We start from the raw sequence: 576,716 nt of genomic DNA, 5'->3' as shown, positions 1-576,716 counted from the left end.
AAATAAACTCTTTAAAAAAAAGGATTTCTTACCAGGAAAAGATCACCCAGATTATGGTCTATAATAAAAAGCAGAAAACTCCATCATAAATTTCCCTTCTTGGGGTACCTGGGTGACTCAGTTGGTTAAGCATCTGGCTCTTGATTTTGGCTCAGGTCATGATCTCAGGGTCATGAGATCAAGCCCCACGTCAGGCTCTGTGCTCAGTGCAGAGTCTGCTTGAAATTCTCTCTCTCCCTCTTCCTTTCTCTCTGCCCTTCCGCCTGCTCATGCTCGCTTACTCTCTCTCTCTCCCCCCCCACCTGAAATAAACAAATAAATAAAACCTTTTTTAAAAATAAAAAATTTAAATTTCTCTTTTCAACCAAAGGAGCCCTACCCATAAATGTAACTTTCTTGATACTTAATACTCTAATCATGTGTTTGCAGTTTTCTCCCACTATTCAAAAAGTAAAAGAGGAGGTAGTGGTGTGTACCATTGACAATGTATGCTCATAATATTTTATTTTTATATAAAAATAAAATGGTAGTGAAGTGTAACTTTTAGTTCCAAGAAAATATTTTGCCATGTGTTCAACATGTTCTTCTTAAATAAAAATAGTTGAATTCCTTTTATAGTAATGTCAAAGATAAAGATTATTTTAAAAACACACAAGTTCATAGCAGCATTGTTTGTAATAGCCAAGAGTTGTAAAGAACCTTAAATAGTCTGGCAACAGCATAGAAAATCTATGGTATGTATGGTATGTCCAAGGGATGGGACACTATATAGTAATGAAAATGAACAGCTACACACAAATACATAGATGAACTCACAAACACGGTAAAAGTAGCCAGATATAAAAAAGTACATGCCATATGAGTCCATTTATGTGAAGTTCAAAAGCAGGCAAAACTAATCCCCCATGTTAGTAGTTAGGATAGTGATTTCCTTCATGGGAACCAGTGATGAGGAGGAGGCAAAATGGGCCTTCCAGGGACCTGATAATTCTTCATCCTGTACTCACTTACAAAAATGATAAGTCCACCTGCTAAAAATTCACCTAACTATAAATTTATGATTTTGTACCTTTGCATATATAAAATATACTGAAATAAGAAACAGACTTGGATAAAAGCAAATCAAAATAAACACCACCTAATTCTGATTTTTCCCATCCTTACTTCCTGAATCTAAATAAGAAGTTGGAACATTCACCATCCTACACTGTAGCCAGCACCAAGATTTTGAGTGACACAGTAATCACCTCCTTTCCATCCTTTGTTTTTCCTGGATAGTCTCATTTTTGAATGGGAATCACCTGGTCCCTATGAGTTCCTTTTGTATCTTCTCTAACTTCTCCAGTATCGCATTTGGAGGATTATTGGGGCTGGTGGGGTCTCAAATTCTAGATTTCTCCCCATCTGGTTTCTTTTTTATCCATTTTTTAAAAGTTGCTCCCATTGGCAGACAGAGACTTCATCCTATTCAGTAGCAGCCCTAAGCAAGTAGGCCCAGTCGCTGGGGACAGGTGCTGGCTTTTGCAGTACATATGCTGGTTGTGACTGACCCGTGGCTCATACATTATCCTAGTGGGTTATTACACTTGGAGCTTTCACTTTATTCTTTTTCTCCCCCATCCCCCACTAGAGCTTTCACTTTTAGCTCATCTAGAGGGGTTAAAAAAATTAATGTGCTATAGGCTTGGCATTTAAAATCTATTATTATTATTATTATCATTATTATTATTATTATTATTATTATTATTATAAATGTTTTCTGCACCCTTTCCATGCTTTTAATAATTGACAACAGAGCTCTAAAAGCCACCATAGCCAGGCCCAGAGGACCTCTAGCGAGAAGGACATAATGCAGTCCACGGCAGCATCCTGTGGGAGCCTCAGGAGGCCTGCAGACCCTGCCCTCATGCTAGGAAGGCCTGATCGGCAGTGTGACAACAACACCATCCCTTCTTCAGGGAATGAGGAGAGGACTTTGGCCTCATCCCAGGGGTACTCTTATCTTCACATAAATTCCTTTGTTGATAAAACAAATGACAAAGCAAAGATGTGGTTGATAATGGTCACCACTGTGGCATTGAGAGTGGTCTGCCAACCTTTCTTAATGTTGTAATTCTTTATGCAAGTACCTTGGGGTAGGATGGGCTGGTCTTGTTGAATTCAGCGCAGGAGAGGAGCCTTACCACGTGAGCTGCTCCCCTCCCACCAGCAGCTTCTAAAAGGGCTCTGCAGGGGACACAGACACACTGCCCTGAGTCTTTGTCCTGATAGAATGGTATAGTTCCCAGGCCACTGGAAGAGCAACTTCCCAAATCCAGTCTCTAGTGGAGGCCAGACTGGTTGTGTAATAATCACTTATAGAGTTGGTCAACATTCAGATTGCCAGGCCTGATTAAATTTAGTGGTGGGTCTTAAATATACAAGAAATCTGGATATTTAACAAGGTTCCCAGGTAATTCTGATGCACAGACAAGTTTGGTCCATGGGCATGGTCAGGACAAAAACCTACACCCATGTTTCTGAAAGTAAGGACCAGGGACCATCTGCATCAGTCCCCTGCGTGTCTGGGATGTGCATATTAGGTCACGGAAGATGACACTGAGAAATGGCTCATGGGGGCTTCTTTAGTTGAACTGAACAAGGACTTCCCTGTATTGAAAGTCGGGTGCTGCTGGATCTGGAACCATTTCCATGTGAATCAAAGTTCCTATCCACAGTTTCCCTGATAGAGTTTCTGAACTTTGGGCAGGGCCAGTTTCCCTTCTGAGAGACCCACTGGTGTCTTTGCTTAATTTGCTTACTTCATTTCTTCTCTCCTCTTCGCCCCTCTAAGAATCCTTTATCTAGGCTTACGGTTAGAAAAATCAGCTAGGACTTATTCATGTTCTTCCAAGTCTCTCATTCTTGGATCTCTGTCAAAAAGTAAAGTTCCTTTTTTTTTTTTTTCTATGATCTGCTGAGACCTCCCTTTCCCAAGACATGAAGTTGGAAAACTCTAGCTTAAGGTAGAGAAAGGGCTTCAGTGTATAAGTAAAGGCAGAGGGAATACACACCAATTCTGGTAACTTTCTGTTTCTTGAGCTAGTATTAGGCACACGGGTGTGTTTAGTTTAAAAAGACACATTGATTTGTGCATCAGTACACTTGTGATTCATGCACTTTTATATATGTATATTATAATTCAATAAAATTTACAATAAAAATTCGCTGATATCTCAAAATATTATTGTGGCCATAGGCAGATTGGTTGATCAATTGGTAGAGGCAAACAAATATAGAGATACAGGTATATTCTGAGTAAAAATTGTTATTGGAAACTGTTTCAGTATTTTAAGTACAAGTTATTTTTAATTTCTTCAATTTAAATTCTTCAATTTATCCATATCCTTAAATTTGTCAAATGCTTTAAAATTTAAAAAGAATAAGAATATTCTTAAAGTCTCTATTCTAAATGAGGACAATAATCAACAGCAAAAGCAATTTCCCAGTCATGCTACCTGAGAATGACCTTTTGAGGGGGCTGCTCCAGCAGTGAATTTTGAGCATATTCTCTTTCACATAACTTTATTGTTGTGGAGTTCATTTGCACAGGAATATGTCAATCTGTGGATAGATCTGCACACACTTGCTGGAGCCAATAGAAAACTTCAAAGAACTTATAAGAAACAAAATGCTTTTCAGAGAGCCTTGCAAAGTCAGAACTCTGTAAGTATTTATATAAGAAGCCACTTAATGTCTGCTTAACTGATGGGAACTTCAATTGCCATAGGGCAGTTGCTGAATAGAAAGTAAAGTGTTTGCAAAGATGAAAGAGACAATACTCCTGTGTGCCCTCTCCCAAGGGTCAGCGTTCTACAACATCCATGCCAAAGAATCACATGAGGGCTTCTTGAATGGCATTTCCCAGGCTGGTTTAAGAGAAATTGGAAGCAGGCAGAATTGCCTCTGGTGCCCAGATTCTCTCTCAGATCCCCTATGCTTGCCACCCCCATCCTTACTCCCAACCCACGTCACCCCCAAACACACACACCGTTTAGCTTCTTATTCTTTTTCCCTTTCTTGCTCTCAGCTGGATGACATTAAATTCAATCTTTTCGTCAAATACGTGTAAAACAGCCACTCTGAGGGATTAACTGGTAATTCGTGTTACCTGAAGACAGTTAAACGTGGTCCCTGTGTCCTTCCCTTTGTAAACAGGGAATTCTGGAAAGAGAGTTTTCAGATCAGGTGGTAGGATGGGTATTTCTGGCCAGAAAGCATCTCTGCCTCACCTCAATGTTGTGCTAAGAGTCATGTTACCCCACAAAGCCATTCCATTCCTCCCTTGTTTTTTTTTTTGTTGTTGTTGTTGTTTTGTTTTGCTTTATTTTAGTTTGCATGAATGCCAAGTACCTGAGTTTTAGGAAAGCATTCCACTGCCATGTCCTCTGCTAATAGGTGCAGGAAAGAGGCTTCTTGCAGCAGTGGCTTCTAGGTGAGCGGATAAGAAGTGTGCCCTGCAAGTTCTTACCACCCCCTCTGCGGACAAGGGAATTTGCGAAGGTTTAGCCTATCCGCTCTCTTCTCCCAGACCAGGCTGTGGTCCCCTGCTCTAAGCCCAGTGGCTAGCATGTGAACGCTGTGGATGAGGGAGCTCTGCCCCAAACCACCTCCATATGGCCCATCAACGTAGTCCTGCCTACTGCTTGGAGAAGTGGGTGCTTAGCTTCTGTGTACCTCCATTTCCTCATCTGTCAAATGGGAAGAGCAACAGTGCCTATCTTATGTCATTATTATGAAGATTAAATAAATTCAAACCGGAAAAGTGCTTGAGCACAGTGCCTCGTAAGTGTGAGCAGTTGAAGCACCCAAAACCAATCTTTTCAGAGAGTTCTCCACATGATAGAGGTCAGAACTCCTGGGTGACACCTTATTTGTATTTTGCATTAGGATCTACTTCAAGTAGTCTTCTACTCGAATGTGCTTCATCAAGGGATCCTGGCTATCAATCTTTAGTGCTCACAGCTTGCTGGGCGCATCGACAGCCCCTGGCTCCTTTAATCCCCATGATGATCCTCTGATATAGGTGTTGCTGTTTTTCTCAGTTTACAGATGACAAACTGAGGTAAAGGGAGGCTCACTAAAAGCCCAAGGTCACACAGCTACTAACTGGCAGGACCGGGATTAGAATACAAGCAATCTAGCCCCCCAGCCCACAGGGGCCGCGGTGTTGTACCATATACTACACTGCCTACCGTCTGCCTCGGGCCAGAAGATGCAAACATGCCTAGTGGTCCGAGACAGGGGCTGGGGGTAACAGGCCCGCCTCTAGCACTGATCCGCGCCTGCACTCGAATGACGGCCCAGGCATAGAATGTTGGATGTTCTGAGTGTTTTTAACATTTCAAGTATTTTTCACATCCATAGTCTGTAAACACTTTCCTCCGACATTCAGGGATAAAAATAGCATAGCTTTTTAGCAGCTAATACTTTGAGCAGTTGTAGGGGAGGGAAAATAATTTTGCCTCTACCCTTCTACATTCTATGGCTGAGACAACCCCCCTGTAATAAAAGATTAATGGGGGGGGAAATTTTAGGTTCATATGTGCAGGAGCTCCACAAAGATGAGATTTAGAAAGGTGCCAGACAAGTGAGGCTTGCTTACATACCCTCCTGAGCTAAGGAAAGGGACAGAGGGCGGGTGCTTCAAAGAGAAGAGAGAATGTTTGGTAAACAAAGTTGGCCCTGCCAGGCAGATAAATCTCTCAAGTGAAAAAGTTCTGTCTGGTAGTAGCTCTCTTCCTGGTACAGGCCCCTTTCTAATGTAAATTTCCCGTCTACTCTGTTTTCAGAGTTTCCCCTGTGTCTGCAGTTTCTCAAAATAACCTTATGCCAAGGAAGCATATTTTGGGGCAGCATATTCTGCTACTTTTTACACTTACTGTATACTAGGAACTGAGCTAAGTGCTTTACATTGATTCTATCAGTTAATCTTCACAAAAACTCTATGAGATAAGTATTGTGACTCCTTCCACTTTATAAATGGGACTCAGAGAAGTTAAGTAACTTGCCCAAAGTCACACAGCCAGCACCTTGTAGGGCTGTGATGGGGATTAAATGAGATAATGTATGTAAGCAAGTGCTTGTGTATTACTTGTGATGTCCCCAGACTGTTCAATGAATATAAGAAGGTAGGATTCTTTATCTCGCTCTCTTAGGAGAGACCATTCTGATTCAGTCAATGTGGAAAGAGATCTTCACCAGTTAAAACAATTATACTAATTACCAGCTAGAAGGAAGATTTTTAAATCAGCTGCCTATGGAAAATATTCAGATTCATCAAATTCTCCTTTTAACTGAAATTAACTTCTGGTTTCCTAACTGATTTAACTTAATGGGTTTAACACTAGGAATTTTGTGGGGGAATAAACTATAGTCAGAGCTACATCATATATTTATTTTTCTTTCATCTAATTATATTATTATTACTTAAAATTTTGGTGGGAATTATATTTTATGGCCTGAAATATGTCAGTCCCAACAGAACAGACACTGTACTAACACTTCCTCCTTTTCTATCCTTGTTCCCTTTCCAAGTCCGGTCCATTCTTCCCACCCACCACCTCTCCAAAGCCAACCAGACCATTGCTCCTGGTTCTATTTTGGGATGTAACAATGGCTTCCAACATTCTCAGTGGGACTCTTGACCAAAGAAGTTATTAAGCAAGCAAATCTTCCTCTTCCTAATATGGACCTCTCATAGCATAATTTGGATATGTAATCAGATCAGAAGACACGTTCCCCATCTCAGGTGAGGATGAAGGGAAGACAAGAGTGCAGAGGAAGAACACCCCGTCCTGCCACACTCCGGGTCATCCTCTGCTAGGGTGCAGGAGAGCTGGCACTGCTCAGAGCCCCAGCATGAGAAGCTGGGTTTGGCTCCTTACCCCTCCTCCCCCAACCTCGTATGCCAACTGGTGTCTGTAAGTTCCCAGAGCATTCAAAGGGTTAGCAAGCATACTTTTAAATGCCTTCTTTCTCCCTGCCCTCTCCTTCTCCTCTCAGACCCCGATTTCTTTGTTCAACGGAGGGGATCTGGAGGCACTACCTGCACACATCCCCACTAGCACAGGAAGGTGAGGAGAGGAGGGGCAGGTGGGTGACAAGGATGGTGTTTTAGTCACTGCCTAGTCCCCCCACTGTCAAGGGGGAGATTCCCACCCTAGGGTTCTGAGGATGGCCAAACACCTGACACTTAACATTGGACAGATGAGCTCAAAAGCAGCTTCAGTCACATACCCTCACAGCCTAGGGATGGAGGACACAGCGCCCCATGCAGGGTCACATGGAGGTTGCACTCGGATGGTGTGAACATCCAGGGGCTGGGGGACGCAGGCTTTGTAGTGTCAAGAGGGTGGGGTGCCCTCCTGTTCAGATATGATTGGCTTGTTTGAATAATTCCACAGGCTGGCAAGAAACTAAAACCCATTAGTGAGGGATAAGCGAAACTGTGCCTGGTCCCCTTGATAAGGAGGGTGGTTTGGCAAGGGGGCCTTATCCGTGAGAACACAGTGGGGAGGGAAATTGGCAGTTCAGCCATTCAAGCCCTTCCCAATTTTACCAGCTGTCAGGGCAGCACATCGTATTAATTTTAGGCCTTATATCGCAGAAGGTGAGTACAAAGTGGAGTCTATGTAAGACAGCTTTCAGTATACACAGGTAGATGAAGAACAAGTTAAAAACTTGAGAGACAAAGTCTATCATGCGAGCCGATGTTGTTGTTCGAAGCCAGAAATAGAGTGTGATGTTCAGAAGCCCTCCATAAAGCAGAGCTCTGCTCTCAAGTCTCCAGATACTCAAATATTAGTTTGTTTTATTTTTTTTCTTCTTTCATAAGAAACTTGTTTGCTTTACATTAAACCTAGGTAACTATTCGGGAGAAAATATATTAGGATTATGTAAGATACAAATATGGAAAGCACACGAATTACAAAGTCTTATATCAATGCAAGGTCATCCTTTCAATACACTAAGAATAATACCAGCTCCCACCTTCACGCAGAACTTACTGTGCCCTTTACACACATCACCTCTTGGCTAATTCTCCTGCCTGCCCAGTAAGCCACTTGTTATCCTCAGAAGGGAAAAAGTCATAAAATCAGAGAGCTACTAAAAGCCAGAGCAGGGATTTTACCTCAAGCCTGCATAGATCTCGATACAATTGCTTGATGTTTTACTAAGAAGTGTCCAGTCTGGTGAATGAAGAATAATATTGTGTCTTTAACTTTATAGTAAAGTTGGGTAGACCAGTTATTCGCTGAGTTAGTCATTCAGCAACTAATGTTTGACTATCTACTGTGTGCCAGCCATTGTCGCCAGAGGAGTTAAGGTCCTTTCCTTCATGATTCAAAGAATAGTGTGAAAGGATGGAGATCCACTTCTGACCATGAAGGAGTATCAGGCTAGATCTACAACCTTAAAAACTAAACAGGAATGAACAAAATATAAAAAACTGCGGTTTTTAGACACTAGACAACAGGCAGTAGAGAGAAGTGATCCTGCAGAAAAGGAAAACAAACAAAGGAGCCCCATGATAGCCCTAACACACCACCTAGTTTCCAGGCCTCGGCATCCAAACAAAGCCTAGCAGTCTCCCTGAGTTGAGGAGACCGAGTGGAGAATTTGGGGAAGCCAAGGCAGCTACAAGAGAGGAGAGAGCTGAATGGAGAGGAGGGAGCCCCACAAAGAGAAATTTCTAGAAATTTCTTGAGGGTTCCTCTTGCATCTTAAACTAAATACTGATCAGTGCATGCATGTGAAGAAACTACCAGAGCCAAGAAAGGACCACCTCAAGAAATAGGACAGTTCCTGGGGCTCACACAGGACTTGGGAGTACTTTATGTTTCCACCAGGCAGAGCGGAAAAACCTTGTAATGTGCAGGGCATCAGATAGGGAACACAGAAGAGCACTCACCGCCTTGGTTGTGGGCCTACAGGCTGCTCTGGTCCCATGTAACAAGGCTCAAAAGACAGCTTCCAAAAGACCAAGCTATGTTCAAGTACTTTAACTGCAGAAAAAGGCTCAAGAATATTTAAAGGAATATTATCCAATAAGCAACAAGGTAAAACTCGTGTCTGGCATCCAATAAAAAATTACTAAGTATGCCAAAAGGCAGGCAAATACAACCCCTTATGAGAAGAACAAAATAATCATTCACGGGAAACAGTCCCAGAAATGACACAGATGATAGAATTAATAGACATGGACATTAAAGCAGTTATAATAAATATATTCCATATGTTCAAGAAGGTAGAGAAAAGATTGAGCTTGTTAAGAGGGGACATGGATGATATGAAAAAGATTCAAATTAAACTTTAAGGCGTGAAAAGTACAACGGATGGTTTTTCAGGTGTCCCAGGCCCACCCACATGTTGGATTGCTCACTAGGATGGCTCAGAGGGCTCATTACCACAGTGGGAATGTAATCATAGCTATAGTTTACTACAGCACAACCATACTTAGTAGGCCCCACAAGGGAAGAAGACACGTAAGGTGGAGGCTGCAGGAATTCAGGCACAGATTTCCAAAGCTCTCCCTTTGGGACTGGAGGGGGTAAGGAGTGGAGGAATAGTCACACAGAACATGCTCTTTCCTCCCAACAAAATTCAGGGTTTCTTCCTGGGAAGCCTGCTTAAGACTCAAAAGTCCAGGGTTTGGCACACTCTACAACTGCCAAAATTCCAGACTCCCAGCAGGAAAGCTGGTGTTCACTATAAATACATCATTTGTACAATTAACCTAGGTCAAGGCAAGCTGGTACAGCAGGGTCCCCAGTGGGCAAAATAGCCTTATCAATGTGGGGAACATTCCAAAGCCAAGTTCCAAGGTGACAGCCAAGGGCCAGGCCCCCAGGTAGGTCCTTCTAAAAGGTATGCAAAGTTGCCTGCACAGGGGCTCAGGGTGGCTCAGTCAGTTAAGTGTCTGCCTTTGGCTCAGGTCATGATCCCGGGGTCCTGGGATCGAGCCCTGCATCGGGCTCCCTGCTCAGTGGGGGGCCTGCTTCTCCCTCTCCCTCTGCCGCTCCCCCCAGTTTGTGTGCCCATGCTCTCTCTCAAATAAATAATAAATAAAACCTTTAAAAAAAAAAAGTTGCCTGCACAAATGAGATTGACATCAGAGTAGGCACTGCTGAAGAAACAATTAGTATATCATAGAAGTTATCCAAAACAAAAGTGAGTATTCGAATATGACAGCCCCTGAGTTTCTGCCTTGGGCGATTTGGAAAATGGTGGCACTATGAAGGTAGGAGAAAGCAATGCACTTTCTATAATACCTCTTAAAATATAATTCATGAACAAGCAAGCACTAAACTAACCCGTTATACAGTTTTGTGTAGTCACCAAGCACTAGCCAGATCTTGAGTTGAGTGTTAATTTCTGAGATCTCCGTAACAAAAGGCTTGGTCAGGATATTTCCATATAACCAAAACCAAGAAAAAAAAATGAAGCTATTAAACATTTTAGTAAATGGCCTCCATCAGAAGTAAAGGAAAAATGAATACGAAAAGATACAGTGTATGAATTAGTATGAAAGAATGAGGGAAGAAACATTCGCCTTCAGCATATAAGGCATCTCCAATACAATTATCTGATTTAATCTCCATGACAATTTAAAAAGTAAGAATTATCTTTCCAGTTGAGAAAATTGAGGTTAGGGGAGGTTTAATAAGTGCTACACAAGAAAACAGTTAATTCGATGGAGCCCAAAATACAAGCCCATATCTCTATCTCCAAACTCTTTGTGCTTCCCATTGCCCTCTGTTTTTATTTCAACTGAGGACAAACAGAATGAAAGAGGCAATTTTTTTTTAACAAATATGAAAGTAGCAGTCTTGAAATGCATATGGAGTCATTGGCGCTATGCCAGTTGACAGGAAGGGGGTAGACCAAAAGTGTGCTTTCTAAGGCCTGTAATAGCCCTAACCTCTGCCCTCTCATCTCCCTCCTGCAGAAACAGTAAATAAGTTAATTCTGTTCTGCCTACAGATTTTTTTTTTTCTATCTCTAGAGCTTTATCCCTGTATCCCTAATTCTAGCATAATGAAAACCATAAGGCAAAGATGGGAAATATGCAATTGCTCCACCCTTTCACATAAGGGAGACATTGTTCATACATCATGGTGCTTTTCCCTTCTAAACCCAGATACACCCTCCAAATCCTTCTCAATACATCGTTCCAGGCAGCCATTCCCAGTGATTGCAAGTAGAGCTCAGAATGAAACTTCCTTGCTATCTTTATTCTGTGGATCCTCTGTTAAAGCATAGTGGTTAGAGCTCAGATTCTAGAACTTGGCTGCCCAGGCTCAAATCCTGGCTCCACCACTTAATAATTCTATGTGAATGTAAATAATTACCTTAACCACTCTCTGCTTCCATCTCATCTGTAATTGGAGGACAGTAAGGTATCCACCTCAGAAAGTTCTGCAAGAATTAAATAAGTTAAAATGAATGTAATATTTAGGCTAGAACCTGGTACAGGGTAAGGCCCTTATGCCCTACCTATTATTATTGTTACTGCTATGATTATTAAAACCAGAGAGATGAGGATTTGATAATTTTTTCTTTGGGCAACACAGGGGTGAGGGGCTGACGACATTGGGCACCTGAGCAAGAAGGAGAATAAAAGAAAATGGAACAGAATAAATCCCTTCTACAATTTTACTTAGTCTCAGTCCCACTTATAAGGATGATTAAAGGATAACAGAGGTATGAATAGACCATCCCTCAAAGCCTTTTCTATCCCTCTAAATTCTATAACATTTTTGACAAGGAAAAGGGAAACTTCTACAAGAAGCCTTATCTAAAACATCCTAGATGTCCAACAACAAAGTATTTGGTTAGGTATAAACTCTGACCTATCTACACAGTGAAATACTGAATATCTCCATAAAAATGCATGTTTCAGGATACTTGATAACTTAGGAAATATTTCATACTGTATTAAGTTAAATGATAACATTCTAAATCAAATATAAAATATGTTCAGATTTTATAAAATGTATACAATATTAATGCAGTATATTTGAAAAACATTCTACATGTACACATGGTACATATAACTATATTATGCTTACCAATGTACAATATATAAATAAAACTATATGTGAAATATGTACATATCCTATCCATAGAAAACGTGGGTAGATATATAACAAAATATTCACACCACTGTATTTGTATGATAGGATTATCGCCAATTCTTAATTTTCATATGTAGCTATATTTATCACATTTCCAGATAAGCATATATTATTTTTATTTAGATTTTTTTTGTTTTAACTATACATTTACAAGTTCTTCAAAATGCCAAACATTTGCTGGTATTTTTTACTTGGCCATAACAGGGTGCTAATTCAAGAGATATATCCTATTAGTGAAGACAGGCTACAAAATAAAAGAATCGAGGTGTTTAAACAAATGTCATTCACATAATTCCACTCCACAAAAATCCCAAATTATTCTTTTCTATATAGAGAAAATTTATTTTTCCTGAATAATTATGTCTAGCCTAGAATTTTCTTGTATCAGACCAAAGATAGGGTTTTTTTTTTAATCCCTTCGAAAGCCCACAGGTCAAGCACTCAAACGTCAAACAGTGCTTCCCAACTTTTGGTCTAAAGGACTATTTATAACATCAGGTGCCAGCATTTCTAAACCTGGATATCCCACCACACCTTGGCCCCAGTCCCCTAGAAAACAGAGCGTGATGGCAAGTTTACATGGTACCACTCTTGTTCACAGAACAACAGGAGTGAGGACAGAGGGGGAGGAAGACAGTGAAGGAGAGAAAGCAAGCACAAGGTGGTGGCTGTGGCTTCACAAGACACCTAGTCCATTCTTTGCCTGCATGGACATCTCCAACAAGGCCATTTGGAGCCACTGAGTCTCAGAAGAGTTGATGGGTGGGAGGATGAGAGAAGGATTATGTTCAGGCTCTCTTCTGTTTCCTGTTCGAGTGCACTGCACCCCATACTCTCAGCTTATGTTTCCCAGCCCTTTGGTGAAGCTGCTGGGGAAGCCAAATCTCCTGTCCCGTAGCATGTACTTCCTCTGAAACCAGAAATGGCAGCAGGAACCAGAACCTTTGTGAGACATTTGATCAGACAGGGATGCATGAGGAGCCCTCCTAGGAAGGTTGACCCAGCAGGTAGTGCATGTGGCCAAGGCCTGAGGGGCAAGTGGGGCAAAGTGAGTTGGGGAGATGCATCACTGGTTATGGTACACCCCACTAGGCCTGGCCCACCCGCCTCAGGTCACAATTTCTTCATTTCTTACAGCCCTTATGAATGGACCTACCACTTCTAATATGAGGGTTTCATGAAAACTGCTTTGAATTAAGTCAATTTTGCCTACCAGGTGTGACTTGGCAAGTCACCTTCTCCGAAATTTCTTCCTAGAATCTTTATTGATCTTCAATCATTTTTTTCTTTAAATTCCTCTTAAAATATTAAAAAGTGACATGTTGCCGCTGAAATAATGTTGCAGTGAACTAACGCAAAGAAGAGGAAAATTAATAAGCTCACCTTCCTGCCTCTTTCTGTGTCACACCATTTCCAGCCTGGCCTGCAAGTATGTTTTGTGAAAGAAAGAGCTCCAGGCTGTGTGAGCCTTCCATTATTTTCTCCTAATTTCAGGAATCACACTACATAGTTACTCTACAATTTGGTTTCCTTACTTTACTACACAGTATATCAGAGACTCCCTCAAGGCAAACAGGAATAGCTCTAAAATAGCTCTAACTCAATCAAATACAGCCTTCAACTTAATCCTGAGACATTCTCTTTTGGTGACTGCCAGTTTTATTTTCTTTTTTTTTTTTTAATAAAATTATATTCTGTCCCATTAAAATTATCTTTAGAATCTCTTCCTAGGATAAAATACAGGCAATATAGCCCAGTGCTTAAGCATGCAGCCTCTGCTATCAGAATGCTTGAATGTAATTCCTAGCTCCACACTTAGTAGCTGTGTGACTTAGGACAAAGTACTTAACCTCTCTGTGCTTCAGCATCCTTATCTATAAAAGGGATTATAGTACTTACTTTCTGGATGGTGTTAGAAGATTAAATGAAATAATACAACAAAGGCACTTAAGACAGTGCCCAACACAGAAGAAACAGTAACTGTTAACTGTTACTGTTGGAACAGAAACAGAAATGCCTACATAAACAGAAACACACCCATTTAACAAAGAAACAAAAGTGAGATGAACTCTACCTTGTGCTACAAGTGCTAAGTACAAAAGAACAACAAAGACAAGGTCTCCGCTCCAGAAGAATGGTGAAGAAGATAAATTTAGGGACCGGTAAATTACAATATCACATGACAGATGGTCTTACAACAGTAGAAACCAACAGCTGTGGGGCTCAGCGATGGCAGTGAGTAACTGTGCCTCAGGAAAACGTCAGGTCTGAGGTGGATCTTAAATAATGAGTAATAGGAATTTGCAGGTCTGAGTGGTAGCATTAGAGTGGGTGTTCAAGTCAAGGGAGCAATATGTGCAAAAATGAAAATAAGACTCTTAGCGGCTGACAAACATGTTCCATGGGGAGATAGTAAGATATCACAGTTTTCTTCCCATTTTCCAAAATGTCATATCTCAGTGGTTCAAGCCAGAGCATTTGGTCATCCGCCAAGCACTTTGCAAAATGTTTTGGTTCTTGTGACTCATCACCATCATAGACTAATCAACTACTATGACTCATTTCAACCCTCTTGGAATTTTATCTCTGCAAAGCCTATCTCTCTGCATTAAACATGCCTTTCAAGTGAAAGACTAAATACTCTTGTTAAGGACTACACTGGACAGTTGCTAAGGATCGTTGTCACACTTAACTAGATTTTGCACTCCAACATTGATTTCTGCACTGCCAGGGAATTTGTCAGGGAGCAAGAAACTGACATTGAGCCTGAGCAAAACGTATGGATGTCCAAATGAGGCAAGGCATTTCATGTTGCTACTCTTTGATGGGGACCCAACAAAGTACTTTAAAGCAAATACTGCAATGGCACAATTTAAAAGCCAAGAGACTCACAAATAATTATTAACACTGACAGTTCTTTTCTGTCTCCATGATTTCATAGAGTCAGAAGGGATAGAGAATTTAAGGAAAACTTGTTCCTCTCAACTATCTCTTTTGTTTGATCATTTAAAATCAGACTTTGCTCAGTTTTTAGAATGTATGGAGCACATCATTATTAAGTAGTTGTCTTCTGAGAAAATACCAAGGAGTGAGAAGATATTTTTTTAAACATATATGTTGTCTTAGCTTCCCTAAAATTCAAGGCTCAGAAAGCATTCAAAACAAAAGGAGCTTATATCACTGTTTTAATGATAGCATAAAAATTGGAAATAATCTAATAGGGAACATAGCAATACAATGTGGAATAATCAGTTACCAGGAAATACTGTGAAGCAGTTGAAGCAATTGAACTAGATCTATGTATATCAAACGATGTGATTTTGAGGAAAATATACAAGAGGGAGAATATGTACATATGATGCTATTTTTTAAATGCATAAAATATTTCTACATATTTATATTTAAAATATCAATTGGAAGCATATAAACAAGTCCAATATAGTGGTTGTTCTGAGAAAGGAAGAAGGGAATGGGAAATGATGTCAGTGGTGTGGAGTGGGGGGAAGTGATGAAGATTAAGGTAGACTTAGCCTTACTTTAAGGTTCAAAAAAGACAAAGCAAAATGTTGGTAGTTATGACTTTTCTGTTCTTTTTTTCATTTTTAAATAAAAACATGTGATTTTTTTTTCCTGTTATACAACTTAGTTTGTATCTTCCCGTTGTCTTTGCTATCAGAGACATATACTGGTCCTACCATTTGAACTTCAGACATAGACACTCTGATTACAACTTTTTTTATGTTTTTATTTTAATTCTAGTTGGTTAACATACAGTGTTATATTAGTTTCAGGTGTACAATATAGTGATTCAACACTTCTATACATCACCCAGTGCTCATCACAGCAAGTGCACTCCTTAATCCCCATCTTTTAACCCATCACCCCACCCACCTCTCCTCTGGTAACCATCAGTTTGTTCTCTATAGTTAAGAGTCTGTTTCTTGGTTTGCCTCTCTCTCTTTTTCCCCTTTGCTCATTTGTTTTGTTTCTTAAATTCCACGTATGAGTGAAATCATATAGTATTTGTCTTTCTCTGACTAACTTATTTTGCTTAGCATAATACCCTCTAGTTCCATCCATATCATTGCAAATGGCAAGATTTCATTCTTTTTTATGGCTGAGTAATACTCCATTGTATATAGATACCACATCTTCTTTATCCATTCATCAGTCAATGGACACTTGGGCTGTTTCCATAGCTTGGAGCTCATTGATAATACTGCTATAAATATCAGGGTTCATGTATCCCTTTGAATTCGTGTTTTTGTATTCTTTGAGTAAAAACAAATTACTGGATCATAAGGTTACAACTTTTTAAATCAGAGTTCAGTCAGTAAAACAATCTATTCTATGTATTTCAAGCAAAAAGGATTAGTACATAGAATCAGATGTTTTCAAAATGACTGAAAAAGCTAGGAGCAAAAATTACAGGGAGTGAGGGACCACAAGCTTTTAGTATTTAGCTAGAGTTTTGGTCCAGAGAATCAGGAAGCTCGCACTGCTGCCCAGAAATGGCAGAAAACCACTGCTGAAAGTCAGAGCTGCCTGCAGCCCTGAGGAGGGTAACTGGCAGGGAAGTGTATTAACTATAAAAACCCACGTTTTTAGAACTGCTGAAGTTCACACACCTGCCATTGATGCCTGGAGAACCTTCCTTTACCTTCTAAATCTCACATGAATGCATCTCGCTATCATTACTTAAATTGAGTCCAAAACTCTGCTGGAAATGGAGTCTGGGATATGAAAAATCAGTCTTTCAGCTCCAGGTCCCGGGTCTGGCATAGAAAGGGATGGAAATAAGATGAAGTGCTAAGACAAAATCTGGAACACTTTTATTTTATTAAGGCCAGACATGCAGTTCTTTTACTTCAGTCATCATTTTTTCTTAGCCAGATTAAGAAAAAAAAACAAAAAAACAAAAAAAAAAAAACCAGCTAAATAAGTGCTTCACTGCCCCATTCATCACATGGGACTGAATCAGCAAGGAGCTGCCCAGGGACCCCCAGGGACAGAAACTGTCTTCTTACCAAGGGGCATGGACCACCTCTTCTCTCTATGAGGCAAAGCCAGTTGTTAGCAAAGTAAGCTTCCCTCTCTCTTAGATAAGCATCTCCCCTATCTCTCTAAGTTGCCAAATAAAATGTTATGATGTCTGTTGACCTAATGCTGAAGGGCACAAAAAAGCAGGGTGGCACCAGGCTCTGGTAGAAAAGACACTAAATCCATAGTCCAGCCTTATCATTCACTAGCTAAGTGACACATCAGGAAAAGTACTTAGTCTTCCTAGAAAGAGGGGGTATATCATTGCTCAGTGCTTCCCAGCACTCAAATCTAGCTCTCAAGTGATACTGTTAGAGCAATGCAGTAACTCTAAATGTCACTCTTAAAAGCCATCATTCTCACCTGAGATAACTAATGCAGATTCTAGCACCAGATTTTTCTTGTGGAGATTGAGTAAATTTTAGTTCCCTCTTGGCACTTATAAACTGAATATATCAGATGTGCCTTCCTCCACTCAGAGCCTTTCATACTATACTGAGATGGACATGTAAAAAAAGTTTCCCGTTTTCTGAAACTTCAGATCCTAACTGCTTTCACTCTTTTACGGTTCAATGAGTAGTAGGAAACAGTTTTTATTTTTTTTTAAGTTTATTTTTTATTTTTAAGTAATCTCTACACCCAACATAGGGTTCAAACTCATGACCGTGAGATCAAGAGTCACGTGTTCTTCCAACTATGACAGCCAGGTGCCCCATAGGAAACAGGTTTTAAATATCAATAGCCCTTCTATGAAGATATCTTGAGCCCTTTAACTTGCAAAGATTTTTATGAATTCGTCATTTCCTGTATAATACTTCTATCTGGTTTAAAAAAAAATAGAGTGCTTGTTATCTTTTTTTTTTTTAAGATTTTATTTATTTATTTGAGAGAGAGAGAGAGAGCGCACAAGAAGGGGGAGCGGGAGAGGGAGAAGCAGACTCCCTGCTGAGCAGGTAACCTGATGCGGGACTGGATCCCGGGACTCCAGGATCATGACCTGAGCCGAAGGCAGTCGCTTAACCAACTGAGCCACCCAGGTGCCCGAGTGCTTGTTATCTTTACCAGAATCTTTACCCATTTCCCCCACTGTATGCTATAAAGACATTTGTCATAGAATCCACATTTTATTGTACTGATTTATTTAGATAGTATTACGGGCCCTAGCCCCTTCTCAGAGCAAACATCCTATTTTATTCATCTAATTACTGCCAGTGCCTACACCAGTGTCCACCACATAGGAAGAACCCAATGAACGTTTACTGATGATTGAGTAAATGAATAGATTATGATTCTTAGGCTGCAGTGGGTGCTTTCTCCTCAATGATTACTGTTACCACTTTTCAATTCAGTTCTGCTATGGGCCCAGGGCCGTTCTCCCTCCCAGAGGCAGACACAGATTACATATAGCTGTGACTTCTCAGAAGAAATCAGGAGACATGATTTGTCTATCTGTCCATTTTGTTTTGTTTTATTTTTTGTTTTGTGTTGTCACTTTAAAAAAGGATGAGAGGGAAAATATAACAGAAAAAATCATAAAGCATATATGATCAATTTAAGAACTATTTTAAAATGGACACCCCTGTAATCACTACCCAAGTCAAGAAGAAAACATTGCCTGCAAGCCAAAAGCTCTTCAAGTGCTTCTCCCCAAGCCCAACCCCCCTCTTCTTCTAAAATTAGCTACCATCTTGACTCTATGATAATCACATCTTTGTTTTTCTCTATAGTGTTTCCTCCTAAGCATTAATTTCTGAATACTACAAGCTACTATTCCCTGTTTTTTGAAATTTGCATAAATGAAATTACAGAGTATGTTTTCTTTTGGGTCTGTCTCCTTTCAAATAATAAATTAACATTATTTTCACTTGGAATCAAGGTTTTTAGCATAAGAAATGTAATTATAAAATAAAGGAAGCTTAGTAAAAACCATGTAATGCTAAATTCAAATTGGAAACATCAGTATAAACTCATGATGTATTTTTTCTTTTAAGAGTATACGTCTCCTAGCTATGCCCATTGAAAAGACCTAAAAATAATGATCAATATAGGCAATGTATCATCCTAGAGCCCAGATCTCTAAGTACTATTTCTTACTAAAAGGAACCAGGGATCTCTGAAAAATGGCTTATTCCGGATCTGAGGCAGGAAATGTACATGATGAGCTTGGAATCAAAGCAAAGAAACTATCAACATCAGATTCAAGTCAAAAAGACAAAGCCAATTGAAGAGTCTCCCATGGGTCAATAAAAAGGAAATTTGAGGATCACAATTAATTTTCATAATTAGTAACAATAGATGGAAACATATAAAATTATATGAAAAATCATGAATTCGTAATAATACTAAAAAAAAATTTAACCTAATTGGTCACCTTGAAGGGTTGCTAGAGGGTCAATTTATTATGCTGGAAACTAAAACAATAAAGAGAAAGAATCAGGCATTCCTGTATAAACTGTGTTTCATTGAAACCAATGGTTGAATAAGGTTCAACCATTAAATGCATAAAAAGCATAAATGCAAAAAAGTGACTCAATTAGAATATCACTATTTTCTAAGCCCTGATGGAAAATGAATGTAAGCAATAATCATCAATGATCACTAAAATGATTAGGTAAAATGCTGATGGTGAACTTTGTAGTAGATAATTGAGTTGACAATATCTTAACACATGGATCAGTCTTAGCGTCACAAAAAGAAAGATATGTAGATATTATGTGCCTACATACTCAACACTGCCTATGAAATATTAACATCCTCCTCCCAACAATCTTCTCAAGCTTCTAGATCTAAATAAAAGACTACAAGAAATACAAATAACAGGAATATTGAGTCATAGGAAATACAGAGAAAGTAAGATATTAAGTATTAGCAAAATCAGAATATGGAAAATTCTGTAGAACAACTAAACCTTTTTTTTTTCCAAAAAATAAATGGCAACAGAAAAATGAGAGCAGAGGGGTGCCTGGGTGACCCAGTTGGTTAACTCTTTGCCTTCAGCTCAGCTCATGATCCCAGGGGCCTGGGATTGAGCATAGGGCTCCCTGCCCACTGAGGAGTCTGCTTCTCCCTCTGCCCCTCCCCCTGCTCATGCTCCTTTCCCTCTCCCTCTCAAATAAATAAATAAAATCTTTTTTTAAAAAATGAGAGCAGAAAACCTATAGATCAAATGAAACTTAAGAGTTATATCAGCCAAATTCAATGGGTGAGACTTGTCTATATTGTGACTCAGATAAGGCAGCAATAAAATAAAACATTTATTGGATAATAGAAGCAAATGTGAACTCTGACTAAATATTTGATGCTATTTAGGAATTATTAATTTTAGGAAGATGAGAATGGTTTTATGGGTTGTTTTATTTTGTTATTATAGTTTTTGTGCTATTTTGGATTTTAAAAATTCTTAGATGGGTAGAAGAATGAGGTGCTGACCTAAATAACATCAGAAATGAGTGGAGTCTGTAAGACTAGAAACAAAAGAAATTGCACATAAGAACTATATTTTAATTGATAAAGTTATTTCCCATGGAGTCTGGGTTAACAATTTGGAAACCACTATATGTATATACTGGAATTAAATTATTGTGTAAATGGGTGGCAGATGGTGGGAGCAAGGATTCTGTTGGAGGAGAGGTTACAAAGGGGAAAAGACTAGAATGATCTATGTGGTAATGAATTTGAGTTTGAGATATCAGTATGAATTCATTTTAGCTAAATATACAAATGGTTATATATAGAAATACTTATACACATACATTTCCTTGTTCTGTCAGCTGAGAGAACCTTGAAGCAGTGACACCCCAGACGTAACAAACACAAATAGAGCCTAGATCTTAGTTTCTAGTACGTTCTCCAATAATTAATAAATAAATAAATAAAACCAGAAATGACTGATTCTAGGACTGAGGCAGGAAATATATCAGACAGGCTTGAACCATGGTAAGGAAGTGCTTAAACCAACAAAAAGCCCCACAATGACGGCAGTATGTCAAACAAACAAAAAGCCCCACACAGACATCAACTGAAAGAACTCCCAATGGCTAAAGCTGCAACAATTTGAGCAACAGAATAAATAAGTTAGTGTTGGATTGTAACTCAATATACAAATATCCATGATTACATACTGATATAAATAAATAATTGAATACATAAATGGGAGAGAATAGACAAATCTCCTCACAGAAGAATTTCAAATAATTTATGTAGATATTTCCCTTCAAGAAGGTGGAGCATAATTCTCGCCTCATTAAATGTGGGCTGCACATAACATACTCTTTTCAAAGAGAATGGATAATGGGGGAAAAGAGTAACTTCACAGTGAAGAAACCTGACAACACTACCTTGGCCAGGTGTTCAAGGTTAACAACGGTGATAAGTCATGTTGAGAGTACATGTTGATATGATATAAGAATGACACTTTACCTCTGTAGCTCCTGGTGAAGTAATTGGAAGTACCAATTAAGAAATATTCTACAAAACATCTGACCAGTATTCTTCAAAACTGTCAAGATCATCCAAAAACAGGAAGTGTTTGAGAAAGTGTCACAGTAAAGAAGAGTGTAAGGAGACATGATAACTAAATTTAGTATTCTGGGTAGGATCCTAGAACAGAAAATAGGCATAAGGCAAAAACTAAGGAAATCTGAATAAATCATTTTAGTTAATAAAAATATATCAGTATTAGTTCAGTAATTATGGCAAATATACCATACTAATGTAAAATGTTACCAATACAGGAAACTGGGTATAGAGAATACAGAAACCCTCTACACTATCTTTGCAGATTTTGTGTAAACCTAAAATGTTTCCAAAATAAAAGATTTATTAAGAAAAAAAGCAAGGTGCGAGAAAAAAAGTCCTTAGAGAGTCATCCTGAAGTAAGATATCCAGGATTTGCCTTAAAATAATCCAGCTGGGGGAGGAGACGAAGTGGGAAGTGGGAAGAGGTATAGATAAAACTGGCCAAGAGTTGATAATTGATTAAACTGAGATTATGAGTATGTGAGGGGTCACTATATTTTTCTGAGGTAAACATCGTATTTTTTGTATTCCTTATAAGGGGAACCACTATTCAGCATTTATTCACATTATATTGGGACAGAAATGAAGTGTTATTTTTTGGTCAAGAGTAGTCACATGTTTCTCAGTAAACATGTGGTATTCAGGATCAGGAGCATACCCTCCTGCCCTGGGATATAGTGACTACCTGGTACATTTGAGTCTAACACACTAAACTTTCCCACTTAGCAGATCATGGTCATGATGCTTTCAAACCACACAGAGGACTCCTGTCTCAAAAAAAGAGGGACATTCATTTCCTCTGGAATTTGGTAGATATTCCAGGGGATCCAGTAGAGGCCGATTCGATTTTTAGTTCATGAGAAATTTTATATCGTAAGTCTTAACCAAATTAACACACTCTGAAGTATTTCCTATAACAAATATATTTTATAGGTTTTACTTTAACCTTTATTGTTAAATCCACAGGAAAATATGATAAGGCAAAATAGTGATATTCCATAAGTCTACCTTATGGAGAAAATACTTTTGTTTTTATGACCTCTGTCTAGACAGCTATAAGTTTCTCAGTTGCTGCACTTCCTTATCCTCTTGATATAAAATACTTCTAAAGTAGCATTTTTATATGTCGCAAAATGACTCGTTACTGGTGTGGGAAGAGCAACTTGCTTCATAATTCAGGTAAGAGTATATTCTAAATAAAACAATATATTTTATTATTCTAACTCTGTTTATTCCCTCATATTTACCATTTTCCTTTTTAAAAAGGCATGACTTAAAGTAGATGTATTCCAAATATTCAGTTAAATGTGTGTTTCCTCTATAGGGTATAATAAAATTAATAAAATTTAACACTGTGGTCTTCTGTCAAATGCTTTGGTGAAGTGTTATAAAATAATGCATAAATGACCTTTTAGGATAACATAACCAGCAGAATCTGGGAGGCAGACTAATGTAGTGCTATTTTGCGCAAAATGTACTTCACATAATTCTAGTTCTGTGGAGTGTTAATAGATATGATTTGCTGAGATGGGGGAAAGTGCTGAGGTCAAAAAAGTTTAGAAAACATCGTATTAAACAAGTTCTTTACTATAGGACTTTTGACATGATGTTGGATATCATGAATCTTAAAGAGAGGGAGATAGCCTACAGCATTTCTCAGATTGATTCGACCGCAGAACATTTTTTTTCCGAGTCACCTTACGGTACTACAATAATAATGGGAAGAGAACAGGGGCAGGCGGGGAAAGGAGGTGGGCGCATGTTCTGCTGGCACGGGAAGTTTAACCTGTACTGAAATGCTGACTGTTACACATAGATTGGATAATGTTAGGCTAGTGGTCTGCTCTAAGCTTCATCTTAATCTTTAAAATAAAGATGAAAATATCTAATTTGCCTGGTTTTCATAGGGATTACAAATAATTTAGATGAGTTTTGTTTTAGGTTGTAACGTAAAATGCTGTAGCAGATGATAATTATCACTATAACAAGTAGGGGAAATTGAAAAACTAAACAAACAAAAAACCCCACAAAACTTTAGAAGTCTAAAGGAATTAAATTCCAGATAGGGAAGAGTCATTTCCTCCCTGGTAGCATTTGCTGAGCTTGGGATAGGTAGGTGATTGAGTTTGCCATGAGAAGAGGAACACTTTTTCTGAGGGAAAAGTCAATCTAACAGAGTCTAAAATAGCCATATGAGCATGAGTGATATCTTAGAGTCTAGAGGACCCCCCAAAGGAATAAGCAGTGCTCCCCACCAATCAGTCTTTACCTAAGCTTTTGATAAATGATGGGCAGTTTGTGAAGCTGGGGCACAAGGTTGAAAAGGTAAAGAGAGATCTCCATAGTCCCAACATGATTAAATCCCAAAGAGGGAACAGCTGTATTAAACACAGAACAGATCTCATTCTCAATACATTTGAAATCAGATGGGAACTACAGCAAGCTAAAACGGTAACTCATGCCCATCCCAACTCAATTCCTGACAGAACTGAAGTGAACAGCCCCTCAAACTTGCTGCCTGATATAGGAAAAAGTGTGCCCTACCTGGAGAGAAATATCTCTCTGTCAGTATCTAAGATCTCTTTATACAATGTCCAGTATAAAATTTTAAAAATCAAGAATAAAAAAAGACATGCAGAGGAACAGGAAAATGTGACTTGCAATCAAGAAAATAATAGAAGCAAATGTATAGATGTTTCAAAGGTTGGAATTAACTGATATATCAAAATAACTATTATAAATATATTAAATAAAATAGAGGAAAGGGGGGACAAAATGGATAAAAATATGAAGAATTTAAGCAGAGAAATGGAATCTCTACAAAGTACCAAATGAACTTGCTAGAACTATACAGTTAGGAAATTATAATTTTATGGAATGAGTCAGTGAATCCCAAGACAGCTCAAAATAAATTATTCAAACTGAAGCATGGGTAGGAAAAGGAATTTTTAAAAAAGAAAAAGATACTGTCAAATGGTCTAACATATGTGTGATTAGAGTCCTGGAAGAAGAGGAGAAAAAGAATAGGGAAAATAAATATTTGAAAAGATACTGTCTATGAGTTACCCAAAGCTGATGAAAGACCACCACAGATTCAAAAAGCTCAGTGAATCCCAAATAGGATAAATACAAAGAAAAAACTCCTAAGAACAGTAGCTTAAGACTAAAGATAGAAGAAAGTTTTTAAAGTAGCCAGAGAAAAATGACACATCTTCAAGGGAACAATTATATGATTGGTGAAAGCCAAAAGACAATTAAATGACACCTTTTAAGTGCTGAAAAAAAGTAAAAGAAAACTGCCAACCCAGAATTCTTTACCCAATAAAAATATCTTTCAGAAGTGAAGGTGAAATAAAGACATTTTCAAACAAACCAAAACTGAGGGAATTTTTCACCAGCATAGCTACAATATAAAAAATGCTAAACGAAGTTCTTCAGCATGAAAGGAAATTATCATAAATGGAAATGTGGAATTGTTTTTAAAAAGAACAAAGAGGTCCAGATATGGATAAATGTAAAGGACTAATTCTTTTAAAGCTTTTTAGACTAGTGATTATTTAAAGCAACAAAATGATAAAAACAATAACATGTAGTAAAGTTTATAATATAGGTAGAAGTAAAATACAAGGTAAAGAGAGAGAAAAAAAAAAAGGCCATTATAAACTTTTAGAGATTTTTTTACATTGTTCATTAAATGGTAAAATAGTCCTCAAAGACTGTAGTAAGTTAAGGACGCATATTATAATCTCTAGAACAATGATTTCCAAAGTATAGTCCCCAGACCAGTTATATCTGCATCACTTAGACACTTGTTAGAAGTGCAGTCTTGATTTATATCCCAGATCTACAAATCAGAAACTCTCAGTGTTGAGCCCAGCAATCAGTGTTTCAAAAAGGCTTCCAGATGATTTTAATGAAACTAAAGCTTGAGCACCTCTGTGCCAGACTTGGAAAGAGAGCTGAGAGGAAAATCTTCCCAGTGGTAGAGCTGTGAGCAGTATAACTGGTCATTCACTTGGGTGGAAGACGAAGTGACCCAAGGTGAGAGTATATATAAATTCTTGGCCAGTGGCCAATAACTTGATTATCTGGTTAGAAAACTGAAAGGAAAAGAACTGGAAGATCAGAGACAAAGAGGTCTGTGAATAGACATACAAAGATGACAGCATGAATTGTGAGACTTGTGTATTACATGTGGATGCTGACTAGAAAGCATCTACCACGGAAAAAGCCCTTAACAAAGCCAAGGAAACAAATGACTAGCAACTTGACCTTATAGCCAGTCTTGTCATCAGTCACCCAGAGAAGGTATGATGGACACATGAACAGAGTGGACATGGTAGGAGAAACAGAATCTATGTATGAGCCCAAGAGCATAGACCCTGCTTACCAATGCCAAATAACTGCTGCTGACTTTGAATATCTAACTTGTCAGCAACAGAGACAAACACTGAACTCCCAGTATGGCATCATTCCTTGGAGAAATCAACCAGCCGCTTAGTAGCAAGTTGGCTACATGGATCCTCTCCACCTTGAAAAGGCCAGCCATTCACCTTCACAGGGATAGATACATAATTTCACATACATGTTTGCCTTTCCTGTCTGCAGAGCCTCCATCAGCACCACTATCAAGGGCTTGTGAAGTGCCTCAACCATAGGCCTGAAAATCCACGCAACAAGGCGTCCAACTGGGATACCTACTTCACCATGAAGGCGATGAGGAAGGGAGCCCATGACTGTGGGAACCACAGATCATTTCACATACTGTACTATCTAGAGGTGGTTGGCTTCATAGACTGCTGGAATGGCCTACTCTTAGGTAACAAAAGATCTTTTGTCATTTTTACTCATTCAAATGGTATATTTTCCCATGAGAATGCAAGAAGCAGAGAGTACTGACATGCGGAGAGAACAGAATGAAGTAATGACAGAGAGAGAAGCAGACACAAGAGACTGAGTGTGTCCTGACAACTCTCTAGTTTCCAGATCTCATGTTAGCCACAGCCATGAGCCATCTCTGTTTCCTGACAATAAATTCCCCCACACCCTCCTGCTTTTTCTGCGTAAGCATTCCTGATTTGATTTCTATTACTTGCAAGTAAAGGATATTGTCTAATACAATAAATTCCAAAAAGGCAAATTTTCTCTTCACATGAAGAACATCCAATAAATAATATAGCTATACCCAAATGGAAAGAACTTCTCTTATCATTTTTAGATGCAGTATATAAAAGAGACTTCATCTATTATAACAAATAGGCCCCTTCCCACTCCAAGATCCTCTGACAAATATCAGAAAAGTATGATTTGGAAAATAGAAATGTTTCATGATTTAGGAAATAAAAAATAATGAGTCTCCAAGTGCTCAATAACATTCCAAAAGGGGATGTGCAAGAATGTATGATATTATGGGGGGGGGGGGAGGCAGATTCTAGATTTAGAATTTGTTAGAAATCCAGAACAAAACTTTGTGATGATTTATCTTTTATTAAATTAATGCACCCCAAAAAAGTCTAGAAGTTAAGTATCTGGGGTGTGAAATATAAGAACAAAATAGCAAAAAGGTAGCCTTTGAATGTACATTATTTTTTACTGGCTGAAATGAAAATTGAAAGAGGTCTCAGAATAAATTTAGGCAAGATTCTTTTTGTTTTTGCTTTCCCTTCATATCACTGCCAACAATGCCCTCTAGTGGTGAATTAAGTAGGCACTGAAGAATGGAAAAGATGAAACCTAATTAAGCAGGCCTGTTAAACTCATTGGTAAGATTTTCATGAAAATATGAACTTTTACACTTCCAGTTGGTAACTGAATGTTATATTTGGCAAGAAAATGAATCCTTACAAAGTATCGCAGCATATACCTTAAAGCACAAGCATTTCAGAGCCAGTTTTCTCCTGTGGTTTTCCTGAACATATGCCAAGCAGCACATGAAAATAGCCATCTGTAATGTCTTATGGGGGCACTTCTGGGTCACAACTTCCACTGTGTACCTTAAAAGAAAGTAAAATGTACTTTTATTGAGGATGAAATCAATCTCCCAAAGACTTCTGCTTTTAAACCCAATTACCTTCAAGAATTATAGCTTCAGATAACAATAATGACTCTTTACCACTTTCAAGATTGTATCTGAATTTTGAACTCATCAACCAGACAAAGTTCCTTTGCTTGAAAAATCTTCAAACTACAGCTCTGAACCACTGGGGTAAGCCAGTCAAAACAACAGTTACAGTTACAGGAATGAAATTTCTCCAACCTGGCTCAGCAAAGAGCTTCCCAAAGGAACTTCCACTGAAGGAAAAGAAAGAAGACAATGTACACTGCTCACTCCTCTCTAATTCAAACCAGCCAATTGCTGGCTCTAGTCTCTGGCTCAAGACTCCTTTTTCTCTGCATATTGTTATCTTTTCTCTCCCCACCAAGCCTCCTTCCCTCAGACTTTCTACCCATCCTACATTCCCTTCAGCAACTGATTCTGTGTGTGATTTTGAGAGACACTTAGACCCTTTTGTGATAACTATATTTGCATGAGAATATTTGCTCTGAGTGACTTTGACTAAGGCATCAACCTACTACTCTGTTCTGGGATTTCATCTATTTAAATAGAAAGAAACACATCCACAGATAGCTATGCCATGAGTAGACAAGGGCCATTAATATTAATATTAATTCCCTTAGAAAGACTGAGATGGCTACATTTCCTGTTTTTGCATTGCTAACATGGAATCCAAACACGAATAACATGTCTTTGAGGAACTCTTGCCTTCATCAATCTTAGACAAAATTTCATGAGGCAATCTGAACTTCAATAGCATTTTCTCCTTTATCATTTCTGGTGTACCAGAAATACTTCTGCTTTTGGAGTCAGATAATAGCCTAGGTGTAAATCCCACCATTGCCACTGACTTGGCTGTGTTGTTCAGCAAGTCATTTACATAAACCTGTTAAGGTGTTTTGTGGGAACTCACAGAATAATTAGCTGACAATTTCACCTACACTTAGCACTAGGCCAAATGAAAAAACAATGTATATATTCCAAGATGGCAGCATATAGCACTTGTGTTTCTCAAAGTATGCCTTCTAGAATAATCTCTAACTTATTTGATCATGATACTCTTCTTTTTTTTCACAGAGCATTTCAGAAAACCAGGGTATCAAAAAAAAAAATCTCTTTAGGATATGGTAGGATAGGGTGTTCTCTGGAATTTTTCAAATTCAAATTGCATTCTTTAAATTTCCTCAGTTGTGCTAGCCACATTTCAAATGCTCAATGGCCACATGTGGCAATGGCTACCATATTGGACAGTGCAGAATTGATCATTCCATTACTGCAAAGCATCCTATTGGACAACAATAGTCTAGAGTTTTCCTCATAATCTCATAATCATAATCAAACTCCAGCCCTTAAAAACCCTCACAAAAAAATAGTAACTTCACAATAAGAAAACTGTTAAGCAACATCTTAACCAAGTGACCAAAGATAACAACCCTGTAATGGTGCAAATAGACATCATGTATCTCCTGTCGTGTACATTAAAAAAAAAAAAAAAAAAAACTCACGTGTGGCATTTCTGCCAATAATAGCTAACTTTAAACATTAGGAAACATCAGGGTGCCTGGGTGGCTCAGTTGGTTAAGCAACTGCCTTCAGCTCAGGTCATGATCCTGGAGTCCCGGGATCGAGTCCCACATCAAGCTCCCTGCTCAGCAGGGAGTCTGCTTCTCCCTCTGACCCTCCCCCCTCTCATGTGCTCTCTCTCTCCTCTCATCCTCTCTCTCAAATAAATAAATAAAATCTTTAAAAAAAAAAAAAATAAAAAATAAAAATAAACATTAGGAAACATCAAACACACAAATTTAAGGATATCACACAAAATAACTGCTCTGTACTCTTTAAAACGTCAAGGTCATAAACAACAAAGAAAGGCAAAAGAATTGTACCAGATTAAAAGAGAATAAAGAGACAAGACAACTAAATTCAATACGTGATCCTTGAATAGATCCTTGATCAGGGAAAAGAATGACTATAAAGGAAATTATTGGGGCAACTGATGAAATTTGAATATTGACTATGGGTTAGATAATAGTATTATAAGAATGCTAAGTTTCTTGACTTTGATTATAGAGTAGTCATATAAGAGAAAGTCCTTCATCTTAAGAAATACTACATTAAAATATTTAAGAGCAAAGAAGCACTCTCTACTTTCCAAATAAGATGGAGAAAGCATACCTCACACTGCCTCTCCTACTGAATGCCACTCAAAACCCTTGGAGACCATGTACAGAGCAGCTACCTGAGGACTTTGCAAAGGAAATGGTAGCGAGTTTATTGGGGAAGACAAACAGATCTCTGAGAACCACTAAACTGGGAGTGAGTTTCCCTTTTCTTTAAATCTACTTTCTCCCAGCCTGGACTCAAGGGCAACCCGAAATCCAAAAGCGTATAACAAACAGGTGCCTACAGAAAGTGCTCCAAGAGAAGCCTTCTCTTTCTTGTCTGAGGAGCAGGAAATGGCCTATTATGGGTCAGAAAAATTGGGGGAAATCCTCTGGGGTTTTTTTCCCCCTCTCTTGTCCTAGCCCCTGGCACAGAAGTAACAATACCTGAGCAAATGCCTAAAACTCAGAAGGAAAGGAACCCTTCTTCCTGGCCAGAGGAACCATAGATCCAAAAGTGTGAGAGAAATCCCTGGTGCCCTTTTCTCTCTGACCTCTCGCTACTTGGTCCCAATACCAGACACAGTTGCAGAAAGTGCATAACCAGGGAAACTAAAGTTGTAGCTGTCAGTCAAAAGATCGGGAAGGGGGTGCTTAGGAGCAGGAAAGATTCTCATGAAGAGAAGGAAGTTCAAGAAAGTGATCATAAAGCTATGTATGAACTCCTGTGTCCATCTCTGAGCTGCACATGCATGGATCTGACCCTAAACAGCACACAGGAGGCACTGAGAACTGATCTACAGGTGGACCACTACCCGAGTCTCACACTGCGCTCTGGGGTTAATGTGCATGGGACAGACCCAGGTAGCAGAGCAAAAGCTTTGGAAACTGAACTGACTTTGGAATCACAGCCAGCAGAAGGCAGAATAGGGAACTGCAACCAAACCTAAACTGCTTGATTGCCTGTTAAATGAATAAACGAACATTCTCCATAGGATTTAAACAAGACCTAGAGTCCTATAGCATAATATTCAAAATGTCCAGGATCAAATCCAAAATTACTCAACATATAAAGAACCAGGAAAATCTTGACATTTCTCAAGAGAAAAGACAGCCAATCAATAGCCATAAATACAGATGTTGAAATTAGACCCTTAAATAGCTGTTAAAATCATTAACTTAGGGGCGCCTGGGTGGCTCAGTCGGTTAAGTGGCTGCCTTCGGCTCAGGTCATGATCCCAGGGTCCTAGGATCGAGCCCCACATCGGGCTCCCTGCTCAGCGGAGAGCCTGCTTCTCCCTTTCCCTCTGCCTGCCACTCTGCCTACTTGTGCTATCTCTCTGCCAAATAAATAAATAAATAAATAAATCTTTAAAAAAAAAAAATCATTAACTTATTAGCAAAATCAGCTTGTATTATCCTCTTACTGTTTACCATACTTCTCCTTCAAATCACTACTCAAAGCTCTAACATTCAATGATCTTTTATTTTATTTATTTTTAAAGATTTTATTTATTTATTTGAGAGAGAGAATGAGAGAGAGAGAGCACATGAGAGGGGGGAGGGTCAGAGGGAGAAGCAGACTCCCTGCTGAGCAGGGAGCCTGATGTGGGACTTGATCCCGGGACTCCAGGATCATGACCTGAGCCAAAGGCAGTCGCTTAACCAACTGAGTCACCCAGGTGCCCTCAATGATCTTTTATTAATTGATATACATGTTCTTGCTACTTTAACTTAAAATCTTTTATTACTTACTGGGGCACCTGGGTGGCTCAGTCAGTTAAACAGCCAACTCTTGATTTCATCTCAGGTCATGATCTCAGGGTCATGATCTCAGGGTTGTGAGATCAAGCCCCGTGTCGGGCTCCATGATCAGCGTGGAGTCTGCTTGTCCCTCTCCCTGACCCTCCCCCAGCTCATATGTGTGCATTCTCTCTCTATCTCTATCTCAAATAAATAAAAAAAAATTTTATCACTTACTAATTATTTATCTTTTCATGTCTCCTCACCTTTCTTTTTCCATGTATGTTATCCAAATATACGTTCTTATTTGATTTTGCCTAAACAATTGAAATAGCCTCAGCTCTTTCCTTACCTCATCTTTCCACACTTCTATTCATCCTACACACAGTGGCTTCCTGAAGCACAGATTAGATCATGTTTACTGACTGCCTATGAACTGGAGTTTATGCTAACCATGGGAGACAGATGTTATGGGAGTTCAGTACCTACCTTCATAAATTCAGGTCCAGAGGAAAAGACAACATGAAAACATATGATTATAATACACTGAAAAACTCCTACCACAGTTTTCTTATCTATAAAATAGAAACAATAATTGTACATACTTCCCAGAGTATGGAGAGGATTAAATGAATTATAGGTATAGCATGTAGTCTAGCATGTAGTCTAGAAGATAGTAATCATACAATAAACACTAGTCATTAATATAATTAACTGCTAAGTGCCAAGTACAGTGTTACAAGCTATGATTATTCTAATTTCAAGGGTAGTGAATTCAAGTGAATTAAATGAATTTTTCAAGCCACCCAGTGAGTCAAGGAATCTTGAACAAAGCCAAAACTCTGAAGTCTGTTTACCCAGATCTCTCATAAGGGATTATGATTTTCCAAATAAAATAAACTATGTCCTTTTAATTTTATCATCCATTTCCAACATGCTTTTGAAGATGTTTCCAAGATGAATTTCAGCAGAAGATGATTCCCATTTTCTTCTCAATCATGCATTTTATACAGAGGAGCACAATGACATAATCTCCACATTCTATTTTACTATACTATGCCTTATAATTCTTGCCAGCACTCACAACTCAGACACTTTTTTCTCTTCCAATAGTCATACATATTTATTGGCATAAAATGAAATCTCTTCTTCAACAAAATGAATTAGGAATATTATATATAAAAAATAATAGCTATAATGAAAGGGCAGACAGGAAAATAAGACCCAAAACTCCTAACACCCTGAGGATTTGAAAAATAAAATGACATTATGCTTTTCTGAATCCCAAACATAATCTCTGGAGTGTCCCAAAGAAAGCCTGGAGGATATGGATAAGAATCAAAAACTATCATCCATTTCCAAACATGCCCAGAAAAATATGTTCTCCCCAAGCTGCCAAGATAAATGCAAAACAGAGGTTTTATTTTTTTTATCTCACATTATGGCTTTTCAGATGTGTCCCAGAATAATTTTAAAAATAGACAGGCTGCCCTTATAAACAGGAATGTATAAGATTCTTGCAGTGCAGGAGAGGGTGAAAACAACAGAATGCAAAGACCTTGATCCTGAGATGAGCACCACACATAACCTGCTGCGGGAGTCTGCACAACGTACTGAATCATTTTGGAATGATTCAAAGCTATGGATTTAATGGATTCAAAGCTATGAATTTAATGGATTCAAAGCTATTAAAGTTAGGGGTAATGACATCTCTTCTTGCCTATCTCAGTCCGTTGTTACTAAGAATAATAACTAGCATTTGTGCAACAACCTAACAACTACCTTTTGCCTCACGAATACTACTTTATTTAGTTACTCCAACAACCCTGTGAACTGGCTATTACTACAACTACTACTACTACTCCTGTCATTACATTCTTTTGACATATGAGGAAGCATATGAGGAAGCTGAAGTTCAAATAATATTTAACCAAGCTGCCTAAGGTCAGAGTGAGTGGTAAAGTGGGAATCAACCCACCTCTCCTAACTCTATACCTTTGCTTGACCCACTGGATTATAGTTCTGTGAATGCAAGGACTTCTTATTATCATGTCCTCAGGGCTGAGCATCACCTCGGGTTCATAGTAAGCACTCAGTAAATATCTGATGAACTCAGGGGAACCAAGATACCACTGTGGGAGGTTTAGTTCACCAAAGGTCAGCCAGATAAGACATTAACTACTATAGGATATGAGGGAAGGTTTTAGATAAAAAAAAAATTTCTATTACTTAAATTTAAATTAAAATATCATACCTGAGGGATATATATCCTCTTCATGGCTTTTGGGCCTTCTGTTTGAGGACACATTTGATTGGTTGTGAGGAACAAAAAACCACTCAATGGAGAAAAGGAGATAAATCTTCCTTATGGAAGAATTTAAGATAATATCTGTAGATAATCTCCCATCCAGGAGGTGGAACTTAAATCCTCTCAAACTTGAAGGGGGTATGATGGTTAATTTTATATGTCACCTTGACTGAGTCACAGAGGGACCAGATATTTGGCCAAAGATTATTCTTAGTGTTTGTATGACGGTGTTTTTGGATGAGATCAACATTTAAATCAGTAGACTGAGTAGAGCAGATTGCTCTCCCTGATGTAGGTACGCCTCATCCAAACAATTAAAGGCTTGAAAAGAACAAAAGAGCTGGCCATCCTTTGAGTAAGAGAAAAGACAGTCAACATCATTTGTCATTAGGGAAATGAAAATCAAAATCGCAATGAGATATCACTTCACATGCACTAGGATGGCTATAATAAAAAATGTAAATAACAAGAGTTGGAGAGGATGTGGATGAATTAAAACTCTCATATATCATTAGTGGGACTGTAAAATGGTGCAGCCACTGTGAAAAATAGTTTGGTGGTTCCCCAAACAGCTAAATATATAATTACCATAGGGCCCAGCAGTTCCACTCCTAAGTATGTACCCAGAAGAACTGAAAACATATATTCAAACAAAAACTTGTACATGAATGTTCATAGAAGCATTATTTGTAATAGTCAAAAAGAAGATACAATCAAAATGCCATTTACTGGTGAGTGGCAAACAAAATGTTGTACAACTGATTAGTGGCTGGCAGTGGCTAGAGGAAAGGTGGCATGGAAAGTGGCTGCTAATAAGTATGGAACTCTTTTTGGAGTGGTGATATATTCTGGAATTAGATGATGTGGATGGTTGCATAATTTTGTGAATATACTAAAAGCTATCAATTTGCATATACTTCAAAAGAGTGAATTTTATGGTATGTGAATTATATTTCAATTTTCAAAAATCACAGGACCGAAGAAAGGTTCATAATGATGTTCTAAGAGCCAACCTTATGAAGCAAGCAAGCAAGCAAGGCAATTAAAACCATAGTAAAAGGAAATAAACGAGGAAAAATTAAATGAATGAAATAGAAAATAAACAGTAGGTAAAGGCAATTAAGTTTAGACTACTAATTGGGAAAAGGTGGTTTATTGACAAGAAAAAGTTTATGAACCTCCTATTAGGTTGATCAAGGAAGAAACAGACAACACAGAAATTAGCTGTATCAGAAATAAAACAGGAAACTCACTACATATCCTACAGGTGTTAAAAAGGTAATAAAGGAAAATTATACAAAACTTTTGGCAACAAACAACTTATATAAAATGGACAAATTCCTTGAAAAACTCATATTACCAAAACTGATTCAAAAAGAAACAAAAAAATATGAGCAGGCATAACTCTATTAAAGGAATTAAATTTATAATTAACCTTCCCACAAAGAAAATGCCAGATCCAGATGGCTTCACTGCTGAAGTAATCATATTAATCTTACCTAAGATCTTCTAGAAAATGGAGAAGTTGGGAGCACTTCCCAACTCATTCTTGAGGTCAGCATTACCCTGAAACCAAAACCAGAAATATTGAAAGAAATTACTAATATGTCTTATGAACACAAATACAAAATTCTTTAGTAAGGTAATAGCAATCTAAATTCAGCAAATAGATCTGGAAAAAGACAATGACATCCCTCTCACCATTCCTATTTAACATTGTACTGAATATCCTAGCCCATATAATCGGGAAAGTAAAGGATACAAAAAGCACACAGATAGGAAAGGGTAAAGAAAACGAGTTTTTGGGGAATGGGGGTTTGTAAACAACATGATCATCTCTGTAGAAAATCTTAAGAAATCAACAAAAAAACTACTAGAACTAATAAGTGAGTTTAGTAATGTCACATAATATATATATATATATGTATATATATGTGTATATATATATACATATATATATATATATATCAACTGCTATATACTAGCAATAAACAATTTGGAACTTAAAAATTTTAAATATTTACAACAGTATTAAAAACATGAAATACTTGGGAATCGATTGAACAAAGATTGTGTGACACTGATATGAAAACTATAAAATATTTTTTGAAAAATTAAAGAAGACCTAAACAAATTGAGAGACATATCATGTTCATGAATTGGAAGAAACAATATTGTTGATGTGTCAAATCTCTCCAAATTGATTTGTAATTTTAATGCAATCCCAGTCAAAATCTTAGCTGATGTATATGGAAATGCAAAAGGACTAGATAGGCCAAGACAACTTTGAAAACAATAGCAAAGTTGGAGTGCTCATACTGCATGAATCTAAGACATACTATAAAGCTAGAAAAATCAAGACAGTGTGGTGTGGCATAAGAAAGACATATAGACCATTGGGGTGCCTGGGTGGCTCAGTCAGTTAAGCATCTGACTCTTGGTTTCAGCTCAGGTCATGATCTCAGGGTCGTAGGATTGAGCCACGCATCGAGACCTGTGTTGGGCTCCAAGCTTAGCACGGAGTCTGCTTAAAATTCTCTCTGTCTTCCCCTTTCCTGCCCCCTCCCCGCTGTTCATGCTCTCTCTCTCTTAAAAAAAAAAAAAAAAGACATATAGATCAATGAAACAGAATACAAAGTCTAGAAATTGACCTCTACATATATAGTTAATTTTTAACTTAGTTTCCAAAGTAATCGTGTGTGGAAAGGATAATCTCTATAACAAATGACATTGAAGCAATTAGATATCCACATGGAACAAATACAAACTTCAATTCTTACTTTATGCCATATGTAAAAATGAACTCAAAATGAATCATAGACCTACAGATAAAAACACAGTCTACATGAGTATAAGAAAAGTAGGAGAATATCATTTGACTTTGGGTTAAACAAATGTTTTTTAAATATGACACAAAAAAGCATGAAAAAGAGAAATTTAAAATTGGTAAATTGGACTTCAACAAAATTAAAAACCTTGTTATTTAAGCTGACTTTGGTGCAGGTCATGATCTCTCAGGTTCCCCACTCAGTGGGGAGTCTGCTTCTCCCTCTCCCTTTCCCTCTGCCCCTCCCCCCACTAGTGCTCTCTCTGTCAAATAAATAAAATCTTTAAAAGGAAAAAAAATTAAAAAAAATAAAAGATGTTAAGAAAGTAGGCAAACCACAAACTGGGAGAAATGTTTGTAAAACACATACCTCATAAAAGACATATTTGGGATGTGTAAAGAACTAGTATAAGTCAATAATAAAACAATCCAATTAAAAACATGGGCAATATCACTATCTAACTATTAAACCAACTAAAAAAAATTTAAAGGTGACAATACCAAAGGCCGGCAAGGATGCAGGGAAACTGCATTTCTTATACATTGCTGCTGGGACTGTAAAATGGTACAGCCATTCTGGAAAAGTTTGGTAGGTTTTTGTGAAATTAAACATGTACTTACCATACAACTGAGAAATCGTACTCTAGGGCATTTATCCAAAAGAAAACCTGTGTTTACATAAAAATTTGGTCATGAATGTTCATAGCAGCTTTATAAGAAGCTAAACACTGGAACAGCCCAAATGTCTTTTCAATGAGTGAATGTTAAAACTGTGGTACCTCCTTCATACTAAGTGATACTACAGAACAATAAAAAAGAACCACCTACTGATAGGCACAACCTGAGTGAATCTCAGGTGAATTATGCTGAGTGAAAAAGCCCATCTCAAAGGGTTACATACTATATGATTCTACTTACATAATATTCTCAAAATGATAACATTATGAAGATAGAGAACAGACTCATTGCTAGAAGACAGGGACAAAGGATGGGTCAGGTTGTAAATACAAACTGCATGAGGGAGTTCTTTTGTAGTGATAGAACAGTTCTGTACCTTGATTGTGGTGGTGATTACATGAATCTATGCATGGGATAAAAATCACGTAGAACTTCACCCTCATGCATATACACACATCCACATACCAAAAAAAAAAAAAAAAAAAAAATGCAGGTTTTTATGAAAAACCAAAACTGAATTAAGTCTGTTAACAGTAATATCAATGTAAATTTCCCGGTTTTGATCTGTGCTACAGGTATATAAGATGTCGCTGCTACAAAGCTGGGTGAGGGATACATCGGACTCATACTATTTTTGCAACATCCTGTAAGCCTACAATTATTTCAAGATAAAAAGGTGTTTTTTAACAATGAGAAAAGGTTCTGCACACTTCTCCAAAGAATATATATAAATAGCAAATAAGCACCTCACAAAATGTTCAACATCATTAGTTATCGGGAAAATGCAAATTTAACCACAATGAGATAACCACCAGAAGTGCACTGGGATAGCTAAAATTAGAAAGAATAACAATACCAAGTATTGACAAGAATGTGGAAGTAACTTGATCTCTCATACACTGGGGAAGTATAACCATTTGGAAAACAGTTTGTCAATTTCTTATAAAGGTAGAAAAACAAAGGTAAGAACTGTATGACCCAAATATATAACTCATAGGTATTTACTCAAGAAAAATAAAATCCCTTTGACCTCGGCTGCAGCAATTTCTTACTAGACACATCTCCGGAGGCAAGGGAAACAAAAGCAAAAATAAACTATCTGGACCTCATCAAGATAAAAAGCCTCTGCACAGTGAAGGAAACAATCAACAAAGCTAAAAGGTAACCAATGGAATGGGAGAAGATATTTGCAAATGACATATCGGATTAGGGGTTAGTATCCAAAATCTATAAAGAATTTATCAAACCCAACACCCAAAAAATAATAATCCAGTTAAGAAACGGGCGAAGACATGAACAGACATTCCTCCAAAGAAGACATACAAATGGCTAACAGACACATGAAAAAATGCTCCACATCACTCATCGTCGGGGAAACACAAATCAAAACCATAATGAGATACCACCTCACACCTGTCAGAATAGCTAAACTTAACAACCCAGGAAACAATAGATGTTGGCAAGGATGTGGAGAAAGGGGAACCCTTTTGCACTGTTGGTGAGAATGTAAACTGGTGCAGCCACTCTGGAAAACAGTATGGAGTTTCCTTAAAAAGTTAAAAATAAAACTACCCTGTGACCCAGCAATTGCACTACTAGGTATTTATCCAGAGGATACAAAAATGCTGATTTGAAGAGGCACATACACCCCAATGTTTATAGCAACACTATCAACAATAGCTAAATTATGGAAAGAGCCCAAATGTCCATCAACTGATGAATGATGAATGGATAAAGAAGATGTGGTATATATGTGTGTGTGTGTATATATATATATAGACACTATATATATATACACACATATATATATACACTATATATATATACATATATATATACACTATATATATATACATATATATATACACTATATATATACGTATATATATATATAATGGAATATTACTCAGCCATCAAAAAGAATGAAATCTTGCCATTTGCAACAACATGGATGGAACTAGAGTGTATTATGCTAAGTGAAATAAGTCAGTCAGAGAAAGATAAATGGCATTTGATTTCACTCATATGTGGAATTTAAGAAACAAAACAGATGAACATAGGGGAAGGGAAGAAAAATAAAATAAGATAAAAACAGAGAGGGAGGCAAACCATAAAAGACTCTTAACTATAGAGAACAAACTGAGGGTTGCTGGAGGGGAGGAGGATGGGGGGATGGGCTAAATGGGTAATGGGCATTAAGGAGGGCACTTGTTATAATGAGCACTGGGTGTTATATGTAAGTGATGAATCCTTCTATTTCCTCCTGAAACCAATACTACTCTATATGTTAATTAACTTGAATTTAAATTAAAAAAAGAAAAACGTATATCCACACAAAGACCTATTCATGACAAGTTCATAGTGGCTTTATTTCTAAAGCCAAAAACTCAAAACCTTTCAAGTATCCATTAATAGAAGAGTGAACTAACATGTCCTAATATATCCATAGAATAGAATAATTCAGCAATACAATGGGTGAATCTCAAAAAACATTACACTGAATAAAAGAATCCAGACAGAGAAGAGTACATACTATATAGTTCCATCTATACGAAAGACTGGGAAAGGCAAATTTAATCTATAACAACTAAAAGAAGATTGGTGTTTGCCTGGGACCAAGGGGCAGGAAATAGATTGGGAATGAGCACAAAAGAAACTTTTGGGTGATGTAAATGTTCTGTATCTTGATTGTGTTGATGGTTACATGGGTATGAACATTTGTCACAGCTTGTACTGTACATATAAAATATATGGAATTTGGGGTGTGTGTGCTAAACTATGCTTCAATAAAATTGATTTTTTTAAAAATAGGACCTTGGGCGCCTGGGTGGCTCAGTTGGTTAAGCGACTGCCTTCGGCTCAGGTCATGATCCTGGAGTCCCGGGATCAAGTCCCGCATCGGGCTCCCTGCTCAGCAGGGAGTCTGCTTCTCCCTCTGACCCTCCCCCCTCTCATGTGCTCTCTCTCTCTCAAATAAATAAATAAAATCTTTAAAAAAATAAAAAATAAAAAAATAAAAATAGGACCTTGAGGTCTTCCTAGATTCACAAGAATAATGAAAGGTAAGTCAAAGGGAATAGTTTTAAGTCAAAGTGATTAATAGAATGATACTGCCATTAACAATCATGTGTCTTTGAAGAGGCCCAAACTCAACAAGACCAAAATTAAAGACCTCCTTTCATCACTACTCCCAAACTGCTCTTCCTTAGGTGTTTCTTATCTCAGAGAATGGTATCAACAGATAGGCAAGTTGGAAAAATAGCAGATGTTTTTGATATTTCTCTCTTCCCTTCACCCTCACATTCTCAAATCTGATCAGTTAACTCAATCCTGCCAATTGTTTCTTCCTAAATATATTTCAAATGTGTTGGCTTCTCTCCATCTGCATTATGACCACACTAGTCCAAGCTTTCATTGTCTCTCACCCGTACCACTGCAAAGCCTACCAAATAGGTCTCCCTACATATACTCTTACTCTGGAATTGGTCTGTACTCTTTGATTGCAAATGACAGAAATTCTATCCAAACTTGATTATTTAAAAAAAAAAAAGCAAATATATTCATGGATCACATAATAAAGAGGAAGTGAACTAGATCTGGATGACTAGATCTATGGATTTGCCCAGTTTATTCAGGAATTCAACTTTCTTTCCATCTCTTACTTGTGCTTCCCTCTGTGTTGATTTGATTCTCAGATGCCTGTCCCCAAATGATGGAGGAGTTGCTGATCTTTCCCTTGATGATCTGACCTGGTTTTTATAGATAATAGTCCCAGAGTGACAGGGATTATCTCTTTCCTGAGAGTTTGAGCAGAAGTCCTACAGACAATATTTAGTCCAACTTGAGTCATGTGCCCACCCCTGACCCAAACACTGAGGCCAGAAGAACAGGGAACTCTGATTATTTATATATTAAATGGGTTAAGTGCCCATCCCTGTGATGGGGGATGAGGGAGAGTCAACTCTACTCAAATCACATGGAAGGAGATCCCCACAAGTAGAGGGGTTCTGTTACTGGAAGTGGAGGAAAGGGATAGCGTGCTAGATGAAAAAAAATTCTAACAGAGTTCACTTCCATTCTCACAGCAGTCAGCCATTTTACTTTAACTAATCTCTACATCCAACAAGGGGCTCGAACTCATGACCCTGAGAACAAGAGTCCGATGCTCTACCAACTAAGCCAGCCAGGTGCCCCTATTTTATTCTTTTTAAGTTAAATCTAAATCTCTGGCTTCAAATATTTCTACAGCTTTCTATTACACTTAGAATAAAATTTAAAATCTCTCACAAGGCTGAAAGGCCTTCATGCTCTAAGTCTACCCCACTAGAGTAAAGTTTGTCACTCTCCCTTCATTCTCTGTTCCAGAAACCTTAACTTCTGTTGTTGTTGTTTGTTTGTTTCTTTAACACAACATGCTTCCTCACAATTCACGTCCTTTCCACTGGCCATTGATTCCCCTGGACACATCCATAGTAACTCTATTAAGGAACATCTAGTCATTTTTAGAGCTCAGCTCAGACGTTCCTTCCTTAATGAAGTTTTCCGGACTTCCCAGATCAGGACAGACTTCCTCAGTTAAACTCACTCATGGCACCTGTGCATCTCAGTTGTAATTATATAGTTATTAAGATAATTATTGTCTACTCTCTGATCTCTTCTGTTAGAATGTAAGCTCCATCAGAGCTGAGACTTATCAAGTCATTCACCACTATAGTCCTAGCACCTAACCCAGTGCCTAGAAGAAAGAAAGCGCTCAATTTTTTCCTCAGTAAATGAAGAAATTTTGTGAGGAAGCTAATAAATTTGGTTTTAGACAGACTGAATCTGAAATCATGACAAGGCAAGAAGTTAGAAAATTTATAATAGATAATTATAAATATAAAAATTCCATGGTGAATAGAGTCCAATATTCCATGGGAATGTCTTTCCAAAAAAGAACAAATATCAAAATATCAAAAATGTATGTTGTTTCCCCAAATGAAGATTTATTGTGAATTGATGAATCTGGGAGTATAAAAGCCCTGGTCCATTCTGGAAGTATTTGCTGTCTATACAACTAGTGATTTACTTACAAGCTCATCCCAAACTGGAGTGCCAACCACAGCAGAAAAGGAAGGAAAAATATTGCATACAGAAATCTGAGGTAATTTTAGTTTTATTTACACAAGCCATTCACCTTAGAAACTGAAGTCAGATTTAGAGATTCAAACAGCCTCTGTAATGAGTACATTTCCTACTATCCTTTCCCTTGGTAAACAGGTTTTAGAGACACTAACAGCACAGAATATCTTTCTGAGAAGAGCCCAATGTTCTGCGTCTTTTTTAACATCCTCTTCTCCTCCATACCCACTCTCTGCTAAACACAAAGGTTTTGCTTGTTTGGGGTTATTCTAAGACTGAAGAGTACTTCTCAAGAGAGTAGTCTAAAGGGTGTTTCTGTATTTTCCTTCCTGAGGTGTGTGCAAAGGAAAGAAAAAAAAAACCCTGCCACAGCTACACCCCCATTCAAAACAGTCCAACAATCATTTTTCTTAATATTTAACAGTGAGTAGCTAGAGTCCTAGAACCGTGCTTTAATAAAGAAAAATGAGACTGATGTTTTCAAAAACCAATGCTGGTTATAAAATATAGATACTTGGCTAATTTTTAAAAATATTAAATGTCCAAACAAAGGAAAAAATGATGGGGAGGAGAAAAAAGCACAAGAGAAAGGAAACAGCTGTGCTTTAGTTTTACTCCAAAGTTCAACGAAACCCTTACTAAATTTATAGTTTATGTTGTCAGCAGCAAATGAAAAAACCTTAAGACAAAGAAAGAGAAGCAGATGAGAAACCCTTAGAAGAGAGAGGTTGGGCTGGGAGGAAAGGAAAGAAAAGATGTGAGGCCTTCTTTGAAGCTAAGTTTGGACTTAAACATCTTTTTGTAGCTTATCATCCCAGAATTTTCTCCATACGCAAGCCACATGTGTTGCCTACTACATTTCCAAAGAGCAACAGGGGAATAAAAGATTTAGCATGAGCTGAGAAATAGGTGAGTTTCTCAGCCACTTGTCCACTTGCCTTCTCCATGTTGAACTGTCCTCTTCCCCTTTTTGCTAAAGAGAGACAGTGGGGAGCTCACATAAGCCTAGACGTTGGACAACCACCATAAGCACATTGTATCATGTATGGCCTAAAGGTTCAGCAATGGAGGGAAGGCAGGAAGTACCATGCTAATCAGACCAGCACAGGACTAGATGTTCTGTCCATCTCATTTTTAAGTGTACCTGGGCTGGTCCTTCATTTTTCCAAACCAACCCTTTTTCTGCTTAACGCTTACAATCCCAGACTTAAAAAGTAAATCTTATGAAAGATAAGGCACATTTGGTTAAATCATTAAAGTTGTGTATATCATTGACACTATAGTCTTGTTCAGAAAACAAGTTTTGACATGAAGGAAGGAGTGAGGAGGGAGGACTTGTGAAGGGCCAAGAAAAAGGGCATAGAAGATCAGGCTAGGAGAAGGAGTCGAAGGGCTGGGTACTACCAAGGTGTGGCTATTCTCTAAGATGGCAATGTTATGGCTAAACAATAACACCCCATTCACACATAATTAAAACATCCGGTGGTACAATAATTGCTATATAAGGAAGAGGCTTCTTATGGAACCTGCGATTATAGCCCAAACCCCAAAAAAGATTAAATTTCTTCTGGTTTCACCCATTACAATAATGTTAATGGGGTATTTTGGAAGCTTATCACATATTATATGCATACTGCTATGGCTGAATTATATGCCCTTGAAATTCATATGTTGAAGCCCTAACCCCCAGTGTGCCAGTATTGGAAATGGAACCTTTGCGAGGTAATTAGGGTTAGATGAGGTCGGGAGGGTAAAGTCTGAATCTGCTAGGATTATTGTTCTTTAAGAAGAGATACCAGAGAGCTTGCTGCCTCTCTTTCTACCACAGGAGGACACAGCAAGAAGGCATCCATCTGAAAGCCAGGAAGAGGGCCCTCTCCAGGAACCAAATTGGCTGGCACCTAGACTTTGGATTTCCCAGTCTCCAGGACTGTGAGAATTAGATTTCTGTGGCTTAAGTCTCCCATTCTCTGGTATTTTGTTATGGTAGCCCAAGCTGACTAATACAGATTTTGGTACCAAGAAGTGGGATGCTACTGTAACACCTAAAAATGTGGAAGCAGCTTTGGAACTGCGTATTAGGGTAGAGGTGAGAAGAGTTTTGAAGTACATGCTAAAAATATGGACATTAAAAGCAATTCTGATGACAGCTCAGAAAGAAAAGAGGAGAGCGAGAGAGAAAGCTGCCATATTCTTGGAGAATACATAAAGAACAGTGAACAGAATATTGATAGAAATGTGGACGTTAAAGGCCATTCTGGCAAGGTCTTGGAATGAGGAACAGCTTCCTTATTGAGGAACTGCAGGAAAAGAGACCCTTTTCACAATGGGGCAAAAAAATTGGCTGAATCGTGTTTTATGTTTTGTAGGATGAAGAACTTATAAGCAATGAAACTGGATATTTAGCCAAGGAGGTTTATAAACAAAGTGTTCAAGGAGCAACTAGGTTCTCCTGGCTGCTTAAAGTAAAATGCAAAAGGAAGGAGATGAATTGAAGAAGGAATTGTTAAGCAAACAGGAATCTGGCGCTTTAGAAAATTCAGGCTATCCATATTGCAAAAGAAAGAGAACAGTTGTTCTGAACAGAATCTAAGGGTGTGGCTGAACAACCATTAGATAAAAAGATCATGGGTGTGATTCCTGGATTCAATCAGCCATCTCAGCAGAAACCAGGAATTGAGATGGGATTTTACTGGCAGAAACACTGGCAGCCGGAACTAATGGGGACAGAATAAACAAGACAGAATGAAGGCTGTCAGACTTCCTAGATCCTACAGAACCAGACCATAGAGCTATTCGGCTAAGAATGTGTGGTGGTCTTCAAGAAAAGGGAAGAATGACCCCAAAGACAATTCAAAGATTATCGGGGCTACTTCCTCTCTTCCAAAGGGTGAAGCCACCACTTTTGGTTACAATAAACCAGATGGCTTCTGCCTGAAGCCTTGGGGGTGGGGCTACCCTGAAGAGCCATGGGCTTGGGGCTCCCTGGAGCCTTGAGAGCCAGCCTTGCTTAGCAGAGCTTTAGGGGTGGGACCACCGTGTCAGTGGGTCCAAAATGTAGGACCCTGCCCCTGTGGGTCTGGAAGGTGGGCACTCAGCAAAAGAGATTAAGATTTTATGGAATTTACAATGTTAGGTTTTGACTTGCTTGGCATGCCTCACCTCTTCTTTCTTTTCTATTTCTCTTTTGGAATGGGAAAGTCTATCTTATGCCTCTCCCACCATTGTATTTTGGAAGAACATAATTTGTCTGATTTCACAGGTTTACAGATAGAGAGGGATTTTAAATGATACTTAAATGACTTTGGACCTTAGACTTTAGAGTGGATGCTGGAATGAGTTAAGACTTGGTGCTAATTGGATAGAATTACTGTATTTTGCATGAAATAAAGACATGAATTTGCGGGGGGGGCAGAAGCAGAATGCTATGGACTAAATTGTGTTCCTCCAAAATTCGTATGTTGAAACCCTAATCCCCAGTACGATGATATTTGAAGATGGGACCTTTGGGAGGAACTTAGGGTTAGATGAGGTCATGAGTGCAGTGCCCTAATTTGACAGGATTAATGTCCTTTTCAGAAGAGACACCAGAGAAAACTCCCTGCCTCTCTCTTGACCATGTTAGGACACAGCCAGAAGGCAGCCATCTGCAGACAAGAGGATTCTCATCAGGAACTGAATCTGCCAGCACCTTGATTTTGGACTTTCCAGCCTCCAGAACTGTGAAAATTCTAATTCTATTGTTTAAGTACCCAGTCTATGATATTTTTGTTATGTTAGCTCAAGAAAACTAATACACATATTAATATGTATTATATACATATACTATGATTCATAAATTGCCTCATTCCTACAGAAATAATAACAAGAATGTTCATTGCAGCAGTTTATAATAGAAAAAAAAAGGAACAACACTATATTAGTTTCCTAGAGCTGCTATAATAAAGTACCATACACTTAGCTTAAAGAACAGAAATGTATTATCTCACAATTCTGGAAGCTAGAAGTCTGATATCAAGGTATGAGCAGGACCACGCTTTCCTCTGAAACCTGTAAGGGAATCCTTTGACTCTTCTTAACTTCTGGTGGTTTGCTGGCAATCACTGGCATTCCTTGGTTTGTATTCCAATCTTTCATCTTCACATGGCATTTTCCCTGTGTCTTCATATCATCTTCCCTCTGTACATGTGTCTCTGTGTCCAAATTTCCTCTATTTATAAGGATGCTAGTGATGTTGGATTAGGACCTATCCCAATAACCTCATTTTAACTTGATTACCTCTCTAAAGACCCTATTTCCAAATAAGGTCACGTTCTAAGGTACTGGTGGTTAGGATTTCCGCATATCTTCTGGTTGGAGGAGGACACCATTCAACCCATAACAACCAAAAAAGTTCATCAATAGTGGAAATGGAATTCTATACCCTATAATGGACCACTCTATAGTCATAAAGAAGAAAGGAATTTATAATAACATAGAAATATATACCATCTGGAATAGATTACTAAGTAGAAAAGGTGAGCATTTCAGACCAATATGTATAACATAGTCTGAAAGGCCATGGAATCCTTATCTGAAATCTGGATTTTGTTCTAATGCACCATTTGGAACAAAATTTACCAAAATGTTTAATGGTTGTTAAATTTGGGGAAAGGGTGAGGTTGGAGGGCAAAGGAGGTGCTTTCTCTTTTTTAAATTATACTTTTTATTTTGAGATAATTGTAGACTCACATGCATTTTCAACAAATAATACAGAGATGTCATATACTCTACCCAGGTTTCCCCTCTGGTAACATCTCAAAAAAATATTGTACAATATCACAACCACAATATTGATACAGTGGAGATATAGATTATTTCCATCACCACAAGGATCCCTCAAGTTGTCCTTTTATAGCCACATCTATTTCTCTCCCACCCCCATATCCTCCTTAACCCCTGGCAAACACTAATCTTTTCTCCATTTCTATAACTTTGTCATTTCAAAAATTTTGTATAGATGGAATCCAATAATAAGTAACCTTGGGGTACAGCTTCGTTTCACTCACGTAATTCTCTGGATTTTCATCCAGACTATTGCATGTATTAATAGTTCATTGCTTTTCATTTCTGAGTAGTATTCCATGGTATGGAGATACCACAGTTTGTTTAACCATTCACCTGTGGAAAGGTATCTTTATTAAATATTTTCCAGTTTTGGACTGTTACAAATAAAGGTACTATAAACATTTGTCTACGGGTTTTTGTGTGAACATAACTTCTTGTTCTCTGCGATAAATGCCCACAACTACAATATGTGGGTCATATGGTCATTGCATGTTTAGTTTTTTAAAACACTGCCACATTGTTTTCCAGGGTAACTATACCATTTTATATTTCCACCAACAATGTATGGGGTGATCCAGTTACTTGGCATTTTCTCAAGTTATTTGTCATTTTCTATTTTTTTATTTCAACCATTCTGATAGGTGTGTAATAGTATATCATTGTGGCTTTAATTTGCATTTCCATAAGGGTAAGAGATGTTGACCATTTATTAATGTGCTTATTTATTATCTGTATGTCCTCTTCAGGGATATCTCTCTTCATGTCTTGTTGGAGTGTTTGTTCTTTTACTGTTGAGGTTTTAGGGTTCTCTATATATTCTAGATACTAATCCTTTTTTTAAAATATGTTTGGCAAATATTGTCTCACACCCTGCAACTAGTCTTTTCACTTTCTTAACAAGGTCTTTTGCAGGGGAGCCTGGGTGTCTCAGTTAATTAAATGACCGACTTTTAATTTCAGCTTGGGTCATGATCTTAGGGTCTTGAAATCAAGCAGGTTCTATGCTTGAGATTTTCTCTCTCCCTCTCCCTCTGCCCCTCCTCCCCACCTCCGCTCCCTCACGTGTGCACTCTCTCAAAAAATTTTTTTTAAAAAAAGCAAGGTCTTTTGCAGAGCAAAAGTTTTTCATCTTAATGAGGTCCATTTTATCAATTTTTCTTTTTATAAATTTTACTTTGTGTTTCAAGCCTAAGAACTCTGCCTAACCAAAGAGTTAAAAGCTAAGAGCTCTTTGATCACAAAGATCTATTTTTTCCTGAAAAGCTTTATACTTTTACATTTGACATTTACTTTGTGGTCCATTTTGAGTTAATCTATGTATAAGGTGTGAGACTTATCAAGGCTCATTTTTTTTGCCTGTGGATGTCCAATTGTCCAGTACCATTTGTTGAGAAGTCTATCTTTCCTTAATCCAATTGCTTTTTCACCTTTGTTAAAAATCAGTGAGGCAATTTCTAGTCTTCTTTTTCTGTTCCTTTGATTTATGTATCTATCCCTCCCCAGAGTCTTGATTACTGTAGATATATATAATAAGTTTCAAAATCAGGTAGACTGATTTCTCCCACTTTATTCTTCTTTTTCAAAATTGTTTCAGCTATTATTATTCCTTTGCTTTTCCATACAAATTTTAGAACAACTTTGTACAAATCTTTTATAATTCATTAGGAATTTTTATATGAATTGTTTTAAATCTATGTATTAATTTAGGGAGAATTGATACCTTCACTATGTTAGATCTTCCAATCCATGATCACAGTATGTCTCTCCATCTGGATTTTTTATTTCTTTCATCAGCATAGTGTAGGATATAAGATAAACATTAAAAAATCAATTGTATTTTAATATATTAGCAATGGTTGTATGTTTTTCTTGTATCTTGTGACCTTGCTAAACTCACTTATTAGTTCTAGAAGTTGTTTTGTAGATTCCTTGGGATTTTATATGTAGATAGTCATGTCATCTACAAATAGGGACAGTTCTATTTCCTCTTGTCTAACCTGTATGCCTTTTATTTCCTTTTCTTGCCTTATTGCACTGGTTAGAACTTCTAGCACTATGTTGGATAAGCGTGGTAACATTAAACATCTTTGCCTTTCTCCCCATCTTACAGAGGAAAGCATTCAGTCTTCCACTATTAAGTATAATGTTAGCTATAGGCTTTGTGTAGATGTTTGTAATCAAATAGAGGACATTCCTCTCTATATACCCATTTTTCTGAGTGTGTGTGTGTGTGCGTGTGTGTGTGTATCATGAATGGGTTTTGAATTTTGCAAAAACACTTTTCTGCATTGATTGATATAATGATATGATTTTCTTTTTTACCATGTTAAAATTATGGATTGTATTGATTGACTTTTCAATACTGAACCAGCCTTGCTTCCCTGGAGTAAACCCACTTGGTCATGGTATATAATTGTTTTTATATACTGCTGAATTCTATTGGCTAATATTTTAAGGATTTTGCTTTTATATTCATGAGGGACATTGGCCTGTACTTTTCATTTTTGTGTGTGTTGCTTTGCCTGGGTTTGGTGTTAAGGTAATACTAGCTTCATAAAATGAATCAGGAAGTATTCTCTCCTGTTGTTTTTTTTTTTTTTGGTTTTTTGGAAGAAGTGTATAACTTGTGTTAATTTTTCCTTCTTGAAAATTTGATAGAATTCGCAATGAAACTATCTGAGCCTAGACATATCTTTGTTGGGAGTTTTTCAATTATAAGTGCAATTTTCTTAAAATTTGGGGGCCATTCAAATTATTTCATTTTGGGTGAGTTGTGGCAGTTTGTGCATTTTGAGAAACTGGTCCATTTCTTTTATCAACTTTATGTGTGTAGAGTTGCTTGTAGTATTTCCTTATCCTTTTAATGCAGATTCTGTAGTTATAGTCCCTATTTTATTTCTGATATTGGTAATGTGTGTCTTTTCTTTTCTTTCTTTATCAGTCTTGCTGGAGGTTTATCACTTTTATTGGCCTTTTCATTGATTTTCTCTTTCTCTCTTTTTGTTTGTTTGTTTTCAATTTCATGGATTTCTTCTCTTTAGCCTTTCTTTCCTTCTGCTTGCATTGGCATTATTTTGCTCTTCTTTTTCTAGATTCTTGAGGTGAGAGCTGAGATTATTGATATGATATTTTTTTCTCTTTTCTAATGTATGCATTTAGTGCTATATATTTCCCCCTCAGCTCTGCTTTAGCTGTTCTCTACAAATTTTGATATGCTTTATTTTCAACAGTGGGGGTCCCTCTGTTACTTCTGGGCATGGGTAGGAGTTCCAACTCCCCAAGTAATCTCCAATAGCATCACAGCCTGTGGTCTTACTATTGTTGTATAATGGTGAAAGTCCTGACTCTGTAACAGGTATTCCCAACACTAATCCAGTGGAAAGGGGTAGGGAGCCCCTTTACTTCCAGAAAGGAGTTGAAGTCCAGTATCCATTGACATTGCAAGGGGTAGGGAAGGTACCTTACTACGTACAAGAAAGGATAAAAGTCACAGCTTTGTGAGTCTAGAAAACTAGACTTCCCACTCAGCCTTTGTTGGCATAAAGTAGTGTTGAGCTACAGTAGAGTGGTTATTGTCTAAAAATTTGTCTTGCTAGGCTATCCCTTTCCTGATCCTTTGGCTAGAAAAAACAGGCTTTTGTCAAAGTTGTTTTGTTTTTTGTGTTTTTGTTGATATTCACTGTTCCTGGGTTGCCAGTTTTTTCAATTCCAAGTCTAAGATCTATGAAACAAAAAGAAAACCCAGAATACTTAACACTATGTTGTTCCTTGGGCTCTAAGGGCCCTAATAAGTCTGCCTTTTTATCTCTACCTTTCACATCCTTCTTATGTTTGTTTTATATATAATATCCTAGTATTTCAATTATACATAGTGGAGGAAATAGGGAAAAAATGTCCACGCCATCTTCCTAAATATAGGAATTGCCTTTTTACTTTTTACCTTATATAATAATTATTCTTTTGTATACAAACAAGTGATTTTTGACAAGGTGCCAAACTACATAATGAGGAAAGGACAGTCTCTTTAATAAATGGTGCTGGGAAAACTGGATATCTGCATGCAAAAGAATGAAGTTGGACCATTACCTTACATCATATACAAAAATGAACTCTAAATGGATTAAGGACCTAGAGGTAAGATCTAAAACAATAAAATTCTTAGAAAAAAAGATAGGAGAATCTTCAGCACATTGGACATTACAATTATTTCTTCAGATATGATACTAATGTAAAAATAGATAAATGGGACTACAGCAAACTTAAAAACTTCTTCACACGAAGCCATGATAGTCGCTCACTCTCATCCCCAGCCTTCCTGAGGCCTGAGATGCCAAGGGTGTGGGGGGCCATTCTGGCATCTGGCCACTCCGCCCCCTCCCACAGCAACATTACAAGGAGTGCAGGAGTGGCCCTCCCCGCCCTGCCTTAAGCTCTTCTGTTTTTGTGTCTGGTACTGAAGATTTTGGGCTGAGGGTGGATAGGAGGAGGAGGAGGACAGAGAGGCAATTAAGGAGGTTTCCAAGGATAAAGGAGGGCCCCATTTGGCCAGACTTGCCCTTTGGAAGTGAGGAGTCCTGGGTGGTGGTGGATTAGTACCTTGATGGCCCCAGGCACAGGACAAGGCAGGAGGCTTGATGTAAGAGGGGTGCCCTCTGTTCCTTAGCCATTCTGGGAAATGTTACACAATCATCTGTCAATAAAAATATAATTTAGATAACGTGCCATTTTCCACCTTCACTCAAATTTAACATGTATTCAGAAGGTATTCACGATGATTTAATTGACAAATTCTTATCCTAAATAGCTCAAAAATTGCTATCATCATTATGGTTATTCATTTTATCATTACTTATCTGTAGTAAATGATCTCTGGTTGGTTCCAAAAATCATGACACAACATTTTCAAAGGGTATTTCTCTATCATTTTTGTCTAAACCACAGCACAATTATTAAAAAGCACTTAAATAATCTGATTGAAGATTTAATTAAGTACTTGGTTTTTTAAATGAGTTTTGGAGATGTGCCATGGTTTTAAATTAGTACCTTAGACTGAGCTATCACTTGCTTTTAAAGACTGTATAAATTCTAGCACATTGAGGCGCTTGAAAACCAGGGAAACAATTTGTTCTATCATTAAATAAATGTGAATTTGGGATTCTCTTGTCACAAATTGTGTGATTATATTTATAATCAGTTCTTCTGAATATCCAATAGTTACTCAAAATGAGCAAACACAGGCTTAGCTCTAACCTTGGCCAAGTCACTTAAACTAAAAAAGATGCAGTTTTCTCTTTAAAATAGGAAGAATAGGGGTGCCTGGGTGACTCAGTAAGTAGAGCATGTGACTCTTGATCTCAGAGTTGTGAGTTCAAGCCCCACGTTGGTTGTAAAGCTTACTTTAAAAATACATAAATAAATAAAATAAGAATAATAACTTCATATTACTCTGTCTCACCCTCTGTGTGTTTCACAGAGTGAAAGCACATATAATATTGTGGGCAGAAAGTTTCCTTCCCTTTCCTACTTCTGTTTTAAGATATCACTGAACAATCAAGAATCAGAGACTGATTTCCTCAAGGATATTTATCTATAAAGGTAAAAATCGTAACATTTCTTGGAGAAACCCAGGAAACACACCTTAACCAAGTGATCAAGGGTAAGATCACCAGTTAAAGACATACTGATATTATGTGTCCCCTGAAATGATACACAGAGAAAAATACAAGGTCACTTCTGGGGTATTCATGACAAAAATGCACAACCTCGATCTAATCTTGAGAAAATACCAAACAAACCCAAAATAAGAGACATTCTCCAAAGTAACTGACCAGTACTTGTCAGCGATGTCAATGTCATTAAAGACAAGGAAAGAATGAAGAATTGTCACACACTGAAGAAAACTAAGGAGACAAACAACTAAATTTGGTATGGAATCCTGGAATTTAAAAAAGGACGTTAGGGGAAAAACTGGTGCAGTTTGAATAAGTTTAGCTAATAGTATTATAGTAATGGTAGTTTCCTGGTTTTGATGATTATACAATGGTTATATGAATTATTAACATTAGGGGAAGCCGGTGAAGGGTGTATAGGAACTCCCTATCTTCTATTTGCAACTTTTTTAAAGTTTAAAATGATTCCCAATAAAAAGTTTAAAAGGAAATATCAGAAAACAAATTCTTAACTTTTTTTAAAAAGATTTTATTTATTTGACAGAGAGCGACAGAGAGAGAGTGTGAGCACAAGCAGGGGGAGCAGCACACAGAGGGAGAAGCAGGCTCCCCAATGAGCAGGGAGCCCGATGTGGGACTCGATCCCAGGACCCTGGGATCCTGACCTGAGCTGAAGGCAGACGCTTAACTGACTAAGCCACCTAGGCGCCCTTAATTTTTTTTTTTTTTAATAGAAAAGGAGGGAAAAAGATCCCAATTGCTATCAATTGAATTGTGTTCTTCCAAAATTCATATCTTGAAGCCATAACCCCCAATGTGAGGATATTTGGAGATGGGGTCTTTGAGGAGTAATTAGAGTTAGATGAGGTCATGAGGGTGAGGCCCTAATCCAATGGGATTAATCCTTATAAGAAGAGGAAGAGCACTCTCTCTCCCATTCTCCTTCTCTCTCTGTCTTTCCTCCCTGCCCCCAACCAAAGCATGCACAAAAAAAGAGGTCATGTGAGCATGATGGCAGCCCTCTACAAGCCGGGAGAAGAGCTTGCCCCAGAGCCCAACCATACTAGCACCCTGATCCGGCACTTCTAGCTTGCAGGACTGTGAGAAAATAAATCCCTGTTGTTTGAGCCGCTGAGTCTATGGTATGTTGTTATGGCAGGCCAAGCTGACTAATTGGCGATTTATATACCAAAGTGTCTCTCACTATAGTTCAGCTCTATAATCATGTTCTATAGATCTCAGTTATTTCCTAAGGTTTTTGCCATTTATTGGATGCAGCTTTGCTCCTACTAAATAATGGAGACTCAGTGGGCTCTAGCTTATCACTCCTGGGTCTGTTCTTGATAAATAAGTGGCCTTTTCTCTCAGTTTCTTCCCAGATCTATTCCCTGTCCTGCTCTGTATTCCGGAAGAATAACCTCTGTGGTAGGAAACTCCTCACCCCTACCTTGGTCCCTTGCCCTTCCCGTTTAGTTGGCAGTGTCGATTCCTCCTGCTTATGTGTCACCTCATCCCCTCTGGCCGTGGCTGGTCCTTCAACAACCGTACTTCTTGTTAGAGGTCATGTCCAAGATCTCATCAGCTCTGATAACACCCTTTCCTCTCCTGCCCTTCAGATTTCCACTGTTATTAATCCCTGGTGCCTGAACATGTCTTATTGAGTCCCTTAATCCCTTAAGCCATTCACATCTCTGTAAATAATCATTTTAATAAATACTACTTTTTTAAAAAGTCCACAGTTATGCAAGATGAGTAAGTTCTGAAGATCTAATGTATAGCATGGTGTCTATAGTTAATAATACTCTGTTACATAGTTGAAACTTTCCAAGAAAACTGATCTTAAATGTTCTCACCACAGACACACACACACACAAATCAGGACTATGTGAGGTAATGGATGTGTTAATTGGCTTGATTGTGGCGGTCATTTCACAATATATACATATATCAAACCATCACACTGTATACCCTAAATAGTTAAAAATTTTATTTGTCAATTATACCTCAATAAAGCTGGGGGGGAAGACAATCTCAGCTGAGTATGCTGCCCCTTTTCTGACAGAATTCTGATACAGATATGTTACTCAAAATCATTGGGGATTTTTAATATGCTCTTTCTTTTTTCTTCCTTTTTTCTTTTTCCAGTTTTCTTTTTTTTTTTTTTCCCCTAAAGAGTCTCAGTTACTCTTAACACGTCTGGATTCAAGGCACATAAAACAATATCATGAATCGCACTCACTACACTATAAAAACCATCATTTATTGTTGTCACTATATAGTCATTTTGAGATGATCTTTTATGGAAATTTGAAACGTCTTCTACCCTAAATACATTTCCCTAAAGCCCTTTAGGAGAAATATCCAGTTCTAGTGACAATCTCAGCTCTAAAACACAGCAAAAATGAAAATGTCTACTGAATAACCTAAACAGAGAGGCGGTAGAGCCTAATGGTTCACAATACAGACTGCTTATTCTCCCTGTGTCTAAGTTTCTTCATCTGTCAAGTAGACAACAATAGCACCTACCTCAGTGAGTTGTTCCAAGGATCAAATGAGATATTCTAAGGTGAGTGCTTAGCATAATGCCTTACACATAGTATATGCTCATTTTTGTTATTATTTTTATTAAATAAGCATGTTTTTACCTATTGTTGATAAAGTATAACCCAAAAGGAGGCAATATTCAGCCTAAAGTATTATCGAATTATTTACCCAAAGATTTCATAGATCACGCAGTAGTTGTCTTTCCCTGACTTATTTCACTTAGCATAATGCTCTCAAGGTTCATTCATATTGTCACAAATGGCAACCTTCTTTTTATGGCTGAATAATATTCCACCGTATATATACACCATATTTTCTTTATCCATTCATTCGTTGTCGGACACTTAAGTTGTTTCCATGTTTTGGCTATTACAAATAATGCTGTAATAAACATGAGGGTTCAGATAACTCTTTTTTTTTTTTTTAGATTTTATTTATTAGAGAGAGAGAGCACGAGAGAGAAGGAGCAGGAGGAGGGGCAGAAGCAGGCTCCTCGCTGAGCAGGGAGCCCCACATGAGGCTTGATCCCTGGACTCCAGGATCATGACCCGAGCCTGAAGGCAGATGCTTTACCGACTGAGCCACCCAGATGCCCCAAGGGTACAGATAACTCTTAAAGATAGTGATTTCATTTCATTCAGATATATACCCAGGAGTAGAATTGCTGGATCATATGGTAGTTCTATTTTTACACAAGATTTTTTATAAGATTAAGTTCTGGGGATCTATCATATAGCATGGTGACTATGGTGAACAATATTGTATCATGTACTTGAAAATTGCTAGGACAGTAGGTTTTTAATGTTCTCAGCACATACGTACACAAATGACAACTATGTGAGATGATGGATGTGTTAACTCACCTTAATGTGGCAATCATTTCACAACACACACACACACATATCAAAATATCACATTGTACATCTTATTTATGTACAATTTTTATTTGTCAATTATGTCTCAATAAAGCTGGAAAAACAAAACAAATAAAAAGATTTGGTAGAGCTCACTGGCACAATACACAAGTGACTCAATTACTTGGAAAATAGGAAGCAGAGAGAACAGTTTTTTCTCCTCAGAACCCCTCTATGCACTTCCTTAACATGGGTAAACATCCACTAGAACCTGGATATGATATGAAAAGTCTTTAGAGCTCCTTGTTCCACAAAGAGAAAGGAGTAGCTACTCAGTTGTTTGGAAAAAATCCAACCACAATTCCTGTTTGGGTAGGGGAATGGAGATGGCAGAACAATCTACAAAAACATATTGATGACTTTTCTTTTCTGAAATTATCCTAGCTCAGGAATGAAAGGGAAGTTGTTCAAGATATCCATTTTAATTTTTGATGGCCTGATTTTCAGATATTTATGGTAAAGAAACATACTTTGTTTTCACCTTCATGTTATTATAAAAGGACTAGATACTTGTAATAAACTTTAAAATCCTGAAGTGCATGAAGTAAAAAATGATAGTTGCCCTCTCAACATATACTTTTAAATTCAGAAATCTCTCTTCTATTTCCAACTTTTATCCTTAGGAGTATATTGAAACACGAATGAAAATAGGAACAAGGAGAATTGGAATATGCATTAGTTTAAACATAAATTATCTTAAAAGGCTAAGTTAAAAACTATCCAAAATCATTCAGTCTCTGTGAAGATTTAAATTTTATTCATTCAACAAATACGTGTTTCCATCAGTCGTGGCGGAAGTGGAATCTGGCTGCTCCTAGGAACGTGTCTGCCCGACTGTTCCCTCACCTTCTTTACCTTTGACCTGAATTTATATAAATTGTCCTTTTCAAGTCATTTCTCTTCTTTTGTTCCTGAAAAACTCCAGCTTTTATGAAGTCATCCCATGCAATGTAACGAGTGCCTACCCCTCCCCGTGCTGTCATCGACAATCTCTTAAATTGCTTCCCAGGAGACTGAGGCGTAGAGCTCACCATCTTCCTGTCCACTCTGCTCCTGTCACCGTTCCCAACGACTGCAACACCCAGGTGCTGTCCCATTCAACATCAAGCCTGCTCAGGCCTCCTCTCCAGGAAACCTTTCATCTTCCACTAATCCTCTTACTTCTAAAGTAACTTCACCTCAGAGTTACCAGTCACTATACCACCTCCCAAAAAGTTATCCTTCCTAGCGCCTTTACTTAGACAAAGAATTTCAAAAATTCTTTGGCCTCACTGAAAACTTTGATCCCTTGGCCCTACAACTTTTCCACTGTGTAGTACCCACTGCATGACTTCACTTCCGCCTCTCCACTTATTGTGTATTTCTCTCCAATAAAATGTAAGCTCCCTGAGGACAAAAACCCACTTTTTCACTCTTATCTCTAGTATCCACGACAGAACCATGCCTGGTACAAAGAAAATACTCAGTAAACATTTAATACATTTATGAACGCCTCCTATGGGCCAGGCATTTGGCAAGGATAAGGAAACAAAAATAGCCTCTCCCTTCAAGAAGTTTAAACAAATGGATTTTATGCACATGTATTAGCACATTCATTACAAATTTCAATTATTTTCACTTGAACCAACTACCTGTTCTTAGCTGATTTTGAAAATAATTTTACACTTCATCATTCCAGTGTTCTTATAACACACTGTGCAGTCTCTTACTGGCAAGAAAATCTTTTAGTGTTCCAAACATATCTTCTAGGTGTAATAAGTAATAGCATGAGGCATTTAAAACCCTAAAAATAATTAGCTCTTTTTAAAGTCTATCTGATACAAATAATCTATCACCGTAAAAAAACACCAGAAAGTGATGATGTTGGCAATACATAAAAAATGGGGCCGTATCCAGGTGTCAGGCATTTCATACTATTCCCGCCTCTGGCCCCAATGAGAGTCCAAATGGCACCATTGTGCAAAACAGAACATTCCCCTATTCAGGACACATTTTTGCCATCTCCTGGAAAAATCCTGTAACAACTATATAAATCCACGATGACTACAATACGAACGGCTCTCACGAACGTTGTACAGTTCTACTGTTCAAACCGTTACTTCCAAAACTTACTGGATCGTGGAAACTTTCTTTTTTCTTTATGTCATTCATATATGTCATATGGAACTAACCTTCTCTGATACATAATTCGGGAAATACTGCTCTATCATACTATAAAAAGTGGTTAGTATTGGGCCTATAACTTTTATTTTTAATTTTATATATTTGCAGTATTCTCTGAGGGTTTGACCTGGAGTAGATGGGCTTCAGTTTGAAGGCCAGCTCTGACACTAACTTTGAGCAAGTTATGTAACCTCCCTAAAGATCAGTTATCTCATTGTAAAATGCAAACAGAAACAGTGCTACCCTTTTAAGATAAGGATTGCAAGAAACCTGGGTATAGTCCCTGGTAGACACTAAATTCTCATTAAATGGTAATCCTACTAATAGTATTCTTCAGGCCATCTGACATACAGAGCAAAATTACATAAAGGAAGTTGTGTTTGAATGAGGAAGCATAATTTTGAAAGAGTAACTATAAATCATAAAAGTCAAGTGGATTTTATTGTAAATTCATTTTTATAAAAACAAAAGTAATTTTGACTTTAACCAGAATTTATGGGCTCCTAAGAGACAACATATATGAAACTCGAGTCATATGTCAATATGGAAAGACAACCCAAGCTTAATAAACATGTACTTCACACTTTCCTCAATAGTTAAGGCACATACTCCCATACTCATGTCATATGGTCAGATGATCTCCCTGTCAGCGAGCAAGGGCAGCGGGAATACAAGTTAGAGACCATCCTTCAGTCCATGGACCAGAGAAGCCAGCACTGCACTCCACTGCAAATTAATTCATTAATCACCCCAGAATCTCAGGGGTGTGCTGACCTAACTGCAGTGAAGCTGGGCCAGTTCATAAATCTTTTGTCCAGTATCCAATCTGCCCTTAAGCCTTGACATTTTTACCAACTCTGTGTGCACGACAGAGATGTGAACTTTTATAAAGAGGACAATTTGTAATTATCACTAAATAAATGGGGAAGAAGGCAAACATATTGCCAGGAATATTCTCATGGCACCCACATCCATTTTCTACCTTTAGAGCTGGCTTGAGGTGTGGTGACCACAGGGCCATCCGTGTGAAAAAAATACGGTTCCTGCACCATTAGCTGGGAAAAGGGAACCCAGTTCACCCAGGAGCCAGAGTGCTTGGCACTCCTGTTAAGAGTTCTGGATTGTCTGTCTTGCTTACACAAGCACAGAGTCTCTCTCCAGCCCTGGAGAGTACTTGAGCTTCTTCTAAATACATTTTTCAGCATAATAATAAACTCTATTTCCATTTCTGCCTCTGCAACTGAGAGAGAATTGAGAACCACAGGATAATCTGTGATCATTATCTGTATGTTTCTATAAAGGGTGGTAAAGTGCTTATTGTAAAGAACACAGCTGAAATGCCCATATTAGCATTTACAGCCGGAGACAGACACCTCCCTTATCTCTTCGTTTGTGGTTTACCAGTTAGCCTCTTACCTCCTACTGACTCAAAGCTGTCCCAGCAGCTAACCCCTGATTGTAGTTCTTTCCTCAAGATGAGCACCTCTAAAAAATGAGAGCCAATGGAAGTGGCAGCTGAGATGTGCAGTTTTCAACTTACACAGTTACTTGGGGGCTTTTCAAAATCTTTTTTCATCTGGGCATATTAACAAGGAAACCAATAAATGAATTAGCAGAAAAAAAAGTAACATTAAAAAAACTTTAGGGAAAATACTGTACAAATGCAATAAATATACAGATACTACAATAAAATGACAGTCTTTGTATTGAAGAGATGATTACCAAGAAGGCAGAGATTGTAAATGCATCCATACCTGACTTGGGAAATTAGAAACACTAATTAATTAAGGGAAACAAGTTGAGAAGAGAAAGGCTGGTGTAAGATGATTGCAAGTAGACTGTATTCAAATCAACTTTGATGATTCATACTAACATTATTGGAAAAAGTATTTCGATGATTAAGGCACTTTTTCTTACATTAGTACCTGTTAATGTAGAGAATAATGATTATGAAGCAAGTCCATCTTTTGTTCTAATATGGATTTTAAAGCATAAACTGACTTGTATACTATGGCACACCCCAAGCGTTTTACTTTTCAGGCTCGTTGCCCATAAACCATTTGGCAGCAGAGGGCGCTCTTCTGTTAAAATCCGAAATTCTTTTTAAAAGGCTTTTAGGGTAGCATATTCGCTAGAATCCAAGGAACAGTAGTTGAAGTTCTGTTTTCAAATAACAAAAGTAGGGGGCTCCTGGGTGGCTCAGTCGTTAAGCGTCTGCCTTCAGTTCAGGTCGTGATCCCAGGGTCCTGGCACCGAGCCCCGCACCGAGCCCCCCATCGAGCCCCGCATCGAGCCCCGCATCGGGCTCCCTGCTCGGCGGGAAGCCTGCTTCTCTCTCTCACCCTCCCCCTGCTTGTGTTCCCTCTCTCGCTGTGTCTCTCTCTGTCAAATAAATAAATAAAATCTTAAAAAAAAAAAAAGTACGTTTGGGCTCTGAGTTTTATTTAGGGGAGAAGGATGTCAAAGTGGAACGTTTATGAAATACAATTTAATGAGATCTTTGACTTTAGCGCATGCTTAGTCTCTTCTGAATAAATGTATTTGTCTGATTGATTCATTCCGCTAATACTTACTGAGGACCAAAGAGGTGTAAGACACCAACATATACTTCCAGCAGTCATCCCGGATATTGTTACAGAAAGGCTTGGAACTTTAGAATATGCTGTACGAGCTTTAAGGGCAGAACATTTTAAAACAAAATGAAGGAATAAAGTCACCATATTTACCCACTCGAATGTAAAGAATTCACTGTATGATAGATTCTACCTAAGATGTTTGGAACGAACAGCAGAAAGTCTCTATTCTCAGTTCACATCCTGAAGAGATAAATGATTTTGTAACATCCGACTATTAATATATGACAATAGCTTCATATTTCTCGCGTGATCTACGGCTTTTTCTGGATAGAATCTTCTGTGCCTCTCCACAACATCGGATTGCTTCCTGGATTTCAAATCATGTTCTATTCCTCCCTCTCTGACCTTCCCCCCCCCACCACCACCTCTCTCCCCAGAGCGAACCAACTCCGGGCAGGGTCAAGTTGCTGCACATTTTCAATTGCTACAAGAGATTCTCTTCTGCAAGAACCGCAAAGGGGAAAGTTTCCGCATCGCCGCTTTTTATTAGCTAATTGGCTCGTTTTTAAAGATTTAGATTTAAACTAGGAGGAATCCTACATCTTGCATTTTCTGAACCCTCCTTGTTTCGTTTTCAAGCTACTGAGGTCTTACTAGGGATCAGGCAAAAGCCACTTTTGAACACCCCAAGTCGCAAGTCATTGGACAGGACTCTAGATGCGTGTCCAACTCCCACGTGGTGCTTCTGCGAGCCACCCCGAGCGTTTGCTCGGGTTAAAACCCTTAAAACTTCGTGCCTTTTCTTTCTGGAGAGAGCAAAAAAAATCCAGTCTAAAAGGGCCGACTTTCGGCTTCTCAAAACTGATCCTTCTGGGAAACAATCGGCATCCCGCAGGGCTGCTGCACGACTCAAGACCTAAAAGGTTCCCCAGTTCTAACGACTCTGGACGCCGCCGCTGTTCCGCGCCGGTCGCCGGGCCGCGCGACCGCCACTCCGCTGTCCCCGCCCGCCCGCGCGGCTCCGCGCGCTGGCTGAGGAGGAGGGGCGCGCTAGGCAGAGGTCGCCGCCCGGTTGAGCAATCCGGCTATGCAAATAAGCAAGATTACGACAGCCAATAGAAAGCCGAGTCTGCCCTGACGCGCGCGCCCAGAGCCCGTAGTATTTATAGATCGTATTTAAAGAGCCCTTGGGAGTCTCCCCGGGCCCGGCTGGGCGGTGTCGGCGGCGGAGGCTGTGGAGGTGCATTTACCCCGGCGCGCGTGAGGTGGCGGAGCGGTCGCTGCTGGTCCCATCCCAGTGGGGGTGTGGGACGTGAAAGAGAGTCCGAGCACGTTCCACGGTGGTTTTTACCCACTTCCCAGCCTCGGTTTCTGGAGAGGGGGAGGAAATGCTGCAGTTTCAGCAACAGTTTTACTTAAAACAAAGCCAGGCATGTGGAATCTCACAAAAGCTGGGGGGTGAGAAGGGGGCAGAACGTTTGAACCGACCCCGCCCCGGCCCCACATTTGAGCCACAAACGGGCGCCGTTTCCTGGTTGCTGGGCTGTGCTCGGTAGAGGCGGCCTTCCTGGGGGGAGGGGAGAACAATACGGCCTGAAAAGCCAAAAGTCGTGGAATTTGGGGGCGGGGTTATTGGACCAGTTCTAGTGTATTCGCGGAAAATAAACTGCAAGATAGTGGCAGTGATTATCTTGGCTTTCAGTCGATTGATCTAAAGACTTCCCAGCCAGCAAACTGCACACTGCAATGCGAAAGCAGGAAGCTGGCATTACGTCAGAAGAGAGAAGAGACCCAAATTGCAGCCGTTGCATCTGCAGGGCTGGCTTTCTTCCTCTCCCAAATTTCCCCCTTTATTTCTTGGAAAGGTTTCGCTGGCCACCGGCTGGGGCGCTGGATGTCCCGCTGTGCGGCGCTGCGGGGTTCACTCAAAGGCGGGGGGGGTGGCGTTTGGGGACTCCTCGCCTGGCTGGCCTGAGCGGCTACACGTAGCCCTCCCCGGCGAGCTCCTTAGAAGCCACAGCTAATTCCTTTCAAAGATAGCCCGGCGCTTAGATAGATTTCCTAAATTCCAGGAGGGGGTGGGGGCCAGCACGGAGTGCTCAGCTGCTGTCCTTAGTTTAGCGCGAGCTCGCGTCAACCCCAGGAAAGCAGGTGGTGAATGGGGAGAAATCCCAACAATGTGTAGAAATGGACGAGTTCTCCACACCTTGTCAGGGATCTTATTTCTCAGTATCGCAGCACATGATCACAAGAAACCTCTTCTCTGCCGGGGGCCCATGTTCTGGGGCCTTGTCGCTGCTCTTTAGAAATCTCTTGACGGGCATGAAGCAGGAAAGTATTGTGACCCGGTGCGTTTTTGCCCCTTGGAATGTTGAGTCTGACACTAGCCTCACCTGCTCTGGGGCTCCCTCGCTCCCCAGTTCAGGGTCATTACAAGGTAACCTTAGTAACCAGTTCCAGGTTCCTGCCCCACTCCACCCCTGGGCAAAGCTTAACACAAAAAAGGTGGTGACAATAGCTAATGATTATTGACTGTTCTGTGCCGTGCAGCTTGCTGAGTGCTTTGTCAGACTTTATCGCGCAGGAATTGGATGAGGTGAGTACTATTACCCCGTTTTACAGATAAGGAAACTGATTCCAAGAATCTGGCGTCCACTAGCTAGGGGGATGGGAGCACGTGGGCAGTCTGACTCCAAAGCCCACAGTTAACCTCTCTGTGCCAACTGTATGGGGGAGGGGAGACGACTGTGGTCTGGGGAACTTCCAGGCTCACCTGTCCTCACACCAAGACGGCAAGGGCCTTTATTCATCCCTGGTATCCTGTGAACTACAATAAACCTAGTCCTGGTCATGGGGCATCTGGCTGGCTTAGTCAGTATAGCCTGCGACTCTTGATCTCAGCGTCGTGAGTTCTAGCCCCATGTTGGGGGGTAAAGATTACTAAGAACAACAACAACAACAAAAAAACCCCGAACCTAGTCTTGGTTAAACGTGGTGGGTGTCAAGTGGCAGGATTAGCAGGTTTAGTCCCTTTATGTAAAAGAGACTGTTGGGAAAACCGAAGTTACCTAAGCTAATTTTCTCATTGCACTGTTTGCAACAGTATCTTATAAGCTGTTTAATGATTAACTTTATATAGCACCTCATTCTTAGCTCAGCCCATTGGATAATGTGAAATCCTTTTCTCCCCATTAAGCATATAGGGAACCTAAAGAACTGAGTGAGATTGCCATGTGAATTAGGATGGAGGCCATGTTCAGAATTAGCAGATAGCCTAATTCAAGGTCGGATGAGTCTTTGTTTTCCCCATTGGTTGCCTTCTCTCTCTTCACTAGCATTTAGGCAACAGAGAGAGCCCTGGAAGGGAAACTGCCTGTGTTTTTGGAAGATTGTGATTAGTGTCTGGGAAGGGAAATCCAAATGAGGAAAGGTTTAGAGGGATGAGTTTGTGCCTGTTCATACAACCACAACTGTGTGCACGGGTACACCTGGGAGATACTGCAGATTCCGTTCTAGAGCGCTGCAATAAAGCAAATGTCATAATAAAGCGGGTCAAAGGAATTTTTTGGTTTCCCAGTGTACATACAAGTTATGTTTGCACTATACTGTAGTCTATTAAGTGTGCAATAGCATATGTCTAAAAAACAGTGTTTTTCCGTTTAAAACCTTAATTTTAAAATACTTTATTGCTGGGGCACCTGGCTGGCTCAGTGGGAGGAGCACACAACTCTCGATCTCAGGGTTGTGAGTTCGAGCCCCACATTGGGTGTAGTGATTACTGAAGCATAAAATAAATAAAATACTTTATTGCTAAAAATGCTAACCATCTGAGCTTTCAGCAAGTCGTAATCAGTGATCACAGATAACCATAACAAATATAATCATTAAAAAGTTTGAAATATTGCAAGAATTACACAAAATGCGATACACAGACCTGAAGTGAGTATATGCTGTTGGAAAAACGGTGCCAATAGACTTGCTCGATGCAGGGTTGCCACAAACCTCCAATTTGTTAAAAAAACGTAGTATCTGCCAAGTTCAATAAAGCAAAGTGTAATAAAACAAGGTATGCTTCTAATAGAAACAAGTGATTTGAAAGCCAGACACCTGATAGAGGTTGAAGCTCAATTCTGCCCCATCCCAGCTGGAAGGCTTTAGACGAGCTGTGAAATGTGAGACCCAGTTTCCTCATCTGTGAAATGGAAGGTAACCTGCTACGCGTCCGCTGCTAGACAGCTTTGCTCCTCACCTTCTCCTCTGCTACCTCCACTTCCTCCTCTAGTTCTTTAAATGCTGCTATTAAAAGATCAGAATCCCTGCCTCGGCCGTCTCTTCTCACTCAACACACTCTCCGTAGATGATTTATCCTGGCCATGGGCCTGGCTACCTTTTGGAGTCCTCCTCTCTTGCCCAGGTCTTTTTTCTGAGCTCCAGATCTGTGTATTTGACTATATATAGAAGTCCCCACTTGGACACCTCAAACTTAAATGTTCCAAACTGAACTGGTCATTATCTGTCTCCCAGCCACTTACGAGAAAAGGTCTATCCCCACCCAGGTGTTGAAGTCAAAACCTAGCTAATTCCTCTTTCCCTTAACCAATACATCCAATTAATGGCCCGCTCCTACCGTGGTCAAGCTGTTAGCTGCCTTCTGTCTACCAGCCCCTAAAACCTTCTTCACTGTGCAGCCATATCCCCTTCATCAATCCCCTTTGGTGGCTTCTGCTGCCCTCAGAATGAAGCAGGGCATGGGTTACAAAGCCCCTCAAGACTAGGTCCAGACCTAGGTCTTGAGCTTTTCCTCTTGCTTGCACTCCACCCTTCAGCCATTCTTAAATTCTTTTAATTCTTCTAATGGCACCAAATCCTTTCGTTGTTTTTCTGAGCTTTAGCGTAAGCTACTCCTAGGGTACTGCCATACCATGTCATCCCATTCCCTTCCCTTCTCTAACAGCTCCTACTACTCTTTAGTTCTCACTGTATGTTACTTCCTCCAGAAGGCTCTTTGACCTCCACTCAGCTCCACTGTAGGTGCTCCCAAGCTTGCTCAGTGAACTGCTTTCCCATCACAGCACCCATACACTGTATACTAAGTGCCTTTAAACTTGGCTGAATCTGTGTCCTTATTCATGTGGGAGGGGGATACATCAGAACCATTCAGGGTGCTTTGTCAACCGGCTCTCCAAAACCCCATCCACCCCTCCCCACTCCCAATCTGCTATGAGTGTGTTCTGAGCTGAAAATCACAACACAATGAGTCCCTGGCATGGATGATGTTATGCTGTGTCCCCCAAGTGTGTCAGGACGGAAGAAAGGTTGAGAACGGCTACATGAGGTTGGCAGTGCCGCAGGGAAAGGGGCGGGATCTGCCCTGTCCACCTTTATCTCCTTCATGCGTGGTACAGTGTGAGGCAGAGTAGAAAATACTCTGGAAGGAAGTACTTGTACAGTTGATCGGGGATGTGAGGGTTAGATAAAATATGTATATTGAGTCACCAGGACATAATAGACATTGGGTACATCTGGATTGTCTTTCCTTCCACTTGTTAAAATGAAGCGTTGGGCCCCCAGCTGGCTCAGTTGGTAGAGCACGCGACTCTTGATCTCAGGGTCGTGAATTCAAACCCCAAGTTGAGTGTGGAGCCTACTGAAAAAAAACAAAAAATAAACAAATAAATAATGAACCTTAGGATTTATCATTTGATGCTTTGTGTCTGTCATCCTTGTCACCCTTTATCTCCCCCAAGTGAGTGAAAGAGAAAGATATTTACAGTAAGTTCCTAGAGCCCTGCCACATCCCTAAATTTTTTTTTTAAACACCTACAAAACCTAGGCCTGATTTTTGACTGAAACTCCATTGTTAGTGGACAAGCTGCCTCAGATATTACTGTTTCTCTGTTGGTCTGGTTTTTTGTTGGTTTTAAGAGAGAAATCTATCTCCCAAAATCCTTTTTGGGGGGAAGCCATCTTCAGAAAAGGAATTTTATTCCGATTGTCTTTGAAGGAGTGGGACTGACACTCAGGAGGGGTCAGACTGGAGCCAGAAAGCTGTAAACTGAAAGCTAGTGAGAGCCTTTGCACTTCACCGAATGTGGATGGGGCTCCGTGGCAGGTGGATGGCTGCAAGGCTTTAGTGGCCTCAGGTAGTTCCCCCAAAAGAGAACAAGATACAGGTGGCTTTGAGTCGGGTCTGGATATACGTTTGCCTGTGTGGCCTTAGTCAGTAGTACAGCCTCTCTGGGTCTTCCTTCCATGGTAAAATAGGATTCCATTTGTCCGACCATATACCCCACTGATTGTCAGAATCAATGGGTTACATTTGCAGAAATACTTTGTCAGATGCAACTATAAAGTACTACATAAAAATAGGGTGTTATTATACAGTAATTATAAATATAGAATATTAAGTTATGAGCTGGAAGTCAGCACACATTTATTGATGGCCACGTGATGATAAGACACAAAGATGAATGAAAAGGAAAAGGAATTTATGTTTATTGATCCTGCCACCTTCTTTCCCAAATGCTTTATAGTCATCATCTCTTCTAATAGCACAAAATATTCTGCCCTCAAGAGGTTCCTATCAAAGGTGACATAGGCACATCTTAAGCCTCACAGAAAGCGATAATGACAATGCCAAAGTTGTCAAATGGGAACACAGATGAGGAGGCTGTTAATCTGCTAGCCTCTTAGAGGTGAGGGGCAGGTGAGGGAGACATAAATATTGACGTTGACACTTAGGCTTTGAAGAAAAAAGTAAGATAAACAGACCCATAAGAAGGGGAAGGACACGTTAAGTAGAGGGAACAGCAGTGGTGAAGGATGGTGCTAGGAATGTGTCTGTGAGGGGAAAGGTAAATGTTGGGTGGTGTGGTAGAGCATGTGACAGCAGTGGGTAGACATTAGGGTGAAAAGTGAAGCTGGGCTGTTCCTGGAGGACTTGATGTGCCCGTGCTAAGGAACAGGGATTTTATTCTATAGGTAGTGGGGAGTCAGTCTCCCAGAACATGTTTTATCTAGAAGAAAAGTGACATGGTTAGACTTATCTCTTTTAGAAAGGTAGCTGCATGGAGACCAGCCTGGAGACAAGGAGGCAAGTTGGATGTAATTGCAGTAGGACAAGCAAGTGATCACAAAAGCCTACAACAGTGGTTTTCAAACTGTGGGTTGACACCCATAAGTGGATCTTGAAGTGATTTTAGTGGGTCACAACCTGCATTTAGAAAAAAATAGATTTGAATACAAAAAATATCAGAGTCCCATGTAATAAAGGTCAATGCTTCATAAAATTTCTTTTTGACTTACTCGTGCATCACTTTCTAGGTAATTTGAATTTTTAATAAATTCACTTCTACAATAGATTTAAATAACCTTCAAAATGAACAAAGTGGATTTACTTAAAATTTAGCATGTTTAAGTGCCTATGTTTCAACATAGGCACCAATTACTTTGTATAGAAAGCATGACAGCTTGAGGCCATTCAACATAATGGAGGGCTTATGACCTGGAAAATAAAAGAAATGAGGAAGAAAAATGAGTGGTTAATTATTAGGTTTAAATCTTGAGTAAGTTTCCTCTTGGTTACAAATGGTATCTTAGAAGTGATTTTATTAAAAATGCGAACTGCAGAAGGCATATCCTGGGTCAGAATGCAAAATGTATTTGTTTTCTTTTCTTTCTAAAGATTTTATTTATTTATTTGACAGAGAGAGAGAGAGAGAGATAGCGAGAGCAGGAACACAAGCAGGGGGAGTGGAAGAGGGAGAAGCAGGCTTCCCGCTGAGCAGGGAGCCCGATGCGGGGCTCGATCCCAGGATCCTGAGATCATGACCTGAGCCGAAGGCAGACACTTAACAACTCAGCCACCCAGGCGCCCCACAAAATGTATTTCTTACCATGGGGTCAGGGTTCAAGAAAGCTTAAAAACGTTGACTTCAAGATTGAGGCAGTGGCTCTGGGGTGAGAGAGAAGGATCAAGATATCAGAGTAATTTCTGAGGTACAATTAAGACCAGTTCACCAACTGGATGTAGGAATAAAGGAGAAGGAAATTAAGGATGATTCACAGGTTCCTAATTTGGGTTGCCAGGGCACATGGGGGTTCAGTTCAGTTCAACCAATATCTCTTGATAGGAAGTGCAGAAACAGGCAAATGAGGAAGGCATGGTCGAGGCCCTTGAGGAACTCCATGTGGATAAAAGAGATGCATAAGCAGGGTATGTTAATGAAATATGGTAACTGCACTCATAAAAGTATTCACAAGATGCTACTCAAGCTAAGAGGAAGCCCAGGCTGGATCATCACAGAAGTTTTCTTGAGGAGACATCTTTGAACTGAGTTTTGAAGGAAGAGCTGGTCAGCCAGATAAGAAGGAAACAATCTAAGACCAGAGAGGTGGAACAGAATGTTTGTGTGTGAGGAGTTGTGTGCATACATATGTGTGAATGCGTGTGGGCCAATGTTATAAGCAATTTGGTGTGACTACAGCATTGGGAAGTCAGAGATGCAGTTGGCAGGGGTAAAGCGACAGGTTATGAAAAGCTTTGTCTATCACACCAGGGAGCTCAGAGCTCTTGTATGAGATAAAGAGCCACTGAAGGGGTTTTTAAGAAGGTTAGTAGCAAGGTCACAGTAAGGTGATTGTGTCTTAGAAAGCTTGCTTTGGCAGCATGTGGAAAAGGTCTTTATAGGGAATTGGATTGAAGATCAAGAGACTAGAAATGGGGACATTAGATTGGTCCAGATGAGAGATGATGGCCTGAATTAGGGGCATTGGGAAAAGGATGAAGAGAAACAGAGACACAAATTAGCAAGGCACTGTCACTAATTGGATATAGAGGACTCCATCAGTCAGAGTCTCCTCAGGAAAGCAGAACCCATGTCAGTGAGTTCCATAGAAGAAATTTAACATGAGGAACTATTTTTGAAGGTGTTAGAAAAATGAAAGGGTTAATAGGAAACCTTTGGAAACCCCGAGATTAGGAAGAGCAGGGCTACTCCCCCTAAGACTGGACGGACCAAAGAGGCAGGTCGTGCCACCAGAGACCCGGAGCTGTGGCTGCCTAGAGGGAGCTGGACCATGAAAGAGATGCAGTCAGCAAGAGGGAAGAAATGCCCTCCCTTGGTCCCCTTATCCCCACTGGCCAAGCCTGACTAGGAGCTGGCTGGCAAGGGAGGCTGAGAAAGGTAGCTTGTCTTCTGCGGGAAGAGCAAAGCTGAGGAAGGTACAAAAATAGATCTGAGCAAGATGGCAAATGAGCAAGACATGAGGAGAAAGGAGAAAGAGTTGATCGATTCCTCCTGGCTATCTTGCCTGGATTGAGGTGGGATGGTTGTGTCAGAACCAGAGATTAGGAAACCAGGAAGATGGTGGGAGTGAGGAGGATGAAGGAGGGGAGACAGAGAAGGACACAAATAACCTAACTTTTTAAAAACTCCCTCATTGGGGCACCTGGGTGGCTCAGTCAGTTAAGATTAAGCATCCAACCCTTGATTTTGGCTTAGGTCATGATATCGGGGTTGTGAGATTGAGCCCTGTCTTGGGCTCCGTGCTCAGCAGAGAGTCTGCTTGAGATTCTCTCTCTCCCTCTCTCTCTGCCCCTCCCCCATGCCTGTGTTCACTCTCTCTCTCAAATAATAAATCTTTTTTTTTTTTTTTTTAAAGATTTTTTATTTATTTATTTGAGAGAGAGAGAATGAGAGAGAGCAAGCACAGGAGAGGGGGGAGGGTCAGAGGGAGAAGCAGACTCCCTGCCGAGCAGGGAGCCCGATGCGGGACTCGATCCAGGGACTCCAGGATCATGACCTGAGCCGAAGGCAGTTGCTTAACCAACTGAGCCACCCAGGCGCCCAATAATAAATCTTTTTAAAAAAATAATAAAAACTCCCTCATTGTAGTATTGTTATGTATACACAGGATTGATAGGTCCAATTGATTTTAAAAGAACAGTTCTAATGTTCAGAACAGCTTTATAACTGTATCTTTTAACGTAGGGGAAGAAACCTCCATACTCTGAAATGCACAAAATTTCTGCCCCCCAAGTCCTTGAACCTTCCCTTGAACCTTGCAACCTTGCAACCAGGTCTCATTTATAATGTTGGTGTGAACTAACATGAGGAAAACAGGAGGAAGTTATTGAATCCTTACCAAATACCACTCACTGTATGGTTTACATAGAGTTTGCACACAGTAAATTACATATACTACCTCATTTAATCCTTATGATAGTTGTATGAGGTTGGAATTATTATTCTTCCTGTTTTACAGATAAGGAAACTGATACATCGGGGGGTTTGGTTCATCTCCCTTGCCACATAGGCCTCTCAACCAGGAAGTGTTAGCTGGGACTGGGACTGTGGGCTGTCTGACTCAAAACCCATGCCCTTCACCTCTGTACTATAAAACCCCACAAAGTCTAAAGTGGTTAAGTTCAACTAAATAAAATTGTGATAGCGTCATTGTGTCCATGTATATCCAGTTGCTTATGGAGTAGTGAACATTTTGATGGGTTTTCTCACATCTTGTTCACTCTAGATTTTAATAATTATCATACTTTTGTTTCCCAATCTGTACAGGAGTGTAATAGTCAGGACTCTTGGTAGAAGTGACAGAAATGTAAGTACACATAGGCCAAAGAACAAAGAAGCTTATGGCTCCCTTCACATAAAAAGTCCAGGGGTCGGCTTGTCTTCACCATGGCTGGACAGGCTCAAACATTGCTACGGGATTGTTTTTCACTCTTGATCTCTTGGCACCAGCTCTGCTTTGGACTCATTCTCTTGCAGACTCTCTCCTGGTGGCAAGAAAGGTGGTCTTCCACCATCTTAGGTTTACACGGACTTGCTAGCTGGTTGTCCCAGAAGAAGAGGTGGCCTCTATTCTCCAAAAGCCACACTCATCTCCAAGGCTCAGTTTAGACCCATAGCCACCTTGGACTAACCACGGTGCCCAGGGAAGGGGTTCCTCTGATGCTCAGGCCTGTGGTGGGTCAGGCAGAGCCCCTGTGATTGGCTGTCCTATCGAGATCCCATGGAGCTGGGCAAGGAAGTACTTGCCCAGAGTGAGGCCTAGAGAGCAGCAAAAACGCCACAGGTTTCCACTACAGGGAACATATGAAACCCTCATTTTGCCTGCTTATCCAAACAGAATCCTGGACCTATTTCAAAATCACTGGATAATTGTGCATTCTGTTCTTCATTTGAACTAAGAAAACATTTCCTCACACCTTTTTTTGGCTTTTTTTTTTTTGCATTTACTTGGAATTCTAAGCTTCTTTAAGAGGCAGAGTTAAAGTATCAAGGCTATATCTGATTGCAGAAAACATCCGGAAGCTCTCTCGCAACACCACTTTTCTACTCCTCACTAGCTCCCTTCCAGATTCCTCCCACATCTTCCCACATGATTCTCTAGAGAACCGCCAGGTCCGTCTCTTGATATATATGGTCATCAGGGTGGTCCAAGATCTATGGCATTGTTCTGGCAATCGGTCATGCTTTCTCTTGGGGGGGGGGGGGGGACTTGCAGGGGTGACAACTGAGGACCCTCATTTTATTATCAAAATATTTCAAAAATGTTTCAAAAGAAGTAATTAGTGGCATTTGATAACAGCCTTCTGCTGTTTTGCCATCTTTAATCCTAGCCTGGTTTATATTAGAAACCAGCCTCATGCCAAGATTATTCTTTAAAACACTGAGTTTATGACAAGGCAGGTTCCTCGCAGAAAGTAGACAGGGACGCAAGAGCCAATAGTTTGTTTTTTTCCCTGTTGGCACGGAGCCTAGGTTTAAGAATAAGTGTTACTATTGGAGATTCAAATCTGTCAGTACATGTTAAGTATGTCCTCTACAATTATTCGTAAAACTTGCTGGAACTTGCTAATGCCAGCTAGCTTGATGCCTATGTGAATGAGTTATTCTACAGACAATATCTGCAACTGGTACAGCATGCTGGCCTCCCCATTAATGGTTTTCCCCGGAATAAATAATAGTTGGAGTATTTCTTCTTGTCATGAAATATTTAAATATTAATCCAGCAATCCTCAGACACCACAGAACTTCTATCATTTTCCTGGTGTTTTTACACTGTGGAGATTCAGTTGATCTGGCTAGCTGTTTTGGAATCAAAAGGTAGAACCAGTTCTCAATTACGTGATTGTTGTGGCAAAGCTTAGGTTCCTATTCCTTTAATTCTATGCCATTACTGTCCGGATGGTTAGGACTTTTACCTGTAAGTTGTCTATATTTTATTTTTATAGCCAAGAATGCTAAGTTACACATTAAAACCACTTAGCCTTCTTATGGCTAAATAAAACCAGTTCCCTTCCTTACCATTTTTATGTGCTATTTTTCTAGCTCCTTAATCAGTCTTTGTACTATACTGTGTTCCCTTTCTAGTTTCTGCACATCCTTTTAAAAAAAAAAATGAAGCCTCAGACTGGATGTGAGTTTCTAATATAGGTTTGACTGACCCTATATATATATATATATATATATATATATATATATATATATATACACACACACATAGGGAATATATATATACATAGGGAAAAATTTCTTCATGGTTTTTGTGTGTCACATTTCAGTTAGTATACTGTAGGATCATGTCAGCGCTTTTTAAATAGCAGTTCTATATTGCTGACACATTCACAATGATATAATGATAGAACTTGAAACCTAGGTGGTACTGTAAGACTTCCTTTTAACTATTTTAAGTTAAAGCATCACGAAAATTGTTATGGTGGCTCTAACTACCATTCAAGAGAAATATCCTTCAAAATAGATGATCATCGTCGTAGTCTACATTTTAAGGCTTTTTTTCTTCTAAAAGTTCAAAATTTTCTGCAATAAGTTGTCTAACACCAATTGATTATATGGTTTCAAAGTAAAATTTTACACATATCCTGTGTGTAATTTTAGACCTCCAAGCAAAACTTTTCATGAAGGGCTCCCCTTTTAATCCAGTACCCTCAAATACTCGGGGGTCCCCCCCTTTTGGGAGGGCTTTGACTTCTCACAGGCTTTGCTTAAGACTCTTCGTAACTAAATAAAATCAGTAGATTTTCAAAAAATTAGCATATCTTAGAAAAGTTTCCATTCAAAAACATGACTCACTCATTTGTTTCCCTCCCTCCCACTTCTAATTAATCATGCCTAAAATCAGTTTGAAATAGTGCTATCAAAAGGAAAATATCATAAGCCAACAGGTCCTAATCAATACTTTCTTATTTCGGGCAATGTTCAATGTGTATGCAATATGGAGCCTTCTCTTTGGAGTTCATTAGATTAGAGATAGACAAAGAATTTCCATCTAAACTTACGATGTAAACTCATTCCTTTTAGCGAGGCTCAGGAGTCATTTTGGTCATTGTATTGATTGACAGTAGAGTGCTATCATCCATTTAATTTTTGTCCATAGATGACTACAATCCATTTCATTTCTCTATTGGTCAGGGTTCATTTGCAGAGAATAAAATCTACTCAAGCTTATTTAAGCAGGAAGGGATTTATTAGGGAGTATTAAATGACTTAAATCTTTGAAATGGCTGAAGAAACAGCCTTCGAGTTTTAGCTTTTAAAACAATCCACAAAACCACTCCACAGGACTGACCACCAAGGAAGCCACTGCCTCTTCTCTAGTCAGGAAGTCGCAGGTTCCAGAACTGCGCCATTAATGCCACGATCAGAAACCGAGCGGTATGGCTGCTGGCTTCAGAAGCACTTCACACTCATTTCTGTCCAAACCAGCAAAACCCGTGCCCCACACCCATGAAGCTAGAAACCAGACAGAGCGGGTGCTGTACTAAAGCTGTCACAGCAAAGTCCCACACTTCCCACAACTGTCCTTGCCCGCAGAGGCAACGGAAGTAGCCTTTGTTCTTCCGGAAGTGTGTCTCATTGGCTGATTCTAAATACGTTCTGGGACCCAGCTGCAAGGAAGCCGGAGCCCCTGCAGAACAGGCAGGCACGTTAGAAGGATGATGGAAAGTATGTCCAACGCTAATCTACAAAAGCCATCACAACCACAGTCAAGTGGTGTCTTCAATTCATTGGAATGGAACGAAATTCTGTCTCCAAGCCTTGTGTAATAAGTGGAAATGCTCTTTTAAAAATAAAATGACCATGACTGTCAAGGATAAACTATAAATCAGTTTTGTTATTGATGTAGGGAGAAGCCCTTCCCCATAACTCTTAATATAAATATATCTCCAAAAAGATTTTGAGGTAAGGCTAAGTATTACAATAGCATACAACTCTGTGGTGACTATTCATGGCTCAGTTTTGTCCTCACGCAACAACGTATGAGGATGTGCTGTGTGCATTACATTGAGGGCAGAACAGTAGAGATCGCAAATGAAGACGCATACTGCATTGCCCCTTCCATCAAACAATTCACATAATAGGGCAAAATAGAAATAAACATGAAAAGATACATTTTTCCAATTGAAAAAATCTAGGTTCAAATCTCTCTGATTTTATTTATTAAATGTGTAACATTGTATATACATATACCAAGAATATTATAATGTGGATGGTCTGTTACCTCAACAAACAGTAAAGAAGTGTCTACATCAAGGGAACTAAGTCAAATGAATTCTTTTTTAAAAAGAGAAAGAGAAGAGAGAGACAGAGAGGTGAGAGAATGGCTGGCATTTAGTAGGCCTTTAATGAACTATAGCTTATTAAGTAGTTGTAATAATAAGAGCAGTAGACGAATTATAGAGGGATGCAGTAAATGATTAATAATCAGGTGAATGACGAAAGTAAGTACCCTGTAAAACACTTGATCATCTACATCGTAGGAACTAATTTCAGCTTAAAGAGTTTCTATCCAGACTGGTTTTAAAACCTTTTTCTCATCAAATTTTCTACAATGAAGATAAAAAAATTGGGGGAAGTAATAAAACCTCCAGTAACTATAGATTCAATCTTTGTTTGATGCCATAGTGTATTTTCAGCATTATATAGTCAACTCTAACTACATACTATGGTCAAAATATGTAGTTAAATCTACTTTTTCTAATATATTTCTTTATGTCAGATTTTGAATTATAATTTACTTATGTTAAAATTCATCCCTTTTAATTACAGTTCAGTGAATGTTGACAAATGCACAAAGTCATGTAATGACAACCACAATCAAAATACAGAACATTTCCATCAGCCCAGAAAGTTCCCTAGTGCTCCTTTGTAGTCAGCACCCCTTCTCCCGTAGCTCTTGGGAAGCATTTATCTGGTTTCTGTCCTAAAGTTTTGCTTTTCTAGAACGTGATATAAATGGAATCATACAGTAATAGTCTTTTCTTCCTGGCTTTTTTCACTGTAAGTATTATATTTTGTTTTAAATATATTTTCATTATACATTTTATATTTTTTTAAATAAAATATACAATTTGGCCTGGTATATTGAGTAAACTTAATTAATTTGTAAATGTATAGATACAGATATAGTTACAGTACCTTTAATTATCTTTGACCTTTTACTTAAGAACTAAACCTTTTGGGGCACCTGGGTGGCTCAGTCGGTTAAGCGTCTGCCTTCGGCTCAGATCATGATCCCAGGGTCCTGGGATCGAGCCCCGCATCGGGCTCCCTGCTCAGTGGGAAGCCTGCTTCTCCCTCTCCCACTCCCTCTGCTTGTGTTCCCTCTCTCACTGTGTCTCTCTCTGTCAAATAAATAAATAAAATCTTTAAAAAAAAAAAAGAACTAAACCTTTCCCATTCAAAAAACTCATATTACAGACAGTCAACTAAAGCTAATTACCAAGATTTTTTTGGTGGTTGTTGCAGTGCCAGAAGTAAAAAACTAAAATAAACAAACAAAAATAGACTTGCATACTTTAGAGCTCACAACTGTTCCATATATATAAGGTAACCCATAGAAAAACAATTTCTTTGTAACCCTTTGAAAGAATTAAAATGCAAAATCTCTGGCATGCTTTGTTGTGGTTACAGTAATGTCTATGAAAAGCATGCCTTTTTCACTTGTAAGAGTTTCAGTTTTGCACTGTGCATTTGCCTTGATAGTAACTGCAAACAACTGTAGCTATTACCTCTTCAGTTCTGAAAGCAAGTTCAAAGTCGATCAAATTCATTGTCAGAGCACAAGGTGAAGCGTAACTCCATGCTTAAATAAGGCCTCTTAAATGTGTTTCTTGTTAGAGAGGTTTTTTAATGTACCATTGGAGCATCTTAAAATTTGATTTCAGCTTTAGTTATGCACATCTAACAGGTTGGAAGCAGGAAAGCAACACTTGAGCTAGAATGCTTCTTTTGGTGACTTTTTGCACATTGCAAATACTTTGAGTATTTTCAGTCATCAATGACAATTTTTAAGAACAGACTTATTGAGATATAATTTGTATTTCCAGTATGAAATTCAATGGTTTTTTAGTAAATTTACAGAGCTGTACAGCCATCATCATAATCTAATTTTAGATTCAAAAAAACCTTGAACCCATTAGCTGTTACTCCCCATCCCTTGCACCCTCTGCCCTGGACAACCACTAATCTACTTTCTGAATGACAATGATTTTTAACTTGGTAGGACTTTTTTTTTAAACCTGCAGCTAAAAAGGAACCATATTTTCATATTTACTCATGTTAAATCCTGTAATTTTAGACATGAACTTAAATATAATTCATTATCACCTTTGTTAGAATGCCTAGATCAATTTGAATTTTTCTAAAAATAGTTCTTTTTTTTAGAAAAATAGTTTTTTCTTATTCTTCCTTCTCTGCAATATTTAAAGCTCTTTCTTTGAACCTTTTGAACATGTAGCTAAAGACAGTTGGTGTTCAGGAAAGCAAATATTAGCATGAGTGTTTCCAAAAACCCCTTCCTTTAGCAGTTAACAAGAAGTTTATATAACTAAAAATAATTCAGTAGCGTGCATTTTCTCAACAAGTTACTTAGTGAAAGTAAACAACAAAAAAAAATCTAAAATATATGAATAGCAGAACTTTTGTTAAATGTGTTTTTTTTGTTTTTGTTTTTTAAGGTACAGGTCTATTTAGCATTTAAAGGAAAACCTGTTGGGTGGGGTGGAGAGATATTGCCCAACTGCTACTTTGTATTCTTTCACTAGTGACCTCAGCTCTTGCCTGAATTTTTACTACTGGTAAAGAAAACAAGGTTTCTAGTTTTCTCTGCAACAAAGATCTCATTGGCTGAAGACAGATGTTTAATTATTAGTGTCTTAGAGATACGCGCTTCTCAGAATAGTAGCTTCAACAGGAAGAAGGAACCAGAAAACATATTCCATTTGTGGTAATGTGGTCTAATTTGACATCTCAAAATTGACTTAGAATTTCAGAAGAAAACGTTGCTGTTAAGCGTACTGAGATATATTTGTTAAATTTATTTTTATTCATTTATATATTAGTTATTTATTGCTGTGTAACAAATGACTCCCCAAAATTTAGTGGCTTAAAACAATAAACATTTCTTATTTTCCACGGTATTCATCCATAGGCCAGAATCAGGGAACGGCTGGGCTGGGTGGTTCAGGCTCAGTCTTGCGAGGTTTTCTCAGGTGTCTCCTGAGACTGACCTCATGTAAAGGCTTCACTGGGGCTAAAGGTGATCCCCTCACACAGTTGGCAAGTTGGTGTGGCTATTGGCAGGAGACATTAGTTTCTTTTTTATTTTTATTTTATTTTTATTTTTTTTTTTAAAGATTTTATTTATTTATTTGACAGAGACAGAGATAGCGAGAGCAGGAACACAAGCAGGGGGAGTGGGAGAGGGAGAAGCAGGCTTCCCGCCGAGCAGGGAGCCCGATGCGGGGCTCAATCCCAAGACCCTGGGATCATGACCTGAGCCAAAGGCAGACGCCTAACGACTGAGCCACCCAGGCACCCGAGACATTAGTTTCTTTCCACACATGCCTCTCCACAGAGCTGTTTGAATATCCATGACATGGCATCTGACTTCTCCCAGAGTGAATAATCCGAGAGCACAAGGCACGGCGGCAGTCACCTAGCCTCGGAAACCATTACCTCTGTCTTACTTTATTGGTCACACAAAACAGCCTTGATTCATTGTGGGAGAAGATTATGCAAGGGCATGAACACCACAGAGGGGCCCTTCTCAGAGGTTGGCTGCCACAGCTTAGAATAGAAAGCCGTGCAGATGTTTTTTAAACATTACCAAACTGCAAAACCATTAACTTCTTTTCAAATATATATATATATTTACATGTAATATTATACATAGAGAACAGCAGAGGTCTGATGAAAACACATTCAGATTTTAGATTCCAAGGCAGTTAATCATCTATTTATTGGGAATATGCTGAATGCCCACAACCATGCTAGGAGCATCTTAAGGGACATAGCAGAAGTGATAGAGCAGTCTCAGGATTCTATCAGAAGGATATCTTTGTGGAGCGCCTGGGTGGCTCAGTGGGTTAAGTGAGCTCAGGTTATGGTCTTGGGGTCCTGGGATCGAGTCCCGAGTCTGGCTCCACACTTACCAGGGAATCTGCTTGTCCTTCTCCCTCTGCCTCTCCCCTGCCCTCCTTGTGCTTTCTCTGTCTCTCAAATAAATAAATAGAATCTTTAAAAAATAAAAAAAAAGAAGGATGTCTTTGTAATATATTTTCAGAATGGTGTTCTCTTGCCAAAAGTTAGGCAGAGTTATGCCTGCACCTCCAAGTTCTTTTGGGAAATTCTGCTTTTCTCTTGGCCTGAAAGAAAGTAGAATGCCACCAATTAGGAACAGGGACAATTTTGTCCTTTCATATTAACACAAGATACAATATGGCAGGTCTCATTTTCACAGAGAAATCTGTATTTAGCTATGCTTTGTCTTAAATATTGGGATGCATCCAGCATGAGCAGATACACTGGAATTTTCCTATTTTCTACATTTACTCACAAGGGACAAAAGTCTGGAAGGTATGCACCAAACTGTTAAAGGAAAGCATATGATCAGTAACTGGTTATCTGCTTTACACGTTTCTTTTCTTCTAGAAACAGCAACCCTCTCTGATAAGCCACCCCGCTTGCTCTTGTCAGCTGTTCCAAATGGAAGCTACCACTGTCTTTTCAATTCTCTCTCTCTTTGGCTGCAGGACTTGGCCAGTTGTGCTCCCCGAGAGCCTCTGGCCACTCTGCTTTTCTAACTAGCCTCTTTTAACAGGAGGAGAAAGGCCTCTTCCCTCTCTGGTCACAGAATGATTCTTGAGCTGCTGGTGGCCAATTTCATTCCAAGCGGAAAAGAATCAGTCTGAGAGAATGAAGTTAACATGCAGAGAAAAACAGGAAGGAGACAGAGCCGCTCCTGAGCTCCTAGTGTCGATCCAGAAGGCTAGCTCACACAACTTGCCCTTCCAAAGGCTCTATTATATGAGCAAATAAATCCCCCTATTTGTTTAAGATGGATCAAATTGGGTTTCTGAACTTACATCCATAAAACCCTGACGAGGACCTCTGGAGATGGGGTTGGGGAGATTATTCTGCTTTCAACTTTATACATTAATTGTACTAATCAGGCTTTTTCGGGGCGGGGGGAGTCTGCAAATGCTAGAAACTCTATTTGAGCTAGCATAAAAAAAAGAAGGAGTTTATTGGATCATGTTCCCAAATGTAGGAAGGGCATGTGTGCAGGTGGCCTGAGGAATATCTGGGGTCAAGGATCTAAATGCCATAAACAATTCCGCTATTTTTCTTTCTGGATCTCAGCTATCTTCCTCTTGACCTGCAGGCTTGCTTTTTTCACCCTGTGGGGACATGGCCATTGCTGGCAGATTCTAGGCTCATATTTTCCCAGAAAGTTCTTCCTCCCTCATCTTGAATTAGCAAGAATCTCAGGGAAGGATTCCGATTGGCCTGGCTTGGGTCACATGCCCATTCCTGCACCAATTACTGGGGCCGATAATGTAGGTACTGTCGTTGCCCAAATTGGTTCACATACCCTCTTTATCCCATAGCCAGGGATGGGCAGGCATGTAAGAACATGGCAGTTCCTATCTAGGAGCAATGTCTAGAGTGAAAGAAAAAGAATTGTCCTTCAAAAGGGAGAGAAACTGGCTTGACAGGGTCACTGAAGTCATTACCATAAGTATGGCAGCAGATGCCCAATATTTTTGTGTTTATCACAATTCTATATTGCTCATATATTTTATAACACATAGGTAACCCTTTGAAAAGATATTAAATCTATATTATATGCTTATTTGGTTTTAATATTAAATGCTTTATACCTAAAGTAATATCAAATTTATAAGAAACCTCAGAAATCATCTGGTTTGATTACTACCAATGCAAAATACTTTTTTTAAAATTTAAATTCAAGTTAGTTAACATATAGTGTAGTATTGGTTTCAGGAGTAGAATTTACTGACTTATCACTTACAAATAACACCCAGTGCTCATCCCAACAAGTGCCCTCCTTAATATCCATCACCCACTTAGCCCATCCCCCCCCCCATTTCCCCTCCAGCAACCCTCAGTTTGGTCCCTATATTTAAGAGTCTCTTATGGTTTGCCTCCCTCTCTGTTTTTATCTTATTTTATTTTTCCTTCCTTTCCCCTATGTTCTCTGTTTTGTTTCTTAAATTCCACATATGAGTGAAATCATATGGTATTTGTCTTTCTCTGACATATTTCGCTTAGCATAATACACTCTAGTTCTATCCATATTGTTGTAAATGGCAAGATTTCATTCTTTTTGATTGCAGAGTAATATTCCATTGTGTATATATACCATATCTTCCTTAACCATTCATCAGTTGATGGATATTTGGGCTCTTTTCGTAATTTGGCTATTGTTGATAGTGCTGTTATAAACATTGTGTCCCTTCGAATCAGCACTGCAAAATACTTTCTTAAGTTGTCCCAGACAACTTCCTATCTGCAGTGATTGAAGAATAAGTGAAAAGACATTTCTTTTGGAAAACAAAAAATTGGAACATAAGAGTTAAGGCACAAGTTGACTAAACTAGAAAATATTAATTGATCTATAGTCATTGTATTACCTTGGAAAAACAAACATCTATCTGATTGTCTTTTCTTACTCAGAAATGAGAGTAATAAGAGTAATACTATTAATGTTTTAAATACACCACAGGGGGTGGGGAAGCCTCCAACATCTTAGAAACACAATCTACAAGTAACAGTTTTAATCATTTTCTTTGTACTGTTATGAAAATAATATCCATTCTATTAAGGTATAAAATTAGCCTGAAATGATGAATGGTAACTTAAATTCAATTGGTATATTATTTCATATTTACGGAACACCAGTTTGTTCCAGATCCCTTATAGGATACAAAATGTGGTTGGTCTGTGTTCTCCTAGACTTTTGAGTCCTTCAATAAAAAGTCTATTTGCTGTTCAGGGACACTACAGTCTTTTGTCAGTGAAGTGCTTTCTCCTGAAGTAAACTAAAATTTTAAAAGTGTAAGTAGTATTCACAGTTGAGAATATTTGGAAGGATGTGGATTGGCTATATCTGTCATAAGTGTTTAGAAAAATATGACACTAAGTATAAAGGCACTAAGAAGGTAAAAATCAATATGAAAGTAAATATTAAAAAGAGCAATTCATGCAACATTATGTTTGTCCTGCTTGAATATTCAGGTGAAATAATGATTAATAATAACAATAATTAGTAATAACTGCCAGTCTCTATAGGTAGGTACAAAAAGCTGTTTCATCCCTGAAATTCCAGAGGAACTTTTGTGCATCTAAACCAAGCTGCTTCGAAAATGGCCTGGGTCCAAGGTAAGGTGGACACTAATTGGCTAGGGATTTGTGCAAATGTGCTCTTGTCACGTGGTACAGTGGGAAGGACACGGACGGATGTAAATTTCAATCCTGTTCCACCTATTGGCAATGTGAATTTTGACCTGTCTTACTTAACCTTCATAGACTTCAATTTCCACATCTATGTGTAAATATATACACATATATATTTAAGTATATACAAATAAATTTAAATATATTAAATACATATATATATATATATATATATATATATATATATATATACTCTCTAACAGCAGCAACTAATTTGCAGACTCGTGTGGGTTACATGAGATGACTCTATGAAGTAGAGTGCCTGGCATGTCGTAGGCATTCAATAGATATTAGCTGAATGGTATTTATATTATTCTGTTGTGAGATAGCCTTACCTCCCTGCAGGATAATATGGTTTAAAGAGCAAACTGTACGACTGTGAAGACAGTGAGATCAGGAAAATTGATGGTTGGCAGAGCACTTGAGGGAGTAAAGGTTTCAGGCAGTCCTAATAGATCTTCCTTCCTGTGGGTGGGAAAAGGGGAGTTCAGACTTTCTTGGGTCTCTTTGCCTTGCTCATTCTATGCTGCCTGATGGTCTTCTGAATATGTCCCAAGTCCTTTGAAGTGCAACCTATAAACCAGTGCTTAACCTGAATGGAGCCTGTCCTCAACTCCCCGCCCCTCACCCAGACCCCTCAGGCTTCCATCTTGCTTTGTCCCATCCATCCAGCTGTGAGAAGGAGATAATACATAGCATTTTGCTGATGTAATGCTTTAGTTGCTGCGGGTTTTTATTTTGAAATAACATTAAAACCAGTAAGATGTGGAACTAAGGCTATAAAATTAATTTTGGTTAATTAGCAGAATGATACATCTCCCAATGATTACAGATTGAGGGTTTAAAGAGAGAACTGTCATTTAGGGAGAGTTTGTGGGGATGCAGCTCCTTTAATCTAGCAGTACCTGGGCATGGTCATTGCTTCGCAGAAAACTGGTCTCCAGCTTTGAAGAGTCAGCACGGCGACATGGGAGCAAGGAATCTAATATTGCTAACTAAACTGGCAAGAGCTTGCTGAGTTAAACAGAGTGACAAATTCTTCATTTAAATGAGAAACGTAGCTGACAAATGGAACAGAAGCTCCTGTTCATTTGCTGGGTGCATTCTCTCCTTTTGAGCAGCCAAATGCAGAAGGGAGCTTAGTGAGGAAAAGAAACGTAACTTTTTTTTTTTTTTTTTAAGATTTTATTTTATTTATTTGACAGAGAGAGAGAGAGAGAGAGAGAGAGACAGCTAGAGAGGGAACACAAGCAGGGGGAGTGGGAGAGGGAGAAGCAGGCTCCTGGCCGAGCAGGGAGCCCGATGTGGGGCTTGATCCCAGGACCCTGGGACCATGACCTGAGCTGAAGGCAGACGCTTAACGACTGAGCCACCCAGGCGCCCCAAGAAATGTAACTTTAACGCAGGAGCAAGCCAGTCTTGAGGGGGATTGCGTCCCAGGTCCAGGTGAGGCTGATGAACCACACCTGTCACTCACAGAGAGCACCAAGTCTTTCCTAACGGAGGTGCCACATTATTGGTAGTTGGACTCCCCTTTCCGAGGCTCCTTCTGTTTTTGTAAATAAAATCTTTCTTCATTCATTATATCTATACAGTTGTTTTTATTTTGTCTTCCTTTATTATAATCACATCCATTCATACCTTCCTCAAATAATACTTTAAACACCTTGGGGCGCCTGGGTGGCTCAGTCGTTAAGCGTCTGCCTTCGGCTCAGGTCCTGATCCCAGGGTCCCGGGATCAAGCCCCGCATCGGGCTCCCTGCTCAGCAGGAAGCCTGCTTCTCCCTCTCCCCCTCCCCCTGCTTGTGTTCCCTCTCTCTCTCTGTCAAATAAATAAATAAAATCTTTAAAAAAAAAAATACTTTAAACACCTTGAGTAGGGTTTGTTTTGTACATGTCCCCCAAAAAACTCTATTCACTATTGCCAGCATTCTCTTGGGTTACTCTTTTTTTTTTTTTTTTAAGGATTTTATTTATTTATTTGACAGAGAGAGACAGTGAGAGCAGGAACACAAGCAGGGGGAGTGGGAGAGGGAGAAGCAGGCTTTCCGCGGAGCAGGGAGCCCGATGTGGGGCTCAATCCCAGGACCCTGGGATCATGACCTGAGTGAGCCGAAGGCAGACACTTAACGACTGAGCCACCAGGCGCCCCTCTTGGGTTACTCTTATGTATCACTACTATCATCTCTCCTTTATATTAGGAAAATAATCTTTTTCTAGTTTCTTAAGTTCTTAGAGAAACACCTTACTTTCCTCTATCAACATTAGTAATAGGCTATGTTAAGACTTTATTTAATCTTCAAGGCTCTGGAAGAAGTAATTAGCTAATTTATGTCTATAAATTATAGTGGAGTCAAGTTTTGCCTTATGGATTCTGAGTGCTAAGTTAAATTGTACTGCATTCGGACAGATTAGCCATTCAGCAGCTGGATTGCTCATTTAGGTGGCTGGAATCATCAATGTAAACAAACTTGCTGACAGTCTTTTTAGAATGCATCTGAATGACTTGGTACAAGATTCTTTTCCATTTGTGATTATATGTACCAGGGAAGACTTGAAAATTCTACTTGTCAGTAATGATCACCATTACATAAGATTAAGTGGCTGTCTTCAAACGGTAGTCTACTCAAGAGAAAAAGGATTCTGGGGGGACTTTCTAGACATTCAGCTAAAGTTACCCATTTGCCAAAATAGCTAGTTTTAAGAAAAGAGCTCTATCAAAACTGGGAGTTTTTAAACATTAGTGTAACAAATAAAAAAGGAACAAACTCTTGCTTCCATAAATGGTATAAACGTTGGGAATCAATGCGTGCTGTCCACTGGAGTAATCCAAAGTCCTCACATAGCAATTATTACATAACAATGCAACAAATATGCATTCCACCTCTTCTTGCTTATTATTACCCACCTTCTAAACTCGCTTTTTCCTTATTTCGTATGAATATATAATTTTGGCCAATTCCTTAACATTCTTTCCTCCATATCTTAATTTGTAAATTAGAGATCTAATAAAGCCTCACTGATCTCTCTCAGGTCTCAACTCACGGTTTGTTAGCCAAAACCCTGGATCATTCGGTCTCTCTCTACCTAACTACAGGATACCAGTTGTTTGAGGTGATTCTGAACGCTTCTATCATAGAATCTTTAAGGCATACAGGATACCATGCCTTAGATTGAATAGAAATTGAATGCCAATAATAAGTGGTCATAATTAGTGACAACATAGTGATTCCTGTGACAGAAGCATGATAACACACCCAACAACTCAAACCATGTCCTAGTTTGGATAGGCTCTTTCTTGAAATACAGTCTACGTAAATCAGTTATATCAAATAAAAACCCAATGCCTCCTTGAAGCATTTTTTTTCCTTTTTTAACTTTAAATTATTATTATTATTAAATTTAAATTTAAATTATTAAATTATTATTTTTAACTTTAAATTATTTCTTTTGAAATAATTCAAATTTACCAAAAAGTTTCAAGAGTAATACAAATAACTCCATATACAACTTATACAAATTCACCAATTTTTAAAAACTTGCTACATACATTATCACTCTTTACTGTTTTTTTTTAACCATTTAAGAAGGTGCACACATCATACCCCTTTATCCTTTTACTCTTCAGTGTGTATTTCCAAAGCACAAGGTTACTCTTTATATAATCACATATAGTTATCAAATTGAGGAAATTCAATATTGCTAGACTACTTTAATCTGTAGTAGTCCATGTTTGAATTTTGTCAATTTATTCGATCATGTATCCCATTTTCTCTCTTCTATATGGGATTTTTGTCTAGGATCATGCATTAGACTTAATTGCCATTTTTCTTCATTCTCCTTTAATCTGAAACAGGTTCCCAGCCTTCTTTTGTCTCTCATGGCATTGACATTTTTGTTTTACAGCTGTTGTTTTATGAAATATTCCTCTGCTTAGGCTTGTTTGATGTTTCTTCATGATTAGATTCAGGTTATGTATCATTACATTAAGTGATGTTACGTCCTTCTCAAGGTATTCCATCCATGGTGGACCCATGATGTCCACCTCCTCCTCACTGGCAGTTTAATTTTGGTTAGCTAGTCAAGATGTAGTCTTTTCTCCCCTGCGTAGTTACTGGCTTTCCCCCTTGTGACTAATGTGCAATCTATGGCGTCATGTCTACTTCTTAGACCTGTGTTTGCACCAAATGTCAGGACCATTATAGAATTTAAAAAAAAATTTTTTTCTAAGTATGTAATGATTCCTGCCATGTTTATGCCGCCCCCCCCCCCAAATCCATGTGTAACAATGGTACAGAGCCAGTAGAACGTAGTGATTGAGACTATAGATTCCAGAGTGTGATGGCTTAGGTTTGAATCCCAATTCCACAACCTCCCTGCTGGACAACTTTGGTAAATTGCCTTATCTCCTTGTGCTTTAATTTTAGCATCTATAAAATTTAGAAGGTAAAAATACTGCCCTAGCTCATGGTGGTGTGGTGGGATTGACTTGATAATATGTGTCTGGCACATAGTAAGCACACAATAAATATTGGCTTTCTATGTAATGTATCTTTCTATTTTATATAAAATATGTACTTTTTCAGAGCACTCTTTAAAAAAAAATACAGGATAGTAACTACAAATCCAAATAATGAGGTAACATTTTTAGATGTAGCTATATCATTCTTCTGCTACCAGATCCAAAACATAAACTTAGCCAGATAAAATATTTTTAAATCCCTCATGCAAGTGCTTTGACTGTCTTATTCATTTCTTGAACAAATTCACAACCAGCTTCTCCCAGGTGCCAGGCACAGATGTATGACCGGGTGTACGGTGACGAACCAGACGGCTCTCGGGGAGATCATACTCTAGTAGACACACAAGTAGTATATAAATTAAGATAACTGCAGGTAGTACCAAGCGTTCTGAGGAAGACAAAAGAGGGCAATGCAGTTGAGGCTGGGGTGACAGTGGAGAAGCCTTTCGGTGACATTTTTAATGTCTCTTCGTTGCTTATCTAACAAACATTTTTATAGACTTGTGATTTGAACTGAAACAAAGTGAAACAAATCTTTCCTAGTACATTAAGCTCTCTATAAATAAGATAGGATCACAGTTAAATAATCTTTTTCAGTCTTGCAGAACATGTATCAGTTAAGCTGATCTTGAATAAGTGCTCTTCTTAATTGAAAATATGTCCCTTTGTCATCATCTCTTATTAATTAAGCTGCTGAGGCTGTTGATTACCTAGTTCTACTTAGAATCTAGTTGCATAAACACCTCTTTCCTTCCCTTAATGAGTTTTCTATCCTAGCTTTTATGGATACAAGCTATCCTTTCATTTTTATTTTTTAAGATTTTATTTATTTATTTGTCAGAGAGAGAGAGCACAAGCAGGGGGAGTGGCAGGCAGAGGGAGAAGCAGGCTTCCCGCTGAGCAGGGAGCCCGATGCAGGGCTTGATCCCAGGACTCTGGGATCGTGACCTGAGCTGAAGGCAGACACTTAACTGACTGAGCCGCCCAGGCGACCCCAAGCCAGCCTTTCAAATAAGCTTTCTAGGGTCCAAAAGTAAACAAAACATTGAAACTTACCTCATAGCATGCATCATCATTTCTTAATTTCTCCACAGTCTCCCATTTGCCCCCTCCAGTGCAGCATTGGCCTCAGAGATTGTAATAACCCCATATTACTTTTTGTGGCTTGTGAGATCCTATTTAGGGTTTTTTATGTGACCCCCCCTTGGACATGAGGTTTTCTGGGTTTGAAAGTCAGACAGATTTTCATTTGAAACTGGGATTTACCACTTATGGCTGTGTGAGTTTGGGAGGGTTGCTTACCCTCTCTGAAACTCATCTCTAAAATGTAGGACAATTTGAAGTTGGGATGAGGTTAGATTATGGATGTGAAAACCTAATACAGTATTTTGCCTGGAGTTCAAGTTGTCCTTTTACTCTGCTCATGCCGCTGGTAAACCTGTGTAGAGCTGAGTCTTTCCAAGGAGTCCCTGAAACTGGCCCTACTCCGCTCAAAATAATTTCTTACCCTGAGAGGACAGCAAATACCTGGATGATGAGGCAAGTTCCAAAACCACCTCAACAGGCTGGTCCAGGATTTCTTAACCTGGGAACCATGGACCCTAAAGCACAGGAACCCGGGTGTGCCTGAAAAAGCTCAGAGGTGTGAAGGCATGGAAAAAAAAGCAAGCTCAGCCCATTCTGACTTGTGTGATCTGTGTCCTGGTTGACACAGCAGACATTCTTGCCCTTTCTAGCTCTTCTCGATAAGTAGTTCTGCCCCTACTTCTTGGTGAAGCATTTACATGGCATTGCTATTTAATTGCTAGTAAGTTAAAATTTAATGGTTTCATCATAATCCTTAGTTCACAGTACTGATGCATCTATCAGTTGCACATCTTTTTTTTTTTTTCTTTTCATTATTGTAATTGTGCATTAAGAGCCTGGCTCAAATAATTCAATCTGCTTGGAGGTTGGGGAAAGAGACTGAGCACCAACGGAGAATTCTTAATGCCCAGTTGCATATTTTTTAGAGACTAAAATTCAGCAAGAAATCATGGGATATGTTGGAAGTTTTGCAAAGTATTTATGGTAGCCTAAGGCAGCAGTTGGAATCATTTTCTTTTTGTTAAAACTAGATGTTTGGTTCTGATTACAAAAATAATACAATCTCAAAACTGGAAAAGTTGGAAAACAAGCAAAGTGATTATATAGTATTCCAGAACAGTAGCTCAGACAGTATTTTTCAAGAATGTGATCTGCTTCAGAATCTCCTGGTTGCTTGTTAACTCTGCCGCTTCATGGACCCTCCAGAAGTACTAACTCAGAATCCCTAAGGCCGGGACCCAGAATCAGCACTAAATGAACTTCACCCGTGACTCTTCAGGCAGACAAAAGTCCTACAGCTAGGCTCTTACCATATATTTAATTTCCTGCCCTTTAAGTACTAATTTTTCCCCCAAGTATGTAAGAGCAGGTAAGATTCTGAAAATGTCTGTTTTGTAAAATGATCTGCGGGGTGCCTGGGGGGCTCAGTCGGTGGAGCGGCCCACTCTTGATTTGGCTCAGGTCAGCATCTCAGCGTCCTGGGATCCAACCCCAGGTCAGCTCCGTGCTCAGCTGGGAGTCTGCTTGAGATTCTCTCTCTCTCTCCCTCTCCCTCTGCCCCTCCCCCCTAAAGTAAATAAATCTTAAAAAAATAAATAAAAATAAAATGATTTGCAAGCTTCTATTAAAAAAACAATTTGCAAGTTTCTGGTGAATTCATGCTTTGCCAGATTAAAAAAAAAACAAAACTTTCTATAACAGGGTGAGTACAAAGTGTAAGAAAAACATTGATCAACTAGGAAATGAAGTGCCAATTTACATAAATTTGCCAACAAACCCCACCCTCACTTATAGGCGGAGGTCATAAAAGCCTAAAGGAGTGCTGAATGAGAGTGCTTGCATTAGCTCTTTGGTTTGAGTCTTAGTTCCCATAGGTAAGGTATGAGGCTAGGACTGTATGCACTCCTTCTGTTTGGGCCACGGAGGCAAAGTGGACTCCACCCCAGCCTGAGGCATCCGCATTTTACCTCCCCAGCCCCAATGTTTGCTTTGGGTTCTGTGGCCTTGAAAGAGGTCTGGCAACTCAGGATGAAGATTCTGCAAGTGCACAGTGGGCAGGCTTATACCTGGGTATGGCTTTGTCTCTGTGGATTTAGGACACCATGTACAAGTATGCTGTTTTGAGCATCAGGACTCACCACAGACATGGTTAACTAATTCTGTCAACCATTTTTTTTTTTTTTTTTCCAAGCAGAGTTACATAAAGGAGAGTACTTAGAAAACGAGCTTTGGGGTCAGATAGACCTGACTTCAAGTTCTGACCCCCAACACTCCAAACTATGTGACCTTAGGTCTCAGTTTCCTCCTACGCAAAACAAGCACAGTTTCTAGCAGGAGATTAAGAGTTTAATGTCGTAATGTAGATTCTGAGCATGACACATAGTCGTCTTAATAAATGACGCTATAATGATTATCTTTCCACTTAAACTTGGAACTCCTACTCAGATACACACCAGAGAAGGGAGAAAGGATGGAATGAATGCACTTAACACCGGGGGCGGGGTGGGGGGGTTCTTTAGGAGGGGGAGGAGAGCCAGTCTGAAGGTGCTAGTCTCCTGATTCTGATCGGGTGGCTGTACTCAGGTCCAGGCTCTACGCCAGCTAACTGATGACTTTCCAGCAATTCCCAGACATAAGCAGAGGACACCTAATGGCTGAAGGGTTGGAAGAAGAGCAAATCTGAGCATCTAGGGCAAAGCCCTAAGCAACTGTGCCAAACAGAAAATGTGGCTTTCTACTTTACAATATATACATGTTTATTTTTATATAAAAACGATGGTTTTTCCCTCCCCAAATCTTCACGTTAAATTGGTAGTCTAGGAAGCTGCACTATGTTTATCCTAAAGCCTCAGATGCCACTGGGTGAGTACATACACAGCAGTTTGAGAAGCAGCCATCTCAAGTCTAGGGAACAAAGCCCATATTCCCTCTTCAGGCCTTCAGAATCCAAATGCTATTTACTTCTCCACCCTCTGAGCCTTCCAGACGCCTCCCCACTTGTCAAACATAGGAGGTCCTCCAGTGCCTCTTGCCTTTATCCCTGTGGTTCCACCCTGCCTGAAATGAAGGGCCTTCCTTCTACCTCTCCCCTTCCCTGCTTCTCCAGCACGCCAACTCCCCCTCCCAGCTCCAGTGAAAAGACACTTGTGGGAAACCTTCCCCAGCGTCCCCAGACAGGTAACATGCCTCCCCACAGTGTGCCTGCCCTATGTATTGTTGTCACTCTCCCTAAGGAGATGGACCTAGTTTTATTCATCTTTGTATCTCCTAATGCAGGGGATACTTAGTAAGCATTCAATAAATAGTTATGAACTTCACTGATTAACGGAAGGCAGACAACTGGAAAAGAAGCTGTTTGAAAAGACTCTTCTCTTCCTCATGCCCACGATTGTCCTTTGCACAAAGAGGATAGAATGAACCCAACATTTTAAAGGGAAACTTTCTGAATGAGGTTAGCTCACATGCATTAATAAGGACCCTAGAAACCTGGTACAAACCCTGGCTTTGCATTAATGATATGACTTTATTATTCTTCCCTTTCATATTATATATTTTGAGGGAAAGAACTTTTAAGTTAAAAGTTTGTGATTTTGCAAATGGATCAAGTGTTTGTAAAGAGAGGTAAGAGATGGTTTGCTGAAACTGGTTTTTTGTTTTCATATTTTTAGTTTGTCAGAGCAGGATAAACTCAGTTCTCTGGTGATTTTTCTCAGAAGTTTTCCTCTTTAAATAGGTCGGTAATGATATAAAAAAGCACGCACACACACACACACACACACACACACGGACACAGGTGTTGAGAAGGTAAAGAAGCAAAGCCATTATAAGAATCCACTGCTCTGGGAATCTTGCTATATTTGGCTTTAAATAGACAATAAGCACAGAAAATTGTTGGATGCAGCAGTTCCGTTCATTTAATTGCAGATACTAGAAATAACAACAACCAAGAAAAAAACAGGGAAAAAAATCTCCTCTAAGACTAGTTTGCTCATAAAATGTGTTACTGCTCTGGGGATTGGCATCACCTTCTACCTACTATTATCTTACCGATTCTATATACAGTGCTAGGGCATAAAATATCTTAAAGAAATACATGACCAGAATTAAAAGTTTATTTTTAATTTTCCTTCCAATTCCTATTTATCCACAGTCTCATTGTCTTTAGGGCCCACTTGAGAATCCAGTTCAAGAATTATTTATTGAGGGCGCCTGGGTGGCTCAGTTGGTTAAGCGACTGCCTTCGGCTCAGGTCATGATCCTGGAGTCCCGGGATCGAGTCCCGCATCGGGCTCCCTGCTCAGTGGGGGGTCTGCTTCTCCCTCTGACCCTCTTCCCTCTCGTGCTCTCTGTCTCTCATTCTCTCTCTCAAATATATAAATAAAAAAAAATCTTAAAAAAAAAAAAAAAAAAAAGAATTATTTATTGAAATTCCATTAGGTGTCGGGTCTGTGCATACCTAAGGATTTCAGTCCCTGTTCTCTAGTAACTGACAGTCTAATCAGGGAGAGATGTAAAGAAATTCATACAATACAACTAATTTATTAAGTCCTTTACAAATCTCCAATTCACTTGAAAATGCATATCTGTGTAAGCACCCACACACTGAGGTCTACAAAGAGGCAACAAGAAGGATGGGAATTTGAATGTAATATTTTTAACTGAGAAACATATGATAAATTATTACAGGATAAGCCTAGCTTTAAAAGAGATGTTTCTTTATTTTAGGCAAAAACTGTAATAATTCTTTCCCACTAAAATGGAAAGTATACTTCTAAATTTTTTTTTAAAAAGACAAATTTTAAACCATGAATAATTTCCTCAATATTTTGCACCTGATTCAACCTCACTGAATTACTTAACATTTTCAAAAAAATAGAAATTGTCAGCATTTTTTTAGGGATGTTTTCTGAGGTTACTTGTTAGTGGATAAGCAAGGAATTTTGAATAGAATTGTTTCTCCCTAAGTATGGGTCATTTCTAGGTGTATTGGGATATTGCTGAATTTTAATTATGGTTTTCTTTTGTCTTGGTGAGCATCAAATGGTAAACCTCCATGAACAAATATCACAGAGACTTCTGTGGTTGGAAGTTGATCAAAGAGAATTCACAATGTCCAGAAAGAAAGGTACGAGGCTGTGAGGTGAATACTATCCAATTCCTCACCCCTAGAGCCCAGGACACATAAGCACTCGGTAAGTGTTGAGGGAGGCTAGTAATCTACCTTGAAACTCGGAAAGAAGAAAAAAAACAGACAGTGAAATGGCTTAAGAAGTTATCACACACAAGAACTACATCCACTGGGAGATTTTGCTTCCAGGAGCCGTTGACTATAAATACTCCAGGAAGAAAATCAAAATACTTCTATGAGATCTGATTTCCCTGCAGGAAAATAGCATTGGTGTTATTTAGCCAAGACATTTATACTCTTGCACCCTTACAGAAAGATCTGCAGAGAGATAATTTACTCACTGAAACTGTGATTCAGGCTTGACTTGCAAAATGACTGTAATACCCGTTCTTATTGTGGCTGAGCATGCTTGGGGTAGATTCAGGTATTCATATTCACACTTCTGGGGGTAGAAAGGAAAAGGAAAACTTGAATGAGGCTAATGGGGTAGTCTATTTCAAATATTTGAAATCATCTGCTACTCATAAAGTGGAATTGTGACATTGGAAGCTAGACCTCCAGTAAATGAAATCTCCCAACGGGTTATGAAAGATTCGGGGGAAAATCCTGGTGCTCTTGTCTTCCCATACTGCATTGAACTTACTCCTATTGTAAAATTTCTCCTTCTCCACTTCACTCTTTACATTAATCTTTTTGACAGCATAAACGCTATCTTATTCACCAATGGATTTCCGGTGGTTAGTACACTACCCAGTACATAGTAAGTCCTTAAAATATTAGTTGTTAAAGAAATACATAGACAGGGGCGCCTGGGTGGCTCAGTCGTTAAGCGTCTGCCTTCAGCTCAGGTCATGACCCCAGGGTCCTGGGATCGAGCCCAGCATTGGGCTCCCTGCTCTGCGGGAGGTCTGCTTCTCCCTCTCCCACTCCCCCTGCTTGTGTTCCCTCTCTCACTATCTCTCTGTCAAATAAATAAATAAAATCTTTAAAAAAAAAGATACATAGACATCCATTAAATTAATCTGTTGACCAATGGATACGCAGTGCTATGTTATACGTATGATGAAGCACCATGTTAGAAAGTTCTCTTTCTTCTAGAAGCCTAGATTTTTAGTACCAGTCTTTAAAATTAAGGTAAACAACAAATAATACTGTTGATACAATTTAAGCTATATATAAGAGCAGTTTCAATGATGCAAAGCATTATAGTCGTTCCTTATACATTGCAAAGGGGGGAAAGATTGTGCATTTAATCTTTTCATATGATTCCAAGATAATCTTGGAATATCCTCGCACATTCATTTTTTATAATTGCAGGTGCCATTGGGTGGTTCCCTGGAACATATCTTTACACTCTGGTCCAGTGGATTTTTAAAAAAAATATCTTCAAGACTGTTCCTGGAAAAAAAGAAATAAAGAAATAAACACCTATGGATTTGACAGTGTGCTCCCAAATGTTGTATTAAATGCTTTCTTTCTTTATTTCATCAAAACGATGTTGTCAAGTAGCTATTATATTCCTATTTTAAGAGTAAGGAAATTGATATCATTATTTGTAACCTCTGAAGGAATGGGAAAAATCTAGATTGGATGATGTCAATGGCACAACTGTGCTCAGTTCTGAAATATATTAGTACTGAAAGGTGTCTGGAGCAGGTAAAACACATCAAAACACTGCTCCCAGGGAATGACCACCTATGCCGTCATCCACTGTGATAAATGCACGCAGTGTGTATCCCACAGGGTCTTTTAAATTAATTGTGTTGGAACTAGGAAACTTTAAGCCTTGTGAGGGAGGTTCCTTCCTAGTGCAGAATAGGAAAGTCAGTCATCTTTGAGGACAAGCTTCCCTATTTGATTCACAGACAAATGCTGGAGTAACACTCCTCACTCCAACTCAGTCCTTAGCATTCTTATCCCAAATTTATAAACAATTTGAATATATATATATATATTCCAAATTTATAGCTCCAACATGGACCTCTCTTGAGTCTAGACACAAGGATAAACTGACTCCTTGACATTTCCCAACATGCCCTCTGTTGGGTTCTTCATATTTTTTCCTCAAATCCTCTCCTCCTGCAGTCTCCTTCTCCATCAATGGCAAATCAACTGATACAGCCATTCATAACTAGCACTCCATTACCTGTTTGAACTGCTCTCTCCTTTGCTCACTCTGTCACAGTCACATGTCTTTCCTTGCTGTTCTTTAAGCACACCTGGCAAGCTCCTACCTCAGGACTTTTGCACTTGCAGTTCTCTATTTGGGATGCTTTTCCCCTAGATGACCCCATGGCTCACCATCCCTCAGGTTCCTCACCATCCTCAAGTCTGTACATGAATGTCACCTGAATGAGACCTTCCCATCTAACATTGCAATTTCTCCCCTGCCTCCCAACATCACCAGCACTTTCTACCTCTCCCTTCTTGCTTTACTTTTCTATTTTGTACTTAGCACTATCTAACTATGCACTTATTTTTTATTAACTATAATTCATCAAATCTAAGATGCCTTTGATTATAAGATACAATATTATTTTTTGTTATCACTAAGAAAGAAAAACAGCTGCCAATTATAAATGCAAGATAGTGTTGAAAAAGCCACATTAGAATTTCAAAAATGTTGAAGTGTGAGCAATTGTGCATCTTAGGCTTCATGAAATAGGGTATTTTCTTTGTTGTATCTCTCTCCCACTAGAGTGTGAACTCCATATGGATGTGGATTTTTTTTTTTAAAGATGTTATTTATTTATTTATTTATTTATTTGAGAGAGAGAGAGAGAGAGAGCACAAGCAGGGGGAGCAACAGAGGGAGAGGGAGAAGCAGACTCCCTGCTGAGCAGGGAGCCAACATGGGGCTCCATCCCAGGACCCTGAGATCATGACCTGAGCCAAAGGCAGATGCTTAACCAACTGAGCCACCCAGGCACCCCTGGATGTGGATTTTTATCTGTTTGATTCACTGCTGTATCATCTGGCACATGGTAGATAATAAATATTTATTGAATGAATGTTAAAGATCTAATGAATAAATGAATAATTAGAAGCTTATATGAGCCAAGTATGACTATTCTAATTGCCTAGAAGATTGAAATCTAAAAAGAAAATGATCATGAGGGGTGTCAAATTATGGTCTGAATTTCCTAGTTTTCTGGAACCTCTAGAGACAATGAGAGCCCAGTATTGCCAGGATTACTGGTATTCTTCGGTTGAATTTATGCAGACCATCCAACCTCACTGGAAGATTTTCCTGGAAAATTCTCTGCCCCCAAATGTTTACCTGGCTAGTTCCATATCACTCAGATTCTCAGCTCAAGTGTTACCTCCTCAGAGATGAGTCCCAAGACTGCCCAATCCAGAAAAAGGAGCACATCCCCCCACCATTCCCACCCGCACCCCCTATCTTGCCCAACCTTGCCCAGTCACTCTGTCTCATCACCATTTTGTGTTTTCTTCATAGTGCATGTCACCATATGAAATTACAGTTGTCTCCCCTAAATCCCACTAGAACACAATCCTATGAGAAAGGGACATTGCATATCTTGTTCCTCTCTGATGCCTTCATGCCCAGAACAGTGTCTGGAACACAGGAACCGCTTAGTAATTATTTATTGCATGAATGAATATACATGGAGTATTTAGATCTACCCCCCAAATCTGCCTTCCCCACCCAGACCTAACAAAGTACCAGAGAGTATTATTATTGAAGTAATTTCTCTGAGTGAAGCTTTAAATACTCAGGAGAATCTGATTATAAAGTACATGTGCTATTTGGCAAAGATCACTTTAGCCAAGGGGTACCTATTAGCAACTGAGTGAGTACTACCTTGTCAGATGAGCAGATTTTTATTTCATCAAAAAAAAGCCCTGAGGGCCGGAGACAGGTTGGTTAGAGAAAGACAACTGTGGTTCAGAGCGGGGACTGTGACAGTGAGGGTTCTAAGGAGCTAGTTTCCTGGAGCCTGAATGGGAAGTAGGAAAGTTGGAATAACTAGAGGACTGAATTTGACATCTTTAAAATTTTGTATAGGACCTGACTATGCCCAAGGGCTACTTACCCTTGCTTCCTTTCCTTCAGTTTCTGCTCTGTGAGGTTTCCTCAGCACCTTTTTCGGGTCATCTCTGGTCATTAAAGAATGGTGTTGGTTAAATTCATTCCTAAGAATTTCATTGTTTTTAAGATATTGTAAATGGGGGGTGCCTGGCTGGCTCAGTCGGTTAAGGGTCTGCCTTTGGCTCGGGTCATGATCTCAGGGTCCTGGGATCAAGCCCCACATCGGGCTCCCTGCTTGGTGGGCAGTCTGCTTCTCCCTCTCCCCCTGCCCCTGCTTGTGTGCTCTCTCTCTTGCTCACTCTCTCTCAAATGTATAAATAAAATCTTTAAAAAAATTTTTTTAAAAAGATATTGTAAATGGGATCAATTCCTTTATTTCTTTTTCAGAAAATTCACTGCTAGTGTATAGAAATGCTACTGAGTTTTGTACGTTAAATTTGTATCCTGCAACTTTAATGAATTTGTTGATTAGATCTTTTGGTTGAGTTTTTAGAATTTTTGTCAATACTTAGCATATGAAATATGTTAGATACTCCAGTAAGCCATTTACAGATATAGACTTGTACTTAAGGGTTTAAAATGTATAACAGAAATGTTCATGGAATATGATAATTTGACATATTTACAATCATATTAGTTGACATTATTTTATTTTATTTTTTAAAGTAATCTCTGCACCCAACGTGGGTCTTGAACTCAAAATCCCAAGATCAAGAGTCACACAGTTTACCTACTGGGCCAGCCAGGTGCCCCCACATTAGTTGACATTAAACCATCATAAAAATAAATTGTTTGGGTACATAACAAACAAATGAACAAAAAGAATGTTAATTAACTTATAAAGTTTGGTTAATGAAGCATAGAGGCATATGGGTAGTCTTTTTTTTTTTTTTTACCAGTAAAGAAAGGAAATACATTATTTTCCAATACCAGAAAATTATTTAAAATGAGAAAGTTTTAGGTAAAAAATATGCTACTAACTTTATGAAAGGAGAACTCCAACAGCTCATATTTGTTATGCTTTCTGAAATAACGATAAGAACTCTTAAAAAAGTGTAACCAGCAATTAATATCTAGGTGCATGCAAATTTAATTTAAGACTCTTTTAAATAATTTAAGACTCTTGTAAATTAAGTGGAAAATCCATCCCGAGATTACTTTTTTGGTATCAGAGATATTTTAAGGAAGAAACAGGGCCTTTGAAAGCACAGGTCATGGCTTAATGTTATTGAAAACACTAATACTGATCATATATGGGTAGTATTTAGTGTAGTGGAGCATTATCATTTCATAAATTTGTACAAAACATAAACTAAATTTTCAGTTATAAGAAAATAATCACACTCTTCCAAACAAAAAAAAAAAAAAAGGAAAAGAAAAAATGGTTTCTATTTATTTTAGTTCTTTTTCCAGAAAAAAAGATTATTTGTACATTATTTGTACAACGCTATCTTGAGATCTAAAGCTTTATGTCAACCTATAATCTTCTTTCTATACTTAAAGCAAATTCTATTTTTGTACTATCTCTAATGGAAAGAAAATGTCTGTTTAGCATATAATTCATAGGATATCTCTTCCTATATCAAGAGACCCTCAAATTCTGTACTTAATAGACCCAGCTGATGAATAAAAAAAAATCTCAGCTTCATTGGCTTTCATGTGGGGAGGAGGAGGGAGGAGTTTATTGGAAGGACTCCAACCAGTATTTACAAGGAAAATTTAAACCCACTTTGTTTAGACATTTCAGTTTTCTCCAGTTTAACATATTTCAGATCTTTAAACTTTTTCCTTTGGGGCTTATTTCACAAAACTTTAATTAGTTTTGTGGTTCTTTCATTAGGTCATTTCAGTTCTTTTTTTTTCCTACCTAATAACATGAAAACTCTACAACCAGTAGATTTCTTTAGAATCTCTGAATTCTAAACATGCATTTATATCCCCTAGAAGTTCATTATGCCAATCAGCTTGTAAGTCAGAATGTGTGCCCTAGACCAAGATTGTTCAAAATTCAGTAGGATAAGAAGAACAAAATAAGAGGTTAGAAAGAAAGATTAAAAAAATGTGTTGTGGGGATAATGCTATGCATATTATGGGGATAACTTAATCAGGGGTAAGAGAATTCAAAACTTCAAACACAGATAACCCAATAGTTACCGAACAACTAGACTTGTGCATTTGTATTAATCCTGTGTTAAAAGTCAGATGTTTTTGATTATCTTTGAAGAAGGATTTTGTGTGTAGAAAGATTATTCAGAACTTTTTAATTAAAGTTACAAATTCTTAAGAGTAGTTTTTTATTAAAGTGTTAAATTAAGCTTAAAAATAATATTCTACAGGGGCGCCTGGGTGGTTCAGTTGTTGGGCGTCTGCCTTCGGCTCAGGTCATGATCTCAGGATCCTGGGATCGAGCCCCACATCGGGCTCCCTGCTCAGCAGGGAGGCCTGCTCCTCCCTCTCCCACTCCCCCTGCTTGTGTTCCCTCTCTCACTGTGTCTCAAATAAATAAATAAAATCTTAAAAATAATAATAATAATAATATTCTACATTCAATAAATACTTCCAATCATATTTAAAGAGCATCAATTAATGCTTGATTTCACTTACAGTTAAATGAATGCTTTTGAACATCTTAAAGTCTATTTACAAATTTAAAATATTCATTTTTTTTTAATACTATAATTGTCTGATTTAGCAAAAAAATCTTCCTGGTATCAAATAAACCATAAATCTAACAAAATAAACTCACAAGTGCAATGGACTTTAACTTAACTATTCTAATATGTATATCAACTCAATAAAATTTTAGCTTAAATCAAAAGCCTAAATCCATTACATATTATATGTTCTAAACTGTAACAAAAAAGCTGATCTGTTAACTCTACTAGCCAAATTCCAAACATTGAAAGTACCAAAAATACTAAGTATGCACAGATTTCCTAATACAAAATATATTAATACCAAGAAAAATTTTCTAAATCTTTGAATTGAAAGATGCTTAGCCACCAATGAAGTAATTATGTCATCCTTTATAGTTTGGAGGATTACCTCCCCATGTAACTTTTACATCATGTTTTCAGCTTGCTGAAGCCTCATAAGGACCAGATGGTACCGACCGAGACAATACTGGGTCCTTATTTATGACACTGATGGGGCATACTGGCATACTGAACCCCATTTTTAACCTCTAACAGAGAAGTGGTCATCATTTAAAGCAAAAGGTGGTCACTTAGCAAAAGACCTTAGATTTGGGTCATTTCATTACCTAATTTTCAAGACATATTAGAATTTGTGACACCCACTCTTGAAAATGCCTCGTTGGGGGCGCCTGGCTGGCTCTGTAGGTAAAGCATGTGACTCTTGATCTCAGGGTTGTGAGTTTGAGCCCCATGTTGGGTGCAGAGACTACTTAAAAATGAAAATCTTAAAAAAAAAAAAAAAAAAAGAAAATGCTTCATTGGATCGGATTTTTGTATTTCTTTGGACTTTGAGATATTTAAATGTCTTTTTAGTCAAATGCTTGCATTCTTTTTATATATTTTCATAGTTTTAGAGTCACCCAACCCCTACAGATATCAAAATAATAGTCCATTAAGTTCTATCTATGTCTAATGCATTTGTCTGGTTATTTTATCCTAAGTTCTAAGATCACCCAATGACACCTTACAAATCCCCTTCTAAAAATGTGTCCCAAGGAAATATTTATAGATGTGCAAAAGAATTTAACCACAGGGATTTCATCACCAAATTATTTTTAGTAGAAAATGACCTAAATGTCAAACAAAGTCTTTTTGTTATTTAAAAAATTCCATAACGGCCGAAACCAAAGTTTATTTCTTGTGTCTGTTTTCATCTAGAATCTACCTTATGGCGTTGCACATAGAAGGTGTTCAGTAAATGCTTGTTAGCTGAATAAACAACTGGGTAGCCCTCTCGAACATTCCTCTGCAGCAACTGTGACACTAGGATCACAGCTTGGGAGGACTTTATATTCCAGAACATCTCCATGAGCCCTTCTTTAAAATAAACAATTGACATGGTCCAGGTCTTAGGTCAAGTGCTATGCAAACTCACAGCCTTAACCCTCTCTTTATAATAATAGGACATGGCCCCGAAGCCCCTCTTTGGAAAATTCTAGATCTGCCATTCCTCTGTAAGATGCAATTGTGAAAAGAGAGAAAGGAAAAGGAACTTCTTGGTACCCTTTATCACATTTGTCTTTTAATGAGAGCAGAGGCTGTGGAAGGAGAGTGGCCCCCAAACCAGCTAAGAGATGTGTCTGCTTTGTTGTCAATCATATCCGAATGCTGACCTTTCACAGAGTTTGTACAGTAAATAGGGGTTCCTTTTGTAATAAAGTAAAATAGACATTTTTTTTTTAAAGATTTTATTTATTTATCTGACAGAGAGAGAGATAGGGAGAGCAGGAACACAAGCAGGGGGAGTGGGAGAGGGAGAAGCAGGCTTCCCGTGGAGCAAGGAGCCCGATATGGGGCTCAATCCCAGAACCCCGGGATCATGACCTGAGCCAAAGGCAGACGCTTAACTGAGTGAGCCACCCAGGCGGCCCTAAAATAGGCTTTAAAATTATGCTTAAATTATTCTATAATCTGCTCTGAACTTTCTTCACCAATTGTCTAAACGCTCTTGTTGGTCACTGGTAGGAGCACAGACACTAAGGTAGTTGCACATCACGGGCTGCGGAGGCTGGGGCTCTTCTCCACACTGTGCTGATAGTCATCGTCTTTGAAAATTCTACCTACGCCACATTCAGAGTAAACCTGGCAAGTCCGAGCGCAGAAGGGGGAGTCTAGAAAATATCCCAAAGCTTCAAGACAGGCCGGCCTGGCTCCTGGGAGCTTTGCTGCCCTCCTTGAAACGGAAATGCTCACGGGTTTTCAAATTCAAGATCTTTCCTAAGTCTTCAAGTAAACAGTCAGGAAGTTCTGCTTTGCAAGATGAGGCAAACCAATAAACAGATAAGACTATGCAGACTCTACGAGGAGTGTAGACAATGTGATTGTCAAAGTTGAATGAAAGCGTAAGATTTACTGAAGAAACAGAAAGGTCCGCAGGCCTGAGGAGGAAGAGTGACAAGTAGGAAGGAATCACAGGAGTTTACTACTGCCTACCCTGGGTGGAGTTGCTGGTAGTCGTTACGTCGTTGGCGGTAGTCCTGGAAGGCTTGCTGGAAGAGGTGGGGTTTTAGCAGCCGCTTGTCTCAAACAGAGTTATCATAGAAATCCATGTGATAACAAATTTTGCCCCCCCCCAAAATTGTGAGATCCAGTAAGTAACTGAGGAAACAAGAAATATATTTCTTGAGGTTCCCAGTGAGACCCTCAAAATATTTGAATTAATAGTACATTGGATTATTTTGGAATATGGTTGATAGTCTCCTCCCTACCCAGTCCCCATTTCAATCCCACCTCCACCCCAAGAGCTCACGATCTCCCTCCATACTTTGATTTTCCTGCCCCCGTGCCCCTCCCTCAATTACTGTTTTGAAATTTAAGAACAGCAGTAGAAAATCATTGTGATACGTGATACAGATGTGGACATGTATGGGATGTGCAACAAGGTGTCGTTAAAGGCTAATGCTGGCTCTGCTGGGCTCTCTGAGCCTATTTTGTCATGGTTAAAGTGAGAATAATAATGCACACTTGTCAACATTGCCGTCAGGGTGAAATGAGATCATGTCTGTGAAAGCACCGAGCCAATGCTCAACTTAATATGTGATTGGGAGATAAACGGGTATATTTTTCAAAATATGAAAATATGGCCAATAACAGATTTCTCTGTTATTTCTCATTTCCGGTCAAAGAAAATTTCAGTCATAATAGCCATATCCAGCTTAAACATAGTGTTAAGAACAATGTACTATCCTACTGACCATGAAAATGCAGAGATTTTGGATTTACAATCCTTCCATGTGGCTTGAGCATGTAGTCCTAAGTGAGATCAAAGAAAGGCTTCTTTCTAAACCTAGTTTCTTCCCTCCTACCTCATCCGTTGTCTACAGTCTGCTCTCGCACAGGTCTCACCTCTTCGAGGACCAGGCCTTTCTCGGCTGCTCTGGGCTACCTCACCCTTCCCTTACTGAGTACTCCCATTAGCACTTTCTAGCTGTGAAACTCCAACAGACACTTGGCCATAAAGACATTTTCATCATGTAGTCCCCAGTTTTTGAGCACTTTATATTTGTCTAATTTTTACAACAACCCCGCAATCCTGCAAAACAATCCCAATTTTACAAATGTGAGCATTATGGCAAAAAGAGATTAGGGAACCATGCCCAAGCTTGGATCCAAAGCATGGAGTCTTTCATGACAGCCATCTGTCTTGCAAATGCGCTTATTATTCACTCATTTGGGTGTTTTAATTTGCGGGTTAATAAATTTGTGTCCCCACCCATAAACTATTCATGACAAGCCCACTGAACAAACGGCTTAGTTTGCAATGCTGCTTCCTTTGTTTCAGCCGTACGTGCAAATTACAGACACCTGTTAAAGCTAACGCCCTCCAGTTCTTAGGTGCTGTCTTTATGTACTTTTGGGACAAAGTAAATACTAAATAGGGAAGCTAAATACCTTCTCCACACCCTTATGAAACTGAGTTAGTGAAGAAAAAGGGAGATTGTAATGAGAACCCCCAGTCATAGCTAGCCCTCCAAATTTGAACCCAAGGACCTAAGTCAAGGTGTGTTAATATTGACTCAAAAAGTCCAGCTCAGTGTCACCAATTTTTCAAATGAAGGATTTGGGTTATTTGTTTTTCATGACGAGGTGACCCAAGGCAGGGCTAACTCAAATCCTTGCTTCTCAAATGTTTTTTAAAAAATAAATTTGGAAGTTGATATTTAGTTATAGCCAAACACATTCAAAAGGTGGCAATGTTTTTTGTCACCCAGTTTTTAAAAATAGCTTACCTACGTGTTGGTTGTTTAGACATTCAGATATTACTAAATATACTCTCTTACTAAAATGCTAACTGCCAAAATTCAGCCCACAGGCATATTTTTATAGGCAAGTTACATATCCCTGAAAATTTATCGTAGAAATACACAATAACGCCTACGTCCCCGGGGCCAAAATCCACAAGCAGCTTCTACAGACCTATGTGCCACGGGAGGCAGCAGTTTTTCCTAACCGAAAAGAACTCATAAAAATCTCAAAGGAAATGAAAACATCTTTTTCAAAACATGAAACATCAAACCATCCAGTCTCATAAGAAGGGAAAACATGGGCTAAAAATATATCCTGTGTTCTTTTCAATCCTGTTTATTGTACTCATATATAAAAATGTCCTATGTATTTTATTTCTGCATATATCATAAATATTTGTTTATATTTATTCAACAGCAACAGGGCTGGAGGTTCCTGACAGTATCATGGCTTTGACATTTGTGCTCATGTGATTCAGTCCCTATGGACTTAGTTATTATCAACAAAAATTACCCCTGTAAATTTTACCTGGGGCTTAGAGAAATTGCATCATCAGCCAAATATCAAACATTTAGCAAGTGTTTACAACATGCAAGACACTGTGGTAGGCAATGTGGTCATATTCAGAATAAAAGATGTAATTCTTTTCTTTGAAATGAGAGTTAAGTTGAATCCAGGTATTATTACTATGTGATTAATGCAGTATAAACAGATAGCTGGTTTCTTGGTCTTTGAAGACCAAGCCATGGGGAAAAAAAAAAAAAAAAAAAAACTTTAGAAAGTCTGAGCTGAAAACAATTGGTTAGTCAGTATTTTGAGAAGATCAGTCTTTGTATTATGGGGTTCTCTCTAACCGTATCAATTCCAGTACCTTGTGTATCGTTGTTTAGAGTGGCATTTGCCAAAATGCATTCTAGTTTGAACCGAGTGAAAGTTAAAGAGACTTCTCAGAGCCTTTAATACGGTAATGAGTTTCCCAAACCTATTCAACAATACGTGGTTTTTGTTTTGTTTTGTTCTGTTTTACAGCACATTTACTAACATCTAATGGTACCTATCTTTATGTCCTTGTTTTCTCAGGAGTCTGGAAATTCAAGATTTTTTAAAAATTTTGTGCTTTATTTTTGATATCTAAATATCCAGGATATTTTGGGTCATCAGGACAACTACCTTCTTTCTGAGTAGTGTCATGTGATTTCAGGGTCCTCATTTACATTTCTGTTTATGATTGGGTTCATAGCAAGCCAAATGACATCATGCTATGTTGCACAAGCAAAGATTTCCCAGTAATTTGAATAGAGGAAAGTGGTAGGAAAATTGAGTCATTACCTTGAGCATGGTGTATAGACTTGTTGAACTTAAGAGAAACTGTGGTCTAGGTGACAAGTCATTATTCTAGACAAGGAGTCTGTAGTGTATATGTCTGTATGCGTTCCAACTTAACGACAGTTGATTAACATTAGCATAGTTAAAATTATAAAACTTTACAAAATTGTCCTAGTGATTGTGTTTTGCAGGACATTATTAAAATTATTAGCAGAACAAAATAATAAATGAAAGTCAAAAATTAAAAAGAAAAGCAAACTGCAGGTCCAATGGCAATGCAACTGAGGATTAATCATGTGGGAAAGCAAAGGAATCAGGCAGACAAGTAGAGTAAAATACACAAAATATCTTTCCATTATTTAACTTGACAATTTAACTTCAATAAAATAACATCAAATATCATATTACTGCTGTAGATTTATATTGTATTGATTTAATTTGGCATTGATTTGTAAATTTGCTTTGGTTTTATTCTCATATGAGAGCCATGATAATTAGGAGTTTTACCCTCATTTTTCATTTTTTAAAATTGAAGTAAAAAAGAATTGGGTTCAACCTCAACATTTAAATCTGTCTGAGTCGGGGCGCCTGGGTGGCTCAGTCGTTAAGCTTCTGCCTTTGGCTCAAGTCATGATCCCAGGGTCCTGGGATCAAGCCCCGCATCGGGCTCCCCGCTCAGCGGGAATCCTGCTTCTCCCACTCCCACTCCCAGTCCCCCTGCTTGTGTTCCCTCTCTTGCTGTGTCTCTCTCAGTCAAATAAATAAATTAAAGTCTTAAATAAATAAATAAATAAATCTATCTGGGCCTCAATTTTCTCCCCTGTGAAATTTTCTCACTAAAACCACCTTTCTCACAGAGCCATTGGTTGAAGGTACCTAGATCAATGCATGGCACATAATAGGAGTTCAATAAATAGTAGTTGATTTTTCATCAGTACCAGTGTCAAAATTTGTCACTATACTGTTTTCTATAGTCCCAGTTTGAAATTATATTTTCTAGGGGCACCTGGGTACTCAGTCAATTAGGCATCTGCCTTCAGCTCAGGTCATGATCTCAGGGTCCTGGGATTGAGCCCCAGGTCAGGCTCCCTGCTCAGCAGGGGGTCTGCTTCTCCCTCTCTCTCTGCTCCCCACCCCCCCATTCATGCTCTTTCTCTTTCTCTCAAATAAATAAAATCTGAAAAAAAATAAATAAAAATTAGATAAGTTTTCAAAGTTTGATATCACAGTCAGAAACAATAATTTCTTAGCATAGTCAGCTGTTAGATTGTTCTAGATCCTACATTTGTGTCAATGGAGATATGCCGCATTTTGAGTGACATCACTCACTTTTTTTGTGCAAAACAGAAGATGTTTTTCAGTAACATGTTTTCTAGAAGAAGATTTGTACCCAGGACTCACAGTGTAGTTAAGTCTGAAAATCCTCTATGTTTACATAGTTGGCAAGCTATAACAATCATTTAAACAAGCTTTTTGTTTAAATTTTTTGAATTCATGGACTCAAAACCAAAAGAAAGTATCTTACTAAAACATTCCTACAAAGTCTATTGTTTTGAAATTTGAGTAGTGAGTACAGGGTATGTTTTGAGTACCTTATCTTTCTCTAAGATTATCTTCTTTCCTTCATACATTTTGTCTTCATCATGAATGTTATTGTACATACTTTTAGAGCTTTTTATCCTTGTGGAATTTATAGATGGTAACACTGAATTTTTTTTTTAATTCATCCTCACAGGGTATAAAGGAATCCCAAATAGAGACCTTCTTGAAAAATGGCCTAAATGGAACCAAAGAGCTAAAAATTAAATACTATTCTAAAAGATGATCGTAGTTTAATGTTATGAATCTCAGTTCGCAAAACAACTCAATCAAGATTAGCATTATGGTATGATGTTAATAATATCTATCTCTATTTTTCGGTCTTGCATTACTACTTTTATGTTTCTAAACATTTTTTTTTGTAAAACATCTGTTACTCTTCCTAAAGTTATCTAGCTAATGTCTCCACTAAAGAGGTCCATAATCCTTTACCTGGAATTTAAAAATCCAAAAGCTCTGAAGGGCACCTGGGTGGAACAGTCAGTTAGGCAACTGACTCCTGGTTTCGGCTCAGGTCGTGTGGGACCTGAGATCGAGCTCCACGTGGAGCCCTGCGTGGAAGCCCTTGTTGAGGAGTGGGCTCAGCGAGGAGTCTGCTTAAGACTCTCTCTCCCTCTGTCCCGCCCCATATGTGCACACATTCTCTCTCTCTCTAAAATAAATAAACAAATCTTTTTAAAAAATCCAAAATCTCTGAGAAAGGAAAATATTTTACAACTTGGCCACAAAATCTGATCTGATGTGAAACTCAGTAGAAATATTCATACACTTTACTATGCAGTAATATGTTTCGTTCTTTTGTTTCCCAGTCCCCCACCCCGCAGAGGAGTCGATAAATATGGTGCGTGTAATATATTACCTTCCGGAAATCCGAACATTTCTGAACTCTATAAGATATATGGGACAAAGGATTATAGACCTATATTTATAGTAACTGTCAATCTTTATTTCAAGGTTCTCAGTAGTCGAGGGCCATTTTGGGTGCGTAAAATTAGTAAGCTTACACTTATGATCAGTTATTGCAGCATTTTATTCTCAAAATAGTCAAAATGCACTTATGCTTCAACTGACAAAATCTGAGCAAAGCACACAAGTGAACTTTTACTCTACGTACTTTCTAGAATGCTTATAAGTATTATAATATTTCTATAAGTATATTATAAATTTCATTATAAAATCTCATTTCTAGAAAGCTTACATTACAAATATATAATATGTAAGCATATAATCACTTCTATTTGAAAGTGAATATTCAGATATTAATATTAATCCAAATAACATACATTGTATTACTGATACTACGTTATGGTGTAGGCATTCAGCTATTCTGACTTTCAGAAGCCAAGTGTAAGTCTGAAACTGAAATCAAATAGTAAATTTTGGCTGAGTACTGAGGTTGAAACCAGACTTCAGTGGACCCTAAATTATATATGTATTTTCAAATTTTTCTCAAAATGCATTATTACGTATGTATTTTGAAGTAGTTTGGACCCATAATATTTAATACAGAATGAACATTTGTAACACCAGTATTACTTTTCAGAAATAAAATTATGGAGCTTTCTTCTTCATTACTTTTTTAAGCACAAATGTAATGAAAAGCAAGATTTTTTTTTTTAACTAAGGGAAAGGATAAGACTCTATGTCTGGGGGAGGGAGATAGTATATCTGTGGGTGAGGGTAGGGGGTCCATGGATAAGTGGCTTCCTAGGGTGTAAAGACCATGACCTTTGTATATAGACAGTCTATATTCAAATTTCAGTTCTACTTTTTTCTAGCTGAATGATCTTGGGGAAATTACTTATTTTCCAGATAGATGGTGTCTTCATATATAAAATTGAGGCAATAAAAACTACCTTTCAGAGTTGTTAATATGGGACAAGTTAATTTATGTGAATGAATAATACAGGGCCTACCACGTAGTAAACAGTTAAAAACTGGGTGACCTTAGGGGAAAAATTTTTGAAAAGTCAAATGGGAGATGTGATTAAACCTCTGCCTTGACTAAGTGAACTAAATGGCTAATCTGGGTGCCTCCTCTGCCTTGGGCTAGTTACTGTGCCCATCCTGAGATAGGAATTCTCTGTGGGACAAAGATGTCTGAGCTCCTTCGATGAAAAGCGTGGTAACAGAGAGAAGTGATATTCTGATCAGTGTTTTCAGCCACATTGCAAATGCGCCACACAGAAAGTTTTCAGTTCACCATCCCCCTCGTATGTTTTCTCCCAGATTCGGCTCACAGAGCTATGAGAATTGAAGCAGAGCCCCACTACATACCAGCCCTTTCTCTACAACCAGGAAATCCCCGAGACTGCTCATATCTCTAGAAAAATGGAGGATCGGGGGAGTGCTCTGCAGGAGCTGGGCTGGAATTCATCCCATTCTGCATAAATTTCAGTGTCTAACCTCTAGTCCCTGACCTACAGTTTGGAAGAACTGGAAATGTTTCTATTTATTGTTATCATCAACAGTGATGTTATTGTTACTTACACTATACAAAGATGTAGCTTCTTGTCTTGAAATAGGGCAAATGAAGTACAAGAAACAATCATTAAAAGTAAAAATATGTTTCCCATTTTCCTAGTATAATGCTTAGAAAATGTAGAAAATGTCATTGGTCATCGAAGACAAAGCTTACATGATTTAATTATCATTTTCAGGAATCCACCAAAAATCTTATTTCGGGTTCTTCGTTTGGATATTTTTATGACAAGAGTTGTCATGATATCTTATTTTACCTATCTATTTATTGTTTTGCTACAATTGTATCCTCTTATAAAATTTTCACTCTTTTTCGTAGAATGTTAAATGTATTTCCTAAGTGCCAGGAAAAACTGAGAACCATTTAAAGAGCTGGAAACCTACTGTATCTCATGCGTGAGGCCAAAAAAGATAACAACAAGAAGTCAATAAAGGGAAATGAGAAACCACGTCTGTAATGGGCCATTCAACAATATGGCAGGAAAAGGTAAAAGAGAAGGGTTTGGATTATTTGCTCTTCTCACACGCCTTAGACATCCCTCCAGACCTTCAACTTCAGCAGATCATTATTTGCATCTACTTTATTGAGGAAAGTGAGATCTGGCAACATGGGCGCCCTTCACTATGCTGCCCTTCACCACAAATTTCCTTGGATCTTTGAAGAGAAGAGGACTTACTTCCTCTAGGGAAGGCTCCTCCCCTACATGTGATCTCATCCTTTCCAATCTCCGCTGCGGCCTTGTTCTCTACAGTCATCCCTCCACCAAGTTTCAGTCACCCTTGCTAGCTTGACTTCTCCTCAACCTATAAACATGTTCTATTTTCCTCATCCCCGTCCAAATGTCCCATCTCTTTTCCTTCTTTTATAACCAAACCTTCACTTTTAAACCCAGGTCTGCTCCTTCTGCTCTCCTAAAAGGGTCCTCCCGTAGGTCCCAGTGGCCTCGCTACACACAAATCCACTGGCCTTTTCTCTGTTCTTATCCTCTCTGACCTCAGTAGCATCTGACATTATTGACTGTCTACTCCCTGCTGAAATTCTCTTCCCTGAAGACTTGGACTCCCCTCCTTGATCTTTGACTTCACTACCTTTTGCAGACTTTTTTTTCTCTTCTCTCCATTAAATGAAGCGTTACTAAGGGTCTTCTTGATCCCCTTCATCCAGCTCTCTCTTTGTGCTGTCTTTTGAGAGCTTTTTAACTTTTTGCAAGTGATTCCAAAAGTTACACCTTTCCAATATTTTATCCCCCCATGACGAATCCTTGTGTTTCCAATCCTGACTTCTCTCCTAATTCAGCACTTCAATTTCCAACTGCCTGCTTTATGTCTCCATATCCTAAAACAATTTAAAATTTAAAATCAAAGCAAAAGTCATCTCATCTCTGAAACTTTCTTGCCTAGATTAATGCATTTCCAGCCACTCAGAACATTTGGGAGCACATTCAGCTCCTTCTTTTCATTCCCTTCATGAACTTAATCAGTGAAAAAAGATCAGACTTTGGAACCAAATTGAACTGGGTTGAATCCCTCTTCGGCTGCTTTCTAGAACTGCGACCTCAGGCTAATTGCTTAATCTCCCTGAATTTCTTAATCTGAATTAATCAAGTACCCATATTTACCCAACCTAGATGTTGCATCAATTAAATGTTTTCCGAAGCACCTTGTACAGACCTGACATATAATAGACATGCAAATAATTTTTCTACACTTTACTTTTTTTGGTTTGCTCCCAAATAGTTTCTACTGTCTTAGCATTTTCTCTCAGTGTCGCTGACATTGTCAGCGTCTTAGTTTCATGATGCATTATCGCTTACCTATGTCATTGCAACTTTTTAAAAATATTTTCTTGCCTGCATCATCTCGCAGCCTCCTATCCATCCTCCTTACTATCAACAGGATTCTTTCTAGAGCACTGACATAGTGCTGGGATGGCATATAGTACACAGAAGAGATTACAAACACCCCATCTTGGTATTCAAGTTACTCCAAAACCTGGTCCTTTCAACCTTTTAAAATCACTACTACAGGGGCACCTGGGTGGCTCAGTTGGTTAAGTGTCTGCCTTTGACTCAGGTCATGATCTCAGGGCCCTGGGATGGAGCCCCACATTGAGCTCCTTGCTTAATGCGAGCCTGCTTCTCCCTCTGCCTGCCACTCCCCCTGCTTGTGCTCTCTCCCTCTCTCTTTCTCTGACAAAAAAATAAAATAAAATAAAATCTTTAAAAAAAATAAAAAATAAATAAAACCACTACTACATACGCAGGTCCCTGAGCCCAGTGCTTTAGTCAGACTGGACTCTTACTTAGACATCCTTTACTTGCCCACCTCCTTACCTTTGCTCACTCAGAGCTCTTTAGGATCTGGCCAGGCCACGTGGCCATAGGGCCTATCGTTTTCAATTTAGTCAAACAGCACTAAGAGGACACCACAAGGAGGTGACTTTAATTTAATACAGAAATCAGGTGTCAGGAACTTTTCTAAGTGCTTTGGAAGTATTAACTCAGTCCTTATAACAACCCTATGAATTAGGTACTATTATAATCCTAATTCAAAAGATTAGGAAACTGAAACACTAACAACAAGTTATGTCATGTGCCCAAGATAAAACGGAAGAGCTAAGAAGAAGCAGAGCCAATCTTCAAATACAGATGGTTAAAGATAGTTAAGAGTCTGTGCTCTTTAATCACCATGTAGTCCCTCCAAACTGTTTGCTGGGGCCGTGCCAAGGTAAGCGGTTCTAACTAAGGTGACCCGTCCAAGGGAAGCTCGACACCAATGGGCAGGACCAAGATGTAAAGCCAAATGGATCAGGAATGACATACGTTGATGTGTGAGAAGGTTCAAGGTTGACAGTTGCAAGATGAGCAGACAGGAATTACGTAAGCGAAGTTCAGGGGCTCGTGACCGCTGTGAATGCAGTGCCCGTGACTTCTGCCGCCGTCAGGTCGGGAGTGGTTCAGGGATCCCGTGCAGGCACGTCTGTGCTAACAGTCACTCGTGTGCCCCTGTCCCCACGAGAGATGAGCCTCCAGAGAGGAGGAATCATGTGTTCCTCACCCTGTAGCCTTCATAGTGTCTGGCACAGCACCTTTCTTTAGTGGACCGACGTTTATCAGGTGCCTGTAGTGTGAGGGACGCTGTAGGGTTTAGGAACATTTCATGGTTCCCTCCCTTGGAGTTGCTTCCATGCTTTTTCTCTGATTTGATCTGCAAATTATATTTGTACAAGACATCTGATTACCAAGGGTTTTCTCCACAGTTTTTGCAGACGGTCTACAAATCACGTTAAAACAGCGGGCTATCTGGAAATGAATTAGGGCTGGGGCTTAAAGATACCGCTCCGGGGAGTTTTAATTCGAACTGCAAATGTATCATAGATTCTTTGCCATTTGGTGATCCCAGTAAAGTCGCTACACGGCTCGGTTATAAGCACTGTGTCTCCGCCTTCTCTGGATTCCCTCTGGTGTCTTACAGAGACTCTCAATAGAGTAGGTTTGCTATGTCTGCTAGGTGATAAGTAATGCTAGTGAAAATTTTGTATCTGAACACTTTCTCTTCTTGTCTTTTGAAGATTAAAGGTGTTTTCCCTCAGGGGAAAGTTGGCTGTTACAACATAGAGGAATCTGGGTTATTTGTCACAAGTCTCCAACTCTAGGATTTAACAATAGCAGAAAGAGTTTGAGATAAATGTCTCTATTTTAAAAGCTTACAAAGTAAAGTTCATTCCGTTTATTATTGACTATCAACCTAGACACACTATGTTTCACTTCCACTGGGGATAAAAAAGAGGTTTTTTGGCCATTTCCCCTAAATCGTGTAATTATATTTTGAGATTACTGGAACTATTCTCTGACCTTCAGACAGAACTATGTTTTAAATAGTTCTGAGCAGCTGAGAATTTGTCCTGTCTTTAGATACCTTTCGAGCAAATTGCACAACTATCACCAGTAACCTGTTGCGTTTAATGGCTCCAGTCTTATTTCTAATCTCATCTTCTCTGTGACATTTCTTTCCCTTTCTCTCTTCAGTGGAGCTGGGAACAACTGGGTAACTTGGGGTAATTACTTTGCGAAGTCATTTCTCTTAAGAAGAGACATGAGAAAATTTAGGAAATGGACTTAGTGGAATTATACACCCCTGCATGTGGGGCCTTCCTGGATAGTGAGGATGCTTATATGAATATAGAGAAGACTTACTTGGATATATGGTGTAACTGATCTTGGAGTACAAATATTTGAGGTTTAGTCCCAACTCTAACTCTGACTTGCTATGTGGCTTTAAAGAAATATAATATCATCTTTATGAGATTCAGTTTCTTTATGTGTAAAACAGGATCATAATAACCCAACACAGTGATGTTTCAAACACTGAAATACTGTGCGTATATGAAGCACGACTGTTGTGTCCCAGGTATAAACCCCAAATCCTTTTCCATTTCGACTTCACCTTTGGAGAAAACATTATTCTTTATCTTCTATTAAAAAGATCTAAACCATATTTCTTTTGGGATGGGAACATAGCCATTTAGCCTCAATTCATTATTACTCAATTATCTCAGAAGAATAGGACGTTATACTTGTGTGCCTAGCTCCTTCATGAGGTTGTAAGTTTTTTAGGGCAGGGATTCTGCCTTATCAATCTTTATAGCCTCCAGTGTATGCCCAGAGTACATATTTAGAAAATATTTATTGGTTTCAAAAATTGTGTGATTGAATTACTTATAATACTTTAAATGTTAGCTGGTTACCTAAAGGGAGATTTGATGTGCCATTAAGCACTAGTAATTTCTTCCCATCTTCAAGTGTATAGAGAGATGTTTTCCTTCCCATCCTCCACATTTACCATCATAAAGATCCTTAATATTGAGTAATATAACATATCCAAAATCCTGGAAATTCTTCTTTACCCTGAAACTGTATGTTTATCCCAAAAGAGAAAAATTTGGCGATTACACAAATTGGTAAATGAATTACTAGACAAAGAAGTGAGTAAGATATTAAAAAGGAGGAATGATTGAAAGAAGCAATGAACATTTAAATGGCAAATATTTTACTCCAGGGACTTGGCTAAATCATTTGAAAATCTTGGGGCCAATTATGTGAACTCTGGAGACTGTTGGGAGGGTAGTTACAGCTATGTGGGTGCTGGAAAAGAATATGTCTTTTCTTCACACAAGCTTCCAGAACTAGTTCTCATGAATGCCTAAAATATTTGGTGTGGTGTTTTGTAAAGTCACATCAGGAGGGTTTTTTTGTTTTTTTTCCTCCCCTTTGCTTTAAGAGAAACTATTGTCCTCTTGAGCTTCTTTTCAAACACAGTTTGCTTCATGTTGGTGTATGTTGTTGAATATTTGTAGCAACTTCATAAATTTAGCTATACAATTTAAACCTGTTCCATTTAAAATGCAATTTGCCAAAAGGGGTGTAAATAAGAAATTTTTATAAGAGGTGTAAATAAGAAAATTTTAGCTTTTCCTCTTTTTTTTTCTTTTGGTTGACCTTGTTAAACAAAAGACCTACTTGAGTCCACTTTCCACGGACTGGGGGAGGGGATGAATAAAAACTTTCTCTCCTAATTGGAACTGGGCATCTTGCACATTTGGCTTAGATGGGCTGATGGTCCAAGATCCCAGAGCCCACAACTAGGCAATGTTTTTGGGTGGGCACAGCCTGTTCATGGCACTTGGGCTACATAAGACCACCCAGACCCAAATGGAGAAATTTCTGATCAGTTATGGAGACTCATTGCTACTCATCACAAATGCAACCTTATCATTTCTCACAGTACAATACTCCGGGCCTTGATAAGAAATCCTCTTGCCATCCCAGATACAGAGAATACTGACACAGTTTAAGTATGTGATTTGAATGACAGGTATTGTACAAAGGAAAGATATATCCTGAGAGTTCCTCTTCACAGCAAGGGGTCCTTGTGATTAGAGCCTGTCCTCTAGAACTTTCAAACTCTTTTGAAAGTTCTAGATGCCTTTCCTATTCTTCATGCAAACCAGGGAAATAAGCCAGAATTAAACCATGTGACTGGAAATTAATTTGGAATCTATACCTCACTTCTGACAGGATGTCCTGTTAAATGTAACACCTATCCTAGTAGGAGAAATGATACAAAATGTCTTCTGCCAATATTTGTTGTAGCCGTTTTCTAATTTACTCTGGGAATTATCCTCTCAGCACGAATGAAACTGAACCGAAATTACATCAATAATTAAAATAATTGATCATGGTAGTAGTTTCAAGAAAACAACTTCCAGTTTCTGCATTACATATGCAAATATCGGGTCACTGTGCTTGTTTAGAAATGGCCATCAGGTTAAGGCTGACAGGGGCAGAGCCACAGTTCTTCAGCTTTGGAAGCAGTCTTTCCCCTAAAGGGTAGGCAATGTCTTTCCTGGTGCATTCACAAGAAGAGAAAACTCCTTAAGGAGAAAAACTGTAGGGGTGACTTCTAGGGAAGTAAAGAGCTCTGTCTTCATTCTGGCTAGACAGTAAGGAATCCAGGTGTCTGGGAAGTGGGCCCTACTGGCTGGAATTAACAAAAGCCGTTTCCAGGTGGATGCAGGGAAGTAGCTAGGAAGGATGGACCAGGACTTCAGAGTAGAGTATAAGCAAAAGTCTCTAAACTACCCTGTTAGCTATATTTTCTAAATTTGTTACTCTCTGTGTTAGCTTTCATTGTAAGTCTTCAACCTTTCAGAAAAAGCTTATTTGACGGTTACAGATTTGTTAGGCCTTAAAAATTATAAAGAGAAGAAATGGGTGAGAGTTTTGGAGATGATATCACAAAGCTTTAACACCAGAGTAGTGGCAAAAAATAATAATCAGCAAGACACTCCCAAGAAGGAGAAAGAGAACTGCATGACCCAGCTCTAACCCTCTGCACTGATCCTTAGAAGGTGCTGAGTTTTACCAGATTAAGAAAATCCTTTCAAAAGGATTGGAGCACTTAGCCTGTCTATGAATGAAACGTTTCCATAAGCCAGTGAGGTTGCACAAACACAGAGAAGATTTGGGGACCAACTTGGGGCATCCATGATACTTTGCATTTGAGTAAGTTTTACTTATGACTAAATGCGGACATTTAGGAATAAAGGGTAGGAAAAAAAAGTCTATCCTAACACTAGAATGTTTATTGTCAACAAGCAAATATTTGTTGATAAGGAAAAAGCCATGTAATAGGGAGAAGAGAGATCTCTCAGAAAAAAGGCTGATGAACTGACCAGCATGAAGATCATGAGGGTTGGCCCTTTATGGCAAAGTTTCTAAGAATGCTATCAGTAGGGAAGGGTAACCGGCATATGGGAGGTAGCCTCTAGATGGCCCCCAGTGAACCCCACTTTCTGGTATTCACACCTTTGTGTAGTCCCCTCTTGCATTGTAGCAAAGCTGGGCTTTGTGACACATGGCATGCAACAGGAAGTGATGGTATGTTGCTTTTGAAATTAGCCTATGAAAAGATTTTGGCTTCCATCTTGGGAAGCTTCCTTCCTTTCTTTCTTTCTTTCTTTCTTTCTTTCTTTCTTTCTTTCTTCTTTCTTATCTCTATCTCTCTCTCATACATGAGTTTCTCTGAGGAAAGTCATGCCATGAGCAGCCCAATGGAGAGACCCATGTGGTAAGGAACTGAAGCTACTTGTCAACCGCCACAGGAATGAGCCTGAAAGCAAATCTTTTAGCTCTAGTCAAGTCTTCAGAAACTGCAGCCCTGACTGATACTGTGACTGCAGCCTCATGCAAGATCCTGAGCCAGAATCATCCAGCTAAGTCAGTCCAGATTCCTGACCCTCAAAAACTATGTGAGATAATAGTGTTTGCTGTTTTAAGCTGCTAAATTTTGGGACAATTCATTACACAATGAGAGATAATGAAGGCATGGCAGTATGGAGCCAAGAAGTCCAGAAGGAGAGTTAAATAGGGGAGACAGATTCAGATCTTACCAACATCCCAGCTCATTCTCAGCACATCTTCTGATATGATGGGCTTCAGGTTGAACACTAGTCAAGGGATAAGATGGTGGATTAGCTTGTCCTCATCAAATCTTACAACAAAGTAGGGAGGAAAATGCCTACTCTGGACAATAGAAACTTAACTGGAGAGGACCAAGTGGAGTCAATGTCCAGGCAGAGAGAAGCTTTTGGAAATCTATTCAAGAGTGGGAGGAAGTACTTACCAACATGGAGGAGAAATGAGTTCACAGAGAAACTTGCTTCCCACAAATCTTCTACTTCAAAGGGGAGAGAAGAATGACCATTCAAAACAAGAAGGGCTTCAACTGATTTTTCACCAGCAGAGTCAGAGATCACTTGGAGAAGTGGGGCCTAAGAGCCAGGCATTCATGATGATCCCTTCCAAGTGATTGTTCTGCCTTCTGGAAAAAAGGAGAGCACAGAAGTCCATGAACAGCCTCTTATCAGAGGGAAGCATACCCAGGGAAGGGGACTTTAAAATCCCAGCTCTGAGAAGTCATTCTCTTATTTTGATTTATCAAATTTCTACGTCAAATTTCCACGTGGGTGAGGTGAACAAAACAGCAAATTGGACTACATGTCTTGTTCTAGGAAACCTATCCAGCTAAACAGAAGACTCCATGGAAATAGTGAGTAAAAAAAGTAACTTTAGAAGAAATTGCCTGACAAAATCAACCCCAGCAGAAGTCTGTGGCATGCTCTTGGAAAACTAACACGACCATGATAAAATAGGAACTGGTTGAGAGCAGAGCAGTTAGTGACTGGGTCCTGAGAGGTCCAGTGGATCCCAGGGAAATAAGAGTCGTCATGGTAGTAGACTATCTCTAAGAGCTCAATTAAAAGACACTAGGTAAGGAAAGTCTCCCACACAGTGGGGAGAGAAGCAAAATCTGTCTGAACCCTTCCCTCTTGGAGAGGCTGATCAAAGAGTGAGAGATGAATTGGAGGGAAGAGAAGGAAGACGTTGAAGATTGAACTATGAAGCAGATTACTCTGCCAGCTCCGTCTCCAACTGAAGGCTATTCCGGCAAGAGGTCCGGGAAATGGAGAAACGAGACACTAAATAATAATCTGTAGGCTATTCCAAGAGGGAAAGCAAATAATGGGAAAGAGTTGGGGCTAAGTGTCCTTCTGGCACCAAAATGTGAATTCTAGATTTATTTATTTTTTTATTAGAGAAAGTGGCATCACATTACATGATTCCTCATCTATTTTTCACATTTGCTAGCCACTAATTTACTTAGACTTCAGACACAATAGTTGATTGTATTATAGAACAACATGAATGACACATGTTAGGTGGGAAATAAAAAGTAGGTTACAAACAGTATACGCAATATAAGTCCACTTTTGTTTTTTAAAAGCATAGGTGTTATATAAAAAGATGCTCGATGTCATTAATAATCAAGTTAATGCAAATTAAAACACAAATGAGGTATCACTATACATCTATTAGAATACCTAAAGTTTCGTTGTTATTGTTGTTGTCGTTGTTTAATGTTACAATACCAGGCGCTGGCAAAGATTAGAGCAACTAGAACGTTCATTCATTGCTGGTGTGAATGCAAGCAGAAAACAGTTTGGCAGTTTTACTTTATAAAGGTAAACAGTTTAAACTGTATGAAGTGAAGGGCATTTTTATACTTCATTTTTTAATAATTTATAAAGCATAAAGTTTTACTTTATAAAGTTAAACACATCATGCAATCTAGTAATCTTACTCCTAGGTATTTACCTAAGAGAAATGAAAAATGTATGTTCACACAAAAACTTGTCATATATGTTTATAGTGGTTTTATTCATAATTGCCAAAGGTCAAATGTTCTTCAGCTGATGAATGGATAAACTTAATATATCCAATGGCATATCACACAGCAATAAAAAATAACCCCACAAACTACCAATACATGCAATAGTATGGAAAAGGGTCAATGAATGAAGTTAAGAGATAGATGGCTATGTGCCATATGACTCCATTTATAAGGCATTCTGGAAAGGCAAAAAATATAGGGGCAGAAAATACATCAGTGGCTGTCAGGGGCTGGGTGGAAGGAGAGATTGACATTAAGGGAACACAGATAATTTGTGTGGGTACTGGAAATGTACTATATTTTGATTGATAGAGACTTTACTAATGGCCTGAATTTCATTTTTAAAACTTCTATTTTTTCTTATTATAATGATTACATATATTATTTTATAAATACAAAGAAGTAGAAAGAAAAAAATTAAATCACTCTTTCTCTGTTCTGTAAGTTTTGATAAATGCATGCAGTTGTGTAAATGCTACCTGGATCTAGCTTCCTAAATACCATTCTCCACTAAATAGAACTAGAGATCCATAAAAAAAAAAAAAATTGATTCCAAAGCTCAGGCAAGGAAAATACCAAATGAGCCTATAATATTGACAATGGGAAATACAACAAAGTATTTAGGAGAAAAGTTGACATGATGTCTCCAATTCATTCTTACATGCCTCGGAAAAAAAATGTATTCAGTGTAGATAGATAGAATGCTAAAGCAAATAGACTAAAATGTAAAAAATTAGTGAAACTGCATAAGGGCATATGGGAGATCTATGTATAATTGCAACTTCTGCAAGTTTAAAATTATGTCAAAATTGGTTATCCAAAATAATGTTAGGGATGTATTGGAGTTGGTCTGTACCAGTCATTTACTGCCAGTGAGCAAGCGGAGATGAACCCAGAGTTTTTAGAACCACTTAGGGGAAGCTGCCAGAGTGTTTATAGGAACTCTAGATGCTTCTTAAATCTGGTGGGATCTTTATCCAGCAGAGGTGGGATCGTATGTAGCTTTCCAGCCCTATGAAACCTGAGGAGGCCTGTACTCAGTTGAAAACATGCCGGGTTACTGCTTTATTTATAGATCCTTCCCCAAAACTTTCCATGTATTTTGCTATTCAAAAAACAACAACAACAACAACAACAACAAAAAACCGTTTAAGGTGATTTATTGGCTTAGCATATATACTCTCTACAAACCTAAATCCCCTATTGCACTGTATTTTACCTGGTCTTGAATGTGTAGGACAGAAATGAGGCCAGAAGATGTGTGGGAATATTAATCGGCTGAAAAAAGGCTGTATGAGCATTAAAGTTGTAGTATCTCCAAATATTCTTCTAGGCCTAGTTGAGGGTATAAAGGGACATGTGGGAGCTTATGGACTTTTCTTATCCCTAAGTACCATCACCTGCTCCTCCATACTCTTAAAGCTTTGTACTACATCAAGCAATGAGGAAAGATCAGTGACTAAAATAAATAAAAATAATTCTGCATTAAAAATTGACATTAGCATGATGTAATGGAGATAAAGCAGAATTTGGTATCAAAATAACTGGATATGAGTTTGGTAAACCACCCCATCTCTCTATGTCTCCATTTCTTTATAATAGGACACACCTTCTGGTTTTTGGAGTAAATAGAGAGTTCTTATACAACAAAGAAAGCACATGAAAAATGATAACCATAAAGGAAAAGACTGATAAATTGGACTACATTAAAATTAAGAATTGTTCATCGGAAGACACCATGAAGAAAGTGAAAAAGCAAGCCATAAGCCAGAAAAAAAAAATGTATCTTTAATAAAAATGACAAAGAATTTACATCCAAAATATATTAAGAACTCCTAGCAATCAACAAGAAAAAGATGGATAGGGGCACCTGGGTGGCTCAGTAGGTTAAGTGTCTGCCTTCGGCTCAGGTCATGATCCCAGACCTGGGATTGAGCCCCACGTCTGTCTCCCTGCTCAACGGGGAGCCTGCTTCTCCCTCTGCCTGCCGCTCCCCCTGCTTGTGCTCTCTCTCCCTCTCTCTGTCAAATAAATAAATGAAATCTTAAAAAGAAGAAAGAAGAAAGAAAGAAAGAAAGAAAGAAAGAAAGAAAGAAAGAAAGAAAGAAAGAAAGAAAAGAAAAAACCCAATAGAAAGAAAAAAACAAAACAAAACGGGCAAGGTATTTCAATAGATACTTTAGAAGAAAAGATACCCAAGTGGCAATAAACACATGAAAAAGGGCTCAATCCCATTGGTAATAATCAAAGAAATGCAAATTAAAATAAGATAGTACTATATTCCCCCACCAGAAAGTAAGAAATTAAAGACCAAATAGCAATGTGCTAATGAGTAGCCGGAACAACAATATTCATTTGCTGTTGATGGAGGTGTAAATTGGTATAAACAAATGAAAACAATTTGACATTATCTAGTATGTACGTCATTTGTGACCCAAGGATTCCGCTACCAGATATATACTAACATATGCATATATGCCCTCCAGAACACAAGTAGAAGAAAGTTCATAAAAGCATTATTTACATTAGCCAAAACCTGGCAACAATCCAAATATCCATCAATAGTAAAGGGATAAGTAAGTTGTGGGATAGTCATTCAATGAAAATACTTTATTGCAATGAAAACGAATGAACTATAGCTAGAAACAATGTCAGTAAGTCTCCAAAACATTATCTTGAGTGAAAGAAGCCAGGCTCCAAAGAATATATAGAGCACAGTTCTATTTAAATCAAGTTAAACAAACAAATATTACAATGTTTGGGGATGCATATGTGGTTGGCAAAATTATAAAGAAAAGCCAGGAAGTGTTGGTGGTTCCCTGTGGGGCACAGGTCGGTGTGAGAGTTGAGGAGGGCAGGAGGGGATTTGGGGGTTCTGACGATTCGTGACCGGGAGGTGGTTCCACAGTTGATTGTCTTAATTCCTTGAGTTGTACATGTTTTGTGTACCTTATTATATATTCATTATATTTCATAATAAAGGAGTTAAGTTTTATTTCAAAGGACTTAATTCTATGAGCCCTATCAACATCAAACATCTGTTATGAGTCAAGTGAGAAATGTAAGGGCATTTTTAAAACTATAAATTACCCTATGCCTATAGTACCATTATTTTTAGTAATAACAATAGGTAAATACTTATAAAGAACCAAAGAGCCATTCTTAACAATGGAAGTACTCAAATAGCATATCCTCAATTGAAAAGTCACATTTCTAAGGGCATAATGGCTACTAGCCGAAAGCGCTGTTAAAATAAACTCATCCTGTCTAGACCAACTCAGCATCAAAAGTGAAAACAGATGACTTAGCTATTTCCTTTTCTTCTAAAATATGACTAGTAATGCTCACTGATAGGACTTTGGGGCTAAATATGTGAAGATTAAGTCAAAAAGCTCAGGGTAAGAATTGAAAACCAAGGAGGAAAATTTTAATTGAAAATCTAGAAGCATTACTGAAAATATTATGTTTCTTCTGGCTTCTTGTGTATAGCTGATGTTTATTTTAAATAGATTCTATTTATTATTATTGATAACGCCTATAATAAGATGAATAATAATACTATGTATCCTGAATTTCAGAGAACGTTTTATTTAATATCATTCACTTTGTGAACTTAGTGAGGATCTTTTCTTCAGTTCTCTACACCCTACCATGTCTACAATCTGTTACCTATTATTATTAATAAATTATTAATACATTACTTTCACAATGCTATTCTCTCTTCAGTGATTTAATGACATACATAAACACAGGAGCTTTTATGGAAGAAATTATTTGTATATCTCCTTGGAGTTGTATACTATAACCCTTGGCATAATCCTCAACTTCCCCTTTTCTCCCTCCACAACGCATCAGTCCCCTGGTCCTCCTGATAGTGCTTTTGTTTTGTTTCTTAAAAACTCCCTGGATTCTGTATTTTCTTCCTTCTCACTGGAAATGGGTTTAATGCTCTCCTATGAGCTATTAAAATGACCTCCTCGCTGGCTCTTCTGCTTCTAATCTCTCTCTCCACGAATTCATTCTTCACATGAAACACTTTCCAAAACACAAGATTCGATCCTGGCAGTCCCTCTCTTTCAGCTTCTGGTTTCCTCTCTTGCCACCCATCCCTCCCCGACATTCCCATGGACTCCAGACGTACCTAAAGCTATAATTACCCTGAACCTCGGGCACTGTCCCAACCCAGACTTCCTGGCCTGTGGAAGCTTCCCATGTCTCTCCACTGGCACACAGTAGGCATTCAATAAGACTTCATTGACTCTAAGGCACCAGTTCATTGACTCCATAAGACACCTGTATGGAAATACACCTGGCTCCCCCAGGCATTTAATTGCTTTCTGCTTTGGGCTCCCAAAGCGATTTATTCCTATCTTGATTCTTGCTTTGTAACTCCTTCTTCTTTTTCTAATCTTTAGGGACCATAAAAACAATGGTAGCAAATGAATAAAGAAACTCCTTTGAGGGACCTATCAATGGCTGCTGCTAGAGGAGAAGTGACCCCTTCATTTCAGCCTTTCCATTGTTCAGATATTCAGTAAATAACAATGAGAAGTTCCCCCTGTACCAGTCACTGTGCCAGGTATTGGGCCACAGTGAGTCATAATCCTGTTGTCACGGCCCTCTCTCTATACCTGGTGGAATAATGGAGCTATCAAGATTTGGTCTGAGCGCAGTAACTTCCCGTTTGCCTTCACTCATAGGAGATGCCTGGAATAGCCCATTCAGAAAGGATCAGCTCTTCTTTTTTTATCTTAGCCTTTAAAATAGCTCCTTTCATCATCAATGCTCATAAAAGCATTTCTCAGCTCCTCTGTCACTTAACCTGAGGTTTTCAAAGTATCCCCCAAAGAATCTGATTTGAAAAAAGGAATCTTCAGTTGTGATGATGTGAAATTGATCCTTGGTCACATGCTCTCCTTACTCAGACAGCAACATTAACCACCATCCTATTAAGTGGCGCCAATTATGTTCGAGAGCCCATCATGTGTCCTTGGTGTGAGCTAGCCCCATTTGGATGAAATCCTTCAGATTACAGGCCTTGCCGAGAGTAAATAATCACAGACCATCAAGTAAGCTTTCCTCTTTGCAATCAGTTCTAAGGGTGGACGGCACAAGCTATGATGCTAAAGTAGTCCTTTTGCTTAAGAAAATGATTTTCTTCTTTTCTAATGTAATTCATTTAATATTTTTTTTAGCCCTAACCAAAAGACTTTAAGGAAAGGTTATATGTTAATTATTAAACATCCACATTAAATTTTCATCTTCCAGACCAAGTTGAGAATAAAAGTCAAACATTCTGGTTAATTATATTTCTATGTATGTCATTCATAGATGGTCAGCTTTCCAAGATTTAGAGTTGATAAAATCCACATAACATTATAAATATGTTGATATACTTTAGCCTAGCTTCAAGGAAGAACGAGTTAAGAACCAACTTCAGATATTTCCTCACATTGCTTGAAATTCTCTTCATTTTGTCACTTTTCCTAAACTTAAACCAATCCAAGGTTTATTTCAGTGAACAAGTTCTGCATTGAGAATATGGATGCTCCAAGGGGTCCAGTTATTCTCAGCTTAGTATGACTCAGCATCAGATTGGTTGTCTCCTGGAAAAATTTTAGTGAAAATTAGCATCAGATAGGTTTTCCCCTTGAATCTAGCTGAAAATAGAGGCAGTCAGATAAATGCAGTTTTAATGAATAATGAGCTAAAGAAGTGGTAATGTAGAGGGAGGAATGCTGTAAAGAGTAGATTGGATGGTTTCTGATGGGGGGCTTTGGGTACCAAAGGAAAACATGAGACTATCCAGTACTCGAAGGAAAGGTTATTAGTTAAGCTGCTTTTAGCAGCAAGTGACAGAAAACTTCAGATAAAATTGGCTTACACAGAAGTCAGGTAGACCGCATAGAGTTCAGCTCCATTTCCCTATAATTTGCCTTTGCCTTTCTCTGCTTGTTGGCTTCATCTTCAGCCTCGTAGCAAGTAAAGCCATAACAAGTCCAGGTGCCAACACCAGATAGAGCACAACAATGTCCAGAGCAAGATGGCACCCTCCGTTCCTGTGTGTCACAAGATGGCTAAACCTTTCCCCAAAGTTCCCAGGCAAACCTCCCCATGATGTTGCACTGTTGAAATTATGTCAGAAACAAGTGCCCATATTCGTCTCTGGCCAAGGGAATGAGAATGCCATGATTGCTTCTGGAGCTAGAGATGGGGCCAATATCCCTCCAAGCACCCAGCTCCTAGAGGAGGATGGATACCTAAATAAAAGCAGAGGTCTATTAGGACAGAAAAACCAAGAAAATTGGTTATTGATTAGGCAACCAGCGTGTGGTACAAGGGGAGAAGAATACTTGATTCTATGAAGTGGAAGAGAGAGGAGAAGACACAAGAGGGAAAAGGCTCCAAATATACAATTCATAACCTTCAAGCTTTTCCCTGGGGCTCAACTCTGGTTTTAAATTCATCTTTAATTAATATCCATTATCATTGTATACCAGTAACAGCAACACCTGTCAATAGGACCCATTAATAGAAGCAGTCTATTAATGATATTGTTGAGTATACTACCCAGGGTATTATGCTTCCTTCTCCCCACCAAAGCTAGTATACAACAACTATTTTTTGAAATAATGATTTCACTGATGAAATACAACATGACTCCTGTAATTTAATGAAATGTTAATTTGATACAGGCAGAGATACCTAGTGTTTTATGACTTAATAGTAAGAAGAGATTATATGTTATTTAATTTACTATTAAATGCATAGTCATTAGTTCCATTTTCTAGTATTCTGATACCATGTCTGATACCATCCATTTACTTATTCAAGTAATATTTATTACCTACATATTTTATGCCAAGCAATAGTCGAAACTCCAAGAATTCAAAGTTTGGTGAAAACAGAGAGTTCACATGAACAAATGGATAAGTAGGCTTAGAAGATTTAATCTCTTAAGAGATACTCATATTTTAAAACTCATTCAAATGAACCCAGATCTTGTGAGAAGAAGCAAAAAAATAAAAAAAGCCAAATTTTCTTCAAAGGGAGAAATTGCCTGATGCATAAGTAATGCTGTGTTTTAAGAATTTTCTTAAAAGCCTCTTGTGGACATGAGTTTGCATTTTGGAGGAAGATGTTGGGAAATACAAGGCTCACTCAGTCTCTGTTGCCTTATCTCCGTAGATGGTAAACAATGTGCTCAAACCGATGACATCATCTACCATTACACCTTTGCAAATAGTTATCTCATTATCAAATGTGAATATAAAAAACAAAAGGGGGAAAAACTCACAGAATCTAGCAACAAGGCATACATTTTAAAGAATTCTATTAGTGTTTCATAAAATGTAGGAATTTTGACTGTCAAGATCAATGAGGCAGGAGCTATTTTTTAATAATTAGATAATTTATGCAACTCCCTAGTGTTTCCTACAATATTTTATATACATTTGCTTGAATACTTTTTACTGAGAAAAATTAAAAGAATTCATATCTTAGGGCGCCTGGGTGGCTCAGTCCGTTGGGTGGCCAACTCTTGATTTGGGCTCAGGTCATGACTTCGAGGTCCTGGGATTGAGCCCCACGTCGGACTCCATGCTCAGTGGGGAGTCTGCTTGAGGATTCTCTCTCTCTGCCTCTCCCTCTGCCCCTACCCCCACTTTCTCTCTCTCTCTAAAATAAATAAATCTTTTAATAATTCTTTTAAAAACGAAGAATTCATTTCTCACTGTTCAATTGTTAAACTTTCCTATGAAGTCTGCTTCTTGCTTATTTTCGGGAAAATTCAAAGTAAGGCCCTAAGGGCTAGAAACAAAAATACAGTTTTGAAACTACTCTCAACTGAAAATGTATTCAAATGGCAATTTCTATTTATATGCAAAAATCTTAAAGTTACCTGACATGAAAGCAGGATAAATTATGTAAGCTCACAAGAAGTATAAGTGCAACCTTCATATCTGATTCAGTTCAACCCGATTCGATTAAATAAATACGGTGCCAAAGCCCAGATGAAGGTTAATGAGGGCGTGACTAAAGACACTATCAGTGAGAACAGGCAAGACAATTAACTGATATTGCTGCACAGGATAAAATATAAGCTTCTCAGCATGACATGAAAGGCCCTTCACAATCTGACTTGTGATTGCCTTTCCTGCCTCATGTTTTGCCAAAGTACCCCATGTTCCGCCATTGAACACCATCTGGGATTCCCCACATCCTTCACATCTCCCTGCCTTTTCCCCCAACATTTTATTTTGAATATTTCCAAGCTAATGTTTCAAGAATTTTACAGTGAGCACCCATATGTCCACAACCTAAATTCTATCACTAATATTGTATTGTACTTACTTTATTACATATCCACCTATCTCTCTATACCTCTGTCCATCAGAGGAAATTGCAGTGACCAGTACTTTTCCCCCTAAACACCTCAGCATGTATATTCATTAATGAGAGATCAGTACTTATTTACAGCCTTTTATTTTCCTGCTGAGGTAAAATTTACATTCAGTAGTAAAATGTACAAATCTTAAGTATACCATTCACTGAATTTTTAAAAGATTTTATTTATTTATTTATATTTAGGAAGAGAAAGAAAGCGGGGGGGAGGGTCAGAGTGAGAGAATCTCAAGCAGACTCTGCACTGAGCCAGGGGCCCCTTGTGGGGCTCCGGCTCACGACCCTGAGATCACCACCCCAGCCGGAATCAAGAGTCCCATGCTCAGCTGACTGAGCTACCCAGGTGCCCCCCTGCCCATTCACTGATCTTTGACCAATGCCTGAAATATAAATCCCTATTGAGATGTAGCACTTCACCAACATTCCAGGAATTTCCTCCACACTCTTTTCTAGTCAATTCCTGCCCGGCCTTCCAGAAGGAACCACTACTCAAAATTTTTTTTTCCACCAGAGATGACATCAGTTTTTCCTGTCATAGAACTTCATGTAAATGGACTATACAGCATATACTCGTCTCTTACTGTTTTTGAGTGTAGCTGAGTGTATAGTAGTTCATTTCTTTTTCACTGCTGAGTAGTATTCCTCTGATAGATATCTCACAGTTTGATTATCCATTTTCCTGTTGTCAGAAACCTGGGCTCTTTCCAGTGTTTGGCTATCACAAATAAAGCTGCTATGAACATTCTTGGACAACACTTTCTTTAGACATATGTTTTTATTTCTCTTGGGTAAATATTAGTGGAATTGCTGGGTCATAAGGTAAGGTATACATTTAACTTTATAAAGTACCACAACGTTTTCTTTCCAAAGTAGTTGTACGATGTTACACTTTTCTACCAATGTATGTATGAGAGTTCTGGTTGCTCACATACCTATCAGATTTTAGCCATACGCACACATTCTGAGTGTGTAGTGTCATCTCATATTGGTTAATTTGAATTTCTCTGTTGACTGATGATGTTGAGCCCTTTTTCATATGCTCACAGCATCTATCTAGACTTCCTTTTGTAATGTGTCCAAATTGTTGGCTTTTTAATTATCGAGTTGTAGGAGATCATTATATATCTTGGTTACCAGTCCTTTCTCAGATGTGAGTTTTTTTAATGTTTTTTCTGCTATGTGGCTTACCTATTTCTTTTCCGAATGGTATCTTTTGATAATCAGAAGTTTGTCATTTTGTGAAGTCTAATTGATCATATTCTTCTTTTATGGCTATTGCTTTCCATATCCTAAGAAACTTTCACCAAGTCACAGAGATATTCTTCTATGTCTTCCCTTAAAATCTTATGGGTTTAGCTTTTATATTTAGATCTGTAATCTAACTGGATTTACTTTTTTGTGTACGGTGTGAGGTAGAAGTAAAGAATAATTTTTTTCCATATTGATGCATAGTTACTGCAGAACCATTTGTTGAAAAGAATTTCTTTTTCCCGTAGGATTGCCTTGATATGTCACCAAAATCAAATGGCCTTCTGAGTGTAGATTTCTTTTTGGGTTTTCAATTCTGTTCTATTGATCTTGTTGATATTTATGCCAATACCATAATTTATTGATTATTTTAGCTTATGTTAAGTTTTGAAATCATGTAGTATAAATGCTCCAATGCTTTTCAAATTTGCTTTGCACTCCAGGTCCTTTGTGTTTCCATTTAATTTTAGAATCAGCTTGTTGATTTCTAAAAAAAAAAAAAAAAAAAGACAAATTTCTGGGACTATGATTTGCATGGCATTGGTCTATAGATCAATTTTGTACCATGTTCTTTCAAAAAATTTTTTTTCTCCATGAATTTTTGTACTCTAGTCCTCCTGCCTGAAATATACTTTTTTACATTTTTCTCATTTTTCAGGACTCAATTCCAGTACCACTTCTGTTAAGTCTCCCAGTCAACCTTCTCTGCAGGTAGAATTAATTGCTTATTCCTTCTTTTGAGCTCCTATAACAACTAGTTATACATACATCAGTAGAACTTACCATATTATGATTGTTTTTGCTAACATATCTTTCTTCCAAACTAGCTTGAAAGGTCGTGAGAGCAAGGACCAGTATTTCAGAGTTATTCCCCTTTACCTAACATAGTAGCCGGCATATAGTAAACTATCCTTAAATGTTTATCCATTCAACTCTTTATTGTGTGTCTTACTAATATACCACAGGTTACATCTTAACTGGGGACACAGAAAAAAACAGATATACAGATAAGTGAATAAAATCATTGCAGATAATGCTGAGTGATAGAAAGACAATAAAACCAGGAGAAGGGATAGAGAGGACTGGGAGCATGGTGCAACTACTTTACCTTAGATGGTCACAGGAGGCCTCTGTGGAAGTGACATTTGAGCTGAGACATAAATGACAAAAATGGAGCGTCCATAAGGACTTCTGGGGGGAAGAGCCTTTCAGGCAGAAAGAACCAAAAATACAAAAGCCCCGAGGTGAAATCAAGCTTAGATCAAAGAAATGACAATTATTGAGCACCTGTATGTCCAGCAGAGGAGGGTGTCGGGGAAAGCTGCACAGAGCTGAGGCTTGAGAAAAGGAGTAGGTGTTATTCTGTCAGAGAGAAGTCAGAGGGAAAATATTCTAGGCAGAGGGAACTATATATGGCAAGGAGAAATACACAGTCGAAGGGGAGAGTGGTAGGAGGTGACATTGCAGAGGTAGGCAGAAGCCAAATAATGTCGGTCTGTGGACCTTAGAAAGTAGTTTGGATTTTATTCTGATTGCAAAGGAAAGTCATTGAAGTCGGAAGTCAATGTGGTATATGCTGTGTGAAGACCACTGTGGGTCCTAGGTAGCAAATAGGCACCGGTAGGTGGGGCAAGAGCAGAAGCCCTGAGACCAGGTGGGAGACTATTGCAATGCAGTGGGTGGGAGATAAGGGAGATTTGGACCAGAGTGAAAAGTTGTCACCTTCAGGCTATATTGAAGGTGTCACAGATAGGTCTTGAATATGAGACATGAGGAGAATAGATCAAGGATGAGTGCCACTTTTTCTGGCCTGGGTGTGTCACGGGATCATTTAGTGAGATGAGGAGAAACACATTTGGGCAAGGGGAGTGGCAGCGGAGTGGGGGGAGGGGGAGCCAAGAGTCAGGAGTTCCACTGTGGGAATGTTAAGTTTGAGATGCCTGTTAGATATCCAAGAAGAGATGTCAAGTAGATGATTGGATATATGAGTCGGGAACTCAGAGGAAAGATCAGAACTGGATGTACTTGGGAGTTGTAAGCATATGGCAGGTATCCAAGACCATAGACCTGGATGAGATCACTACGAAGAAAAAAAAGAGGACCGAGGAACAAAGGAGATTGGGAAAGAGGAACTATTGTGAGAGAATAAAATCAGGAGCCTGTGATACCAGGGAAGCCTGGAGAAGGAAATGTTTCAACAGAGAATAATTGAGAGATCAAATCAAATGACGGGTGGAAAGTTGGCCTGTAAGAACCTCTCAAAATGAAATTATTTGGTGACGTTCATAAAATCCATTTCCGTAGAGTGATATTCACAAAAAACCTGATCATAGTGGATCGAGGAGTGATTGTAAAGGAGAGAGAAGGAGGCAGGTAACATGGATAACTTCAAGATTTTGTCCTGAAGGTGATCAAAGACATCTAGGGTAGCTAGAGATGACTTGAAGTTAAAGAATGTGTTATCATCATTTATTTTTTAACATAGATGACATTAAGGCATGTCTGTCTGCGGATGGAAATAACCCAGCCATGAGGGAGAAAGTGCAAGAAAAGGAGATAATTTGAAGCCAAGATCCTTGTTAAGTTCTAAATAAATGAATGCATGAATGAATGAGGTGAGGAATGTGTTAATTAACTAGGTGGTGGGAATCTTTCATGATGTATATGTATGTCAAATGACTACCATGCACACTTTAAATATATTGCAATGTTATTTGTCATGTATATCACAATAAAGCTGAAAAAATTTTATTAAATCTGATAACTACTCCTTTTTAAAAAAAAAAGCTTTTTATAAAAATAAAGCAGAAACTGAAGGATACTTAATTTACATAAGGAAAACAAGGAAATGAGGAAACCCATCAAATATGTATCCCCTAAACACAATATAGTGATTTTCCTGCTATTTTCAAACTCTTTTGTATCAGGCATAATTGTGAAGATCACCATAATATTAATGATATTTAAAAATATACAGTCTTGGGGAGCCTGAATGGCTCAGTCGATGAAGCTCTGACTCTTGATTTCAGCTCAGGTCATGATCTCAGGGTTGTGAGATGAGCCCAGCCTCAGGCTCCACGCTCAGTGGGGAATCTGCTTGAGATTCTCTCTCTCCCTCTCCCTCTGCCCCTCCCCCCCATCTTCCCTCTTAAAAAATACACACACACACACACACACACACACACACACGCGCGCGCGCAATCTCTAATTAGTATATCTATCATTGCCATCTCGATTTGCTGTCAGTATTTCCCTGTTGGCATGGACTGAAATGCTATGAATTGCTGGCATTCACTAAAATGCTAATGGCAATGATTGAAAAAGTCCATCTTCGTACATGACCCTGGAGAACTGAGAGTCAGAGTATTCTAAAAAATTATATTAATATTTTATATTTTATATTTTTATTTTATATTTTATTTTATTTTATATTTTTATTTATTATTTTATTTTATATTTAAATTTTTAAAATTTTTATTTTTTATTTTATTTTATTTTATATTTTATTTTATATTTTTTATTTATTTTATTTTATATTTTATTTTATTTTATTTTATATTTTATATTTTATTTTATATTTTAAAACAGTTTACATACTAAACATGAATAAATGGCTACTTTCTATTTGATTTATGAACATATAAGCCAAAGAAATGTCCTTGTTAAAATGAGGAAATGAAATGAGAGCACAAAATGAGGGCTTGGCCTCAGACAGAAGGGACATTTATTTCATCATAAGAGGAAGGGAAGCAGAGTACATGGGTACTATTGTAGGTATGATGATAATTTTGGTGGTGGAAAAACAAAATAAAATAAATGAAGGGGTAAAAAACTAGAAAGAGTCTCCTTAGGACTTAAGGATTGATTGGATGTTAGGAATGGAGTAGATTTGGGGCACCTGGGTGGCTCAGTTGGTTAAGCCTCTGCCTTTGGCTTGGGTCATGATCCCAGGATCCTGGGATTGAGTCCGGCATCGGGATCCCTGCTCAACAGGAAGTCTGCTTCTTCCTCTCCTCTGCCCCTCCCCACTGCTCGTGCTCTCTCTCTCTCAAATAAATAAATAAAAATATTGAAAAAAAAAAAAGGAATGGAATAGGTTTGAAAAGCACTGAAAGGTTTCCAGAATTCTAGATAAATGGGGGGCGGGGAGCAGGTGATAACAACAGCATTGATCTGTTTGTTCATTCATTCACTCATTCAACAGGAGGCGGCATAAACAAGATGGACACCAAAGGAACTTCCAGTTGAGTTTACATACTAGTTCTTGACTCCATTTTCAATGAGACATTACCAGTAAATGTATAGCTAAATCTTGTTCTGGGGTCATGAATAAGAATGAAGGCTATTTGTTGTTCCTGAGATGTGTTCTTCAGTTAACGTAGCTTGAAATACTTTTTTTATTACAAGAATTGCTTTTTATGGTGACTGCATCACAACATTTGAAGATAGTCCACATCTTTCTCCTTAGTTACAGGGTGGGCACATTATTCTTTCCATAGGCTTTTTTTTATACCCTATCCCCTGAACTTTACCCATATTTTTATTACATTCTTTCTTTAGATATGTTGATATAATCATTCAAGTTACTGCAATATTCTAAATTGAGATACAATAGAGCTTAATGATTAAGAGTATGGACTCTGGAGCCAAATTGCCCAGATTTGAAGAGTGGCTTCATCACAAACAAATTGAGTGACCTTGGGAACATTACTTAGCCTTTTTAGGCCTCAGTTTCCTTATCTATAAAATGGGAATAATAAATAGAACTTAAAAACGTACAAATGAGTGCATGTGCAAGTGGTGAAATCTGAATAAGCTCAGTGGGTTATACCAATATCAATTTCTTGGTTTTGATATTGTACTGTAGATGTTTAAGACGTTAACATTGGGGGAGTCTGAAAGAAGTGTGGATGGCACTTCTCTATACATTTCTTTGCAAATTTACATGAGTTCATAATTATTTCAAAATAAAACATTAAAAAAAATGTAAATAGTAATATTACCTACTTCATAGAGTTTTAGGAAGGTTAAATGATCTAATATGATTATATAAAGTGCTTAGAATAGTGTCGGGTATATATAAAGCATTATATAAATGTCAATCATCATTCAAAGGTGATTTTCATTATGTCTGCTCTGAATCATTTTTAATCATTTATAATTTAACTCCCTGAGGGCAACCATGCTTCTCTTATTTAATAGCTCCTGGGAGAACTATGCGTAATATGAATATTACACATGTAATGTGTGTAGTATATTTAATATATATGTGATATGTATGTATCGTATGTAATATATGTAACCTGTTTCAGGAACTAGTCCAGGATAGCACATGCTTTTCAGTTGTCATGTCTTCTTAGTCTCCTCCTATCTGCAACAGTGCTTTAGTCTGTCCTTGTTTTTCATGGTCTTGACCCTTTTGAAGGGTCCTAGTCAGGTATTCTGTAGAATGTTCATACTTTGAAAGTAATCCACTAAGTCCAACTCATACCCAAGGGGCAGGGAATTAAGCTCCACCTCCTGGAGTGGGAGTATTTAAATGTATTATTTGCAGTTTCTTATAAGAAAGATTTCTTGCGGGGCGCCTGAGTGGCTCAGTCGTTAGGCGTCTGCCTTCAGCTCAGGTCATGGTCCCAGGGTCCTGGGATCAAGCCCCGCATTGGGCTCCCTGCTCGGCGGGAAGCCTGCTTCTCCCTCTCCCACTCCTCCTGCTTGTGTTCCCTCTCTCACTGTGTCTCTCTCTGTCAAATAAATAAAATCTTCAAAAAAAAAAAAGATTGCTCGCTTATCCCCAATTTATTTACTTATTCAATCATGTATTTATATCAGTATGGACTTATATATATTTATGTTATTCTTTGAATTATAAACCAATACGACCATTATTAATTTTGTTTCTCAAATTGTTCCAGCTTTGGTCTTTGGGAGTTCTTTTGGGCTAACTCCTGTGTCTTTCTGAAATGCTCCCAACCTTTTTGTTTTTAGCCATTCTTTGAAAGCATGATAAATGGCAATGCACACCAAAATGTGTTATATACAAATTAAGTACATCAGCATTCCAGCATCCTCTAGAACCTTAATTTGGATGGCAGGTACCTTTATTATGGCATTCTGTAATAAATGCTTCCTGATATCACTGTTTTTAGGTAGTTAAACTTTTGTTTTAGAAATTGGGGTTCCTTGAAATTTTCCACTATAAAAAAAAAAAAAAAGAACTTGGAAACAACTGATAGAAACTTTTATGTTCCCTATGCTTTTTAACTCTCTACTTGTCGTTCTCCTAAAAAGTGAGAAACCTGTTAAAAGAATCCTTTCATAATTTTGTTTAGCCTATTAAAAATAATAGTACAGTAAATAGATCTGCTTAGAGCGAGGAAGGGCCTCATGATCTTGGTATCTTGTTGCTTTAGAAATTCTGGAGGAGCATTGCCAAGTTCTCTCATATTGCCTTTCTAAATATTTACATGAGGGGTTCTTGCAGAGGCTTTTTTGAGCTGTTAGGCATTCATGAACACAACTATCCTGGCAGTAAGGCAATTTTCTGGAGAGAAATGCAAAGGTGATGAAGATCTTTGTATTATCTACAAGTTAGTTCAGAAAGCAGCCAGGATGGAAGCAGAGCTAGAAGAGGAACAAATGAGTTTATTTGGAATCTTACAGAGTTAAGTGGATTTGTAATTTTAATATACTTTAAAAAAGCAGTATACTTAAAAAAAAAAAAAACAGTATCAAGTACGTACTTGATACTAGCCATTAGAACAGACACTTTAACCTTTCTTATAACCTTAGAGGTTAAACCTTTACCCAAGGTCATTTTTTTTTTTTTTAAGGATTTTTGCTGCCAAGTAACAGAAACTCCGAAGCAGAAGTGGCATATATAAAAGTGTAAATGTCTGAGGAACACCTGGCTGGCTCAGTCAGTTAAGCATCTGCCTTTGGCTCAGAGGCCTGGGATCGCGTCCCGCATCGGGTGGCAGTCATAAGTGACAAAGATGGGATTTGAACTCAGATACGTCTTGCCCTCGTGTTCTTTCTAAACCAGATTTGTTCATTGGAGAAAAACACAGGAAATGTGTTGGGCTGGAGCCACTTTTAGCACCATCAAGTTGACTGAAAGAAAGGAACATGCCTGTGACAGAGAATGCAAAGAGGCTGAAGAATTGCACACTGGTTTCACAGCTCCCTTGACATGGGCAAAGAGCAATCTTGATAAGTCTTCAGGTCCTCCTGGAAAGGAGGAACAGTAGTTTGAGAACCAACTGTCCATAATTCTGGGCTAGACCTGTGCTGTCCAATACAGCAGTGCTCTATGTGGCTACTGACCACTTGAAATGTGACTGGTTCGAGTTGAGATGTACTGTAAGTTTAAAATACACACATACTGGGGCGCCTGGGTGGCTCAGATGCTTAAGTGTCTGCCTTCGGCTCAGGTCATGATCCCAGGGTTCTGGGATCGAGTCCCGCATCGGGCTCCCTGCTAGGCGGGGAGCCTGCTTCTCCCTCTGCCTCTGCCTCTCTCTCTCTCTCTCTCTCTCTGACTTTCATGAATAAATAAATAAAACATTTTAAAAAATTATAAAATACACACATACTTAGTACAAATAAAAAATGACATGTAGCTCAATAATTTGTATAATGATTACATGTTCGGAGTATAACATTTTTGATATATTGAGTTAAATATAATGTTATTAATTTCACGTTGCTTTTTACTTTTTTAAATGTAGCTATTAAATTTAAAATCACATATGTGATTCACATTTGTGGATTGCATTATATATCTATTGGAAACCAGTTTATCTAGGAGACAAAGAATTGTCCTGCAGAAGTCCTATCATTGGAACAGTTTTTCAAAATGCTTGTAGGATCTATGAGAACTTACCTCTGAGTGTTCTGAAAAAAAATAAATAAATAAATGACCCCAGATTCTTTCTGGGGTCTTTCTCTCATCTTCAATAAAATGTGAATGATATTGACTATCCTCTGGGTAACTTGTATGGATTCACTCGAACACTTGGATTGTACTAAGCCTCTCCAATCCACATGTCTGAGGCATATGGCCATTGTTATTATTAGATGAGGTGATTTATGGAGATTACTTTTTGAAAGCACCTCTGGTTTATTCACATCCATGAGGAGAAATACTTTTAGTTTAGACACAGTAATAACAGCTGGTCAACATAGCCTACTTGAAGAACCTCATGATTTCTTAAAGATTTCCGAAATTGAGTCCTCAAGCCCATTTGCAAGTTGTGTAGTAACTTAGTTAAGTCTTTGGCTGGCTCAGAAGATATGAATTCATTACAGCAATTAGTTGCTCTCTTGTTATACTTTTATCTATCTTTAGCTTCAGGTTTCCCTTAGCAGTGATTGATCTATACTTCCCAGTTGAAAGTTTAGTGTTTTCTCGGTAGAAAAAGGAAGGAGGATTTGAGAAGTTCTGCATTTTTTGGTCCATTAATATTTTATCATATATTGTCAGCAGTGAGTGTATCTGTTCCTTGTTCTTCTGTTCTGGAAATGTTATACAGACATATATAATATCTTCTTACTCTAAATATTATATATATGTAGGTAGACAAAGAGATAGAACCTTTGTGTTCTTAGTCAAATTCATCTCATTCCAGATTTCAAATATTCAATTTCTCCAGTCTACCAACATAATTATCTTTTCTTAACTTCACATTATTTAGCACCCACATTGTTCATTTGAACTATCTGTAAGTTATACTGATATCAAATTAAAATAATACATAATCTATAGCTTTTAAAATAAGCCTTTGAAAAAGGATTTTAAATGGCTTTCTTGTTTAACAAATACTGTCCTTGGTGGCAAAAAATTAAAAAGTGTATTAATGATAAAAGTGAGTAAAAGGAAATAGTGGCAGTGAAAGGAAGAAGTTGTTGCCTACTCGGAGTGGATTAGCTAAAAAAAAAAAGTGCCTAAGTGATTGTTTTTTAGGTAACTTAAGATATTTAATTTTTTTAAAGATTTTATTTATTTACGTTATTTCAGAGAGAGAAAACATGTCTGCATGAGCAGGGGTAGGAGCAGAGGGAGAGGGAGAGAGAGAGAATCAAGCAGACTCCCCCCTGAGCATGGAAGGAGCCGGTGGGGCTCGATCTCACGACCCCAAGACCCTGACCTGAACCGAAATCAAGAGTTGGGACACTTAACCGACTGAACCACCCAGATGCCCCAAGATATTTAATTTTTGTAGACCCCTATCATTTGGTTGTCCCCCAAATCTTTTCTTCTGGGAACAGCACCATTTATTTTGGTTTTGTTTTTTTTTTTTTTAAGATTTTATTTATTTATTTAACAGAGACAGCGAGAGCAGGAACACAAGCAGGAGGAGTGGGAGAGGGAGAAGCAGGCTTCCCGCTGAGCAGGGAGCCCGATGTGGGACTCGATCCCAGGACTCTGGGATCATGACCTGAGCCGAAGGCAGCCGCTTAACGACTGAGCCACCCAGGCGCCCCCAGCACCATTTATTTTGGGAAACTTGTCTGCCTCGCACCCCAACCTGATGGTTCTGGTGCGAACAGCCACCTGTAGTACCCAAACCAATGGCCGTAAAAATGACCACATGATGCCAGTGAGAGTTTTTCTGCAGGACTTTTCTAACTGAATTAAGGGAAGAGAGTCAGTTCTTCTTTGAAGAATGCAAAGGTAAAAGGAATGTGCCTCACCATGTGATAGGTTTAAGAGCATACCACTGATATGCAAAGAGGAGCAGATGCCTGGAATAGACAGAGTTCTCAGGGTGCTTGTATATCTGGTTTCATGATTATCTAAGGCATGGATACATCCCACCCTGATGGCAATTCAGTTATGTGAACCAATAAATTCCCCTTTGCCTAAGTAAATTTGAGTTGTATCTCCGTCAATTGAGGACCAAAAAAGCCCTGGCTAATATATTATACTTTTGGTAGCCAACCGACGAGATGACCCCCAATGATCGTAAACTCTACGAGTCACGCCCTTGTGTAGTATCCTCATAGATTGAGTAGGAATATGATCGATAAAAGTATAGGGGGTGTGATGGTGTGTGGCTACCATAGCTAGGTCAGAGAAAATACTGAGTCGTCTATCTTGGTCTTTTTGATTGCTTGCAAAAGAGGAAGCCAGCTGTCATGTTGTAAGGTCACCCAAATAGTTTCAAGAAGAGGCCTACATGGAGAAGAACTAAGGCCACTTGCCAATAGCCAGGGTCAACTTCTGACCATGTGAGCGAGCCACCTTTGGAAGCATGTCCTGCAGCCCCAGAAAAGCCTTCCGATGACTGCAACCTCATGAGAGACCTGATTTAAAACCACCTACCAAGTCATACCCAAATCCCAGAGCCGCAGAAACTATCAGAGATTTTGTTGTTTCAAGCCACTTGTTTGGGGGTAATTCGTTAGCCTAAGCAAATATGTTATCTATATAAAATCAGATAACTCATACAGCATTGTGGGGATATTGTTAAGAAGAGGGAGAAGCCTAATACAATGACATCGTTCTTTCCCAGAGACATGGTCACTGACTATGTTGGCAGCCGTTGATACCCAGTGTTCCTATGTCCTATCTCCTTTACACACTTACCTGGGTTATATACATTAGCACGACCCGTCATAAAAGCTAATATCTCAATATAGAAAAAAATAGCAAATCAACTCATTTGAATTCCATTTCATAATCTGTTAGTTTAAATAAGATTCTATATTGACACTTAAACATATTAAATCTCAGTCGCTGTTACTCATAGAAAAATAAATATTAACTTGTTGTAGATATTTAAACACATTTTCCCACTGCTTAATATAATAAAGGTAAGACTTTCTTTCAGACAAATGAATAATTGAGGACTTCTGCTGCTATCACCTAAAGAGGACTCTAATCATTGGATTTTCTCATTGACTTCTCTATTAAAATACTGGGTTTTTAGTTTAATGTAGAATAATTTGCAAATACAATACAAATTTTTGGTTTGGATGTGATTTTTTAAACTTGTTAAATAGCATTAAATTTTTACTTTTTTCTGCTTTTATTCTCTATGTTTTATAGTTTTAGTCATTATTATATACTTCAAAAAAATAGACTCTAGTTCAACTTCCTGTTCAAATGATAATTCAGCAGATGGTTCATTGGTCTCAACATGAGGCAGAGGTTGAGAGCCAACAGATCTATATTTGTTCGTGGCCCCAGCATTAACTGTGGTATGACTCCACACACCTTCCCTGCCTTTACTTTCCTCATTTATCAAATAAGTGCCTCAAACATGTACAATCCTCAAATTCCATAAAATTGGGAAAGTCACCAAATATTGAGACTTCAATTATCCAACTTGTATATTGGCAAGTCAAAAAAACATTAACATTTGTATATGTAAGGCAATAGGTCTTTAGTTACATTTGTGTTCTTGATACCTAGAGTTGCATTTTGTACAATTAATCTTACTGTTGGAAAGATTGTGAAAAGGAAACATTATCAATGAGGTAAAATTAATGTTTTAAAATACTGTTAAGAAAAAGTACATAGAAGCCAGGAATGAGTCATAATTATAAAAATGATAATACTTTATATTTGAAAAACACATTATTTTCAAGGAATTATGGTTTAAATTATAACTGAATTACATATTAAATAATATGTGTGAATAATCCAATGGGATAATGTTTCTTTCTTATGTTCTCCCTAATTCCTTGATTGTACAATGCAAAGTTTCTGGAACACTTGATTTTCACAGTAGTATAGTTCGGTATCTTTAATACAATTTAAATATTTCTGCAGCAGACACTGTATGTAACTTTCGGCCAACATTTTATTTATGAAGCTGCTGAAAACTCCTTCTTGAAACCAGTAATGAAAGATTAAGTCACGACCCGCAGAGTTTTACAGTTCAGTGTTTGATGTGGACAGGAACGAACGTTTACTTAGTTACAGTGATCCTGGCCCATTACATGCTGTATTTCAGTAGATAGATCCACACATCAAACCTGTGAAGGAGCTAGTGTTATCCCCATAAAGAAAAGCCAAAGAAGGTAGTTAACTTAGCACATTTTTGACATAGCAATAAAGAGGAGGAACTGGGATTTGAACATATATCTCTAAAAATAGCTTTCAAGGGGCGCCTGGGTGGCTCAGTCGGTTAAGCATCTGCCTTCGGCTCAGGTCATGATCCCAGCGTACTGGGATGGAGCCCCACATCGGGCTCTGTGCTCAGCAGGGAGCCTGCTTCTCCCTCTCGCTCTGCCTGCCTGTCTGCCTACTTGTGATCTTTCTCTCTCTCTCTCTCTCTCTCTCTGTCAAATAAATAAATAAATAAATAAATAAATAAATAAATAAATAAAAATAGCTTTCAAACTTTTTGCCAAACTGTGGAATCTTAAGGCAAAAGCTTCTGTGCATGTGAAAAATATCCAACAGATAAACTGGATGCTCTGGTTGAGCAGCTGGTTTCGCTGCTTCACTTCTCTTCCTGCCTCTGACCTCCCCCAACCCCGGCCCTGTAACACCCCCAATTTGAAAACTGCTGGGTTATGCCATTATGCCTTCTTATTTGACTTTTTCTAAAAGTAACAATCCTCACTGTACCAAACCACTCTCTACTAACAAAAGTATTTGATAGAGTAACACAGTTACACAAGGTAATTATTTGCCAGGCTTTAGGATATTATTATGCAAGATAGATATGCTGACGTTGATGAGGATAATGGTGAGGATAGGGTTTACTTTATATAAAAACTGTGCATTTGTTGAGTTTCAGAGTTAAATAGTAACATATGTGCGGGCCTGTTAAGGCACCTAGCCAGTTTCATTCCTCTCTCTCCTGAAAAGCATCAGAGTAATTCTTTGTGAGAGGTTCCCTAAGGTGCGTGAACCATGTGTTTTTGCCATGTACTCTGCCAATTCGACAGGGACTCACATGACCTAAAGACTAATGGCCTAGGTTGATGCCTGGCACGAAAGGAGTGCCCTTTCTTCTCTCTTACGGAGTTTGAGTGTAAAACATCCAGGGAGGGCCAGCCTGGGTAAATGCAGAAGTGGACAGAAGGAAGACAGGAAACAGACACCATGAGTAAGCAAAGCCATGAGGCAGAGAGAAAGTGAGTGGAGTGTCGTCAGTAGCAGTAGTTGGAAAAATAAGCAGGTAGACAGAAACAGAGACAGGAGAGCTGAATCATGTGCATGGCAAGAAGCCACGAGTTCCTGTGAGGTCACCAAAGGGTAGCTTCTACTCCAAGACTAGAGAGCTATTACTCAGTTGTTGCTGATGGACTGTAACAAACATCTGGTTTTCCACAAGCCTGCCAGGGAGACCTTTACTTATCTTTCCTATTTCTTATGTCATATCCTTTTTAATAAACCTACAGTAATTGAGCCAAGTGATTATGTCTCTGTTCTTTGCACCCCAAAAGAATCCAATTAACAGAATATCGAAAGCTTGCACAGCTCCTGGAACATAACAGGAGCTCCATATATGGTGGCTATTATTATTTTAAAAGCGATCATTCAAGCAAAAGCAAAAACTGCACACTAACACTCAAATCCAAGGGTCACAGTTGGTTTGGATTTGTAGTTTGGTAGCTTTTTTTCCCCTCCTGCTTTAAAGTTTTTTTTTTTTTTTTTTTTTTTTAATTCTATGAGAGGGCCCAAATTGGATAAGTTAAGTGTGGAAATAAAACATATGTTCTAACAATTTGGGAGAGATGGATGAATCTCTTGGGATATGAGGTTTCACAAAATATTTCAAATTATTTTTCAAATATTATCGGCTTGGCAAAACCAAAATGATTTTCTAAAAGAATTTCTCTTTTCAACATTCAAATGGTCTCAAGGGAAATGTAATGTACATATTTCTAACTCATTTTACTTAACTCAGTATTGTTTTATAGGAATTGATTGATTTTTTAAAATTCAGTAAGTTTTTTAACTAAGAGGTATTTTGTACAGTGAAACTGCCTTCTCAAAAAAGAGTTGAATTAGATGTTTTCTTTTTTTTAAGATTTTATTTGAGAGAGAGAGAGAGAGCACAAGAGGGGGCAGGGTCAGAGGGAGAAGCAGACTCCCGCTGAACAGGGAGCCCGATGCGGGACTCGATACTGCGACTCCAGGATCACGACCTGAGCGGAAGGCAGCCGCTTAACCAACTGAGCCACCCAGGCGCGCAAATTAGATGTTTTCTTAAAAGGGTCTCAGAGCCTGGACTCAAACCTTACCAGATATTTTTTCTTCCTTTGTACACAGAAAAAAGTAATCTCTGAAAAATCCCCTTTCTTTCGGTTATGAACAAAAACACAGTAATTGAATTCCAGAAAATTAATAGGCAATAGGAAAGAAACCAAACATATTCCTTTTAAAAATATATATATTTATTTATTTATTTAAGAGAGAGAGAGTGAGTGGGGGCAGAGGGAGAATCCCAAGTAGACTTCCCGCTGCACTTGGAGCCCATTGCAGGGTGATCCCAGCACCCTGAGATCATGACCCGAGCCAAAATCAAGAGTCTGCTGCTCAACCGCCTGAGCCACCCAGGCACCCTGAAACCAAACATATTCTTAATCTAGGTGTTAAAAGGAAAGGAAAAAAGGGAAGAACAGAGAGAGAAGGAAGAAGAGAAGGAAAAAGGCCTACTAAGATGATAAAGGATTATAGGTCTGTGAACTAAATGACGTGTAATCAGCAACCCACATTTTGCTATGGAATGCCGTAAGTCTCAGAACTATCTGGCGAGCTCAGCTGGTATAAAATTATACTTTAACTCTGTTCCCTTGGTACCCTATTTTTCCCTCATTATAATAGTCATCAAACTTTATTGAAATCACTTCATAATTGACTGCCTTTCCTCCACACTGTGAACTGTGTGAGGATAGAGTCCATTTCTGTTTGTTCCCCATTATTCCCAGAACCCAGCATAACACAGGTGCTCAAACTATTTGTTCAATAAAACATCATAACACAGTATGTCTAAGGGTTAAAAGCACAAGTTCTGGAATCAAATTCAGTGTCATTTTTGACATCTGAAGAGTAGAACAGTACAGGTGCTTGCCCCACTGAGTTGTCATGAGGATTACATGAGGAAATATGCGTATGGCTCCCAGTATGGTATTTGGCATATTGTTAGTGCTCAAAAAATGTTTGCATAAAAATAACCACTAGTATTTCCCATGGCAATGAATCTAAGTATTTTTCTTTGAAAAGAAGTTTTCATAAAAGCCAACTAAAGATAGATTTTTTTGAAACACATATTGTGATTTAGTCATGCACATTTTATCAGCACAGCCCGAAGCATTACTGATGACGCTCTCTTCAAACTTCTTTTTTCTCCAATTGGCTGGTTGGCCATTCTCACCATTAGTGAGTCATTTGATCTTACTTATTTCTGGCTGAATTCAGCTGGATGAAGCATTGTAATTCGAGATTCTTCCAGCCTAATAAGTATGTCAATTGTCTAAGAGGATGGCCATGATTTAATGGTTACATAATCAAGAATTCCTAGAGTAAGAGTTTTCTTTTTCCAACACTGGCATGACTCTGACCCTGAACAGAGTGTACTTGGGTCACTCTGGAGATGTGGCCACTGCCCAAGTGTCCCTGGGACAGATGACACAGAGATTGAAAGCCCATCAGCGACTGGCCTGTAAGTCCAGGAATGACATTAGCCTTTAGCTGAACCCAGTCACATGGCTGGAGGACAATAATAAGAGCGAGGATTTATTGAACACCCACCAAGTGTGAGATGTTTTAAAAATATCACTTCTAATTGTTACAACAGACCTATGAAAGCCACTCTATAGTCCCCATTTTACAGATAAGGAAACTGAGACTCAATTAGGTTAAGTCAGTTGCTCAAAAGTTCACAGATTTAAGGGGCGCCTGGGTGGGTCATTTGGTTAAGCATCCAACTCTTGATTTCAGCTCAGGTCATGATCTCAGGGTCAAGATTCAGCTCCCAGTTGGCTCTGCACTCAGCATGGAGACTGCTAAGGATTCTCTCTCTCCCTCTCTCTCTGCCCCTCCCCCCCTCACACGTGCACTCTCTCTTTCTCTCTCTCTCCCCCTCCCCCAAAAAAGCTGCTGGATTGTACCATCTTCACAATTTTTATGTAAATCTAAAACTGTTATAAAATATAAAGTTAATTTTATTTTTTTAAAGATTGATTTATTTGAGAGAGAGAGAGTGGTAGGGAGGGGCAGAGGGAGAGAGAGAGAGAGAAAATCTCAAGCAGACTCCCCATTGAGCATGGAGCTCAACATGACTTGAGCTGAAATCAAGAGAAATCAAGAGCCCAACCCATAACGGACTAAGCCCCCCAGGCACCCCAAAATATAAAGTTTATTTTAAAAATAAAAAAGAAACATTTCCTTTGTAAAGGGAAACCCTCAGAAGAAAAATATCATTAAAAATATAAATTTCGGGGCACCTGGGTAGCTCAGTCGTTAAGCGTCTGCCTTGGGCTCAGGTCATGATCCTAGGATCCTGGGATCAAGCCCCACATCAGCCTCCCTGCTCGGCGGGAAGCCTGCTTCTCCCTCTCCCACTCCCCCTGCTTGTGTTCCCTCTCTCGCTGTCTCTCTCTGTGTCATATAAATAATAAAAATAGAAATAAAAATCTTTAAAAAAATATATAAATTTCTAAAACATGGATTCTGGAAAAAAAACCCCAAAACACTGGACCTGAGATTAAACCCAGTCCTACCTTGAATTCAATGCAAAGAGCCTATGTTTTGCTGCCCTCCTAGCACTTGCATATGGGATTTCTAAAATAAAAACCATTATGTGGATGGGGTCTTTTGTTTTACAACTAGGTGAGAATAGGAGTGTTGCCTGTCTTATTCATTATTCTATCTTTGCCATTCAATCCAATGCCTGGCATAAAATAGTGCACAACAAATGTGTATTAAATGAGCAAATAAATGTCCCCTTCTCTCTGGTGGCCTCTGGGAAATGCAATGAGTAGATACCACTAATTAATCAAACATATGTCATCAGGCATTGTTTTCATTAAGCTCTTCAATCAATAAGCTATACAGGGACTTACTGCATTAGGGGGAGGACTAGCTTTTCGATGGGAACACAATCTAAGGGGTGCTGGGATGCACTCCCAGTCTCCCCGCCATACCTCTTGCACACACATGCTTTGACATGCTTTCCATTCACTAGCCATACTGTCTAACTTGCACCACTTTAAAAATTGCTCCATTAAGGGGTGCCTGGGTGGCTCAGATGGTTAGGCGTCTGCCTTCAGCTCAGGTCATGATCCCAGGGTCCTGGGATTGAGTCCCACGTTGGGCTCCCTGCTCAGCGGGAAGCCTGCTTCTCCCTCTCCCATTCCCCCTGCTTGTGTTCCCTCTCTCGCTGTGTAAATTTAAAAAAAAAATTGCTCCATTAAGTAAATAAATGCTTTTTTAGGGAAGGTGATAAGGAGAAAGTGTCTTACTGCATAGTTACCCTTGCTGGGGGAGCAACTTTAGTAAAGGGGATTGTGACCGCTCAAAAGAGCCTGCTGACATCTAGGCAAGGAAGGCCAGGGAGCATGATTCTAGAAGATGGGGTGACGATTGTACACCAGTGGATGACGGGAGGCCTGGACAACAGTGACTGAGTTCTTCACTCAGCAGCTTTCTAGGCAAGACAGCTGAGCGCACTTCTGCCAGATTGCAAAGCCAGGCCTCGGGCTGCTCCGTTATGGAATAGACACTGGCAAACCGTTACACGGTTCTGCTCTTCTGTTCGGAATTCTGTGACATTAGGAGCCACATCCGACCTGCCCACTTGTGCCCACTGAGCATCTAAGTCAGTAGTGCCTGCACAAAGCGGTGCTCAGAAAAATATCTGTAGCTTGAGTAAGTAAGTCTTGTTTTCTTTTAGGGATTTCCCTTCCTGATCACTTTGGGAAAAAAAATATGGATACAGGTGAAGAAATCCCCAAACTGGCAAGCTATAAAGACTGCAAAGCCTTTATAAGAGCAATTCTTATCCCTAATTCCCTTTGCATTTCACTTCTATTTTTATTTTTTTTTTAAAGATTTTATTTATTTATTTGCGAGAGAGAGAATGAGAGACAGCACGAGAGGGAGGAGGGTCAGAGGGAGAAGCAGACTCCCTGCTGAGCAGGGAGCCCAATGTGGGACTCGATCCGGGGACTCCAGGATCATGACCTGAGCCGAAGGCAGTCGCTTAACCGACTGAGCCACCCAGGCGCCCTCACTTCTATTTTTAGAAGCCATGTGTGGTTTTATTATTTTATAAATAACAAACTTATTACTAAAATTTAAAAAGTAATTTAAAACTTCTAATTTCGCCACCCACTCTTTCTCACCATTAATAGTTCACTGAATAGCCTTCTAAACACATACGTAGATATCTATTTATTAGAGAAACAGGATCATACAATTTTAGAGTCTACTATTTCCACTTAATACTGTATTGGGAATAAATGATAAGAAATACACTTCTATGTCACTTTTCTTAGCAGCTATGTGAACTTCCTAAGTGGCTATAGACTATATTCTATGCTAACAATATTTTTGCTAGTACAACTATGCTAAATATCTATCTTTACTTGTTTTTAAACATTGAACTAAGGCTTTACTGGAGGCTAAGGTTAACAGGAGAGAACAACAATACGGAAAGCAGTTCACAACTGGATACGAGAGCTGGTCACTCTCAGAGTCCACAGGCCCAAGGCCCTTCGCAGGGTCCCCTAAGGGCCTGTAGGCCATGTCTTCCCTTAATCATAGCCTGCTGCCCCACTGTAGGGTTTCCTCACCCCGCCTATCTTCTGGTTTATCTTTAGAATAGACCTCTACTTCTTATTTTTTTGGAGGGCCTCATCATCTACTGTCCACCTCCACCTCCATTCTCCTTTTATCTTTATTCCCAATCAGAAAATGTAGTCCCAGCAGGACAGAAAATTTTTTACGAATTCAAGGAGAAAAGCAGCTCAGGGTGACCTACCCAGTTAAAACCAGCTCATCGGCTTCTGCCCTGCTCTTTAAGGCTTATACTCTTAGGTGATGAAAAGGAGCTTCCTGGTATCTCTTAAATTACTTGTCTATGTCCTTAGCTACCACCATATCCCCTCAGCCAGAATCCTGAGTGCATCTCGCATAGGCATAGGCCATGCCACACTGACCCCGTGCCCCTGCTTCCATTCTGCGCGCCTGAGTCACCACCACAAACCTTTCTCTCTCTGCAGGTCCCACCTTACCTGCCAACAGACCCCACCACAATGTGCTGCTGTTCTTCTGACTTTAGGAATGCCGCAGGCTGTGTCTCCATGGAACACAGAGAAACAATTATTCAGTTCAGCAAATACCCGTGGAACACCAGAAACTGAGCCAGGCTGAGTTGGAACAGGGACAGGGAGTAAAGACATTGAGGGGATAAGAGACATCGAAGCACAGAAAACACATAGTCAAGTAGGTCTGAGAAAGGCAACACAACACTGAACCTCTTAGACTATAAGCAACATGAGGGCAGGGAGTTTTGTTTTATTTGTTGGTTTTGTTTCATTTGGGTTTTGCACTTCTGTCTTCCCAGTACCCTAGAGAGCGACTGGCACATAGTAGACTTTTGATTCATATTTGTTGGATGAATGCGGACTCCCATTCCGGTAAAAGAGACAAAGACTGCACAGTAATACGTGTTCCTGGGGTGCCATGTATAGTAAAGGCACCAAATCCGGCCCAGAGGTGATTTAAGAATTTGGTCTTCCCAGTTTGCCAAGGCTATATAGGAAGACTGGGAGGGTGCTAAAACAAATAGTTCTATCTCCTGGCCAAATGGTTCTGCTCAAGAAACAAAATATTGAAGAGTCAAACTTTTTATTCTCCATTAGTTTCTCACTAGTGTGTAGCTGTAACTTTAGTTTTTCTTCATGGCTGGGTGTACCTTTAGTATGCCTATTTCCATGTTATTACGTATCATTAGAATCCAAATATAATTTTTTAAAAAAGATTTTATCTATTTATTTGTCAGAGAGAGGGAGAGAGTACAGCAGGGGGAGCAGTAGAGGGAGAGGGAGAAGCAGACTCCTTGCTGAGCAGGGAGCCCAATGCAGGGCTCGATTCCGGGACCCCCGGGATCCTGACCTGAGCTGAAGGCGGACGCTCAACCGACTGAGCCACCCAGGTGTCCCACCAAATAATAAATTTCTGTAAATAATTTTAATATAAACTTCCTTCTTATCACTGGAGTAGGCACTGTTCTTTCTGATCAAATCTTAAAGTGAAGTGGAGAAGGAGAAGAGGAAGAACAGCACTGAAGTCCCCGAGGAACAGCAAACCCAGAAGGAGGGAGTCTGTGGATTACTGAGTTACTAGAGGGGACCTAGTTTCTAAAAACTGCGCTAAATACGTAAAGGGAAATTTTCCCATCACAGAACAAGGTAGAAGTTAAAAGTAAAGTTACCAAAGCCTTTCACCACATCATTCTAATCTAAATATGTGAGTGAGACATTTGAGGGTCAGACCCCATTGCTAGCTGTGCTTTGACTTTATGCTGTCATAAAATAATTTGTGTTCTACCTTGAAAATCCCTTGGCTGAGAACTAAAAGGAAGAAAGTATTCCTTTAGGAAGGGAAATTGTCTCCTAAAATGAAAGGAAAGTGTGCTGTTGAACATTACTTTATGGGTCCTTGTTCCCAAGTAGACACAGAAAAGGATTTTCTAGCAGAAATTTTCAACTACGAGAGTACCTCTGACTCTAAACATATTGTTGGCTTCCACGGATTCCTACAGGAGCAAGGCACAGATGGCTTATTATATTGAGATTCTTGAAGGGCTCTCTGTATGTTGATGATATTAGTTTAATGCGCATGAGTGACATAGCCTAATTTGCAAATAATAGACAACAAGAGCATTTAGTGGTAAAAAAAAGAATGCCATTTGGGCTATTAACGTTTTCATTATGGAAAATGCAGGGTGGTGTGTAAAGTTTGGGGTAAATATGTTTATCTCTGTTAATGGTATGGATGCTTTGCAACAAAGACTTGCTGAATACAAATGGAGGCTGGTGGTGGTCATACATTATGTATAATATTGAAGAGCTAAGGCCACAAAAGCCTGCATTTCCTGGGTAACAAAACATTTAATATAGAAACTACATATATAATTTCACAAGTCAACTCAAGAGGTTAAAACTGATGGATAATAAATTGAAAAAGAGTGGTCTAAAGAATTCATCCTGTTTTATTTTTCCAGTAGACAGGCAAATTATTCATTTCTTTAACTTGTTAATGCTTTAGACTAGAATTATTCTCTAAACAGGGCTGGTGCTGTTTCACAGATCGATAAAATTTTTCTTACTATGCATGTAACATTCATTCCTCTCATTTTTTCAGTTCAAGTAGCAATGCTTCTAATGAAAAATTTTCAAACTAAATGTCTAACAAAATGATTTTGTGTTTCTCTTTCCAAGCGCTGAGGAAATCATGCAGGAAAAGCAAAGAAGTCATTCTCTTTTGGGGTGAAAGCATTCATATTTGATAAGTGATTTGAAAGTAAAATGAGATTTTATGTAAACATTTTACATTTTTTATGGACTTATCTTTATTGGTATTCTTTTCAGGAAAGAGTCATTACTAAAAGAAATATGAACATATCAAAAATATATATGACAAAGTACAGTTATTGATAATTTGTGTTAGAGAAATAAAGAAATCTTGCAAAGTGAATATGAGAAAGAACCTAGTGATAAAAAAACACTTCCAGGGGAGTGGTATTAAAGACAAAAACTAAAAACGTTTTCCTTTATGTGAACATAGTGCTGCTACTTAGAAATACAATCCAAAAGATGTAAAGGAGAAACAACAAATTACTTGGAAAAAACAAAACAAAACAGAAAATTCACTAGTAAATCTGTTTCCAGAATGTCATCTATAGCATAATGTGACCCCTCTGAATGGCTGCCAAATCACTGGACTAGAAATGTGGTTATGGGAGCTAAGGCCTAATCTTTGTTGCACATTCTTGCTCCACCCCTGAAATTCTTTTCTACCACATTTAAACCATCAGTTGGCAATTAGTTTAGCATTTCTTATGTATATAGGGGCCCTGGGCTCTAGTAAAATCTCATAAAACTGTTTATAACATACTCCACAGTGGAGAAAAAAGCAAACTGACAAACGACCCCCACCTTTAGCTTTGCACCCTTCTGGCTAGAACTATATGTAAAAAGCAGCACAACTATGTTGGTGTAACTGCTGCTGAGAACAGGGCTAGTACATAACCATCTGAGAGAATAACCAAAGCCAGATTGCACTGTTCAGCATTTTGTAGGGAGGCATAGGATTTATACTCAGGGTATAATCTTGGCATATATTAATGCATATTTATTGAAGATCTACTCTGTGCCAGGTACTAAGCTACTCGCTGTGCAAGATGCAAAGATGAATGGAATACAGTTATGTCTTCAAGGGGCTTACAATAAGGAAGGGACCTGAAATATTATACAAACAGCTATCATAAAGGTAAGTCTGATATGAAACTTTGTCTGATATATTCATACACACCTTCAAAGAAAAATAGCTTGAAACTATTACTTTTTGTATATGTTGTGCATCGCAAGGCTTTAAAGATTCAATCTGAAACCAACACCCAAATCCAGAAATGGTCTGGAGCATAAACTCTGCCCAAGACAGGACTCCAAAATTGCCAAGTGCCTCACTGGCCCCTTGATTAAGTTCACCTTCCGGAAGTTTGAATGTGAGACAGGCAGAGAGAGTAAGTTTGTTGGTAATGTGGCTGAAGTTGAAGAAGTAGAGATAGATGCTTACTACGTCACTGTGATAGCAGCAAATCAGAATAAGGAGCAAGCAATGATGCGCTCCTGGAGTAGAAGGCAGGGGGATGGCCAGCCGAGCAGAACGCTAGAGCTCCTTCTGAGCCTGGGGGGTCCCAAGCACTGCTGTGTCCTGGAATCAGCTTCTGTTCTCCATGGATTTGCCAGTTGGGACGATGGGTCTTTCCTGGGGGCTCTGGGTGTGCCTATTCCTCACACCCTGAGAAGACCCCTCCCAACACAACAAAACATGGGAAGTTTGAAGGCCTACATGCATAGCAGTAGAATCGTTCTTACCTTGAAGTTTTGGCATCAGACATTTGGAAGGTTCACAGATACTGGAATGAGTATTGTTGAACGAGAGAAGCGGGCAAAGTACAACGAGAGGTAAGAGGAGAGGAAATTATCCCTTGCTGAGAGAATCAGAGACCAGCCTTCATAGAGACAGTGTCATTTGAGCAAAGCCTCCAAGTCAGACGGTACCTAGTTGGGAGAGAAGGGAGGGACTGACTGCTCCCCAACATACTCTCTTAAAAGGGGACTTGTATGAGCGCTGTGAATTGTGCAAGACTGTTGAAGCACAGATCTGTACCTCTGAAACAAATAATGCAATGTATGTTAAGGAAAAAAAAAAGAAGAAGAAGATAGCAGGAGGGGAAGAATGAAGGGGGGGAGATCAGAGGGGGAGACGAACCATGAGAGACGATGGACTCTGAGAAACAAACTGAGAGTTCTAGAGGGGAGGGTGGTGGGAGGATGGGTTAGCCTGGTGATGGGTATTAAAGAGGGCATGCTCTGCAAGGAGCACTGGGTGTTGTGCACAAACAATGAATCATGGAACACTACATCAAAAACTAATGATGTAATGTATGGTGATTAACATAACAATAACAATTTTTTTAAAAAGGGGACTTGTAAGCTGTTTTTCAGGTATTACGTTGTCTCGATAGTTTTTAAAGCTATGATGGAAATAGGGTGGCGAAAACATTACGAAAAGAGCAGTTACAGGGTTGCACTCTTTGAAAGTAGTCACTTCCCCCTAGGTCTTACACCTGGGGTTCTGCCCCTCCCCCTCTCCGTTAAGAGAACATGTCTTTGCGAATGCATGAGGGTTAGGGAGGATGCAGATTTGGAAGTCAGAATTACAGGCAGCGGACAAAGTCTTAGTGGTAGGGCAGGAAGGGAAGTAGTTTAGCTTCAAGTCAACACAAAAAGGGAAATATTCGTGGGAAGTGAGGTTGGAAAAGTAGATCCAGATTTCAACTTTATTCTGTAGGTATTTATACTGTAGGCTTGGACGGGAGGCATTTATGATTTCTAAACAAGGCAGCGGCGCAGGGGTGGGGGGGGGATGTCAGTGTTGTGCTTCAAGAGGATTCATCTGAAAATAGTGTATGAAGTGGATTTGAAGAGTCAGTAGGGGCAAGTTAGGAACCCAGTGCAGAAGGCCAGGTGAGAGGTAATGTGCAATATGGTCAGTGTAAAACTACATATACTTTACAGTGTTACTATTCAGTATTTGTGTTAGTGTCTTGCATTTATACCCATCTTCATTATTTATTTATTACAGCTCTTTATGGTAAGTCAGTCCCACAGCAATACTACACATCTTTCTTTAATTTATAGCAATGGGATTGCATACAAGTTGCAAAATTCCGTAACAGCTTGTTTCTTCAACAGCACATAAGGAAAAATAATAACCATTCCACACATTGTTTACTATTTTGAGTAGAGATGTTACTGAAACCTAATCAGTCCCAATTTTTTTTTTAATTTTTTTACAAAGTAATGCTTTTTTTTCTTCTCTTCTCAGATGCTTTGAGAATTCTTAGATTTGAGAGAAAACCAAAAGCAATCTACTTTATGATGTTGGGTTTTATAGGTTAATGTGTCAGAGCGTAACATTGCACATGTCAGGATTTTAAAACTCACATCTCACCATGTGTAATTACACGCATTGCTGCGGCCTGCCTCTGACTATCTGAAAGCAAGCTTGTGATGAATGGTTTTCAAGTGTTCTATTCTAGAAATAGTTGAGAAAGATGGCCCAACAGTCTATTGATAATGGCATCAGAGCTTTTCTTTCTTCTTTTGCTTTATTTTGTAGGATTTCTGATTTTCCTTAGAAAAAAGAACCAGACCAATGGATTCTCAATTTTTTCCATCTGAGACACAAATGATTGGAGCTAATCCCAGTCATCATACAATCCCATGGGAACTAGTTGCAAATCCTACTCAAGAAAGCATACGAACATTCACTTCAGTTTGGGAAGCATGGGATAGGGTTAAACCTGAACATGAATTAAAAATTTTAAAGTCAGGGGCACCTGGGTGGCTCAGTTGGTTACGCGTCTGCCTTCAGCTCAGGTCATGATCCCAGGGCCCTGGGATTGAATCCTGCATTAGGCCCCTTGCTCAGCAGGGGGGCCCGCTTCTCCCTCTGCCTGCTATTCTCCCTGCTTGTGCTTGCTCACTCTCGCTCTCTCTCTCTCTGACAAATAAATAAATTTTAAAGTCCATTCAAGTATGAAAGACTTTAACATTGGTTGGAAATGACTAATGGATATCCTCACCACTAAACACATATCAACACCTTGCTTAGTTGGGAGCCCCTAGCCTTGATGATCCTGTCACCAGCAAGTATCACTCAGGGTCGGTAAAGCACACACACAACACACAGCATACTTCCCCACCATCCACACGTGTGTGTATTCCCAGTCTTAACTAAACAAAGACCTTTCCCTTTTTCATTCTTACCTTTGTTTTCTGAACTTTGATTTTTCAAACTCTCTCAACAATTACATACAATTGCACAGAATTTACTCTTTGATTTTAGATACAAGTACATTTATTTTTTTTTAAAGATTTTATTTATCTATTTTTGCAAGAGAGAGAGAGAGTGTGCACGAGCCGTGAGAGTGGCAGGCAGAGGGAGAAGCAGGCCCCCCGCTGAGCAGGGAGCCTGACATGGGGCTCGATCTCAGGACCCTGGGATCATGACCTGAGCTGAAGGCAGACACTTAACCGACTGCGCCACCCAGGCGCCCAATACGAGTACATTTAATAACAACAAATTTTCATTTAAAAAGCTAGATTGGTTATTGAGGGTTTGTTTTGTTTTATTCATTTTCATAGAACTGATTTCAGGCTAATAGGTATCCTAAACCTTAAGGAAAAAACAAGAAATACACAAAATATGTTTGAAGGTAGTTACCTTCTCTCCTATAAAATCATGAGGAGAATTTGCCCTCCGCTCACAATTTATCTACTAACAGAACTCCTTTGGGTAATCCTCCCATTAACTTTTAAAAATACAAGCTGTATCACATTCTGAAACCAGAAAAAAGACAATTGAGTGGAGCATCCATTTGTCCTTATTTATTGATGTAATAGCTTGTTTTCAGCATGGTTTTTTGGAAGTACATATTAATTTTATTTTAGTATATTTTCTTGGGTTGGCCACATTCTTATCATTCTGACACATGTCAAAGTTCATTTGAGGATTTCTGTAGTTTTTTATTCAACAAATATTTTTTGAGTGTCTACTATGTGTTCTGGTGATGGGAATTCACCAGGGAAGAGAACAGACACCAATCTTAGCTTAGTTTCTAGTTGGGGGAAGACAGACCGTGAACAAATAAATAAGTCAAACATATTGTGTGACAGATGGTGATCTGTGGAGGAAAGCAATGCAGATAAAGGAAAGAGAGTTCTGGAGTGGAAGTTGCAATTTTAAATAAGGTGGTCAGGGACCTCACTGAGATCGAGGCATTTCAGCAAAGAGCTGCAGGGAGCGAGAGAGTGAATCCTGTGGTTACCTGAGGAGAGGAGCCTTCCAGGTAGGAGGAACGCTAGGTACGGAAGCCCTGAAGTGACTGTGTGCCATTCTGTCCGGGAAACAATAGGAGGCTGGTGTGGCATCAAAAGGGGGGAGGAGCAGATGTAATTAAGATCCCTAATCACTTGACTGAATTAAAAGGGAAATTACAAAAGAGTGCCTAAAGGTAGGAGAGCCACAAGAAGCAGCCAGTGCAGATGTGCTCTCCTGTGAGCCTTGAAGCAAACCGCCCTGCTGTGGAGGGGGTCCCGGCAGGCCTCGCAGAGGGCCTCCCTACCACAACCACGAGAACTGAATTCTGCCAACAACCAGTGAGCTTCGAAGAGGACCCCAGCTCCAGATGAGATCACAGCCCTGGCTAACATCTTCACCGCCTTCTCGAGACACTGGGAAAAGCACCCAGTCATGCTCTGCCGAGACTCTTGACCATGGAAACTGAGATAATAAATGTTTATTATCTTAAAATGCTCCGTCTGTGGTACTTTGTTACACAGTGACAGACATTCATAAAGCTGGTAGAAAGTGACGGGAAACTTGAAAGACAATAGGAATAGCAGATGCTAAGGAGCTGCCACTACCCCTAGCTAGGCTGAGACAGAGCACAGAAAGAAGAGACGCTCTACTTTCCCCTCAACCCCACAACTGGAGCTGAGATCCAGACCTTGTGGGAGAGGGCAGGTGTGGTCTCCTTGTGGGAGAGGGCAGGTGTGGTTCACTGAAAAGCAGAGAAGTTACTGTGGTGCTGTACTGGTAGGACTTGCTGAAAATCTGCCTTGAGGAACTTGCTGGAAATCTGCCCTCTAGGTAAGAGTCATCAAACTACAGCCTGCAGCCTGGCCCACCTCTTGTTTTTATACAGTCGAGGAGCTAAGAATGGTTTTTGCATTTTTAAAAGGTTGAAAAAAAAATCAAAAGAATATTTCCTGGTATGTGAAAGTTACATGGAAAAAAAGTCAGTGTCTATAAATAAAGTTTTATTGGAGCACACACACAAAAAAAGAGAAGGAGGATATACTATTAGGAAATGAGGGGGCACCTGGGTGGCTCAGTCGTTAAGCGTCTGCCTTCGGCTCAGGTCATGATCTCAGGGTCCTGGGATCGAGCCCCGCATCGGACTCCCTGCTCGGCGGGAGGCCTGTTTCTCCCTCTTACACTCCCCCTGCTTGTGTTCCCTCTCTCGCTGTGCCTCTCTCTGTCAAATAAATAAATAAAATCTTAAAAAAAAAAAAAAGGGAAATGAGGGGGGGGCTCCACATGGGTCATTTTGAGGGTTCTGCCTTTGAATGAGATAGGAAGATATTAGAGCTTTTGAACAAAGGAGTGACAAGGTTTTATTGTGACTGACCTGAGCATCAGTGGATGGGATACGATGAGTTTGAAGTCACTTAATGATGACTTCTGGAGAGCCAAGGTGTTTATGGAGCTGAACTAAGATTTAGTGTCTGAGAAGTTTCATAGTTTTGGTTTTTTGGGTTCTTTTGTTTTGTTATATTTTGATAAAAAAAGGAAGGAAGGAAGGTAGGAAGGAAGGAAGGAAGGTAGGAAGGAAGGAAGGAAGGAAGGAGAAAGAGAGGCAGGGAAGGGGGAGGAAAGAAGAAAGAAGGAAGAGAGAGAGAGAGAAAGATCAAGTATTGTTGAGATAGTGAGAGTAGAAACTTTGATTATAATATTATCCGTACTCCTGATGAGCCTGATGCGTTAAAACAATCTGGAGAATATATACAGATGGTCCCCAATTTACCATGATTCAACTTAAATTTTTTTTACTCTACAATGGTGAGAAAGCCATACGCATTCAGTAGAAACCATACTTCGAATTTTGAATTTGGATCTTTTCCCAGTCTCGTGATATTCAGTATGAGCCTGTCTTGTGGTGCTGGTCAGCGGCAGCTACAGCTCCCAGTCAGCCCTGCCGTCATGAGGGTAAATGACCAGTACACTGACATCCATTCTATGCCTGTACACCCGTTCTGTTTTTCACCCTCAGTACAGTATTCAACAAATTACATGAGATATTCAGTACTCTATTATACAGTAGGCTTTGTGTTAAATGATTTTGCCCAGGTGTAGGCTAATGTAAGGGATTCTGAGCATGTTTAAGGTAGGCTAGGCTAAGCTGTGATGTTCGGTAGCTTGGTGTATTCAATGCATTTTCGACTTTCGGTATTTTCAATTTATGATGGGTTTACTAGGATATAAGCCCATCATAAGTCAAGGAAGATTTGTGGTGTGTTTATAGTCGTAATAAATACATGATAATTCTTTGTTTTTACTCACAGCTTTTCTTCAAGCCAGGACAAGCCCTGCCACTGTGTCAGTTAAACCATCTGCAAAATGCACAAAAATTGTATTTGGAAACATTCCCTTGGCATTCTGGGAAATTCAATTAAGTAATGTCTGTAAAGTACTTCAAGATCCTGAAGAACACAAAACTGACGTAAAAAAAAGAATTTTCAATTATGGCAAGGGAGTACATTATTTGGGGCATCTTGTTTTACCTTTATATATTCTCTTAGTGCTAATTTCTCCCAAATACTAATACCAATAGATACTGTCTAATAAGGACCCAGAGAGCCTGTTCTGAGACATAAAACAAAAATTTTGGAAAAAAGCTAATTGGTGCACTGGCCTTTATTAAATTAATTAAATTATTAAATTACTGCCCAAAAAAAATTTAACAAAAGTTCTTTTGAACAGTAGTTCTCAAAGTGTGGTCCTGGCACCCATGAAAGTTCCAAGACCTTTTTAGGAGGTCTGCAAGGTCAAACATATTTATAATAACACCAAGCTATTATTTTCTTTTTTCATCTTCATTTCTCTTATGAGTGTACAGTGGAATTTTCTAGAGCCTGTTTCATTCTAAATAGGTAGAATTCAGGAGCAGATATGAGAATATAGCTTCTTGTATTAAGCCAGACATCGCAGAGATTTGCAAACATGTTAAAACAATGTTATTCCTCTCACTACTTTCATTTATTTATTTATTTATTTTTAAAGATTTTATTTATTTATTTGAGAGAGAGAGTGCACGAGAAGGGGTAGGATCAGAGGGAGAAGCAGACTCCCCACTGAGGGGGCCCGATGCGGGACTCAATCCCGGGACTCCAGGATCATGACCTCAGCCAAAGGCAGTCGCTTAACCAACTGAGCCACCCAGGCGCCCCTCTTCTCACTACCTTTAAAGATATAGGTTATTTTTATAAAAATGGTTTTTATGTTAACATGCAATGAGTTTATTATTGTTATTTGAAGTGACTAAATAAGGAACTCCACAACTTTTAAGTGTGTGAAAGGATCCTGAAATCACAAAGTCTGAGAACCACTGTTTTATTTATTTATTTATTTATTTATTTATTTATTTATTTTAAAGATTTTATTTATTTGTTTGACAGAGAGAGACACAGTGAGAGAGGGAACACAAGCAGGGGGAGCAGGAGAGGGAGAAGCAGGGTTCCCGCCGAGCAGGGAGCCCGATGTGGGACTCGATCCCAGGACCCTGGGATCATGACCTGAGCCGAAGGCAGACGCTTAACGACTGAGCCACCCAGGTGCCCCTATTTATTTATTTATTTATTAGAACCACTGGTTTAGAATGTGAGTTCCAAGAGAGCAGAAGTTTTTTTTTGTTTTGTGCATCAATGCACCAAGTAGCCCAAAGAGTACCTAGCATATTAAGTACTCAACAAATACCTGCTAAATGAATACATGAATGAATGAATGGTTACTAACATGTCAGATGAACTAACACGGACTTCTCAAGGGCCTGAAACAAACAGTAATATTTGGGTTGTTGAGGTTTGTACATACATTAGGATGGACTTATTTTATGCATGCATTAGAATTATTCATGAAAAAAATTCAGAATAAAGTGAAATAATCATTTATATTTCCATTTACAACCTCTCCATACATTCAAAGACCCCTGATACAAGAAATAATCACCCTTTCATTGAAAACCAAGAAGTTCTTTTGAGTTTTCAGCATCTGAATGACTGGTCCTCTTATCTTTTTGGTACATTCACAAACTCCTATATCTTAGCTTTCACTGGACATTTGACAAGGCAAATAATGTTCCACCGAAACAAGAAAAATTTAGCAAAAAAAAAGCGACTTGCTTCTTTCAACTGAGGACGTATGGATACTAAATTAGAAGCTTGGTCCCAAAGGGTTAATGCCCCTAGGCTCCAGAATTGATGTTACAATATATCTAATAACTGTGATTAAGGAGAAAAGACAGAAACTAGGAAATTCAGGCTTGTAATTAATAGTAGTCCAATGAGCACCTCCTTGGAGAACTAGACGAAAGCAATTAAAAAATAATAATCTGACTTTTAATATTTATTTATTTATTTATTTGAAAGAGAGAGAGAGAACATGGGTGCACGTGAGCCGAGGGAGGGGCAGAGGGCGAGGGAGAGAGAGAATCTCAAGCAGACTGCATCAAGCATGGAGCCTGAGGCGGGGCTCGATCTCACAACCCTGAGATCATGACCTGAGCCCAAATCAAGAGTCCGACACTTAACCAACTGAGCCACCCAGGTGCCCCCTGACTTAATATTCTTAAAAACAAAACAAGCATTAAATAAAGTTACTATTGCATTAAATAGAAACAAAAGCAAGAGACTTAAATTGATTTGCAAAGACCTCACTTGAGTGGATTATTTGTCCTATTATTTTCTCTTCAGCAGCTTATTAGCAAATCTTTATTAAGTAACTACGATGTGCTCAACTCTCCTTGGCTCATAAAATCTGAGAATTCAGTGGTCCCTGGCTCATAACGTTTATATTTCATCAGAGGAAGAGACAAGCAAACAAACAACCAAGATAATTTCAGGTATGGTGAACACTAAGTAAAGGAATGAAACAGGCCATTGTGTTAAAGGTGACTATTTGAAGGGTAGAAGTGAGGGAACAGGGTGGGGAGCGATGATGTAGACTGGGTGTTGGGGAATCTCTCACTGAAGTGCAGTTTTAAGCCGACACCTGAAAGGCAGGAAGAGGCTTGCTGGCAGGAGCATGCAAGTATAGGGCCCCCAAAGAGGTTGGAAGCAAAAGGTGGCTAGTGTAGTGGGAGCCCAGAGAGGAGAAGGGTCCTACATGGTGTGGTCAGAAGCCACATGAAATAGCTTGAAGAAGTTTGAATTTTATTTTTGAGTGCAATGAAAAGCCTTTGAAGAGTTTGATCTTGTCATGTGATTCAGTTTGCATTTTGAAAAGAATCTGGCTGGCTGCTTCATGGGAAATGGATTGCAGAGGGGCAAGAGTAGAAGCAAGGAGACCCATTAGAGATGACTGTCCCCCTGGGACAGGGACAATGGATGGCAGTTTGGACTGCAGTGGTGGCAGTGAAGAAGGGGATAAGGGGACAGACAAGGGATCCATGTGCTCTTTGTTTAAAATTATGCGTAACACTTGTCTGGCTTATAGGAGGAGTTTGACAAATGGTAGCTGTTAACGTCACTGCTGGATTCTTAAGCAAGAAGCTTGCAGAGATTAACGAATTTATTCTAGCTCACAGAACTAGTAAATTCAGCCAGTGCACCGTTCCCACTGTCACTGGGTACTCTTAGCCATCCACAAAACACCTTACCTGCGGTCTTTTTCCTTCCAATCTTTTCTGCATTTAGCTGCCATTCTGTTCATCCTCGAACATTGCTTTCAACATGTTTATCTTGCTGATAAGCACATTATATGTATTCATGCAGTTATTGAGTAATTGCAGTGAACTAGGCTTGCATGGGGGGGGTGGCGTTCACACACCTAAGATAGGGGTTTTGCCTCGGGAATTTTAGAATTTACTTGGGGAGACATGATTAACGCAAATGAAATAATAGAGAGACCAAAAAGAGAATGGCATAATTAACAAAGCTTTCATAAAGGATGTTGAAAGAGAGAGCATTTTAGTAAAGAGAGAGACAAAAAATGCTAGGTGAAAAGAGAAGCAAAAACAACATGCTGATTTTGTGGCACGGAGTGGGGATGTGCTTGAGAGGAGAGCATCTGCTCTGGGAAGGTGGAAGACAAAGTGGCAGGGCAGGATGGTGCCAGACCGTGCATGTGATCAAAAGCTGGGCATCAAGGATTTGGACCTGATTCAGCTAGATATAAAGCGTTATTAAAGATTTGTAAGCAAGATTCAGTTGGAGTGAAGGCTTTGCTGGGACCAATGATCATTTCTCCCTCTAATTTCAAAGATAATTATCATCATCTTTAGGTACTCATTAGGTACTTAGCTTGTAACTCTTTGCACTTTAAAACTCTATAATCTGTAGGACTGCAACCTGTATGGAAAAGGTGCAGAGTAAATGTTTGATGATGATGAAAGACATGTGGAAGGAAGATTAATTTGGTAACAGCATATGGCCTGAATTGAAAAGAAGAAAGCCAACAGGTAGGAAAATCATGAGGAAGTTGTTTCAGAAATATAGGCGTGAAGGAAGGAATGTGGAAGAGACAGATATGAGAAAATACTTAGGAAATAGATTTCAAAGGAACTGAGCCAATTTGAATGTGGAGTGGGTTGAAAATTAATTTAAGTCTTCAAATCTAAGTGTTTTGAAGGGCCATGATGCCACTCAGGTAAGATGGAATAATTGGCAGAGGGAATTGGTTTGGGGGAATAAGGTGAAGAATTTAGTTTTGGACAGGCATCCAAGATGATGACAGGACATTCATTTAGAAATGGCCTAGGAATTTGGCTAGATGAGAATGAAGTGACTATGTAGAAACAGGGCTGAAGTTTTGTTATAATTTTATTCACTTCAGCAGGTATTTATGGAGGCACTACTATGTGCTAAGAGCTATGGGATATAGAGTTAAATGAGGCAGAGACTTTGAGGAATTAACGTAATGGGGGAAAACAGATGTGTGAAAGGGAATATAAAGTCTAATGAAGTAAGTGTCCAGAGCAGATTATATACTAAGAAAGTGAATTAAATGGCACTTATTAGGACACAAATTTCCCACTAGAGAAAACTGGAGAGTCCATGAAAGCACCCGTAGGTAGCTCCTTCTGCTTAATCTTTCCTGCTCTGTGTCCTGCTACTCTGGCCAAACTGTCTGGATTCAGGACTGGCCCCCAAGTGAAGGCAATCGTTTCAAAGTCAGGCATGAAGAAGACCCACCACCAATCAGGTGGCCCATCAGGAAAATTGTGTCCCATAAAAGCCCTTCTTATCGAATAGTGAATGACAGATACATTTCGATCCTCTTGCTTGGGATGTTTTAAATGTAAGTCACAGAGAGTAGTCACTAGAAGCAGAGATAGCAGTAGAAGTTGGGACTGTATGTGAGAAAGCAGCAGAGAGATGCTGATTCAAGAGAATGGCAAAATTACTAGAGCATGGGCAATAGACGCTTGTCAGTGAGGGGATGAGCAAGGCACCAGAGGCTGTTGCAGGATCCTAAGAACTGCAGTTGATTTCTGGAATCGACAGTAGTTCTGGCCGATGATATGTTTTTCTAAGGTTTCCTTCTTTCCTTAAAATAAACCCTCAGCATTCATAGTGCTCTGAACATGTCCTGGCACTTTATAGCTCATAAGAGCCCAGCTAGCACAAAGGAATTTCTATTGTTTGGGCTTTCATTATACCTGCAGAAGAGGGTATCTTGTGAAGGATAGGTCAGTGTGATCTTCATAAAGCACGATCAAGGGACGCCTGGGTGGCTCAGTCGGTTAAGTGTCTGCCTTCGGCTCAGGTCATGATCCCAGGGTCCTGGGATCGAGTCCAGCATTGGGCTCCTTGCTCAGTGGGGAGTCTGCTTCTCCCTCTGTCTGCTGCTCCCCCTGCTTGTGCTCTCTCTCTCTGACAAATAAAATCTTAAAAAAAAAAAAAAAAGTATGATCAAAAGGATGTTGACAAGGACACGTGTGTATGTGGCTGCCTTCCCCGAAGAGTGTAAGAGTAGAGGGTAAAAACCTCAATCACATCTCAGAGCAAACCTCGTATCCCCATTTATGCTTTTTGCTATTCCCTCTCTCTTTTCCCATCGTGATCACAGTAGAAGTCTGTGGGCTTGTCCTTGGGGAGAGCAGAGAAAAGGAGAGCCATGGAGACTATTCAGTGCAGGCACCAAGCTTAAAGAAGAAAACCCCAGAAGACAGTAGACAGGGTAGCTGCCAAGAGCCATGTGAGTGTCAAGATCAGAGTTTCTCAGTGTACAGACTGCTCACCACCAGTTTAGGATCACCTGATTTGTTAAAAAAAGAAGATTTCTAGATCACCTTGCCCCAACTGAATGGAATCTCTGGGTGAGCAGCCTAGGAACTTGCATTTTCCTAAGTATGCAAGGTGCTTCCCTTTGAGACCCACTGCTGTGAGCCCTGTGTCAAGGAAAGAAAGAGAATTCTGGCGTCTGAGCAAGCACTCAGGACTGAAGGATGGAAAAGTTTGGCACAGCATAGGCATACATTGCTGTAGGAGTGAAAAGGAAAGAGAGAAGGTGTGTGAGGTAGAGCTGGAGGATAGGGTGCGCAGAACAGAGTGGCATGCAGGTTTGCTCTGGGAATCACGAGCCTAGATGATAATTGAGACCATGGAGACGGATTAGGTTTCTGCTAATGCCAGAATTTTCACAATCAGCATAAAAGTGCTATATAAAGCTCTCTCCTCCTCTTTATTATAGTCCTTGTAAGATTTATGGAGCACCAACTACAGGGAGAACATTGTATTAGCAGCTGTCAAGGAAAACAAGAGCGTATCATGTACTTGAAGTTGGACAAAATAAATCTGTAGTTTATACTTAAGAGCAACTACAAAGCAACGTCCAAGTAAGTGCAAATTCATTCATTTAACAAAAACTCATTGTGTCCATTATGTGCAGACACTTTCCTTGACTCCACAGGGTGTGGTTTATCAGAAGGTGACCTGGGTGAGTTTAAAGGCATTTTTTTGAAAGAAAGTGAAAACAGATTACTGAGAGTTTAAGGCACTCTAAGTAAGGATTTAGAGTCACAGAGTTCAGAGGGAGGGTACATAACTTCATTCATTCAACATTCCATAAATATTTATTAAGTGCCTATTGTGTTGTAGACACTGGAAATACAGCAGTAAGTAATAGACAAAAATCCCTGCCCTCCTGGAGCTTGATATTCTGGTGGAAGAAAGACAAGAAAGCATAATAAATAAGTTATATAGCATATTAGAAAATGGTGTTTTGGAAAAAAGAAAGCAGGAAGAGAAACAGGATTGGGGGGGAGGGAGAGATGCAATATCAAAGATGATCTTTTGGGAAAAACTCATTAGAAGGAGACGTTTATAAGTCTCCTATAAGGGGACACCTGGGTGGCTCAGTCGTTAAGCGTCTGCCTTCAGCTCAGGTCGTGATCCCGGGGGTCCTGGGATCGAGCCCCGCATCGGGCTCCCTGCTCAGCGGGGACCCTGCTTCTCCTTCTCCCTCTGCCTGCCATTTCCCCTGCTTGTGCTGTATCTCTGTCAAAAAATTAAAAAAAAAAAGTCTCCTATAAGATCTGTAAGTGTCAGGAAGATCTGTGGCTATGTAGTGGACATGTGTTCTGTTAGGAGGCAGCAAGTGCAAATTCCTCCACAAGAAGCCTGCCTGGCATTTGCAAGGAACAGCCAGGAACCTGTGTGTGTGTGTGTGTGTGTGTGTGTGTGTGTGTGTAAATGAGGAAAGGGGTAATAGAATAGAGTTCAGAGAGGAAAGGGGTGAAGGGTGTCACATAATCTAAGGCCATAAGACTTGGGAGATTTTTGCTTTTCTGTTAAGTGGGATGGAAGCCACAGCAGGATGGGAGACTCTAGAGCTGGGAGTAGAGGAGTGAACATGATCTGACATGGATACTTCATTTCAGGGGGGGCCTTGGGCCCAATTTTTAACCTCTCTAAATTTGTTTCCTCATCTGTAAAATAGTGAAAAGTATTCGTCCTCATACGGTTGTTGTGATGATTAAATAAGATGATATGTACAAAACATTGAGCGACTGCTGGACACAGAGTAGGCACATCCTTTTCCCTTCCCTGTCTTCCACTTCCTCTCTTCTCTCTTCCACCTGGTACCAGGTGCTAGGAGAGAAAGACCAGAATAAGCCTTGCAGGTGACAGCCCACCTAAGGGGTAGGAAGAGAAGGGTGACAGTTGGTTTAAGGCCTATGTTAAGTGACGTAATAGTTGGGATTTAAAATAATCATTTTATTGTGTTTTACGATGTGGACTAGAGAGACGGAACTGGAAGTTGAGACTCAGATAGGTGGTCCTATTAGATGCAGACGCCCGTCTGCCAGGCCTCAATCTTGAAAACTCACCCGAACAATTTACCTCTCTAGGTAGTTTATCAGACTCTGGGTTATGCTAGCAGTTTTAATTGTTCTGTTGTTAAACGTGTTAACTCCCTGAACGTTAACTGATTAATCTCGGTCTTCTAATTGTTTGAGTGATTCTCCTCAGGTCTAAACTATCAAGGGCACTTAAACACAGTTTGCCTTCTGTTTGTGCCCTCATGGGCAATAGGCACATTTGAGGTCGCTGTTTAGAATGACCTGTGATGACTTCAAAACATTCATAAAAACAACAAAAAACAACAGACCTCCTCCCCGTTAAGATTAATTATGAAAGCCTATGTCATGTCTGTTTGGGCTTGGGGCTAGGTTCCCAGCCCCCAGTGTTGAGGCTGGTAATCACGAAGCCGTGGTCAGAAAGCCCCTGGGTGGGGAACTGTCTGCCTCATGTCTCCCTAAGTCACCGAAGTCGCCTCCCACATTTGGTGACTGCATTGTTTATTTACTTGCAGTAAATGACAGTAAATGAACGACCCCGAGCGGCGGCGGATTTCCCGCAGCTTCTCGCAGTAGACCAGAAGGGGTGCGGCACGGTCGCTCACGGAGCCCCTGGCGTGCGCGTAGCCCACCACCCGCCCGCCCGGGTGCGAGTCTGCGGCTGCGGGCTAGGCTCTGCGGCGAGAGTCCGGAGGCGGGCCGCCGCGTGGGTCCGGCGGTCCCTCCTCCCCGCCCCGCCGAGGCGCCGCCCAGACCCCCCTGCTCTGCCGGCCCGGCTCCCCCACCCTTCGCCGCCCGCCACCCCCTTCCCCCGCCGGCCCGGCCCCCGCTCCTCCTCCGCTGGCCGGGCCCGGCCCCCTCCTTCTCCCCGGCAGCGCTCGCAAGGCTCCCTCTCTTCCCTCTCCCCACACCGCCCTCAGCCGCTCCCTCCCCGCACGCGGGTCTGTAGAGGAATCGAGCGCCGCGCGCATCGATAGCTCTGCCCTCTGCGGCCGCCCGGCCCCGAACTCATCGGTGTGCTCGGAGCTCGATTTCCCTAGGCGGCGGCCGCGGCGGCGGAGGCACAGCGGCAGCGGCGGTGGCGGCGGCGGCGGTGGCGGCTGCCCGGCCAATACTCCCGGCCCCCGCCATTTCGGACTGGGAGCGAGCGCGGCGCAGGCACTGAAGGCGGCGGCGGGGGCCAGAGGCTCGGCGGCTCCCAGGTGCGGGAGAGAGGTACGGAGCGGACCACCCCTCCGGGGCCCCTGCCCCGGTCCCGACCCTCCTCGCCGGCGCCGGGCGGGGCCGGCGGCGAGTGAATGAATTAGGGGTCCCCGGAGGGGCGGGGAGGGGGCGCGGGCGCTGAGCCCCAGCGGGCGAGCGGACCGGGTGGGGGTGTCTGCAGGGGGAGGCGCGGGGACGCAGCGACGCGGGGAATGAGGAATGGGCGGTGCGGGGCTGAGGAGGGTGAGGCTAGAGGCGGCCGCCGCTTGTGCTGCTTCCTGGACGGGGAACCCCTTCCTTCCTCCTCCCCGAGAGCCTCAGCTGGAGGCGGCCGGGGAGAAACTCGCGGGCTGGGCGGGCTGCCCCTCGGGGCGGTCGGGTGCGGTGGAGGTTACTCCCGATGCGCTCCGATCTCCCCTCCCCCTCGTCGTCCTTCTCTCTCTCTCTCTCATTCTCTCTCTCTCTCTCCCTTCGCTCCCGCACCTCTTCCTCCCTTCCCAGCCCTCTGCTGCCTCGGTTACTGCCTTCTCCGCTGCATCTAGCATCTCTAGGACGAAGGTATAAACTTCTCCCTCGAGCGCAGGCTGGACGACGGATAGTGGTCCCTTCCAGTGTGTAGGGGGTATATGAGTAATAGGAGAGGTCACGTTTTGGAAGAGCCTAAGAAAGTGCTTAGAGACCACTGTTTGTGGTTATTGTGTTTGGAAAAAATGCATCTGCAGCCGAGTTCCTGACTGCTCCCCTCCCCCATGTATGGGCTGTGACATTGCTGTGGCCACAAAGGAGGAGGTGGAGGTAGAGATGGTGGTGGAAGAACAGGTGGCCAACACCCTACAACGTAAAGCCTGTGACTTAGTGAAAAGGAAAAAGTTAATCCCAGAAGGTCTGTTTTGCTTTGTCAAGTTAAAACACAAGACAGAAAACCCGCAGAGCAGAAGCAGGGCTTTTTCCTTGCTAGTTGAGTGTAGACAGCAATAGCTAAAATCGTACTTAAAGTTTAATTTGTCTGTGCTTGTCCTTTCCCCTATCTCTTGTATATTACCTTTATCCTTACAAATTTGACCGCCGTCCCAAGAGTTATTACAGTACTCCTAAATAGCACTCATATGTTTTTTTTTTTTTTTTCAAACTGACTTGCAAGAGGAGTTAATTGTAGCAATCTTCCAGCCAACTGCCTGAAATACTCTTAGGCATGTGCATGCTTTAGCTGAAGTCCTAAGCTAGCATTTTTAACTCTTGACATTTATCAAAACAAGGGTTAAAATAGGTATTTTCTAATTTTTATACAATATACATGTTATATTTGTAATGGGAAAAAAATCATTGAAAAAGAAATTACAAAGGGAAAAATTCTGTTCCTAATCATCATGTCAGAATCAACCATATGAGTGATGTCACTCTTAGGTGACTAAGGTCCAAAATGCTGACTCGACCATGAGATAGACTATAGATATCAAATATGGTTGATATCAACATACTGTTTACTTTGAGACTGTAGCCATCCACAGGCATACTTGATTTTAAGAGACCGTAGATGAGAGGATAATTCAGTTTTATGACAAAAGTGGTTTTCTTTTTCCCTTAACAAAGTGTTGGGTTCTAGTCCCACTTTACCCTCCGTAGCTATCTTAGCTTTGAGTGAGGGGGCTCTTTCTGGCCTATGATCTTCAGTAAGTCTCCTTGGGAACCCAGTTCTCTCTAGTGGATTTAAATATACTTGGTTTCTAAAATAATTCAGGGATTTTTTTTTTTTTTCCAGAAAGAACAGCTGCATAAACAGGTAGACCAGAAGGTGTGTGTTTCTCAGCACTCACACAGTTAAGCTCTATAATCTCTTATCTGTTCACAGTATCTCCTAGGCTAGCAAACTTTTTAGCTGCAAGGACACCTTATACTCTTGAAAATTATTGAAGATCCCTATATGGGGTATGTCAATATGTACCATAATACAAATTAAAACTGAGAATTTAAAAAATTGATTAATTCATTTAAAAATAGAAATAATAAGCCTATTACTTGGGAACATAATAGCATTTTTATGAAAACTTTTTCAAAACAAAAATTAGAATAGTGGCATTGTTTCACATTTTTGCTAATCTCTTTAACTATATTGCTTAATAGAAGACATCTGCATATCTGCTTCTGCGCTCACTCTATTGTGATCACATCTGGAAAACTACACTTGTTAACGAATAAGAGTGGAAAGGGTAAATAACATTGCAGTAGTAATGGTATTATTAGTATTATTGGTTTTCGCCTCTTGGACCCCCCAAAAGTTTTAGGAATGCTGCTGGATTCCTGGACCACAGTTTGATAACTACTGTTCTAGGCTACCCAAATTGTTTTAGGGGGTGGGATAGGCAGGGAGCTAGAGTACATTTTGGTGTGATTCTCCTCATTGTTCATCATTTCCTATTGCCTGTATTTGGAATAAAAAAGTGGGAGCAAACAGGGTAAGATACATGCTTGGGAGAGGCTGCCAAGGTGGCCTAGCAAATAAGGCTAGGTGGCACAAAATAGGCCAGGGGGGCTGTAATATAATAGTCTTTGATACAACAGTTGTCTAGCCTAACTGTTCTTTGTGAGAAGACTCAGGAATAGTGTAAGGAAGTAATGGTTAGTATGTTATCATTTGGAACTTTTTTGGGGGGGCGCTTATTTGGATAATTCTTGGTCTTCAGTTAATAGGATACTGCATGCACTATAGTGTTTATATTTGCACATTCATTAATTTAGAATAACTTATCCTGTAGTTATTGTGAATTTACTGCCATTCTTTAGTTCAATCCTTATTTTTAATAATGTAGTTATTGGGGGGAAAGAAGATAAAATTAAATAAATTCACTCTATTTCAAAAAGTTTGAAACAGCTGATTAAAAAATATTTTCTGTCTTGAGCTGTCAACCTTATAAGTTGCCAATATTTATTTCAATTGTTGAGAGACTATGTACAAGAAGCAGAGAGTAAAAGTCACTGAGAAGTATTCACTTACAGCTTTTAAAATTCCTCTCATTAAAAGCAGTGCTTATCTTTAAATTTTATATACTTACATTTTTCTGGTGCAAAGTGCTTTTTTCAGCACTAATACAGGTTTATATATTGTGACAGATGATGAAGTCACCCATACTGAATAGTTCAAAATTCTTAAAATTCTTTTAGTTTTTATACACCATTATTTTACCCAGCAGATATTTTACAGATTGAAATGTTATCAAATCTGCTTTGGTGTCTCAATTTTTATTTCCCCACTACACAATCCAGCTTTATTTGTCAGTCTTCCCTTCACCCCCCATCTGACTCTTGTTAACTCCAGGAGAACTACTGTGAGGATGCTTTTAGAAAAGTTGTCTATAGCTGTTGGCTCTGACAAAGGCACTCAGCATATCCACTTGTAACTCTTAGGGGCCAGAGTCAACTAGGAATACTGTAGAGGTAGCTGTCAACAAGTTTTGTGTGGGTGTGTCCACAGGGTATAGACACTTGTATTGAGTGAAGTCATGGCATGTTCCTTTGAGAGCCATTAACTGCTACAGAACAGCAGACTGGCTGTTTAGATAGAACAACCTGAATATAAGATAAAAGAACTTTGTACTCTGAATGCATTTTCTCAAATGTTGATGGGAGAGTTTGTAAACGAAGTGCAATTCATTACAGTACTCATCTGTAGTCAACTGAAGTTTTCATCACTGAATTTGGTGAAGCATTTTGAAATAATTTTTTTATATAAGGGTGAATTTGTGTTAAAAGGTATTGATAGAGTGGGTTATATTAACCCATGTTCTAATTTATATTAACCACATGTTCTAATTTAGTCACATTTTCATTATTTTTATTATAAGGCCTGCTGAAAATGACTGAATATAAACTTGTGGTAGTTGGAGCTGGTGGCGTAGGCAAGAGTGCCTTGACGATACAGCTAATTCAGAATCACTTTGTGGATGAATATGATCCTACAATAGAGGTAAATTTTATTTTAATATTATGCATATTGATTTGTGCAGGCCCATTCTTTGGGTACAAAAAGAAGGTTTCTCTGATCATTTTTTGTGACTTCTCATTACAAGGCAATTATACTGAAAATGATTTTACCAAGTTTTCTGAAATGTACTTGGGTTCCATGGCTTTATTCTGAAGTTATATATACAACCAGAGATTTGGAGAGCCCTTCTTCTCTCTAGAGAATATTAAGATGTATAACATTCGTTCTATGTTAGTATATGTCTTTTTTAATTGTAAGTGTATTTCAGAGTTCGGTGAGAGGGTAAAAATGTGAATTTACATCTTACAAATTCAAACAGTCATTAAAAAAAATGGCTATTTTTATGGGGTTTTTTTGCTATTTTATTTTTTTTTTAAACGATTTTATTTATTCATTCGAGACACAGAGATACAGAGAGAGAGAGTATGAGCAGGGGGAGAGGCAGAGGGAGAGGGAGAAGCAGGCTCCCTGCTGAGCCAGGAGCCGGAAGTGGGGCTCGATCCCAGGACCCTGGGATCATGACCTGAGCTGAAGGCAGACGCTTAACCATCTGAGCCACCCAGGCGCCCCTTTTTTGCTATTTTAATGTCACATACAGGTTATAGTTGAATTGTACTGGTAAAATGTAATCATTTGGTGATTGGTTTTTAAAAAAAACACTTAGGGGCGCCTGGGTGGCTCAGTCGTTAAGCACCTGCCTTCGGCTCAGGTCATGGTCCCAGGGTCCTGGGATCGAGCCCCACATCAGGCTCCCTGCTTGGTGGGAAGCCTGCTTCTCCCTCTCCCACTCCCCCTGCTTGTGTTCCCTCTCTACCTGGCTCTCTCTCTGTCAAATAAATAAATAAAATCTTAAAAAAAATAAAATTAAATTAAAAAACCACTTAATTAGTAGCATTTTCCGTTTTCTCCTCACATTGAAGTAGGGGAGAACCTACAGCTAGCTACTGATACATTTTAAAATCTCATTTTTTGTGTATTTTATATCTATATCTATATCAGATGCTATATAAGGGCACCACTATCAATCCCTACCTTTGCTTTGCAGCCCTCTTTTAATTTACTCAAAGAAATGTTAGAATTGCTTTTATTACAAATTGATTACTAAATAATTTTTTAAACTTTTTTAATTTCATGAAAAATTGCCAAAGTAAAGGCTAACAGCAAAATAATAGAATAAAGGCCTGCAAGAGACCTTGAGAGGTCACATAATATTTCCTACTGCCTTCTGGCAGCACTATACTCAAATTATCTCAAGCAGATAAGGATTTATTTAATCCTAAAGACCTGCAGGAGGGGATGGCACATCACTGTCCTTGTTAACTCACTTCCAGATTGTAATTATGAACGTATTTTACACATAATCTGAATATTCATGTTAACGGCAACATCAATGGAGATGGAAATAAATATATCACCTGTCTTTGAAATGGACTTATGTTGTTAGTTTATTTCTTAGACTTATTATCCCAGGTTAAGCAGTCCTAATCCCTTAGCTTTTATTCTGGGTCTGCAGATCATATCATTTTTTTAATCAGCTCTGAAGAATTTCCCAGAACTTTCTCTGAGTCTCTCGCTGTGGAATCTGGAACAGGATAAGATGCCCTGTTAAGGGACTGTGCTGTATGATGTCTTCAAGAACACTTTGACTGCATTGAGGTAGATTCTGAGGGCACTGGTGGCCCTGGCAGGATGTTTATGCAGTTAGAACTTTGAGGATTGATTAGACAGCTTCATAAGGAAATGTCAAATATTTTTGGTACTGCAGGAAAAAAAAGAGAGAAATAACACTTATTTGCAAAGATATGATTTAAACCTAGCCAGCTTTTATTTGGCATGAGGAAAGGGGAAGAGTCTAACTGAAGTGGACCACCTGTATAATAGTCTTCTGTATTTTCTCTTGACAAGTCCGTTCGGTGCTGTATGATGGTTTTGTTTTTTTCTTTTTTTCTTTGAGGAGGATTAAATAGTTCACCCAATTCGAAAACCAGGGTTACTTGGCATACTCCATTTAAATCAGAAGTAAAAGGAAGTTTTAATAGAATTCAGGTTAAACACGGAAGTTTTCCTGGTATTTTGGAAGGTGATTTTAGCAGAAGTGCTCTCCATCTTCTTTGAAAGTCGAGGGATTCCATGACACTCAGTTTCCTATGTGCTATACAAGATAATGTGATAAAACATGTTGGGAAGCCTTTCTGTCAGAATTGTTAAAGTACAATATAAATCTAAAATAAAGCCAAAAGTTAATCCTTTGAGTGAAGGTAGAAAAAGTTTATAAATTCAAACCCCTAACTCTGATTATGATTTCTGCCAGACCAGAAGACTTGACTCTGGGGAAGCATCGATTACCTGTGAACTTTGAAACTTTGACATTCCCTCACTAGTTTAGCCGTCTGGGAAAAGCTATCAGAGATCGTCTCTTGTCTTCCAAATTACAGTGAGTCTTAGGGAACTGACACATTAAATTCTTGGTGTAGTTCAATTACAAGAAAGACAAGATAATTCAGTAGCTTATTTTAATAAACAGTGGTTAAGCAAAAATGCTGACTTGATTTTTTATAATAAAAAGAGTTTAAAAAGGAGATTTGGGGATATCACTACTGCTATTAGATTTTGATTGGTGAATAATGTAGGTCAAAGAGAAAGTGAGGGAGAACATAGACTGCACATTTGGAATTCTCATCAGTTTTCCTGAACTAAAACAAATGGAAAGAATTTTTTAAAAAAATTAAAGAATACCATTTTCTAGTGGTTTAGAATTTACAAAGATTTATACTAGGAGGTAAATAAAGAAGGTGGTCATTTTTTTTTTCTTTCATTTTATAGATAAAAATGGTCTCTGAGAGGTTGTAACTTGCCTGAGAATACTTAGCTAGTAAATAGTGGACTTTTAAGTTTGCTGAGACCAAGTTAAGTGGGATTTCCACTATACCCTTCTATATACAACTTTAAAAATGAGAAATTAGTCTTTAAGCTAGGAAGATATTTAATATTGGAGGCTGATTCAGATTTATCGACATACAAAATTTGAACTTAGCTTCCTCTCCAATGGCATCTTAATGGCAGAGATATGATATAAAATTAAACGGGTGTGATGCATAGATAGATCATGCTTATATTTGAGGCTGTGCACATGATAATCAGCTTCTGTTTTGAAACATTTTACCTTTATCTTTTGTGAAGTTCACCAAAGAGTTCCAGAAGAGTTCTGTTAATGTGACACTTATAATTCAGTCTAAGTATTATGCCCTTCTTCGATGAAAGTTTCCTACTCAGTAAGGATGATGAATTCTTGATTGGACTGATTTGTTCCAACTTTATTGCTCTGAGCTGTGGAGTATGTATTCAAGATTTATCAGTTTCTTCTTTTACTTTTTCATGTTAATTATGGAATTTATTTTACTTGCTGAATAAGGTGTAATAGCTAGAACATTTGTACTATTAAACCAGTATTGAAGAATGGTGTGAGAAAAGCACTGTATAATGTTGAAAGCCGTTATTTTTCTGGTTTTATACTTAATGTAGCAGTAGTTATCAATGAGGGGTGGGTGACTTTGTTTCCCGGGGACATTTGGCAATATCTAGAGAGATTTTTGGTTGTTAAATCTTGAAAAGGGGCACTGCTACTGGCTTCTGTGGAGGCAGGGATGCTGCTAACCTAACTGCGGTGCACAAGACAGCTCTCACAACAAATGAGCTGGCCTCAAGTGTCGGTGGTGCTGAGGTTGAGACCCTCCTATGTGTTATATAAAGCTTTCAACATCTCTCTCGACTTGAAGTCTCTGAATAAGGTTTATGGTAGAGACTCTAACATAGCACAGATTTGAATTTTACCTTTTCTAAACTAATAGTATATTATTTTAGCTGATTCTAGCGTTCTATTAAAACATTGTTTTTAAAATAAAGTACACAGTAATTTTGTAAATGCATTTCTCGAGGCTTTGGCCAGCTCTTCCCCCCCTTTCAAGTGAGTGCCCTCTACTGGTCAATTTATTTGCTTTTATAATAAGTTAACAATGAAATACCAGCTTTGGGTATTTTTCCTATTTAAACTGTGGGTATAATCAATTTATAAATATGTAAGTTTTATTTAGAAGTCTGATTTTATGTAATTTTTAAAAATCTAAAGTGTCAGTTTTATTCTCTGCTAATATTAAGATTATTGTGTGAACTAGTTAGGCCTAACTAATTAAATACGTAGGTGAATATTTTTAACTAAGAAAGGAAATGTGGCAGTGAAGGAGAAAATGGGGTGGTTCCGTTGTTAACCCTTACTGAGGTTACTTTGTCTGAGGGGCTGGGAATAAAAAGTGGCACTTTGACTCTGAATTTCTTTACATGCACCTAGGAGCTACGCTACAGAGTTCAAAGCTTAGCGATGTGTTACATGGGGTGTTACGAAAGGGCCTATTGGAAAGTGGTAATTGTGACAGTTCACATTGTATAGATTTTTTTACAGTACTGTAGAATAGTCGTGAGCACCTGATTTTTAGAATAAAGTAACACAAAATGCAGGCCTTGTATTTAGGTCAATTTAAGAATAAGTATTTATTTAATAATAATAACTGCTTATTTAGACCTGAATGTTAAAAATTATCAGACATATTTTATTCTTACTCGGATTTTTATAAATACAAAGCTTTACAAACATAGAAATGAAAGTTGGTAACAGAAGTAAGTGAAAGGAAAAAAAATATTTTTATGATTTGGCATCTCTTAAGATTCTGGTTTTAACAAGATTCTGGTTTTAACAACACGACTAATTCCTTAATTCCATAATAATTATTCAGTGCCCACTCTGTACCATACAGGCTTCCTAGGGGCTGGAGATACTTTGAGAAGCAAAAGGGACCAGATTGCACTGCTTTCATGAAGCTTACTGGCCTTAGATGTATTTTGAAGAGCAGTGCTTCTAGACAATGATCCTAATTCTATTTAATGTAATTTAGAGGCTCTGTGCTTTAGGAGGGCATTAGATTTCTTGCATCTCCTTTAACTATATTGTCACAGAGTGCCTAGGTTTATAGGCAGTTATATTATTGTAATCTTAATAAAATTAGTAGAAATGGGTAGTAAAAATAAAATATTTGAGAGGATTAAGTAGGGACACAGTGCTTATGTTAGGTAATTTTTCAGCTTCTTCTTTTGAAAACTTCCAACCTATGGAAAAGTAGTGAAAAGTAATACTGTGAATACCTGTTAGCCTTAAACAGGTTACATTGATTATTTGGTTAAGGTGATGTCTATCAGTTTTCTGTCGATGTAAAGGTATCTTCTTTTTTTTTAGTATGTACCCTATGGGGAGATGCTTTGAGACTATAAACTATCCTATTCTCCAACATACTTGCACTCAGTGGGATATAGCATCCACTGATAATTCTTGCCAGAATAAATTACTACAATAGTGGTTGCAGAATGGTAGGTCATCTTATAACCCTGTCATTACTTCTACACTTCTATTAGTTAACATCTACCATAGATTATTTATTTATTTATTTATTTATTAATTATTTGACAGAGAGAGAGAGAGAGAGAGCGCGCACGAGCAGGGGGAGGGGCAGAGGGAGAGGGAGAAGCAGACTCCCCGCTGAGCAGAGAGCCCAACGTGGGGCTTGATCCCAGGACCCTGGGATCATGACCTGAGCCGAAGGCAGACGCTTAACTGACTGAGCCAGCCAGGCACCCCAACATCTACCATAAATAAGGGCTCTCTCTTTTCTCTCCCCTTGTTTGTTTTTTTCTTATTTGTATTAGTGTGGACACATGGATTCTTTTTTTATTCAACATATTCAAGTCTATTACTATACTTTATTTTTTGATCTCAGATTTGTTTTTGGTTTTTTTTAAGATTTTTATTTATTTATTTGACAGAGAGAGAGACAGCGAGAGCAGGAACACAAGCAGGGGGAGTGGGAGAGGGAGAAGCAGGCTTCCTGCCGAGCAGGGAGCCTGATGTGGGGCTCCATCCCAGGGCCCCGGGATCATGACCTGAGTCGAAGGCAGGTGCTTAACGACTGAGCCACCCAGGCGCCCCTCAGATTTGTTTTTGATATGGCCAATGAATCCCTTTCAAGCTGGCCTCTGTATCCTTTTGACAGGTCTCCATCAGCTTCTGAGCTCTTTCTTAGAATGGCACAGTGTGTTCCAGGTGCACGTTGTACTTTCCGTGTCTTCACCCTGGATTCAGCCATTTGTCCTAAGAGTCCTAATTCCTTTTGGTGGGGAATGGTATTTAGAAATTAAGACCCAGATGTTAGAGGGGTGCCTGGCTGCCTCCGTGGGTGTGGAGATTACTTTAAAAAAAAAAAAAAAAAGACCTAGATGTTAGGTATGCTTATTGCTGCTGGGGTGTCACTGCTTCTAGACCCTTTTCAATGGACAGAACTGAGAAATATATTTTATTTAAAAATCATGAGTTCCTTCTTCCTCAGCTTCCTCCATTATCTTTTTCTCCCATGGTGAGAACCCTGGTTCTACCTTGTATACATTTCATTGTTAAATATCAGACAGCTGTTGAAATAAAATATCAGTCTTCAATCCTTGTTCTTGCAGTATTATCTTAAGTAATACAGATTGAGTGAATTAACATTAGGTTAGCTTCTGTATTCATGGAATTGGGATTAAACATTTTTCTTCACTGACAAAAGTAGGGATCTTTTCCCTTTTCAAAATATTCGTAAACCACTTAGGAAAACATCTAGGAAAAGATTGAGCTATTTGGGTATATGAAAATTAAGACATCATTAAAAATACAAGGAAACCTGGGAAAAGTATTTGCATCATATATCCATCAGGAAGCTCTCATATATAAATTAGAAAAAAGCAAACATCCAAATGGAATTAAAAAGAAGCTAAGGATATAAATAGCCTGTCCATCAAAAATAAATAAAACAAATGACATATAAACATATAAAAAGATACTTCATTAATATAAAAATGCAAGTTTAAAACAATGAAATTTTTCACTTTGATATTGGCTGCTGGGAAGGGTGTGTAGGCAAGCGTACTCTTCATGAGATAGTGGAAGTGTACCTTCTTATAAAGTCAGTTTGGCAGTATGTATCAAAATGTAAACTGCATGTTCTTTGACCAAGTAATTTCACTTTTAGGAATTTATCCCAACGATTCAATTGGATAAATGTTTAAGATGTATAATACATAGGAATGTTTCTGGCAGTATTGTTTATGACTTTTGAAAATGGAAATAATCCGCATGGCTACCAATGGGTAAAGTAAATTATGGTATATCTATACAAATTATATAGTTGTCAAAAAGATTAGGTAGATCTATATGTACTAACATTGAAAAAGACCCATTATGTAAGTGAAGCTACATCATAGTACATTGTGTAGAGTGTGATTCCATTTATATAAAAACTCTGAGTATGTACATAAAATATGGTAGTTTAGTCAGACTCATCTCTGTAGTATTTGGTTTTTAAAAATGAGCATAATACTTTCTGAGAGGGAAAAGTAAATACTCATTTTTGAGGGAGAAAAGTCACTAACATTATCTACCATTAGATTACTTCATATTTACTTTCTTCCCCTTTTTAAAGCCTCAACAGATTGGACAATGCAGAGGTATCTTGGATAAAGAATTTGGTATTAGGCCAATTAAAGAAGAGCTGAGAGAGATATAATACAAAACATGAAAATTTTATTGGCGTCTGTAATTTTAAGATTGGATCCATGCTCGATCCTGCCTCACATTCTGACCTTGGCATCAAGTGATAATTTATGGCAGAATGCCACATGACTTCAATAGTTACAGATGTATGCTTATTATATCTTTATTTTCAAAATCTGTTATGCAGATTTTCCTTGAGTTTATTCAGATTTTTGAACCAGTTTTATCTCTTGCAAGTAGTACACATTTTATTCTCTCTAGTCTTAAGCAAAGATTCAACATTCTCATAAAGTATTCTTTATTTAGTAAAGAAATTTTTGTTTTCTTTATTTTTACACTTAATGAATATCTTAATCAAAACTTCTGTCATGAGAACGAGCCCTTTTAACACCCTTGCTGCCTAATCAAAACAGAGATCCTTTGTAATCTTCAGAGTTTTAGCTCTCCTTCCCTGGAGCTTGTCCAGCGCCATTATATTTATTTTGAAATATGGTGACCAGTTTTGCAAAAAGTAGTCCAAGTGTAGTTGTTCAGTGATCTTATAAAGACAGAACAGTACTGTTGCCGTATAGTTCCTAGTAGCCAGTGGCCTAGCCCCTAACCTTTTTGGCCTGTAATAGCATGTGCAATGTAATATATAAAATCATACAGTTAACTTGTTATAGCACTTTTCATTTTATAAAGGATTTTCATAGTCTTTAATCCTAACCTATGCAAAATCCTGTATGGTATTATTTACCTACTTTTACCGCTGAAGGAACGATGGCTTACAGTACATGAGACATTAAAGTAGTTTGCCCGCACTCATACCACAAGTAAGTGGAGTTCTGCAGCTGCCCCTAGATTGAAGATTCAGGAGTATGTCTTTAGCCTAGATTTCTGTCCTGAGCATCGGATCTGTATAGCAAGCTGCCTCCGTGTCATGGCCACCAGAACAACCCACAAACGTGGAATTCGACTTGCCCCAAATTGAACTCATCTTTTCCTCTACTCTTACCCTTCTGTTCCTATGCCCAGTCAGTAAACTGCCATTACAAAAATTGAGATAAAATTCATCCTTTTAAAATATACAGTTTAGTGGTTTTTAGTATATTCACAAACGACCATAACATGTTTGTCACCTCGAAAAGAAGCCCCATACCTATAAGCAGTCACTCCCTAGTCTCTTCTGCCACTCCTGGTAACGACTAAATTACTTTCTGTCTCTGTGGATTCGCCTCTTCTGAATATTTCATATAATTGGAATCATACAATATGTGGCCTTTTGTGTCTGGCTTCTTTCATGTGGGATAATGTTTTCAGGGTTCATCCTCGTTATCACTTAGTTCAACACTTCATTCCTTTAATGGTCGAATAATATTCTGTTGTATGGATAATACCATATTGTGTTTATCAGTCAGTTCATGGGCATTTAGATTGTCTCCTCTTTTTGGCTGTTTTGAATAATGTTGCTGTAAACACTTGTGTATACTTTTTGGGTGAACATGTATTTTCAGCTCTCTTGGGTATGTATCCAGAAGTAGAATTGCAAAGCCACGTGGTACCTTTATGTTTAACTTTCTGAGCAGCTGTCAGACGCTTCCACGGTGCTTGCAATGTTTACATTCCCACCAGCAATGGATGAGGTAGTTCTGCCAGTTTTCCCCGTTAAATATTTCTCTAAACTAATGTTCTCCCTCCGGACTGCTGTTGCTGCCTTCAGGTTCTATCATTTGTTGTAATAGCTTCCTAACTCATCTTCCAGCCTCCAACCTGCTCCCTTTCTATAATTTTTCATAAAAATGCTAACAGTGAATCTGGTAAATCTGATGTTTCCTTCCTACTTAAAAACCTTCCAGTAATTTAGTATAAGATGAAGTTCCAAATTCCCTAATGTGGCATACAAGACCCTCCATAAGCTGACTTCTGCTTGATTGTCCAGTTTCACTTCTACTTAACCTAAAATCCCTCTAAGTTAAAGTTGTATTGAACTTCTTGGTTCCACGTACTCAACATATGCTTCATGTTTTTATGCATTCTTTTTGCTCCTTATCACCTGGAGTGGCCCTCTCCTCCCCTGTGTTTCTTAACTCCTTTAAGCAGAGTTGATCTCTCCTTCCTATTGCCACCATTGTACTTTGTCCTGAATATGGTGTTGCATTTATTTCATTGTGTTTTAATTATTTGTATATCATATCTCTTCTGCCAGACCTAGCTCTTTGAAGTCAGAAACTTTATAACTCCTGGCATCGTATATAACACTTAGTAGATGTTTAGTAAGTGTCGCTATGATGCAAGGGAGAATGGAGTGGGTAGATGGGAATGAACTAATAAGCCTGGGTTTGTTATCTTCCAAATTCCATGTTTCTTTCCTATTATAATTCTAACCTATCTGGCTATTATACATGATTCTCGCTGTCTTTGAAAAGTAGCTGTCTAGGGGCGCCTGGATGGCTCAGTCGTTAAGCATCTGCCTTCGACTCAGGTCATGATCCGAGGGTCCTGGGATCAAGCCCCATATCGGGCTCCCTGCTCAGCAGGAAGCCTGCTTCTCCCTCTCCCACTCCCCCCTGCTCATGTTCCCTCTCTCGCTGTGTCTCTCTCTGTCAAATAAATAAAATCTTAAAAAAAAAAAAAAAAAAGGGAGCTGTCTACAACAGCCTTTGATGGCTTATAACCAGTAGTGTGGAACATATCATTCTATGATGGATTAACATAAATTTTTGGAAGAGTAATAAAATACTTGAGCATTAAGAGAGTAAAAGTGAATTTCTCCTTTTTTCCTGTAGGTGTTATTATATTTAGCAATACATGAAAAGTACTCATGGCACTTAATGCATTAAGAAAACCTTACAAACATTTCAAAAGTAAATCCTCAAATAATTCTTTAGCTGACATTTTCAGCAGTCCTATTCATATTTACAAGAGCATCTGATGGAATCAGCAGCATGAAGATGGAGATTAAATGGGATAATACTTGTAATATGCTTATCACAGCATCTGACATACCATTTTTGTTTGTTTACTGTAGTGTCTTCCCATGTTAGGGTTTCACTGCCTGAGTTGAAAAACAAAATTGAGTCTGTGAAAAGATGAACATACTGAGTGACTTGGTTACTATTAATTACAATAGAAAATTGACAAAGTGATGTCCTGGTCAACAAGTTTATCTCGTCTTGAATGGTTTAGTATTAATTTTCATATTCCTCTAATTGGGTCTACAGATAAGTTTCTATATATAAAACAACACTTAAAGGTGTGTGGTTTTTTTTTTTTAATTAATTTATTTTTTTAGTAATCTCTAACCTAACATGGGGCTCGAACTCACTACCCCAAGATCAAGAGTCACATACTCTTCTGAATGAGCCAGCCAGGTGCCCCCCTTTAAAGGTGTCTTAATAAACTGGAAAACACTTTAAAAAATTATACCGGTCAGTGCAGAAAAGATGAAAATTCCAGGTGATGGGAATAAATATGGAAATATGAAAAAGAAGTAACAATCCTCAAAGAAATGGATATTAAAACAATAAGAATTTTTAGCTTAATAAATTGACAAAATTTAAATAAAAATAAAAATATAAAATCCATTGCTAGCGAGTGGTGATGAAATTGGTACATTCTTAATGTATGGAAAATTAATATAATGAACATCATGTATGCACCAACCAGCTTTTTCATATCTTTACATTCTGCCATATTTGGTGTAGATCCTTTTTCTTTTTCAAGATATAAAACTTAATGTAGTTGAAAGCCCCTGTGGTCTCTGCAATCTTACTCTTTCCTCCCAAAAATGTTTTTAAATTTTTCTCATGTTTTGTTTATATTTTTACATTAAACGTTTCTTATCCTATAAAACTTGCTTGAATACATTTATTAAAATACTCTTAATATAATTTTAAAATTTACAACTTCATTGTTTTAATATAATTTACAGTATCTTAAACCTGTGCTTATTTTTATAAGACTGTTATAGTGTATGCATATATTTATGTTGAATTTATTCATCAGACAGTACTGGTTGCCTGTGGTATTCAAGGCTTTACACGTAGGGTGTACAGTGAACAGAGCAGATGTGAGCCCAACCATCATGGAGTTCACAGCATAGTAGGGGGTATACACTTAAACCGTAGTTATAGATTATAATACATTCTGTGAAGGAAATACAGAGGTGCTGAAGAAAACTGGTAAGTTCTTTGGATTTAATTTTTAAAAAGGAAGGGATGTTATTAGAAGACCTAAAGCAAGCGAGTGACATGGTCTAACCTACGTTTAAAAACGATCACTAGCTGCTCTGTGGAGAACATATAAGAGTAACAATAGGGATCTCTGTTGTAAGCAATTGTAAGAAATTGCATGAGACAAAACATGCATGTCGTGAACGAGGGTGATAGTGGTGGTGGTGGATGCTTGGATGTGAAGTCTATTTTGAAAATAGATAAATAGCAAGATTGTGGGTCAGTATTAAATGCCTATGTAATTTTTTTAGGATGCCACGTTTAGTATAGCTCTATTATAACTATCATTTAAAAAAAAATAAAACCATGTTTCCTCAGCATCGTTTACTAGAAGTAGCATTGCAGTGTCCAAGGCTATGAACATTGTATGGTTCTTGATAAATACTGTAATTGCTTTCCGAAAGGATTGTGCCTGTTTATTGTATCACCAGAAATGTTTGTGCTCTATCAAGATTAACTTTTGCCAGCATGGTATATTTCTTTTAGAAAAGTTGTTTTTTTTTTTTTTTTTTTAACCATGTCAGCAAATTAAAAAATAGCACTTTAGCCGGGAGTAAAGGAAAATATGTGGAATAACTTTCCTTCAATTAATGTTACACTGAATTAATTTATGTGGCTTTATCCTCTTTTGCAAAGAACGTTAGTAACCTATGTACCCGATCTAAAAGTTTATTCCATTTGAAAGGCTGGAAATAATACTAATTAGAAATGTAAGGTCTTGGGACTCCTGGCTGGCTCAGTTTGGTAGAATATGGAACTCTTGATCTCAGGGTCCTGAGTTTGAGCCCTGCATTGGGCATAGAGCTTACTTAAAAAAGAAGTCTTGATCCTTTTCTTGCTTCATTCTTAACTAGTTTCATTATAGAATCTATGTGTATTTAAATTGGTTGGGTTTTGATAACCTGTGCTTTCTCAAAGTGATTTTTTTTAAGTATAAAAAGAATAAATAACATGTATTGAGAATGCTTCAGATTTGTGAAAAGTTATTAGCTTAGAGCAGGGGTTGGCAAACTCTTATGCAAAGGACCACGTTTTCTGTAAAGGTCATCACATAATCTTTGCCTTTTTTTTTTTTAAATAACCATTTAAAAACACGAAGACTATTTTTAGCTTGTGGGCCATGCAAAAACAGGTGGGCAGGATTTGGCCTGTGGGCCAGTAGTTTGCTGAACCCTTATTTAGACTCTAATCCTGGGAAAGAGTCTACATTGATGTAAATTTTTTCTACTTCCATATACTTCTTTTCTTACGGCTAACCTGAAGTTAGAACAAAAATCTTTAGTATTTATATGTCATTTTTGTTGTGCTTGCCTTCTGCTTTGTCACCACACCTGTCCGTTCTTTTCAGATTATATTTTGCCATTTAACACTTTGTTCTTAAGCTTTTACCAAGTTGTATTGCCTTTTTATGTAGCTCAGTGACTGCACTTCTAGGATAACTCTAGTTAGAATTAACTTTGGAAATACTGAATTTTTAAACTAAATCTATTATTTCTAATCGGGATATTCTACTCATTGCCCATACGTAGGTTTAGATTACTTTTTTCAGTAACTGAGTGTGACTCAGAACTTTGCTGGCAATTTTTTTTAGGGCTTAGAAGGGAAAAGATAATGGGAATGAAATGTACTGGTGAATAAGGACTGTTTTTCCAGTTTCTCAGTTCCTTTGATGGAGAATATTCATCATGGAAACATGTTACGAAATACACAAAGAAAATACTAATATTCCACATTATATACTTTTGGAACACAGTGTTTCAAAATTTTGTAAATGGGAATTCATTGAGGTACGTCTTGGAGGTATTATATGTGGGTGGATAGTGAGTAATCCCCCAGCCACGCCTTAGGCTCCAGAAACTATGGTCTTTAATTTTATTGTTGGGAGAAAATTTTAGATGTAAAAACTAAGAAAACTATCAACTGTAAGGTTAAGTTAGCATTGGTAAGTGAAGAATGTGAGGTGACAGCAATAGGTAAAGAAAGCCTGGTCCATAGCTACACCTGAGTAATGAATGGATTGACTTTAAGACACTGTACTTTGCAATTCCTGCTGTTCCATCATACTTCAAAAACACTGGTTTTCAATTTATAATATACAGGAGTTCTTTCAAGTAGTTAGTTAAGGGAATAGATTAAAATAATAAAATGCCAACCAAATGTTCAAATCTTTAGTAAACAGCTTCTTGTTTAGAAAGTAAATAGATATCCTTTTTTTTCTGACTGATGGATAATTAATTTTTATTATAGACAATTTAGAAAGTATAGTTTACTTTAAAAAAGATAAGCATGAGATCATAGTCTAATATGGTAGCTTTTTGCACTTTTAAAAATTAAAATTCATAGAAAGGAATATTTTTAATATAGCATCTAGTACCAAAAAAATAAAAAGATAAGCAAGAGATAAGTTACTCATTTCTTAAATTAACTCTATCAAAAACTTACCTTTTAGCATTTTGATGTATATACCACCAGTTTTTAAATATATATACTGATACATTTATATAGATACATGCATATATTTGGGATCATGCTACATATATATCTTTGTGTTCTATTATAAAGATTTTTCAGATATTGTACCAAAAACATGATTTTTAATGACCATTCTATTTTCTTAATGATAAGAGTAGTCTATGCAGTAATTCCTGAACTAAGGGCACTTTAATACTATAGCCCACATGTGGAACAATAAGGAAGTGTCCTTGGTTTACAGTTTATACCCATTTTTAGCCCTTCCTCTTATTCCATGACTTTACATTGCACCATCCCTTTTCCTTACTTTTTTGAATCCTATTTTGGCAGAGAGTACATGAAGTCTTTTAGGCATAAGTATTAAAAGTCAGAGGAAAATCACATTTTCATTTTAAGATTCTATGTTACCCACTCCCTTTCCTTTTATTCAGTCTTAGAGTTGCACAGTCTCTTTAAGATATCCATCTCTTTCTCCCTTCCTTGCTCCCCCTTTTATAGAAGCCCCATAGAATTTGCGGATAAAACAGTCATGCCCTCTAGAGTTATTGTAGTATCCATCTGGCTGTTACATACTGTTCCCAGGATTCAGAAATGGATAAGGGCATTAAAATCCTCAGTATTGACCTTTCTCTTATATATTCTTCTGACTGTAAGTAAAATAGATGCATGACAATTATTTGTAAATTGATTGATTTTTCTTGCCGTTTTAAATCATTCTATTGTGAATAATAGAGTTGGTAGAGCTATCCCATTTTTGTAATAATTATTTTCTTTCATAGAGCATTTGGATCTTTTTGTTAATAATATGAACACTTGCATTGTTGAATCTCTGCATAACACTGTTTTGTAAACCTTTTTTTTAAATTGTAAGATATATACATATATCTTATATATCATTGCAGCCATTCTTAACTGTACAGTTCTGTGGAATTAAGTAAATTCGCAATGTTGAGCAACCAGTAGCTCCATTTCCAGAACTTTTTCATCATCCCAAACTGAAACCCTGTGTTCATTAAACAGTAACTCTCAAATCCCCTCTCCTCCTGTTCCAGGTAACCTCTATTCTACTTTTTTGTCTCTGTGACGTTACCTATTTTAGGTACCTCATATAAGTGGAATTACAGTTATTTGCCCTTTTTTGTGTCTGGCATAATGTTTGCAGTGTTCTTCTATGTTATAACACATATAGAATTTCATTCCTTTTTATGGCTGAATAACATTCCACTGTGTATATACTCTACATTTTGGCTATTCTAAATAATGCTGCAATGAACATTGACATACAAGTATCTGTTTGACTTCCTGTTTTCAATTCTTTTGGTTATATATGTAGGCACAGAATTGTTGGATCATATGGTAGTTCTATATTTTTTTTGAGGAACTGCCAAACTGTTGTCTACAGTGCCTGTACCATTTTACCAGCAATGTATAAAATTTCCAGTCTCTCCACATCCTTGCTAACACTTGTCTTCCCCCCCCCCTTTTTTTAAAATAATAACCATCCTAATGGGTGTGAAATGGTAGCTCCTTGTGGTTTTGATTTGCATTTCCCTAATGATGTGTTGAGCATCTTTTCATTTGCATAATGGCCATTTGTATATCTTCTTTGGAGGAATGTCAGTTCAGGTCCTTTACCCTGTTTTGAATTGGGTTGTCTTTTTGTTGTTGGGTTGCATATAACACCTTTTTAAAAGTAAAAGGTGCACCATAATAATCCAGACTGTGTTTCTCCCTTCTCAGGATTCCTACAGGAAACAAGTAGTAATTGATGGAGAAACCTGTCTCTTGGATATTCTCGACACAGCAGGTCAAGAGGAGTACAGTGCAATGAGGGACCAGTACATGAGGACTGGGGAGGGCTTTCTTTGTGTATTTGCCATAAATAATACTAAATCTTTTGAAGATATTCACCATTATAGGTGGGTTTAAATTGAATATAATAAAATGACATTGAGGAGTAATTATATCTTTCATTTGTTGAGTCTTTGCTGACTACCATGCATAAATTATCTAATCTGAATTTTAAAATAATAATGAGGTAGGTAATATTTCCCTGTTTTACAAATAAAGTTCTTGAGGATTAGAACAGTTGAGTACCTTGTTCCAGATTGCATAGATAGTGGTGCTGGAATTGAAACCTAGGCTTGTTTGACTTTAAAACTTGTGCTGTTAACCACTGCAAGGCTTTAAGCTAGAGTCATCATAAAAATAAATACCATCAACAAAAATATGAAAAGGTAATGGAGGTGGTACCACTGAAATAGCCTTAAAAATAATCGAGTATACTGTAGAATTTCTTGGAACTGGATAAACATTGGCTTTAGATAGGAAAAACAAACTCTGAAGTTGTAAAAGATTGAAATATTAGAACAATTACAGTTTGTAAAGAATCTGGCAAATCTGCATAAAATTGACTACTTTAAAATAATTGTTATTAAATATAATTTATATTCTATTTCTTTGAGGGTTTACAGTTTTCAAAAAAGTGCATATTAAATATCCCATTCATTAGCTATGTTCTATAACAGTGAGTTAACATTTTAATACATTTCTTACAGCATGTTTTCTTTGTAGTCTAGTGGTAGAGAAAAAGAAATTTGAGTGGGTGACAGTGTTTTTGTAGAACAGTAAATAGGTGTCAGTATGTTAAGCTATAAAGGTTACTTAGCTATTGAGTAGAGGAACTGGGAATTTGAACCAGTTCTTCCTCCATTCCCTACTTCTTATTCCATGCTCTATCTTTGAAATTCACCTAAAATTGTGAAAGAATATAACTTTACCCCAAATTTAGAGTTTATACACATCTTATTGAAAAAAATCAACATGTAGAAGGACTTTTAACAGAATAAACAGTGTAGTAATGTCAGTGTTATCCACGTGCTCTCCTTTTTGAGAAAGATAACGTGAAAATTATGTCATTGTTGTAATCCTTACATGTTTTTGTAATAAATGTACATTTAATAACATAGTATATGTTTCTAAGATTATAATTTTAACAGTTAGGCACAGCACATTTTTAGCCTAGAATTTTTTCAATGTTTTCTGTTTTATCATTGTGACCTACCTGCATATAGACCTATTAGATTGTAGTTTTACCATATTTTTTTGGTATTTTATCTTTTAAGGGACATAGAAATTCTCTCTTTAAATTGGAGAAAAAAATAAATAGAAGGAGAATCAAGGAAAATTTGGTGTGGTTGGAAACTAGAAATTATATTAAATGTCTTCTTTCAGCCATATTTTATAGGGCAGAATTATGGACAATTTTTGAAAGATATATTTGGTTACTAATGTCTCTGCCGTAATGTGTTTTTCTTTTTCCCTCCCCAGAGAACAAATAAAAAGAGTTAAAGACTCTGAAGATGTACCTATGGTCCTAGTAGGAAATAAATGTGATTTGCCTTCTAGAACAGTAGATACAAAACAGGCTCAGGACTTAGCAAGAAGTTATGGAATTCCTTTTATTGAAACATCAGCAAAGACAAGACAGGTAAGTAAAATTGTAATAAATATGAATCTATTCTCTGTAAACTATATCAAAATATTTTAATTATCATAATTTGCTAACATATATTCTGGTAACATCATTTTGACGGTAGGAAGGCAAGAACATTGATAAATGTACATAACTGATAGCATAACTGTTACATCATTTAATGTAACTTAATTTTTCTTTCCATTATGCTAAAATAGAAAATAAAACAATGTTTATTTGGTAAATGTTCTGTTAAGGATATGAAAGGCAGCATTTTTTAATCCAATGTCCATGGTATTACTTTTGGCTTTGGTTTCTTTCCACATTGAATATTTCTCTTCAACTCAGCACATCTTACATTAAGCATTCAAGATATACAGGGATTTTTTTTTTTTTTAACTGTTATATTTATAAAGTCAAAGAACAAGGGAACAAATACTGATTCCTATTTTAGAAGTGTTTTGAAGAGTATTATGCCGTGTGTTTCTAGATTAAGTTTTATTATGTTTAAAGAATTTTATTTTGGTAGAATTTTTTTAATTTTCTTTTATCATTAACATATAATGTATTATTTGTTTCAGGGGTACAGGTCTGTGATTCATCAATCTTACACAATACACAGCACTCACCACAACACATACTCTCCCCAGTGGCCATCACCCAGCCACCCCATCCCCCCATCCCCCTTTTGGTAGAATTTTTTTTAAGATATATTTATTTTTGGAGAAAGTTTTCATTAAAGTAAAAGGATATTTAGAAAGCAATTGAAATTCTCAGTTATTCATTTACTGTGTTGTTCTGACAAAAATTAATGCCATATTAACTCTGAATTTTGTTTCAAAAATTATCATTTTTGAAAGTAACTTTTTCTCTAGGTAAAATAATTTCAGTTGACATTATTTAACCTATTTGTATAAAATGAGAGTTTAACATATAGGAAAAAATTCTAGAAAGGAATACATAATGATATGATGGAATATAATTTTCATATACTGAGAAATTGATCAATTTTATATTCCATACAAGTTGAACGTTTATTTTGGGCTTTGCTAGTAACATGTACCTGTGACCCAGAAAACCAATTTTGTGGAATTTAACTTCTGTAATGCTAGGAGGTAAGAAAATTGATGAACAACTCATTACATGTTTAAACTTATAAAAACAGGTATTCTGTAACTTTCACTGAATTATAACGGATAAAAATTTTAAAGTAAACCATAATTCAGCTAGTGTATATGTCTGTTTCGCTAGTGGAAGATCATATGTACTGCTTCCTGATTGTACAAATCTGATACACACTGAAGAAACAATGAATTCTATTTTAAGTCTTTTTTGGGGGGATTAAAAGCTGAATTTCTATAGTTTGATTATAGTACAAATATCTCATTCTAAAGCCTGATTTATAGGTTAAAGAAAGAAGTTGGTATATAGCACTTCTCACTTCACTTTAGAGGAATTAAGATTGCATTCAAATCCATTCCCAGGTCCCAGAGACTGGGAGAAGTTTGGTTTTTGTCTTCTTTTTACTAGTCTTCTCTAACCAGACTTCTTGATTTCCCTTATAGAGGAGGTACTCAGAAAACATGATTATAATATTTATAACTTTTCTCCCAACATTTTTTTATGAAAATGTAGAATACAAGGAACGTTATTGAAAATACTTGTCAACATACTGCCTACTACTAAATCATACCATTACATTTTATTAACTTGCATTATTTGTAACTTTTAAAAGATACTTTTTAGAGAACATTACTTAATATTTTAGTTTACATTTTATTAAAAAAAAAACTGATTTTGCCTCATGTGGTAAAAGGGGTTGCAAATAGAGCAGGGCTTCTTATACTTAATATGCATATGAATGGAGTAGGCTTCTTATTCAAATCCAGATTCTAATCAGTGGGTTCAGGTTGGGACCTGTGATCCTGCATTTTTAACAGGCTCTCAGGTGATGCTGATTTTGGTACATGGACCACACTTGGGGTAGAAAGACAACAGAAGACAGTAAAAAGGAGTTGTCTGTTATTCTGACAATGTTGCCCTCTACTTAAAGAGCCTAAAATAGCTGTGGCTTCTTTCTTGTTACATAGTTACTACCTAAGAAGTACAGTTTATTCTTAGTGTTTGACATTAATGCTTTAATATACCACAGCATTCATGATAATCAGAAAATTACCTGGATTCCTTTTAAAGTAGATTTTGTAGCTTTTACACAGTTTTTTTGGGGGGGGGGGGTAGGGAATGTGAATGTAGTATATATGATATGGAAGTAGATTAATTTAAATTTGCTTTGTTGACATTTATGTAGATCATCTAAAATATAGAGTAATATAAAAGAATACTTGTAGTACTTTATTTCTTCTCATGCTCAGCTTTTCTTATATTTATAACCTACTTTATTTATATCTTTATATAATTTATGTTGCTAAACTATAACTTAGATATTTTAGTTTCTGATCTTTGATTTCTTTTTATTTCATGGACTTGTTGATTTGCCTTTCAAAAGTTTACTCATCTTTCTCTGTTGAAATTTATTTGATATTTGCATGCTTTTGGAAGACTTTAAAGAGCTATTCCAAGTAATTGTGGAGGTTACGATATATGTAAATTTTTATAAATTTTACATTTCCAGTTTTTGTGAAAATTTGAAGCCCTATTTTCTGCAGAGTATTTTGTTACTTATCTGCTATTACTTATTTGTTGTTTGAGCAAACTAAATATGCATACTTTTGTTGAATTTTATCAGCAGCTACTTGCTTCATACCCTAAGTTTTAGTCTTGAGCATGAACCTAAAACACAAAACTAAAAAGAATTATTTATATTCAGGTTGGTAGGAAAAAGACATTCATTTAGAAGGACCAGACAATAAGTGTTTTAAACTTTGGAGGCCATAAGTGATATCTGTTGCAGTTTTTTTTTTTCTTATAACCCTTTAAAAATGCAAAAAAATCATTCTTAGCTTGTGGCCAGTACAAAAAATAGGCTGTGGCTACATTTGGCCTGCAGGCTGTAGTGTGCTGATCCCTGATTCCCTGGGGAACTGTACTGTTTGATTAGATGCTAGAAATTAGGTCAGACTTTAGACTTAAATTTTACAGGCTAACAGTAGTAATTTTAAAATAAAACAGATATTCTATGAAAGGGAAATAGGAGTTTTACTCTAGTACTTTTTTAAGATAGGATTGCAGAATATATATATTATGAAATTACTTTGTAGTTTTAAAAAAGCCCATTATTTGGGTTAGAATATAATGAATTATATATTTTTTACAATATTTTAGTCCACATCTGAAAGGCCAGAGTAATTTTTATTTTCTGCTAGTATGCTTTATGTGGCCCCTGTGTTCCAAGTATATAAAGACTGCTACCTACTTCACATTTATCTGGGTAGTTTAGTAATTGCCAGATTTTTCTGGCCTCATTGGGCAGTGCATGCAGTGTTGGCAAAGGCTGTTGAAACCAAAACATTGACACCATGGTAATCAGCTGTGTGTTTTCCAGTCTGCTAAAATCAGAATTGGGGAGGGTTCAGGAAAGTGGATGACAGAAGCAGAATTCTTAGCGTATCTGCTACTCCTGATTCAGCTTTTTTACTTCCTGGAGGTCTCAATTTGAGCATAATGTGAAAATTAGCTTTACAAATTTGAAAATGTTGAGTGATTAATTTCCTGGTTTTGTTAATTTCTAGATACTTAAAATTGGTTGTTAGAAGACCTGTATTAAAGAAAGCTTTTGATCAAATTGTTTTGAAGCAAGCCAAATAAAAAATCTCCTTATGTATTTCTGTTTGTTAGTAGTTGAGTTTGTGTACATGAGATAAATATTTTGAACTTTAGCCTTTTTATGAGTTAAAAATAAAACAGTAACTGAGCACCTGCTATGTGCACCATGCATAACCTCCCAAGTTAGTGGTATTGCTGCATTTCAGTAGTACCTGAGATGGACTATAGTTTGGCCAGGTTTCTTGAGAAATTCATCAATACAGAATTTTTTTTAAGAATACATCTAGTTTCTCCCATTCCTGTCCCCCAAGAAGGCTAGTAGTCTTGTATCTGTCTCTATTGAGGGTATTTGAAGTGTTATTTCCTTGAAAGTGTTTTCAAGAATTTTCCTTGATAATAGGCCACTCAACAGGAACTTGTTTAGAATGAAATCATTTAGTGAAAGCATTATAGGCACCAGAATATAGGATGATGCTATTTGTTGACAGTTTCTTTTCTGGTATGGAATGCTCTATTTCCTTAGTCTCACACGTGTGTTTTCGGATAATAGCTGAGCTGAAATTATTGTCAAATCTCGATTTAAAAACAGTTTACACGTATGAACTTATACACTTTTGTTCCTACATATTTTCAATTGTTCTGAAAGTTTAGTAAGTGATGTTTGAAAATGAACATATGTGGCAATAAGCCATATTCCCAAGAATAAATCATTGAGTGCCAGTTAAGAGCTTAGCAGCTAGCTCAGTGGGTATTGAAAATCTGTTTCAGCTACACTTTGTCTTCGAAAATTACTTACACATTTTGGAGTATGAAACCAGTGTTCTTCGGTAGTGCCAGTGGCTTAAGGTGCACACAAGGATAAATAGTGTTCTCTTGATGTCATATGACTTTTAAAGCATATTATCAAGAAATGAGAAATAATTTGTCTGAGAAAATATGGTAAATAGCTGATTCTTTAAAATCTGATATAATTTCCTCTTAGTAAAAATAAGAAATGACCAGAGTCACTCTGGAAGACTATTTCTCAGTGTTAATTATCTTAGCCACTCAGGTCCTAATGCTGAATTCTTGGTGGTGGGTAGTAATCGCTTCTTTTTAATTATTGGCCTCCAATTTTCTCTCTGCATTGCTGGAAACAAAAATCATATATTCTGTACTGGTGATGGGGATGCACACACTTAAAAAGTAGACATGTTCAAACTGATTTTAGTAATAAGTTACAATCAAAATTTGCTTCTGCTAAATTAGTGGAGGACCAAAACCCTGTCCTCTCTCCCCAGCATGTTTTACTACTTCTCTTACTGACCTTGTAACTTTTTTTTAAATAGGAATAACAGTTTACATTCTTAAAAAATGTGAGCTTTTACCTGGTTTGTTTTGTGTGTGTGTGTGTGTGTGTGTGTACACATATAAGTGTGTCTCTCTCTATATATATATATTTAATTTCTTGCATTGATTTTTGAATTGAAAGAGAATTATTTATGAAAATATCTTAAATGCCAGCTCATACTTTACATTTTACATGTTTTACAGGAGTGATTTTAATGCCTTAAGTTATTTATCTTATGTAATGAGAATTTCTGATATATAATTTTTTAAGGACTTAAAAAATAAACCCTTTCCTCTTGAGAATGATAAATACAAAATACTAAAAGATTTGTATACATGCACAAGTGGCTATCTAATTTAAAGTACCAGTGTATTTAATAATTTCAGAAAATGGCTGGAAATTTTTATTTTGTAGTTGACTTAGCTAGCTGGCTAGCTAGTTGAGTAAATTGATTCCATTAAAAAGGAGATGCAAATTTTCTTGGGCTATTATGATTTTTGTATTAGATAGCTGAATAGAAATATATCACTGGATGGTTATAAATAACTTGAGATGTACATTTTAATGTATAAACAACATATTTAAATGCCTGTTAACTGAAACTTAATTTTATGAATTTTAAAGTTTTACTTCAAAGGTAAACTACTGAACTCTACTGAAGCAGTTCTTAGTATATTCTTGAGATTTATAAAAAATTAATATACCCTAAAGAATTGAGGTGCCTTTTTTTCCCCTTAACTATTAAAGGTAATGAATATGGGATAACTTCTGAATGGAAGAATTAAACCTTAGCTATTTTACTTCATTTAATATTTAAATGGTCAATTCTCTGTGCATGATTGAATTTAAACCTACAAATCATATTTTTGATATATATATTAGCTTTCTAGGGACTGGGTCCATTTTGTCACATTTGGTTCATAGAAAGACTGATGTTACCAATCCCAGAGAGTTAAAATATTGCCAATCCCCATAGTAAGTAATCCATTTTAAAATACAAAAACAGATTAGGCTTAAAATTAAATGTACAATAAAATATACCACCCTTTCTAAATACTTACATTTTCTTTTAGAAGAATAAACACAATTATTAATCTTTTAAATTAATCAGTACATGTAGATTAATATTTGTGTGCATTTATCTTTAGATGTAAGCTTCAACTTTTAGTGGTATGTTTTCTTAGACAAACTAGGAGCACAGTTAACTGAATACTATGTCCCCTTTAGCTACTGCTTACTTTTCTGGACTGAAAAAGACATTAAAAACTTTGTTGATCTCCATACGGCCAGGTATGATTGTGTCTGTTGCCATAACTTTCTTACTATGGCATTAAGCAGAAGTCCCTTTCTCCCTTTAGAGTATTTAAATTAGAATAGAAGGTATGAAGCCAGTATAATTGGATACTGTTCTAAAAATTATTTTTAAGAATACTTCTAATAAGGAAACAAAATGCATTGTTACTATTTTGTGTGTATACTTTAAACAATTCATGGTGTTTTCATATTATGATAAACAGCCTTCATGTAGCATTTTTATTTAAATAATGTAGCTATCCACCTGCAAAAGTCTCAGTTTCAGCTCCACTTGTGGACTCTAGAAATTGGCTGGACAGTGTTTTAATTGCAGATAGAACTCAAGATTCCAGTCTCTTGACCCAACTTTATTTTGAGGTATTTTTTGTGTGTGTGGTGTGTGTGTGTGTGTTTTAACTTTAAACATCCTGTTTGTACCATTTTTCTCCTCATTCCCCAGGTAGGGGAAGGTGGGAGAGGTAGGAATGCTTGTTTTTCCTAAGTCAAATAATTTAAATCTAACTTCAGGTTAAGCTTTGATTAATTCCATGACTGGTGAACTAAAATGATTGCATTAATTGATACACAGATACTAATATATGTGCCTAGGTTTTTTATAATCTCCCCTAATTCTAATCAAAAACTTTTAGAATTCTAATTCCATTATAAAACAAAAATGATTTTAAAGAACAAACCAGGATTCAAGCCCATATTTTAAAACTGCATCCCCAGTTTTACTCAAACAATCTGATGTCTGTTTTAAAAAGAAATTCTCAAGTAAAGGTCATAATTTCAAACTTCTTACACAAGGCTGTCCCAATAAATTACTATTACAAATGAAACAGACTTTAAAGTTATGTTTTACAATGCAGAGAGTGGAGGATGCTTTTTATACATTGGTGAGAGAGATCCGACAATACAGATTGAAAAAAATCAACAAAGAAGAAAAGACTCCTGGCTGTGTGAAAATTAAAAAATGCATTGTAATGTAATCTGGTAAGTTCAGCATATTAATTTTGGCAGAAAGCAGATGTCTTTCAAAGGTAACAAAGTAGCAACCATGTTAGAACTACCTAGGTGTGGGATTCTGATTTGAAGTATTAAAAGATAAGAAATAGGTAGTTTGTTTCCATAATTAGTACATTTATTTTTAATATAATGCATATTAATTATAATTGATGCAGTTTTGATAGCTGTAGACTGCATTTGTCATCGGGTCTAGAAAGAAAAAAGAAAGGAAACTGCATAGAGAGTTAAGGTTGAATGGTCCAAGGGTGGGGAAGGACCCACTCTTACAATGTATTCTTTCTTTTGGACATTCTGCAAGCAAATACTTATTCTGCCTGTGTTCTCTAACTCAGTGGCATCAGCATCATTTTTTTACCCAAGTAAGAAACCTGGGAGTCTTGGGATGACTCTGACATCCCTCTTTTGCACTCTCATTTGGAGGCAACCACAAATTCCTTTGATGTTACATTTTGACTTTTATCACATCATTAGTTCAGGTTCCTATCATTTCTTGCTGGGACTGTTATATTCTGTTATTTGGCTTATCTGTTGCTGCCTTTATTCATAGTGCAACTGGAGAGATACACTTAAAAGAAATGTCATTCTCTTTTCTTTAAGTCCAGTCACTGACTTCCTGTTACCTGTGGAATAAAATCTCGAACTTCATAGTATGTTATATAGTCTTTTAACATCTTTCTACCCTTCTAGCCTTTGGCTTTATCCCTAAAAACTCCTTGCCTGAAGTTTTTTTTTGTTTTTTTTGTCCTTACTTGAACACCATGTTATTTCTTACCTTCCCTTGAGTCTTGACTGTTGCTTTTGGTTGGAATGCCATTATCTTTATCCATAGTCTTATTAATTAGCTAACATTTTTTTCATGGTTGTTTATTCTCCAAGAATCTTTCTTTATAGCCTTAGAGTAGGCATAATGCCCTTCCTGTGTATTCCCAATATACTGTTCTTAACTGTTACATGCTTGCCATGTTAAATTGAAATAAGCTCTTTTATGTTTGATTCCTATACAGTAGAATCTTAGCCAGAACCATGTATTTTCAATCTTTCCGTGATGATGGCCTAACAAGGTTCCTGGCACATAGTAGCTGCCCATTTGGATTTACTGAGTGGAATTTGTTTCCTTTTTTTTTTTTTTTAGATTTATTTATTTATTTTAGAGAGCATGTGCATGCGCTTGGGCGTGCACGCAGTGGGGGAGAGGGAGAGAGAGACTCTACGCTGACATGGAGCCTGACACAGGGCTCCATCTCACGACCCTGAGATCATGACCTGAGCCCAAATCAAGAGTTGGACTCTTAACCGACTGAGCCACCCAGGTGCCCCAGTTTTCCTTTCTAAACCAATTACCAAATTTGGTCTTGCTCAGAAAAGATTTCACTCAGTAGTTTTTATTATGTGGATTTAAGGTCTGAAGTAATTAGTGTATCTCCCAAAAGCATAAAATGTACATCTGAATAGACTCAGTCCCAAAAGATAGATGCTATACTAATCTGCTAACCTCAGAAGAAATAAAGCATGACTGGCGTTAATTTTTATTGAAATTTATGAACTCTTAATATTTTTTGAGTATCATTGTATAGAACAATATCTTAATTTAGAAGTTCTGATAAAATTTAACATTGCAATGTAATAGAGAAGTTAAACTTTTTAAATAACAGTAGCCATGACCAGATTTAGGTGGTGGGTTTTTTATTTTCTCCTCCTATTGTCTTACTAGAGGTGATTTTTAAAGTCCAATAAAGTAAGTTTTACAGTTTAACTTTTATTTAAAACAAAGGTGGAAGCACATCATTTTCTGATTTCTTATTTGTGACTATGTAGTGTGAATGTCAATTGGTGGGCATGATGAATTAAATCCTTGTTTCTTCAGTGGGCATGGAAAGCATTTAAATAAAATGTACTTGGTAATACTTAAAGTTTTAAATAAAAATAGTTTTATAAAATTATATTGACAGTAATAAATATATACAAATTAGTTTTTCTTAGTCCTAAAATGGTTGGGTTTGAGCAAAATTACTGGGATAATATTTTTGTCTTTTATATATGTATATGAAAATGACTAATTCCCATATGGAAAAAAGGAATTCAGTGCCCTTTTTCTACTAATTATAACCTATCCCTAATCTTTGAAATTATTTAATTTTAATACGTTACATAGAAAAAGAGTTCAATATTAAGAAAGAATGCAATATTAACCTAAAGTATTTGTCAGAATCTTTGAAGAAGGTAATGTTAACAATTCTGTTTTCATTGTCTCCTAAATACTTGTGTCGTTTTCACCTTAGAATGTGTCTTCTCTATATCCACATCACGGTTTTTCATTTTATCTGCTTCACCATTTTAGTATCGTTGACATTTTTCTTCATTATAAAAGCAGTTGAAGTGGAGTAGACTACATAAGCTTGTGTGTGTGATGAAAGGGAATTTGTGAAGGGTGGGGGAGTTGGACTAGATCCTCTTTTAAGATTCCATACCATTCTAAGGATTTATGATTATAAATTAGTTGGGTTGGTGAGCTGTAAAATAATTCTTTATTATATCATTGGAAGTTTTTGCTTCTTATGTGTTAAAAGTGTTAGCATGAAGGTTTATATAATTAAGCCTTGATTGTATTGCTGAAAAATTATATTTTATCACTTTTCCTCTCCTTTGGGTAAAGAAAAAGCATATGTGTGTCAGTAATGAATGATATCAGAAAGTGGAGAACATCAGTTGAGTGTAGTTTGGGTGTTTTATTGGGGACTTTTTTCACTAGACTTCACACAAAAACTGGTTTTTATCCAGAACTATTTATTTATTTATTTACATATTAAAAGATTTAATTTATTTTTTTCAAGATTTATTTATTTTAGAGAGAGAGAATGGGGAGAAGGGGCAGTGGGAGAGAGAGAAATCCTCAAGCAGACTCCCTGCTGAGAGGAGAACTCGATGTGGGACTCGATCCCAGGACCCTGAGATCATGGCCTGAGCCGAAATCGAGTTGGATGCTTAACCGACTGAGCCACCCAGGTGCCCCTTAGAGAGAGAGAGAGAGGGGGGGAGCGGGGGGTGCGGGGGAAGGGCAGAGGCAGAGGAAGAGAGAGAATCTCAAGCATACTCTGCGCTCAGGGCAGAGCCCATGGTGGGGCTTGATCTTGCGACCCCCACATCATGACCTGAACCAGAATCAAGAGTCTGTTGCTTAACCAACTGAGCCACCCAGGCACCCCTACAACTCTTTATTTAAACCTGAGCAAGCCTGTCATTCCTGCTCTGTGTTTCTTTAAAAATAGTGATAATATTTTTCTGATTTTTAGATCTGTTGTGAAAATTAGTTAAATGTAACTTGAATGAAAATGCCCTGAATTAATTTTATTATTTTGAAATATTAATTGTAAAAGATCTTAGTAGTGTAGTAAAGGAGAAATCATATCACTGTTAAGTTTTTAAATTTTAAATTATGTTCAAGATAATATAACTTAATGAGTGCATTTATATGAATATTCAACAGAAGTGGTTAAGATGAGTAAAAACCCAATTTTCGTTGTTCTTAAAGTAGCTTGATTTATACAACTTTATTTGCTGGGTATTTGTTCTTAGGACTCCCTCTAGTGTCTCTGTTTGAAAGCATCATTAGGTTAACAGGCTTAAAAATAATTACTATTTCCGTTGAACAGATTTTAAAATACATAGAGGATCATACTTTTTGAATTTTTTTTTTTCTTCATTTTTTATTTTGCTGTTATATTTAACTTGCTTTTTAATGGGGTCATGAAGGAATTGACTTCTGTAGTCTTGTATAATTTCAGTATTGCAGGGTTAAAATCTGTTCTGCTACCACTTTCAGAGTCCCATTTTCTACCTTATGAATTATTAGGATAAAAATTATTCTGACTTGAAATCACTTTCAGCCATTACTTACTTATACACCTTGCTTTGATCAGGAATAGATGTATCAAAATGACCAAATGAAAATTTCTTTGAAGATACAGCAATTTGGCTTATTATGGCAAACTTTTGAATACATAATGTATTAAACAGAAACTAAAACAATAATAAATAAAAGAGAGTCTACTCCAGATTGGTAACTACACCACCATTTAAATGATTTAGCTCATTTCTCTACAAATCTGAAGTATTACATTTTTCGAACTATTGTGTCTAATCTTTGGAATCAACTTTAAGTTTCTATATGTTAAGTATTGAATTGAAACTATGCCTTAATATATATTATTTGAAAGCTGAAAGGATATTTGAATATTTACTTCCTGGGGATTATTTAAATCTAATGGATTTAAGTAAGTATTGAACCCAGAGCTCAAATATTGTTACTGAATATTTATGAAAATAATATATACTTGCATGGCTTATATCTAATATCTAGAAACTCCAGGATAATTAAATGTAAATGGATATTCACACACAGAAAAACACACACAAGTGCATTTGGATTTTGGTGACAAAGTATGCCAATATGGAAAAATGAGTAGCAAAGTTAAGTTCTGGGAAAAAGTTATTTGTTCAGTTTATGTAAGATTGTGTACATTGATTTTCTTTGCCTTTTGTGAAAGTTAGTGTTCCTATTTATGATATTGATGAAATATTCATGAAGAAGACATTATAAGAATAAAAGTCTGATACATATATTCAGTTGCCTAAAGAAAAATGTAAAGTGTCCTTACTCTTTATCAGTATTAGTGTTTCCAGTAGTTATATATCCTTTCTGTTATCTGTATACCTCAATCCATTATATATACTCACATTTTAATATTTGTTATGTGTTTCAGGGTGTTGACGATGCCTTCTATACATTAGTTCGAGAAATTCGAAAACATAAAGAAAAGATGAGCAAAGATGGTAAAAAGAAGAAAAAGAAGTCAAAGACAAAGTGTATAATTATGTAAATACAATTTGTACTTTTTTCTTAAGGCATACTTAAGTAAAAGTGGTAATTTTTGTATATTACACTAAATTATTAGCATTTGTTTTAGCATTACCTAATTTTCTGCTCCATCCGAACTGTTAAGCTTTTATCTTGAATGCTTATTTTAAAATGACAGTGGAAACTTTTTTTCCTCTAAGTGCCAGTATTCCCTGAGTTTTGGTTTTTGAACTAGCAATGCCTGTGAAAAAGAAACTGAATACCTGAGATTTCGGTCTCGGGGTTTTTGGTGCATGCAGTTGATTACTTCCTATTTTTCTTAACCAATTGTGAACTTTGATGTGAAACAAATTAATGAAGCTTTCGAATCATCCCTATTCTGTGTTTTATCTAGTCACATACATGGATTAATTACTAATTATAACTTCAGTTGAGATTTCATGATTGGTTTTACTGAAACATTGAGGGAACATGAATTTATGGGCTTCTTGTAGATTCATCTTGTAGGTATAATGTCCTATAGTTTCAGTCACCCTTAATGAATGTAAAGTTACACTGTTCACAAGGTTTTCTCCATCTTTCACTGCTATTTGTCATAGTCACGCTCCCAAAAATATTATATTTTTTCTATAAAAAGGGAAAAAATGGAAAAAAATACAAGGCAATGGGAAATATTAAAAGGCATTTACTTTCCATATTAGATAAATTCCTATAATACTCTGAATAGCTTTTCCTGTAAAGGCAATGTAATGAGGATTATAGCAACCATTTTGGGGCTATATTTACATGCTACTAAATTTTTGTATTAATTGAAAAAATTTTAACATGTATAAAAAATTCCCATAGGAATTAAATACAGTCTCCCTGTGTCAGATTGCTCTTTCTTAGCATAACTTTAAATCTTTTCTTGATCTTTGGTCTTAGAAAATAGTTTTAATTCTGGTAATGACGTTAAAGATTATTTGGGCCAGTTAGCTTTAGTAGATGTTTAAGACCAAGGTTGCAAGGCCAGGCCTTGTGTAAACCTTTGAGCTTCATTAAGAGTTTCATAGTATGGACTGGCATCCCTGTGGTCTCCCTGTTGTCATGAATTGGGTGGTCAGAAGTGGGGACGAGGAGAGTTTGGATAAGATGCATCCTCACTATGTGGTGGTCCTGCTGACAGATCAGGAACATCACTTTTGTTAAAAAAAAACAAAACAAAAAAACCAATAGAACTTTTTAAAAACATTATTTCAATTAAGATTTTGGGGTAGGGGGTGGCAAGACTTTAATTTTTTTTTTTTTTTAAAACAATGAAGTGAAAAAGTTTCAAAATCTTTAGTATTGGCTAGTTCTCAACACTGGCTAAAGTAACATTTCATACACACTTTGCAAGTGTGGTCCATATTTAAGAATGTCTAATGCTTAAATAATAAATTAATAACAATGATTCTTTCAGTGCATTGAAAATGTATTTTTAAATATCTGAAGTGAGATGGTGTGTTGAGGTGAAAATATCACTGGACCAGGAGGAAGGTGACTTAGATTCTAGTTACATGTCTTTTACAATTTCAGTTTTGGGCAAATCACTTACTGTCCATTTCTTCATGTTAAAAGGAGTCATCTCAGAGGCTTAGCTAGCATTACAACTATGTGATTTACATTCAGTTTACATAAGGATATACCTGTTTGTCAATCTCAGCACAGTCTGTAACTTTTTACCTGTGTTATCTTCAGTGCCCGTCTTAGACAAAGTTGTGCAAGAGGTGAAGTTTATTTTTGAGTATCTGTTCTCCAGTAGTAGTACTCCTCTCCCATAGTAGTGTCATCTTGCCTGCCTACCCTTCTACATGCCACATGACTTTCTTTTCTTCTAATTCCCCTAACCTCAAGATTTATTGCTGCTTTGGGTATCTCCATGAAGGCTTCCCATCAAGTCACATTGCTCAGGCTCAACTTAATCTGACAGATACTGTAGTAGGATCTGACCTAATAGCTAATTTTCAGGTGGTAGCTAGAGCAATTTAATTTTGATCCTTTGAACATCATCTCTTTGCTACCTGGTCGACTAGTGGCTAAGTAGGAAAAGTAGGATTTTTCATACCTGCTAAGAATAGACCCTATCCAGTAGAAGAATTTAATAAATTTATATTAATAAATACGGAAAGATTCCTTAGATAATCAAACTAGGACTAGACCTGGTAACAGTGATACATTCCATTATTTTAGTAAGTAAAATCTTCTTACAATGAAAAATACTTTAAAATTTAATTCATAAAGCTTACTTTTTAGCAGAATTCATTTATCCAGCAAATATTTGAGTGCCTATTGGATGCCAGGTACTGCACAAGGCAGTGGGGATCCTACAGTATCCCCAACAAGGGACATAATTCCTATCTTTAAGTAGTGCTGATATTTTAGAGTGGTCTGTAATCTTAGTGAGGCATTTGGCACATGACCCAGAAATAAGATAATGCATATTTTAGTTTTGCAAAGAAGGGATATGGTCTCTAAGGTTTCTTCCAGTTCTAAAATAATTGTTTCGCTCTGATTCCAATAAAGCTGTTTAATCAAGCTACTTTATGTAGATCACTTTACTTCATTATTTTAAGGGAGTAAACGTGACTGTATTTTTTATTTGGGATAATTATGTGACTTTATTGGGACAGTTGTAGTACACATTAAATCGTATGTCAGATGATAACATTAAAATTCCCAAGTGTGTAATATTCTAGTTGGTCTCTTTGTATCATAATTAAAATAGACTTAAATATTGAATTCAAAAATAGTTTTATTTATCTGGGTATGAATAAACAGATGCCTGAACTAATTCACAGAAAAGGAAACTTCTGTGTAAAATTCAGTCCAATTTCTGAAATGCTATGCTAAACTACAGGTTTATGGAACATTATCTAGATAGGGTGTTAAGACTTTATATAGTACTTCCTCTTCTTTCTACACAAGAGAAAGAAATGGCCATACTTCAGGAATTGCAGTGCATAACTGAGGGATTTTTAGGACGCTTGAATTTTTTTATGTAGCTGGGCAACTTTTTTTAGGCAGTGGTAATCATCCTTTATTATGTGAATTTTGAATGGTTTGACAAAAGGTTTGTTTTTGTAGAGATTTTAAAAGGGGAGCGATAATCCTAGAAAGAAATATTATGTAATTATTACGGCCTTAAAGATAAAAATCCTTGGAGTTGAAAAAATTGCTAAATTACCTAGTCTTAGACATTAACATGTTTGTGGAAGAACATAGCAGAAGTATGTAGTATAATTTGAGTGAATATTACCAATTAGGAATTCTAGGCTCTATTTTAACTGAGTCACACTGCATAGGAATTTAGAACCTAACTTACAGGTTATCAAAATCTTTGCCACCATTGCACAATTTTGTCCTAATATATATAGAAGCTTTTGTGAGGCATGTTCGGTTGCAGTTTGCACAAGTTCATCTCATTTGTGTTCCAGTGATTTTTTTCTTCTAACCATTTTTTTTCAAAACAATAAATACACATTGTTTTTTTGGTAGGCAATAAAAACTGTCATTTCCATTGTCAAAAAGTAATTTCTTGATAACTGTATTAATGGTTTTTAAAAAACCATCAGTTACTTTAAAACTGAATTTATATTTAATAACTTCTGTATTAGTGTTGGGTAGCATGAAATCTGCATTGAGAAATTGAACAGCATACAACTGGTAGCTGTAAATTCCTTCAGAAAATGAAAATTATTTCTTCCTAAAGATATATTTACATCAGTTCTTGAAGAATAGTCATAACTAGATTAATAACTGTTTTAGTTTAATAGTTTTAAGTGCCTGTTTGGGATGATGATAGGCAATTTAGATGAATTTAGGAAAAAACAAAGTTCTAACTTACAGAAATGTCCATTACAGAGCGTCGCCCTCCCCATAGAGCTAAATGGGTTATGTAATGTTTTATCCAAAAGTTTCCAATTCCACTGTCTTGTGTTTTCATGTTGAAAATACTTTTGCATTTTTCCTTTGAGTGCCAATTTCTTACTAGTACTATTTCTTAATGTAACATGTTTACCTGGAATGTATTTTAACTATTTTTGTATAGTGTAAACTGAAACATGCACATTTTGTACATTGTGCTTTTTTTTGTGGGACATATGCAGTGTGATCCAGTTGTTTGCCATCATTTGGTTGCGCTGACCTAGGAATGTTGGTCATATCAAACATTAAATTTAAAAATGACCACTCTTTTAATTAAAATTAACTTTTAAATGTTTATAGGAGTATGTGCTGTGAAGTGATCTGAAATTTGTAATATTTTTGTCATGAACTGTACTGCTCCTAATTATTGTAATGTAATAAAAATAGTTATGGTGACTCTGGTAGTGTGTACTTCTTGAAATTTGAAACATTTGCCCCACAATTGATATGGAATAGTTTATAAGCCACAGACACTATTATTAGTGAATCTTTTGCAGCTTATATGTTAGATGTATTCTTTATTTGTGAAAGGTGCTGTGAACATTATGTAAAGGTTTAAGTGTTTGCTTAAAACCATGTTAGATTTAGGTCCATTTACTATGTTAACTCATTAAGAAGTAGATGCAAAACAGATCTGCCTTTATGATGAAAGAACAGAATAACATTATTTATTACTTTTTATCAGTAAAGGTAATTGATACACAACAGGTGACTTGTTTTAAGACCTAAAGGGAGTCAGCAGCAAAATTAATAATGGAAGATATTAAATAGGTATGTATATAATGCCAGTCACTGGCAGCCTACTTCAAGATCAGAAATAATCTTACTCCATACATATTATTTCTGTAACTGCACTTAAATCATTACCATGTGCTATTTGTTTTGTAGTGAACCTTGAATGTGTGCTGTTAATGTATCAGATAGGTTCAAAAATAAGGAAATAAGATGGTACTCCTTCAAAAGTTAAGGGAAATTAATGTGCAATAAATTATTTTGCTTAGTTACATGCATTAAATGGCATTCTCTTGTCAGTAAAATGGAGAAATGGGCTAAGAATAATTGGTAAAAACTTATTAAAATTATTTTAAGTACATTATATTTTCATTCAAAATTGGGTACTCATTAATTTTTAATTGGTAGTTGGCTATATTGCTGGTTTTGTATAAAAATTAAACATTAAGGATTGCTGATAAAGCTCTGTGAACAGAAGTTGAAACCTACTTTAGTTCATTAAGGCAGCTCAGGCATTTTTTACATGACTTGTAAATCTTGCCATTTTAAGTTAGTTACTTTTATCATATCTGGTATACATAAACAGCTGGCATTGAATTCCAGTCAAATTATAGTAATAGTGATCAGTTAGTTTTGTTGATATCTGAGTAATAGCGTTGTTTCATCGCTCTGTATTTCCTAAGGAAGTATAAGGCTTCTAGCTCTTTCATTACAAATTCGCCCCGTCCAATAAGCTCTTTGATCTTCTCTGGGTCCTTCACATCTTTGTTTTTAAGGAAAACACTCTTCAGACGCCTTTTAAAATAGTCTGCTCCTTTTGGATAGTCTCGCCCAAGATACAGCAGCTTAAAAAAGAAAGGTTACATATTTCTAAACAATCTGTATCTCAATAACATATGTATAAAACTGGCAACATAATTACTTACATTTTTATAAAGATTCAGTACTTCTCCTCTTAAAGAATTGGCCATTTTCATTTATTATGGAAAGTATCCACTTTTATACATAACATACCTAAAGAAAAATAAAAATTTTTGTAAATAACTGCATTGTAGTCCCAAAAAAGAATAAATGATTTTACACATTGGGAAAAAATGGTAATTTTTTTTTTTTCCATTCAATAAATATTTATTAAGCACTTATGTTCCAAGCACTGGGACATAGCTACGAAATGTCAGATAAGATACCTGCTCTCACAGAACTAACATTTCCTGTGGGAGACATAATAAGAGAATTATGAATTGTGTAAGTCCTATGAAGGGAAAGGGTAATGAGAGAGAAAATGATTTGTCAAAGATAGTTGTGTAGATGTACCTTCTTTTATACAGAGTGGAATGAATTAGATTTGAATCCCAGCTGCATAATGTTACACAGATTAAACTTTATGAGCTTCAGTTTCCTTACTGTCGAAAGGAAGACTGTCTGTCTACGTTGCTCTCAAGGCAACATTTTCTAGTAGCCCATATTAAAAAATATAACAAGAAAAATTAATACATTTTGTTCATATCCAAACAGATGTTTAAAGTGCTCAGAAATAACAGAGTAGCCTGGGAAGGGGAGCAAGGGACTGGAGAACAGGAAGGGATCAAAAGGCAGGAGGAAATCCTTGGGGATAATGGAGATGTTTATTATTGTGATTGTGGTGATAGTTTTATAGCTGTATGCGTATGTCAAATTAATCAGATCGATTTGCACTTTAAGTATAACTTACTATATGTCAATTATACCTCAGTAAAACTTTTTAAAAATTGGTGTAAATATGCTGGCAAAATGTTAAGAGGAAGGCTGGGAGATAGTGAGGTACACATGGAAATAGAGATCTAAACCACAAGGCTGCCAGTTAGTGGTCAGGATAGGTGGTTCAACCAGCCACCAGTCAAGTTGCATAAAACCGGGTATGCCTCTCTGGGGTGGGAGCCCTGGTTGTAAACACTTATTTTAAATTTTTAAAAAAATACACTTGGAAGACTCCTGCTGCCAGGATGGCAGCTAAATGAAGTCCTTTTCATTTCTTGCTGAAGTTCATAAATCTGATTCTCTGGCTTCTCTTTCTTAAGGGGGAAACATGAACAAACATTATTTCCATTTTAATTCTTACATAATTCCCCACTTTACTAGTAGTTTTTAAGCTAATTCACATAGCAAACATACAATGTAGCAGAACAATTCTTTCTTTTTGAACTTTCTTGAAATTTTCTGTTTTTCTCCGGATTGCTTTTTCTGCTTTTGTCTAGATTGCTTCTGAGCTTTCTTCCCAAGTCTGCTTTTTTTTTTTTTTTTCCATTTTTACAAGTGAAAGGACAAAAAAAGCTTTTTTAGAAGATTGCAGCTTAACAGACTGAGCCTCACTTAGGGATTATCTGAGTGCACCCTTTGTTGGGGAACCTCTGAAGTCAAAGTCATTCCTCCTGGACTGGCTGATCAGATTCCCCAGAGAAGAAACTTCCAATCTGCTGAGGATTTGCCTATTCAACCTGAAGAAATGGAAGAAGGATGGGGGCCTTGCATTCAGCATTATGTACACCAAATTTAATTTCTGTTTCCAGTGTGGTTCTCATGTACTTAGTATACGTGAGGACACCTCAGTGCAAATAATAATATTTAGTCAGAAATACATCTCCATGCTTCCGTGGAGTGAGAGGTGCAGTCCCTCTAGAGGTGTTTTTCCCAAATAGCTTTTACTTAATCTCTTTGATTTACTTCATTCTTCATTTCCAATTCCATTGGCCCTGTTCCAGTGCCTTTTGAGAATTATGCAGTATAAATTGGGCTTTTCTGGTGTGTTGAGTCACATTCATTCATCTGGTTTGCAGCTTACAAATTTTTACTGTTGTCATCTCTTTTCGCTTTCATTTTTTATTTTTATATCCCTTCACTGACGATCAGTGGAGTTTTGAAAGGAAATGAAATTAGAAGGGTACATTTAATCTACCATATTAACACCTAATTTCCATTTTAAAACTTTTTTTGTTGTTTGCTGAGAGCCAGTTTCTAGCGTGGTTTAATCTTATTGAAGAATGGCTCTTAAGAATCACATGCTTTAAAAATGATTCTAAATCTACACAGACATACTTTCAAGTTGCAAATTATAGCCTGTTTAATTTTCTGGCAAAGAACACAGCTTTATTTAACTCAGAATTTATAATTTGTAAAAGCTTAAATTGTCCTTTTAAGCTATTGTCTTTTTTACAAATCATACATAATAAAAGGATTTGTCCAGCAAAAAATGTAGCTGGTTTACTAGGGTAAAATTGTCCTGTTCTTTGATATGTTAATTTATAGAAGTTAAGGCAGTTTATTATTATTTTATGTTGACCTTCAGGCTTTATTAGCCATTGGGAGAAAGAGGTCTCCTTGGGTTCACCTGGTGAAGTTAAAGTGCAGCAGGGACCTGGGGCTGCTCCTTAACCCTACATGAAGTCATGCAGGTTACTGCTCTTTGTAAAGAGCCAAGCTATTAGGGACTAAGAGAAGCCCCCTATCATTCTGAGAATGTGTGTGGTGGGCAAGGGGAAGGAGGTACAATCCCCACTGATAGCTTTTTTCCAATGACTGCGGGCTGAGAGAGTTCAGACTTAACCAACTCCAGTCCTGGGTTAACTAAGAATTGTCATTTTACTGGTGGCCAAAGCTGTTGTTAATCAGTCTTCCTCATGAAGTTCAGATGGCAATAAAAGTTGAAGGAAAATGGGCAAAGAAAGGCAGTGCAATGTTACTGTTTATTGGTTTCTAATAGATTTTGACTTCAAACAGCTGAAACACATTTCCCCAAACTAGTTAACCCTAAAAAGCTTCACATAAAAAACTCTAACACCAGCTCCAAAGGATATGTCATCAGAGAGGTACGTGGCAGAAAATTTTTGCCCCCTAAGGCTGGCATTTGGCTTGGTCGAGGCATACCTAGGAGCCAGATTATAGAAGGGAGTTGAAAGGAGCTGGTATGTGTATGTTCAGAATGGGTGGATACTGTGCCAGTCTGAAGGCAAAGAGAGAACAGGAAATTGTCCTTACACTTAGGCGGCTTGCAAGGGAAGTACTAGAGAGCCAAACTCACTGGTATAATTTTTACAGCACAGTGTCCCTAGAACACAGTCTAGTATGTTCTCACACATCCCTAGCACTTCCTCCTCCCTAGGAGGGAGGCGGCGTAGAGTGAGAGCTTGAGCAAGTCCTCTCCCCTAGAAGCCTACCATTTTAAGGTAATTTGGGATTACCATTAACACCACTGTATGCCCATCAATCCTAATTGAGTTGACTGAGGTTTTATATCATAAACATCATTAGCTTGACTGAAACACTAAAACAAAAACTTCCATACCAGATGGCTTCAGAACTCTATATGAAGTCGACATTAAGATGTTTTTTATCTTGCTACCAGGGATTTGGGGATGGAGTGTCATAATTTACAATCTGGATTTCTATTACAATGGGAGTTAATAACACCTCAGCCCACAAGACTAGCTCAGTAATCCTTATTTACTAATATATTTAGTCAGTAAAGTTGGGAGAGAGCATTATACAATTAGAATTCAGAGATAAGAAATGCCAACGATTTTAAAGTATTCAATGTTTTGTCATGCTAAAACGGCCCTAAAAATCACAGAATTGAGCATTTGGAAGGAGCTTAATTTCTTAATCACTTAATTTCTTCTAGTTTTCCTGTTGGTCTAAGTTGCCAGTGTTTCTTTATGTGGGGAGGAGACTGAAATTCTAAAGGTTGTGCAACTGGCTAGCACCATTAGCCTGTGACCTTGGGCTTAATGAGTCTTGCTGGGCCTCAGCGACCTTCAACTGTAGGAAATCCTTTACCCAGGAATTGCTTCAAGTAATTTCCAGTTCTTGTTTAGAGCTGCTCTTGGGAAAACCGGCTTGCAAAACATAACTTGCACAGAAAGTAAGCTGAACCATGTGCAAAGAGGAGAATCCAAAGGTCATTAATTTCAAAATAACCAACCCTCTTGGAACCAATTTATTTACCCCTTTCTCTAAATTGCCAATTGAGCCCCGTCCCCACTCGGGCCTAAGCTGTGGTGGCCCAGGCAGCCCACCCGGGTGTCAGTCACTTCACTCAATCGCGTAGCCGGCGTCTCCCTTCCTTCTGGAAACGCCTCACAGAAAGACCGGCCCCAACACACTCCTAGGGAGGAAGAGAGACTGTCAACGTCAGAAGACGTTCAGAAACCCTATGCCACACCCGGTAGTCCCTGCCCAGACCATACTTCACCGCCTCCAGACCCCGGGATCTGGAAAACAATAAAACGTCCCGGCGGCTGCACTCACGCACTTTCCGGCATTCCACAGCCGTAAAGGCCTCCGACCGCTTCGACTCCGGGCTCTGTCAACGGCGAAGCAGGGCGGGTGTTGGTGTGAGGCAGCCAGTCAGAGAAGGGGGCGGGGCGCCCCACGGAAGGACCCCGGCGCGATTGCGCGGACCAGTACGCGAGGATTTGCGCTCTTTCCCTTGGGGCAGGTGGGCGGGGCTTGTCGTCCTGACAACCCGGGAGCGTTCGTCCGCACACTCTGAGCTCCGATTTGGCCGACTACGGAGGGAGGCTGTGCTGGCTGCAGAATGGTGAGCTGGGAAAGTGGGGGACCCAGGTGAAGGGGGGAGCAGTGATTCACCCGTGTTAAATGATGTAATAAGAGCCTGACATATTTTAGAGGGGAGCGGGTGGGTTTAAGAAAGAACCCTTACCCCTGTGGGAAATTGGCCTTCTGATCCGTTGCCTTCCCGTCTGGGATCTCAGGGACGGATGGGAGTCTCAAACCGGTTTCTGCAAACGGGGGTTGGCCAGTGCGGTCAAATGGTGTCCTAATCTCGCACTGTTGCTAGGTTTAAGAATTGGCCTCAACCTGGTAATTTCCAAGAATGATAGAAGTTTCCATTAAATTGCTTTTTTCATTGGCAGCTTGGCGAAATGTGTTTTTGTGCCTCCTCCGTAGTTAATTAAAAGCTGTTGCAGTTTATTCTGCTTTGGATAGTCATTTTATGTGGTATTTTGTGGAAATATGAATTGTTTTGTGATTCAAATTACTCAGCTTGCCTTGAATTTGTTAAATATAATAAAGCTGCTTGTTTTGTTTTAATGCACTCCTCAGCTGTTTTGTCTTTTTCCAGAGCACAGACCAACCTGCCCCTTATGAGATGATCTCTGTTCCCATTTTCTTAAATGTGACTTCCATTTTCTGTGGTTAAAACCAAAGGAAGTAGAAAATGTAATTATTTAATTCATTAATTAAGGGGAAATACGGACTACTTTCTTTGTGTTTGACACTAGGCTAGAAGTCAAGGATCTAAAAGTGAATATTACAACCCCTCCCTGCTGTGGGAGACAGGCTAAACTAGTAAGAATACAGTTTTTTAACTGTAACAGTTGAAATGTCTACAATGGATTAAGTTGGGAATGATGAAATTGGGGTGGGAAAGGGCACAGAAAGGGAAGAGCAGTGCTTTTCAAACTGTGTTTTAAAGTATGAGTATGAATTTACCAGAATTGATGGACAATGTTCATGTCAGGAAGAACAGGAAGTAAATGGACTTTAAGCTGACTTAAAACTGCTGGTAAATTGAGGGAACAATAAGCCCCTATTTATTTTCCAATGGAACATAAATTTCATCTTATCCGTCTAGCAATGTTTCTCAAAATGTCCCTGGAACATTTGCTTCTACCACATCTGGAATACTTGTTAAGATGCAGATTCTAGGAACAGACTGGACTCCAAACAAACCTACTGTACTAGTTTCCTAGGGCTGCCAAGTAACAAAGTAAAACAAACTAAGTGGCTTAAACAGTAGAAACTTACTGTTGCACAATTCTAGTGGCTGATAAATCCAAGATCAAGGTGTTTCCAGGGCTCTGCTCCTTCTGTGGGTGCTAGGGAGAGATCTGTTCAGACCTTTTTCCTAGCTTTTAGTAGTTCCTTGGCTTGTGGCAACATAACCCCCATTCTTTATGTGGTGTTCTGTGTGCGTGTCTTTGTCCAAATTTCTCCTTTTTATTAGGACACCAGTTGTATTGGATTAAAGGTTATTCTATTCCATTATGATCTCATCTTAATTTAATTACATCAACAACAACCCTAGTTCCAAATAAGGTAAAATTTGAAGGTACTGGGGAATAGGACGAGAAAGCAGTTCAATCTATAATATCTACTGAATCACAGTGGGGAGGGGGAAGTGTGTACACTTCTACCACAGGAATATGCATTTTTTTAACAAGCCCTCTGAACTTTGAAGAACTACAGTTGACTCTTGAATAACACTGGTCCACTTTGAACTGCGGGAATCCACTTATAGGCAGATTGTTTTGATAAATACAGTACGATACTGTCAATGTATTTTTACCTATTTTCCTAATATTTCTTTTCTCAAGCTTATTTTATTGCAAGAATACAGTATATAATACATATAACATACAAAATATGCGTTAACTGTTTATGTTATCAGTAAGTCTTCTAGTCAACAATAGGCTATTAATAGTTAAGTTTTGGGGGAAGTCAAAAGTTATATGTGGATTTTTGCCTGCATGGGGGTTGGCACCCCAACCCCTGCGTTGTTCAAGGGTCAACTGTACTATACTACATGATGCTGTTTTTATGATTTGCAGGAGGGGTTAGGATAAGTACTAATCCCGAACCCACTTCACATTAAAAGCACTAGTGAGAGATGATAATTTGCCCATCTTAAAATATCACTACTTGAGAACAGGAGCAATACTGTGTGCATATTCTGCTGTATAGTACTTATTTCAAGATGGGAGTGTATTAACTATTAATTGATAGTAAATACGATGATAAAAATAGAACTCAACTGAAAAAGTTATATGTGAGCAGTCTCTACTATTCCTCTTTATATCATCTCCAGTGTCCCAGAGCACCCTGTGTGCAAATCATTAATAAATATCTGCTGAATGAATTAATGAAATATATGTACTTTCAAGAAGATAAAATCTGCTTCATGTCAGTTTCAACATTTATATTTAATACAGTTGATAATCTTATAGCTTGAACCAGTAATTTTTCCTGGATAAGTTGTCAAATGTGGAATGTGTATAATCTTATAGTCACATGATCTCCTACAGATTCCTTATCAGAAATCTAATGGACACATGAGCCTAATCAGGAAATTACAAGTAGTGTTAATTGAAAAACACATGTAATGATAATGCTAATGGTAAATATTTATTGCAATACTGTGCTTTCCAAATTAATTTCCAAAGAAGGATAGATCTGCTTTAAGACACATTGCTGAAGAGAATCGTTTTATCATAGCTTTGCCTGCTTTAAATAACTGATTCTTTTTCTAGAAAATCAGCAATCTAATTTTTCAGAAAGATTATTTATTTATGAGATCATTTCCATACTTTCAAACTTGACATCAGTACCTGTATTTTAGTCAATCACTTATTGTTCCTTGGAACCCTTTATCTCCCTGACTGCTACTTCTGTGTAGTGGTAGGTCATTTCATTACACATAGGTCATTGACTGTCACAAGAAAGAGTGTAAGATTTAAAGAGTGTATAATTTAAAAAAGGTGCTTCAGTGGGTGAACTATTTTTGTTTTTCCTAGACCTGCTTGTAGTTTTGTCTAAATTCTTTTTTAAAAGACTTTATCTTGAGATAATTTTAGTTTTACACAAAAGTTGCAAAGATGATGCAGAGTTTCCTTATGCTTTTTACCCCGCTTCTCCTAATTTTCACATTTTATATAATCTTGGTACTTTTGTTAAAAATACCTGAGCTTTTTAAAAATTTATCAATCCTTTTGTTTTTCCAACTTTCAGGGTCCCAAAGCAAAAAAGGTAGGTAGAAATTATTCTCTCAAAATAGTTTTATAAGCACTGACATTGTATGAACAGAATTTTTAAACATTTTTCTAGTTAGTTTTATTATAGTTTATAATAGGATTTACTAAGCTTACTTTTTAGATTATTACTGCTATTTATTTTATTATTTTTTTAATTATGTTAATCACCATACATTACATCATTAGTTTTTGATGTAGTGTTCCATGATTCATTGTTTGCATATAACACCCAGTGCTCCATGCAGAACGTTCCTCTTTAATACCCATCACCAGGCTAACCCATCCTCCCACCCCCCTCCCCTCTAGAACCCTCAGTTTGTTTTTCAGAGTCCATAGTTTGTCATGGTTCGTCTCCCATTCCGATTTCCCCCCCTTCATTCTTCCCCTCCTGCTATCTTCTTCTTCTTCTTTTTTTTTTTTTTAACATATAATGTATTATTTGCTTCAGAGGTACAGATCTGTGATTCAGCAGTCTTGCACACTTCACAGCGCTCACCATAGCACATGCCCTCCCCAATGTCTATCACCCAGCCACCCCATCCCTCCCACCCCCCACCACTCCAGCAACTCTCAGTTTGTTTCCTGAGATTAAGATTCCTCATGTGAGTGAGGTCATATGATACATGTCTTTCTCTGATTGACTTATTTCGCTCAGCATGATACCCTCCAGTTCCATCCATGTCGTTGCAAATGGAAAGATTTTATTCTTTTTGATGGCTGCATAATATTCCATTGTATATATATATACCGCGTCTTCTTTATCCATTCATCTGTTGATGGACATCTTGGCTTTTTCTACAGTTTGGCTCTTGTGGACATTGCTGCTATAAACATTGGGGTGCACATATCCCTTCGGATCCCTACATTTGTATCTTTGGGGTAAATACCCAGTAGTGCAATTGCTCCATCGTATGGTAGCTCTATTTTCAACTTTTTGAATAACCTCCACACTGTTTTCCACAGTGGCTGCACCAGCTTGCATTCCCACCAACAGTGTAGGAGGGTTCCCCTTTCTCCTCATCCCCGCCAACATCTGTCATTTCCTAACTTGTTAATTTTAGCCATTCTGACTGGTGTGAGGTGGTATCTCACTGAGATTTGGATTTGGATTTCCCTGATGCCGAGTGATGTTGAGCACTTTTTCATGGGTCTGTTGGCCATTTGGATGTCTTCTTTGGAAAAATGTCTGTTCATGTCTTCTGCCCATTTCTTGATTGGATCATTTGTTCTTTGGGTGTTGAGTTTAAGAAGTTCTTTATAGATTTTGGATACTAGCCCTTTATCTGATATGTCATTTGCAAATATCTTCTCCCATTCTGTCGGTTGTCTTTCGGTTTTGTTGACTGTTTCTTTTGCAGTGCAAAAGCTTTTTATCTTGATGAGGTCCCAATAGTTCCTTTTTGCCCTTGCTTCCCTTGCCTTTGGTGATGTTTCTAGGAAGAAGTTGCTGCGGCTGAGGTCGAAGAGGTTGCTGCCTGTGTTCTCCTTTAGGATTTTGATGGACTCCTGTCTCACATTTAGGTCTTTCAACCATTTGGAGTCTGTTTTGTGTGTGTGGTGTAAGGAAATGGTCCAGTTTCATTCTTCTGCATGTGGCTGTCCAATTTTCCCAACACCATTTGTTGAAGAGACTGTCTTTTTTCCATTGGACATTCTTTCCTGCTTTGTCGAAGATTAGTTGACCATAGAGTTGAGGGTCCATTTCTGGGCTCTCTATTCTGTTCCATTGATCTATGTGTCTGTTTTTGTGCCAGTACCATACTATCTTGATGATGACAGCTTTGTAATAGAGCTTGAAGTCCGGAATTGTGATGCCACCGGCTTTGCTTTTCTTTTTCAACATTCCTCTGGGTATTCGAGGTCTTTTCTGGTTCCATACAAATTTTAGGATTATTTGTTCCATTTCTTTGAAAAAAGTGGATGGTATTTTGATGGGGATTGCATTGAATGTGTAGATTACTCTGGGTAGCATTGACATCTTCACAATATTTGTTCTTCCAATCCATGAGCATGGAACGTTTTTCCATTTCTTTGTGTCTTCCTCAATTTCTTTCATGAGTATTTTATAGTTTTCTGAGTACAGATCCTTTGCCTCTTTGGTTAGATTTATTCCTAGGTATCTTATGGTTTTGGGTGCAATTGTAAATGGGATCGACTCCTTAATTTCTCTTTCTTCTGTCTTATTGTTGGTATATAGGAATTCCACTGATTTCTGTGCATTGATTTTATATCCTGCCACTTTACTGAAATCCTGTATGAGTTGTAGCAGTTTTGGGGTGGAGTCTTTTGGGTTTTCCACATAAAGTATCATATCATCTGCAAACAGCGAGAGTTTGAGTTCTTCTTTGCCAATTTGGATGCCTTTTATTTCTTTTTGTTGTCTGATTGCTGTGGCTAGGACTTCTAATAGTATGTTGAATAGCAGTGGTGATAGTGGACATCCCTGCTCTGTTCCTGACCTTAGGGGGAAAGCTCTCAGTTTTGCCCCATTGAGAATGATATTCACTGTGACTTCTTCATAGATGGCTTTTATGATATTGAGGTATGTACCCTCTATGCCTATACTCTGAAGAGTTTTGATCAAGAAAGGATGCTGTACTTTGTCAAATGCTTTTTCTGCATCTATTGAGAGGATCATATGGTTCTTGTTCTTTCTTTTATTAATGTACTGTATCACATTGATTGATTTGCGGATGTTGAACCAACCTTGCACCCCAGGGATAAATCCCACTTGGTCGTGGTGAATAATCCTTTTAATGTACTGTTGGATCCTATTGGCTAGTATTTTGGTGAGAATTTTTGCATCCATGTTCATCAAGGATATTGGTCTGTAATTCTCCTTTTTGATGGGGTCTTTGTCTGGTTTGGGATCAAGGTAATGGTGGCCTCATAAAACGAGTTTGGAAGTTTTCCTTCCATTTCTACTTTTTGGAACAGTTTCAGAAGGATAGGAATTAATTCTTCTTTAAATGTGTGGTAGAATTTCCCTGGGAAGCCATCTGGCCCTGGGCTTTTGTTTGTTGGGAGATTTTTGATGACTGCTTCAATTTCCTTAGTGGTTATAGGTCTGTTCAGGTTTTCTATTTCTTCCTGGTTCAGTTTTGGTAGTTGATACATCTCTAGGAATGCATCCCTTTCTTCCAGGTTATTTGCTGGCATATAGTTGCTCATAATATATTCTTATAATTGTTTGTATTTCTTTGGTGTTGGTTGTGATCTCTCCTCTTTCATTCATGATTTTGTTGATTTGGGTCATTTCTCTTTTCTTTTTGATAAGTCTGGCCAGGGGTTTATCAATCTTATTAATTCTTTTAAAGAACCAGCTCCTTGTTTCGTTGGTCTGTTCTACTGGTTTTTTTTGTTTGTTTGTTTCTATTTCATTGATTTCTGCTCTGATCTTTATTATTTCTCTTCTCCTGCTGGGTTTAGGCTTTATTTGCTGTTCTCTCTCCAGCTCCTTTAGGTGTAGGGTTATGTTGTGTATTTGAGACCTTTCTTGTTTCTTGAGAAAGGCTTGTATTGCTATATACTTTCCTCTTAGGACTGCCTTTGCTGCATCCCAAAGATTTTGAACAGTTGTGTTTTCATTTCCATTTGTTTCCATGAATTTTTTAAATTCTTCTTTAATTTCCTGGTTGACCCATTCATTCTTTAGTAGAATGCTCTTTAACCTCCATGTATTTGAGTTCTTTCCAACTTTCCTCTTGTGATTGAGTTCTAGTTTCAAAGCATTGTGGTCTGAAAATACACAGGGAATAATCCCAATCTTTTGGTACCAGTTGAGACCTGATTTGTGACCTAGGATGTGATCTATTCTGGAGAATGTTCCATGGGCACTAGAGAAGAATGTGTATTCTGTTGCTTTGGGATGGAATGTTCTGAATATATCTGTGAAGTCCCATTTGATCCAGTGTGTCATTTAAAGTCTTTATTTCCTTGTTGATCTTTTGCTTAGATGATCTGTCCATTTCAGTGAGGGGGGTGTTAAAGTCCCCCACTATTATTGTTGTCAATGTGTTTCTTTGCTTTTGTTATTAATTGCCTTATATAATTGGCTGCTCCCATGTTAGGGCATAGATATTTACAATTGTTAGATCTTCTTGTTGGATAGAGACTTTAAGTAGGATATAGTGTCCTTCCTCATCTCTTATTACAGTCTTTGGTTTAAAATCTAATTTGTCTGATATAAGGATTGCCACCCCAGCTTTCTTTTGGTGTCCATTAGCATGGTAAATGGTTTTCCACCCCCTCACTTTCGATCTGGGGGTGTCTTTGGGTCTAAAATGAGTGTCTTGCAGACAGCATATCGATGGGTCTTATTCTTTTATCCAATCTGATACTCTGTGTCTTTTGATTGGGGCATTTAGCCCGTTTACATTCAGGGTAACTATTGAAAGATAGGAATTTAGTGCCACTGTATTGCCTGTAAGGTGACTGTTACTGTATATTGTCTGTGTTCCTTTCTGGTCTATGTTGCTTTTAGGCTCTCTCTTTGCTTAGAGGACCCCTTTCAGTATTTCTTGTAGGGCTGGTTTTGTGTTTGCAAATTCCTTTAGTTTTTGTTTGTCCTGGAAGCTTTTTATCTCTCCTTCTATTTTCAATGACAGCCTACCTGGATATAGTATTCTTGGCTGCATATGTTTCTCATTTAGTGCTCTGAATATATCATGCCAGTCTTTTCTGGCCTGCCAGGTCTCTGTGGATAGGTCTGTTGCCAGTCTAATGTTTCCACCATTGTAGGTTACAGATCTCTTCTCCCGAGCTGCTTTCAGGATTTTCTCTTTGTCTCTGAGACTTATTACTGCTATTTAAATCATGGGCAATCCTTTACAAAACAGGACATACTTCAAATTTGACATAAAAAGATTCTTCTAGTTTCACAGTCTTTAATTTTTCCTTATACCTAGGTTTGAGGCTTTTTATTAGTTGTGCTCTAGAAAATGTTAGATTAGGAACCCCTTTTCTTTATTCCAGATAAACATAAAAATTTAGTTACAAAACCTTAAAAGCGGACCCCCCAAGGTAAAATGTCTTTAGATGGATTGCATAGTAATGCATACTTGATTTTCTTTTGTACTTTGTAGAAATTTGAATTTAATAAAGGATGTCTAGAATGCCTTATTCTCTTCTTCACTTAGTAGATTTCTACTTTAAAGCAGAAATTATAATTTCTTGACCGGCAAGCCAGATTTAGTCCCTAACCATATTTTGTTTGACCAGAAAAGTTTTTTTAATTAGTTGCCAAATATTTTCATACAAAAATGTGATTCCCATCTATTCTGAAAAATTGGAAACCTGATAACATTGGGCCTATAGTCCTGTAAGGCAGCAGTTGGCTAGACTGAGTAGCAGCCACCCCTTTTAGAAATGCATAAACTCTTCAGTTTGCCATGGTCTTGACTATGACCAAACTCCCTACTTTATTTACCTGCCTGATCCCAATAGGGATTTGGGTTTGGAATGCTGGTTTTAAGGCATATTTCATAAGGTCACTTCTCTGTAAAATTTTCTACTGTTCTTTCTTCCACAATCAGTTATGCTGTGTTCTCATAGCACATTCATTTGTACATACCTCAGTTATAACCTTTATATCATTTTATTGTAATAATTAATAATTGTGAGTTAAGTTCAGGAGCATGTCGTATTAATTTTTATATTCATAGCATTTAGCGCAATGCCTGGCCCATGATAGAAATTCAGTCAATATTTGTCTAGTGAATATGTGAAACCCATTTACCCTGCCAACATTTAAAAACACCTGGGCCCTTGACCATTTAAAGGAAATGCTTATTTAAATGTGTATTCAGTATTTATACAGTTAAACATTTCTTCAAGAGATGCTTTTGAGTGCCTTTTGTGTTTGCTTCTCTCAGTCATTTGGACCCATTACCAACCTGAAACTATTTTAAGGACTGTGGGTATAACTGAACAAAATTTATGAAGGTTCTGGAAACATTCTCATGGAAGTATTCTGGAGGACTACAATTATTTGTATGTGGGTCTGTAATAGTTTATTGGTTTGTGTGGATTCTCATTTTTGGTTTTAGATTGTGAAATCTTAGAGACATTGTTTTCAGTGTGAAAACTCATTGTTCTAAGTGACTTCTGTGCTTAACTGTATATGCATGGATGCTAAATAAATACTTCTGGATTATTTTGTTCAGAGTGTTGAATCCCTTAGAGAATGGTGATAGGAAGCATATGAAATTTGAAACCAAACATAAGGAATAAATCACTCACTTTTTATTTATTCCATTCTTAAAGATTGTGGTTTGGGCATTGAGTCTGTAAGGGAATTTATAGTATAGTTAGGAAAGCATTGAAAGATATATTTTATTCTTTCTGATTTGTCACAGATTTTTTTTTTAAGGGAAAAGTAATAAATGCACATGTTACAAAATTAAAATAGCATAAAAATGGAAAATTTCCTCTTACTCAAGACTGGAAGAACTACTGCATATCTTTTCATAAATTGTCTAAGCGTTAAAGAGTACACACACAATCCCTTTTCTCCCCACAGTTGGGAGCATTCTGCACCTTCTATTTATCATTTAATGATATTGTATTTCATTATCCTAGGATACTCATCTTTTTACATTTTAACATTACTAAAATTGAGATATGTCTTATAGTCAGTATCATCTTAAAATCATCATAGTCCTGGATTGACATCCATTTCTTCTAGAGAGGATGTTTGCTTCTGTCAGTCACATGAGCTTATTCATACCTAATACTACTTTAAATTCTCTGAGAGTTTTTGGACCATGCTAATGGTATCAGTCAGGCTACAAATCCATGTGAACTGGCTTGTGATTTAAATTTTCAGGATTTTTTTTCTCCTTTCTATTCCTTTTCAGGATTAAGATCTGCAAGTTTTCTTGCTGTATCTTTCTGTGTTGTGGATTCATTTCTCATTACTCATATATCCAGCTTTATTTAGGCATCTCCTATTAGACTCCCATCTTGGGCATTCCCTTTTTTTGTAGTAGTAATTTAAAGGTACATCTTACATCTGATGGCATCATAGATTGGATAGAATAGGTATGTCTTTGGACCTTTTTGTTTCAGCACAATGAGATAGTGTCACTTCTTTTCACAGCTGCATCATATTTCATTGAAAGTATGTACTATGATTTTTATGTTGTCCCTCTTTTTTGCTATCACAAACAAGGTAAGAATGAAGACCTTTGTATATAAGGCCTTGCATCTGTATGGACGAATACTTATTTCATCGATTTAGCAGCGTTCTAGACATTAAGAGAACAGTAACAAGACAGAGTCTCTGATCTCATGAAACTTACATTCTTTTTTTATCCCACTTTATTGAGATATAATTGACATATAACATTCTATAAGTGTAAGGTCTACAATGTAACAATTTGATGTACTTATATATTATGAAGTGATTACCAAACTAAAGTTAATTACACATCTGTCATCTCACATAATTACCATTATATATATGTGTGTGTATGTATGTGTGTGTGTGTGTGGTGAAAACATTTAAGATTGACTAAGCAACTTTCAAGTATACAATACAGTATTGTTAACTGTAGTCAGCATGCTGTACAGTACATCTTCAGAACTTACTCATCTTGTAACTGGAAGTTTATGCTCTTTGACAAATATCTGCCCATTTCACCCATGCCCTAGCCCCTGACAATCACCAATTTATTCTGTTTCTATGAGTTCAGCTTTTTTAGATTCCACATGTAAGTAAGATCATACAGTGTTTGTCTCTGACTTATTTCACTTAGCATAATGCCCTCAAGGTTCATCTATGTTGTCACAAATAGCAAGATTTCCTTCTTTTTATGGCTGAATAATATTCCACTTATATTTATCCATTCTTCTATGGATGGACAGTTTGTTTCCATGTCTTGCAGTACACATGGGGGTGCAGATATCTCTTTGAGATGGTGGTGTCATTTTATAAAGCTTACATTCTATCTGGGGGAGGTGAGGTGACGTATATAATTTCAGATAGCTTTGAAAATGCAGAAAACCAAGAAAGGGGTCAGTGAGAAATGTGGGGTAGGGAATAGTGGTGATGCTATTTCATATAGGGTGATTAAGGAAGTAAAGTTTGAGTAGAGACCTAGATGAAGCAAGGGAGTTAGTCAATAATTACCTGGGGGATGAGATTCTAGAAAGACAAAAACAGTTATTGCAATAATGGCCAAGTAGGCCATGGTGAAATGTTTGGGTTTTATTCTGAGTGTGATTGGTAGCCTAGGAAAGTTGTGAGCAGAAGAGTGATATGGTCTGATTTACATTTTTAAAAGGTGAGTGGAAAATTCATTGTAGGGAAGTAAGAGTAGAATCAGGAGGACCAGTTACAAAGCTATTGCAGCAGTCTGGATCAGAAGTCTTTTTACCAAAATAAACCTACAAGTAAAAAGTACTCTCAGAGATACACAAAGATTTTCTAAGGATGCCAGGACACAGATAGTTTTATGGAAATCAATTTCCAGATCATCAACTTCCATATTTCGCCTTTACTGGGAAAAATCTGTCATGAAGTCCTCCCTTTTCACAATTACTCTCTTGCTTTACAAAACCAAAGTGGATCTAAATCTTAGTGGTTCATTGCCCCAGGGCCTAGGCTATGAAACTAAGGGAAAATTCAAATATTGATGTTAGCAAAGCTTTCTCTAATGAAGGTACCAAGGGACTTTTTGTCTTTTGTTCTTTGTGGTGAAATATGGCAGTAGAGGTATTGCGATAGTGTGAATTTCTTATATGTTGTAGCCTGGAGTTGTGGAACTGGTGATAATTTTTAGTGACGTTACCTGTGAGATTATTGTGCAACAAAGATGCAAAAAACCCTCTCACAATGTAATTTATGATATTAATTTTTCAATGAAGAAAGATTTAAAGGTATCACCAAAAATGTAAATAAGCTTAATGTTTTCACTAAAGATGCTTGTGAAACTTGATATAACTTAAACTAGTATTATTCGTTGCAAAAGCAAGGAAAATTGTACAAGACTACAGAAAAGTTACACTGTTAGAAGATCTATCACTGCATTTACAGCAGTTTTTGTTTTTTTTTTTTCAGAAACCACTGTACTTCATAGAATACATGGAATAGCAGAAGACATGAATTAGATTGTAGGGGAAAATTGCCTTATAGGTTAATGAATACATAGATGATTCCAGTTGTTCCCAGCTAATAACTATGACTGTTCTTCCAGTAAAGAAAACGGCATTATTAATGAAATTTTGACATTCGGATTCTTTTAGCAATACAACTGTGAAGAGATTTTACAGGACTTAGAATACTTTTCTTTGAATTGACTTTATTTGAATAGATTAAGAATGGTGCCCAAGTACTTCCCAGCATCGAACTGTAAAGAATGGGCAACGGGGGGACTTATTGTTCATATCTGTACTTTAAATCCTATTTTAATTTTAGAACACTATACATACAGTCCCCAAATTACAATGGTTCTACTTGTGATTTTTCAGCTTTATGATGGCATAAAAGTGATACATATTCAGTAGAAACCATTCTTCAAATTTTGGATTTTGGTCTTTTCCTGCGCTAGTGATAGGTGGTACAATACTCTCCCAAGACGCTGGGTGGCAGCAGTGAGCCACCCAGCTCAGCCAGCCAGCTGATCACAGGCTTAAACAACCAAAACACTTATAACCATTCTGTACCCATACAACCATTCTGTTTTTCACTTTCAGTACAATATTCAGTATAGGACATGAGATATACAAGACTTTATTATAAAATAAACTTTGTGTTAGATGATTTTGTCCAGTTGTAGGCCAACGTAAGTATTCTAAGCACTTTTAAGGTAGGGTAGGCTAAACTATGATGTTTGGTAGGCTAGGTATATTAAATGCATTTTTTACTTACCGTAGTTTCAACCTAAAATGGGTTGACCGAGATGTAACCCCATCTCAAGGAAGATCTGTATTCACAAACAGGCTTTGGTTGCCTAAAATTTCAGTCCTGGTTTCTATGGAACATTCAGTGTTGATCCTAAAATGTAAATTGTGTTAAGATCAGAACATTAAAATTGCATCTTTTTAAAACAGCATGTGAGGAAATAGAATCAATTCATACCTGGCTCATTATAAAACGTGAGGTAGCTTGTCATGAGGATGTGTATTAACACATTTATTTGTACTGAAAAATGAATCAGACTGTCCAGCCATTGTAAGATTCCTTGACAGGAGAGGTTTTAATGTAGCAGTAAAAATGAAATGAAAGCCCAATTAGAGTGGGTCATGCAGAAAATGGGAAAGTAGAAGCAGTGGGCAAGTCTTTTTAGGCGGTCTGATATAAAAGGTAATGGAATTAGAGCAAAAAATGGAAAGGGATGTGAAATATAGGGAGGGAGGAATTTATGAATAACTAGAGGTATTAATTACAGGAGCCAAGTCTTATTAAATAGGCAGTAAAAGATAGGATCCAGTGTAAAAGTGGCAGGTTCAGCCTTAAATAGCAGAAGGGATATAGATCATACAACATAAAGGGAGGGAAGGCAGACCAAGATATGTAGATAGGTTCAAAGATTTGGGTGTGTAACTGAAATTATTCTCAGAGTTTCCAGTGGTATGAGAGAGAAAGTCAACAGCTAAGAATAAGAAAGAGGAGAGGATTTTGGAGGTTTGAAGAGTGAGGAGAATGAAGCAGTGGTAGGAATACTGGATGGCACAAAGTCTATTTAAAATTTATGCTCATAAATTTGAGCTCATGTATTTTTCTCTGGCAAGGTTCAGCTGCTCCTATTGCTAGTGCAGAATAAATGGAGAGTTGAGTTGAACTACATCTAGGAATTTGCCAGCTGAGCTTCTCTGAGGGACAGGAAAATGGGGGAAGTGGAAATATATGTTAGTGACTATGGTGATGAGTTGTGAAACCTAACCTGGGTAAAGAAGTGGAGGAATGGGGGGCTTAATGATCAATGAAGAAATGGTAGGGCTAATGGATTAGAGATTCCAATGGAGCATTCTGCAGTAAGTGAGCCAAAAGGAGAAGATGGTCATCCAAAAGTCTGCTTATTCCAAGGAGTAACCACTCTACTGATTGCTAAATTGAGATAGTGCTCTTTTCTTTCTATCCTTCCCCGGGAAAATGGAGAGGAGGTCGTTATCACCAAGATAGTTCTCAAATTTGTATTCCATAGCCCTGATCTCTTTGCTAAACCTCAGTTCTCCAGGTTCAGTGCCAGCAAACATTGCCTGGATGCTCTACTCACACTCATATTAATTATATTTAAACTCCTTTCAACAATGTTTCATCCAAATTTACTTGTTCTGGACTACAGTTTTTCTTTTTGACTCTTCTCTAACTCATTCTTCTCCTTGCCTCCAATTTTTATCATTATCAAATAAGTTAGCTTATATAATATTTATTGGATCCATTCTCCTGTGTTTATTACATTGTTATGACTTTAGTTTTAGTAACTACTCTTAATAGTCACCCAAATGGTATCCTCTTCATAATCTTTTTTTTCTAATACAAAGTTAGTTTTCAAAATTATATTCTTAATAGCCACAGCCCTTCTCAAAAACTTTTAGGGGGTTTCCACGTTTTTAGAATAATGTCCAGCCTCTATAGCATAGGCTCCAGCCTTTTCTTCCATTTTCATTTCTATAACCTTTTCTTGGAATCTCCCCAGGGCCCATGAACTTCTTGGCCTTTCCAGTGCCATCCCTTCTCCATATCTTACTGCCTGCATTTCCCTCTTCCTGAGATACCTTCCCCACATATCTGAATGTTAAAATCTTTTGGGCACAAACTTAAATCCTACCTGCTCTATAAAGTATTTTTAATCATTATAGACATATAGTAGTATTAAAACTATTTTTACATATATTTTATATATATTTGACATCTATTTTATATTGTATATATATTTTTATTTTAATCCTTACAACAATAAAATGAGGTCTTTTTTTAAAGATTTTATTTATTTGCGAGACAGAGAGGGTGCATGAGTGGGGGGAGGGGCAGAGATTGAGAGAGACAGATAATTTGAAGCAGATTCTGTGCTGAGCGCAGAACCCGACACGGGGCTCGACTCACAGCTCTGAGATCATGACCTGAGCGGAAATCAAGAGTGGACACTTAACTGACTGAGCCACCCAGGCGCCCCCAAATGAGGTCTTATTTAGCACCATTTTAAAGATGCGGAAACTGGGAATGAGAAAATTATGTAAATTTCATATTAATTGCATGGTACTAATTGTATAGTAATTAAATTGGCACTGTCACTCTTGACTTTAAATAACTTATATGCTTATTTTTCTTACTTGTTTCCATGCTTTGTCCTCAATGCATTGGGTCGAAGCTTTGTTCATAATAGTCTTATTTGAACGAATGAAAGACTAGATTCATGGAAGCATAAGTGTTTTTCATAATTACTATTTGAGGGATATGTGTTTTAAAGTAATTTGGGTGCATATTAATAGCCTTTCTTTATGTTGTGACATTTAAGTCTGGCAGGAAGAAGAGGAAAATAACCAAAGCTGAACGATTAAAGCAGCTACAAGAGGAGGAGGAAAGGCGGCAGAAAGAGGAAGGTACAAAATACACAGTGTTACTATTTTCATATGCAGGAAATATAACAGTAGGTTGGTATTTCTACATTCTTTTAAAAGAATTTTCAAAATTCTTCGATTTTTCAAATTTCATCTGTTTTATAATAAATGTCTGCTGTTTAAAGGGTACCCAGAAAGTTCTGTTAGTACACACCCATCACTTTCAGAAGTGGAGTTGCCAGGTAAAATACAGAATGCCTAGTTAAATTTGAATTTCAGATAAACAATGGATAATTTGGGATAATTTGCCTCATGCAATATGGAACATACTTAAATTTTTTTAAAAAGGCAGTTCTTTTATCTGAAATTCAAGTTCAACTAAGCACTCTGTATTTTTATTTGCTAACTCTGGCAACCCTATCTTGAAGTGTTTGTATTTACTGATGAAATCAGAGGCATTGGTGCTTATTGTACAGTAAGAATTCTGAAACTCAAATTCACTAAATATAGGAAGTAGACACTAGCAAGAAATGTACAGAGCAGCCTAAGTTCTTATAGTTTAATAATATTTATTTGCCAAATTTAAAGAGGATTTTCATTTGTAAAAAAAAAAGTCAGTTAAAATTAATAAAAATATCAGTTATTTAAAATACCAAAATGATTTTAAAGATCTGATTATTTCAAGTGGTTGTAGCTTTTAGCATTAAGAACGTGTGGATTCAAATTCAGGTTTTAAAAGTCTGTCCTCTGGTTCCATGTTGATTTTTTTATGTGTAATCATTATAAATCCTTCTTAGGTGGCTCATGATAAGAATACATTATCAGGATCTAGATCTTGGGGCAAATTTTATTATATTGGATTAAACTCATATTCTTCAACATATATTTCATATTTTGTTTTTAATAGTGAAACCAAGAGAAGATTAGGGTAGTTGCTTCTGATGATGTAGATGTCACAAACTTACGGAAATCTTCTGAAGACTTTACCTCTCCTTAATTACCCATGATAGATCTGTCACTTTTTATTGGTTAAATCATTATTGGATTTCTATAAACTTTCTGGGCAAGAGAAATATCATTATAATCCTATTTTCTTGGCCAGAAAGTTTGAGTCATGTTGTTTTTTGAAAGAAGTCTAGCATTCGTCTTATTTCTACCACATGATATGGTTGTGACTTCTATAAAATATTCCACCACCCTTACATCTTGAAAATACTTTAAGCAATTTTAAGGGCTTAAAAATAGATTGATTTAATCACTGAGAAAAAAAATTTTTTTGGTTCTTTAGAGGAGGCTCGTGTGAAATATGAAAAAGAAGAAATGGAAAGGCTTGAAATACAACGGATTGAGAAAGAAAAATGGCATCAACTTGAAGCAAAAGTATATAAACATTAGTAATATTTTTTTAAAAGATTTTGTTTATTTGTCAGAGACAGACAGCTCATGCGCACAAGAGGGGGGGGGGAGCGGCGGGCAGAGGGAGAAGCAGGCTCCCCGCTGAGCAAGGACCTCAGTGTAGGACTCGATCCCAGAACCCTGGGATCATGACCTGAGCTGAAGGCAGATGCTTAACCAACTGAGCCACCCAGGCGCCCCTAGTAATGTTATTAATGAAGACACACTATGTGGCTGTCAGATATGTTTGGCCATGTAATGTCACTCTCCCCCATACCTACCACTAATGTTTAGGCCTTTATAAACTGGTTTAACTCATTTAATCCTACCAGAAAGTTAGTGAAATTATTACCCACATTTCACAGATAAGGAAATTGAGGAATAGGGAAAGTAAGCAGCAGAGCCAGGATTTAGACATAAATAGCTTTGCTTCGCGGAGCCCTTGCTTGTAAGCACTGTTATTTTTCTCAATCTGTTTTATAGATAAACAGGGATGCCCCTCCCCCACCCCCCCAAACTCAAATTCTACCTCTCCTGTTTCAGTTTTTTTTTTAATTTTTTCTTTTTAGAGTTTATTTATTTATTTGAGAGAGAGAGAGACAGAGATAGAGAGAGCACAAGTGGGGAGGAGAGGGAGCCTGATGCTGGGCTCGATCCCAGGACCCCGGGATCATGACCAGAGCTGAAGGCAGACACTTAACCGACTGAGCCACCCAGGCGCCCTCTCCTGTTTTAGCTTTACTTCTCTTTTTCGCCAGAATTTTTCAATTAGCAATAATCGCGCCTCGGATACACCTCATTGGCTACGATAATGCCACTGTGCAAAGCTTTTCACCAGAATTTTTCAGATCAGTAGTTCTGAAATATTTTGATCTGAGGAGAAACCTCTTAAGTATTAAAAATTGAAGACCCCCAAGGAGATTTGTTTATGTGGATTATATCTATCAATATTTACCATATTAGAAATTCAAACTGAGAAATTTTAAGATGCATTATATTAATAGATATTAAATATTGTTAAAAATAAACATTAGTAAAAATAAAATATATTAACATTTAAAGAAAGAAAACAACTATACATAGAATTACATATATAATATATATTATTGATTTATAATTGACATATAATATTATATTAGTTTCATGTATACAACATAGTGATTCAATATTTGTATATATTGTGAAATGATTATTATAATACAATAGTTACATCCATAACCACACATTATATATTTTTTAAATTAGGGAAATAAGTGGCATTGTTTATATTTTTAAAATCTCTTTGATGTCAGACTTAACGAAAGACAGCTGGATTCTCATATCTACTTCAGTATTTTGTCTGTTTCAGTGTGTTGTTTTGATTGAAGTATATGAAGAAAATCTGGCCTCACAAAGATTCATAGTTGGAAAAAGGAATATTGTAATAGCCTTTCAGATAACTGTGAATATTCTTTTTGATACTATACCAAAACTCAATAAATCATAGTTTCTCAATATGGAATCTGAAATCATATCAATGAGCTTTTCATGCTCTGTTACACTAAAACATTGATTTATCTTACTCTTTAAGTAGATCTTGTATCCATGTATGATTCAGCAATATCATGCATTCATTGCTTGGAAAAATTTGGTTTACTGAATTATTTCCTTCCAAATACTGACACATTTTTATTGTTCATTATCAAAAATCACATGCACTAATTTCATCTGCAATCAAATCAGAAAGGTTTTTAAGGAAAAAATGTCAAGCTCACAGCGTAGATATAAGTTTTCCTAAAATTTGAATTTTTTTCCTTAAAGATTCATTTATTTGAGAGAGAGAGAGCAGGGGGGAAGGGCAGAGCAGGAGGGAGAGAGAGAATCTCAAGCAGACTCCCCACTGAGCACAGAGCCCCACGATATAGGGCCTGATCCCATGACCTGAAATCATGACCTGAGCCGAAACCAAGAGTCGGATGCTCAACCGACTGAAGCACCCTGGTACCCCTTTAAAATTTGAATTTTTATTTGAAAACTTGAATTTTATCATTGGTAACAAATACTTTTAGTTGTTCCCTGGAATTGACATGCTCAATTCATTCATTTTTGAGAGGTTCTGCCAAGATACTCTAATAATTGCACAAGTATTTCTCAAGACAGTCTTGTCCTTTGATATGCAGCAGAAGTGCTTTATGTATACTTCCCATTTTATCACACAGAATAATCAAAAGACATACACTGATGAGTTGACATTTAATAAAATTAATAATTTTCACTTCATCACATCATTCTTATGTGAAACTGGCTGTTTCCCACCCCTCTCCCCCAAAGAATGTGCCCCCTAGTACAGCTTGTGACTTGATTTGTCCTGAGGCACCAGGAATTTTATACCATTTTGTGCCATTAGTGCAAATGTATACACAGCAAAAAAGGCAAATACTGTTTTAGTATTATTATGTAGACAGATTTGACCTCACAGATCCCTAAAGAGTCTTGGGGACCCACTAGGAGTCTGCAGATCATTCACAAACCACAGTTTCAGATGAAATCTTTTGGAAATAGCAGTTACATTTAAACTAACTTTAGTTAGTGTTCATTTTGAAAGTATTTTGTCAGTAAAGTTTAGAGGCTACTTGTGAAACATAAAGCTAAAATTAAAGAGCTAGCCAATGTATTTATCTCCACGTAACAGGATCTGGAAAGGAGAAATGAAGAACTTGAAGAACTTTATTTATTAGAGGGGTGTTTTCCTGAAGCAGAGAAATTGAAACGAGATACTAGATTGCTTTCTCAGGTAAGACTGATTTGTGTGTGTTACGTGTGTGTGAACTAATACTTTTGTACCACAAGAGGGAGTTATAGTCTGATATCCTTTTTACTCCTCCCAAACTTTGACTTTGTCTGTAAAACATCTCTAATCTGACAAATCTCCTATATTGCATGTAGCAAAGTAAATTCACATAGCTTTGTAGAAAACTATTTGTCAATAATAAGACCCTTGAAATTTTTATATCTTTTGACTCTGATTTAATTTTGGGGAATCTGTACTGAGGAAATTATTCTAAATTAAAATAGAAAACTGAGCTTCATGGAATCTAGTGTTGCTCAAAACAGCGTAAGTTTGGAAACAATAAAGATTATTATCAGGAGAAGAAGAAAAAACTAACAATATGGCAAAAGATGATGGCGGTATAATTTTAAGCAAAAAACTGTAAGTACAATATGATTACAAATGCAGAATTTGCATAGACTACAGAATGAATGGAAGAACTCATACTAAAATGCCAATGGTGATTAACAATTAGTAACAATTTGAGAAGTGGAAATTAGCCTGTGTTGGCTTTTGTAAATATAGAAGTTATATGATTAGAGAAGAAAGCAAAACAAAACCAACTCATAAATACTGTTTTAAAAATATCACAATTACTAGAATTGTTATTTATTTGAATTATGGAAGCTTTTAAATTATTTTGATGAAGAGAATTTTATTATTTTAGAGATATCTCAAGTAAGCAGTTAAAGTCATAATATTTTTTGCCTAAATTGGAAAAACTAGGTTATGAGAACTGATACTTTGAAAAAAGTTATTTAATCTTTGAATTTTCATCAGTGTGAACCTTCAGACATTTTTATTCCACAGTGGAAACACTACATTCAATGTGATGGGAGTCCTGATCCTTCAATATCCCCAGAAATTAATACTTTCATTAGCCTGTGGAAAGAGGAAACAAATGAGACTCTTGAGGAAGTGATTGCGAAGAGTAAACTAGTGCTAAATGTAGGTATTGGAATATTATTTTATAATTTTAAATTATTTAAATTACAAATTGTCTGATACTGCCTCCAAAATAAAAATAAATTGAATAACTATCATACTTGCCAATTAGTAACACTACTGCTTGCTTGGCTATGCAGAAAAATTATTTGCTAATCTTTACATTTTTTTTTTTAACAGTCCAAGTGCATTTTATTTTATTTTTTTTAACAGTCTTTTCATTTTTTTTTATTTTTACAACTCCTTTTTTTAATTTTTTATCTTTGCCACCTTAGATATAAGGTCAACATAACATAAATGTGAAACATTATGTGTGTCTAATCCAAGCAGGAAAAAAAAATCAAGTTGCATCCATTTATGTAGATAACTTGGGGGAAAAGTGCATGATTTTATCCTGAGTTGAAATTTTCCACTATTCTATGATTCACTACAGATGTTTTTCAATGTTAACTATGTGCCAGGCACCTATCCTTTAAGGCATGAAAGTACAAAGATGAGTAAGAACATTGTACCTTCTACTTCTGCAAATAGGATGGACAGACTACCCTGAGGATCTACCACATTATGATGCACTTAAAAATGCTAAAAACAACTTTTTTTAATGATATTTAAATTCATTGCCTACAGGCGCCTGGTTACCTCAGTCGGTTAAGTGTCTGACTCTTGGTTTTGGCTCAGGTCATGATCTTATGGATGGTGAGATTGAGCCCCACATGGCTCCGTGCTCATCAGGGAGTATGCTTGAAGATTCTCTCCCTCTCTCCCTTCCCCTACTCTAGTGCTCTATCTCGCACACTGTCTCTCTCTCTCTCTAAAATAAATACGGGGCGCCTGAGTGGCTCAGTCATTAAGCATCTGCCTTCAGCTTAGGTCATGATCCCAGGGTCCTGGGATCCAGCCCTGCATCAGGCTCCCTGCTCAGCGGGAAGCCTGCTTCTCCGCCTCCCACTCCCTCTGCTTATGTTCCCTCTCTCTCTGTCTTTGTCTCTGTCAAATAAATAAATAAAATCTTTAAAAATAAATAAAATAAATAAATATATAAATCTTTTTTAAAAGATTCTATTCATTCATTTGAGAGTGAGAGACAGATCACGAGAATAGGGAGAAGTAGAGGGAGAGAGAGAAGCAGACTCCCCACTGAGCTAGGAGTCCAACGTGGGGATTGATCCCAGGACCTGGAGATCATGACCTGACCCAAAAGCAGACACTTAACCATTTGAGCCATCCAGGCACCCCAATAAATAAATCTTTAAAAAAAATAAATTCATTGCCTAGTTCAAAACAAAGTAAGGGAAAATCTTAGAGGCCAATTCAGAAAAGTGGGCAAGTCTCAAAGTCAGTGGCTTCCCAGAGAGCCACTTCCCCAGAGGCTCTCTGTTAAGTCTTGGGTTAGCATTGGTTTAAAGGACCATCAGGAGGCAAAGCCTAGAGTATGTGAAAGGTGGCAAGTTGAATCAGAGATTTCTTATATGGCTGGGAGTCTCCAAAAGTTATTGTGGGTAATAGGGGAAATACTCGGCAAAAGATGATACAAACTTGTTTGGCTCATCTTTAGCTTAGAGAAGGGAAACAAGAAAATTATTCTTAATCACAAGTGAATCCAAAGTTGATTGGGAGAATTTACCAGAATATAGGAGAGAGAAAGAGATGGAAAATATGAATGAGAAGTTAATAAATATGTATGATAGAGGAAAAGAGGCGAAAATACATTGAAAAGGAGTACCAGAAAGAGATGCAGAAGAATGAGGGAATGACAATATTCAAAGAGAAAATGTCTGACGTTTTTCCAGAATTGAGGAAAGATACAAACCCTCAGATTCAAGAAACCCAACAAATCCCAAGTTAGGATGAATAGAAAAATGCACACTAGACACACCTAGATAATAATTGAAACTAGAAGGGATTCACTGCTCTTGGTCCTTTTATCTTCTAATGCTTTTTGTTACCATTCCTCTCCACCTTTTTGTGTTTCTTATCACTGTGGTTTACTTCTATGTGTTGTTGTAAGATGGACTAACTCCAGATTCTGTTAAGCTCTTAACATGCATTGCCTGATTTGATCTGGACAAGCTTATGAGACCCATTCTACGTAAAAAGGGAGAGAAATTGTGACTTACTTAGAGTCTCCTATGAGACTTCAGATGGGTCTTACTCTTTTTTTTTTTTTTAAGGTTTTATTTATTTGAGAGAGAGAGAGATACAGAGCAGGAGTGGGGGGAGGGGCAGAGGCAGAGGGAGAAGCAGACTCCCCGCTGAGCAGGGAGCCCCGATGCGGGCTTGATCCCAGGACCTGAGCTCATGACCTGTGCCAAAGGCAGACACTTACCCGACTGAGCCACCCAGGCGCCCCTTACTCTGACTTTCCAAGGGCTCCATGGAGCCTCCCCCACACCATGAGGTGTTCTTGCCATTGCATATACTCTCTGCCATGCTGCCATGGCAAGATGCTGGTCTCTGATGCTCTGCAAAAGCCGAGAGAGAGTGGGAAGTAGCAGAAGTAGTAGAGGTCATCAGTGATAAGCTGGAAGTGAAATCTTCCTATTGTGAGAGTGGGTTACAGAAATGGACATAATAAATAATAGGGAAAATGAGAAAAAAGATAAGTAAAACAAAACAGGAGATGGAAGAAGAGAATGATCATAGCAATAGGAAACTAAAGCAGGCAGCACATGAGGAACAGAAAGAATTGGATAGCATCGATGACATGGTGAACACCAGGTTCCAAATGATCAAATTTATTTATTTGGCAAGCTCTTAAATAACACTATGCCAGGCTTTAGAAATAGTAACTTGCTGAATTCTTATAATAACCCTATGAGGTAGGCACTATTATTCCCATTTCACAAATGAAGAAGGCACTGTGATGTTGTCCAAGATCACACTGGTAGTAAGAAGTGGCTAGGATTGAAGCCCCGCATTCTGGGTTGAGTCCATACTGCACTATACCACTATGCTGCCTCTCTTAATTTAGAAGTTTATTAGGTATTTCTTATGTGTCAGTGTTCAAAACTAAATCTTGCCACAATACAGTATTAGTTGTTCCTGTGACCTTGCTGTGCCTCATTTTCTCCTAACACTATAAATACCTCCACTCTCTTCTTGCTTGCATTCTTTTTTTTTTTTTTAAAGATTTTATTTATTTATTTGACAGAGGGAGAGGGAGAGCACAAGCAGGGGGCGTAGCAGGCAGAGGGAGAGGGAGAAGCAGGGAGTCCAATATGGGGCTTGAATCCCAGGACCCTGGGATCATGACCTGAGCTGAAGGCAGATGCTTAACCGACCGAGCCACCCAGGCACCCTGTTTGCATGGTTTCTGAGATGTTAAATGCAATTTTTAATTTTGTTCCTCTAAAGGTACGGTGTTTTTTACTCTGGCTTCTGTGGGGATTTTTTCTTTATCTTTGATTTTTCTGTAGTTTGAAAATGATAAGCGTAAGTGGAGTTTTTTAGGGCATTTATCCTGCTTTGTGTTCTCTGAGTTTCCTGAACCTGTGGTTTGGCATCTAACATTAATTTAGGGAAATTCTCAGTTATTATTATTTCAGATATTTCTTTTGTTCCTTTCTCTCTTTTTTCTCCTCCCGGTGTTCCCATTATGTGTATGCGACACCCTTTGTAGTTGTCCCACAGTCCTTGGATATTTCATTCTATTCTTTAAATTGTTTTTTCAGGTTTTTGTTGTCTTTGCCATTTGGTTTTCAAGGATTCTTATTGCTATGTCCTCTGGCTCAGAGATTCTTTCCTCAGCTGAGTTCAGTCTACTAATAAGCGCACCAAAGGCATTCTCCATTCCTGTTACAGTATCCTTTGATCTAGCATTTCAATCTGGTTCTTAGGATTTCCATCTCTCTCCTTTACATTGCCCATATATTCATGTATGCTGTCTGTTTTATCCAGTAGAACCCTTAGCATATTAATCATAGTGGTTTTAAACCCCTGGTCCGATAATTCCAACATCACTGCCATGTGTGGTTCTGCTTGCTTTGTCTTTTCAGATTGTGGTTTTTGCCTTTTGGTATGACTTGTAATTTTCTCCTGATAGCTGGACATGATGTACTGGGTAAAAGTTGCTGCTGTAAATAGGCCTTTAGTAATGGGACTGTGAGGTAAGGTGGGGAGAGGGGAAGACCTGTGAAATTAGTTCTCAGTTTTTTAGTAAAGCCTGTGTCTGCATCTCTGCATGGTGAACTTCACAAACGTTTCAATTGTTTTTATTCCCTCTTAAGTGGGAAGGAATGGCTAGAGCCAGCTGGAGTTATGTATTTTCTTTCCCCCAGGTGAGTTAGGCTCTGATAAAACTCTTGCAGATTAGGCTCTAAGTAGTTTCCCCTGAGATCAGGCCTTGTACAGAGTACTCTGGTGTATTTCAAAACAGTTCCTTTTCCCCTCCCTCTGCTAGAAATAGGGGATTTTGCTCCTACAGTTATTATGAGAACCTGGTGGAGCATTTGGAGGTAAATCTAACAATATGGTGGGCCCTCTTGTTCCATGACTGTATTCTCCTGGAGTTTTTAACTCTCAAGAGTTGTCTACACTGAGTCTAAATAATTTGTCATTTACAATTCAGATGTTCTTACTTGGCACTGTTTTCTGCAGTGGCTTTTGCTCCTGAATATAGATCTCTCCAATCTTGAGGGCAGATGTTTGCCCTATCTCCTCCTCTCTTGTGGATTAAAGAACAGTTGTTGATTTTTCAGTCTTTTGAGCTTTTTATTTGTTAGGATGGGGTCGGGTCTTCCAAACTCCTTACTTCGGTTTCCTTATCTGTAAAAACAGACACAATAACAGTATCTAGCTCATAGAGTTATGATGAAGATAGAATGAATTAAAACGTATAAACATTTAGAACAGTTCCTGGCACATATGAAGTGTAGGAGAGAGAAAATTCTTCTACCCTTCAAGGTCTTTCAGCTGGACTGAGAATTCAATTCATATGAGACAGGAAAATAGGAGAAAAAAGACAATTTTATTACGTGCACATGAAGACCCAATAATGAAATTGAGACCCAAAGAAATGACCAAGGCAGGCAAATTTTAGACAAAGAAACAATAGATTGGTGAGGAATTTACAGGATAAGGAAAACAGGTGTTTGTGAGCTTGAATCAGTAAGGAATTTTAAGAGGAATTTGGGCCAAGTAGATTAGTAAAAAAGTAACAAGGTTTATTTCCACAGTTTTCTCTACTTGAAAGTCCATGTCTGTGGTGATAAAGATGTCTTTTCTTAGTACAGGGAGGGTATTTTTCATATGGGAGATATGTTTCCTGCTTTCAGGAGGACAGAGGAGGGTGTGTCTTTGTACCAGTTAATTCTCAAGTAGCTTCAGTTCAAAATGATCAGTATTGTGCCTTTGTGGTTCATTTGGGGGTGGCCTGCCCTGGACTCCTACATAAACATTCAGTATATATTAGTAACTCTCTTCATGTCCTCCTCCTCCTCCTCATTGTTGTTATATCATTATTTCTACTGTTCCATAGTCTTAGGTATCCAAGCTGTCCCTGTTCTATTAACTTGCTAATGAAAGCTCTGTTACAGATAGTTGGGAATTCTTATAATGGAATTTCTGGAGAAAATATTTAATTTTTCCATGATCTTAAATAATACAATAAATATAAGAAAGGATTTTTGTATGTTTTACTGGTGATATGATGTGTGCCTCAATTCAAAAGTGATAGAACATCCCCTTTTCACTTTTTCTTTGACTTTTTGTCAGAAGATTATTTTTATAGTAAGTTTTTACATTGTTTTTATTTTATAGTTAATTGATAAATTGAAATTAATTTTATTGGAAACACCACCATATGATTTGGAAGATAAAAATATAATACAGTACCAAAGATCAATTCTAGAACTGCAGGAGCTCCTTCATCTTAAGTTTAACGTAGCCACAGAAATACTTCTCAGAGTAAGTGTGATTTTTTTTGCTTATAACTTATGATTAACTTTTTTAAGTGTTAAAATTTTACACTATATGATAAAAAAACCCAGTATCTTTTTAATTAAAAGGCTATGGATAAGTCAGTAGAATAATTTGAAGCACATATATTTATCCAGATTTAACAGTCGTAAATATTTCTAAAAAAAAAAAAACATAATCAATATAGTTAAAGTCTAGTTTTTCTTTAAGATTTTATTTATTTATTTGAGAGAGGGGAGAGCACAGAGGGAGAGTGAGAGGGGGAAGCAGACTCCTCACTGAGAGCCCAATGTGGGGCTCAATCCCAGGACCCTGAGATCATGACCGGAGCCAAAGGCAGATGCTTACCTGACTGAACCACCCAGGCCCCCCTTTTTTTCTTATACTTGCTAAGGTTTAGTAGGATCACTATGAAAATAAATTCACAAAACTTTATATGTTAAACATTCCCTACTCTAGATAAATCGACAAAGATCGTAATTATTGGTAGTCACTCTATTTTCCCCAAATACCTTGTCATTAATGATAATATCCATATAATTGTAAAATCATTATTATACCTTAGAAAGTAATAATTCCATAATCTAATGTCCAGTCCATATTTAAATTTGGGCTAATATTCTATCCCATGAATGTCTTCTATGGCTGTTTTTGTTTTATTTTGCTCTTTAAATCAGAAAACAACCTAAAGTCACACTTTTTTTTTTTTTGTCTATTTTATCTTTTGGTTTATTTTGGTCTCTGTATAGCCTTGGTAGAATATGTTCTAATTACAAAAAGAACTGCAAAGAAGGCTTAAACTTCACTAAATTTATTGTTAGTAGTAATATTCATAATGTAATTTTGGAACTATTTTATTTATATTGTAAGAAAAGCAAGGAAATGTATTACAATTTTTAGTAATCAAGATTATTTTAAGAGAAAAAGATACAGTATGTAAAAGAAAAGATTAGAAAAAATACTGTAATGTTAAATTTGAAATGGAAATATCAGTATGAACCAGATTTCTTTTTAATCCATAAAAATGGAACCAGGTCTAGTTGGGGTAAACAGCCAATTCCAGGTCTGGAGCAGGGTAAGTGAAAGATGAGGTTGAGTTATCTTGTGCTAGAAAGCAAATAAATGCTCAGAGAGTAATGGAGTCGTATCCAAAGGGAGAGAACTAGCTTAAAGGGGCTCCCACTGGTCAAATTTGGAATAATTTGAATATCATAAAGAATAATTATAATTGATTATAGACCATTGAATAAATAAAAATCCGTGGGTCTAAAGTGATACTCCAAAAAAGGAAGGGGGAAAGGGGGGGTGGAGGGAAAGAACAGTTCTTTATAGAAGAATGCCATCTGATAAATGTAGAAGGAATTGTCAGTTAGAAAATCACCATTTTTGGGCGCCTGGGTGGCTCAGTTGGTTAAGCGACTGCCTTCGGCTCAGGTCATGATCCTGGAGTCCCTGGATCGTGTCCCGCATCGGGCTCTCTGCTCGGCAGGGAGCCTGCTTCTCCCTCTGACCCTCACCCCTCTCATGTGCTCTCTCTCTCTCTCTCATTCTCTCTGTCTCAAATAAATAAATAAAATCTTTAAAAAAAAAAAAAAGAAAATCACCATTTTTTAATCCTCAATGTAATAAATGATAAGGATCATTTTCACTTAAATAATTAGGTGAAAAGTTGTTGAGGAACACATGATTCTCATAGTGCTAAAGTATTAGACCACAGATTACTTACTGATTGGGGAAAAGTGTACTTCACAACTGGGAGATATGGGTACTTATCACCTTAACCAAGTGATCAAGTCCACATTGTTAATAGTGGGACATCATATGCCTCCTGATAGGATGCAACATATAGAATACAACATAACCTACAGTGCCTTCTTGCTGAAAATAATTAAGCCTACCTAGACCTAACTTTCAAAAAATAAAGGGGATAGAAGAGCAAGTTAAACAATACCATGAGGAATCAGATAAATTCACAATGTGGAACAGTTCTATAAGACAACTATTCTGAACACTTCCAAAGTGAATGTCACAGGGGGAAAAAAGTGTGGGGAATCAATTGCTTTTTAAAAATGTACAATAAATTCAATCTCCAATACTTATAAGTTTTTATATTATGGCAACTAAATACATACAATATTGACTTAGTTAAGCCATTTAAGAGAGTTAATATGCATCAAGCTATATTAGTCTTTATTAAAACATTCTTAAGAACATCCTTAAATTGTGTTTAATGTTGGATATCAAGTATTGGACTAGTAAAACATGACCCATCTGGATTTCATAAACTGGATATTTTGTTTTCTAAACTTGATGATATTCAGAAATAGACTAACTTTTGTAGTAGCATGATCTACATTTTAATAAGGTACAGGTAAAGAAGCATGTGAATAGTTAAAATCATGATAATGTTAAAATTGAGAAGGGTAATATAATAGTAATCCTGGGAATATAAGAGCAACTTTAATCCTTAGACACAGTAAGAGAAACTGAGTGGAAAGGTGAAGCACATTTAATTAGGTTAAATACATTTATATCATTAAGAGAATTTTTTAAAACAATTTTTTGTTATTTTGATACTTTTACCCAAATTACTCTTTTTAAGTAACGAATCTAACACCTGGGTGATGAAATAACTCCTCTAAGTTGCATAGCTTATGAGGCCTCTCATCTTTTATAATGTTTTCTTTTTTCTCTTATAGCAAGCTAGTACATTAGCAGATCTGGACAGTGGAAATATGGAAAAAGTCATTCAAGATGAAAATGTAACTCTATATGTGTGGGCAAACCTCAAGAAGAATCCAAGGTATTCCTGTGGGTGATACTATAGGTCAAAAGACATTGGGAGTCACATCATGATGACCAGGCAGATGCCTGTTGTATACTAGGATGGTATACTTGGGAAGAAACCTATGTTAGGAAGTCAGCCAACTGGGGTTTGAATCACAAACCTGCTATTTGTCTACCTTAGGCAAGTTATTTTCAGCTAATAACATCTTTCTGAGAAATGATAGTGATGATGATAAATTCATGATCACTTCTTCTGTTTAATCTTCAGTATTTCAAATTAATTGAGTTAGTATGGCAGTGAGTTTTAGGGAAAAATTATCAAAGTAAAAGGAGGCCTAGGTTCTGGTCCCAGCTCTGAAAAGACTGGTCATATGACAATGGAAAGAATTGGAGTTTAATTTTGATATTTAGTAACAGGAAGGGACAAAATATTTTCCAAGTTATATTTGCTGTAAAATACTCTGTCATTTAAATCTAATGAGACAATATAATAATATAACCCTTTTCATTGTAAAATGTGTTACATATAGAAGAGTAAAAAATTAATCTGTATAATTTTAAAAGAAGTAAAATGAATAGCCCTGTATTAGCTACTCAGATTTAAGAAGAGAATTAGATGGTGTGTTTTTACTAATAGAGTGAATAGTAGAGGCAGAAACAAGTTTTGTTTTATTTGAGAGTGATAGTGAGGGGGGTTGCAGGGATGATGAGTTCAACGTTGGACCTGTTCAGTTTGAAATACTTAAGAAATATCAAAGTACAAATGTCTGAAGGCATTAAAAAAAATCTGAGTTGGAGATCTATTTTGAGGAGACATCATATAGATCAGTAGTTTTTAACTCTTGGGGAATCATAGACTCTTACGAACTTATTATATATACTCATCATAGGTAAGGGCATTTTTGGACTTCTTAAAACCCATTCAGGGATGCCTCTTCCCCCGCCAACCCATCCCAGGAAACATAGAACTCGTGTTGAAAACTGATAACATAAGTTATGATTCAGGCATCAAAATAATATCCAAGGAGACTGTGTAGAGGGAAGAAGAAAGAGGGCCTGGATAGAGAGTGGAATAATGTCAACATTTAAGGGACAGTAGGAAAAAGGCCATACAGAGGAAACAGAGAAGGACCTGCCAGAGATGGAAGAGAAGAGTATGGGGTCATAGATCCCAAGAGAGTGTTTTAAGAAGGATTACATTAGCAACTGGGTCCAAATGCTGCAAAGCAAGCAAGCATGCATCAGGACTCCAAACTTTGGCAAAATTCCAGTGGAGAGAAATACTGCTTAGGTATAAATTCTCAACAGACTCAGTTTTTTAGGATCTCATCCTTTTTGTTAAAATTATTAACAGGTACAAAAGTGTCAGATTCTCTGAAACACAAATTGGATTTGAAATTCCAAGGATTTTAGCAACAAGTGACATTGCTCTACGCCTCCTACATACACACTATGACCATGTCACACCACTGCGCCCTGTTCCAACATCATTACAAGAACATACTGCCACAGTAACTCACTTTGTCAAGGATGAAGTTAAGAATGAAGAAGCAGCAATCAGCAAAGAGCTCCAAGAAGAGGGTAAACAACGAGAAAATGAGTCTAACTCAGTTCAGGAAGAAGAAACAAAATTTGAGGAACAAGGTGATAGTGAAGTACAAATGGTAGGACACATTTTTTAAACATATACATTTTTTCTTCGTGTAATAGGTGTTATTAGATTCCCTTGGAGCATTCTTAAGATTTTTTCCTAAACAACCAGAAGTTGTCTGAAAGCCACTTTCTTGCCAATGGCTCATTTTTGAATGTGTATATTTTCTTCTTGCCTTCTGTTAATAGTCACTATTCATAGTTGAGCCTGTTGCTTCAACATCCTAAAGTTCAGCACAGGAATTGCTCAGTTATATTTTAGGGACATGCCTGAACAACTTTGAAGCAAATTTAATTTTTATTTTTGTATTTCAAACTCACTTAAGGGAACTTGCCATTATATGGAAACTTGAGGTAAATACTTTCACAAACTGAAGGATTATCTTACATTACTTTCTTAGCTTTTGGTTTTGTAAGAAAGAATTTTGTAAAGTACAATTGATTTTCTTAAAGTATTGTACTGCTGTCTTAAAACTTAAAACTTGTCTTAAAACTTAAAACATCTTTAGACATAATAACATATTTGGGTAATTTAATAATCATATTCCTTTAGTCATTTTCTGCTCTTTTCTATTTCTGGGATTTTCAAGCTACTTACTTATTATGTTAGTATTAATTGTCTCTTTAGAATTTTTCAGAACTAAGCATCTTTTTTGTTTGGCCATAAACAATCTGCATTTTAAGAAGAACCAGAAATAGCAGGTTTTCCTACAAGTGCCTAAGACATGATGTGTATTGTTTTTTTGGTTTATTTTCTTTAAACACAGGGAAGGGTTAAGAATTGGATTGAATATAAATTTGAAATCAGAATAGGAATTATTAAATAATCTAAGAATATATTTAATTGAAAAATTCCATTTTAAATATTACACCAGAATAAAAAATTATAGATTCTTCAGCAATATAGAAAATGGATATGACATAATGACCAATACAAAGAATAGTATTTAGAGTATGATTACAACCATGTAAAAATTAAAAGGAGTAGAGGAGGAGAACCCAGAAACCTGTATATAGCTGATACTTTAGAGAGGTGGGACATAATTTGCTCTTTAAAAATTTGTCACTTAAAAAAAGAATTCGTTGAGCAATCCAATAGCTTTTAAAATAAAAAAATTGATTTTACCTCTCAGGTAGCATGGTAGTTTCACTAGATAGAGTTCAACAATATTTACAGTTCTCCTGCCTTTTCTGAACACATTGGATGATTGCTCTCCTCACCCCCCTGAAGTTAGGCATGACTAAGACTTGCTTTAACTAATAAGATGTGAGTGGAAGGGACATACTGATTTCTAAGGTGGGGGGGAATAAGGAATGAGTAAATGGGCCCTGGACTTCACAATAATTAAATATGCAGTAAAAAACAAAATGAAAACCCATTAACTTAAAATTAGACAGGATTTGTGGTTGAACATTCATGAAAACAGAACAAATTAAAAACAAGGTAACAAAATCGTTGTACGAAAAATGTGTCTAAAAATGTTTGGCCTTGATCTGATTCAAAATATTGGATAATTTCTCCCCCCTCAAGTTCCTTGATTATAATTAATATTTAATGAAAACACACCAACATTTTATTCAAGAATTTCACATTATTTGAAAATTGTGAAATATTTAATTAGAAAACATAATTTGATAGATTACTTGAATTGACATGGCTAACAATTCTTTCTTATGCACGTGTCTGTTAAAATGGCCTTATGCAGTGATAATTTATTATAGTTCTGTTAATGTTGGAAATAATTTTATATTAAAAATATAAGCCTATAAATGCCCTGTCATACGGAACAGTGCAATTACAGATTTTTCAAGGTCTGTCATTCATTACAATAAGGAGTTATTTCCTTTACTCTCAACTAGCGAGCTCAAAGGTACCCCAAACTAAGCTTTCCTCAGTTCAAATGGCTCTTACCAATGTGTTTACATCTGTTTTTTCCATTATTATTTAATGCTTTATTGAACAATTTCAACTTATAACGATAACTAAAGGTATGCCAATGGCTAATGTTGATAATGCCACAAAAGTACGCCCAGGAAAAGCATTCTACCCAGTGGTAAAATGCATGTTTCGTGGAATATTGAAGCTGTCCTCAACTAAATAGTCTAGGAAACTCAGAGTAAAGATCAGTAGGCAATGAGTGATATGGAAGAAATAATTTTATTTTATGAAACTTCTCCATAGCCTGGGAAGCTTGACCAACAGTTGTGTGAATGGTAGGGAAACGTGGCTGGAGGAAACTCTACTATCGGGGGATTTCAAAAGAGAAAATTGCCCAAAAGATGAGTAACATTAATTCACTTAGCGCCCCTACTTTCCAGGAACCAAAACTCGTATCACACCAAACAGGCAGTGTGTATAGAAGCTTATGCATGTGTGCTCTATCATCCTTCCAAAAACCCCACAGCATTCTGAGAAAGTTTATATGAGCTCCACAGAAGCAGAAGGATCCCACAGTAATGGTTAAGTGTGCCAAGGCTGGAGGGAAAAGCCATCTCCTGTGCTGAGGGAGGATTGGTGGGGCGGGATCAGGCCCGGGGAGCAGGAACTGCTTGGAGTGAAGAATCCCCCAGGCCCTTGATGTGCTATGCTGGGTAGGAAAGGAGAGAGAGCAGATTTTAACAAAGGTCAGCTGGGCCTACTCTTGCTACCAATTCTGAACAGTGTAAACCACCTTTTCTAAGTGTGAGTAGCCTGCAGAGGGCAAAAATCACTGGATATATAAAGAGAATCAACAGCTCAAAAGAGGAGGACAAAGATAATTTGATGGAATTTATGGGGGGGGGAAGTAAAAGAAAGGATGGAAAGAAGTAAGAGTTTCAAATTCTGTATAGAAGAAGTTCCAGAAATTGAGAAGGGAAAGGATGGGTTTAATATAATGATTGCCTTGGGATTTGAAATTAATTTTTATTTGTATTTCACTCTACAGATTAAAAAAAATTAGTTTTAAATATAAAAACAAACTAATCAAAACTCAGAATGATACAAATATATGAGGAGAACATAGGAAGTTATTTTATTATCTTTACAAGAAGGTCTTTCTTATCAGTGCATTAAAATCAAGACCATAAAAGGAGACTGGATTCAAACATTTGTATAGCCAAATAAACCTCTCTATGAAGAAAGTTGAAAGATGATGAAATGAGAAAACTAAACATATAAAACAAGGGATTAATATTTTAATATAAAGAGCTCTTACAAATTGGTAAGATAATTTCCTAATGTAAAATTAGGCAAAGGACCCGAGTAGGCAGATGAAAGGAGAAGTGCAACTAGCCAATGAAAAAATGAAAAGCTACAGAATCAAGTAAGTGATCAAATTAGAAGCAACATTATACCCTGTCTTCTTAGGTTGAGCATGAGGGGGAGAAGGCATTTTCACTTACTGTTGTTAGAAATGTAAATTTGTACAATCTTTCTGAAGTGCAGTTTGGTACTATGTAAATGTACCCATTTTAATTTTAGTAATTTATTATGAAATAATAGGACAAGTAAATAAAAATGTGCTACATGTTTATTAAGATATTTTTACAGTAGCAAATATAGTCCACAGAGTGATTATCAAATAGTCAACGGTCAAATATTAGTAGCCATTCAAAATGATATAGATTTTATATACTTCTTTTAAATTTTAAATTTTTATTTTTATTTTTATTTTTTTAAATTTTAAATTATTGAAATAAAATTGACATACCTATTAGTTTCAGGTGTACAACATAATCATTTAATATCTTTACTATGAAATAATTACCACAATAAGTCTAGTTAACATCCATCATCACACATAGTTACAAATATTTTCTTCCTGTGATGAGAACTTTTAAGATCTCTCTTAGCAACTTTCAAATATACAGTACAGTATTATTAGTTACAGTCACCATGCTGTACATTACATCCCCAGGACTTATTTTATACCTGGAGTTTTTTTACCTTTTAGCCATCTTCACCCATTTTACTTCCCCCCCCCATCTCTGGTAACTGCCAATCTCTTCTCTGTGTTTGACTTCGTTTTTGTTTTTGTTTAGCTTCCACATATAAGTGAGATCATCTAATATTTGTTTTTCTTTGACTTATTTCACATAATGCCTTCAAGGTCCATCCATGTTGTCACAAATGGCAAGATTTCCTTTTTTTTTTTTTTGGCTTAATATTCATTTGTGTATATATACCATGTTTTCTTTATCCATTCATCCATCAGTGAACACTTAACATTGCATCTATGTCTTAACTACTATAAATAATGCTGTAGTGAACATGGAGGTGCATATATCTTTTCAAGTTAGTGTTTTTATTTCCTTTGGATACATACCCAAGAGTGGAATTACTGGATCATATGGTAGTTCTATTTTTAATTATTTTGAGGAAGCTCCAGACTATTCTCCATAGTGGCTGCACCAATTTACATTCTCACCAATAGTGCACAAGAGTTCCTTTTCCTCTACTTCCTTGCCAACCCTTGTTATTATCTTTTTGAAAATAGCTATCCTAACTGGTAAGAGGTGATATCTCATTATGGTTTTGATTTGCATTTCTCTGATGATTGGTGATGTTGAGTACCTTTTCATGTACCTGTTGGCCTGTTTCATGTACCTAATTGTCTTCTTTGGAAAAATGTCTACTCAGATCCTCTGCCCATTTTTATATTGGATTGTTTTTTACTATTGAGTTATGTAGATTCTTTATATATTTTGGATAGTAACCCCTTATCAAATATATGATTTGCAAATATTTTCTTCCATTTGGTAGGTTGCCTTTTCATGTTGTTGATTGTTTCTTCTGTTCTACAGAAGCTTTTTAGTTTGATGTAATTCCACTTATTCATATTTGCTTTTGTTGCCTTTGTTTTTGGTCACCAAGACTAATGTCAAGGAGTTTACCACCTATGCTTTCTTCTAGGAGTTTTATGGTTTTAGGTTTTACGTTGAAGTCTTTAATCCATTTTGAGATAATTTTTTTTAAGGATTTTATTTATTTATTTGAGAGAGAGTGAGAGAGAGAGCACATGAGAGGGGGGAGGGTCAGAGGGAGAAGCAGACTCCCTGCCAAGCAGGGAGCCCGATGTGGGACTCAATCCAGGGACTCCAGAATCATGACCTGAGCCGAAGGCAGTCGCTTAACCAACTGAGCCACCCAGGCGCCCTATTTTGAGATAATTTTTGTGTATGATGTAAAGTGTTCCAGTTTTGGGACGCCTGGGTGGCTCAGTCGTTAAGTGTCTGCCTTTGGCTCAGGTCATGATACCAGGGTCCTGGGATCGAGCCCCGCATCGGGCTCCCTGCTCTGCAGGAAGCCTGCTTCTCCCTCTTCTACTCCCCCTGCTTGTGTTCCCTCTCTCACTATGTCTCTCTCTGTCAAATAAATAAATAAAATCTTTAAAAAAAAAATAAAGTGTTCCAGTTTTATTCTTTTACATATGGCTGTCCAGTTTTCCCAGCACCATTTATTGAAGAAACTGGTCTTCTCTCATAGCATATTCTCAGGTCCTTTTTTTTTTTTTTTTAAAGATTTTATTTATTTTATTTATTTGACAGAGAGAGACACAGCGAGAGAGGGAACACAAGCAGGGGGAGTGGGAGAGGGAGAAGCAGACTCCCAGCCAAGCAGGGAGCCTGATGCCAGGTTCGAACCCAGGACCCCAGGATCATGACCTGAGCTGAAGGCAGACGCTTAACAACTGAGCCACCCAGGCGCCCCTCTCAGGTCCTTTTCATAAATTAATTGACCAGGCATGGATGGGTTTATTTCTGGGCTCTGTAATCTGTTCCATTGACATATGTGTTTGTTTTATGCCAATATAATACTGTTTTGATTACTATAGCTTTGTAATATAATTTTAGATCAGGACATGCAATGCCTCAGCTTTGTTCTTCTTTCTCAGGATTGCCTTGGCTATTCAGGGTCTTTTGTGGTTCCATACAAATTTTAGGATCATTTGTTCTATTTCTGTAAAAAATGTTATTGGAATTTTGATAGGAATCACACTGAATCTGCAGATTGCTTTGGGTAGTATGGACTTTTTAACAATATTAATTCTTTCAATCCATGAGCATAGAAGATCTTTCCATTTATTTGTGTTTTTAATTTCTTTTATCAGTGTTTTATAGTTTTCAGTATATGGGTCTTTTACTTGGTTAAATTTATTCCTGGTATTTTATTCTTTTTGATAGAATTATAATTGGATTGTTTTCTTGATTTCTCTGATAGTTTGTTTTTAGTGTATAGAAATGCAACTGATATTTGCATGTTGAGTTTGTATCCTGCAACTTTACTGAATTTGTTGATAAGTTCTAACAGGTTTTTGGTGTAGTCCTTAGTGTTTTCTATATATAATATCATGTCATCTGCAAATAGTGGCATTTTTACTTGTTCTTTTGCTTGACTAATTGCCCTAGCTAGGGCTTCCAATACTATGTTGAATAAAAGCGGTGAGAGTGGGCATCTTTGTCTTGATCTTAGAGGAAAAGCTTTCAACTTTTCAGTGTTGGGTATGATGGTTGGGAGCTTGTCATATATGGTCTTCATTATGTTAAGGTACATTCACTCTATACCTACTTTGTTGAGAGTTTTTTTCAAAAATGGCTGTTGAATTTTCCCAAATGCTTTTACAGCATCTACTAAGATAATCATATGATTTTTATCCTTCATTTTTGTTAGTGTGCTATATCACATTGATTTCTGGATATGAACCATTCTTGTATCCCTATAATATATCCTACTTAATCATAGTGTATGACCCTTTTAATGTATTGTTGAATTCACTTTGCTAATATTTTGTTGAGGATTTTGCAGCTATGTTTATCAGGAATATTGGCCTATAATTTTCTTGTGGTGTTCTTGTCTGGTTTTAGTATCAGGGTAATGCTGGTCTTGTAAAATGAGTTTGGAAATGTTCCATTTTATTCCATTGTTTGAAAGACTTTGAGAAGGATTAGAATTAATTATTCTTTAAATATTTGGTAGAATTCATCAGTGAAGCCATCTGGTCCTGAATTTTTGTTTGTTAGGAGGTTTTTGATTACTTATTCAATTTCCTTACTAGCAATTGATCTGTTCAGATTTTCTGTTTCTTCAAGATTCAGTCTTGGCAGGTTGTATGTTTCTAGGAATATCCATTTCTTCTGGGTTTGTATATTTTGTTAGTGTGTAATTGTTCGGAGTAGTCTCTTATGATCCTTTGTATTTCTGTGGTATCAGTTGTAATGTCTCCTCTTTCAGTTCTGATTTTATTTATTTGTTTCTTGGTGAATCTAGCTGAAGTTTTGTCGATTTTGTTTATCTTTTTAAAAAATAGCTCTTTTATTGATCTTTTCTGTTGTTTTCTTAGTCTCAACTTCATTTATTTATGTTCTGGTCTTTGTTATTTACTTCTAATTTTAGGCTTCATTTGTTCCTTTTCTAGTTCTTTGAGGTATAAAGTTAGGTTGTTTATTTGGAATCTTTCTTGTTTCTCGATACAGGCATTTATTGCTATGAACTTTTCTTTTACAACCCCTCTTGTTGCATCCCTTAGGTTTTAGTATGTTGTGTTTCTATTTTTATTTGTCTCAAGGTATTTTTTTTTAATTTCTCTATTGATTTCTTCTTTGACCCATTGGTTGTTCAGTAGCTTGTTGTTTAATCACCACATATTTGTGAATTTTCCAGTTTTCTTCTTGTAATTGATTTCTAGTTTCATAACATTGTGGTTGGAGAAGATGCTTGATATGATATCAGTTTTCTTAATTTTATTAAGACTTATTTTGTGGTCTAACATATGCTCTATCTTGGAGAATGTTCCATGTGCACTTGAGAAGAGTGTGTATTCTGTTGCATTTGGATGGAATGGCCTGTATATGTCTGTTAAGTCCATCTGGTCTAACATATTATTTAAGGCCAGTGTTTCCTTATTGGTTTCTGTCTGAATGATCTAATAATTGATGAAAGTGGGGTATTAAAGCCCCCTACTATTATTGTATTGCTGTCTATTTCTCCCTTTAGATCTGTTAATAATTGCTTTCTATATTTAGGTGCTCCTATGTTGGGTACATAAATATTTATGTTATATGTTCATGTTAGATTGACCCCTTTATCATTATGTAATGACTTTTATCTCTTATTAGTCTTTATCTTAAAGTCTTTGTCTGATAAAAGTGCAGCTACCTTATCTTTCTTTTGGTTTCGGTTTGCATGGAGTATTTTTTTCCATCCCTTCACACAGTGTGTGTGTGTCTTTACATCTGAAGTGAATCTCTTTTAGGCAGCCTATGGATAGGTCTTCTTTTTTTATGATTTAGCCACTCTATGTCTTTTGATTGGAGAATTTAGCTGGTTTACATTTGAAATAATTATTGATAAGTATTTACTTAATTGACATTTTGTTCGTTGTCTTCTAGTAATTTTGTAAGTCCTCTGTTCGTTCTTCTTTTCTTGCTCTCTTCCTTTTGATTGATTCCTTGATTTGTGGTGGTATGCTTCGATTCTTTTCTCTTTAATCTTTGTGTGTCTATAATAAGTTCTGTGCTTTGTGGATACTGTGAGGCTTACATAAAACAACATATTTATAACAGTCTATTTTAAGTTGATAACAATTTAAGTTTGAACACATTCTTGAGGTCTATATTTTTACTCCCACCATGTTTGATGGTTTTGATTCTCACCAATTACATCTTTTTATCTTGTGTATTCCTTAACAAATTATTGTAGTCATAGTTACTTTTACTACTTTTCTATTTTGACCTTTATAGTGGCTTTATGAGAAAATGACTCACCATCTTTACCACATTAATTATTCTGAATTTTACTATATATTTACCTTTACCAGTGAGACTTCTACTTTCTTGTTTTTACCTGTTATTAATTAATACCCTCTTGTTTCAGTTTGAAGAAGGCATTTTAACATTTCTTATAAGGCTGGTCTAGTGGTGATGAACTCTTACCTTTTGCTTGTCTGGAAAGCTCTTTATCTCTCCTCCAGTTCTGAATGATAACTTTGCCAGTTATCATTGTGGCAGGTTTTTTTTTTTTTTTTTTAAGCACAGTAAATTGTGACACTCTCTTCTGGACTGCAAACTTTCTGCTGAAAAAAATCTGCTCACTGTTTTATGGGGACTACCTTTTATGTCATGAAATATTTTTCTCTTGTTGCTTTTCAGATTCTCTCCTTGTCTTTTACTTTTGACACTTTAATTATAATGTGTCTTGGTGTGGGTCTCTTTGGGTTCATCTTTTTTGGAACTTTCTGGGCTTCCTGGATCTGGATGTCTGTTTTCTTCCGCAGGGTCAAGGAAGTTTCCAGTCATTCTTTCTTCAAATAAGTTTTTTACCCCCTTCTCTCTTCTTCTGGGACCCCTATAATGTGAATGTTGGTCTGTGTAATGTTTGTAAGTCTCTAAAGCTATCTCCACAGTTTCTCTCTCTTTCTCGGCTCTGATTGGATGAATCCCACTGCCCTGTCTTTGAGTTTATTAATTGTATTTTTCAGTTCATTTATTGTATTCTTTAGCTCTATTACACTCTTATATTTTTCTATCTCTTCGTTGAAAATCTCACTTTGTTCATCCCTTCTTTTCATCGTGGTGAGTATCTTTATGACCATGGTTTTGAACCTTTATCAGATAAACCACTTATCTTCAGTTCAGTAAGGTCTTTTCTGAGGTTTTATCTTGTTCTTTCCTTTAGAATATATTCCTTTGTTTCTTCATTTTACTTGACTCTCTGTGTTGGTTTCTGTACATTAAACAGCCACCTTTCCCAGTCTTGGAGTGGCCTCATGTAGCAGATAAAATGTATCATTCAACCCTGCCCTAGCTCTTCATTGTCTCTTGATCTTTTGTGATTGTCCAAAGCAGCCTACTTTATTTTTGGTGGCTCTCAGTAGTTGAGTTTCCCAAAGTCTCAGTCAGCAACCTAGGTTTAGGCTAATTGGAACCCAGGCCTTCGGGCAGCAGCTTTTTTTTTTTTTTTTTTTTTTAGATTTTTTATTTATTTATTTGACAGAGAGAGACACAGCGAGAGAGGAAACACAAGCAGGGGGAGTGGGAGAAGGAGAAGCAGGCTTCCCGCTGAGCAGGGAGCCCGATGCGGGGCTCGATCCCAGGACCCTGGGATCACGACCTGAGCTGAAGGCAGACACTTAATGACTGAGCCACCCAGGCGCCTTGGGCAGCAGCTTTTAAAGTATGCAAATATACATCTTTCAGGGGACTACTGGAAGAAGGATATTTTTGTTTGCTCCCTCTGAGCTAAGCCCTGGGGTGATAGCCAGTTAAGACTGTTTCTTTCTTTGCAACTGTTTTGTTGCACTTATGAATACAAGCCCCATTGGCCACCATCCCCAGGCAATCAGGAGGTGTCCCCTGGGCAGCAGCCACAAAAACCGGAGAACTAGGGCACCAGGCACGTGTACTAACTCCCCTCTGCTAAATACTGGTGCTCTAGAGCCTGGGGGGGGGGGGGTGCGGGTCAGAGAGACCCCCCATTGCAGTCTCTGGGGAGGATTACAGTTGGCCCTTAGATGTGTTTTTAATTAGGAGCCTGCCCCTCAGGCCACAGCTATTTAGATAAGTTAATAAGCCTCTTTCACAAAAAGACTAAGCTCCTGGGTCTTTTGCCTCTCTGCTGTGCCCTGGGGATGGTGGCCAGTTAAGAACCCTTTCTATATTTGTTATAGCCCTATGGGACTCTTGTATGTGAGCCCTGCTGGTCACCAGAGCCAGGCAATCTAAAGGTGTCCCTTTGGGAGGCAGCTGCAAAAATCACACGCAGAAAAAGGTTACAAGCTCCTTTCTGGGAGATACTGGAATCTGGAGCAGATTGGACAGAGGGAGAACACAGAGATAGTGCCCACTGGCTTCTGTTTTTGAAGAGGAATTCAGTAGGCCCCTAGATGTGCGTTAAATTAGATGCCTGGCCCTCAGGCCTGTACTTTAAGATAAGCAAATAAGCCTCTTTCACAGAAAGGATGATTTTCAGCCAGCAGCTTCTGCACTAGGCCCTGCGGATGGTAAGTCGTGCACAGGAACCTTTTAACTCTTTCTCAGCTTGCTATAGCCTTGTGGGTTTTGTGGACACAAGCCCCACCGGCTGTCAAAGCTAGGTATTTTAGGGGCTGGTCTCTCAATTGCAGGTTTTAAAAGTTAGGGTGCTAGATAGGGGGTTCAAATACTTCAGTCCTCAGAGAGAAGATGGTGTTTATGTATTCCCTCCTGATTGTGGGTCACTGCAGGGAGGTGGGATTCATGGCAAGATTGTATCTCAGCCTTTCCTACCCACTTTGATGTGGGTTTTTTCTCATTCACCCAATGTGTGGGAGTCACTCAGCTAGTTTTGGGCTCCCCACTCCCCGCCTGGCCCCAGAGGAAACTGTTCCATATGTAGCTGTAGTTTTGATGTGTCTGTGGGAGGAGGTGGGTTCAAGATCCTCCTACATCGCTTCAAGATCCTCCTACATCACCATCTTGAACTGGAATCTATATACTTTTATATAGAAAGATACCAAAAATGTATTGTTAAGATACTTATTCAAGTTACAAAACGGTATTAGCCATAGGATTCTGTTTTGTGAGGGGATTTTTGTTACTCGTTAATGCATAGAAAAAAATCTGGAAGCCTTGTCACCAAACAGTGGCTATTTTGGTGGTCAGGTGTAGGGAGTATGAGAAAGGTGAGATGATTCTATATTATCAGTGATTTTAAAAATTTCTTTACTCTTCTGTATTGTTTGCATTTTCAATAAGCAAGTCCTGAACACACTTTTCTTTTTTTTCACATATTACTTTTCTAATAGAAAATGAAACAATATATTTCCTTTTTTTATTTTAAAGGGAGAAAGTTCATAAGACTCTGTGATGTCCCATTTGCTATTTTGTCATTGTGAAATTCTCTTCCACCCATCATCCTTGTCAACTGCACCTAACTTCTCTTTGCCTTTAAAGACTTAACCTTAAATTTTACCTCCATAGAGTTTTCCCCTTCAGGCTAAATTAGATGTCTCTACTCCATTCTTATTCTGTTTAATTATCAGAATTCTTAACCTTAAACAATAATTATGATCTTGAGGACAAGAATATCTTGACAGAGTTTGTATTTACTATAAGCACAGGGCCTGGTACATGATAGGGGCTCAAAGAACGTTTATTTGTGAATGAATGTATGGTTAAGTGATTAAAAGTAGGCCCTGACTTAAGTCTGATTTGTTGTGAACAACCTACATAAAAGAACAGCCACCCATATCAAGGAATCAGCACTATCCACATTTAAGTTATTCTGTATTAGAGATGCTTAAGACCCTTTCAATTACAGTTGAGTGTGCTGGGAACCACTTACACTATGTTTAGGGAATCTTCAAGCTTGTCGGTAGAGATTCTTGGGACCCTGTCCTCAGCAGTTCTGATCCCTGTAGTGATCTGACGTAGTAAAAGTGGTGATAGGGAGGCTTCACTTCCACCACAACGCCTCCGGAAGTGTGCCCCTTGCAGTCCATTTGGAACTCAGAATGAATTTGAAGCAATATATATGAAGGGCAATTAGGTTTGTATTCCTATATAATCACAGCAGTATAGGGACTATCATAACCCTAAATGTCAGCCACAACATTGTCTTGTTTGGCAAGGGTATTCTAAATTTTTTTAATTGGCATGTAAATTTCATGAAATTTAACTTGTATATGTCTGTGTACATGAGTTTAAGTGTATGTGTGTATTAGGGACTACCTGTAACATCAGTAGGAAAACTTAGTATATTTTGGCTTTAGAGGAAGAGACTTCTTTATTTTTACAACTTTCTTTTTTCATTTAGGGTAAACTGCTTACCTTTAAAATTTTAGGTTGGCATATTTTAATATAAATATATTTCCCCTTTTTAATGAATTTGGAGGCTGATTGCAAGACAAATTATTAGTAAAATAATGCAGGAATTACCCAGAATATCCGAGTTGTATGTGATACGTGATATGATCACAAATAACAAGTATTTAGCACCTTGTTAAAAAAATTAAATCTCTTAGACTTAGAAGATGATCCATATTATCTTTTTTTCCATAGGTCTATTAAGAACTTTGCCACTAGGGGGCTCTTAATACCATATTTTTAGTTAATTTAAATGTGTAATAATAATAATACAATAAAATTATAGGTATTGGGTAATATTGTCTTCCCAATTTATATATCTTAGAAAATTTTTAGAAAAGCCTAGTTGTCACACATTTATGAGAAATGTTGTTTTTTTAAAAAGATGATAATCACCTTCAGAAATATTGTAGTGATCTAAGGGGCATGCATGATATATGGGCCTTTGAACTTTTTAAAGTTCAAGTTAAAAATAGTCTTTGTCTTTAAGATACTCTAAAAAGATACAAAATTTAACAAATATGAGTAGATATAATATATATAAAACATTACTAAGTACCTTCTATAAGAAATTCAACATGATCTTTATTTTCAATGAACTAACAATCTCGTGGAGAACAGTAACAGTTACCATATATTCTGATATGTGCAATGAGAGAGATTATGGATGGGAGTTAAGAGATCACATTTAATCCAAAAGAAAAATAGAGTGAATAGAAGAAGTCTTCTCTGATGAGGTAACATTTGAACTAAATCTTTTGATAGGCATGGAGAAGTTTACATGAGAAGGAAAGGACATTATTCTGGTGATGGGGAAAAGTGTGAAAACGTGAAATATCCTTAGAGATTCAGGTACTTCTTGGCATCATGATAAATTTAAAATCCATGAGAATAGCCATAATCCATGTAAAAAATATAGCATTAACATTAAGTGACCTTCAACTTCCCACAAATTTCCTTCAGTGACCCATTTTCATGGTCAGACCCTGGACCTTGTGCTTATTTCTTTACTCAACAAATATTTATTGAATGTCTAACTATGTATGCAGGTACTGTTCTCTCCTCAAAGGACAATGATGAAAGGACAAGTGAGATTCTTGCTCTCATGATTTATATATGAGTCACGAGACCAACAATAAATAAGAAAAACTGGAAAACAGTAATAAATGTTATGCACAGAATTAAACAGGATTATGGAAGTTACTGGTGGTAACTAGATTGGGTGGTTGGGGAGGGCTTGTATGATGAATTATTAATTAAGCTGAGAATGACTAGTAGGAATCGGCTATGTAATAGGGTAAAAATGTTCTAGTCTGAGAGTTACAATTACTACAAACATCATGAGACAGAAATGAGTGCCAGGTAAGAAGGCCAGTGGCCTGACATATGGTGGAAGGAGGAAAGTGGTATGTGATGACATCAGAGAGGAAAGCAGAAGCCAGAAGAAGCAGGGCTTTGCAGGCCAGAGTAAGAAGTTAAGACTTTATTGTAGATGCAGTGGGAAGCCATTAGAGGGTTTAAGTGGGGGGGTGGCATGATCTGATTTATAGCTTTGCAAAGTGATTCTGGCTACTGTGTAGAGAATGGATTGTGCAGGGCCAGAGTAGAAGCCCAGCATCTGCTTAAATAGCAGTGGGGAAGCATGAGAAGCAGTGGTGCTTGGTCGAAGGTGGTAGTAAGAGACATGGAAAGGTGGATATGTTTGGGACATGTTTTGCAGGTAAAATAAATAATCCTGTGGAGTTTTTATTTTGGGAAACTAAGCAGATGGTGGTACGGTTTACTGAGATGCACAGGAATGGGCTGAACTGGTTGAGAGTGACAGTGAAACAAGAGTTTTATTTTGGGCATGTACTTTGGGGACACACAAATGGAAATGTCAGGTAGGCAGATGTGAACCTAGAGCTCTGAGCAGTCAGGCACAGCTCTGTGTCCGCGTGCGCATTGTGCGCTGCACTTCTATGGTTGAGCAGTACAGATGGTGTGTGTGCCAAAGAGCATCACTAGCGTAGATCTGGAAACCACTGGCCTACAGATGGTATAAAGCCATGGGAATAAATGAGACTTCAGCAAACTCAGGATAATCATCCTTAGCTTTTAGACAAGATGAAGCAAATGATACTGTATTTTCAAAATTCATTTTAATTCCTTATGAAGAACCAATTCCAACAATTTATTCTGAAGCTCTAAATTTAAATCACCTTTTGATGAAAAAATTGTATTTCAGATCAATGAACTTCCTTTATATAGATATTCTTTTGATGGACAATAGAATTCTAGACCAACTTGTATTCAGTGCTGATGTTTTGCAGATGTGCAATATGAAGATCACCTACTGCACTGATAATTGTTGATATCAACATATACTTTCTTATCAAATACATGCATGATTTTTGTGACTTTTGATTGGTTTAGTTATGTTTTTACATTTAAATCTTTTATCCATCTGGAATTTATTTTAGCGTAAAGTGGGAAGAATCTAAATTTATTTTATTTCAAATCTTAGCCAACTGTCTCAAAATACTTACCATACGAACCTAGGTTTTTCCTATTGATCTGAAATGCCAAATGCTAAATTCCCAAGTGGATCATGAGATCTATTTCTGGAATCTCTATTCTGTTTCCACTGATCTTATTCATGACCCAGGTTGTTTTATATCAAATTCAAATCATACATATATTAAAAATTTTCCATGTTACAATATCTGTGCATTTATCAAGTTGCAATAAAAAATACTTTGCTAGTGTTCTATGAAGTTCTTCCCACATTATAAGCCAATTCCTGTATCTTTTGAGCCCAGGTCTCATTGAAAAGTTATAGTTTAGCTACCTTCTGTTTCATATTCTGTCAATGTTTCCAGGCAAACAGTTTTTAGAAAGTATTGTTTTTTAGATTTATTATACATGTATAAATTTAGTGCAATTCAAGTAAAAATTCCAGTTGGTAATTTTTGAGACTTGACAAAACACTACTGAAGTTTATTTGGAGAAAAAGAAAAAAAATCTGTGGAAAATAGCCAATTTTGTAAAACAATTATGATGAAACAGGACTTTTCATGATCAGATATAAAACATGATAATATGAAGAAAAACATTTTTTTCAGCTTCATACCCAACTAACACAAGGAACTTCATAATGTATAAAACTATGAAGGATTATAGTGTCAACAGATGCGGTTTGGAGCTTAAGTTGTGTGCAGGAGTATGTTCTGGTGGTAGAGCTGCAACGGCAGGAGACGTCCTGGAGTAGTTAGCAAGACTAAGGAGCTTGCACCAGAATGTAAATGGACACATTGCTTCCTGCATCAGGTGGTCCAGCTTCAGAAAAAAATCAGTTGAGCTAAAGAGTAACATAAAATAGTAAAAATTCTGAATTATGTAAAGTAGTGTGTTAAATGCCAGATTATTCTGTTATGTGATAACACAGAAGCTGATAGATTCCTGTTGTTGCCTGCTGCAGTGCTATGGTTATCAAGGGACAAGTTCCTTTGAGAAATCTAAATTTTTAGTTTTCCTACAAGGTAAGAAACCAGTTTGGTCTAAACTCTGAAGAATTCTCAACTTTTTGAAGATGTGAACTGGAAAGCCTGCCTTGCTTATTGGCCTAGGATCTTTGGTATTTTTAATGATCATAATCCTTCCTGTAAGAAAGAAATGCAACTGGCTTTTTAATGATAATGTCAAAGGCCACCTGGATGTCCATGGGCACCTCAAATTCAACATATCCACAATTGAATTCATTACTTATCCCCCAAACTTGTCCTTCCTCCTTGTCTTTTCCTGATAACTGTATCACCATGCACTTTATTACCTAAGCCAGACACCTGAAAATCAGCCTTCACCTGTCCCTTGTCTTCTATATCAAGTTACCATCCAAGTTATGTTGATTCTACTTCTGTGTCATCTCTCATATATGCTCCTTCTAATGAACCTGATTACTTCTACCTTGAGTTAGGCCCTGATCCTCTTACTTTGGACTTCTTACTCTCCACTAAGGAATCCATTTGTCAGCTGACCACCAGAATACTCTTTCCAAATGCAAACTTCTTCACGCCACTTTCCTATTAAGTCCTTTCTGGGCTCTCTTTTACCCATAGGATAAATTCTAGTCTTTAGAGTGTCATCTAAACTCTACACTCTGGCTCCTGTCTCTCTCCAGCTTCAAATTTTTACACCTTCTTAGTATGTCTCACCTCAACCATACCTGAGTACTTGGGGTGTTTGGAACTCTGTTTTGCTTCATGCCTTTCTGCCTTCACTCACACTTGGAATTCTATTCCACCATTTTCTCAGGAAGACCTAATTATCTTTCAAGATTTAGTTCAAACTTTACCACCTTTGGGTAGCATTTCCTATCTTCACCCACTCACGGAATATTTTTCCCACAGAATTAACTATTCTTCCTTTATAGTCCTATTATGGACCCCCTGACTTTTTACTGTAGTACCCACAAAATTGTATTATAACTGTTTGTTTACCTGCTTTCCTTAATAGACTGGGAGCACCTTGAGTCAGGGACCTGTCTTTTTTTTGTTGTTTATTCCTAGTATCTGGCAATGCCTGTACAATTTAGGCACTCTGTTAAAATTCTTTGAATGAATGAGTTGGTAAATGAGAAGTTTCAGAGGTGCCATGGAAAGGGCACAGAATGCAGTAGTTTTAAAAGTGGTCAAGAGGAAGACACAGGACAATACAGTGACAAGAATAAGGGAAAAGATAATTTATTAAGGGAGACTGGGCTCTGTATGGTGGTTGACGATGAGAGACATGATGGGATTAACTAGCTTCTGACTAAAATTCTGATACAAGATTTTTCTATTGCTCTAGAAGTACAGATGGTATATGGGGTCAAATGAAGTTTACTGGATATCATCCAGTTAGCAAATATTAGCACACACAAGCCAAATTTTTACAGTGTACGCAGCTTTGGTGTACAAAATTCTTTACTTCTATTATTTGATTCTTAAAACAGTTATTTCCCTAAGCTTCAGTTTCCTTTTTTGTAAAATGAAGATGATAGTCATCTCTTAGGATTGTTTACACATTGTGTTGTTATGTCTGGCACACAGTTCAGTACCCAATATGTTGGTAAAGCAGGAATTTGAGGCCCAAAATGGTTCAATGACTTGCTCAAGGTTACAGAAGTAAGTTAGTGGCAGATTTAGATAGACATTCTAGATCTCATGTCCTCCTATTGAAATGCTCATTTTACTACACTACAGCATAGTATCTTGTACATTACTTGGTGCATGGCATCTTTAATTTCCTTGAGAGGCTCACCCAAAAGCAGGCTTTGGAATTAGTCTATCAGCGAGCTGATTGCCAAAGTCAAGGAAAATCTAAATCTTGGCGAAAATCAAAATGCAAATATGAATAATATTTTTATAGCTTGCATTGCCTCCTCGTCTATTTTATCCTTGATGACTGTCATCAGAGAATCTTAGCAGACTAGCTCCTGCCCTCGTGAGGTTCTGTGGAGATATGCTCTCGTTTTCACTGACTTTTAAAATACTGTTTTTGAGTCCGTTTTTTCTGCCAGAGCAAGTGTCAGTTTGGGGCCTAAGAATTAAAGTAGCAGGCATCCGAAGTGGGAACTGGAGCAGAGAGAGAGGGAAGAGTGAATCTGGGCTGCAGCAGACACTGACAGGCATACCCATCTGTCCTTGTGTTTTCTGTAGAGTTTGGTCTGGGAAGAACCTGAAGCCACAAAATTTGAACTGGAGATGAAATTATTAAGTGAAACAGTTTTATCAGGTATTCTTCTAAATCACATTTGTAGAATTTAACTTTATTGGGATACTCCTGGTTACAACAGAAATGCAGGGTCATTATAAAAAAGTTCAGATGTTGCAGAAATATATTTAAAGTGAAAATTCTTCATAATCCCTCTTCTGAAATAACCAATATGAACAAAATTTCTCCTATTTGTATTTCTTCTCTCTGTAGCTCTCTTTTGATTTTTAATGAAACCATGAAATACCGTACAAATGTTTGAAAGTTACTTATCAATATTTATTTTATGTAACATATTCTACATACATACATAGAACATAATGCATATTCTACTTAAGTGAATAATATTCAGCACTATCCTAAGTCGGAACACATTAATAAACTTACTTTTTAGTAGCTAATAATAATTCCATCCAATAATGGAAGATTCTTTAAATCTTTATTGATAGTAAGGTTATTTCTAATTTTTTATTATTACAAACAATGTTGTAATGAATATTCACAAACACATACATAATCATAAATTTCTCAACACTTTTGTATTCAGTCTTATCTTGGAAAATAGAAATTTGAGAGAGTTTAAAAATGTCAAAATGATAGTGATGTCTAATTTGCAGATCTTTTAGTTTGAGATTTATGTACATCACTTCCCAGGAACTTCTAAGAAATTTTCTAGATTCTGTAGATTTCTTAGCATATTTGTCATAACATACTTCTTGTCTACTTCTTCACTTTTTCCAACACACTTTTGTTTCAGCAGCCAACTAGGTTTATATTTTTAAAACTTTTCTATAACCCTGAGGAGGTAATTTTCCTGCTAGAATTAGGATACTATAGTCCATGAATCTCTGTCAATAATATTGAGGTTTTCTATATGGTAATCCCCAAATAATATATATATATATATCATAATTGTCTGAATTTGGATACGGTGTTCTTTTTCTTTCTTTTTAGGTAAATGGATTATTAACTAGATAAATTTGAAAATTAAAGTCTGCATTTTATTGAAGGTATACAAGGGAAAAAGGGCAATTGCTTAACTGGAATTTTCTTTGCATATTGTCATTAATTTTTAGTGTCTGATCTCCATGGGTTAAATTCAGTGACTTCTCAGTGTGTTTCCTTTCATGGGAGAGGAAAATTATAATGATAAATAATAAGACTTACACATCCTAAGTTTTACTATGTGTCTGGCACCAGTTCTAAGTTTTTTACATGTATTAACTCACAACTCCCCCAAATTCAATAAGGTAGATATTAATATCTCTTTTGTAGAGGAAAGGGAGAAAAGACAGATTAATTAGCATATCTTGCATAAGGTCACACAGCAAGTAAAGGGTGGAACCTATAAGTGGTCTGATTTCCCTTTCTTACCTAGAGCACTACGCTGAAAGACTTTTGGTGACAGGTCTTAGTGATATGTGACTTAAAATATTCCCTTGATTGTGCACTGAGAATTATGGAATTACAGAATTTCCCCATAAAATTTCTAAACAGAAGGGATTATCCAATACAGTTCTTCACTTTAAAGCCTCTATCCCTATTTTTTTTATGAGCTGGGCCTGTTTTTGTTGAAAAAGAAAATTAGCTTTAATATATGGTCCAAAATTTATGTTTTTCACCATTTTACTTTCTTCTTTCAGGTTTTTAGCCCCATAGTGTCCAATTTAAAAACATTAATTTATCAGTTATCAAATTTTGTCTTAAGCCACTTTTTCATATTTTCTAATAAGGGTAGCAGAATATGCCACCCCAAAATATGCCACTTTGGCATAAGGATATTTTAAGTTAAGAGCAATTGAAAAGGTGCAGATGCAAGAAAAGCTGCCTACCCTCCTATTTGCCTAAAAACAAGACATAAAATTTCAAAGGTGTCACTCCTTTTCTCTCTACCAAGAGGGACAATGGTTAATGCCCAGAGATAACTTCAGACCCTATCAGCCTAGAGAGGGGACCAGAGGAATCTGCATAACAAACTTTACTTACTAGTCCTTTTCTCTACCCTCAAAAACCTAAAACTCCTTTCCTTTGTCATTTCCCCACAAGTTTGTTGTTCTTGGTTGAAGATGCTGTATAAGACAGAGTGCTGAGCCACCTCTTCAGATTACTCATTTTTCCCTGGGTAATCTCCCATGTTTACATGAGGTATACATATTTAATAAATGAATGTTTTTGTCTCTTGTTAATCTTTTATTATAAAAGTTCAGCCAAGAACTCAGAAGGTAGAGGGAAAATTATTTTTCCTCCTCTACAATACATTTTTGAAGTTATTTTAATAGTAACATGCTTATTACATGCAAATTCTTAAAGTTTTGGTATATAAACCATAAATGGAACCCTCCCCTTTATCCTACCATTATACATGCTTATTACTACTTCAAAGGTTAGCTTTGTGAATAGTTTTGAATTAACCACTTTTTGACATTTTAGTAGCTAAATACTTTGTTTCCAGTATCAGAATTTTTTCCTTTCCCTCCTAATACCAAAATGTTACAATCTATTTAGAAACTAAATTAATCTGATTGATTTTAGCACAGTTGTTGCTGATAGAGAATGCTAATGAAAAGCCATGTTTCTTTGAAGACAATGAGGTTGATTTATGCCAATTCACAACCCTGGGTGGAGTGTACCACTTGGATATTTTGGAGCTTCCCCCACAGTGTAAACCAATGAAAGGCTGGATGATTGTGGAAGTAGGTTGATTTTTGAATCAAATTTATGAGTAAAATAATTTCTCACACTTTTATCTTAAATGATCTAACATCTAATGAAATTTAACCCTATTAAGCAAGCATAAAGAGAAAAACTAATTTTAAACTGTCTTTAATTTATAAAATTTAAATCAGATACTAAAGGAAAGGACTCTAAAATAATACGAATTTTGAAACTATAATTCATGCATGTTAATTGTAAACCTATAGCACTGTGTTTAGATTGTGCCAGTTTGGTCTCAATGATAGTCTATTTAAGATGCTGGCAAACTTTTTCTATAAAGGGCCAGATGGTAAATATTTCAGCTTTGTGCCCATACCAGCCTGTTGCAACTCTCAGTGCTGCCATCGTAACAATAAGACAGCCATATATCAATGAAAACTTTATTTACAAAAACTGGTGGTGGGCCAGATTTTCTAGGGGCCATAGTTTGTGTACCCTGGTCTAGATCAGTGGTTCCCAACATGTGGTCCCTTGACCAAAAGCATTAGCATAATCTGGGAATTTTCTAGAAATGCAAATCCATGGGCCCCATTTCAGTTTTACTGAATCAGAAAGTCTGGAGGTGTGGGCGCCTGGGTGGCTCAGTTGGTTAAGCGACTGCCTTCGGCTCAGGTCATGATCCTGGAGTCCCGGGATCGAGTCCCGCATCGGGCTCCCTGCTCGGCAGGGAGTCTGCTTCTCCCTCTGACCCTCCTCCCTCTCATGCTCTCTGTCTCTCATTCTCTCTCTCAAATAAATAAATAAAATCTTTAAAAAAAAAAAAAAAAAAGAAAGTCTGGAGGTGAGGTTCAGCAGTCTGTGTATTAGCAAAACACACCTCAAAGTTTGAGAACCACTGGTCTGGATCCTTGAGAACCACTGGTCTGGATCCTTGATGTATAAAGTGTGGTCCATGAGCCAGCAGCGTCAGCATCACCTAGAACCTTGTTAGAAATGCATAATTTGGTGCTTCACCTCACATCTACTGAATCTGAATTTTAAGAAGACCCTCAGGTGATTCATATGCACATTTAAGTTTGAGAAGCACAGATCCAGGTGATGGCAATGTTGCTGATGCATGCTCCTCACTTTTAGTAAGGATGCTAATGACAGCAGGTGTTAGATCATTTTTGAAGGACTTCCTCACTCCTGTTTCAATAAATAGTAACATTTGCCCTGGTATTGACTTGGTTTATTTTAACTTTACTTCATGGTGGCTTGTGTCCCAAATATATCCTGTTATATTGTCATAGACTCTTCCTCCTTCCTTTTTTGCTTTCCAGACTTTCTGAGTTCTTCCCCTCCCTCTCGTTCTCCTTGTCTCTCCAACCTCTTTCTCTCTCTCCTCCAGCACATCATGTACATAGACTGCCAGGCACTTCTCACCCACAGTTCTACCATTAAGGACCTTGGTACATTCTCGTAATAGAGTGGTATTTCTCAACTTTTATTTTTTTCCCCATTATCACCTCTCTAAGGAGCCTTTGTAGACATTTTCTTTCCTAGCCACCCACCCCATGAAATTTTAATACCATAGATATACAATATATTTGTGTATGTACTAAATATATAGCTGTGCTTTACACCTAAAAGAGTATGATTTTTTTCATGCCCCCCAAACTAATTTTCACCCCCTTGGGGATGATACTGCTATTCCTTTCCCATTCTTCCCACAAGTGAGAATGCACTTATTAGAGCATGCCTGAGGTAGATAACCTGGTCTGTAGCCACTTTGAACAATCTATTTGAATCAGCTTTTCCTACCTCAGGGTTACTTGAAGGACAATGGGGATTCACAGAAAGGCATCTCTTTGGGGAAGGTAGGCCTTCAAAATTCTTTATCCATAGGAGGGGCCCAGCCAGAGCTAGGATTTCCAAGAATTCATTCAAAGATCTGTTCTTGAATTTTGTTGGTGTCCTGATATCACCATTCCATGCTCTCCACTTGAGCCCGAAGTATCCTCCTTTACGCTTGTTTTTCTCTTCTCTAACAAAGAGGTCTTCTTCCTTTTATTCAAGTCTCTTTTCAGTAATCTTGTACTTCCTGTAGAATTTTTACCCATCCAGTTTTTTCCTCTATTTTTTACCATTCTTAATCTTCCTTACCCTTCCTTCCCTAGATCCTTCTCTTCTATGTTCAAATAATGGACAAATCTTCATCCCAGAGAAATCTGCTGTTGGCTTAATTTACTTTCTCTCCCCAGCTTTATTGAGATATAATTGACATAAAGCATTGTATAAGGTGTACCAACGTGGGATTTTTAATTTACTTTCATCCATTTGTTTCTATACTTCTCAAAATGTTTGCTTATATTCTTTTCTCTCTTCACCTACACACCCTAACCAAGGTATTGGAATCTGAGATTTAGGGTCCTATAGCTCTGTTATTGAGTTGTGGGGCCTCCTTGAAGTCATTTTGTAATCTTTGGCAAATTCTTTGATTTCTCTAAGTCCCAGTTATCTCTGTTAAATATATGTCTTGTAGGATTACTTGGAGGAATAAAATGATGAGTAAGTCCCAGCATAGAACCTGGACCATAGGAAGATTCTGTAATTCAGATTTAGTGATTTTTTTTTTCCTCCTCAGTCATCTTTTTAATTTTGTTGTGACATTTTGTTAGTCAATCTTTAGTTAAATGAGACCAATCTTCAGCACTTATTAGGAATAATTATATATAGTTTACTCAGCAATATTTACATATTTAATTGTTACCAGTCAGCTTCTAACTTGATGTTATTTTGGTCATTTTTAAAAGATACTCAAAGAAGGATTGCAGAAATATATTTATCCTCCAGAAACTACAGAAGACGTTGAAACAGAAAATGCTTTCCCACCCATAGAAGTCACACTTGAGGTTCAGGAGAATGTAATCTTTTTTGAGGATCCTATGGTTGCAAGGTGGGATGCTGAAGGTACGGCAATACCTTAATCACCTTTGATAATTATGTAATGAAAAGAGCTATAACACAAATCCTTAAAACAGAAAATACAGTGTGCAAACTCTGCATTTCTAATCTTACACATTTCTATGGCAACTCTAGAGTCTTTGCTTTGTTTGCTCTTGATGGAAATGAATAGGGATTGGAATTTATTTATTGAATGTTATAACTGTTAGTTCCTGAAGTCTTAGATCTGCCATAATCTCTGAACAATTACTTATGTCATTATGTTTTAAAAAAATAATAAATTAACAAAAATATCAAAATAGTAGGACACATGAAAATTTAAATTAAATGAAAAACCTACTCTCTCCTGAAATGACTACGTAATTCAGATTGGTGTGATTAAAATTTATTTTAATCTTAATAACTTAGAAATTGCAAATCTTATTACAAACAAGTACTGGAGATAGGGAGTGAGCCATTGGGAAACCCGGGACAGAAGAACACTAGCCACTTTCTGCTTCTTTATAACTTTTGATTGTGGAACCATGGGAAATTATTGGTTATCCAGAATGTGAAATAAATATCAACAAAGTCAGAAGTACCAGCAGAAATATAAGCTAATGATTTACTAATCATTAACAAATACCTCATTTGGGGTTGACTGGCTCAACTTTGAGAAGTCTTGGTCTGGTAAATTAATGTATGCAGGTTTGAGGCTGCTAGAGGAAAGAGGTATAGCTTTACTTTTAATGTGAAGCATTTTACATTCATATTTATGGAGGAATTTACTTAGGTGGTGACAGGTTGGGAACAGATCATAAAGGCACAGAGCTATTACTTAATCCATTTATGTAGTCAAAGGAGCAGAGAATTTAGGAATTTCTCTACCAGGAAGGGTAAATGTTATGTAGTTTAGTAGTTTAAACTTTTTTTATGATAGCTGCAGTAATCCACATTTTTGGTTGTGTAGACATAGCCACAAGATATTTATATTCTAGAAATAACTTATGAATTAATAACAGTATAGGTCTATCAAAACATTAAATTATAAAACATATCAAAATGAACAATTAGGTAATTTCTTCCCTTCACGTTGCTTTAGGAGTTTCACTTTTCCTTTAATGGTAATGTTTTTAAATATTTACTATGTTAAAAACTATTCACATTAAATTAGAATTAGACAAGATAAGTTATCCCACATGATTCAGGGAAATATAATGTGTAAAATTCGTCTCTGACTGCAGTAATTAGACAGCAGTAATATACAACTCCAATAATTCTTCCCATGGGGAAACATTTTTCCAGGAAATACTACAAATTTGGAGAGTTTATTTATAGGTGATACTTAATTTTTACCTTTAAAAAAATTACAATAATTTTGTTAATGTAAAAACGAAAAGAGGAATTATGAGTAACTTAATCAATATAATTGTATTTGTTATATTGAATTTAAGAGTTAAAAATAGTGAGTGGAACCCTGCATGTGAGGAGAAAGCCACGTGGAGATGGAGAGAGCATTCTAGGAAGGGAATGACTCATGTATTCCATAATTATGCTACACAATAAGAAATATAGAATAAATGGGACATAGTTCCTTCCTCTAGGAGTTTTCAAAGTTGTAGGAGAGGCAGACAGGGAAAAGCCACATAATACGATACAGTAAGGTGCATAATAGATAAAAGTGCTATGCAGCAGGACAGCAGGTCCACCTGGAGCATTAAGGAAGGCTTGTCCTAGTATGGAATATTGAAGTGGGCCTTAAGAGACTACAAGAACATTGGCATGCAAGTGTTTGTGTGGATGTACATTTTCCTTTTTCTTGCGTATATACCTAGGAATGGAATTGCTGGGTTGAATGATAAATTTATGTTTAACTTTTTAAGAAACTGTCAAATTGTTTTTCAAAGTAACTGTACCATTTTACATGCCTGCCTGTATTATATGAGGTTTCCCACCTTTCACATCCTTGCCAACATTTGTGATTATTTATCTTTTTTATTCTAGCCTTTCTAGTGAGTATGAAGTGGTATTCCTGGGGTTATAATTTGAATTCCCTAATAACTGATCATGTGGAGCATCTTTTTGTATGTGTTTATTATCCTTTACTAGATCTTCTTTGGTGAAATGTTTACTCAAATCTTCTGCCCATTTTTAAATTGTGTTGTGTTTTATTATTAAGTTGTAAGAGACACAAAAGACCACCCACATATGATTGTATTTATATGAAAAGTCGAGAAAAGACAAATCTTTAGAGACAGGAAGTATATTAATGGCTGCCTGTGGCTAGAGGTGAGAATGGGAATAATTAACTATAAAATGGACATGAGGGATCTTAAGGAGAGAATAATAATGTTCTAAACTGGATTGTGGTAATGGTTGCACACCTGGGTGAATTTACTAAAAATATATACTTAACATGGGTGAATTTTAAAGTTTTTTTTAAAACAAGATGAGGAGAGGTTCTCTAAAGGATTAAGTACTCTAGGAAGAAAGAACTGCATGTGCAGAGGCTCAGCGGTATATGATGCTGTTGGGGGAGGGGGAAAAAAAGCATAGCTAAAACCAGGTGTAGGAAGTGCAAGGGTTGAAGCCAGAGACATGAGTCTTCATTCTGAAGGCCTTATATATCATGCTGAGGAGTTTGGATTTGATCCTGTAGACAGGAAGAACCTCCCAGCAAAAGTGGCTTTTTGTAGAGATTCTCTTCTAAATGTAAAAGATCAATTTATACACCTTTGCAGTTATTTGGGTGGTTTCATTCATCTTATTTTTATATAGAAAAAAATGAAACTGTTACTCTCTTCCTTATTTTGAAGGTAAACATTGGCAAACTGATGGCATCAGCAATGTCTCTTACAAATCAGAAGAGAGACTTATAACATTCAGCCTAGAAACTTTTGGCCCTGTTACCTTGATTCAAGATTCTCATATTAACATGCCATTCCAGTCATGGGAACTAAGACCACTTGATGTGAATAAAGTACTTTTGACTGTGACTACAGTATTTACTGAGATTCAAATACAAATTAAGGTAAGTCACAATTATAGTAAGTCACATGAGAGCGGTAAGCCGCTTTGATGACAGTAAAAGTATGTCAAAGTAATCAGTCACTGGTGATTTACATATTGAAATCGGTTATAAATATACTTAAAATATACTTCGAGCCATAATTTCTAAATGAAATAGTGATTGGATAGGTAATAACGTATAACAAGTGATGTGCAAATTTGTACCCTAAAGTTAGTAGAAATAACTAAATAATAAATTAATTTAATAAATTAAATAATAAACCAATTAATGAAGCTACCAGCCTGTTGCAGTGTGACTTCCAGAGAGTTTTTGATCCACTCTAAAGAGGCTTCCTCCTTAAAACCAGATGAGAGATGTGAACTCTGTACACTTTCAAATTGCCACTTTGCGAACTTTAAAACTGGATAATTTTGCATTGTTGTGTTAAACCTTATATGTGGAAAAAATTATCCTTAGAAGTGGCAACATGAATAGCTATCAAATAGCTTTTGTAATTCAATGTGACCGTATTCAGTGTTCTTAGATCATAACTCATACAATGGGTGGAGACCTGAGAGATCTTTTAGTCCCTTGATTTGTTTAGATAAAGCCCCAAAAGGGTTGACCGACCGACTGGTTGGGATAACAAGGGAGACTTTACGTGAGACTTCTCAGAGCTGGCCCAAAACATACCTGTCCTGCATTCTTTTTAATACAGAATGAGCTAAAAAAAAAAAAAAACTAGTATGACGAACCTAAAGGCTGGAAATGGAATAATGATGTAATAATTTACTTTATCTTTCTTCTTATTGAAACTAGGAAAACCTCTGCATGTTAGCATCAATCAAACTAAATAACAAAAAGCATTCCTCTATTTTGGAAGGAAAATGGATGACTCCTATTTCTTTCATTTGTGCTTTGAAAGAAGCTGGATTGAATATCTTCCCTAGTGGACACTCTCATTTTTATGTTGTTATAAATTATAAGGTAAGAACAAATCTTTCCAAATTTAATGTAATGGACATTTAGAATGTTAGCAAGCGTTGAATATTACGTAACTCTTCAGGTACATTTTAGGTTTTCTATATTCACTTATACAGAATTATGGTTAGGAAGGAATAAATGGCAACACCAGAAATCCAGGGTTCTCTCAAGTTTAATGATCTTTCCCAAGAAAGTAAGCCTGTAGTATGATCTTCATATCGACAAATGGAGCATTATCCACAGCTGGTCAGTTCAGTGCAAAAGTAGTTAGAGCAACTTTGCATTTTGTTTATTTTCTTTCTTCTTCCAGGCTGGATATATGTAAGATTTCTTAAAAGAGTAAATGACTCAGCAGTTTCCCAAACATGACAAATTAGGCAAAATTAAACACATAAAAGGACCACTGATATACAGAACCCACTTCCTTCTGTTTCTTGGGAGAGGCTCCCTGTCTGCATACTGCTTCACGTTACTCGTAAGACTTTTAGTTAAATAAGATCCTTCCATGTTAAACTGTGTTCCATGAGGATGAGGACTGTTCTTTCATCACCTATGATTCTTCTAGCACCTAGCATATTTCTTGAATCAGATGTTTAGTTAATATTTATGATACATAAATGAAGCCAAAGTAGGCTCTGATTAATCATGAAAGATGTTCTTGGCTATAGAACTCGTTTATAATATACCAGAAAATGACAATATAGGTAGACATATAACATCTGAAAATAATACCACTGAGTGTGCACATATGTAACTCAATTGCCAGTTACTCTACAAATGCTGAATGTAGTGTACTATTCATCTCAATATTCAAGAATTTTTTTTTCTGAACACATATTCTAGGCATTGTTTTAGATGCTTAGGATCCATTAGTGAATAAAACAAAGGTACCTGCCCTTGTGGAGCTTACATTCTAGCAGAGGAGGGCAAAAATATACTAGATAGTCTTATATTTTATATGGGAAAAAAAGGGCAGATAGGAATCATGGGGTTAGGGCAACATACAGTATCAAATAGGGTATTGGAGGAGGGGACACTCAATGAGAAGGTGAGATCTGAACAAAACCTGAAGGGGAATTTAGCCAAGTGGAGCTCAGAGAGCAAAAGGAGAAGCAAAGGAGATGATAATGGGATGTCTGTGGGGGGGATGTCTGATCAGAGAGGCCCTTGTAGGTCATTGTTAGGACTTTGGCTTCTCTTCTGAGAAGAGAAAGGCAACACCATTGCCCTGTTCTGACAGAGTCGTCATATCATCTGACTTACATTTTAAATGGATTTTTCTGTGTTGAGAAGCGACCGTAGGAGGCCAAAGATGGAAGACTTGTTGAAAGGCTCTATGATCAACTCTATTTGTTTTTATATTGACAGGATCCTTTAGTAGAAATGAAAGCTTATCGACAACTGGCCCTGTTAAGTTCTGCTTTTGCATTTGGTTGGAGCAAGTGGAATATAGTATGTAATTCAAAAAAAGTTATAGTTAAGGTATAGTATGCGAAAACCCATAAAATTACTTTGTCCTCCAAAAGAAGATACTCAAAAGCTAAATGGATGTAGGCCATGGTTTCTCCTCTTGGAAAGGTGAAAAAAATTAACATCCAAATAGTTTTAAAACTTCACTTTTGTTTATTTTGTCAAAGATATAAAACCAAACTATATAATGGTTATGCCTTCATTGTCCATTATGGTATCAAACACTCTTGACTTCAGGCTAGCGTCCTTATAACTCTTTACATCAACACGAGAACAGATGGAAGCTTTTAATGTGAATATATCTATGATTCACAAACTTTTTCCTCAGAGACAGGCCTCCAATTTAACATTTGGCACATTTACTACTGCCTGATGAAAAAGATAACCAAATTCTAAAAGCTGATGAATGTTGTTTGTTTTAGCATAAGTGAGCCACCATATTTACTTGTGTGTTGTGTGTTTCTCCCAGTCGAATATCAGCTCCTTGAGGATAGGATTTTATTGTTGCAACTGTTAATATGTTTTTTTCTTTGTTGTTATATCCCCAGCACCTAGAACCTTCCCTGCACCTGGTAGCTACTCAATAAATCTCTGTTGAATGAATTAATACATTTTGATAAGCTCCATACAAACATGGTTTAAGAAGAATGTTTCTTTTATATTAGCAATTTTGGGGACTGAGTTCAAATTATACTCTGCCAAAATACCTAAAAGAAGAGCTATTAATGGATTTCTCTAATTTTTTCTTTAGCTGAAGGAACACCTTACTGAAGAACCTACTCAGAAACCTAATTGGACCCTTTTAATGTTTAGTGGTGACAGAGCACAAAGGCTCAAGATCAATGAAGACAGTGAGGCATTCTCTGAAGCCCTTCAGGAAGAAACTGAGTTTCATTCTACTTTATATCACATGGTTAAGGATTTTGCTTCCAAAAAAGCAATGGAAAAAATTAGGAGCTCCAACTGCCAGTTTATTGACTCTGTGTGCTATATGCTACTCTCAACTAGATTACTCAGCTATTCTTAATCCCCACTGATGATAAATTTTATGCAGTATGATGAATCAAGCAACTTGGAGCAAAATCAGGTATTTCTTCAATAAAATGTAATGAGTGAATATATTTCAAGAGGTTATTAAAATTTAATAAGCATTTTATACTCAAATTTTATTTTTTAAAAAGTGGGGTTTTTTCCCCCCCCCCATGAATATTTGGCCTACTGAGACTTTCACTCTAGGAAGACTTGAGGTTCTTTATTTCAATAAATTTTAACAAACAATATATAATACCTCCTCCTCAAAAAGCTCATTAAAAATCACAGGCAGGATTCCTCCCCATTGTATTTTAGCCAGAGAGGAAATCGCAGAAAGAGGGAACGTAAAATACCTTACGGTCCTTCTGAGACCCTCTGGTTCAACGCTATACTTTCCCAGCTAAAAATGACTAATTTACGAAGTTCAGATACTGAAACTTTAAAAACCAAGACACACACGTTAAGATGTGCTCTAGTCACACTGGTGGTGGTCCATTGTGTTGGAGTCTGGTAAACGGCCACAAGATTTGCTCTACAGACATCCAGGAGTCCCCATCTGGTGTGGGAGCAGCATCCACAGACTTTTGGAAAAATCGTCCTGTGAGGAAGCTCATCAAAGCTGCAAACAGTACAATGAATGCAACAGAAAGCCAGAGTGCCTTATTCGCCTTTCTGAAGGAAGTCTTGAGATTTGTTGCCCATGAAGCTACTGTGTCATAACTATAAGGAAAACACAAATTCAGACTCTGTTACTAGAAACACTCCTTTTGCCAACAATACCAGTCAAGTCATCGATCTGCCCTACCTACCACAAACATTGCCTTATAATAAGCTACATAATGTGACCTGCTATCTTGGTTTGGGCCACAATTTGCCCCACTCCCACCCCAATAATTTTTTAGAATTAAAGAAATGATTTGAGTTAAGAAATGCTATGGTGATGATCTGAAAATTAGGTGACTCGGGCATTATTTAACTCCTAACAAGAACATTTGAGTATTTATCTCATTCTTTCAATCAGGTAAGGCATCTTAAATTCCTACAGTAGTAGAAACAAAAATGTTATTTATTGAGTAGAGCATGATATGTGTGTATATACATACGTCACTTATTTCTCACCATACCCTGGACTTGTGCTATATTGAAATTTAAACTATTTTTAGTTTAAGAAATGAGACACAAGAAAAGCTTACTATAACATCAACTAAGTCTTAGCATTTTACATGTGCTACTATTGTCGTCCCTATCTTCTAGATGAAGAAATTGCCGCTCAAAAGTAGATGAACTTGCCTAGGCCCCTCTGCTCCAGGACCAGGTTCCTAACTGTGACCTGTCACCGGTTCAGGGATAACTCCTGTAGACCATGTGAAGTTTGTTTTTTTTATCTTAAATTTAACAATGTGACAGGTCTTTTAGTACTTTGACTAAGATTAACCTGTTAACCCTGCCTCATCTTTACCCATTCCACAAAAATGGTATCATTAGCAAGCAGACAACTTACAGTGAAGAACCATCCCATTTTGATGGATTATTTCTCTTTTCAGAAAGACTTGGCTTCCTTGTCCTTTCTACTGTTTCTTCTCCAGGTGGTTCTGAGTCATCTTTAGTTCTGTAAATAAGTATTATGTTTAAATGTTTGAAACTATGGATAATATACCAGATTATTTAGAAAATATTGCTAAATTTTATTGTATTACTAAAGAGGCTCTCAGGTATTTGTTTTGCTTTGGAAAGATTTGCTATATAATTCTAAAATCAAATCACTAAATTTTTATTTATAGGAATTTAATTTAAAAAACTTGCTATATTTAGAAAAATGTTTGTTGTAGGAAGGTGGGATACTAGCCAAAGGATAAGTAAAAAGGAGAAATTTACAAAGAACATGTAGAAGTTCGTCAGTTATCACCACTCATAATTAACTGGTGTTATTAACCTGTGATTTCTTTCTCTGCTTGTGTATAGTAACTAAACTTTAAAAAACAAAGGTGAATATTTCTTCCTCTGTATTCTTTTTATTCAACATATGGTAAAATTTTTCTCCTTCTACCCCTTAATATATTAACAGTGGATTTTATGCTAAACTGGAGTAATATCAAAGTGTCATTTCTTCTTTAAAAATCTTAATTTTAAAAGTGTTTATTTAATGAGCTGGGAAATAGAAATTGGACCAAATATATTTTAAATAAAATCATATTGTCTAAAGAGTTTTTCCTTTAACCTGAACATAATTTGTTTCATTACCATGTTTACTGATGAGTTCGTAGTTGGATTTGAATTTTGAAATTCCAAGCTCATAATGCTCTCACTATTACCAAAGGCAGCTGTTTCTCAGAGTTTTTTTTTTTTCCTTCCTTCTTGGACATCTATAGGGAATGTATGTGGCTAGTTTTAGTTTTTAAAGGAAACCTGGCCCAGGGTGCCTGCATGGCAGTTGGTTGAATGTAGACTCTTGATTTGGGTTCAGGTCATGATCTTGGGGTTGTGGGATCGAGCCCCACGTTGGGCTCCACACTCAGTGGGAATCTGCATGTCCCTCTCCCTCTGCTCCTCCCCCAACTTGCATGCTCTCTCTAAAATAAATACATAAAATCTTTAAAAAAAAAATAAGGCCCAAAACACTGAATTCTTGTAGGATTCTCAAGATTTCAGTCTTTTGTTCGCTAAGACTTCTCAGTAGAAATCATACCATACCAACAAAAAGCAAAAAATAGATTGTAATATTTTGAAGAAAACTTGATTTTTTTTAACCCAGATCAGAAAAATCCATTATGTTAACTCTAAATCTGAAAATGGTTTTCAGCACATGCAGTAGGCTCCCAGGATTATTTTAAAAACAAATACAAAACCTGAGGGTAGGCACTATGTTTTACTCATCTTTATACCCCTTAGGATTGAGTTTAGTATCTACCACATAGTAGGCAGGTATGAACATGTATAAAATGAACATAAAATCATTTCATTAAGATCTCTACAGATGAGGAAACGGAGACCAAATAAAGTTAAACAATTGGTCCAATGTCACTCAAGGACTTAGAGGCAACATTTCTTCATGTCCCTCCTCTGCCCTCTACCTATTGCTATACTTCCATAGCAATATAGAGTTTTGTTTCACCTACTGTTCATTTACATAAAGAGAGGACAGAGGTATATACAGTGCACATATATTACATATGTGGCTATATGTTATATACACATATGTTACATATAATTCATGTTTGTTTTGTTTTTTCATCTAAGTAGATGGACATTTTACTTCTGTGGCTCTCTCTTGACCTTTCTCCCTGATGACCAGATACCTATACAGGAAAAAAATAATCTTCACAATTCTGGCAAATTTCAGTGTCTAAGACCTCAAACCTTACAGTTTGAGTGCTACAAGAGTAAATATATTTGCAAATAACATTTATGCAATGCACTATGGTTTATAAAAGTCTTAATTCTGTTTTGAATAATGCAGCATTATCTCATTTCCATAGAATAAAAGTGATCCCCACTATTTCCCAGCTCACGTCAGGTTAACACACACACCAAGCTTTACCTACTTTAGTTCACATTTTTCTTCTTCAGCATCTGCCCAGGAATAGGTGCTAATAAATCGATGTAATGAGGGACGGTGTTCACTCTGCTTTGATCCCAAAATACGCCTAAGTAAAGATGATTATAGCCACTTGTCAAATTAAATACATCTGTAGCCATTATCAATTTATTTCCTACTACCTAAATTAATACAAAAATTATATGTTCTATTTTTTGTTGGCACACTCACTTCATAATAAAATTTCATGATTATACACCTATTGTATAATTATTGTGCATATACCCTGTGCAAATCAAATGTTACTTTATTACTTATTGCAAACATCTACTTCAGTCAATTATAAAATAGTAGGGTTCCCAAAGAGCAACCTTAAAATTACACTTACCAGCTGCTTGACCTCCTACTGAATCGGTCATTTTCCATCCCAGCCACCTTTAAATTTCAGATGTTAAAGAAATAATGAAATACGACTTTAGTGAAGTTTATGTTTCTGTTATATGAAAATGAATTTGCTTTTGATTAAGAACACTTAGGAATTTGCTTACCATTCCTGCATTTCCAATATTTCTGGGCAAAGAGGCAATGGTCACCCTTCGGAGAGAAGATGGCTACCCGAAGAGGGCAAAGGTACATTTAGAAAACTATCAGTATTTTATCATTGGATACGACACTAATGGATATCCTTGTACGTACACATCCCTGCATTTGACCACTGCTGAGTTAACCCATAGACATATTTTGTTATGGCCAAATTGCCTTCCAGAAATATTGTACCAATTTATACTCTACCTTCTCCAAGACTGGATGAGTATAATTTTTGCCAAATAAAGTTTCTTGTTTAGTTTTCTGGTGACATTGAACACTTTTTTTATGCGAATAATCATGTATATATCTGCTCTGGGAACTATATGATCTTTGTCCATATTAATGATAATTCTGGCAGAAGTTTTTTTCATTGTTAATGCAGCTGAATCTTTCTTTTGCTATCATTTACTTTATGCTGAGGCTTTCCCAACTCAAGAGGAGATACATGTGCACCTACTTTCTAGCTGTTTTTTTCATGGTTTCATTTTTTCCATTTAAGACATTTAAAGATGGGCGGGATATTTTGATAAATGGATGTGTTTATTTATCAGCCTCAGATTTGCATAGGAAAATGTTATATACTACTGTGATTCTTAAAGCTTAAGTACAATTTCAGGAAATAAAAAATATATTAAATGTAGGAAATAAGCTAAAGAAGCTTAAGGTGAATCATTTTCTTAAACCTCCATTCCTAATTTCATAGGTTAGCTGAGTATCAAGAATATCAAATTGCAATCCAAGAAATTTGCGTTCTCACCATGGTTCTGTTACTGCATGATCATTACTAATCACTTAACTTCTGTGAAAGTGCTTTTCCTCATCTATGAAAAAGAGATTTGGATGGAATGATTTTAAAGTCTCTCGCTCAAAAATTCTGTGAAATTCTGATTTTCAAATTGGCAAAAACTGCTGGTTGACTTCCAATATTCCATTTCCCCCCCTTTTTATTTGGTAAAGAACACCTTGATTTTCAGTTAGGCACAAAGCCTCCAGAAATAAAAATGGATTTTCTAGTCTTTCAACCAAGAATGACAAGGAAATGTTATTTGGGACTTCTAGGAATTGTCATTAGAGGTAGAGGGAACACTTGTTTTTATGTCTTCCTTTTTCTTAGAATGTGACTGGATGTAATGCCCAGAACTTGGTGCCCCCTGTACTGATGAAGCCACCCTAGACCATGAGGTGGAAGCAGAGCGCTGAGGGTGATGAAGCAGCAAGAGGAGACTGGGCTCTATGGATTTTGTGAAGCCACTCTACCATTTTTGGACTGCCTATCTCCATCTCCAGTTTTACATGAGAGAGAAACTATCTGGCTTTCCTCTTACTTTCAGACAAACTTAAATGATGTATAAATATAGTAAGAAGTATAAAAGTATACATATATAAACTTAAACATGCGTATGCATATCTACATAAATATACATGATTTACATTTAAAAACGTGTTGTTTCAAATAATATTTTAAAACCATCTCATCTGTAACACTTGATAGACTGTTAAGTCAACTAGTGATTACCTTGGAGTTTAGGGAAGATGAACGTTTTTTAATTTGGCAGTCATCTGAAAGGAAAAACACATTTGCACATTTGAGGAATTACATAAGCAATTTATTGCAATGGTCTTATTTCTTAACAAAGAAAAGCAATAGTCAGAAATATTTAAGACCCTAGAGACTACTGAACAGTAAAAATATCTGGTTATCATTTGGTGACTCATAACAATTACCATCTGAATACTGTCCTCTATGTCACTATATATGTCCACAATGCTTACCCAGCACATGGATATAGGCTGAATAAATGAATCCAAAACTATAGATCAGAAGGTTATCAAATATGATTACTTTTCCTATAAAAGGGAAGAGATCATTAAAATAATTCTGCTCAGAAAAGTTCACATTATTTAAAATAAAACTATTACAAGATTTATATAAACCTTATATTTTAAGGTATTTCCCATGGTCTCAGATGTGTCCTTATTTTCCAATCCGTCTGCCAGCTTACTATGCCAGAGTCATTCCTTCTTCAAGAAATAGAAAACCATTGTTGATGAGAGTGGCTCATTTAATTTATTGTGCTTTGCTTTGTGTGTGGAGAAAGAGCCAATTCTAACATACCCTGAGTAGGAGAACATTAGAGTCAACTCAATGGGTTGGATGAAATATATTCTCTCATCTCAGCAATCTAAATTAATTTAATGAATTTTTGGTGTCATTATCAAAGAATCCTCCTTGTGTCCCAACCTGTTTTCTAACTTACATTTTACTTGGGGCTATATAAATAACAGGATGAGTTATTATTCTAACATAACCTTAACCTAAGAGTTTTATACTAAAGACATAATAAGAATTAGTAAGAGAATGAAAGAGGAGAATCTTAGAAAAACATAACTGATACCATTAAACTTTTATTACCTTCATCTTCAAGAGGGTTAAAAGACCTTTCATTTTGCAGAAGAACCTGTTTCAGTTCTTCTAATTCAGCATGCTCTTTGGCATACCTTCTCTTCAGGTTTTCTACATGCTGAATCATCACTTCAACTGCTTTACTAACTCGGCTTTCCTAGTAGAAAAAAAGAGTAAATTTACATTGAAAATATTATTCTTGATATCCAGTTAAAAAATGATTAGACACATACATCTATCTTCACTACATCCCCAAATCTCGCTAAAATTACAATGAAGTGGTTTTGTTTGTTTTAAAAGAAGACAGAACAAATAGAAGAGGATATAATGAAATTTTGAAAGCCTGCTAGTAGTAGGACTAGTGGTGAATGACTAAGGCCTGAAAAACCTGAACCTTAAGAAAAAGTAGGAAAAGCCTACAAGCAACCTGGGCTGCACCACAGAAAGCCATACAGGCTCAGGAATTAATGGTGCCTCTTGAATTAAATGTGAAGGTAGGTATGTGAACAGAAGAAATGGTTGAAAACCTGCAGAAAAAGTGATTAGATCTGCAGATCTCCTCCCTTATTCAGGCCAACTGAGCAACTTTCCTTCACCACTTTGCTAAAAGACTATCAATGTTGGATATCTAGAGAGAGAGAAACAGCCTGTGGATTGGGCAGTAACAGTTGACGGTGAATGGATCACAGAGAAAAGAATAGGTTTAGGCAAAATCTGTATACATATTGAATACTGAGATTCCTAGCCTGATTTCTCCTTCCAACTTGCAAACACAGGTGGCCAGGCTTATACTCACAAAGCAGGCAATTGGAAGATTTTCCTCTGAGGAATCTAACGTAGCAAGATAAAAGTCTTAAAACTACTGACATCAAGAATATCCCAGTGAAACATCCCAGTTTGTGTGAAGCTCAGAGCCAATGAGAACCCTCCCCACCCTACATACAGCTCCCATTTAGCTATATAGTGGATCATCACTAGTCAGAGGAAACCCTCTACCATGAAAAGAAAAGCAACATAGAAAAAAAGCAAGCTGGAGGAGATCAACTACAGAAAAGCTTCAAGGGAAATAGCAATATCTTCAGAGAGTTAATAAGTATTACATCCACGAAATAAGAACAAGATAAAAAAAAAGCTACATGCTAAGAATAAAAAGAATCTAGGAATTAAAAATATGACAAAAATACATAACTCAATAAAATAGTTTCAAGGTAAGGTTGAGGAAATCTCCCTGAAACTAGAGCAAAAAAATTGAAAGGCAGAAAAGAGATGAAAAAGGACCTGTTCAGGAGATCCAACAGACCAAGAACAGGAACTCAAGAAAGCATAGAAAATTCCACAAAATGTGGAAAAGGAAATAATTCAAAAAATCTCTAGAACTCAAGAACATAATTTGCCAGCTTATATCCATTCAGGGTCTAAAACAGTACATGAAAATAAACTCAAATTTTAGTTAACATAGAGTGTAATACCGGTTTCAGGAGTAGAATTTGGTGATTCATCACTTAGCATATGACACCCAGTTCATCACAAGTGCCCTCCTTAATACACATCACCCATTTTGCCCATCCCCCACTTACCCTCCAGCAACCCTGTTTGTTCTTTATAATTGAGAGTCTCCTTAATGGTTTGCCCCCTGCTCTTTTTTTTTTCCTATTGCCTATGTTCATCTGTTTTGCTTCTTAAAATCCACAGAGGAGTGAAATCATATGGTATTTGCCTTTCTCTGACTGACTTATTTCGCTTAGCATAAAACCCTCTAGCTCCATCCACTTGGTGGATGCACCAGTTTGCATTACCACCAACAGTATGAAAGATTCCCCTTTTGGGAACTCTCCTACACTGTTGGTGGGAATGCAAGCTGGTGCAGCCACTCTGGAAAACAGTATGGAGGCTCTTCAAAAAGTTGAAAATAGAGCTACCATACGATCCAGCAATTGCACTACTGGGTATTTACCCCAAAGATACAAATGTAGGGATCCGAAGGGGTACATGCACCCCGATGTTTATAGCAGCAATGTCCACAATAGCCAAACTATGGAAAGAGCCAAGATGTCCAACAACACATGAATGGATAAAGAAGATGTGGTATATATATACAATGGAATATTATGCAGCCATCAAAAGGAATGAGATCTTGCCATTTGCAATGACGTGGATGGAACTGGAGGGTGTTATGCTGAGTGAAATAAGTCAATCAGAGAAAGACATGTATCATATGACCTCATTGATATGAGGAATTCTTAATCTCAGGAAACAAACTGAGGGTTGCTGGAGTGGTGGGGGGTGGGAGGGATGGGGTGACTGGGTGATAGACACTGGGGAGGGTATGTGCTATGGTGAGTGCTGTGAATTGTGCAAGACTGTTGAATCTCAGATCTGTACCTCTGAAATAATACAATATATGTTAAAAAAAAAAGAAGAAGAAGAAGATAGCAGGAGGGGAAGAATGAAGGAGGGGAAATCGGAGGGGGAGATGAACTATGAGAGACGATGGACTCTGAAAAACAAACTGAGGGTTCTAGAGGGGAGGGGGGTGGGAGGATGGGTTAGCCTGGTGATGGGTATTAAAGAGGGCACGTTCTGCATGGAGCACTGGGTATTATACACAAACAATGAATCACGGAACACTACATCAAAAACTAATGTATGGTGATTAACATAACAATAAAAAAATTTAAAAAAAAAGATTCCCCTTTCTCCATATCCTCCCCAACATCTGTTGTTTCCTGTGTTAATTTTACCCATTTGGACAGGTGTGAGGTGGTCTCTCATTGTAGTTTTGATGTTTATTTCCCTGATGATGGGTGATGTTGAGCATCTTCTGTCTGTTAGCCATCTGGATGTCTTCTTTGGAAAAGTGTCTATTCATGTCTTCTGCCCATTTCTTACCTGGATTATTTGTTTTCTGGGTATTGAGTTTGATAAGTTCTTTATAGATTTTGGATACTAACCCTTTATCAGATATGTCATTTGCAAATATCTTTTCCCATTCCAAAGGTTACCTTTTACATTTGTCAATTGTTTCCTTCACTGATTCAATTTCATTACATCCTTCTGTTCAGATTTTCTACATCTTCCTGATTCAATTTTGGAAGATTTATGTTTCTAGGAATTTATCCATTTCCTATGTTGTCCAAATTTGTTGGTATATAATATTTTATAATAGTTTCTTATAATCCTTTGTATTTTTGTGATGTCAGTTGTTATTTCTTCTTACCCTGATTTTGAGCCTCTCTTTTTAATGAGTCTAGCTAAAGGCTTACCAATTCTCCTTATCTTTTCAAAGAAACATCTCTTGGTTTCATTGTTTTATATATATATATTTGTCTCTATTTCATTTATCTCTACTCTGATCTTTATTGTTTCCTTCCTTCTACTAACCTTGGGCTTTGTTTTTCTAGTTCCTTTAGGTATAAGATTAGATTTTCTGAGATGTTTCTTGGTTCTTGAAGTAAGCCTGTATAAACTATAAAATTCCCTCTTAGACCCGATTTTTCTGCATCCCAAAGATTTTACACCATTGTATTTTCATTTTCATATGTCTTTATAACGTCCTGTTTGATTTCTTTGCCCATTGGTCAGTAGCATATTGTTTAGCCTTCCAAGTGTTTGTATCTTTTCAAATTTTTTCTTGTAATTGATTTCTGGTTTCACACTGTTGTGATCAGAAAAGATGTTTGATATGATTTATTGAGATTTATTTTTTGGCCTAACATATGATCTAACCTAGAGAATGTTCCACTTGAAAAGAATGTGCATTCTGTTAGAAAAATAAATGTTCTATTTATGTCTGTTAAGTCCTTCTGATGTAATGTCTCATTCAAAGCCACTGTTTCCTTATTGATTTTCTGACTGGTTGATCTATCTGTTGATGTAAGTGGGGTATTAAAGTGCCCTACTATTGTTGTATTACTGTCAATTTCTCCCTTTATGTCTGTTAATATTTGCTTTATGTGCATAGATGCTTCTATGTTGGATGCATAAATATTTACAATTTTATATCCTCTTGTTGGATTGATCCCATTATCATTATGTAATGCCCTTGTCTCTTGTTACAGTTTTTGTTTAAAAGTCTATTTTGTCTGAAAAAAAAAAAGTCTATTTTGCCTGATATATTATTGCTACCGCAGCTTTTTTCATTTCCATTTGCATGAAATATTTTTTTTCATCCCTTCACTTTCAGTCTGTGTCTTTAGCTCTGAAGCGTGTCTCCTGTAGGCAGCATATAGATGGGTATTGCTTTTTTTATTCATTCAGTCATCCTAAGTCTTTTGATTAAAGCATTTAGACCATTTGCATTTAAAGTAATTATTCCTACATATGTACTTATTGTCATTTTGTTCGTTGTTTTCTGTTTGTTTTGTAGTTCTTCTGTCCTCCTTTCTCCTTCTCTTGCTCTCTTCCCTTGTGATTGATGACTTTCTTTAGTGTTAAGATTCCTTTCTCTTTATTTTTTGTGTATCTATTATAGGTTTTTATGGTTACCATGAAATTCATATATAACATCATAAGTACATAGGAGTCTATATTAAGTTGATGGTCATTTAAGTTTGAACACATTCTAAACAAACTGCATGTTTACTCCCATGTTTCATGAACAGAAAGGAGACCAGTCTGGCTGGAATGCAGTAATTCAGGAAGATTATCATAGAAAATAAATTTCATAAGGTAAGAGGGCAGGGGAATCATGTAAATCTTTTTAAGCCATCATAAGGATTTGGGGTTTTATTCTGAAAAAAGTGAGGAGCCACTGGAGGACTTCGAACCAAAAAGAAACATGATCTAGCTTACATTTTAGAAGGATTATTCTGGCTGCTTTATGGAGAACAGACTATGTTGCAGGAGTACTGAGTTTAAATGGAAACAGGGAGACCATTTAGGAAGATATTGTATTAATCTGCAAAAAAACAGAATGGTAGCTTAGCTCAAGGTGGTAGCAGTGGAGAAGGAAATAAATGGTTGAATTCTGATGGTAGAGTAAATAGGATTTATTCTGATGGTAGAGTAATTATGATTTTCTGTAGGATTAGAGGTAAAGTGTGAGAGAAAATTGTTGAGAATTACTCCCAAGGATTTTCAATCTGATCAGCTTTGACAGAGATAAGATCATGTGTGGAATAGGTTTTGGAGGTACCATAAGCAGTTCATTTTTGTATGTGTTGTTTGAGTTGTTTGTCAAACATTCAAATGGAAATGCTGCATCCATAGTAGTATATTCTAGTCTGGAACTCATGGCAAAGGTTTAGGATAAGCATGTGAATTTGGGAGTCATCAACTGACCACACAGAATGGTATGGGGATTGAAGGAAGATGGACATCACATATACAAGGGTGGAGCCCTGGGGCCCATTGATATTATGAAGCCAAGGAGAATGGTGGGACCCAGAAAGGAGCCTGGAAAGGAATGACCCATGATGTTAAGAGAAAAAACAGGAGAATGTGGTACCTGGAAGCCAAGTGAGGAGAGTGTTTTCAGGAGGAGGAAGAGCTCAGATATGCTGAATGTAGCAGGTCAGCTAAGGAAAATGAGTAGGTTAAGGCCATTTAGGGTAGATTTCAGAGCAAATGGGAGGAGAGAAATTGGTGACAGTGAGTACAATTCTGTGAGGAAATTTGCTATAAATGAGAGCAGAGAAAGACGAGAAAGGGTCAAAGATTATTTTGCTTGTGTTTATGTTATTTTTACAAATCTTAAAAACAACATATTTGTGTACGCATGAGAATGATTCAATGTAGCAGGGAAAATTAAAGATGGAGGAAAGTAGGGAGAATCTGAGTGCAAGATTCTAAGTAAATTAGGAGGAATGGGTTCTGGTATGCAGGGGAGATGGTTAGCCTTAGATAGGATTAGAGACAACTCATATTTTATACTGGGAAGGAAGGAAAAGTATGAGGGTTCAGATGTTACAAGGTTTGGAACTTGTGGCAGTTCCCTTCTGAATGATTCAATGTTCTCACTGAGGCAGGAAGCAGTCATTATTTGACAGAGAAGATGGGAAAGGACATGATGATGGTTTGAAGAGAAAGGAGAAAATATGAAACATATTTGGAAGAGATTATTTGGTTGATTGTCACTAGCTAATGCTATTGAGAGAGGGTTATTTTTTTTTTACATTTTTACTTGCATATTCCATTTTCTCTATATTAAACACGTATGTCTTATACAACACAGAGGTATTTTTTTAAAACTTTTTCTGAGAAATGTAATCCATAATCTCAGGGAAAACAAATCCTTTTAGTAATTTCATTTAGCTAAAGAAATGGAGACAGATTACCTGATTAATGGCTCCCAGCATCTCGGCCCTACTGGCCACTCGTGCAGTGCACTGACTAAGAAATATTATACTCTTCTCCAGCTTCTTAACAATTTCCTGGGCATGGTTGTCATCCTCACAAAGTGGTGTTAAAGACTGCACAGAAAGCAAAGTATTAAAATATATCCAACCCAAGTATTCAGCAAGTGATTCTAACAATGACTATGTTGTAAATACAGATGACAGTCATATCTCAATTATCTTGGTATAAAGTGAAAAGCAGCAACAAAGACCAATAATGAATGATAATGAAATATTAATATCTTTGTTGGCTATCAGACCTATGCGAATGTTCACAAAACCTTTTATATCTAATCTCAATCTCTTCCTTCCTTACTTCCTGAATTTGCCATTTCTTCATACACATTTATATCACTTTCCACAATTAACAGAATGGGATATACTTAATGGTAAAGAAATTATGCTTATGAATGAGTTGAATGTATTATATGAGGAGCATGGTTTGAACTTTTTTTTTTAAGATTTTATTTATTTGAGAGAGAGAGAGAGCAGAGGGAGAGGGAGAGGGAGAAGCAGACTCCCAGCTGAGCCGAGAGCCCGATGTGGGGCTCGATCCCAGGACCCTGAGATCATGACCTGAGCTGCAGGCAGACGCTCAACTGACTAAGCCACCCAGGCACCCCGGTTTGAGCTTTTAATAAAAGTAGTGAAAACATACTAGACTTAGACATGGCTCTGACTACGCTACTTGCTCTTCCATTGATGACAAAGCATTATTGAGCTGGCTAGATGGGTATGCCTTCACTGCCTTATGAATATTTCTTTCAAACCTGTGTCTTTGATCCATGATGATGGCCTTCCTGATGGAGAAGCATCCATCCCACTAGGGTGGAGACAGAATTAAGAGGACAGCAGTTTTGGAAGCAAACAAGCCACTGCTTATTAGCTGTGTGACCATGAGCAAATTTCTAAGACTTGCCCAAGTCTAAAACACCATAAATTTTGTATATCATTTAAAAAAGGAAAAGTAGGGGTTCCTGGGTGGCACAGTCAGTTAAGCATCTGACTCTTGGTTTCGGCTCAGGTCGTGATCTCAGGGTCGTGAGATTGCTCAGTGCAGACAAATGCTGTATGATTTTACTTATATGAGGTATCTGAAGTAGTCAGATTCATAGAAATAGAAAGTAAAATGGTGACCGGGGGCTGAGAGGAGGAGAAAAGGGGGCTTGTTTAATGAGTACAGAGTTTCAGTATGCAAGATGGAAAAGTCCCAGAGATCTGTTTTACAACAATGTGAACATACTTAACACTACTGAACTGTACACTTAAGATGGTTAATATGGTAAATTTGATGTTATGTGTTTTTTACGACAATAAAAAAAAAGAATATGGTTTCTCAAGTTTTATTTTTTTTTCCAAAAATAACCCTCTTAATTTTCCAACCCATCTTTATATTTATGGAGATTTCACGAAATGGAAACATAGTAGTTGTTACCTATGTACCTAGAGAGGGCTTGCCCATCACCTGAGAAGACTAAAATCAATCACCATTCTCTTTTTTCAGTTAATTAAATGGAAATAGTCTTTTGATTCTCTTCTTTGAAGCTTAAAATTGATATTATTTCCTATTGCTCAGTTTCCTGCATGATGACTCTTCTGCCTGAAACCTATTTGAATGTCCAGAGAAGGCAGGTGACTCACAATGCCTTCAAAAGGCATTTGTTTTATTAGTGAATCTTTTATTTTAGCCTGATCCTGAATTCTTACTTCCTATTAATTTACATTTGAGTCAGGCAGGGCTTGGTACCTGGTGTTGGTTTTAGTCACACAAGTAAACTTGTATCTAATTTTGAAAACATTGGGCGCCTGGGTGGCTCAGTTGGTTAAGCGACTGCCTTCGGCTCAGGTCATGATCCTGGAGTCCCGGGATCGAGTCCCGCATCGGGCTCCCTGCTTGGCAGGGAGTCTGCTTCTCCCTCTGACCCTCCTCGCTCTCATGCTGTCTCTCATTCTCTCTCAAATAAATAAATAAAATCTTAAAAAAATAATAATAATTTTGAAAACATTATTAACAATATGATCATCAAATGTGTAGTTCCCAACTGTTAGGATTCTCACCTCTAACAGCTTTAAACAGTTAGTGATTTCTTTCTTCAAATTTTCTTCTGCCAAGTCTCGTGATCTTTCTTCAAGCTTCACTCTTTTCTCCAAGGTGAACCAGTCACACTTAAATCCCAAAGATAATCTGAGAAATTCAGCCTGTTGTCAAAATAATGTGCGGGTGAGGGGGAGAAAATTGGTTGTAGTGAAATATTTCAGTTTAATACCAGATTATGCTGAGCGATTTCTTTCTCCTCCCAGCAACATAATGCTGGCATGCATCAGCTTTACCTGTACTTAGTTGCTGCCAAGCCCGCCAGACACCAAACATACCCACAGCTTGTGCAAAAGTATGAAGTGACGATAGACAAGGGAATCAGAAACACTTTTTTTTTTTAACTTAAAGGGAAAAAAACTCACCTCCACCTCCTTCTCATTAGCAGATGTGCTGTAGGATAAGACAAAAAAATTTATTCCAATATAATTCAGCAGAAAAGCAAGAACTGTGAGCATGCCATGTGAAGAACTTACCTTTCACTTTGTCTAAAGTTAACGGATTTCACAGTGGTTACAGGACGGGAGGAAAGAGCAGTGTCTATTAAAAGACAATAAAATAGTATTGGGTTACAAAGGTTCCGAACTGAAGGCACATTTGATCAAATGCGCTCTCTCCACTACACAAAGGCACTTCATTGAAGTATGTCTGAAATAATAGCCAGTTAATAATAGCATTTGCTTCGGAGCACCTGGGTGGCTCAGTCAGTTAAGCGTCTGCCTTCAGCTCTGGTCATGATCCCAGGGTCCTGGGATCGAGCCCCGCATTGGGCTCCCTGCTCAGCAGGAAGCCTAATTCTCCCTCTCCCGCTCCCCCTGCTTGTGTTCCCTCTCTTGCTGTGTCTCTCTATGTCAAATAAATAAATTAAAAAAAAAAAAAAGAATTTTACAGTGCAGGGGCGCCTGGGTGGCGGCTCAGTCGTTAAGCGTCTGCCTTCGGCTCAGGTCATGATCCCAGGGTCCTGAGATCGAGCCCCGCATCAGGCTCCCTGCCAAGGGAGCCTGCTTCTCCCTCTCCCTCTGCTGCTCCCCCTGCTTGTGCTGTCTCTCTGGCTCTTTCTCAAATAAATAAATAAAATCTTAAAAAAATAATAATGCATTTGCTTCAATAGAAGATAATGTTATGCTATGCTATTGGGATCACAGTGACATTAAAATCATTGGCTCACATGTCAGCATGTGAATAGTCTGAAAGCTGAAGAAAACTCAAAGTCCTGGAAGAACCCAATCGCTCTCTTTTCATTTGAATGTTTATTTACCTTGATCCCAGGGCTAAATGCATACCTTCCTCCGTTCCCCTAGTCCTTCTTCAGACCAAGGCTTTAATGGCAGCCCCAGGAGGAGGAGGGGTCATTGCAGTTACAGTAGTAAGAGTAATAGTAATAGTACAGTATAATAACAGCAACAGTAAACATGGTATCACTCATTTGTCACAAGTTTACTATATGCCAGTCCCCAAACAGGGCTCTTTATACATATCAATGATACTCTTCGTGACAACTTCACAAAGAGGACAATATATTAGTTATTAAGAATATTAGAGTTGAAAAAACCTGGTTTAAGTCCTAACTTTGACCCTTATAGCTTTGTGACCTGGAACAAGTCACAACTTCATCAAACCATCTACAAAATAAGGATGATATTATTTTTCTATGGTAGCTTTTAGAGAACTTTGCCAAGCATTCTTCTAACTGCTTTATACCTAATTTGTTCAATCCTCAGAGCTAACCTGTGGTAGGTACTGTTATCATCTACAGTCCACAGGTTAGGAAACTGAATTGCAATTTACCTATCATACATAGGTATTTGGGGGAACTGAATGAAACTATACACATAACTTAGTCTATGGGCGCCTGGGTGGCTCAGCGGTTAAGCATCTGCCTTCCGCTCAGGTCATGGTCCCAGGGTCCTGGGATCAAGCCCCTCGTCGGGTTCCCTGCTCAGCGGGGAGCCTGCTTCTCCCTCTACCACTCCCCCTGCTTGTGTTCCCTCTCTGTGTGTCAAATGAATAAATAAAATCTTAAAAAAAAAAAAAAAGAACTTAGTCTAGAACTTAGCATATGATATATTATCAATAAAGGTTAATTTTTTTTAACTCATTTCCATTTTGCAGATGAGGAAGTTGACAGGTTAAATAAACCTCTGAAGTCAAAGCTAGTCAGAGAGTCACCCAATATAGTCTGTGTGACTTCAAAGTCTCAACTCTATCCATTACTCCATCCTAGTGGAGGTGAAATGGGGAGGGAAGTATATTAGCACTTATTCTTTAAATACTATCTTATTTACTTTTGGACAGGATAATAAAAAAAATCTCAAAGTAGAGCTTGAATTTACTACCAACATTGGCATGGTTCTTTGTTCACAATAACGTAGTAGTTATTACACGTCCTTTGGGGCTTAATAGTTAATGCAACATAAATGTGGTTTTTCAAAAATGATACAAATTGAATCAAGAATCAGTTTTATTGGCTGATTTTAGCTAGAGGTGCATAATTATAGGTACCATATCTTTACTCAGAAAGATTTCACCCATAAAAATATAAGCAGGAACAAAAGTTCCCATGGGAGTTGGAAGAGAACATTCCTTACCTCCTGCCGCACATTCTTTTCTATGCTCACCTATTGTTTCTGGTTCTTCTTTTGCTTCCTAAAATCATAAAGAGATTTTATTGCTGTACATAGAGTGGAAATCCTTCATAACCAATCATTTCCCAACTTCCTGTCCTCTCCTAACCCTACTCTATCAAGAACACTGTGGTATTCAAAGAACTGAACTAGAGGTTAAAAAGAAAACAGGATTGGCTCTAAGGGGGTTTCCAATCTAGTTGAGGTACAAAAGACAGAAACATATGAACAGCTATAAATGTGATACAAGTTACCATAAGGCAAACCAGGATTGATTGCCAAATAAATGAGATGTGAATAAATAAATGCTCTACAAAGGGAGGGGAGAGACACCCTGGCTTGAGAAGCATGGAAAGTCTTTACAGACAAGGAACATGCTGAAGCTTGATGGAGTGGGAGGACTGGATAGATAAAGAGGTAGGGGTGATCTAGGATATCACATGTAGCTTTCTAGATGGGCTCTGGGGGAACTCGTGGCAAAAATTGCAGGTAGGACTATGTTATGTTAGGCTTTTACTCCATATAAATACATTTTAAGGTCACTGACCAACTATCCTACAAATATATGTATACAACAAGAATTACCAATGGTAAGAGGGTTGTACTCTACTGCCTGAGAAAAATCTAATGAGAAAGTAATAGGTATAAAATTTTATGGTGATAATTATTCAACATTCTCAGAAATTTTCCCTGAAAAATAAAGTCCAGGACAAATTTCCTAGGTAGAGCCATTGATACCATGTCATGTAATTTTTAGAGAATTGAAGCTAAGATTTTGATAAAATGTAACAAATGCAATAATACAGGTAAAGCACTGGATCATTCTTATCAACATTTAAATATTCTTAAGTTTTCTGAATCCTCCCTCAACCCCATGACCTCTTCTAGATACGGCATCCTCTTCCAATCCTATCCGTTATGGTCATGCTTCTTCTGGGGAGAATTGTCCATAATTGCTGTTTCCAGTTTTTCAGCTCTCTTCTGTCTCTGTACCTAATACTCCAAGAAAACCTCCCTCCCCAGTTATCAGTGAACTCTCTATTGCCAAATTCAATGGAAAAATTCCAGTCTTTATCTTATTTGGCTTCACTGTAGCATCTAAAATGATCTATAGTCCTCTCCTCCTTGAAGATTTTTCTTTCTTTGGTTTTCATCTCCTGATGTCCTCCCATTGCTATAGTAGCTCCTTCTGAGTTTCCTCAGCCATTGCCTTCTTTTGTTAGATAATGGAATCAACAAGAGTCCATTATTCTCAGTGCTCTCTTCCTGCCTGCCAGAGTCCTTGGGAAATCTTATTCACATACTTGGTTTTTTGCTGATAGCTCACAAATGTGTGTCTGCTCCTAAAAGTCCTAGGAATTAATTTATGAATATAGGTATGCAGCTGTGTATATAATCTTTCAGAGTACTGATGTCTCAGATCAACCTGAAACTTGACTTAAATTAATCTTATTTTACCCCAAAATTCTTCTTACTTCCTCCCTATTCTCATAATAGTCTATTCATTCGGTAGGATAGCCATAAGCCTAAGTTTTTACGTTTTCCCATGCATCCCCAACCCCCATCCTAGTTATCAGTCACCATGTACTATAAATTCTGTCCCTTAAATCTCTCCCAAATTACTCTTCTCTTCTCCATCCACACTAAATTCATACTATCTTCATCTCTTGCCTGAATTGTTACAATAGTATCCTAACCAGTACCCCATCTCCATTACTATGTTTTCTAACCAATTATTTTTAAGTTTATTTCTATCTTGTTTTGAGATGAGAAAAAATTCTCTTTCTCGGAAGACTACCATGAAAGATTAGAGGACTCAAATATTCCTCTATTTTTTATAAGGAGCAACCACTTTCAACATGCTTGTTAGCTAACACTACACTCTCTATATACTTTACACTACAAAGGACGATTCCAAATCACATAGCCAATCATTCCACTCCGCTCAGACTAGAATACTATAAAATTTTTGTCTACCCTATTGCCTCAAATATATCTATGACACAACCATCTCTTAACTTGAGTTAGCTTTCATGAGTCTCTGTTTCTTAAAACCAAATGGGCCTAACTAAAGCAATATTTATATACTGAGGGAAAAACAATACACACACACACACATACACACACACACACACACACTGCTAATAATAATAATAATAATAATCTCTTTTAACAGAGAGGGACTAATATATAAACAAGACCCTTGAAGAAACATGGAATGGGATCCATAGTCTACAAGTTACTCCTCAATAATTATAAATTCATACCAGTGACAATGAACCTTCTCTTTAGGGAAAGGAACTTAACTTTTTCTATAAACATTTAAACAATGTTTTATAGCAGTGTTCCAGGTGCCTGGATAGCATTTGATACCATTCACAAAATACCTCCTCCATGACACTTGTCTGGCCTCTTAACCCAAACATTTTTCTTTTATATCCCTAGCCACACTGAGTAATTATATATTACTGAGTAACTGTATGTTTCTTCCCTTAATTAGAACATGTTCTCTTAATTAGAACATATCTTTAAGGTAAATATTACTGTTTTATTTAACCGTATTTATTAATACATTTGTTTACTTAAAAGTCCTCTATTGATAGATATTGAGCTTGTTTCCAGTAGATCTTTGATGAATATGAATGAATGAATGGACAAAAAAACAATGTGGAGTCAGGAGGTCCTAGCTCTGACTCTATTGTGTGACTTTGAACAAGTCACAAGGACTCTTTGGCACCTACTTCCTCATTTATAATACACTGGAGTAATTAAATTCTATTAACTTCATAATATTTTGAGAGGATGAGACAGTGCTTTTAAGAGTATTTTACAAACTTAAAGGGACAGTTATACCACTGTAATATATCATTACCTTTACTGTTAACATATGTATATTTCCTTACCAGATTTAACATGGTTTTGTCCTCACTCACAGAGCCTTGGGGTACGGTATTCTCAGGAGCTGGACTTTGGCCTATGAGAAAAAGGGAACACACCAAATAGTTGCCTGAGCAGTAACAAGTAAGAGAGGAAGAAATAGTGAGGGTGGCAATATGAGCAGACTAGTAAGTGTCAAAGACCTTAACAAGTGAGTCAAATTATATATCAAAAAACTTTAAATGTGCCCATTGATTAAAAATCAGGACTAGAGCAGGTAAGGCTCCCAAGGAAGCTAGCCATATAAGATTTCTTAATAGAAATGAGTATCTGTATAAATGGCCTTCAAGTAATAGTTTTAAAATCTTTATTAAGGCTGCTGCCTTTTTTTTAATCAAACACATTACTACTAAATTTACAGAAACTGGATGAAGGAAGAATGAACAATCAGCTTGACAAACAGGTTTTTTTTAATTAGAGATGTAAGACTGATAACCAAGTTTGATATCCTTTCAAAACATGGTATCTTTCTAAAAAAAAAAAGTCATCAAACTAAGAAACAAAGGTACTTTTAATTTATGCCATTCCTCTTGGTAATTTCCCTTTATTTTTGTGTACTTTATTTGTACCATAATGTACTTGATAATGATTTTCCTCTTTACATGGTCCATTGTCTTGAATTTAGTTCAGTGCAGGCACAAAGGTCAGCAGCTATAAATAGGTTTTGTTTCTTTTTAAGAAAAAAATAAAGTATGTATTATGTTTTTAAAATTTATATGGAAATAAGAACAAAATGGTAACCACTTTCTTCAGAGATAAAACGTCTTTTCCCAATGAAAATTTTAATTCTTTTGTTAACTTTTAAGACAGATAATAGATTCATATGGTCCATAAATTTTAAAGTGTAAAATATTTTTTGGTAAAAATTTTCCCTCCCATACATGCCTATAAGAAATTTACTTTTCCTCCCCACAGACGATGTTATTTAATTTTTGTCTAGCCTTTCAGAGATATATTATGCGTACATAAAAACTTCTTCCTATCCTTTTTATTCTCCCACAGAATTTTATATGCAATACATAATGTTTTGTATTTGGATTTTTTTAAGAGACAATAATTCTTTGATATCCTTCTAAGAAAATTTCCTTATATACATTTTATGGATGTATATTAGTATTCCATTACATGGAGATGCCAATATATATTATCTAGGCTTCTTTTGATAATTAACTTGTCTTCAATATTTTGTTATTATAGAAAATGCTGTAGTAAAGAAACTTCTACAAGTCATGTGAGTACTTAGATTTATAGGATAAATTCCCAGAAGCTAAATTGTTTTATCACAGGATATGTATATTTAACATTTTGGTGAATATTGGCAAATTCCCCTCCATATTAATTATAATAATTTACATTCCCTACAGAAACGTATGAGATTTCTTTTTTTCTCCTACAAGCTAACCAACAGAGTGTAATCAAAGTTTTGCATCTTTGTCTACATGACTGGTGAAAAATGATATCTTGGTGTAGTTCTAATTAAAATTTCTCTTATTCAGTCTGAGGTAAGTATGAAGATATTCTTCCGTTAAAATAAAGAATGGATTCCATTTCTACAATTTTACAACTCCTTTAGTTTAACATCTATATCTCAACTTAACTGTTCAGTTTAAACAATAGAATGAATTTTCCTTGACTGATTTTTTTTTTTTTTTTTGGTGGGAACGGGAGCCTATGTGCTTCCCATGAGTGTCAGCTGTAGTGATGTCTCACTGGGAATGGTTGAGAATAACTACCTTGTTTTCAGACTCAAGTAGCAAAAAAAGATGTAACATATTATCTGTTAATTCTTTTGCCTTCTGAGTGGACCATCACGAATTGGTCCATCCTTTTAACCAAACAGATTCTAATTAGGATTCTGAGAATTATTTTTTTTTTAAGAGAAAGCATGCGCATGGGCACAAGCGGAAGGGCAGAAAGGCAGAGGGAGTGGGGGAAAAGAGAGAGAGAGAATCTTAAGCAGGCTCCATGCTTGGGGCGGAACCTGATGCAGGGCTTGATCTCACAACTCTGAGATCATTTCCTGAGACAAAATCAAGAGCCGGACACTTAACCCACTGAGCCACCCAGGCTACCCAAGATTCTGAGAATTTCCTAAGCAGGTGATTCTACATCTATGCCACAGTTGAGACCCAGTTATATCCAGTCAATCTTTGCCATTAGGAAATATTTAAGTCCTATTAAAATATATTGTAATTTTTGTTCTTTCTATAGAACTGGGGAAAAAAATGGCAACATTATCATATATGAAGGCCATGATTACCTCTTGGACTTCTTTTCCCCAGACTATATCTTCAAGCTTTTTTTAATAAAATAATATTACTGAACTATGAGGATAGTTGCTCCAGTAGCTTACAGGTTTGCTTACTGCTTTGGAATGGAAACTATATTTGAATACTTCAATAGCTTACCTGTGATCTTTATCATAGCAGAAGCTGATCTTGTATCTCCCTCTTTCTCACAGAGTGATTTACAGTCCGGGTCACCAGAAGCCATATTCAAAATTTCTGACCCAGAATCTATCAACAGGAAGAAACTAACAGCATGAACACTATGCAAAAAAAATTATTTGCCTATGTTCTTTTCATTTGCACTCACCTCAGCAGGCCACAGAAACCAAGCTTATAGTTATAATACTAATCCTCTATTTTTATATATTTTCCAAGTTCACTCACCACTTGAAGTTACAGTACTCTCTGTGGACGAAGTGTGTCCAGGAGATGATAGTGCGGAACATTCCCTGTCAAGAGAGTAGAGGAAATATTTTGGAGTGTCAGGTCCAAAGAGTTCCTTAAAAATTAACCAAATATACATTCAAATTCATATACACAAACAAACAAACAAACCTGGACTGTGGCAGGCTCTCAGAATACAAGCGGTCAACACCATTCTCCTAAAGAAAAAAAAAAAGGAAAAACAAGTTCAACAATTTGACATTTTCCATTCCAGAGAGGTTGTTTTAAGCAAACATTTTCATACAATTTTAAATGAACCCATATTTACTTTGCTCTTTTAGAGAGGATATGGGACTGGGATTCTATAGGGCAGATTGATAAGCATACTTTCTCCAAGTTGTACTTGCAAAAAAAAACCAATTTTAAATATACTTACAAGTCCAATATTTGAAGAATACCTAATAAATTCTTGGGCAAAACAAATTCTAAACTTAAAGGGCAGATAGAGTTTATTTCATGAACTTAAGTCAAGTTGTCTTTAAACAGAACATTCTATGCGGGCATAACACAACATTTCTATTTATGGAAATATTATTCAACCTAAAACTTTTGACCTGGTGATTTAAAAATGGTTTTCAATTTTCTAGCTAGACAAATAATACCTTTTAAACTTAATCCCATTCTCAAAGATCTGAGGGATTATATCTACGTCAGCACTATTACTTGGTGCTCAAACAGAGCTTAACAAAACTGTGGTCCCAGCCTGCCAGGGCAAGTATTTGAAAGTTTTATTTGAACTTCTTAATCTTGATCAGAAGTTCCTAATTTAGGGGGAACTTTAGGACATTAGGGTTGATTAGCTCACTTACTCTCAAATAATACAGCGGGAACATGGGTTACTCTTTAATAATATGTTTTTCTAATACATATATTTTCATTATTATTTGGTTTACGTAGGAATTAAATTTAATATTGAAAACTGAAACCAATTGAACATATCAAAAACCTGCACAAACAATGAAAAGATGAAGACATTTACGTGTTCTATAATCAAGGAGAGAACATATTAACAGCCACGGCCGAACAAAAGGTTTCAATGGAGGGACATTGTAGATCACAAACAGTATTTAGAATCTACCCCAGACAATATTGACTATTGTCACAGAAAGGTATGGGTTTAGTAACAGTTTGCAGAATACATAGTTATGCAATATAATGACAGCACTTAAAATGTACAGAAGCCCTTTTATATATCATCCCATTTAATTCTCCCAACAACCTTAGGAAGTGGGTTTTAGCAAGAAAATATTTACTTATTTCAGGTAAAGAAAGTAAAGCCAGTGAATAAACTAATATCCCGGGAGTATTCTGAATAGTGGTGTCAGCCTTCAAACCCAGTTCGAACTAAATACAGTGTCCTCTCCACTATAAACAGAACTGTCTCTGAGATACCCTAACCCAGGCTGTTGGTGAGGCACAGACTTCCCAATTACTGTCTTACACACTGGTAGATGATTTAAACATAAAGGTTTAAAATGTTCATCTCATATGTTTAGAAGAATTCACAAACTTGCAAAGCAAGAATTTATACCTAATCTTCCTACATATCAATGTTAGGCAATCTTCTCTGTTTTATTTTGTCTCTGCTTTAAATGCCTTTGGGTCAGACCATGTGTGCTTGAAGCCCGTCATGACATCAGCTTGATTTAATTGAACAACTTTCATCAAAGGCCCACTTTGTCCCAGGAGCAGTGACAGAAGCTGAAGACACACAAAACTACAGTCCTTGTCCCAGAGGAGTTTGTAGGCCAGTCAGGAAGACAAATAAAAAAACAAATAAAAAATTATAGGCAGCATTCCACAGAGGAAAGTAATATGCACAAAACAGAGTAGGGTAATATTTGAATTACATTTTGAAGAGAAATTGTAACTTATAACTTAAATGATGATAGCCCTCTCATTAAAAGATTTAATAGAATGCATTAGTAATTATTATATGCTTACTTAACTATATTCCAATATATATGTAAGAAATGAAGCTATAAAAAAGGAAAATATTAAATATCCTTTAGTTTCATCAAGTATCATACTTCATAAAAGTCAACAAGGATTCATTCCTTAATAATAATTTAAAAATCAGGCCCACTTAATACCCCATAACATATAAAATTTTGATTATATATGGCTTGAAATGACACTTATTACTGTACTATAATTAATACATATATAATAGTAATATTGCACTAACTAAAAAGCTAATTTTGTCTGAAAAAGACTTTTTAAAAAAAAAGTCTCATTTAAAGTCAAAATAATACAGCAGAAATACAGTTTACCTCCATTATATTACAAATTAGTCTCATTTGCTGTAATGTTCTGTATAAGCCCTTCTGTTCAATTATATATTGAAAAATATATAAGGTATATGAAACATTTTAGTGAGAAGCTTTTTGATAAATATAAAATATTTATGGATTAAATAAGTAATAATTCTGTAATTTTGGAGAAATGTCATATATTTAGTAGTCATACATTACTATATTGTTCTCGAATAGTTGCGAGGTAAGCAATTGGATATTACTTCCAATTCATTAGTCTTTATAAATCCCACTGATCAGAAAACACCCCAATATACAACATACCTCAATCCCAGATTTTCACAAATTTGACCTAACAGCATTTTTCCCTTCTTACAAGTATAGCTAGACAAAAGAAGTTTTCTTTTTTCAAATTTAGAACTATAGTTAATGAAATTGTAAATATAACTCCTCAGGGTGTCTGTGCAGATGGAGTGGGGGTGGGAGATAACTCAGCAAAAATTTTCCACAATTGTGTTCTTTTTTTCCCCAGCATCAAAAGTCCCCACTATTCAAACCAGCATCCTAGACCCATAAGAAAGCCTAACCCCCACACAACAACTATAAAGACCTGGGCAGATCATGAAAAAGGTAACCTGCTGGCTATATTTTAAAACCAAGCAAAGTTAAGAAATTGACTAAAAGCAAGAAAAAGAGAGTTCAGATGACAGACTTACTTACATGTAGAAGATTGGCTCAAGTCAATGAGTCTAACACATGCCGAGAGCACAGAGCAGGAAGAGGATTCTTCCTGTCCAAGCCACTCCAATATCAACCTGCATAACATTTACATGAAAATCTGTGGTCCAGCCCATTTGCTTTTGACAGCATCTGCTGTAGGGTGGGGTCGCCAAGGTACTCATGGAACAAAATGAGACATATTCTCGCATGGGCTGGGTCAGCAAACACAGGCCCCACACGCGTGTGTGCATGCACACACGCACAGACACACGTGCACACCAGTATTCTTTCAATATTTAGGTAGAAAAAGTTAAAGAATAATAAGATATAGTTTTTAAGATATTAGTAAGGGTAATTATTGGCTTAGATAATTTCCCAGGGTCACGTTATTTTTGCTCTTTTAGATGAAATGTTTCTTCATCTGTAGATTTTATGAGCAGAGACCCTTCCACTATGCTACAATCACGTTACCAATGTAATTTTTGCTAATAGATCCATTGTAGATGATTGGTGCTACTCAAATAAATTAATAGGATTTTCTGAGGAAAAAAAACTGAAAAAAGCCCATATGGTCTTATTTCATTCTAACTTAAAAAAAAAAAAAAAATGCCCTTGACTCAGTGCCCGTTTCCATGTTCTAAAAAGAGAAAGAATGTAAAATTGAATGCCTAAAGATCACAACTACTGTAACCTAAACAAAAGTAAATTTCCTCACAAGTTTTTTTTTTTTTTTAATTTGTAACTAAAAGGACACCACACCCTCAGATCTACAGGACACACCCACCACTCTGAGGTTCATCTGTCGTGCAGTTATCAGTCAACTTCTACATGTCCCAATTTTGCAACTGGCAATGTTATTTATTCTCCAAGGTTATTAATGCTGCACCACACACAGCCTGAGAGAACAGGACAGACAATGGCCAGAAAATCTTCTGAGATATTTCAAAATTGATTCTGTCCTTTGTCTCATAAACCACCTCCTCTTAGTGATAGTGTATCTTAGACAAAAACATGTAATAACATGAAGGACAGCTCAAAGGGATGGCAATACACTTAATTTTTTTTTTTCAACAGCCAAAGTAAAAACAGAGAAATTGATTTTCATATCTTCTGACTGTAACAAGGTATCTTTCTTCTTCCTCTTCTTCTTTTTTTTTAAGTAGGCACCATGCCCATGTGGAGCCCAACGTGGGGCTTGAACTCACCACCCTGAGATCAAGACCTGAGCTAAGGTCAAGAGTTGGACACCCAACGAACTGAGCCACCAAGGCACCCCCCACCCTTTCTTTTTTAATCGATGTGTAGTTGACATGCAATGTTATATTGGTTTCAAGTATAAAAGATAATGATTTGACAAGTCTACACACTACATAATGCTCATAACAAGGTATCTTCTGAGCTTCACACTGCTGATCATTCTGATTCTGGGGGACAGTCACAGCTGCTATTTTCGGAGTGTTTACTAGGAATCGGGAACTTTGCATACACACTATAAAGTGTCTTGGTGGGGTCCAATCTGAGACTGAAATAGGTAGAGAGAAGAATCAGTTTCATGGACATAGAATTTTCACGAAGCTCCTTAATTCTTGGAGTATTTGGGGACACACCCAGGCACGTAAGCACATGTCCAGTTTGGCACTTGGGCTGCTGTTCAGACTCCATGGTGGGAGCAGTGACTAAGGAGACAGAAGACAGATTGTCAGGAGAGACAGCTGGGCCCTGGAGAGAAACTGCCAAGAGTGAGGAAGAGTTGAGGAAGTCGGGCTAAACAGACCGCCAGGCCGAGCTCCTGAAGGGAGCCTCAGGAGTGGAGGCAGCGGGAGGCTGCTACTTAGGGACTACTGTGCCTCCCAGCCTTCTGGATTATTTATGTGCCTTGAAACTAACTGAGAGGGTAATTTTAACAATCCCATCACAAGCAGTCCACCCAACACCACAGTAGGACCGCACTCCAAAGTCCTGAGACAAGAACGGAGAGTCCTCTCTCTACCAGCCAGGGAGAGAAGATCACTAGATGATCAGACACAGAGCTCCAAGGAGGTCAGCATGGAGGGCCTGTGGGCAGTAGGGATCATGAACAAAGAGGACTGCAAAGATATGAGTGGTGAAACCAGCTTCTTTTCCCCACAGTCTCTGGGGAGGTTAGGTGTCCTTTCCTGGGACCCACTAGTTGGTGGGGCCTGAAGGACATTAGGAGATAGCAGTATATGCCCCCAGAGATTCTTGGACATGTTGAGGAGGGACCGCATGGAGATGACAGTTCTTCCTATTCAGCAGCAAGTGGTGAAACAGAATTAAGATTTGTCTTTTCTCTAAATATGACCAACTTGGTTTGTTTTCATGGATTGATTAGGCTAGAACTTAGCTATTGCAGATATGCAGATATGTATATGCATACATGTATGTATTGTGTATTTGAAACCTCAAAAGAACCCTGAAACGTTGTATCTGTTTCACGGGGGGACACAGGCAATGTCAGAGAAGTTAGGCTTGTCCAAGTTTACACCGCTAGCAAGTAACGGAGCCAGTCTTAAATCCAGGCCTGCTTGATTCCCAAGTCTATGCTATGTGGCAAAAAATTCTAAGTCACGGGGCGCCTGGGTGGCTCAGTCGTTAAGCGTCTGCCTTCGGCTCAGGTCGTGATCACAGGGTCCTGGGATCGAGCCCCGCATCGGGCTCCCTGCTCCGCGGGAAGCCTGCTTCTCCCTCTCCCACTCCCTCTGCTTGTGTTCCCTCTCTCGCTGTCTCTCTCTCTGTCAAATAAATAAATAAAATCTTTAAAAAATAAATAAATAAAAATAAAAATTCTAAGTCATTACTGGAAAGATTTTTAAATAAAAAAGTAACACAATAGAGTAAGTAACCTTTGTGTACCCATTCTGCAGATTCAGCTATTACCAACCTGTGGCCAATCTATTCTGTCACCCACTAAAAACACCCCTGCATTGTTTTGATGTAAATCCCAGATATCATAAACATTTCTTCCATAAATATCTCAGTCTGAATCTCTAAAAGACAAGGGTTGGAAATAATTTATATTCTTCTTTTCTCTCTACACTACAATATTCCAAATAAATGAATTTTCCGGGTCAATAAAGGAACTGTTTTCCCCCAGAATGTCCTGAACTGGGCCCCAAATTATTTTATTATGAGATGTTCTTCTTGAGACAATAATCTTATTAGAGTCCTTTGCTCACTCAAAAAGATCCTAAGAATACAGATGTTCACTTTTACCTCACCCTGTGCTTTCTAAAAAAAAAATGCTAGAATGCAGCTTCTTCTATGAATATGGGAGATGAATAAAAAATAAATCCCAGGTTCTCAGGAATACCAGCCCAAAGAAAAGAGGCAGAAAGCAATAGAGCAAGGTTGTCAACTCAACAATTTCACTGAGTGCTCAGTCTTGATGTTTTAAATAGGCCCTGTAGGGAGTACAAAAATAAGTAAATAGGCATTTAATGAGTATTAATGGGCAGCTACCATGCACCAAATTTACGCAGAGTGCTAGATGCATGTTCGTTAATGGTCAGACAGAGGCACTCTCCACCAAGCTTCTGATCTACTACAGAAATAAATATAAGAAAACAAAGAATTACAATGCAGTCAGAGCATACAGGTAACAACAAGGAGGACAAAGAGTTACTGGGGTCTAAAAGAAGGGAGTGTACTCATTTTTTCCTGAGTGGGACAGTTGAGAAATGAGGAAACAGGCCTGAAAGACATGACTTTTCTATAGTTACACAGAGGTAGAAACAGGGAAAAACCTCATCTCTCAACTTCTAATTATTCTGATTTCTACCTCTAGTCTAGAAGGACAGGAGATGCTTGACTGTAAACATTTCTTGCTACCACAAGAAAGGTTTTATGTAAGAGCTGGTTTTGAAATGGGCCTCAACAAATAGAACTTGAGAAATGGGGAAGTGCATGGTGTTCTGGGCAGAGAGAACAGTATAAGCAGGCTTTGGGGATATATTCCAATGATAAATGCTACTTGGTTTCACTGATATGCAGGGATAACCATATGGCAATGGGAAAGGCTGGAAAAGTAGATTTGTGACCAGATTAGAGAGGGCCTTGAAGACCAAATCAAGTTGCTTGTTATGAAGGCTCTCAAGGATGACAAAAACCCTACAGTTTGAAGCCAAAGACTTAAGAAAACACTATAATTTATGGGTCACTGGGGTAAACACAGATTATGTTTTTTGTAATTTTTATCTCATATTTTATTCCAATTTCCTGCACTTGTTAATGAGAATGCTTAGAAAATGGCTTTCTAAGGAGAATTTTCTTTCTTTTTTTTTTTTTTTTTTTAAGATTTTATTTATTTATTTGACAGAGAGAGACAGTGAGAGAGGGAACACAAGCAGGGGGAGTGGGAGAGGGAGAAGCAGGCCTCCCTCTGAGCAGGGAGCCCAATGCAGGGCTTGATCCCAGGACCCTGGGATCATGACCTGAGCCGAAGGCAGACACTTAATGACTGAGCCACCCAGGCACCCCTAAGGAGAATTTTCTATTTGTTTAGAGATGGGTGTGGGGAGTCTGAGGGGTAGGAAGTGAGGATCTACTCAAGGAATAGTCATGAGAAGTGAATCATTCAGTGAACAGGCTGAAGAGATTCTTCAGTGGAGCAGAAACCTGGAAAGGGAATGGTGAGAAGTGGTGATATCAGCCACCAAGTGCAGCTGACAGACTTGTTCCTGGGGACTCTAGAAGAAATGGTGCAGAAGACAGCATGATAATCTTCAGGGAGCGTGTCCATTTCCCCAGGGATGTTTGATAGGAGTTTCTATTATGGCCTGTTAGCTCCTGTTTCTCAATGGTGTCAAGACCATAGACAAAATCTATCACATATCCTAATGATAGTGCATTAGGAGATCCTTTTAGATAGCACATTCTTAGCCAAAAAACTACTTTCAAGGTAATTATGAGTAATTATTATGATTGAAAGGTCTACAATCGGTGTTCTAAGAGGGGCTGTGAGAAAGGCTTATCCTTTGAAGTTAGACAAACCTGAATTTGAATCCCATGTTTGTTAGTTACCAGTTGAGTGATCTTGGATAAGTTATTTAACCTCTCTTAACTTCAGTTGTCTCATCTGCAAGAGCAGACAATACCTACCACTCAAAGTTGTAGAGAAGATTAATAACGTGGTTTGTGGTAATGCTTTCCTACAAAGTACCTGGTACACAACTGATATTTGTTTCTTCCCCCTTGTTGGTGAAATCAGTGTCAGATAAAAGGGAAATTACTAATAACCAAACATCCTGTAAGCTTCCAAGTCCAACTTCCTTTATTGAACTTTACAAGAACTGCTAAGTAATAGCAAAATAGATTCATTTCCTTTTTCTTTCCTTTTCTTAGCTACTCAATAGGATGGGTATTAAGGAACAGAAAAATGTCAGATACACACACTTAAGAGGAATAATAAGAGTAATTCATATAACTCAGTGGTAAAAAGAACCACATTTTTTAAAATGGGTAAAGAGCTGGGTAGATAAAGCTCCAGGGAAGATGTACAAGTGGCCAACAAGTACACAAAAAAGATGTTCAACATCATTTGTCATTAGGGAAATACATACCCAAACCATCAAAATTACTTCACACCTGCTAAGATGGCTATAATAATAATAATAATAATAATAAACCCCAGACAAATGTTGACAGGGATGTAGAGAAATTGGAATCCTCACACATTACTTGTGGGAATGTAAGATGGGGTAATCACTTTGAAAATCTGTTTTGCAGGTCCTCAAAATGTTAGAGTTACCATATGATGTAGCCATTCCACTCCTAGGTATATACCCCAAAGAATACTCATATGTGTATACAAAAACTTATACACTAACATTCATAGTAACAACATTCACATAGCCAAAAAATGGAAACAACCCAAGTGCCCAACAACTGATGAGTGGATACACAGAATGTGATATATTCATATACTGGAATACTATTCAGTCATAAAAAGGAATGAAGTATGGGGATAACACGCTACAACATGGGTGAACCATGAAAACACTATACTAAGTGAAAGAAGCCCAGTCACAAGAGGTTACATATTGTATTATTCCACTTATATGAGATATCCAGACTAGGCAAATGTATAAGAGACAGAAAGTAGATTAGTGATTGCCTAGGACTGAGGGTTTGGGGGTGGGGGGAGTAGGGACAGACTGTTGATGGGCATGAGGTTTCTTTTTAGGATGATCAAAATGTTTTAAAATCAACTTTGGTGATGGTTGTACAATTCTGTGAATTTATTTAAAAGCATTTAATTGAATCAATTGTTTCATATATGAACTATATCTCAATTAAGCAATGAAAGAAAAAGGAAGAATGATGGATTATTATATCCTGAAACAAACTGTCTGCTCTATTTGATTGAGAAAATTATGGAGCTCAGGCTCTGGTTGTAGACTGAGGGAGGCACTTCATACATACTCCATAACCTGGGGAGTTTGTCTAAATGACATGTTATTCAGTGTTACTCTTTCTTTTTTTTTTTTAAGGTAGAGAAGTCTCATTAGCACCTAACTGTAGCAAAGAACACTCTCTGGGCATTGCCCTACTTTGTAACTTTTTACAAAGTACCAGCACGTTAAAGGTTATCTAGGCTTGGCTTCAATTCTCAGAGAGACAATGAGACCTGAGACTTCTTAGAGTCATTAGTGAAGTTTAAGTCCCAAACCAGTCTGCCTCTTTAACAAAATGTTCATTATACTTGACCAAAATCTCCTTTTGGCTATCTACCCTTGAGCTTATACTATAGAAGGGGTAGAAAGCCCCCAAATGACTGGATTTTAATTTCCTGCCATCAAAGGTTGACATTTCTCACGCATCTGTGTTTTGTGGTGTAAGATTCATACTTGCTATAAGAGTGCTCATAATACTTCAAAATATGTATATACCCATGGAAGAGGACCAGGATACAGTAGTACTAAAATAAAGTTGAAATATAGTCAAATGCTCACTTCCATCCTTAGGTCATCATTCATCCTGATGCAACCTGAAAGATCTGTTCCTGGGTGGGGGCCAACTTTAGGGCCTGGGCACCTGACAATAGAAAGCAAAGTTCCTTACTACAGAGAGAAAGACCGAGAATTTCAGCAGATGCCAAATGTTTCCCTTCCCTACCCCAGCTTAACCAAATTTCTAATTAAGTTCATGGTTTTAGTAAGACACAAGGAAAGAGAGCTCCAACCTCCACCAGAGAGAGGTCGCAAACCACAGAGAATCTAGCCAAAAATGAAAATAAAGAATTTGCCATTCAAAATCTTGCTTCCTCGCCCTTGATACGGAAAGGGAATTTCACTGGGGTGGATAGTGCTCACAAACTCCACTGACATTTTGAAACTTTTCCTAAGGAAGGTCAGCCTGTGTACTCAGAAAGGTGAGCACAGATGAACTTCAGGAGAGGGTGGGTGTGGGGACAGGGATTTGCAGAGGCTCATTAACCTTGAGGAAGAAGGAATAATATATGATCAAAACCTCTCCGAATAAGTTAACTTAGCAGTATATAGTATATTCCTAAAAGTTGGGAAACATTCAGGTAGCCTAATTTGTCTTTTACATTTTAGAATGGACATTAGGGAATTCAAAGAACAAGAAAAGTCACTTCAAGAAAACTATAGAGGAGGGGCGCCTGGGTGGCTCAGTTGTTAAGCATCTGCCTTCGGCTCGGATCACGATCCCAGGGTCCTGGGATCGAGCCCCACATTGGGCTCTCTGCTTGGCGGGGAGCCTGCTTCTCCCTCTCCCACTCCTCCTGCTTGTGTTCCCTCTCTGTCTTTCTCTGTGAAATCAATAAAATAAAAAAAAAAAAGAAAAGAAAAGAAAACTATAGAGGTATCTTTGTTTTAAAATTGCCAATTTTCAGAAAGTCAGAAGTTCCATCATAAAGACCTTATGGTCTCAGGATACAAAAGTCTAACTGATTAGAAGTTCAGGCACTAAGAATAGGCCACCCATGAAGAACAGGGTAAGTATATTTTGCTCTTTTAACTTACTTGCGTCTTCTAGTCACATCCAAAGCACCATCCTCTACTTCTCCATAGTTGGGCCTTTCACGTGAAACCTGGATTCGTTTGGCTGCACCTGAGGAAAGTGTCAATTCCAGGCTTGGAATTGCTGTGAGACTCTCTAGATGCAAGGCATCTGCAGAATAGAAAAGAATAAAACCAGAAATTTATTTCTGGTTTAAACTATATAATAAATATATATTTACTTATATTTATTCGTATATATAATAAATATATATTATATAATAAATATATAATATATAAAAATTCTTATATATATTTTTCTCATATATAATATATATTATATAACTATATATTATTTATTATATATAAAAATATATATTATACATATATAAATTTTTTCCCTTTTGAGAGGTTGGACCATTTCTGAGAAAGCAGAAGTCAGTTCAATTCTATTAGGGTCAACAATCTGCAGCCAGAGGATAAAATACATCCAGCTGCTTGTTTTTGTAAATAAAGTTTTACGGTAACAAAGACATACTCATTCATTCAATACTTGGCCACTTGCGTGATACCGAGTAATTGCTGCAGAAACCATACAGCCTGCAGAAGCTGAAGGATTTACTGTCTGGCCCTTGACAGAAACAGCTTTACCAAACCCTGAAGGGAAGAGGGTTAGACACTGTGATGGGGACCCATTAAAGAGACAAAGGAAATAGGGTAGCGGATCGTGTGTTTTGGAGGAAGCCATCTTGCTATGTGTTTTTCTGAGTATAGGAAGCAGCAGAGTTTAACAGAAGAAAACACAGGCATTGGAGTCAATCAGAAATTTTTAGTTCAGATCCTGGCTCTGCCACACACTAGCTGTGTGCTCTTGGACGCATAACTAAACCACTCCGAGCCTCAGCTTACTTCCATATGAAGTGACACACGACCTTAGGCAAATTACTAACTCCATATTTCTCTGCTTCCTTCTCTTCCTTGTCTTGAAAATGGAAATTACATTAGCCTCTACCTGGCAGGGATGTGGTGAGGATTAAATGAGGTAGGAGTGATGCGAAGAGCAGAGAACCGCGCCTGGCGTACTGCAGGCGTCTGCCGGCCCTGTCGGTGGTGGTTGTGTTACTACTACTGGGTGAGTGTGAGTAACGTCGTCTCTATAAAGCCCTAAGCTGTTGTTTGATACAAAATGGCCATTCAATTAGTAGTGGTAGTAGTTTTCCCTTCTCTAGTTGAAATGATCCACAGATCAGTTTACTTGCTATTTATTTCTTCTTAACTTTATTTTTTTTAATTTTTTTTTTTTTTTTAAGATTTTATTTATTTGCGAGAGAGACGATGAGAGACAGAGAGCATGAGAGGGAGGAGGGTCCGAGGGAGAAGCAGACTCCCTGCCGAGCAGGGAGCCCGATGTGGGACTCGATCCCGGGACTCCAGGATCATGACCTGAGCCAAAGGCAGTCGCTTAACCAACTGAGCCACCCAGGCGCCCTCTTCTTAACTTTATTTTGATAACCATCCCATGTCTTTTGTCATTTCAGAACCAGCCATTAACTTTTGCTTTCAACCACATCTCGGTTGTGATGAGAGATGTCACTACATGAGCATTTCTTCCTAAGATGAAGCTCATTCTCCTTAGCCTGGCACTGAGTAATAGCCCACCATTTGACCCACAACCTGCTCCAAACTTATATTCTACTGTATCACAACCAAACTCCTCTTGTTTCCAAAATGACTTGTCCAGCTTTTTTTTTTTTTTTTTTGGTCCTCCCCAGTTAAAATACTTTTTCCATGCTTTTTGCTATTCCAAATGCAACCCACTTTCAAGGCCTGGTTCAACTCTCATTTCTTCTATGGAGCTTTCTCGGACTTCTCTGAGCCCATTCTAACCTCCCTGATAATCTGTGAGCTATTTTAGAATTTATTCTCTATTATACATAATATGGTGCTTTGCACAGAGTAGGTGTTCAAACATCAGTTGACTGACAGAATTCAGGGAGAAATATCCAAATATTCAACAACTTTTCCTGTATAAATATAATTGTGATTAATTATTTTCCCTTTCAAAAAGAACCTTACCCTCAGCCATGCCTGATAGGGTGTAAGAGGGGGGCTATCCATGCTTACCCAGCAGAGGTGTATACCAGCATGTATGTTTGAAGGTCAGGAGCGTCTGATATATTCTTGCTTCTTGACCACTATAACGTTTATGGCAACACTGCTTCTGAACAGAAAATTAAATAGTATTAGCTATCTAAAGGGGTGTAACATAACATATTTCATCATCTATTCCCTTCATTTCCAAAGGTAGAAAGAATATCACTGGTATCAAGAAGAGGTCAAGAAGAAAATAAATGATTCCAAGTAATAAAGTAATAAAGCTTTCAACCTTTTGATCAAAAGCTATACCCTATGGGTAAAGTGTAATTCTCATTAAAAATCACAGTTCAATAATTTAACAGAATTATATCAATTCCCAATAATCGACACTGTCATATAAACAAAAGCCTTGAGGAAAAAGGTATGGATGAGAGGCAAGCTTAGTTATACAATACTTCTTCATGATACCACAGTCAAATAATTTAACGTATTGCCATATCGTAGGGTCTACCAGCATTGTATGCATGTGTGTGACAAAGAAAAAGACTAGGTAGGGACGCCGGGGTGGCTCAGTCGGTTACACGTCCAACTCTTGATTTCAGCTCTGGTCATGATCTCAGGGTCATGAAATCAAGCCCTGTGTTGGGCATAGAGGCTGCTTAGGATTCTCTCTCTCACTCTGACCAACCCCCCCTCCCCCCGTCCCCTGCTTGCACGCTCTCTCTCTCAAAAGAAAAAAAAAGTTAAAAAAAGAGAGTAGGTATCCATTGTTTCATCCAATAATCTCTCAAAAGTGGTCTGGCTTAAAGTACTAAGACTACTGATACATACTGGACTTCACTTTCTCTTTTGACATAGTGGTGATTCACAACTGGCACTTAAATTGTTTCAAAAAGCTTAAACTTACCAGTTGATCTTGAAATGGTTGTTGAGTTCCATCTGTGCCGGACAAGGGATCACAGTGAGGAAATTCCTCATCTAAACAGCTCTGTCATGAGAAAATGGTGGAGTATGTTCAAAGGCAGAATGACGACAGAGTCAAAGATACAAAACATATTCCATTTAAGAGAAGATATGATGCTACCTGAGGAGGGTAGTATTGGCCAATTCTGTCAAGTATTCTACTTAAGGGAACAGGTTTGTAATTGTAAAGCTTTCATTGCATTTTCCCCCTTACTTGTTCTAGGAATGAAATTCAAAGATCAGGGACAGGAAATACAATGGCTTTGTCATTGAAATCTTTAGGCAGGGGCCAAAGAAGGTTGCTGGAGACATGTCAGTGTAGTGAAAATGTTGCCTGTGAAAATTTCATAGCAATCAAATTGTGGCATTAGTCCAATCACAGTTATATTATATCACAGTTATATTATAATAGAAAATTGTATTTGTGTTCCTGATAAGATTAAAGCATATTTAGATGTGGAGGTTTTTCCACTTCAATTTATTGTAGGGGGCTTTTTAGGCACTCTGCCTGGCTTGATCTCCCACATGAAAAATGTTTTTTTCTACTTAAACAGATGTGCCTGCATTATGCTCTGGAAACAGATACATGCAGACATCACCCTTCTTTCTTCCCTTCTCCAGTCCCTTCCCCCGTGCCAACCTTACTGTTCCTTATGTTCCTCATTTATGAACAAAAAGGAGAAATTCACCAAGTATCATAAGGGAAAGAAATACATTGAACTCTACCATGGATATATTGAGATATCCAGACAGGAAGGAGTTAAAAGTTTAATTCAAATAGGAGGGGCCCCTGGGTGGCTCAGTTGGTTAAGTGTCTGCCTTCAGCTTAAGGATCAAGCCCTGAGTCAGGCTCCCTGCTGCGCGGGGAGCCTGCTTCTCCCTCTCACTCTGCTGCTCCCCCTGCTTGTGTGCGCTCTCTCTCTCTCCCTCTCTCAAATAAATAAAATCTTAAAAAAAAAAAAAAAAATAGGAGAAAAAAGAGACAGGAACCATCCCAGCCCATCCAACAGTACGCATTCAAGAGTATCAGAAAAGAAGTGCCTAAGACTAAAACACTGGCCCTTTGCTAATAGATACAGTAAATTCTAAAAATGCTTCCTCTTTAAAAGATGTTATTAGGAGCCATTCACTAATGTGAGTGCCCCCTTCTTATTTGGCTAAATGGTTTTGGTGCAGAAGAGAACAAAGTCCACTAGAGCATTTTCTTCTAAATTGGTTAATTTTGTGATCACAGTCATTATCTATTATAAATTAGCTTCAAATCCATATACAGATTGGACCTCTTCCCCACAGTAAACACATATCACAGGGTTTTTTGTTTTTGTTTTTGTTTTACCTGAAACAGCAAGCCATGGAGGCGTCCTTTAATTAACTTCTTTCTCAGTGACTCAGTTGTTGCTATAAAGAGAATTCATAACCAGCTTAATAGGACAATTTGTAACCCCCTTTTCCCTCAGTTCCTTTCATAAACTTTTAACAGCTTTAAATTTGGGGTCTGAGGAAAGGAGAGAGAAAGCAGTGACTTCTGAGAATGGCGTTCTCAACTCATGTCTTGTGGGAATGGAAGAGCAGAACAAAGGCTAGAGCAGCTAACCCATGATCACCCCTGGGCATTCAAAATTCACCTTGACAGATGCAAGTGATGTCCTCTAGAAGTGAGTCACAGAATGATTCCACCTTAACTTAGGAATACACCTCAGAGGTCATTCAGTCCAACTGCCTAGGATGTGGAAATCTTCTCTCCCAGAAACCTCTGCATGAGCTGTGAGTGGGTGATGGCAGCCCCTAGAATTGGAGCCCCGTGATCCCAGAATCCTGTGGGTAGGTCTGAGATGATGAGAACACTTTGTCCAGAGGATTTCAATGATAACTGGTTCGTCATGCAGCTGGGATCAGACTCACAGGATAATGTTCAATTCAGTATACTTTTTCATGAAATTAAAAATGTTTGTCTTTCTACTTCACTGAAATCTGCCTCCCAGTAACTTCCAACTTCTCATCTCTGGAGTAACAGAAATGAGGAAAAAAATACCTTTTTAACTCTTTGAGTTAAACAGGTACACATTACTTATCTGACAATCCATACTCTTTAAAATATAGATAAGAACCAGAAAATAGGCCCAAATCTTTTGAACCAAAATAGATGTTGATAGTCATGACCTTTATTCCTGTGGCAATTCCTCACACTTCCACTTATCCAATAGGCTCTGAATTTATACATAATTCTCACAAGCTCTGACTGCTTTCTCAGCCCACAGATGATTAAAAACAAAAATTACGTGAGGGTAGGAAGCTCTGCTAGATGGAGACATATTGACATATTAATAGCTGCCTTTTTTTTTTTTTTAATCACTAACAGCAAGGAAAATTCACAGCAAATACTCTGTTGTCCAAAACACATACGAATCTGGAGCAACAGTTTTATATCTCAATAGCCTGAAGAAATTCTGAACCATTAAAATAATACTAATATATGTGAAAAGTACATAATCTAACAAAAAAATTTTTTCTAAGAAAAAACTCTTGAAAAGCTTCAATTATATCAAAAATTACCCATGTAAAATTCTATTTTGTAAGAATTTTTTTTTGTAAAAATACCTTATTTCACAACTAAGCTTGACATAGTTGTTACTAGGCCCACTAGGAGGAAAATACTTTTTAAAAATTTCTAACATATTTAAGTAATTAAATTATTTAATCTTTAATACTTAAAACTCTAGTAAAGATTCAATTTTAGAAAATTCTCTCTTTTAATGGTATTAAATAAATCCTTCTCCCGACCTACATCTAAGCAACAGCAACCAAACCTTTCAGAAGTGGCCAACATTATGTTTGTGAAGGTCGTGTATCTCCAAAACACTGTCTTTGGATTTCCAAATAAGCTTGTGTTTCAGAAGAAATAATGAGTTAGTATAAGACTATTTAAATTGCCCATCTGCTTTCCCACCAGGCAATCTTGAGTTTTAGGAACAGTCCATCTCAAAACATTTAAATCGTAAACCTTATTTCAACAGATGTTTTGTGCAATGTGTAGCAACTATTTCCATATGTTCCATGAGGCAAAACACATTGCCTTATGACCCTAATTTGCATTCACCTTTGTATTCTTTTTTATGTTTGGAGTTCGACCTGCCATGTCTCTAGGACATTTAGATTTTACATGGAAGCAAATGAAACAACGGTCACTGTATCCCCTGCTGCTGCCATCTGTGATATAGGATGGGACCGGGTGTCTTGCATACATTGCCTTTGAAGGAAGCTGGGATAAAACAACTTTCCAAATGACTATGCAATGAGACTCTCAGGCAAAGGCCCTGCAATTAATTGGCTGTTGATAATTAAAACTATAGTATTAGAGTGATAATAATGCTAGTTATCAATGATGGTTGACATTTATGGAGCATGGATTTTTATAACACAATATATATGTTATCTCATGTTCTATAAAACTGTGTATTAAGAAAAATCAAGTTTCATTGAAAACCACAGACCAGGAGAAAATAATTTGCAACACATATATCTATCAAAGGACTTGTATCCAAAATATGTAAAGAAATCCTACAACCCAATAACAAAAGGACAAATGTCCTAATTTGAAAGTGGGCAAAAGATAATTCACAAAGAAGATATATAATAGCCAATCAGTACAACAAATGAAAATCACAAGATACCCAGAAGAGTGACAAAAGTGGAAAAGATTGACACCACCAAGCATTGATGCTGTAGAGAAACTGGAACTCCCACACACTGCTGGTGGGAGCGTGAAATGTTACTGACCCTACGGAAAACTGGCAGTTTCTTAAATGGTTACAGCTACACTATGACCTAACAACTCTGCTCGTAGATCTTTATCCTAGGTTAAGGAAAAACATATGTCTACACACAAACCCATACACAGATGTTCATAGCAGCTTGCTCCATAACAACCCCAAACATCTAAATAATTTAGATGTCCAATAATAGAAAAGATAACCAAATTGTGGAACCGTTCATACAAAGAAATATGACTCCATCATGAAAAAGGCATTCCATGAATAAACACAACATATTAAGATAAATATTATGTTGAGGGAAAGAAGACAAAAACACAAAAGTACATATTTTATATCTCAATTCTAGAAGTTAAACTAACCCATCAGTGATAAAAATCAGATCAGAGGTTGATCCTTATAGTGGGGGAGGTGGGGGAGGGGCAGTGACTGGAAAGTAGCACAAGGGAAATTTCTGCGGTTACAATTCTGTGTTTCGAGTGCATTTGGCAAACTGGTTAAATAAGACACTTAAGGAGATGCCTGGGTGGCTCAGTCGGTTAAACGACTGCCTTCAGCCCAGGTCATGATCCCGGGGTCCTGGGAAAAAGCTCTGTGTCAGGCTCCCTACTCAGTGGGGAGCCTGCTTCTCCCTCTCTTGCTCCCCCTGCTTTTGCTCTCTGTCAAATAAATAAATAAAATCTTAAAAAAAAAAAAAACCAATACACTTAAGATCTGAACATTTCATGATGTTAATTATGCACTAATAAAAAAAAAAGAATGTAAAAATTACAAGAACAAAAATAACAGTTTATGAGATAAACATCGTTAGGAAGAGACCACTAAAAATGTATACGCAACATTGTAACCAGAGCACTAACAAACACAATTATATAGTGCCTCGGAAGATAACTTGGATCACCAAGACGTGCCTCTTAAAATGACCAAAGGCTGCCCCACAGGATAATAGAAATGCACAGGATAATAAGAATAGATAACAAAAGCGTGGAGATGCTGGTGACATTTAAATGGCGCAGTGCTGGTGGGATGCTAAGAAAATGCAGATGGGAGTAGAACTCAGGCGGTGGGACTGCTGCAGTGAACGCAGGAGGGAGTACAGCCGGCCTTGAGCCAGAGCCCTGCAAGGCTGGGCGGCACTTCTCTGGGGGAGGAGGCCCAAGTGCAGACACTTGCAAAATAAAGCTAAAAGGGCTCCTGCTGTTTGTCAGCAGCCAAGCCGAACACTTTCTCCTTCCCCGCTGAAGGTTATGGTTCTATCCCTACCCATCCAGATCCCGTTCCTAGGAAAATCATGAATGAAACGACACAACTTCCATCTGACATTCGCGTCATTACCCATTGGCTAATGGTGAACGAGGTAACGCACGCGGCAGGAACGTGATCTAGCAGAACAGACTCTCCCAAGTATGACCAAGCACTAGCTATTGTTTTGCATTTGTTATTTATAAATTACCTACTGCATTTTCTGGAAGGGGATACTGAGTACCCAGAGAGGTAAAGAGATTTGCCTAACTTTATCCAGTTTCGCTTTTGACTTAGAACATAGGTTTGTTTAAGGCCAAATACCATGCTCTTAGTCATTACGCTATATGGCCTCCTAGATTATTTCATCCATTTCTGCATCCTACATTTGGGAAAACTTAGGCGCCCATCCCATCAGAGCTGCTGAGCAAGCTCTGATTTTGGGTTTTTCCCTTGGTCCTCAACCTAACACCTATCTTTAAGTGTCTCAATCACCTCAAGCCCCCTTTCGTGTCTCATTTCCCTCTTAAGTACTGACTGCTCGAGACACGTGGCTCTCATCTCGCATCCATCCTCAAAGCCATAAGGCTCTTATCTGTCCCCTACCCCATGCCCTCCATGCTAAGGACAGCAAATTAGAAGACAGTTTCCAGTGGGTTCATCTAGGTGAAAGCCTTCTCTAAAGTTTATACAGCTACTATGTTCAAATAAGGAATTCTGATATACAGGAGCCGCTCAGGCTCTCTTGCCAAGGAAATATTTATAGTTTCTAAAGGTAATCAGTTCCCTCGTTATTGATTAAATCAGGGACTCAATGAAGATTTCATGTTAGAAGGGGGCAAGAAGAGGATGAACAGGAAAGAGGTGATAGAGTCTCTATTAGATCAAGTGGTCTATGTTTCATTAGATTCACTCTAATATGTTGGGTAAACATCCGAGATCTAAGAAGCCTTTTTGTTTCCTTTTCAAAACAAACATCCATTTATACCTAGTATTGCCTTTGTTAACAAGATACTTGGATACATAAGTAAGAAGCAGAAGAAAGAAAATATGTAAGTAACCATTCAAGAAACTTAGCAGTTCTAATGGCACATGTCACAGAAGCTGGTATGTACACTTAGAACCTCATACATCAGTCCAGTCCTGGTGGCCACTGAAAACTTGAACAATATTACTTCTTCAGTATGAAGTTCAGGATAATCAAATGTCATAAACAACTTCCTAGTTCCAGTTTACGAACCCCGTCATTGACCTGAACAATTGGACACAATCACTGAATCCCCACCCAATTTGCAAAAGAACCATTCTCAGACACGACAAAAAGCCATTGCCTTAAACACTTAATAAATGTATTAAGCTAACCAGAAAGTTTCAGAAGAACTACATGGATTTGAATATTTTTGTTTTCTGACTCAGAATTCAAACGTCTGACTCAGAATTCAAACAGCATGTGGTGACAGTGGTAATGGTAGAATGTGCCAGGATGTGTTTATGTGATAACTGTCCTACCTCACTGACATTTATTCACAGTCTATCTGGAAAATCTGCTCCACAGAACATTTCGAAAATATGTGCCACCTAAATTTCCCTCTTGTTGCAAAGGTTGATTTTTAAGGGCATTGTTAGAAAAATCCTCATAAGCAAATGGTCTTCAGAGCAAAATCTTGGTATGTATGCCTTCTATGGGCAGCAAAAGATACAAACAAGGAAAAGAACTCAAAAAGCTAAGCAGGTTGTGAGCAACTCAAGACAGAAAGGAGGCATCCACTCTACTTTATGCAGCCAAGAAAAAAAAAATACACGCTTGCAACCCAGGGTGGCTTTCATCTTCTATTTTTAAGAATATTTGGACCAATGAAGTGAGAAGACAATAGCAAGTTCATTATATCAAGAACGTATATTTTGGGATAAGGTACAAAAGTTGACTCTTCCAAGAAGGTACTAAAAGGAAATCAAAGGGGCAGGGGGGAGAGTTGTGGGAGGAGATAAATTCTTAGTTTTATAAAACTATGAGGTATAATGTTGACTTAATCGAAGATAAATATAACTGAACCAAAAGATTAGTCCTCTAAGTACAGTGTCTAAAACAAACATACCATAAACCAAATTTGGAACGCCTTATTATTCATGTCTCAACATGAACACTTCTAATCACAAGGGAACCTTTTCCAATGCTCTCTGAGCAATCATAAAATAACATATAGATTATGTAATTTAAAGACTTACACTGTCATACTTAAAATTATTGAAAACTAGCAAGTCCTGCAAGGTTTAATAATAATAATAATAAAATATTGAATAATTACTGTTACGTTAGAACTAGCCAAGTCCTTTAAACTTTTAAACAGCATTCTCAGATAGCAGTAGAAAGGGTACAATAAATCCAAAACAAACCCAGGTCTGAAAATCTCCTTCTCTAGCTTAGCTTAAGTTGATAATTCATTTGTTACCCAAATCAATAATTTTGTCTAAAAAGAGCATCTAGGACAGCTAGAACAAGAAGCTGGCCAAACAAAAGCAATTGCCTGATAAATGGTCAAATAAGCTTTGTTTTTACCAAATTGTTTCTAGGATAAAATTCGCTTCTGAATAATCTGACATCTGTCATTTAACAATTGTCATTTCACCTAAATCCTTAGTAAACAGTTACTTTCAGGTAATACAGAAAAATGACAAATATTCTAATTTTTTTAAAGCAAAATATATTTGTAAAGAGCACATTAAAATTTAAAAAGGATTTTCACATATTTAATATTTTGATGCACTGAATTCATAAGTATTTTGCCCACCCCTAAAACTACTATGTAAAAGAAAATAGAGAGGCAGGTCCTTTTCTACCATATAATGGGTACAAGCTAGCTAATAAAATCAGGGTAGAATAGGTAAGCCATTTGCAAGTTCAAATACCCCATGCATACAAGATTTTTTCCCCCCTTGTTTACTTTTACAGATACTGAGAACTTTAATTTTTAAAGAAATAACAGTCATGGACAAATCCAGCTCATAATTAAAAAAAAAAAAAAAACACTGAAAGGGAAAGTTAGTCATTAAATCAGCCTACTTGGACACGAGGCAAGCCTCTCTGGAAGCCCACGATACTGCCTTCTGGAACCATTTTATTGTCATAAATGTGGGTATTAACACAGCAGCTGTCTCATCTACAAAAATGGCTGTAGTCCTTTTGCCCCACCTCCGAGTGGACTGAATTGGACATAACACATATTTGCTACTCACTTTTCAATTTCCTCGTCTTCTGCTCAAGTGTCTGGCAAGTGTTCACTAATTCGGTATTTACAGTCTGGAGATTCGGTTGTTCCGAGATTGCTTCCTCTAATTCATGCAGCAAAGACTTCGCTTTGTCGCCGGCTGAGTGGGCTGCCGGATCTCGATCCTCAACCTGGACACGTACGGTTAATACTGGATTTTAGCAGGGTGGCCAGGAAAGAAAGCAAGTGAGTGCTCACTGGTATTATGCACACGAAACTGAAAATGTGCTTTTCTCTCAGGGAAGTGATAAGCCTCTAGCGAACTTCTGCAATTCTGTGTTTGCATGGGCTTTGTATGCCTGAGCTATTTCTACAGCGGTAAAAGTCCTGATATGTCAAGTTGCTTCTTTCTGCAAAGATGCCTCTTTCATCAGGAGGCTGCTGACACCACCTCCTTTACAACTCCCCTGTACTTCCTCCGCTCGCTGGTCGCCAGGGACTGAACTTCGCAGTTCCTCTTTGGGTTTTTTTTTTTTTCTTTTCTTTTCTGTTCCTCCTCCGTTTTTTACTTCATGGTTTCAAGGACATCTGAGGAAACTTCCCCTTGAATATAAAGTAGTCATAGGCTACCCTACCTGCTCCTCTCTGTCCTCCAGCCATTGGCTGGTTCCTTGGACCTTCTTCCTAACGACAGCTTCCTGGTTGACAGCATCTTCTTGCACTTGTTCAAGGGCTTCTCGTTGTTTCTGCCTGGAGTTAAAAAAAAAAAAAAAAGAGTCCAAACCACAAGCTGTCAGTGACATTTCAACTGAGAGTCACCCCTGGGAAGTTGTGACAAATTCAAACTTAATGCACTTCCTCAGAAATCAGAGGGAAAAGTGAAAGTATTTACATACATATAAATGCTTAACAAACAGAGAATTTTAATCAAAGCACTCATATTGATCAGTTGGCCTGATACCCTCACTTTAGAGATAAGGGCATTTGGTCTCCTATTTTACACTGGGATATTCAGTTTCCCACAAGCTACATTCATCGTAGTAATTAGCATCAGGCACCAATTGCTTAGAGGATGGCACGGTAATGAGGTCACTGTGACAGGTGCGGTATTTACACATCATAGTTAGCTGTTTCAGAAAAAAAAAGGAAAGGGAAAGATAAAAGAAAAAAAAAGCAATAAAAGCTTTGGGTCATGACCGTGGCCTTTTCTCTTTAAGAGTTGTCAATCATGCTAAATGGTGAGCCCAAGAAGGGCTGCCCCCAAGCATGGACGGAACACTCCATGTTAGTATTTCCACCACAGTCTTGTCTTTCCTGAAAACTTGACCCCCCTCCCTTTCTTCCTCATTCCAAATCTCTTAGTGTTGTTATGTTACCTCTCTTTTGGATACATTTCTAATCCTCCAAAATGTATTAAAATGCACCTGCTCTCAGCTGATGAGATTATTTAAACAATGCTAGGTATCAATATATCAATGACTATCTGGAAACAGCTTGATCTGAATAACGATGATATCCTTAGCTCAAAGGGATGATAAACTTTGGGAGCTTCAAAGCAAAGAGGAAGACATTGTCAGGTTTAGGCCTTTTGCACGCCTCTCAAACATTAACACAGTCAGAATCTCATCGTATATTGGCATAAATCTAGCCCTAAGTACAAGAAGAATCGCACGAGAGACAAGGATGGTCGCACAGAATGCTTACCATCATGGTAAACTAGCAAACAAAACTCTAAACAGAAATAAAAACTACCTAAACAATCTATTGAGCCTTGTTCAATACCTTATGGTCAGTTTCTTCTTGTTTTAAATTTTGGTAAGAACATTTAACATGAGGTCTACCCCCTTAATACATTTTAAAGTGTATAATGTTGTTAACCATAGGCACAATGTGGTATAGAAGATCCCTAGAACTTACTCGTCTTGCATAACTGAAACTTTATACCTGTTAAATTGCAGCTCTCCATTTCCCCCTCCTCTAGTCCCTGGAAACCACCATTCTCTCTGCTTCTCTGAGTTTGACTATTCTAGATACCTCATAGAAGTGGTATCATGCCATATTTGTCCTTCTGTAACTGGTTAATTTCACTTAGCATAATATCCTCAAGATTTTTCCATGTTATCACATGCGACAAAATTTCCTTTATAAGGCTGCATAATATTCCATTGTATATATATATGCGATATTTTCTCTATTCATTTACCACTGATAAAATGTAGGCTGTGTCTATATCGTGGCTATTGTGAATAATGCTGTAATAAACTTGGGTGTGTAAATATCTCTTCAAGATTTTGCTTTGAATTCTTTTGCACATATATCCAGAAGCAGAATTGCTGGATAATATGGTTGTTCCATTTTTAATTTTTTGAGGAAATTCCATACTGTTTTCCGTAGCAGTTGCACTGTATTAAATTCCCATCAACAGTGTACAGAATTTTAATTATTTCTCTACATCTTTGCCAACACTTGGTATCTTTTTTTTTTTTAAAGATTTTATTTATTTGACAGAGAGAGAGAGACAGTGAGAGAAGGAACACAAGCAGGGGGAGTGAGAGAGGGAGAAGCAGGCTTCCCACAGAGCAGGGAGCCCAATGCGGGGCTCGATCCCAGGACCCTGGGATCATGACCTGAGCCGAAGGCAGACGCTTCACGACTGAGCCACCCAGGCGCCCCAACACTTGGTATCTTTTGGTGGTTATTTTTTTCCCTTTGGTTTTTAATAATAGCCTTCCCTAACAGGTGTGATTCATTCATCATTGTGAATGACTCATGGTGGGTTTTATTTGCATTTCCCTGACGATGAGTGATGTTGAGCATCTTTTCATATACCTGTTGGTCAACTGTATGTCTTCTTTGGAAAAATATCTATTCAAGTCCTTTGCTATTTTTAAATTGGGTTATTTGGTTTTTTGTAACTCAGTGTTGTAGTTCTTCTTGTATTTTGAAATTTAACCCCTTATTGGGTATATGGTTTGCAAATATTTTCTTTCATTCCATAATGTACCTGTTCTCTCTGTTAATTCCTTTGCTGTTCAAAAACTCTTAAGTCTGGTGTAAACCCACTTACCTAACTTTTCTTTTGTTGTTTGTGCTTTTGTGTCATAGCCAAGTCCATGGTCATGAAGAATTTCCCCCAAGTTTTCTTCTAGAGTTTCAGAGTTTTAGGTCTTGTATTTAAGTCTTTAATCCATTTTGAGTTGATTTTTGTATATGGTATATAACAAGGGTTCAACTTCATTCTTTTGCATAGGACTATCCAGCTTTCCCAACACAATTTGTTGAAAAGACTATCCTTTCTCCATTGTGTATTCTTGGCACTCTAGTCAAAGATCAGTTGGTCATTTATGCATGGGTTTATTTCTGGGCACTCTATTCTGTTTCACTGTCCTTAGGCCACTACCATACTGTTTTAATTACTATAGCTTTGTAATATATTTTGAAATAAGGAAGTGTGCTACCTCCAGCTTTGTGTTTCTTTCTCAAGGTTGTTTTGGCTGTTCAGGATTCTTTGTGGTTCCCTGTGAATATTAGAATTATTTCTTTTTCTATTACTTTAAAAAAAATGCCAGTAAGGTTTTGATCAGTATTGCACTGAATCTGTAGATGATTTTGGGTATCATTGACATTTTAACAATACTAAGTCTTCTAACCTATGAACACAAGATGTCTTCACTTATTTGTATCTTCTTTAATTTCTTTCAGCAATGTTTTATAGTTTTCAATGTACAAGTCTTCACCTCCTTAATTAAGTTCATTCCTATTTTACTCTTTTGGATGTTATTTTAAATCAGATTGTTTTTCCAACTTTCTTTTTGGATAGTTGTTAGTGTACAGAAATGCATCTGATTTTTGTATGTTAATTACATATGCTGCAATTTTGCTGAATTTGTTTATTGGTTCTAACAACTTTTTGTGGAGTCTTTAGAGTTTTCTGTATATAAGATCACGTCATCTACAAATACAGATGATTTTACTTCTTCCTTTCCTTGCTTAATTGCTCTGGCTAGGACTTCTAGTACTATGTTGCTTAGAAGTGGTGAGAGTGGGCATGCTTGCCTTGGTTTTGATTTTAGAGGAAACACATTCAGTCTTTCATCACTGAGTATGATGTTAGCTGTGTGTTTTTCATAATGGCCTTTATTATGTTGAGGTAGTTTTTATTTCTAGTATTTTGAATATTTTATCATGAAAAAGTGTTAAATCTTGTCAAATGCTTTTCTTCATCAATTCAGGTGATCATGTGATATTTATCTTTCATTCTGTTAATGCAGTATATCACATTAATTTGTGTATGCTGAACCAGCCTTGCATTGCAGGGATAAATCTCACATGGTATGATTTTTTCAATGCATGATTAAAGTTGGTTGCTAGTATTTTGTTGAGGATTTTTGCACCTATACCCATCAGAGATATTGACCTATAGTTTTCTTTGCTTGTAGTATCTTTGGTTTTGGTGTCAGGATAGTACCGACCTCATAAAATGAATTTGGAAGTGGTCCCTCCTTTATAATTTTTTGAAAGTTTCAAAAGTCTTCAATAATCTCCTACTATTAATCTTCCTTAGATGTTTGGCAGAATTCATCAGTGAAACCATCTGGTCCTGATCTTTTCTTTGTTGGGTTTTTGAATACTGCTTCAATCTCCTTACTATTTCTTGTTCTGTTCAGATTTTCTTTTTCTCACTGATTCAGTCTTGGTAGGTTGTATGTTCCTAAATATTTATCTATTTCTTCAAGATTATCCAGTTGTTGGTGTATGACTGCTCACAGTGGTCTTTTATGACCCTCACCCCAAACCCTCTCACTGTAGCATCGGTTATAATATTTCTTCTTTTGTTTCTGATCTTATCTGAATCTACTCCTTTTCTTAGTCTAGCTGTTTGTCAATTATATCTTTAAAAAAATTCAGACTTTCAGGGAAGATGGCAGAAGAGGAGGATCCTAGGCTCACCTTGTCCTACAGGTACTCCTAAATAACACACACATCAGTGTAAATAACCCAGAAAAATGACCCAAAGACTGGCAGAATAGACTCTCCACAGCTAAATGTAAAAGAAGAGGCCACAATGAAGAGGGTAGCAAGGGTGAAGACATGGTCAGGAACCAAACTGACTCACAGGACTGTCTATGGGAAGGAGGGATGCCATTGGCACAGAGAGGAAAGTAGCACACCCCACACCAGGCACCCCAGGCATGAGGGAGCCACACTGGGAAGATGAATCCCCATAACACTGGGCTTTGAAAACCACAGGGGCCTAATTTCACAAGTTTATAATCAGTGTAGCTTAACACTTTGAACTTTAAAAATGAGCAAGCTGAGCTCTGGGAGAGCTGGAGGGCAATAGGAAATTGAGTCCCCACACTTATAGAGAGAGCACAACAAAGAGTCCCACTGAGATATAGCATAGCAACAGCAGTTTGAAAAAAGAAAAAAACCTGGGGTATACGAGAAGGAGATTTATTTACTAATCTCAGAGCAGGTGCTGGAGGGGCAGGGATCTTTGTAAGATTCTCCAAGAACAAAAGAGCTGGTGGGCACCATTTTCCTCTCCTACCCCTTGCCCTAGTCTAGACACACAGGCACCTGCAGGAACAGCACAGAGCAAACACCCTCTGCCTAGTTTGATAACAGTGCACCCCAACCTGCATTCTCCTGCAGATGCTCTCCCTCCATCCTGGACTAGGCAGGAGTTTTCACGCACCCTCCCACAGCAGACCAGCACAGACCTTGCTGGCAGTGCACCCCACTCCTCCATTCTCCCACAGACCTGTCCCCCAAAAATGTCCTTGGCAGGAGTCTATTCAAAGCAGTGCCACAAGCCTGGCTGTGTGCAAGCAGACCTGACAGGGGCCAACACTCTCCAAACTGACTCCTTCCCTGGGGAGAGGGAAAGATAACCACACACACCAGTCTGACTGTAGCCCTAGCAACGGATTGGGGGTAGATATCTGGTCTGACTGCAGTCCCTGCCCACCAATGAAAGCTTCTCATTTGACAACATAGGGAGAACACCCTGAAGTTTGGTGCTACTGCAGCTCTGGCAAAAGCATGGTCTGACAAATAAAGCCCAGGGTGGCCTCAGACTGGCCCATTAACAACACAGGAATCAAACTGTGCCCACAACAGGCAAGGGGAGCCATTGCAGATGACTGGACTGAAGGCAAATGTGACTCAGCCACAACAGCAGCGTACACACAACACACATAGGAGACACCCTTGAAGGACCAGGTTTTGGTGAAGAGGGAATATGGCACAAAAGAGCTCCATAGGACCTCTTCTTCATAAGGCCACTAATTTCAAGAGCAGGAGACATAGCTGACTTTCCTAACATATAGAAACAGACCACAGAGAATTAGACAAAATGAGGAGACAGAGGAATATGTCCCAAATGAAAGAACAAATCAAAAATCACAGCAAGGGGGTGCCTGAGTGGCTCAGTTGGTTGGGCATCTGCCTTTGGCTCAGGTTGTGATCTCAGGATCCTGGGATCAAGCCCTGCATCCTTCTCCCTCTGCCTCTGCTTCTCCCCCCAACTTGTGCTCATGTGTGCACACACACACACTTTCTCTCTCTAATAAATAAAAAAAAATTTAAAAATCACAGCAAGAGAGCTAAACAAAACAGAGATAAGTAATATGCCTATTAGAAAGCTTAAAGTAATGGTAATAAAGATAATAAATGGACTGGAGAAAAGACTGGAGGATATCAGTGAGATCCTCAACAAAGAGATAGAAAATATAAAAAAGAACCAATCAGAGATGCATAACTCATAACTAAAATTTTAAATACAGTAGAGGAAGGAGCATGGATCAGTGACCTGGAGGACAGAGTAGTGGAAAGCAATCTAGCTGAACAGGAGAAAAAAATTAAATAGCAATAAATTAAAACAGACTAAGGGAAATCAATGACATGATCAAGCATAACAACATTCATATTATAGGGATCCCAGAAGGAAAAGAGAGAGCAAAGGGGGAAGAAATATGTATTTGAAGAAATAATAGCTGAAAACTTCCTGAATCTGGGGAAGAAAACACAAATCTAGATCCACAAGGCACAGGAAGTCCCAAACAAAATCAACCCAAGCTGATCCACACCAAGACACATAGTAATTAATGTGGCAAAAAGTAGTGATAAATGGAGAATTTTCAAAACAGCAAAAGAAAACAGTTGCATACAAGGGAAACCCCATAAGGCTATCAGCTGATGTTTGAACAGAAATTTTGCAGGCCAGAGGGTTTAGAATGATATATTCAAAGTGCTGAAAGAAAAAAAACTGCAACCAAGAATGCTCTATCCAGCAAAGCTATCACTCAGAATAGAAGGAGAGATAAAGAGTTTCCCGGGAAAAAAAAAAAAAAAGTTAAAGGAATTTATCACCACTAAACCAGCCTTACAAGAAATGTTAGAGGGGACTGTTTGAGTGGAAAAGAATGACCATAAGCAGGGTTAAGAAAAGTAGGATGCACTAAAGTACTAAAATTAGGTATATCCATAAAAATCAGTCAAGGATTCACACACACACATGCACACACACACACATACACACACACACGGTGTAAAGTATGACACCTTATACCTAAATTCTAGGGGGAGAGGAGTAAAAATTTAGTACTTTTAGAATGGGTTCAAACTTATAGATAAACCTAATGGGAACCATAAATCAAAAGCTGGTAATAGATATACAAAAAAATAAAGAGAAAGGAATCCAAGTATATCACTAAAGAAAGCCAGCAAACCATGATAAAAGAGAGCAAGAGAAGAAAGGAACAGAGAAGAACTACAAAAACAACCATAAAACAAGTAACAAGATGGCAATAAATATATAACTATCAATAATTACTTTGAATGTAAATGGAATAAGGCTCCAATCAAAAGATGTAGGGAGACAGAATGGATAGAAAATAAGACCCATCTATATGTTGCCTATAGGGGACTCATTTCAGACCTAAAGACACATGCAGACTGAAAGTGAATTGATGGGAAAGCATTTATCATGCAAATGGAAGTAAAAGAAAACCGGAGGAGCAATACTTAGATCAGATAAAATGGACTATTTTTTTTTAAAGATTTTATATCTTTAAAAGAGAAAGAGAGAGCATGAGCAGGGGGAAGGGCAGAGGGAGAGGGAGAAGCAGACTCCTGACTGAGCAGGGAGCCTGACACAGGACTCCCAGACCTCTGGGATCATGACCTGAGCTGAAGGCAGTCACTTAACCAACTGAGCCACCCAGGCACCCCAGACAAAATGGACTTTAAAACAAAGACTGTAACAAGAGACAAATACACTATGTAATCATAAAGGGAACAATTCAACAAGAAGATATAACAATTGTAAATATTTATGCACCCAACTTGGGAGCACCCAAATACATAAAGCAAATTAACAAACATAAAGAAAATAATAGAAAACAATAATAGTAAGAGACTTTAACATTTCACTTACATGAAAGGATAGATCATCCAAACAGAAAATCAATAAGGAAAAATGGCTTTGAGTGACATTGGACCAGATGGATCTAACAGATATATTCAGAACATTCCATCCTAAAACAGTGGAATACACATTCAAGTGCACATAGAACATTCTCCGGAATAGGTCACATATTAGGCCACAAAACAAGTCTCAATAAATTTAAAAAAACCTGAAATCATACCGTACATCTTTTCCAACCAAGCATTATGAAACTAGAAATCAATGACAAGAAAAAATCTGGAAAGAACACAAATACATGGAAGTTAAATAACATGATATAAACAATGAGTGGGTCAACAAAGAGGAAATAAAAAATATGTGGAGACAAATGACAATGTAAACTAATGGTCCAAAATCTTTGGGATACAGCAAAAGCTGTTCTAAGAGAGAAGTGTATAGAATACAAACCTACCTCAAGGAGCAAGAAAAATCACAACTTTGCCATACACCTAAAGGAGCTAGAAAAAGAACAACAAATCCCAAAACCAGTAGAATAAAGCAATAATAAAGATTACAGCAAAAATAAATGAAATAGGAACTAAAAAAAAAAAAAAAAAAAACAGAACAGATGGATGAAACCTGGAGCTGGTTCCTTAGAAAGATCAACAAAATTGATAAGCCTTTAGCCAGACTCATCAAAAAGAGAGAAAGAGGACTCAAACACACAAAATGAGAATTGAAAAAAGAGAAATAACACAGAAATATAAAGGATTGTAGGAGAATATTATGAAAAATTATATGCTAACAAATTGGACAAACTAAAAGAAATGGGTAAATTCCTAGAAACATAAAACCTCCCAAAACTGAATCAGAAAGAAATAGAAAATTTGAACATACCAGTTACCAGCAGTGCAATGGCATCTATAATAATAATAATAATAATAATAATAATAATAATAAACCTCCCAAGAAACAAAAGTCCAGGATCAGATGGCTTCACAGGTGAATTTTACCAAACATTTAGAGAAGAGTTCATACTAGGTATTTATCCAAAGGATACAAAAATGCTGATTTGAAGGGGCACATGCACCCCAACGTTTATAGCAGCACTATCAACAATGGCCAAATTATGGAAAGAGGCCAAATGTCCATCAACTGATGAATGGATAAAGAAGATGTGGTATATATTTAAATGGAATATTACTCAGTGATCAAAAAGAATGAAATCTTGCCATTTGTAACAACGTGGATGGAACTAGAGTGTATTTTGCTAAGTGAAATAAGTCAGTCAGAGAAAGACATATAAATGATTTCACCATATGTGGAATTTAAGAAACAAAACAGACGAACATAGGGGAAGGGAAGGAAAAATAAAATAAAAACAAAGAGAGAGGCAAAGCATAAAAGACTTAAATATAGAAAACAGATTGAGGGTTGCTGGAGGGGTGGTAGGTGGGGGGTTGGGCTAAGTGGGTGATGGGCATTAAGATGGGCACTTGGGATGAGCACTGGGTGTTATATGTAAGTGATGAAACACTAAATTCTACTCCTGAAACCAACACTACACTATATGTTAACTACCTTAAATTTAAATTAAAAAAAATAAAAATAAAATTGATACCTATTCTTCTCAAACTATTCCCAAAAAAATAAAAGAGAAAGGAAAGCTTCTAAATTCATTCTATGTGGCCAGGATTACTCTGATACAAAAAAAGAAAAGAAAAGAAAAGAAAAGAAAAGAAAAGAAAGAAAAGAAAAGAAAAGAAAAGAAAAGAAAAGAAAAGAAAAGAAAAAAGAAAAGAAAAGAAAAGAAAAAGAAAAAGAAAAAAACAAAACAAAAACAGATAAAGGCATCACAAAAAACAAAAACAAACAACAACAACAAAATAAAACTACAAGCCAATATCTCTTATGACCATAGATGCAAAAATCCTCAACAAAATACTATCAAACCAAATCCCAACAATACATTCAAAAAGTCATTCACCACTATTGAGCGAGATTTATTTCTGGGATGCAAGAATGATTCAGTATTCACCAATCAATCAACATGATACAGGACATCAACAAGAGAAAGGATAAAAACTATGATCATTTCAATAGATGCAGGAAAAGCATTTGACAAAGTACAACATCTATGCATGACACAAACCCTCAACAAAGTCAATTTAGAGGGAACATATCTCAACATAATAAAGGCCATATATGAAAAACCCACAGCTAACATCATACTCAATGGTGAAAAACAGATCTTTCCCCCTAAGATCAGGAATAAGTGAAGGATGTCCACTCTCACCACTTCTATTCAACATAGTACTGGAAGTCCTAGCCACGGCAATCAGACAAGAAAAAGAAATAGAGGGCATCCAAATTGATAAGAAAGAAACAATACTGTCACCATTTGCAGATGATATACTATATATATAAAAAAACCCTAAAGACTCCACCAAAAAACCATTAGAATAAATGAATTCAGTAAAGTTGCAGAATATAAAATCAATACACAGAAATTTTTTGTTTCTATACACTAATAATGAAGTAGCAGAAAGAGAAATTAAGAAAACAATGTCATTTATAATTGCACCAAAAAATAATAAAATACCTAGGAATAAACATAACCAAGGAGGTGAAAGAACTGTACACTGAGAACTATAAAACACTGTTGAAAGACACTGAAGCTAACACAAACAAATAGAAAGATAGCCCATGCTCATGGATTGGGAGAACAAATATTGTTAAAATGTCCATACTACCCAAAGCAATCTACAGATTTCATGCAATCTCTATCAAAATACCAACAACGTTTTTCATAGAACTAGAACTAATAACCCTAAAATATGTTAAGAAACCACAAAAGACCTTGAACAAAGTAATCCTGAAAAAAAAAAAAAAAACCAAAACTGTGGTATCACAATCCCAGATTTTAACATATACCACAAAGCTGTAGTAATCAAAACAGTATGGTACCAGCACAAAAATAGACACATCAATAGAACAGAGAGCCCAGAAATAAACCCATGCTTATATGGTCAATTAATCTATGACAAAGGAGGCAAGAATATGCAATGGGAAAAACATAGTCTCTTCATCAAATGATGTTGGGGAATACTAGTGTTAGACAGCTATATGCAAAAGAATGAAACAATGGAGTCCCTGGGTGGCTCAGTCGGTTGTGACTGACTCTTGATTTCAGCTCAGGTCATGATCTCAGGGTTATGGGAACGAGCCCCGCATGGGGTTCTGTGCTCAGCATGGAGTCTGCTTGTCCTTCTACCTCTGCTCTCCCCCGACTTGTGCTCTAGCTCATAAATGAATGAATGAATGAGTTAATTAATTAATTAAAAAACCAGACCACTTTCTTACACTGCACAAAAATAAACTCAAAATGGATTAAAGACCTAAGTGTGAGACCTGAAACCATAAACATCCCAGAAAACAGCACAGGCAGTAATTTCTCTAGTATCAGCCACAGCAACATTTTTCTAGATCTGTCTCCTGAGGCAAGGGAAATAAAAGCAAAAATAAACTATTGGGAGTATATCAAAATAAAAACCTTCTGCACAGCAAAGGAAAAAAAAATCAACAAAACTAAGACAAATTATGGAATAGAAGAGATCTGCAAATGGCATATCCAATAAAGGGTTAGTATCCAAAATACATAAAGAACTTATACAACACCCCAAAACAAATAATCCAATTAAAAAATGGGCAGAAGACATGGGACATCTCTCCAAAGACATACAGATGGCCAACAGATGCATGAAAAGATGCTCAACATCACTCATCATCAGAAAGATGCAAATCAAAACCACAATGAGATACCACTTCACACCTGTCAGAATGGTTAAAATAAAAAACACAAGAAACAAGAAGTGTTGGCAAGAATGTATAGAAAAAGTTACCCTTGTGCACTGTTGGTGAGAATGCAGCCACTGTGGAAAACAGTATGGAGGTTCCTCAAAATGTTAAAAATACAAATTACCATATGATCCAATAATTCCACTACTGGGTATTTACCCAAAGAATACAAGAATGTCAATTTGAAAAGATATATGAACCCGTGTTTATTGTAGCATTATTTACAATAGCCAAATTATGGAAGAACCCAAATGTCCACTGATTGATGAATGGATAAAGATGATGTGGTGTAGTGTGTGTGTGTGTGTGTGTGTGTGTGTGTGTGTGTGTGTGTGATGGAATATTACTCAGCCATAAAAAAGAATAAAATCTTGCCATTTGCAATAACATGGATGGATCTAGAGGTTGTAATGCTACGTGACCTAAGTCCATCAGAGAAAGACAAACACCATATGATTTCACTTATATGTAGAATTTATGAAACAAACCAAATGAACAAAGGAAAAAGAGACAAACACCCCCCCAAAAATGGCTCTTAAATATGGAGAACTGATGGTTACCAGAGGTGGGTGGGGGATGGGTGAAATAGGTAAAGGGCATAAGAATACATGTAACATGGTGAGTACTGAGTAATGGATAGAACTGTTGAATCACTATACTGTACACCTAAAACTAACATTGTATGTTAATTATACCAGAATTAAAATTATAGTTACATTTTATAATGGTTAAATAACATAATAGTTAAATATAAATTACATTTTTTAGTTTAAAAAACCAACTCCATTTTATTTTTATTTATTTTTTAAAGAGTTTTTCTATTCTTTATTTATTTCTCCTAATCTTTATTATTTCCTTCCTTGTGCTAATTTTGAACTTAGTTTGTTCTTCTTTTTCTGATTTCTTGAGCTATAACATTAGGTTGTTAATTTGAGATCTTCCTTCTTTATTTTTTTTATTATTTTTTTTTTTAAAGATTTTTTATTTATTTATTTGAGAGAGAGAGAATGAGAGACAGAGAGCATGAGAGGGAGGAGGGTCAGAGGGAGAGGCAGACTCCCTGCCGAGCAGGGAGCCCGACGCGGGACTCGATCCCGGGACTCCAGGATCATGACCTGAGCCGAAGGCAGTCGCTTAACCAACTGAGCCACCCAGGCGTCCCTGAGATCTTCCTTCTTTAAATGTAGGCATCTGCCACTGTTAACTTCTCTCTCAGTATTGCTTTTGCTGCATGCCATAGGTTTTGATATGTTGTTCTCACTTTTGGCTCAAGATATTTTCTAATTTTCCTGTTAATTTCTTTTTTTTTTTTTAAGATTTTATTTATTTATTCATGAGAGACAGAGAGAGAGAGGCAGAGGGAGAAGCAGGCTCCCAAGGAGCAGGGAGCCCGATGTGGGACTCGATCCCAGGACCCTGGGATCATGACCTGAGCCGAAGGCAGACGCTTAACCATCTGAGCCACCCAGGTGCCCTCCCTGTTAATTTCTTCTTTGTGGTTTTTCAGCAGTGCATTAATTTCTAAATATTTGTGAATTTTCCAGTTTTCCTTCTGCTATTGATTTCTAGTTCTATTCCATTGTGGTTTGAAAAGATACTTAGTATAATTTCCATCTTCTTAAATTTGTTTATGCTTGTTTTGTGACCTAATGTGATCTATCCTGGAGAATGTTCCATGTGCACTTGAGAAGAATGTATATTCTGTAGCTAGAGGGTAGAATGTTCTGTATATGTCTGTTAGGTCCACCTGGTCTATAGTGTTGTTCCAGTGAATTATTTCCTTATTGATCTTATATCTCAATGTTCTATCCATTATTGAAAGTGGTGTATTGAAGTCTCCTACTATTATTATATTGCTCTCTATTTCTTCCTTCTATTCTGTCAATCTATGCTTTATATATTTAAGTGCTCTGATATATATATAATTGTGATATCTTCCTAGTGAACTGATCCTTTTATCACTGTACGGTGTCCTTCCTTTGTCTCTTGTGACAATTTTTGACTTGAAGTCTATTTTCTCTGATATAAGTATAGCCACCCTGGCTCTCTTTTGGTTAGTATTTGACTGGAACATCTTTTTTCATCCCTTCACTTTCAGCCTATGTGTGTCCTTAAATCTGAAGTGAGTCTCTTGTAGACAGCATATAGTTGGATCTTGTTTTTTAATCCATTTAGCCACTCTAGGTCTTTTGATTAGAAAGTTTAATCTATTTACATTTAAAGTAATTGATAGAGAGGGATTTACTATGGTCATTTTTCATTGTTTTCTGTCTTGCTGTTCCTCTTCTCTCCCTTGTCTTCCTTTGTGTTTCCTTTTTCTTATTAATTTTTTTGACTCATTTTTCTTTTGTGTATCTTCTATAGGTATTTTCTTCATGGTTATCATGGGGCTTACATAAAACATAAGTCTATTTTAAGCTGATAACAATTTAACTTCAAACACATACAATAACTACACTTTCACTTCTCTCTTCCCTCTACTTTTTTATTGAGGTCACAATTTACAAGTTTGTATATTGTGTACCTTAACATGTTTTTGTCATTTTATATACTTATAATTTTTAAACTTTTATCCTATAATTAAAATTTACCTATCACTGCTATAGTATTACAGTATTCTGTATTTGTCTATATGATATTTACCTTTACTAGCAAATTTTGTACTTTAATATGTTTTCATACTGTTGTTTATGATCCTTTTGTTTCAACTTGAACTTCCTTTAGCAGTTCTACTAAGGCAGGTCTAGTGGTAGTGAACTCTTCCAGCTTTTGCTTATATGGGAAAGTCTATATCACCTTGATTTTTGAGGGACAGTTTGCTGAAAATAGTGCTCTTGGTTGGTAGTCTTTTACTTTCAGGACTTTGAATGTATCATCCCACTTTCTCCTGACTTACAAGGTTTCTGCTGAGAAATCCACTGATAGTCTCATGGTGCTTCCCTTGTACATCACAAAACTTCTCTTGCTGTTTTCAAAATTCTCTATTTTTGACTTCTGACAATTTAATTATTATGTGTCTCAATGTGGATTTCTTGGGTTCATCTTATTTGAGATCCATTGGATTTCCTGGATCTAGATGTCCTTCCCCAGGTTTTGGAAGTTTTGGGCCATATTTTTCTTTGCCTTTCTGCCCCTTTCTTTCTCTCTTCTTCTGGGACACCAATAATACCTATAGTGGTCTACTTTATGATATCCCATACATCCCTTAAGATTTCTTCACTCTCTGTCATTCCTTTTTCTTTTCACTTCTTTGACTAGATCATTTCCAGAGACCTGTCTTCAAGTTCATTGATCTTTTCTTCTCCTTGATCTGGTCTGCTGTTAAACCCCTCTAATAAAATTTTTCAGTCCACTTATTATATTTTTCTGTTCTAAGATTTCTGTTGGGTATTCTTTTAATACTTTTGTCTTTTGTTGATATTCTCACTTTTTTTTTTTTTAAGATTTTATTGATTTATTTGAGAGAGAGAGTGCATGAGTCGGGAGGGGCAGACAGAGAGGGAGAAAGAATCTGAATCAGACTCCTCACCGAGCACAGAGCAGGACACGGGGCTCAATCCCATGACCACGAGATCATGACCTGAGCCAAAATCAAGAGTCGGATGCTTAACTAAGCCACCAGGCACCCTGATAGTCTCACGTTGTTTATGCATTGTTCTCCTAACCTCATTGAGCATCTTTATGACAGTTATTTTGAATCCTCTGTGAGGTAAATCATTTATCTCTGATTCATTAGGGTCAGTTTTTAGAGATTTCATTGCTTTGGATGGAACATATTTCTCCATTTTTCCTAATGCTTTTTGTTGGTATCTGCACATTAAAAAAAACAACCACCTCTCACAGTCTCCACAGCCTGGACTTATATAGGAGAAAACTTATACCAATCAGTCTGGGCAAGGTTCTGGGGGCTCTCAAAACTTTGTGCTAGTTCAAATCACCATTTTTGTCCTTCGTAGGCCCTAAGTGTCTAGAGTATCATAGCAACATCATTGCTCTAAGATGGGTGTGACAGAAGACAGTCTTTTAGACGACCCCCAGAAAAGCGGGAATATTGAATGTGTGATCCTATTCTTTCCTTCCAGGGAAAAGCTAAGATCTGGGGTTTTCATCTGCTTACTTTGTTCTGAGCCAAGGAGAAGGACTATGATGAATTACTTGTATGCTGGTTCCATCTGCCGTCATTGTTCTTAGTGTCCTCTAGATGTCTATAGTATGCCCAGTTCCACCTGCACTCTGAGACAGGCGAGACAAAAGCCAGTATCTTGGGAAGTCCTCAGAAAAGTTGGAATGTGGACACAGTCTGACTCTTTCCTCCCCAGGGAAAATCTGGGAGCTTGGGGATTCCCGCTGATCACAAGATCCTATGCCAGGGCAGGAATTACACTGACAGGGTATATAGAATTTTCCTACCAGCACTGATGTGGCTGGTTTCACATCTACCCAGGATGCAGGAGCCTTTCAACTAGTTTCTGGATTTCTCACAAAAGGAATATGTTTGTATATTGCTGTTGAATCAGTATATCCCTTGGGGGAAGGAAGGCCCAGGGCTTCCTATTCCTTCTTGCTGACATCACCTCTTCTTTTTCTTAAGACATCAGTTTTATCAACTTTTCTCTTTTGTAGGAATAGTCTAAGCTCTCAAGACTGTCCCTTATCTTCCAAGGGAAAGCAAAAGGACTGTAAGGGACCAACAGAAATCCACATTTAATAATATTACAACTCTTAATCATATATATTACATATGTATATTATTTGTACCTATAAGATAATAATGCACATTATGAATCATAACAGTCTTAAGAATAACTTTTTAAAAATTATATAGTACCATTATTAAAGATATTCAACAGATTTTAAACCTTTGAAGATTTTTCTTCCATAGAGACTTGCACTATCATGTTAAGAAATATAGTATTAGCTTTGAGTGTGTTTTTGAATTCAGTAACTATCCTTGCTAACATATCCTCACGCTAAATCTTGATTTCTACATCTGCCTAGTCTGATTCTCCCTGAAACTTTGCCATCTAAGTAGAACACCATTTACTTAGTTTTGAGACCCAAAACCTGTAAGTCAAGGATGACTCTTTCTTGCATTCCCACATCCAATTCACTAGCATGTCAGATCTGACCCATCCTCAAAATACAGTTTGAATCCAACCATTTCTTACCAACTGGCTCACCCTGACTCATGTTCTACCCCTTCATCTAGATTATTGAAATAGTTTTGGGTCACCTGGTTGGCTCAGTTGGTTAAGCATTTGCCTTTGGCTCAGATTGTGATCCCCTGGTCCTGAGATTGAGCCCTGCATCGAACAGGGCTCCCTGCTCAGTGGGGAGTCTGCTTCTCCCTCTGCCTACCGCTCCCCGCACCCCGCTTGTGCTCTTCTCTCTCTCTGACAAATAAATAAAATCTTAAAAAAAATAGTTTCTAACTCGGTGGCTTTTTTTGACCATGACACAGCAAATATTTATATTTCAACCAAGTACACACATACACATAGCTGAATTAGTATTTTTATGAAATACTACTCTTACTATATGAAATACACTCTGATATTTTATATTTATTTTTTAAAATGACTTATAATCTGATAAATTGGTTTCAAGAACTCTCATTGGTGATGTTATTGAAGAAACTCTTCTCACTGGTGTCACTGTTTTCACTTTCTCCCTCTATAGACAATGCTCTACCAGCAGCTAGAATAATCTTTCAAAATATGTCATATTACTTTCCTGTTTATAACCCTCTGATTGCTTCTCATCTACTTAGAATAAAATGCCAATCCCTAAGCATGAACTGCAAGGCTGTGAACCTAACTCCTGCCTATATCTCTAACTTCATCTCCTACCATTGCCTAGCACTCACTCCATCCCAGCCATGCTGCCCTCTTGCTGCTGCTCAAATATACCAAGCTGATTAAAACCTCACAGCCTTTGCACTAACTAATTCCTCTGGCTAGAACCCTTCCCAGATCATCTTTTAGCTTACTCTCTCACTTCAGCAATTCATTAAATTTATAAATCACAGACAGGCCTTTCCTGGCCATTCTTCCTAAAATTAGGTCTTCCTGCCCCATCATTCTTGGTCTTCTTAACCTCCTTTAATTTTTATATCACTTACCACTCCCTGTCATTATATTATATAGTTATATGTTTATTTGTTTACTGTCTGTGTCTAACTAATAGATATTAGTTTCATGGATGCAGAGATTTTGGTCTTATATAATTTTTTAGCACCTAGAAAAAAAAACCAGCAAGAGCTAGCACTTGGGTGTTGCATAAATGATATTTTTTTTCTCACTGAGATCTTCAAGAGCAGTTTTTTCTTTCACTGCCTCTCCTTAACTCACTCAATTCTTTCCATTCCTCAGCACTGGAGCCTATTTATCTTGCAACAGAATGAAAGCCTTCTTTTTCTCAGTAAACAGGCCCTAAAAGTTTACCTTTAATAAATATTTCCTACTTCATCTAAACATAGAATTCTTATTCTCATCCCCACAAAATATATATATATTTTAAGTAGGCTCCACACCCAGCATGGAGTCCAACACAGGGCTTGAACTTATGACCCTGAGGTCAAGACCTGAAGTGAGATCAAGAATGATCAAGAGTTGGACACTTAACCAACTGAGCCACCCAGGCACCCCACTCCACTTATATTCTTATTCATAGTTAAAACTGATAGCCAAATCATTTTGTCTGTAGCCACTAAATGGTTTTGTCTGTTTTAAATTATATCCAGAAGGCAGGGGCTTAACCATCCTTCCAGTGATTAGTATCTTGCCCAATGCCAGGTTCCCAGAATATTTTTAATGAATATTTTATTCAATTTGAACAAGCAGATGGTGGGGGATTAATAGTTGAAAGAACATAGGTTTTGAAGTTGCACACATCTAGGTCTGCTCCCAGCTGTCACTTAATCCCTCTTGGGTAACCTTGGGTGAGTCACTGAACCTCTCTGGAGATAAAAGTATGTCAAATTTTTAGCACTACCTCCAACACAGTAAGCTCTCAACAAATTGCACCTACTGTTACTTAATTGGACTGCTTGTGTGTCTTGTAGAATAATACAGAAGATTCACTTATTCAGAAATGACTCTAATGCAGGCTCCTCTCCAAATAGCTCTTTGTTGCTAACTAGAAGAATTTCAGTGCTCCCTTTTGTGGAGACGGTATCCATGTAAGAAGCTGCATATCCACTTAACCCACACCTTTACCTCTATGGGGAAGTCTGGGCTCCCTGCTTCTTAGAGAAAGCAGAAGATCATTTTCTTGAGAGTTCCTTTTGGTATTAACCTCTCTTTGGTATCTAGTTTTCTTATATGTGGGGAATAAAATAGTTTCTTCTGGCTACTTTCTTTAAGCAACTTTGGTCTCTACATTTTTTAATGTTTTTTTTTTAAAGATTTAATTTTTTACTTGAGAGAGAGGGTGAGAGAGAATAAGAGAGCACAAGGAGGAGGAAGGGCAGAGGGAGAAACAGACTCCCAGCTGAGCAGGGAGCCTAATGTGGGACTTGATCCACAAACTTGATCCTGAGACTCCAGGATCATGACCTGAGCTGAAGGCAGATGCTTAACTGACTGAGCCACCCAGGTGCCCTGATTTTTTTTTTTTTTTTTTTTTTACTTTACTCAAATTCAGTATACACCCATGTTCATTCACTCACTGAAAAAGCATTTCTTAAGGGAATGCTTAGTCTGGTACTAGCAGCTATATAAATAGTGGTCAATAAAAGATAAAATAGCTGTCCTTGTTTAGTATGTGGTTTACAGAGCATACAGATTTCAAGAATTTCCCCACAGTCACAAGAATTAAGGTAGAGGAACAGTAAAATAGTAAATTATTTTACATTTAGAGTTCTCTATTCCCCGACTTCTTTTCCTTGAAATTTAATTGACTAGTCCTAGTGCCCAATGCAATACATTGAGTACTGAGGCAGAAAATGAAGCCCAATGGGATAGGAGTCAATAGACTCAGCAAATTCTTCCATTAATAAATCACTTCATAGACTTTCCATTAATAACTCTTGGGTCTTGATTAATTCACTTTATATCCTTATGCCTCAGTTCTCTGTAAAATTATAAGATTTTACTAAATGATCTCTAAAGTCCTTTCTGGTTAAAAGAATTCTATATTCTGTAATTCCAACTTCCTTCTTTAGGGAAAATAACTCATTATACAGGGTTTCCACAAATTTTAAAGTTCACTATTTGCAATTTTGAACATATAAGTCAATTTCACACTATTTCAGAATTCAAAATTATCAGACAAAATGCCTTCTTTGAAAAAGTATCATCTGAAATCAATGTATACAACTTGAAAAAAGGAAACTGGATGCTATGGTACAATCACAATTGTGTCATGTATATAAAGCAGGGGTTTCTTAAATATAAATGACCATCACCTGGAGAGAAATTCTTTTCTGAAATAAAAATATTCCAGCCTGAATCTCTTCAAAATCTCTATTAGTTTGACAAATTCTTTATCAAGAGACTCTTTGTGGTTTCCCAAGCTGCTTGGCATTAATATGCAAAGATTTAGTTTCTCTTCCATTATATATTTGAATTCCTACAAGAAAAGTCACAAAACAAACTCTACTATTCCAGTGTTAAATATAAATAAATGACAGGCAATACAAAATGTTATGGTCATCCTATCTCAATAGTATTCATGGTTATTAAACCCGAAAATTCTAATTGAATAGATACCAATTCTCCACTGCCCAAAGATTGATTATTCTTTGAAATGATTATCTCAATTTAACAAGTACATATTGTATGCCTGTTATGTGCCTAAAATTGAGGGTTTTTTTTAATATAAGTGGTCCCTGATGATTTATTTCATCAATCATCACAATTGCTTTAGAATAGAATGAGACAAGGAAATGCAATAAAAATCAATATTTGTTAACATATGCAAAAGCAATTTTTAAAAAAGTGCTTGTCAAAGGGGTTGAAATTAATATCCCAGAGTCTTCAGAGTTTGCTTCTTGCTTTAGCTTAACTTAGGAAGCTAATGGGTATTAGAAAGTTGTCTGGCAGTCAAGAAGTAGAGATAAGTAATTGATAAAGAAATTTCATCTTATATGCTTCCTTTATAACAAAACTGGAAATAGCTACCTAAGTTGTCATGTTCTGCCAATTTCTGGGATAATAAAATTGTCAGAATTTCAGGAATAACATTCCTTTGCACAATAATCATTCTATCAAATTTAGAGAATTTTAATAGGTCAAGGAAAAATCCAAGATTAGACTAGCAATTGTTACAGGATTCAAATAAAATACTTTTTTATTAAATCATTTTATTTATTGTCTCTTTAACACGTCACATGCCCTCACTCTCACTTTCCTCCTGACATTCACATACGCTTACCCTCACAGTCACACACTTACCCTCACCCTCACGCAGTTGCTCTCACCCTCAAGTTCACGCACACTTATTCTCACCCTCACACACACTTATCCTAACCCTCACAGTCCCACACACTTACCTTCACCCTCACCTTCACATTCTTACTCTCAACCACATGCACACACACACGTCCCCAGACATACACTCCATACACATCAACAGACCGAGATAGCAGACGACTATAATAAGTCTTAGAAATGGTACTGCATATAATAAGTATTACCTGGGTTAAGAAAGCAGAAGAAAAACCAGGAAAATCACAAAATATAAAACACTTACAGTAAGCTTGTTCTCCCACTTTTCTTTCACAGTAATTTCTGGATCAGTTACCCACTGTAGAGAGCTATCCATGAGGGTTTCAACTTTAGAACCTTCTTCATGCTGAAAAAGTTCCACAAGTTCAACTAGGAATTCAGGTGAAAGGCATAGGCTATTATATAAGAAGTAATTTAGACCAAAGGTCTACTATATATAATAATTAAGACTCATTTAATACCTTCTCATTTAATGCCACCCCATGACTTTCCTTTATCCCAGGATGTTGCCATGCATAATGCCAACTCTTGTCAGGTGCTCCATATATGCTGAATATATACAGATAGAATCGTTTTTCAAAACAAAATGTACCCATTTTTATTCCCCTCTCAAATAGGAAACAAGCATTTTCATGGATTTTTTTTTTTTTACTCATTAAACTAAATACTACCTATCATATGCTAGGCACTGTGAAAGGGACAGGAAATACCAACATGAATATGTTCTCTGCTTTCTCTGATCATCTTGTTTCCAGTCAAAAATCAAAATAGAGTGAGAGGTACTAGCTACTAGCCAGAAGGAAACTGTTTAATAGATAACATGTCTTTAGTCCTCTGATTCTACAGATTAGCCTACAGGAAAAATAAGCCCAAACAATTCATATCTAATGATCAACCTGATTGAGGTTGAACTGACAGAGCCAGAACTAGAAAATCAACCTCAAAAGGGTTTTAGAAAAATCTTTTTTCATAGTAGGAATAATTTGGGTGTCGACAAAACACAGATATGCCTGGACTCAGCAAATAGGCTGTAGATCAGTTATCTGCAGACGGTCCTAGCCAGTGAATCACCACAGTACATATGTTATACAAATCCAGCTTTTGAAGCATAGCTGTGAATTTCACTCCCTTTTGTTCAAATGTTCTCTGTCATAGCAGTATTTCTTGGTCCATCATCATATCCAGAGATGACAAGTTGATTAAACTGCACTGCCACTCAGTTTCATTGTTCTGAAACAATTATTAAAATGTCCACAACTCTGTCATTCTAATAAAGAACAGTATTTTTGTTTTATGAAAATGATGCTCATGGGTCAATATAACTGTCCAATGGTTTACATTTTCTCTCTAGGATGGCTTCAACTTAACATTTCTTCATTCTTAAGGAAAAGCATTTATCCAATAGATAACATGTACATGTGGGTAATATAAACTGCTATGGTTCTTATTTTATGAAAATAGGGGAAGGTAAAAAAATTCATAGGAAAAAAAAAACTGTTGGGAGGGTGGTCAACAGATCCCATTGATAACAGACTAGTTTCTTTTATCTCTCCCTCCGTTTCATAAAAGACACTCCCAGATAATGTTTACCAAAGGATATTCTTACAGTTCTCTCAAAGCAGCCATCTCTGTCATATTTTAGATTAATGCAACACCACATTTAATTTCCTTTTTGTTGTCTATTGGAAAACATTTATAGAGCTCTTATTTCTAGACTCCAATTAGAAGGCAAAGTTCCTAATCCGTTAATAGGATAAACCCAGAGCCAGAACTTTGCCAGCGGCTTAACCCCTGCTGAGAAGTGTAGAACTTTACAGGCTGGCATCTTTACATCATGATGCTCTCAGAGGACTGCTGTGGCAGATTTGCCACCATTTCATTCAGTCTGGCAGTTTGGCTTGGTTTCAAAAACTCAGTCAGATGATGAGTATTTGAAACAGGATGTCAGGAAAGCATAGCCCTCAGCAGAATGGCCAAGGCTGCCCAAGACAGCTTTAGATGAAGGCAGCATATGTTGCCCCTGCATCCTTGGCAGGAGAAATTCAAACAGCCTTGGCCCCAAAGACATTCTTCCTCTCCTTTCAAGGTCACATCACAGCTGTCAAGAGGAGAACAGTCTGACCTTTCTATCGTCCACAGACAGGGAGAGCCCCTCAAAATGGTGAAAAGAAAGCAGTTTGCTAATAAAGCTTTTCCTAAGATAACAAGCACAAACTGGAAAGCACAAAGGAGTGAAAATAGAGTATTGGGGGGGATCCCCAACATTTCATCCCCACGAAGCCTTTTGATTATTTCCTCCCATGCTGTAAAAAACTGATTCTACCTAACAAAGATTTAAGTAATAATTCACTTGCCTTTTAAAATTAACCAAAACACGAACATTATAATTTCTATTCAGAATGTAATAATCAGTGCCGTTACATTGGGTTGCTACAATTACATTTTAGAGCAGAGAAATTTCATGTTGTTTCTAAGCATTTTTATTTTTGGCAGATACATTTGCTTTGGGGGTTTAGGAAAATACTGAAAAATGGTTCATGGAGCTCTATTGTTACCTTTAGGATCCCAGGCTGGGGATCAGCACAGGTACTTTCTCCTAAAAAATATCAAGAATATAAAGATTTCTTTTTTTTTTTTAAAGATTTTATTTATTTATTCATGAGAGACAGAGAGAGAGAGAGAGAGGCAGAGGGAGAAGCAGGCTCCCAAGGAGCAGGGAGCCCGATGCGGGACTCGATCCCAGGACCCTGAGATCATGACCTGAGCCGAAGGCAGACGCTTAACCATCTGAGCCACCCAGGCGCCCTAAAGATTTTATTTATATGACAGAGAGAGACACAGCAAGAGAGGAAACAAAAGCAGGGGGAGTGGGAGAGGGAGAAGCAGGCTTCCCGGGGAGCAGGGAGACCGATGCGGGGCTCGATCCCAGGAGTCTGGGATCGTGACCTGAGCCGAAGGCAGACGCTTAACGACTGAGCCACCCAGGCGCCCCTATAAAGATTTCTAAAAGCTGGATTCACTGAACACATGCTTCTTCAACCCTAGTCTTGAGCCTCACGATGGTTTTCAGCCATAACTTGAAAAAGGTTCATTTTTTTTTCAGGCTAAGAGACCTTAGACTTGGATTTTAAAAACAATCAACAGATTCCTCAAAATGTCACAATCACTCCTCAGCAAGCTTGGGCCTTCACCTAATAGAAAACTATTGCATATGGTCTTATTGTTTCAAGCTTTCCATTTGATAATTACCTACCTCTGCAGACTGAGCAAGAATGAGTTCACAATGTAAAGATTTTTCTTCTTCAGAGATGATTCTATTACACTCTCCACTAATATTCAACTGGATCCCATTTCTTGAAAAAAACAAAAGCAATAGTCTAGTCTGGTTAGATGTGACTATGCTATAAGCCACCAAAATGGGGTTTATCTCTAAACACAGTAAGCCCTCATGTGTGCCAAGAATTGGACAAGGCACTCAGTAATAGAGAGAGAAATAACAGATGGTCTTTATCCTCCAGGAGCTGCACAGATTAGTGATGGACTCTATGTGGTTGTAAACAGGTAGGCCATGCTTTTTTTTTTTTTTTAAGAACTGGAGCCAATAATTAAAAATTAGTAAATTTCACTAAAAATCTAGAATTCTGGCTTTTCTTTAAAAAATCAGAAGATGCAGCTGCACTGGGCCTATATATTCTTTCTTTTTTTAAGATTTAATAATTTGAGAGAGAGTGTGAGTGAGTGAGCATGCACAAGCAGGGGGAGGGGCAGAGGGAGAGGGGAAGAATCTCAAGTAGACTCCCTGCTGAGCTAGAAGCCACTACCCCAAGATCATGACCTGATCAGAAATCAAGAGTCAGACACCCAACCGGCCGAACCACCCTGGTGCCCTGAGCCCATATACTCTTGATTAGCTGGCTTCATCTGGCTAATTCATTTTTCTCAGTTGTCACTCTCATAAGTATGTGGACTTACCCCAGTGGTCTTACTCACTTTTGGTATCTGTACAGCTCCTGTAGACTCCTGGACTAGCATACTTTGCATATTCAAAAACAAACTATTATAAGATGATATGTGTTAAGGAAGAAGAACAGCATGCCATGCATGCACTCCAAAGGATTGCTTAATTTCAAGGTAAGAGAAAAGCAAGGGAAAGTCATAGAAAACTTGAGAAGGAGTTCTATTGGAGAAAAGCAGAGAAAATATCACCTATACAAGTACAGAAGAGAAGAATGTGGCATGTTCAAAGAATTATGTATAGTTCAGCAGGCCAATAATGAAGGATGGAGGCACATGAGAGAAGGCTGGTGAGAAGTTGCTCTACTTACATGATAAGTTCCTGCTGCAAGTGCTGTAACTCATGAGTCAGTTTGTTTTTATCCCCTCGTAAATTCTGGAATCACATACAACATTAGGCTGTATGTGTTACTTTAATGGGTGACTTACATTTAAACAACCCCACCTTGCAAACTGTGCGATTATTGTGGTATACCTCTATAACGTTTCCATATTCTATGATGGTTGACTTAAGTTCTTCTATACTTAAATCTTTCTGAAAAGTAGAAGAGAGAATAGCAAATAAATGTATGAGTCTACCAAGCATATTTAGTAGACTGTCAATCAGAGCCACAGAAGAATTGTCAATGCCCCAAGATGATAAGACCTTCTACCAATATTATTATTTGAAAACTGAGCCAGTCTGTGTTTATGATTAAAAACACACAAAAAGTATGGGACAGCAAGGCAGCTGTACCTAACTTGTGCCATTATGTTTTTATTTCCCTGGTTCAATGGAATCAAACTCTGAAAGGTAATCTTTAAGTTCAAGGCAAAATTATATTTATTATCATGGCATATTTAAGGAAAAAAATTAGTCTACCTGCAAATGACTGATGAATTATTAAGGCATCCATTTTTATCCAGTTCAAATGATATCTGTTAAAATCACAGTTTTGTACTGTAAGACCAGAGGGTATAGTCAATGTCTGACTTAGAATTTTATCTCATGACTAGCATGGTACCTGACAAATGGGAAGTGCTCAATCAATACCTTATGAATGTTGGGCATAAATGCAAAGTGGTGGGAAGACCAGAGTTATGGAGGAAGTGAGCTGCCACCACTACCATAATGTCACTATATGGAGACAACACCCATGATGAAGAAAGAAAGTCGATACAACATTCAGTAACCTCGTCAATCAATGTCCACAATTCATATGACTCCTTTGAAACTTTATGACATTCAGAGAAAGGAAAAGAGAAAACACTACTTTGTATTTACTTCCCTGTCTTGGAAAGGGGAAGTTTATTAACTTGGACTGTGTCCTTCCTATGTCTCTTAAAGCCACCATAACCAGCATCTCTGTAGCCAGAATCTTTTGTTATCACATAGGCAACGATCACAGGATATAAAGATAAAGAGAATGGCATCTACCTACCTATCTACCTATCAATCAAATCCAATCAAACTAGGTAGAAAATAATTGGGGAATACATTCTTCTTTTTCCCTAAAATAAATGACTGCACACTCATTTGTGTTATTATGACTTAAAACTATATCACCATACCTAGCCAGTAACTGGTATATTGGCACACTAATATTTATTACATAAATGGATGAATACTACCAAAATTTAGAGAGGATATGTTAAAACTTATTCCAGATAGAGAGTCAGTATTCTTCACTCAGAAGAACATTTTTGTGAAGCATTATAAAGGAAAGTCTTGTGACAGAATAGCAGGATCAAGTACTTTAATAGGGGTGAATTTATTCAAATGACCATATCCATTATGATTTAGGGGGAGTTAGCAAATCCCATGGGACTTCATGGGAAGGAATAGTACCAACCTTCTGCAAACTTGCATCTTTGTTAAGCAAAGTGTTCTCACATGTATGTAACTGCATCTGAAAAGAGACAAATTTAGGGAAGTCATGGCCATTGCTTTGGTAAAAGATAATGCCACCCAAATCATTCCAATAGGGAGACAGGTTTCTCAAGCCCCTTTAATGAGCATGTGTTTCTTACTTTATAAACAACTTTCACATCAGCCTCACAACAACCAGAGAGGCCAGGGTTGTTGCCCTCACTTTACTAGTGAGGAAATCAAAGCTCAGCACTATTAGGAGACTTTGCCCAATGTCCTACACAGTAAGGGTCAGAACTGAGGATAGAATATGAATCTTCAGCTCTCGCCAAGTGCCCTTTCCACTATTTTACCCTTCATAAAGTAAGAGGACCAATTGAGTCTTAATTTTTTTGGTGAAAATGAAAGTCTAGATAGAACATGAACACAGAGTCCATGTGAACATATAAAAGACTCTTCCTCTTGGATAACAAGTACTGTAGAAACCCACAGATTATCTAGCAATATAACCGAGACTTGCCAAAATCTGATTAGCTGGACTGCAAGAAAAAAAAAAAAGAAGACTCTTCCTCTTTTAAAAACAGTTTAAAATGTTCAAGATGTCTTTTAGCAAAATAAATATTAGAATATATCAGTTTATTCAAACCAAAAGCAAGCTTGTTGGCAAAAGTTTCTAAATATGATTAATAAATATATATATATATTAATTGAATTTAAAACCTAGAAAAATAATCAGCATAGTCAGAAGTAGAAATCATCATATAATCATATATATTTGATACCCCTTTATAGTTCTAAAAGTACTTTCACATAATCATCTCATTTGAGTTTCCACCAAGCTTTGGGATTAGGTAGGAAATATCACAGCCTTTTAGCAGATGAGATCACTGAGACTTAAAGAGGTTAACTACTTGTTTGAGGTCATAGAACTTTTAAGTAGAGAAGACAGGATTTGAACCCACGTCTTCTGACTCTTTCTACTACTAGTTTATGACAGTTGTGTTTTCCAAAAACAGTCATTCCTAGAATAAAATTAATTTGAATGTCTAAACTATGAGATAGATATATGTCATAATATATGTATATGTATACACACACACATATACAGAACTTAGGTATCTGCTAGGAAACTTGAAAACTCCACATACAAACATGAAATTTAAGTACATCATTTCACACATACACTACAACAAAAAATATTGCTCAAAGAAACTATTAGAGATAATAATAAGTATGACACAAATTCCTAAATTTATTAATATTCTTCAGTTTCCTAATAAGAATGTATGGAATATATAGCAAGAATATACACTAAATATAGACTTTTTAGATGCAATATAGTTAAAAAATCATTTTTGTAGGGGCACCTGGGTGGCTCAGTCGTTAAGCGTCTGCCTTCGGCTCAGGTCATGATCCCAGGGTGCTGGGATCGAGCCCCGCATCGGGCTCCCTGCTTGGCGGGAAGCCTGCTTCTCCCTCTCCCACTCCCCCTGCTTGTGTTCCCTCTCTCGCTGTCTCTCTCTCTGTCAAATAAATAAATAAAATCTTGAAAAAAAAAAAAATCATTTTTGTAGCCTATCATCCCTTAATTCAATCAAGGATAGATTTTTCCCAGCTCTCATTTTCTGGACTAAGAAAGTATAACAGTTGAAATCTCTGCTGATTAAGGGATTTACAAAACCAGATACTCTTAAATTAGAAATAGCCACTATAATAAAAAATATAAATAGTAACAAGTTTTGGCAAGGATGTGGAGGGATCTGAGCCTTCATGAATAGCTGGTGGAAATGTAAAATGGTACCAGGAAAGAGTCTGGAAGTTCCTAAAAAGGTCAGACATAGGGGCACCTGGTGGCTCAGTCAGTTAAGCATCCGACTCTTGATTTTGGCTCTGGTCATGGTCTCAGGGTTGTGGGATCGAGCCCTGTATCAGGCTCCGCATTGAGCGTGGAGCCTGCTTAGGATTCTCTCTCCATTTTCCTCTGCCCCCCACCCCACTCACACGTGCACACTCTCTCTCAAAAAAAAAAAAAAAAAAAAGTCAAAAATAGAGTTATCATATGACTCAGTAGTTGCACTCTTAAATATATACTTAAGAGAATATATAGATTGACGCAAAACCATATATGCAAATGTTCATAGCAGCAGTACACATAATAGTCAAAAAGTAGAAACAGCCTAATGCTCATCAACAGATGAATGAACAAAATGTGGTATATCAATACAATGGAATATTATTCAATAATAAAAAGAAATAAGGTATTGATATATGCTATAACATGAATGAACCTTGAAAAACTTTATGCTCAGTGAAAGAAACCATTCACAAAAGACCACACAGTGTATATGATTCCATTTATATGAAATGTCCAGAACAAGTAAATCTCTATTATAGAGACAAAAAGTCTCTATAGTGGTTGTCTAGGGTTGGTGGGGAATGGGGAGTGACTGCTAAAGGGATTTCTTTTGGGATGATAAAAATGTTTTAAACTTGGATTTGATGATAGTTGCACAGTTCTGTGAATATACACTAAGACTACTGACTTACATACTTTATGTGGATGAATTTAATGGCATGTGTGTTATAGATCAGTCAAGCCATTACATTAAAAAGAGAGAGGAACTTTCATGTTTTATACACTGTAATTCAGACATTTTAGGAACACAAATTTCAAAATTTATAATCAAAGGTTACTTTGTCAATGAGTCATATACACCTTCACAGAGTAATATTGGTTTGACAAAAGAAAATATTTTACCAGTATTTGGGAAGTGCTTACTTGGTGCTCTGTCTCAGTTTTAGACAACTTGTCAATCTTCTTTTCCAATTTATATATATCCATAATGTTCTTAGTATTCTGATGTAAAAGAAGATAATATTCTTAAATTTAGACAAAAAAATAAAAGAACAAAGTTTTTTTTAGCAAGTGGTATTTTCATCATTAACATCACAATCCATTTTAAATTAAGGGACAAAACTTTAGACTTTATCCAAAAGTAACATGGTCCTTTTAACATGACCATCCAGGACTCTTGGGAGTCCCTTTATCTTCCATGGCCCCTTGGCCATGCACTCCCCAGTCATATCTTCATCTTCAGACTTGTCATTCCCAGCAAGTGTAACCCCTCCATTATTTTAATTGCAAACATCTCACTCTTCAACCACCACTTCCTCTTTTCAGATTACTTCTTTGAGAGCCAACAAACCTTCAGTCCCCACTGAAGCCTGCATTGATCCTACTCCCTTCCTGTGAACTCAGTCCCCTCTTTAATCAGCTTAAATTCTCCCATGGTCAATCATTATAATACCTCTCTTCCACTTGCCCTCTATTCCCTTGCTTCTCCCCTACCTACTTCTTAGTATTTGCTTAATTTCAGCTTGCCACCCACTCCATGACAGCACCCTTCCAGATAAACATTGTTAAAGAGAAATACAAATGAAGCAACAGGTCACACATTCAATTCATAATTCTTAACTTCAGTGTTGACTGGTGATCGTATCATACAATCCTAGTCCATTCATGTGGCCTCTGGCTTAAATTAGGGAACTGCAAATTACACCAACTTCCCCACCCCACCGCACCCTCACAGGTCAACTCCAGCTGACCACCTGGTCTGTAAATAAAGCTTTATCAGAACACAACGATGCCTATTTTTTTTCATATTGTCTATGGCCGCTTTCATATGACAATGGCAGAAGTGAGTGGTTACAACAAAGGCCTTTTAGCCAGGCAAGCCTAAAAATATTTACTATCAGATCCTTTACAAAAAAGTTTGCCAACTCCTGGCCCATTTCATCCCTTCTCTCTCCAGGAACTTCCAATACTTCCTCCAACTTCCTCACTATCAGCTGATCACTTTGCTTTTATCTCAGAGACATTAGAAACAATCAGAAGAGAACTTCTATATCACCAAAACATATAATAAATACGTTTGGATATGTTATAAAGCATTTGCTGATCTAACACTTCTCTCCAGCAGTCAGCCTCCATAAATTTATGCCTGTATGTTACAAGGGCTCATAATTGGTCTCCCACTTCTTCCCTTGCCCCACTACAGTTGATTTTAAACCCAGCAGCCAGAGTTATCTTGTTAAAATAGAAATTAGATCACATTTCTCCTCTGCTGACAACTGTCCAACAGCTCCCATCTCAGTCAGTGGAAACAGCCAGAGTCCACGCAATGCCTATATGAGATGCTGTGGGTCTGGCTCCCTGCAGCTCTCTGTACTTTTTGTGCTTGTTACCTCTGCTCCAGCCACAATGGCCTTGCTGTCCCTCAAAAAGAGCTGGCAGGCTAAGCCTGAGGACTTATAGCTACAGTTTCCTCTGCCTAGAATGCTCCTTCACTGATAAACCTCCTTTCGTTCTGATCAAATGATTAACTTCATAGGGCTACTTTTCCTTTAAATTGCACTGTCCCGCAATTCTGTTTTCTGCTTTTCTTTCCTCCATAGCACTAATCACCACCTAACATGCTAGTTCCTCATGGGCTTTTCTACGTAACCTTGTATGATCAACACCTAGAATAGTGCCTCCTAGCTCACAAAGGTCTCCCAATAAGTATGTGTTGAATGAATGAATGTAACTACCCAAGCTATTGTGCTGTTACTCTTCACAGTGCATCAGATTTTTACCACCCAAAGGAATCTCAGCTGGTAGTGACATTTATATGCTTTTACTAATGCAAATCAATAATTGCAATGCTCTCATGATGAAGGGTTCCACATCTTCCTCCTTCTACCTCAGTTCTAAATTCAGTTCTGTACAATTCTTTGATGCTAGTCAGTCATCTTAAATATGAGGAGAAAAATATCTTATACTGAGAGCTTAACTGTAAAGCACTGGTTTCATGAAAACCTGGCCTTGTTGCTATACCATGTCTAAATCTAATGTAGGGTTTCTTGACAATCTTTTAATTGTTCCTTTCCAACCCACTATATAATTTCTTTAATGTCCGGTTGGCCCGTATTTGAAATAACTCTTCATCACAGACTGTTTATCACAGCTTAATAAATAGCCCTGATAAACTTATAAAAAGCCCAAATTAAAAAACTATACATAAACTTAACATTCAAAAGGTACTTATAGAAAATTTTCCTCCAAAATATTAACTTACAAGTAGCTCTGTTACCTGTTGCTTCAATGCTTTAACTCTGTTGCTTAAAAAACTTAAGGCATAGGACTTTTTAGATATTTTACTAATATTTCCTAACACATATGAAGTACATTATGATTAACCAAATAGCTTCATATGCAATATCTTAATCTCCAAAGTAACTGTAGGGAATAGGTATTATTAACCCCCCAAAAATAAATGGTTTTTCCAAAGTCAGACTTTCAGACCCAGTGACTAGGTCTTTGATTCAAGATTTTTTCCAGCTAGTTCAGTGGAATAATAATGGAAAATTAATAATGTCTACCTTTTCCTTCTTGATTTGTATACTTTTTATATGGGTTAATTTCATTTTATCTTAAATCTGAATTTCTTAAACCCCATTTCTTCCATGGATAATTACAAAGGCAATAATGTACTTCTGTTCAGACATGAAGGTCCTATCCACTCTTCCTCACTTGTCATTTTACAAAGCAAACTGGTCTTTTCGTTCACAGGAGTCTGAATATTCACATGATTTCTGTTTAATCCAGGGTCAGAACTCATGCTTGTATGATTTCCATATGTTTTTCTCTACCTGTGTTTAATAATTTCAGCATACCTCTTCTTGGAGAATCCGAATCTTAAGAATCAGAGCCCGGTTTTCTGTCTCCTGATTCATTAAGAGAAAGGAATTAAAAAGTATTTAGAAGTTTTTGAAAATACCACTTATTTACCTCTAAGGCTACTGACATTCTTTCTGTTCATCAACTTTAAACATGGTGTTGACATATCACAAAGGAGCTTGGTCTGAAAATATTCTCAATATGAAGCTAAGCCTTTGGCTTCTAGTTTCTTGGGATTTATAAGATATCACTCTTCTCCTTGACTCAATCTGACAGGGAGGGAAAGAGGAAAAACAAAAAAGGAATAGCCTGGCTTCTTTCCCTGCTACATTCCCACTGTCCACTTATGACAGGTAGTATGAATTCATCTATTTAAATGGCACCTTGAAATCACAAAAAGTTCTAACTTTCTACTTGAAGCTGTGGATGTTCTCAGATTCAATATTACCAGAACATATGAATATCAAAAACTATTTTATATTTAAGAGCCCAAAATTCAGAACCACAAGAAGAAAAAATATTCTAGGACAAGATAAATGCCAAAATGTTAACAGCAAATCTTGTGGATAGGATAAGTTAAGGATTTTATGGGATTTTATTTTTTCTTTGTTAATAGGCATTTTTTTTTTTTTTTGAGAGAGGGAGAGAGCATGCGTGCGCATGCACAAGCTTATGGGGGGAGGAGGAGGGGGGCAGAGAAGCAGAGAGAGAGGGAGAGAGAGAATCCTAAGCAGGCTTCATGCTCAGTGCAGAACCCAAACCTGGGCTCAGTCCCACAACCCTGAGATCATGACCTGAGCTGAAATCAAGAGTCGGAGACTTAACTGGCTGAGTCACCCAGGGACCCCTGCATTTCCTCATTTTATAGCGTGAACAGGTATTACCTTTATAACATAGAAATAAAAGGGGAACCAGCTCAGGTTAAGATGTCATTGGTATGAGAATGAAAGAACACACACACCACGTAATTGGAATCTGAAGACCTGAATTCAGTCGTAGCTCTACGTTTATTAGATAATTGACTTTGAATAATCAAAACATTTCTGGACTTCACCTATAACTATTAATTTTTTTAATTGAAGAATATCAACTTCTGTTTTTACCTCACAGAATTTCTATGACCAGTGAGGTAAAGTAGTAAAAATTCTTTTGAAATTGTAAAACACTATAAAATGCAAAAGGTTAGGATTGTGTATCTAGGATTCTGACTTTGTAACAGTCACAACTAACAATATTGAGCCCTAGGAGGAAAAAGGACATTGATGATTTTACACGTATTAACTTATTTAACCCTCCAGCCCTAGGGTAGGTAGTACGGTTATCTTCATTTTATACGTAAGGATGCTAAAGGTGAAAGAGGTTACATGGTTTGCCTAAAGTTACACAGTCGCTAGAGTCAGGCCTTGGATGTCAGTAGTCTGACTCGCAAGAATGGCTACTTGCTCATTTCTCAGCATTTCCTCCACATGCAAGTTCCTTTGTGGTCCCAAACTGAGTCTTTCCTATACTGCATTCAGAGACTTGCAGAGTCACCTGACACTCAGTGAGTCTAGTCCCCACATTCGTGCTGAGGCAAGAGCTAAGCTAATCTGTGTTGGTTGTGGGAGTGACATAGGCCTGGAGCCCAAGTCTCCTGATGGCTTACAGATCTAAAAAGGAATTAGTCTGAATGACTTTAATCCGACCCCACCATTGTCAGCAATGCTAGAATACTGCTGGAATATATCAGGATTTGGAAGATGATTACTAACGCTCTAGATAATAATTTAACATTCTCAATTTAGAAACTTAGTTTTCAATTCAGTTTAACTTAGGTTTTAATTAAAACTTAGCTTGAATTTAAAGCTTAGTCTAAACAATGTTTTGCTCTAAAAATTTCAAGCCTGTGTTTATTTAGCGTAAGGACTGATTTATGGGGCTTCTTAGTAATCTGTAAGTACTCAGATAATGGATTTTTTTTAAACCTGAGAAAAAGGTGAAAATTTGATAGGGAATTTATTTTTTTAGAAAATTCAAGTGGTTTTTAGTATCAGGTATTTATGAATTCACCTATCAACTTCAGGAAGCATTCCAGAGATCTTCTAGATCTTCAGAAACCATTGTGAATATGACTGAGTTTTGTAAAGAATTTTAATCTTGGCTGAAAAGAAAAACAGTCTATCCTATTTGCCTTTACTTTTCTAAGTATTACCAATTCATTCATCAGCCTACTGACTTCTGATTTTTTTTTTAAGATTTTATTTATTTATTTGTCAGAGAGAGAGAGATAGTGAGAGAGAGAGCACAAGCAGGGGGAGTGGGAGAAGCAGAGGGAGAAGCAGGCTCCCTGCTGAGCAAGGAGCCCGACGTGGAATTTGATCCCAGGATCCCGGGATCATGACCTGGGCTGAAGGCAGACGCTTAACTGACTGAGCCACCCGGGCGTCCCTGACTTCTGATTTTTTAAAAAGGTTTTTATTTATTTGTCAGAGAGATAGAGAGAACACAAGCGGGGGAGCGGCAGGCAGAGGGAGAAGCAGGCTCCCCGCCAAGCAGGGAGCCCAACGCAGGACTCAATCCCAGGACCCTGGGATCATGACCTGAGCCAAAGGCAGATGCTTGACTGACTGAGCCACCCAGGCGTCCCCCTGACTTCTGATTTTTGCCTCCAAATAAACCCTCTTGGATTTCAGTTATGTAAACTATATGCCAATTTCAAATTACTTGGCTGACTTACTAATTGTTTGTTCTGGGCTAAAATCATGGTCTTCTGCTCTTCAGAAGCATTCATACTAATTTTCAGTTCCTCCAGTTCTTCTTTTAACAGATTTGTTCTCATAATAGCTTGGTGGGCACTGTGGGGGTGGGAGGGGGAGGCAGTGAGCAAAACCTCAAATATAACCGTCAAAGATACAAAGTAAAGCCAAGGACTATTTTTGGACCCAAGCTGAAAACCACTAAAGGCTTAAACCAGATGCCAACAATAGTAAAAATACACCCATGATCTTTCACAGTCCTTAGAAAAGGAAGAGATTCGGGGGGAGTGTGGGGGGGCAAGAGAGATAGAAGGAAACAAACATATTCTTGAGGATAAAGATTTGGAGTCTCCCTTTGAAATTCATCATTGGCTGAATCACATGGTTCTTTCCTTCCACTAAGATATAATATTTAGTTAATGCAATTCTACAAGTATTTATTGACTAATACCATGTTCCAGGAGCTGTATCCTGCAAAGAGGCCTATGATGGTGAACAAGAGACACAGTCCTTGCCCTTGTAGAGGTTACATACTAGTGAAGGAGAGGACAACTAAACAAATTATTACAAATAGTGTCTATGTACTTTACTTTAGAAGTTTATTATAGCATTGTTTACAATACCAAACAACCTAAATGTCCAACAGAAAAAAAACCCTATTAAATGAATTATGGTAATCCATATCATGGAATTGCTTATTTGTATTCCCACTGGATTATAAACTGTTTTCTGAGCAGATCTCAAAGAAGTTACTGTTCTTTTCCTTGCTAAGGAAATTACACTGATCATTCAACAAATGTTCATGGAGCTCCAACTCTGTACCAGGCATTATGTTAGGCCCTGAAGAAGACAAAAATGAGTCCAAGCATGAGAACTCTACCTTCCTGGAGTTTATAGACCAGAAGGGTAAACAGACCATCATAATTATAATACAGTGTGATAAGAACCAAGATTAGAGTGAACCCAAGTTCTGTAGACACTGTGTAAAAGGCAGACAGCTCAGATAATGGGAGGGTAGGGGTGGGGGGAGAGAGAGAGCAAACAGCAGCCCATTGAGGGGCTGCAAGCAGTTAGATATTTTTGGAACCTAGAGTGAAAAATGGGAGTAGAGCTCAGCAACAGAAACCCTGTCAGAAAGGACTCTGCAAATTGAATTTCATCCTGAAGGTGATAGGGATCAATGGAAGTGTTTAAAGCAGGGACATGATGTGGTCAGACTAGCATTTAGGAAGAGCATTCCTGCCCATGTGGCACTAGTTTTGGAAAGGCAGGGAGACGAATCAGGAGGCTGCTGTAGTGATCCAGTTGAAAGATGATGTTTTGTTGAACTAAGTAGTAGATTCCTCTAAGACATAGATTTTTTTTTTAAGATTTTATTTATTTATTTGAGAGAGAGAGAGCACAAGCAGGGGGAGTGGCAGGCAAAGGGAGAGGGAGAAGCAGATTCCCTCCTGAGCAGGGAGCCCAATGCGGGGCTCGATCCCAGGACCCTGAGATCATGACCTAAGCTAAAGGCAGATGCTAAACAGCCTGAGCCACCCAGGCGCCTCTCAAGGCATAGATTTTTTTTCTTTTTATTAAGGCAAAGATTTTTAAGAGAAACTGAATTATTATATTTCAAATAAATAATAAATAAAACTATTGTGGAATGGAGAAAACTCAAGGTAAGCAGTTCTTTTTATTTATTTTATAGATTGGTTTGGAGGCTGGACTGGCTGGTCGAAAATTATGAGGGAAAGAATCCATGGTCAGAATGCTTTACTGTCTTTTCAAGTTAACTTAGAACTTTTCTGTTCAAAATTTTAGGACCTATAACATCTGTAACTGCAGACTTTGTGAGAACTTTGCTGCTTTTTCCCCCTGAAGTTTAGGCATCTCCTCACAACCCATTTTACCAGTACTTGATACTATGTGATATGTCCCCTAGGTCCTTTATCCCTTTTTATCTTAAGCTAAAGTCACAACTTTTCTTATCATCCATCATCCTTATCATGTACCCTGAAAGCACATTTTAAACCTGGCTTATCAATGAATCTCTCATAATATAGTTGGCCCTTGAACAACATGGGCGTGAGGTGCACCAACCCTCCTAAAATATCTATGTGTAATTTCTGACTCCCCCCAAAACTTAAGTACTAATAGCCTACTGTTGACTGGAAACCTTATCAATAACAGCAATAGTTGATTAACACATATTTTCTATGTTATATGTATTATATACTGTATTCTTGCAATAAAGTAAGCTAGAGAAAATAAAATATTAAGAAAATCATAAGGAAGAAAAAATACATTTATAGTATTGTACTGTATTGAAGAAAATTCATGTGTAAGTGGACCCGTGCAGATCAAATCTGTTATTCAAGGGTCAACTGTACTTAGCATGGGAATTTGCATAGAGCAAGAGTCCAACTGAACCACAGAATGCTCTGGAGAGATCCACACTTGGTCAATAGGTATATTGGTCTTAAATAGACAACACTGCTTTGAATGACATAAAGAATATCATTGCTAGAAAAGAACTGCCAAACATTGCTAGCAAAAATCTAAAATAGTACAGCTGCTTTGGAAACAATTTGGCCGTTCTTCAAGATTCTAACTCTAAGTCACTACACAGCAATTTCACTTCTAGGTATATACCAAGGAGAACTAAAAGCCTAATGTTCACACAGAAATTTGTATACAAACGTTCATAGCAGGAGTATTTGTAATAGCCAAAAAGTGAAAATACCCCCAAATATCCATTCTCTGAAGAATGGATAAACAAAACTGTATGTCCATACAATGGAATATTATTCAGCCACAAAAAGGAACGAAGTAGTTCCATATATGCTACATGGAACCTTGACAACATGATGCTAAGTAAAAGAAACCAGACACAAAGGTCACATATTGTATGATTCCATTTATGTGAAATGGCCAGAACAGGTAAATCCATAGAGACAGAAAGCAGATTAGTGGTTGTCAGGGGCTGAGGGGAAGGGAAATGGGGAGTGACACTTAACAGCTATGGGTTTCCTTTCAGGAGTGATGAATTGGATCATGATAATTGGCTGCACAACCTTGCAAATACAGTAAAAAAACACTGAGTTGTGCCCCTTAAAAGGGTAAATTTTTATGCCATGTGAATTATAACCCAATTTAAAAAACAGATTTTTTAAGAAGGGAAAGCTCCCAGCACACTGTACCCTTCTCTATGAGTCACCTTTTTATCTGATGGCGTAACTCAGTACAATCCTCTGATAATTGGCAGTTAGCTTCTTCCAAGGTTTCTAATGCCGATTTAAACTTATTATTTTCCTCCTCCAGTTTCTGCTTGTGAAAATGCAGGTCTGCTACATAGGTAATCAAATCAGAAACTTCTCTGTGGGTGAAAGAATGAATGAGAATCATCTTCAACATCTCCAAACCCTCCTGATCAAAATAAAGCATATATCACTGTGCAACTTTCTACTTTATCCCTTTCGATCCTAGTAAGTGTAGTCCATTTATATAATAAATATTTATTCAAGCATTGTTACGGTAGCAGAGATTTTTCCAAAATTGCCAAATATTCAGCATCGGCCAGCAGTGAAGTCAGCTGCCACAGCTTTGTTAATTCTTTTCCACTTGGCTTCTAACACTTGCCTCCACCTATGAAAAGTTTCCATTTCTGCCCGGGTCATGAGAGCTTCTGAAATAAACTGACACATTGTTACTCTTTCAGCCAAGGGATCTTGGCAGGTTTTAATAGGCCTTTAACTAGGAAACAATTCCTAGAGACTTATGTTTGCAGCCTGTAGCTCACAGTTTAGTATTCATCTTTCGTAATATTTTCTACAGTGTGTTAATGTTTTTGTCACCCTTGATCCTGACATTAGAGCCCAGGCCCTTTGAGAGTCTAGACCGCATGTTTCATGGAGTCCCAGGCCTTCTCTTCCTCTTTGCCATCTTATCCCAGTGCTTAGCACAGCTTGGGTACATGGTTCCTACCACACATTTTTGCGTGGGCAAACCTAAAGTAGCAAAGAGAACATAAGGGAGAGAGAGAATTGCCTCTCCTTGATATCTAAAACTTACACACCTTTAGCAGAAAACAGCCTTTGTCATTCATATCTAAAAGTATCTATTAAAGAGGTGCTTTAAAAACAATCACCCAAAGAGCTTAAGGTCAATGTCATAATTTTACTTCAAATGGAACTTGTTTTCCATGGAAAGCACATGAAGTTAATGTAGGAGAAGGGTTTTATTAGTGAGGAAATGTTAATTTATATAATACTAGTCTTATATAAATTGTGCTCCTAGTGAAATTAGTTCTAATACAATTGGGATAGAATAGTCAAGAGTTAAATAAAAGATTGGTTAGCCCCCCCCCCCACACACACACACATACACAAAGCTAAGTGGCTTTATCGTAAGTAAAACATGTAGACCTATGAAATAAATGAGAAAAAGAAATAAGAGGTACTTGAGAAAGCATTATAAGTAAGAATGCTTACATGACTCCTTTAGACATATCTCCACCCAAAGCCTCGAAGCTCCATGACGTACATTCTGTTTTATCTGTGGTCATCTTAACTGAAACACATACAAGAGTGTTTTATGAAAAATCCATTTCTCCAAACCACAAGAAAGTGGCAGAACAAACAGGAAGAAACACATGCATACTTGCTCTACTTGATTTTATGCTGTCCTGTTCAAAAACAGAATCATCGGTGCCACCTGATCCACCATGCATTCTTTCCCTGCAACCAAACAAAATCCATGAGCTAGGATTCTTTGCCAGCCCAAAGCTCGGCTAATTTTTCAGATGTGCTCTGTAACTTCTCTATTCAGGTATTTCTTTCTGAATTTTAAAACTATCTATTCATTAGCAACTATTTGGAGTTCGACATTGTGCTTAGATAGGGAATAGAAAAGAGAATTAAGGCATTACCTCTATCTTCCATTAACTTTTAATCTAACCTGAAAAAGAAAATGTGCATGCAGAAGTAGGCAGGTAATGATGTGCAGCAGTTATGATTGGGGACGGGAGGTCTCAAGGGATTAGGAAGTCAACATAGTTTGGCGTAATAAGTTTGCAGAGATAACAAGACTGTGGGATTTGAAAAATTGGGAAGGAAAAGGCATGAACAACTAATACTTTTATGGTGCTATCATTTTTCCTTTCTCATGGAAAACCAAGTTGAACCTAAATGAATTGTACTTTGAGCATTTACTCCTGAAATTTGGGGAAGGCTCTATATAGTCCACTATCCAGCACGTAAATTCTAGCTCTAACCCTCAAACATATTAAAGTTTCAACCATTTCCTTTTTAAGAGTTTCTATACTATGATTTTAAGTTTTATTTAATCTTTCTAAATGCCAAATACTTAGACTATCTCTTTGGAACAGCTACAAAATTCTCTAGATCTGTACTAACATCTCATTGTGTTTCAATGTGCGACGTCTGTCAGAATAATTCATGCACCACTTCACTATTGATAGCTATATACCTATCACCATTTGAGCTTCTGTTCTATTTTGTGCTTATTCCTCCCATATTTTTCTTTACTTTTTTATAATTGGAGTTTTTTTCTTTTGCTCTCACACCATTTTATAATAATTATTAATACTTTTATTATACAAACCTAAGTATTTTAGAAAAATGGGAAAATGCATAAGAAAAAAACAGAAAGATGAAACCATCATGGGAAGATAATCATTTTGGAATATATTCTTCCCAACTTTCTTTATGCATATTTTTCCTTGATAAATATGGGTTTATAATACATATATGTATTTATGGTCATATTTGAAATAAATATATATGAATATTTCTCTTCTCAAATGTTTATCTAATTATAATTTTGAGTGACTATTTAGGATTCTAGTGAATGGAAGTATTATAATTTATTAATCTGACCCTCTATTTTAAAATTTGTAAGTTGCTTATATTTATCACTGTCATAAACCTACATATATGGTTGGTTATTCTTCTTGAAGTTACATGACTAGCCCAAATACATCACATATTTTTAAGGGTTTGATATATATTCCTAAATCGTTCTTGAAAAAACTATGCCAACTTGCACTACCAGCAACACTGTATGAAAGGAGGCTTATTTCTCCACCTGCCCTGACAACATGGGGTAGAGTTATTCTTTTAAAACTGGTATGTTGTCTTTATTTGTATTCCTTTGATTACTAGTAAAATTAGATATTTTTATGTATTTATCTTGCTTTTGTGATTAACTCGTTCTTAGCAAACAACATTTTGGTCATCTTAAGTCATCTAGACATCCTAACCCTACGTGAAATCTAGCAAGTTTTGTCACTTTTTAGGCTTGCAGTGTTATTTAAGAAAATTCCTAGTATATATAAGCTGATAGCTGGAGATCGGTGGCTGATTAAAGCCAGAGAAATTAGGCTTCCTGTGAAAGAAGGTAAAATTTCTCCAGGATCCACCCAGGCACACCTGACATCATGCATACTCTTCTCCTTCTTTTTCTTTTTCCAATTCCACTTTTTTCCTTTTCCCTTCAGCTTCTCTTTATCCTAGGCTTTCAAATTATATTCACTCCCTAATTATCCTCACTGACCTCTAAAGGGCACTCACTCTGTGTTTAAATGCATTTGGAGATTTGCCGGTCATTATCAATAATTTGCTTCACTCCTATGTCAGCTCAATTCTTTGTGAGAACATAATAATATGTGCTGCCCCTAATCACAATAAATGGATGTTATTAGGATTAACATAATTAATATAATACATTCTCAAAATATGCTTATCACCCCCATGTGTACACATACACTCCTCAGCATCATTATCACTTGGAAATATGTTAGAAATGCAAATTATCAGGCTTCACCCCAGACCTGCTGAATCATGGTTGGGGGGCAACAATCAGGTATGATAAATAGTTCAGGTGATTCCAGTACATGCTAAAGTGTGAGGAGCACTGGATTATAGTACTTCCATCAACACATACACACACAAAAACAGTGATTAGCATTAATTGTAGTCAGTTGTTAAAACAGAACCTGAATATGCATCCTGCTGGGACTATGATTACCATTTTTTAAAAAGATTTATTTATGAGAGAGAGAGAGAGAGCTCATGGGCTTGAGAACAGGGGGGAGGGGCAGAGGGAGAGGGGGAGGGAGTCTCAAGCAGACTCTGCACTGAGTGCAGAGCTGGACACGGGGCTCGATCTCATAACCATGAGATCATGACCTGAGCTGAAACTAAGAGTCAGACACTCAACCGACTGTGCCACACAGGCACCCCAATGATTACCATTTGTTTCTACAGCAAGCCATCCATTCTTTCATGATGGCACGAAAAATTTCCAGGTCCACATGTAGGTCTCCCTTTTCAGGATCAAGTATGTTCCATAGCTCCTCAAGTCCACTATCTTCAGAATTTTGACTACTTGCTTGTCTCAGGTAATCTATTATCTTGGCAACTCCAACTGAACCTTAGGAAGAAAGACAAATTAATTTTGAAAGATGTATTTTTTTTTAATCAGAGAGAGAGAGAGAGAACACAAGCAAGAGTGGCAGGCAAGGGAGAAGCAGGCTCCCTGCTGAGCAAGGAGCCCGATGCGGGACTCAATCCCAGGACCTCAGGATCATGACCTGAGCTGAAGGCAGCCGCTTAACCAGCTGAGCCACCCAGGCATCCTTTTTGAAAGATGTATTAAGATTATGTTTTAAAAGTGAAGAGTGAAGTGCTCAACTCTTTCAGGACCCTTGCGCTCTGGAATGTACCAGGTGTGTAGATTTGGGAAAATTTCTTAATCTCTTTAAGCCTCAGTTTCCTTATCTGTGAAATGGGGATGATAAAAACTACCATACACAGTTGTTGTGAGGTTTAAATATGCATGATATATATACTCAATAATCACTTGTGAGAGTAATCAAAAGGCCACATTCTTTTTTTGTGTCTCCCATTCTTTCCTTAAAAAGCATTCAGTGAGGGCACCTGGGTGGCTCCGTTGGTTGAGCGACTGCCTTCAGCTCAGGTCATGATCCTGGAGTCCCTGGATCGAGTCCCGCATTGGGCTCCCTGCTCAGCAGGAAGTTTGCTTCTCCCTCTGACCCTCCTCCCTCTCATGTGCTCTCTCTCTCTCATTCTCTCTCTAATAAAAAAATAAAATCTTAAAAAAAAAAAAAAAAGCATTCAGTGAACACCAACAGCATCTTTCACAGAAGTAGAATAATCCTAAAACATGTATGGAACCACAAACAACCCCAAATAGTCAAAGCAATCTTGAAAAAGAAAAACAAAGCTGAAGGCATCACAACCTTAGATTTTAAGTTATATTATAAGGCTGTAGTAATCAAAACAGTATGGTACTGGTACAAAAATAGACACATAGTTCAATAAAACAGACTCCAGAGCCCAGAAATAAACTCATGCTTATATGGTCAATTAATCTATGACACAGGAGGCAAGAATATATAATGGAGAAAAGACAGTCTCTTCAGAAAATGCTGCTGGGAAAACTGGACAGCTACATGCAAAAGAATGAAACTAGACCACTTTCTTACACCACAAACAAAAATAAACTCAAAATGGATTAAGGGCCAAATTGGTGAGATATAAAACCATAAAACTTGTAGGACATCTGGGGAAGATGGCAGAGTAGGAGGATCCCAAACTCACCTCATCCCATGGATACATCTAGATAACACCCACATCAGTATAAACAATACAGAAAATAGGGGCACCTGGGTGGCTCAGTTGGTTAAGCAACTGCCTTCGGCTCAGGTCATGATCCTGGAGTCCCAGGATCGAGTCCCGCATCGGACTCCCTGCTCAGCGGGGAATCTGCTTCTACCTCTGATCCTCCCCCTCTCATGCTCTCTGTCTCCCATTCTCTCTCTCAGATAAATAAGTAAAAAATCTTTAAAAAAAAAAAAAAAACAATACAGAAAATAACCTGAACACTGGCAGAACAGACTCTCCACAGCTAAATGTAGAAAAGAGGTCACATCAAAAAAGGTAGGAAGGGTAGAGACATGATTGGGAACCAGACTGACTCATGAGACTGTCCGCGGGAAGGAGGGACACCACAGGCACAGAGATCAAAAAGGAGCACACCCCACACCAGGCATCCTAGGCATGGGGGATCCCCATTGGGAAGATGTATCCCCATAATATTTGGCTTTGAAAATCAGAGGGGCTTAACTTTGCATGTTCTTAAAATCAGTGGGGTTTAACACCCAGAACCTTAGAAAGCAGCAGGCATGGCTCTGGGAGAGCAGGAGGGCAGCAGGAAATGGAGTCCTGCCCTTAAGAGACAGCATAACAACACTGCTGAGATATAACAGAGAAGTGGCAATCTGAAAAATACCTGCAATATATGGGAAGATTTATTTACTAATTTTAGAACATGTGCAGGAGGGACAGAGACCATTGGGAGACTCCTCCAAGAAAAAAAGTGCTGGCAAGCACCAGCCTTTCCCCCTGCCCAGTCTAGATATATGGACACCTGCAGGAACCTGCACAGTGTGAACTCTTTCCACCTAGCATGTTAACAGTGACCCTACCCCAGCTTTCTCCTGTGGGCCCACTCAATCCAACATACCCTCAGCAGGAATCCATCCAAAGCAGTGCCCCATGCCTGGCAGTGTGCAAGTAGCCCAATAGGGACCAGCACCACTCCAAACTGACACCTGTCCCAGGGAGAGGGGAAGATAACCACATACATCAGTTTGACTATGGCCCCAAAAGTGGACAGGGGGCAGACATCTGGTCTGACTGTAGGCCCCACCCACCAAAGAAAGCTTCTCAGGGGACAACACAGGAAGAGAGCCTTGCAGTTCTGTGTGACTACAGCTCTTGCGAACACCCAATCTGATCCAACTCAAGCCAAAGGTGGCTCCAGAGTAGCCCATTAACCACACAGGGACCAAATCCTGCCCAAACAGGAAGGAGAACTATTGCAGATGACTGAACTGAAGGCAAATGTGGCTCAGCCACGACAGTAGGGTGAACACAAAATACATAGGAGACACTCCTGAAGTGTCAGGTGTTGGTGAACAGGAGACATTGCACTGCAGGGCACTACAGGACCTCCACTTCATTAGCCCACCTCTTTCAAGAGCAAGAGATGGAACTGAGTTTCCTAACACATAGAAACAGACAAACAAAGTTAGACAAAATGAGGTGACAGAGGAATATGTCCCAAATGAAAGAAGAGCACAAAATCACAGCAAGAGAGCTAAATAAAACAGAGGTAAGTAATATGCCAGTTAGAGAATTTAAAGTAATGGTAATAAAGATACCCAATGGACTTGAGAAAAGAGTGGAGGATCTCAATAAGACCCTCAACAAAGAGAAAGAAAACATAAAAAAGAACCAATCAGAGGGGCGCCTGGGTGGTTCAGTTAAGTATTGGATTCTTGACCTCAGCTCAGGTCTTGATCTCAGGGTCATGAGTTCAAGCCTCCACTGGGTGTGGAGCCTACTTAAAAAAAAAAAAAAAAAGGATCAATCAGAGATGAATAACTCAATACTTGGAATTTAAAATACACTACAGGGAATAAATAGTAGACTAGAGGAAACAGAAGAATGGATGAGTGACCTGGAGAACAAAGTAGTGGAAAGAGATCTAGTTGAACAGGAGAAAGAAAAAAGACTAATAATGAGTATAGATTAAGGGAATTCAATGACACCATCAAGTAATAATGTTGACATTAAAGGATCCCAGAAGGAGAAGAGAGAAAAAGGGAAGAAAATTTATTTGAAGAAACAGCAGCTGAAAACTTTCCAACCCTGGGGAAGGAAACACAAATCCAGACCCAGGAGGCACAGAGAGGGCACAACAAAACCAACTCAAGCAAGTCCATACCAAGACACATAGTAATTAAAATGGCAAAAAGTAGTGATAAAGAGAGAATTTTAAAAGCAGCTGGAGATGGGTACTTTGGTGGCTCAGTCAGGTAAGTGTCTGACTCTTGATTTCAACTCAGATCATGATCTTGGGTGGGGGGGTCCCTGGGAATGAGTCCTGTGTTGGCCGCTGTGCTCAGCAGGAACTCTGCTGAAGATTCTCTCTCCCTTGACCCTCCTCCTGTGCACGTTCTCTCTCTCTCTCTTTCTCTCGCTCTCAAATAAATAAATAAATCTTTTTTTTTTTAAAAAGTAGCAAGAGAAAGAAAACAGTTACATACAAGGGAAACCCCATAAGGCTCTCAACTGATGTTTAAGCAGAAACTAGGCAGGCCAGAGAAGAGTGGCATGATATATGTTCAAAGTGCCGAAAACAACAACAACAACACAAAAAACTGCAACCAAGCATACTCTCTATCCAGCAAGGCTATCATTCAGAAAAGGAGAGATAATGAGTTTCCCAAACAAAATTTAAAGGAATTCATGACCAATAACCAGCCTTACAAGAAATGTTAAAGGGGATTCTATGAGTAGAAAGACAAACAGGAGTAAGAAAAGTAGGATGCACAAAAGCACTACAATTAAGTATATCTATAAAAATCAGTCAAGGAATTCACAAAAGTATGAAACTATATAGCAAAAATACAGGTGGCAGAGGAGTAAAAACTTAGTGCTTTAAGACGGGGTTCAAACTTAAATGGCCATCAATTTAATATAATGTGCTATATGCATAAGATGTTATATATAAACCTAATGGTAATCACAAATAAAAAACCTGTAACAGATATGCAAAAAATAAAAAGAAATGAATCCAAGCATATAACCAAAGAAAACCAGCATGGAAAGAGCCCAAATGTCCATCGACTGATGAATGGATAAAGAAGTATGGTGTAAGACCTGTACCCCTGAAACAAATAATACATTATATGTTAATTTAAAAGAAAAGAAGATATGGTGTATATATACACAATGGAATATTATTCGGCCATCAAAAAGAATGAAATCTTGTTATTTGCAATGACATGGATGGAGCTAGAGTGCGTTATGCTAAGTGAAATAAGCCAATCAGAGAAAGACAAATAAAATATGATTTCACTCATATGTGGAATTTAAGAAACAAAACAGATAAACATAGGGGAAGGGGGAAAAAAAGAAAGGGAATCAAACCATAAGAGACTTAAATATATAGAACTGAGGACTGATGGAGGAGAGGCAGGCAAATAGGTGATGGGTATTAAGGAAGATGCTTGTTGTGTTTAGCACTGCGTGTTGTATGTAAGTGATGAATCACTAAATTCTACTCTTGAAACCAATATTATATTATATGTTAACTAAGTAGAATTTAAATAAAAATTTGAAAAAAAATCACACACAAAAAAGATTTAAAAACCAAAAAAAGCCCAAAATAAAACAAATAAACAAACACAAATGTTAACCTCTTCCAAGGACACCCTCACAGACACATCCATAAATAAAGTTTGACTACTATTTGGACATCCCTTAGTCCAATCAAGTTGACACATAAAATTAACCATCAAACTCTGTTGTAGCCATTAAGAAAACATTAAAAGTAGCCAGTATTTGGGGGAGTCTTGTGCTTTCTATATCTGAGAAGAAGAAATGCCCCTCTGTAGAATTCTTAAGGACATGTAGTAGGTAAGCTATGGGAGTGACCTTGAAAATCTTAGCAAACACTTCTTATCAGAAGGGTATAGATTTGTGTATATTAAGATTTGTACAGATTAAGATAAATGGGCAAATACTTCTTGAATGTCATAAGAACCAAATATAGAAACCAATATTCTAAGCTTCCACTTTGATGAATTTCTATCCTTTCTGTCCCAATGTAGCATTTCTTTGAAGCACAAATTTTGATTCCTAAGATTCTATTCTATGCTGTAAATCATAATGCATGTCCTTATGGAAAAATAAAAAATTGTATGATATGGAAAAAATAGAAAGAAAGAAAACCAGCAAACCATGAAAGAAGAGAGCAAGAGAAGAAAGGAACAAAGAAGAACTACTAAAACAACTATAAAATGATGGACATTGGGGAGGGTATGTGCTATGGTGAGTGCTGTGAATTGTGTAAGACTGTTGAATCACAGACCTGTACCCCTGAAACAAATAATACATTATATGTTTAAAAAAAAAAGAAGAAGATAGTAGAAAGGGAAAAATGAAGGGGGGGAAATCGGAGGGGGAGATGAACCATGAGAGACTATGGACTCTGAGAAACAAACTGAGGGTTCTAGAGGGGAGGGGGACAGCGTGGTGGGTTAGCCTGGTGATGGGTATTAAAGAGGGCACGTACTGAATGGAGCACTGGGTGTTATATGCCAACAATGAATCATGGAACACTACATCAAAAACTAATGATGTAATGTATGGTGATTAACATAATAAAATAAAATAAACAACTATAAAACAAGCAACAAAATGGCAATAAGTACATACTTATCAATTACTTTGAATGTAAATGGACTAAATGTTCCAATCAAAAAACTAGGGTGACAGATGGATAAACAAGCAAGAACCATTGACATGCTGCCTGCAAGAGACTCATTTCAGACTTAAAGGCACATGCAGATTGAAGGTGAAGGGATGGAAAAGCATTTGTCATGCATATGGAAATGAAAAGAAAGCTAGGGTAGCAATACTTAGACAAAATAGACTTTAAACCAAAGACTGTAGAAGGACACTTCTAATGATAAAGGGAGTAATACAAAAAGATATACCCCACTTACATCAATAGATAGATCATCTAGACAGAACAGCAACAATGAAACAGTGGCTTTGGAGGATACATTGGACCAGATGGATCTAACAGATATATTCAGAACATTCCATCCAGCGATACCTGGTGGCTCAATTTTGCTGATCTTTTCAAAGATGAAAGGAAGGGAGGGAGGGAGGAAAGAAAGAAAGAGGAGGAAGGAAGGAAGGAAGGAAAGAGTGAGAGAGAAAGAAAGAAAGAGAAAGAGAGAAGAGGAGGAGGAAGGAAGGAAGGAAAGAAGGAGAGAGAGAGAGAGAAAGAAAAAAAGAAAGGGAGGAAGAAAAGAAAAAAGAATCAACACAACAAAAATACAAAGGATTAGGATTATAAGAAAATATTATGAAAAATTATATGCCAACAAATTGGACAAACTAGAAGAAATGGATAAATTCCTAGAAACATACAACCCACAAAACTGAATCAGAAAGAAATAGAAAATTTGAATATACCAGTTACCAGCGATGCGACTGCATCTGTTAAAAAAAAAACAAAAAAACAAAAAAAAACAAAAAAAAAACCAAAAAAAACCCTCCTGACAAAAAAAGTTCAGAATCAGATGACCTCACAGGTGAATTCTAGCAAACATTTAAAGAAGAGTTAATACCTACCCTACTCCTCTCAAACGATTCCGAAAAAATAGGAGAGAAGGGAAAGCTTCCAAATTCATTATATGCATCCAGGATTATTCTGATACCAAAAACAGATAAAGACACTACAAAAAAAAAAGAACTATCGGCCAATATCTCTGATGACCATAGATGCAAAAATCCTCAACAAAATACTAGCAAACCAAATCCAAAACATTAAAAAAATCCTTTTTCATGATCAAGTGGGATTTACTCCTGGGATGTAAGTGTGGTTCAATGTTTGCAAATCAATCTATGTGATACATCACATCAACAAGAGAAAGGATAAAAACCATATGATCATTTCAGTAGAGCAGAAAAAGCATCTGACAAAGTACAACATCATTCATGATAAAAAAAAAAAAAAAACTTTCAACAAAGTAGGTTTAGAGGGAGCATACTTCAACATAATAAAGGTCAGATATGAAAAACCCACTGCTAACATCTTACTTAATGGGGAAAACCTGAGAGCTTTTCCCATAAAAGCAGGAACAAGACAAGGATGTCCACTCTCACCACTTTTATTCAGCATAGTACTAGAAGTCCTAGCCATAGCAATGAGACAAGAAAAAGAAATAAAAGGCATCCAAATTAGTAAGGAAGAAGTAAAACTTATCACTATTTGCAGATGACATGAGACTATGTATAGAAAACCCAAAGACACCCCCCCCAAAAAACTACTAGAACTGATGAATTCAGTGAAGTCACAAGATACAAAATCAATATACAGAAATCCATTGCATTTCTATACACTAATAATGAAGTAGCAGAAAGAGAATTTAAGAAAACAATCCCACTTACAATTGCACGAATACCTAGGAATAAACTTAACCAAGTACATGAAAGACCTGTACTCTGAAAACTATAGAACACTGATGAAAGAAATTTAAGATGACACAAATGAATGGAAAGATATTCCATGCTCATGGATTGGGAGAACAAATATTGTTAAAGTGTACATACTACCCAAAGCAATCTATAGATTTAATGCAATCCTTATCAAAATACCAACAGCATTTCTCATGAAATTAGAACATATAATCCTAAAATTTGTATGGAACCATAAAAGACCTCAAATTGCCAAAACTATCTTGAAAAAGAAGAACAAAACTGGAGGTATCACAATCACAGATTTCAAGATATATTACAAACTGTAGTAATCAAAACAGTATGGTACTGGCACAAAAATAGACAAATAGATCAATAGGACAGAAGAGAAAGCCTAAAAATAAACCCACACTTATATGGTCAATTGATCTTCAACAAAGGAGGCAAGAATATGCAATTGAAAAAAGACACTTTTCAAAAAATGGTATTAGGAAAAGCTGGTATTGGACACCTACATGCAAATGAATGAAACTGGACCACTTATTTATGCCATACACAAAAATAAATTCAAAATAGATTAAAGACATAAATATGACTTCTGAAACTATTTCAAAAAAAAAAATAGAAATGGAGGGAAAACATCCAAACTCATTATACAAGGCCAGCATTCCCCTGATTCCAAAAGCAAACAAAGACTCCACTAAAAAAAGGAATAGAGGCCAATATCCCTGATGAACATGAACTCAGAAATTCTCAACAAAATACTAGCAAATCGAATCCAACAGTACATTAAAAGAATCATTCACCACAATCAAGTGGGATTTATTCCTGGGTTGCAAGGGTAGTTCAATATTTGCAAATCAATCAATATGATACACATTAATAAAAGAAAAGATAAGAACCATATGATCTTCTCAACAGATTTGACAAAGTATAGCATCCATTTTTGAGAAAAATTCTCAACAAAGTAGGGATAGAAGGAACATATCTCAACATCATAAAGGCCATATACAAAAAATGCACAGCTAATGTCATCCTTAATCAGGATAAAATTGAAAGCTTTTCCTTATGGTCAGGAAAAAGACAGAGATGTCTACTTTCACCACTTGTATTCAACATAGTACTGGAAGTCCTAGCCTCAGCAGACAACAAAAAGAAATAAAAGGCATCCAGATCAGCAAGGAAGAAGTCAAAACATTCATTATTTGCAGACAACATGACACTATGTAGAAAATCCAAAAGACTCTATCAAAAAATTGGTAGAGTGATACATGAATGTATCATGTATCTAGAACTGATACATGAATTCAGTAAAGTCACAGGATACAAAATCAATGTACAGATAACTGTTGTATTTCTATACACCAATAATGAAGCAACAGAAAGAGAAAACAAGGAATCAATCCCATTTACAACTGCACCAAAACCCATAAGATACCTACGAATAAACCTAACCAAAGAGGTAAAAGATTTGTACTTTGAGAACTATAGAACACTTATGAAACAAATTGAAGATGACACAAAGAAATGGAAAAACATCCCATGTTCATGGATTGGAAGAACAAATATTGTTAAAATGTCTATACTACCCAAAGCAATCTACATATTTAAAACAATCCCTACCAAAATACCACCAGCACTTTTCATAGAGCTAGAACAAACAACCCTAAAATTTGTATGGAACCACAAAAGACCCCAAATAGCCAAAGCAATCTTGAAAAAGAAAAGCAAAGCTGGAGGCATCACAATTCCAGACTTCAAGTTATATTACGGAGCTGTAGTGATCGAGACAGTACTGGCACAAAAAGACACATAAGTCAATGGAACAGAAAACCCAGAACTGGACCCACAACTATACGGTCAACTAATCTTTGACAAAGCAGGAAAGAATATCCAATGGGAAAAAGACAGTCTATTCAACAAATGGTGTTGGGAAAACTGGGCAGCAACATGCAAAAGAATGAAACTAGACCACTTTCTTATACCATACACAAAAATAAATTCAAAATGGATGAAAGACCTAAATGTGAGACAGGAAACCATCAAAATCCTAGGAACATAGGCAGTAACCTCTTTGACACTGGCCATAGCATCTTCTTACTAGACATGTCTCCTGAGGCAAGGGAAACAAAAGCAAAAATAAACTATTGGGACTACATCAAGATAAAAAGTTTTGTACAGTGAAGGAAACAATCAACAAAACTAAAAGGCAACCTTTGTAATGGGAGAAGATATCTGCAAATGACATATCTGATAAAGGATTAGAATCCAAAATCTATAAAGAACTTATCAAACTCAACACCCCAAAAACAAATAATCCCATTAAAAAATGGATAGAAGACATGAAAAAACATTTTTCCAAAGAAGACATCCAGATGGCCAACAGACACATGAAAAGATGCTCAATATCACTTATATTCAGGGAAATACAAATCAAAACTACAATGAGATATCACCTCACACTTGTTAGAATAGCTAAAATTAATGACACAGGAAACAACAGATGTTGGTGAGGATATGGAGAAAGGGAGACCCTCTTATACTGTTGGTGGAAATGCAGACTTGTACAGCCACTCTGGAAAACAGTATGGAGGTTCCTCAAAAAGTTAAAAATAGAACTATTCTATGACCCAGCAATTGCACTACTAGGTATTTACCCAAAGGATACAAAAATACTGATTCAAAGGGATACATGTCTCCTGATGTTTATATAGCAGCATTATCAACAATAGCCAAATTATGGAAAGAACCCAAATGTCCATTAGGTGATGAATGGATAGACAGTATGTGGTGTGGGTATACAAGAGCATGTGCACGCGCGTGCGCGCGCGCGCACACACACACACACACACACACACAGGAATATTACTCAGCCATCAAAAAGAATGAAATCTTACCATTTGCAATGACATGGATAGAGCTAGAGAGTATTATACTAAGTGAAATAAGCCCGTCAGAGAGAGACAAATACCATATGATTTCACTCATATGTGGAATTTAAGAAACAGAACAGATGAACATGGGGGGTGGGGGGAGAGAGAAGCAAACCACAAAATATACTCTTAACTACAGAGAACAAATTGAGGGTTGCTGCAGGGGAGGTAGGCAGAGGGATGGGTTAAATGGGTGATGGGCATTAAGGAGGGCACTTGTGAGGAGCACTGGGTGTTGTATATAAGTGATGAATCAAGAAATTCTACACCTGAAACAAAACAAACAAACAAAAAAAACTGATTACAGAGAAATCTCAATCTCTAAAAGGAAACAGTACAGATGAAATTTATTTCAATAAAAGAAACTAGAAATTAAAGACAAAATGGGAAAAGAGAAAAGAAATGAAAAAAGAGAAAGAAGGAAAGAAAGAAGAAATAAAAAGAGAAAGAAAGAATGAGAAAGAGAAAGAAAGAAAAAGAAATATCTATACAATGCAATTTAGAACACAAGGGAGAGAAGAGACAGGACATTTACCGAAATGACATGTTCTTTTACTACTGGAATCACAGATCATAAGAATATTTTAAGTCATGCCTCCTGCCTGACATTTGTAGAAAAGACAGGGAAAAAAGAATTGTGTTGATCTACATTATTTGGTTGCATCATTGTATTTCATAAAATATGCCTGATTTTCTATAGGTCCCAATATGTGTTCATGATCCAAAAACATAATGTGAGGTTCTATTGTTTACATAGCTGGATCATTGTAGGATCCTACAAATACTGACAAATATCATTTCTTTGTATAGCAGTCAATATTAAGAGATAATTCACAAAAATGTGAAGACTAAAGAATCAATAGCAGATGCTGTAAATTACTAGAGAAAATGAAAATAAACATAGGAATGAGTTTGCATTAAAAAAAGAAAAAAGACCTAAATATGAGACCTGAAACCATAAAAATTCTAGAAAAGAACACAGGCAGTAATTTCTCTGACACAAGCCATAGCAACATTTTTCTAGGTATGTCTCCTGAGGCAAAGGAAACAAAAGCTAAAATAAACTATTGGGATTACATTAAAATAAACAGCTTCTGCACAGTGAAGGAAAAAATCAACAAAACTCAAAGGCAAACTTCAAGATGGGAGAAGATATTTGCAAATAACATATCTGATAAAGGGTTACTATCCAAATTATATAAAGAACTTATACAACTAAACACCAAAACAAAACAAAAAAACAAATAAGCCATTAAAAAATGGGCAGAAGACATACACAGATATTTCTTCAGAGAAGACATCCAGATGGCCAACAGACACATGAAAAGATATTCAACATCACTCATATTCAGGGAAATGCAAATCAAAACCACAATGAGATATCACCTCACACCTGTCAGAATGACTAAAATAAAAAACACAAGAAACAACAAGTGTTGACAAGAATGTGGAGAAAAAGGAACCCTCATGTACTGTTGGTGGGAATGCTAACTGGTGCAGCCACTCTGGAAAACAGTATGGTGGTTCCTCAAAAAGTTAAAAATAGAATTACCATATGTTTCAGTAATTCCACTACTGGGTATATACTCAAAGAATACAAAAACACTAATTTGAAAAGATACATGCACCCCTATGTTTATTGCAGCATTATTTACAATAACCAAGATACAGAAGCAGCCCAAGTATCCACTGATTGATGAGTAGATAAAGAAGATGTATACACACATATCATATAGGAATGAATTTGCATTTTAAAATGCATTATATGTATTTAAAAATGCATTATATATCCATAATGGAATATTACTCAGCCATAAAAAAGGATGAGATTTTTGCCATTTGTGACAACACGGAGGGTATTATGCCAAGTGAAATAAGTCAAACAGAGATAAATACCATATGATTTCACTTATATGTAGAATCTAAAACAACAAAACAGTAAATAAACCAACAAAAAGCAGAAACAGACCCATAAATACAGAGAACATACTGATGGTTGCCAGAGAAGGGGTGGGGGGGATGGCCAAAACAAGTGAAGAGGAGTGGTAGATACAGGCTCCCAGTTATAGAAAAAGTCATGGGGAGGGGCATCTGGGTGGCTCAGTCGGTTAAGCATCCAACTCTTGACCTTGACTCAGGTCATGATCTCAGGGTCATGAGATTGAGCCCTGTGTCGGGCTCTGTGCTCAGCTTGGAGTCTACTTGAGATTCTCTCCCTCTGCCTCTGCCCCTCCCCTGCTCACTCACTCTCTCTCCAAGTAAATAAATAAAATCTTTAAAAAAAAAAAGAAAAAGGATAAAATGCACAACAGAGGTAATATAGTCAGTAGTATTGTAATAGTGTGGTATGGTGACAGAAGGTAGCTACACTTGGGGTGAGCACAGCAGAACGTATAGACTTGTTGAATCACTATGTTGTACACCTGAAACTAATGTAACATTTTATGTCAACTATACTTCAAAAATAAAGTTAAAAATTAACTACTGCATATATTTTTCTCAGGGCACGAAAAAAGTGTTATTAGTTAAATATGAAAATGCGAGGAGAAAACAAAGGCATTCAGCATCTAGCCTAGATGAAATTTCAGTCTCAAGTAAGTACTTCGAATCTTTTTTGGGTAAACTGATGTGGAGAGGCCATTCTTAGATACAGTCATTCCTACTATCACATTCAGAAATTAAGTTAGTAACTGACACACCAATCTTATTTGAGCTTAAGACTTGTCTTTTACTTCTAACTGAAGCCTGCCTTGAGATCTATGCTCTGGGGACAGGGTGGATGCAGGGGTGAAGATTCTTCCCTCAAGGAGGTAAATATAGACTAACAAAAGCCTGAATAACTTTAAAGAGAGTACAGCTAGTCCCCAGCTTACAATGGTTTGATTTCCAACTTTACAGTGGTTGCAAAGTGATACACATTCAGTAGAAATTGTACTTCAGATTTTGAATTTTGATCTTTTCCCTGGCTAGTGATATGCAATATGATACTCTTTCTTGATGCTAGACAGAAGCAGTAAGCTGCAGCTCCTAGTCAGCCATGCGATCACAAAGGTTAAGAACAAATACATTTACAACCATTTTGTACCCATACAACCATCCCGTTTTTCACTTTTGGTACAATATTCATTACATGAGATATTCAATACTTTATTATAAAATAGGCTTTGTATTAAATGATTTTGCCCAACTGGAGGCTAATATAAGTGTTCTGAGCACTTAAGTTAGGCTAGACTTAGCTATGATGTTAAGTAGGTTAAATGTATTAAATGCATTTTTAATTTAGGGTATTTTCAATTTACAATGAATCTGTCAGAGTGTAACCTCATCATAAGTCAAGGAAGATCTGTATTAATTTAATGGCAAATGTCATTTGGCAGTGTTAGGAGGTACTGAGAAGGGGAAAAATACATTTAGAGAGATGATTTTTATTCCTTTTATTTATAGAATTGAAAAGAGAGCTGTGAAGCCAACAAGAATATCTTTATCTTATTTTCCTCCACTAAAACTCTAAGCCCTCTATCACATACCTCAAACTGAAAATACCTCCTGTCATGGATTTTTATGTGTCAACTTAACTGGGCCATGGGATGTCCAAATATTTGGTCAAGTGTTATTCTGGATATTTCTGTGAAGGTATTTTTAGATGAAATGAACATTTAAATTGGTAGACTAACTAATGCAGATTGTCCTTCCTAATGAGTGTGAGCCTGAGTAGAACAAAAACGTGGGCCCTCCTCTAGGTAAAAGAGAATTTTTTCTGCCTGGCTGCCTTTGTTTGAACTGGGACTTCAGCTTTCTTCCTGCTTTTGGACTCAAATGGAACCATCAGCTCTTCTTTGGTCTTGAGGCTGCCTCTAGACAGGAACTATGCCATATGCTTTCCTGGTTCTCATTGGGGAAGCTTTGGATTCAGACTGGAACTAAACCATTAGCTCCTTAGGTCTCTAGCTTCCTGACTTACAGACAGATCTTGGGACTTGCCTGCCTCCATAATCATGTCAGCCAATTCCTTATAATAAATCTATCTATCTATTATCTATCTTTCTATCATCTATCTATCATCTACCTATCATCTATCTATCATCTATCCATCTATCCATCTATCCATCCATCCATTCATCCATCCACCCATACACACACACACACACACACACAATTGGTTCTGTTTCTCTGAAGAACTCTGATCAATATCTCCCTGCAGTGGAGCTTCCTTATTTTCTTCAGGGAAATAGTTCCTTAAATCCTGCCCAAGCAGAACAGCTTTCTGGAAATAAATAAACGCCATTCATCCTACACTATAATTAAGGGTGCATGGAAATGTTTTGCTGCAAGAATATTCATTATGATGCTGTTTATAATAGAGAAAAAATAATATCCAATTATGACAGATTGGTTAAGTAAAATATGATATATTCCCAAAAAGGTATAGTATATGAAGAAAATTTGTGGACACAGATGACCACTCAAAATTACTAAGTGAGAAAAAACACTATAAAAACAAGTCTGGAAACATTCCCATACACACTTGGGGAACATACTGCATGTATCTTAAGAAAAAAAGAATGACCCCAAAAATCTTAAACCATTTTCAGCAATCTACTGTGGTAATGAGGTACACAGAATCCAAGGTGTCCTTTTTGATCCCTGTCTCCTAATGTTTACACCCTTGTGTAGTTCCCTCCCCTTGAGTATGGGCAGGACCTATGTCTTGCGTCTAACCAATAGAACATTGGAAAGGTGATGGTATATACCTGTGTGTGATTATATGATTAAGGTACATAAGATCACAGCTCTTGACTTGGCTGGAGTCACTAATTCTCCTGCTGGCTTTGAAGAAGCAAGATGCCATGTTATGGGCTTCTTATGCTGAGAGGCCCAACTGGCAAGAAACTGAGGGACACCTCTAGCTGACAACAACCCTCAGTCCTATAACCACAAACAACTAAATTCTGCTGCCCAAAGCAGGTCAGTTCCCTGTTGAGCCACAGATAACACAGCTGCCCTGGCCAACACCTTGACTACAACTTTGTGAGTTCCTTAGCCGAGGACCCCGCTGAGCTGTGCATGGACTCCTGGTCCACAGAAGGTATGGGGTAATAAATGTGTATTGTTCTAGGCCACCAAGTTTGTGTAAATTCAGCAACAGAAAAATAATACAAGTAGTTTGGGTATTATTATTCTAAAAGTGTTGTGTATATATTGAAGAATAAAACAAATGAGCATTTATATTGGTGTCATTGAGGACCAGGATTTTCTATGGGTAAGAAAGGAAATAGAGATACAGAAGAGGCAAGTAAAACCCCTATAATACTAAATTTGCATTGGATAGTTGCTGAACTCATAATGTACTTTATCTTCAAAAAATTTAAGTACTCCCTAGATCTGACTACTGAAAAGGCCCATAAATGACAACAACCCCTTGCCTCCAGATTGTAATCTCTATTATTTCCCATGAAAAAGAGCCATGGATACTTGAAGAAATAGATGATTCCAAGGTTGGGGCAGGAAATGTATAAGACAAGCCTAGAGAGTTTTATAGTACCAGGGAAAATAAGCTATTAAAAACAATGAGGACATGTCGAAAGTGTTAGTACCTGGGACATCTGGCTGTTACCAGGAAGTAATTAAATGCTCAAAGAAAGATGGGAACATACCAAGCAGATATAGAAGCCACCTTAAATAATATCCTGCTAGCCAACTCTGGGACAATTTGAGCTTCAAAATAAATAATAATAGTAATAGATTATAAACCACTGGCTATAAGAAGAATCCAGAATTCATTGTGATATTAATTAATTAGGAAGAAGGTAAAACCCTTACAGTAGAGTGACAAGTAAGAAATATAGAAAGAATGATGGAGATAAAAAATATTTCTATTTGGCAACAATTATAGTAGTAATTGATTTAGGCAAGAAATATCAGTGGATGCCGTGTTTCTAATCACAAATTCCAATGTGGAGATTTTTTTCTCCCCCACACACATCCAAGCAATTCTTGGATACCAGCTGGGTGTCTTACAATTCAATTCAATTTGGACACTCTCTGCCTGGTGATGGCATCAGATCCCATAGGACCCACCCCTACAACCTTCAGATGCCAATCCCAAGTCTAGGACATCACCTGTGTTTCTGACTGACCTGCTATAAATTGGATGTTCCCATGAACCCCTCCTTTGGTTTGCTAGAGTGGCTCACAAAACTCAGGGAAACATTGTGCTCACTAGATCCACAGTTAATTATAAAAGGATATAACTCAGGAACACCCAGATGGAAGAGATGCACAAGGCAAGGTGTGGGGAGGGGGCACAGAGCTTCCATGCCCTCTCCCTGGCACACCACTCTCTCCAAATCTCCACATGGTCAACAACTTGGATGCTCTCCAAACCCTCTCCTTTTGGGTTTTTGTGGAGGCTTTATTATATAGGCAAGATTGGTTAAATCATTGGCCATTGATGATAGAACTCAATATTCAGCCCCTCCCCCATCCTGAGGTCAGGGAAGAATAGCTTAAAGTTCCAACCTTCTAATCCTGCAATTGTCTCCTCTAGCAACCAGCCCCCTGTCCTTATGTGAAGCCCCAAAGTCACCTCATTAACATAACAAAAGACACCTTTATTGCTCTCATCATTTAGGAAATTCCTGATGTTTTAGGAGCTCAGGGCCAAAAACGGGACAAAGATCAAATATGTATTTCTTATTATAAAGCACAATAGCACAGATGCTAACACTAGTGAATGAAAATCTGATGAGGAATGGGAGATTTATATAGACTCAAAATATCTTCCCATAAATTATTTATTAATTACAAAGGAACAATAGTAACTTTGCAATGGGGAAATTTGGCAGACACTACACTAATCAAGTGATCAAGTTTTAAAATCCTGATATATTGTACTGAGAAGAATACAACATCACTTCTGTAGTGTGCCTGTGAAAATGTATAACTTGAATACTCAAGAGAAAATATTGGACATTCTACAAAGTAACTAGCCTATATTCTTCAAAAATTTCAAGGTCATGAAAGACAAGGAAGTGAGAAACTCTCCAGATGTAAGGAAACTAAAGAGCTGTGAAACTAAATACAAGGTGTGAACTGAATTGGAACCTGGTCCAGAAAACAAAAAAGCTGAAAAGTATATGATTGGGACAACAACTGAGAACATTTGAACATCAAACTTTGAATTAAATCATAGTATTGCAACAATATTAAACATCCTGATCTTGATCACTGTTCCATATTCAGGCAAGCAAATGTCCTTGTTTATAGGAAATATGCACCGATGTACAGGGGTAAGAACCCTTCGCACAATATCCACAACCTACTCTTGAGTGATCAGAAACACAATCAGGCTTTTATCCTGCTTCTCCTTTGGGAAAGAAGACCTAGGATAGCCAGGTAGTTGATGTAGCAGGGTAGAGTTTCTTTTTATCAATTATTCCAGCTGATAAATTAGGAAGGAATGATAGAATATCACCCTTGGCACCACCTAATGAAAGAACAGAGGTAGGCCTTATTAAAAAGAAAACCACAGGCCCAAACTGGTGTCCCTTAGGCTAACTCCCAAACCAGAGCTCAATATGTAATCTAACTGCAGTTTCAATCCCCCAGAAATGTAGTTTCAACTGGTTAATGGGGAATTTTCTGATGGGTACCAATGAATGTTTCATGGGCCCTCTCTATCCCCTAAAGGAAGAATCCACATGGTAAGACACCACCATCCTCCACCCCAATCCCTCCCAAATCCTCCCCACTATTCCCAAGGGAAAGCCATCTTGCCTGGAAAAATCCTTTTCTTCTGCTAATAATGTTCTTGCTCCATTTTCCTTATAAAAACCTTCTATTTTGTACATCTCTGAATTCCTTCATACTTGCTAGATGGGATGCTGCCTGATTCATAAATAATTTAATAAAGCCAATTAGACCTTCAAATTTACTCAGTTGAATTCTGTTTTTTAACAGATTTGGTGGCAGCAAAAGGATCCAAAGTGAACTTCCAGCAGCGTTTGGGGATGACGAGATACACAGCCATGGTGCCCGTGAACCCTTTGAGTTTGCTGTTTTTCTTGTCATTTCCAAGGGCTGTGGGTAAATTCCTCTTAGTTCTGAGCTCTGCTCTGTTGTATTTGAGCTCTCACTCTAATTGACTTTCCTTTACAGGGCAGGTCAGCTTGTGGGGGCAGACGGTGATGTCCTAAGTTCAATTGATCTGGCATATTTGCCCAGAGCCCAGTGGAGCTGGTGGTTCTGCCCAGAGCCCAACTGTGCTGGCAGAAGGGTCTGCCTGGAACCAAGCCCTTAGCCTTTCAGACCACAATTCCCATAGTGGAAAACTTTAAGTAGTCACAGGAATTGGTGGTGCATACAGGGCCTTCTTGTGGCCAGGATACAGTAACATCTCTAGGTTACTACTGATACATTAAGGTGGACAGGTTTGTTTGCAGGGATATTGGAGGCCAAAAATCTGCAAAAGTTGGTAGGCATAGGTTGAGCATTTAAAGGCTGTTAGAGCACTAGTCACCTCAAGAAGAATCCCATGACAAGATAAGTTAGTCACAGAATGTGTTAGATTGACATTAGGTCACCCACCAACCGCAAGGAAATTTCCATGCAACAAGGTACACTATTAAACATACACAAACCCCAACCCTGTGGCACATCCCTTTTAGGTATAGTATGGCTCTGAGAAACCCACAGTTTTAGGTAATGGGATTCTTTTTTTTTTTTTTTTTTAATATCCTTGCAGGTAGCTAATGGGATTCTTAAATGCTAAAGAGTCATGCATGCCACCTTCTTGCACACCTGCTTATTTTGTGTCTAAGAGCTATAGTTCCAGAAATCTCAGTTATCTAGCAGAAACAACAAAATCTCACTAAGCTTGTTTTGTGTCCTGTGGAACTTGGCTTGGTAACTGTCAGGTTGGGGGCCTCAAAATAAGGCCAGACAGAAATGTGAGTTTCACTTCCTTTGCAGGTAGATATGGCTGAATAGAAGAAATGTGTGTTAACTCCATTTGCAGATAGGGTCCTATCACACTGCTCCCAGCCCTTAAGGGTATTACAACCTAGAAATACAATGACCAGTATGGGAACTCTTCCAATTAGGTAAGATCATTTAAGAAGTGCACTTGAAAGCAAGGGTTCCCAAATTAAACAGAATGGGATACCTGTTTTAATTGGCATGTAGGAGCCTCCAAAAAGTTTCAAAATTCCAAAGTAGATCCACTGAAAGAGTCATTACAAAAAGCTAATGAAAAAGAGACAATATAGCTAAAATAAGACTATAAGACTGATGTAACTCCTAATGCTCCCCTCTATCCTTTGAGCATTCATCCTAGTTATCCTCTTTCTGAATTGTCTTTCCACTCTAAAGAGACTATTAAACAGTTACTTTTAAAAATAAGACCATCCAAGGGCACCTGGGTGGCTCAGTTGGTTAAGCATCTGCCTTTGGCCCAGGTCATGATCCCAGGGTCCTGGGATCGAGCCCCGCATTGGGCTCCCTGCTCAGGGGGGAGCCTGCTTCTCTGTCTGCCACTCCTCCTGCTTGTGCTCTCTCCCTCTCTCTCTGTCAAATAAATAAATAAAATCTTTAAAAATAAGGCCATTCAGGACTACCAGAGATCCTCATCAGGCATCTTTTATTCCTTGGTCAAAGTCTGAACTAAGGGTCTTAGTTAAAGAATTTCCTAAACCCAGAGAGGATCCTCAAGAGTTTTTGTAAATAGATTTGTTCCTCAGCCCAGTCTAAAGATGGAAATAAAAATTCACATTGTTCTTTCCTTCCCAAATCCAGACCCATTGATTATTGATCCTTTATCTCCTAGAAATAACTATTTCCTTCTTGCTTGTATCGTTTTAGGTCTTAATGAAGTAGGAAAGCTGAAGGGATTCCATTTTAGAAAGTCTCCATTTCTATTGTTTTTCTGCTAGACCCTATTCACTCATGTTCCATATTTTGTCTCCGAACAAGCCAAAGAAGCTATCTTCCCACTCCAAGGGGTGATGAGGGATAGAAGCAGAAAAATGTTCGTGTTTAGCCCAGAAGGCTGGCCTATAGCCTGCATAGTTCTGATAAGGATCAAATATGTGCTGGTTGCTACATTCTTAAAGGGTCTCATGACTGCCTGTACTTGATAGTTAATATCAAGCACCAGAGACATCTTGCAAAAGTAGTTTTATGAGTAGAAACTGAAAGAAAACATTTATGATCTAATACTCCCTGCATGTCCCCTCCCCTTTGAGCACTAAGCATATAACCAACCACCAGCTTCATACAGTAAAAGTTCAGCTATTTCTGCCCACTGGTCCTGTCTCGGTGCTACTTAAATAAACTTACTAAAAGTTGCACCGTAAAACATCTCAAGAACTCTTTCTTGATTGTTGGCTCAATGATCCCGCAACAGGCAGAGGCCAGAAAGTTAATCATTAAGTTTTGTCCTAGGCCCCAAACACCTGATAACACATAAGAAGAGCCAGATCCTAAACATGTCCCAGGACATTAGCTTCAAACAAACCTCAACTGATGCTGGCATCAATACCCTTATCTTCGGTAATTTATGGAGTAACACCTCTTGTTCACCTGACACTTGCCTTTGACTGTACCCTACCCTGGATTCCTGGAGGAACATGTACCCTAGACTCTCCTAATACAAACCCCTAACAATGATGAGACTCATTCTTCTCTCCTTTCTGAGTCTCCCAGACACTCCGTCTGCTATTATCTGTCACACTATTCAATAAACTCTGTTTCCACTTTCTCTGGCTCGCATTTGATTTCCATTCTGCATGATGCCAAGGAAGGGTCCTGGCTGGTCCATTGAGACCCTCCCCTGGGTTCTGGGACTCAGCCGGCCTGCATCACTAAGAATGTGACTTGGCTTTCTTTCTGCCTGGGACATGCAGGTTGTCAGTTCTTTCATTGGCTATGTTTGGGAGTGACTCTAAATCTTGTAAGGATAGTAACTTTTACATACTCTAAAATTAACAATTTTGAGCTAAATTTTGTATCTTGATTTTATAAATTTGAGGTATATATTTCCAGTGAGGGATCACTGATGACATGTAAGAAGTTCCAATGATTGGAGCTGGTAAATCAGCTGATAAGCTCAAAAAAATTATTCAAGACACTGGTAAAATATGCAAAATAGGTATAAAAATTATAAAGAAATAACCAACACCTAAATAGCCGTCCTTACTCCCAAATCAGGTTGTATCCATCACATCACAGCTTTCATTCAGCTGTGCTGGGAGCAAGCCCTGCCACCCATCTTGCAGACAGCTGGGCTAAGGGCTGGCCCTGCCCACCAGAGGACCAGTAGCAGTCATGACCCAGTCACAGGAGGAATGCACACATAGGCCTCACAAGGAACACCTCTGGAACACTTGGTTTTGTGGACTAGGGGGGGATTGCTACTGGGCCTCACAGGACATGTTCTACATAAGGCCACTACTTTCAAGACTAGAAGGCTGACCTAATACATAGTAATGAATAGAGTCAGACAAAATGAAGGGACAGAGGACTATGAACCACATGAAAGAATAAGACAAACCCCCAGGAAAAGAGCTAAATGAAATGGAAATAAGCAATCTACCTCATAAAGAGTTCAAAGTAACAGTCATTAGATGCTCACCAGACTTGATAAATTCAGTGAGAACCTCAACAAAGAGATAGAAAATATAAAAAAGAATCAGCCAGAGCTGAAGAATATAATAACTGATGTGAAAAATACCCTAGAGGGAATCAATAGCAGATTTGATGATGCAGGAGAATAGATCAGTGATCTGGAAGACAAAGTAGTGAAAAGCAACTAAGCTGAACAGAAAAAAGAACTTCAAAAAATGAGGACAGGTTAAGGTAGTTCTTGGAAAACATCAAGCATAACAACTTTCACATTATAGGGATCCCAGAAGGAGGAGAGAGAAGGGGCCAGAAAACATATTAGAGGAAATAATAGCTGAACACTTCCCTATCCTAAGGAAGGACACAGACATCCAGGTTCAGAAATCACAGAGAGCCCCAAACAAGATGAACCCAAGAAGACTGACAAGACACATAATAATTAAAATAGCAAAAATTAAAGCTAAAGAGAAAATCTTAAAAGCTGCAAGAGAAGAGTTAACAGGTACAAGGGAAACCCCATAGGACTATCAGCTGATTTTTTAGCAGAAACATTGCAGGCCAAAAGGGAGTGGCACAATATAATCAAAGTGCTGACAGGGGGGAAAAATACAACCAAGAATACTCTACATGGCAAGGTTATCATTCAGAATTGAAAGAGAGTTTCCAGACAAACAAAAGTTAAAGGAGTTCCTCACTACTAAGTCAGCCTTACAAGAAATGTTAAAGGGACTTCTTTAAGTGAAAAAAGAAAAGTCATAACTAGATATAAGAAAATTATAAAAGGAAAAATTTCACTGGTAAAAGCAAACAGAGTAAAGATACCAGATCAATCACTTATAAAGCTAGTATAAAGGTTAAAAGACAAAAGTGGTAAAATCAATTACACCTCCAAAAATTAGTGAAGGGATACCCAATATAATGAGATGTAAAATATGACATCATATACATAAAATATAGACGGGGGGAGTAAAACTGTGGTTCTTTTAAAATGTGTTTGAACTTCAGTGACCATCAACTTGACAGATTACTATATACATAGATGTTATATATGAACCTCATGGTAACCACAAGCCAAAAACCTGTAATAAACACATAAAAAGTAAAGAGAAAGAAATCCAAGCACACTAAAGAAATTCTCTTCCCTGTGAGAAATGACTAAGAGAAGGAGAAAGGAACAGAGAATAACTACAAAAACAGTCAGAAAATGATTAACACAATGGCAATAAGTACATACCTATCAATAATTACTTTAAATGTAAATGGATTAAATGCTCCAATCAAAATACATAGGGTGACTAAGTAGATAAAAAAAAACAAGACTCATCTATATGCTGTCTACAAAAGACCCTAAACTAAAATCATAAAGACTGAAAATGAAAGAATGGAAAAAGATATTTCATGCAAATGGAAAAAAAAGCTGGGGTAGCAATACTTAGACAAAATACACTTTAAAACACAGGCTGAAACAAAAATAATGAAGGCCATTTACATAATTATAAAGGGATGAATGCAATAAGAGGATATAACAATTGTAAATACCTATGCACCCAACCTATGCACCTAAATACAAAAAGCAACTACTAACAGATATAAAGAAAGAAATTGAAGAATAACAGTAGGGACTTTAGCACCTCACTTACATCAACAGATAGATCATCAAGACAGAAAATTAATAAGGAAAGAGTGGCTTTAAATGACACATTATATCAGATGGACTTAAGAGATAGATACAGAATAGTCCATTCAAAAACAACAAAATACACATTCAAGTGCACATGGAATATTTTCCAAAATAGATTTCATTAGGCCATAAAATGAGCACAAGTAAATTTAAGAAGACTGTATATCATATCAAACATCTTTTTCAACCACAGTACTATGAAACTAGAAATCAATTACAAGAAAAAAACTGGAAAAAAACACAAAAAAACCCACAAAACACTTAGTGGCTAAACAGCCTAAGGGTCAATGAGGAAGTCAAAGACGAAATCAAGGAGTACTTGGAGACAAATGAAATTGGAAACACAAAATCTTTGTTGGTTCAAAATCTTTGGGACTTAGCAAAAACCATTCTAAGATGGAAGTTTATAGCAATACAGGCCTACTTCAAGAACAAGAAAAATCTCAAATAAACAATCTAACTTTATACCTAAAGGAATTAGAAAAAGAAAAAACAAAGTTCAAAGTTAGCAGGAGAAAGGAAATCGAAGTAGAGGAAGAGGGAAAATAAATGAAATAGAAACTGAAAAAAAAAAAACCCACAATAGAAAAGATCAATGAAACTAAGAGCCGGATTCTTTGAAAAGATAAACAAAAACCAATAAACTTTTAGCCAGACTTATCAAAAAAAAAAAAGGGGGGGATGCCTGGGTGGCTCAGTCGTTAAGCATCTGTGGCTCAGTCGTTAAGCATCTGCCTTCAGCTCAGGTCATGGTCCCAGCGTCCTGAGATCAAGCCCCACATCAGGCTCCCTGCTCAGCGGAAAGCCTGCTTCTCCTTCTCCCACTCCCTCTGCTTGTATTCCCAGTCTCACTGTCTCTCTCTCTCCTGTCAAATAAACAAATAAAATCTAAAAAAAAAAAAAAAAAAGCCAGGACTCAGATAAGATCAGAAATGAAACAGAAGTTACAACCAATACCACAGAAATACAAAGGATTATGAGACTACTACAAAATGTTGTATACCAACAAATTGGGCAACCTAGAAAAAATAGATAAATTCCTAGAAACATACAATCTCCCAAAACTGAATCAGGAAGAAATAGAAAATCTGAACAGACCACTTACTAGTATTGAAATTGAACCAGTAATCAAAAACTCCCAACAAACAAAAGTCCAGGAGCAGATGGCTTCACAGTTGAATTCTACCAAACATTTAAAGAAGAGTTAATACCTACTCTTCTCAAACTATTCCAAAGAATGTAAGAGAACAGAAAGCTTCCAGTTCATTCTATGAGGCCTGCATTACCCTAACACCAAAATCAGACAGACACGACAAAAAAGGAAACTACAGACTAATATTTCTGATGAACATAATTGCAAAAATCTGCAAAAAATACTAGCAAATTGAACTCAAAAGTACATTAAAAAGATCATTCACTACAATCAAGTGGGATTTATTTCATGGATGCAAGGATGATTCTATATGCATCAATCAATCCATGTGATACACCATATTAACAAAATGAAGGATAAAAACCATACGACTATCTCAATAGATGCAGGAAAAGCATTTGACAAAGTACATCATTCATGATAAAAAAGCCTCAACAAAGGAGGTTTAGAGGGAACATATCTCAACATAATAAAGGCCTATTTGAAAAACCCACAGCTAACATCATTGTCAATGGTGAAAAACTGCGAGCTTTTCCTCTAAGATCAGGAACAAGACAAGGATGTCCACTCTCACCACTTTTATTCAACATAGTACTGAAAGTCCTAGCCACAGCCATCAGATAAGAAATAAAAGTCATCCAGATTGGTAAGGAAGAAGTAAAACTGTCACTATTTCCAGATGACATCATACTATATATAGAAAACCCTAAAGACTACAGCAAAAACTCTTAGAAGTATAAATGAATTCAGTAAAGTCTCAGAATACAAAATCAATATAGAGAAGTCTGTTGCATTTCTATACACCAATAAAAAAACTAACAGAGAAATTAAGAAAACAATCCAATTTACAAATGTATCAAAAAGAATAAAATAAAATAAATTTAACCAAAGAGGTGACATACCTGTAATCTGAAAACTATAAGACATTGATGGAAGAAATTAAAAACAATATCAAAAAAATTGAAAGGTATACCATCCTCATGGATTATAAGAGTTACTATTGTTAAAATATCCATACTACCCAACGCAATCTATAAATTTAGGGCAATCTCTATCAAAATACTACTACTTGTCAGCATAGCTAAAATTAACAACACAAGAAACAACAGGTGTTGGTGAGGATGCAGAGAAAGGGGAACCCTCTTGCACTATCGGTGGGAATGTCAACTGATGCCACTCTGGAGAACAGTATGGAGGTTCCTCAAAATGTTAAAAATAGAACTATCCAATGACCCAGAAATTGCAGTAATAGGTATTTATTTACCCATAGGATACAAAAAATACAGATTTGAAGGGATACCTGCACCCCAATGTTTATGGCAGCATTATCAATAATAGCCAAACTACAGAGAGAGCCCAAATATCCAGCAACTGATGAATGGATAAAGAAGATGTGGTATGTGTACACACACACACACACACACACACACACACACACACACACACAATGGAATATTATTCAGCCATCAAAAAGAATGAAATCTTGCCATTTGCAACAACATGGATGGAGCTAGGGTGTATTATGCTAAGTGAAATAAGTCAGTCAGAGAAAGACAAATACCATATGATCTCACTCATATGTGGAATTTAAGAAAGAAAACAGATGAACATATGGAAAGGGGAAAAGAAAAAAGGAGAGAGGGAAACAAGCTAAAAGAGATTCCTTAACTATAGAGGGTTGACGGAGGAAGGTGGGTAGGGGATGGATTAGATGGGTGATGGGTATTAAGGAGGGCACTTGTTATGAGCACTAGGTGTTGTATGTAAGTGATGAATCACTGAACTCTACTCCAGAAACCAATATTGCACTGTATGTTAACTACCTAAAATTAAAAAAAAAATTTTTCACAGAACTAGAACAACAAATACTAAAATTTATATGGGACCACAAAAGACCCCCAAAGAGCCAATGCCATCTTGAAAAAGAAGAACAAAGCTGAAGACATCACAATCCTAGATTTCAAGTTATATTACAAAGCAGTAGTAATCAAAACAGTATGGTACTGGCACAAAAACAGACTCATAGATCAATAGAGCAGAATAGAAAGCCCAGAAATAAACCTACACTTACATTGTCAATTAATCTATGACAAAGGAGATATGAACGTATAGTAGGGAAAAGATAGTCTCTTCAATAAATAATACTGGGAAAACTGGACAACGACATGGAAAAGAATGGAACTAGACCACTCCTTACATCATACACAAAAATCAACTTAAAATGGATTAAATATCAAAATGTAAAGACTGAAACCATAAAACTCCTAAAAGAAAACAGAAGCAGTAAACTCTTGGACATTGACCTTAGCAATATTTTTCTGAATCTTTCTCTTCAGGACATGGAAACAAAAGGAAAAATAAAGTATTGGGACCATATCAAACTAAAAAGCTTTTGCTCAGCTTAGAAAACTATCAATAAAATGAAACAGCAATACACTATCAATAAAATGAATGGGAGAAGATATTTGCAAATGATATATCCAATAAGAAGTTAATATCCAAGATAGAGAAATAACAAACAACTCCAAAAAACGAAATAACCCAATTAAAAAATCGGGAGAGGAACTGAATAGACATTTTCCCAAAGATGACATACCAATGGTCATGAAAAGATGCTTGACCTCACTAATCATTAGGGATATGCAAAACAAAACCACAGTGAGATATCACCTTACACCAGTCAGAATGAGCATCAAAAAGTCAAGAATAACAACTGTTGGTAAGAATATGGAGAAAAGGGAGCCCTTAAGAACTATTGGTGGGATTGTAAACTGGCACAGCTACCATGGAAAACAATATGGAAGTCCCTCAAAAAATTAAAAATGAAAATACTAGTAATTTCACTTCTGGGTGTTTATCCAAAGAAAACAAAAATATTAATTTGAAAAGATATATGCACTCCTATGTTTACTGCAACATTATTTACAATAGCCAAGATATGGACGTGATCTAAATGTCTACCGATAAAGGGATAAAAGAGAAGTGGTATATATACCCAATGGAATATTACTCAACCATAAAAAGAATAAAATCTTGCATTCAGGATAACATGGATAGACCTAGAGGGCATAATACTAAGTGAAATAAGTCAGACAGAGAAAGACACCATATACTTTCACTTATGTGTGGAATCTAGAAAACAAAACAGACAAACAAAAAGGAAATAGACTGAAAAATACAGAGAACAAATTGGTGAATGCCAGAAGGGAGGTAGGGGACAGGATAGGTGAAGTGGATTAAGAGGTACAAACTTTCAGTTATAAAATAAATAAGTCATGAATATGAAAAGTACAGCATAGGGAATATAGTCAACAATACTGTAATAACTTTGCATGGTGACAGACATTAACTACACTTATCATGGTGAGCATTTAATAAAGTATATAATTGAAATAGGTCAACTATACATCAATTAAAAAATTTAAAAATAATTTTTAAAAATGAAAAATTCTTTAAGAGAGAAAAAGAAACATACTTAAAAAGGGAAAGATGGATGCTTCCATCCAAGTTTTAATGATGTGGATTGGGTTTTTTTAACTCAGGTATTCAGAAAGTGCTTATTCCTTAATTGGAAGAACTAACACTAAACGATTAATATTTACCAGCTCCATTTAGAGATAATTTTTTCACCAGTGATTCCTGAGGAGTAAAACATTCAGAGTTTTTATCAGACGTTGAATCAAAGTCAAGTGTTGACGCACTAAAATTATTTTCATTACAACAGTTATTCAAATCCTTGTTAAAGAAGCGCTCCCCTTTCCTGGTCTGTGATACCCGAGATGTGTAATTCTGAGAGCTCTGTGATCTTGGCCTTGAGAGGTTTTCAGAACTTGTGAGAGGAACAGGGTATGTTGCATTCTCGGGAGAGCTGAGGTGAGAAATGGATGGGGTTCTTGGAGACATTATTTGAGGAGATGTAATGATGGCATCGTCTTTCTCGGTACTTGAGAAACAAGTGTTGGGCGAGGGAATAGGAGTGGTCGCCATGTTCTTTAGTACCTCTTCAAAATCTTTCTTGGTGTTAATCTGTGGACTATCAAAACTGCTAGACTGATATTTGAGAATCTGTCGAACTGGATCTGAAATCTCTTCTCTCTTTTGGATGGCTCTGATTTTTCCACAAATGCTTTCCACTGGGTTATGTCGCTTGTCAGTGACCTTCCTCACAGAAGCCATTGTTGACCTTCCTCCGATCATGCAGATGAAGTGGCTAAAGTGCAGGCAGAAGTAGACATTTTTTTTTTTAAGTTAGTATTGTCCTGACAATAATCTAGCAACTCATTTTGGTCCTAAATTATGTGTGGAGGGATTAAGAGGTCTTTAAACGATTGGTTTAAACAACTTTCCATGTGTTTAACTTTGGCACTTGGATTTCCTGAAAATAAACACAGCTAACACATATAAAGTATTTGCCACATGCCAGGCATGGTACTATATCCTTTATATGTATCAACTCATTTCATTCTCAAAACAACCTTATGAAGTAGACATTACTATTATCTCCATTTCCAGGCAAAGAGAAAATAAGAGACACACCCAAAGTCACCCCAGATAAGTGCTGGAGCCGGATTTGATCCCAGGCAGTCCTGCTGAAGAGGCTGGACTCCTAACCATATTGCTTTTCATTTATAATAGTAGGTCATATATGATGGTGATGGTATGGATGCTTACAGCTCCTATTTGAGTACTGTTCTGGTTCTCATCGAATGAGAACTTACTATATATGTCCTGTGGAAATAAATCCAAAATTTTGCCTAAACTGGCAAAATTTAAATTAACCTAGGCAAAGAGTTATAATAGTTTGAATAGTTACAAATAGCTGGAGAGTTACAGAGTTTGGAAGTGATGATTTTTAGGACCTTAAGAAGATTTCCATTCATAGATCTTTCTTAAAAAATCCCCTCATAGAAAATGAACAAAAGGTAGAGAAATTAAAAAAAAACTATAATTGGAAGGAGTATTTAGAAAGGCTGGTATTTAGAAGAAGATACTCAAAAATCCTCACAATCTGGCTTCATTTTACTCCAAGTTGACAACCACCAGCTCTAGCCAATGAAGCTCCCTCCAGCAGAATCCTTTACTAATTAGAGTCATGATCATCTGAAACCTTTGTGTTGTCACTTGACAATACCCTCCTTTCCATATATTCAAGGGTTATTTTTCAACGCCAAGCCTAAAACACATTCCTCTATGGAAATTCTGGAATCAGTGTATACTCACTGGAGTCTATTCTTTCTGAACTCTCCTAGGCTTTATAATTGTACTGTATGTTTGTCATTTAATTAAATTTTGTCTTCCATCATTGGATTGTTTAAACGGTGTATGCATGTTGTTTCCTCAAAAACAATTTTAATTCTTGTATTCAAAAACCATGATGTGATTTTTTTCTAGATACACAATACATTATTGTTGGCATCATTGATAAGCCACAGTCATATGTAATACACACAATTCCCAGCCTTGTAGATGTGTCCCCCAGCTCCTGTGAGTGTTGACCCTCAACTATTCACAGTTACCACCTTTTCTGGAGAATTTGCCCTGGCCAAATGGGAGCTGTTCATCACTCCACTGGGAGGTTGGAAGTGATGTAGAGGGAATGACAGAAGAGAGTTCACCTGTGAACGCACATGCTTTAAATCTATGGCTGACTGTGGCGAGGAAACCAGAGGAGCCATCGAATTTCCTCATGTCAAGTAGAGTCTGTCATTGTTCTCAATATGAAAGGACTATTTGTCCCTTCAAGAGCAAGAGAACACAAGCGCAGGTTGGGCACAAGGCTAATAGAAGCCCTAAAACTGGAACCTCAAATTCTCAGATCCTGTCTACCCTCCTTGTTGAACCCTGAGGTGGGAGGCCGTTCAAGCCACAGGGAAAGGCTTTGCCTTGTGGGCATTTGTGACTGATCCAGATTAATGTTCCTAGCATACAAGACATGCATTTCTTGTAGTATATAAGACATGCATTTCTATTTGTTTTTCCAAGGCATTTTTCTCCTTTTACCATCTGTTTGCTAAACTCCCATGACTCACCTAAGTGAACTCCACTCCATAGTTTATGAACTAAACCTTATAAAGAGTACACTTAAGACCCTGGCTCTTCATGAGCTAATGAACGTTCTCAAGATTAACTTGTTTTGCTTTTTCTAATATAAAGCAGAACGTCTGAGTTCAAAAGATGTGATGATAAGGATTTCAAAATTTGGGCCGCCTCCTCCATATATGGCCTGGAAACATCTCCTGTCTGTCCCGTACAAACCTCTTTTTTAGTTTTAGATCTCAATAGAAAAGGTTAGCTGCAATCTGCCATAACACTTAAAAATACAAGTTGAACTTGTGCAATAACTGTCTTTGAAAAAGTACTAACTGCAAATTAAAAATTGAAAGTTAATTATATTTGCAGGATCAGTTGCTTGGAGTCTCTTTTATTTTTTTATTTTTTAAGATATTATTTATTTGAGAGAGAGAGAGCACACGAGTGAGAGGCAGAGGCAGAAGCAGACTCCCTGCAGAGCCTTCGGAGTCCCTTTTAAATGGAATTTCCTCTTTATCTTAGTTGATTGAATATTTACAGTGTAAAGATGGTACACTTGTAGAAATCCCAAAGGGAAGAAGTTTTGGGTTTTTTTAAGTTTATTATTTGTAGTAGTCTCTACACCCAATGTGGGGCTCTAACTTACAACCCTGAGATCCAGAGTCACATGCTCCTCTGATTGAGCCAGCCAGGTGCTGCAGGAAATGCTTTTTTTGTTTTTAAATTCTCTGAACCTCAGTTGTACTCCATACCACTCATCCTTTTAGGCACTCAACCAATATTTATCAAGTACCTAGAAAGTGCTAATACCTCTGCTCCAGAGATTATCTGCTCTCCTAAGACCTGTAGTCTGCAGGACGTACAGATATGAAGAAGCAAGCTACCGGGAATGCCACATCAAATCCAGGATGCCCAAGAAAATCTGAATTTCAGGGGCGCCTGGGTGGCTCAGTGGGTTAAGCGTCTGCCTTCGGCTCAGGTCATGATCCCCGGGTCCTGGGATTGAGGCCTGCATGGAGCCCCCACATTGGGTCCCTGCTCAGCCAGGAGCCTGCTTCTCGCTTCTCCCTCTACCTGCCACTCCCCCTGCTTGTGCTCTCTCTCTCAAATAAATAAAATCTTTAAAAAAAAATCTGAATTTCAGATAAAGAACGGCTAATTTTTTAGTATAAGTACATCACAAAAGTTGCACAAGAAAAACTTATACTGAAAAATTATCTGAAATTCAAATTTCACTGAGCCTCTTGTATTTTTATTAGATAAATCTAGCAACCCTAAAGCCCAGAGATAACTATATAATTACACACTGGGAAAGAAAAGTGTCAGGGGCTCTGGGAGCTTATAATAGGGGGTTATCCTAGTTTTGGAGTGAGGATGGAAAAACTGAGGGGCCTCTATTATGTATCATGCACTGTGCACAATGCTATATTGTTTGCTAAATCCATGGTTATAAACAGAACACTGGGACCACAAATCTGCTATAGGAATTTCCATTTAGATTCACATTAGCTGAATGTAAAATAATGTTAGAGATTATCCATACCAATTATTTCACTCATTTTATTTATTTCTCATTGACTGAACTACACCTCATTGTTCTTATTTCTAGAATCTGTCTCGTTATTGTTATTGCCTGAATTGCTTTATTATATATAGTAAAAGCTCTTGAGTCAACACTTTTTAACCATCTCCCTGATGATCCAAAGCAATGATTAAAAGCCTCTGAGGCCTGGCAACATGTATAAAACAATGTGATTTGGGGGCGGCTGAGTGGCTCAGTCAGTTAAGCGTTTGCCTTCGGCTTGGGTCATGATCTCAGGTCCTGGGATGGAGCCCTGAGTGGGGCTCCCTGCTCAGCAGGGAGTCTGCTTCCTCCTCTCCCTCTGCCCCTCCCCCCTACTTGTGCGCTCTCTCTCAAATGGATAAAATCTTAAAAAAAAAAATGTGATTTTTTTCTTACCTAAAGTAAGTTTACTCATTACGGATCTAATTTTCACCAGTGATGTAACTGCAGAGTTCAATATTAACCTCTAGGCATTTACACTCTTTGAGACAGAAATCTGCAGTTTTTCTGACTTCCTAAAGGAGTTAGAATAAATTCACTATGTACAGTAGAGAGAATATTTCATATTCTTTAGGAATTGACAGACATAAGGGCATAATTTGTATTTTTCAATATCCATATTCTTTAATCACTAAGAAATAGTTGAATTTCTTTGCAAACAAAGATTTATACAAGATACAAAAGTAGTATCCTTGAAAAAAGATTTTAATGGTATTCAAAAGCTCTTTAGAAAGTCTTCTGAATCAAACTCTAACTCAAAAGATTATGTTGACAATGTAATTATCTTTCCTTTACCAACCATTTAAGTATTTTCCCCCTTTACTAACAATTATTTCTTGAACATTAAGCTTCCAAACTTTAGATCAGGTAGGCATATTTTAATATTCAATACTTAATTATGAGATTCAGGCAAATATTTCACCTGAGTCCCAGTTTTTGGAGATCTAATTAAGGCAAAACCCTTAAGTAAGGTATGTAAAAAATTTTTAAAAATATGTGTGTATATGTAGATAAACAAGAAATTCCTTTTGCCAAAAGAGCCCCTCACTAACAGATGCCAGTAAACTCTTCATGGAAACAGAAGAAGCATCTGTTCACTAAGATGTTCCCAGGAAAGTCATCTTTAGCGAGCCTAGTGTGAGGGCGGAGCATGGTTTTCGACTTAACCAGTAAATTTTATATTTGCCAAATTATACTGTTTTAAGTCTCTTTGTGACTAATATTTAGTGTAATAAAATAATAACACTTACTTTTTCCTGTCCTAAGATAGGTGACAGCAGCTGTTAATCAAAATGATTTGCAAACCACAAGTCCCAGATTTAGTAAATTCTCAGCGAGTCTCATCTGCAAGCCTGTTTGGTTACTAATAAATGCAAGCTGGCATAGAATGGGACTCTCCCCTCCCACCATTCACTTAACCCTGTTATATTAAGCTCCTTGGCTGGGTCACACCAAACTTATGATAAACATCTCATACTGGAACAATTCCTGAAATAGCATAGTCACACATATGCTTCTGAAAACTCACTGTGCTCTTCTGTTTCAGTTCTTATTATATGAGGTCTGGTTTTCCTCTCAGAGACTGGGAGAAGCCCTAAAATCTCTAACTGCAAGAATTCAGGTGGTCCCAAGTTCTTGGGGGGATCTACAAAACTACATAACCTCTTTCCACTAACACACATGCTAAATGACTAAGGCTGGAAATGACAATTCAGGACCTTAGGTATCCAAACGCCCCTTTGAAAACAATTCTAGGATTTGCCAGTGGTGAAAACAATATCTCTGGGGCTAATCTAGTCTCAGCACCACAAGCATATTGAGTTTGGGCCTGGGGGTGAGGAGAAGACAGAGGCTAGCCCTGGGATGGCTTTGCCCTGTTTAGAAAGAGACTTTCTTGACCTTAGATGACTAAAGGCCAGCATCCGCCAAAGTTTAGCTGTTCACTTGGGGGAAAACTCACCACCTTATTTTCACTTTACCAGCACTCCAAGAACCATCTTCTAAGAACAGACTAGAGACAAGACCCGCAGCATCAGATGATTGGGCGGAGCTGACTTCCTCGGGGCGCTCTGGAGCAAACGGAGAAACTACCCACGGCTGGAGAAAAGGGAAGCCAATGATCAGCTGCACCTGCCGCGTGGGTTGCACCAAGATCTTGAGAGCGGGAGGGTGAGGAAAGACGGAGGAGGAAGGAGGACCACGGCTTTGGCTGTATGGATGCCATTTTGGTGTGCTCCCCGCCATGGTAATAACGACAAAATGAACATCACCCAGAACATACTCTCTGTAATCAGGATGGAGGAAAAGTCATTTTTTAACTAAATTTCATACATTTCTGTTGGGCCAAGTGCTGTATGGTTTCTAAAAACACTAATATTAATCATGACATCTCTTAAGGGACCGTCTCTGGTTTGGCAGACACAGTATGTTGACTACACAAAGTGCGATAATTAAGCAAAGAAGTGCACGAGCGGTACATTAAACTCCGTGGGAGGTCAGGACAGGGAGAGGACAGTGTGAGTTGAGAGGTGTTTTTTTAAGTAGGTGAGACATAAACTGGGCTTTAAATAATACTCTATTTGGGGAAGGTAGGGGCTAGGACAAACCTGTGAGGTCGGGAGACCTGGCAGCACTGGGTGAACAGAACCGCGAGGTAGGTGGGAGATTGCAGAATAGTGAAAAAAAATGTTTAAGTCTACATAGGGAAGATACAGGCAGATTCAGACATGAGGGACATTTTTTTTTGTAATGCCATTTCCCATCCAAGAAAATACTATGCAGGGGGAGGACAGACATCTTAGAAACAAAACAAGCAAACCAGCTTCTGGGTTCCACACATACAACAAGAAACATCCTAACTGGAATATTTTGTTCTCAAGCTGCTAGTTTTGCTTACTGCCCCCTGGGCTTCTCTAGCCAGACTCCTCCTTCCCTAATCACATGCTTCACAGCCTTTAGCACTGGTGATGTCCTACTTCTATTTTCTCTCTTCCTCGCCCAGCTTCGGGTGCTCTGAAAATCTATTTTTGGAATATCTAGATTTTTATATTTGCTCCTATTCCTGTGGGTCATCATTTCTGTCCCCAAAGGAGAGGGAGGGAAAGTGTAGTAGTTCAGAGTTGGAGCTCTGGATTCAGATAACCTGAGTTCAAATCCCAGCTCTGCCCAATTAGTTTTGTGACCTCTGACAAATTATTTAACTCTGTGTTTCAGATTCTTTATCTGCAAAATCAATATTATGAATGACCTCCAGGGCTTGCTGCAGGGATGAGATGAGACAGCACATGTAGGATGCACTTTCTGAAACTCCTTTAATTTATTCAGATATTAAATGTACTCTTAAAGCACAAAAGAGTGCCCAGAAAGAACCAATTAACCCATTCCTCTCATTGATGTGCTCTGTTTAATTTCCCATGAAGTGAACTATCATAACATCTGTGCTTGTGATCTTCTTATCAATCCACAGATACCGAAACCAGTAACACCCAGAGAGATTTCCCTGCTAGTCATAAAGGAAGCTAGTGGTGGAGCCAAAAATAATATTAAAATTCTGAATCCACTAGACCATATCACCTGTCTGGCAAATTGTACTCTTACTTCCTGCTCCCTAGGAGCATATTACACCTGATGTTTCTCAAAGTAGTGAAAGGAAAAGCCTGCACAATAAACTGCAACGGATGTGTAATGAATTAAATGAACATATTATTCCATTATTTATTTGTTGTTTGCCTCATAGGATCCTAACAGAATGTGCTCCTGCTGTGTTCTCTGCCCGTGGACAGCACAAGCCCCAAAGCAGCCAGAAACGTGCCTTCTCCCCCAAAACAGCTTCTCCCACCCCAAACACATGCTTTGTGAACACAGGAGAGAGTATAAAGGGATAAAATGCAGACTCAGCAAAACAACAACAACAACAACAACAAAAAACAAAAAACAAGACGGGGCTTTGGGTTTTTGGATATACTCGAGAGAGAGTTGATAACAGCATGGTGTTTACCTGCCAAGTCATTTCCCCTTAAGGCACGTTGACCCTGACGTTGCCAGACCTGAAAGTAACTGCTTGTATTGTATCCAAGAACCACTGAGGGACACTGCAAGGAAATGCAATCTTATGTAAGTAGGTGAGAAAAAAAAAAAAAATGTATTTACATAAAACAATATCCCTTTCTAACTCTGTCTTTAATGTGGCTAGACATTAGCCAGCAGCTCGATCTCTGAGATTAACTCTGATTGATCCAAGGGACACACTTTGTCCAACCAAAAGTAGATTGAAAGGGATGGAAGGAAGGGGGCACTATTAGAAGAAAGGAAAGAACGAAGGAAAGAAAACTAGATAGTGGAATCCTCCTTCAGTATAGCCAAACATAACATGCATTTTATTTTTCAAAGCCCACTCTATGTAAAATGTACTATTTCTTATAATGTACTCTGAAATGCTCTTATATTCTAGGTGCCATCATCTTTAAATTTCTTTTAATTAAACTTTAATAAACAAAAGCAATGTCTTCAGAAGCCGACTTTCATAAAGACACTATCCCAGAAAGAAAAGGATTGGAAAGTAAGTGATCTATGGGTCCCATTCTGAAGTGAACATTTTGAAAGAAAATTTGGCAATTCCTTTTTGGAGGGAAGTAGAAATAAAGCAAGGCCCTGAAGATACCACCAAGATACATATTAGCTGAATGAAAATCATCTGTTGCCTTTCCAGATCTATCCAGACATAGAGCAGGAGTAACAATCCTCACTTGGCTCTGCACCTCTGCCTTCCCTTGGCTCTTGCTGGGGATGGTAATGGCTTCCTAAAGCCATCATGCCAACACCAGGGGGTGCTCCTTTCTTCCTACTGTTTATCTTAACCCTGCCCACACCTTCATGAATGAAATTCTTTTCAGCCTCCCCTTTAAAAAAAATGTGCCATCTGTTTCCTAAGGGACCTTGACTGATATACACTAAGGGATAATTTTGGTTGTCATGTAAATTTCCATAGCCCAAAATGGTTGCCATCCACATTACACAAAGGGCATAATATCTCTCTCGTTTTTTTCTTTTTTAAGATGTTATTTATTTGAGAGAGAGTGCATGAGCTGCGGGGAGGGACAGAGGGAGAAGGAGAAGGACAAGCAGACTGTGCTGAGCAGGGAACCAGATGCAGGACGATCCCAGGACCCTGAGATCATGACCTGAGCCGAAGTCGAAAGCTTAACTGACTGAGCCACCCACGTGTCCCCATAATACCTCTCCTAAAATATTTTGGTTTTGTTTTTAAACTCTGTGCCTTTTCTTTTGTTTAGCCTTTTCTTTTGGTTGTGTACATACAGATAATTCAAAGAAGGAGATTTGACTAAAAGAAAAAAAAAAACTTCACCAACCTTCTTTTGAAAATTTTAATAGCTATTGCCAAATCGGTTTCCATAGAGATTATATCAGTTTATCATCTTGCCAACAATCTGTGAGCCTGCTTTGTTCCATACACCCTCATCACACACAATGTGTTGATCTTTGCCAATCTGATAGGTGAAATATGGCATCACGCCATTTTAATTTGCATTTCTCTCCTTATAAATATGGTTTCATGTGTTAAAAGCCATTTGTATTTCTATGTTCTGTTTGTTTGTATTCTTTGGCCACTTTTCAATAGGGACTTGATTTTACCAACTTACAAAAGCTCTTTATATATTTAGAAATTTATTTCTTTTTAATATGCATTAGCAATTCATTTGTACAACTGTCATTTCTATTTCTGGTTTATGCTATTTTTGCCATGCAGAGTTTTTTGGTTTTTTTTTTACTACAGTCAAATTTCAACCTTTTCTGTGTGAATTCTGAGTTTGTGTTAGCCTTAGGAAGGCTTTCCTGACTCCAAAATCACAAAAAAAAAAATTTCCCATTTTTTTCCTAGTACTTTCATGATTGACTACATTTAGAATTTATTTTGGTATGTAGGGAAATAGGACTTCACCTTCATTATTTTTCAAAGGGCTACCCAATTTTTCCAGGAATTTAACCTACAGATATATTTGCACATATTTACAAATGTAAATATAAAACTGTATTTATTATCGTATTGTTTGGAATGGCAAAATACTGAAAACAGTCTTCACCCTTCAAAAGGATACTGGTTATATAAATCACAATTCATTCACACATTAGAATAAAATACAACTGTTTAAAAGAAAAAGCTTTTATAAGTACTAATATGGAATCACAAAATTATGTGGTCAAGTTATAAATTGATCCTAAGATAAAGAACAGTACTTACATCATTTCTGATTAAAAATATACAGTACAAACACAAAGCGAAACACACATACCCATAAATACAGGAAAAACTAGAGACAACGATAACCCTGGGAAGGAAAACTGGCAGTTTAAGGAAGGGGTAGAAGAGAGATTTAATTATTTCTGTATATTTTTGTACCATATCTTTGTACAATATCATCGTTTTAAATAAATACAAAAAGAATAAAACAGTAGATTTTTAAAACTCAAATCATTATTTTTGGGTGGCCAATCCATTACCATATAATGTAGATTTGTAAGATAATGTCATTTACAGTGTTGAAATCTGATTTTAAAATCAGTAAAACTCTTTTTAAACATATATATGAAAGTGTGGATCGGTAGCACCCTCTGCTGGTAATGAGTTGAAATTCAAGACCCAGAAATCATTATTAAACCTACCTAAGATTTCTCTTGTGCTCTATTTTGTGATTATTATCGAGTGCTCAAATAGTATATCATAAAAATGATAATATTTTATATCACAATTTTAGCAATCACTGTGGGAATTTGCTAAAGTTAAAAAAATCACACATTTTTGTAGTAGTCAATAATTCTAATGTTTTGTTATCTGAGTGCAGAACTCCACTTTTCATGTGGGAATATTGAGAATAAAATAATAACTATTTTTAACAATTTGTATAAAAGTGAGCATGATTGTATATGTTTGTCTTGTCAGTCTATATATTTTGCTCAGTTCTCAGCATTATAATTAATTCATTTGACAGATACTGAAGACTTTGTGTGTGTCAGGCATGTCTTAGTGCTGAGGACACACAGTGAACAAAACAGACAAACTTCTTGCTCTCATAGAACTTACTTCCCACCAAAGGAGACATAAAGTTAACATAATTGACAAAAATATACAGTATGTTACACTCTGATAAATTCTGAACAAAGAAAAATAAAGGGAATGTGAAAAATGAGTTTGGAGGAAGGCTTGCAATTGTAGATGGTGAGCCAAGGAAGAGCTCACCAGAAGGTTAACTTGAATAAAGACCTGAAGGAAGTGAAGGAACTAGTCAGAGGAAATGCATCCAGGCAGAAGAGCAAGTGCAAATGTCCTGAGGCATAAATTTACCTGGCATGTTTGAGAAACAGCAAAGAGACCAGTGTGGCTAGATTGAAAAGAATAGAAAAGAATAGTAGGAAATGAGGTCAGAGCATTAATGGAAGAGACAGATTATGTAGGGCCTTAGGGTTATAGAAGGACATTGACTTTTACTCTGAGTGAGATGGGAAGCCACTGGAAGGATTTTAAGGAGAAGAGATATGTGCTCTGAATAAATGTGTAAAACTGTAAAGGGTCAAGGGTAGAAACAGTGAGATTAATTAGATGTTTGTAGCAATAATCCAGGAGGAGAAATGATAATAAGGAATCAGAGGAAGGCTCGAGTTTCTAAGATGGCAGAGGAGTAGGAGACCTTAGTTTCTTCTGGTCCCAGGAATTCAGCTAGATAGCTATCAAATCATTCTGAACACTGTGAACTCAACTGGAGATCTAAGAAAAGAATTACTGCAATTCTACAAATAGAAAAGCAACCACTTTCTGCAATGTAGGAGGTGCGGAGAAGTGAATCCAAGGTGATATATCGGAACATAAAACTCGGGTGAAAGGGAGCCTCCAGAAGCTGGCTACCTGAAAGTGATAAAGCAGTGGAGTGCAAAATCGGATCTTTTAAAAGTCTGCTCCAGTGAGGGACATCCCTGCCTGAAAGGCACTCAGGTGGCGAAGTGAGTTGGAATCCCAGGTGGGACAGTGTGGTCTCACAGGAAATGAGACCCCAGGGTTACAGAAAGACTAGGGGTGCCTAAGTGTGGCAGAGTTTCTAGGCATCAGAGTGGGGAAGCCGGCTGCAATCAATGAGCCCAGGAGTGGGTTCTCAGCTCAGGGTTGCCATATACCCTGCACCGGGGCTTGGTCGGGCAACTGCTCTCCCAGCAGGGGCCCAACAAGTGGCAGAACTAGCTAGACACCCCTTGCTCCCCCAGGAGGAGTGGTGCAGGTGCTTACCGCAGGAGTCTGCAGCGTTTGGAGACTCAAAGCAGGGCCCTTGCCTAAGATAGAAACACTGGGTCACAGGCTGGGTGAGCACACAGTGCAGACAGAAATCAGGGAGACAGGAGTGATTGACTGCTTTTCCTTGATTGACTGCTTTTCCCTGATGGAGCACTGAGGAGTTGGGGGGGAGCATGAGCTTTCCACTCTGGGGCCAGAGATTGGGAGGCCATCATTTTCATTCTCATCCTCTAAAGCGTGCAGAAAGCCTTCAGGGAACAAAAGCCACATAGAGCAATCCTGAGCCACTTAGAGCCCGGCCCCTACCAAGGGCAGTGCAGTTCCACCTGGGGCAAAGACACAAGAGAATCAGCACCAACATGCCCCTCCCGCAGAAGATCAGCAAGAACAGTGGGAGCTAAGACCAAGTTTACCGGTCATACAGAACTGCAAAACTCCAGCACTAAGGGGTAATAGTATATAGAAATCATGATTTTTTTCTCATAATTCTTTAGTCTTTCAATTTTAATTTTTTTCTCTCTCCTTTTCAACCAATTTCTTATTTTGTCAACTCTTTTTCTTGTCTTTTTAAAATTTTCATCTTTACAGTTACATTTTATCCTTTCATTGTACTTAATTTTATTTTTGTATATATATAAGTTTTTCTTTCTTTACAATTTTGGGATGCATTTTCTTCTAACAGACAAAAATACACCCAGAATCTAGTGTATTGCTCTGTTCTCTTCACCTGCCTGATTATATTCTCTATTTTTAAAGCCTTTTTTAATTTTCATCTTTAAATTACATTCTATCCTTTCGTTGTGTTTAATTTTTTTTTTTTTTAAAGATTTTATTTATTTATTTGAGACAGAATGAGAGAGAGAGAGAGAGCGCACATGAGAGGGGGGAGGGCCAGAGGGAGAAGCAGGCTCCCCGCCGAGCAGGGAGCCCGATGCGGGACTCGATCCAGGGACTCCAGGATCATGACCTGAGCCGAAGGCAGTCGCTTAACCAACTGAGCCACCCAGGTGCCCCTCGTTGTGTTTAATTTTATAAGTTATATAAGTTTTTCTTTCTTTACAATTTTGGGATCCAGTTTTTTTTTTTAATTTTTTTATTGTTATGTTAATCACCATACATTACATCATTAGTTTTAGATGTAGTGTTCCATGATTCATTGTTTGTGCATAACACCCAGTGCTCCATGCAGAACGTGCCCTCTTTAATACCCATCACCAGGTAACCCATCCTCCCACCCCCCTCCCCTCTAGAACCCTCAGTTTGTTTCTCAGAGTCCATCATCTCTCATGGTTCATCTCCCCCTCCGATTTCCCCCCCTTCATTCTTCCCCTCCTGCTGTCTTCTTTTGTTTTTTCTTAACATATATTGCATTATTTGTTTCAGAGGTACAGATCTGAGATTCAACAGTCTTGCACAATTCACAGCACTTACCAGAGCACATACCCTCCCCAGTGTCTATCACCCAGTCACCCCATCCCTCCCACCCCCCACCACTCCAGCAACCCTCAGCTTGTTTCCTGAGATTAAGAATTCCTCATATCAGTGAGGTCATATGATACATGTTTTTCTCTGTTTGACTTATTTCGCTCAGCATAACACCCTCCAGTTCCATCCACGTCATTGCAAATGGCAAGATCTCATTCCTTTTTTTTTTTTTTTTTAAAGATTTTATTTATTTATTTGACAGAGAGACACAGTGAGAGAGGGAACAGAAGCAGCGGGAGTGGGAGAGGGAGAAGCAGGCTTCCCGCGGAGCAGGGAGCCCGATGCGGGGCTCGATCCCAGGACTCCGGGATCATGACCTGAGCCGAAGGCAGACGCTTAACGACTGAGCCACCCAGGCGCCCCAAGATCTCATTCCTTTTGATGGCTGCATAATATTCCATTGTATATATATACCACATCTTCTTTATCCATTCATCTGGCAATGGACATCTTGGCTCTTTCCACAGTTTGGCTATTGTGGACATTGCTGCTATAAACATTGGGGTGCACGTACCCCTTCAGGGATCCAGTTTTCTAATAAACATCAAAGTACACAGAGCATCCAGTGTATTGCTCTGTTCTGTTCACCTGTCTGATTATATTCTCTCTCGCTCTCTTTTTTTTAATTTTTTTTTTTTTCCAGTTTCAGGTCTCTTCTGATTTGTTTAGTGTATATTTCTCTGGGGCCGTTGTTGCCATTTTAGTATTTTGTTCTCTCCTTCATCTCTTCTTCTCTGGAAAGAATGACAAGACGGAAAAACTCACCTCAGCAAAAAGAACAAGAGGCAGTACTGACTGCCAGGGACCTAATCAGTATGGACATAAGTAAGATGTCAAAAATAGAGTTCAGAATAACAATAATAAAGATACTAGCTGGACTTGAAAAAAGCACCGAAGACACTAGAGATTCCCTTTCTAGAGAAATAAAAGAACTAAAATCCAATCAACTCAACATAAAAAAGGCTAATAATGAGATACAATTAAAAAATGGAGGCTCTTGGAGTGCCTGGGTGGCTTGTTGGTTAAGCGACTGCCTTTGGCTCAGGTCATGATCCCGGAGTCCTAGGATCGAGTCCCACATCAGGCTCCTGGCTCAGCGGGGAGCCTGCTTCTCCCTCTGACCCTCTCCCCTCTCATGCTGTTTCTCTCTCTCTCTCTCTCAAATAAATAAATTAATTAAATCTTTAAAAAAAAATGGAGGCTCTAACCACTAGGATAAATGAGGCAGAAGAAAGAATTAGTGATATAGAAGACCAAATGATGGAGAATAAAGAAGCTGAGAGATAACTAGTGGATCATGAAGAGAGAACTCAAGAGATAAGTGATACCATAAAGTGAAACAATATCAGAATAACTGGGATCCCAGAAGACAATGAAAGAGAGAGGGGGGCAGAAGTTATATTGAAGCAAATTATAGCAGAGAACTTCCCTAATCTGGGGAAGGAAACAGGCCTTTAAGTCCAGGAGGCACAGAGAACCGCCCTCAAAAAAAAAAAAAAAATAGGTCAACACCTTGACATATAATAGTGAAGCTTGCAAATATCAGATACAAGAAAATCCTGAAGGCAGCTTGAGATAAGAGGTCCATAACCCATAAGGATAGAAACATTAGAATGGCAGCAGACCTATCCTCAGAGACCCAGCAGGCCAGAAAGGATTGGCATGATATATTCAGGGTGCCAAATGAGAAAAATTTGCAGCCAAGAATACTTTATCCAGCAAGGTTGTCATTCAAAATAGGAAAGATAAAAAGCTACCAGGACAAACAAAAACTAAAAGAATTTGTAATCACTAAACCAGCCCCGCAAGAAATATTAAAGGGGCTCCTTTAAGCAAAGAAAGAGCCCAAAAGTAACATAGAACAGAAAGGAACAGAGACAGTGACTTTATAGGTAATACAGTGTCACTAAAATCATATCTTTTGATAGTTACTCTGAATGTAAATGGACTAAATGCCCCAATCAAAAGACACAGGGTATAAGATTGGATAAAAAAGCAAGACCCATCGATATGCTGTCTGCAAGACACTCATTTTATTTCATTTTTATTTTTTAAATTATTTGTTAAACATTATATTTATTTATTTGTCAGAGAAAGATTGAGAGAGAGAGCACAAGCAGGTGGAGCGGCAGGCAGAGGGAGAAGCGGGCTCCCAACTGAGCAAGGAGCCCAACTCGGGACTTGATCCCAGGACCCCAGGATCATGACCTAAGCCAAAGGCAGATGCTTAACTGACTGAGCCACCCACAAAACTCATTTTAGACCCAAAGACACCTCTAGATTGAAAGTGAGTGGGTGGAAAACCATTTACCATGATAAATGGTAAATGACATCAAAAGAAAGCTGGGGTAGCAATCCTTATATCAGAAAAATTAGATTTTAAACCAAAGACTATAGTAAGAGGTAAGGAAGGACATTATATCATAATTAAAGGATCTATCCAACAAGTAGATCTAACAATTGTAAATATTTATGCCCTAACATGGGAGCAGCCAATTATATAAACCAATTAATAACAAAATTAAAGAAACACATTGATAATAATACAATAATAGTAGGGGACTTTAACACCTGACTCATTGCAATGGACAGATCATCTAAGCAAAAGATCAACAAGGAAACAAGGGCTTTGAATGACACACTGGGCCAGATAGACTTCACAGATATATTCAGAGCATTCCTTCATAAAGCAACAGAATACACATTCTTCTTGAGTGCAGATGGAAAATTCTCCAGAATAGATCACATACTGGTTCATGTATCAGATCTCAACCGGTACCAAAATATTGGGATCATTCCCTGCATATTTTCAAACCACAATGCTTTGAAACTTGAACTCAATCACAAGAGGAAATCTGGGAAGAACTCAAATACATGGAGGCTAAAGAGCATCCTACTAAAGTATGAATGGATCAACCAGGAAATTAAAAAAGAATTTTTAAAAAATCATGGAAACAAATGAAAATGAAAACACAACTGTTCAAAACCTTTGGGATGCAGCAAAAGTGGTCCTAAGAGGGAAATATATAGCAATACAAGCCTTTCTCAAGAAACAAGAAAGGTCTCAAGTACACAACCTAACCTTACACTTAAAGAAGCTGGAGAAAGAACAGCAAATAAAGCCTAAACCCAGAAGGAGAAGAGAATTAATAAAGATTAGAGCAGAAATCAATGAAACAAAAACCAAAAGAACAGTAGAACAGATCAACGAAACTAGGAGCTTGTTCTTTGAAAAAATTAAAAAGATCAATAAACCCCTGCCCAGACTTATCAAAAAGAAAAGAGACAGGGGCGCCTGGGTGGCTCAGTTGGTTAAGCGACTGCCTTTGGCTCAGGTCATGATCCTGGAGTCCCAGGATCAAGTCCCACATCGGGCTCCCTGCTCAGCAGGGGGTCTGTTTCTCCCTCTGACCCTCTTCCCTCTCGTGCTCTCTGTCTCTCATTATCTCTCTCTCAAATAAATAAATAAAATCTTTAAAAAAAAAAAAGAAAAGAGACAGGACTCAAATAAATAAAATCATGAATGAAAGAGGAGAGATCACAAACAACACCGAAGAAATACAAACAATTATAAAGAACATATTATGAGCAACTATATGCCAACAAATTAGGCAATCTGGAAGAAATGGATGCATTCCTGGAGACATATAAACTACCAAAAACGAACCTGGAAGGAATAGAAAACCTGAACAGACCTACAACCAGCAAGGAAATTGAAGCACTAATCAAAAATCTTCCAACAAACAAGAGTCCAGGGCTGGATGGCTTCCCTGGGGAATCCTACCAAACATTTAAAGAAGAATTAATACCTATTCTTCTGAAGCTGTTTAAAAAAATAGAAATGGAAGGAAAACTTCTAAACTCTTTCTATGAGGCCAGCATTACCGTGATCTCAAAACCAGACAAAGACCCCACCAAAAAGGAGAATTACAGACCAATATCCCTGATGAACATGGATACAAAAATTCTCACCAAGATATTAGCCAATAGGATCCAACAGTACATTAAAAGGATTATTCACCATGACCAAGTGGGATTTATCCCTGGGCTGCAAGGTTGGTTCAACATCCGCAAATCAATCAACGTGATACAATACGTTAATAAAAGAAAGGACAAGAACCATATGAGCCTCTCAATAGATGCAGAAAAAGCATTTGACAAAGTACAGCAATGTTCTTGATTAAAACTCCGCACAGTGTAGGGATAGAGGGAACATACCTCAATATCATAAAAGCCAAATACGAGGTATTTCCTGGGGCGTCCATATCTGGGCGGTTTGTGTCTGCTGGTGGTGGCCGCGTCGGTGTCTGGTAGAGGAGTGGGAGTTGGTGGCTGCGGCCTTTGGGCTGGGATGAACCGCGCTCTCGGTGGAGGCCGGGGAGCCGAGCCAGAGCCATGGCCAGTACAGAGGTAGCAGTTGGACTGACCATTGCTGCTGCAGGATTTGCAGGCCGTTATGTTTTGCAAGCCATGAAACATATGGAGCCGCAAGTAAAACAAGTTTTTCAGAGTCTACCAAAATCTGCCTTCAGTGGTGGCTATTATAGAGGTGGGTTTGAACCCAAAATGACAAAACGAGAAGCAGCATTAATACTAGGCGTAAGCCCTACTGCCAATAAAGGAAAAATAAGAGATGCTCATCGACGAATTATGCTTTTAAACCACCCAGACAAGGGAGGATCTCCTTATATAGCAGCCAAAATCAATGAAGCTAAAGATTTACTAGAAGGTCAAGCTAAAAAATGAAGTAAATGTGTGATGAATTTTAAGTTCTTGTTAGTTTATGTATACAAGTGCTAGCTTTTTATAATAAAATGCCTCAAAGCTACAAATTTTAAGAATGATTTGGCACAAACTAAGCCAAAGCTTTGATAGAAGTTTCTTCTTTGAATGTGAGGATTTTAAATGAGATTACAGAATATTTGGAGATTTAACATTCAGTAATTACAGATACCACTTGAATAGAAATTAGACCGTCTCTGGCTTTGAAGGAGCCCCCAATCTAATGGGATAGTGAAAAATTGGTAATTAAAATACAATGTGATATTAGGATGAAATTTGCATAGGTTGTTATAGGAGGGATTCATCCTATTGGGAGAAAAGGCTGCTCAAAGTTGAGAAAACCAACCCCACTGCTTGGAACCTTAAATTTTAAAAGTGAGTTTAGCCACAACTTTGATCTAAGAAATATATCTAATTATATATATAACTGGCAGAATTTAGATTTCATACATTAAAAATTGTTAACAGCATAAGGTTTGACAGTAGAGGTCTTGTTTTTAATCAAGAAATATTTACAATGTATTGAACTAGCCACTTAAAGAAACAAAGTTTATAAATTATTGGGGTTTTTTTTATGTAGTAAGTTTTTGCATTTGTTATGACCAAGCTTAAACACAATTAGCAAAACTAAAAACTGAAATGCTCTCATTTATGGAAAATAGCATGGACTATTGGAGAATTTATAAACTCATATATTTAAATAACGTTAAAAAAAAGCCAAATACGAGAAGCCCACAGCCAATATCATTCTCAATAGGGAAACACTAAGAGCTTTTTTCCTAAAGTCAGGAACACGGCAGGGATGTCCACTATCACCACTGCTGTTCAACATAGTACTGGAAGTCCTAGCCTCAGCAATCAGACAGCAAAAAGAAATAAAAGGCATCCAAATTGGCAAAGAAGAAGTCAAACTCTCCCTCTTGGCAGATGACATGATACTCTATGTGGAAAACCCAAAAGACTCTGCCCCAAAATTGCTAGAACTCATACAAGAATTCAGCAAAGTGGCAGGATATAAAATCAATGCACAGAAATCAGTTGTATTTCTATACACTAACAATGAGACAGAAGAAAGGGAAATTAGGAGTTGATTGCATTTACAATTGCACCAAAAACCATAAGATACCTAAAAATAAAACCTAACCAAAGAGGCAAAGAATCTGTACTCAGAAAACTATAGAACACCCATGAAAGAAATTGAGGAAGACACAAAGAAATGGAAAAACGTTCCATGCTCATGGATTGGAAGAACAAATATTGTGAAGATGTCAATGCTACCTAGAGCAATCTACACATTTAATGCAATCCCTATCAAAATACCATCAACTTTTTTCAAAGAAATGGAACAAATAATCTTAAAATTTGTATGGAACCAGAAAAGACCCCGAATAGCCAGAGGAATGTTGAAAAAGAAAAGCAAAGCTGGTGGCATCACAATTCCGGACTTCAAGCTCTATTACAAAGCTGTCATCATCAAGACAGTATGGTACTGGCACAAAAACAGACATATAGATCAATGGAACAGAATAGAGAGCCCAGAAATGGACCCTCAACTCTATGGTCAACTAATCTTCAACAAAGCAGGAAAGAATATCCAATGGAAAAAAGACAGTCTCTTCAACAAAGGGTGTTGGAAAAAGTGTATAGCCACATGCAGAAGAATGAAACTGGACCAATTTCTTACACCATACACAAAAATAGACTCCAAATGGTTGAAAGACCTAAATGTGAGACAGGAATCCATGAAAATCCTAGAGGAGAACACAGGCAGCAACCTCTTCAACCTCAGCCACAACAACTTCTTGCTAGACACGTCTCCAAAGGCAAGGGAAACAAAGGCAAAAATGAACTTTTGGGACTTCATCAAGATAAAAAGCTTTTGCACAGCAAAGGAAATAGTCGACAAAACCAAAAGACAACCGACAGAATGGGAGAAGATATTTGCAAATGACGTATCAGATAAAGGGCTAGTATCCAAGATCTATAAAGAACTTATCAAATTCAACATCCAAAGAACAAGTAATCCAATCAAGAAATGGGCAGAAGACATGCACAGACATTGCTCCAAAGCAGACATCCAAATGGCCAACAGACATATGAGAAGGTGCTTAACATCGCTCGGCATCAGGGAAATCCAAATCAAAACCTCAATGAGATACCACCTCACACTGGTCAGAATAGCTAAAATTAACAAGTCAGGAAATGAGAGATGTTGGCAAGGATGTGGAGAAAGGGGAACCCTCCTACACTGTTGTGGGAATGCAAGCTGGTGCAGCCACTCTGGAAAACAGTATGGAGATTCCTTAAAAAGTTGAAAATAGAGCTATCCTATGACCCAGCAATTGCACTACTAGGAATTTACCCCAAAGATAAAATGTAATGATCTGAAGGGGTACCTGCACCCCAGTGTTTATAGCAGCAATGTCCACAATAGCCAAACTATGGAAAGAGCCCATCAACAGATGAATGGATAAAGAAGACATGGCATATATATACAATGGAATATTACTCAGCCATCAAAAAATGAAATCTTGCCATTTGCAATGACGTGGATGGAACTAGAGGGTATTATGCTAAGCAAAATAAGTTAATCAGAGAAAGACAATTATCATATGATCTCGCTGATATGTGGAATTTAAGAAACAAAACAGAGGATCATATGGGAAGGGGGGGAAATAAAACAAGATAAAATCAGAGATGGGGACAAACCATAAGAGACTCTTAATCATAGGAAACAAACTGAGGATTGCTGGAGGGGAGGAGGGTAGAGGGATGGGCGAACTGGGTAATGGGCATTAAGGAGGGCATGTGAAATAATGAGCACTGGGTATTATATAAGACTGAAGAATCACTGAACTCCACCTCTGAAACTAATAATACACTCTATGTTAATTAATTGAATTTAAATAAAAAAAAACCTAAACACGAACAAAAAAAATTGTTGAATAAGTAATCTGTGAAAGAAAAGAAATCATAGGTAGATAGATGATAGATAGATAGATGATAGATAGATGATAGATAGATTATAGAGAGATAGATAATAGAGTTACGTACTGCTAAAAGAGACAGGATATGCTGGTCAACCCAGAACTACTGTGGGGTACAAGAAAATCAGAAGAGTGAAGAATCAAGATTTTGGACTGAGCAACAGGAGAACTGTAGCTGTCATTAATTGAGATGATTTAGAGGGAGGAAGGAATCTCAGAAGCTCAGTTTCAGAATGTGGAGTTTGAGATGTTACTAAATATTCAATTGGGGGTTGCCAATTGGTGGATGTATGGTCTGATTCTGGGGAGAGGTTCAGCTTAGAGGTATAAATCTGGGAGTCCTCAGCATAAACGTGGCATGGAAAGCTGCAGGACCTATTGAGATGAGCCAGGCAGTGAAGGTAAGTAGAAAGGAGAAGTCCAAGGCCTGAGCCTCACTGCATGTCAACTTTCAACAGCCTGGGTGATGAGATGAGGTGGAGCCAACAAAAGAGACTGAAAAGGAGCACCAGAAATGTAGAAGGCAGAGAATGGAAAATCCAGTGAGTGTGGTGTCCTGGAAGCCAAGTAGGGAAAGGATTTCAAGGAAGAGAAATGACTAGGAAATGACCTTCAATTAGCAATAAGGGAGGAAGATATTGGTGACTTGACAAGAGAAATTTCATTATAATGTGTTCCAAAGTAAATGGCAGGAGAGAAATTAGAGCATCTGAGTATGGACACTGCTTTTTTTCTTTCTTTTTTTTTTTTTAAGATTTTATTTATTTGGAAGAGAGGGAGCCCAAGCAGGAGGAGGGGCAGAGGGAGAGGGAGAAGCAGGCTCCCTGCTGGGCAGGGAGCCCCATGTGGAGCTTGGTCCCAGGACCCTGAAATCATGACCTGAGCCGAAGGTGGATGCTTAACCGACTGAACCACCCAGGCGCTCCTGGACACTGCTTTTTAAGCATTTGCTGTGATTTCTATACAACATCATGCCTATAGTTAAGGAGATGGTGCTGTGCACCTAAAAATACAGGAGGCTACCCTTGCCTGTGCCCACCCTAGCCAGCGGTTCTCGCTCACATGTACCCAGTGAGATGCACCGCGCACAGAGACAGACAGAGTGGGCACGGGCAGAGTGTTGGTGGCCAGCCTGGGACTGGGGCTGCTGTTTCTAATGCTGCTCCTACCCATGCTGATTTCTTCAAACCAAACAATTGTTGTAACACTTTCAAGGAACTCCTCCCAGAATACCTCAACTGCCCCAAATCCGGCTAATGCCACCACTGTGGCAACTGGGGGTGCTCTGCAGTCATCAGCCAATCTCTCCATGATCTCCATCTTCCTTCTACATCTCTACTGTCAAGAGACTTGGGGCAAGAAACATCTACACTTCCCCGTCTTCTAAACCCAATCCAAATGGTGGCTAGACATCCACTGTGACAGGGGAAAAACAGGCCTTCATTGAATCTGCTAATTCCATACCTTCTTTTGTTGACAAAGAAAATACTGAGGATCCCAAATTTGATTGCTTTGAAGAATACGTGAAGGGTCTATTGTCTAGGTGATGTCTATTAAATCTACTGGAGTTTCATGTATAAGATGAAGAGAAAATAGCCAAGATTAGTTAAGAGATGATTTCTTTAAATGTGGCTTAAGAAGTATGGACATGTAAAATTCTACCTTGAAAATGAGAATAGATTTTATCTTACCTAGATATAAAGGATGGGATGTGACCCAGTGTTCATTTGGCTCATTAAATCTTTAAGGCCATCAAACAGGCAACACAAAAAGCTTCCATGATTCTATTTATATGTACATTAGAAGAAATTTCCAGATGTTGCTGTAAATCCTCAATGCATTGTTTCAGCAGTCCTAATTTAATGCATATGTACTCCAGATAAAGTTTTATATTGTTAAGCTATCACCGTTTCTTGGGAGCGGAACTCTTTCTTCTGAGACTTTGGTTTTGACATTGGATTTGATTTTTTATATAGTAACTGACATGTGCCAGGGCAATGATGGATTGGAATCTACCCCAGATTGAAGTATAATGAGTACATTTTGCTTATATGCTGATCACTTATTCCTGTTCAATGAGAGTGCCAGATTCATTTAGCTAAACTGATTCCAAAGAGTCGAAGTACATTGACCTCAAGTAATTCCAAAATGCTTTTTATTTCTGCATATGTTGAATACTTCTTACAATTAAAAAAATTATCTGTTGTGAAGGTAAAATTGACAAATCTTGAAATTAAAAAGGCAAAATATGTGCAGGAACAAAATCGTAAATCAACTATTTGGGAAGTAAAGACTGGAAGCTTGCTTGCATTAAATTCCAAAAACTTTTATGCTCTTTCTGTAAACGTATATATTTTTTAACTCTGAATCAGAATAGCCACATTTGGAACACTTTCTGTTAGTCAATATTTTTATAGAGAACTAGGTCCTAAGTCTAAGTGGGCTTGATTCCGGAAAGTAAATCTTTTCACAACTCCCTCGATGCTCAAAAAGTTTTTTTAAAAACAGATACTGTAAGCACTTTTGTTTGCATTGTCACTCACTAATGCTTAGATGTTCCAATATCTTAATATGGCCATAGTAGTCTTGATAACTGAAGTCATTTTTTCCCATCTTTAGGAACCTACACCGAAGCAACCATATCCAACAGATGTCAAGCTACTGTGTGTGTGAATGAACATTCTGTTTCGTTTCACACCTGAATGCTATACATCTATTTTGGATTATATATTGTGTTTGTGTATTTATGCTTTGATTCATAGTAACTTCTCATGTTATAGAATTGATTTGCATTGAACATAAACTGTAAATAAAAAGAAATGTCTGAAAGAGAAAAAAAATACAGGAGGGTAGACCTCATGTTAAGTATTCTGATGACCCCCAAAAAAAAAAAAGAGGGTCACCTGGGTGGCTCAGGTCATGATTCTGGGGTCTGGGGATCGAGCCCTGCATTGGGCTCCCTGCTCAGCGTGAGTCTGCTTCTCTCTCTCCCTCTGCTCCTTCCCCCTGTTCATGCTCTCTCTCTCTCATGCTGCTTCTCTCAAGTAAATAAATAAAATCTTAAAAAAAAAAAAAGAAAAAATTAAAGAAAAGGGACATAAGGAAACTTTTGGAGGTAATATATATGTTTATTATCTTGATTATGGTGATGGTATCACAGGTATATTCTCATATAACTCACCCAATTGTATACATTAAATATGTAAAGTGTTTGTATATTCACTATATATCAATAAAATGGCAAAAAAAAAAAAAAGAAAAAAGAAAAAGAAAAGAGTTTGCTGTAAAAGGAAGAAAAGAAATGGACAACACCAGTATCAGAAGTGGAGTCAAGGGAGTTTTGGGTTTAGCTGTTTTTTACAGGGGAGAGAAATAACAGCACATCCGCACGTTTATGGGAATGATCCAATCCAGAGGGGAAATTATGAGGCCGCAGAAGAGAGAGCTGGGAATGGTAGACCTGTCCTTGAGCATGTGTCACCCCTGACACATGAGACCTAGGTCCTGTGGGCTCAGGCTTAGCTGGCTGCAGAGGCAGCCGATCCACAGGCCAAGGGAAGGCACAACAGATGGGCACAGACACAGATAGGTAGGTACAGGGGAGAGATGGTGAATGTTCTCTTCTAATTGCTTCAATGCTCTCAGCAAAGCCAAAGAGGAAGGAGTGTTGGAAGTTTGAGGAGAGAGGAGAAAGTATGAAATAACCTAGGAGATGGCGCGAGAGACTGCATTCAGGAAGCACGGTGTGATTGCTGGACAGCACGAGACAGTACGAAGATCTGTGGTGCCCAATTTCACATGAGACTGGCTAGTGTGGTTGTGTGTTGTTGAGTTGCCTGGGGGCTGGCTTAGAATAGGTGGAGTGTTGGAGTTAACTAGGGTTGTGATTTATCTAACGAGCACCACATGAGATGTGAGAAAGAACAGAGTTGAGAGTATATATAAAGCAGTGACTCAACAATGAACATGAGATTTAACTAGGATAGGCATGAGGGACAATAGAGCAGGAGTAGGATCAGTGGGTAGAAAGAAGATCCAGGTAGGGTCAGAGAATGGGGAAGCTGGGGTACTGGAAGAGGTGAGCTCGGAAGTTAGAAGATGACACTCAAGTATAGAATCCAGAATCTGAGATATGATAGGGCTGCGGTGACTGGTAACGACAAGGCCATGTGTATGGCCATGGCAGTGAGGTGCAGTGGTAGAGGGCTCTAGTAACTATGTAAGCCCAAAGTTTATTTTATTTTTCCAAGAGGAGGGCTCAGATGGCATTTAGTGGCTGAGCTATTTGACTTAGGTGCTCTGGGTATATATCTGCCTTGCGTATCCTTCCAAAAAAAAGCCCTTTGAGTGGTTCATGTTTCCAAATTATACACTAGAAAACCAAAGAGAACACATGCAAGTACTTTTTAAATGGAAGAGGTATTTCATTCCTCCCAAATGTGCAATCATAAATAGTTGAACTAAACCCTATTTAGTTTGCAAGGCAAACATGTTTTTATTTTTCCTGCCCGGCAGGTAAGAATTAGTGTTAGGGTTGTGTTACATAAATATTGCATTCACTTTCTTGTTTTTATGTTATACAAAATGGAATCACTTATTCACCATGACTTTTCCCCCATAAAACTACTCACGAAGTAACTAGAGCACAGAGCTGGATAATAAATCAAACACTCTATGTAAAACCTGGGTATTCTCCGCTTTCCTAAATCAATAGACTTGGCTTTGACATGTTACAGGAAAAATAAAGTTTCTCAGACAAGAGCTTCTACTCTTGAAAATCAGTAAGCAGGTGTGAAACTGTTACAAAGGTAGAATGATCCTGACAACTATAATATATATCAGCACTGAGTAGGTCCTGAGGGAGACATCATTACTTACATCTTTATTAAACTTCTTTCCTCCATTTGTTTACCCATGGTCTACAATACCTTGTTGGGACAAAACTGGGCTAAATTTCCTGACACTCAACAAGGCTTTTTTTATCAGCAATAACCACAGGGTGCTGAGCTTTATTCTTTTCACCAATCGGGTCAGAAGGTGCTCACAGGGCACACATGGGATTTCTTGGCATTCTCTGCAGGGACAAGATGAGCCTGAAGTGTGTCTGAAACCTTGTGGAGTCCCCAAGGCCCCTGCTCCCTTCACGTTATCCCAAATGCCAAACACAGATGCATAGAAGGCATGTGAAAAAGGAAGAAAAAGAAAACAAAACAGTCTGTGACTTTCACTGTGAAAAATCACAGTAATGTATTTTGTTTTATCTTGGAGGGAGCCTCTTTGGGTCAATCTGTTGATGAATTCATTGCTTCTGAGTGAATCAGTTGGGAAGGAAATGTTCATTTATTTGAACAGACAGCCTCACAAAGAAACACTGGTGACCCTATCTATCGTATCTATGACTTGGGCTTTCTTCCTCTCTTGAAAAATGACCCTCCTGACAAAATAGGCCGATTTCCCGAGTCTGCTAGTTGCTTTTAGTGGGAGTGGGATGGGTAATTTCATTCCTGTGGATTATGCTTAATAAAGTCAAATTTAGCCTTTCGTGAGGATTTTCAACTTCTTGTCTTGCTCATGTTCCCCTCACCCTGCCCATCAGGGCCCTCTGACTGCACTTGGCTCACTCGTCTTGCTATAATTAAACCACAAGACCTGCAATGCAGCACAGTCCCAAAAAGAATGGGCTCAATACCTGGATTGCTGGGGGGGCGGGTGCTTCTCAAAACTCTGCCTCTTGGACAAGTGACTTAACCTCTCTATGGCACTTTCCTTATCTGAGACTTGTCCATAAACAACAGTATGAGCAACCAGTAAAATACATACAAGACTGCCTAGCACCTAGCGGGCATTCTGAGAGTTAGCTATTTTATTGCCAAAAATATATCAGACACGGGGTAGTTGTGGCGGTCAGCGTCCCCCAGGGTGAGCAATCCAAGAGAAAGAGAAGAATCTCACACACACATTCTGAGAGGAAGAGAGAGAGAGAGGCCAAAAATAGCATTGGTCTTTTAAACCTAATTTTGGAGGTGACATTCCATCTCTGCCATGCTCTATTCATTGTCATCAAGTCACTAAATCAAACCCACACTGAGGCTAAGAGATTACACAAAGGCAGGAACCACTGGGGCTGGCCTACCACACCGCAGATTGTGAACTGATTTAGAAAGTGTCCCTAAAGTATTTTGCTTCTACATATAGAGAGAGAATATTATTTTTATCAATGAGAACCAGTTTCTAACATCTACCATCTTGATAAACATACAAACATGAGTTTTGCCAATAAAAGCCCATATTTAACACCCAATAAGCTAATTGGCCAAGACCCGGTTGATGGAGGAGAGACGCTAGCAGAGAACCTGGCTTTTTCCAGACAGTGCTGATGACCATTGTGAAATACCTGTGAAACAGCACATCAACTGATCACCCCTGGAGATACAGTTTAAACAAATTGGCGTGTACATAATAATATGCTGACCACACTGAAGTTTTATTTTGTTTTGGTTTGGTTTGGTTTTTTAGAGGGGGGGAGGGGCAGAGGAAGAGGAAGAGAGAATCCCAAGTAGGCTCCACACCCAGCATGGAGCCCAGCATGGAGCCCAGCATGGGGCTCGATCTCACACGGTGAGATCATGACCTGAGCCGAAATCAAAAGTCGGATGCTTAACTGACTGAGCCACCCAGGCGCCCCTACACTGAAGTTTTTTAAAGTAAATTATAGACTTTATAACACCTTCCTGTAAGATTTTCTGTAAGCCCTACTAAAGGCCTACATCCACGAAAACCCCTAATTTTAAAAAAATATGGCTGTAAATAAAAGCATAAAGGAAAAAATAAAAAGTAAATGGTAGAACTTACATATTTTTCTAACTTACATGAGTCTCAAAATGGAAAATCCAGACAAGTGGAATGTCTGTGTTGAATCTCACTGCACAGTAGCTCAAAGCTGAGAAAGTATTTTGTTGACTTAATAAAGCTCCTTTGGCAGTTCAAACAGCTGTGATGGCATTTCTGCTTCAGAGAGTCCTGAGGAGTTGGTCTTCCATCAGTTCTCAAATACAACTGAGGAAAAGGGAGACATCCAAAACTGATAAAACGGGAGTAGCATGAAAATAATCTTTAAGTTTAAAAACGAAGGTTTTAAGTAAACAGAAGCATATTATACATGCTATAATCTCAAATATATGGAGAGAAAAGCCTGAGTGATAAAATTTTACCTTTCTTCAATTTCTATTATTTCTGAAACGAAGCTAAAATTGGTAGTTTTACCAATTGCTGAGGCAAAGAGAGGTTAAGCGACTTGCCCAGGGTCACACAGCTGATAAGTAGCATAGATGGGATTTGAAAGCAGGCAGTCTAGCTCCAGTGGCAGCCCTTTTAGCCTCCATCCTCTGCTGCCAAGGAAGAGAGTAACAGAAGGAAGTGAAATAAGGGAATTCTACATGGAAGAGGTGGCCTTTAAACTAAATATTTCCACAAGAATAAAATCCTGTGTAAGAGAGCAATTTCTTTTTTCCAAAATGGTGTGGAAACGTCTGCGTCAACAGAAGTCCCACATCATTAGCGTTTTCCACTAATGTCACAACTGAGAGGGTTTATGGGAAATTTGGAAAATCAGTGAAGAGCAAGATAACAGATTACAGCAATTTACCGTTACCGTTCTAGACATTATCTTCTTCTGGAAGGCAGGCCCAAGGTCTTAATCGATACAAATTCCTATTTGTATTCTCAGTTTCAGGAGATAAGAACAACTTTCATATTATGTACACATCTGTGTCAGAAAGTAAGTAACCAGATTTTTCTGATACCAAGCAACCTTTTTATAATCAAATGCAGCACTTTCAAATAGAACCTTCTGTGATGGTGAAAATATTCGGCATTTTGCTCTATTCAATACAGTCACCACCAGCCACGTGTGGTTATGGGACACTTGAAATGTGACTGAAGAACTGAAATTTTTATCTTATTTTAATTAACTTAAATTTAAACAGCCACACATGGGCCGCATAGATAGTAATATGAATTCAAATTCTCCCAAAACCTCTGGTGTGGCCCCAGAGGATGAGAGGTGTCTAGACCGGTCAGTTGAGTTCTCAAGAATTGTAGCTTTGTGGACTAATATAACAGGCAGGATTTGCTTTGAGACCGGAAGTGACTTGCCAGAGCAATTTCCTCAAGTTCAGGAAATACAAAGTTGGAAGATAACTGAATTCCAGCTTCCAAGCTTTCTAGAGTGAATTTTAACTGCCCATTGACATTGAAAGTCCAACATGGAAAAGCTCTATGCAGGAGCTCCTGGGTGGCTCAGTTGATTAAGCACCTGACTCTTGATTTTGGCTCAGGTCATGATCTCAGGGGCCTAAGATAGAGCCCCAAGTCAGGCTCTGCACTCAGTGGGGAGTCTGCTTGAGATTCTCACCCTCCCTCTCCCTTTGCCCCTCCTTGTTCTCTCTCTCTCTCTCAAGTAAATAAAATATATATATATTTTTTTAAGAAAAAGCTCTATTTAGGGACCCAAGTGGCTCAGTCAACTGGTCAAGCAGCTGCTTTCAGCTCGGGTCATGATCCCAGGGTCCTGAGATTGAGTGCCGCATCAGGCTCCCTGCTCAGCGGGGAGCCTGCTTTTTCCTCTCCCTTGCCCCTCGTCCCTGCTTGTGCTCTCTCTCTCAAATAAATGAATAAAATCTTTAAAAAAAAGCTCTATTTAAAGCGTGTGTATGTGTGTGTACATGCATGCACACATGTAGTTTAATAAACAATTTTTTGAAATGCAATAGCCATGTAAGTAGAGGACAAGTTGTACCTTAATTTTGAACTTTGGAGTTTGGAAGAGGTGTTCACTAATGGGAAAAATGCATCATTTAAATGCAATCACACTTGGTTCTGAGTGTTATCAGTCCACACCCCAGGATCAGTCTGCATTTGAAGCTGTCCTACTCACGCTGGTATCACATACAGGTGTAAGCATTAGGCTCCACTGTGCTTTTCTGAGGAGTCGTGTCTATGCTTTTACATATGGAAACACTGATTATTTTATTATAAATTACTTTTCCTTTAGCTTTCCTTTATCGTGTGTGTGTGTTTAAATTATGTGTGTAGGTAGGTCATCTTACCTATGGATTTTATTTTAGGATCGTAAAGGGAGCATTATCAAATATTTGCAATAAAAACGATACTTCGGGTTTCCAGTCTTGAGAGCCTTTGCCTTGGCATGTGCTGGCCTGCTGCTGGCTTTGCTGGTTCTCATGTCAATACTCCAAGCAAGTTGTCATCTTTGGAAACCCTCACTTCCAAGTAGGCACCACTTCCTTAGGAGTTTTCATCCACACAGAGCTGTTGGTTAGTTTAGACCCTCTGTCTCTGCTCAGGGTACAGGCTCTTGGGATGTGTGGGCATTTTCTAATAATATATATATTCCCCACTACCCCCTAAATTTTCTTAAGGACATCCTGTAGCGATAAGAGATCATAAATTTCATTGTCCACATTTGAGTATGTATTTATAATCAAATTAATCAAAGATTCACCTGAGGTGACAATGTTTAAGTTTTAAAAACATATTCCTAAAGCTCATGTATTCTTTGAGCTCAAAGTATGATAAACACTGGTCTACCTATATTTGACTGTAATCTTGATCACTGTTAATAAGAGAGACCTATATAACAGAGACCAGATAAATCTTTGAGGAAAAATAACTATGACTTGATTTTTGTTTATTATATCCCAATCAATATTCACGTCATTTTAAACTATTTTTCTCTTTCTTCCTTTCTTTTTTTCTTTCTTCCTTTCTTCTTTCTTTATTTCCTCTTCTTCTTCTTCTTTTTCTTCTTCTTCTTCTTCCTCCCCCTCCCCCTCTTCTTCTTCTCCTTCTTCTTCTTCCTATTATTATTTTGGTCTATGCCAGAATGGATATTTTCCTTCTTTCCTTTCCCAGAGTCCAGTTTGTATTGAACTTTGCCATTGTGGTTCTGCATTCCATCTTTCACTGGCTACAAAATACTTCAGTCTCTACTATACTTCTTTGAATCAGCTTTACTCTCATGTTGGCTCCCTCATTCATGAATTAAGTAAGTTTTTTGATTCATGGTTATTCTATGTGTGTGTGGGAGTCATGTTATTAGCTTTTGCAATCTATACTTGGAAAGTTGGGAAGGTCACTGAGATGTCCAAGTGGAGTCACTTGCTGGGACTAATTAAACTGCTTTAGAATTGCACCACATGGGCTGCTTAAGCCTAGTCATGTGTCAGTGGAATTTCCCTCTGCTGACTCTCTTCCTCTGTTTCCTTTTCTTTTCGTTCTGTGTATTTGTTTTTGTTTCTTTTCTTGGCCAAATCTGTTAAAATGTCCACATCTTGTCTAACTCGCATTTGGGGCCATTTCTCTTTTCATTACTGGGTCCAGGAACTAGTGGGTAAAGGACAATTGTATGCTGGAAAATGTTTAACAGTTGGTTCTTTGAGGTGGCAAAGGGGCTGATTTTCCAGTGTCTACTGATTTCTGTGGTATAAATACTTCCAATATGGCCAATGATAAGCTAGCAACGTGTTGTCACTGAATGCAAAGTTAGGAAGAGCTAAGCACAATCTTGTAAGCCAGTGCAGCCAGCTGCAGCACAAAGTTGGTCATATTCCTGAGTGTATTCCTGAGTCCTTAGGAAATAGTGGTTGGGCCACATTCTCTTCTACAATATGGTCCAGGAAATAGTGCATAATGGACTTCGAGCACCCTGTGTATATGTGAGTCTGTGACCCACATGGCTGATGATTTACTCCTCATTACTGGCAGTAATTATTATAATAGCTGAGAGTCTGGTTTTATCACCTGCTCCCTTGGTAATCTCCCGCACGAAGATGAGGATCAGTTTTCTGTGGGGTGAAATGTGACAGAGAATATGGTCTGTTAGCCTGTTTTGTTTCTCTGTTCATCTATTTATGAGCACAAATTGATTAAGAAAGTATTTTACACCCACTGAGAAGGAGAACAGCTCTTTGAGATCTGACCAGGGAGTTTTGTGTTTCTATGTTGGCTTTTGACCTGCACCTGTGAATGAGAACTGAAAGTACAAATTCTCTGATGCCTGTGTGTCTATCACTGAGAAGTCTTTACCTCTTTTTTTTTTTTTAAAGATTTTATTTATTTATTTGAGAGAGAGAGAATGAGAGACAGAGAGCACGAGAGGGAAGAGGGTCAGAGGGAGAAGTAGACCCCCCGCTGAGCAGGGAGCCCGATGCGGGACTCGATCCCGGGACTCCAGGATCATGACCTGAGCTAAAGGCAGTCGCTTAACCAACTGAGCCACCCAGGCGCCCCTCTTTACCTCTTTTTGATGAAAGGTGAAATATTAATAAATTAGATTATAAAGCATTAATAAATTAGATTATAATGTCCTTAAAAATGGGATCTGGAGCAATTCCTTAAAAGAGTCAATCTGCCAAAACTCAATTCAAAGAAATAATGTCGGTATTAATAGGCCTATATCTATTTAAAAAAAACTGAATAAATAATTAATAACCTTCCAAAACAGAAAACTACAGGTCCAGATGGGTTCACTGGTAAATTCTAAAAACATTTAAGGAATAAATTATACTAATTCTTTACAATCTCTTTTGAAAGATAGAAACAGTGGGAGTACATCCTAACTCATTCTATAAGGCTAGAATTACCCTACTACCAAAACCAAAAACATTACAAGAAAACTGCAGACCAATATTTCTTATGAAATAGATGCAAAAATCCTCAAAAAATATTAGCAAATCAAATCCAAAAAAAGTATAAAAAGAATTATATACCACAACCAAGTGGTATTTATCCCAGGTATGCCAGGCTGGTACAATATTTGAAAATCAATTGATATAATCCATCATATCAATAGACGAAACAAGAAAAACCACATGATCATGTCAATAGATGCATGAAAAATATTTGACAAAATCCAATACCCATAATAATAATAATAATAATAATAATAACCTGTCAGGAAAGTAGGAATAGAGGGGAACTTTCTTACCTTGATAAAGACCATCCTACAGATAATATTATACTTAATGGTGAGAAACTTAAAGACTTCTCACCAAAATCAGGTACAAAGCAAGGATGTTGTCTCTCACTATTCCTTTTCAACATTGTACTGGAAGACCTTGATAATACAGTTAAGAAAATAAAATAAAAGGTATACAGATTGAGAAAGAAGACAAAATCGTCTTTGTTCATGGATGACATGATCCTCTATGTAGAAAATCCAAAAGCGTCTGAAACTAAGTGATTATAGCAAGGTTTTAGCATACAAGGTTAATATTAAAAAGTCAACTGCTTTGAACCAACGTATACCAGCAATGAACAAGTGGAATTTGAAATTTAATAACATAATGCCATTTATATTAGCAGCCCAAAATGAAGTACTAAGGTATAAAATTAACAAAATATATATAAGATCTACATAAGGAAAACTACAAAACTCTGATGAATAAAATCAAAGAATTAAAAACAGTTGTCCCCTCTTTTCCACAGGGAACACATTCCAAGACCCCCCAGTGGATGTCTCAGACCACAGATAGAACCAAAACCTACAAAGACTATATTTTTTTTACCATACGTACATATGTATGATAAAGCTGAATTTATAAATAAGGCACAGTAAAAGATTAACAATAACTCAAAATAAAATAGAATAATCATAACAATATGCTGTAATTAAAGTTATGTGAATGTACACTCTCTCAAAATATCTTATTGTACTGTACTCACCCTTCTTCTTGTTATGTCGGATGATAACATGCCTGTATGATGAGATACATAAGATGAATACATGGCATTGTGATGTAGCATTAGGCCACTATTAACCTTGTTTTATTTTTTATTTTTTTAAACATTTTTTTAAATTATGTTCTATTAGCCAACATATAGTATATCATTAGTTTTTGATGTTATTAACCTTGTTTTAATCAAAATTTTAGAGGTGTAATAGCTCTGGGAGATGAGAAAGTCTAGTTCAGTTGTGAAAAAGGGCAGTATGCATACAGTGGCTCAGGCACTTATTAAAATGCAAATGTTGCAGCCTTACCCCTTCACTTCCCTCCTAGCAGTTCTTTTTTTTTTTTTTTTTTAAGATTTTATTTATTTATTTGACAGAGAGAGACACAGCGAGGGAGGGAAAGCAGGGAGAGTAGGAGAGGGAGAAGCAGGGAGAGTGGGAGAGGGAGAAGCAGGGAGAGTGGGAGAGGGAGAAGCAGGGAGAGTGGGAGAGGGAGAAGCAGGTTTCCCACCGAGCAGGGAGCCCGATGCGGGGCTTGATCCCAGGACCCTGGGATCATGACCTGAGCCGAAGGCAGACGCTTAACGACTGAGCCACCCAGGCGCCCCTCCCTCCTAGCAGTTCTGATTCAGTAGATCTGGGATGCAGCCTGGGGTGAGCATCTTTAAAAGGAGTCAAGGGTATAACTATGTACATGAATGGCTTACTTGGAGTAAAAATAAAGATTATCTCGATCCTAGGGTGTTAGTCCTCATTTGAGGACCTATGGAAATGACAAGATTTTAGGAGGAGAGAAACTTGTGAACCATATAAAGAGGTCTTCAGGTGTTTTGAAATAGAGGGTCTGAGCAACTGGTAAATGATAGTGTTGAGAAGCCATATAGGAGAGTGACTTGAACCTAACTTGATGTGCCTAAACAAGATCTTCAGAACTACCAGTAAATCGGTTTGGCTAAAGTAGAGAATATTTGGGCAGTGGTGATTTAGTGAAAAGTGCTTTAGGTTATAGAAAAACATCCTGTAGAATAATAACAAAACAAAACAAACATCAGATGGGAGAAATTGAAGGACATAATAATAGCTAAGGTTTACTGAACATTTGTTATGTGCCAGGCACATTCTAATTACTTTAAGTGTATTAGCTCTTTTGGTCCTCATGAAAGCTGTAGGGTTTTTAATCTCCATTTTATAGGTAAAGAAAATAAGGTCAAGACAGTTTAATATGTCCAGATGTCACACAGACACCGGTTAAGATGTTAATGTCCAGCCGGGGGATGATGAGGGTTTGAAGTAAGGCATTCTAATGAGTGTTAAGAGCAAAGGGCAAATTTGAGAAACAGTAAAGAGAAAAAATTATAGAAATGATAAATGACGAAATTGGTGGAGAGTGAAGGAAAGATAGGATCTGAAGTTGACCGGCAATTGTTTGGGCTACTAGTTAAAGAGTATTGAAAGAGGAGCCTACCAAGCATGCAACATATGGTAGGCCTGTGTGTATGTGTATTTGTTGAGAAAAGGATTTGAGAGTAAATAAAAGTGAATTATACATAGGATAAAAATTTCCTACTGAGGTGGAGTTGCATCTGGATCAAACACATGGGAATGTACATGGGAAATATGAGTAAAGAGTTCTTGAAGCAAGTGGCACTGCAGTATAGGTGTGAAGCCAAGGAATGCTTTCAGTGGTAGTAATAAAATACCTGACCAATAGTGACAAGATACTAAAGACACTGAATTATATCATAAAACAGAAGTTTTGAAGGTGGGCGATTCTGGGTTTGGCAAGGTGGCTTGATGGCCCAGGCTCCCTCTCTGCTTTGCCATCTTCAATGTATTGGTTTTTGATCTTGGGTTTGTCACCCATGGTTGCGGGATGGCTGTTGGCAGATCCCTGAAACATACATCTATAAACAAAATTTAAAAGTGGAGAAGGGAATGGCACCAGCATGTTCTCCTTGCCTGACTTTTTTGTTGTTTTCTGATCAGTAGGTACAATCCTTCTTAGAAGCACTTAGATACTTCCCCTTAGGTCTTACTGATTAGAACTTGATTCCTTGGTCCTCCCTAGCTCAAGAGAGTGTGGGAAAACAGGTATATTGAAAAGCAAAATGAGATTATCATTGCTGCTTTAGATTAATAATCATTCATCCCCCAGGACTAAGCATATTCTATGCCCCCATCCTAGAAAAAAAAAATCAGGGTTTTGTTAGAAGAAGAAAGCACGGGGAGGATGGTCTTTGGGTAATTAACCGTATCAGTCGAAGAGTAGATGAACTCACCCACGGACACCATTTAAAATCAATGGGAAAAAAGTTGAGGACAGAGGATGAAATCCTGAGGGAGAGTAATATCTAAAGAGTTATTAAGAGGTAGAAGAGGACAGGATGAGATTGAAAAGGCATAATACGAAAATGTCCACTCTCAGTTGAGAACCTCAGGTCTCTATAGCAAGTCTTCAGGAAAGCCTGTAAGAGGACAATAGTAATTGAAATGGATCTTGAAGATTGGATATCATTGAGGCAAGCAAGCTGGGGAAAAAGAAATTCCAAGTAGTGTCATGTAAAAGCAACATGGAAGATTTCCTATGTGCTTAGGCACACAGCATGCACTCTAGTCTGGCTCACGTGAAAGCATTTGAGTGTAAGTTACATTGTTTTGAGTAAGGGGAAAATCTAATCAGAACTGAGGGCTAAGAAGATTACTGGCCATCTGTGTGTTGGGTGGATTGGGGTGAGGAGAGATTGAAGACTGTTGGAGAGGGATAACAGTAATTCAAGGGGAAGGCATGACAAAATGACTAAAGTAGGGCAATGAGAGTGGGGACAGAACGGGAAGACTAGGAGACCTTGTGCAGATAGAATTGGGAAGTCTTGGTGATAGTTGGATGTGGGAGGCTCATATCTTTCCCTCCTACTTTAAATGCTATTCATGAAGACATGAACTGTATTAAAGTTTGGAGCCTGGATGACTGGGAGGATGTTGATGGCATCAGCAGAAAGAAGGAAGACAATAGGATGAGCAGGCTTCAGAGGGAAGATTATGGGCTCGAATTTGGACCAGCTGGGCTTGAAGTAACAGTGATGAACCAGATATGGGCCTTTGGAAATAAAGTTCTGGAGATCAGGAAAAAGATTAGAATTAGAGGCATAGTTTTGTAAATTATCAGACTAGAAATGACAGTTGAAGTCACCTAGGGACAGAGTATAAAGCAAGGAAATTTAAGGTCAGATACAGGTGGAATCACTATCTTGCCCACATCTAGAAGGCATGAGAAAAAGAGTTGGCATTATAATTAAGGAAAAAGGACCTGCCAGAGAGACTGGAGAATGTTCAGAATAGCACAGTATCATGGAAGGGAAGGGTTTCAAGGAGAGAGTGGCCAGCTTTATGAGTCAGTTTGGGAGGTGTCCTGAAAGACTATAGAAAACTAGTGGGAAGATTTACAACATCCTTTCAACACAGAGGGAATTAACTTCTTTTTAAAAGAATCTGGCAGAGGCGTGCCTGCTGACTCAGTTGGTAGATGATGCAACTCTCAACCTTGGGGTTGTATATTTGAGTCCCACGTTGGGTGTAGAGATTATTTAAAAATAAAAATCTTAAGAAAAACAACCTGGAAGAAAGATTCCGTAAATTCTCCTCAGATTTTTTTTTTTTAATTTTTTTAATGTTAAGTAAACTCAATGCCACACATGGGGCTTGAATTTATGACGGCAAGATCAAGAGTGACACACTCCACTAGGCACTCTAGATTTTTTTCTTGGTTAATAAGTGATGTGTTTTTAATATTCTAGAATATCGTTTGTCGTACCTTCATTTCCTTTACTTATTACTCACAGAAAATGAACAGCTGGTACTTGTTCTACGGTGACTGAGGTTGAAGGATTTGTAGGAGATGTGTGGGGCATACAAAGGAAGCCTCTAATGCTGGGCACTGTACATGTATTAACTCGTGTCTCTTATAACATACTTCCAAATTAGCTACTCCTTTCCTTACATTAGTGATTTAAAAAAAAAAAAAACAAACTCAATCTGAGTTTCAGAGAGATTAAATAACTTGCTAAAGGTTGTACATTACAAATCAGTGCAACTGGGGATACAAATTCAGATCTGGATCTAAAGCCAGTGCTTTTCCCTAATCTATGTCATTTGTTTGAAGATCATTTATTAATTTTTTAAAAAAATTTTATTTATTTGACAGGGAGAGACACAGCGAGAGAGGAAACACAAGCAGGGGGAGCGGGAGAGAGAGAAGCAGGGGGAGCGGGAGAGAGAGAAGCAGGCTTCCCGCAGAGCAAGGAGCCTGATGCGGGGCTCGATCCCAGGACGCTGGGATCATGACCTGGGCCGAAGGCAGACGCTTAACGACTGAGCCACCCAGGTGCCCCTGAAGATCATTTATTAAATAGCTCCTTGGTCTTCTCTTAACTTAGTTTGGAGATTGCTGTAGGATTAGGCTTGAGTCTGATTTGTTCTTTGAGGGACCTAAACAAAGAATCAAACTAAAAACAAAGTGTGAAAGAATTGTAAAAACACTAATCTTTTTTTCCTCTTCAGCCAGAAATAGTTTACCCAAAGATTATTAAGTTACTTAGTGGCAGTTACTTAGTGGCAGTTACTTAGTGGAACTTACTACTTCATCCATGGTCATTGGGAAGTATTTGGGTATTTACCCTAATCCCTCCTTGGCTACCACCACTCCTGGGATCATCCAACTTGATTTTCTCCCATTTTTGGTGGGGTAGCCAATTCTCTCTGATATAGTGAGTCTAATTTTACATGGGGATTAGGTTCTAGAAGAAGTACAATAGGCTAAAAATAAGTCAAATGGGTCCAAAACATCCTGGAAAACCCTACGTTTCCCATAAAATACAGTATAAATGATTTTTGAATATTGAACTTGGAGTATGTATGTGTACATATGTGTACATATATTTCATATGTATATGAAATCTAAAAAAAGATAAAACTTTGCAGTATTTTTCATTTGAGAAATAAAGAGAAGAATGATTTTGTCCTCCAAAATTTGTAGAGTGGAATTTTAGAGTAGACTTCCCCCTACTCTTTCTGACAGAAAGCATCATTGCCTTCTGCTAATTCTGTTTCCCAAGTCCAAGGAACTGAGAAAATTTGTGTTTCCCTTCCTCTAGGTAAGATTTAGTAGGATTCAGAAGAGAAATTCTGCAAGTAGTTGTTATACAATTTTCATAATGATTACAACAACAGACTCTGTTCATAACAGTGATGACAAATGGAGCTGAGCTCTCTGTGGCTCTGAAGTCAATCTCAAAGTTAGTGTCTCTGGGGACTGTTAGAAATTCTGTCTTCCTCAAGTGCAGTCACAGGCACTGCTGACTGGTAAAGATATGGTATACATCAAGTTTTGAGAATTCAGCTGCCTTTAATATCTTTTAACTGTGACTTTCTTGAAGTGTAGTGCTGTTAGCACGGTAACAATCTTGGTGGGTGATGACCTTCTTCATTGGAAAAAAAGCATTTTTGTTGTCTAGGAGGGAGGCTTTGGGAGAGTTTACATGTAACACTGAGGGAGAACTGTGGGACCCTCCTCTCAACACTGGAGGGAAAAGGGAGGGCAGACACAGCCAGACTGTTCTCATATTCCTCTGCGGATGTTAATTCCCTAACTCCTCTTTCACTTTTAGCTTCTCTTAAAGCTCTTTTTACCCCCTTTCTCCCTCTGTTGCTAACACTGAGTAAGGGACAGGCAGGGCTAGGTAGGGAGAGATAGGTAGGGGCTATGTGATCAGGCTCACAAAAATCCCAGAAATGCTGAGGCCTAATGAAACCATAGATAACGGAACATAACCAGACCACTGGTTTGTCTTAAACATCAGAGATGAGATATTTGAAGGAGAAGTAATCATGGTGCTATCAGTGGTAACGCAAGAAGATTTAAGTTCCCTGGTCAGTTTTCTATAAAAGACTGACCATAAAAGCCCTCTGTGGCAACCCACTCGGGACCCCTCTCCTTCTAGAGAGCTTTCTTTCTGTTCTCCCCTTCACTTAATAAACTATCACTTCACCATTTTGTTTCTGTGAGATTCATTCTTCAACTCTGCAAGACAAGAACCCCACAACATTCCTGGTGCATTGACCGGGAAAATCATCCCACTTCATCCATCAGAGGATAAGTAACGTGGACTCTGTCTTTATGTTCTGAGAGACTTATCTTCCCTGCTTTGCCCTCTTCTCTTATAAAACACGGGCACCTGTCGGCCATGAAGAGAGACTAGCGTGGCTACTGGTCTTAAAGACTCTAGTAACAGGCTTCTGGGAACTACTCAGTCAATCCCCCTTCCCTGAGGGAAGGGAATGTTGGCCCCATCCTAACCAGCTCACTTATCCTCTAATTTCATACTTTTTTTCTCAAGGCTTCTCTTTTTCTCTGGGAACTCTATGTTTGTACTAGGGCCTCATCTACTGATAGGTCAAATACATAGGAGAAAGGATGCTTGGGCAGTTTACTGTCAAAAATAAACCAAACATTTAAATGGGCTTTTGCTTACAGAGCCTTGGGTGCAAACACAATGAATGGGGGTTCCATATGAGAACTCTGAAGATGCACGTGACAGAATTCTCCCTAACTAATTTCAGGCCTCATCTGGGGAGTGCACATAAGGACTGGTCATCCAGTGCTCTGAGCCTGCCCCTGGACACCATAAATGACCATGGGGTTTCCGAGACACGTAAAAGGATGGGGACTGGCCCTGGAGGTCACAGCCCAGGGAAGCCTCCTCCACAAGCAGTACATACCTGCCCACAAATCCCTAGATAACAGTTTGCACCCTTGACTATGGTTGAACTACCTAAAAGATTATATTTCATTCAGTTCTAGTCCAGAGGAGGGGGAGGGTCGGGTGCCAGGTGCAGGTCAGAGTGACTATTCCTGCCGGCTGGACTTTCTGGCGTCCTAGGGTGCTAGGCCACTCTCTCACTTTAGGGCAGGTCACCAAGGGACGCCTTGGCTAAGGGACAAAGAGCTGATATGCAGGGACACCTTCATAGTCACCTCTCTATAACAGGTGCAGGGTAGTACCAGAATCGTGAGATGGGAAATAGGCTATCCTTCGCGGGGACTCCTCTGGACTGTGTACTGCAAAATTGGGTAATTTCCCCTTATAAAATTTTTCTAGCGTCTTCCATGGGTTAAAAATGGCAGGTTCTTCAAGGCAAGGTAAAATAAGGCATGACCTTTGCTGCATGACCTCCAAGGCACGGTCTCTTCTTCAGTTCCCAAGGACTCTCCCTTTGGGATGCATTTTAACCCACTGGAAACAATTTGGATTGCAAAGTTTAGGAAAGGACTAAGCTCTGGTAACACTACATGGCCTCAGTGGGATCTATCAGTTAGATCTCTTCTGCAGAAAACAGGGCTTTACATCAGGACCCTGGTCTAAGAGCCTCTTGCAGAATGTGTTTGCCCAAACATGTCTGGCTAGTAAACGTCCTCCTGACATATTGGCTGATAATTATCCAAATAGGCCTCCTCAGAATAAACCCAGGTTGCTGGAGGAAACACAGGCCCTCCCTAACAAAGGGGACGCTGACTCTCTCTTCCTCACTGTTCCTCCTAATAGATGTGGGGGTTTCTCCCTCATTCATTTCTTGGGTTAACGGCTATAATTGGAACCAACTGTCTCTGGTTAGTCTACCTCAGGATGGGGACTTTACAGAATATTCCCAAGCAGCTGCCGAAATTCCCTTTGTTTTGGGGAAATTCCCTGTTTTCTCCGGCTGGACATGGACTGCCTAATTCCACTTGTTGGTGGAAAAACAAACCAACAAAAATCTTCGTCTGCTCATTTGTCTGAGCTGACAGGCTTTTAGGACTGGGAACTTTCTTTCTCTGCCTTCTGGCAGCACTCTGCCTCTTCGGCCTCCCCCTCCTCCTACTTCTGCACCACCTTGGATGCAGCCTGCATACACCGCCCTTCAGATTTCCCCACCAGGGTCTCAGGTAAAAACTAACAATGGGGAACAAACTGACTTTTAACAGAGGATCCAGGTGGAATATAATTTGGTATTTAAACTAATTTAAGTTTACTGGTTTAATTAAGATGATATGTCTTTAAAGTTATCAGTATTAAATGTGAAACTTTTATTCTACCAAGATTTACTGAAGGTCAAATAAACTCATGTTATCTCTGTTGCAGTTTGTTAGCAAAAAGATTAGCAAAATTGTCTGTCTCAAAGGTTTCATAGGTAATTGTTAAGATAGCTTTCAAAGTCTTTGGTAACCTGAAACTTTAAAGGTGGGCTTGGATGATAAGTGGGATTAAATTCACTGGACATCTAGGTCTTTTCCAAATAGAATAAAGTGCTAAAGCATTGATTACTGGATGTAGGTTTGTGCTTTTGACTTATTATTGCAAAGAAACTAAGGATATTTGGGTCTGTTGGTAAACATGCTTTGTGCTCAACCAGTTGTAAATTTGCCATCTAAAGAGTTTTGGTGTAACAGTTCACAATTGGTTACTACTTAGTTTTCACTGAAGACTAAGGTTTCTAAGAGTTAAAATTCTGCTAAATGGAATTAAGGCTGATGGAAATAAGGGAAACAACTCTGTATGTAGAAAAGTAGGAGATGTGTAGGAAAGGTATAAGGAATGGGAATGCATTTTTATTGAAGGTAAAAGAAGGTAATTTTATCCTAAACGAGACGGGTTGTTTGGAAAGAAATGGCTTGGGACAAAACCTGAATGCAAAGGAAAGTTGTAGAAGGTTTGTGAAGGGAATTTTTGGAAAGGAATTTTAGGTGTGGTCAGGATGGACGAAGATTGAAGTAAATGGATTTTAAAAGTACATTGCTATAAGATTGAAAGTCTTCTTTTGGTTAAAAAGACAAAGTTTTCTTGAATTGTTGGTCTGTTCTTGATAAGGACATGTAAACAAAGTTGTTTTTCTCTTTTCTTTGTCCAGAAAAAACAGTTTCTATATTTTGACTTTATCAGGTCTTTAATGATCCCTAATCCTATTTAGACATGTGCTTTAAAACTTTCTAAGGTTTTGGGGTGCCTGGGTGGCTCAGTCAGTTGAGTGTCTGCCTTCGGCTCAAATCATGTGTTACAGAATTTCTTTTCCTTTAGTGCCAGCCGTTCTTGGTCACACTGCTTTGAAAAAATGAGGAGGCAGACCAGACGAAGAGTGGTGGGCAGCAAAGCAAAGTTTACTGATGATAGACATTAAGGAGGGCACGAGATGTAATGAGCACTGTGTATTATATAACCCTGATGAATCACTGACCTCTACCTCAGAAACCAATAATACATTATATGTTAATTAATTGAATTTAAATTTTAAAAATGGGAAAAAAAGAATTTACCAAAAAAAAAAAGCAAAGTTTATTGAATGATGGTAAAGTTTATTGAGTCCAAGTACAAAGCTCCCAAAGAAGGAGGAGACCTGAGGGGGTTGCTGATTTCGCATTTAAATCTAGGGTTTTTATGGGCTCTTTGGCATGGGCTGCTTTAATCTGATTAACCCCCATGTGCCTGTCACCCAATCAGGTTTTTGTCCATTCACATGGGAAAGGGTGGAGGGCTCCTTCCAGGGTAGTGTAAAATCCCTATAAGGGTGGTTTCCTCTTGGGGGGGCGGGGCGCGCTTGTCTCTGCCTGCCTTTTTTCAGATTGGCCTTCGTCACTAGGACTGAGCTACCTCAGGCTCCCTGCTCAGTGGAGAGCTGGCTTCTCCCTCTCCCACTGCTTCCCCCACCATGTGCACGCACGCCCATGAGCGCATACTTTTTCTCTCAAACAAATAAAATCTTAAAAAAAAAAAAGCTTTCTAAAGTTTTAACGAACTTCTCCAAGATTTAAATCATAAATCAATTCTTGTTGACTAATTAGGCTTGTTTATTTGGTATGTTGCCTTCTTTTTTTTTTTTTTTTTAAGATTTTATTTATTTATTTGACAGAGAGAGACACAGTGAAAGAGGGAACACAAGCAGGGGGAGTGGGAGAGGGAGAAGCAGGCTTCCCACTGAGCAGGGAGCCCGATGTGGGCTCGATCCCAGGACCCTGGGATCATGACCTGAGCCAAAGGCAGACGCTTAACGACTGAGCCACCCAGGCGCCCCTGGTATGTTGCCTTCTGATATAAGGTCATCATCACTGGATATTCTAATTACTGAAGTTTTTGTGTCATGGAAATAACTGAATTTCCTTGTCAATTGAATCACAATGACCTCTGATATCAGATCATTAACAAAGTCCATTTCTGAGTTCTTGTCATTTATAATTGTTCTTACTCTCTTGCAAAATCTCATCTTCAAGGAGACTACTAAGAAGGAGTTTTAGGACAAATACAGGTGTTCAATATCTTTAAGATCATAAAATTAAAATGCATAAGAATTTCCAGAACTAACTAAAAGCTGCATGCAAAAGGAACAAGAATTAGTAACATGGGACTAAATGAACTAAAAAGATGATTATAGTTTTGTGACTCTTGTTTGAAACATTGCTGATTCTTTAATGTTTGCTCTTCCAGATTAAGGAAACTTTCTCTTAAGATATCTATGACTTATAGAAATATGGTAAAGTATTCATTTGTGAACAAATTCCAGCATTTAACTGTTCTCTGTACCTGAACCATCTGAAATTCAAAAGGTCTCAGAAAGTATTCTTTCTTCCATGGCAATCATAGTCATTTACATAAGTTCAATAAGAATCTATTCTCCTGGGGCGCCTGGGTGGCTCAGATGGTTAAGCATCTGCCTTCGGCTCAGGTCATGATCCCAGGGTCCTGGGATCGAGTCCCACATCAGGCTCCTGACTCAGCGGGGAGTCTGCTTCTTCCTCTGCCTCTGCCTCTCCCACTGCTCATGCTCTCTCTCTCTCTCTCTCTGTATCTCTGTGTCTCAAATGAATAAATAAAATCTTTAAAAAAAAAAAAAAAAAGAATCTATTCTCCTTATAACAGGATACCATTGTAAACATTGGTTATTTTACCAGGTCTTTGACTGGAATGTTATATTTGAGAGAGACATGCATAAACTCAGATATGATCAAACAGCTTTAAGGAACTAAAGTTGACTTTATGAAACATGGAGCCATAAAGCCCCTTGGAAGTGTTGGCCTAATGCCTTGCTTACAGAGTTCCCAGTAGCCTTACCAGGTGAGTAAAGAATGTCACTTCCTGGCAGGTGCAGGAACATCAAGTTATATTGGGGACCTTGTGAAGAAGAATTCCCCCAAACCTACACGTATTGTAGGCATGTCTGATGGCAAGTACTTGGCTTGGCTTCTGGCCTAGAGACTCTACTAAAAGTTCAATCTAGATTCCTTATAAAAGTTCCAGCAAAGCAGACTTTAAAAGATCTATATGGCTGGTGTGCCTGGGTGACTCCGTCGGCTAAGTGTCTGCCTTCAGCTCAGGTCATGATCCCAGGGTCAGGTTGCAGGATCATGCAGGGCTCCCGACTGAGCGGGGAATCTGCTTCTCCCTCTGCCCCTCCCCTGCTCATGTTCTTTCTCTCTCTCTGTCTCTCTCAAATAAATAAATAAAATTAAATTTAAAAAGATCTATATGGCCAATTGCTATTCTTGCTGAGCTTATGTAAGTAATTAGGCCAGGTTTGTTAAAACGGACTTGTTTTGCAAACAAATTAGTCCTGATTTGCCTATCTCTGATTAAAAATAAGGGTTATTATAGAGCAAAATTTGTTTCAATAATCCACCTTTGTGGATGTTAAATTCCAGTTCTGTCTTTTTTTTTTTTTAAGATTTTATTTATTTATTTGACAGAGAGACACAGCGAGAGAGGGAACACAAGCAGGGGGAGTGGGAGAGGGAGCAGGGAGCCCGATGTGGGGCTCGATCCCAGGACCCTGGGATTGTGACCTGAGCCGAAGGCAGACACTTAATGACTGAGCCACCCAGGTCCCCTCCAGTTCTGATTGTCTTTAAATGTTTGTTGTTTGCCTAAACTAGACAACTCGAGGTCCGCTTCAAAAAGTTGCCCCAAAACTCATGTATAGACAGTCTTTGTGCCTGTTGCTCTATGGGCCATTCAAAAGGATCCCTCAACCTCCTTTGAAGACACTTCCACTTTTTTCTTTTTAAAGATTTTATTGATTTATTTGACAGAGAGGTAAAAGAGAGTGAGCACAAGCAGGGGGAGCAGCAGGCAGAGGGAGAGGGAGAAGCAGGCTCCCCGTCAAGCAGGGAGAAGTAATCATGGTGTTATCATGGTGGTAACATCAAGAAGATTTAAGTTCCCTGGTCAGTTTTCTATAAAAGACTGATCATAAAAGCCCTCTGTGGCAACCCATTTGAGACCCCTCTCTCTCTAGAGAGCTTTCTTTCTGTTCTCACCTTCCCTTAATAAACTATCACTTTACCCTTTTGTATCCACAAGATGAGATTCATTCTTCCACTCCACCAGACAAGGACCCTGTAACCCTATAACATCAAAAGAATCCTTAGGAAGTCATTGACAGGCATGCTCTAGAATTTACACATTAATTCATTCAGGTCTATTGCCCTATCATGCTCTTTCCCCTTACTTTGCTTTATTTTCTCATAAAATTTACTACTTGCTACTTGATTTTAAAAAATAACATTTTTATGGAGATGTAATTCATGTATCATACAATTCATCTATTTAAAGGGTATCATACACTGGTTTTCAGTGTATTCACAGAATTGTGCAACCATTACCACAATCCAATTTTAGAACATTTTAATCACCCCAAAAAGAAACCCTGTACCCATTAGCAATCACTCCTCATTACCCCCTCTCCCTAGGTTGGCAACGACCATCCATTTTCTGTCTCTGTGAATCTTCGTATTCTAGACATTTCAGAAAAATGGAATCATACAATATGTGGTCATTTGTGACTGTGTTATTTCATTTCATGTAGTGTTTCAAGGTTAAGGCATGTATGTAAGCATGTATCAGTAATTCATTTCTTTTATTGCTAAATAATATTTCATTGTATAAATCCATTCATTAGTGCATGGACATTTTGCTACCTGAATTAATGTTTATTTTCTGTTTCCCACACTAAACTATGAATTCTATGAGCATAAGAACATTTTTTTTTTTTTACCACTTTATGCCTAGAATCTTGCCCAGCATCTGACATGTCATGAGATCAATACATTTGTTTAATGATCTAATCATTCATTCCCCTAACCAACATTTGCTAAGCAACGCCCCCCCCCCCCCCACGTTTGTGTTCAACATTGGGATCCGTCTTCAAGAATCTCATAATCTAATGAAGTACCACCTGTGCAAACAAATAATTAAAAGAAAATGTATTTTAATAAAGGGTATGGACAAAGCACGGTGCATAGACAAAAGGTTCAGGTTTGCTTGAGAGACTCAGCAGGACTTCCTAGCAAAGAACTTCATCTGAGATTTACAAAAATAGTACGTTGCCAGAGTGAGCCATCAACCACGAGGGTATTTGAGGGTATTTAAGCAAAGCCCAGGAGCCTAACCTGGAAAAGTAGCAGTGCTGGAACTCTTGTGAAGTGGGGAGGCATCCCACAGAGGATGAACTGGGCCAGCAGGCAACGTTCAAATCAGAAAGAATTCTATATGTTCAAAGGATTAAGGAGTATTTTTCCAGATCCTGAAGAAACCGGCAAAAATGGTGGTATCTGAGGGTGGGCTGTGGAATTGACACAAAGAATGGGAGAAAGAGAGACTGGCAAACTTTTAAAAACCAGACACATGTTCTTTCCATTAAAAAATACATTTAAAATGTTCTGCTTCTGATGATGGGAATCCACTGTATAATTTTGAACAGGACGTGCGGGAACGTTTCTCTGGGGGTAGTGGGAAGTGAGGCGGGCAGGCAGCCGGCTAAGAAGGGAGTGGCAGGCAGGATCGTTTCCTCCTTCTCCTTGGCATCCCGACACTCGCAGTCAGTAACTGAGGGGTGACATGTGGAAACGTGTTGGAAACACTGACACCCCCCAGGAGTGAGTGGTGAGGGAGGCTAGGGCGGGCGCTGGGTCGGACTCTCAGTGCTGGGAGAGACTCTACCCTCTGGGGGCGGGCTGGGGGAAACACACCCTCAAGACTCTTCCTGCTGATGCAATCTGCGAGAGCCCGCGATCTCGGCTGCGAGAGGGCCAGGCTGCCATCCCGCCCGCCACGTGTAGCTGCCGCCACCCCGGCCGCTTCCCCAGGCACTCGTTCCCGCCGCCGCCGCCGCGCGCACCCCACGAGGGCTGGGACGCACCCGGCTTGCACTCCGCGCAGTTGCCCCGGTCGCCACGGCTCACCGAACCATGAAGGTAACTGCTTACGATTTGGGCTGTATTTTACAAAAAACCGTGTGTGTGGATCGAGCCTGCGATTCCTCAGAGACACAGTTGGCAGAGAGGGGACGGAAGCAAGCCTACCGTGGTGTTAACACGCAAACATTTTTCGTACTTTCTTTGTCGGTCCTCGTTGGTCGGGACCTGCCATTCTTTTCTTTTCAGACTTGCTCACAGGATGTGCCTCCTCAGGCTTTTTCCCTACTGCATGGGTGAGCGGAGATGAAAGGCTGCTCGCAGCTCCCTCCCCTACCTGTTTTGAAGTTTGGAAAGGAAGAGGAAGCTTTTTTTCAATTGCTAAGATGCACAGGAGGTGGGGGGATTTGGGGGGAGAGGTCTTGGGGTGTTTCTGGCTGTAAACAGGGGTTTCCTGGTGGGTGTATATAATGAAGGAGGGAGGTGCAGAGCCAGGGGATGAGGGTGGGAGAAGGGAGGGAAAACTGCCTCATCGCTATTAAAAGCAGAAGGCTAGTCTTTTGCTTGTGGAAATTAAAAGCATCTACGAGTTACAAATCATGTTAGCCTAAGGGCATTTTTTTATTAAACTGAGTGAGCCGCCCTAATGGTTTTCATTCTTATGCTAATCAAGGATAATTAGCCTATCGGCCTATTCTGATGGTTTAGGTGTAGGAGAAACACTGGTGTCTTCCTGTTCTTACACTTTGGAAAACTGCAATGACGTTAAAAACTCAAGGGCAGCTTTTTTAAAGGAAAGTGAAGAGGAGCCAGTACCCCTGCCATCTATCTTGGGAAGCGGCTCCGGGCGGCTCAGTCGGTTAAGTGTCTGCCTTCGGCTCAGGTCCTGATCACAGGGTCCTGGATTCGAGCCCCGAGTGGGGCTCCCAGCTCAGCGGGGAGCCTGCTTCTCCCTTTGCCCCTCACCCCACTGGTGCGCTCTCTCAAATAAATGAATAAAACTCTTTAAAAAAATGTCTTGGGTGGAAGAGATATGCAACCTGAACTTTTAGGAGAAATAAACCCACGTTTCAGCATTTTGAAGGAGGAAAATTGAAGTATGGTTCTTAACTGCACTTATCCACGAGCCATCCCAATCCACAATTTCACTTACAAGAAGTAATCTGTAAATGGTGCCTCTTTCACCAAACAAAAATTTCTGCTAAGATTAATCGGGAACTGAGTGAAAACACTGTTTTGTGTTAAAACGAGATCATGAAAGTGCACCACAGTGAAAAATTTAGCAGCCTTTCCTTCCATAGTCAGATATTCTATTTCTGCCCTGCTCATTCCTGTCTAATTTTAACTGAAAAATACACTCTGATCACATTTAGGGTTAGTGAGTAATAGGAGAAAATTATGAGAATAAACACTCTTGCTTTTCCAGGTTTCCCTGTGCTATGTGAAGTTGTAGTTGATTATACATTTTTGTAAATTCATGGATGCTTTAACTTGAGTCCAAAAACCCCTATCCCTTTTACAAGGTACTTTTATAACACAGGAAACTAGAAGATATCTTCAAGTAGTCTCATATCTCTTTTCTGATATTTTACTGAGATTGGGAAAGAAAAGATTGTTTTTTTAGGCATTGATGTGGGAAACAAAGGCAGAAGAAAAATTATTCAATTTCCTTACTACTTAGAGCTCACTGACAAGTCCTTGAAACAGGCAGAGTGACATTCCTCTAGGGACTCAAAAGCCTCAATGTTAATACTTTGCTAAGGGCAAAAGGCAATCCCGAACACCCCCCACCCCCACCCCCAACCAGGATCCTGTAAGTCTACTTTAACATATAAAAATTCCTTTGGAAACTTCCTTTATCTCTAAACCCCCCAAGATACGTGTTGGCAATCATCCCCCAAGCATATGGCCCACCGATATACATCTGCAGGGTCTCATGACTAAGGTTTCATTAGATGGTAATAAATGACCTCTTTCTCAACAATAGCTAGCCCCCTCAAGGTCCTGGAAACCTTACTTCCAAAATTCCTTAGAGACTTACGCGATCCCTAACCCCCTACCAACTTGAAAGTATATAATGGGCCACTCCTCATGACCCCCTTGCAGCTCTTTCTACACACAGGTCCTGTCCCTGTGCTTTCATAAAATCACCTTTTTGCACCAAAGACTTCTCAAGAATTCTTCCTTGTTATGGCAAAAACTTTTCTACCTTCCTTTCACCTATTATTATTTTTTAAATGTTATTTGCACTTGGCACCAAGATAGGCTCTGTCCTTGACAGATTTTCCAGACGTGGCTCCCTTCCCGGGGAGCGTATATTTTAAGATGGACACATAAAGCATGGGCTACTGAATAAGAAAACTAGCATATACATCAAATAGAATGTGTATAAGAATAGTAAGTACATATTATGATTGACTAAATTAGGGTGGAGATTGAAAAGATTCATATATCTAAAGGGGTAGAGACAAGAGAAGTCATTGTCAGGGATGTATAGTCAAGTGAAGGAAGTGAGAGAGCTTGACTGGCAGCAAGGGTAGAGAGGGCTGTTTCTGTGTGTGTGCAGAGGGTAGGACCTGGGGCCTGGCAGGGAGAGTGGTTTACTTTTCAGACACAGGATGTGGCCCCTCAGGCAAGACTCAGGGATGCATAGCTAGTGCAGCAGGCCTAACAAAAGAGCATTGGTAGAAACTGGTGGTGAGAAAAAAGGAAAAAGGGAGGGAAAAATAAAAGACAAGAATTTATTTTGAGCTTATATTTCATTTAGTGAGTTTCCATAATAAATCATTTCATTTGATTTTAGAACTACAGAGAGAAAGGAAGGAAAGAAAATTTTCCATTTGTATGCAAGAATTTCTCTTGCCCAGTCAGCTCATTGAACCCCCAAGAAGGTCTAATGATTTGAAATGGGTTTAAAACCTCCTGAAAGAAAGTTGAAAACAGTCATTTGATTATTACAGAGATTTATGCTAAGAATGAAAAACAAGTTGTGGTTTCTTTCAGCTGTGTATTTTTTTTATTGTTTTCATAATTTTAGATTTTATCCCTTATTTCAGGTTAGGCCTGTTAGTTCTGCAGGGGAGGAAAAATAATTTTCCCTCTACCCTTCTAGGTTCTTGGCTGAGACCCCCCCCTTGTCATAAAACACAGATTAACAGGAGAAAAACAAACAAACGTTTAATAAATGTGTACCTCCTGTACACATAGGAGATATCCAGGAAAAGTAACTCCCCAAAATGGCCCAAGCTATCACCTTAAATATCATCCTCAGCTAAAGACAAAGGAAAGAGGCTGGGGACGTGGTGAGAGGGGGAGCCAGGCTGGGAAGTTTTTAGGCAGAGCACAGTAAGCAGTGTAAGGTTGCAGATTTAAATCAGTACTTTCTCCACTGATAAGTGTTTTGACACTTAGTTATCCTTCTCTTCAGAGAAGAGACACCCTGTACAGAGGTGGGAGTCTCCCTGAAAAATGGAGGTTTCCCTTATGAATGTAGATTTCCCTCAGAAAATGGCAACTTCCACTCTGTTTTCAGAGATTGTCCTGTGTCTGACACCTCTCAAAAATAACCAGTCCAAAATAATTATTATGCCAAAGAGGCAAATTTTTGGTGTGGCATATTCTACTCCCTTTCAGCTTATTTCTAATATCAAGATATAAACCAGCAAAGTGAACAGCTCAATAGTAGTGTTATTGACCTGAGAGGTCTGGGCTTATGAGTAACTATTTCTGTGCATCAATGAAAACTTGTTTCTAAACTGGCCATCTTGAGTGTTTGGGCTGGTTATATCTTTTGGGGTTTCACGCTGTCTGCTTCTTCAAATGACCTCTTCTCACTGGGTGTAGGAAGATGGAAATTAAGAGCTTTCTCTTCTTCCCTTTAGGCTTGGCAAGCACAATTCCTATAAATAACAGATGCCACCCTAGGGAAACCCAGTGGAATGTTCACCCATCTGCCTAAGGGGATTTGGTTATCATATGATGGAGAGAATCTAAGACCGTCCACGATAGACATTATTATCCCAGGCATCCTCTACTTTCTGTATGGTACCATCATTCTTTCTGAGCATAGGAGGAAACTGGTCTGCTCACTTTACAGTTGTAAATGTGGGCAGTCTGTGTTGTAACTTTATTCCCTCAACAGCTGTCCAAATGCACTAAACATTTAACATAACATATGGTAAACATTCCTACTGATAGGCTTTCCTGAGCCTCTGTAGCCCATTTGGTAATGCATGCTAGTACCCATTCAACTAACACCTCTGACATTGGATTCTGCATAAATCAACTGAGACATAAATGTGAGGTGCAACTCAGGTTTTTTAAGTGTTTCAAAATTAAGCATTCGGGATGCTCTGATTTACAAATATAACTTTGCAAATATTTGCAAACATCTTAATCCTAAGATCTGGTCTGATTCACAGCAGCAGTGGTGAATGCAAGGTCAAAAGCAGAATCGATAACATCAGGGTTCAAGTGCCAATTGCACCTATGCTTCTGATTAGTCCCCTCAAATCCACAAGCTGAAGAATATTACCTCTAGAAATTGAGCATTTTTATTTAATTAATTAATTCATTTTTTTCCTTTTTTTTATTATGTTATGTTAATCACCATACATTACATCATTAGTTTTTGATGTAGTGTTCCATGATTCATTGTTTACGTATAACACCCAGTGCTCCTTGCAGAACGTGCCCTCTTTAATACCCATCACCAGGCTAGCCCATCCTCCCACCTCCCTCCCCTCTAGAACGCTCAGTTTGTTTTTCAGAGTCCATAGTCTCTCATGGTTCGTTTCCCCCTCCGATTTCCCTCCCTTCATCCTTCCCCTCCTGCTATCTTCGTCTTCTTTTTTTTTTTTTTAACATATAATGTATTATTTGTTTCAGAGGTACAGGTCTGTGATTCAACAGTCTTGCACAATTCACAGCACTCACCATAGCACATACCCTCCCCAATGTCTATCACCCAGCTACCCCATCCCTCCCACCCCCCACCACTCCAGCAACCCTCAGTTTGTTTCCTGAGATTAAGATTTCCTCATATCAGTGAGGTCATATGATACATGTCTTTCTCTGATTGACTTATTTCACTCAGCATAATACCCTTCAGTTCCATCCATGTCGTTGCAATGTCCACAATAGCCAAACTGTGGAAAGAGCCAAGATGTCCATCGACAGATGAATGGATAAAGAAGATGTGGTATATATATATATATATATATATACACACACACACACACACACACACACACACACACACACACACACAATGGAATATTATGCAGCCATCAAAAAGAATGAAATCTTGCCATTTGCAACGAGCATTTTTATTTTAAAAATAACTTAGAGGGATGCCTGGGTGGCTCAGTCGTTAAGCTTCTGCCTTCGGCTCAGGTCATGATCCCAAGGTCCTGGGATGGAGCCCACCCCCATGCCCCCATAGGGCTCCCTGCTCAGCGGGAAGCCTGCTTCTCCCTTTCCCACTCCTCCTGCTTGTGTTCCCTCTCTGGCTGTCTCTCTCTCTGTCAAATGAATACATAAATCTTAAAAAAAACTTAAATAAAAATAACTTAGAAATTAGATCACTGTATTTATCCAGCATAGCCCATCACATAAATGTTTTTCTATTGTCATATTGGCTGTGCCTTTTTTTTGTGAGAAAAGCTATTTTGCAAAAAATGCTTCTTGTGTTCCGTGATTAATGGGTGAGAGAAAATCTTAAAGATATTCATGCTTCAAAAATACAGAAAAAAAGTCAAAGAGAGGGAAAAGGGAAGACAACTTAAAAAAAAATAGAGGAAATTATATTACCACAAGCAATAATCCAGAGAAGTTGTACTGAAAAACACTTGATTCTTTGTCATTAAAAAATTGTCAAATACTTGTAAAATCCAGCTTGTTCCCTTAACACTTGTCATATTGTTCATCGAAAAAGAACCAATTTATTAGTTCTTTATTTTGATAGGTAGATCTGAATATTTGATCAATTGCATTTATAGTCTAGCCTAGCCTGAGAAATACTTTTCCTATTTTAACTGTGGATGGTTATTTGCCTTGAGAAGCACTAAGAAGCCTAGGATGTAATTAGAAGATTCAAATTCTGTCTGATTCCTTTTAAGTCTAGACAGAAGGAGCACCTGTTGGGATGTTCTAGGCCAAATATGCCACAGATATCTCTTACATGTCCAACAAAGATTTCAACAGAGTTTGGGCATGAAGCTAAGGATGGATTTGTACTGGGTGATCACTCAGCAGCTGTTAGCATTCCACCACTACATTAAAGGGTGATTTTGCCTAGTACATTTTATTTTAGCTGATTCGGATTCACAGTTACATTGTTTTGATTTTAGTACTAGACGATAGTTCAGGAATCTGATGTCACTGTAAATGTTAATTTGAATTTTGAAGATTAAAAAGTAGAGTTAAAATGGAGCTATAAAGTTTTCTGTGGAAGCATAATGCATTCCTCAGGGATTCCATGGTTTTCAACGTTGTGAATGTTATGTATACTTGCAAGGTTAATGCTGGTGTTAATGGAAGAAGTACATGCAAGCTTGAAGAAGGACTTCTTTGCTTAACTAAGATAATGATGCTTAATATTTCTAAATGCCATATAAATTACATAACATTGAATTGTAACCTCAAAACATTTGTATGTTTTGCATTGCAGCTATTATTAACCTCATTTTACAGACAAGGAAAATAAAGATCAGAATACAAGAATTACTTAAGATCACAAATAGCAGAGCATAATAGAAACTAGATATTTTGAGTCCTAGTCCAACATGCTATCCACTTTACCAGTGCTTCTAGGATCTCTTGGGTCTGATATCACATGGGAAATCTTATGAAAAGTATAAACAATCTCTCCAGCAAAATGTACAAACATGCATAGGCATACAAGTTTGCATCTCGGTTATTTGTTATTAAAACCAGGACAATAGAGTTCATATAGCATGGGAAACTGATGGAAAATACTGAAATGATCTAGTTATTTAGAGCAGTAGAGAGCTATTGGCTCTTGCCTCTATAATCAGCTGAGATATGAAAATATATAAAAGATCCACACTGTCCTTTGAATATTGAAAAACCCCAAATAATCACCTACCTTTAGCTCAAACAAAAAGGCAGTTTCCTTGTTTTTTTAGCAGCATGTGAGTTATCAGTTTCTTCTTTATGTTTTATCTCATGAAGATCTAAGGTGTATAGTGTAGGAGAGGAATAAAAACTTTTTTCTGATACCCTCTTAGGTTCTGTACCTGGGGCCATTCAAATTAGACTGACAAAAGATAGATTAAAGAGTGGAGAACAAGGTTATTAGTTCATGCAGCATACATGCACATGAGAGAATTTCAGTGATGAGTAACTCAAAGGGGTGGTCTGTACTTGTGCTTATATTGCATCTTCATGAAGAATGATAAACTTGTAGAAAAGTAACAAGGATAAAGGCACAGGTTTTAGGCTTCCAAATGCATCGAACTGTGGGCAGGTGAATACATTGGGGGAATAATCTAAGGGGATTAGGTTTGTTTGTGCAGGTCCATCTCACTGCTGACCTTCTGTCTTAATGCTGTAAAATTTTCTAAGAAGTGTCTGCTTTTCGTCAGAGAAGGGAAACTCCAGGAAGTCTTCTTTCTGCATCTCTTGGATCTCAGTTGCTGTTAGCTCAAAGTAATCCTTATGTCAAAAGGGCATATTTTGATCCCTATACTATTCACAGAATAGAACTTGATTTATAGAAGCTGCACCCTGATAGCTTTGATCTCAATCTAGTTTTGAAGTGCGTGCATGGTTGTTTGGTTAAACAGGGTTAATACATAATTTTTTAGTAGAGTTTAATAGTTTTGGGTGCCTTGTTTTCCCATTTCTTAGATATAATTCCCTACCTGTAGTGCCTGTCAAAGGGGCAGGCCTACAAGGCCATGTTCCTACCAGGTGCCCCCACCTCAGCCACAGCAGATTGTAGCAAGGGTGGATATTTGATCCAATGTCAACCATCTTTTACTTCTTTCTTATTCTCTTGTCCCCCCCATTCAATGAGATATCCTACCCTGTGGATTCTCTTTTCTCCATATCTATATGTTTAGTAAAACATTTTGATTATACTTACCCCAAAGGATGGATCATTAAATTATTTTAAAAGTAAGATCATATTTTTCCTCTGTGTTTGCTGGAAAATTTTTTCTCAGTTGAAAAGATGGAATTCTTATTTTTCTTGTTATACCAAAATTACTTAAGGCTCTCAATTAAGCTAGTGAATCTCATAAGTCCTAAAACATATCATATAAATATATTAACATATTAACCAAATATTTCAATCCTAAATCAGTTTAATAATACAATTTAATTTAGCTTAAATAGATAATTTAGGCTAAATTAAACTGATTTAGGGTTGAAAAGGATATCAGTTCTTTTTTAAAAATTTTTGCTGTTCATATTTGTTGTCAACTAAATAGATAAATAAGAAATAAATGTAACATTATATATCAGTTATAATATGTAATAAATTTAACTTGAATTTAAGAAACCAATAGTGTGCTCCTATAGACAAAGAATGATGGATCTCTGAGCTGTATTATTTCAAATATTAAATATTAGAAATATTTTAAACTGATATTATTAAAAATAAATGGGTTAATAACTAATAATTTCATACTAAAATAATTATCTCATGTAATTAAGATCCTATGGTTGCAAATGACCCCTCATTCCCAGCTTCAAAGTGTTGTCCTTTAACAGCAAGTGGTAGACTGATGGGCTACTATAAATAATGTTCTCGGAACATAGGTCAAGAGGAAGGAAGGTGCCTGGTTGACCAGCAGAAATGACGTTAATGTTAAGAGGCATGCATAAAATTATTAAAGGCACATAAAACTCATTGACATCCTTTATCTACATATTCACGGAGTGACTGACATTACTAATAGAATATTCGCCCTAATGTTACAAAAGAAAATGCCAGTTTAGTTAATACTATTGTACTTTATGGGGCACCTGGGTGGCTCAGTCAGCTGAGCGTCCAACTCTTCATTTTGCCTCAGGTCATGATCTCAGGGTCTTGGGATGGAGCCTCATGTTGGGCTCTGCCCCCCCACCCCCCCCAACTGTGTGCTCTCATGCATGCTCTCTCTCTCTCAAATAAATAAATCTTTAAAAAAAAATAACACTGTACTTTAAAACCAAGCAATGAAAACATACATAATGTTATGTGATATATTTTTAAAAAGCATAAAGACTTGTGGCAAACAAGTCAGCATAATCAAGCATAAATGGTTGATGTGTATAACTGAAAGGAAAAAGAAGTAAGTTAATTATCGGGAAACTTTAAATAGTGAATATGCTAGGTGGCAGAACTGCCCACAGAAGATTTGAAAAGTCTTGGTTGTCAAGGTATTTAAGTGGAATAGAATTGAAAGCTAGAAAAATAAACTCGAAAGAACAATCCTTTGGCAGAAGTAAATGCCTAAAATGACCTAATATTTTTCTTCCAAAATTCCAGTATTCAATGAACACTGCCTCTAAGTGCCTCTTTTGTTGGATTTGTTTGTCAGTGTATGCATTCATTAGATTGCTTAAGAACGGCATTGTTCTCAACAACAACAAAAAACATGTTAAACAGTATTGGAATTGGTTAACATTCCCAGACACATGACTTTGTTCTATATTCTAAGTCAGTTCCGGGGGTATGACAGGGGAGTTTCCCATTACAAACTGTTGAAATATGAAAGCAGTAGTGATTTAGCAGAGTGGCACTGCTGGGTTTATTTGTTAGGAATTTCGTGGTTTTCAGTTCGTATTGCTATGAATTTTCCCAGAAATATTTATAATCTGTTTATGCTTATAGTCTATTTGCAATCTACATAGTTTCACCACTGACATTCTGTAAAAAATCAATCAGGAAATAACAGCTACATAAAATGAGTTTGGCAATAGGCATTAAAACATGTAAATACTTACTGTTCTCTACATGTTTATCTTTTGGAAGTCAGTTAAAGTTTTGACTCCAAACAAATATAGATATGGAAAGATGTAGCTGCTGTTTGAAAATGAAGAGGTGAAAAAACACAATTAATTTGACCTGTGAAGCCTAGAAATAGTAGATGATTTAACTCAGCTAATATTTGTAAAACACCAACAATGGTGCAAGGTTCAGGCCAGAGGAAAGGAAAGGTGAGTGCAGAGAGATTGCAGGGTATGATCAGTGTATGATAAAAGATATCCTAACTTCAAAATGAAACCCTACTTTTGCCTTTCCACCTTCCACCAATGTTCATTTCCCTGTGAAAATAGTCACTGTTCTCAAAAAGTCCCCGGGGAGTGAGCCACATAGTGAGGGGTGTGCCGGAGGGTATAGACGGGGAGAAGCATAAATGGGGAGAAATGGGTTAGGAGTGAGTATGTGGAAATGTAAGCGCTCATTCGGAGGTACAGAAAACCTCCCCTCCCCCCATTATGACTAGAGGAGTGCACAGATTAAAAAAGTGATGGGAGAACAGATTAGAAAAAGACCTCATGCACTAAGCTAAATTCAGTAGACAATAGGAAAGTCATAGAGGTATTTGAAGCGAGGGAATGACATAATTCAAATAGTGCCTTAGGAAAATTCAGGTTGAGGCCAGTTGAGAAACCCGAAATAATTCCAACAAGAAGCAACGAGAGCATAAATCTCTCTCTCTCTCTCAAAAAAAAAAAAAAAAAAATAGGGCGCCTGGGTGGCTCAGTCGTTAAGCGGCTGCCTTCGGCTCAGGTCGTGATCCCAGAGTCCTGGGATCGAGCCCCACATCGGGCTCCCTGCTCAGCGGGAAGCCTGCTTCTCCCTCTCCCACTCCCCCTGCTTGTGTTCCTGGTTTCGCTGTCCCTGTCTCTGTCAAATAAATAAATAAATAAAATCTTAAAAAAAAATTATATTAAAAGTAAGATCATATATGTCTTCTATATTTGCTGGAAAATTTATTTTATTTTATTTACATTCAATTAATTAACATAGAGTGTATTATTAGTTTCAGAGGCAGAGTTCAGTGATTCATCAGTTGCATATAACATCCAGTGCTGATTTCACGTGCCTGCATGAGATAGATTTAGTGGTTCAACATCATTGTTAATACTTAGTTTAATTGGAAATGCCTTGTATTTACTTGTAAATGTGTGAAATGACGTATGAACAAGAGTATTTATTGCAGCAATGTTTGTTATAACAAAAGATTAGAACTCACCCACATATTCATCAGGTGTGAAAAAGAATGAGGTAGGGACACTTGGGTGGCTCAGTCCTTAAGTGTCTGCCTTCAGCTCAGGTCATGATCCCAGGGTCCTGGGATCGAGCCCCAAGCTGGGCTCCCTGCTCAGCGGGAAGCCTGCTTCTCCCTCTCCCACTCCCCCTGCTTGTGTTCCCTGTCTCGCTGTCTGTCTCTCTGTCAAATAAATAAATAAAATCTTAAAAAAAAAAAAGAATGAGGTAAAAAAATCAGTGGAGAGAAGAATGAGGCTCTCTATACAAGAGGAAAATCTCCATGAGACTTTTCACTGTACCTGTTTATATATTGTTTGATTTTTGACACGAGTTTATTATATTCAAAAATGAAAGAAAAAAAGAAAAGGAAATGCCTTATAGTGGACTTAACTTGACTCTAAAGCCATTATCAAGAAAATCTGAAATTTTGGGAAATTCAGAAATACCAGAAATACTGGGTAATTCAGCATAATTCAGTTAAGACCAAGGATATATATATCTTGACAAAATTTCAAACTGTTGCATTTAATTTTAACTAACTGAAAATGCTCTATTGAGAAGGCAGGTTAAACATAATGCGCACACCCAAGTTTACAGTAACTGTTATATTAAGAGTATGCAAACTCTTCTTTAAACCTAGAATTTATATATTAGTGACCAGCAAACAATGATTCATTCAAGTTTCATTTGATTAAATACTTACATAGCTCTTACTAAGGCTATCAGGCTTTGTCCTAGGTTAATAGGCAAATGGAAATGATTCAAGCATTATTTTTACTCTTGAGAAATAACTATTCAGGGAGAGAAATGTATAATAAACAAATGCAATGAAGAATAATAGTTGCCACAATAGAAGTCTGCAAAAGGTACAGAGGTGCCTAATGAAAGATGAGTAAGAGAAATCAGGAAGGCTTTCCAGTGGAGATGAAGTTTGAGCAGAACCATGAAGGGCGGCCAGACGAACGAGGAAGTGAGCTCCTCTTAGGTACATATATGTTCCGCTTTCATCCAACCTCAGACTTCTGGACGGAGGTTCAACCACTCATTTACTGACCATAGAAGACTGTGAGGAAACATACCCGACCACTGATAAACACAGACAGCCCTGAGTATCCACCATCCTCCAGGGAACAAACGGTTGGAACCCACAACATTGGCAACCTGGCAACCAGTGAAATGTTAGACCTTTGCACAGTGCTCTCATGAACCCTCACTCTCTCTTAATGCTCTGTGTTTTCTGCCTTGACTCAACACTCACTGGAACCTCCCACCCAAATTTGTCCACAGTACCCTTTGCAACTCAATACTAGCACATTCCCCTTCCCTAAATATATCCTGCTCCTCCTGGCCTTAGGTGAGGTCACTTCCCTACCGACCTCTAGGGGATGTTGCTCATTTTCTCCACCTTCCTCTCTCAGAATTGGAGGGGTGCTGATCTCCTTTACTGTGCCCAGTGCTGTTTCCACGTCAGACTCCTCTTGTGAAACCTCTTTCTGCTACTCATACCATCAGTCTGTGATAACCCATCTCTTCCTTGTAACTGTCACTGGAAGACAGCCTGGTCATTTTGCCCCCATTATGCACTGAAGATTTGAGCACTTGGTTCCTGCTTCTCTCTTCCAACCCAAGTCTTGTTTTCCTATATTATCTCAAGGTACCTGGATGGCCCATTTTCCTTTCTGGTATCTCAGTCACTTTAATTTCTCATCTCCTTTAACTTGCTTCATTTCCCAGATGCCACCCATACCTATGGCCATACCCTGGACTTTTGAATCACACTAAATTACAAGTCCTGTGGGTCATTTTTGTGCAAGATATAGCTGACATTTGTACAATTCTATTTTAGCTGCCATGTGCCCCGTTCAAGCCACTGTCTTCTCTTTACTATGTTTCTTGCTCACTTCCATTTCCCACCCCTAATCTGTTCTCCATGGAGCAGAGTAATGACATCGTTCATCTGCTTAAAAGAATTTCTGAGCCCCTACCTGTTATGCTTTGAATAAAACCCAAAGTCTCTACTTTGCTCTAGAAGTCCCAGAGGGATCTATCTCCTCTCCCCTTTGCAGCCTTACCTTGTTACCACTGTGACCACCTTCCCTCATCCCCCAAACTGTTTCTTCAAGGCCTTTGCATTTGCTGATCCCTCTGCTTAGAAGGTCTTCCTACTCCTCCTCTTGCCAGCATCTTATCACCCTGCCAGCTTCAGATTGAATGTTGCTACTTCAGAGAGACCCTTATGACCCCCTGTGATTTCCAGTCTTCCAGAGCATAACTCCAATCTACAATTATTCATTGGTGTGATTATCATTGTGGTTTTGGGACTGATGTCTGACTCTCCCACTAGATCATACATTTCTTGAGGGGAGGGAACATAATTGCTTTTTACTACCATGCAACTGTATGTATTCCAATGCCTGGTCCATTATATGTGGTTGGTGAGCGTGGTAGGCTGCATAATGGCCCCTCAAAGATGTTTATATCCTAATCCCCAGAAACTTCTTATCATAAGGGAGATTTTGCAGATGTGGATAAGTTATGGATCTTGAGATGGGGAGATTATCCTTAATTATCTGGGTGGGCCCAAAGTAATCATAAGGGTCTTTACAAGAGGGAGCAGGATGGTCATGGTCAGAAGGAGATGTGATCATAGAAGTAGAGGGGTGTGTGTGTGAGAGAGAGAGAGAAGAAGAGAGAGAGAGAGTTAGATTTGCATATGCTTCACTGCTTGCTTTGAAGATGGAGGAGGAAGGGGCCATGAACCAAGGAATAGAAGTGGCTTCTATGGCTTCTAGAAGCTGGAAAAGGCCAGGAAATAGACTCTCACCCTGCAGCTCCCAGAAGGAATGCAGACCTGCTAACACCTTGACTTAGAACTTGTGACTTCTGAAACTCTAAGATAATAAATTTCTGTTCTTTTAAGCCACAGAATTTGCAGTAATTTGTTACCACAGCAATAGGAAATGAATACAGATTTGGTACCTGGAAGTGGGATGTTGCTGTAACAAATATCTAAAAATGTGGATGAGGTTTTGAATTGAGCATTGGGCAGAGAACGGAAAAACTTTTGAGGAGCATGATAGAAAAAGCCTAGATTGTCTTGAAATGGATTGCTGGTAAAAATATGGAAATTAAAGGTTCTGCTGGTGAGAACTTAGAGAACTTAAGAGAACTTAGAAGGAAGTGTGGGACATGGTAGAGAAAATATATAGAATCTTACAAAATATCTCAAAAGTCATAGACTGTTGGTAGAAACGTGGATGTTAAAGCACTGCTGATGAGGAACATGTTCATGGAAACCAGAGGAAAGGGGATCCTTATTATATAGTGGAAGAAAGTGTATTGGAATTGTGTATTATAGTTATGTGGAAAGCAGAACTTGTACATGATGAAGTTGGATATGTAGTTGAGATTTTCCAAGCAAAATATTGGCTTTTTTTTTTTTTTTAAGATTTTATTTATTTGTTTGAGAGAGAGATAGTGAGAGAGAGCATGAGCAGGGGGAGAAGCAGAGGGAGAAGCAGACTCCCCACTGAGCAGGGAGCCCGATGTGGGGCTCGATTCTAGGACTCTGGGATCATGGCCCGAGCCAAGGGCAGATGCTTAACCGACTGACCCACCCCTAATATTGGCTTTAAAGCAAAATATTTACCTCCTTCTTTCCATTTCCCTCATAATGATTACCTCAGAGACTGTAAAGTATTTACTGAACAAATAATTGAAGAGTGCCCACCATGTAAGCATCAGGCACTGCTGAAGATCTTGAAGCCATGAGGATGAAGAGTTGGCAAAGTCACTGCCCTCATGGCCCTTGCAGGGAAAGGACATGTATGGTGGTAGATATAAGCACAAACTGGGGCCACACTGGAGGTATGTGAGTCCTGGCTTTGCTCTTGAATGACCTCTGTCCAGTTATTTGTGCCTCAATTTCCCCATTTAAAAAATGGTGGTAATAATAGCACCTACCTCATAGAGATGCTGTGAGGATTACATAAAATAGCAAGTATAAGTGCCTGATCCAAAATAGCTCTACATAAATATCACAATTTACTCTCATATAGTACCAAATATTTCAATTAGTGGTGTAATAGGAAGAAATAAAATGAAATGATGTTAAAGTGACAGAGTTGAGGGGAACCTGGGACTAATTCATGCTGGCTGGTCAGGGAAATCTTCCCAGAGAAGGTGAACTCTGAGTCAAGAGTGTACCACATACACACACAAAAAAACTAGAGGGTGATCTTGAGGTAGAGTGTCCCAGGTAGAGGGAGTAAGAAATGAGACTTAGTGGGGTCTTAGACTTCTCTCTTTGTTTGACATTAGACCTCCAAGACTGATCCTCTAATTTTTTAAAAAGATTTTATTTATTTATTTGTGAGAGAGATAGAGAAATCACAAGCAGGGGAGGAGGGGCAGAGGAGAAGGATAGGGAGAAGCAGACTTCCTGCTGAGCAGGGGCCCCCTTCCCCCCAAGATCATAACCTGAGCTGAAGGCAGACACTTCACCAACTGAGCCACCCAGGTGCCCCTATCCTCTAATTTCTAAATTTTTTCTCTTCTTATGTCCAATTTTTGGGTTGGGATGATTTCATCAATGTTATATTCCAACCTTTTTTTCTAAAATTTTAGCCTTCATATTTCTAAAATTCTCTAATTATTCCTTTTTAAATTTTTTTTAAAGATTTATTTGAGGGAGAGATTGAGTGTACATGCACACAGGGAGGAGGGGCAGGGAGAGAATCTTAAGCAGACTCCTTGCTGAGCACAGAGCCTGATGTGGGGCTCGACCTCACGACCCCGAGATCACAACCTGAGCTGAAACCAAGAGTCGGATGCTTAACTGACTGCACCACCCAGGTGCCCCTCTAATTATTCCTTTTAAAAAATAACGTCATGTTCTTGTTTCACGGATGAAGTATCTTCCCTATATTTCTGAGAAAATTAACTAAAATTTTTTTTTCTGGTCCCTGCATTGCCCCTCCCTCACACCCATTTTGTTTCTGTGTGTTTTGGTGGGGGTTGGGGGGAGGTTGCCTTTCATATTAGTAGGCTTTCCTCAAATACCTGATGACTTGTAGCAATCTATATTTAAGAATGAGGCATGAAGAATCCTATAGGAAGCTCTGTGGTATGCTTGGCGCCTTCTCTGGTTGTTTCAGTTATACGACCACATGGAAGTGACCAGGCCATTCTACTGGAGCGAGCACTCCAGTCTTACCTCTAGGTATTTTCTCGGGGTGTTTTTGCAAGAAGAATCATTCAATCTGCACAGGACTTCCTGCCAGTGTTCTACAGGCCCACCAGGGGTAGGGGACTAGAGGTTTCATCATTTTCATCATTAAGTGGGTTTTCACTTAATCCCCTGACAACAGTGTTTAGATTACCTCAGACCTGGCTCTTTTCTGCTCATGTCTCCAGTGAACACACCTCCCATTTCTTGCTGGAATCTGGAAGGGGTAGTTACCCTGTGGTGCTGGGCATAGAGACCCAGATGTAGGTGTCTGTGGACCTCCTATGGGTGACACAGGATGCCAAATGAGACAGTGACCTCCATGGAGGTCCCAGTGCTGAGCACAGAGCAACAGGTACCTCCACAGTCCAGACAGCCATGTTGGCATATCCAAAGAATTTTCTGAACAATAGCAAAACCAATTCTGCAACCTTTAACTCCTTATTTATCTCTAAGTTATATTTAAAAGAAGTCTGGAGAGGGGCACCTGGGTGGCTCAGTCAGTTAAGTGTCTGCCTTCCACTCAAGTCATGATCCCGAGGTCCTGGGATCAAGCCCCACGTCAGGCTCTCTGCTCAGCAGGCAGTCTGCTTCTCCCTCTTCCTCTGCCTGCCGTTCTCTCTGTCTCTCTCTCTCTCCCCCTTAAATAAATAAATAAAATCTTTTTTAAAAAAAAAGAAGTCTGGAGATTGAGCAGGTAAGGAAGAAGAGGATTATTTGGGAAAAAAAATTGTTGGCCAAGCAAGTGTACTTGCCATTTCCCCTTCTTTACCCCAGAGGAGGGAGGGAGTGATTTTTCCATCTCTCCAACACAATACTCACCAAACATTTTGTGAGGATTTGTGGGTTCCTTTGCCTTAAGGGCTGGAGTGGAGCCTGGAGACTCTTGAGAGCACTTGATTTGTGTTCCCTGGCCTGTTGGTGTTGGGGGAAATACCAGGCTGTGACTCTCCCCTGGGAAAGTCAAGGCTGGCTGATGCTGCCTATGATGGGACAGTCAGGAAAGGGTTTGCCATGAGCTTTGTGGACTTTGAGGAAAAGAGCCATATTGGGATCACCTAGACAGGTCCCTGTCCAAGAAGGCTACTTGCTGGGGCAAGGAGAGCCCAGCTATCAGAGGCTGTGCGGGGCATAATGCCAGAGCTGGAGCTGAAGGGGCATCATGAGAGGTGAGGCAGAGCGTGCATCATTGCAGTAGGGAACAGAGGGCAGAGGCCTTCTCTGGTGGTGGGGATGAGTAAAGAAGGGTGTGTGAAGAATCCATAAATGCTCCATGATGCTAAAAAAAAAAAAAAAAAAGCAGCATTTGAGCATTTGTCTCTGGAGGGGCGAGGGAGGCCAGATTACAATGGTCCCAGATAAATAAGGCCTTTCCCATTTCTTCTCATTCATGGTCCAAACATGATCCTGGGGGGATCCAGAAGCAGCGGTGGCTGGGGACTGGAGAGGAAGTAGAACAAGGGTTTATAGTAATAATATCTACCTTTTAGTGTTATAACAGGTGTGTGGAACTAAGGGCCTGATGGAGGATGCATCTGATAGATGGTGGTTGTTACTACGGAATGTGTTAACTGTTCATATAAAGAGCATCTTGTGTTTGTCAGTGTATACTCATGTCTTTTTGTGAGGTAACACCGACCTACAAATGAATTAACTCTCAAATCTTCGATGACTCATTTGATGGGAACAGCAGGTTCCTAAGCTAGTTTATAAGGACTCCTGGTTCTTTCACTAAAATGTGTGTGTGTTCATTACCTAACAGGTATTAAATAATTTGGGAATTTTATGGTCTGAATGTGTCCCCCCAAAAATCACATGTTGAATCGTCACCCCCAAAGGGGATGATATTAGGAGGTGGGGCCTTTGGGAAGGGACTAATCCTTCATGACTAGGATTAATGCCTTATCAAAGAGGCTGTAGACAGATCCCTTGCCCTTTCCTTCATGTGAGGACACTGAGAAGTCTGTAACGCAAAAGAGGGCTCTCACCAGCCATGCCAGCGCTGTGATTCTGGATTTCCAGACTCTAGAACTATGAGAAAGAAATTTCTGTTGTTTATAAGCTTCCAGTCTGTGTATTCTGTTAGAGCAGCCCAGATGGACTAAGACAGTTTTCCTTTTTTTTTCCCCTCTTCTCTTCATGCTTTCCTTTATGTGTCCCTGGTAATCTGTAAACACACACTACATTCATGGCAGAAGGTTACAGAAGTGAGGAAGGGGCATGGAGTGGATTTAGAGAGAAACTTCACAGGTTCTCAAGTTGTGACTAATAGGAGCTATTAAAACAAAATGTACCAAAGATATAGCATAAATCCACGCCCTCTACAATTATATTTCTTTTTTTTAAAGATTTTATTTATTTACTTGAGAGAGAGAGTGAGAGAATGAGCACGAGGTGGGGGGAGGGGCAAAGGGAGAGGGAGAAGCAGACTCCCTGCCAAGCGGGGAGCCCGATGCGGGACTCCATCCCAGCACCCTGGGATCATGACCTGAGCCCAAGGCAGATACTTAATTGACTGAGCCACCCAGGTGCCCCTACAATTATATTTCTTACACAGTTTGTCCGTTGGCTGTCTTGAGGTGGATGGAAATGCTGCTGAATGTCTCATTAAATAATCCAAAGATCTCTAAGGTTGGTGATATCTCTTAGGGTCAAGAAAGCAAAGCACTGCGGATGCTTCCCCGCTGGTATGGAACATGCCTCAACACCACAGACACCACACTGCATGAAAGCTGACTTTGAGGAAGAGTACAAATCATACTCACTAAAGGCAGAATCCCAGGGGATATTGGCTCTTGGCTCTGTGGCTCCAGATTTAGAACAGTCTCATATTGAAAGAGTCCTCCATCCTTGAGAACTGTCCATTCATGCCTACATATGTAAAACATGATGGGGGGAGACTGGAGGCTTTGGAGTGAAAACTGGCTTGCCCTCCCTTGTCTGCCATCTGCCATCTGGGCTGTGTGTAGAATCGCTCCGTTCACTGCTCCTATTTTTCTGTGTCAGGCCCCAGAGGGCTGGAATATGCTCCAAAAGGGCACCCTTCTTCCAGTTCCTCCTGCTCCAACTGATGCTATACATTCTCAGGAGGATGATATCACCTGTAACTTCTTGAATCAAGTGCCTTAAAAAGATTCTCCATTGCCCATAGAATAAACTCTTGGCATAGATGTTCCTTAATAATCCTCACACTACCTCCCCAAAATAATTCTCGTTAATCTCCTTTATCTTCTATTTTGCCCAGCTTCCTGTGACTAAACCATACTTCCTTTGTACTGCTATCTGCTTTAAAGATGTATGGTGATGCTGAATTGCAATGTAGACCTGTTATAGGCTATTTGGTCAAAATAATTTATGACCAATAGGCTATTAATCTGATGATTTGAAGTAGCTGGAATCAGCACAGCAAAAAAACACGAGGTAAACATAAAACACACGTATGCTAACACTTTTAAAACTGTCCTTTTTATGGCAGAAGATAGACTAGTAGAGAGAAGTGCAGTTCTTTACTGTAAAAATAGGCACAATTTTTACACAATAGGTGATTGCATTATTTTAAAGTCATAATTTCTGCTTTTACTTTGTAAGCTAATTCCATTCAAATGCACACCGTGAATTGGTATTTAAAAGCCATCAGTGGCAAAACTTTTGCATATTAGAAACCTTATATCTGTTTTGTAAATTGAGACTGTCATCTATTGGGCTTACTTATAGTGGGAAAAAAAATGTTTGCTGTCATCATTAGTGAGAAAGAGCTTCCATGTCAATTTTTTAAAGTAGAGAAATAAGTTAACCAGACTTATTGAGGAAGCAAGTTTTAACTGACTTGAGGACTGTACCAGATCCAAACAGTAAAGGATCTCCAGTAGAAAATTGCTCCAGTAATCTGAAGAAAGGCTAAAAAAACAGTGGACCTCCTACTACAATGGAAGAAGTTCTGACCACATGGAGTGGTCAGTTTGCCAAGAGGATTTATGGAGCACCTAAGGTCAAATCACCACTTCTCAGCCAGGCAGCAGGGTTCTAAGGAAGCCATGCCACAAGGTTTGGTTTATAGAGAAGTGAAGTATCTACAGGTCCTTTCTTCTAAAATTATAGATAATTCTAGTTTCACAGATGCCAAATTTTCTCTAAATACCTTCAGATTATATTGATGAATCTTCCCTGTAATTATTAATTGTAACTAACATAAATTGAGAATTCTCTGGGTGCCGGCATGGGCTTTATGTGAATTTCTCATTCAGTCTTCATGAATAGCATTTCACAAATGGAGAAAGTTCCAAGGGGACTACCCAAGCAAAATATCTTGTTAATAGAGAAAGGCAGTTTTAGTAAGTAGGGTTCAATATATCTATGACACAGAGCCTGAACAAATCACCTCATTGAAAATCTATTTTTGGGTGCCTGGGTGGCTCAGCCATTAAACGTCTGCCTTCGGCTCAGGTCATGATCCCAGGGTCCTGGGATCGAGTCCCGCATCGGGCTCCCTGCTCGGCGGGAAGCCTGCTTCTCCCTCTCCCACTCCCCCTGCTTGTGTTCCCTCGCTCTCTGTCTCTCTCTCTGTCAAATAAATAAATAAAATCTTAAAAAAAAAGAAAAAAGAAAAGAAAATCTATTTTTGATTCTTCTATGCCTAACACAGTAGAGTTTATATAGGTATCGGTTTTCTGCTCTCACCCGTGTGTGTGTGTGTGTGTGTGTGTGTGTGTGTGTGTGTGTGAGAGAGAGAGAGAGAGAGAGAGAGAGAAACACATCAGCTTGTCTATCAATTTTTTGGGGATTACCGCAATAAGTTTAGCTAACATCTATCATATCAATTTTTACTTTAAACAAAAACAGGTGGATTTATATATTCAAACAGTTTATTCAGAAAATATTTTCTGAGGTTTGCACATTTGCCTGGTTGTGTACTAAGTACTGGAAATCCAAAAGACCGGTGCCTGGCTGGCTCAGTTGGTAAAGCGTCTGCCTTCGGGCTCAGGTCATGATCTTGGAGTCCTGGGATCGAGCCCCACATCCGGCTCCCTGCTCAGTGGGGAGTCTGCTTCTCCCTCTCTCTCTTTCCCCCTCCCCCCACCGCACTCATGCTCTCTCTCTCTCTCCAATAAATAAAATCTTAAGAAAAAAGAAAATGAAGTCACCACCCAGTCAGGCGGGTACTGGTGAACAAACAAGCAGGTCGGTAATCAAGTGTCATAACTGCTCTAGAAAGTGTAAGGCTAAACTAGCATCTCCAACCTCCAGTCATAGCCCTGGAGTTGCAGGATGACTTCCTGAAGCAGTACACTTGGCCTGGCGAGTTAGGAAGCCAATCAATTTCCAGGTTCCTAACTTTAAGTCTTTTCCCAAGTCCTGCCTGCAAGGAAACATCCAAGGAGGAAGCATCTTGCCGGTTCTCTTTGCCACCTCCCATTACACAATGGCCCTTCTCCCAGTCTACAAAGGGAAAGCTTTTCTTTCATTCACTCCCAATTGTCCAGCAAGCCACCAGAGCATAAAGAAATGGATGGTTCAGATGATTGTGTCAGCAAAACCTCTCATCAAGTCACCATAAACCCACTGCCAGGCTTCCTGTCTGTCTCACTGCTGCTTCTCTCCCACTCGGGGTCAAGGATGGTATTAGAAACTGGAAGTTTTGGTGTGCATTGCCACCATTAACATTCAGACTATGTTAAAGATGGAAGCAGCAGGAACAATGCCATTTTGTTTAAAAATCTTGCCTCTTCCATGCCCTTATTCTGGTCTGTGAATCATCAGGGCTGGAGAGGAACACCGAAGAGGGTGGGCCCTTATTTCATCCAGGTGACAGACACATGGCATGCTTCCGTGCCTTATCTCTCCGTATTAAAATTAGAGTATTTGAGGTTTATAAAAAAGCGGACCAGGAATGACAAATCTATGAGGCATGCCTTTGTACTGTCAGCGGGAGAAAGCTTGATAGACTCTCTTCCCATCTGTGTCTTTGTTACATACTTACAATGTTCTCAAAGAGGTGTTAAGTGCTCTGTTTACTTCTGATGGAGAATGGCCTATCTAAGCGCAAAAGGGACATATCTAAGAGAAGTTAGTATTTTATATTTTCTTGAACATGTATTATACTCACAGGAAAAGCATTTTTTTTTTTTAAAGATGTTATGTATTTATTTGACAGAGAGCACAAGCAGGGGGAGCAGCAGAGGGAGAGGGAGAAGCAGGCTTCCTGCCGAGCAGGGAGCCCGATGTGGGGCTCTATTCCAGGACCCCGGGATCATGACCTGAGCCCAAGGCAGATGCTTAATGACTGAGCCACCCAGGTGCCCCAGGAAAAGCATTTTCATTAACTTTTTCCAAAATATTACTGTATCCCCAAATACCAAATTTTCCTTTGTGCTTATCTTTTGCTCAGTGTCAATCATCAACCACTTCTCATTTTTTCCCCTATTTACCACATAATTAAAACTAGTTTATCTTAGTGGTAGTATATTGTGGATTCCACTGTAAATAATGTACTTAACAATCATGAATAAAACTTAATACATCTGGGTTGTAGCCCAGTGCCTTTTCTTTTTGCTGTTAATTTCCTCCAAGTAGATTAACCTGGACTCTTACCAACCCAATAGCTACTTATGTAGTGGTGTAAAACAAAATGTTCTCTAAAGCAATCCAGGATATAATACTCTGGATTTTAAAAAACCAGCCTCATTTAATTAGGATTAATTTCTCCCTCTCAGACTTGATATGTGATTCTATTTTGGTAAAAAGCAAAATTATAAAAGCTTACTTATTTCCAGACATGAAATGATATTTCTAGTCTAGATTCTATCTGGAATTTTCAGGTGTCTGTTCCTCTCTGTCCAGCTGTCATTTCTCTTTAGGGTACTGCAAGATGACCTAGAGATTTGCCATGCTGAGGGTTTTGTCTGTGTACAAAGGAAAATGGGAAGTGCAAATGAGGGTGAGGGGAAGGTCAGGAAGGGAGAGATAAAGAAAGAATCCTGACAGGCAGTTGCAGAACCTGCAGAACCCCACACACAAACTGAGGTCAGGAGTCTGCACTTCGGAGCCCAGTGGTTTCCAAGTGGAGCGTGTGCACACAGGCTGTGCAACAGAGAACACGGGGTGTCAGAAGCATTGATTATATGTGTGTTTTCTTTAATAGGGCGGAACAATTACTTGTATTGCACTCACCTGGGTTGACCGGGCACCCTCTGCTCAGTCCGTGCATCAGATGATCACACTGTCATAGACTTTCCTCGGGGAGTGGAAGGGTAGTTTCACTGCTCCAAGCGCCACCTGTGCGGCCTTCTGCATTTGCCCTTTTTCAGCAGGGCTGTGATTGTGGCAATTTATGGAGCTCGGTTAAGAAGATTTACAGATTATGCCAGCCGGTGTTCATTGATAATCCTTGCAAAAGGGACAACTGGCCTTAAAAGATTTCTGCAAACAAAACAAACACAAACGAAAAATTAAAAGCATAAAATCAGATTAAAGAAAATATTGGTAACATGAAAACAAGGATCTAACAAAAATAAGACAGCTATTTGTTTTTCAGTTCTTATTATCACAAGTTCTCCATTATTCATGTTCCAAGATAAAAATATTAATGATTTAATCAGAACTGACAAGCAGTGGGCCACAGAATTTTGGTATCATCAAGAAGGCTGTTTAAGAGGGATTTATATCTACTGTCATTAATGATTACTTGGGTCTTGTGTATACTAGGCCTTCAGCCAAGGATGGTATAAGAAAACAACCGTAATTCAGAAGATATTTTAAAATATGAGTTATTTCATGATTATGTCATCTTTTTTACTCCTATTTGTATGTATGATTTATTACATATTAGGTTATCTTCATAAATAACTAAGCAAACGTGTTAGGCTTGTATGCTGCTTTGGTTAACATCGCTCTATAACCAACCAACCCAAAGCTTCGTGCCTTAAAACAGCAATGTACTATTATCTCTCATGATCTGTAGGTTGTCTGGGCTCAACAAGGTAGTTTTAACCTGAGGTTTCTTATGTGGTTTCAGTCAGTCTTCTGGAAGCTCTACGGGGCTGGATGTTCAAGATAGACACTCAGGCGGCTGGCAGTGCGTGCTGGATGTTGGCTGGGAGCTCCTCTGGGTTGTTGGCTGCTGAGGCTGTACATGGCCTCTCCATGGGGTTCGGGCTCTTACAGCATGGTGTCTGGGTTCCAAATGGGGGAGACCCAAATGCCTTCCTAGAGGAAGGAAGCAGAAACTGCCAGGCCAGTTGAAGTACGCCCCTAAAAATGGAACAGTGTTACTTCTACATTTGTGCCATGTTCTTTTGGTCAAAACAGTCACAGGGCCTACCGAGATTCCAAAGGGTGGGTAAGAGCATATAATTAAGACATTATTAAGAATCTGGTCCCTGGGGCGCCTGGGTGGCTCAGATGGTTAAGCGTCCGCCTTCGGCTCAGGTCATGATCCCTGGGTCCTGGGATCGAGCCCCACATCGGGCTTCTGACTCAGCGGGGAGTCTGCTTCTTCCTCTCCCTCTGCCTCTCCCACTGCTCATGCTCTCTCTCTGTATTTCTCTGTCTCAAATGAATAAATAAAACCTTTAAAAAAAAAAAAAAAAAGAATCTGGTCCCTAATGGAACATTGTATGAAAGCCACTTTTTTTTTTTTTGTAAATCAATTCATTTTATTGGTAAAAAAATATTGTTCAAAGTAGAAAACATGGGGGCACCTGGGTGGCTCAGTCCGTTAAGCGTCTGCCTTCGGCTCAGGTCATGATCCCAGGGTCCTGGGATCGAGCCCCACATCGGGCTTCCTGCTTGGCGGGAAGCCTGCTTCTCCCTCTCCCACTCCCCCTGCTTGTGTTCCCTCTCTCACTTTGTCTCTCTCTCTGTCAAATAAATAAAATCTTTGAAAAGAAGAAAAAAGATTTTTCAAAGTAGAAAACATGACATTAAAGATGTCATATCATTACATTTAAAATAAAGTTAGTTAACTGTTACGGGTTGAATTGAGTCCGCCAAAAAGATATGTTGAAATCCTAAACTCCAGTACCTGTGAATGTGATCTTACTTGAAAATAGGGTTTTTGCAGATGTAATCAAGTTAGAGTGAGGTAAAACTGAATTAGGAGGGGCCCTTAATCCAGTATGACTTGTGTCCTTATGAGAAGAGGGAAATAGAGACACCTGTAATCTCCCCTCGGAGACTGAAGTGCTAGCTGTGAGCCAAGCAACACCTGGGGTTAACAGCAGTTGGAAGAGAGGCAGAGAAGGATTTTCCACTGCAGGTTTTAAAGGAAGCCAGGCCCTGCCCACACCTACCCTCTAGCACTGCAGGACAGTGGGTGAGTGAGTGAGTGAGTGAGTGAGTGAGTGAGTGTGTGTGTGTGTTTAAAGATATATTTATTTATTTTAGGAGGGGTGGGGCAGAGGGAGAGGGAGAGAGACACTCAAGCAGACTCCACACTGAGCATGGAGCCCATTTTGGAGCTCCATCTCGCAACCCATGAGATCATGGCTGGAGCTGAAATCAGGAGTCTGATGCTTAACGAACTGAGCCACCCAGGTGCCCCTTTGTCTGTGGTTTTAAGCCAGCCAGTTTATGGTACTTTGTTACAACAGCCCTAGGAAACTGATACAGTAACTATATATATATATACTACAAAGATTTATTCATTTTACTTGGTTAAAGGGGCTTGGCATTAAATAAGCCCAGCTAATTCTTTTGTCAAGATTTCTTTCTGGTTCACCTTTCCAGAGACATGAGATGGGGCTTTCTCAGGGCAGGTAAAGCTGTGCCTCGTCCATCTGTGCCTTCCCAATGGCAAGCAGAAACATGTAAATAATAGGTATGCAGTTTGTTTGATGAACCAAACTGGGCCTTTTAAAAATTTTTTATTAAAAAAAAAGAAACAATTAGGGCGCCTGGATGGCTCAGTCAGTTGAGCATTGACTCCTGGTTTTAGCTTAGGTCATGATCTCAGGCTCATGAGACTGAGCCCTGCATCAGGCTCCGCATTCAGTGCAGGGTCTGCTCGAGTTTCTCTCTCCCTCTCCCCCAACCATGCCTCCCTCTCTCTCTAAAATAAATAAATAGGGCGCCTGGGTGGCTCAGTTGGCTAAGCAACTGCCTTCGGCTCAGGTCATGATCCCGGAGTCCCGGGATGGAGTCCCACATCAGGCTCCCTGCTCAGTGGGGAGTCTGCTGCTCCCTCTGACCCTCCCCCTCTTGTGCTCTCTCTCTCTCAAATAAAAAAAAAATAAAAAATAAAAATAATAAAAATAAAATAAATAAATAAATCTTTGGGGAAAAAAAGCTAGATAGATATTTTTAAGGTTTTCCCCCCATATAATATTGTCCTGATCATTAATATACCCAATCAAAGGGCTACCTATCAGCGAAAAAAGAAATCATGATTTTTTTAAAATTATAAAATAGAAACATAACAATAGCTAACATTTATTGAGCAATACCAGATGCTAAGTACTGCTGAGTCCTTTATACATATCTTCATGCTGAATCTCATCACTGCCTTATTACTTACTCTGATTTTAAATGTGAGACTCAAAATAGGTAATTTGCCAAAGGTCATAGAGCTGATAATTGATAAAGCCAGGGTACCAACCCTCCACTAGGACCAAATACATGAAAATGCTCAAATCTGCACCGATACCAGAGCCATATGTGGCTATTAAAGTATAAATGAAAATGAATTAAAATTAAACAAAATTAAAAATTCAGTTCCTTAGGCACACCACCCACGTGTCAATGCTCAGTAGCCACATGTGGCTTGGTGCAGGTACAGAACATTTTCATCACTGTAGAACGTTCTATTAGAAAGCACTGGTCCGATCCCTTAACAGAATACATTGAAAACCCATGTTACAGCCAGTTAAGGGAAGAGAAGGAATAGCAGAAGGAAGAGAACAGAGGAAAAGGGAAGAGAAAGATTTAGGGTTGAGGGAGAACCTTTCAGTGAAGAAAGAAGCCTACCTCTAGGGGTAGAGTGGGCTCTGAGAATATTTTTAGTCTGTTACATTATAAATGTTGGCAGTGGAAATTCCAAAGCATATTAAATATATACTTTTTAAAAATTAGAGAGCTACAATTTAACAGATAAATCTCAACTGTGTGCCTGGCATTGAGTGAGGGCAGACTGCTAGGTCAACAAATAGGCCTAAGTTACCATCATAAAAATTAGAGAGCTATTAATCCAATAATTAGAATAAAGTATGACAGTTGTATTTTGAAGTGGAAAAAATTCTATGGAAATAAATAGCAGAGGGGCCCATGGTAAACTTGATAGGGTTCAGGGGTTCCTCCCCGAGGACAAAGTGCCACATAAACTGAGAAAGGAAGGATCATCCAATCATCCAACCATCCAATGGCAGGGGGGTGTTTCAGGCAGATGGCCAGCTGTGAGAAGGCCTGATTCGAAGAAGGACTGAAGCAGTTAAACGTGTGGCTGGAGACAGGGAGAGCTGCAAAGGGTGAGCCCGGGCGTCTGGGCAGGAATCAGAATTTGGGATGGGTGGGGAGCTTGCTAACATATTTTGTCATAAGGGTGATGTAAAGCTTTGAGGATTTTTTAGCCAAGAAGGGGTACATTCAGATTTGCATTTGGAGAAGATCTCTCTGGTTGCCATGCTAAGGATGGTTTAAAAGGAAGCAAGGCTGAAGATGGGGAGGCTACTTGGAAGCTGCTTGGTACTCGGATGGCAGTAATGCCTGGAGAAATGGTGACTGTCAGGATATTTGGAGCTAGAATGTATAGACATTGGTGATCACTGGGTTGTGTTTGAAGGATAACCTTTAGGTTTCTAGTTAGGGCAACTGCATGGAGTAGGCATCTGCAACCTACAGCCGACCGGCCAAATCTGCTCTGTCTTGTTTTTGTAAATAGAGTTTTATGGGAACCCAGCCATGCACATTCTTTTGCATACTGTCCATGGCTGCTTTGAAATGTATTGACAGAGCTGAGTAATTGCAGCAAAGACCACATAGCCCTAAAGGCTAAAATATTTACTATCTGGCCCTTTAAGTAAATGCCAACTGGGATAAATTGTCTTACTTTCATTTATTGAGGGATTAACACTTACCAATGTTCTAAATAATTTTCATGTGGTACGTATGTTATGAGACTCCATCCCAGTTGGCAAACATGAAGTGTTGCTATTGTCCCATTTTAGAGGCACAGATGTGACATTCTTACTCATACCCGTAGCTTCAGTTACCACCCCCATACCAGGGACTCATCAAATGTTGACTTCTAAACCAGACCTCTCATTTGAACTTCGGATAGGCGTATCTCTAACAAACAGCCAGTCTCAGAGACGGCCCAAAACTCATGCCCCAAACCAGACTCCTGCTTGTCCCCTCAAACCACATCATCTTTCAGTGTTCCATTTTCCTTAGCGAATATCACCAACCAGAAGAGCAAGCCAGAATTGAAGGAGCCCTCCTTGGCACTTCTCTCTCCCTGTCCCTTCTCTTGTCCATTCTATCTAAAGATTGCTGAAATCTGAAATCTGGCTGCTTCTCTTCATCTGGATCACCTACCACCTGCCAAGTCCATCTTATTAATAGGATCATCATTTATGTGGGTTCTGTAACAGTTTTCTCATAAATCCATTTCACTCCACCCAGACCCTCCCCCAATCTTCAAACTGCAGCCAGAGGGCACTTTCAGTCCTGTCAACCTCCACCTCCATTCCCCACCTAACCTACCTTTTCGATGGCTTTTCTTGTTCTTAGGATTCCCATCAGTTTTTTCATTGTGTTTTTATGTTGTTTCATTGTTTTTTAATTACTCTACAGACAACTGATAGGAAGGCAAAATAATTCTTTTCAATACACATGAAATAAATTCTGAAGGTCAGGGTTCAGTGAATTTAGCTTCCCAATTGTGGAAGAAGCCAGTTTTATGTCCATTACTAATTCATGTCACTGTTTCTGACCCAGAAATGTGTCTGTTTGAGCAAGTTTTCACATCTGCCTGGTAACTTCATTATAGGAGTTAATATAAGACTATAGACTATAATACAAGTTCATTTTATATGCATATGACAGTCATGCTTTTACCTTTATCAGGGAAATTATCTTCTAACTCTCTTTATAAGGCACAACCCGTGGTTGGCTCTCTGCCAATGCTCCCAGTCTCACCCTGGACCAAGCACCCTCTGTTTGTCTCCACTCCAGCCCTGGCTCTCTCTTGTCTCCTGTAAGCACCACGTTCCTTCCCTTCTCAGAGATGTCCTTTCCTGGAATTCACTTTCATCCCAGATGTTTTTCATCCCTTCTTGTAGTAAATACTTTTTTATCCTTCAGGTCTCTAGTTAAGGATCCCTTGCTGGAAAGCTTTTCCAGACCTTTCCGAGAAGGATGCATTCTATTATTAGAGGCTGGTAAAACACAGGTAGTGCTTGTTACTTTTGCAATTTTACATTTGTAGGATTAGTTGATGCTTTTTTTTTTTTTAAAGATTTTATTTATTTATTTGAGAGAGAGAATGAGATAGAGAAAGCATGAGAGGGCGGAGGGTCAGAGGGAGAAGCAGACTCCCTGCTGAGCAGGGAGCCTGATGTGGGACTCGATCCCGGGACTCCAGGATCATGACCTGAGCCGAAGGCAGTCGCTTAACCAACTGAGCCACCCAGGCGCCCTAGTTGATGCTTTTTAACACAAGTAACATTTTTCTATATGACTAAAGGCAAAGCATGATAATAGGATGGAGGTATGCTCACACTGCCTCCTCAGCACCTAGCCCAATGCCTTCGCCTTTGCAAATGTTACATACACAATAAATATTTTAGACAGATTTTTGGCTGTAAGTTCTTACTGCTCAAGAGAGGTGGACTGAAAAAATATATATTTGGGAGCCATCACCATATAGGGTTAGCCATGAAGATGCACAGGAAGCAAAACCATTGGGCTGAGCAAAATGAAGGCTATTAGGAACCTTGTTCAGGTGGAATAATTGGACAGGAGTCAAACTGTAGCCACTTGAAGTGGGAGAACAAGAAGCAGTTAATACAGATGGCACTTGCACAAAGTTTGGCTCTGAAGAGATGAGAGGTATAAGTGACACTGTGGTCATTCTTTAATAACCTCATTCTTGTATTATATATGCTTTCTTGACTGAAAAGCAAGGATTTACAAGTAACATTTAAAATAGCAAGAAAATTGGAGCTGTGTTTTTAAAACAGTAACAGGCTTATAATGCAATCTGGTGTAGTCAGTTAAACGTAGCTTTTGAATGCAAATAAATTGTTAATTCTTCAACTAAGGGTTTCTTATTTTTAGGCATGGGGACAAGGTTGGAAAATGGCAGCGCTAGAGTTTACTTAGTCTGTACTTTTTAAAAAATTCGATTTTAAATTTCTTCAAAGAGACTGGTTTCCAGGGACTTGTGACCTGCTTGGGCTGTACGGTCTTTGGAGCTTCAGACTCCACCCAAGCACAAGAGGCTTTTCTGTGCCTTTTATGAAAGGAAGGGAGGAAGGGAGAAATGAATGTTGCTTTCTGAGTTGATAAGATTAGAGCTATATTGTCGTTAAGGCTGTATGAAATCAATTCTAACACCAGACCAGATTTAACCGCTCTTACCCAGAGTACAGGGCCCTCCCCCTTTCCAAGAACAAATCAGCCCAAGTCACCACTTCCTATTAATTCTAAAGCCCAGAAAAGCTCATAATTTAGGCTGACGTTGCCCTGGGAGAACACAGCAAAGGAGGCAGTAGCTTCCTTTTCCCTTTCAAAGGTCGCTTTATCAGCTCTCTTTCTAAATATTGCTTTCACCTGCTTACATCAGAAAACTGTCAGTTCGATTGGGAGCTCTTGATAGTCTATTTTGCCTGAAAACACTGAATGGGTGGGTGGATCTAAGTAGCATCGAGGTCTCTGTGCAGAAAGAGCTCTTAGAGATGTGAGCCTGGTAGCCCTGCAACACCCCGCAACAAATCCAACTTGAGTAGGTGGCGCAAAGAAATCTAAAACCCAGATTCACGTTCTTCCTCATCAGTTTGCGCGTGGGGGTCGGTGGCAGATAAGAGCCAGTGCACAACTGCCAGTCCTGGGCTGCAAACTGCCTTTGGTCGGTTTGTCCAAGGAAACTCTCCCCTGATGTAAATTTCTCCCAAGGTTGCCTTCGCCTTGGCCGAGAGGCGTTTCCGAGCCCGTTCACCCAGGGGTTGTTTGGTAAACAAGGATGTTCACGAAGTGCCTGTATTTGGAAAGGCGCTGGCCTGCGGCGCGCATTCCCGTGCCCCAGCCCGGGACCAGGTGGCGGGGACGAGGGCTCTGGTTTTACCCACAGAAGAGCGAGAAGGACCAGACCGGTGGAGGCTCCTCCTCCAGAGATGCTGGAGGGACTGCGTAGTTCCCTGCGCCTAACCCTGGCGCGGGGCCCCCGGCGGTGGCAGCCGGCGCCGCTCAGTCAGTGCGCGGGGGCTTGGCCGCGCCGCCCGCTTTCGCGTCCAGCCGCGCGCTGCGTGCCGCCGCCGCTCTCCGCAGCCCCGCGCTCCCGGAGCCTCCCCATGGCCAGCCCGACCTGTGCCGCCGCGGCCCTCGCCCGCCAGGTACCCGAACCCGGGTGTTTGTGGAAGGGGGGCGGATTGGACCCGGGGTCTCCGAAGCCAGCCGGCCTGGTGGGGCGCATCGCTGGCGTTTCCTGCACCATCCTGCTTCGCCGCACATCGCCGTTCCGTCTCCACCCAGGCGTTTCCTCTCTCCCCAACCCTAACCGAAATCTAGACCTCCAGCCAGCGAACTCCGCTTTGGAGAGGCCCCTGCCGGCCAGTTCTAGCGCCCAGCCGGTGACCCGCTCCGGAGCGCGGCGCGGACAGCCACGGGGAACGTGAGGTTCGCCATGGAAGCCGCTTTGGGGGAGGAGGGAGAAGCGGAATTTCTGGGCTGCCAGAACTGACAGCCACATCCTGCGTGCTTTGGCCACCCCAGAAGATTTTGACCGCAGCCTTCTGCCTCCTTGGATTCCCCGCCCCCCCTCCCCCCGCACGTAGCTATATAGCAGATTAGGCTTTTTTCTATTTTATTTTATTTTTAAAGGTCTGCACCTTTTCCCAATTCGTCCCACTTCCATTGTGTCCTTAAGTATCTTTTAAATTACTTCCTAATTCCCTGAGGTTTTGTCCTTAACCCGTGAGGTTTGGTGTCGATGCGCCTGCATTGCAGGACCCTGCCCTTGGAGAAAATGGTTCATTCTCGTCCTCATCCCTTTTCCAGTCTTGCTATTGTGCGCCAGTGATTGATAGGACCACGAGGCTGAGAGCGCCCAGGAGATTTTTCTATAAATGGCTGAAAACCCTAGTCTAGACTATTTACTCGGATATAAGGGGGACAATTACCTTCTTGTTCTTTGCTGGTGAACCCTGGCTCTGTAGGGCGACCCTGGAATTTAACCAGCCTGCCCTAAGCCAGCGGTGGAGGACAAAAACAGCTGGGTAGAAAGTGAAGGACAGCACTCCCAGGACGCTCTCCTTTGGGGCTGGTGCCTGGGTGCTTGATCCTCCTTTTCCTGTTCGCTTGGGTACCTGAGCGGAGCCCGCGGTGTGATGGTGAGTGATACTGATTACCCCAGGCCGCAGTTACCCACCTGGTTGTACTTAATGAATTTAATTCTTCTTTAAGGACTGCAATAACGGATGCTCCCCAGAATGTACCGGAGAAGCGGGATCAAAGGAGGTGGTGGGGACTTTCAAGGTAAGTTATTTGCCAGAGGTTAAGTGAAACAACAATCAACTGAATGAATCTATTTCCTGTTGAGATTTGGGCAGTTTTTACCGGGTGCATTATATAGTAATTTAGATATGCTGCCATACATTTTAAATTCCATTCTTGGAGGGGGGGATCATTTGGGGAGCAGTAATATCTTCACATCTAAAATTACCTGGCAGTTGTTTATTTCATTTCATGAATCATAACTGTTTTCTTGGAAAACAATTAATTTGTAAATATTCACCTAGAGGTTTATCTGATTGTATAAATAAGTATAACCCTTCACTAGTGGAAAAAGTTACACTTATAATTTTTCTCTTTAAAGCAACACCTAACATTATGCAGTAAATGTGTTGTGTTTCCTTACTTTCTCTCTGAATTACGGGTTTTATATATTAAATAACCTCATAACTTCCCAGGCAACTAATGAGCAAATGAGAATCTTGTAAAAGCACTTTGAAAATCATAAAAATACAACTATAAGGTGTATTATTATTTTCTCTATGAATCTTTATCTCCACCCCACCCCACTGCTTCCCACCAACCATGGAGGGTTTTGCTTCTCTTTTAAGTCTCCCTCCTCTCTCCTGCCTATTTCAGTCACTGTCAATTGTCATCCATAGCACAGAGTGTCCTAATGATCTCACATCCTGGCAGGGTTCAGAGAGGGAGTGGAAACTTGACTCATCAATTTCCCACACACCCAGCTCTTACTATGTGGTAGGCATTGGAAATCTGAGGATAAATTCAAGATAAGGTCTCTGCTCTCAAGATTAAAAAAAGAAGAAGAAATAGGTAGATAGATAGATTCAAATATAGTAATTTCCTTACTAGAATAAGTCATTGAGTTTATTTGTCCATAATATTCCTGGTCCTTTAAAGATAATATCCTCTATAGCCTTATAGCTGATCTAATCTACTCTGCTAGTCTATGAAGACTGTTTTAATACATTCTGGGGACGTAGGTATTGAGATAAGGATTCTAGAAAGAATGAGATAAAATGGACTATTTGATACTCTCTCAGGGTTATTTTATGTAGTAGGTATATTCCTCAAAGGGTATATAGACAAATGTGATTTTTCCCTGAAAGGCCTTTATATTTTTATACATAGAGAATTTTTACAAAGTTAAAATTAATTCATAATGTTGGGGCCCCTGGGTGGCACAGTTAGTTGAGCATCCAACTCTTGGTTTCAGCTCAGGTCATGATCTCAGGGTCAGGGGATTGAGCCCTGCATGGGGCTAGAGCTCAGCGAAGAGTCTGCAGGAGTTTCTTCCCTCACCCCCCCCCCCCCCCCGGGGCTCGAGCTCTCTCTCTCAAATAAATACATCTTTTAAAAAATTCATAATATAAATAATCTATTTGTTGAATTTAGATTTCTGTATACTAGGTTTTAGTTAAAGGGGGGTGTACTGACATTCTATGCTTGTATTTACATATTAAAACATGAGTTGTAATGGTGGTTGTATTCACAGTGCATATATAATGAGGCAAATGAAAAGTGAGATTGCTAATTTGGGGGGGAAATGGTGGGTTTTATAGGACTATTTTTGCTTTTGACAAAAAGCAAAGATATTTTTTTCTTTATTTACTCCATTTGTACTTTTAAATTGCCTTTTGAGTTTCTTATGGGTAGTTTTCATATTGCATCCCTTCCCCCATTTTGATGCAGTCATTTTAAAGTGAGGATGCAGTTTCCCAACAAGGCCCAGAAATGAGATGCCTTATTACTGGGGAATCCTACAGAATCTTTCTATGAACTCCAGAGCCTTCTTTGTTTCAAAGAGATCAGCTGTCTATTTCTTCCACTTTCCCCTGCTTTATAGATCTCCACAGAATGTGACACTCTAAATCTGTAATTCTCTTCTTCATGCCTTTCTACTAGATTTGATTTGACTTTTTTAAGGATTTATTTATTTATTTGAGAGAGAGTGAGCAAGCAAGCTGGGTGAGGGGCAGAGGGAAGGGAGAGAGAGAATCCACAAGCAGACCCCCTGCCCTGCTGAGCATGGAGCCCCATGCAGGGCTCGATCCCAGGACCCTGAGATCATGACCTGAGCCAAAACCAAGAGTCGGCTGCTCAACCTACTGAGCCACCCAGGCACTCCTCTATTAGATTTTAAAAGAATATCTCTAAAAGATAATGAACATAGCACCTAAGGCTTTCCAAATAGAGTGAGAAAAGTGTACTTATTGTAGAACAAAGTTATGTATTTCCTGATGTAATGCAGAGAGAGCTTTTAAACATTTAAGTATTGTGTCCAATGCAGAGAAGTACGGATACGATATTGAGTGGTGAACAAGAGATGTGGCCTGAATGCTGGCTAATACAGCGCTCAGGTGCAACCAGGTTGCATTAGCCTGCTCCGGCCTTCCCCATTTCAGAGCAGAAGATTACCCAAGCATGAATTTTGTGTTAGGAAGTTGTTGTTTTTAGTATGCTTTGTTTTTGTTAATACTTCTTGTCATTTCACAGTCTAGTCATTGTGGCCTTCCAAATTCTTCCACAAGCATATGGCCTGAAACATCCTGACTTTGAAGTCATCAGAGAACATGGAGCACTAGAAGGAGACAGATTAATTATGCAGGAGAAAGTATCATTTTACAAAGACTGTTATTTTTATCCATCTTTGGAAAGGAAATGTAGAAAAAGGTTTCTAAACAGTGATAAAAACTGTTTGCAAAATTTGTTTCTTTATGCCAAAGATTTTTTTCCCCTTGGAACTAGATTTCACAGCTACTCAAAACCAATCACAAACCTTCAGGTAATATTGGTTATTTTTGAATTTCATTCAGTTTACTAATTGTTTTGATTTAATATTCTTAGGTAATTTCTCTTGGAGCTTAGGTTAAAAGCTGTTAGTGTTAGTTTCCAGAATTACAGAATTTTTCTTTTTTTTTTTTTGAGAGAGAGAGCACACGCACATGGGGGGAGGGTTGCCTGGATGGGCAAAGAGCGACGGAGAGAGAAAATCTTAAGCAGGCTCCACACTCAGCATGGAGCCCTCCCTGGGGCTCCATCACAGGATCCCGAGATCATGACCTGAGCCGAAATCAAGAGTCGGATGCTTAACCGAGTCACCCAGGCACCCCAGAAATTGTTTCAAGTGAAGGAAATTAGACTTCTTGATGAAATTCTGAAGGCACTCAGTTGTGTATTACTTTGAAAAACTGCATGTAGGGCAATCCATATTTACAAATTAGAAAGTTAGAGGGTTGCTATTCCTATCATTAATAAGTCACATCTTACAAAAGGATATAGTCACTTACTAAAATAGAATACCTGGTAATTTAATCATTTGTATTCAGTTTCCAGGAACTTAACTAGTAGTATCAAGTTATAATTACAAGAGCACTAAGTCCAGCATAAAAACACCTTATTCTATATCTTTGCCATTAACTAACTTGATCTCACAGGGCCAGTGGATCACTGTGGGTTGTCCTAGAGATATTTTAAGGACAGAGTTCAGAAAAGTAAAAATTATATACTGGGCCATGGTCATTCTTAAAGTTGGTTCTTTAAGGATTTGTAATAACAAAAGGGTCTTCTATGAAATACAGCAAGCACACATGATTTTTTAAAAAATATTTCATTTATTTGACAGAGAGAGACACAGCGAGAGAGGGAACACAAGCGGGGGGGGGTGGGAGAGGGAGAAGCAGGCTTCCTGCAGAGCAGGGAGCCTGATGTGGGGCTCGATCCCAGGACCCTGGGATCATGACCTGAGCCGAAGGCATTCGCTTAATGACTGAGCCACCCAGGCGCCCCAGCACCCACAATTTTTATAAAAACTATAGCAGTCTGTTATGTTGAGATATCCAAAACCATGAAGATCAATCCATGTTTAGCGAAATTTAGAACAGAATTATTAGCACATATTTGATGTGTATAATAGTTACTGTCCTAAATGAGAGTCCAACATAATCTAAAGAAATGACTCCCTTTTCCAGTTGTTCAAATTAATTAAAAGATTTTATAGGGGGTTGGGATGTCCAAATAGAGGGGTTGTATGAGCAACTGCTAGGTAGTTTGAAAAGCTGAGGATACCACCAGACTGCTGGGCCAGATGGGGTGCTCCAAACTTCTTCCTGGAGGAAGTTTCCACACTTCCTCCTGGAGGAAGAAAGGAGTTGGGATAAACTGGCTACACCACATGTCCAGTGTTACAGATGGAGGAAATGTTGGGGGAGAAAGAAGAGGTGAGGGTGGGAAGGCATCTGTAGCCAAGTGTAGTCCTTCCAATGTAAACAGAGGCATGTAGACAATGCTTAAGAGCTGGTCAGGGTTCAGGCAATTCGGGCACTGGTGAGCGTGTACCCCCAGTAGAGCCTACCCATGTTCCTTGTTGACAGATGCTGTTTGCAGTTCTCTGACCTGCCCTGCCAGCCTCCCTTGCAGCTAGATAGATCAGTGTGACACATTTCTGACCAATAAGGCATATGGAAATTCCTGGGAAAATTTTGCTCTTGTGATCAGAGGAAACAGACTTGTCTGCTGTTATCATTTTCCTCCCCTATCTGTGGACCTTGAAAATCATTAAAGCTGAAGCTACAGCCATAATGAGCTTTCTTTTGACTCTGATGAGAAGGCTCAGAAAATCACAGGGCCTTGAGGTTATGGGGTACTGCCAGGCCTGGCTCCTCCAGACTTACGTGAGAAAACCAATTCCTATTTGTGTGTTTGACTTACTTGCAGCTGAATGCATTGCTAAGTGATAAGTAAAAGGTTAATGCTGGACATTAGTGAGAGGTAGAATTGAACAAAGAAGTTAATGCCATACTTGGGATACTTGATTTTGCAGCTAAAATATTTGGACTTATCTATGGCCATTATTCTATTCATGGACATTGAAGATTATGATCAAGCATGTGATTATGTTCAGAAAGATGACAGGGAAGAGATATAGGATAGTTGCTACTGACAGGGTCGTAGAAATTGAGGCATCAGACTTATTAAAGAGATTCTTGAAAGTACAGGTGTCTCAATTACTGATAGGGGAAACTGAGGGCTGGGAGAATGTTGAGAATGGTAAATTATCTTGAAAGTAATGAAGATGTAAAGAAAATATAGGAAAACATGCACAATGAATTTGTTAATGGAGGTCATGTCTGGGAAGTGGGAACATGGTGGCCAGGGTACTAGTTGGAAATGTTATTGACATTTATTTTTTGAAAGTTGGGAATTTTATACTTTTCATTTTTCTTCCCTTTATGGTAGAATTTTAAATAATAAACATGCATTCCTTTTATTAGATGAAGGATTAAGAAGTAAAGTAGAATGTAATATGATATCAGAAATAGGGATCAAGTTTTGGAGGAAATATGTGCTCTATTTTAGATACGTTCAGTTTGAGATAACCAAGGTCCTGTGATTACAAAATAATGTATGGCTTTTGATAAGAATTCACAAATGAGACTTGAATCTCTTAAGTGGTTCTCAGCCCTTCCAGTGCCTTGTAATCTCCTGAAAAGCCTTCAGTGAAAATTGATGTGAAGTCCCACTCCTGAGTTTCTTTCTTTTTTTCCGGAGTTTTTGTGCATCTTGGGTACAGCATGAGCAGTGGTATTTCCTTAAGAAAAAAAAAAAAAATCTTCCCAGGTGAACCAATTCAGTAGCCAATGTTGGAAACCATTGCTCTTCAGGTTGCTGAAATCTTCAAGGGAGATAGTGTGGTGTGGTTCTGAACCCTGAGTGCCCAGTTAGAATCACTTGGGTAAGTTTGAATAACCAACCAACCAGTCCCCTGCCCTATCCCTCTGAGATTCTGGTTCAATTCTGGAATGGACTGTGGTTTAGTGTTTTTAAAAAGCTTTGTAGTTAAATCCAACGTGTAGCCAGGGCTCAGGATCTCTATGCAGAGGAGGAAATGTAGAGGCTTAAGGAAAGAGCTCAGTGTTACCCAGATTTTTGTATTTTACCACCATCAAACATCTCCCCCTTCCTGCTTTGCTCCTTCGTATTTTTAAAAAATTAAGGAAGCATGGTAGCCATGTCTCTAGTATTATCCCTGATGGCTACTTCAAATTGCCTGGAGTAAAGGGGTAAACTGGGGTTATTTTAATTGCTAGCAGCCTCTTTGGTAAAGATTCCTGGGGAAATAAGATGGGGTACAGTCTTTTTTTTTTCCCCCAAAGATTCACTTATTTATGAACGAGAGCATGTGTGGGTGGGGGGAGGGGGAGAGGGTAAGGGAGAGGGAGAGAGAGAATCCTTAAGCAGACTCCCTGTGGAAACCAACGTGGGCTTGATCCCAGGACCCCGAGATCATGACCTGAGCTGAAATCCAGTCAGACTCTCAACGGACTAAGCCACCCAGGTGCCCCAGACAGGGTACACTCCTGATTGCACAGTCAGAACCCGTGGAGAACTGGAATGTTAGTCAGTAGAGGATGAAGTTCCCTTCCCTCTACTCCAGCAGCCACAGTGCCTCTGTGACATCTTCTGTCCCTCCCTTTCCCCCACATTTCCTGAATTCCTGCCACACTGAGCCTTTCCTGTTCCTCGAACATGCCAAGTCCATCCCCGTCTCGGGATCTGGGCCCTTGCTTCCTCTGCCTCAAATACTTTGCGTCTACATATCTACATGGCCTACCTTCTTTCTTCATTCGAATCTCTGCTCAAAGGACACCTCATCAGGGAGGTCATTCCCAACCTTTCCATGAAAAATAAGCTTTTTCTTCCCCACTCTATCCTTTTAAGCAGCTTTCATTTTCTTCATAGCACTAATCACCTCCTGACCTCTCTTTATCCACTTATTTCTTTATACTGTTTTCCCTGCACTAAGAGAACAGGACTTGTTTTATTCCCTGAGATTCCTTTGGGCCCATAGCAATAAGCGCACAGTAGCTCACCAGATACTAGGTTGAATGAGTAATAGTTGCTCACAGTGGCTACTTCTGTCCGTGGCTGACGGTGAACTTGCCTGAGAAGGAGGGGCTGGGCCACGGGGCATCTTTGTATGTCTTGTGCCTACTCAGCGCAGTGCCTGTGAACCACTGTGCTGGTGCTGAGTGAATAGAAAGGCAAAATACTAAGAATAAGAAAGCAGATAAGAAAGAGCAAGGGAAGGGTGGGAGGATGGGTTAGCCTGGTGATGGGTATTGAGGAGGGCACGTTCTGCATGGAGCACTGGGTGTTATGCACAAACAATGAATCATGGAACACTATATCTAAAACTAATGATGTAATGTATGGGGATTAACATAACAATAAAAAATAATAAAAAAAAAAAAAAGAAAGAGCAAGGGAAGGAAAAATAAAAAAAGATCACCCTACAGCTGTTTGACATGAGGCCATAGTCTCGTTTTTAAATATTATGTAGATTGTTATTGATATAAAATATATATTCCAAGGCCTCTTGTTTTCATGGCAGGTGGTTATTTATTGGAAAGCTTAGAAATCCTGAAAAGTATAAGGATCATGTGTAGTTGATTTCTTGTTGATTAGCTCATGGGAGAATTGGTTTGCTAATGATAGAAATAACGGGGAAGGTGATTTTTATTTTACTTTTGAAGAACCATGCGAAGTAATGGTTCTGTGATTGGAGGGAAAGGCTAAGGTCTGTTGTCTTTGCAATATTGAAGATGTACCCCAAATTCAACAAGTAGAAAAAACTCACGTCTTCTACTCACACTCTCACTTCTCCATTTTTACCTACTCTCATCTTTCTGTTTTGGGTCTTACTACCCTCCCCTGTTACTGAGAAACTTTTACTAATAGTCTTAATAGGTGAAAATTTGCATTGTTTGTGTTACTATATTGATATGGTTACAGATTTTTCTTAGCCCAGGACTAAGAAAAGCCACTTAAAAAAAGCTAACTAAAGCAAAGTCCTAAGTGCTTCATTGTGCAAGAATACTGTGAAACCATTCATGTAATGAAAAGTTTATGTTAGAATTTTACTCACTTTAAATCCCGGCCATCTTCTGTGGATGAGTGTGTCATCTATCGGCGAGTACATCTGAAATCAGCAGAATGTTATTTTGAGTATTTAAGATAACTTGTACTGTATTTTGTATGTGTGAGGCACTGTGCTAGGGTCGGAGATTTAACTGGAATATCTACTCAGTTCTTGCCTGAACAGTCTCGAGGGACTGGCAAACTTTTTAATGGGTCGGATAATAAATAGTTTAGGCTTGAGGGCCATAAGGTTTCTGTCATTATTAGTGGACTATGCCATCACTAAAACTAAAACAACAGTGTGACTGTGTTCCAATAAAACTTTTATTTACAAAACAGGCCGGAAGGCTGCATTTAGCCTGCAGGTGAAATTTGCCCAAATCCTACTTGGGGGATGAGGTCTAGAGGATAAAGGGAGAGAAATGGGATTCAAGGAGCAAAATAATTGAGCTGGAGTATATCCCTTTAAATAAATTATATTTTTGCACTTAATAAAAGGTTTTAAGTTAAGTTACTTATTTGAATTAAATAGTGGTAGAAGAAAGTCCATTTGCCCCCAAATTTGGCATTTTATTGGCATATTCCAAAGTAGCATTACTAAATCTGAAAATTACTGTAATATGTTGTCTTTAGTGCCTTAGGCTTCCCCGTAATATGAGCTTTCTTGTTGTTTTAGAATACATTCAGCTGAATATTATTATTATTATTTTTTAAAGATTTTGTTTATTTATTTATTTGACAGAGAGAGAGAAACAGCGTGAGAGGGGATAGGGTCAGAGGGAGAAGCAGGCTCCCTGCTGAGCCGGGAGCCCGATGTGGGACTCGATCCCAGAACTCCGGGATCATGACCTGAGCCGAAGGCAGTCGCTTAACCAACTGAGCCACCCAGGCACCCTCAGCTGAATATTATTATAAAAATAAAACTGATTATCATTCATAATATATCAAATGACTAAGGCATGTGTAAGGCAGTGAATTAATCAGAAGCAATTGGATTTTTTTTTTTTTTTAAGAGAGCATGTGCATGAGGCTGGGAGTGGGAGGGGGAGAGGGAGAAAGGGTATCTTAAGGAGGCTCCATGCTGGGCATGGAGCTGACACGGGGCTCGATCTCATGACCCCGAGATCATGACCTGAACTGAAATCAAGAGTCAGATGCTTAACTAAGTGACTTGAGCCACCCAGGTGCCCCTGGATCATCTTAAATATAAGGATAAGAGCTGATGATCTAAAGGGAACTCCTGTACTTGATTTTGTGGGGGCAATGAGTACTTTTGTGGAGTTTGACCTTCCTTACATCCTGTTAACAAGTAGAACCTGTCCCTGGTTAATATTGTCTTTTAACTGATCAAAAAGCTCCTTCCCCCCATGGTTTTATCGGCAGTCTACAGTTGTTGTGAAGTTAGAGATGGTGCTGTGATTCGGGTGTGTGTGTGTGTGTGTGTGTGTTGGGCCATTTGTAATGGGCTTTGTGGAGAGTTGGTGTAATGCTGCTGTGTGAAGTTGTTCCCTATTACTCTTATTTATCTTTCTCTCAAGAAGAGGCCCTTTGTTCACTGTTTCCTCAACACAGAATAGAGGATTTATATCTTGGTGTTCATTCTCTACTTCTCTGTTTTCAAAGAGGAAAATATTTGTTTCATTCTGCTCCTTTCTTCTATGATGCACCCAGGGGGTTTTGAAGCCTTATGCCAAGAACTCTTTGAGGGAGTTGGAGTACAGCCATCACCAAAAGATTCAATTCTTAATGACTTTAATTTTAGTTTAACAAATCATTATGAGTGTTGCTATCATTGTTCTAGAAGACACCCCTTACCTCATTCCTCAGTGCTCAATAGGAGTCCTGTAGTGAGAGTGAAGGCATGTGTTCTCCTTTTTCCATTATTTTACCACATCTGCTATTTTGTCCCTGTTTCTAAATATCATTGAATTTGGTTCTGGTCTTTATTAGGCAGTGTACAGCACAGAGATTTCAAACAACAAGCCAAATTCTGAATGCCAACATGATTTGTTTGGCTCACGTAGTGTTGTTAAATTTCTGAGTTCATTGCCAGCATTTAAACGTCACATGATTTCACTTTTTAGTGGCCAGTGGCCTAAATTTTGTCTTTTCACCCTCTGTATCATCCAGCCAGTGGCTGTTCAGTAACTTTTCTTTAATGATGTCGATTTTTCTTCCCCAGGCTAAAGATCTAATAATCACACCAGCCACCATTTTAAAGGAAAAACCAGACCCCAGCACTCTGGTTTTTGGAACTGTTTTCACGGATCACATGTTGATGGTGGAGTGGTCCTCAGAGTTTGGATGGGAGAAACCGCGTATCAGGCCTCTTCAAAACCTGTCATTGCACCCTGGCTCATCAACTTTCCACTACGCAGTGGAAGTAAGTACATGGGAATCAGTAATGGTGATGTACTAGATCTTCACTGTGACTAGGGAGTAGCTCTTCCCGCTAAAATAGCTTTTGGGCAGGATGGGCTTTATCATAGTGACTTGAGGAAATCGTAACTGTCTTTAAAACTTTTCCCATAGACAGTCGGATTGAAGGTAAGTCTTAAGAACTAATCTTTTAGATAATCTTGAACTTTCCATAATGTCAATAAAAAAATCATTTGCAGCAAATGCAAGGACAATAGGTAAGAAAATTCGCAAGCAAAAATCCAGGACTGTTAATATTTTACTAAGTCACTTCTCAGATCTTCTAATGAGTGAGAAGGTGTCATTGAGCAGTATTATAGTTAGATTTTAGTGCTTACTGCATGTTTTTATGACCAGCATTAACGTGCAGGTATATGTGTTAAGAGACATGTAATTAAATGTCATCCTTCAGGCATGAGTGGAGTAATTATAAGCATAAAATATTAAATATGTCGAGAGTGCTGTCTCTAGTCCTTGTCAGGATACACACTGAGATCCATGATACACTCCTCATTCTCTTGACCCGCATTTTATTTTACTCATTTTTAATGTGTTGGACATCTTTCCCAGAATATTGGGATGCTGGAAATAAGCAGTGGCCTACCTATTAAGAGAGTAAGAGTAGTAGATATTCGTAACAGTAATGATAAAATTACTTGTGTTTATTAAATTCCGGCACTGTGCTCCGCACCTTATATGGGTCATCTCATTTAATTATTTTAAGTGAGAAAACAGTTAAGCATTCAGGTTCTACAGTCAGACTTCCTGGCTCAGATTCGGTGTCTGTTGCTCCCTAGGGAGCTCTATGACTTGGGAAGCTTATTTAAAATCACTCCGTGCTTCCAGTTTCTTTACCTATAAAATTGACATAGGGATAGTACTTACCTCATAGTGCTAGTATAAGGATAAGGTAAGGTAATTTGTGTAAGCGGATACAGCCATGCCTGGTGCATAATGAGAGCCCAGTTGTTAGCTGTTATTGTTAACCCTTACAACAGCCTTATCTGTTGTAGAAGCAGGTTCAGAAAAGTGAAGTTTCTCAGCCAAGATTACACAGGGAGGAGACAGGGTTCAAATGCTGAGTTCCTACTCCGTGCGACATCACTCCTAAACATATACACTAAAATTCCGAAGAGGCCTGTCCAATTAACGTGTTGAAAATTATAAATTTGAATAATTTGGAAACCTGTTCGGTGCCCAGACGTATTCACGGGCTGTTGCATCTGTAGTTTCTATTCCCAGCTCTGTGTCTTCACTGTGTCAACTTGGATGAGTTCTTTGATTATTTGCTCCAAGCCTCAGTTTCAACTATAAAATAAGAGTGGGTATATGCCTGTGTCATAGGGTATAATAAAGAGCAAATGAAATAAAGGAAGGGCCTAAAAAAATTGAAAGAAGGAATATGGCAAATCTTAGGGCAGTGGTCTCAAACATAGCACATGTCCTACCCTCAGAGTTTCTGATTTCCCCTGAATTCCCAGGCCATGTTCATGCTGCTGCTTCAGGGACCACACTTTGAGAACTGGTGGCCTATGGGAAGTACCTGAGAAAGGATTAATGTGATTTTTGAAAGCTAAAAACAATTTTGATGGCCACTGGCTTTTGAAAACTTGTTGGAAATCTAATTAGAGGAGTTAGAAAGCTCGTTTGCTTATTAGTTTTGCCAGTTTAGATTTTTGTGACCAGGAGAGTTTAAAACATTTTTTTTTTTTTTAATTACCATTATCCTTTGTCAAATGAAAATTGAAAACTTTTCTATATTATTACTGTTCCACTTACAATATAGATACAAGAAGTGTTTTGCATGAAGAAGTGGATTGTATATTACATCAGTTGTTGATTGCAATGTAACAGATTAATGACTTAAAACAACAACCATCATTTTGTTTTTATCTTCCATGATCCTGGGGGTTGATGACTAGGATGGCGTAAGTGGTTCTTGCTTGGGGTCTCACATGCAGTTTCTGTCAGATACTGACTGGGGTTGGAGTCAGTTCAAAGGCTTCCTGACTCCTGTCTGGTGCCTGGGTGGGGAAACTCAGAAGGGTGAGGGTGAAAAGCTGAGGCTCTGTCAGCATCCCTCTTTCTCCACGTGGTCTCTCAAGTATGGTGGCTTCAGAGTAGTCAGACTTGGTACATGGTGCCACGGGCTCTAAGCTGTGTGTCTCAAGACACTGAGCCCAGATGGAAGCTTCTAGTTCTTTTTATGTCCTAACCCCCAAATCACACACCATGACTTCTGTCATAACTATCATCCTGGCCATCACGAAGGCCTGCTCAAGTTAAAAAAAAGGAGATACACCTTTCTTGATGAGGAATGTTGAGGTTCCAGAAGAGCATGTAGGACTGATAATATTGTGTGGCTATTTTCGGAGATACAGTCTGTGATATGTATCAGGGATAAATGGGGAGGTGGAGGAACACATTTAGTTTGCTTTTTGTCAGATTGGGTTCTTAGGTTTAGCAGGCAAAATATTAGGACATTGTCATAGGGATTTAGGAAGTGCACAAGGATTTGCCTCATGCAGAGAAACTGGATCCTGGAATTTTCTGAGGCATTTCAGTCGATTTCCTATTTACTTACTTGTGCAATGGATGCTAAGGGTCTACTGGTTCCCTGGGCCTGTGCAGTGTGCTTAGGATAGGATGACAAGCAAACTGCCACGATCTTGCCCTCAGTATAAAAATATTTTTTTAATCTTTTAACCCCCACTAACAGATACTTTTTTACAAAAATTTTCTTCCCAAATGTGTTTGAAACATTCATGTTTCAGGCTTTTTCACAGGTATGACTGTTTCTTTTATACTGATCCCTTACGGACACTACATTATCGGATGCCAACCTGACTTTGAAGTTCAAAAATAGTTGTAGTTGTATTTTTTTTAACCCCAAAGTGAATATATGAGCAGTCTTCTTAAATATCATTCTCCTCCATTCATCAGCCCTATTGATTTTAGAATCCATTTTATTTTGAGATCTGCAACTACATGTGGTTTTTATTAATTATGAAAGTATTCTTTATTTTTATTTTTTAAAGCTTTTATTTATTTGATAGAGTGAGCACAAGCAGGGGGAGCCATAGGCAGAGGGAGAAGAAGAAGCATGTTCCCCACTGAGCAGGGAGCCAGATGCAGGACTCCATCCTGGACCCTGGGATCATGACCTGAGCCGGAGGCAGACGCTTAACTGACTGAGCCGCCCAGGCATCCCATGAAAGTATTTTTTAATAGATACATATGTGAAGATTTCAAATAGCGAAATACGAACCATGAGTAGGGAACTTGGGCAAAATATGAAACTTGATAATAGTTCATTTTCAGGTTGAAAGAGTCAAAGCATAATTTGACAAAAAATGGGTAACGTACTGTTATTTAATGAATACTTAACAAATGAGTGCTTTAGATTGTATATATCTCTAACACTATAATTCTGCCTTTTTTTAGTCTTTTTTTTTTTTTTAAGATTTTTTATTTATTTATTTGACAGAGAGAGAAAGAGAGCACAAGCAGGGGGAGCAGCAGAGGGAGAGGGAGAAGCAGGCTTCCCGCTGAGCAAGGAGCCCAATGCGGGGCTTGATCCCAGGACCCTGGGATCATGACCCAAGCCGAAGGCAGACACTTAACGACTGAGCCACCCAGGCACCCCTAGTTTTGCCTCTTTTTGAAACTTTATGTAAATGGAAATATGAAGTGTGTGTGTGTGTGTGTGTGTATTGTTTGAGCTCAATATTATGTAAGATTTATTCATCCAGGACCCACATGAACATCAGTGGGGCCTGGGACAAAAGTACAAACAGAAACCCGGTGGTTCACCCACTATCTCTTCCTGCCTTGGCTCTATCCTGTGCCACAAAGAGCCTCACACACATATGTGTAGATACCTATACTATGTGCAAATGGATGAGCCTTGGCCATCCGTTGGTCTTAGGCATGGGCACACCAGTGATGCTACCTGTTTTCAGTAGGATGAACCTAAGGAGAGTCATTCAGGCTCTGAAAATGGGATCAGGGCCATTTGGGAAGGGAATTCCAGGGGAGTGGGTACTTGGAGCCTGGTCTAAAAAAGGAGCTCAGGGTCCAGATGACTACTTGCCCCAAGGAAAGGTCACAGCTGGAGGAAGGCAGAGATGAGAAGCCCTCTAAAGTATGGGGCTCCTTTCAAGAGGTTGCCATGGTTAAAACACTTCGCATTAACACCAAGACCATATTTTTCTTTTTCACTGTGTGTTGACATTTGCAGTAAGACTGACACCAGCTTCTGCTAGTTAGCCATTATATTCTTTACTGCCAAGTGTTAAAGTATAAAGAACATCAGCTTTACTTAAGAATGTTCTTGGTGAAGTGGCAATAATTATTATTAAATTTTGACTTGAGTAAATGTCATTTTAATCTGTGTGGTGAAATAGAAACTTTGCCTAAAGCACTTCTCAAGGAAAAGTAATTGTGTGATTTGTGTGTGTGTGTGTGTGTGTTGTGAGCGTGTGTGTGTTGTGAGCTGAATCGGCTGCTTTTTTCAACTTAGAACCATTTTACTTGAAAGAACAAAGTATAGTTACACAGAATTGGGCATTTTGCACGTGTCTTCTTGAAAATGAACAAAGTGAGTCTGCCACTTCAAGCAAAACAATGGACTATATTTGTTGCCATTGATAAAATTCTAGCTTACAAGTAAAAACTAGGATTTTGGAAAATTTGTATCCACCACCACAAGCTTGAGCCTTTCCACTATTAGAGAGTTTTTTGATGATGTTAGTATAAAAATAACAGATTTTAAAAAAATACGTTGTATGAAAAAGGTGTTAACCTTTGGAAGATCTGCATAACTTGAACCAATGTTTTCCAAATAACCATTGCATGACATTACAAATTTATGCATGACTTAAGATCCATTCAAAATACAAGATAGACTGTGATGGCTTTTGATGTGTCAGTTTGGCTAGTCTGCACTGCAGTCCCCAGAATTTGACTTTTAGTTTCCTTCTAGTTAGAATACCTACAAGACATTCTCTTGTGAGTGATGGAGGACAGAGGGAGGCATGACCATTTTATTGCATACACATAACCTTCTTCTAGGTATTCAGTCAAACACCCATCTAGGTGCTGTGGCGAAGGAATTTTGTAGATGTGATTGAAGTCCCTAATCATCTGACTTAAAGTTAATCAAAAGGGAAATTATTCTGGGTGAGCCCAACCTTAGGACTTCTGTGAGGTAAGAGACTCCACACATAGCTAGACCTAGTTTTCTTTTCCTTTGTCTCTCCCTTTCTGATCACCTGAGCGTCCCAGCCTGCTTGTCGTCTTCTCTCCCTGATGGCCTGTCTTACAGATTTTGGATTTGCTTAGTCAGCCACCACAATCGCGTTGGCCAATTTCTTATAATAAATCTGGTAATAATATAGGTATCTCCTGTTCTGCTTCTTTAGTTGAACTCTGATACACTATTGGATTTTAATAAGTTAACAGAGTATGAAAACTTTATTGATAGGGCTTCAAATTCCGCATTGCAGCTAACCTTCAAGGAACCACCACTGGTCAACTTTTGAAGTGGTATCAGAGAAGAATAACCACAGGTATCTGAAAAGGCTATCAAAAATACTTCTCCCTTTCTCAAGTGCGTATCTGTGAGATTGGGATTTTCTTTGTGTACTTCAACCAAAACAATATACTGCAAGAGCAAAAGCAGGAATAAGAATCTAGTTGTCTTTCATTAAGCCACCCTTTAAAGATTTACAGTAATGAAAAACTGCCACACTTAACAATAATCCTTTTGGAAAATATAGGTAGTCTTCATTAAAATATGTTAAACATGTCACGGTTTATTATTGTTAAATAAATTTAAATGGCTCACTTCTAATTTCTCATATGGTAATTATTGATAGAATAACTGCATATATAAAAGCTTTTGGGGGCCTTCATAATTTTTAAAAGTTTACACTTGATCTTAGCCAAAAGACCGAGAAGCAATAATAATTTTTAAAAGTTTAAAGACCTCCTGATGCCAAAAGATTTGAGAAATACTGTGTAAGCTTATATCGAGGAATAGTGCTGCTAAGTCATTGGATGTATCTTTAGTTTTATAAGAAAAGGGAAACTATTTTCTGTAGTGGTTTTACCAATATTTATACCCACCAGCCATGAATAAGCATTCTCACTGTTCCAAAACCTTGCCAACTCCTAATATGGTCAGATTTTAAAATTTTAGCTACTTCCATGTAATGGCATCTCATTATTGTGATATTAATTTCCATTACTCTAAGAGGTTGAACACCTTTTCATAGGTTTATTGGGCAATTGGATATCTTATTTAAAGTGCCTATTCAGATCTTTTGCTCACTTTTCTATCATGTTGTCTTTTTGATTTGTGGAAGTACTTTTTGCATCTGTGTTGCTTAATGAGATTATCATATAATTTTAACATATATTTGAACCGACATCAGGTGCATACAATTTTAAAATTAAAGTGAAGTAAATGGAACCCTATGAAGTTATTTTCTTTTATCTCCAGTTAAATTTAAGTTAAAAATTTATTTTGTTTTGTATGTACTAATTTTGTTTTGTATTTACTAATTAAAATTTATTAATTTTCTTAAAATTAAATAAAATTTAATTTTGTTTTATATTTACTAACAATATAACCTCACCAGCTTTACTTTAGAAAAAATTTGTATGACATTTTGCTTACTATGTCTTTTTGTTTCAGGTGTGTTTCAGATGTTCTCAACCGAGTCCAAAATCTGACAACCTTCTCTTTTAACTGAAGCTTTACTCCTGTTCCATTTAATAAGTTACATATTTGCCCTTAAATCTAATTTAGTGCTTTGAAATTGTGCTACATGATTTAGATTTCTTTTCTCACGTGAGCTGAGCTTTAAGGCTACAAGCTTCTAAGGGCCCAACTATCCTTCAGTTCAACAAATTTTCTAAATTCCCTTATTTTTCTTCTTTGACTCGCACTTTATTTAGTGATGAGTTTCTTCCTTTCCAAAATGTTGACATTTTGTCGTCCTCTTTCTGATCCTGATTTCTGGTTTATGGTTGGAAAATGTGTGAAAAGAGCATGCATTCTGCAGGTGGTATGCGCAGGGTTCTGTCTGTCCTCTAGGTTAGTTTGCTGTTCCTGTTGTTCAAATCTTCCATATCTTTGCCGAGTTTCAGCCTGTTTGTTCTGTCAGTTATTTAGAGAACGAGTGTTAAAATTTCCCACTAAAATTATTGATTTTTCTCTTTTCTCTGCGTTTATCAGTATGTAGCTACTTCAGAAGAGTCTTTTAACATCCCTGCCCAGTGGTTTTTCTGGTGTGGCATTTTGAGAAAGGTGGCCTGGCCATACCATAGGATGGTCTTGAGCTGCTTGGCTTCTGTGATTGGGGTACTAAACCAGCCCTGGTCACATCTAGATTATCTACTATCCAGAGTTTGTATGAGCCAGATTAAATGAAAGGATGCTTGCGTGTTTAGGGCGGCAGGAGTGGGTTCTTTGCGTCCATTTTCATTGACTGGGCAGTTAGCCCACGTTGTGTGATTGAAGATGTGTTCTCCCCACCTCCGTGGAGGTGTTACTTGGCAATGTGGCTCCTGCTAAGGAAAGGATGACTTTGAATTCCTATCAGATTTTGGTACTAAAAGAATTTCTTTTTAACCCAGCTACAGTAACCAGCCTGTCAACTGTTGGCTTCTTTAGATTTGGAGATCTTTGGTCTATGTCAACAGCTTGGCATGATGAAGAATATGAGTGCCCTTAGAAAAGTCAGTCTTTTAAACACAGAGATTGTTTTCATTTAGTTATCCCCTAAGATTTATTTCTCTTTTTATCTTTAGTTGTTTGAGGGATTGAAGGCATTTCGAGGAGTAGATAATAAAATTCGACTGTTTCGGCCAAATCTCAACATGGATAGAATGCACCGATCTGCTGTGAGGGCCACTTTGCCGGTATGTAAATTTAGGAGTTTCTTTGGTGTTTCTCTTGATGTAATGGGTCACTGTGAATTTACCACAAAACAAATCATTTCTGAATACAGTTGACCCTTGAATAATGCAGGGGTTAGGGGCACTGACCCCCAGGCAGTTGAATATCCTCCCAAAACTTAACCAGGATCCTACTGTTGACTGGAAGCCTTACCAAAACATAAACAGTTGATTAACACATATTTTGTGTATATATATATTATAGATTTGATTCTTATAACAAAGTAAGCTAGAGAAAAGGAAGTGTTATTAAGAAAATCACAAGGAAGAGAAAATACGTTTACAGTACTGTACTATATGAAAAAAAATACACATGCGGATGGACCTATGCAGTTCAAATCCATGTTGTTCAAGGGCCAACTGTAGTTAGATCAATATTCAGTAAAAACCATATGAACACTTAAGTTACTTCTGATCTACTTGGTAATCAGTGAGGTAAAAATACAAGCAAATAACCAATACCACTTGGCAGTTCCACAATCTGTTTCTTCGTAAATGTCCGTGGGGTGTTAATGTGTATGTAAGAGATAATAGGCTAAGGAAGAAAAATATACCTTAAACTAAAATTCAATAAAATTTGAAGACCCTATGAAATTATAATATGTGAAATGGAAAATAGGGTGTGCCACACAGATATTTTGGGAATATTTTGCCTAATTGCTTGGGACACTAGCACGTTTGCAATGATTTACTTTATTTTACCCCAAGCTTTATTTTTTTTTAAGAAAATGATATCGAATGGTTTGTCATGGCCATTGGTGACTGTCTATAACATTGTTTTGTAAAGAGCAGAATTCATTACATGGTGGGTTGGATTTAGATCCTAAGGCTCATGTCTAGGTAGGAGGTGTCTTAGATTACTTCCCTTCCCTGAGACATGACCAGGCTGCCTTTCTGAACTGAAGGAGTCCTTTTCTTCTTTTACAAATTCTGTGTGCCTAACTTTTAGGAGCCTAGCCCTAGGTATGCTTTGAAGAAGCCCAACTAACTACTTCTTTTTAGCCGGGCTCTTCCTTCTCCTCCCTATTTTTGTAACCCATGCTCACCCACCTCCTTCAGAGGCCATAATATAGTGCCAAAAGGGAAATGAAGGTAAGTTCTTTGGACTAGTTTCACACTTGTGCCATTACAGACAAATTACCAGGAAATACTTTAAAGTGGGGACGGAAGGAAAGGGAAATAACATCTGTTGGACCACAGCTCTGCCATAAACTGTGTTGTGTGGTTATACATTCCTTCTCTGTTTAATCATAACAGTGAGCCTCAAGAAGGTATGGGTTTAAAAAAAAAAAAAAGGTATGTGTTGTACATTTTAGTAGGACCTTTGTACCTAGAAGAAAACTCAAACCTCTAGAGCATAAACGACTTGCCTAAAGTCACAGAGTAAAGGGACAGGACAAGAAATTGGGTGCAAGTCTTTTTAATTCCTAGTCAAGTTCTATTTCCACTAAATCCTCGGTGACTCAGGGTGATGATGTGTCCTATATGACTGGCAGTCCCGATTTCCTATATTATTGTGCTGTGATTGCTGTTCTAAGTTCTCATTTAAGTAGCCAATTCTTGGTATCATGAGTTCTACTTGGATGTGTGTTTCTGACTCATTTCAACCTTGCATAACCCATGACATACATCTCTGAAAGTATGTTTCTTTGCCCTGTTAAGTGAGTAGAAACTACTTATTTTACAAACTGTCACCCATCTAGTATATGAAAGCCTTTTTCTCCTTAGAAATAAACTGCTCTTTGCCTTTGCCCATTTTCCTATTAGATCATTTGTGTCTTTCTTACTCATTTTCAGAATATCTTAACATATTCAAGTTATGATCCTTGGTTAATTATGGGTTATGAATAACTTCACCCAATTTGTTGCTTCTCAGCTCAGAGTCTGCTTAAGGACTCTCTCCCTTCTCTCTGTCCCTTCCCTCCACTCTTGTGCATGCGCTCTCTCTCAAATAAAAAAATCTTAAAAAAACAAACAAATGCTTTCCTACCTTAAGGTGACAGAGGTATTTTTTAATTTTTACTTTGTAAAAGTCTTAATGTTTTATCGCATTTAAATGTATAATCCAACTGTAGTTGATATTTACTATGGTAAGAGGTAGGGATCCACTGTTTTATCTCCTCCACGTAGATAATCCATCATCCCATCACAATTTTGGGGTAAAAAAATGACAGAAAAAGATTCTTGGTTGGTTTTATTATTACTACTTTTTTTTAACAGTCTAAAGCTTTCATGAGGATCATTACTTATTGCCACAGTGGAGGAAAATTCCACTCTTCATTATGTTTTCCATTCCTTCAGGTATTTGACAAGGAAGAGCTTTTAGAGTGTGTTAAACAGCTTGTGAAATTGGATCAAGAATGGGTCCCCTATTCAACATCTGCTAGTCTGTATATTCGTCCTACGTTCATCGGAACTGAGGTACAAACTGACTCCCTGTCTCTGGGTGGGCAACTTATCATTTATTCATGTGTGAAACTTCTAATACATAGTTTGAAATAGCTCCCCAAAACATCATAAATGACTCCTTTCTCCTGGTTATCAAGACCAGGTGTCAGCAAACATTTTCTTTCTTTTTTTTTTAAGATTTTATTTATTTATTTGACAGAGGGAGACACAGCGAGAGAGGGAACACAAGCAGGGGGAGTGGGAGAGGGAGAAGCAGGCTTCCCGCTGAGCAGGGAGCCCGATGTGGGGCTCGATCCCAGGACCCTGGGATCATGACCTGAGCCGAAGGCAGACGCTTAATGACTGAGCCACCCAGGCGCCCCAGCAGACATTTTCTTTAAAGGGCCAGATGATAAATATTTCAGGCTTTGTGGGCCTTATGGTTTCTGTCGCAACGACTCAATTCCACCAATATGAATCAGAAGCAGCCACAGTTACCAATGTAGATGAGTCAGGAATGAGCAATGAGCAAGGCTGTTTGCCCTTCCTTAATCAGGATTCACCAATATTTCCTCATATTTTCCTGAGTGTCCTCAGAGGCATTCCTCAGTGTAATGTCTCTTGTCTTGGCAACAGTTCTCCAAGGCGGAAGTGGTAATGGGTTTGAAATTTGGAGGAGGGAGAGCTGCTGCTTTTTTTTTTTTTTTTTTTAAACATTTTATTTATTTATTTGACAGAGAGATAGAGAGAGAGCACAAGTAGGCAGAGCGGCAGGCAGAGGGAGAGGGAGAAGCAGACTCCCCGCGGAGCAGGAAGCCTGACATGGGGCTCGATCCCAGGACCCTGGGATCACGACCTGAGCCGAAGGCAGACGCTTAACCGACTGAGCCGCCCAGGCGCCCCTGAGCTGCTGCTTTTTATTTTCATTTTCCTGAAGTCTTGGGATTACCAAGGAGTGGGAGTGGAAAACTCTTCCCCCACAGGAAATATTGAAAATGAAGTTCACAGTGGGAGTTAGGGAAGGAACTTGAGAGCTAGAGTTGTAGCTTTACACATCATGCCGATAAGATCTGCTGGTAGGTCCCAGTCTACTGGTGGGTGCCCTTGCCAAAGAAGGACATGCCTGGAGTAGCTAAGGCCATTTGTGTGGGTTGAGGATGCCTTATAAAGACCCTATCACTTGTCTCCTTCCTCTTCTGGGCAGCTCTGGTTTTATGGAGAGTGATATGGAGGGATGATTGAGGTGGGGAGATTGAGTGTGGGTGGGCAGTGAAGGGGCTGTGGCATATGGAGATTTTTAGGAATAGGGAGAATGAGATGGCACTCTTTTGCTATGTAGTCTAGCCATTCTGCTCTCTACTAGGTAATTGTATGCTTACCAGGTTCTCTACTCTGTCATCTGAATGCAAGAAGTACGGAAATACATAAGGCCATAGAATAAATACCTAAGTGGTCCTTTGGCATCCTTTTGATGCCTTTTGAAAGACTATTAAGAATCTAGATAATGAATTTCATGAATTGCAGTCTCCCTAACAAATTTGGAAGAATTGGGACAATTAAAAAAGTTATCTACTCCTTATATCTCTGACATTTTAATATTAATGAAGTTTTAGTTTTTAGTTTTATATTTTTATTTATATATTTTTAGTTTTTATATTTTAGGATAGGAAGAAGCAATTTTTAAAGTTTGTTGAAACATTGTTACTACTCTGGAAGCACTGTCTTGCGTTTATTCTGAAGTACTTTCCCCCTCTAAGATCGGATTCTTCTATTCCAAGTTTGTTGAGAGTTTTTGTTATGAATGGATATTGAATATTGTTGATGCTTTTTCTAAACGTCTTGACATGATTATGTGGTTTTGTCCTTTATTCTATAGTTATGTTTGTTACACTCATTTTTTGGTGTTAAAACAACCTTGCATTCCTGGACTAAATCGTACTTGGTTACAGTGAATAATTCATATTAGATCTTGTATCAGTTTGCAAGTGTTTTGTTAAGAATTTATATCAATGCTCCTAAAAGGTATTGGTCTGTAGTTTCCTAGCATATTTTGTTCTGTGATTTAGTAAATTGTTCTGACTCCTGGAATCCTTTAATCTAGAGTTAGACAAGCTTTTAAACCTGATTTTATAGTCCAGCATGTTGTCACAATAATCGTCTCTATTGGTGGTCTTCAACTTTTTGCATTTGAATCACCCAGGTTTGTTTGATTAATTGATTGTTTGATTGGGCGGGCAGAGGGAGAGGGAGAAACAGAATCTTAAGCAGGCTCTAGCCCTAGCATGGAGCCTGATGCGGGGCTCGATCTCACAACCCTGAGATCATGACGAAATCAAGAGTTGGATGCTTAACTGACTACTGACTTGAGCCCCCAGGTGCCCCCACCCAGGTATTTTTTTTTTAAATACACATATTGACCCCTATTCCCAGAGATTCTCATTGAGTAGGTCAGAATGGTGATTCTGATGCATGCCCAAATTTAAGAATCTCAGTGACAAAAGCCTTGCCAACTAGTTCTCTCCAACTACACTCTTTCAGCTTACCTATTTGATTATGGTTTGGAATCAAAAATTTTTTTAAATCTGCTTTACAAGCAGTAAGTTAAGAATCAAAGGAAATAACGGATATCATTTGGTAAGTCAACATTATTTGTATTTGGTATATTTATATCAACTAGAACTTTTCTAATTAAAGGTACAGGCAGAAAACAATCACCTGTAATTCAGAAACAAGCATAATACAAACAATGTTCAATAAACCATATGGATTTAAACATTTGTACACCACACAGATGTTCTACAATCTAGTCTGGTAAGTTATCATGCACTGTCTTTTCATGGTGGCTGCATTTGATAAGTGCGGTGCTGGCTGGAGGATTAGGCCCAGTGGCTTCCGGTCTACTGGGCCTCTTTCATCAGGGGTGGCTACTTTGGCTGGCCTTTTTATGTTACTTGGGTTCGTGATGGCTCTGTCTTGTCACTGGCCTCACAGAACAATTGCAGGCTCACCTCTGTATCAGTTACCTGATGTTTTGGTCTTGTCTACGGCTGGCTAACATCCACATTTTTCTTTCATGTTCTTTTCATGGTTAGATTAATTGATTAAGTGGGTCTTCGATCCAAGAGGTATTTTGACTTCTTTGAATGAGCAAATAAATATACGTCGGGGTAATTTATTAAGTGATATCAGCCTCTCCTTGATCTCATGTGCCCAGTTTCTCTTCTTGGGTGTGATACTCCCTTGTGTGTATAGAATATTCAGTATTCTACAACAAACTCATCTGTATTGAGTTCCAGTCCAGATCCAAATAATCTAAATCTGTGGAGCCAGGATCAGAGACTCTGCATTTAAACAAACTCTCCAAGGATTTCTTAACTACTTTCAAGGGTATCACCATCTCAAGCCTTGTGAAAGAATTAAGTATATGTCTAGCAGTCTTTAATGCTTTATTTGCTCCTGGGTTTGCAAACTGGCACCCAGTAGAAATATTTACATCTTTGAAAGCTCAACTTCATCCCAAGGGCAGGGTGTTGTTTTCACTTTTAGGGGCCATGATATAACAGTCTAATATTAATTATTCCTTCTCACGCCCAGTATGATTTGGTAGCAGCCATGTAATAAGAGAGTGGTTCTACTCTCAACTTATGAATTTCATTATGTTTGCAAAGTATTCTGCTGCTTCACATGTTTTATAATTAACTGACCCTTCATTTTTATTAATTTACATAGGTAATACTTATGTATGAATGTTTTTATGCAATTCTTCATATGTCTTTCAGCCTTCTTTGATAATAATTGGATCCATTGCTAAAATCCTTTTAGATTTAGGATTATAGTAAACAGAATAGTATTTTATTGGAACATTTGTAATTAGCTATTAATATATAACCAGTGGGTAGAGCTTGCCAATAAAAAATACTAGGCTGCCAGTGGGTGAAAATTAAAAAAAATATATTTTTTCCTATAAGGTTCATATTATTAAACAAAATACTAAACATTAATACATAAACCTCTTGTAAAAAGTTTAAAGAGTAAAGTCATTCATGTTACCAAAAGATTTCTCATTAAAAAAAGAATTTCAGTATCCCTTTAGTATCTTCTGAAATATTTATTTAACAGCTTTCTTTTTTAAGATTTTATTTATTTATTTGACAGAGAGACACAGCGAGAGAGGGAACACAAGCAGGGGGAGTGGGAGAGGGAGAAGCAGGCTTCCCGCTGAGCAGGGAGCCCGACGAGGGGCTCCAGCCCAGGACCCTGGGGTCATGACCTGCCCGAAGGCAGACGCTTAACGACTGAGCCACCCAGGCGCCCCGAGGTAGTTAAAAACTTAAAGAGAAACTAAAAGCTAGAGTGCTTCAGACTACTGCTGATTATGTGTCCATTGGAAATTAAGATAAAATCTGAAAGCCTAATATTTAAATAAAGAACATTTACATGAACAGTTTCTAGATTTTCCCTTTATCAGACAAGAAGTTAAAATTATATGACTGTCAGTTTCAATACTGGATACCAAACAGCCTTACATCTGAAGAAGCTGGCTTTTGCTATTTTAACATCTGTTTTATCCAACTTCACTCTATTTAGTAACTCCAAGCAGGTACAGCTATATGAATATACAAACAAACAGACACAGGCTTTATTTCCTTAGTGATTCTAGTAAGTGTACAAGTGCTTTGACCTCAATCTATACCAAAATAGGCACGAGCATGAATTCTGAAATCCCGTGTGATCATGGCGTTCAGCCTTTCACTTTTCCAGTTTTTCTCAGTATCCTCTCATCCCACTGGAGATAATTGGAGAGATGGTGGAATGAGGCAGCACTGAATAGCAGCAGGGCTGAGAATCCGTGTCACGGAGAAGGGTCAAGTCTGATGGTCGAGAGTCAGCCCACTCAGCCACTTTGACCAGGTCCCAGGACGATGCCACAGATCTGCAAGCTACCAGCAGATTGGGCTTTTTCAGCTGTACGCCTAGACAGATTGACCTTGGCTCATGTGGAAGGTGAGGAATCCCTTATATTCCGTTAACTCATACTTCTACATTCAGAGCGCCCCTAAATAAATTTCTGGAGATGAGTTCCACTAGAGAAGCAGTCTGCTTTTGGTTAATTCCAAGCTCGGATGCACAGAACACAATCTGAACAGTGCAGAACATTTTCATTCACTTCACATAAACAATTTCCCCATTCACAACTTCTGGAAATCTTTCAGTATGACATTTTCATTAGAGCTCGCATTTATAAAACTCCTGCTGCCAAATGGTCCACTCCTTGTTTTCTGGTTCACTGCATAGGGAGCTTAAGGACATAAATTTCATAGACATGTCTTTCTTTTCCTTTTATCACCTTGTAAAATCTTTATATTACACATATAATGTAACCTATAATCATAACAGTTCCCATGAAAAGAATTCCCTTTATTCACTGCCTTTATTTATACTTATATATCTTGTATCTTACCATCATTTCTCTTCACAATTAGCCTCTATAAATGAAAGAATCTGAAAAGATTTGAAAACTAGGTATAGCAGCGATTTGTGATCCTGTAACTTGTGTTTTGTCCACACTTTTAATGTACTCTTTTGCAATCCTATTTGAGATATACACACATATACATATATATATATATACACTCATTCATTCATTCCACTGCTTATAAACAATATTAAATTCTCATTTACATAACTCTTTTTTTTTTTTTAAAGATTTTATTTATTTATTTGAGAGAGAGAGACAGCGAGAGAGGGAACACAAGCAGGGGGGAGAGGGAGAAGCAGGCTTCCCGCGGAGCAGGGAGCCCGATGCGGGGCTCGATCCCAGGACCCTGAGATCATGACCTGAGCCGAAGGCAGACGCTTAACGACTGAGCCACCCAGGCGCCCTCATTTACATAACTCTTAACATGCTTCAGATTAACAGCCCCATCTAAGTATCTTCAGACCTTGAGTTTGAAGCTTATTTGCATTGATTGTAGCCTGTGATAATCAGCTTGTTGTTATTAGCTACCGTCCACTCCTACCAATGGACAGCCTCATGAGGCTGTTCTTGTCCATTTCATCATTACCACAGGGGATGATTGTTGTTGTTACCTTCATTTTTACTCTTGCACTTGTGGTGCAGCTGGTTACTACCTCTCAGTTCATGGCACTTCCCATCATGGGCACTGAGGTCCCGCTCTTATTCCCTTCCATCTTCATTCCCTACTCTCATCTCATCTCCTCCCCCCCGCCCCCCCGGCAATCATCAATCATCTCATATATTGAATGAATATTCTTTTAGTTTGTGTGTGTTTTTAAGTATCTCTTATTACTTTGTATGCCTGGCATTTTAATTTCTAGAAATGGTTTTGTTCTACAGATCTCCTGTTTCTGAACGTTTTCCCAAGGCATGTTGTTTTCGTTTCTGTGCAGGTTACTGTGTATACGTATATCCAGTCCATCACTTCTGAGTGCTGGAAAGTTCTCCATGCCGGACACCTGCCACACCTGTCCCAGTTCCCTTACTGGGATTCCATTCCCCTGTTACCTTACATAATACTGCAGTGAGCAGTTTGACAATATACAACCCAGGGAATTCTTGAAAGAGTTAGTGTTTCCCAGCAAGATGCCCTTGGCCCATCTTACTTTTGCAATCCAGGAAAGTTCTGCTGCTTTTCAGGGAAGTCCTGGTTCTTTTTGATGAAATACAGTAACTTGTCTGATACTGTCACCAACCCCTGGCATTATGAAGCTCTCCTAAGTATCAGGCATGGTGCTTGGTGCTTTCCGTGCACTGACGACAGCCCTGTGAGTAGGAGCTGCTGGTGTCATTTTAGAGATGAGGAAACTGAGCCCCAGCGAGATGAAATAAGAAACCTGCACTCTTGGGGGTGCCTGGGTGGCTCAGTCGTTAAGCGTCTGCCTTTGGCTCAGGTCATGATCCCAGGGTCCTGGGATTGAGCCCTGCATGGGGCTCCCTGCTCGGTGGGAAGCCTGCTTCTCCCTCCCCCAATCCCCCTGCTTGTGTTCCCTCTCTCACTGCGTCTCTCTCTGTCAAATAAATAAATAAAATCTTTAAAAAAAAAAAAGAACCCTGTGCTCTTAGCCTCTCTGCCACGGGGCTGGGTTTAGGGAAACAGTGCTGAGCAAAAGCCACGTTTCTGCTCTCAGGGAGCTAGCTCAGTGTCTGGTGCAGCAGTCACTTTTCATAATAGAAACCCACGAAATGAATGTGTATGGACAGAGGGAGGTCCGTGCTGTGGAGAAATGGGCTGTAGCTCAATAACAGTGGTTAGTGTGGAAATATAACAGGGCCACTAAGATCTTCCCCATCTTGTTCTAATATCAGTTCACCTTGTGTCTATTTCCTTTCCTTCTCTGAGCTAACAGCTTTCCTGCTCTGAATTACATTTGACCTAATCACTCCAGATATTATAATATGTTATATATTCTGTACTACATAACATACACTATCATACAATACACACACATGTTACATAACACACTCCTACATCTTACGTTCAGTTACAGTACTTCCAAGTTTAGGAATATTAGTTCTCACGTGCAAACTTGCCCATCTGTTTCTGGGATTTTATTTTTATATAAAATAATTTTTTAGCCTGGGTGGCTTAGTGGGTTAAGCGTCTGCCTTTGGCTCAGGTCATGATCCCAGGGTTCTGGGACTGAGTCCCGTATCAGGCTCCCTGCTCAGTGGGGAGCCTGCTTCTCCTTCCCCCTGCTTGTGCTCTCTCACTCTCTCTGACAAATAAGTCAATCAAAAAAAAATTTTTAATTCAGGTTTAACTGTCAGGTGGAGAGCATAATGATCTAATACTTGCATATATTGCAAATTGATCACCACAATAAGTCTGGTTAACAACCATCACCATACATAGTTACAAATTTTTTTTCTTATGATGAGAACTTGAAAGATTTACTCTTTTAGCACCTTTCAAATGTACAGTACAGTATTATTAACTATTGTCACCATGCTGTACGTTACATTCCCAGGACTGATTTATTTTGTACCTGGAAGTTTGTACATTGTGATTCCCTTCACCCATTTCTCCCACCCCCTGCCCCTGCCTCTGGCAACCACCAATCTGTTCTCTGCATGTATGAGCTTGTTTTGTGTGTGTTTTCATTTTTGTTTTAGATTCTAAATATAAATGATATCATCCAGTATTTGTGTTTCTCTGTCTGACTTATTTTCACTGAGCATAATGCCCTCGGGGTCCATCCATGTTTTGCAAGGCTGGATTCCTTCTTTTTTCATGGCTCAGTAGTATTCCATTATATATATACACCACATTTTCTTTATCCATTCATCTATCAGTGGACACTTAGGTTGATTCTGTGTCTTGGCTATTGTAAATAATGTGCAGTAAGCACAGAGTTCCTTATATCTTTTTGAGTTAGTGTTTTTGTTTTCTTTGGATAAGTACCCAGAAGTGGAATCGCTGGATCATATGGTATTTCTATTTTTAATTTGTCCGGGAGTCTCTGTACTGTTTTCCAGAGTGGCTGCACCAATTTACATTCATACCAACAGTGCACAAGGGTATTTTTCTGGGGTGTTAAAGGAGTGATTTGGAGGAGGGAAAACTATCTGGCAACAAACTCAAATAGTACCAAAGGTATATAAGGGTAAAGAAGCTTCCTTTCCATTCTCATCCTGATCCAGAGTTCCACAGTTTGCCTCCTTCCAAACAATTCCTGTGGCCAGCTTTTCTTATATCCTTCTGGAGGTGTACGTAGTCATACCTCTACCTGCATACATGTGTTTGTACATTAACTATTATCCTTCTTTTTACAAAAGTGGCTTTGCTCAGGTTTCCAAACTCAAAGATTTTTACACACACATTCACACACACACACACAGTTTAAAGAAAAGAATTAAATATTAAAATCTATGCACACAACATCTAGTTAACATTAATATGGCTAGTACAGTTGGGATTAGAAAGTGACTAGTACAATTGAAACCTTTTGTATATGTTTCTCTGTTGATTGCCTTTCCTTCCCCAGAATCAACTAACCATGGTTCGCTATGTAGTTCATTCTTTATTTTCTCCTCCTTTTGCCTCCTGCCCTGAAATATGGGATTGTTTTACTATGGATGGACAATTGGCATATTTCTAACTTTTAGTTATTATAAATAAAGCTGCTGTGCACATCCTTGTACATGTCTTAGGATGGACATATGTACTTGCTTCTCTTTGCTATTTACTTAGGAGTTAAGTTGAGTAGAAGGATATACGTGTGTTTTGCTTTACTAGATACTGCAAAACAGAGTTCCAGAATGCTTATACCAGTCTATTCTCCCACCGGCAATGTATGAGAATTCTGTTTGCTTCCTATCCTTGTTAACACTGGTAGTATCTTGTTAATTTTACCCATTCCGATATATGCTTTCTTATCTCTGTGTGGTTTTATTTATTTAATTTTATTTTATTTTATTTATTTTTATTTTTTCTCTGTGTGGTTTTAATTTTTATTACCCTGAGGACAAATTATGTTGAGTACCTTTTCATATGTTTATTGCGTATCGAAAATCCTTTGGGGACGTACCTGTGCAAGTCTTTTGCCGTTAAAAAAATTGATTTGTCTTTTTAATTTTTTTAGAGTATATATTCTAGGTATAAACCCTTGGTCAGGGATATATTTCACAAGTACTGATTTTCCATTCTGTGACACATCCTTTGTCAGAGAAATGTATTGCAAAGAGTGTTCTAGTCTGTGGCTTGATTTTGTGTCTAGTCTTGCTTTTTCACTCTCTTACTGGTATCTTTTAGAAAACAGCAGTATTGGGGCACCTGGGTGGCTCAGTCAGTTAAGCATCCGACTCTTGGTTTCGGCTCAGGTCATGATCTCAGGGTTGTAGGATCAAGCCCCACATTGGGTTCCGTGCTCAGCCCGGAGTCTGTTTGAGGTTCTGTCTCATTCTCTGCCCCTCCCCCTCTTTCTAAAATAAATAAATAAATCTTTTTAAAAAAGAAGTATTTATTTTTAATGTAATTACATTTTTTTTTCTATGTATTTTGTGGCTTTTATGTGCTTTAAAGGAAACCTTCCTTACTCCAAGGTCATACTTCTGTTTTAGAGTTTTGCTTTTCCATTTAAATGAAATCCATTTGGAAGTGAACTTTGTATGAAGGACTCAATTTTATTTTTCTCCATATGGATACCACATTATTCCATTACTGTTTACTGAGTGGTCTATCCTTTCTTCCCTGATTTACAGTGCCGGCTGTTGATATGTTAAGTTTCCATAGAAGAAGGCTATTTTTGGCTCCCCAGCTGTACCTTTTCTCTCTCTCTCTCTCTCTATATATATATATAGATTTGTGTTTTTGTCTCTCGGTCTCTTTTTTACATAAATGGCAGGCATACTATGAACAATTTTGTTTGTATTACTGTTTTTGCATTTACAATTTGTCTTAGAGATTCTTCCACATCAGTACATATGGATCTACTTCTATTTTACCCATTCTCTTAGCTGGAAGGTATTCCATTGTACATATATATCACTTAATTGAATACAGGATGCCATAAATTATAAGTCACCCATTATTTTATGCATTGAAATGGAAAAACATTGCTAAACTATGATGCAGTACTTTCCTGACAATCCTGGCTGATTCATGAATTAATCATACCATCCTTTTATTTATTTATTTTGTAATGTGTGTTTCCAGAGGACATCTGCAATTCTTCCTGCCATCATTTGCACCGCTTGGCTTGTGATAGGCATTTTTATTTTTGCATGTAGCTTAATAACAAAAACTAACACAGCTTTATCTTTATGTGGATTTCTTCCTACCAGAGGTCCCATGAGAAGACTGGATGTTGCATTGCAGGAAAATACTCAATTGCACTTGTTCCATGTTACTACGAGTATTTGTTTGACTAACATCAAATATATGTCCAGCTCCTGTTTTTGCACTTTCTGTTCAGTAATTTTTCTTTTCAGTGCCAGATCGTACTGTAACTTTTTAAAGACATTTTAAATGGCAAACTCAACATGTATGGTATTTCCCATGCCAGCTTTTCCATGAGTGCTACTTCGCCAATAGCAATTGTAAAATGCTGAGTCTGGATTACAGACACATTAAATGTGAGGAAGAAATGGACATCTTAGAATCAATGAAATGTGGTAGCGTAATTTATGCAACCAGGGTCCTGTTCATCACCCGTCATGTTGATAGAGCAAACGTAAGAACTATTATTAGTAAATTGAATAAAATGAGACAGTTAAATTTGGGAATCTTAAAAATGCAGGCTTCCTTCAAGGAATTTATGTTGTAGGCCTATCCCCTAGTTCACATCAAGACATATATTCAAGGATATTTATTGCAACTCACAAAATTTTCTGACGGATTGGACGTGAATATGAAAGAAAGGTCAAGTTTTCCTTTGGGCCAGAGCAGCTGGATAGTGACCATTTGTTGGGATGGGGAAGAGTGAGGGAAGAGGTTTTTCTTGCGTATTTTGTTGGAGCAATGATGGTTAGAATCTAGAGTTCAGTTTTGAGCATGGTAACTTAAGCTCAAATTATCAAGTAAGTGGGCAGATCTACAAGTCTGGAATTCGGGGGAAGAGTTTGGAATTTAAGTAATACATTCTAGTGTTTAACATATAATGCCTTTAGAGTCAAGGGTCTAAGTGAAGTTATTAAGAAATCTAGATACTGATGAAAAGAAGGTGAGGACTAAGCCCTGGGGCAGGCCAACATTTAGAAGAAAGGGAGATAAAAAGGAATCAGCTAAGAAGTCTGAGAAGTAGCAGCCTGTAGGGTAGAAAGAAAAACAAGAGGGCTTGGTATACCAGAAGCCAGTAAGGGACATGGAAGCAGTGATCAGTTGTGGCAAATCCTGCCCACAGGACCAGGGAGGTGGGGCCCAGGAACTGACTATTGGATTTGGCAACATGAAAGTCCTTGGTGAGATGGTTGTCCTGGAGTGGGACATGTGGTAAAGGGAGTGTGTTTGTTTTAGATGGGAGATACTACGACATATATCTAAGCTGATGGAATGATCCAGAGGAAAAGGAAAATTGATTGTTAAAATATTGAAAAGATTTCCCAAGGTCTTCTTCTGTCATGGTTCAACTTCTAAGGGTGATGGTACAGGCAGGCAGTGATATGTGACTAGATGACGGGGACAGAAGTAGAGTGCATCTGTTTCTCTGCTCCACTGTGATGCAGAATGCCCCACAAGATTTGTACATACTCGCCATCATAACCTCGTTTCCCCTCGTTCTTTCTTGAATCCACAACATTCAGACTTTTGACCCCCCCCCAACCCCAACTCCCACTGAAATATGCTTGTCAAGATCACCATGGACCTCCATGTTGCCAAATCCAATAGTCAGTTCTTGGGGCTCTCTTGAGTGTAGCATCCTTTCCCTTGCACCTGCCCACTCAGGATCTCACTTGGTGGGCTGGGTTGGGACTTGCCTATTTGGGGAGCATCTTCATTGCAGTTGCCAGCTCCCTGTGCTGGTGGTCTAAGGTGTCTCTCTATTCCAGGCCCATTGTGCACTTGGCCCAGTCAATTGAAACAAACTTGATGGAATCACAAAGTCAAAGTCTGAGCGCTGCGGCTAGGTCAGTGAAGAGATCCTGGTTTTAAGGCCATTCTTGATACAAGGAAAATGCTTCCGTAGCATTTTCCTGTCCTCTAGAGAAGGGGTCAGCAAACTTTTCCTGTGAAGTCAGGCAGCTACTCATCTCTGCCTTTGTGGCACAAAAACCTCAATAGGCAACACAGATATGCATGAATGCACGTATTCCAATAAGACTTTAAAAAACAGGAAGCGGGCTGAAGTTTGCTGACCCCTGATCTAGTCATTTCAGAAAGGGAAATGAAGCATGGTTTTTCTAAGAGTGACTCATTCTGGCTCTTCCTGGGTACTTCCCTAAGTTTTCTTGACCCGTTGTTTAATAATCCATGCTAAAATTTTTATGTAGGGTTGATTTCAAATATACTAAGCTGTATTTCCGGGGATGTTGGTATAATAATCCTGTCTTTTTCCCAAGTGCTCATTCTCCACAATTTCAACATTGAGTGTTGAATGTAGTTCCATGGTCCCATCTACACTCATTCTAATGTTGCCTTCATGCTTTGTGTATTGGTACATAGTGAATTTATATACCACTATTACTGTTCTAAATGAGTATTTTTAAAAACAAAAATACTTGCTGTTTGTTGGATACTTGAAAAAGAGGAGGTTCTGGGTGCTTTCCACAGTTTATCTAATTTAACCCTTACACTGATGCTATAAGCAGTCACTATCACTGCATTTATGTAACCTTAGGTAGGTGTTCTTTTCCCCTTAAGTTTTCTTTTAACTCTGTGCTTTCTAAATTTTAAGTTCATTCTTATTTAAAAACTAAAAAAGAATGCTAGCCTTCTTTTTGTCAAGTGTTAAATATATACTATCTTTCTCTTTGAACAGGCCTGAGATTCCCCTACCCATTTTATAGCAAGCCTCAGAAACTTCTGGACTTTAGCTTCCCTCATGGTATTCTTTGAATGTCTACATATGAATTCTGTTAGTTTCGAGGTCAGCACTAAAGGAAATAAGGCAGGGGACAAAGGAACATTTTCTCTTTGGTGTCAATGCAACATAGGAGGATTAGCATCAGTAGTTCAAATATGGCAAACAAATCATCTAGGTTGTTTTCAGAGCTCCTTTCTATAAACAACTTCTTAGAAGATGAAGAGTCATTCAACAGATATATAGTAAACCTGGTATAACAAGGCACAGTGCTCTTTAGGGGACGAAGATGGCCTTGCCCTTCACCGAGTGTGCAGATTAGCTAGAGGTAGAGAATTAAAGAGCTATTTGTAAGTGAGTGTGATGGACATTTTATCTAAATGGACAGAAGTGCAGGGTGTTGTAATAGCATGTAACACAAGTACCTAACTTTGTGAAGGGCTCGTTTTCTGAAATGACATTTAAATTGAGATCGAAGGGTTTGTATTACTTAGGAAAGAGAGGGGATGTCTTAGTCGGCTCTGGCTGCCATAACAGCATACCAGATTGAATGTCTTAAACACTAGAATTTAATTTTCTCACAGTTCTGGAGATGATCTGGAAGTCCAAGATCAAAGTGCCAGCAGGATTAGTTTCTGGTAAGGTCTCCCCATAGACATCCACCTCGCTGTGTCCTCACAGAGCCTTCTGTGTGTGTGTGGAGGGAGTGGGTTGGAGAGGGAGTGCAGAGCTCATGGTCTAATGTCTCTTCCAGTTCTTGGAAGGACACCAGCCCTGTTGGATTTAGGGCCTCACCTTTTCTCGACCTCATTTGACTGTAATGACCTCCTTAAAAGCCTTAGCTCCAAATGTAGTCACACTGGGGGTTGGGGCTTCAAATTGGGGGTAGACACGTTTCAGTCCATAACAGGGGAGGGGGAGAGTGTTCCAGGTAGGGAGAGTAGTTCAGGAAAACATGTAGAGGCAGGAAATTGAGGAGGTTTGAGCATGAGGTGCCTATATAGAGTGTGAGGGCCGTGCTGAAGGCTGAGGTAGCAGGAAGTGACGCCCTGGCTTGAACTCTTTCCAGAGCAAGAAATCTTGTGTACTTCACTTATTGTTTTAAACTTTGATATTATAAAAAGAGGTCTGGATTAAGAGTAAAAGATCTAGAGCTTAATAACTGAGACCTTGGGCAAATCATTTGTTTGGAGCCTCAGTTTCTTTTTTTATTTATTTTTTTAAAAGATTTTATTTATTCATTTATTTGAGAGAGTGAGAGAGAGAGAGAGCACATGAGAGGGGGGAAGGTCAGAGGGAGAAGCAGACTCCCTGCCGAGCAGGGAGCCCGATGCGGGACTCGATCCCGGGACTCCAGGATCATGACCTGAGCCGAAGGCAGTCGCTTAACCAACTGAGCCACCCAGGCGCCCCTGGAGCCTCAGTTTCTTCAACGTAAAAACAGTTATAACCCTTAACTTCCTGGCTTGTTGGATTAGATGGGGCATTAACTGTGAAATGTCTTAGAAAACAAAAACTGTATAATTATTGAGGGTTTTTAAATCATTCACCAAACCAACTAGTTTTTCCTACAAAAACTGCATGAATTTGTTATCCCTCCATTTTGTAACTCACACACTCAAGGCCTTGCGTGGACCCCTGGTCCTCTCCATATCTCTTATAGCACCCCTCAGTCCAATATTCTTTACTGTTTTCCCCTCTAAAACAAATTAGGCTCTTCTTGGAGTTAAAAAAAAAAAAAAAAAGTCATGCCACTCTTTTTGAAAAAATGTTCCTGTTGTTCCCAGTTATCTTATTTCTTCTGTCCCATATTTGTCTTGCTTAAACAGAATTACTTTCTGCTGTGCTTCTCTACCTCCCATACCACAACAAGGACTAGTACCTTTCTCAACTCTTGGGACACTTCCTGCCATCGTTCACATAACCTCTGAAATTCTGCCTTTTTATACACTAATTTTCTAACTGACTCAGAAGTGGTGATTTTCACTGGAATACATCACTTTATTTTCCATCACACCCAAGTGTCTTGTTATTTTGTGCAAAACATACAGGTACTTAATACCTTTATATATGTATTTGTGAGGTATAATATAAAGTAAGATGAGTATTTTTTTTGTACACATAAGAATTTCAACTTAAGTCAGTATGGTCCCTTGAGAAGTTATATAATTTGCATCTGTGAGATTTTATATTCCTCATTTCCCATGACTTTTATTTTTTTTTAAAGCCCTCTTCAATATATAATGAAATAATCCAGGAAACTAGAAAAAAGAATAAAAAAAGTTCATAAGGAAATGAGACTTATTGAAACATTTACACAATTTATCAGGTGTTCATATTTTCTCTTTATTTATGTGGCTTTTGCTTTATTTGAACAGAAGCCTGACCAGGTCATCATAGAAGTATGTTTCCTAGCATTTAATTAATATTATAGAAGAAGTTGCTCTTAATTGTAGCAGTAGCACAGAATTTAAATTGCTTTCCAGAATAGAAGGGAGAATTAAGACAAAACAGATAATGGTTCCTGAGGCTAGAAACAGACCCAGTTCCCAAGCTCCTCCCAGTTACCTTTTATTTATTTTCACTCTTGAAGCAGTCTGACCATTTGCAGTAAAGTCACAGAGTTCTTTTCATGAGAAGACGATCGATATAAGTAATCATTTAAGGATGAAGGTGGCCAAACTGTGATCGACACTAGTACTTGAAATACTTGTAAAAAAAACATGAGTTGGCTTTGCTTAAATTTCAGAAAATAAAATGTTAGTACACATAAACATATTATCTCTCAGCATTGAAAACTTCTCATCTATAATTTATCTGCTTGCTAAGAATAAGTGTTACTTAAAGGTTTATTGATTTTTTTTTTCTTCCAGAAAGAGATTTAATGCATAAGATTATTCCGTTTTTCCATCTGTGCTCTCTATACCACCACCTAGTGGAGTAAATGCAAGTTTACCTGTCAAAGTCAGGGGAAGGAAATGAATAAGATGAAATTTATCCCACAACAAAATTTCCATGATGATAAGTTATTGCTTTTAGTATAATGCAGGTTGTGAAAAATACATGAGTTTAGAGTGAAAAAAGTCCAGACATTTGTGTGGTATCTAATAAAATGCTTATCAGTTTGTCCACAAATAAGCTATTTTATTCAGAAACTTAGAAGCTAGATAAACTACTGAGGCTTTGTGCTGCAGATTGGATATCTAAGTTATGTTGGGAAGCTTCTCTTTATTACTCAATATGAGGGCCCGGGAACATTTCCTTTTTAAGTATTAAGCTTCAGAGTTCCTCTGATAAAAAGAATCATTGTATTTACTTAACTAATAGGGTTCATAAAAGTGTAGAGATAAGTTAGTCAATTTTTATCAAAGCTGGGAAGAAAGACAGGTAAGTATTATTATTCTGAAGTTTTTTCTCCCAAACAATGAAATTTAAAAAAAAAAAAAGGCAAATGAAGCTTTAAGGCTTTTCACTCTTTACTGGTAGGGGAGTCTTGTTTAGCCCCAACTAAGAACAAATCCAAACAAGTAAAAAACCAAAACCTGTTGTTTCTTGCTGACTCTGGCCATCCAAGCCTTTCTTGGTCTCATGTTCCATGGAATGCAAATGGAATCATCTTCCCATTTTCTGAGGGTTGCGTGCCTTTCAGATGGCATCAATGTACACATATACAAATACATTTTTTATGCCCATGAATATTTTACCTAACTGATTTTTGATGATATGGGCATAAGCAGTGAGTGAGGGCCTTGAGCCAATAGGTAGTAGAGGGGAGATAGAATGAAATTCAGAAAAAAAAAAAAAAAATCCCCAGACCCACTTTAGCCAGTTCATCAAACAAAACAAAAGGCACACAATCAGCTGTCATTGAGTCTCTTCTTATTCTTACCATGACAGACTCTTACCACCATCTAGTCAGACAGGACTCTGCTGAAGACTGGACATAAGCACTTTATATCCTGAGACGGTCATTGTAATAGTCCTGGACTTGTTTTCTTATTCCTGATGGTCTTGAATCACATAGAATAGCGCAGTGGCCTTTTTTTGCTTTTGTAATACACAACCCTCAAAGCTTTCAGTCTTTCAGTTTTCCTCCTTAGTAAACAACTGAGTAATTACTTAGAGCTGTTTTGTGCTGGAGACAACACAGTTTTGCATGGTTGGCTTATGACTTCCCAGTGTTTGTGGGGAAAGACCATGTTCTGTCGTTGTCATTCATCCTCTGGCTTTTTGGGGGAATATTGATGTCATCTGGTATCTTTGCCTCTAGTGGCGCTCCGCTCTTGCTGTCTGCTGTCTGTGACCGGGGGGCGTAGTAATGACACACTCACCTGTACTCGCCACCTGCGGGAGGCCCTGGCATGTCGTGAAGTGGTTAGTAATCTGTGAACACAGAAGGGGAAGTTAGAAAAGCAAATATTGCATTTCCTCTCCAAAGCCGAAGATCATGTCTGGGTTCTTCCCTTTTTCAATTCCCAATCAATGCAAGGTGTTGTATAGCTGGTTGTCAAAAATATATTTCTCCTCTTGCCCTGCTCACAAAAAATTGTGACAAATTTGCTTTTCCCCTAAAATCATAACTCAGAAGGCAAAGCAAGATGAATCCTCAGCACTCCTTTCTTTGTGTTTTCTTCTTGAAAGACCATCTGGCTTTGTGTAACTCAGCTTGAGAAGGAACAGCTCCTGTGCTTTAGACAGCGCCTCTGGGAGATAGTTACAGATCTATTCTAGACTCGAAGACTGGTGTCTACATTTAAATTAACAGTTGTGTGTACTTTTACTCTATTGCAGCCTTCTCTTGGAGTCAAGAAGCCTACCAAAGCCCTGCTCTTTGTAATCTTGAGCCCAGTGGGACCTTATTTTTCAAGTGGAACCTTTAAGCCAGTGTCCCTGTGGGCCAATCCGAAGTATGTGAGAGCCTGGAAAGGTGGGACTGGGGACTGCAAGATGGGAGGGTAAGTGAATATTAGTTTCTGTCTAAAGGAAAGAGTCCCTCACAACCATTGAGTTATCGCCATCTCAAATCAGTCCAAGTACCTATGTTAATATTCAAGTGGAAATGCCCTTTTTTTGTTTTGTGTTTACTCTTCAGTGTTAAATTGCGCTAGTTCAGGGGCACCTGGGTGGCTCAGTCGGTTAAGTGTCTGCTGTCGGCTTGGGTCATGATCTCAGGGTCCTGGGATCCAGCCCTACATCAGGCTCCCTGTTCAGCAGGGGGAGTCTGCTTCTCTCTCTGCCCCTCCCCCTCCCCGCTCGTGCTGTGTCTCTCTCTCTCTAATAAACTCTTTAAAAAAAAAAAAAATTGCGCCAGTTCAAAGGATAACCTGTGACTCTGAAGGGAGAACCATCGAATGTGATAGGCAAGAACTGAAATAAATAACTAAAGCAGGAATAACATTAGTGCTTTGAATTCACTGCCTCTGGAGGCTGGTGCTCTGGCTGTAGGCAGACAGGGGGCCTTAAAGAGCATCTGCTGCTGGGGCCGAGGTGCTCAGTTGGCTCCAAGGAGTCCTCCTGGGGAAGGTGCCCGCTTCACTCAAGCGCCGTCTTCATTGCCACAGATTGTAGGCATACCTGCTGCCAGCTGGCCGAGGGACAGCCCTGCTTTGGCTCTGTCAGGCCGGTCTCATTGGCCATATGTAGCTGGCTGGAAATAAAAGAGCATTTGAAAAGTGTTAGACAATTTCAGCGGTGGACTTGGCCGTGATAGGAGAATGCCCCTATGGGTGGGCAGGAATAGCCACGTTAACCAGGGGCCTCTTCCTTCGTGTACATCGAGCGCTGATATGTATCACATACGCAGGCAGCTCACTGGGAGGTGACGCGGTGGCAGCTTCTGGGCTCGGGGAACACGTGCAGATTCAGGGAGCCCTGGGAGTATCGGGGGACATGCCTCTAGGGTGTAGGAGAGACGCTGACAGCTGGCTTTGAACCCTCTGGAGTCCTTCTGTATTTTCTTTTTCTTTTCTACCCCCCCCCCCCCAAAAAAAAAGGTTAGAACATTCTGGGTCCTGTCCTCGCTGCATTTGTAGCAGCCGCATTCTCTCAGTAGCTAGAGAAATCCTAATGAAGTCCATTAAACCAAGAAGTCCCTTTCTTTTCCTTTTGGCATGGAGCACTCCTTCCTGACTATGTGCTGTGCCAGGCAGGTTGAAACGACTACCCTTGTGCATTCTCTTGATATCTTTTTCACCTGTTCAGACTTCTTCCCAGAGCATATGCCCTCCTGACACCATATGTATCACTTTGTTAGAACTTCCCCTAGAGTTCACGTTCCAGTAAATCAGTCTTGATGAAGAGGTCATAATAAGCTAGTTCTTCCTCTTTCAGTCTTGCTTTCCAACTCCCCCCTACCTGCCCAGGGTAAAGATCACATGGAGACATTGAGAAATTGCAGGGAAATCTTTAGTTTTAGTGTTGGGGATAGGTTGTTACTTATTATAAAGATGATGTAATGCAGTATCAACGGAATACATGGTCACTAGAGGCCAATTAAAAACTGTTCTTTTCTGTACAACGCAAAGAGTGAACCCTAATGTTACTATGGACTTCAGTTAATAGTAGCGTATCAGTGTTGGCTCATCAGTCATGACAAGTGAACGCTAACGTGAGAGGTTCATAGGGGAAACTGAAGTGGGAGATAGGGCACAGGGGAACTCTTTTTGCTTACTTCTTCTGTAAACCTAAAACTGCTTTAAAAAAATAAAGTCTATTATAAAAAAATTAATACTTCGACTCATTAGGCTCAGGTGGACCATGATCAATGGAAGTTGGTGTGCAGTCTCTTAGAGAAGAGAATATAGGATCTTATAAATAAAAGCAGAAATGACAAGTGGGAGGGCAGTAACCCAAAGGGTGGATTTTAGCCAAAGAAGTGCAAGGGAAACACAGGATTCTTCATTTAGTATCAACCTATTTAGTTGGCAAAGACATTTGGCAGCCCCCTTAGATTTTATTATTGCTTCTTCTCTAAAGCAATTAATTCAACGATTACCTTCCAAGCTTTTTAGGACTTCTGTAGTCAACTGGCATTTATTAAATAGCTATTGATTCTCCTCAGCTCAAGGAGATTTAACTGCTTTCTCAGTAAATCTGAGGAAGAGAGAGAAGGATTTTCTTTTTTATTCTAAGATTATTTCACTTTTTTGGAAGCCATTAGAGATAATATTATTCTTTTATATCTGAATATGCATAAGTGAGAAAAGTAATACAACGGCACACAGCTGAGGGAGAGTTCTAGCACAGTGGGTCTCACCTGTGGTTACAAATTGAAAGCAGCTTTACCAACTACTCCTCTCTGGGTTCCACGGCGAGAGCCTAAGCATCAGAATTTTCTAAAAATTTTTATTTAAATTCAAGTTAGTTAACATAGAGTGTATTATTGGTTTCAGGGGTAGAATTTAGTGCTTCATCAATTGCGTGTAACACCCAGTGCTCATTTTGTCAAGTGCCCTCCTTAACGTCCATCACCCAATTACCGCATCTCCCCACCCACCTCTGCTCCAGCAACAGTTTGTTCTCTATAGTTAAGAGTCTCTTATGGTTTGCCTCCCTCTCTGTTTTTATCTTATTTTATTTTTTCTTCCCTTTCCCTGTGTTCATCAGTTTTGTTTCTTAAATTCCACACAAGAGTGAAATCTTACGGTATTTGTCTTTTTCTACCTAACTTATTTCACTTAGCATAATACCCTCCACATCATTGCAAATGGCAAGATTTCATTCTTTTTAATGGCTGTGTAATATTCCATTGTATTTATATACCACATCTACTTTATCCATTCATCAGCCAGTGGACATCTGGGGTCTTTCCATATTTTGGCTATTGTGGCCATTGCGGCTATAAACATTGGGGTGCATGTGCCCCTTCGAATCACTATTTTTGTATCCTTTGGATAAATACCTAGTAGTGCAGTTGCTGGGTCATAGGGTAGTTCTATGAGCATCGGAATGTTTTAATGTGAAGCCAAAGTTGAGAAGCACTGAGTTAGAAGAAGGTCTTTCATCATATTAACATCTTTATTCCCAGTTTGTTAGTTTCATTGTTAATATGGAAAGAACTGGCCCTGCCCCCACTCTATCTTAATTAATTAATTAATTTATTTATTTACTTTTACTCTCATTGTGTACTTGGAATACAAGCTTTGAAGTCAGATAGACCTGGCTTAAAAACCTTACTGTCCTGGGATGTTACTTAACTGCTTTATGCCTCAGTTTCTTCATTTATGAAGTTAGGGCAGTAATACCCAGCTCATCTGTGAGGATGAGCAGGATAATATAAAGTGCCTAGGACCGTGTGGTTGGCCTATAGAAAGCTGCCAATACATGTGGTGCTATAACCTAGCAATTAACAGCATGGGCTTGGCTGTCAGAGATATCTGAGAGTCCTACACTTATATCTGTGTGATCTTATACAATTAAGTGCCCTCTTTCTCTAAGTCCTCCAAAGTAGAATAAAGTCTAGTGTTGTTTTAAGATGATTCAGTGAAATAATGGACTTAAGTACTCAGTACCCTGCCTGGCAAGTACTAAGTATCCTCTCAGCAGACAGCAGTTGATACTGTGAGGCTTGCTTTCTTTCTCATTTCATCTCCTGGACACCCTGCCTTAGGAGCAATCAGTTGGATTTCATACAATAGAATTTATTCTTTTGGACAGATGTATTTAATGTATCTTCTCCCAGATTTTTATTCCATGTACAATTAAAATTTTTCTGTGTAGACAGTTGTCCAAATGTTTCATTTTTCTCTTTCTCCCAAGGACATGTGTTTCTTTTCTGAATATTGGTGGCACTTGGGAGGGAACCCAAATATATTATCAAAATATTAATGACCCTGGGGATGTTAATAATACAGTTTACACCTGGGAGAGAATTTTGAGGAAAAACTCGTTTAGGGAAAAACACCATCTATAGAATATAGTAATCAATCAATCAAATAAGCACCAAACAAATAAAAACCCTTTTTCTTTCAATGTATTGAAATGGTTGAGGTCTTTAATTCTCTTTCTTGCCCAAATAGCTTCATGATGCTAAGGAACCATGGTTTTAATTCAGCTAACATTCTCAAAAGTGTGTATGTGTGTGTTTTTAGAAACTTCTTGGAAAGGCTAGTTATTCATGCTATGAAAATTTTCTTTTTAATAAAGAGCATTTTATGAGAGAAATCATTTATTTTCATATATGGTAAAATCTCAACGGCAATGTCTATGAACTAGGCAAAAGTCAATTGAAATTGAATAGTTATTTTTTAAAGATTTATTTATTTATTTATTTATTTGAGAAAGAATGAGAGTGAGCATGAGGCGGGGAGGGTCAGAGGGAGAAGCAGACTCCCTGCTGAGCAGGGAGCCCCATGTGGGACTTGATCCTGGGACTCCAGGATCATGACCTGAGCAGAAGGCAGTCTCTCTCTTTTTTTTTTTTTTCCAATTTTATTTTATTATGTTATGTTAATCACCATACATTACATCATTAGTTTTTGATGTAGTGTTCCATGATTCATTGTTTGCGTGTAACACCCAGTGCTCCATTCAATACGTGCCCTCTTTAATACCCATCACCAGGTTAACCCACCCCCCTACCCCCTTCCCCTCTAGAACCCTCAGTTTGTTTCTCAGAGTTCATAGTCTCTCATGGTTCGTCTCCCCCTCCGATTCCCCCCGCTTCAAATAATACATTATATGTTAAAAAAAAAAAAAAGCGGAAGGCAGTCTCTTAACCAGCTGAGCCACCCAGATGCCCTACAATAGTTATTATTTTTTAAAAAAACTTAATTTTGGGGTGCCTGGGTGGCTCAGTCATTAAGCGTCTGCCTTCGGCTCAGGTCATGATCTCAGGGTCCTGGGATCGAGCCCCACATCGGGCTCCCTGCTCGGCAGGAAGCCTGCTTCTCCCTCTCCCACTCCCCCTGCTTGTGTTCCCTCTCTCGCTGTGGCTCTCTCTGTCAAATAAATAAATAAAATCTTGAAAAAAACAAACAAACTTAATTTTATTAGGATATAAGAGGCTCACATAAACTGTTTCTTAGCTTTTATTGTTATTGTTTCATTTTTTCCAAGTAGCCCTATGCGGTGTATAAAGCAAATATTTGTATTTGCCAGATGAATTCATTAAGGCAAAAGTATGAACTGACTTGCTTAAGTGCACACATAGCCAAATAGTAGAAGTTCAAGAGCTGTACTGTGGTCTGCTGGCCCCAAACCCATGCTCTTTCTATTGGACTCTCCCCTAAAGTCTCATTTATCCTCATTATTAAAAAGTATTCATAATTTTAACTCCATTATTGCTTATTTGCCATTAATTCTTAATCTGGGTGGTCCAACTTTTTATGGTCATCAAACAAAAGCCTCCTATATAAAGAATTGTATCCTCTCTAGATTGTCCGATAATTTACATTTTATTATCTGCATTTTGAAGGTCTTTTTTTTTTTAAGATTTATTTATTTTAGCAAGAGAGAGAGCGAGCATGAGCAGGGCGAGAGGCAGAGGGAGAGAGAATCCCAAGCAGACTCTGCACTGAGTTTGGAGCCTGACGTGGGGCTCGATCCCACGACCCTGAGATCACACAACCTGAGCTGAAATCAAGAGTCGGACACTCAACCGACTGGGCCAACTAGGTGCTCCATTTTGAAGGTCTTCTAATAAATCTTACATTACCTTGATGTGAATAAACTCATGACCCATGTTGCTATAGCCATATAATATAATGTCTCTTTCCCATAGTTTTTCTAGAATGTTTTAGTTATTAGTCAATATTCTTTGAGTTGCAAGTCAGAAAACCAATTCAAGGGGTGCCTGACTCAGTGGAACATGTGACTCTTGATCTTGGGCTTGTGGGTTCAAGCCCCACATTGGGTGTAGAGATTACTTAAAAATTAAAAAGATATTAAAAAAAGAAACCAACTCAAACCATCTTAAGCAGAAAATGAATTGAGTGGCTCATGTAAGTAGGATGGTAGCTGATGGACCCGCTAGAGGCTCAAATCATTGTTGCTAAGTTTCTTTTTGCCCTTGTGTATGTCCTGCTCATGCACTATCCTTCTCCCCAATCTGTTTCTCTCTCTCTTGCCCTTCCCTTTCTGCTTCCCTCCTCCCTCCATCTCTTGTGGTAGCTTCTGCCTGTGCATTAGCCTAGGGCTCTCCTCCTTCAGATGCTTTCTCCTGTGAAGGGTGGTGATCATGAACACAAGAGACCCCAGGCTTATGTCATAGCAAACAGGCTGCCACTACCCCCAGAGGGTAAAATAACATCTTTCAGGTACCCTACATTAAAATGAATGAGTGAATCATTCAAAGAAGGGCTTATATGAGCAGCTTAGGTTACATGCCCACCCTTTATTTCAGTTGTGTAGGGCAAGGTATAATGACTGTCAACCCAAGCAGAATGACTTGGCTCCAAAGGAAGGGCCAAAGTGAATATAGTGGGACCGGGAAGCTGTGCAGAAGAAAATGGCAGACAGCCACGGTGAGTGAATGTGGCTCTAGTGCTTAACTGATACTTTTAATTAGACATTTTGATCTTGACCAGATGTAAAATCTTGACCTTTAAAAGGCCTAGGTGCGTATTTTGTGGAAGCTGACATTAATGCTTTGTCGTAGTTATTGTAGTATGTTTGATTGTTTCTGCATGTTTGCTTGGGGGCATCATAATCCAGGGGTGGTTTAGGGTTTCTTTCCAAGCCCTCGATTTTCATTTGGTAGTGCTTCTCAAACGTGTTTGCTAATGTCCTGTGAAAACCGGGGAAAGTGAATTATACAACCAGGGGCTTAGGGAGGCTAGCAAACATATTTATTTGAGGACTCTTATGTTTTATCTAAAACATTCATCCATATTTTGTAATATACGCCATAATTTTCTCATTCAAGTTTAATAAAAGATGACAAATTTAAAATATTAAACTAAACTGTTATTCTAGGAAGATGTACTATCCTTGTTGATTTCGAATAATCTAGGATGAATAGTGCAGGTTGAGAAAAATGGGCTTTTGGAATACTTTCAGTTAAAATCAGGATTTTTAACATTTTGTCCCACCCTTTGGAGAATTTAGACATTGGGCATTTGTGGTCTCTTGGATATATTGAAAGGTCTCAGCTAAGAGAGCACAGCTTGGTGCTCTGCTACTTCATGTAATTTGATACATGTTTGGCTTAGAGTATTGGTGTGAGGTTTAAATGAAATAGTTCTTGGACGATTGCTTGGAAGGTGAAAAAATACCTAAGAACTTTTAACTGTTATTGTTAACTTAGCTACTTATCTTTGTACTCATTATCTCAACTTTTCAATTTAGGATTCACAATTTTGCTGTGTTCTCTCTCTCTCTCTCTCACATGAGTGCAGTTAGATCATTTAGTTTGTCTAATGAGTTTCCTTTAATGTTATGCAGTTAACTGGAGTACACACACACACACACACACACACACACACACGGGCATGGTGCATTGACTACATCCACATATAGATTAAAGACCTGAGGATTTTAGTATGGAAGATGGCAGAGGAGGGGTATATTCATAGTCAATATGTTTCCTCTTTCTTAAAAGGAATTATGGCTCATCCCTTTTTGCCCAATGTGAAGCAGCAGACCACGGCTGTCAGCAGGTTCTGTGGCTCTATGGAGAGGATAATCAGATAACCGAAGTTGGAACTATGAATCTTTTTCTTTACTGGATAAATGAAGATGGAGGTAATTCACTCAGATTTCAGCTCTTTGCAATTTGTCAATCATTTTCAATAGGGCTGGAGAAAAAAGAACGAGGACCTTAGAATAAGGAATAAGTAGCATGAGCCCAAAGGCTAAGAACTACTGTGCTTTTGTTGTTCAAGTAGAAATGAGTTTAAATTCACAGAATTTATAAAGGTTTTGTTTTGGGGTTTGGGCTCGAGATGTGCTTATTACTGAGATGTCAACTTAAGGAATTTAAGACTCTGTGATTTGAAGATTTGTTGCCTTATCCCCTCTGCCATCTTCTTACCCATTTTCCTATCCAAAATCCCTTTCATTTGGAGATAAGTCTCAGATCAATTCAGCGGTCATTCACCATATGCTATATGTATAAAATGCTGTAGTGATAAGCATAGTCTACTTATTCTACTGATATGAAATTTACTGTATTCTCTTGCTAAAAGTTGTATTAACAGCTGTTGCCCTTTCTACATATTTTGATAATACATCAGAAATCTTCCAGATTTACTCTGGAGCTCAATTTGATTAAAACACACTACTTTTAAGGGCAGATTGGTCCATTTTGGGATTGTACTTAGATCCTGGTTCATTCAAGACTGTTAATATGTGTCTACTATAAAAATCTGTATTTCTTCATTGCCTTAAATATCCTGAATGCTCATTATCTTTCTTTTCTATTTTTTCAATTAGTTGGCAGAGACCATAGAGGTTTAGCAAAGTGTTGACAATGACTATGGTATTGAATGAAATGACCAATAATGGGGAACAATACAGATATATGCATTTATTTCCATTAGAATTTTAATAGTCATAAAAGTTTAAAAACATCTTTTTAGGCTTGTTTATGTTCTTAGGCAGTTCATTTCACAGTACTGAGTATAGAGACTAGAAATATAAGTTTCCAAATGCTTATAAAGTCTGAGTATTCATTTCAATTAAAATTTTAAGTGACATTTTTATTTTAAAGTAGCTACAGTAACTTCTATTGCTCTTTTGTTTTTTTGGCTACTAATAGAGGAAAATGGTGATTCAGATGTGGCTGACTTCAGAGCTATGCACTAATTTGAGCATTAGTTGCAGAGACTAATAAGATGAGCCTTATATTCCAGTCAGATGTAGAATAAACAGGTGTGGTGAGTACACCTTGTCCTTGGGTTGACCATTGGTAATCCTTGGCATTTGAAAAGCCAGATGCAGATCATACTGATTCTTCCATTCCTGTTGTTTGTACTTGACACAGTTTAGAAACAAAATTTATGCTGGAATATTTGTGATTGCTAAATTTGAGTCATTGCATATGACATATATCGAAAGCTATGCTTGAAAGATGACAGCCAGTGTTGCACTCTGTATTTAGTAGGAGATAATATATTGATTCAACTCCTTCTTTCCACCTGCCCACTCCTACCCCCAACCTCGATCCCCCGCAAAAAAACCACACAACCCTAAACAAAAACAATTCCATCATACAGAAGTGGTATCATCATTATTTATGGATGGGAGATGTCAGGATTTACAGTCTGAATCAGAGCTACACAATTTAACCAGAAACACTAGAAACTTGTCCTGGTGAAAAATTACCCCTTATCCAAACAACAATCATGAACCATTTCTACCATGACTTTTAAAGGTCAGAATAGACATGGGTGAATTTGTCTTTTGACTCTTACAAAATATATCAGATCTTTTGTTTTGTTTTGTTTTTTGTTTTATTTTTTCTTTTTTTTTTAAATTTTATTTTATTATGTTAATCACCATACATTACATCATTAGTTTTTGATGTAGTGTTCCATGATTCATTGTTTGCGTATAACACCCAGGGCTCCGTTCAATACGTGCCCTCTAAGAGTTACTATTCAGATTATGGTTGCCTGAGATAGCTTTAGTTTTAATGCTTTTTCAACTTGTGTGTGTTCACCTAACAGAGCAAATAAAATTTTAAGTAAAGGGAAAGGAAATGCAATAAATGTTTGGACTGTACCATGAGAGAAGTCACTAGAATGTCAGGAATAACCTTTGAGCTAAAAACAAAAGAAGACATTGAGGGAACTCTACAGTAAGGTAGAGTTCCAGAAAGGAACGGCTGCTCCAGAAAGGTGTACGAAGTAAATAATCTGTTTTCACAGCGCGGTGCCAAGCACCATTGCTATCTGTGGCACTTGGCCTGTAACTCATGTGGTTTTGATTCTAGTAACAGCGACCCTGGGAGTAAGATCACACAGCACTGATTCTCTGCTATACTGTGGTGCTGAGTAATTTATCATACATGCTTGCTATTCACAGCTGGAACAAACCATTTTACCTTGCACTGGACTCCAGAACTACCCTGAGAATAAGACCCAGTTGTGTGGCTGAGTTTAGAGTTAGTTTGGGAGAATGATCATGGCAATGAATGTTGATGTTGCTCAGTCTGCTCGGGCCCCATGAGCCTTCTCAGACATCAGGCATTTATAGACTTTGTTTGGAGCACTCTTCTCTCAGATGTGTGCATGCCTTGCTCCCTGCTTTCAAGTCTTTGCCCACATATCCCTTTCTCAGTAAGGCTTTCCTCAAACATCTTAATAAATTGCAGACTCCCTCTCCTATCACTCCTAGCATTTCCCTTTGCCTTCCCTCTTTTCTTTCTTTTTTTTCTCCATAGTCTAACATACTATTTGACATAATAATTGTTTGCCTCAACCTATTAGAAAGTAAACAGGAGTTATATCAGTTTTGTTCACTGCTGTATGCATAATGCACAGGTAAGCCAACTGTCCATGGTAGGCACGCAATATATCATTTGTTGAATAAATAATAATTGTGCTGACGGTGGGCACTTATACAAACCCACATTCCTGGTTTTTTTTAGAAATTCACTTTGGGATGCCACAGATGACTTCTGCCGTTACTGCTTCTAAATTCTTCATCTCCTACAAATGAATTTCTTTGTCAAAAACAAGTTGTATTTGTAGGCTCTGTTTTCCTCATGTTGGGCAATCTGGAGCTAGTTCTGGCTCTCGTAAGCATGTTTGTGGTTGCAGAGGAAAATGAATATTTCTCACCCAAACGTTGTCATGTCATCATCTCTGTCTGGCAACCAGAGAAACAGATGTTCTGTGCCTTGACCTTAGGCTAGTGGTTACGGTTTTGGGTGTTAAGTGTATTTCACAGAACTGCACTTGCGCTTGCGAGGCCTCTGTTTTTATTTAACTTTACGTAGTCTTAGAGCTCAGCAGGCTTTAGGAAGGGTCCAGTTTGGAGGCACTGGAAGTATGTTTGTCTCTGTGTGTGGGGTCTGCGCACATACACACACGTAGATCCCTACATTTATGTGTCCAGCTAGCTAGCTATTGCAAAACACAGGTTTATTTTGAGATCAACACTTCTAAACATGACAAAGAGTAGCCCTAAGAACATTGCCAAGAACAAATTTTCTCCTTTCCAGAAAGTGGTTTTCAGCAGATGATTTTTAGAAACAAACTTCAAAAAAATCATGCTGCTGTCTCCTAGCAAAAAGGATTATTCATTCATTTATTTATTTTTTTAAATTCAGAAACACTTATTACGTACCACACTGGGCCAGGCACGACACCAAGTTTGGGGGACACAGGCATGAATACAGAGTTTTGGTCTTCCAGACAGCTTGGCTCTTGGGGACATCTGGTGGAACCACAGTGGAATAGGGGAGCCCCGACCACAGGATACTAAAAGAAAGGACGGTGGCCCCAGTGTTGGGACATGTAAGTTCTGATCTGACTCTCCCCCAGTGTTACCAGTCTTGCAAGTCATTTATGTTTAGAGAGCCTCTGTTTTTTTCTGAAAAGTAAGGATTGCATGAGGTGATTTCTGAAGTCCTTTTCAGCTGCTTAAAATGGCTTGGGGGAGCTTAAAGATACCAGCGTGATTTCTACAGTTCTTGCTACCTGGTGATCCTTTCAAGCATACCTTGTTTATTGCTCCGCAAACACATGATAAGCAACACGTCTGTTACAGGGTTCAACGTCTTTATAAAGTGATGATTTAAGGCTTAACTTTCTCCCTAGATTTAGACTCCTGGATGCCAGATGTGGGGAGGAGAAGGGGATGTTGAGTACTAGAGACTTTTCCTGTAAGGAGGGCTTGTGTGGTTGTCGGATCACGCTGACTCTTGTAGACAGATCATCATACTGGCCCTTGTGTTGGTTAGGAATGCATGTGATAATTCTCATAGTAGACCAGTGTCTCGGCCTTGGCTCTCCATAAATCACCCATGGAATTTTGTTTTGATTCTTTGGATTTCTTTTTTTCTTCTTTCTTTTTTCTTTGTTAGCCACATACATGCTTGAGCTTACCCTGAGCCCGTTAACATTTGAATTGCAGAGGGTGAAGTCAGTATCCCCATATTTGATGTGGATACTCCTCCAGGTTTGGAAATCATTATAGATAGGTATATCTACAAAGGGTGGTGTAGAAGCAGTGACCAACCTGAATAGGCAAACATACTTCCTGAGGCTGGGTTCCTCCACAGGATTCTTAGATGTTCTGGTAATGACCAGTGTTCCTGCATCCGGTCTATCTACATGATTCTAATTACTAACCAGTGTTAGTCCACAGAGGTAAATTTTGACTTCAGAGGGTTCCTCTTACTGTTTGTTAGTGGAACATCATCTCAGTTTTTACTAGGTAAAGATAAATTGAGGATGATTTGATGAAGGGCTTTATTTCCTTTTTCTTCTTTCTCCTCCTCCTTCTTCTTCCTTTTTTAATAGAGTTACTTGAAGTGTGAATTGATTTGGGAAGTTAGATAATGCGGAACAGTAACATCATCTTCATGTTTATTACTAGCAAAGTTTCGAGAAACAGTTTTTAAAAATAGCTGTTAATATAAGGCATGGCTACTGTAGTTAAAGTTTGAAAATATTCCAATTTCTAATTGACAGAAGAAGAGCTGGCAACTCCTCCACTAGATGGCATCATCCTTCCAGGAGTGACAAGGCAGAGCATCCTGGACCTGGCACACAAGTGGGTGGGTGCCTTTGACACGAACAACTTTATAAGCATGAAACAGAAAGTAGTCGAAATAAGCCTGGCTTCGTGTTGAAATAATATTCTGTGGTTCCATCCAGTGTTTTCTAATCTTTAAATCCTGACTTGAGTGGAAATAGCTCTTCCAGAAGGACTGTCTTGGCAACCCCACTAAATAAGTATTGTTTATAGGAAGGGCAGAGAGAAAACAGTTTGACGAGTTATCCTAGTGAGGAAGTATTCCAGTACTAATCTCACGCTCTTTACCAGGTGTCTCCTACCAACTCACCTGGTTTATACTTCATGTGCTACCATTTCGCCCGTCCTGAACTTTTCCAATCTAAGTGTGTTGTTTCCAATTGGCAGTGATTTGTAGTTCTTCCTTTCCTCTATTTATTCCAGCGTAACCATGCTAGTCAGAGAAATTAAAGAATTTTACTGACATACAAATGTTTGCTAACATCACGTTATTAGTTTGGCTGCCTTTTTTCTCCCTCCTTCCTGCCCCCTGTCCTCCCCAATTCACATACATGCTTATTTTAAAGTCAAAACACTCAGGCAAATGTAGTTGTTTTCAGTGGAGTTTCTGATCCATGTGACACGGGCAAGCATGTTAAACCATTTGGTATTGAAATGACATTTATAACATACTCAAGACGAATGTTGGATGAGTTGGTTATCTGGCAAAGATTCTTGGATGGAACTTTTGACCCATGTGTTAAAATGGTCTCCAAGGGACATGAAAAGACTTTGAGCACACTGTGGTCAAACAGTATTAATAGGACAAATGTTTAGAAACGCACATATTATCTAGGAGAGGACTAGCATAGTTTCTCTGGAAAAGGCTTTGGAAATAAAGGAAATGTGCTATAAATAATTCTACAAAACCCTGAAGTAGACAAGACCCAACTGCCACATGCTGGCTGGCACATTGGGCATGACATTTACAAACTGTTGGTATAATTTCAAACAGCTTGCCCTGTCCTAAATATGTTTGCAGTTGGAAAGATGTATTTTTGAAGCTCAGTAATTTTTGTTTTATTAAAGAAAAAAATCAACCAAGTACAGAAGGTTTGATGACAAGTTGCAAGTGGAAATGCTTTCCCACACTAATGATTTGCTAGCTTGAAAAATAGGTTATTATGGAGGAAGTTTTTCCTTGACTCCTTAGCTGTAATTTATTTTAAAAGCTATTTTAAAACAGTGAGATATAAATGCCAAGAGGCATGTGGGGGGTTACCATTACTTGCCAGACAGGGGAAATTGTCCAAAGATAAGTAAGGGTGAGCAGAGTAAAAACAATTCTGTTTATTTACAAGAGATTTTTTTTTTTTCTTTTCCAGAACACAGAGCTCATCTTGTTTTCAGTTAACTTGGCTGATTTTCTGGAATTTTATTTATTTATTTATTTATTTATTTACCTTTGAACAACATAATTGCAATTACAGGCTGAGATAAATTGAAACTTGCAAAAAGCCATATTTCTATTGTAGGCATATTTCCCTACCCTTCCAAATCATACTTACAGCATGATGCCTTCTTCTTCTAATGTTTTAAATCTTGCCAAGGGCTGTGATTTTCATTTTTATCTATTGTGGATTTGTAAGTTTTAAAAAATACTCTCATCTTAATAAAAAAAAGGCAACAAAGAATGGATAGTTTTTTTTTTTAAATAAGATGAGACCGACTTTGAACTTTAACCATTAACATAAAAGAATGAGAATGAAACAGATTGAAGAATGAGTATTAAACAGATTGTTTAAGCAGATAGCTTAAAAACATCAATTTTTCTTTTCATTTCCTATCTTCAAGCAAATAAGTTCAAATGGTTCAGCAGAAGTCGATGAGGTTATACCAGTACTTCTCTGATGAAATCTGACCTAGTGGGATACTAAAGAGAAGGAAGAGGATTTCTGCTATAAAGTCAACTGAATCAGTGAATTTAGGAAGAAAAGAAACATACAGTGCAATTTCTCAAAGTCCAAATATATTTTCTATGTTTTAAAATAATGAAATATTTCAGATAGTGAAACTCAGTCTATGTTTTCCCTCCATGAAAAACCTAGTAGAGGAGGAAATTTGGAGCCAGTCAGATCAGACCTGAGTTCAAGTTCAGTTTCTGCCATTTAACTAGCTGTGTGGATTTAGGGATGTCACTTAGCCTCCCTTTGAACCTTAATTTCCTCATCCGTGAAATGGGGATGATAATACCCACCTTAAAAGTGAGAGAACTTGGCATGCAATGGGTGCTCAATAAATGGTAGCTATAATTATTAATATTATATGATATATTCTTTTATGATAAATAGGGTTCAAGACACTGTTAACATAGAGCATACTTTAATTAGCACTGGGGGTGCCTTATCTTGTGAGACCTCAGACTTGGCAACAAATAAAGGCTAAAAAAGCTGGCCTGTATGAAAATATACCATGTATTTTATAGTGATCGTCTTATTTTATATTCTCTGATCATCTCATTTAAAGATGCTATGACCTCATATGAGGAATTTGAGAAACAAGACAGAGGATCATGGGGGAAGGGAGGGAAAAATGAAACAAGATGAAACCAGAGAGGGAGACGAACCATGAGAGACTATGGACTCTGAGAAACAAACTGAGGGTTGCTGGAGTGGAGGAGAGTGGGAGGGATGGGGTGGCTGGGTGACGGACACTGGGGAGGCTATGTGCTACGGTGAGTTCTGTGAATTATGTAAGACTGATGAATCACAGATCTATACCCCTGAAACAAATAATACCTTATATGTTAATTTAAAAAAAATAAATAAAACAAAACAATAGAGATGCCGTGACCTCGAGTAGGTAGCTTAACACCTCGTGTGTTTACCCATAAGATGGTGGTGCTCTCCTCAGCTTTCCCTCAGAGGATAATTCTCACATTATTTGAGTTCAGTCAGAATGTAAAGTAAGAAGGTAAGTACTGCAGGGTTTTTTGTTTTTTTTTTTTTGCATGCCTTTCCCTTGAAAATATTAATATTTTTATTTTTTGTATTCCAAACAGGGTGAATTTAAGGTGTCGGAGAGGTGCCTCACCATGGACGACCTGACAGCAGCCCTGGAGGGGAACCGGGTGAGGGAGCTGTTTGGCTCTGGTACAGCTTGCGTCGTTTGCCCGGTTTCTGATATACTGTACAAGGGTGAGGTAAGGCTATTTCTTCACCTCCTGTCATTTCCAAGCATTTGCCTATAATTTAATTCTTCAAATGTGTAAATGAAATGCTAGTTGGACCCAAGATGCAAAGGATTTTTTTTTTTTTTAAATATAACAGCAGTTTGTCCCAATGAACCTGTATTAGCAAATTATTTACTCTCATCTTTCCAGTGATTTTGTGTAAGCTCCAATCTTGGGAGGAGTCAGCTTTGTCCTCAGACAAGCATCTCATCTGCCTTATGTCAGTTTAGGGACTGGAGATGTGCCGATAAGTTTCCACTCTTATTTCTTTCTACTAGCTCACTAAAAAGTTCTACAGGTAGTTAGTTTCAGTTTCTGGTTTCCAAAAGGACTCCTAAACTACTGGAGTAGTAATGGCAAACAGCTGTGGGAAACTCAGTTGAATGATCAACTCCTGCATTTATTGTTGTTATTATTGCTGCTGTCATTATTATTCCTTAGACCATTTTATAAAAAAATTTTCATTTGGCAAAGTTGATACACCTGCTAAAATCCTCCAAAAGAAATTCAGTCATTTGGTTGGAAGAAATTTTCTTCTCCCAGTAAATTAATCTGATTTTATATGTGCTGTATTTCCATTCCTTGTGGGGGGCGGAGGGTTGTGGGTTTTTTGTTTTTTGTTTTTTTTATTCATTCATTCATTTTTTTAAAGATTTTATTTATTTGAGAAAGAAACAGAGAGAGTGAGAGAGAGAGAGAGAGAACACGAGCAGGGTGAGGGACAGAGGGAGAAGCAGACTCCCTGCTGATCAGGGAGCCCAATGTGGGGCTTGAAACTGGGACCCCAGGATCATGACCTGAGCCAAAGGCAGACACTTAACTGACTGAGCCACCCAGGTGCCCCTGAGCTCTGATATTTAACATCATTGTCTAACGTCATAGCTTAAAGGCATGTGGGTATAATTCTTACAGTGTGAATTGGCTTAAATTAATCATATTAAATATAAATTTGATTGGTTTTTAAATTTAACATAATTATTTTTCCTCAGTAATTTTCTTTTCTGATTTTAATGGTGGCTGCTTCATTGCTTGAAATTTTCAAACTTGATTGTAAGGAATGACTTTTGACATGATTCCATCTAGAGATTGATCGTTTCGAAGGAGAAGAACTAAATTATTATGTATCAATACTTATACTGATTATAAAGCTACTGTTTCACATTTTATTATGGTAATATCTAGGTAAATGCATTATTGGTCCACTTTTTTATTTAACTAAAGTTGCCATTAGGTCAGATTTTTAAAGTCCAATTATTTCACCTCTAGAAATAAGAAGTCGATAAAGTCCAATGCATTTTTAATAGTCTTGTTTCACAGGCTATTCAGAACTAACCGGTACATCTAATTATCCTGTTATCACAAAGAGTGTAAGAAGAAAAGTGACAGCATGGGCTATATCTGCTAAAATCAGACTATCAAAAGCCTGCAAGCCAGTGAGGCAGGAATGGGCATGACTCAAATGTAAATTAGGGGCATGAAATCTCTCAGTACCCAGTGTAACCATGCCATCCAGCATTGTGGAGGTTGTAGCCCCCGCAGGTCTGACTTTGAACAGACATAAGTTTAGTCGCCCCATTTGTGAAGGCATAGACTTGCTTTAATTTATGTTCCTGCAATGACTTGCTTTAATTTGTGGCAAAATGTTTTTGAGTTCTCATTCCCTGCCAGAAGGATTAGGTACAGAGGCCAATCATTCATCCTGTAGATTCTCAGAATCCTGAAAGGGGTAAGATTCTTTATGTCTTGCCACTCTTTTCGGTTCCCATAGCTTCTCTTTGGTTCCTCACATCAGCCTAAAGACTGACATATAAACCAGTTGTGCCCTCAAATCTGTTGGTAGACAAGAAACAACCTGTCATTGGCTAGTTTGTTTTTATTCAAATTCAGAATAGAAAAGGGTCTTTGGCATAGGGAGCTAGTGTACATAATCAGGTTATCATAGTGCCATTCCTTATCTCCATGGAATTGCCTTGACACACTAGAATTGCTGAGTGTCTTACTTACTGTCACCATCTACATGGATATCCTCAAATTATACTGCATGTGGTTTTCTTTCGTAGACTATACACATCCCAACTATGGAGAATGGTCCGAAGCTTGCAAGTCGGATCTTGGACAAATTGACTGATATTCAGGTAAGGGCTTCTTTCTTTGAAAATGTCATCTTATTTCAGTCAGAACTTAAAGTCAAATCATATTTCAGTGGAGAGAAGAGAGTAGTAAGCACTGCCATTTGGGGTTAACAAATTAAATTTATAGAATAAAGCACAGAACAAAACTATTACCTGTGATTTCAACACTGAAATATAACCATTGTTAATTTTTGATGTCTCAACTTTTGATATTTTGTGTTTATATACTTTTCGATAATTTTTTCTAATAGGGTCATACATGATTTTGTTACCTGCTTTTTTTTACCTAATAAATCATTTGCTTTTTCATATCAATAAATTTCTTAATTCCATGTAATTGGATTCCATTATATGGATACACCACAACTTTAAAAGAGGTATTATTATTGAACATTTATGCTGTTGGCAATTTTTTAACTGTTATGTACAGTGCAATCTTTGATTATTTCCTTACGATAAGTTCGTGAGATTGTTAACTGTTGGGTCAAAGAGTGTGCATACCTATTTTTTTTTTTTTTTATACTGTTAACCTTGTTCTGCTTATGTTTTCCTGAGCAACAGTTTACAGTAGTGTCTCATCAGGCAGTTAAGCCTATTTCTAGGCAGGCATATCAAGTACCAGGTATTGAATGCTGGGTCATATAAAAGAGACTGTTCTGTAATTTGCAAACACCTTACAAGTTGTTGAAAGTTTTTGTTGAGCCCAGATATCATCATTACCACTCACTGAACATAGCCAGGGGAAGCTGAGATTCATACTGGGAAATGTGAAATAAAGTCTGATAGTTTGGGTGATAGCCAACAGTGCCAGGTCTAAAAGCTAAAAAAGTTGGTTGGCAAAGCAGCAGCCCCCTCCAGAGTGACTGAGGTCCTAGGATAGTGATAAAAATGGTATTTTTGGAAGACTTACTCAGCAACATTTATGCAAAATTAATAATATTAAAAGGTAAGAATGATTGTGGTTTTTGAATCAATGAACTATCGATCTTCCCCTCTTCAGTGAAGGCTTTCTATAAAGGAATCTTCCGTAAACAAAATAAAGGAATTTCTTAATATTAGAAGACATAATTTACTGAGTTGTTTTGTACATAGAAACAATTTGGAATAAATTAAGTAAAACTTTAATGAAAAATATTGGGATGTTTTAGTCATCTTAATTTTTTTTACAGTTATCTGAGTAAATCTGATGAAAGTAGTAAGTTATTAGTGTTTTGGTCAAATAAAAAGCGTAAATAGAACAAAAATATATAATTGGCTAGATTATGAAAGCCTTTATCCAAAACAGAAGTTGAAAGATTTTTAAGGGGAAGGGGGTATGTCGTTATTGTGATAAGAAAAGATCACTTTGGAAAAATTTCTGGAACAAGTTGTACAGAAGAGAGAAGAGAATGTTTCATTCTATTGAAAGTCAATACACAAAACAAGAGATTTCAGAGTCACCTCTTAGAGATTAGATAAAATAAGAAAATTTATACTTAATTTGATTCGGTTGTAAAGGATTAGAAGAAAAGGAATAGAAGTCGACTAGGCTGAGGGGAAAAATCAAACTGTATTAAATTTGAATCGGAAGAAAGATCTAAGTAGAGGTGTTTGATGGACATAATCATCATCTTAGCTTTGGCTAAGACCGGCCAAAGCAGAAATGCGTGTCATCCCCAGGCAGATAGTGACAAAATATATGCATCAGAACCCGAAAGTATAAATAGAAGAGAAGCCCAAAGACGTATTTTCGGGGCAAGGTGGCAAGCCAATACAAAAGTTCTCAGAGTGTTTTTAAAGTAAGATTAGGACTGCAAGGAATGTTTTTGACTAATTCATTCAATAAATATGTGTGTGGAGCACAAACAGTATGCAAGAAGCTGTTCTAGGTGCTGGTGATATAATAGTGATAAAAGGGATAAAAAAAATTAGAGATGTCAAAGCTATAGAAAGACAAAATAAATATTCAACTTAAATGTGAGACCACATGAATATGTTTAAAAATAAAAGATATATATGAAGCAGAGAATGAGAAGAAACAATATTCTCGTCTTACCTGTATATAGTCTCTATAGTGCCTGTAGCTAAGAAGAAATTAATAATTTCTCTTTTTACCCTAGGTAGTAAAGTATAATGGTAGTAACACTGAAAATTAGTGATACATTCAGAGCTCCCTAGGAACAAGGAAACAAAGGGATAGTCACAGGATACATGATTCTGAATTAAACCACAAACCAGAAGGACCAACTCCCGTCCAAATTGTTAAGTAACAAAGGACCATCCATTCAGAATCTAAGACCACATCCTTTTTCAATTATTTTATGCCTGTGGGCATGGAACCTAAAGTTTCAAAATTACTCTCTTACAAGATGGCAAATTGGTGCTGTCAACGAAGCTATGGGTATCTGTTTCTCTCCAAGAAAAATAACTTAAGCGATTGTTGAGGAGAAAAGCATAGAATTGCATCATGTTTTACGTTTGATCTCTTTGACATTACATGGAAACATGGATATTTCCTACAAAGTGCTCTGGTAAATTGAAGAAGAGGAGAGAGACAACAACCAAAAAACCCTCAAGATTCTTGCCACTGTGACCTGGGGGGGAAATTCCTTCTTAACCACAGATTTGCTTTTCATTTAACTTGTGTATTTCTGTATCTGAGTAAGAACCTCTGAGGTTAAGCATTCATTCCGTTTGGCTAATTTTCCATATAATTCCATGGGTTTTAGATTGCCCTACAAATACCTCTTAGGAGGGGAGCATTTCAAATGACAGTCTCTTTTTTTCTTTTTTTAAGCCACAAACAAAAACACGTTTATGTTACTTAACCAAACTGAAACTTGGAGAACATTGACCATATTGCCAATGTTTCTTTTCTCTCCCATTCCTCTTTGCTAATCTGATTACTCACCATCATATTAACCTATGTGCCTGCCATTTGGGGTCTTCTCTGTTCTCCAATATGCTCTGCTCTCTGTTGCTTCTTCCTGCCTTTCTGTACCTTCTATAGTTTTCCCACTTGAGAAGTTATTGGTTGTCCTTCAAGGCATATCTCCTTGAGGAACCTTTAAAATCTCTTTTGAACAACATCCCTTTCCCCCAGTACAAACACCTATTCATTCATTCAAATGCTAGTTCTTCCTCCAGCTTCCATAGCACCTGGAATGATCACATATGGCCTTTAAATTGTATTTAGTCACACACTTATCTTTGTTCCAGGTTGTTTGAATGTAAGGATTGTTTTATTCCCTTCTCGTAACCCCAATATTCAGTGCAGGGCCTGGGCTCTAGTATGTACTCAGTGATGTTTCTTGCATAAATAAAAAAGGAATGAATAAGTGAGGGATATACCAGGCAAATACTGAAGAACAGAAACGTGTTGCTCTTGTATATTAACACATTCTGAGGAGAGGTGGGAGGAAGGTCTTGAATAACGTCAAATTACTTTGCAAGAAAACTTTCAGAGGACCTGATTTTTCACTTAAAAAAAAAAGTGAAATACACATACCAAGACTGCTATCAGGATCAGATAAAAGCTGGAATCCAGGCCTCAGATATCAGGACAGTATGTTTGTGTAAGTAGCAGTGCTGCTGTTGAGGTTTTAGAAAGTGGGAAGTAGTGATTGCAGAGACTTGAGAGGTCCTGAGTAGGTTAGGGAAAGGAAATCCCAGTGAGCTAGGAGCAGGATCTGTATTGATTGCAGGCCACCAGATGGAATTTCTTTCAAAAATCTGTTTTCCCCACTAGTGGCTACAGCTTTGTGAGAATAAATGACCATTAGTAGTCTTGCATTTTTCTTGTTTTCAGTGGAACCGCTTGATGGCTTTTAGTTACATAAGTTAAAGAGCCCCACCACTTTCCCCTGCTGATGTCCTGAGTTATCCTTCTCTTTGTGTGCATACTAAGTGAACATTGCCAGATTGCCTTGATGACACAGTCCCTTGACCAACTTCCCAGCCCCTCCTTGTTCCCTAATTATACACTTCTCCACATTACAGGATTACAGAGCTTTGCAGGCCATTGAATAGGATTTAGAACAAGAATAACAAATTGTTACCTGGTGGGCAGCACTGATTATATTTTTATTGGCATCATATAGAGTAAATGCATGACACGTAGATTGCCCTTTATGTTGCTAAGATCTTTCTGCTGAAGGTAAAAGGCATTTTAGCAAAGGCCATGTAAAATTATTTGCCATATGTGCATTGAATGGGAAGTAATGAACTTGTCATTATTCATGTTTTGGTGTAGCGTTCTTCCTGGAATTCAGGAAAGGTGAAATTTCTCTACATCACACTGTTAGGCTCAGAGTATCACACCACTGGCTCAGTCTGATCTGCCATGTTGCTTTAACTTTGTCTTTGATTCCAGTGAACAACATCAAGTCAATGTGACTTAGAGTGCACCTGCCAAATGCTGAAGGTGTGGGCCTGCTGCTGTGGTTTTGTAATCACCCTGACGATGGGATAAGGACAGCCTCGCCCAGGCAGACATTGTTCTTTCCCCTCCTCTGGACACCTGCTCCTGAGGAAAGAAGATAATTTCTATTTCTACTAAAATCTGTCATCTCTGCTTTTGAATTATTTTGCTTTGAAAAATTAAATCGAATTATCTATCATCCAAATGAAAAGTTTGATTGCTAACTGCCTAGGTGTAGGTATTATAAATGACCTGTATTATCACATCTCTTGGATGCATCTCAGAATGCTATAATTTTACATAAAAGCATAAATTACAGGATGCGAGGGGTAAATCTTAATATATGTTATGCAGGTTCTTAGATGGCCTATGACTGTCATTGTAACCAAAATTGATTTTTGACTGTTTATAAAACTAAAACAACTAATTGGAAGCAAATTTACTTTAACTGATGAGATTCAAGATGAAATTATGGTGGGCGTGAATCACAATAATGTAGATCTGCTAAAATGTCAGTGTGATGACACTCAATTGTTATTAATGGCATAAGTGTCTAATGTATTAATGGGAATCCAGGCACGAGAAATAAAACACATATTTTGATCTTAGCTTAAGTCATGTCAGCACCATACATAAATCAAGCAGAATTTGGGAATGTTTTATCCAGCATTCATCATGAATCAACAACTGTAGTTATAGTGGGAAGCCACACTCTTTAGACAACTCTTTCTGGTATGGATTCAGCAAGTCACTTATAGTCATTGGGCTTCCTTCATTCTCCTTTTTCTATAAACCTGAAGGTCGTAAGTAGACCCCTTCTTGGCTCCCAGTATTTTTTAACCAATTTTGATAGATTCTGCTCTCTGAGGTCTTTAAAGCTCTTTAAGAGGCACACAGCACATGGACAGTGTCACATAGGAGAAATGGCATCAAACAGAGGCAAGAGCTCTGGGCTTATGATTAAGAGTTTTCTAGAGCCTTAATGTCCCTATATGTAAAATGAGAAGCTTGGCTTAAAAAGTTCATTGCTCTTCACATTTGATTTTTAAAAAAATTTTTTTTTTTAAAGATTTTATTTATTTGAGAGAGAGAGAGCACAAGCAGGGGAAATGGCAGGCAGAGGGAGAGGGAGAAGCAGGCCTCACAATGAACAGGGAGCCCGATGCGGCGCTTGATCCCAGGACCCCGGGATCATGGCCTGAGCCGAAGGAAGACGCTTAACTGACTGAGCCACCCTGGCGCCCCTTGATTATTTTTTTTTAAAGATTTTATTTTTATTTATTTGTGAGAGAGGAAGAGAGAGAGGAGAGTGTTGAGTGTGAGTGGGAGAGGAGCAGAGGGAGAGGGGAACACAAGACTCCCGCACTGAGCACAGAGCCTGATGCGGGGCTCAATCCCACAACCCTGAGATCATGACCTGAGCCGAAATCAAGAGTCAGATGCTTAACTGACTGAGTCACCCAGGCACCCCACACTAGATTTTGAAGGAGCAGAACTTTATACAAAAGAAATCTTTCCTGGAATCTCAATATACAAAACCAATCAAAGTGGAATTGTTCTGAAATAAAAATCCAGAGCCCCACTATTTGACTCATCCCCTGCATTTTATTTATTTATTTTTAAAGGTTTCACTTTCAAGTTATCTCTACAACCAACATGGGGCTTACGACCCTGAGATTAAGAGTCACATGCTCTACTGACTGAGCCAGGTGCCCCGAATCCCCTACATTTTAGATGATCATTAAAGTTCTTTCCAATTCAGAACTTTGTATGTTTTGTATGAATTTCAACTGAAGTTCTATTAAGACTGAAAGGGGGACATCATCTGAGTGATTTAGGCAAGCACATGGTGGCAGACATAATGGCATGCTGCTCTGGGTGGTAGGGGAGATATGTTCCAAGTCTGTCTCCACACACATGGCTATGTGAACACGTGGCAGGAATTACAGATAGTAGCAAAGAACATGTAATTTGGTGTGAGAGAGACCTTTGGCTAGAGTCTGGGCTCTACCATTTACTAATTGCCTGAGTAAGTTTTTTAATCTCCCTAATACAGTTTTCTCATCCATAAAGTGAGATTGATAGTGGCACCTACTATCTGGGGTTACCGTGAGGATAAATTTAGTAATGAGTCTGTAAAGCACTTGGCACCATGGCCTTAACATGCAGTACTTGCTCAAAGAGTGAGAGCTCATTTACACACAGAGATGTTTGTTGAATGAATGAATGAATGAATCAAAACTAGCTTTCTACTTCTGACATCTGGAATATCTTTATTTCATTTAATTCAGTTTTAAGTATGAAAATTCTGGTTGGTAAAAGTGAATCACTTGATGCAAATAATCAAATTCTGATTATGATGTAGTTCCATAACTTTTGAAAGAATAAGAAAAATTGGGATGCTAACATCACAGAACAACTTTAGAGAACAGAGTTGCTGTTCAGAGCCACAGGGCTTGTCCATTTAATATTTTTGTCCACAAACACAAAACACTCTTGAGAAGGGGGCTGTTAGAGCAGTGACTCTCAACCTTAACGTCACAATCACCCGGAAGTGTTGGCTGAGGCATGGTTGCCTGGACCCATCCCCAGACTTTCCTGATTCATTGAAGTCTGCGCTAGGGCTTGAGAATTTGCACTTGAAACAAGTTGCCTAGTGATGCGGATGCTCCTGGTCTGGGGGATACACTTTGAACATTACTTCTTTAGAGTAAAGATGACAATAATTAAATTTAACTCAGTTACTTTATTTGGACAGCAGAAGCTAAATACAGAATGGCAATAAAAAGGCAGTACTTCAAGACCTATACCAGCTATAAATTTGAGTTCAACCATAATTATGAAATTTGTGATTCTTTCCAGGTATTTGATTCTTTCTCTCTAATCGTATTTTTAATGTGAATATGCTTTTAATGTTCAAAACAGGAGCATACCTTTTGTACAATGTTGGTTGTATTACTGAGTTTAGAAGCGATTCCTCCACTGTTAGCTTTTGCACTTAAATATGTTTTCTTGCTTTTTTTGTTGTAGTACGGAAGAGAAGAGAGCGACTGGACAATCATAGTGTCCTGAATGGAAAATACAGGATATCACCTGTGTGCTGTTGAGACAGACCGTTGCAGTTGAATTATGATAGATTTCTTTAGCTACCTGTTTTTAGTTGTGCATAATGTAGTTTGTATTATCAGTGTTACCGGGGTGATTGTTTCTTCATGCCAGAGAAAATGAATTGCAATCAAGTGCTATTTTGTAAACTTGGTAGTAGAAGCTTACTTTACCTTCTCTTGGAAAGATGATCATGTAAGCCATATAGCATAGAATTTTCCTCAATAATCTTAGTGCCTCCCTTAATACTTTACTCAGATACAGAAGTGTTTGTTTATTCCTTAGCTTAAGTTATAGTCTCCTCAACCAAATGAGTTTGTGTTTGAAAACTGATCTGAGTAAATGTCATAGGTAACATTTCCTGTGATGTATCTTCATCTTCAGAAAATGGTTGGGTTTTGTTTTGGTTTTTTATCATTAAGACTTTGAAAAACTGGTTTTCTTCCCTTCACATTTTTTTTTGCAGGCCCTCCCCCCCGCCCCATGTCCATCTTAAGGTAAATCTCTCCCCTTCTTCTTGATGTTGTCACGGTCTGCTCCAAGTTCTCCTTGTGCATCAGCAAGACCTGTGCACATTTCCACCATTGTCCTTTCTGCAGTGTATTGTAATTGGCGGTTTGCCAGGCTCTAATACAAGACTGAGGGTCTTGTGCCTTAGACATCTTTGTAGCCCCCTGCCTGGCACATAACAGATACTCATTAAATAATGAATGATCATTTAGCTTCTATAGAAGTGTACCACCTTTGTTTCTATATTATGAAACCTCTTTATTAGAATTTGTGGTTGATTCTGACATTGTGCACATGTACCTCATATTGTCTTTATTTTCCAGGGACTGCTAAGTCATTAGAGATACTCAAAGGCATAGCTTGTTGGAGGGATTATTTTGTATTTAAAGACTGTCTTGGAATTGAAATAACAGCTCTAGTGAGGTCGTGATATCATACCAACCAAATGGAAATGACATTTGTTAAGTGTTAAATACAAAATAAATCCTCATATCTAGCTTTTTGGTAGAAAGCAAAGGGGTATACTTTGCTTTTGTAGGCGTTCATTTCTTTTGAATGGGGATTGGATGATCACGTGGTTAGGATACAGGGAGAGCAATTCTAGATGTTATTTTCCTCATTTAGGAGCTGTGAGTTAAAATTGAATCCTGGTTTATCTAGGGGAAAGTCAGATCTTGCTAGAAAACATTTACCCTTGGAAGGTCAACTCTCAGACATTATATTTTGGTTTCCCTCAGGTCTAATAACTTTCATCTTGCTGATCATATTTCATTCTCTTTTCAGAGCAAGGAAAAAAAACATTCTAAAAGTTTGATGTGTTAGAAAAATTTCCTTAAGGCATTTAGCAGCACATAGCAAATGGGGCTTTGATTCTTTTCCAAGACTTTTGACCATAGGGTCCTGTTAGATAGGGATGGTAAAATGAAAATTAGGGAAGTATAAGATGAAAAGGAATAGTAAAAATATCTCTTAGGGGGCTTTTAATTGGTGATCTGAAGTCTTGGAAGAGTCTGTTCTTTTCAGGCCTCAAGTACTTTAACTGTCCTCTACACACATTCACCAAGTAGTATTCTAAGGGTGTGCATTTGCCTTGGCTAAATCCCGTGACCTCGTTTTTAATATAGTAGTCTAGAAAAGACTTAAAGGTAATTCTAACCTGTCAAGTAGCACTTAATAACTAGACTCACGTTTCTATGAGAAACGGAAATCATTTGTTTGCCATAAATACATTTTATACTTTGCATCTCTAAATTTAGTATGGCAACACATGTCCGTTGTAGAAGTTAGAGAACAATATATCTTGACATTATGTCTCTGTGATTTCTTTGATCAAACCTTAAGAGCATTTTAAGCCCTTTCTACCAGATGGAGTGAAAACTAAGGATATACATTTTAAAAAACTGGGGGAGGTCTCCTAAAACAGAGAACACAATCTGCCATTCTCTTTTAAGTAGTAAGACAGAAAATTGACCTTGACACTAACTTGTTAAATAGATTTAAAAGGAACATCTGCACATCTTTTTTCCTTGTGCACTATTTGTTTAATTGCAGTGGATTAATACAGCAAGAGTGACACATTATAACTAGGCAATTATCCATTCTTCAAGACTTAGTTATCCTAACACTAATTGATCATTTATGGCGTAAGATAGTCTAGCATTAGGAACATGTGAGGCTAATCTGCTCAAAAAGATCAACAAATTAATATTGTTGCTGATATTTGCATAATTGGCTGCAATTATTTAATGTTTAATTGGGTTGATCAAATGAGATTCAACAATTCACATGTGCATGAATATAAACAGAACTGGTGGCACTTAGAATGATAATGATTAACTTATTTTGCATGTTCTCTTCCTCCCACTTTTTTTTTCAGTTTTTACATTTCAGACCAAGTTTGTCAGCTTTTTCCTAAACACATGGGTAGAAACCAGGATTTTAAAATCAAGTGTTCAGACATAAACAAAACTTGGGCATTTCCTAAAGATACTGGCTATTAGAAATTTTCTCGGTTACAGTCATTTATTAAGGATTCCGTTCATGATGCCCAAAAGAAGCATCAGCTGCAGGAGTGCGCAGCATGTTCTCTAGGACCTGCCACTGGCAGGAATGAATAAACTAATACCTGTTTTTACCTTTGCTTTCAAAAGTACAAAGGAAGAGTGAAAGGGAAAGAGAAATAAGGGAAGAGAAAAATTGTTAGGGAATCATGTTTTTTTTTCTACTCGGTAAATACCCTCTATTCTTTTCTCAAAATATTACCATAAGAAAAAAAAAAAGGTCACCGACGGTAGCAGCAAGAAAGCACAGCGTAACACCACCTACATGACATGCAGGGTCAGCCCTCCTGGAGTTAGGGGAAGCCTACGTTAGACGCCATAGGTTAAAATTCTTCATCGTATCCATTTTATTGCTTGATGTAATTGTACCTAAACAAGGGGTCTTGCTTTCCTCACATCAGCAGTCTTAAACGCTTGAGGCAATTAATGAGTATATCTTGGTCAAAAGAATTGTAGGAGCCTTTTTACTAAGGTGGCAGAATCAGCTCCCTCCACTTTAGGGGTGATGTGCTATAAAATCAGCTGCCAGTAAGTTTACTTATTCTCCCCTTTCCCACTCAGCGCTCAGTCACTGTATTCTTTTTCCTTAAAAAGTTCCTGTTTAAAAGTATATGTTCAGTTTACCATTATGATTGGGAAAATGTATTTTAAGCAGAAAATGACAACACTTGTTCACTTTATCTTTTCTAAAATATTTAGGGCAATCAGTTTTCATCAGATGGACTAAAAGCAAAGGGCTTAGGGGTTAGAGAACCATTGTAAGGATTCCCTACTTCATGTTCTGATGCTAAATGTGATCCAAGAATTCTTTGTAATGTGGATTTCTTATGTGGATATGCAGAAACTTAGGTTATAAATAGTAATGCTCACAAATAGTTTTAGTGGACACTTTATAACACCTGTCACTTTGTTTTACCACAAGTAGGATTTGTTCACCTGTTTTCCAGATGTCTCCCCCCAAAGGAGACAAAGAGTACCAGCTTTTCGGTAAGCATTACCTATGACAAAGGTCATAAAGATTAGAGTTCACTTTGTCATTTAATTTGGTAAATGTTGAGTACCCACAAATTTGTATCTAACATAACTAGCAGTAGGGATTAGGAAGTTAGTTTTAGAAAATAAATAGTACATAGACATTATATTCATGGAGTTGATACTCTACTACATAAGCAAATTTTTAGATGAAAAGGGAAATATTTAATGTAATTAGATGATGAGATCTGACAGCCAGAACACATCTCTTATCAAGAAGTTACAATGAATATTGTCATCTCATTTTTTTAAGGAAATTTGTTCCTTTTTTCATTCCTTCCTTCCTTCTAGTGCAAAACTACTCAGTGGGGTTAGTATTTAGAGGTTATTCAGCCACTGTCTACATGGTGTGAATTCCCTCTTGATTTACTACTTACTGCCAGCCTACCTAGTATATTTGTTAACTACATTCTTTGGAGCAATGTTAACTTGTCATAGTTCATCTAACAAAAGATCACCTTAAATTACAGCATCCTTGTTGATCTTAAACTCAAAGTCAGGTATTATTGAACTAAAATGTTCTTAGGGTGCGTTTTTCTGGAAAATATAATGAATCAAACTGTTTAGAGTGTTAGCTTGAAAATGATGGATCCAGCTACTCAGAAAAATCAGATGGAAGACTAATATAACAATGATTTTTCATGGTTTGAGGTTTTAAAAGAAAGGCCTTTTAAAGTATTGCAACGAGATTATCGTATTCATCATTGCCAAAACACATTTTAAATAATTCAAAGGTAGAAGAAAGTGATTTTTCTCTCCAGCATACATACTCTATGACAAGACTTCTCAGATATTAATTTGGGGGGCTTGATTAGAAAAAAGGCAACAGGATATAATAGCATTTGTGGGTAAATAATTCCCTGGGATCAGATATAAGTAAATATATTTGCTTTAGTGAATGGTAAAGGCATGAAATTCGGTATTAGAAATGAAGCAGTCTTTAAAATCTGCTGGATACAGTGACTGAAGTCTTAAGTAATCATATTCTGTCTGGAGCTGAATTTTTCATAACACTGTAGACCCTACTAATAAGGTCTGAAACTTGAGTTGCATAATGTCCAGCTTACAGAATCCACTGCTGGGATGGTAAGAATTGACGATAAGCTGTGGTATGAGAATGAATTGAAATACAGTTTCATTGACAGATTTCTCTGCACATCCACTTCACAATGGCTAGGTTCCTTGTTGCCCATTATTAAATTATAGGGAAAGAAACTTTTAATTAGAGATGTCAGAAGAAGAACAACTGAAGGTAGAGGAAGGAATAGAGGGGAAAAAAATCAAACTTGCTTCTGTGTTGTCCAGAGAAGCCTTTTCCTTATCCTGCCAGCCGTAGGCACCGTTAGCTTTCAACATAGGTGCCAAATACAAATAGTGCCGATTAGGAAGGGGCTAAACAGAGTGGTCAGTGCATCGGACATTCGAATTAAGCCTTGATCTTGACGTAATAATCTGATAGTCTTGTTACATGGAAAACACTTTACTACAAATTTAGGTAAGACTTTATTTTATAATTGCAATAGTCTGTAAGGTCTATTGTGTCATTTCTTCAACATTTAAGATTTGTGAAGCTTCTTGAGGCTGAAAAAATAAGTGACAAGGAGTAGATTGTGACTTTTGCCCCACCCCGTGCCCCCCTTAGAAATACAATTTACCACCATCCCCTTTTCCTTGGTGAAGGTTAACTGACTTGGAAATTAGTTGAATATTGACATTTAGTCTTTAAACTAAAATCATGCTGCAGTTTCCCCAAGTTGATTTCACAGTGGTCATTAAAGTCATCCTCAGGGTTAGTGCAGGAATGCAAATATCTGCCTCAATTTTTACTTCATTGATAAGTTTTTGAAGAGTGCAGGAATTCTCTCAAGTGTATGGCTATAAGTAGATTTTGAATGAGGTCTTAGAAATAAGCTGGCTAATCTGTAAGTATCTATAAATTCTGCAGATGTTTCCCTGGTGACTTTTGAGAATGAATGATGGTTCTGTAGTGGACTCAAGTAGCTAATAAACAGAGCCTAACCCACTGTTGTGAAGAATTTGCACTTACTTGGTAATGGTGGCTGAGAGAAAATAAGTAGTTTGAGGAAGTAGTTTTTAAATCAGAGTTTACAGATAGAAACAGGAGAATATCAGCTTAACTATGGAATTTTTAGAATGTGTTCTCTTGCATCTAAATCTAATTGCAATGAAAAAGCCCAGCCATTGAGTCTCTCAAATTTCTCTAGTTGTGTAGTAATTCTTGAAATTCTCTTTAAGAAAAATCAAGTAGAAAGAAACACTTTGTAAATAAGGCTTGGCCTTCTGGAAAAGTTGTTTACAGGATATGTGAAAGGACTCAAGATCATTGAAAGTGTAGTGGAAATGTGGAGAACAACGTGGGTAAAGGAAACTACCTCACTCTTTGAAGGTTTTGTAGAAGCACAATTAAACCTCCTAAAATGGCTTTGTCACACATGAACCTTCTGGTGTGAAAGAACTCTATATTTGTAGTGTCTAAAGGACCTGGAATAATTGTATTTTGCTGGCAATAGACACATTCTTTATTGTTTGCAGATTCCTCATCAGATCTTTAATTATGCACTTGTTTCTGTCATCAATAAAACAACTCAAAAGAATCCTGTTTGTGTAGTCTCTTGAAATCGGCATTTGTTGGATGCATGAAATATAACGTAAATTGCCATTTTCGTGGTGTTCCAAGGCTTTTGGTCATAGGATGTAAAGGTAGTGTATTTTTAAACCAAAATGACATTGAGAGCAGGAGAAGAATTGAGCACACCAGAAAGACCTGAAACCATACACCTGGATAGAATCTAAATAGATCTATTTTCAAACATTTGGATATAAATACAGTGGGCTTTTAAGAATTGTCCTTTCCTCTGAGTATGGATCTGTCTTTAGTAAAATTTAGCTTTGTCTTAAATTTTGCACAGAATAAGGGGAATAGATTGCTTCTTCCTATTCACTGCCCTAATGCATCTACCTCACTGATACGATACACCCGGAAGTGGCTAACTAGCTTTAGAATTAAAAACCCAATATAAAGTGAAAGGCATTCCATCGAAACTCAGAGAACATCAATGGTGTGTCCTTTTAGTCAAACCAGACCTTGTATAAACTGCCCTCGTATGCACATATCTGAGAGAATGAAGCCAAATGCGTTCTGAGGGTCGCATCTATTCATTTTCTTGTCATTTGTCCCAGTGATTGCCAAGTACAGCAAAACCTAACGTTTTTCATCAAGTTACTATAAACTGACTTAAAAGTGTCAAAGTGCTCAGTGACCCGCTTCTCCCAACCCTGTCAACCTGTGAAAATATTAGCCTTTATCAAGGAGTTAACGTGCAGAGTTTGGAAGGTCCAGGTGAAGGTTACTAGTCAAGTTCTCTTACAGCATCAATGCTCAAATCCCACAAGAGTGACAAAGATAGACCTGTCATTCCTGAGGGTGATGACATACATTCACTGGAGCTTGTATGATTTATCAGTTGAGACAGCAGTCTCCTTCAGGGGAGAAAGTGTCTCTTCAACATCAGTTTACTAACAAACCAAAAAAAAAAAAAAAGGGCTTGGAGGAATGGGGAATTTTCAATCTTTATAATTATTTTTCTGCTAAGCTGATTCAATTTGATTGTAAGCATATTTTTAAAATCAAGAATCTGATTCCACAACATGGCATATCATAGTTGCCTTCCACCATGATAACTTACCTTTAGATGAAATGTTCTATTGTAGCCTGACTTGATTTATAATGGTGATGACTTGCAGGATCACATTCTTGTAACCAAAAAACCCACAGCCATGATGTAGATGCTTCTTATGTGTATGTAGAACAATCACTGGGCTTAATTCTCTAGTCATGTCTGTGATATGATAGTGTTGGGATAGGGATAGTGTTGACTGAAACCCATGGTCATTCTCTCCAAAGTCACTAAGTCTCTGTGGTCACTACGTGGATAGGATTTTTGAAAAATCTATGAGAGTAACTCATAAAAAATTTTTAGGGTTACAAGAATCAGGCAGAAAGTATCCCAAGTGTAGTGTAGCTATTTTTAAACTGAACTGATTCAATTGAGAAAGAGGCAATTAAACTGCGTTTATTTTATTTTTTATTTTTAAAGATTTATTTATGTGAGAGAGAGCGTGAGTAGGGGCGAGGGGAGAGGGAGAATCTCATACAGACTCCCCACTGAGCACAGAGCCTGACTTGGAGCTCGATCCCAGCACCCTGGGATCATGACCTGAGCCGAAGGCAGACGCCCAACAGACTGAGCCACCCAGGCGCCCCACAAAACCTCTTTCTTAATATAAAGATTGCCTAATAATTAAGAGAATGGTTAAGGGCCAGCAACTGACCCTGTGATTTTAAACCAGTTACTTAAATTCATGAAAAAAAAAATGGAGATCATAGCAGTATCAGCCTCATGGGTTATAAGGATTAATGAGTTAATATTATAAAGAGTTTATAACAGTTCATGTGTAAAGTGTGAGCTAATGGAATTTTATTAAAAATAGATGAATGAACCCAAAGACAGAGAGGAGCTAATAGATACTTCACAAAAATGTACAGAGGTGTGGTGATCAGTTCTTCCTTCCATGCCTGGGGGAGGTGGTGAAATTTCCTAGCTCCAGACCAGTAGCACAGGACTAGAGGTGTAATCTAGCTTCCTTGGGCTGCTTAGGGTGAGTTAGAAATGTGTGATCTAGTCAAGCCTGGAGGTAAAATCCAGGGCTAGTCCAAGCAATGATTGATAAAAAATTGGGAAGTATTTAGATGGTTTTAGTTTTTGGAAATAAAGTTTAGTTCAATGTTCTATACAATACAATTATGATGGTTAATTTTATGTGTCAATTTGACTAAGCTATCATGCCTGGTTATTTGGCCAAACACCAGCCTAAATGTTGCTGGGCAGAAAGTATTTTTTAGATGTGATTAACATCTAAATTGGTAAAATTTGAGTAAAGTAGAATACTCTCCACCATGTGGGTGGGCCTCATCCAGTTGAAGGCCTTACCATCAAACATAGATTTCCCAAAGAAGAAGGAATTCAGTCTGAAGACTGCAACATAGAAACTGTGCCTGAGTCACCAGCCTGACTGGTCTGCCGTGCTGATTTCAGACTCAAGATGGAAACAATGACTCTTAACCTGAGTTTTCTGCCTAACAGCTTGTCCTACAGATTTTTGATTTGCCAGACCCCACGACTGCTTGAGCCAATTCCTTAAAATAAATAGCTCATGAGATATATATCTCTCAAAATATATAATATATATTGCATATTATACATATATATTATATAGGTTCTATATATATATTGGTTCTTTTTTTTTTTTTTAAAGATTTTATTTATTTATTTGAGAGAGAATGAGAGACAGAGAGCATGAGAGGGAGGAGGGTCAGAGGGAGAAGCAGACTCCCTGCCAAGCAGGGAGCCCGATGCGGGACTCGATCCCGGGACTCCAGGATCATGACCTGAGCCGAAGGCAGTTGCTTAACCAACTGAGCCACCCAGGCGCCCACTATATATATATTGGTTCTGATTCTCTACAGAACCCTGAATAATATAAAACAAATAACATTCTTAGAGTTTCCTCTTTTTTTTTTTTTTCATTTTTTTATTTGAGGGAGGGAGAGTGAGAGAGAGCATGAGCGGGGGCAGGGGCAGAGGGACAAGCAGACTCCCTGCTCATCGAGGATTCTGTCACAGGGCTCAATCCCAGGACCCCGAGATCATGACCCGAGCCAAAGTCTGATGCTTAATCGATGGCCCAGGTGCCCCTAGAAGCTTCCTCTTCTACGAAAGAAAATCATGTGTCATATTTTTCCCTTTTGACTCAGGTATCTCATCTAAGGCATGGCTAGCATTCAGAAAATTGTTAATTGCGTGAGACATCAACATTAGCCTGTTCTAGTTGCAAACAGTGCTTAGGAGAAAGGAAGCATTTCAGGACAGCGATGTTGCACAAGGCAAACCAACTAAATGAAGGCAGATATAACAAGTGAAATTTCAGATACCAGTGAGGGAAATATTTGAGTGTTGGGCCATCAAATGCCCCATAAAATATTGTTAGCTTAGGGTTTCTGGCCTGAATCTATGCCCTGAGAATGCAATGTGGCCAAAAGTAGATGGAAAGAATTCCCTCTCTGGTATAATTGAAGGATGGGGTTATTTTGACAGGTAAACAGCCTTCTCATGATAGAAATCAGCTTCATAGATTTTCTAGATGTATGGCTACAGCGATCATCACGAGAGCCATCTGGACCCTGCTGACTTCACACAGCATGGCAACCAGGTTCAACCAAATACTTACTGATGCTTCCACTACCGTGCTTTATTTAAAAGAGTCATCTTTTATAGTTATTTGGACTTTTATTTACCTATCTTCCCAATATATTAAAGTTAACATTTTGCAAGACAGTTTCTGTGAACTCTTGAATAAAGAGAATAAATAGGTCTGCTTCTCCAGTGAGATTTGACAAGGCAATTTAAAAGGCAATAAGAAGCCAAATGAGGTTAAGTGATGGGGGCAGAGATCATCCAAAATAGCTCCTCACCAGTTTGGTTATTCTCACAGAGGAGAAGGTGATTTCATATTTCGTATGAGAAGGAACAGTATTTTTCTTGGACTTGCTTTTGTCATAATCTTGAGGTTAATGCTTGCATTTTTTGCAAGGGTATCCCCACCCTCCAACCCCCAAGTCTAAAGCAAACTTTCTTTAATGGCAATAGTCCTCCTCCTCCTCATGCTATTTAACAATTGTTCTTGCTAATCATTTGAATGCATAGCCTTTAGTCAAGTGTATGAAGGCCACAGACAGCTCCGCATTTAAGCTTCCCCTTTCATCTAGGCGGCTTTGAGAACTTGTAATTATTTATGCCAATGTTTGCCTCTCCCACTTGACTAGTAACTCTTCAAAGGATTACAACACATTCTCCTCTCTTCCCAGAGAAAAAAATCTTTAATCGTACATAAGCAGTATGTACTAAGCACCTTGCATGGTTCCTAGCATCCAGTAAGCAGCTTCACACCTTCCTTTCTCAAAGCACCACTTAGCTCCAAGTATTGAAGACTTCTTGTCTGAAGGCTAAATCTCACCCAATTCCTGAGGTCACTGGGAATAGGTGCGATAGTGCATTAACGGCTGAGCTTCAGGGGCATGAAATTAGCTTTGCTGCCCTAATCCCAGCATCTAGTGTCTCTTGGATGAGCCGCTGATCCCACCCGACTTTCTTCCTAACCCTCAACCTGTATGTCCATTCATTCTGATTAACTGGATTTCTGCCCTGGTATAGTTCTTCTCTGTGGTAGTCACACTGCTTACAAGGCCTCAGCCTGTTTGACCGGGCCCAGCTACCATCTCAAGCCTGGACTTTGTCTCTTCCCCTCCCAACACACACGAAACCAGTTTCGATAGAGATTGACACCTTTGGAACAAAATCACTGCCTCTTGGCTCAATTGTGGTTATTGCTGGACCCTGTCAACCAGACTAACTCTTTGTTATGAAAAATGGCCTTGATTAGCCCTAAGTTTGCCATAACCCCTTGGGCATGGTGATTTGGGCTGAGCCCTACTTCCTCCACAGGCTAGAGGCTTGCCTGGCACTGCTTTGTCTGCCAGCTTGCTCTTGAGGTCTCAACTTGCAAAAGCTCCCTTCTTGCCCTGAAGAGACATAACCATTTAGCATTGAAAATCATCGTAGCTTCCTGTTGCCTGGGCTTAATTTAATCTAATTTAATTTAATTTTTTCAGAGAGTGTCTTGTAAAATCTAAAATAGCAACTGCCAGATGAGTTTAGAAGTTATCTAAAGCCTTGCTACTCAAAGCATCATTACCAGACCACCAGCAGCATCAGCACTTCCGAGGCCCTTGTTAGAAATGCAGAATCTCAGGCCCCTCCGTAGACCTACTGAATCAGAAGCTGCATTTTAACAAAATGATTCATCTGCACATTCAAATTTGAACGCACCAATCTAAACACTTCTCAGTGAACAGAGCCACATCAAATGGAGGTACCACTAAGAAATCATTGTGAGGTTAGAAACAAGACTCATTTAAAAGGCAGAATCAGGGGCGTCTGGGTGGCTCAGTCGTTAAGCGTCTGCCTTCGGCTCAGGTCATGATCCCAGAGTCCTGGGATCGAGCCCCGCATCGGGCTCCCTGCTCCGCGGGGAGTCTGCTTCTCCCTCTCCCTCTGCCCCTGCTTGTGTTCCCTCTCTCACTGTGTCTCTCTCTGTCAAATAAATAAAATCTTTAAAAGGCAGAATCAATTTTATAAAGAAAGACATTCATTCTGAAGAAGTGATTTTTCCATCCCTATACTCAAGGTAGCCTTGAGTTTGCTCAAAACCCAACATATGCAGGTCTGATTATGAAATGTGCCTCCTAAATTGCTAATTCCTTCTGACTTTTTTCCTGGCACTTCCTTTCTGTCTCGGCCTCAAGTGAGTAAATTATCATGGTGGTCTCTGTGAAAATTACCACACAGGAAACAACAGGAGACTCTTAATTACTGAATTCCTGCACACTATTTATTCTTTATATTTAGAGCCACTGGAGAGCCTCTGGGCATATATACACAATTAAAAAGATAAACAAGATTCCCAGCCAAGTTGCAGCTGTTCTTAAGTTTCTTGGAATACTAAGCTAGATAAGTGCTTCCTTTTACATTAAAGTGAGTTCTCTGCCAATGACGGTTGGCTGATAACCCGAGGGACTCAAGTGTTCTTGCAAGTACTGCAGGTACAGCCCTTGGCCCAAGTGATCCCAGGGAGTTATCCTTCCCCAGTTTTGAGTCTAGGTTTCCTAGAATCTGAAATTAGGATGTTGAGAATCAAGTCAGTTAGGGTTAGCTCTTACCAGAAACGTGGTTCCTTGTTACATTTGTAGACCAGAAGTAATTCTTAGATTGGGCTGGACTGCATCTAAATCAGCAAGATATGAAGAATTTATTCCTTTATAGCTATCTCCAGAACAGGAAAAGCAGCTGGCCCTTTTTGGAGATCATTCTAATGTCTAAAGTGTTAAGATTTTTTTTTCTCTCAAGTCTAAGTCCTTTTTGATGCCAAAGACATTTTCATATTCTATCTACAGACAGGCATCTACAAACTGAAGAAAATCTAAGTTTCCCCATATAACATCCTTCCATATGATATAATATTATTATTCAGCTGTCAACAATTTTTGCTTCCCTAGGTGAGATTCTAATTTTCCTCTTTGCATCTCATTTTTTCTCTTCAACTTTTGTGCCTATTCTATTAAGCCTCTGAAAGATCTCTGCTTCTTTCACCCTTTAGACTCTGCACCTGGACAATGAGCTTTAGTAACATTCTTGTCAGTGGAAAGGACACAGTCCTTTTAAGTGGCATTTCTGTCATACTTCCTGATATGATGCTCTTCTTCCTACATTGCTTTGCTTCTTCTAGGTAACCAATTGCATTTATATCTTCAGTGACTTTTTCTTTTTGGCCATGGTGGTTATCTGAATCATTGTCCATTAGCATCCTGGTTTAAGATACTTCCTCCAGTTTGCCAATAAATATCATTTTGAGGTATACTTCTAACTCACAGATGATCTTTTGTCACAAAAATGAAATTTGATGCTACCAGCGACTAAACAAAAAGGAAACTCAAAGAAGTTGTGTAATGCTGAGCACAGACTGAAGTCGGGAGTTCTGGATTTGAGATTCTTACTCCCGTGTCCTCCAACAGCTCCACTGGCTACATGATCTCAAACAGATTAACTCTTCTAAAAAGAAGGGCTTCCACTTGTGGGCCCCTAAAGTCCCTTCTTGCTCTCAGCCTCCTCAATTCTGAGAAATCTGTCGTTAAAAGACTCAGTCTTTTCCATGATCTTTTCCATCCCTTCCCTCCTCCTTAATTTCCCTGTTTTAAGAGCTTACTTGTTTAAAAAATGAGTCTTAGGAGAGACTCTGAAGGTAATCATCCACTTAAAAAAACTCTTAAGAAATACACAAAATCCAAAACATTATAGACATGAATCCTTTATCATTCTTGCATCCACATCACAACTGCAATAAATAAGATATTACCATGAAAGTTTAATCTTCTGGATATCCTCTCATCTATAGCAATTCCCTCTCTACCCCTAGGAGGTCCCCTCTCTTCAAGATCATCACATAGTTTTTAATGTAAGTTTAAGTCATAATGTTACTCCTACAAGAAATATTATATTCAAGCCTAATCTCTAATAATAAAATAAATAGGTTGTATATACCTGTGGCAGAATTTTTGGCAGATGGAAAACATGTGGGAAGCAAGGTATCCTTCCCACTAGTAAGAGCTAGTTCTGAGAATCATAATATACTTATGTTTTGTCCTTTGTATTATCAACAAATGGATTTCCCCTGTTGCTGGTGCTTTATTTACATACATAGGACTCTACCAACAGTACTAATTCCAGGAAAAGTATTGTTTCTGAACAAAGTGACGGGGTTTTGTTTAGTTTAGTTTTGTTTTCAAAAAAAATTCATTCCCAATCTCTTTCACCAAAAGGCCTGGGATCGTTTATAACAAGGACAAATATAATGCCCTTATTTAAAATTAATTACAAAGGAGAAAACAAGTTTAAAGGCAAATACGAAAACATATTAGCTATTGGGGTTAATTCAAAGTTTGTGACCTGATTCTGTGCAAAATCAACAGATTCTAACTGATTTACAACTGGAAACATACCAACACTTCAGAGGAAGACAAAGACTTTTTTAGTTCCTAAAACAATAAAAGTTTTCATAAAGGACAACCAAGTATGCTTATAAGAGATACAGTTTTAATCACCTTCCTTGAATTACAGTGACTGTAACAACAAATAGAGAACCACAAAGCTAAGTCATTGGCTGAATTGCTCCCTCATATGATGTTAGAGCTTGTCCTAGACCTTCGGGGTCACTCACATGTAGTTGAAACACTCAATGCTAAATTCTCAAATGTCACCAAAGTACACTGTATTCTTAAACTCCTATGTGTCAGTCACAGGAAATAGGCAGTATGGTAATAATTAGAACTATTCACAAATATTCTGGTTTTCCTCCTTCTGGACCCCTGTTAAGATGGCAATTTCCTGCCCCACTGACTTGCTTCAGCCAATAAAATGTGAGTGGAAGTGACACAAGTCACTTCCAAGTGGAAGCATTTAATTGGTGGTGCTCAACTGCAAACTTCCTTTTTCCTATTTAAGTGATTATGGAATCATGAGTTAGCATGCGGCCTCTGTCATCCTAGCTCCCTGGGAGACCAAAGTGGGCAAAGACCCCTGCCGACCCATGTTGGACATGTTGCACGAATGAGAACTAAACCTGGATGGAGTCATTGAGATTTGAGGGTTGTATATTATCATAGTTTAACATCCTCCCTCTTGGTTGTTATAGAACAAAGAAATCTCTTAAAATACATTTATTTGATTATTCTGTCAAGTCAGGTTTTATTTCTTGAGGCTAGTTATGCCCATTTCCTCCTATTGATGAGTGCAAAAAAGGCTGGTTACAGTGTCTATAAAGGGATATATATCACCACCAGTTTAGCCATAAATATGATTTACTCCTTGTTTCCTGTGAAAATAATCCACGCATGAACTCTACATGAAAATGACTCTAGCACACACTGACACTTTGGGAAGATCTCATGACTAGTCCTATGGGAACTAGTTGACAAGTTAAGGGACAATAGCAGATCATTAAATCCCAAATCTAGAGGGTCAAGTGACAAAGAAAGATAGAAGGAAGTTGGCTGTGTCTGCCTCTGAGACACCCGGCATCTGCCATGGATGTGGACCACTTCCTGCAGGTCATCACTCTTCGGTGATAAAAGAAAGGTGGGGGGGGTGGGGGAAGGTACTCACATGAAGCATTTTTAATTATCTGTTAATTGAATGAAATGGCAACTCAAGTGCCTAAAGGCCATATGCATATTCATAGATTGTCTTCAAAGGGTACAATTACCAAAGACGATGAAACAGATTATGAGTTAATATTGGATTGTGATTTGGGGCAGAGGAGGGTGAGGCATGTTCAGATATCTTCCTCCAAATAGCTGCTAAGATTAATTTGTCTCTCTGGTTTTATATGATAATATGTGGTGGTACAGTTTGCCTGAGAGCATAGCATGTTTGTCAAAGGAACAAGTTCCAGAGTGGGCAGTCACCGGCAATTTTCCTGATTGCTCTACATGTACAATCCTTTTGAGGTGCAGGATAAGTATCTTATGCCATATGAAAGTTTAGATAATATTTTCCATGATAGTCCTGTCTAATATTATTTCCACCAGAAATAACTATTTCTGCTTGTGGTAAGGATTAAATATAATATTCCCTTTGTGAATTTCCACAGGAACATAAAAACAGTATTTTTGAAAGCAGTAGCAAAATTTTCTTTCAGAGCTCCCAAAAAAGAGTATGGAAAAGAGATCTGGGGATACCATGGTGAAGTCCTCCCTCTTCCTTGAGGAATATTTTGACATTTAAGATTTAATGTTCAAGTGACAATGCAGGAAGCAGTAGTTCAAATTCCACAGGGCCCGGGAATGGATGGGAATTGCAGACACATTATTCTGTCCGCCCTTGTTCTGCTCAGGGGCTGAGGTTGGTGCAGGGGGAAGATGTGGAAGGGAGAAAAAGCCACCCGTATCCCCAGGGCACCCTCTAAGTGCCTGAGTTTTTGTCACTATTTTCCTGCCACTTCAGATAACATAAGGCAGCTGGTGAAATATAAAAGACTCAATGACCACAGTTTGGAGACTTCCAACAATAAAGTATTTTCACTTACTTTGTTGAGTCCATCGGAAAGAGCCATCGACTTTCTAAAAACTGTATTTTAAATCAATAGACTTTCTTTTTTAGAGCTGTGTTGAGTTTACAGAAAAATTAAGTAAAGGTCCAAAGAGTTCCCATGTACTTCTTCCTCCCCCCATTTTCCTATTATTAACATATTGCAGTAGTGTGGTACATTTGTTACAACAGACATGAATACTGATACATTATTATGAACTAAAGTCTACTTGGTGTTCACTTTCTGTGTTGTATGGTTTTAGGGGTTTGACGAGTACATTATGTCATGTATCCACCACAGAGTATTATACGGAATACTTTCACAGTCCTAAAAATCTGCTATGAGGGGCAGTGATCGTATGGCTATTTTAGAAGCATATTCCCAGGCTCGTTCCCCTTGTAACAGTCTAGTTCCACGAGGTTGTACGTAGTGTACAAAGAAGTGCTCTGAAATTATGATACACGTGGCATGACAGTCAAGTAAATTGGCCCTTCTCTGCCACTGCCGAGTCATTCAGCCTTTCCCGTCTGTAAAGTGGGGTTAAGAACTGTACTTAGTGAGTACTGAATGAGATTACACATGCAAAGCACTTAGAACAGTGCCAGGCAGATAGCAGGCACTCCATACGTTTTAGCCGAAATGACTATTTAAAAATGAATATAGGTACACAACCAAAACACACACACACACACACACACACACACACAGGTACAAGTTAAAATAGGGAAATCTGAATAAGCTTAGTGGATTGTATCAATATCCTGGTTATGATAGAATCCTCCAGTTTTGTAACATAGTATTTCTGAAACTGGGTAAGGTATAACCAGGATCTCTCTGTATTATTTCTTACATGTAATATGTGACTCTACAATCATCTCAATAATAATAATAATAATAATAATAATAATAATAATAATTTCAGTTTAGAATAATTAAAGCAGGGACAGGGGGCAGTGTTGGAGGTGTTGCTGAAGATTTATAAGGACATTAGAGATAAATCAACAGCCATGTGGGATGATCAATCACACTCTGCCTGGGAACCAAAACCGGCTGTCAAGACCTTTGGAAAAAGTTGGAGAAATTTGAATATGGAATGGAAATTAAATGCTCTTAGGGAACTTTCTTCTTTATTTTTGTTAGGAGTGGTCCAGGTGTTGTGGTTATAGAATGGGAAAAAAAATGAATTTAGCTCCTCAACTCTCCATGGCCTTAAGCTGCAGTCTGTGACAAGCTGATTATTAGGAAACCTCCTAACATAACTCTTTACTTTAGGGTTATAACCACTGCCACACTTGCGGTGTCTGCTCAAATTTTCTAGGAGAGAGACTCAATAAGCCTCAGCAGGCCATTATCTTGCCCAAGACCTAAGCCTTTAGATACAGCAAACAAAAAGTCTTTCTCTAAGAGGGTCACCAGCTCTCCAGGACACATTCTCAACAAGGGATTATTAATCATACATCATGTGCAGGCTTTCTCCCAAAATGAACTACCCAGATATGAAACAGAACAACAGGCTCTACTGAGCATTCGGCTTCCTTGAATTTAAATGCCACCGATGTATTGCCAACAAGAGAAATGAATGAGTAATTATTGTTCAGCACAGCAATGGCCTGTGTATTTTAGACAGCTTCCTTTCAACTTGACTTTAGCAGAGGCATTTAACGTCCCTGTTTGTAAAACACTTTGTTCACATCAACAGCTGTATCTTGGGTGTTTCCTTATTGTCCAGCTTTCTAGTTCTTGCAATTCATGTGAGCATTTCAAGTATGGAAGTTTGGGGAATGCCTTTCCACCTGCTGAAGATACACTGCTTAGAAGTTTCAGATAATGAACTGCTCTATGTCTGCTTCAAAGAACTGTAAAAACATATGCATTTTTTCGCTAAACAGCTTTTGTCCACTAGGCTCCTCTCTCCTTGATCATTTCTGACAGAAAGTTACCAGCATGGACATGTTTGTGGTATTCCTGCAACTGTTACATCAAACCAAAATTTTAAGGGCCTTTTGAATTCAAATATGAGAATAAGCTCCTAGGAGGTTTGTTCCCTGAGTGTAAATATATATATATATATATATATATATATTTCTATTCCTATTTTATAAATTATAATATATGTTTTTAAATGTATGCTTTACAGATCAGATATTTATGATAGGAACCATCCCCCCGTCACCCCAGTAGTAGCTCTGAATGCTCATGGAGTCACTTTTAATAGAGTAAATAGTAAATCACAGACAAGTAACATGAGCCACTGAATTTAGTTTTTCTCTTGATTGGTATTATTTCTTTCATTAGCTTTAAGTATATATTATGGGTTGTTCCTCCTTTGTTCTCAATGATAAAATTGTCTCATGCATTATAGTTGGTTGTTTTTTGTTTTTGTTTTGTTTTGTTTTACATCTTGAGAATGGGGAAGTCTTTGTTTAGGTGATAGTTTAGCCATCACAATTTGCCTTCTTGTAACAAAAAGTGGGGAGAGTAGGGAGTTGTAAGCAAGTAATCTCTAAGTCTTCTTCAGATTCCATGTTCTATGAATCAACTCAGTGCTAGTCCAGAAGAATACCCAGAAAACTATCACATCTAATATCTGTTTGAAAATTATAATTTCTATTTTCCAAACTACCTTTCTCAACTTGAAATGTCCCAGTTGGTTTAGCTTTCCTCAGATTTAGATTTTTCCTGGCATGAAGTTAAAGTAATTTTGGTAAATTGTAGCTTGCTTTACCTTGAAACCCATTGGAGCTTGAAGGCAAATATTTTCTGATAAATAAAATATCATTTTTCCTATAAGTAAATGGACATGAAACATTACTTTGAGAGAGGGAAAAGGTACAACTTGCAACTATATCAAGTCAAAAAAGATTTTAATAAATTGCCAAATGAGAACAGCAGCATTAGTTATGCTAAGAAAAATATGGCTCTTTAAGGTAAATCTGCCTTTGGAAGATGAAACTAAGGAAAATAGTGCTATAGCTTTCTCTTAGATCCTTTCATTGGGGGCATTTAATTTGAGCACTTTCCCTCCATATGTGCACACACACACACACACACACACACACACACATACACATGGACATGTTTGTGGTATGCAACCCTCCTGTGGTATCCTGTGGTATCACTTAGAAACCAAATACCTGGATTAAATTGTATGAATAGAGAGACAGACAGATAGATAGATGGTAGATAGATAGATATAACCTAATAAGAGTGTCACTTTTATAGTTTTAATTATGGACCAAGGCAGTTATACCTCCATATAAACAAACAAATAAACAATATCTTAAAAATATATAAACCAGTTTGTTTCTCTGTGTTTAATATTGACCCTTACGGCTTTAATTGCTCACTCTCATTTATCCTTTGTTATAGCTGTATGAAAGTTGGTCATACATGAGTGTCCCCCCCTCCATTAAGTGTCACTTAACCCCCCCCCATTAAGTGTTACTAGATTTGTTTAGTTTGGTTTGGGATGTAAGCTCCTAAAAGCTTGTACTTCTCAGCATGGTCTAAAAAAGTAATCTCACAGCTCAGTATTTTGGGCTTTTTAAAGGTAAAAGAGTAACTTTGTTCTCTTCAAAGAGCAAAATCTGTCCTCGTGCAAAATCGGTCCTTTAACAGAGAAATCGGCATTCTTCAATGTGAAGAAGATGATGAACAATTTTATGGAGTATAGTTTCTGTACCTTCCTCCAATTAGAGTTGAAATTAATATTTTATTTTGAAGCCTTTCAGGCAACCTCTGTTATTTTCACTTTTATCTTGTCCTTATTTTGGCTTTTCTAAAATAATCCAATTTTCATTGCCTGAGTAGCTTTAGCATACATTTCCTGATAAAATGCACTTTCCAACTCCTACTCATTTCACTTAATGTTTAAAACTTGTCTTATCTCCAGCTATTAAAGTGGTCCTCATTGATTTTGGCTGCCAGAATCACTCAGGGTTATTCTTTACAACGGACTTTGCATAGGGTTTTTTGTTGTTGTTGAAGTAGACATAAATTATTTTTTTACTTTCAAAAAGCCATGTAGACATTTCTTCCTCTCTTAAATTAGCTTTGAGGTCTGACTTGTTTCTACCCAATACAAAGGAATATTGCTCCTGCTGTATATTTTCACACCTCCTAATCAGTGACTTCTCTCTACATTCCTTTATCTTTCAAGCCCTAGTCCTTGACAGTAAGTCTCTGAGAATTCTTACAGTCTAGTAAACAGAAAATGATGTCTTTTCCTCAAGAAACTAATAATTTTATGCTGGAAAGAAGGCTAAGGAAAGTCAAACATTACCTGAGCTTGTTAAGAATGGGTAGAATTAATTTGGGAATGCTTCTTAGATTATGTGGCTTCACTACCGTAGTTTAGGAGTATAGTTGGACAGACAACTTCCCAGAGATTACTCACTTCCTCTTAATGTTAGAATACACCTTTAGCCAATTTCTTATATTTATCAATTTTGACTTTATAGCCCTACTATGGCACTGGAGGGAACTGATATGATTATAGCTGTGGATTGCATACAGGGACCCTCTAGTTTAACGGATGTGCGTATTTTTTCCTCCTTTGGGAAAAGCAGAGAGGTTCAGAAGATGGAGTTTTATCAATGTGATTTTGTAAGTCTGTGTGAGTTGAGATGAACTCTCTTCTTCCTAGGTTTGAATGAGAGGTGATTAAGGCAGAAAGGAACTGAACATCTGAGCAACAGATGCTCCACATGAAATTCTCAGCAGTAAACCAGGGAACACAGAAGGCGTCACATGCAACACACATAGGTGGTGAGAATGAACAAATGGATACCAGGGTGGGCAGAAGAGGAATGAAGAAATAGGCAACAAAGAGGCAGGGCCAAGTGTGTGAAAAGAATGTTTCCATAAAGTGGTTGATGGATTGTGAAGAGGAGGTACATTTTATTTTTACTTAATTTAGGCTGTGTTTAGGTGTTAACCTAATTACTGTTTACTTCCATGCAAAATGAAAGTACATATTTGCACAGAATGTTTGCCTAATGCCCATAAGTCACAAGTTTTGTGGATAAATATTGCAAAAAGAAAGTATTTTCTCTAATGGGTTTTCACTAAGGCACTGTTTGAGATATTTAGGGGTTCACTTATAAAAATTAAAATATTCTCTCTTTGGCATTCTTCTCTCCTTGTGTCTCCTAAGGCCCATACCGATTTCTTGACTTGCTTTTGAGTACCTTTTGCATACCAGGTAGCAAACAAGTATAGGGCTTATCAATGTATTATCTCTGTCCTCATGGCCTTAATTTTGCCTTATTTTTATTTATTTAATAAAAAATTTTTAAGATTTTACTTTAATTATTTATTCGACAGAGAGAGATAGCGAGAGAGGGAACACAAGCACAGGGGAGCTGGAAAGGAAGAAGTAGGTTCCCTACTGAGCAGGGAGCCCGATGCGGGGCTCGATCCCAGGACGCTGGGATCATGACCTGAGCCGAAGGCAGACGCTTAACGACTGAGCCACCCAGGTGCCCCACCTTATTTTTATTTTTATGAGTAATTGGTTTATGAGGGAGTTTTAGAAGTATTTCAACTAAACACCAAGAGCATTGATTAATTTCTAGAGGCAGAAAAATGGGACCCATTTGACTATTGTTAAGGAAAGATTAAGGATTCCTCTTTGGTTAGCAAGAAGTATTCAGTGTGATCATTGCAATGTAATAGCCATTGTCCTATTACATAGAAATAAATGGAAAATCATTCAAACTTGAAATATTGTGTTCCATAAATAATTTTACTTATTTAGATTTAGTAGTTGATTATTTTTAAACTAAATTTGGTGATAAGTATACAAACTTGCATAATATTGCTCAGCTTATAGGAAAAAGAAGAATAAAAAAACAAATTCTCAAAGGATGTGATCATTCCTCTCAAGTGACTTGATAATGCTTAACCTTTGTGATGGAAACAAGGACAACTTGACCAAAGAAAATGCAATCACCAATCCCCTTTGAAGCAACCAATGATTAAATGCAAAAAAAGCATTTTTTTTTGCATTTGACTTAAGAATAAGCTGCAATGTTTCTTGCTCTAAGAAGTTAAACATCTAAAAAATAACATAGAGTGTTTCTCACAAATAAGAATTACATTCTCTGAATCCTTCCTTCACTAGCTAGTTTTTAAGAGAGGTGTGTTCTCTTTTATTGTTTCCTTATTAGCATTTAAATGATCTTAAAGTTACTATAAAATCTTTTATTTTTATTTATTTGTTTATTTGTTTATCTATTTATTTATTCTTGAGAGAGCGAGAGCGAGTGTGTGTTTGCAGGAGCCCAAGGCAGGGGGAGGGGCAGAGAGAGAGGGAGAATCTCAAGCAGGCTCCATGCCCAGCACAGAGCCGGACGCAGGGCTCAGTCTCAGGACCTTGAGATCATGACCTGAGCCAAAATCAAGAGTTAGATGCTTAACTGACTGAGCCACCCAGGTGCCCCACTATTAAATCTTTTACATTAGATGTAACAATTTGAAACACCTCATATGACTTTATAATTATTTTTGATAGTTTTATTACTCAGGCTTTGTGTGCACATGTCTCTAGAAGTGCTTCTATATTTTAACTATTTAGTGAAAATCTTAGAAATTTTTATATGGACATTTTGTGCATTTAGGTTCCTAAGTATATTTGAAACTCTCCCTAATGCTGACATGGTTTGGTTTATCCTTTTGTATGGTTTTTATTTTTGTCTATACTTTACAATATATACAGGGAATTTGTCATTTCTCAAGAGGATTTAATTGCCAATTAACTTAATTACCAATTTAACATGGCTTTGTGAGTTCTGGATATATTTCTAAAATGTACATAGTACTATGTATTGGTTAAGTACATCAGTCCTCTTCTAAAGGGGATGGGATGTCAGTTTAATTCTAACTTGATTTTATTTAAAATATGGACCCAGAAACAGATAAGGATTTGGACTTACTTCAAAAAGTCATGGTATAAGGGCACCTGGGTGGCTCAGTCGTTATGTGTCTGCCTTCGGCTCAGGTCATGACCCCAGGGTCCTGGGATCGAGCCCCACATTGGGCTCCCTGCTCAGCGGGGAGCCTGCTTCTCCCTCTCCCTCTGCAGATCTCCCTGCTTTCTCTCTCTCCCTCTCTCTCTCTCAAATAAATAAATAAAATCTTTAAAAAAAAATCATGGTATAATGTCTCTCTCGTTTCCAAACATTACTGTTTTGGTGTGTATTTGTGTAATGATGGTGCGGGGTGGGTAGGGTGTAGGGGAGTGAGTTATATTGGTACCAATTACACATGGTCAAGAACCATCAACTCATATCTCAAGTGGCCTGAGGCAATGTTGCTATAACATTTTCTCAAAATGGACTTCTCTTTGCCTGAGAAGGGTAAAATAATATAGTGTAAGTTAGCTGAGGAAATTACTATGTGCTCATGAGCCCTGAGAGAAATAAGTTCATCTTCTCACTACAGAAATCGGGTAGTAAGCCCTTATGAAACTAAGTATGGTATTTCTTGCTTTTCGGTTATTTTCTTGCCAGACTTTTGTGGCTTTCATATTTGTGGTAGGCAAAGTGTAAATATTCAGCTATGGCAAATTCTGGACTCTTAATAGCCTGGTAAGAACCAGCAGGAGGAGAGAACACAGTGGGTGACTGAGCAGAGTCAGAGACAGTGAAATGTGGGAAACAGACATGGGTACCCTGGATTGTCTGTTAGCAATCAGCCTGACCACTGTCTGCTTTTACATTCTTCTCCTGCAAGGGAGAACTCTGAAAATACAATTCTCAGAATCCTTTTCCAATATGTTTCTAGGTTAAATTCTGCTAAATGACCGACGTTTACATGAGATTTGAAGGGTGCAGAAAGGGAGAGCCATTATTCTCAGGGGCAGCTGAGATCAACCACAGTGGCTTCTGGGATCCCCCTAGGAGTTACCCACTGTTCCTGTGACCCCTGTACTTCCTTGTATCCCAATTAAAAAACTTGACCAAGGCCACCTAAGTGAACAAGCATGAATTCACATGAATTCAATCCCAGGAATGGAACTCTGGGGCCCTTGAGTTTTTTTGTTTGTTTGTTTGTTTGTTTTTTGAGAGCAAGCGAGAGAGGGAGAGAGAGAGAGAGAGAGAGCATGAGCAGGGGGAGGGGCAGAGGCAGAGGGGGCAGGGATCCCATGGCAGGACTCGATCCCAGGACCCTGAGATCATGACCTGAGCTGAAGGCAGATGCTTAACCAACTGAGCCACCCAGGCACCCAAGGGGCCCTTGTTTTTAGCCACTCTCTGTGGTGACTGCCGCACAGGGGAGAGGGGATGCTACTCTGCTCTCTTCCAGTGCACCTGCGTTTTCTTTTCATTTTACCAAATCCTCAGGCCAAGTTTTGATCATCCTTTAACTGTAAACCTTTAACCTTTTTTGATTGCCTCCATTTATCACATCAACTTATAGCATGATCTACTTTATTAAACACCTGAAGTGGTACATTATTTGTAGAATTTATCCAACACCTGAGCTTAGAGAACTTGTACTGGGTAGCTTTATTAGCACTTCCCAAACCTTGTTATGCGTCACAATCCCTGAGGGCATTTCAATAATAAATATTCCCACATCCTATATCAGACCTACTGAATGGGAGTTTCTGGGGTTGGGACCTGGACATCTACATTTTCAACAAGCACCCCCAGGTGATAAGCATGCACTCAGATAGGTATGATCTCCAAACTGTGGTCTGAGGAAACCCAGGTTTCAATAGAGGAGAAATTTATTAGATGAAGTTCTCCATGCCTACTTCAACACAGCAACTCATTTTTAGCTTGTTTATACATTGAGGTTCCACTGGATTTTATTCCCTAAAAGAGTTCCACTGCTTTTTTTCTTTCTTTTTTTTCTTTCAAATAGCTCTCCTCAATTGTATATATTTTCCTGTCTAATTTCTCAGCAGCCACATGAAGTTCCAAATGCTTTTCTTTTTGCAGCTCACCAGGACACTTTTTTCCATTTTGCATTCAATCTCTTCCTGATTCTCATAGACAACTAGAATTGAGCTGTAAATACTCTCAATTAGACATACGCTCCTTTACTTTTCCCTCAGCACTGAAATCATTGCTTGCATATAATTACAAAATGGAAACACTGAAAAAAAAACCTCCCTCGTTTTTCTTTGAACAGATTTCCATATATCTATGTGACCTTATTTGTTTGTCATTTATATTAATATATTCTGAAAGCAAAAGGAGTATTTAATTTGCTTGACATAATATTCATGAGCTGAGCCAGGTGTACTTAAAAGCTGTGATCACTATGCTAAAGTAATGGTTTCTGCCATTTAATGAAACTATTAGGTTTTATCCTCCCTTGTTTAATGATTATGGACCGTACCCCTAAGATTCTATGTTGTTACTCTAAGGAATTAAGGAGGAGAGGAGACTGAATAATACCAAGTACCAATCCTGATGATGGCTAGAGGTGTATTTCAAAGCACACACCAATAACATCATGTTCATATACAATGGATAGGATATTTCAGAATTTTTGCCTAAGGAGAATTATACTAACCTGAAATAAAATATGTAATATTTTGAAACTATAATATGTATTTGTATCACTTTCATCTCTATCTATACGTCTCTGAGAAAACTGCAGACACCCTGAAGTGTTTTAAATTCTCAAATGTTGCACCTATTGTCACCCTCCTTTTCTCTGTGTACCAAACCTATACCTTGTACCCCGATATCTGTGAACCATCATGCAAAGCACTTGATGTGCATCATCTCAAACTATCCTCAATATAATGACAGGATGTAGCTATCGTATCTTTCCCCATTGTACAGATAAGGAAGCTGAGGCCTAAAGATGTTAAGAAACTTTCTCAAGGCCACACTGCTAGGAAGCAAAGAAAGTTGGATGTCAATCCCAGCTTCTAACTCTAGAAGGCACATGTCTACTAGGATGCTATTTTGCCCAGCCCTCTAGGGAAAGGAATGTCAAATGACAGCTGTCTTTTCCTTTTTCCTCCTTTCAAAGTTCAGAAGGGGGCATGCTCTCTGGAGTAAGCACTGCCTCTGTCATTTTGGCAGATATATGAATTTGGCAGATATATCAGTTATTTTAACTCTACAAGCTTCAGGTCTTCTGAAAAAATGGGCACACCAACTCTTCAGGGTCGTAGTGAAGATTAAATTAAGTAGTATGTATGGATGTGCTATACCTGGGGCCTCATCAATGGATGTGCAATGAATGCTAGCTTGTCTTCTCGTCTACCTTCCTCTTTTTATCTTTATTATTAGCTCTGCAAGACAGACACACAGACACAAAAACCCTAAGCTGCTTTTTGTTCTATGTTCGTTGACTCTCCATAATTGGAGGTGTCTAAGTTAGAAATGAATGACTCCTTGACTGAATGTTGTGACTAGGATTCCAGCCATCTGGGCAACTGGCTTAACCAACACTTAATTCATCTCAACTGTCCAATTCTACGATTCCATGGCAAATAACTGAGCAAAATGCATCATTTTATTTTTTATTGAAGTATAGTTGACACACGATGTTGCATTAGTCTCAGGTGTAGAGCATATGGATTCAACAATTCTTTATGTTATGCTACACTCACAAGTGTAGTTACGATCTATCACCATCCAGCACTATTATAATACCATCGACTATATACCCTATGCTCCCTTTTATCCTCCTGACTTATTTATCCCATAGTTGGAAGTCCGTAGCTACCACTCCCCTTCACCCATTTTGCCCATTCCCCATCCTCCTCCTTTCTGACACCGTCAGTTTGCTCTGGGTCTGTTTCTGCATTTTGTTTGTTCATTTGTTTTGTTTTTTACATTCCACATACATGTGAAATCATACGGTATTTGTCTTTTACTTATTTCACTTACTACAATACCCTCTAAGTCCATCCACGTTGTCACAAATGGCATTTTATATTTCAGTTTTTATTTTTAAAATTTACTTAAAAATCTAACTATATTTTTTACACTGGGAGGGAGGGAGTAGAAAAGAAAGCAGCCCCTGTACTGGGCCCTATTCGGCGGTAGTTTCCTGTTCCATAGGCTTAAGAAAGACTGAGGGGGAAAAAAGGTGTTTGGAAAAATCCAGGTGTAGCTGCTTTGTATGTTATGATGGGTAGAGGGATGAAGTGAAGTGTGAAGGTCCCTCACACCCTCCATCTTGCCTCAGACTTCGTCGGGGAACCTGGGGCGGGGAAAACGCCATTTGTATTCCCGCTTCTTGGGATTGCTGAGGGCCACGCAGGGATAGAGCGGGACGAGCAGGAAGAGCTACACCCCCGCCCAGCAAGTCCACGAAGACGGCGGGCAGCAGCCTGTGGTCGTCTGGTCAGCTGGACGCGGCTCTGAGGCGGTCTGCGGGCAAGCCCCCGGTAGGAGACTTCATATGGGATTTTAGTGTGTGTGTGTGTGTGTGTGTTTAAGATTTTATTTATTTATTTGAGAGAGAGAGCACAAGCCAGAGGGGAGAGGCAGAGGGAGAAGGAGAAGCAGGCTCCCTGCTGAGCAGGAAGCCCGATGTGGGGCTCGATCCCAGGACCCCGAGATCATGACCTGAGCCGAAGGCAGACCCTTAACTGACTGAGCCACCCAGGCGTCCCCTATTCTTCTTCTTCCTTTTTTTTTTTTAAAGATTTTTGAGAGAGAGAGAGAGCATGAGCGCAAGGCGTGCGGGTGGGGGAGGGGCTGAGGGAAAAGGAGAGGGAGTCTCAAGCCGACTCCTTGCAGGGGGCGAGGGGGCGAGGGGGCGGGGGGGACGGTTGCTCCATGGCACCACCTGAGCCAAAACCAAGAATTGTCACTTAAGCGACTGCGCCGCCCAGGCGCCCCTCCTCTAGCACTTTTATTATTATTTAGGGCTTTGGCTTTCTTCCCTGGATTCTTTGTATCTCTCCAATGTCAGGATAAGAGAACATGGAGGATCACTTGGGAAGTATTTAAGGACTAGAACCTGAAGCTGTTTCTATCACTTCTACCCACATTTCATCACCCAGAATGTACTCCCATAATCATCTCTACCTGTAGAAGAGGCTGGGAAATGTAATCCAGCTGTGTGTCCAAGAGGCAGAGGAAACAGATTTTGCTGAATATCCAGTTTTTGCCATAGGTTATTTCCAGTTTTTTTGCTGTCATAAACAACTGTGAGATGAACACCACTTTATTTCAATCTTGGTTCACATTCTTAAACTTTGCCTTAGGATACGTTATTTACAATGGAAATTTTGGGTCAAAGATATATTTAAGACATGTTTTAGCATTTGTTATAGTCAACCGCGCTTCTGAAAAGCTGGATTAATTTGCTGGACATTAGAATTACTTAGGGAGCTTTTAAAAATCCCAGTGCCCAAGGTTGCACTGCAGGGCAATCAAAGAATTTCTGGGGGTGGGAGCTGGACATGAGTGTTTTAAAAAATCTCCAAGTGGTTCCAGTGAATAGCAAAGTTTGGGAACCACTGCCTTAAGGATTTCAGAGAAGAACATTTAAGTTGCCTACATTGCTGACAGAATGCCAGTCCAGGACCAACTACAACAGGGCCATCACATGTCAGAGAAATAGACTTCTAGCTTGCATAAGCCTATTATTTGGAGTCTCAGTTATATCCACTAAACCTATATATTAACTAATAAAAGTGGGTCACTGTCATTAAAACTGACTATATTTAACAGAAAAAAAGACTCTTTTATTCCCACTTGTGTTATATAATTGAGATCATTTCTCCATATCCGTGTCAACAAGTATGCGGTTTAGAATCCTAGTCAATTAGACATGAGCATTAGTTTCTTCAACTGTAAAATGATATCTGTCCTACAGGGTTGATGTCATTATCAAGTTAGATGATTGTGAACTTTATAAGTTATAATTTCTGTGTACATTCTAGTTATTTTGCAGATCTGATAGGCCTTGAAGTTACATTAGTTTTCAAGTCCTTTTAAAAACTCAGTGCCTTTGTTTTATTACCAAATTTGAGAAATTATAAAAAGAGACTGCTATATTCCAAAATGTTCATTCTTCCTATCCCAAAGTGAAGAACATTAAACACATCCCAGAGGGAGTGTGGCTAGAACAAACTATTTTCTAGGTATTTCCTCCCTGCCAGAGATCTTAAAGTGGTCAGCACTAGTTATAAATCAGTGAGGACTATGAACAATGTTGTCAGCCAAAAACTGTCTTCTGTTTCCAACTGCCACCAGTGTCTCTGGTCAGAGAGGGAATGGGTTTAAGATGGAGCATATCTCCTGAGCATTCCTCTAGCACCTGAACTTTGCTTCTTCCAGATAGGTCATGAACTGCCAGCAGCATCCTGAGCATCCACCAGCTTGTGTGTCTGTATTACTGTTATAAATACAGTAAAGATGGATGCTCAGTACTCATCATCAAAGTTGTCTATCACTAAGCTATAAATAGCATTACTATAGAAAATAAATAATAATCACAAATGGCATTGCAATATTGTAAGGTAGATTAGATGGGAAAGTTATCTATACATTCTAAAAGAGACATTCCAAACAGAACCCCTCAGTAGAACAGAAATCAATCTTTGAAAATTAGTGACATTTATTGAAAATGTTAATATTTGTAGATGTGTGTATGCCTCTGTGTACACACATGCATTGGTGACCAGATCAAAGGGTGGGATGGAGTGAAAGGCAAAGGTTGGGTGTTGGAAGAATGGACGAAATAAGGACTGACCCTTCCCCTAAGGACTATTAAACTTAGTTGGAATGTTCTTAAAAGATGGCCATTTTAAGAATGCCTACCAGTAAGCATTAGTAAGAGAAAATGAACAATTATAACCTGGGCTCATAAACACAAAAATGATAACACTGACAAATGCTGCAAACATTAGAATGCAGCCTTCCTCCTCTCTGCCCCCAACATAAATAGCAGGATACCATTGCCAACATACTGACTCCACCAAAGGTCAAAAGACTTAAATTTTGGATGTTTGCACAAGGATTTAATTAATGCTCTATAAGACCTTGTGGTGAGCAGAATAATGGCTCCCCAAAGATGTCTGGGTCCTAATACCTGGAACCTGTGAGTATATTATTTTGCATAAAAAATGGAAAATTTGCAGATGTTGTTAAGGTTAAGGACCTTGAAGTATGGAGATTATTGTGGATAGATTGGGTGGGTGCCTCCAATGTACTCACATGAGTCCTTGAAAGTAGAGAATGTTTCCCAGTTGAGGTCAGAATCAAAGGATGATGTGACTACAAAAGAATGGGCAGAATGAATGGAAGAACGCTGGCTTTGATGATGAAGGAAGGGGGTTATGAGCCAAGGAATGTTGGTGCCTCTAAAAGCTCTATCCTCTACAATCTAGAATAGGCAACGAAATGGGGAGATTCTCCCTTAGGAAGAAATGTTATCCTGCTAACCCGTTGATTTTAGCCCAGTGAGACCTGTTGCAGACTCCTAGCCTACAAAATGCAAAGATTAAATTTGCGTTGTTTTGAGCCAGTACATTTATGATAATTTGTTATGGCAGTAATAAAAAACTAAAACAAACGCTCTTTTTAGAACCCCACCTCAAGAATGATTTTCCCCTTTATTTATCATACAGTTGTTTTGTTCTTGAGCAATAGATGGTGCTAAGTATCCATGTTTCTAGTGTTGTCAGCCAGCTCCTCCAATTTAAAATAATTAGGACCATATGATAACAGTTGAAACAGTTACTTGTGAAAGTCTACAAATCACATTGTTTCACATCCAGAAAACCTTCAACAGAGTAGCGATGAAGACCAGGATGTTGGAGATGTCCACAAAAGGAGTTATGTGGCTGTTTGTTTTTTCATATGTGGTGTGGTACAACACCTAAGAAAAGGCTGTGAAAGATGCCGTTCACATTTTTTCTCACAAATTATTCCACTAAAATGTATGAGTGCCAACTCTGAACAAATGCAACATTATTTATATTTAGCTCCTACTGGACAAGATTATATCTGTTTAACTATTTTTTAAGAGACTAAAGTACGTGGCTTTGTAGATTTTTGATATTTGCTTATTATAATTTTTAAAAGCATGATCTGTGCTACAATAATATTTTGGACCACAGTTCTATACTCAATTATCTTCAGTCTAATTGGATGCAGTGGATGGTTGACATTTTGGATTTGATGACGAGTATTGTAGAATCTGGCTTTTCGGCACTCAAGGAAACCCATTATAAGAGGGAAAGGTGTTCAAGGAGCTATGTGTGTGGAAAAGATTTAGGAGCATTCAATGATCTCAGTATCAATACAGTCACTACTTTCATCCCTTTCCTTTTCTAAACAGTAAATTAAATATACTCATTTTCTGAAGATAAGCAAATACATCCCTGATGGATGAATATCTTTCAACTGAGAGTGAAAGCAGGAAATATATACTCTCTCAGAAAAACCACAAACTCATGGGAACTGAATGTTGAATGCTCTGAAATTCTGAGACCATCGACCAAAAACGTGGATAATGACAGAAATGTCAAGGGGACAACATACAATGTCAAGGTGACATCTCATTTCTGTTTAGGTAAATAACTTCTTAATCTTCTCTAAGCACAGTTCAAGACTTTATCTATTTGAAAGCCTCCTCCATCACTCAAGAGCCAGTCCCAGGAAGGCTTCTCTCCTACTTTAGGTAAAACTGAAGAGCCAAGGGAAAGACAGTACATTTGCACAAGCCACTGTTTATTCTGAGTACAATAGTTTTCTGCTTGGGCTCTTGAATTAGCAAAATCAAAGAAATGTTTAAAGGGACTAAATCAGGTAATTGGAAAGAAATACAAGTCATCAAGGGCAATGTAAATAAAAATATTCTTTAAAAATTGAAGTTAATTTAAAAAAAATCTAAGTAAGGAAGAAAAAAGAGAGGGAAGAAAAAAAAAATAAGGAAGGGAGAAGCCAGAGCTGTGATTTGCAGTTGAGGAGCCCAGGAATTGGCAGTAGTTTTTTAACTTTTAGCAGTGTCATAAAACATAAGAGCATTTTATTGTAAATCCAATGTCATGGGCAAAAGATTCTCACAACCTAATATTAGGAATTTATAGAAATCATTCATATTGTATTGATATACTTCTTAGGAATGGGGTGAGTAATTGCATGTGGCAAGGAGGAGGGGTGGCCTAGAGTGGGTGGGGTTGGGGGTACAGAGATAAGAAGGTGGATGTTGAGGCTGGTGGCTAAGAGGGGTTTTGAGAAATCCGTTTCAGTTAAGACTGATTTAAATGACCACCAGAGGGACTCCAAAGTTCACTCATCGAACCGTACTTCAGGCAAGAACCGCTTTAGAAGATTTGGATTTATGAAATCATCATGCTAAATAGTTAAAATATAAATAAAATACAGCAATAAGTGTTAGCCATTAATTCAGAGGAAGAAACTCAGATGCTTAAAATTGAGAGCTTTCCAAGACCTTCAGTGGGGATAAAAAAGACCCTAGTAACTGATATGAAAGATTTGTTAAATAGCTAAATTTAGTCCGTGTTCCCTGCTGACAATTTAAGACACTGGTAGGCAGGCACTTTTGTTTTTCGCTACATTTCCAGTGTCTCTGTTCTGCCAGAAGATGTTGCTATAATATAGCTGGGCTTGGAGGACAAAGTAATGTGGAATGAAATGTGGTCAGACTGGATAAAAATGTAAACCATATAAGTATATAGAATTCAGGCACAAAGATATCCATTATATGGGGAAAAGAGGGCTTTACTGTAGTATGTGTCCCTGCTATAAATAGTTCGGCAAAATGTAAACATGAAATATTTCCCCAGTGATATTTGCAGCCATATAAACAGTAGCCCTACTTTTCATTAACTCTCACTTCTTAATAAAAGGACTTCTGTAGGGTGAAATTTGGGCAAAAATAGCAATGATCTGTAACTTTTTTATAACAGGGTATAGCATACATGGAATAAAAACTGGAATTTAAAACCAGCAGGTTTTTTTTTACAAACACAGCTTTGCTTTAATGTATAAAGTCCCATATGTTACAGAAACAAGCACAGTGGGTGCATGGAGGAAGACAAATTAACAAAGGATTGAAGAAACTGGAATATAGTCCTCTTTTTTTTAAAAAAGAAGTTAGGATTTCTTCCAATATTGGTAAACAAAACTCAAACTGAATACTCCTTCTAAAAATCTCATGCAGTCAAAACTGATTTTTTAAAGTTTTAAAACTGATTATTAAAATGAATTTTTAACTGAGTTAAATGTATTTTTACTCAGACTTAATCCAGAATATATTAATTTTAGTCTCAAAATTCAGACCAGTGCAACTAATTTCTTTTATGAAGACATTTATGCCATGCAAGGTGAAATAAATCAAGCATTTAAAATATGGGACTGCAGTTAACCCCAAGTTAACTCAGCAAAGGTGAACACACCAAAAATAAACTAAGACACATGGATAATCCAGCCTCCTTTAAAAGACTAGGTATCAACTTTCCTCCTCTCTGATTGTTTTTTAACAAAATTGGTAAAAATGGATCAGTGGAATTTGTTGTGAATGCCCTTTCCACCTTGTTTTACTCAGTTTATACTCCACTTGTATTGAAATTCGGCCAGTGTATGATTCTGTCCAGAAAGTTTCCTTGAATCCTAGGGCCAGACAAGGTACCTTGTTTGTATTACAGAACACCCTGTACCTAATACCACCATTGCACTTACTGTGTTAAAAGCGAGGCCAGGCCTTCTTGGTCTAATGCTTACTTAGCACTGTGCCTACAAGTTGGATAAAGGTCTATGGGACTGAACTGAAATGAATTAAGACTAGATAATCCAAAAATAGTTCTTCGGCAGTCAGTTTTGGGTTTCCTTCAATCCCCAATTGTAAGGACCTCTGCAGAGCTTGTGGGAAATTGAGACTCCTGTTCCTTAAAAAGAAGCGAGCCTGCAGGGATAGGCCGGAATGAGGAGGTCTGCATCCAGATGTGTTTGAATATCGTAGTGTGAATCAAGCGGCTGCCAAAGAAGAGTTCAGCAGGATTGTGTCTAGGGTTTGGGATTTCCTTACTGATTTCTTCTTTAAAGGGGAATGGAAAGGGGGAAAGTATCAGGACCAATCACCAGATTTCCAAGTTCTGAGAGTTCTGTGGAAGAACTTTGGAAGTGCAAAACACATTCTGAGAATAAATTTATTATGTTTTTAAATCTCAGGTATGTAAGTGACAGGAGATATAGGGAGGTACTCACATTATGAACACAATTCAAGAATGTTAAGCAAAACACCCGTAAAATTGCCATAACAGTTTTTGGTAAAGTGAAATAAAGTAATTATGAGACTTCAGTACAATATCTTTTCCAAATCAAAATCAGAGATGTCATTTATTATTTTAAGTGTTTTACTTTTTCCATCTTTTTTTTTTTTTTTGTCTAAGGTACATTAGTTTTCCCTCTCATATTTGAGCACCCTTTTTTTTAATTGAGGTATAATTGACATATAACATTATATTAGTTTCAATACAAATAATGGTTCAATATATGTATATATTGCAAAATATTCAACACAATAAGATGTGCCCCTTGTTTTTTTCATCACCTCTGATATATAATGGAAAGACTCTTGATTAATACAGAGAAAGTTTTAGTCCAATTAATAAGTCATAAAGCATTTTAAAAGTAATATTTGTTTCTTTTTCATAAGTAACCATTTTCTATTTTATATGAGTGAGTTAAAAATTATTGAATTATTGTATGTTCTCATGATAGCTTTCATTGATCCAAAAAGAAACTCAGTAGTAGATTTGATTCTATTTGGGAAGAAATAAACTGCTTATTTTAAGGTTATTTCCCAACTATTTCCAGGCACTTAAGCAGTGGTGAACCAATAATCTGAAAAATAAGCAAGCAATATTTCCCTCCATGTCAATATTGGATCCTTAAACTGAGGCAGCAATCAGTGGAGCAGCTTTTTTATATATGAAGATATTACCAACCAGCTAAGTCTATGCAGTACCTAGTGAGATGGAGTTTTATTGTATCTTTATTTATTTAAGTGAGACCTATGTTCAGTAATTCAGATTGTGATGTCATCTGGTGGAACACTACAGATTAATTAGATTAAGTAAAAAACAAAAAACAAAAGATTAAGGCAAATCTGCACCTCACTTTATACTAGGCAGTCATGGGTTATGCTTTCATCAATTACATACTGAATGCCTAGTATGTGCCAGGCACTGTTCCAGGCCTTTGTGATACATGTGTGAACCAAACAAAGAAACCTGACTTTGTGGCACTCACATTCTAGCAGAGGAGTCAGGGGTAAAAGCCCATGTGGCAAGAGCTGGGTGAGCCACAGGGAGGGAAATAGGAAATAAGGTCAAAAGGGTTTGTGGGGGCCTCAGGTGGTAAGAAGTGTTTGGATTCTGGGGGCGCCTGCGTGGCTCAGTTGGTTAAGCGTCTGACTCTTGATTTCAGCTCAGGTCATGATCTCAGGGTGGTGAGATCAAGCCCCGTATGGGCTCCATGATAAGCGTGGAGCCTGCTTATCTCTCTCTCCCTCTCCTTCTGCCACTACCCTGCATCCCCACTCATGCATACACTCTATCTCTCTTAAAAAAAAAAAAAAGTGTTTGGATTCTGTATGTATTTTGAAGGTAGAGCTAATAAGATTTTCTGCCAAATTAGATAAGATCTGAGAGAGAGAGTTAAGGGTAATGCTAAGGTTTTCATCCTGATCAGCTGGAATAGAAAGAATATATTGAATAGGAAGAAAAGAGCTGGTGACAGTAAGTACAAACAATTCTTCTGAGTAGTGTTAGTAAAGAGAGGAGCAAAGAAATGGCATGCTAATCACAGGAGATATGCAGTCAGGAGAGCATTATTTTGGATGGGTGAAATAACATTTTGATAGTCTTGTGGGGATGATACAGTAGGAAGAGAAATTTTAATGATGCAGGAGAGAGGGAAGAATTTCTGCAATAATGTCCTTAGTAGGCTAGAGGGACTGGGATCCAGAGTCCAAGTGGAGGGTTTGGCTTTAATAGGAGAGCAGACAGTGCATCTATGGGGACTGGCAGGAGGGTAGCAGATGTGACTGAAGCAGGACTGGAACTCAAATAAAGGTCTGTTGGACTCAGAGCTCAAGCTTTATCCACTATGCTACAAGAAAGGAAGAAAAAAAGTGGAGCTAATCATGGCATTAAACCACTTGCTCAGATGATTTGTACCCTTTATAATCAGAGAAACACAGAGAAACATCATGTTGTGTTAGAAAGCGTAGGCATCATAAGACCTTGTCTGACCCTCCATTGGGTGTGTGATTTATCATTTGTAAGGTGAGGATAATATTACCTGCAGTACCCTTATTCCAGGGTTGTTGTGAGGATCAGATGAAATTATATATGGGAAAGTGCTCCAAACTATAAAGAACTGTACAAAACATGCTCTGATATTCAAGGGTATTAACTGTCCCATGTCCTTTGCACTTCCTGTCCCCTCTGTCTGGAATACTCTTTCCCTATTTCTTTGCATATCTCCCTTCATTTTATCCTTCTTCTCTTAGCTTGGAGAGGTCTTCTTTGGCCACACTAAGGTCTTCTTCGCAGACCCCGCATTGACTCAGTCATTCTCTATCCCATTGTTATATTTTAGTATCTTCTAGCACTTATATATATTTTAAATCATCTTATATTGTTATTTGTTTTATGTATCCATGTATATTGATTGTCTGTCTTTCCCTGCTGAAACAGACTCCAGAGGAGGGCAGTCTTGTTCATCATTTTTTCCTCAGAGCCTAGAATGGTGCTTTGCACATAGTGAGTCCTCAAGACATATCTATTTGAAAGAATGATTGAATGGTATCAGTCCAGTTAGAGATAACTTTCCAAAATAAAATATCAATTCAAAGAAAACACTGAAGATTTGTTACCATTTTAAGTTTCATTATTTAGCTGTACAGCAACAATGAATGACTCCAATTTAGTGTAAGCTTCCAAAATAGTTTCCTGACAATTCTATACTGTGATTTCCCTCCAGGAGAAGAATCTTATTTATGTGCTTAACAACTGTATTAATTCCTCACTGTGATGAACATGAGAGAGTTGTAGCAAATTGCATGTCTTAGGAAATATGCAATAAATATTAAGCAAAGAAAGGAGAGCTGTCTCTTATTTTAATAGAGTTTGAATCTCCTTTCTTAGAGCATGTCAATGCCCTTTAGTTGTTTTACTTGATTATAGTAAAGAAATGCTAAGATGTAAGAGAATGTCTAAGAAGGGAGATGTACTCAGAGCCTGGGCCCAAGACACAGTGGGCTGTCTCCTTTCTGAAAGGGCTTTCAGAGATAGTCTTTGGACCTCTTACTCCTTACCAAGAGTTCATGTGATTGTGTATAACTTTAACTGTCTATGTGAATTGTACTTTCCAGAATGGGAGGATTATATGCTATGGTCATTAGGCTTTGCTTTCAAAGATCCAGTTATTTTTCCAGTGGGGCTAGTATGTACCACACATCAGAAATGGCTGCAGAAAAATTAACACACAGCTCTTGCTAAAGGTAGGCAAGGTAGGAATTGACCCAGAATATTTAATAATAGATGACTGTCCAGCGATAAATTTGAATTATGAAAGGACTGTGGGCTAGCTTTTATTCCCCAACATTTCTTTACTTCTTATGTTAATTGATGTTGTGTGACTTGTGGTTATTTTTTGTAGCAGAAAAAAAAATTTTTCTTATTCCAAATACTATAGCTATCTTGCATGCTTTTATTTCTTCTTCTCTTCTACCCTTATTCTTTTCTTTCCTTCCTTTCTCCTTTTTTTCCCTTCTTCCCTCCCTTCTAGTCTTTCTCAAATGCTCTTTCTGCATGAGGCCTTTCAAGGAACATATAGTCCATCCTTCCTAGAACTTGCCAAAAAGAGAATACATCTAAAGTAATAGAAAGCTCACTTCGCCTACATTTCTGTTAGAAAGGGATTTCCATCATCTGTTTGCTTCTCTGTGTGAGCATTCAGAGCCCTGTGTGCAGCTGCAGAGATAAGCACTGTGAGTTATGCTGCAGAGTAGACTCTGTCCATGATGATGGCCCATCAAGCAGCCATGTGAGCAAAAATCGATCATTTTCTTTTTCTTTCCTACCTAGGGCATCAGAGTCTAAAAAGGTAGAAATTCTCGTTGAATTATCTTAATTTACCAAGAAGATATTTGCAGGGAAGTCCATGTGGACTTGAAGCAATGAAAATCAAGTTCACTTTCTCTAGGAACTATAAAATACAACTGCCTCATCGTCCATCATCCATATTTCTCGCCCTTTGCACACCCTATATGAACCCTATCTCTTGGGTTATAACTGTTTGCCCACCTTCCTCACTAGACTGTGAGTTCTTAGAGTAAGTTATCTTAGTTGCTTTTTGAATTTCAAGGGCTTACATAGGGTGGATCACATAATAGGTGGTGAGTAAATGTTTGAGCAATGAATGAATCAGTGAATCATAAATGAGTTACATTAGAATATACTTCTTACTGAATTGTGTTAAATTCCGTGCTTTTTTTTTTTAATTAAACCTCAGTTTGTCCCTGTGCCTTAAGATTGCATACCCTTTGCTGCTTCCTCAGTGGCTTGACCTGGAAAACTCTGTACTGCTCTTTAGCAGAGGGTGGTATATGAAGGGTGTAAGTTACAAACCAGTTCACAGCAAAAAGACTTTCAAG

At 38.2% G+C, this 576,716-nt stretch overlaps 8 protein-coding genes and 1 pseudogene across 22 annotated transcripts in view; 5 read left to right on the top strand and 4 right to left on the bottom strand.

Annotated features, from left to right (window-relative positions):
* The window catches only part of LMNTD1 (lamin tail domain containing 1), a 480,256-nt gene extending 453,489 nt beyond the window's left edge, over positions 1-26,767 (top strand). Inside the window, exon 12 of the mRNA XM_032432720.1 lies at positions 26,346-26,767. The gene's annotated coding sequence lies outside the window, so the exon portion shown is untranslated. The remainder of the gene's footprint in view (positions 1-26,345) is intronic.
* Positions 26,768-167,384: 140,617 nt separating this feature from the next.
* KRAS (KRAS proto-oncogene, GTPase) lies at positions 167,385-206,033 on the top strand. Of its 2 annotated transcripts, none has more exons than XM_032432665.1 (5): positions 167,385-167,694; positions 171,535-171,656; positions 187,728-187,906; positions 189,318-189,477; positions 201,598-206,033. In XM_032432665.1, exons 2-5 carry the CDS (start codon positions 171,546-171,548, stop codon positions 201,712-201,714), a joined length of 567 nt encoding a protein of 188 aa, XP_032288556.1. In that variant the 5' UTR covers positions 167,385-167,694; positions 171,535-171,545; the 3' UTR covers positions 201,715-206,033. The 2 variants fall into 2 exon arrangements, with proteins under 2 accessions (XP_032288556.1, XP_032288555.1); XM_032432664.1 differs by having other exon boundaries at positions 167,387-167,707.
* On the bottom strand, positions 204,725-211,760 carry ETFRF1 (electron transfer flavoprotein regulatory factor 1). Of its 5 annotated transcripts, none has more exons than XM_032432671.1 (4): positions 211,650-211,745; positions 211,347-211,506; positions 207,296-207,383; positions 204,725-207,214 (listed from the first exon to the last, which is right to left on the bottom strand). In XM_032432671.1, the coding sequence occupies exons 3-4, from the start codon at positions 207,344-207,346 to the stop codon at positions 206,993-206,995; spliced, it is 273 nt and encodes a 90-aa protein (XP_032288562.1). In that variant the 5' UTR covers positions 207,347-207,383; positions 211,347-211,506; positions 211,650-211,745; the 3' UTR covers positions 204,725-206,992. The 5 variants fall into 5 exon arrangements, with proteins under 5 accessions (XP_032288562.1, XP_032288560.1, XP_032288557.1 ...); XM_032432669.1 differs by having other exon boundaries at positions 211,589-211,670; XM_032432666.1 differs by lacking the exon at positions 211,347-211,506 and having other exon boundaries at positions 211,654-211,760.
* Positions 211,761-211,849: 89 nt separating this feature from the next.
* On the top strand, positions 211,850-274,056 carry CASC1 (cancer susceptibility 1). Of its 4 annotated transcripts, XM_032432619.1 has the most exons (16): positions 211,850-211,941; positions 215,154-215,171; positions 227,638-227,722; positions 228,969-229,060; positions 231,747-231,848; positions 232,695-232,832; positions 238,587-238,733; positions 241,445-241,548; positions 242,887-243,196; positions 261,683-261,758; positions 264,270-264,430; positions 267,188-267,344; positions 270,134-270,348; positions 271,147-271,314; positions 272,680-272,793; positions 273,533-274,056. In XM_032432619.1, the coding sequence occupies exons 1-16, from the start codon at positions 211,939-211,941 to the stop codon at positions 273,806-273,808; spliced, it is 2,166 nt and encodes a 721-aa protein (XP_032288510.1). In that variant the 5' UTR covers positions 211,850-211,938; the 3' UTR covers positions 273,809-274,056. The 4 variants fall into 4 exon arrangements, with proteins under 4 accessions (XP_032288510.1, XP_032288511.1, XP_032288512.1 ...); XM_032432620.1 differs by lacking the exon at positions 215,154-215,171; XM_032432621.1 differs by lacking the exon at positions 238,587-238,733.
* LOC116621621 lies at positions 229,821-229,904 on the bottom strand (annotated as a pseudogene).
* Positions 273,903-319,396, bottom strand: LRMP (lymphoid restricted membrane protein). 5 transcript variants are annotated; one of them, XM_032432623.1, is made up of 20 exons: positions 311,025-311,105; positions 310,145-310,241; positions 308,045-308,192; positions 307,010-307,091; positions 297,175-297,221; positions 297,004-297,068; positions 296,740-296,847; positions 294,298-294,368; positions 291,359-291,416; positions 289,247-289,310; positions 289,136-289,163; positions 288,734-288,874; positions 286,616-286,750; positions 280,350-280,497; positions 279,453-279,496; positions 277,897-277,959; positions 277,737-277,783; positions 277,356-277,457; positions 275,315-275,422; positions 273,903-274,533 (listed from the first exon to the last, which is right to left on the bottom strand). In XM_032432623.1, exons 4-20 carry the CDS (start codon positions 307,031-307,033, stop codon positions 274,290-274,292), a joined length of 1,497 nt encoding a protein of 498 aa, XP_032288514.1. In that variant the 5' UTR covers positions 307,034-307,091; positions 308,045-308,192; positions 310,145-310,241; positions 311,025-311,105; the 3' UTR covers positions 273,903-274,289. The 5 variants fall into 5 exon arrangements, with proteins under 5 accessions (XP_032288514.1, XP_032288515.1, XP_032288518.1 ...); XM_032432624.1 differs by having other exon boundaries at positions 310,145-310,238; XM_032432627.1 differs by lacking the exons at positions 310,145-310,241; positions 311,025-311,105 and adding an exon at positions 319,327-319,396.
* Positions 319,397-319,863: 467 nt separating this feature from the next.
* Positions 319,864-397,462, bottom strand: LOC116649638 (lymphoid-restricted membrane protein). The gene is given in 18 exon segments (XM_032432629.1): positions 319,864-319,902; positions 319,904-320,048; positions 339,977-340,140; positions 341,263-341,364; positions 342,093-342,248; positions 344,272-344,371; positions 345,344-345,408; positions 345,508-345,567; positions 346,865-346,921; positions 349,661-349,738; positions 352,597-352,647; positions 355,317-355,434; positions 358,538-358,696; positions 359,811-359,889; positions 359,980-360,056; positions 362,592-362,772; positions 391,413-392,020; positions 397,365-397,462. Coding segments are annotated over 17 exon segments (2,226 nt in total). The 5' UTR covers positions 392,008-392,020; positions 397,365-397,462.
* An 11,976-nt stretch (positions 397,463-409,438) lies between these two features.
* Positions 409,439-409,957, top strand: LOC116649691 (mitochondrial import inner membrane translocase subunit TIM14-like). The gene has a single exon (XM_032432752.1). It carries the CDS (start codon positions 409,584-409,586, stop codon positions 409,932-409,934), a length of 351 nt encoding a protein of 116 aa, XP_032288643.1. The 5' UTR covers positions 409,439-409,583; the 3' UTR covers positions 409,935-409,957.
* A 61,813-nt stretch (positions 409,958-471,770) lies between these two features.
* On the top strand, positions 471,771-540,383 carry BCAT1 (branched chain amino acid transaminase 1). 3 transcript variants are annotated; one of them, XM_032432648.1, is made up of 11 exons: positions 471,771-471,913; positions 472,983-473,054; positions 483,154-483,354; positions 491,208-491,318; positions 493,656-493,775; positions 512,013-512,176; positions 519,760-519,902; positions 524,801-524,886; positions 527,905-528,045; positions 530,136-530,210; positions 537,637-540,383. In XM_032432648.1, the coding sequence occupies exons 1-11, from the start codon at positions 471,872-471,874 to the stop codon at positions 537,676-537,678; spliced, it is 1,197 nt and encodes a 398-aa protein (XP_032288539.1). In that variant the 5' UTR covers positions 471,771-471,871; the 3' UTR covers positions 537,679-540,383. The 3 variants fall into 3 exon arrangements, with proteins under 3 accessions (XP_032288539.1, XP_032288540.1, XP_032288541.1); XM_032432649.1 differs by lacking the exon at positions 537,637-540,383 and adding an exon at positions 534,559-535,694; XM_032432650.1 differs by lacking the exon at positions 471,771-471,913 and adding an exon at positions 472,408-472,909.
* Positions 540,384-576,716: the final 36,333 nt, after the last annotated feature.

The sequence above is a fragment of the Phoca vitulina genome, unplaced genomic scaffold, assembly GCF_004348235.1.
Source record: "Phoca vitulina isolate PV1807 unplaced genomic scaffold, GSC_HSeal_1.0 scaffold49, whole genome shotgun sequence".
Classification (NCBI taxonomy): Eukaryota; Metazoa; Chordata; class Mammalia; order Carnivora; family Phocidae; genus Phoca; species Phoca vitulina.
This window is presented reverse-complemented; position numbering and strand designations above follow the sequence as displayed.

What these genes read in the sequence shown, in the direction of transcription:
- KRAS (XM_032432665.1), top strand. Translation starts at nt 171,546, where the DNA reads ATGACTGAATATAAACTTGTGGTAGTTGGAGCTGGTGGCGTAGGCAAG. An exon ending in GAAGATATTCACCATTATAG is followed by an intron (nt 187,907 to 189,317) that starts GTGGGTTTAAAT and finishes TTCCCTCCCCAG; the next exon opens with AGAACAAATAAAAAGAGTTA. An exon ending in CATCAGCAAAGACAAGACAG is followed by an intron (nt 189,478 to 201,597) that starts GTAAGTAAAATT and finishes TATGTGTTTCAG; the next exon opens with GGTGTTGACGATGCCTTCTA.
- ETFRF1 (XM_032432666.1), bottom strand. Translation starts at nt 207,346, where the DNA reads ATGAAAATGGCCAATTCTTTAAGAGGAGAAGTACTGAATCTTTATAAA. An exon ending in TACTGAATCTTTATAAAAAT is followed by an intron (nt 207,215 to 207,295) that starts GTAAGTAATTAT and finishes TTCTTTTTTAAG; the next exon opens with CTGCTGTATCTTGGGCGAGA.
- CASC1 (XM_032432619.1), top strand. An exon ending in ATGTTGTTATAAATTATAAG is followed by an intron (nt 271,315 to 272,679) that starts GTAAGAACAAAT and finishes TTATATTGACAG; the next exon opens with GATCCTTTAGTAGAAATGAA. An exon ending in CAAAAAAAGTTATAGTTAAG is followed by an intron (nt 272,794 to 273,532) that starts GTATAGTATGCG and finishes TTTTTTCTTTAG; the next exon opens with CTGAAGGAACACCTTACTGA.
- LRMP (XM_032432627.1), bottom strand. Translation starts at nt 307,033, where the DNA reads ATGAATGATGACCTAAGGATGGAA. An exon ending in GAGTACTGTAACTTCAAGTG is followed by an intron (nt 296,848 to 297,003) that starts GTGAGTGAACTT and finishes TCCTGTTGATAG; the next exon opens with ATTCTGGGTCAGAAATTTTG. An exon ending in TGCTATGATAAAGATCACAG is followed by an intron (nt 294,369 to 296,739) that starts GTAAGCTATTGA and finishes TTTTTCTCATAG; the next exon opens with GCCAAAGTCCAGCTCCTGAG.
- LOC116649691 (XM_032432752.1), top strand. Translation starts at nt 409,584, where the DNA reads ATGGCCAGTACAGAGGTAGCAGTTGGACTGACCATTGCTGCTGCAGGA.
- BCAT1 (XM_032432648.1), top strand. Translation starts at nt 471,872, where the DNA reads ATGGCCAGCCCGACCTGTGCCGCCGCGGCCCTCGCCCGCCAG. An exon ending in AGGTGGTGGGGACTTTCAAG is followed by an intron (nt 473,055 to 483,153) that starts GTAAGTTATTTG and finishes TTTCTTCCCCAG; the next exon opens with GCTAAAGATCTAATAATCAC. An exon ending in CTTTCCACTACGCAGTGGAA is followed by an intron (nt 483,355 to 491,207) that starts GTAAGTACATGG and finishes TTTTATCTTTAG; the next exon opens with TTGTTTGAGGGATTGAAGGC.